At 48.6% G+C, this 514,081-nt stretch overlaps 11 protein-coding genes, 6 long non-coding RNA genes, 2 other non-coding genes and 3 pseudogenes across 66 annotated transcripts; 7 read left to right on the top strand and 15 right to left on the bottom strand.

The window, feature by feature from the left end:
* The first annotated feature begins 35,810 nt into the window (after positions 1–35,810).
* Positions 35,811–138,069, top strand: PPP1R13B (protein phosphatase 1 regulatory subunit 13B). Of its 6 annotated transcripts, none has more exons than XM_058740394.1 (17): positions 35,811–35,967; positions 79,108–79,255; positions 89,463–89,582; positions 95,409–95,485; positions 119,115–119,216; positions 120,968–121,142; positions 121,916–122,112; positions 124,302–124,466; positions 127,190–127,370; positions 131,015–131,184; positions 131,564–132,062; positions 133,329–134,107; positions 134,707–134,844; positions 134,921–135,054; positions 135,823–135,989; positions 136,912–137,111; positions 137,751–138,069. In XM_058740394.1, exons 2-17 carry the CDS (start codon positions 79,108–79,110, stop codon positions 137,790–137,792), a joined length of 3,294 nt encoding a protein of 1,097 aa, XP_058596377.1. In that variant the 5' UTR covers positions 35,811–35,967; the 3' UTR covers positions 137,793–138,069. The 6 variants fall into 6 exon arrangements, with proteins under 6 accessions (XP_058596377.1, XP_058596379.1, XP_058596374.1 ...); XM_058740396.1 differs by lacking the exon at positions 35,811–35,967 and adding an exon at positions 41,882–42,031; XM_058740391.1 differs by lacking the exon at positions 35,811–35,967 and adding an exon at positions 42,639–42,909.
* LOC131518563 (U2 spliceosomal RNA) lies at positions 110,467–110,552 on the bottom strand (annotated as a pseudogene).
* A 949-nt stretch (positions 138,070–139,018) lies between the features above and the next one.
* Positions 139,019–151,083, bottom strand: ZFYVE21 (zinc finger FYVE-type containing 21). Of its 2 annotated transcripts, XM_058740425.1 has the most exons (8): positions 150,946–151,083; positions 143,531–143,581; positions 142,996–143,164; positions 142,466–142,541; positions 142,292–142,383; positions 141,663–141,716; positions 139,801–139,943; positions 139,019–139,641 (listed from the first exon to the last, which is right to left on the bottom strand). In XM_058740425.1, the coding sequence occupies exons 1-8, from the start codon at positions 151,081–151,083 to the stop codon at positions 139,606–139,608; spliced, it is 759 nt and encodes a 252-aa protein (XP_058596408.1). In that variant the 3' UTR covers positions 139,019–139,605. The 2 variants fall into 2 exon arrangements, with proteins under 2 accessions (XP_058596408.1, XP_058596409.1); XM_058740426.1 differs by lacking the exon at positions 141,663–141,716.
* Positions 149,865–162,706, top strand: XRCC3 (X-ray repair cross complementing 3). Of its 7 annotated transcripts, none has more exons than XM_058740421.1 (9): positions 149,865–150,577; positions 152,180–152,295; positions 154,657–154,864; positions 156,564–156,701; positions 157,026–157,238; positions 158,959–159,113; positions 161,218–161,430; positions 161,588–161,634; positions 161,729–162,706. In XM_058740421.1, the coding sequence occupies exons 3-9, from the start codon at positions 154,810–154,812 to the stop codon at positions 161,958–161,960; spliced, it is 1,053 nt and encodes a 350-aa protein (XP_058596404.1). In that variant the 5' UTR covers positions 149,865–150,577; positions 152,180–152,295; positions 154,657–154,809; the 3' UTR covers positions 161,961–162,706. The 7 variants fall into 7 exon arrangements, with proteins under 7 accessions (XP_058596404.1, XP_058596403.1, XP_058596402.1 ...); XM_058740420.1 differs by lacking the exon at positions 149,865–150,577 and adding an exon at positions 151,118–151,205; XM_058740419.1 differs by lacking the exon at positions 149,865–150,577 and adding an exon at positions 151,262–151,352.
* On the bottom strand, positions 159,928–228,651 carry KLC1 (kinesin light chain 1). Of its 13 annotated transcripts, none has more exons than XM_058740403.1 (17): positions 209,850–209,998; positions 198,313–198,574; positions 195,829–196,059; positions 192,400–192,478; positions 191,668–191,893; positions 189,219–189,306; positions 188,480–188,581; positions 186,293–186,466; positions 186,047–186,146; positions 183,456–183,505; positions 183,309–183,376; positions 181,947–182,055; positions 177,955–178,116; positions 171,162–171,292; positions 166,536–166,605; positions 160,663–160,735; positions 159,928–160,347 (listed from the first exon to the last, which is right to left on the bottom strand). In XM_058740403.1, the coding sequence occupies exons 1-16, from the start codon at positions 209,861–209,863 to the stop codon at positions 160,700–160,702; spliced, it is 1,902 nt and encodes a 633-aa protein (XP_058596386.1). In that variant the 5' UTR covers positions 209,864–209,998; the 3' UTR covers positions 159,928–160,347; positions 160,663–160,699. The 13 variants fall into 13 exon arrangements, with proteins under 13 accessions (XP_058596386.1, XP_058596387.1, XP_058596390.1 ...); XM_058740399.1 differs by lacking the exons at positions 159,928–160,347; positions 160,663–160,735; positions 209,850–209,998 and adding exons at positions 165,179–166,089; positions 198,965–199,063; positions 228,414–228,651; XM_058740404.1 differs by lacking the exon at positions 166,536–166,605 and having other exon boundaries at positions 209,850–209,996.
* LOC131517805 (uncharacterized) lies at positions 162,655–165,165 on the bottom strand. The gene is made up of 2 exons (XR_009264847.1): positions 165,008–165,165; positions 162,655–164,858 (listed from the first exon to the last, which is right to left on the bottom strand). It is a non-coding gene; the product is annotated as an uncharacterized LOC131517805 (long non-coding RNA).
* A 3,743-nt stretch (positions 228,652–232,394) lies between the features above and the next one.
* Positions 232,395–235,028, top strand: LOC131517806 (uncharacterized). The gene is made up of 2 exons (XR_009264848.1): positions 232,395–232,530; positions 234,660–235,028. It is a non-coding gene; the product is annotated as an uncharacterized LOC131517806 (long non-coding RNA).
* Positions 235,029–242,173: 7,145 nt separating this feature from the next.
* Positions 242,174–279,706, bottom strand: LOC131517804 (cytochrome c oxidase assembly factor 8). 3 transcript variants are annotated; one of them, XM_058740429.1, is made up of 5 exons: positions 279,488–279,705; positions 261,279–261,476; positions 260,221–260,284; positions 253,610–253,700; positions 242,174–242,646 (listed from the first exon to the last, which is right to left on the bottom strand). In XM_058740429.1, exons 1-5 carry the CDS (start codon positions 279,608–279,610, stop codon positions 242,619–242,621), a joined length of 504 nt encoding a protein of 167 aa, XP_058596412.1. In that variant the 5' UTR covers positions 279,611–279,705; the 3' UTR covers positions 242,174–242,618. The 3 variants fall into 3 exon arrangements, with proteins under 3 accessions (XP_058596412.1, XP_058596410.1, XP_058596411.1); XM_058740427.1 differs by lacking the exon at positions 242,174–242,646 and adding an exon at positions 250,034–250,411 and having other exon boundaries at positions 279,488–279,698; XM_058740428.1 differs by lacking the exon at positions 242,174–242,646 and adding an exon at positions 251,873–252,410 and having other exon boundaries at positions 279,488–279,706.
* Positions 277,786–283,443, top strand: BAG5 (BAG cochaperone 5). 5 transcript variants are annotated; one of them, XM_058740412.1, is made up of 3 exons: positions 277,786–277,904; positions 278,887–279,124; positions 281,863–283,443. In XM_058740412.1, the coding sequence occupies exon 3, from the start codon at positions 281,891–281,893 to the stop codon at positions 283,232–283,234; it is 1,344 nt and encodes a 447-aa protein (XP_058596395.1). In that variant the 5' UTR covers positions 277,786–277,904; positions 278,887–279,124; positions 281,863–281,890; the 3' UTR covers positions 283,235–283,443. The 5 variants fall into 5 exon arrangements, with proteins under 5 accessions (XP_058596395.1, XP_058596399.1, XP_058596394.1 ...); XM_058740416.1 differs by lacking the exons at positions 277,786–277,904; positions 278,887–279,124 and adding an exon at positions 279,835–279,982; XM_058740411.1 differs by lacking the exons at positions 277,786–277,904; positions 278,887–279,124 and adding an exon at positions 280,206–280,420.
* Positions 283,444–296,878: 13,435 nt separating this feature from the next.
* Positions 296,879–297,527, bottom strand: LOC131517797 (uncharacterized). The gene is made up of 2 exons (XR_009264845.1): positions 297,124–297,527; positions 296,879–297,020 (listed from the first exon to the last, which is right to left on the bottom strand). It is a non-coding gene; the product is annotated as an uncharacterized LOC131517797 (long non-coding RNA).
* A 5,398-nt stretch (positions 297,528–302,925) lies between these two features.
* On the bottom strand, positions 302,926–309,830 carry TRMT61A (tRNA methyltransferase 61A). Of its 3 annotated transcripts, none has more exons than XM_058740390.1 (4): positions 309,624–309,830; positions 308,704–309,063; positions 306,139–306,405; positions 302,926–304,231 (listed from the first exon to the last, which is right to left on the bottom strand). In XM_058740390.1, exons 2-4 carry the CDS (start codon positions 309,032–309,034, stop codon positions 303,960–303,962), a joined length of 870 nt encoding a protein of 289 aa, XP_058596373.1. In that variant the 5' UTR covers positions 309,035–309,063; positions 309,624–309,830; the 3' UTR covers positions 302,926–303,959. The 3 variants fall into 3 exon arrangements, with proteins under 3 accessions (XP_058596373.1, XP_058596372.1, XP_058596371.1); XM_058740389.1 differs by having other exon boundaries at positions 309,634–309,744; XM_058740388.1 differs by lacking the exon at positions 309,624–309,830 and having other exon boundaries at positions 308,704–309,617.
* Positions 309,831–313,362: 3,532 nt separating this feature from the next.
* On the bottom strand, positions 313,363–314,606 carry LOC131518005 (eukaryotic translation initiation factor 1b-like; annotated as a pseudogene).
* A 1,058-nt stretch (positions 314,607–315,664) lies between these two features.
* On the top strand, positions 315,665–319,080 carry CKB (creatine kinase B). Its single transcript, XM_058740387.1, has 8 exons — positions 315,665–315,822; positions 316,133–316,344; positions 316,552–316,706; positions 316,792–316,924; positions 317,143–317,314; positions 318,062–318,185; positions 318,428–318,617; positions 318,693–319,080. The coding sequence occupies exons 2-8, from the start codon at positions 316,152–316,154 to the stop codon at positions 318,869–318,871; spliced, it is 1,146 nt and encodes a 381-aa protein (XP_058596370.1). The 5' UTR covers positions 315,665–315,822; positions 316,133–316,151; the 3' UTR covers positions 318,872–319,080.
* A 2,227-nt stretch (positions 319,081–321,307) lies between these two features.
* Positions 321,308–331,338, bottom strand: LOC131517796 (uncharacterized). The gene is made up of 2 exons (XR_009264844.1): positions 330,305–331,338; positions 321,308–321,541 (listed from the first exon to the last, which is right to left on the bottom strand). It is a non-coding gene; the product is annotated as an uncharacterized LOC131517796 (long non-coding RNA).
* Positions 331,339–332,714: 1,376 nt separating this feature from the next.
* On the bottom strand, positions 332,715–446,620 carry MARK3 (microtubule affinity regulating kinase 3). Of its 14 annotated transcripts, XM_058740383.1 has the most exons (20): positions 436,310–436,495; positions 423,106–423,297; positions 415,968–416,140; positions 414,553–414,653; positions 406,055–406,108; positions 376,099–376,147; positions 373,105–373,170; positions 368,512–368,582; positions 363,307–363,363; positions 360,798–361,034; positions 360,516–360,635; positions 359,717–359,816; positions 359,288–359,400; positions 358,610–358,763; positions 353,622–353,839; positions 351,858–351,958; positions 342,097–342,354; positions 337,247–337,273; positions 335,918–335,962; positions 332,715–333,260 (listed from the first exon to the last, which is right to left on the bottom strand). In XM_058740383.1, exons 6-20 carry the CDS (start codon positions 376,124–376,126, stop codon positions 332,915–332,917), a joined length of 1,941 nt encoding a protein of 646 aa, XP_058596366.1. In that variant the 5' UTR covers positions 376,127–376,147; positions 406,055–406,108; positions 414,553–414,653; positions 415,968–416,140; positions 423,106–423,297; positions 436,310–436,495; the 3' UTR covers positions 332,715–332,914. The 14 variants fall into 14 exon arrangements, with proteins under 14 accessions (XP_058596366.1, XP_058596368.1, XP_058596356.1 ...); XM_058740385.1 differs by lacking the exon at positions 376,099–376,147; XM_058740373.1 differs by lacking the exons at positions 414,553–414,653; positions 415,968–416,140; positions 436,310–436,495 and adding an exon at positions 446,486–446,620.
* Positions 406,489–406,677, bottom strand: LOC131518514 (U2 spliceosomal RNA). The gene has a single exon (XR_009265185.1). It is a non-coding gene; the product is annotated as a U2 spliceosomal RNA (small nuclear RNA).
* Positions 446,621–471,010: 24,390 nt separating the features above from the next.
* Positions 471,011–474,443, bottom strand: LOC131517791 (small vasohibin-binding protein-like). Its single transcript, XM_058740372.1, has one exon. It carries the CDS (start codon positions 473,471–473,473, stop codon positions 473,273–473,275), a length of 201 nt encoding a protein of 66 aa, XP_058596355.1. The 5' UTR covers positions 473,474–474,443; the 3' UTR covers positions 471,011–473,272.
* A 14,038-nt stretch (positions 474,444–488,481) lies between these two features.
* On the bottom strand, positions 488,482–497,053 carry EIF5 (eukaryotic translation initiation factor 5). 2 transcript variants are annotated; one of them, XM_058740369.1, is made up of 12 exons: positions 496,940–497,053; positions 496,592–496,802; positions 495,437–495,716; positions 495,250–495,331; positions 494,803–494,975; positions 494,150–494,261; positions 493,181–493,323; positions 492,793–492,951; positions 492,112–492,273; positions 491,666–491,830; positions 491,263–491,397; positions 488,482–490,672 (listed from the first exon to the last, which is right to left on the bottom strand). In XM_058740369.1, the coding sequence occupies exons 3-12, from the start codon at positions 495,506–495,508 to the stop codon at positions 490,583–490,585; spliced, it is 1,293 nt and encodes a 430-aa protein (XP_058596352.1). In that variant the 5' UTR covers positions 495,509–495,716; positions 496,592–496,802; positions 496,940–497,053; the 3' UTR covers positions 488,482–490,582. The 2 variants fall into 2 exon arrangements, with proteins under 2 accessions (XP_058596352.1, XP_058596353.1); XM_058740370.1 differs by lacking the exons at positions 496,592–496,802; positions 496,940–497,053 and adding an exon at positions 496,104–496,243.
* Positions 493,692–493,815, bottom strand: LOC131518512 (small nucleolar RNA SNORA28). Its single transcript, XR_009265183.1, has one exon. It is a non-coding gene; the product is annotated as a small nucleolar RNA SNORA28 (small nucleolar RNA).
* A 142-nt stretch (positions 497,054–497,195) lies between the features above and the next one.
* LOC131517790 (uncharacterized) lies at positions 497,196–499,018 on the top strand. The gene is made up of 2 exons (XR_009264841.1): positions 497,196–498,943; positions 498,975–499,018. It is a non-coding gene; the product is annotated as an uncharacterized LOC131517790 (long non-coding RNA).
* A 3,687-nt stretch (positions 499,019–502,705) lies between these two features.
* LOC131517788 (uncharacterized) lies at positions 502,706–506,124 on the top strand. Of its 2 annotated transcripts, none has more exons than XR_009264840.1 (4): positions 502,706–502,723; positions 503,638–503,766; positions 504,064–504,328; positions 504,501–506,124. It is a non-coding gene; the product is annotated as an uncharacterized LOC131517788 (long non-coding RNA). The 2 variants fall into 2 exon arrangements; XR_009264839.1 differs by lacking the exon at positions 502,706–502,723 and adding an exon at positions 502,740–502,914 and having other exon boundaries at positions 504,501–506,123.
* A 2,809-nt stretch (positions 506,125–508,933) lies between these two features.
* On the bottom strand, positions 508,934–509,367 carry LOC131518281 (thioredoxin-like; annotated as a pseudogene).
* Positions 509,368–514,081: the final 4,714 nt, after the last annotated feature.

Here is a 514,081-nt window from a genome sequence, read left to right as displayed (position 1 = left end):
GGCTGCCGCACCGCCACGCGCCCTCCCCCTGTCCTGGCGTCACCTTCCTCGGCCGACCGGACCTCCCAAACCTGAGTCTGGGGAGCATCCAGATGGGCCTGCGCTGTCCAGGAGACTGGCGGGAGGCCCGCTGCCTTCCCCGAACCACAAAGGGACCACTGTGGGGACAGCCAGGTGCACAGAGACGCTGCCTGTCCCCGCAGGCTCAGGTTCTCACCGCGGTGGACAATGGTGGGACTCAGTGTAGACACCGCTATTGAGGTGCAGGCTTTCTCCCTTTTGAAAAGGGGCAGAGAGGAGCCTTGTGTTTGCATCTCCTCTCTGGCCTGGAAACCAGGTGGCTTTTCCAGGGAAACCAGCACCTGTGGCCTCGAGTGCACCCCCTAGGGAGCCCGAGCGGCTCCGAAGTCCACCCCGTGTGCCGAGGCACTGCCAGTCACAGACCCTCTGCCATGTCATTGACTCGGGCAGGGTCCCCTGGTCCCTGATTTCCCCATCCCTGCCATCCCTGCCGAGGCCCCCTCTCAGAGGACGGTTGTCCCCAGGCCGCGGGCACTGCCCACCCCACCTTCAGGAAGAAAGCCAGGGTTCTGCCGAGCACCACGAGGCCAGTCTCTGGAGGGAGAGTTGGTTCACTTGTGCCCAGTAAGGCTGCAGTTTCCTTCTGAAAGGAGTTGCGGGTGCGGTGAATTTGCGAATCAAGTCCCGAGATGCCTTCAGCCAGAGCAGCGGTTCTCAAAGTGGGGCCCGGGGGGCGTGGGGGGGGCTGCAGCAGCATCTGGGAACTGGTCCGAAGTGCAGATTCTCAGCCCCACCCTAGACTTGCTGCGTCAGACACTCCGGTGGGGCCCATGACCTAGGAGACCCTAATCACATTCAAGTTCAAGACCCACTGATCTGGAGGGTCCTACCTTTAAAGGAAGCCTGGAGCAGAGCCTTCTGAGGACTGTGAATCAGACGTGGACTGACACAAGTTCCTAATACAAGGCATGATCCTTCAGAGAGAAGCGCCCTCCGGACCAGCGTCTGGATGTCACAAGGAAGTCAGGCCACAGAGCAGGGCTGCATACCAGAAAGCTTGCCTCCCTTCCCTACCCTGGCCCACCCTGCCTACCCAGCCCCTGATTATGGCCAGAGCGGTCAAGGAGCCCCACCCCGCCAGTGCCCGGGGGTCTCAGTTGATCTGGTTGCCTTAGGCTCCATTTCTGGGATACCTGGAGGGAGGAGGCCTGGGCCAGGGCCATCTGCCCCTCGTGTGTCCAGCTTGTCCCCTGCCTTCTCTCCCTGAACTGAACATTGAGATGGGCATCCGAGGTCCCGCCTTCCCACCTGGGGCCATCCCCTCCCTCCAGGAGACCGACTCTATCTATCTCCTAATCCCCAGTTTGTGGTCAATTGTACATGTCAACAAAGGGGGTGCTAATATCAGCCATTGACCAGAACACCCCTGTGCCCCTCCCACCTCAGCTGACCCCGAGGTCACCAGGCCCCTTCCGCAGATGGGCCACTTTCTTCTGGAGCCGGGCTTCTCTCCACCCCTCCCCACCTGCCCACCCAACAGCCAGGTCCTGTAAGCCCAGCATGTGAACCAGCGTGAGCTGACCTGTTTACCAGAAGGTGGACATTTGACCAATACTAGACTCCTAGCACAGACCTACTCATGTTGTGGAGGTGACAGCCCCTGATTCCACTCTGCCCCTCCTCACTTCCTGTAAACTGAGGCAGGCCGGAAGGAGAGTGGACTCCAGTAGGCACAGATGTCCATCCTAGGATGTTCTCACTCGGTTTGCCCATTCATGTTGGCCCAGGCAGGATAGAGGATCCCCAGGGAGCCCAAAGGAGACAGTGGGGGCCCTGGGCCTCCCAGAACCCAGATCAAGGGCTCTCTGCATCCCTCAGGGCCTCCAGCCTGTCTGTGCCCCACTCCTCTCCCTCCTCCTGGTCTGGGCCCCTACGATGCCCTGAGGCACCTTCCTTCCTTTGTGGTCCAAATACCTGAGGGGGACAGCCGATCAGCCCAGCCCATCTTTTTGCATGACTGTAGGTCATGGCCAGCAAGGACCGTAGGGCCAATTTTCCCTCACAATGGCTCGGGCCTTTCACCCCATCACTGAAACCTTGTCTGCATTAAAAAATTTTGATTTGGAGGCGGGGGCACCTGGGTGGCTCAGTCAAGTTTTCAGCTCTTGATTTGGGCTCAGGTCATGATCTCACAGTACAGGAGATCGAGCCCCACACAGGGCCCTGCGCCGGCAGAAGGGAGACTGCTTGGGATTGTTTCTCTCTGCCCTACCCCATCCCTGCCCACACTCTCTGTCTCTCTCTTGCTCTCAAAATAAATAAATAAACTTTAAAAAAATAATAAAAATAACATTTCGATTTGGAAGGCCTCCAAGTTTGTGAAATTGTATTCACGTTCTAAAGGTCAGCACATCACAGATATGTGAGCCCAGCAACCTTGGCCTGAAAGTCCAGGTTTGGGGGCAGCTGCCGAGGCTGTGCACTGCCTGGATGCCCCTTTCCTCCCAGGACCCCAAGTCCATCTCTGTTCTCTCAAGGTCAAGAGCGGACAGGCCGCTCAGCTCGCTGCCCAGACAGTCGAGGAGCTGCTGTTCTGCCTCTGCTGCTTCCTCCCGGAAGGCCGAGGGCCGCCCCCAGGATGCGCGTTCTCAGGGTGAACTCGGGGTCCGGGAGACAGCCACACCCAGCTTCTCCTTGACCACCGAGGGGGTGGTTAATAAACGCCTAGGCTGGTGGTGGGAATGTCTTTCTTCCAGGAAATTAGTTCAGGAGAGCTTGGTGGCCCAGATCAAGTGGCCTGTTAAAGAGTAACTTACACCCCATATTACATCCGAGTCCCGGGAGTAAATATCCAGGGGAAGTGTTTATTCTAACAGGTGAACAAAGCATCCTTTTTCAGCCGGCTCTGCCAGCGCCAGGCGCTCCTTTGGTCGGAACTGGCTGGTGCCGTCCCCTGGGAACGTGCAGCCTGGCGGTGGACCAGTAAACCACTCTTCCGGGTGGGTTTATGCTGCACAGGTCTTAGCTCGTTGGAGCACCGATCGATGGGGCTGTGAGCACCCCCTCCAGGCGGCCCTGAGGGAACTGGGCCGCCCTCTCCAACTTCCCCGGGTCAGGGTGGAGTGGGATCTGTCTCCACATGTGGTTTTCCTCCCCGTGAAATAAAGGGAGCGCCTTTCAGAGTCGGCTGTGGCAGCACCCTGTCTGTCCCACCCTTTCTGGGGTGTCACCATGTCCTCCAGATCCTCCTGGAGGCAATGCCATAGGTCTCCCTGCTCTGAGTGCTCCCTCCGCCGCACCTCCACATCTCCGGGGACGTTTGCTAACATACACCTTTTCTGGGCCCCAGCCTAGATGACTCAATTAAATTCCTGGGAGTGAGTCTGGCACTTGTCACTTTAGAAAAGAGGTGGGGGCGGGGGGGGGGGGGCAGCACCTGGGTGGCTCAGTCAGTTAAGCATTTGACTCTTGGTTTCGGCTCAGGTCATGATCTCGTGGTTCGTGGGATCGAGCCCCACGTCGGGCTCCAAGCTGACAGTGTAGAGCCTGCTTGGGATTCTCTCTCTGTCTCTCTGTCTCTCTCCCCTTACCCACTCGTGCTCGCTCGAGCTCTCTTTGTCTCTCTCAAAATAAATAAACTCAGAAAACAATTTTTTTTTTTAATTTTTTTTCACCGTTTTTTATTTATTTTTGGGACAGAGAGAGACAGAGCATGAACGGGGGAGGGGCAGAGAGAGAGGGAGACACAGAATCGGAAACAGGCTCCAGGCTCCGAGCCATCAGCCCAGAGCCCGACGCGGGGCTCGAACTCACGGACCGCGAGATCGTGACCTGGCTGAAGTCGGACGCTTAACCGACTGCGCCACCCAGGCGCCCCAGAAAACAATTTTTTAAATAAAAAGAAAAAAATGGGCACTCCTTGGGTTGATTCAAAATATGGGGAGAGAGGGTCTGGATACAGCATAAATGAAACAAGCTGGGCGTGAGTTGATGGTTGACATGGGGACACGGAAGCTCATTAGAAATCCTGTTAGAAAAGTTTGACCCGGAAGATACTAGTGACATGTGACATAATGAAAGTTTCCTAAATGCTCCAGGAGAGACTGTGCTCTGCCACCAGGTCCAGGATGCCACACGTGAGCCCGTGGGGTCTGACGGGCCCAGATCTGACGGGCCCAGAGCGGCCGGCTCAGAAAGCAAGGGGGCGCTCTCGTGGCTCCTGCCACAGCCAGCGGCCTTTCCACCCTGAGTGCGGTATGATCCAGGCAGCAGCCACGGGAGGCAGGGGCTGCACGGGCCATGACAGACACCAGCAGGATCAGAGGCGGCTTTCCAGGAGCTCGAGGGCCCGGGGTGTGCGGGAGGCCCAGGACCTGCAGACCGAAAACTAGGACACCTGCCCCTGGGACCCCTGGGTCGGGGTGGGGCCCTTTAGCATCTCGGGGGCACCAGGGGGGTCACAGCCCTGCCGCCAAGTACGCTGTGCAGCTGCTGGCACCATGAACGCACCCCAACTGCACCCTGAGTGTCTCCGCCCGCCCCACCCTTCGGGACCGCCCTGTCCTCTGTCAGCCAGATGCCTGGGAGGTGGGTCAGCCGAGGCAGGCCCATCGGGGAGCACGGGGCAAGGCCCCCGACCTGGCAGGGGCCCCTGAGTTTGGGGAGGCTGGGTGACTTCCAGCCAGCCGGTGGACAGGCCAGCAGTGAATCAGGAGGAAAGAGGGTGTGGCAGCCCGGAGGCCGCTTCCTCTTCCTGGTGCTTTTCCTCCCCCTCGGGAAGCCTGCCCTAATTAGCACCTTGGCTGGCTAGGCCTTCATGGAAAGGCTGCAGGTCACGGCCTCGGCGCACCCAGGTGGCCTGGCCTTTCCTGGCATGTGCCTCACTTACCCTGACCCAAGTTTCAGGGGGTGGGGGAGGCCACCCAGAGCTGGTGTCCAGGTGAGACTTGACACTGTGCCGTGTGGGCAGCTGGCCCTACCTCTGCACCTGGGACCACCCGGCATGGAAGGGAGTAGGACCCAGGACTCAGACGCTCGGGAATCAGGAGCCTGGACGAGGGGGACAGTGGGCGGACAGCGCCTCAGCATCACGCCTCGATTGCAGCTGGGATCACCGAGATGGGATTTCCGGAGGCCCTGATTCTCCCCCTCTGGCACCTGGGCTGTGGCCTTCCCCCCTCATCACACTCCCCCCCAGCCCGTCACCTGCCACTCCTCTTTTTTGTGCCTCAGGCTCACCAGTGACGCTGGGCAAGTCAGGCAACCTCTCTGAGCCTCAGCTTCCTCATCCATAAAATGGGTGTGAGGATCCCCGGTGTGGCCATCCGCTCCCTGCAGCTGTGGGTCCCACGAGGCAGTTATGGGTCACAGGGCGTCTCTCCCCACGGACAGGGCAGATCTCCAAGGTTTGTTTCGCTCCAGGGAAAAGGCAATTTATGCGATTGGAGTTTAAACGCACACAGAGACACGAAACTCAAGCTCTGTGTTTATACAGGCACATGCTCTTACTTAAGTAACACAAGGAAAGAGTCTGATGAAAAGTTCACCGAAACCAAGCATCGAGCACAGTAGGGGCAAGATCAAAGGGGATTAATCAAGATGGACTTGGGTCTCATTGATTTTAATTTTTATGAGGCTGTTCGAGAATTACCGTCTGATTTCAGATAAATAAGACACAATGGTACGTCTAAGATGCACCCTTCTTGCAAGCGCGTGGGGAGAACTAACATGGCCCCTCCCTTCTCCCCTGCTCCTCTCACCTCCTCAGGACCTGCGGCCCCCATCCGGGTCAATTATTCACTCAACAAGCACACACCAACACCTCCTCCATGCCAGCCTCCGGCCTGACTCTGGCTCAGAGGCAGTTCTGAGGTGGGCCTGGCCCAGAGAGGGACCAGACCCCCAGATCTGGTTCCCTTCACCCAGAGGGTCACACCAAGGCCTGGGGGAAATGTGCGTGTCAGCCCCGGTGGAATGCAGTCCCCAGGAGGGCACCAGGAAAAACAAGTCAGGTCCCTGGAGGTCACACCCACTGCCTGGTGACCGTGGGGCTCTGGGAGGCCCTGCTCCCCAAAGATGGGCAGCAGCATCGTATCTGTGATGTCAGGACCTGGAGAGCTGGTGGGCAAGGAGCTGGGGGTGGGGAAGGGCTCAGAACGGCCCCAGGACAGGGCAGGCGGGAGGGATGTGGGCGACAAGCCGGGGACCCCAGGGCCAGGGGAGGCCCCTGGCGGACAGTGGGGCTCCAGTGCCCAGGCCAGGAGCTGAGACCCAGAAGTGGGTCCTGGCTGAGGTCTGACCAGAAAAAGAAAGTGCAGGAACTTGACCAAGGTCCCAAGAACCCAGCAATCATGGGCTGAGGCCACACAGATGCTTCCAGGAGTCACAGCGAACATTCGGGCACCTAGGAGTCCTTCTGACAGGTCTGGGGGAGGCGTGGCTCGCCATCAACGGGGAGCATGGGAACAGAAAGAAAGCCAATGCGGACCCCATCACCACCCTGTGAGGCCCTGCTGCGTGCCAGCCCCTGTGCCAAGCTCCGAGCTCGGGGCCTCCTCAGGACTCCAGCCAGGAAGGGGTGGCCCCTTCAAGCCAGGCCAGGTTGGCCTCCCTCCCAGGTGGACCTTCTGTTCCACCCCAGCTCTGCAATCGTAGCCAGTGTTCACACGGCGAGGCACACGTCACCTCAGTCAATCCTCACCGCAGCTCATGAGGCAGGGTGGTCATCATCCATTCTTCCGATGAGGAACTGAGGCTCAGAGAGGGTGAGCAACCTGTCCGAGGGCACACAGCTCGTACTCAGAAGCCAGATTCAGACCCCGGCAGTCTGAAGCCAGCTCTTAGCACGAAGCTGTGCCACTCACCCCAAAGCAGTATGAGAAAGGCTGGTCTCAGCCCTAGACCCGACCGGAGACCCGCTGGTCACCTCTGACCTCCCAGCCCCTGACCCCTGCCTGCCTGACCCTGTTTCCCACAAGGCAGTGGGGTGAACTGGAGAGAACAGAGGCTTCTGCTGCCCGACGACACCGGGTTCAAATCGGATTCAGCACTGGAGTAATTGTGGATTTTTCCCCCGAGCCTCAGTTCCTAACCTGTAAAATGGGGTCGCGATGTCCACAGCAGCAGCCCGTGGTGAGACTGCATGAGAATGAATGTGGTGACCTGTGGGCTGTGGGGAGGGGCTCAGCCCTAAAAGCAGGACCGCGGAGGGGCGCCTGGGTGGCTCAGTCGGTTAAGCATCCGACTTCAGCTCAGGTCGCGATCTCACGGTCTGTGAGTTCGAGCCCCACGTCGGGCTCTGGGCTGATGGCTCGGAGCCTGGAGCCTGCTTCCAATTCTGTGTCTCCCTCTCTCTCTGCCCCTCCCCCGTTCATGCTCTGTCTCTCTCTGTCTCAAAAATAAAATAAACGTTAAAAAAAAAATAAAAAAAGCAGGACCGCGGAAACACAGGGTACACCAGCCCAGATGCACCGCCAGCTGTGCGCGGCCTGCCCGACCGAACCCGGGGAGCACCCGGGCATCACAGCAGCCCAGCCCTTGTCCCTCCCACCCAGAGAAGCAAGAGCCTTGGCAGTGCCAGGGGCTCAGTCCCCGTGGCCACCGTGACCTGAGCCCAGGCCCCTGCCCCTCCAGGGTTGTGCAGAAAACACCAGCAGTTTTGGTCCACCTTAGGCTGGGAGGGGCTGGGTGCAGCGTCTCTGCCCTCCTGTGTCCGAGGGGAGGTTGACTAAAGCCTTTCCGTCCTCGTCTTGCTGACACTGATGCATTGCGATGGGATGTGTCACCTCCCCCTCCATGAACCCGGCTCATAACCACCCACACGGTGCTTAAAGGTCTTTATCATGAGCAGGTATCGCTTTGGTAATCAGAAAATAACCACAAGGCACTGTAAAAACAATAAGTAATGGGGCACCTGTGTGGCTCAGTCGGTTAAGCGTCCGACTTCGGCTCAGGTCATGATCTCGCGGTCCGTGGGTTCGAGCCCCACGTCGGGCTCTGTGCTGACAGCTCAGAGCCTGGAGCCTGCTTCCGATTCTGTGTCTCCCTCTCTCTCTGCCCCTCCCCCGTTCATGCTCTGTCTCTCTCTGTCTCCCAAAAATAAATAAATGTAAAACAATTAAAAAGAAATTTTAAAACAATAAGAAATAACCCCCCAGGCCAGCTCAGGGCCGGTGAATGAGAGCCTGCCAGGGTCGCTGTCCTGACCTCAGCCCACATGGCAGCCTGACCACCCCACGAGGGACACTGGTGTCACTCCCACGGCAGCGGGGGCCCCAAGGAAACCGAGGAAGCCCCGGGATTTCTCAGCTCCTCTGCCCAGGCCCCACCTGCACCTGATGTCTGTGCTTCCTGCCCCTCTGTTCCCTGCCCCTGCAGGAATGAGAGCCTGACCTGAGCCCCTCTCCTGACCCTGTCCCACACGGAAGGCCTGTTTCCCACAGGGACATAGAGAAACTTGCAGGGCAGGGACGAGTGTGAGGCGAGGGAGGCACCCCCACACATTTAAGGGGTGCTCACCTTACCGCCCCTTAGCCCCTCCTCCAGTGCAGCTCTGCCTGGCTCCCCTCTCCCTGCCCTGCCTGGGTCCTGGCTCCCCCTCTCCCCTGCCCTACCTGGGGTCAGGCCCCCCTCTTCCTACCCTACCTGGGGCCTGGCTCCCCTCCCCCTGCCCTACCTGGGGCCTGGCCCCCCTCTCCCATTCCCTACCTAGGGCCTGGCTCCCCTGTCCCTGCCCTACCAGGGGCCTGGCTCCCCTCCCCCTGCCCTACCTGGGGCCTGGCCCCCTTCTCCCTACCCTACCTGGGTCCTGGCTCCCCTCTCCCTGCCCTGCCTGGGGCCTGGCTCCCCCCTCCCCTGCCCTACCTGGGGCCTGGCCCCCCTCCCCCTGCCCTGCCTGGGGCCTGGCTCCCCTCTCTCTGCCCTGCCTGGGTTCTGGCTCCCCTGTCCCTGCCCTACCTGGGCCTGCCACCCCTCTCCCTGCCCTGTCTGGGTCCTGGCTCCCCCTCTCCCCTGCCCTACCTGGAGCCTGGTCCCCCTCTTCCTACCCTATCTGGGGCCTGGCTCCCCTCCTCCTGCCCTCCCTGGGGGCCTGGCTCCCCTGTCCTGCCCTGGGAGCTCAGCCCTTGGAAGCACCTTTCTCAAAGGATCCAGAGCCACTTCCGTTGTCTGAGGCTTTGGGCAAATTTAAAATGCTAGACCAGAGTTGCAGGGAGTGTGACACCCCCGAAGGCTGACATTTGACCACGCGATCTCTCCATGTGGCATAGAGCTGGGGTCCGACCGTGCGCAAAGAAGCACCAGCTCCTGCCCGAGATCTCTCCAGCTGCAACACGCACTCCGTCACCCCGCTCATCCTCCTGGTGATTCACCTGCTCGGTCTCGGTCATCATCTAGTCAGCAGCAGCAGCATCCAGCATCCCGAAGAAGGCCAACCAGCTCAATGGAGAGCCGAGGGCGGGAGGGAACCGGGCAGGAGCCAGCCCCAGGAGGAGCACCAGGTGCCTCTGCTGGGAGGAGCCCTGCTTCCTGAGGTCACAGAACTTTACACACCTCTTCTCTCCATCCTCTCGCGGGGGCAGGGCAAGAGCTGGGGTTGCCATTTGGCCAGTGGGGAACAGAGGCTCCCAGAGACTCTGATGGCCCAGTGAGGGGCTGGGTGAAACGCATCCTGTGCCTTCAGCCTGCTTTGGAATGAATCTGGGGTCACCTGTCCTGTCCCAGCACCAAGCTTCAGCCCCAAGCCCAGGGGTGAGGGAGGAGGCCTCGGGTCCCTCCTGGGCAGTAGGGGGTGAGGATGGGCTAGGGGTGAACACAGCGCATGCTACTGCTTGGAGGCATTCCCGAGCCATCCCCTCCCCCCCCCTCCCAGCCTAGGAAACGGTAGAGGTCAGAAGCAGCTGGGGAGGGGGGTCCACCCGTCTGGGTGGCGGGTGGGCAGAGGTGAGGAGTGCACCATCTGGAGCAGATGGGGGCAGGGAGACTCCCATGCCCCCGGTACCATGAGTGTGGCTCATCCCGGCCCCACAAGAGCCCCAGGAGGAAGCTGTTGCTGCAGGTGGAGACTCCGGCATACAGACACCCGCTCGGGATCTCCCGGCTGCGAAGGCTGCACACCTGGCTTCCTCCCCACCCTCGGCTCCGAGGCTGGCTGTCCTGTGCTTCTGCAGAGCCAGCCACCGGAGGGACCGCACAGCCTGGCTCCACCTTGCAAGGCCCTGGCCACCCCCCGCCCGCCTCCGTGAATCACCGCGCCCCCGCCACAGTGTCCGGCCCAGAAGGCTTTGATGGTTCTGTCTGTGTCCATCAGGGTGCCAGGGGCCCAGGACGTACCCAGGAAGTGTGAGGGGAAGGAGGCCCAGCGAGCGCACAGCCTAGTGCTGGGCGTGCCCAAGCCTTCAGAAGGCTGGAGACGAGACGTGAGGGCAGCCGACTCCGGGCCTGCCCCGACTGGCCTGGCCAGGGCTTCAGTTTTTACATCCACACCTCCCACTCCTCTCGCTGTTCTAGGGAAAGGCTGGGGGTTGGAAGCAGCCGGACAGCACCTCGGCCCTGAGCAAGCGGCTGCCACCCACATCCCCAAAGGGGGCCCTCCTCTTACAGCGTGGCCACTGGATGCCTCTCTTTGCCAGGGACACGCAGGGTGTCGAGGGATGCAGGGATGCCGGAGGAGCTGGCCTTGTGCCCAGAGGGACTGGCACCTGCCCGGGTCTGGCCTGCCCACTGCCCTCCTCTCACCCCCAGACTCAAGTTCCCGCCCCATTCCTCTGTGACCCCAGCCTGTTGAGGAGGAAGCTCCTTCCCTTTCTTTACAAAAAGCAACCTGCACAAGAATTCTCGGAACCTGGCCCAGGCCAGAAGGCCATTATTAGTTCTTCCTGCCACCAGCACTAAGAAAGCAATTCTGAAAAGGGGACCAGCCAGTAGGAGGCCAGATGTCTCCCAGGTCAACGGGGGAGCTGACCAGCACGCCTTTGGTGCTGAAGCGGGGCCTCCTTTGGCAGGATGTCTCCAGGAGACACAGCGGGTCCGTGCCAGGGCTCACGATACTTCAGGGCCCCCCAGAATGTTCTTATTTCTTCTAAAATCAGAAGGAGAAAAATCAACTTCTACGTTGAAGAAAATGTCTCAATGTATAATATGAATCTATTCCTTTTTATGCCAATGCAGTCATAAAATGTAATTTTTAGGGGCGCCTGGGTGGCGCAGTCGGTTAAGCGTCCGACTTCAGCCAGGTCACGATCTCGCGGTCCGTGAGTTCGAGCCCCGCGTCAGGCTCTGGGCTGATGGCTCGGAGCCTGGAGCCTGTTTCCGATTCTGTGTCTCCCTCTCTCTCTGCCCCTCCCCCGTTCATGCTCTGTCTCTCTCTGTCCAAAAATAAAAAAAAAAAAAAAAAAAAAAAAAAACGTTGAAAAAAAAAATGTAATTTTTAATATTCCTGTGTTGGAGGAGGAAGGGGCCCTTCCTCTGGACGTAGCCAGTTCAGAGTCAGTTTCCAGGAGAGAGATTCTGACTGGTCAGCCTGTGTCAGGGGCCCATACTGGGACCAATAACTAAGACCAATGGGTAGGGTGACCAAGCCCAGGCTTGACCACCGGACCTCCGTATAAAGGGAGAATGGGGGCACCTGGGTGGCTCAGTCAGTTGGGCGTCTGATTTCGGCTCAGGTCATGATCTCATGGCCCGTGGGTTCGAGCCCCACGTCGGGCTCTGTACTGCCAGCTTGGAGCCTGGAGCCTGCTTCGGATTCTGTGTCTCCCTCTCTCTGCCCTTCAGCCACTCATGCTCTGTCTGTCTGTCTCTCTCTCTCTCTCTCTAAAAAATAAATAAACATTAAAAAAATTTTTAAGGGATAATGGGGAGAAGCTGGGAGCCCCCAAGGTACGGGTCTATCCTGATTGCTGTGGTCCCCCATAGGGGCCGTGCTGGGCTCTCCGTTTCGGGGCTGGGCTCTCATCATCAGAGGTGGACATCTGCAGGTTCATGATGACAGCAGCCTCCCTCCTGGATGCTACAGGCAGGGCTGGGGTCCTCCCCCACCAGCCGGGGGGCTGCTGGCCACGGATGGTCTCCTGTGGTTCCCTCCAGGTCCTAGCGATAAAACAGACTTCAAGATCAGCCTTGGATTTACTTTCTTTTCTAATGTTTCTTTCTTTATTTATTTTTGAGAGAGAGATAGAAAGCCAGCAGGGGAGGGGCAGAGAGAGAGAGGGAGACAGAGTCCCAAGCAGGCTCTATGCCAGTGGTGCAGAGCCTGACGTGGGGCTTGAACTCAGGAACCATGAGATCATGACCTGAGTCGAAATAAGGGTCAGATGCTTAACCCAGGTGCCCCTATTTATTATTATTATTATTATTTTTTTTTTTTTGAGAGAGAGAGAGAGAGAGAGAGAAAGTGCACGTGGGAGGTGCAGGGGTAGGAGACAGAAGATCTGAAGTGAACTCTTCACTGACAGCAGCGAGCCCAATTTGGGCCTCAAACTCATGAATCGTGAGACCATGACCTGAGCCAAAGTTGGACGCTCAAGCGACTGAGCCCGCCAGGCGCCCCATCAGCCTTGGATTTAAAGCCCGGGACCAGCTATAGAACACTCCAGGTGTGTATTTTCTTCTCTGAGCCTTGTTTTCATCTCCCGTAAAGAAACGCAGCTGCAGGGAACTAGCCCCACGGCATTGCAGGGGGAGCAGGGACAGAAGAAGGGTCAGGAGAATCTCGGGACACAAGGGCAGAGTCTGAGACTAACATTTCCTCAACCGTGCTATCGGACATTTACCGAGTTCTTCTGGGCAACCTGGGAATCTTGAATACGGATGTCATCCTGCCCCGGGAGCTGGCAGGCCAGTGCTGTCCCGAGGAGGCCCGACCGGCACCAGAGGACAGGAAGCCATCCCTCTGGCCCTGCGGCCCTGCTGTCAGGCCCTCCCATGGGACCAGCCTTTTGCCGCCCTCTACGTTCGACTCCACAGCCGGCCTCTGAGCATGAGGCTTTCCCGGGCCTTGGAGTTTGCAGACATCCTGTGTCCCCCACCAAGGTGCCCGTGTCCACACGGTCAGCCCAGCTGATCCAGAGAGACACAGACGGAGCCCCTCAACCCTCCTCTGCATCTGGGCACACCCCCGGGCTTCATCCTGAGCTCTATGTCCAGAGCACCCAAACTGTGCGGTCTCATCCCCAGGACGGCCCTGAAGCTGTGCCCTGAGTCTCATCCCATCTTACACATCAGGAGGCAGAGCCTTGAGCAAATGAATTGCGGGTAAGTCTGCGTCACCTCTGCGAACTCCTCGTCCTCATCATAGTGGCCTGTGGGAGCTTCCTCCCGGGCTGGACTCTGGAGACACGAGCTCTGGGGCTGGGGTGGGTCTGGTTCATCTGCTGCGTCCAGATAGCTATGTGGGGAGGGGTGACCAGGCCCCTCTGCCAGGCCTCCTGCTCACAGGCCACCTTCCCACCCAGCCTGTCCCACTTGGCAGTGAACTAGAATGGACTGCGGCCATGTCCGTCCCCCATGCCGGCACCAAGTTCCCCAAGTCAGGCCGGGACCCCCAGTGCCGGCCCTTACAGGCCTGCACGTGAATATCAGCAGGGCTCCAGGGACCCCACCCAGGCCTGCGGCTTCCTGGCTCTTCCCTCCTGCCCCAGGGCCCAAGCGGTGCCATTTGGAGCACACACAAAGCTTTCAGCCCAAGCTCTGCCTGGGCACGGCCCGAATGGGAAACAGTTCCCAAACATCTGGAAAATATCTTCTCCCTCCCCGGAGTGGTGCTGGAGATAACACAGCCTGTTTGTCTGGGGCGATGCACCCTCTAGGCCCCGTGTGGAGCCCGGCGGGAGGCTGTGGGTCCCACGGGGATGGACACCCCGGCAGGGGAGCCGGTGACCGTGCCTAGCCCAGGGTGAGAACACCCCTCCTCACCAGCGCCCATGAGCCTATGCTTTCTTTAAAGGTTTCAGAGGTGTAGGAGTGCCTGGGCAGCTCAGCTGGTTGAGCGTCCAACTTCGGCTCAGGTCGTGATCTCACAGTTCGTGAGTTAGAGCTCCCCATCGGGCTCTCTGCTGACAGCTCAGAGCCTGGAGCCTCCTTTGGGTTCCTGTGTCTCCCAGTCTCTCTGCCCCTCCCCCACTCATGCTCTGTCTCTTTCTCTCTCAAAAATAAACAAACATTAAAAAAATGTTTTTTAAAGTCTCAGAGGTGTTGCTCACAGTGAGCAATTTTGTCTCTCTGGGATGTAACTTGAAATAAAATTACCAAATAACCAACCCGCTTCCTGAAACCCTATTTACAGAAGAGGGTCCTTTTCCCACTGACCTGTGTGGCCACCTCTCCGTGGGCCAAGTTCTCCCTTTTTTAAAGTTTATTTATTTATTTTAATGATGGGGGGTGTGCAGAGAGAGAGAGAGAGAGAGAGAGAGAGAATCCCAAGCAGGCTCCGTGCTGTCAGCGCAGATCCCAATGTGGGGCTCGAACTCACGAACATTGAGATCATGACCTGAGCCGAGGCTGGATGCTTCACCGACTGAGCCACCCAGGCGCCCCTGTGGGCCAAGTTCTTTAAGACTTGATCCCAAAAGCAACAGAGACTAGTACACAAGCCCTATCCAGGCAGCCAGGCCCAAGAGTGGACGAGGCCGCTGCTGTGGTCTGAGGGGCATGGAGGCAGCCGGGTTTGAAGGACAGACACGGGTGGGGCCTGGAAGGTCTGTTCCTGGCAAGGCCCCTCTGGCCCTCTCTTTGAGCACCCCTGTACTTGGGCAGGGCCAGGAACAAGACAGAGGCGGGGCTGTCAGACCCCTGGGGGGCTCCTGCCCAAGTCCTCCTTAACTTCCTGGATTCCAGGAAGGCTCCCAGGGGGGCGGTAGGCAAGCTGGAGCAGGGGTGTGCCCATCCTGCAGCCCGGGTCAGCCCTTCCGGTGCCAAGCCCCACGCACAGCCGGCCGCGGCCTCTGGGAGCGTCTGGCCAGCTGACACCGAGGGCTGGCAGGCAGGAGGGCCCTTCGCAGGAGGTGAAACCCGGGGCCAGCTGGAAATGTGGAGCCACACGGGGAGGCCAGGGGCTAGTCAGGGAAGAAAGGCCCGGACCTCTGTGTACCCAGGCCCCTTCCCAGCAGTGGCTTGTAACCCATCGGTCTCCAAAGCTCAGCATCGGAGGCTGTGTCCACCCGTGCGCGGACCGTGCAGTTATTCCTGAGCAAGACTGTGACGTCCAGTTTCGCTGGACACTGACACTGCGGTGGGCACGACACACACAGGGCACCGCTTATGGGGGATGGCCCTGCCCCAAGGGGCTCTTCGGCACAGGGAGGGGGAAGGTGGGCAGAGGATTCCTGGGGGGTGGGGTGGGAAGGGGCAGGGCTCAGGAGGCAGGAATTTGGGAGAGTGGAAAGGTGGGGGATGCCCAGATGGTTCTGGACGCCTTGGCAGGGAGGGCTGGCAGGGGCCCCTTGCAATGTCGCCCCTCGGCAGTCAGCATTTCAGGCTGGGCGGTGGGCTGCAACTAAACAGAGAGGGGACCGGGAGGCAGGGGCGTGAGCTAGGAGGGGACAGAGAGGGTGGGAACCCTGAGCATGAAGCCCGGGGGCAGGAGGGGGATGGGTGGAGACCGGGAGAGCCAGTCCCCTCCATCCCAAGCAGGCCTCTTTAAATCAGCCACCCCTTCCAGCCAGCTGCCCCAGATGCCAGAGCAGCAGAAACCCAGTGCGGGCTGCTGACTCCTGTTGGGAGCCCTCCCACCCCCACCCCCACCCCCACCCCCGCCCCCACCCCTGCCCCCGCCCCCGCACCTGCCAGGCTGTCCTCGGGAGGGGGCAGGAGAATGGGGGCCAGCGGTGACAGGGGTCAGGGGAAGGAGGGGCAAGAGGAGGCTTGGGCTTTGCGTGCCTGCTGGAGGCTTCCAGAGAGCCACTCTGGTGGAGGACAGCTCTCACTGGACACCTTGAGGGAGGAAGCAGTGGGGTGGGGAGCTCACTCCTGCGTCCCACAGCAGCCCCTCCTTTCTGGGGAGAGTCCAGCCGCCAGGATGGGAGGTGGGGGTTGGCTGCTGTGTGGACCCTCGGCAGTCAGCATTTCAGGCTGGGCGCGTGGGGGAGCCATTTACCCCAACAGCCTCTCACTCGGGGACCCCAGCCTCTGGCGGATCTGCCCAGGGCTGGTCCCCCCGTGGGCTCTCTGCCGATCCCAGAACCAGGCGTAGGGGCAGCGCCTGCAGGGGGCCTGAGAACACGCCACAAGGCCTACGGGCGCCTGGGTGGCTCCGTCAGCTAAGCATCCGAATCTTGACTTCAGCTCAGGTTATGATCTCAGGATTCGTGGGATCGGGCCCCACATCAGGCTCTGTGCCAACATTATGGAGCCAGGTTGAGATTCTCTCTCTCCGCCCCTTCCCTGCGCATGTTCTCTCTCTCTCTCTCTCAAAATGAATAAAATAAACGTAAAGAAGTTTTCTAGAAGCTATTTCACAGCCCCCAAAAGGCAGGTCCCTTAGTTACCTCCCAGGGAGCCCCAGAGGCCAAGAGGTGAGTACTGGTTAATGGACCCCCCTTTATTCCAGCTTTATCAGCTAATGGCAGCTAAAGTGATTTTACACAAAATAATGTGTCAGAGATAATTGCCCCTGGGCACAGCTCCCACATTCCAACCTGCAACCAAAGGCCAGACGCGCTGTTAACGATTAAACTGCAATGGTGCTGCCGCCGGCAGAGTGGCAGGGAGGCTCCTGGCGGGGGGCCCAGCGGCTCGCCCCGCCCAGCGGGAACCGGCTCCTGCCCCCGCGGGGGAGGGGAAACACTTCTCCACCGAGGGAAAGCTAAATATTGTCTGATCCCAGCATCCCGGACTGCCAACAGGCATCCCGTTGTCTGTCACACGGCCGGTCATGGTCGTGGCCCAGCTTGCACCCACCTAAGGTCAGGATGAAGGCCCAGGCGGGTCTGAGCGTCCTGGCACCAGGCGGAAAGGACAAGAGGGGTGGGGCGGGGGCCTGTCTCTACTGCCTTACTCTGCACCGAGGGACGTTCTTGGGAAGGGTCTTGCCCTGCACAAAGGACTTAAACCGCCTGAAGTGAATGGGCATGGGGAGAAGGCAGCGCACAAAACCCCACATTTGGCGGCAGAAACACGTGTGGGCCATTCTCCGCGGTGGTCAAGAGTCTGGGACTTACGCTCAGAGAGGCTCAGGCTCTGATCCCCCCTCTGCCACTTTTCAGCTCGCACGTAATGTCTCTAAGCCTCCATTCTCTCATCTGTAAAATGGGGACATGTACCCGACCTCAGGACATCCTGAGCCTTCACGAGATGATGCCCGGAAAACACCAAGCGCTGTCGCCCTGGCACGTGGTTAAGAGCTCGACACCCACCAGCCATTGTTTTCTCACAGCTGCGATCGCAGGATCCTGTCCCTCCAAGACCCTCTTCCACCCTCAGCCCCCAGCATCTGCTGGTGTGTCCGCGGGTTCGAGCCGGTGACCCAGGCTCAGTGTTTGGAGCTGACTGAGGGGGGATGGTGGAGTGGAACAGAGGCCACCGGTAACCTTGCCTTCCCAAGGGGGGAGGGGTCCACTGTGAAAGTATACATTTTTTTAAAGGAAATCAGTCTCTTTTTTTTTTTTCATTTTTTTTAAATGTTTATTTATTTTTGGGAGAGAAACAGACACAGAGCATGAGTGGGGCAGGAGCAGAGAGAAAGGGAGACACAGAATCCAAAGCAGGCTCCGGGCTCCCAGCCGTCAGCACAGAGCCCGACGCGGGGCTCGTACTCACAAACCACGAGATCGTGACCTGAGCCGAAGGCCAATGCTTAACCAACTGAGCCACCCAGGTGCCCCCAGTCCCTTTTTTAATGTTTATTTATTTTTGAGAGAGAGAGAGAGAGCGCAAGCACGCGAGCGGGGGAGGGGCAGAGAGAGGTGGACAGAGGATCCGAAGCCGGCTCTGCGATGACAGCTGAGAGCCCGAGAGCCCGACGCTGGGCTCGAACTCATGAACCGTGAGATCATGACCTGAGCCGAAATCAAGAGTCCGATGCTTCATCGACTGAGCCCCCAGGCTCCCTTCCCATGCAGGCTTTTGAGTGGACATGTTTTCAATTGTCTTAGGTGTATGCCTAGCAGTGGAATCCCTGGGTTACACGGTAGAATGTTATTCTAGGTCACCAAAAAAGTGGTGAAAGAATAAAAGTAAGCATATAGATAGGAAAGGTAGGAATGTAATATAGTTAAATTTCCATCTTTCAGACTGAGGGGTCCACAGTGCCTGGTTTGGCAAGTCGAGGACTGGAGCCGACCTGTCACGTAGAGCTGCGGTCCGTTGTGAGCAGAACCGAGTTCAGGGAGAGGGCTTACCAGCCAGGGAGACACGGGGAGAGCGGGGGGCGGGGGGGGTGGATGGGCCCCGTAGCTCTGCCTCATAAGCAGCTCTGTGCTCTTTGATTTGTGACTGTCTGTTGTTTGTTAATTAGAAAGTGTTTGCAGCTGAAAATGTGAGTCACCAGGCAAATCAGGTTTTATTTGCCACGTGCAAGGAGCACAACAAGAGGGGGCGAGCGCCCACCGCCCACCCTCGGCTTTGCCTCGAGACACCATCTGCCTCCCTCCCACTTCCGCCACGGGTCCAGGTCCTTGGTCCACCCTGGAGCCACAGCGTCAGGAGGGGGTATCCTTGCTTCTCCCAGGGAAGAGCCCTCCACACCCTTGTCTCCTGCCGGCTAAACCCCACCCGCCTCCTCAGATGTTTTAGGGCAGCCTCTAGGATCCCTCGTGGCCGGGAGCCCTGGGGCACTCGGGTGTGCAGGGCGTCAGGGACGGTCAGCTGACCTTCGTGGGGAACACCGTCCACCTGCCTCCTGTCCACCCATCCCCCTTCCATCTATCCACCCCCCCCCACCTTCCCACCTACTCGTCCCTCCACCCGCCCGCTCACCTGTCTGCCTGCTCACTCACCTGTCCATCCTTGCATCATTTCCTGATGCTTCCATGTGGCTGGCCCCTTGAGCTTTGCCCTCAGGGCTCCCAGAGTGAGGACCAGACTGACCTGTAAGCCAGCAGTGATCACAGGGGGTGCAATGGCACATGCCGTGAGGAGCTGGGGCTTCGGGGCCCCTCCTGCCTGGTCCAGGCCTGCTTCTCCGATGGAGCTTTCAACTTCCGGCACTGAGTTTACCTTCTTGGGCCTTTGTTATCTAACCGACGAGAGTTTATTGAGCGCCCAGCACATGTCGGACACAGTTCTGAGCTCTGGGGGTGCAGCTATGAGCCAAAGTCCTGCTGCCAGGGCCCTCCGAATTAGGGAGTGCATAGACGGCTCACAGCACACAGCAGGGGCTCAAAAAAAAAAAAAAAAAAGGTGGCTGCACTGGTCACTTTCTGCAAGAGAACACAGATGCAGAAGGACCCGGGCCTCACTCGGAGGGACGCTGTGAGGCCACCGCAGTCCATCTTTCTACTGTGGACAGACCCCAAACCAACCTCAAGGAACGTGTGCCTGCCAATTCGGCCTCAGGAGACATTCTGCCCACTGACTGTGGTTCTGGAAAACTTCTCCCCTCCAAAACAAAACCCAACAGGACTTCCCAGGTGTGTGTGGGGGGGGGGGGCCAGGGAGGGGAGGTGCGGCCCTTCTCCAGGCCCCACCCCACTCTGGGGGAAGGGCTCTCAGCTTCCTGGCTCTTCAGGGCCGCAAGTCACACCGCTTAGGGATCAGTCCATCCTAAGTCTAGTAGGAAAAGATCCTTGAGGCCCAGTTGCGCCACGATGCTGGTGGCCATTGTGGAAGTGACCCGCCGAGGTCCCTCGGCGACGGCACATCTCACTGGCCTGGCTCTGGTGGCTGCGATGACACTTGCTGGCAGGTAGGGTGCTGGAGTAAGAAGTTAAACTGGGTCCCCCTCGCGGAGGGGCAGTTTCGAGGACGGACTGGGGGGGATGGGCAGGGGAACAGGGCTGAGACCGGGTGGTTGGCAGCCTGGTAAGAAGGTTTGGGCGGAGGCTCTGGCGGGACGTCTGCGGTGGACCCTTCAAGGGCAGGGGCCCAGGAAAGGCGGAGGGGGCCCCAGGGAGAGCCAAAGCACTCTCTACCTTGTCCACGTTGTCGTTGTCTCCACCGAAGACACTGGGTCCGAGAAGGGGGCGGCTGCGGGCGAGGAGAGCCCGGCTCCGGGGGAAGGAACCGCCAAGACCCGGACTGGTGAGACCTGAGCCCCCCACGGGAAGGGAGTCCAGGAGGGGCCCCGGGGCGGAGGTGGGCGGGCTCGGGAAGCAGCCCCGCCCCCACCAGCTGAGGCCCCGCCCCCACACGATGCCCCGCCCCGGGTGCCAAGCCTGCGTCTGTGCCCCTCTGTGCCGCACCTGGGGCGCCCCCAGCCCCGTGCGCGCTCAGCCTCACCGCGCGCCCCGGCGGGCACAGCACAGAGGCTGCTTCCGCACTAAGTGGTTCTCCCTGCCCGGGGCGGTCACAGACCCCCGGGGAGGGTTCTGTAGGCGGACCTCGTCTGAACCTGGGGCCAGGCCGTGACCATCAGGACAACAGGAGAGGGTCCAGGAATGTAGAGGGCTGGGGCGGGGGGCGGGGGGGGGGGGGGACAGGGTCTGGCCCACCTGCTGGCCCCAGTGAGACACTTTCTCCCCAGGATGAGGCTCTACAGCGTGGGATGCGCCATCAGGGCAGCGGAGCTTCGAGCCCTTCTCTTGGGTACCTTCACCTGGTGCCTTCCCTGGAGGTGGGGACGGGCTGCAGACATCTGACAAGAACACAGCCACAGACATCACAGTGGCTACCACAGAGGACCTGCACGCGCCAGGGGCTTATCGCTCCATTAATGGGTGATTCCACCTGACCAGCCAGCGTCCAGAGGCCATGCCCAGGGAGGATGGTGCCCGGGCCCATCGGACAGGCGGTCAGAGCCAGTGACAGGCACGGGACAAGGTGGTTGGTCCCGGTGGGCAGCAGCAGGCAGCATGGAGGGCAGACCACAGGGCAGAGAATGGGGCCCAGAACACGGCCACAGCCCTGAGGGGCCCACACAGGCCTGGTGCACGAAGACCAAAGCACAAGGACTGTAACGGAGGTGGGGGACCCTCCTGGGTTGGACAGGCTCTCAGAGGTTCTGTCTCTGAGCTGCCCAGCGGGGACTGAGCTTCAGATCTGGCTGGGCCCTGGGGCAGGGGGGTGGGGAGAAGAGGCAGTCAATCATGTGGCTCCTGCAATTTGGAGCAGGGAGTTAAGCTGAGCCCGTGACTCCATCTGTGGGGGCCAGAGGCCCAGTTCAGCCCCACACACTGTTCTGACCAAGGCCACATGGATCCTGCCAAGTCCTCCAAGGCCCAGGATTGGGACTTCCCAGGGGTTGGGAAGGGGGGGGGGGGGGGCTTCAGGAGCTCTAATCCAGAAGAGACAGCTGGAAGAAAAGCCGGTCCCAGGATGTGGCCCTCACAGTATAAGCTGTGGGGAATATCCCACAGTGGCCCAACTCGCTCGCTGGACACACCCACACGCCCTCCCAGATGACCTCCCGCATGCAGGCTCAGGACCAGGAAAGCTGTGCCCAGCCCAGCAGTTCGGAGCACCGGCCAGCCCACATCAGGTCAAGGCTCAGCACTGCCACCGCCTACCTGGGAAACCCCTATTCTCTCTTGAGGGCATTCCAGACATTGGTAGAGACAGAGGGCCTTGAATGCCACGGAAAGGGAGACTTTATTCCACAGGCAGTCGGAAGCCAGAGGGCTTCAGGATGGCCTGATCAGATCTGGGTTTCAGCAAGCTGCTGTGTGAACCCACAGAAGAGTGTGGTTGGGGACAGGAAGCCCAGAGAGTGACACTGCTGTCTGTGGAGAGGAGGCATGTGGCCTGGGCTGGGCGGAGACTGCGGAGGCGGGGACCGGGGGTGGGGCGGGGGGGAAAGCCCAGCCTGTGGCCCTCACCCCAGGACGTCTGGGGTGGCTCAGACTACCGTGGGTCTTTGGGGCCCCTTTTCTTGGAGACCCTGCAGAACCGATGCAGCTTCCCAGAAGCCCTTGGGAGGGTGGCTTGCCTCGCGCCCCACTCTGGCCACTCGGGCTGCTAAGGAGACACCTGAGCTCAGCTCCGGGCAGGCACAGGATGACACACGACTGCGTCCCCAGGATGCCCCGTTTGCTGGCCTGAAACTGACCTGTAACTGCAGCTCTCAGAGCCTTCCGGAACCCAGATCCCCACCTGAGATCAAACCGAAGACCTAGTTTAAGGTCCTTGCTTTGGCTGCGGCCTCCCAACGCTGCCCCACTTCTCTGTGTCCCTTGCCCCCACCCCTCGCCAGCCTCCCTGGGCCTCGGCTTGCCCGTCGGTAGCTGTGAGGGGCCGGGAGACACCCGAGATCCCTCTTCACCTCACCCCTGCCCCACACACTTCGGGGTGCCAGGCCCTCGCAGACCGGTGGGGTCACAGAGGGTGCAGACTCAGAGGAGGGCACACGTTTACTCACACAGTGGCACATGTGACAGTGGTAACAGAGAAGAGGGAAGAGGGAGTTTGTGGGGACACGTGGCCCTTGAAGGTCGAAATGAAGCAGAGCCTGGGCTTCCCCCACCCACGCCACACACACACTCACACACACACGCGCGCACACACACCATCTCTAGGCCACCCTGCCCACCCTCAGCCCAGCACCAGGTTTTGCTTACAGGCTTGGTTGATGGAGGACAAGTTAGGAGTACTAGCAGCTCCAGGAACCTACCAGTAGATACGAAGCCTGTGGAATTATTACAAAGGCCCGACATCGCCACTTGGTTCGCACACACCTGCCCCTTACGACAGCCTCATTACCTCGATGCACAAACGAGACTAGGGGTCCTAGTGGCACAGGTCACTCACAGCCAGCGAGCAGCCATGTAGGGTGGCCCTGAGCCTAGGTGGGGTGGGGGTGCAGCCCTGGGGGACCAGGGGAGGAGGGTGCTGCAAACTCCTTCCTGCGGCCCTGGGCATCCGGCCAAGCCCAGCCAGAGCCTCAGGGCAGCCCACACTTTCCCCTCCCTCCGGTGCCTGCCGGGTTTTGGAGCAGGAAATGGGGGCAAACTGAGGGCCCTGAGGCTGTGTCTGGTTCCTGCAAGGATTTAGAAAGATAAAGGCGTAGGTAGACCAGGTGGGAGGGTGGGTGGGTGAGGAACAGCTTCCTGGAGGAGGCAGCCTCTGGGCTAATCCTGAAGACAGAGTTGGACTCTACCCAGAGGAGGAAGCAAGGACACCCTGGGTTCAGGTGACAGCAGGAGTGAAGGAGGCACGGAGTAACCAGGGAACAGGGGCCCTGCTGGGGGGGGGGGGCGGGGAGGGGGCGCGGAGGAGCTGACCCAGCAGCCCCTCCCCTCAGCTAGCCCACAGAGGAGACGCACGGCCCTTCTGAGACGTGAAATCTGGGTCTGCCGAGCGACCAGATGGGTGGTTTTCAGGGCCCCGAGCCAGAGCCTGCGGGCCCAGGCGTGACTGCTGTCCTCCAGCCCCGCCTCCCACCTGGTGCTGCCTGGCACTCTGTTCAGCCGGCCCTGGGCGGGTCACCGCCACCCACACGTGTGGGAGCCCCTGGAACTGAGCCTGAGGCAGCAGGGACTCTGGGCCCACTCCTGCCCTGTCTCCGTGGGTGACGGGCTATTATCAAACTTCTCTGGGCCTCAGTTTCCCCATCTTTCAAACGGGGCCAATAACAGTGTTCACTTTCTAGGGGGCTGCGGTAGGGAGAGAGGACGGTGTGTGTGTAAAAGTGCCCTCGGTGGGGGGTGGAGGGCACCCGGGGGGCTCGGTCTGTTCAGCGTCTGACTCTTGATTTTGGCTCAGGCGATGATCTCACAGTTTGTGGGTCCGAGCCCCACGTTGAGCTCTGCGCTGACAGGGAGAAGTCTGCTTGGAATTCTCTCTCCCTCCCTCTCTCTCTCTCTCTGCTCCTCCCCTGCTCGAGCTCTCTCTCTCTTTCAGTAAATAAACAAACAGAAACAAGCACCCTGGGGAGCTCACAGCCAGGGAGGTACAGGAGGGAGGATCGTGGAGTCACAGGACAATGTCAGTTACCTGGCAAGTCCACTCTGCCTCTGGGGAGGCCCTGAGGGCCGCAGGAGGTGCTGGGAAGACTTCCAACAGGCAGAGTTCTGGAATGCGGGCCCAGGCTCAAGCCCCTCCCTTCAGGGCCCGGCATAAGTCCTGGCCCCTCTGCCGAGCCCTGCAAACCTGGGCCTTTGGGACCTAAACAGCCGGAGCTGCCCACTGCTAAGTGTGGCCCGTCCCCATCACGTTCAAGTGCCCAGCCAATACTTAGCAGCTGTGTGGCCTCGGGCAAGTTTCTCATCCTCTCTGATTCCATTCACAAACCTGAAAAGTGGGAGCGAGGACTGTAGTACTTTCCTCTGAGAGGCAGGTTTTACCAAGTCGGTGCCTACGAAGGAGAGTGGCCCTTAGGGCCAACGACCTAGGGGGAGGAGCTGGGAGACAGCGTGGGTGGCAGCTGTGGCTTTCCAGGGACTGCCCCAAGCCTGCAGGGCAGCAACAGGACTGATACAGAGCCCAGGAGGGGCCAGTGCCAGCTGTGAAAGTGAAAAAGCAGCAGGAGGGGGCGTTGGCGGGCCTAAAGGCTGCTGAGAGATGCCAGGGGAAGACAGCCCATTCACTCATTCACTCACTCACTCATTCGCTTACTCATTCACTCAAACTCTTGAAACTCTGAATAATTTGAACTTTGAGTTGGCGTTTCCCAGGTAAAGTTGGATGGAATGATGGCGCGTGCAGGGGGCTTGGAGCCTGGGCTGGTCTGTGGGTAATCCCACTGCCGGCCACCTCCCTGCCCCTTGGCCACCCTCTCCCCTGCCGGCTGGCACCCCAGACTCCATCACGCCCACATACGCACACCAGCCTGGAGCTTGCTGCCACCCTCTGTCCCCAGCGGGGACCTGGGCACGAGCACAGGGAGGGGCAGGGACAGTCACACACACTTCATGGCATCTCAGGGTGGGGTAGGGAGGGGGCTGTCTCCGCCCCGGACCGCCAGCCACATGGCCCGTTCTGTAGGTGATTCGGCAGAGGCAACCCTCCCACCCACTTCCAGCTCAGGTACTGACTGCTTCCCGTGCAGAGGTTATAACACCTTGGGGTCACCCGGGGGAAGAGGAGAAGATGGCTTTCCCGACACCGCTATTAGAGGTCACTCAGCAGCCCGTGGTCTGTGCGTGTGGGGGGGGCCCTGGGCACCTGTCAGGGCTGCATGTTCATGGCAAGCCTCCTTGTGCAGCAGGGAGTATTGAATGACAACAACAATAACCAAAAAAACCCCAGCATGACAGATCAAGAGAGAAACTGTGGAAGAAAGAAATATTTTCTATTTTAGTACGTTTAATAACAGTATTTTTGGGGTGTGCCTGGGTGGCTCAGTCGGTTAAGTGTTAAGTGTCCGACTTCGGCTCAGGTCATGATCTCGTGGTCTGTGAGTTTGAGCCCCGCGTCAGCCCCTGTGCTGACCGCTCGGAGCCTGGAGCCTGCTTCGGAGTCTATGTCTCCCTCTCTCTCTGCCCCTCCCCCACTTTCTTTGTCTTTCAAAGATAAATAAATGTCAAAAAAATTTTTTAAGAAAATAACAGGGTTTTTTCATGCTCTCTGAATGACGAGTCCCAAGTTTTCATTTTGCAGTGGGTCCCACAAATTATGTAGTCAGCCTTAGTCATGTGGAATCTGAGAGAAGGACTTCTGAGGCCAAGGGGAGACAAGTGCAAAGGCCCTGGGGCAGGAATGTGGCTGGCACAATTGAGCAAGGCAGCCAGTGTGGCTGGATTAGAGTAAGCAAGGGGGAGAGTTTCTGGGGATAAGGGGAGAGGGGAGGGGAGGTGGCATTTGTGTCAACCCTGTAGGCCGTGGAGGGACTGCAAGGATTACATTTTTTTCCTAAATGTTTATTAATTTTGAGAGAGAGAGGGGGCGCACAGGCAAGTGAGCACAAGCAGCGGGGGTGGGGGGGGGGCGCGGTGTGGAGGCAGGGAGAGGGAGAGAGAGAATCTGAAGCAGGCTCCAGGCTCTGAGCTGTCAGCACAGAGCCCGACGTGGGGCTCAAACTCACGAACTGCAAGATCATGACCTGAGCCAAAGTCGGACGCTGAACCGACTGAGCCCCCAGGCGCCTGGATCTCTTATGTTGGAAGGATGGTGAGAAAGCTAGGCTGCGAATAGACTCCAGGGCAGGTGGTGGGTGGTTAGCAAACAGCAAAGGCAGGAGCAGGTGTGGAGGCTCTTAGAGCGCTCTGGGGGCAGGAGGGGGGCGGAGGACGACGCCACGCCGGCCTGGGGTCGTGGCAGTGGCTGTGGCGGGACTGGGAAGATTCTGGAGATGTGCTGAAGGTAGGGCTGAAACAATTTCCTGGTAGACCGGGTTCTGGGACATGGGACAGAGAGGGACAATTCAAAGGTGACTCAGGTCTGGCCTGAGCTGCTGGGAAGAGGGGGTGCCCTCCCCTGAGTTGAGGGAGGCTGCGGGGATGGGAGGATGAGTCGTGTGTCCCTTTCCAACGGCTGCTGTGACAAATCACCACATTCTCGGTTGTGTAAAACAATGCGCATTTATCCCCTGACCGTTCTGGAGGCCAGAAGTCTGAAGTCAGTCTCACTGGCCTAGAGCCAGGGCGTCAGCAGGGCTGGCTCCTTCTGGAAAATATGTGTCCTTGTCTTTTGTAGCTTCTGGAGGCCACGTGCGCTCTGTGGCTCACGACCCCTCCTTGCATCACTTCCAGCCGTGTGCTTCTGTCATCCCCCTCGCCCGCCTCTGACCTCTTGCCCCCGTCTTAGAAGGACCTTTGCGATGGCATTTCGGACGCACCTGGAGGACCCGGGACCGCCGCCTCATCCCCAGAGACTTCAGCCAATCACACCTGCAAGTCCTTTTTGCCATAGAAGGTAACGTCCACCTTGTAGGTTTGGGGATGAGGATGTGGTCATCTTTTTGAGGGGCTGTTACTCAGCCTCCCACAGGAAGTTTAAAAACCCGTGGTTCCGTTTCGGCCAGATTCAGCCAAGATGCCTGTAAGATATGGAAGCAGAGATTCTGAGAAAGCAGCGAGAGAAAGAAATGTGGAGTTGAGGCCAGAGGTCCAGGCTGAGGATGTGATGCGAGAGTCATGAATGCAAAGATAGCATTTAAAGCCACGAACGTGGACGAGGTTGTCTTGGGATCACCATTTCATTACGCTGAAGAAATCTCCCAAAAGACAGAGATAGCAACCAGGAGAGGAAGGATGAGAAAATGAAAAGACCAGACCCGGAGGTCCAAGATTTGAATGTCAGGAATTACACAAGGAGAAAGAAAGAAAGAAAGAAAGAAAGAAAGAAAGAAAGAAAGAAAGAAAGAAAGAAAGAAAGAAAGAAAGAAAGAAAGAAAGAAAGAAAGGGAGAAGAAAGAAAGAAAGAAAGAAAGAAAGAAAGAAAGAAAGAAAGGGAGAGAGAAAGAAAGAAAGAAAGAAGAAAGAAAAAGAAAGAAACAAGAAAGGAAACAGGAGAAATAAAATTCTCAAAGTTTAAGGAAAACTCCACGAGCCAATGGATATAGATATCCTGATGAAAGACCCCTGCCTGTTACCAGCACAGTTAATAGACAAAAATCCACATCAGTGCACTTGGCCTTGAAATTTCAGATCAACAGGGATACGTACGTGTAACACTCGAAAAGCTTCCAAAGAGGAAAGAGCCTGGCCATCTTCAGGGCCTGAGGTCCCAGAATCGCTTCCATAGCACCCCAGGAGGCGAGATGGACATAGAATGCTTTCAAACCTCGGAGAGTTGATGAGTTCCAACCGAGAATTTGACACCCAGCCAAACTACCAGTCAGCTGTGAGAATAGGAAAAAGATTCGGGGGCGCCTGGGTGGCCCAGTCGGTTGGGCATCCGACTTCGGCTCAGGTCACGATCTCACGGTTTGTGGGCTTAAGCCCCGCGTCGGGCTCTGTGCTGTCAGCTCGGAGTCTGGAGCCTGCTTTGGATCTTCTGTCCCCATGCTCTCTGCTCCTCCCCCACCCCCCCTGTCAAAAATAAATAAAACATTACAAATAAAAGAAAAAAAGCTCGGAATGCAAGGTCTCAGAACAGCTTTCTCACGTGCACCCTCTCTCGAGGAGCTCCAGGAGGATGTCTTCGCCATAAAGAAGCTGTGTGCTCCGAAAAGAGGAAGATAAAGTGTTTAGGGCATAGATTCTGTGCAGAGAGGGGCAGGGACAAGTCCCAGGACAACAGCCGCGCAGCAGACTTGAGAGAAACCCGTCCAGACTGAGACATAGCGACTCCCAGAAGAACAAAAAAAAACTTACAGAGGGAAGAAAATGTAATCATAACTGAGATAGCTTTGCTGTAATTAAATCTATATGCTCCTTTGACATCTGGCTCCCTGTAAACGCGTCCGTGAAAAATACTAGGGCTTACGGAGAAAGGAGGGTAAGACGCAGACTGCCCCAAATCTAGGGAGCGGTTTTAAGAGTTGGGGCTACTGAGGCATAATTTATATACGATGAACGTTTTCCTTTAGAATGTATGGTTTGGTGGGTTTGGGAAAACGTGGGTAGCCGTGTAGGCACAGTACGGAATAGCTCACACCCTGAGCATCCCTCCCACCTCACGGCAGTCAGCTTCCCCTCCTCTCCCGGCAGCTACCGATCTCGTTTCTGTTCCTATGGTATTTCTGTCCCCATGACATTCCAGAACGTGCTATGAATGGAAGCACACGGTGAGTAATGTTTCCTGTCCGCCTCCCTCCCTTAGCATGATGCTGTTTCTAGATGCATCCTTTTCGCTCTGTCACTTTGTTCCCTCTTATTGCTGAAGTCCTACTCCCTTGTGTGACCTACCACCACACTCTCCATGCGAAGGGAGGTTGGGTTATTTCGACTTTGGGGTCCTCATGACTTGAGTGGCTATGAATATTCACACGCAGGTTCTTGTACGAACTTGTATTTTCGTTTCTCAAGCGTAAATGACTGGGACTGGTTCTCGTGTGTGTGAGTGTGTGTGTGGGTGAGGGTGGGGGAGTTGTGTGGGGGTGTGCGTGGGTGCGTGTGTACCGACATCAACTTTCCAAAGAAAGTACCGGCCTGGCGTCAAAGGGGCCGAACCACCCTGCGCTCCCACCAGCAGCGTCCGAGGGCTCTGGGGGCTTGGCCTCCTCACCAGCACTTGACATTGTCGGCCTCGCCCAGTTTAGCCTTTGTGGCGGGTGTGTGCGTGACGCTGCCTCACTGATGATGAGGACCTTGTCACGTGCCTACGTGGCAGCCGTGTCTCTGCTGAAGTGTCTCTTCACATGTTTTGCTAATTTTTTTCTCGGGCTGTTTGTCTCGTTATTGAGTTATAAGCGTGCTTTATATGTTCTGAATAGAAGTCCTTTAATAGATTTGTGCTTTGCATCTTGGGATTTTGTGCCCAGAACCCTACTGAAAACAAAAATGACACTAAAAACGGGGCTACCGGGGTCATTTCCCCGCTGGCATTTGCACCTAGAACCTCAGCTGGGCCTTCCTTTGCAGCCTTAGCTTTTAGGGTTCTGCTTCCTTCTTGGAGACGCTGACCCTTGAAGCGGTTCACTTCTAAATGTTTTATTCATGTTTATTTTTGAGAGAGAGAGAGAATGAGCGTGAGCGGGGGAGGGGCAGACAGAGAGGGAGACACAGAATCCCAAGCAGGTTACAGGCTCTGAGCTGTCAACACAGAGCCCGACGTGGGGCTCGAACCCACAAACCGTGAGATCGTGACCTGAGCCGAAGTCGGATGCCCAACCGACTGAGCCACCCAGGTGCCCCAAAACTGGTGTCTTTTAGAAGTGAACATCTTTGGGGCGCCTGGGCGGCTCAGTCGGTTGGGCATCTGACTTCGGCTCAGGTCACAATCTCACGGTTCGTGGGTTCGGTCCGCACATCAGGCTCTGTGCTGAACGCTTGCTCAGAGCGTGGAGGCTGCTTTGGATTCTGTCTCCTTCTCTGTCTGCCCCTCCTCCGCTCACACTCTGTCTCACTCTGTCTCTCAAAAATAAATAAATGTAAAAAAAAAAAAAAGAGCATGGGACTCTTGATCCTGGGATTGTGAGTTTGAGACCCACATTGGGTGGGTGTAGACATTATGTAAATAAATTAATTTTAAAAACTTTATTTTTTTGGAAATGTTTATTTTTGAGTGGGGGGGGGGTAGGAGGAGAGAGAGGGAGACAGGGGATCCAGAGTGGGCTCTTTGTTGACAGCAGTGAGCCTGATGTGGGGCTCGAACTCACAAACCACAAAATCATGACCTACGCTGAAGTCAAATGCTCAACCGACTGAGCCACTTAGGTGCCCCAATAAATAAAAGTTAACAAATAAATATATAAACGAGATCCGTTTCCTCAACAACAAAAATATAATCTAATGGTAGCTTTCTTTATAGAATGAAAAACAAAGTGGTTTTTTAAAATTTCATTTATTTGTTTATTTATTTATTTATTTATTTATTTTTTAACGTTTATTTATTTTTTGAGACAGAGAGAGACAGAGCATGAACGGGGGAGGGTCACAGAGAGAGGGAGACACAGAATCTAAAACAGGCTCCAGGCTCTGAGCCATCAGCACAGAGCCCGACGCGGGGCTCGAACCCACGGACCGCGAGATCATGACCTGAGCCGAAGTCGGACCCTCAACCGACTGAGCCACCCAGGCACCCCTTATTTATTTATTTAACAGCATCTACAAGTTATTTACTTTTCTAATTTTATTTTTTGAGTAACATATTACAAACATTCCTTTGTTTTACAAACGGGTCAGATAATGTTTAGAACTAGCAGATGGGGCGCCTGGGTGGCTTGGTCGGTTAAGCGTCCGACTTCAGCTCGGGTCATGATCTCACGGTCCGTGAGTTCAAGCCCCGCGTCGGGCTCTGTGCTGACGGCCCAGAGCCTGGAGCCTGCTTCTGATTCTGTGTCTCCCTCTCTCTCTGACCCTCCCCTGCTCATGCTCTGTCTCTCTCTGTCTCAAAAATAAATAAACGTTAAAAAAAAAAAAAAAAAGAACTAGCAGATGTTTAGCTGTCTTTGAATATTACAACATCCTCTCTCACCAGGTTTGAAGGCGAGATTCTTGGCTTCACTATTTTCTCTTCATGAAAGCATTAATATGACAGATTATGAATGACTGGAATTGGTATATATTGAACACTTTGCTTTTTGGAATGACATTTTTTTAAATTCTTTTTTTTTAAGTTTATTTATTTATTTAGACAGAGAGACAGAGACAGAGAGAGCGGTGGAGGGGCAGAGAGAGAGGGAGAGAATCTCAAGCAGGCTCCGCACTGTCAGTGCTAAACCCAATGCGGGGCTTGAACTCACAAACCGTGAGATCATGACCTGAGACAAAATCGAGTCAGACGCTTAAACCGACTAAGCCACCCAGGAGCCCCTGTAATGAAATACTTTATTTTTTATTATTCTTTTTAGACTTAAAAAATTTTTTTTTTTAACATTTATTCATTTTTGAGAAACAGAGACAGAGCATGAGCGAGTGAGGGGCAGAGAGAGGGGGGAACACAGGATCCAAAGCAGGCTCCAGGCTGTCAGCACACGGGGCTCAAACCCACGAACTGTGAGATCATGACCTGAGTCAAAGTCAGATGCTCTACCGACTGAGCCACCCGGGCGCCCCTGTAACGAAATGTTTTAATACAAGGGAACATCTCTGCAGTTTCCGCAGGTGCACCCCCACTTTCCCTAGACTGCACGTGGAGTGGGCGGAGGGGTCCTGCACGACACCATTCCTGCCTAAGGGAAGGCTTTTCTGTGGCGTTTTCCAACTTCCATATTTCCTAATGCCTTCACATACCCTTAAGGCCCTCTTTTTCATTTGTTTTGTACTTTCATATTCCACGTGTAAGTGAAATGACATGGTATTTGTCTTTCTAGACTTACTTCGCTTAGCATAATACACTCTAGGTTCATCCGTGACGTCACAAATGCAAGATCCCACCCATTTTTATGGCTGAGTAGCATTCCATTGTGTGTATGTGTGTCTACACCACATCTTCTCTATCCGTTCATTTGTCAGTGAACACTTGGGCCGCTTCCACATCTTGGCTATTGTAGATGACGCTGCAGTAAACATAGGGACGCACGTATCTTTTCAAATTAGTGTTTTCCTTTTGTTCGGGTAAATACCCAATGGTAGAATTACTGGACCATGTGGTAGTTGTATGTTTGTTTTTTTGAGGAACCTCCATACTGTCTTCCACAGTGGCTGCACCAGTTTACATTCCCACCAATAGTGCACAAGGGCTCCCTTTTCTCCACCTCCTTGCTGACACTTACTGTTTCTTGTGTTTTCGAGAACAGCGTTCTGACAGGTGTGAGGTGATACCTCGTTGTGGTTTTGATTTGCACTTCCTGATGATGAGTGAGGTGGAGCATCTTTTCATGTGTCTGTTGGCCGTCTGGATGTCTTCTTTGGCAAATGTCTATTCAGATCCTCTGCCCATGTTTTAACTGGATTGCTTGTTTGGTTTGGTGCTGAGCTATAGAAGTTCTTCTATATATTTTGGAAATCAACCCATTATGAGATATGTGATTTGGAAATATCTTCCCCCATTCTGTAGGCTGCCTTTCTGTTCGTAGATGGTTTCCTTTGCTGGGCAGAAGCTTTGTAGTTGGTGTAGTCCTAATCTTTTATTTTTTCTTTTATTTCTCTTGACTGAGAAGACATACCTGAAAAAAAAAATGTTGCTAAGGCTGGGATCAAAGAAATTCCTGTTAAGCCTCTTTTTTTTTTTTTTAATGTTTATTTATTTTTGAGAGAAAGTGCCCCAAGGCTCTATTTTTTAAATTGTTGTATTACTTGCCCCTGATGACTTCAACACATGAACACAATGGGAAAATTTGCCCAGGAGAGTAAGCTTGCTAAATTCTCATCCGTCAGAGTAGGAAGCCAGTCAATAGTATTGAGAGTTGAAAAATCAAGGAACAACAGCATGATATTTACAAATACGAAGATAACACATGTACACACAAACTATAGAAGAGTTGAAAGCATTGTCCCTGGGGCACATGACTCATAGATGGGCCTGGGCCTGCTGTTTTACATCCAAGTCTTTGCATACTATTTGTGTGGTTAAGAATCGAGTCAATGAGGGGCACTTGGGTGGCTCCCTCGGCTAAAGGTCTGACTTCGGCTCAGGTCATGATCTCACGGTCCGTGAGTTCGAGCCCCGCGTCGGGCTCTGTGCTGACAGCTCAGAGCCTGGAGCCTGCTTCGGATTCTGTGTCTCCCTCTCTCCCTCCCTCTCTCTCAAAACTACAAATACGCATTAAAAAAATATTGTAAAAAGAATCAAGCCCATAGATTATTTTAGTAAGAATAAGAATTACGGTTGATCTTTGAACAACACAGGTTTGAATTACACGGGTCCACTTATACACAGATTTTTTTGATAGATACAGTATAGTACTGTAAACGTATCTTCTCTTGCCTTAGTATTTTCCTAAAGTATTTTTCCTCTAGTTTACCTTATTACAAGAATATAGTATAGAAGACATACAACATACAAAATATGAGTTAATCGATGTTTTGTGTTATTGGTAAGGCTTCCAGTCAACAGTGGGCTATTTGCACTTGAGTTTTGGGGGGAGTCAAAAGTTACATGCAGATTATCGACTGCATGAGGGCCCCTAACCCCTGCATTGTTCAAGGATCAGCTGTAACTCGAAACATAAAGAAAGCTAGGTGTTTTGTCCCATTTTATCCCGAGTTTTGCACGTTTCGGCTTTGATTTGGAATTTGAATCAGGTGTTTCTGTCTCCAATCACTCTTTACATGTAAAGAGCATTGGAAGCCCGTTTGGGAGGTGACAAGAAGCGAGTGAGGCACTGTAACCTATACCCGTGCGTGCGTGCGTGTGTGTGTGTGTGTATGCTCACTCCCCTCATGGCCCAGCCAGACCCATCTTTCAAGAGCAGTATTATTCTCCAGCAAGGCTCCTGCGTGGCCTTGACATGTTCCTTACACCTCATTCAGCTGAACCTCCCTCCTTGCTCAGCCAGGCAGGCTAACAGGTGGGCAATTTCCCGTCTGGGTCACAGGAAGGCATGTTTGGTGTCGTCCTTGTTCACGTGCAGGAGCTTCCTGAACTTGTCCATGACCATCTCGGGCACCCCACTACAAATCACACTAGTCAGTCACATGGTCTCCACATGCCAAGAGAGCCTAGCCCACTGCCAGCTGCCGTCTTTGGGGCTGGCAAAAAGGACAGATCACTCTGTTCTAGCTTGTGTTCGTGTCTGTGTGGAGGAGGCTGAGGTGGGCGAGTGAGAGAGTAGCAGGCACGGCTACGCAGCTGATCTTTCGGCTGTGGGCATTTCGAGCTCAGGCTGGCACGCCTGGGCGCCTAAGGTTGCAGATCAGCGAGGAGGAGGTTGGCTTGTCCGGGGCTCAGGGACCCTCCTTGCCTGGCAGCAACGGCTCACCCAGTACAGGGTATCAGCGAATGCCTGTGGGGCATTCCCCGTGTGCCACATGGATCATTTCATGTAATCCAGGCAAGCATCCTTGTGGGAGACCCTATTATTATCCCCATTTTACAGATGAGCAAAGGGGAGGCGCAGAAAAGTTGTATAACTTGGCCAAAGTTACACAGCCGGAACTGAGTTGCAGGTGGTCTAGTTCCACAGTCCAAGCTCATAGGTACTGCGTGAAAGCATATTTTCTTAACTTCTTTATTGCAAAATGGATTCTAAGCTCATAAAGCAATGCAAAGTGCGTGCAGAATACAGGATTTAAAGTCAGAACTGGGTTTCAATCTTGGCTCTCTGCCTGGGGAAGCTCACCTCCATGAACTGCACCCACCGTCCCTCCAAATCCAGTGGGTTTGCCCAGTAAAGTGCCCTGATAGGAGATCAGGGGACAGATTCCAGCTCCTCCCCGTGGGGGGCCTTGGACAGGTTGTATCAGTTTGTATCAGTTGCTCTCAAGGTCAGGCCTCCCCTTGGTGCCTCTCTTTTGCTGGTGACCTCCTCTTCCACCCTACAGCCCTGGGGGTGGTGACGGTCTCCCTGAACTGGCCCTGGAGTCCTGCACTCTCCCTGCGGCTCCCTTACTCCCCCCACTTCCGTAAGCAACCTCCCTTTGTAAATAACCCTCCTGGAATTTCCCTAATTTGCGGAAGCCATCTGTTTTCCCATGGGACCCTGACTGATGTGACAGCATCATGAATAATGGTGGAAACTGGAAGCACCTGAAATGTAGGAGGGCACGGGGAGGGGGGCTGTTGAGGAGACCCTGAGCGGCTTGGCGGGAGGTGATGCAGCCAGTGGGAAGATGTTCGGAAAAAAACATTGCAACGAAGTGGGGGAAGGGCATGGCTAGGGTAGGATGCTTGGGGAAGAACAAAAGACCTGCGGCTAAACTGCGTTTATGGCCAGACCTCTAACAAGTTCCCTGCGGGCAGGGAGTGCGACCTCGTAGCCTCAATTCTAGCACTGAGGGGGGACACAATAAAGATCAGAAACCAATGAATCAAGGAGAGAGTCAACGAGCGTCCCAGCCCAGCCCAGACCTCCCTCTTTCCCACGGAGGCCCGAGGTGAATCCCAGGTGGAGGGGAGAATGCGGCTGAGGCCTGAGACCAGGACGAAGGGCTTGTGAGCGTGTGCATGCATGCGTGCGTACGTGAGTGTGCGCGCGCGTGCAAGCACCTGGCGGAACCGCGGGGAAGCCCAGCTCTCTGGGGGCGCCCCGCCCACTTGGGGGCGGAGCCTGCGGCGGGGAGGAGCGGAGGTGCGGCACGGAGGGGAGGGGCGGAGACTGCGGCGCGGCGGGGAGGGGCGAAGCCTGCGGCGGCCGGGGCGCTGCGGCGGGCGCTCCGGCACCGGCGGGAGCTGTTGCAGTCCCAGCCGCCTTAGGTCCCCGCTCCGTGGCCCTGGGCAAGTGGCGAAACCTCTCTGCGCTTCAGAGAGCACGTGCCTCACGGGGTCCACCGCAGGGTGAGTGGAAGCTACCGTGTGCTGAGCATTTGCTGTGTCCCGCCACCAGCAGGCCGCACCCCAAGGCAGTGAGTGACCCGGCCGTTCGGCCCCGGCGGCGGCGGAGTGGGCTCCGCTCCCCCGCTCCCCAGACCACGCCTGAGGCCCCCGCGCGTGGTAGCGGCCGGGCGCGGTGCCCGGCGGCCGGGCGCATTTCCCTCGGTGCGCGCGACGGGCCACGCGCCACCCGCAGAGTGGCGCCCGCTCTGCCCTGTGCCGGCGGGGTGGGGGCCACACGCCGAGGGCACACACCCCCGACAGCCCAGCGAAGCACGAAAAACACACAGATCGCTGGCGGTGTTCTTTTCTAACCTTGACGACAAAAACACCCTTTCATGCGCCATATGAGCGAACGGAACCACGACTGATTCACAGCCAACAAGGGTTCTCCCGGGAACTGTGAGAGTGGAGCCCCCTCCCCACTGTCCCCACCTCCACACTGTGGGGCAGGGGGCTGGGGGCACGCTGGTCACCTCTAGGGCGGAGTGGCTGGGGTAGGAGTTGGCCTGGGGATGGGTGGAGGTGGGGGGGAGTGTCTGGCACGGGAAGGTGGACGGGCTGGGGAGCAGGAGCTCCTGAGCCCCTGGCCGGGGCGGGGGGGGGGGGGCGGTTAATTATCCTTTGCTGGGTGTGGGGAACCCTGAGGGCTGTGGGGAGCCACTGGGGAAGTGGCCAGGTGCGATTTACACTTTGGAAACACCCTTCTGGCCTTAGGGGGGCTCAATCAGCGGGGGTGGCTCAGGTTAGGGTGCAGTGGGAAACAGGGTTGGCTGGCAGAGAGGGGGAGAGGCCTAGGTCATGCCCAGTGTCTAGCTGGAGTGCTGAGTAGATGGCAAGGTGGGGTGGTGGGGGGGGGGGGGTGGACAGAGGGAGGGGGTCCTGAAGTGAAGAGGGAGGGTGACCCTCCCCAGGGACAGCATGGCAAAACAGGACACAGCCCTGGACCCACCAGTGCCAGCTCCCCAGGCCTGCAGTGGGCTCTGTGGGCACCAGGCGGGCTGATCCATGCCAGCTCCCCAGCACTGGTTGGAAGCCTCGGGGGCCATCCCAGGGCCTTTCTTTCTGTCTTTCCTAAGAACCCCCCTTCAAGCACAACGGAAAGGAGTCCCCTTCTCCACATCCGCCTTCTTCCTTAGTCCTCCTAAGGGGCTTCCCTTCTCCACTCATGCCATCCTCCCCATGGTGCCCACCGGGCCTTGGAAAGCAGAAACCAGGCCCCTCTCGTCCCCTGGAAAAGTGCCAATATAAAATCCAGGCTCATCATGGCCCCCAAACCCAGACTTGATCTTACCTCCCTTCGCTCTCCCCCCGGCTCCTCCCTTGAGCCCCCAGTGCTGCCCCCACAGTTGCTGTCAGTTCATTCCCTTCTCACCTGCTTTTTCTCTTCCTTCACACAGTCTCCCTGAGGAGTCCTGCAAGGCTACCTCCTCGGTATCTTGCTCCCAACTCAAATGTCACCTTCTTCTGGAAAAAGCAGCTACCTCTGTCACATTATCTGGCTTTATTGTTTTTTTTTTTTTTAATACACTTAACCAGTTATTCTGTGTTCTTGTTTATCATGTTCTCCCCTGACCAGAATATAAGCTCCATGAGTATAGGGACCATGTCTATCTTGCTCAAGGTTCTGTCCCCACAGCCTGGACCAGTGCTGGGCACCCAGGGGAAACCCAGGCGACACTTGTCGTCTGAGGGAACTGACCCCTGGGCTGAACAGGTATGTCGCCAGCTCTAAGGTGGCACGTTGTGACAGGTGACCCAGGACTGAGCAGTTTGGGAGAAGGTGGTACAGATGAGTTCTCCTGGGGGGATCTGGGGAAACCTTGAAGAAGAGGAAGGATTTGAATTGTGATAAGAACAGGTACCACTTCTTGGGGAAATTGACAGTGCTTTTGTGGGCACAGGAAGGTGGAGGAACAAGGACTTGGAGGAGGGAAGGCTAGGGTTTGGGACAGCTGGTGTATAAGATCTAGATGTGGAGGGGCGCCTTGGTGGCTCAGTCGGTTAAGCATCCAACTTTGGTTCAGGTTATGATTTCACGGTTGGTGAGTCTGAGCCCTCCATTGGGCTCAGGGCTGACAGTGTGGAGCCTGCTTGGGATTCTCTCTCTCTCTCTCTCTCTCTCTCTCTCTCTCTCTCTCCCTCCCTCCCTCCCTCCCTCCCTCTCCCCACCCCCCCCCCCCACCGCTCTGCCTCTTCCTCATGTGTGCATGCATGCATGTGCTCTCTCTCTCTCAAAATAAATAAACTTAAAAAAAAAAAAAGTTCTAGTTGTGGAATGCTAGGGATATGGGAGATTAAGTTGGAAAAGTAGATTGTGGCTATGCTCTGAGGGCATCTTGTTATAGACTGAATTGTGCCCCTGCCCCCCAGGATTCATATGTTGAAGTCCTAACCCTTCTATAACCTCCAGATGTGACTATTTGGAGATAGGGTGTTTAAAGAGGGAATCGAGGTTAAAGAGAGGTTATATGGGTGGGACCTCATCCAATATGACGGGTGTCCTTACACGGGGGAAAGCCACCAGGGCTGCACGTACAATGAGAACATTCCCAGCAAGGGAATGGCCATCTGTGAGCCAAGGATCAAGACCTCAGAAGACCTCGGAAGACCCAGCCCCGCACATACCTTCTTCTGGGACTTTCAGCCCCCAGGACGGTCAGTTTCTGTTGTTTAAGCCCCCTGTTCTGTGATCTTTTGTTTTGGCAGCCCTAGCAAATGAATATAGGTCTTAAGCTTTTTATATTTTAATTTTAAATTGTAATATTTCATCTGGTTCAGAAATCAAATATAAAAAGTAATAATGACCAGAGGATCAAGGTCAACATCAACAGTGATACGTCATATTGATAGTTTGTGCCCTTGGTAGGATGTGATGAAAATGGTGCTTCACCTGTGTGGTCTTCCTCCAAAAAATCCCAGAACCTCAGTCTGATTATAAGGAAAACATCAGCTAAATCTCAAGTGAGGAACATTCTACAAAACACCTAACCCGGGGGGTGTTGTCTGGCTCAGTCAGTGGAGTGTGTGACTCTTGATCTTGGGGTCATGAGTTTGAGCCCCATGTTGGGTGTGGAGCCTACTTGAGAAAATAAAATAAAAATAATATTCAAAAACCCACCCAACCTATACTCCTCAACACTTTCAAGGTCATAAAAATACAAGGGAACTGGAAAATTGTCACAGCCCAGAGGAGCATAAGGAGACATGATCTCTTAAATGTAATGTGGTGTCTTAGATGGGGCCCTGGAACGGAGGACCTTAGGCAACGCTAAGGAAATTTGCGTAAGGTCTTTAGTTAAATACTCGTGTATTGACGTAGGTTCACTAGTTGAACGTGCTATACTCATGTAAGATGTTAATAATAAGGGAAACCGGGATGGGAGGGAGCCTGTGAGAACTCTTTATTTTTCCTTGGAATTTTTCTGTCAATCTAAAATGGTTTGAAAAATAAAGTTTATTTTTAAAAAGTAATAGTGAGAAGTCTCACTCAGATTTCTGTCCATTGTGAAGCGACCGTTCCCACCCCCAGCCACTAGTTTATTAATGTTCCGCGCATCTTTCAGGAATCCTTTGTGCAAATATGAGTCCATGGTGATTTTTCTCCCTGAAAGGCCTTTGTGTTTTCTTTGAAGAGCATTTAATCATTTTTGATATGTAACATTTCAGACATACAAAGTGGAGAGAAAAATACAACGCACCCCCTGTGCCCACCACCCATATTCATCACTTATCAAGAATTTGCTGTGTATGCCTCACCACCCCTCCCTGTCTTGCTGTCCCCCTTTTGCTCGTTTTTAAACAAATTCTGGACCTCTTACATATGCTAGTATGTATCTCTGAACGATCTGCATAGCTTTTATTTTATTTTTTTTAATTTCTAACTTTTTTATTTTTGAGAGATGGTGCGAGTGAGTGAGGGACAGGGAGGATGAGAGAGAGAGGGAGGGGGGTAGAGAGAGAGAATCCCATGCAGGCTCTGCCCTGACAGAGCCCAAAGCAGGGCTTGAGTTCACGCGATGCGGGGCTCGAACTCATGAACCATGAGATCATGAGCTGAAGTTGGATGCCTCACTGATTGAGCCACCGAGGTGCCCCGTTATTGTTTTGTTTTTTTTTTAATGTTTATTTACTTATTTTGAGAGAGAGAGAGAATGCATGTGAGCTGAGCACTCGTAAGTGGGGGAGGGGCAGAGAGAGAGGGAGAGAGAGAGTCCCAAGCAGGCTCCACCCTCTGGGAGTCTGATGCAGGGCTGGATCTCACAACCACGAGATCATGACTTAGGCTAGAATCAAGAGTCAGACACTCAACCGACTGAGCCACCCAGGCGCCCCCTGCACATCTTACGATATACTGAAGTCTATATCCCACCATCAACAGTGGTTCCTGAAGAACCTTTTGTGAACTTTAGTCTGGGTGATGAGCAGACACAGGAGAGCTTTGCAGGGCGGGCGTGTGTATATGTGACCTAGTTCTGTCTGCGTGTGGGATGATTTGGGCTTGGAGGAGGTTAGAGCAGGGAGGCCAATTATAAACACACTTGGTCTCATGGCAAGTGGTAGGGCCTGATGCATGGCGGCCGCAGCAGGGTGGGGAGAAGAACCAGCTAAGGAGCCTGTCGGGGGGGGGGGGGCAGGGGGGGCACTGACCAGCCTGGCTTCAGATACATGTCTGCCTGGAGGATAGACGGGGCCTTGGTGTGAGGGCAGGGCAGCTGCAGCTATCTGTCCCCAAGGGTCCGGTGGCTAGGCTTTCCTTTTCAGAAGCGTGGGCTCATTTTGACCACCTCAAGGCAGGTGTCCCAACTCTGCAGGGCCCCGGCAAAGCCTGTCCTTTGCTTGGCTTAGTGGGCCAGCACCCACCCACATGGGTAAGGAACATCAGCATGTCAGAGCAGGGAGGCCACCAGAAATCACAGCATCTAACTCCTCTCTGGTTACGCACAGAGAAACAGAGACCCAGAGAAGGGGCGTGTGTTGCCTCGGCCACACAGGGAGTGAGAAGCAGAGCTGGAATGAGACCGGGGTCTCTGACTTCCTTCCTCCCATTACCCACAGCTTCCTCTTCTCTCCGAACCCTGCTCCCAGAAGAGATGTGACACGAGCCAGTGCTGCCTGTGTGCATACGTTTGAAACGTCCTGGGTGACTCCGCTCCCAGGGACGTAGGCACACTAAGCCTGCTTGCTAATGACAGCATTACTACAGGAAACTATTTACAGAGCACCTACCATGTACCACAAACCGTGCCGGGAACTTTGTATACGTCATGTCTGAACCTCCCCAAATCCCATGAGGCAGCCACTATTATTTCTGCAATCTCCCATTATAGAGATGGGCAAATTGAGATACGGAAGATGTAGCTTGGCTAGGATCATACAGTGAGGGTGTGGCAGAGGCAGTGTTTGTCCAACTGGAAAGTCTGCACTCTTAAACACTAACCCCTGTGGCCTCTGAAGAACAGGGGTGGTTTCCCGTGAAGAGGACGCTGCTCACTCCCTGGCCTCCACCCTCGTTGTCCCCCAGACCCACACCCCAGCCCTGAGCCTCTCAGTGGACAAGACAGGCTACAGATGGGCCCTGACCCCCTGCCGTCGTCTCCAAGACGCTGGGCCCTACCCAAGGTGGTTTATGGCCTTTGGTGTTTGGGGCCGTAAACAGACCTCCATGTTCAGGGCGCGCATGAAGTGTCAGCGCCGCCTGCGAGGACATCAGACACAATGTGCTCTCAGGGTTCAAACGAACGGATGCCTGCCCTTTCGACGGCCTTTACTACACTCTGTTCCGTGCCCTGCGAGGGGCTCTGGACACATGGCCCTGGTGTCCGTCATTCAGGCGCTCAGGCCACAGCGGGAGGTGCCACGGGAGACAAGGCTGGACTCTAACCAGGGTGGTCCGAGCCGCAGGGATGTTGGCCCAGGTGGGCCCAGGCTTTCTAGGCCGCGGCTGGGGAGCGGGTGCGGCGCAGGAAGGCCGGCTGCAGCAGGGCGCCGCCAGCTGCAGAAGACGCGGTGGCGGACGGCCGATCAGGTGCCCAGGGGCCGCGGCGCGGGGCGGGTTCCCGGGTCCCTCCCCATCGGTGCGGGGCCGGGTCACGTGGGTGGTTTGGGGCGCACCACGCCCCTCCGGCCGGGCCCCCAGCTGCAGCACCCTCCCCCCGCCCCCCCCCCCGCCCACCGCGGCGCCGGGAACCCGGGGTCAGGCCGCGGTCAGACGCTGGCGCGCGCCGTCGCCGCAGGATGCGCCCCGCCCCTCGGCGGTCGCCGGGGGCCCAAGGTTCGAGTCCCGGCCTTGGTGTGACTCGCCGCGGGGAGGCCCCTCCCCGGCCCTGCCCTCTTCCGGCCTCGGTTTTCCCGTTTCAGAGGTCTCGGAGAGCCTGCGCTCCCGGTCGCGCGCGGCCCCGAGCCCACAGGCCGCCACACGGGGCGGGGCAGCTGCTAGGCGTCCGCAGCGCGCCCGCCCGCGGGAGCGCGGACGCGCACGGGCGCGCTCGCACCTGGCCGCCGCGAGAGCGGGTTTGGGCGGGCGGGGCCGGGGAGCCCCGCCTCCCCGAACCCGCCCCTGGCCCCGCCGGGCCAATCGGAGCGGGCGGCTGCCCCCGTGTGGGGCGACGCGCTGGGGGCGGGGCCTGCGGGGGCTGAGGAGAGAGCCCGAGGGCCGGCGGCGCGAGGCGGTCGGGCGGAGGCGGCGGCGGCCGGTCCCGGGACAGCGACGCAGCGCGCCCGCGGCCGCGACAGGGCCGGTCAGGCTCCGCAGCCCGCCGCAGCCGCCGCCTCGCCGCTGAGGGCCCGAGATCGCGGCGGCGGGCGCGCGGCCTGTGAGAGCGACCGGAGCGGCGGGCGCGGCGCGGCGCCGAGCGTCCTGTCAGGCGGCCGAAGGCGCCGCGGACCCGCGCCGCGATGATGCCGGTGGGTGCGGGCGGCGGCGGCTTCCTCCGTGGGCGGCCGGCCAAGCCTCCTTCCTCCCGCGGCTCCCCGCCCCCGGGGCCCGCGCGAGGCCGGGCGGGCGGGGAAGGAAGTGGCCTGGCGGGCGCGCCCGGCCCCGGCGCCCCCCGGGCGGGCAGGTGGGGGCGGCGCCGGGCTGTCAGCGCGGGCCGGGCGGGGAAGGGCTAGGGCCGGGGTCGGGGTCCGGGCGAGGATCGCCGCGGTCTTCCCCGCCCTGCGCCGCGGGGTTCCCCCCCCCATCCCCCGCTCCCCCGGGTCGGCGCCCCCTCGGCCGCGGCCCGGCCCTTCCTGCGGACCCTCCCGAGCCGGGGGCTGCCCGGGAGGGGAAGCAGGAGATGAAATTGGAGCCAGTCGTTTTTTTCATCCGTTTTGGCGGGTGGTCAGACGGGCCGGGGGGCGGAGGGGGGGCTGCCGTTTGGCGCCCGCTCGGTTTCGGGGTCTCGCGGCGCCCGTGTGACCCCCCCCCCGGCCTGAAATTTTCTGGGGTCGCGTTCGCAGTCGGCGCTGTGTACACCTCCGTGTGGCGTTCCCACGCTTGGAACCCCGTATTTGTCCCCAGCCCTGCCCTGATTCTGAAACCGTGTTGCATTTAGGAATTTACGTGGGGAATGGATTTGGAGAGCCATCTTAGGAATTCCCCTGTACCGCGTCCTGCTCGTTTGTACGTTCTGCTTCGACTGGCCTGCTGTCACCGTGTTCTGGGTGTTGAACGAGGTTCACCGGTGGCGGTGCCGCCTTTGTCCTGTCCTCAGGGATGCGTTCTGCTAGAAAGAGGACGCTACGTTTGCCGTTTCCTTTACCTGTAACCTAAAGAGCAGCGGGTGCTGAATTACAGTTTTTCTAATCTGGATTTTTTTTTGGTGAGATAAATGCCGTGACTTAGGAAAAAAAACGTAGGACTGGTGGCACCCGGTTGGATGTACTGGTTTTCTGAGTGCCTTTATTTTGGGTAAAATTCAGGAACACATTTGTAGTCGAGTAACAGCAGAATCATTGTTGTGACCTACAATTTCTACGTTGGAAATCACATTTCTGCAGGAAAGTACCGTTTCTCTGCATTTTCAGCCTGGATGCTGCTCTTTTGCGCCGCTGCACTCAAGGACATTTAGATTAGAATTTCCCCCTCCCCCTGATCTTTCAAGTCATTTCCTGTCTCTTGATAATCTCTTCTCCCCTTTTTGAGCTGATTCCAGCACATGTTTGCAGAGTCTTAAGCTTTGACCTCATTGATCCTGAGGTCCTTCTCTGGCATCAGGGCTTGTGGGGTTTCTAGACATTTGGTTGAAAATGAATGATTGTCTTGTAATGGAAGGAGAACTGGGTGAGGATCCGAAGGTCGGGAGTTGAGTCCCGGTTCTGCTACTTTTTAGCTGTGTGACCTTGAACAAGTCAAGGTCTCCAGCCTGGAATCCCGTCTACGGCAGGAATAAAGACATGCCTGCGGTGTCTGAGGCTTTCCTGAGGATCAAAAAGGGTGGTGGGTCCAAAAGTGCAGGCCAGACAATGCCATGCGAGTACTTATTGTTGTTGGCGTGGCTCTAACTGTAACCTCGGAAAGATAAGGCATCTGGAGGCTGTGCTTCCCTAATTCTCGCTGGCTGGATTTGGGAAAGGCGTTACGGTGTTCGGCAGTTTTGAAAGCAGTTTTCGTTGAATCATGTGAGAGTTGATTGTATTAGGTACTGCAGTAATATTGAAGGGTGTCTGTGCAATTTTGATTGGTTTCATCACCGTGTAATGTTTACACATACCCTGTTAAGGACCTGGCTTACATTTTCCAGAGGATATACTGACATTTACCTCCGTTCCACGGGGTTAGGGTTTCTAGTCTCTTCCTTATCATGTTTCTTTTTTAAGAAGTGTGCTTAGCTGGCAATTGGGAAATTTCATGATACTCAAAATAATCAAATACTACTTAAAAAAAAAAAACCAGTTCTGTTAGCTATTTCAAACACACTGCTTTTGTTTTGAAATGCCTTCTAGAAACGTGGTATTTTTCTTGGTCTCTCCTTCGTGGCCTCTAGGTCTGTATTTCCTTCTTGATCCCTAAAAATACTACTTGTAGGATTGAGCCCTTCGTCTATTAACACAGTTGGGGCTGGTTGTAAATTTAACACAGGCTTTAAGGACTTGCCATTCTTACTTGGTCCTATCTTTATGTATCCAAGATGTAAATGATTTTTCTTACTTTACTGTATATTTCGTATTTGTCATCATGAGGAATCATCAAAGGAAGATTGGCTCATATTTTGCATCCTTTGTATACAGCAGTACACACTTTCTTTTCTAGTTCATATTGTTCTTTTTTTTGTCTTAAATTTTTATTTAAATTCTAGTTAACATATAGTGTAATATTGGTTTCAGGAACAGAATTTAGTGATTCATCATTTACACATAACACCCAGTGCTCATCACAAGTGCCCCCCTTAATACCCATCACCCATTTAGCCCAGCTCCCACCCCCCGCCTCTCCCCTGCAGCAACCCTCAGCTTGTTCTCCATAGAGTGGAGTCTCTTATGGTTTGCCTCCCTCTCAGAGCAGTACTTTCTAGTAGGAATGTAATGGGAGCCACACAAATGTGATTTTCTAGGAACTACATTAAAAAGGTGGTATTTGAGTAATGTCTTTTGTTAATGCAGTATATCAAAAGCATTGCAGCATGTGATCAATATGAAAAATTTACTAATGTAATATTTTACTTTTTTTTTAACTAAGTCATTGAAATCCGGTGTGAATCCTGTGTGACTCTAGTGAAGTTTTACGTTTATAGCTCACACCAGTTTAGAGTAACACATCTCAGGTGCCCGGTAGCTACGTGTCGTCAGTGGCTACCATATTGGGCAACACAGGTTTAGAGTATATTTCTTTTAGTTATTTGAGAATTCGCAGTTAGTGTGTGGTGTCTGTGGTACCTTTTAATTGATCAGATGGTTTACTGCAGCACCCAGTCTCTCAGCTGTTGGGAATGAATGGGAGGATATCTGGCCATGTTCTCATCTGACACAATAAAGCCTTTGAAGAAGTCTTCAATTTGCCTGTTACGCAAAGTTCCAAGACTATTTACTTTTAAACAAAGTTATATTTTGGAATTTTCCCTTGTTAAAATAGTACTGTGTTCTAGTGTCTGTTGTCATTCACCTTTTGGTCAGTGGATGACATTTTTATTTTATTTTTTATTTTTTTAAATTTTTTAATGTTTATTTATTTTTGACACAGAGAGAGACAGAGCACGAATGGGGGAGGGTCAGAGAGAGGGAGACACAGAATCTGAAACAGGCTCTGAGCTGTCAGCACAGAGCCCGATGCGGGGCTCGAACTCACAGACCGCGAGATCATGACCTGAGCCGAAGTCGGCCGCTTAACCGACTGAGCCACCCAGCTGCCCCAGTGGATGACACTTTAAAAATGTTTTCCCAGGGCACTTGGGTGGCTCAGTCAGTTGAGCATCTGTCCCTTGATTTTGGCTCAGGTCATGGGATCGAGCCCCGTATCAGACGCCGTGCTGAGTGTGGAGCCTGCTTGGGATTCTCTCTTTCTCCCTCTGCCCTTCTCCCCTATTCGGGCACATGTTCTCTCTCTTTCAAATAAAAAAATAAAATAAAATTAATAATAAGTGAAAAAAAGGACTCAGCTTGGGTCTCCCATTCCAGAGATCTTTAAATAAAATAATAACATAAAAATGAAACTGTTTTCCTAAGAAGAAAATGGGCTGTGCTTTAAAGATTACTCATTGGCTTGTGCCTAAGATCTGGACCTGGAAGCATTTAGGCTATGCCTAAATAACTTTGTTAGAAATAAGAATGTTAATAAAGAGCCTGGCTCAGAGCATGAAAAGAATGAAAACTGCCTTGCTCATTGGTCGGCCTCTTTCTTTTCAGAAGAGAGGGAGCATTTTGCAGCTGGTAAAACTTCTTGTGCAAAGGTGAAATAGATCTGGGGAATGGCGCTAAGGATACTTTTTTCTTTTCCAAAGCAACGTTGATGTGAGTAAAGGAAGTTCTGTGGTTCTAAAGTGTTTTATTCATAAGGGAAGCACTCTGGTGTTTTGGTAATGTTAGCAGTGAGACTCCTTACCTCCAGTAGGCACTGCATAGTATGACTAGCTGATTCCACTCCTCTCTGTCCTAGGAGCCCTTTCAGCATATTAATTGTATAGGCTATGGGTTAAATTAATTTGTGTTTAACATTTAACTTTCATTAAACAAACATTCACTTATTTCAGATACTTCCTAACTATACAGAAAAAAAAATTTGAGGTACTAGAATAGGTCTTTTTTAAATTTTGTAAATGCTTATTTATTTTTTTTTATTTTATTTTATTTTTTAAAAAAATTTTTTTTTTTCAACGTTTTTTATTTATTTTTGGGACAGAGAGAGACAGAGCATGAACGGGGAAGGGGCAGAGAGAGAGGGAGACACACAGAATTGGAAACAGGCTCCAGGCTCCGAGCCATCAGCCCAGAGCCTGACGCGGGGCTCGAACTCACAGACCGCGAGATCGTGACCTGGCTGAAGTCGGACGCTTAACCGACTGCGCCACCCAGGCGCCCCAATGCTTATTTATTTTTGAGAGAGGAGAGAGAGCACGAGAGGAGGAGGGGCAGAGAAGGAGGGGAACACAGAATCCTAAGCAGGCTCCAGGCTCCTAGCTGTCAGCATAGAGCCTGACGCGGGCCTGGAACTCACGAACTTCCAGATAATGACCTGAGCCGAAGTCGGACACTTAACTGACTGAGCCACCCAGGCACCCTGGTCTTTTCTTTCTTTAAGCCATCACCTGTCGTGTAATTGATAAAAACAAACTGGAAGAAGAGAGATTTAGGTTCTAGTCCACACTTTTTAGTACCTGTGTAACTTTTGGACTTAATTTCTTTGGACCTCAGTTTCTCATCTGTGAGATGAGTTGGTCTTGGGTGATTTCCAACTGTTTATGGTCGGTCCAGTAGTTAATACATAGTAGATACTTTCATGAAAGTCAGTAATCAGGCTACATCACAGGTTGAGGCAACCTGATACTTGTTTTGACAGCCCTGATAGTAAACTTGTTCACAGCCCAAGTGTCTTTGTATGATAGAGCAGATAAGAGCTCAGTAGGTGTTCACTATTATTGTTAACTAATAATTTAGTCACTTGATAGGCTTGAATTGTGTCCTAATTTAGCAAACAAAGCACTGAAGACTAGAGAAGATTTTTTTAAAACTCTGGCTTCTTTAAAACAAATATTACAGACATAATATTGCCATTTAAAATAACTCCAGCCTTTAGATTGCCCACAGATTCATAAAAAGAAAAACTAAGTCTCAATCATACAAAGGTGTGTATATAAAAGCTTGTCTTGCAGTTTTATTGAACTTAAGAACCGTCTACACGGAGAGCTCTTTAAAGGCTACAGTGTGAAGTGCAGCCATAAAGTTGCAGCTCTTGACCTTCCTAGAGCTCGATTGGGTAATAGCGAGTTGGTAATAGTGAGTGCTCGGGTGAATGGTAGTTGTCATTATGCATTTAAGCTCTGTGTCATAGGTTTTGTGGTGGTGTCTTTGTTTTTATGGAGAACTGAGGCTCATGAGGTAAAGAAACTTGGCTAGGTGCTCCAGCTCCGAAGTGGTAAAACGAGGTTTGAAAACAAACAAGCTGACTCAAAGCCTTTGCTCCTATCCTTTGTGCCGGTCACTTAGGGAAGTTTGCTGTAGTCAAGGCATTTCGCTGTGGGTGCTAGTGAATCGAGTTTGGCTAAATGTTTTCCCCTTATGCTCAGCTCAAACAGAGCTTAATATTTAAAAGAATCCCAAGGTGAATCTTCTTTTTTTTTTTTTTAACTTCCAGTGTAGCTAACACAGGATTATATTAGTTTCATGTGTGCAATCTAGTGATTCAACACTTGTACGTTACTCAGTGCTCGTTACAAGTGTGCTCTTAATCTCCTTCACCTGTTTCCCCATCCCCCAGCCACCTCCCCTCTGGGAACCATCAGTTTGTTCTCTGTAGTTAAGAGTCTGTTTTTTGGTTTGCCTTTTTTCTTTGTTTTTTTCTTTTTTCTTTTTTCTTTCTGTTTTTTGATTTGCCTTTTTTCTTTGTTCCTTTGTTTTGTCTGTTAAATTCCCATATGAGTGAAATCGGATGGTATTGGTCTTTCTCTGACTTATTTCACTTAACATTGTACTCACTAGCTCCATCCTGTCATTGCAAATGGCAAGATTTCATTTTTTTTTCTGGCTGAGTGATATTCCAGTGTGTGTGTGTGTGTGTGTGGGCGCGCGCGCGCCTTCTTCTTTATCCATTCATCTATTGATTGACATGGATTGCTTCCTTAATTTGGCTGTCGTAAATAATGCTGCTGTAAACATAGGGGTGCATATATCTTTTCAGATTAGTGTTTTCATATTCTTTGGATAAATAGTAGTACAATTACTGGATCATATGTAACTCCAAACTCCAAACTCCAAACTCCATACTGTTTTCCACAGTGACTGCACCAGCCTGCACTCTCACCAACAGCGTTCAAGGGTTCGTTTTTCTTAACATACTCCCCAACATTTGTTTATTGTGTTTTTGGTTTTAGCTGTTCTGAGAAGTGTGAAGTGATAGTTCATTGTGGTTTTGATTTGCATTTCCCTGTGATAAGTGATGGAGAGCATCTTTTCATGTATCTGTTAGCTATCTGGATGTCTTTGGAAAAATGTTCATGTCTGCTGTCTATTTTTTAAATTAGATTATTTGGGTTTTTGGTGTTGACAAGGTGAATCTTTTTTTAAAAAAAATTTTTAATGTTTTATTTATTTTTGAGAGAGAGAGAGAGCACAAGCAGGGGAGGGACAGAGAGAGAGGGAGACACAGAATCTGAAGCAGGCTTCAGGCCCTGAGCTGTCATCTCAGTGCCCGACGTGGGGCTTGAACCCAGAACTGCGAGATCACGACCTGAGCTGAAGTTAGATGCTTAACCAAGTCACCCAGGCGCCCCTGAGTTGTTTTGTTTTTTTTTTTTAAGTTTGTTTATTTGAGAGAGAGAGAGAGAGAGAGAGAGAGTGCACGCACGCATGTGTGAGTGGGGGGAGGGGCAGAGAGAGCCTATCTGTGCAGAGCCTGACTCAGGGCTGGATCTCACAACTGTGAGATCATGACCTGAGCCAAAATCAAGAGTCCAGTGCTTAACTGAACCACCCAGGTGCCCCAACAAGGTGAATCTTTTTGATAAAAAATGATAAGTTTCATCATCTTGAGTTTTGGGGCAACTCTTAAAAAATTTTTTTTATTATGTTTATTTTGAGACAGAGACAGAGTATGAGTGGGGGAGGGGCAGAGAGTGAGGGAGACACAGAACCTGAAGCAGTCTCCAGGCTCCAAGCTGTCAGCACAGAGCCCGATGCGGGGCTCAAACCCACAAGCTGTGAGATCATGACCTGAGCCAAAGTTGGACGCTCAACTGACTGAACCATCCAGGCACCCCGGGACAACTCTTTTAACTGTAAATGTCGTTTTCCTTTCTCAGCATCCTACTTAAACATACTATGCCAGTATATATGCTTAAGAGTTACTTAGGATTTCTAGCATAATAGGAACTTAGATTATCATGTTATTGTATTGAAGTTATATAACTGGTTGTCAGCATGTGTTTTTGTGTGTGTTTGCACAGATGGGCAGTAATCTTCAGCAAAAGTTTGGTGGTATTTTGGTGCCCAGAAGTATTGTTGCCATAGTTATTTCACAAACGGTGGTTCTAGGGATGAACTTAGAAATGGTGGCAATAATCAAGTTCTATTGTGACGCTTTCTTGGCCTAATTGCTTTATTTCACTGCAAATATAACTGCATGGTTCTTGCTCATACTAATTGATAAGCAAAAGCTACTGTTACTGGATTTTGTAAAATAAAAATCTTTGCCTGGTGATATGTAGAGCAATAAAGACTGTGAGAATGAGGTTGTTTTAAAATTAATAAACGGAGCGGAGCACCTGGGTGGTTCAGTCGGTTAAGCGTTACACTTCAGCTCAGGTCATGGTCTCATGGTGCATGGGTCTGAAGCCCACATTGGGCTCTGTGCCGGCAGTGCGGAGCCTGGAGCCTGCTTCAGATTCTGTGTCTCCCTCTCTCTCTGCCCCTCTCCTGCTCACACTCTGTCTCTCTCTCTCAAAAATAAACATTAAGAAAAAATTAGGGGTGCCTGGATGGCTCAGTCGGTTAAGTGTCCGACTTTGGTTTAGGTCATGGTCTCACATTTCATGAGTTTAGCCCTGCATCAGGCTCCGTGCTGGCAGTGTGGAGCCTGCTTGGGATTCTCTCTCTCACTCGGTCTCTCTGTCTCTCTCAAAATGAAGAAATTTAAAGAAGAAGAGGGTTTTTTAATTAAAAAAATAAAATTAATGAATGGCATTTGAAATATTAGTGTATAGTTCATATAGGATCCTGTTAGTAGTATTGTTAGTCTATCTACAGAAAATGTTAACTGAAGTTTTGGTAGAATCATGATCTGTAACATACGTCATGACTGTAATCGTCATGGCTGAAGCAGATGCAGAGGCCCGTGGTGGGACCATGCCTGGCATGCTGGAGAAACAAAAGGAACCCCGTGTGGCTCAAGCAGAGTGCGTGAAAGGGAAAGTGGGGGAGATGAAATCAGAAAGGTGATGGTGGTGGGAGAGTTTAGGATCTTGTAGGACCTTACAGGTTATTCACATAAGCTATTTTAAAGACCAAAGATATGATGAGACATTTCTATTGGAAGAAATGAAACAGTGGTTTATTTTTTGTGTTGTAAGTTCTGAGTAGCCGGCATGACCTAGGTGTAGCAGTAGGAGTGTGGGTCCCGGTGTCAGTCAGCTTAAGTGTGGATTCTGGCATCACCATTTGGCTCTCCGACTTTGGGTAAAGTTACTTGACCCCTCGGTTCTTAAACTGAGGATAGTAATTGTAAATTTATAGGGTGATTAGGAGGATCAGGGTGATTATTATGGTGAAAGGAGCCTGGTGTGTAGTAAATGCTCCGTAAATGGTAGTTATTTGTGATAAGTTGCATTTCCTCTGGGAAGCTTTTGCCATCTTTGCCTTGGCCACGTCTACCAGTATAAGCAGCCTGGCGCATCTTTTTTTTTTTTTAAAGCTATAATTCATATACCATAAATTAATCTTTTAACATGTTCAGTTCAGTGGTTTTTTGCGTCTTCATAAGGTTGTATGACCATCACCCGTGTCTAATTCAGAACACTTTGCCTGAAGCGTCTTTGTAGTACTCGCCATACTTGCAGTCGAAACATTCGTTTGTGTGGCTATTTGATTAATGTCTGTTCTTGTCCTGTGCTGCAAGTTTCACGAGAGCAGATGCTGTCTCTTTTTGTTGGCCTCTTACCACCAGTGCCTGTCCAAGGGACCGGCCACGTAGTTGGTGTTCGGTGACAATTTGTCGAATGAAAGAAGATACAATGTGGAAAGTAGCTTTGGACCCCATCGCGAAGAGGTGTGTGCGTGTGTGTGATGTGATGGGATTCACACTTGACCCTGTGGGTGGTCAGAAACCAGCAAGCGTTTTTAAAGCGTGCAGTGGTGATTTGTATGAAAGAGGGATAATTCTGAAGCCGGAGAGATAGACTGTGGAGTGAGGGAGAGTGAACAGAAGCAGGAGAAGCAGTAAGGGGACCGATTGGTGCGAGGCAGGCTTGACCCGAAGACGAGAGAGATCTGGTCGGTGGGTAAAAGAGGTGGTGGGGGGTGTGTATGAGTGTGGAAGTGTGAGTGTGATGGCACGTGAGCAGAGATGTGAGTGTGTGTACCCACGTGTGAGTGTGTGTGTGCTTGAGAGAGAGAGGAAGGAAGTCTGGTGCCTGGAGCTGAGGATAACAGGTTTATTGCGTCAGCAGCCAGGCTCGTCTTTCCTTTAAGATAGAGACCACTTGAGAAGGGGTCTGTTTTAAGGGCTTGCGGGGACCAGTGAGTTCCATTTTGGTCGGATTGAGCTTCAGGTGCCTGCTCTATCCAGAAAGGGGTTACGCTGAAATCCTAGGGTAAAATAAAGAGAAAAATCATCGGCCCTATGTTAAGTGGTTTTTAATGTTGTGGTTTAGGCACTCTAGATCGCTGCCCGGGTGTCTGTGGCATGCCACACACCGTCCCTCGTGCTTGTAGGTGAGCCCCACCCTGGGCCCCGCGAGACCAGGCTGAGCTTCGTGGGCAGGGGCTGGCCCGGCTGCCCACCCGCGTGCTCTCGGCGCCCGGAAGACCTCGCGTGCCCGCTTGCTGGAGCAGTGCAGTCCGTGACTTCACGTCGATCGTTTGTGCTCTGCTTTTCCTCTGTGGCACGTTCATGTTTCTGACGGCAACCTTGAAAGTAGAAGCAGTAACTCGTAGTTAACCTCACAAATGATCAGCGGATAGGCGGAGACTTTTGTGGCAGAACTAGAAATGAGAAATGAGGTTGGTCAAAATGTGAAGAAAGCTGAAGTAAAACTTTTAGGGTTAGCAAGGAGGACGCCTAACCGTAGGAACAAAGTATTTTGTGATAGAAAATAGGTGTGAAACAGTACAGTGTAGTGGTTATCGGCTCAGACTCCAGGGCCAGGGTTTCAGATTCCGTATTTGCCACTTCCCAGTCCATGACCTCAGACAGATTAGTTAACCTCTTCGTGCCTTACTGTCTTCTTTAGAAGGAGTTTAATTACAGTAGATCTCAAAACGCTGTTGTGAAGACTGTCAGCTGCTTAGAGCATTCTGTTAATATACAGAACAAGTGCTCAGTAAACGTTCTTCAGATTTCTCTAGCAGCCGTGAGGCTTCATGGCGGACGGGGCTCCGAGAAGGATCCTCGGTGCACTTCCTCGCACTGAGGTGGACTGCCTGTGTTCTGCGCGCTGAGAGAACAAATAGTAGTGGCGAGATCTATCAAGTCGATAGAACGGAGGGGGGATGAATGGTTTGCTTTTCTTGGAAGTTAAAGTTGACCTTCTCTTTCCAGTACCTTCTGTTTTCCGGACCACAGTTTAGAACCGGAATAGGACTCATTTCACTCAGTGTTCCATCAGTGAGCTGAGAAGTTGCCCCCTCCTTGCTGGTCTCTACTTAGATGGCACCTTCCAGGCCACCCTGTCTGAAATGCCCCTTGCAGTCCCCTTACGGTGCTTTGCTTCTCTTCGTGGTACTGGTGCCCACCTGGCATTTATTTGCGGAAGCTCCGGGAGAGCAGCCTTTTGTTTCCACTTCCCACTGCGGTGTCCCCAAGTGCCTGGGACGTCGCCTACCTCCGACAGGCGTGCAGCAAGTACTTGTTTACTGAATGGCCTCAACAAGCATTTGGGGCACAGTGCTTATATGCTGGCTCTGTGCCAGGCCGGGCAGCCCCTGCTCTCCGTGAGCCCACAGTGGGGAACGGCCAAGTAAACAGAAATGCCCTTCCGAAAAGATAAAAATGGCAAGAGTGGCAGAGTACGAGGTGCGAGCAGAGCACAGTGGCAAGAGGAGACTTCTCAGCCCTGGAACGTCAGGGGGATTTTCAGCGAGGAGGTAACATCTGAGCAGCGTTTCTAAGGATGAAGGAGAGGGGCAGAGGTGATGGGGAAAGGCTCTTAGGTAGCGGGTTTAACGCGTACAAGATACTGGGATCTGAATCCGTGTGCTGTGCTCGGGGAGATGGCCTGGAGCATGAGGCCGGATGAAGCCAGGGAGGCTAAAGGGTGGGGACAGATCAGATTCGGAGGAGCGTGTATGACCTGCGTAAGAGTGTGAGCTTGATCCTAGGAAAGATATGAAACCGTTGAAGGTTTCTACTTTTAATTGTAAAATACACGTGACATGAAAGTTTCCGCGTTAACCGCGTTTAAGCGTACGGTCCTGTGGCATCAGTACCCTCACGCCGTGCAACCAGCACCACCGTCCCTCTCTGGGATTTACTCACCTTCTCAAGCTGCAACTACTGTTGCAGGATTTTAAGCTGAGTTGTGAAGTGCTCCAATTTATTTATTTATTTATTTATTTATTTATTTTTTAATTTTTTTTTTCAACATTTTTTATTTATTTTTGGGACAGAGAGAGACAGAGCATGAACGGGGGAGGGGCAGAGAGAGAGGGAGACACAGAATCGGAAACAGGCTCCAGGCTCCGAGCCATCGGCCCAGAGCCCGACGCGGGGCTCGAACTCACGGACCGCGAGATCGTGACCTGGCTGAAGTCGGACGCTTAACCGACTGCGCCACCCAGGCGCCCCATGAAGTGCTCCAATTTAAATTAAAGTCGGTACTGGGGCGCCCGGGTGGCTCAGTCGGTTAGGTGTCCAACTTCGGCTCAGGTCACGATCTCGCGGTTCGTGGGTTCGAGCCCCGCATCGGGCTCTGTGCTGACGGCTGGGAGCCTGGAGCCTGCTTCGGATTCTGTGTCTCCCTCTCTCTCGGCCTCTCCCCCGCTCACGCTCTGTCTCAAAAATAAACACATTAAAGAAAAATAAAGTTGGTACTACGTGTCTGGAGTCTGTGGGAGGAGTCTGTTCAGTAGTTGAAGCAGAGGAGGGCCTCTGAGCGGTCAGAATAGTCGTCGAAGAATCTAGCACTGAAGCCAGCATGTGGGAGACCCTCCTCAGGCCTTACCTCACTCTTCCTCTTACGCATCGCACACCTCTGATTTACCTGGCTCCTCAGTCTTCAGACACTGTATCTGAGGTTGCTAGAGGGGTGCAGCTGCGGGCAGACAGACTGCTGGAAACCGTAGACACACTTGGAGCACAACCTAAGGTTGTGGTCTGAGGGTGGGCAGCCTGACCTCAGTCAACACCAAAGATAACACAATTACAGATTACAGATTACACACAGGTGGTAGTTAAAGTTCCTGATGATGACTGAGTCATCGAGAAAAGAGTAATATCAGCGATGTAGACAGTGGCTGGATACATTGTAGATGAGAGAAGTGTCAAGAAACTTAATAATATGTCAAAACCTTGTTTGTGAGAATCTTCACATCCTTTTTTCATACTAAGCCTCTCAAATTCAGAACATATTTTACACAGGGTCGTCTGGGTGGCTCAGTTGGTTAAGCGTCCGACTTGAGCTCAGGTCATGATCTCACAGGTCAGTAGGTTTGAGCCCCGCTTTGGGCTCTGTGCTGACAGCTCAGAGCCTGGAGCTTGCTTTGGATTCTGTGTCTCCCTCTCTCTCTGCCCCTCCCCTGCTCACGCTCTGTCTCTCAAAAATAAATAAACATTAAGAAAAAAATTAAAAAAAAAACCATATTTTACATATCCAGCCCATTTCATTTCAGACTAGCCACTTTTCAGGTTCTCACTAGCTGTGTGTGGCCAGTGGCCATTTTATGGACAGCGCAGTTTCAGGTTTTGGCTCAAAGGGATTAGACCCTCAGAGAATGCTATCATTCAAAAAAATTCCTCAAGGATTATAGATGACTTGTATTTTCATTATAGTAATTAAAAATTTTTTTTTAACGTTTATTCATGTTAGAGCATGTCAGCACAGAGCCCGATGCGGGGCTCAAACTCACGGACTGTGAGATCGTGACCTGAGCGAAAGTCAGACACTTAACCAACTGAGCCACCCAGATGCTCCTATAGTAATTTTTATTTACTATTTTTTTTTTTATATTTTAAAAAGTACTGAAAGGCAATGCAATGTAGTAAAGAACGTGGACTTAGGAGTAGGCTGTTTGGGTTTGAATTCCAGCTGTCTCATTTCCTACCTATTTGATCTTGGATGAGTTACTTAATCTGTCTGTGTCTCAGTGCCCTCATCTGTAAAATTGAAGGCACAGTAGTACCTACCTCATCGGATTTTGTGAGCATTAAAGCGTTGTTATATGAAAAGAACCTATGACAGTGCCTGCTCTATACTAAACACTATAGATGTGTGCTGTTATCCCCCAAATGTTTATTATCTCCAAAATGTTAAATGATTTTCATTCACTACATTTTAAAGACATTCTTGTTTTGGAGACTGCTTAATTTCAGATGGGCACTTAATAAGTTTTCACCATGAAGAAAAAAAATGTTAAATGTAATTTGGTGAGGATGCTTTTTCATTGATGTCTTTGAGTAACTTTCCTGTTTGCTGCAACGTTGAGGCTGCTTAACAACCAAAGAAATAGTATAATTAATAATTAAAGAATTTAGGATTATAATTAAAATTAAGAAAATGTGAAAGGATGATTTTAGTACTGTTACAGTTAAACTCAGAAATACTTCATCAGCCCTACTATGTCTGGGGAGACTACCTAGTTCTAATTTTTTCCATTGGTCTCTTGTAACATTGGATTATTTTGAGAGTTTTACCTTATTACTGTTATCTGTAAATAGAGTAGAAGGGCAACAAAAGAAATACCAAAATATGAAAAGATCACTGTTTGGGAAGTGGAAGACATTTAAGAGAAGGTCCTTTATCACCTTTTAGAGTAAGGCACGGCTGGAAACATGACCAGATTATGGCATGGGTACTTAAATGTCGAGTTCTTCGCATAGGAGGAAACAGTGCCTAATAGTGGTTTATTTAATCCCAGCTGTTTCCTTTGCGTTGACCGACATCCTACCCTCCTGTGCGGTCTTTGGAACAGTTAAACAGACTGTCTCTAGCAGGACATAATCTGCCCACCCCCTGGCTCCTATGCCCATGCTCCACTCCTCTCCAGCTAGCTCCTGTGGTCGCAGCCTACATGGTGCTTCCTCTGGGAAGTGCTTCCTGAGGCTGGCATCTGGGTCAGGCAGCCCTTCTGTGGGCTCTCGTGGCTCTCTGCAGTTTCCCACTGTAGTGTCCTGCTGTCCCTTCTCTGTCTCCGCTCCAAGTTCTTTGACAAGGGAGGTGTTGACTGTGTGTGCCCTGAGGCTGGCCCGGGGCCAGGTTGGGCTCTGTAACAATTTCCTAAATGAATGAACGAGTGATTCTGTAAATGTGTCCAGTTTATGTTCTGTACAGAGAGACACCCCGCTTCACAATATGGGCTTTGGCTTGTTGCGCCTCTTTCTGCTGCAGTGTTTTACCATAAATCAAACCAACCTGAGGGCCTAATTTTAATCTTCTATGTTTGCCTCCAGAATCGGACAAATCCTCAAATATCAGTATTAATAGAAAATACCTTCTGATCCATTTGGTTTCTGATAGTCCTTTTGGAGAGTTGCTAGTAACTAGATTCTAAGGCTCATATGGGGTAACTGGGAGGGGAAAATGGGACATTTTTATAGTAATGATAGTAGCTGCTCATGGTTTTGGTAGTAAAGTAAAAGTAGCTAAGTTCTATGACTATATTTAATGGAAAAATGAACTTTTGTGATTACTTTGCCAGCTTTTTTGTTATGCAGAGACTGTTATTAAAGTCTATTAAACTGAAGTTTTATGGCTAATGATACAATAGAAGAACCTGTTTCTAGCAGTTTATGAGGTATTGGCTAATAGAGGAGAAATCTGGTGCTAGAGATTACCAAGGTCAGAATTCTGCACGGCCATGGAGTCAGGCAGGGCAAGACTATAAACTCAGGGTTCTAGTGTTTTTTTTTTTTTTTTTTTTTAATTTTTTTTTTTCCAACGTTTTTTATTTTATTTTTGGGACAGAGAGAGACAGAGCATGAACGGGGGAGGGGCAGAGAGAGAGGGAGACACAGAATCGGAAACAGGCTCCAGGCTCCGAGCCATCAGCCCAGAGCCTGACGCGGGGCTCGAACTCACGGACCGCGAGATCCTGACCTGGCTGAAGTCGGACGCTTAACCGACTGCGCCACCCAGGCGCCCCCAGGGTTCTAGTGTTTTCAGGAATCAGATCGACTTGGAGATCTTTGCAGAATCTCACTGCTTTCATATCTTGTCCCCCTCCCCAGGTAGTACCTAGCATAATCTACATTCAAGTGCCTTATACTTTTGTTTCGAAATTTTCAATTTCTCATGGGTGGAACCCTTATTAGTTTGTCATAAAACCATGGTTTATGATCTCTATTACTACAGAGTAAGAAGGGGTCAGGCAAATAACTGCTAAGATCCTGTCTATTGCTGACTTCTTGTGATGTTGTATTAGAGCTGAGCAGCCGGGTCTCCATGTGAAAGGCCTCTGTTAGGGAAGCTCCCGGAGAAGCAAGTTGCACATGAATCGTGAGATCAAGAGAAGCCAAGTGACATAGGCCGAAAGTGGGAGGCGCTTCTCTGCTGGGTGTTGGGTCTGTACTTTCAACAGATACGACTGTGCCCCACTGTGTGCCAGAACGTTATGAAGGATATGAGTGGCCTAGTAAGGGAGGTAAACATAGTATAAAACAAGTGATATTCAGCAGATAATTATGACAACACATATTTATTGGCTTTTATTATGTGCCAGCACAGTGCTAGGCACTGGGTACTTGACAGTACTCATTTGCTGTCCTCAAGGGGTTCATAGTCTAGTTGATAGAAGCTTGCAGAGCAGGGACACTTAGGGCAGGAGTGCTTGAGTATGCAGACTTTGGAAGCAGAGCTGGTGTCAGCCCTGACCCTGCCACTTACTAGCTGTGTGACCTTAGACGAGTTACATAACCTGTTGGAGCTTATCTACTCATCCTTAAAATGAAGGGAATAGTGCTTGTCTCTAAATAAATGATGGTATAGCCATATAGAGGAAATGATATATAGCCTTAAAAAGAGTGAACTAGAACTATGTGTATTCTCATGGAAAAATGCCCAAAATATAGTGTTGGCTGGGAAACCGTCCTACTTATTGTAGTCTTAGTGTAAAAATAGAAGTAGAAAACATCTGAAAGGATATATACCACCTGTTTCAAGTGTGGGTCACTGGTGGGGACTATTCTTCTATTAAAATTTTTTAATGTTTATTTTTGAGAGACAGATTGCTAGCGGGGGAGGGGCAGAGAGAGAGGGAGACACAGAATCTGAAACAGGCTCCAGGCTCTGAGCTGTCAGCACAGAATCCGATGTGGGGCTCGAACTCCAGAATGTCGAGATCATGACCTGAGCTGAAGTCGGACACTTAACTGACTTAGCCATGCAGGTGCCCCTGGGGGAACTATTTTTTGTTTCCTCCATTGTTAGACTCTCAGAAAACTTACATGTTAATTTGCCACCCAAAAATAATAAAGCTAATAATAGTTAAAAAAGAACAATGACCTTCTTTCCAGGATTTCTGGCAGGATTGAATGATATTATGTATGGAGAATGCACGAGGTCTAACACATAGTGTCAGTAAGTAGGTACCATTACTGTTACTGCTGGACATAGTAGCTAAGGAGCAAGAAGACCACAGAACCCTTGAAGGTTGATGTTGGATCCTATGGTGTGAATTTCCAGTTGATTCGTCAGAGTGGGATCTTGGTTATCCTTGGAGCCCAGATCTGGGCACCAGAGTCTTCATGGTCCACGACCTTTTGCTGACCTTGGGTGAAAGAGACAAACCTATAACTGGGCTCGGTGTGCCAGGTGCACGTGACCACCACTCCATCCCGGTTCTCACTCTCGAGAATAAACACATTGTCTGCACCATCTTGAAGACAGGGAGAGGTGGCCTGCCAAGTTGTGATGCCTTTCCCAAGAGAAACCTGGGACTTTCATGGACGGGCAGTGTGGTATAGGAGGCTCCTGGAGTCATCCCTGGGTTGACCTTGAGCAAGCTATCAACCTCTCCCCTTTTTTCGAAGTTTATTTATTTATTTTGAGAGAGAGAGTGCACACATGAGCAGGGGAGGGGCAGAGAGAAAGAGGGAGAGAGAGAATCCCAAGCGGGCTCTATGCTGAGCATGAATCATGACCTGAGCTAAAATCCGAGTCAGATGCTTAACCCACTGAGCCACCCAGGTGACCCTGTCAACGTCTTCTGTCCTGCTTCATTTGCTCCTGCCTCTTTCACTTGCACGTCATAAATGGTTCTTTTCCTTGTTCCTATTGGATGAAGAATCGGACAATACTTTTTTTTTTTTTTTGAGGTAGGATTGGTGGGTCATCTTGTTAGATTGACCTTTTCATTTGCTGGTAAGGTGATAGTTGGAATGAATCTTCATAGGGAAAAAAATCTGTGAGTGTTTGTTTTCTTTTTAGATCTGATTTTAAAAGATTTGATTCTTGGGGCGCCTGGGTGGCTCAGACGGTTGAGCGTCCAACTTTGGCTCAGGTCATGATCTCGCAGTTCATGAGTTCGAGCCCCGCGTCGGGCTATGTGCTGACAGCTCAGAGCCTGGAGCCTGCTTCGGATTCTGTGTCTCCCTCTCCGTCTGCCCCTTCCCCACTCATGCTCTGTCTCTGTCTCTCAAAAATAAATAAACATTAAAAAAAATGGAAAAGATTTGATGCTTTGTGGTTCTTGTCTCTTGGGAGTTTGTTGTATATGAAACAGTGTACTTTTTCTTAGGAATGACTTATGTTGGGTGCCCATTCATCCAGATGTGAAATGGAAGGGTCTTGGTTTTTGCCTGTTGTCCTGGTAGTCTGTCTCATTAGCTTCTTTTTTTCACTCAAAGTGGCCGTGTTTGGTTCTTAATTATATGGTTTCCTCAATTATATCCTAATCAAATGCCTTGGACTTATTATTTTTTTTTTTTATAAAACCATGTCACTTAGCTTACATTTTTCCAGTATCCCATTGATATTTAGGGAGGCCCTCTTATAATATTTTCAAAGCATATTAATAGGTTTATTTTATGATCAGCTACCCTTTATAATTTGTATTTGATGAGGTGTTCCCGTGTCAGTTTTGTTTCATGGTTCTCTTTTGTGACTTAATTTCAGTTCATTTCTATAATTTTTAAAGTCCTGAGGGTTTTTCTAACTTTTCAGTGCCCAAAATTGTTATCATGTATTTAAATAAGAGAGGGAGGAAATTGGATTTGAGAGAATATTGTATGTCAGGCTTCTTACTAGAGATTTTACAGACTTTCTCATTTAATATTATGTAAACAATGTAATGAAAGAAACTGCTGAGAGGGAGTCAGCCTGCTGGGCTGAGAATCAAGAGTCCTGATTTCAGTCTTGGTTTTGTTTTTGTTCATAAGATTTATGAGCCTTGACAGATGATTTCCTTCTCTGGGCTTCTGCTTCCTCATCTGTAAAATGGGGGAAAGAGTGGTGGTTAGATTAGGTTCCTTCTGGCTCTGAGGTTTGATGACTAATCTTTATGATAGCTTAATTTTGAAACTCTTCGGCATGTCCCTTTAAAACATTTTTTTTTAATGTTATTTATTTTTGAGAGAGACATAGCATGAGCAGGGGAAGGCAGAAAGAGAGGGAGACACAGGATCCAAAGCAAGCTCATAACCTGAGCTGAAGTTGGATGCTCAGCCAACTGAGCCACTCGGGCATCCCTCAGCATGTCCCTTCTAATTTAACACTTATGAGAGTTTTAAGAAGCAAGTGATCACTTAATCTAAAATAACTCAAATTGTCAAAAAATTTTTTATCTTTTTCCTCCAACAACTTTAGGGACTATTGAAAAAAATGAGGCCCTTATGTACTGTCATCTCAAATTTGTAGCTTAAAATACGTGCTTTTAATAGGAATAGTATGAATATTACCTTAGGGAGCACAGTATTTTATTTTCGTGTTAAAATATGGATTCTTGTGAGAACATCCTGAGTGCTCAGCCAACAATAATACATTAACTACTTTTGAGATCAGAGGGGAAAGAAAACTGTTTTGTGGTGGTGTGGGAAGACAGTACGAACAAAGGAAAGATGATCTGCCAACCTGAACTCCATTTTGTCTCCTGTTTGGATAGAAACAACCAGAGCTTTCAATTTGGTACAGAGCTGGGACTTGCCTGTGTTTGCCAAACCGAGTTGCCTGAGGTTCTTGACCCTGTGGGGTGGAGCGAGAGGAGACGACATCTCCATGGCTGGACAGTCCCTGCTTCGGCCTCGTAAAGTGTTGGGCTTGAAGCAGGTGTTCTCGCTGACCTTTGCTCCCTCCGCACCTCCGCTGTTGTTTTTGTTTTAGTAGCTTGCAGGTGGAGGACCCGTTGGGGCCTGGGAGGCAGTGTTTGGTGAGGAAGCAAGCACAGGATTTGGGGTTAGTCAAACTGGTGTTCATAGGTGGGCTCAGCTCCCTGGTAACTGTGGTGCCTTGGATGAGTGCTAAACCTTTTTCTTTTCTTTTCTTTTCTTTTCTTTTCTTTTCTTTTCTTTTCTTTTCTTTTCTTTTCTTTTCTTTTCCTTTCCTTTCCTTTCCTTTCCTTTCCTTTCCCTTTCCCTTTCCCTTTCCCTTTCCCTTTCCCTTTCCCTTTTCCTTTTCCTTTCTTTCTTTCTTTCTTTCTTTCTTTCTTTCTTTCTTTCTTTCTTTCTTTGAATAGTTGATTTCCAGATGACACTTCACCAAATCTAGAACTAACACTTGGATTTTTTAAAATGTTTATTTATTTTGAGAAAGAGAGACAGAAAGAGAGACTATCACAAGTAGTCTCTAGTTGTTAATATGGAGTCCGACATAGGGCTCGATCTCATGAACACGAGATCATGACCTGAGCTGAAATCAGAGTCAGATGCTTAACCAACTGAGCCACCCAGGCAGGCGCCCCTTGGTTTTGTTTTGTTTTGTTTTGTTTTGTTTCCCAGCTGATGCATGCTGAGCCTTGAGTGCAAGAACCCCAGGTTTCTCCTTTGTAAAATGGTAATTATTTTAGTAATTAAGGTCATTTTGGGTTCAAGTGGCAAAAACCAACTTCTGCTTTCTAAAGAAACATCTTGGAAAAGGAGGGCCTTACTGCATGGACGCCGATGGAAGAGCTGGGCAACTGAACTGGCCCAGGCATAGCCGGCCGCCTCTCCGGGGCACAGCCTCTCTCTCTTCCAGGCCACATCCGTTTTGTCTACACGCTCATCGGAGCTATCTCCGCAGCCTACTCAGCTTCTAGTTTGTGCTCCCTCCAGGATTCTCCTCCTGGATTCTCCAGGATTCTCCCTCCTGGATTCCCCTCCTGGAATCTTATATTAGCTTCCCGAGGGGCCTTCTTATTTCTGTGCTCTTTCCCCTCCCTCAGTCAGTTGTCAGCAAAGCAGCCAGAGTGAGCCTGCAAGTCGTCATGGTAAAACATGCCACTTCTTACTTAGCTCACAGCCCTCCAGGGGCTTCTGAGCTCTCTGAGCCAAGCCTAGTTAGTAGTTTACCTGTCCTCCCTACTCCCCCCCCCCCCCCCCCCCCATCTGTGTGCTCAGCCAGGCTGACTCCGAATCCTACCAAGCATTCTTTCTGCCTGGGGGCTTAGACACTTGCTCCAGTGCTCTTCCTGCAAGCTTTCTGCAGGCTTACTCACTTCCTTCAGTGAGGCCTTTTCGGACACCTTATGTAAAATTAAAATTGTCCTCTTCCCTGTCTCCTTTGCCTGTTTTGTTTTTCTTCATAGTGTATATCGCCACCCACCCTACTATATTTTTTGTCTACTTATTTTTTTGTCTTTTTCCCCAGACTATAATCCGATCCCTGCAAGCAGGAGCCCTGTCTGCTTTGTCAGTGCCGGATCTCCAACACAAAGTAGGCACTCGGTAAATACTTGTGGAATAAAAAAAGCACTTTTTGTTGTGTTTTCCTTCATTGAGCCGGCAATGGCAAGAGAGGTGGGCATGTAGAATAACCATGACCCTGGAAACTTGCCCAAGTGTGAGTCCCAGAGAGGAGTGGAGAGAATTGCCATCTAAAAGACATCGCAGTTGGGGGCCCTGAGGTTACCTCGAGGACTGCCATGATTGGTGTGTCATTGTCTAGGAGGTGCTGAGAGAATGCTCATTCTTTTCGCTTTTTGAAAATGCATAACTTTCTGACAATACTAACATTCAGAAGTAAGGTGATTCACATAAGTCTTTGTTTGTTTGTTTATTTAAATTTTTTCAATGTTTGTTTATTTTTGAGAGACAGAGACAGAGTGCAAACCGGGGAGGGGCAGAGAGGGAGAGGGAGACACAGAATCTGAAGCAGGCTCCAGGCTCCAAGCTGTCAGCACAGAGCCCAACACGGGGCTCGAACCCACAAACTGTGAGGTCATGACCTGAGCCGAAGTCAGATGCCTGACTAAGCCACCCAGGTGCCCCATAAGTTATTGTTTAGAAAGATAAAAAACTATGGCCGTGTAATAATAAAACTCATATGCAGCCTACCGTTTTAATAAATGATGGAATACGTAATTCTGTCTTCAAAAGGAATGGTGCTGAAATTTTGCAGATTGTACGCAAGTTTTGTAAAGGTTCTTGGGCAGACCCCAGCTTCTGTATCTGAGCAGAACCAAACCTCAGGTGAATCTTCATGAATCCACATCTTTATGAGCCCAGGCCAGGTCCCTAGAAGAGGTGAATTCATAACGAGTGGAAAGGCTTCAGACTTTTCCTCTCAGCCTTTCTTTAGTGAGATCGTTTCTGCCTGGAGGCTGTGTAGGCTGCTGAGTACACCCATCTTGGGTCTTGTAATGAATCTCTACAGTTCCCTCTTAAATTCATACCTACAGTGTTCTGTTCAAAGGTACTTGTACATTATATGAAGTGAGTTCTTCCCTTGTGAAAAGTGGTTGGAGTTTACGTTCCTATCTGATAACTCTGGGATAAAAATGGATTCTTACACTTTCATCAAGATGAAGAACTTGAATAGTTGTGTGGGTTTGTTTTTTTTTTTTAAGTGTTAGTGAATTTTAGCACTGTTTTGTCCTTGAACTATTCGAATAGAAACTTAAGCTTTGGAGTCAGATGCTCTTGGGTCAGACGTCCTGGCACTTTTTAGTTATGTGTCCTTGGGCAACCCTTCAGTCTGTCTATAATGACCGGATCATCTTAGCAACTTGCTCCCTCGGCCTTTTGGGAGAACCACGTGATATAATATAGGTAAACAAAGGGCCTGTCCATGAACATCGTAAGCATGGAAATAATAGGTATTCTTATTATCAATAAATTGTTAAAGTCCTTTCATGTTAAGGGTCTTATAAATGTCATTCTCACTTCGAACATCTAAAGCATGTCAATATGGGAGCTCCTGGCTGGCTTAGTCGGTTGAACGTGTGACTCTTAATCTCAAGGTCATGAGTTCAAGTCCCATGTTGGGTATAGAGCTTACATTTAAAAAAAAAAAATCATCTGGCTTTAATAAAACTTAAAAAAGGGGTGCCTGAGTGGTTCAGGTGATTGAGGATCTGACTCTTGATTTCGGCTTAGGTCATGATCCCAGGGTCATGAGATCGAGCCCTGTGTCGGGCTCCACACTGAGTGTGGATCTTCCCTCCCCCTCCCCCTCTCCCCCTCTCTCTCTCCCTCTCCCCCCTCCCCCCTCCCCCTCCCCCTCCCCCTCTCCCTCCCCCTCCCTCCCTCCCTCCCTCCCCCTCCCTCCCTCTCTCTCTCTCTGTCTCTCTCCATCCCTGTGTCACTTCCCGTCTCTCCCTCCCCGTCCCTCTCCTGTTCACACGCACTCTAAAATAAAATCTTAAAAATATTTAATAAAACTTAAAAAAATTGAGGTTATAGAATAAAAGTCCAAAAGGTGGTGCCAGCCTGGGTCAGTCAGAAGACCATGTAACTCTTGATTTGGGGTCGTGGGTTTGAACCCCACGTTGTGTGTAGAGATTAGATAGATAAACTTAAAATATGTCAGTAACAATTTGAAAAAAGAAATTTGTAGCTCTGTATGTATGCCACTCCAACAAGACGTTTTGCTAGCATAAAATATTAGCAAGAAGGCATTTATTGTGAAAACATAAAATGTGGAGGTTTCACTTTTTAAAGTTATTCAGAATGCTTAGGCAGTCTTTTTTTTATGACTGTTTTGTGTGGAGGTTGGTAAATTAATGTTTATTTTTCATTTTCATAGTGATTTCTAGATCCCGGTTACAGTTGTTATTGAACAATGCTAACGCTGAACTTTTCTTCCACGGAACTCACCAGCTTAGGTGAAACGTCATCTACCATATCACTCTGCTGTAACAAGGGTGGTCTGTCTTGTTTCATTAGGACGTCTTATCATGGCTCATGTCATTAGTGCCTGGATTGAGATTCCACAAGGCCCAAGGGACATCTATTTGAGTATTTTTCCTTTGTCAATGGCACAGATAAGCTCTAGGCAGTGGGACTTTTGTTTTCCACACTTCACTTTCGCGTAGTTTTCTGAAGATGAGAAACATTTCAAGCGTGGTAGTTGAGAGCATTATAAGCAAACTCAGAGTGGGATCACGGTGTTCAAGAGCTGGCTCAAATCTGAAAGAGAAAATGGCCAACCAGCTGGAAAAAGATAGGAGTGTTACTGGACTTGCATTTCCTTTGCAAACTATTCTGATTTTGTGTCATGAGATGAGTAGAATTGACTGTGGTGTATCTATACACGTGATTATATTAAAGTGCTCTTCAGAGACATTATTTTGCTAAATATCTTTAAGGTTTTTTTCCTACCGACAAAAGAATTAGTACTTTTGATATTAACAGACATGAAAAAACAGAATTTGTACAACTATAAATGTTTATTATTTGATAAAAGAAACCTATACAAGGCGATAACGTATATTTAATGTTATTTCCGTTGGGAAAAATATTTTACTGATTGTATAGGTTATACAGGTTAGATAATTGGCATAGCTAGAAATTTTTTTTTCTTAAGGGACAACTATCCTAATATATAATTCACATACCATAAAATTCACACTTTTAAAGTGTACAGTTCAGTGGTTTTAATATATTCACAGCTTTGGGTAGCCATCACCATGTCTAATTTTAGAATATTGTTGTCACTCCAAAAGGAAACTGTGTACTCTTTAGCAGTGACTCCCCATTTCTCCTGCCCCCAACCCCTGGCAGTCAGATTGCTGTATTTTCTGTCTCAACAGGTTTGCCTAGTCTGGTCGTCTCATGTAAATGGAATCATATATGTGACTTTTGTATCTGGCTGCTTCAGATTTATGAGCCCAGGCATAATCTTTCTAAAGTCCATCTGTGTTGTAGCTCCTTCTTAAGGCCAAGTAATATTTCATTCCAGAAATACACCACATTGGTTTATCCATTCATCAGTTGGGCTGTTTACACTTTTTGGCTATTAGGAATAATGCTGCTGTGAACATTTCTGCTCGAATTTCTGTGTAAGAAAACCTGTAAGACATGCTTTTAATTCTCTTAGCTGTATACCTAGTAGTAGGTAGATAAGTTTTAAAAAATATGTATAGGAATATATTTTCTTGAATTTTACAAAGGAATATATAGACAGACGAAGTCTTATTCTGAGGATTTGGGGTATACATAAATGTTTGAAAGGTCAAGAAAATTTAATTAGAACATTTATATGGTTTTAGCCAGATAATCTTTACAGTTAAGTTGATTAATTAGAAAAAATACACGTTTCGGGGTGCCTGGGTGGCTCAGTCGGTTAAGCGTCCGACTTCAGCTCAGGTCACGATCTCGCGGTCTGTGGGTTCGAGCCCCGCGTCGGGCTCTGGGCTGATGGCTCAGAGCCTGGAGCCTGCTTCCGATTCTGTGTCTCCCTCTCTCTCTGCCCCTCCCCCGTTCATGCTCTGTCTCTCTCTGTCTCAAAAATAAATAAAACGTTAAAAAAAAAAAATTAAAAAAAGAAAAAATACACGTTTCTTTGTTTTGGTTCCCTTGTATAATGATTAACTTTGCATTTCAGACAGTTTCAAATATAAACACTAGATTAAACTTAGTTAATTGAGAAGTTACTAAATAATGGGGAGTATAAGTAAGAAAGTTATTTATTAAAAAATTTGTTCTTTATTTCACATTTATTTATTTTGGGAAGACAGAGATAGAGTACAAGCAGGGAGAGAGTACAAACAGAGAGAGAGGGAGACACAGAATCTGAAGCAGGCTCCAGGTTCCAAGCTGTCAGCACAGAGCCTGACGCGGGGCTCAAACTTGTGAACCGCGAGATCATGACCCAAGCCGAAGTCGAATGCTTAACCGACTGAGCCACCCAGGTGCCCTAAAACGTTTGCTCTTTAGTGCCTCAAGCAGGTTAGTGATTCAGAGCAGAGCTTGGGAGTCAGACTGGGGTTGCATCCTGCTCTGGTATTAATGAGCTCAGTGACCTTGGACAGGTAATTGAACCTCTGCACGCCTCCTTTCTCTACTCTGTAAAATGAAGGGTGCTGTTTGTCCTGCAGAGCTGCTGTGGGAATTGAGAATGTGTGGTGTGTGTATCAGTGCCTAATAATAAGCACTGATAAACAGTGGCGGCAATGCAGTGAATTTTCATTTTGTTGGGTTTCATGAGGCCCTGAGAAGCAGTGTCTTTTAAACCACTTAGACCGTGACCCACACTAGCAAGTACCTTTCACAGGGTGACCCAGGGTGACACATGCATCTCTCTGTATAAATACATGTAGTTGGAATTTCAAGGGACCACACTTACCCTTACTATGTGTAGTGTATTGTTTCATTTTTTATTTTGAGTTAATAAGCTTTATTGTTTTAGACCGGTTTTAGGTTTATAGAAAAAATTGAGCCCCAACCGTTTCCCCTGTCATTAACATCTTGCTTTAGTGTGCTACATTTATTATAATTGGTGAACTAATGTTGATAAATTATTCAACTAGAGGCCATAATTTACCCAGGGGTGCCCTCTTTATATTGTACAGGTCCGTGGGTTTTGACAAATGTGTAATGTTATTTATCCACTATTACAGTATCATATAGAATATGGGTATGTCCCCCAAACCCCTGGCAACCGCTCATCTTTCTACCATCTCCACAGTTTTTTCCTTTTCCAGAATGTCATTTAGTTGGGATCATACATTGTGTAGCCTTTTCAGATAGGTGTCTTTCGCTTAGTAGTATGCATTTAAGATCCCTCGGTGTCTCAAATCTTAAAAAATTCCTGTGTCTTTTTGTGACTTGGCAGCTGTCACTTTTTATCACTGAATACTATTCCATTGTCTGGATGGACCACTGTCTGTTTATCCATTCACCTCCTGAAGGACATCTTGGTGGCTCCCAAGTTTTGGATGAAGCCACTATAAACATTCCTGTGTAGGCTTTTGTATGTAAGTTTCAAACTCATTTGGGTAAATATCAAGCAGCTCCGTTGCTGAATCATACGGTCAGGGTATGTTTAGTTTTGTAAGAAACTGCCAGGCAGCCCTCCAGAGGGTGGCTGTGCCATCTTGCATTTCCACCAGCAGGCTCTCTTTGTTCCGCCTCTTTACCAGCATTTGGTGGTGTCTGTGTTCTGGGTTTTGGCCCTTCTCATAGGTGTGTGGTGTCGCTGTTGTTTTAATTTGCAACTCCCTGGTGATCTGTGAGGTTGAGCATCTTGTCTGCTTGTTTGCCATCTGTATGTCTTATTTGATCTTCTGGAATCTTTTGTCCATATTTTGATTGGTTTGCTTATTTTAAGAGTTCTCTGTATATTTGTAGGATATAAGTCCATTATCAGATATATATTTTGTAAATATTTCCTCCCAGTCTGTGGTTTGTCTTTTTGTTCTCTTAACACTATTTTATATTTTTATGTTCTATTCCATTAAAATCTAAAACTGGCCCTTGAGGCACTAATTGATTTTATAGCCCACTGGTAGGTCACCGCCTGTGGTTTGAAAATCTATGTTTGTTCTGCTTTCCCGGTGTTGTCCACTTGGACGATGGCAGTCAAGCAGCTGTCATACCAGGCAGTGATTCCTGACGCGGATCAACAGGAGTTCAGAGTTGATACTGCCCTTTATCTATTGTAGAAGATTCTGGGGTTTTTTCAGTGTTTTTCTTTATTTTGAGAGAGAGAGCAAGCGGGGGAGGAGGAGAGGGAGAGGGAGAGAGAGAATCCCAAGTAGGCTCTGCACCAGCATGGAACCCAGTGCAGGGCTCGAAGTCAGGAGCTGTGAGATCATGACCTGAGCTGAAACCAAGAGTTGGACGCTTAACCGACTGAGCCCCCCAGGTGCCCCTATTGTGGAAGATTCTTTAAGTTTTAGTGACTAGATTCAGTTTGGTCAGCTGCATCACCTCCACACCTGATAGTAATGACATATCTAAAGCATTATGGAAAGTTTTGTGAATTTTGCATTTCTGCATGGTTTTACACAGGTTTCCTTTATATGCATATGCTTTTAAATAGGACATTAATAAGGTGAAGGGAAGCTAAGGTGTATGGTTTGTATTCCCAGCGATAAGGTATAACCCAGATTTCATCTGCTCAAATTGGTGAGAGGGAATTTTTGTATGTTAGAATGTATACTTTTTAAATGTTTAATTATTGAAGCAAATAAAAACAGTGATTTGAACTAAACAATTGATACAGTTATTGAGGATCTAGTTTAATGGACATTTAACTTTGAATAGATGCTACTCAGATATTTAAAAACTTTTTTTTATTTATTTTTTTTTTAAAATTTTTTTTTTCAACATTTTTTATTTATTTTTGGGACAGAGAGAGACAGAGCATGAACGGGGGAGGGGCAGAGAGAGAGGAAGACACAGAATCGGAAACAGGCTCCAGGCTCCGAGCCATCAGCCCAGAGCCTGACGCGGGGCTCGAACTCACGGACCGCGAGATCGTGACCTGGCTGAAGTCGGACGCTCAACCGACTGCGCCACCCAGGCGCCCCAAAAACTTTTTTTTAATGTTCTTATTTATTTTTGAAGGAGAGAGAGACAGAGCATGAGCGGGGGAGGAGCAGAGAGAGAGGGAGACATAGAATTTGAAGCAGGCTCCAGGCTCTAAGCCGTCAGCACAGAGCCCGACGCGGGGCTGGAACTCACAAACTGTGAGATCAACTACTCAGATATTTAAATGTATCTGCTCCCTCATGAGGGTTAGAGATGCAGCCCTGCAGGTTTGCACTTCTCATTTCTTAGGAAAAAATCCCGTCGCTCTCCAAAGGCCAGTTCTGTTTTATTCCAAAATAATGCAAATCCCAATTTTGGAAATTGAACTATTACTATTAAACTATTCCTCTGTTTTCTTTGTAGTTAATCTTACTCCTCCCCTGCTTGAGCGGGGCAGGGAACACTCACTCCCTGATGCCCTGCAGTGCCACCTTGTGGGAGGAGGGAAGGCTTTAACAAGGAAATCTGCCCGGTGTTAACGTGTGTGTGCGTGTGTGTGTGTGTGTGTGTGTGTGCGCGCGTGTGTGTGTGTAATGGGCTCCTGACTTTCATTTTTCAAAGATTTTTTTTTTCTTCTCTCTGATGTGGACTAACTTACTGATTAGAGGGATAAAATACTGGCAGTCTTTTTCTATAGAGACCTTGAAGATGAGAAGGTGTGTGCCTACCCTTTCTAACTCAACCTATTGAAAAAAGAAATTTTGGGGCACCTGGGTGGCTCAGTCGATTAAACGTCCAACTCTTGATTTCAGTTCGGGTCATGATGTCATAGTCTGGGTTTAAGCCCTGTGTCAGGCTCTGCACTGACAGCGTGGAGCCTGCTTGGGATTCTCTCTCTTCCCTCTCCCTTTCTCTGCTCCTCCCAGCTTGTGTGTGTGTGTGTGTGTGTGTGTGTGTGCTCACTGTGTCTCTGTCTCTCTGTCTCTCTCTCAAAAATAAATAAACTTAAAAGAGAAAAAATGATATATAACTGGAGAGGTTTATTGAGTGCCTACTATGTTCTGGGCACTACTGCAAGCACTGGTGATATAGCACCGAACTAAAATTCCTCTTCTCAGGGAGCTTGTGTTCCAATGAGAGGAGAACGAGGATAGACATAAATACATAACCTAGATTAGGTGGTGGTGGTGAGTGCTAAGAAGAAAAGAAAAAGCAGTATGATAAAAGAATTATAGTTCGATGAGGGAAAGCTCCTCCGATAAGGTGACACTGGGGCAGAGGCCTGAAAGAAGAGAATAATACAGTCCTATTAGTAGCTGGGGGAAGAGTGGTCTAGGTAGAGAGCAGCCAGTGCAAAGGCCCTGAGGCAGAAGTTGGCTTGCTCTGTTGGAAGAACAGTGAAAATGTGTTCTTTCATTGTGGCTGGGGCAGGGAAGTGAAGGGCGGTGTACGGTAAGAGGAAAGATCAAGGTGTGTGTGTGTGTGTGTGTGTGTGTGTGTGTGTGTGTGTGTGTGTGTGAGAGAGAGACAGAGAGAGAGAGAGAGAGAGACAGAGAGAGAGAGACAGAGAGATGCAGATCATGTAGGACCTTACAGATGGTACTTAGGACTTTGGAATTTATTCTGAGAGAGGTAGGAAACTACTTGAGAGTATTGAGCGAAGTGATAATACCTGAAGGGCAAGAATGAAAACTGGACCAATTAAGTTGCTCTTGCAAATGTCCAGCTGAGTGGTAGTGGTGGTTTGGGCCAGGGTAGCAGCAGTGGAAAAGAGAAGTCACATTCTGGGTGTACTTTGAAATTAGGGTCAGCAGTATTACTAACGTGTTTGTGGAGCATGAGAGAGAAGGGAGGCTAGGGTACCTCCCAGGTTCGTCTTACTTTATGCTCCTTGCTCTGTGTGAGTGGGCAAGGGCTTCCTGGCATGTGTTTCAGTCTTTGAGAGGTTGGTTTAGGGAAGTGGGATGAGGCACACAGGGCGATGTCTTAGACTTAGTTTTCCTTACAGCTCTGATGTTTCTGGGATTTTAAATTGGTGAATTGGTGAACAGTGTTACAACACGCTAGGGTCAGAAGGGAGCTAATGTTGACTCTCATGTTGGGGCACCCAGCCCACTAGAAAACTTGAAAGGGTCTTCTGATGTTTCTTTACCTGCACTCCAGCTGTTGCTTTTTATGGCTTTTCTGAGCTACTTATTTATAAGCTGCCAGGTGAGTTATTTATTACCAGTACCTGCAGTGTGGTATAGCTTTTATTGTTTGATTTCTCCTCAGTTATCTTTGTTGTCCCTGAGTTCCTTTTCCACTAGAAAATGGAAGTAGGTGAGGTTGGTGAGCTAAGGGATCTGATGTTTCACCTGAGGGGGTGAGGCCCAGCAAACTCGGAGAAGCGTTGTCCTGAAGCGTTGTCCTATCCACGTTACCTGCTGAGCTGCCGATGAGAAGCCATGACCTGTAGCGACGGGAGGGGCTGCTTCCCCAGGCAGGCACAGCCAAGTCAGTGGTAGAGCCAATGACAGAATTTGGCTTATTTCAAGTGTCCTTATGAGCACGACCCTGACATCAAGAGTCGCATGCTCTACCGTCTGAGCCAGCAGGTGCCCCAGCACTTTGTTTCTTTTTATGGCTGAATAATATTCCAGTGCGTGATATGTCACCTTTTATTTATCCATTTATTGGTTGGTGGACATCTGGGTTGCTTCCTCATCTTGGCTGTTATGAATAATGCTGCTATGAGCATTTACATACAGGACTTTGTATGGACATGTATTTTTATTCTCTTGGGTAAGTAGGAGTGGAATTGTGGGATCATGTAAATCTGTCTAACATTTTGTTGTATTTTTATTTTTTAAGTTTATTTCATTTTGAGAGAAAGCACGTGCGCATGCATGGGGGAGGGGCAGAGAGAGATGGAGGGAGAGAAAATCCCCAGCAAGCTCTGCACTGTCAGCACAGAGATTCCAAACCACGAAGCGTGAGATCATGACCTGAGCTGAAGTTGGACGCCTAACTAGCTGAGCCACCCAGGCACCCCAAGAACATCCTTTAAATACCAAATTTGTGAACATTTTAAAGGATATGTGTGGATATGTAAATCAGTGGTTATTAGCGATTAGTTGATTTTCTTTATGTAGCTCAAATGTTCTTGAAAGTAAGGATAAAGTGACCTCCCAAGTTAGTTCATAGGGTTATACAGTTACCTGCTTGCTGGTCTGCCTTCCTTTACTGAGCACCATTTACGTGTCCAGCATCGTACTCAGGCTCTGAGTTCAGCAGCCTTATAGTGGTTTGGGGATTTTTAGATTTTTTAAACAATAAATACACACACAGCTTGAGACAAACTTAGACGATTTCAGAGCCTGATAATGGGTTATATAACTCATTCCCGTGAGTCACCATACTGTTCTGCTAGAGGATGTAAGCAAGAAAACATCCATTATTTCATGTAGGAATATATTGATTGCACTGCAAGTAGCCACAGTCTGCCACAGGAAAGTGGAACAGGAGGCTGGATCTCAGGTTGGGTCAGGAAGGGTGAACACCGGTGTCAGGAAAACTTCCAAGAGGAGGCGGACGTTTGGGGGTGACTGAGGACGGGGAGCAGGGCCAGCAGGGTCTGTGGCTGTGACTTGTCTGGAATGGTTTGAGGTGGGTGTCTTGTCGTCACGTGCTCTATTTGTGACAGCTCGCAGTACAGATCTTTGCGTGTTTTTCTAATGTAGCTAACCAAATCTTTTATCTTCAGCATATTCATTTTTTAGGAAGGATAAACCTTAACTTCTTTTCTTTTTTCCTGCACTTGTTTTCTTTAGGTTCCCTAATCCTGTTGGGTTTCATCTCTGTCTTACACTTACTATTAAGAGAGAAAAAAATACTACCTGTTGGATCGTGACATGCCGTCAATTGTAAGATATGTTGTGATTTCAGAGATGTGAAAATGTAAACAAAACAGTGCTTGTAGGATCAATATGCTACGATATTTGTGTTGGAGGTGTTCAGTTTCCCTCAGTGAAGGAGATCTTGCTAGAATAACGGCAGCCTTCTCAGCATTAATCTTAGGTGATGCTCTAGGGAAGCCTGCACTATCCAGGTCAATGCCAGTTTCATTTAGCTTGAAAGCTTTTAAATCTGTCATGATTATAATGAAATTAGCTTGGATTGGATAATTAGAGATTAGGGAAAATGAAGTTTGCTAAGATTAGAAAAGATAGGGTTTACTAAAGATTACAGAACAGAGCTTAAAACCTGAGGTAGTGTTTAGTGACTTTGGGGTAGGTTATCTGGGAGGGCTTAGCTTTTACAATTAAGTGTTCAGACTCCTAAGTGTGCCATGCTGCCTCTCCTCCCCCACCCCACCATGTTGCTCTTACTCGTGAGCTGAAAAGTCTGGGTAATTCAAAAAGTGTCCCAAAATAGTGTCATTCCATTGTTCATCCTGCCAACATGTTCATCAGAGACTCTGCTTTTCAGAGCAAATGAGCGCAAGCCGAGCTTTTGTGAGTGCATGCTGACGGGGCTGCCCTGTGCCGTGGTGGGGGTGCCATACTGGTCCCCGCTCTGGCCAGGGTTCTGTCTTCCAGGAGCAAGTGATGATGTAAACATTCACTGCCCCGTGGTACTGAGAACATACCATGGGCTGCGCAGGCAGGGGTGGAGGGATAAGGAATAAAAATACCCTGGTAAAGGGCCCCTGGGTGGCTCAGTCAGTTAAGCGTCCGACCTTGGCTCAGGTCATGATGTCACGGTTCGTGGGTTCAAGCCCTGCGTTGGGCTCGGTGCTGACAGTGCAGAGCCTGCTTGGGATTTTCTCTGTCCCTCTCCCCTTCATGCTCTCTCAAAATAAATGAACTTAAAATACTCTGAGGAACTGAGGGAAACAGAGTGTTCACTCTGCTACTTATTAGTGAACTGTAGTGTTAGCCTTTAAAGGGAAGGTAGTAAAAAAAAAAAAAGAAGAAATATTTTCACTAATTTGATTTTTTTGATTTATAAAGCATGATTTAGGTAAATATATTGCTAGATCTTGAAAAGCATTGGCTATGAAATTACATAATGTACCATTAGCAGTGTAAAATAAATGTGTGTGAACAAGAATAAAAATATATTCTGGTTCTGTTGAAACTGTTAAAGTATTGGGGCACCTGGGTGGCTCAGTCGGTTAAGCGGCTGACTTCTGCTCAGGTCACGATCTCAAGGTCTGTGAGTTCAAGCCCTGGGTGGCGTCGGGCTGTGTGCTGACAGCTCAGAGCCTGGAGCCTGCTTTGGATTCTGTCTGTCTGTCTGTCTGTCTGTCTCTCTCTCTCTCTGCCCCTCCCCCACTCTGACAAATAATAAAACATTTAAAAAAAGAAAGAAATGGTTAAAGCATTAAGGCCCTTCAGTTCTGGACTTGTTTGCACTGGATCCAGGAATTACTATTTTATTCCAAATTCTGTAGGTTCCAGGCCATTTATTTCAGTATTCCAAAGCCCCCATTTTTATAATTTCCTCATATGGGTTAGTGAGCAGAAATAACTGCTTAAGTTCTTATAGAATTGAAATGTATTTGTAATATCCAAGAAGAACTGAGGGGAACCATGCTTGTTACTGGACAAACTGGACGTATCTTAGATTATATGCAGTACTTCCCCAGTTGTACGGTGGGGCAGAGTCTTCTTAGTGTGTCGTTCATGGAGTCCACCGGATTTCCGTGGGCCTGCCCTGCCCCAGATCCTGGCCAGGCAGCAGCAGGTGACAGACTCAGAAGTGACCTGCTGGAGCCTCGTGGGCCGGAGGACATGTTCGTGCTGTGATGTAATAAAGATGTATGTGAAGAGGAACTAGGTCACAAAGGACGGATCATGTGGCCTCCCTGGTGAGCAGAGGCAGCCAAGGGAGGTTTTGCAAGGGTGGTAGCACGTGAACTGGATTTTGGAGGGTGAATTGGAGTTGTCGAGCAAGGGGGGGTTGGGGCAGCAGCCTGACAGCACTTGCCTGGGGCTGGGGGGGGCGGGCCACCGGAAGGCCAGGAAGGTGACACCGAATCGGGCTGGCAGTGGTAGCTCACCCTGAAGTCTAGGCTTTTCTCAGACAGAGTTCCAGGGAGATCAAGCCCCAGAAGAGTCTCGGGGGGAGGAAGTAGAGGTTCACGTGAACATTCGACTCTGAGGTGCTCAGTGAAGATGCCTGTTTGCTGTTCATCACTAGAAAACAAATGTTTGGGGAAGGGCTGCTCTTGAGCCTTGTGGAGCTCCTGAATATTTTAAGCAAGGGAGTGACTTCTCCTGATTTGGGTTCAGAAAATGCACGGCCCCTCCCCCTCAGAAGGACAGGCTGAGGTGGGGGTGGGGGGGGGGGCGCGGTGTTGGTTCCAGAACGTCAACGTGAGGATATTTAATCTCAGTATTTAGGAATTTAGGGCACCTCTGAGAAAAAATTTCTTTAACGGTGAACTAAAATAAAGTACTTAATCAGCTGCTGAGATTCTAAGTGAGAGGGGGTTGTGGGGACAAATGCAGACTTTGCTTCTGACTTTGATCAAAGAACAAACTGAAGTCCTTCATAGTATGTCTGACTGAAGAAAATCTTCAGTTTCAGTCGTACCTTGGGAGAAATGTTTTTGAAGAAGTTCCTTCCATTATGATCACTTTATAGCTTAGATCAAAATGGTAGGATTTTTTTTAAGATTAAAAAAAAGCTGGACAATTTTTATTTTACTCTTTTTCAAATATGTGATAATAAATTTTCATGTTTAAGGGCCATTTGCATTTTATTGTGGTATATTGTATTTCCTCAACCAATGTTTTTTAAACTTTTAAGTAATCTCTACACTCGATGTGGGGCTTGAACTCAACAACCCTGAGATCAGGAGTTGCACGTATCCAACTGAGCCAGCCAGATGCCCCTTCCTCAGCCAGTTTTTAAAAATAAATTGGATATTTGGTCTTTTTGTTACCAGTTTTAGAAACCTTTTATATATTAAGAAGTTTAGCCTTTTATTTGTCATATGCATTGCAGATATTTTTTCCTGTTTCTTTTCGCTTTGTAAAAGATTCATTTATTTGATTACTTGAATATATCTTTTTTTGTAGTGTCTGGGTGTTTTTTTTTTTTTTTAGTTATAGCGAGAATGAACTTCTGTACTCCAAGGTACAGAATAAGAAGAAGGAATTTACCTGGTTTTATTTTAAGCTTTTATAAAGTTATGATTTATATTTGAATATTTGATCTATTAGGAACTTATGCTGGTCTATGATGTGCAGTATAAAGCCAGTTTTCCCTTGCAGCTGGGAGTTTTAATTGATCAAACCTCCTTCACTGCACGGTCTTTTCCTTCGTCACTGTGGAGGCATCTCCTTCCTCACTCACACCATGTCTGGACTTGAGAGTTTGTTGCCCTGATGGGTTCATGTGCTTCTGCTATGTCCTTTTGAGGCTTCGTAATATCTGGTAGTGCTGTTGGGTCCCTTCTAATACTGCTCTCTTTGGGAATTCTTGTGACTTGTTTTACATTTTAATTTCTCTACGCAGATTATATTTATCTTTTAGTTTGTTTAAGTTTATTAAGTAATCTCTCCACCTCACGTGGGGCTTGAACTCACAGCTCTGAGGTCAAGAGTTACGTGCTCTTCCGACTGCCACTCTACATGAATTTTAGATTAGCTTATCTGTTTCCAAAAGTTAATCCTGTAGGGCACTTTGGTACAGGTGGGGGAGTGGGAGGTAGAGGGGATCATTTTAAGTTTACAGATTGATCTCCTTATGATAATGACTGTAAATTGTAGCTTAAATCTTTTCTCTTACAGATGATATTAACCGTGTTCTTGAGCAACAACGAGCAGATTTTAACAGAAGTTCCCATAACACCAGAAACAACATGTCGAGATGTTGTAGAATTTTGCAAGGAACCTGGAGAGGGCAGTTGCCATTTAGCTGAAGTGTGGAGGGGAAATGGTATGTATTAGGTTCTATAGAGATTCCTAAGTACGTCAAATGTAATGTTTATCAAATGCAAAATACTGTTTTTGGTTCTTAGTTATCTGTGATAGTGAGGTATTGAATAATTAAAATGATACCATATTACATGGGAGAAAGATGTTACAAATGCTCTTTGTAAAATATATGTGATGTGATTTGACCCTTATCTGTGCCATCTGAAATGAGCAGGGAAAGTAGATACAGCTCTTAGATGAGGTTTTTCTAGATCTCACTGCTAACCCAGTGAGAGCTCTGTGTGCTCTGAGACTTTACAGTGTTTTGTTTGGTATGTGTTGACTTGTTCATCTTCTTTTCCCCTGATACTTCAAGGCGGAAACATTTTTATGTTTCCCTGTATATAAAACCCTTAAAACACTAGACACGCCATAAATATTTATTAAATTGTAAAAAGCAAGTGCAGTTGACCCTTGAACAACACAGGTTTGAACTGTGCAGATCCACTTATATGTGGATTTTTTTCAGTGAATGTATTGGAAACGTTTTTGGAGATTTGCAACAGTTTGGAAAAACTCACAGATGAACCACATAGCCTAGAAATACCACCCCCCCCCCAAAATTAAGAAAAAGTTAGGTATTATTGTAAGATCACAGTATATAATACATGTAACATACCAAATATATGTTAATCGATTATTTATGTTATCAGTAAGGCTTCTGTCCAACAGTAGGCTATTAGTAGTTAAGTTTTGGGGGAGTTAAAAGTTAAACATGAATTTTCGACTGCACAGGGGTTCAGTGTCCCTGACGTGTGTGTTGTTCAAGGCTCTGCTCTGCTGGCTCTTACATTTAAGGACTTGGTCATCCAGCTAGGCAGAGAAGATCAGCATAAATAATACTGACTACAGAAAATTCTGCAAAATAATTTGGAGTCTAAAGGAGAGGTTGAATGTAGATACGGTATACTCAGCAAGGGAAGCACTGTGAAGGAGGAACAGGAGAAGATTATGAAAGTATCATGCTCCTGTGATAGCTAAGGGACTGGTATTGAGAGAAAGTAGGCAGCAGGGAAGAGATAGAACTAGCTCGCACAAAGGCCGTCAGCACTGGTGGAGGAGGGTAACCTTTTTGTGGTGTGAAAAAACAGGTGACTGGGGTATGGATGGGTCTGTGTTGGAAAGTAAGAGAATGATCAGGTAGAACCTGTTGAGTCTGAGGTGATAATGGGATGGCATCCAAATGGAAGTGTTGAAAGGGTACTTAGGGATAGTCACTAAAGTCGTACACTTTTTTTTTAAATAGCTCTGTTGAGATATACTTCATATCTCCATACAATTAGTTATCTCCATACAATACTTATACAATACAATACATACAATACAATACAATACAATACATATATTTCATATCTCCATACAATTCACCTATTGAAAGTGTCACCTATTACCTAAATTCAGTAATTTTAGTACACTCAGAGCTGTGCAGCCATCACCAAAATCAAAGAACATTTTCATCACTGCAAAAAAGAAACTTCATATCCATTAGTAGTCATTTCCTATTCCCTTCCTACCCGCTCTGTTCTTAGGTTGCCCCTAATCTCTTTTCTGTCTCTGTAGATGTTCTTGTTTTGAATATTTCATATAAATGTAATCATACAACATGTATTCCCTTTTGACTGGCTTTCATGGAGCATGATGTTTTTCAAGGTTCGTTCATGTTGTTTTGGTATCAACACTTCATTCCTTTTTGTTGCTGAGTAATATTCCATTGGGTGGATTCGATTTACCCATTGATCGGTTGATGGACATTTGGGTTGTTTCCACCTTTTAGCTATCCTGAGTAATGCTGCTATAAACATTTATGTACAAATGTGTGTGTGGACGTATGTTTTCACTTCTCTTAGGTATATACCTAAGAGTAGAATTGCTGGGTGGTAATTGCTTAACTCATTGAGGAATTGCCAGAGTGTTTTCAAAAGCAACCATTTTACATTCTCAGCATCAGTCTATTCCAGTTACTCCACATTCTTGCCAACGCTTGATATTAGGTATACAATTCCACCCATCCTAGTGGGTGTGAGTGGTATCTTGTGGTTTTGATTTGCTTTTCCCTAGTGGCTAATGATGCTGAGCATCTTTTCATGTGCTCATTGGCCATTTGCATATCTTGTTTAGAGAAATGTCTATTTAAAAGTTAATTTATTTTGAGAGAGAGTGAGAGCGTGGGAGGAGCAGAAAGAGAGAGGGAGAGAGAGAATCCCAAGCAGGCTCCATGCTGTCATCCTGGAGCCTGATGCGGGTCTCAGTCTCACAAACCGTGAGATAGTGACCTGAGCCAAAACCAGGAGTCAGACACTTAACCGACTGAGTCACCCAGATACCCCTAGAGAAATGTCTATTTATTTAAAAAAAAATTTTTTTTTTAATTTTGAGAGAGACCATGCAAGCAGGGTAGAGGCAGAGAGAGGGAGAGAGAGAGAGTCCCAAGTAGGCTCCTCACTGTCAGCCGGAACCCAGTGCGAGGCTCAGTCCCACAAACCATGAGATCATGACCTGAGTGTCGAGAGTTAGATGCTCGGGGCACCTGGGTGGCTCAGTCGGTTAAGCAACTGACTTTGGCTCAGGTCATGATCTCATGGCTTGTGAGTTAGAGCCCTGCATCAGGCTTTGTGCTGACAGCTCAGAGCTTGGAGCCTGCTTCAGATTCTGTGTCTGTCTGTCTGTCTCTCTCTCTCTCTGCCCCTCCCCCACTCTGTCTCTCCTTCAAAAATAAATAAACATTAAAAAAAAAAAAAGAGGTACTCAACTGACTGAGCTACCCAGGCAACTTGAAACATTATTAGAACTTTTGCTTATTTTTTTAATTGAAGTATAATTGATATATAGCATTAGTTTTATGTTTACCTAATGATTTGATATTTGTATATATTGTGAAATGATCACTGCCGTAAGCCCAGTTAACATCTGTCACCACACAGTTACAAAACTTTTTTTTTCTTGTGATAAGAACTTTTTTAAAAAAATGTTTATTTTGAGAGAGAGAGAGAGAGAGAGCCTGAGCATGAGTGGGGGAGGGGCAGAGACAGAGGGAGAGAGAATCCCAAGCAGGCTCCATGCTGTCAGTGCTGAAACTGATGTGGGGCTCAGTCTCACAAACTGTGAAACCATGACCTGAACTGAAACCAAGAGTTGGATGCTTAACTGACTGAGCCACTCAGGTGCCCCGTGAAGAGAACTTTTAAGATCTTTTCTTTTAGCAACTTTCAAACATGCAATACAATATTAACTAAAGTCACCATACTATACAATACATCCCCAGTAAGAGTTCTTTATATATTCTAGACACAGATCCCTTATCAGGTATGTGATACTTGAATATTTTCTTCCAAAGTCTTGTGCTTTTAACGTTCTCCTTAGAATTCAGAGCAGAGATTTCAGGGCACATTGAGAGGAACTTGACTTTGATAAATGTTGGACTGTTACTAAACCAGAAGTAAGAGGGCAGGTTCTCAGTTATCAGTCTGGTAACAGTGACAGGAAGGAGGGGATAGGTAAGTAATTATAGTTTGTTTTACCTCATCAGGAATGAGGTTGACCTCACAGTAGAGGGTCACAGTGTACTGTATTTGCCATGGCTTCTGTATGTGCTATTCTCATTGTCTGGAACAATCCCTAGCACCTGCCCCCTTTGCTTGGCTAACTTCTATTCATCCCTTCCTTTCCTCCCTTCCTTGAATCTCAGAGGGTGTTTAAGCATCCCTCCTCTGTGTTCCAGTACTGTCATAGTTATTTATCAGAACATAATACAGTAGCTTTCCTATAGTTTTCTCATTGGATTAAAATTCCTGAAGGCAGGAACTTGTCTGTTCACTGTCATATCTCCTTAGTAAACACAAGTCGTTGAGTAAAACAGACCAGCAAAGCTGGGTCCTGAAGAGCTATTTTCTAGTGGGTAAGATTCGGAGGAAGGGGGAAAGCACTTAAGGTAGCCATTCTCTGTCTTTTTTACCCTAGAGAAACCTTACGGTAATTTCCAGGTTTCAGAGAATCTTCCCATAAAAATGATTGCATCTACGACTCATGGTCTATTAGTGTGATCAGTACATCATAAGTATAATACTCCAGTATAATTGTTAATGCTTTTGAGAAGAGACTGTTTCTCTGTGGATCTGTACGTTAGGTTGCTAGGGCTGCCATAACACAGTATCACAGCCTCATTGGCTTGAACACCAGACATTCATTCTCTCCCAATTCTGGAGGCTAGAGGTCTGAGATCAAGATGTCGGCAAGCTTAGTCTTTCCTGAGGCCTCTCTCCTTGGCTTACAGATGCCACCTTCTCTCCCTGTCCTCACATGGTCTTCCCTCTTGTGCGTGTCTGTGTCCTAATCTCCTACTTATGAGGTCACCGGCCATATTGGATTCAGGCCCACCCCAGTGACCTTGTTTTTACTTATTACCTCCTTAAAGATCCAGTCTCCAAAAGGTTGCATTCTGAGGTTCTGCAAAGAGTTCAACATATGAATTAGTGGGGGAACACAGCTCAGCCTGTAACACTGTGTTAATTTGTGTTAATTTGGCCAGTTTATTATATTAGCCTACTGTACTTGGGTTTCCCTTTCCCACACAGGGTCCACTCTATTGCAAATCAGGAATATAGGTAGAACCTTCAGCATTTCCTTTTGTTAAATTTCCTACTTAATTTTATTTTTGCCTTATCCAAGAACACTTGAAAGTCTTATCATAGATTTCCATTATGGATACTGATGAGGTATATAGTACATATTATATATGTGGGGTAGTTCTGTTTTCACTTTCAAACAAAAATGATGTTTTAGTTAGCCTTTAGTATTTTTTTTTAAAAGAGAGTTAAACTTAGCTTACTTTTCTTGAAATTAATCTTTTCGTTGAAATAAAAAAAAAAATTTTAATGTTTATTTTTGAGTGAGAGAGAGAGAGAGGCAAGCAGGGGAGGGGCAGAGAGAGAGGGAGACACAGAATCTGAAGCAGGCTCCAGGCTCTGAGCTATCAACCCAGAGCCCGACACGGGGCTTCAACTCATAAACCACAAGATCATGACCTGAGTTGGACGCTTAACTGACTGCGCCACCCAGGCGCCCCTGAAATTTTAAATTCAGAGAGGGAAACGATAAACTTGTTAAATGACTGACTTAAGACAAAATTGGGTTTAATTTTTATAAAATTATGTTGGGGCGCCTGGGTGGCGCAGTCGGTTAAGCGTCCGACTTCAGCCAGGTCACGATCTCGCGGTCCGTGAGTTCGAGCCCCGCGTCAGGCTCTGGGCTGATGGCTCGGAGCCTGGAGCCTGTTTCCGATTCTGTGTCTCCCTCTCTCTCTGCCCCTCCCCCGTTCATGCTCTGTCTCTCTCTGTCCCAAAAATAAATAAAAAATGTTGAAAAAAAAAAAAATTAAAAAAAAAAAAATAAAATTATGCTCAGACTTGGTAGATTTAAATAAAGGTTGTCAAGGCAACATTACTTTCCTGTGACTTATTTTTCTATGGTAATTGTTGATAATTAAGTCTTTCTTTCTTTCATTCAATAAACATTTATTGAGCTAGAAAAATAAATAAAGGTTGTGAATTTATTTTAATTAATGTAAAAAACATGAAAACTTATGGATAATGTTGATTAGTAAAGTGACTAAAACTGAAGCTACTTAACCCCATAAGCCAAAGCTATATGAATAAAATATGGCCTAAGGCACAATTCTGTGCAAAACATGATTAGGCTTACATATAGGCCTCAACATTATGAAATTACAGTACACGTGATTTTTAAAAATCTTTTATATGGGCCTATATACATAAAAAGTTACTTTCAAAACTAAAAATGTATAATATTTACTTTTTTTTTTAATTAATGTTTCATTTATTTTTGAGACAGCACAAGTGGGGGAAGGGCAGAGAGAGAGGGGGACAGAGGTTCCAAAGCAGGCTCCAAGCTGAGAGCAGTGAACCCGACGCAGGTCTCAAACCTACAAACCACAGGATCGTGACCTGAGCCGAAGTCGGATGCTCAACCAACTGAGCCACCCAGGCGCCCCGATATTTACTTCTTTAAAGTACACTCTGTGCTTGGTTTTTCTGTGCAAATACTCAGTTGTGTGCTAAACTTGAGCTGAGCAAACACAGATTTCATTTTCAACTGAGATGAGACCGTTTCTGTACTTGCCCTGACATTTAAAGAACAAGACAGAGCTTGCTTACATGCACAGAAAAGGCACGTTAGGAGCGCACCATTTGCTACGTTGCTGTGACTGGCAGGACTTCTTTCTTTATAGAGATCTAGAACTGGGGCACCTGGGTGGTTCACTCAGTTAAGCGTCTGACTCTTGATTTTGGCTCAGGTCATGATTCCATGGTTCATTGGTTTGAGCCCTGCGTTGGGCTCTGCTGACAATGTGGGTGGAGCCTGCTTGGGATTCTCTGTCTCCCTCTCTCTCTGTCCCTCTCTCTCTGTCCCTCCCCTGCTCACGTTCCCTCGCTCTCTCAAAAGTAAATAAACTAAAGGGGCACTTGGGTGGTTTAGTCGGTTAAGCGTCCGACTTCAGCTCAGGTCATGATCTCACCATTGGTGAGTTCAAGCCCCATGTCAGGCTCTGTGCTGACAGCTCAGAGCCTGGAACCTGCTTCAGATTCTGTGTGTGTCTCCCTCTCTGCCCCTCCCTCATTCGCACTCTTTCTCTCTCTCTCTCAAAAATAAACATTAAAAATAAATAAACTAAAAAAAAGAAAAAGGAAAGAAAGAAATGTAGAGCTTAACCCCGCGTAGAGCAATAAATCACACTGTGAATGTATGATTGGACTGCAGCCTGCAGAGTTCTTGCTTTCTCACGGTGAGCAGATTTAGAGAAAGGTCTCTCCCCAGCCATATGCTTGTGCTCGAGGTGGACGACACTGCTCAGTGTCGCCTCGGCACTCTCCCAGGTCGCTGCCTGTGAGCCCCTAGTCTTGCTGATGTCCTTCCTGACTTCAGGCACAAGCAACATTGGGAGCATTTCAGGATTTCCTTTTTTCCCTTTTAAGTGGAGATAAAATTTGCACATAAAAATCACTATTTTAACATGTACAATTAAGGGGTATTTAGGACATTCACAGTGTTGTGTAGCCGCCACCAAAGTCTGTACCTTTCCATTCCTTCCCCCTCCCCAGCCACTGGCAACCACTGTGTGATCATCTGGCTCTATGTGTTGGACTCCTCTAGGTACTTCATGTAAACCCAGTCATCTGATACATGGCTTTTTTGGTCTGGCTTCTTAGCATAATATTTTCAAGGTGCATCCACGTTGTAGTATGTTTCAGCACTTAATTCCTTTTCTTGGCTTAAGAATATCCATTGTAAGATAGATCACATTTTATTTCTCCATTCAGCAGGTGATGGACATTTGGGTTGCTTCCACTTCTTGGCTGTGATAATGCTTGCTGTGAACATTCCTGGGCAAGTGTTCGTGGGGGCATATGTTTTCATTTCTCTGGAATGTAGGCCTAGGTTTAGAATTTCTCTTATCTCACACATTGTCTTCAAAAATTGCTACTTTGGGCTTCCAAGAATATTTTTAAAACATAAACACGAATAAAATGTAAAACAGAAAGGCATAATTAATAATTAAGCAAGAAATTACCAGAAAAGAAAAGAAAATTTCACAATACAATTCATTTTTCACCTTCATAAACCACATTTGTTAATGTTGGTAACAGCAACAAGTGGGGGTAGGGGGACAGTTCCTGAGGTATACAACCCTTTAGAAAGAAAAATTCCCTCCAGTTTCCTATTACAGAGGTAGATGTTATAATAGGTCCTGTGGATCAGTCCTCAGCATGTGAGGAAATGTTGGGGGAGATGTTTCTGGACAAAGAGGCCAATGTCATCAGCCGACGGTCCTCCCTATGCACTACACACCCACCACTTGCCAGCGACCTGTTGGGAATGAGGTAGTAGTTGGGAGTTTTGGAGCGGGGGACCCGGCAGATACCACCTCAGCTAAGTTAGGTCAAGGCCAGCATCACACGATCTGTCATGGTGATGGCATGCACACCCTGGTATGATGAGATGAGAAGGTACCTCACCTCTGTGGGGTTCTCCCCAAAATCCATCCCCTCATTATAACCAGGGGGAAAACACTAGACAAGCTAGAATTAGGGACATTCTACAAAATACCTGGCTGGAACTCCTCAAAACTGTCAAGGTCATGAAAAAAACAGGGAAGGACCAAACTATTACAGACCAGCAGAGACCTAGGGTTTAAGACAAGTAAATGCAATTGTAGTTTTCTGGTTCAGTTCCTGGGACAGAAAGGACATTAGGGGAAAAACCAGTGGAGTGCAGATAAAGCTTGGAATTTAGCTAACAGTAACGTACGAGTGTAAATTTCTTAGCTTTGACAGAGATACTCAGTTAAGATGCTAACGTTAGGGGAAACTGGGCGAAGGGGTATCAGAACTCTGTACTGTCTTGGCTACTTTTCTAGAGGTCTAAGATCATTCTAAAATGAAAGTTATTTTGGGGGTGCTTGGGAGGATCAGTTGATTAAGCGTCTGACTTCGGCTCAGGTCATGATCTCGCGGTTCGTGAGTTTGAACCCTGCGTTGGGCTCTCTGGAGCCTGATTCAGATCCTCTGTTCCCCCCCGCCGCCCCCCCCCCCCCCGCCTCTCTCTCTTTCCCTCAAAAATAAACATTAAAAAAATAGATAAAATGAAAGTTATTTTTAAATGCTATGTAAACAAAAAATCTGTAAGGTACAAAAGAATAGAGATTTATAAGATCTCTATGGTGATTAAAAAAAAATCCTTGAAAAACACAACATGCTTGAAAAAAATGGAGAGACAGAACCATGTTCATGGACTAGAAGACCCGGTTTACAAAGATTTCAGATCTCCCCAAATTTTACTTGTAAATAAATTAGTATGATTACAGTCAAAAGCCTACCTTTCAAAAAAGAACTTGACAAGCAGCTCCTTTCAAATAGTTGTGAGCCCAAAGGGCTGGGCAGTGCCAAGACCGTTTCAAAGATGAGCCACACGAGGGGACTCGTCCTAGCCGATGGCAGCACCAACTGTAAAACCACAGCAGTGGAGACTGCAGCCGCGGCGTGGAGGTAGAGTGACAGCCCGCCTGCTGGAAGAGATCGGGGCCCGAGGAGCCCTGAGACGGCTCAGAGGTGTCTCTATGAGGAAAGGAGACACTAGCAAGTAAATGATGTGGGGACCATTGATGATGAAAGTAGGAAAAGCAAAACCAGTTCCATAAGGACAATGAAAAGCAACACTTTATAATTTGTAGGAAAAAAAATATAGAATATTCTTTCGACCTTGGAGTTAAGAGAATTTGTTCAAAAACCTCAAAATCAGAAAAGATCGATAAGTGCTTACATTATTTTTAAACTTCTGTATAACAAAAGGCACCAACAAAATTAAAAGACAAGCCTATTTTCAATATATGTAATCAACCCAGGATCAGTATCCAGAACATAAGCAGTTCTTCAGATATCTAAGAAGAAGGCAAACAACCGAGGTTTTTTTGTGTTTGTTTTGTGTTTGTTTTGTTTTCTGTTTCTACACATGATGCAGTTCTAAGGAAACTAGGATTATAAACATAAGAAATGTACCTCGTAAGTTTAACAAATACGTCCGTGCTCTTCTCTAGTCACTGGTGTCGATATTCTACTAGGATTTTATTTTGAGCTTTTTTCTTTAATATTTGAAGTGCATTAGTACATTTAATTCTGTAGAATGTATTTTTTATCATGAACTTGGTAGTTTTAGCCTCTGCATTTTGGCCAGCATTCCCAGTAGCGGTACCTGACTGGCCAAGACGTGCGCCGTGCGCCCCGTGCGCGTCTGATGGCCACACGCAGCATTTTAGTGAATGGCCATGCTGGGCCAGGTTGTTAATGTGCTTCTTTGAAGACTGAGAGGCACACTGCTTCCTGATACAGTAAATAAGTATGATAGAGGGCAGTTTCCAGTGTTCCCTATTTAATGTTGCAGAATCGCTTTTATGTACACTTCTCGTGCTTATGTGTTACCTAGATTATTTCCCACTCACACTCCTGCTTTTACTTCATTACAATTAAAATTTAGTGCTTATAATATCCTTGAATTCTAATGTATATGTGTATATTTATTTAAATCTATTTTTATTTATTTTTTGCTTTTGGTTGGAGTCATTTTATTTCTGGAATAAGTAAGATGTGGTTTTTTTCTAGAGCGTCCCATACCCTTTGATCACATGATGTACGAACATCTTCAGAAGTGGGGGCCACGCAGGGAAGAAGTGAAATTTTTCCTTCGACATGAGGATTCCCCAACCGAGAGCAGTGAGCAAGGTAGCCGAGTGCTTTCCCCGTTTGTTAATTCCTGCCGTAACAGTTAATTTAAGTAAAATAGGAATAGATGTTAAATCGTTCACGTTTTGTTTTCCCTTTGCTCACCAGTGGGGAGGGGGGAGGTGGGATCTCCCGTTTCTTTGCCCTCTGTTATTGCAGTTGACAGTTACTCCGCCCTTGCTTCCGTCTCAGGACCCTAAGTCAGTCAGGTGATCTGTTCAGACACGTGAGGGCTCCTGCTGTTGAAAGAAACCGTTGATAAATACCGGGTGCATCGAATATCCAGAGTTTAAGAATAAACGAAACCACGAAAGGATTAGAAGAGTTCTGAGAGATACAGGTTTTACTTAAAATTTTCCGAGGGAACAAGACTTTTCTAAGCCTGACACTAGGCCATAAAAGAACTGAATTACTGAAAACAGAAGAACCCGCCCCCAACACGGTTTGAGTGGCAATAACCACCCTGGGCAAAGTCAAAAGGCAAATTATAAGCTGGGAAACAGCATTTATAGCTCAGATTGTAAAGGGCTGCCTATCTTTATGTATAAAAGTTTCTAAAAATTGATAAGGAAAACCCGTTTAAGAAAAGGGGAAGTCTACAAAGACAGGTCACAGAAGAGTGAATCCACGTGGCCCTAGGGTATGCGAAAAGATGTTCAGCCTTACTCCTCATAAAAGAAATGCAGAGAAGACAGGGGGATAGTGTATCTCACCTGTTACGTCGGCGAGGACTAGAACATTTAATGACAGCGTTGGCCAGGAGCTTGAGAAACAGACGCTCTGCCATGTTGCCATGGGAATGTCGGTCAGCGGCTTCTGTGGAGGGCAGTTTAGCGATATCTGTGAGACTTAGGAAGGCACCAGACCTCTCACCCAGCAGCCTCGCTTCTGAGAACTTACCCTAAAGCTGTGCCTACACACACGCACAGTGATGTGCACGCAGCGTTAGTAGTCACGGAAACCTGCGATGGGAGCCACTGGAGGGCCTGCCGTGGGCGTCGGGTTACGGGAGTGGTGGTGCGGCTGCGCAGGGCGCCACTCTACGGCCACAAGTCAGGAGTAGCTCTGTGCCCTGAGCTGGTGGTGTAGACCGTCTCCTGAACAGGTGAGTGAGCACCGTGCCCCACCACGTGCGCGTTGTGCCGCTGCCGTGCACCAGGGACAGAGCGTAATTCTGTCCATCCGCATCGGCTCGTCCCTGTGTAAAGTGGCTCTGGAAGCATGGTCAGAAACTGGTAACAGTGCCAGCCGTGTGGGATGGCTGCAGGGTGAGGGAGGGAGGGCAGATGTCTAATTGTATACCTGTTCGTTCCTTTTGAATTTTGAACCATGGGAATATGCTTCCTATTTTTGAATTCGAATTTAAACAAAGAGAATCTCTTGTAAAAGTATGTATACTGCCTTGAAGAGATCCTTAACTTGTTATTCAACAGTGATTGTGGATTACTTCCGGTATTTAAAAAGAATAAACGAGGGGCGCCAAGGTGGCTCAGTCGGTTAATGTCCAACTTCGGCTTGGGTCATGATCTCACGGTCTGTGAGTTCGAGCCCCGCGTCGGGCTCTGTGCTGACAGCTCAGAGCCTGGAGCCTGCTTCAGATTCTGTGTCTCTCCCTCTGTCTACCCCTCCCCTGCTCATGCTCTGTGTCTCTCTGTCTCTCAATAATAAATAAACGTTAAAAAATTTTTTTTAAAGAATAAACAATAAAGGGACATCCTTTTGTAAAAAGAATATTCCCTTATTGCACATGATTCCCTTTTATTTGTATTTTATCAGAAAAGACATTCTGATCCTAGAATGAGCTACCAACTACTTTAAAATCCTGTTTCCACGGTTGTAAATGGAGTTCAGTGCTGTTTTTACAATGCACCTTCACTTCTGGGCTTGCTTCTGTCTGCTGCTGGCCATCTGGAGTCAGGAGACCAGATCCAGCTCCTCGTCCGCTTTTGTCTTAGACGAGGGCCCTGCCTCTCTGCCCAAAAGCCTCCCAAGAAGGAGGGCTAGACTAGCTGACAGCTGAAGTGCTATTCTCGTGCAGAGAATTTGTATCAGCTCCCTAGCTGAGCTCTCCAAATACTTACATCCCTCTTGGGCCTAGCTACACTTAACTTAAAGGTTTTGTGATTTACTCGTACTAACACAGTATGTGTACATCCCCGTTAGTGTCCTGGGTGGAGGGATGGGGGTAAGGCCTTATTCTCACCTCACGGAGTTCGGAAGCGTCAGGGATACTTAAAGAGAATTGTTCAGGCGCGAGGAAGGTGACAACGCTGACCTTCCGGTGGACCTTCATCATCACCCCACAGCACTGCTCAGCCCAGTGGTGCTGACACAGCAGGTGCACAGATGGGAGGAGAGGATGTTGAGCTGCATGGCATGAAGGAGACTGCCGTCAGCACAGAGCAGAGCATTTAGAGAAGGCAGACTAGGGACCTCGAGGGATGAGCAGGATGCGGAGGGGAGAATGCAGGGCACCGGGATGAGGAAGATCCCAGGAAGGTGCGGTGATGGGGAATTCACAGGGCAACCCGGGCTGGCTGGGACTGTTGGGCAGGACTGGAAGAACCAAGTTCATCACAACTTTCATGGCTTTGCAGAACTTCCGACAAAGTCCCTGCCATCCTACTCGGCACTCCTCAGCTTGGCTTAGGTGGCATTTGTAGTAGGACCCTACCCACCTCTTCAGCCTCCCTGCCCCTTCTTTCTCCGTTTCAGCCACGTCCCTTCTGGCATCTTCATTCTCTGTTGTCCCCAACTCACAAGGCCGTCCCCACACCCTGCCCCCTGTGCTCTCCCCTCGGCCCTGGTGTCTCTGCCTGTGCTTGGGCATACTGCGCCCCTGTCTCAGAACCCAGGGAAGGAGACGGCATGGCACGTAGAACAGGTGCTTTGTTCCGTTTTGTTCGTGTTCACTGAGCTGCTCCTCCAGTTCAGACTTTAAGCAGCCAGAGTTGAGGATCCAAGGCTCATGTTTCCTCTGTGCTTCCCACAGAGCTGGGTACAAGGTAGTTGTCACCGACTGATATTATTTAAAAGGGATTAACATCTGTGGTTAAGCATCCGACTCTTGATTCTGGCTCAGGTCTTGATCTCCCAGTTTGTGAGTTTGAGCCCCATGTCAGCATGGAGCTTGCTTGGGATTCTCTCTCTCCCTGTCTCTCTGCCCCTCCCCTGCTCGCTCACTCGCTCGCTCGCTCTCTCAAAAATAAACTTTAAAAAAAAAGGGATTAATTACATTTGAGTGTTTATTGTGTAGAACTACAAGATACATAACAAAAAGTAAAAGACCTGCCTCACCAGAATGGTAAAGATTCTCTATTTGGAACCTGGAGGAGAGCATAGAGAATGTTCACTTCCCATCACCTGTACACTTCGGGGACAAGCTTGGAATGGAAAGTAACTCGATGAAGGCCGTATGCAGAGCACAGAGTAGACCCCAGGGGCCGGTGCACTGGAGTTGGGAGCGAGGCTGCTTACTTAGCGTGGGACTTGGGCAAATGACTTCCCATCCCTGCGCCCCGTCTCCTCATCTGCGGGGTGCATAGGGCTGTGATTGGGGTTAGTGAGGTGACCTGCAAAGTGCTCACTAAATGTCACCTCTTACGATTCATTATTTTCTGACTCTAAATTGCAAGGTCTTCAGGTTTCTTTACCATCAAAGATTAAGTGGCACTTGGTATAATTTTCATGTTGTGTGTCTCATAGTATTCTAATTTCTTGATAGGCTGTTGTTTGGAAGAGGCAGAAATGATGAAATATTAAATTAACCTGAACACGTTATTCCTTAAAAATACCAAGAATAACTAAGAATTTAATTAACCCCATAAATTGGTAGATGCCACAGTTTAAGGGAAGTGCGTGTGTGTGTGTGGGGGGGGTGTGTGTGTGCACGTGTGTGCGTGCACGTGTATGCGTGTGTGATTCCTGCTACTAGGAAACTACTCTAGATTCTATGAAATGGCTGTTGTATACCGTATGCCTGTGTTCACTTGCGTGCCATGCCACAAATATTTGGTTAACCTCTTTTTGAATTTCCGCTTCCCTAAGGACCCTTTTTCAGATATTCTGTTACTTGTCCCGCATCTTTCCCCATCAGATGTACTATATATTTATGTACTATATAACTCTGCTGAATACATAAAAAGAGTGAGATATTTCTGTTCCCCCAAGAACCAGTCTTTGCCCCGTTGGGGACAATTCACTGTCTTTGAGAATGCATGCTTTAAGGTGAAGTGAGCCATATTTCCATTATAGCATTTTTCTGCAAATTTTCAAAGTAATAGGAAAGATACAGAACAAAAGTGTTTTCCTTTTTCTTTTTTTTTTTTAAACATGAGGTTTATGTGCCTTTGAAGTCATGCATTTTAAGTACTAAAGTAGGCTCTGGAGTGCAGTAATTCTCCAGTTACATTAAGTAATAGCTGTAGGGGCAGGCACTGGACACACCAAAGACCTTGGTCTCTGTGACTTCAGAGTCACCAGGTGCACAATTGTGCAGCATGCTTCATTTTGTTTAAAAAACAAAAATACGACAGGGCAGGAGCACCTGGGTGGCTCGGTGGGTTGAGTGCCCGTCTCTTGATTTCAGCTCAGGTCGTGATCCCAGGGTCGTGGGATTGAGCCCTGTGTCGGGCTCCACGCTGAGTGTGGAGCCTGCTTGGGAGTGTATCTCTCTTTCTCCCTCTGGCCCTCTCCCCCCTTTCAGGTGCTGTCTCTCTCAAATTAAAAAATATATATATTTAAAAAAATATGACAGGACATATAATTTCTCCAGTTTAAATTTGAAGCCTTTTGGGGGAAACATTTTTTTAATGTTTATTCATTTATTTATTTATTTATTTTATTTTTTTCAACGTTTTTTCCAGTTTAAATTTGAAGCCTTTTGGGGGAAACATTTTTTTAATGTTTGTTTGTTTATTTATTTATTTATTTATTTATTTTTTCAACGTTTTTTATTTATTTTTGGGACAGAGAGAGACAGAGCATGAACGGGGGAGGGGCAGAGAGAGAGGGAGACACAGAATCGGAAACAGGCTCCAGGCTCCGAGCCATCAGCCCAGAGACTGACGCGGGGCTCGAACTCATGGATCGCGAGATCGTGACCTGGCTGAAGTCGGACGCTTAACCGACTGCGCCACCCAGGCGCCCCTATTCATTTATTTTTGAGAGAGAGAGAGAGAGAACACAAACAGGGGTGGGACAAAGAGAGAGGGGGAGACACAGAATCCAAAGCAGGCTCCAGGCTCTGAGCTGTCAGCATAGAGCCCAACACAGGGCTCGAACTCATGAACCATGAAATCATGACCTAAGCTGAAGTTGGATACTTAACCTATTGAGCCACCCAGGCTCCCCGAAACATTGGAATTTTTATGGAATAAAGAAGAATTCTTAAGACTGCCTGATTTGTGTTGGTGCCCCATGTCAGTGGGGACCCTGTCAGTGAAGACCAGTTCTGTGCACCAGTGTGATTTCTGGATATTCAGTTCTATTTTAGTCCCTGATAAAATATAAAAGTCTTTAAGAAATGTTGAATAAAAATTAGTTGTGGTAAAATACATACAACATCAAACTTACCATCTTGACCATTTTTAAGTGTTAGAAATCTTTCAATATAAGTCATTTTCAAGATTCTGAAAATAGGAGAGAAAAACATTTCACATAAACAACTTCATAAGAATTAATTATAAAGCATTTTTTCAACGGTTTTAAGTGTTGAATTGTTCAGCCTGATAATTTATACTTGTGTTGAATAAATAAGCGAAGGGATGGGAGGATATCATCGTACTAATACGTCTGTTAGTAAGGCTGGCCTTCTCATTTCTTCAGGTGGCCGTCAGACCCAAGAGCAGAGAACTCAGAGAAATGTAATAAATGTACCCGCAGAAAAACGCACAGAAAATGGCGTAAGTAATAGTGAATCAAATTGAAGTTTTTAAATTGCTTTTTACAGGTACTAATGGGGTTGGATTATAATTTACTTTTAAAGAACTCCTTTGGGGGTAGAAAGTGTCATTTCCATGGAATATTTCCAAACTTGTGAAGTTCTGCAGCGTCTCTGGTGGTCTTACTGGTTCTAACAGTGTGGCCCACACACAGCTGAGCGGCAGCAGCTTTCCTCAGTGCGTGTGACGGTGACCCGGGCCCTGGAAGCGATGGCCTCCGTGTCTAAGAGGTGAACGGGCAGACTTGCCTCGTGCTTCATGTTGATGTCTTAATCCTTCTGTCAGGCTCTGAAAGACAAAATGGCTGGTGAGTTGAAGTCTTCCTCATTGTCGCCTCCAGCGGAGAGGACTTCCTTCGTCAGATGGCGTGGCACGGGGGAGACCAGGCCTGACGGGTGGGCAGGGAGGGCACGCGTCCCCGTGGGGGAGCGGCGTTAGGAAATGTTGGCGTGTGCTGCGAGTGTGAGCGGAAATGAGGGCGTGGAGGTGAGTGAGAGCACGATGAAGAACGAGAGGGGTTTTTGATGTGATCTTTCTGGAAATCTTAGTAATGACTTTTCCAAATGATCTTCGGGCTAGAGAACTCGCGTCTTTTTCTGGCTCTGCCACCAACTAGGTGCGTGACCTTGGGCGAGTTACCTCCTGGCACAGAGCTTGCACGGCCAGACGTGGGGAAAGAGCACACGGTCCGGAGCGTGGAGGGCCCATAGTCCCACATGGGCTTTAGAACCTTCTAGCTAGCTAAATTTGAGCAAGTTGGTTTGCCTCTCTACTTGCCAACTTAGTATGACTGAAATGTGACTTTTGTTTTTTTATGGGCTACTGTTGTGACTTTAGGTGATCTCCTACTCTCTCTCTCTCTTTCTCTTTCTCTGTAAGATGAGGGTATTAGCACCTTTCCCCTTTTTTCCACTTCCCCTTTCCCTCCTACCTTCTAGCTCATGCGGCTATACTTTTATGTTGTCGAGGTTGGTAATATTTGTACTGTTGTCTAAGCCTCTTGAAAACCATTTAGTAGTGTTTATTATTTTAGATTCTGCAGAGCCAGATGGCATACTAGATTCCATTTTCTTTCCCTTGCCTCCAACCTCATAATCCTTGTGCCACTCAGAACTCTTCCTGATGTCAAGGTTATGGATTCTCCTTCCTTAGCCTCCAATTTCTAAAGGCCGTTCCACAAATCCTCTTCTCCTCCCTTCAGATCTAGAGCCTCTGTGAGGTTCTGCCAGGCATATCTGCTTCAGGAAGCCTCAAGAAATAAATGGCCAGACCCCAGTAAATGGGCAGTACTTTTGGCTCGGTGAGTCTGGGGTGGGCCTGGAAAGCTCCCCATATGACCGTGTTGCCCTGTCTGGTGTGAGAAACTCCAGGTTACATGCATACGCTGTCATAAGCATTCAGAACTTGTGCAGCCGAATTGCGAAGATTCTTTTGAGTTCTAAGATTGCCCGTGACCTGAACTTCAGGGAAGGATAAACCTATCGAGTGTTAAGTGCTCTGTATCGAAGTCGGGGTTGTGCATATGATACGGGGAAGGGACTCAGAAGGAGAGGATTCCAGTCCTAAAGTGACTTCTGATGTTTTCACGTGATGAGTCTGTGATCTTTTCCCTGAAGTTGTTTCTTCACGGAGAGATGATATTTCTGTCTCAAGATCAACAAAACTGAAACCTGACAGCAAAATTAAAAATGTGTCTGTAGCCTTCATGTGAGTTTTTAATTAGAGGAAGGCAGAGAGCCGTCGGGGGATGTAACTTTGCACTGGCAGCATCGCATCAAAGACGCTGCTGTATTTTATGGCACACACACCTGCCTGTTAAGCCCAATAATGCATTACATTTGCAGAGTCCTTACTGTCTACAAAGCACTTTACGTGCAGTTTTAAAGTTCGTAAGATGTTAAAAACCTCTTTCTTCCAAACTGCTTTATATATACCCTGGACAGAGAACCCTCTGCTCTGTGGGCTGCAGCGTCCAGGAGTAGATCAAGCGGCAGCTGCAGGAGGAGGGTGTGTAGGCTGAAAGAGGCCAGGAAACCGAGTTGCTATGATTCGTGCCCATGAGCAGCTGCTGGGGCAAGAAGGTGGGGACTTCCGCTGTCCAAAAGTCGCAGGTCAGCAAGTCAGGTTTTCTAAGAAAGAAATGCCCAGACCACTGGCCTTTCGGCTCAGTGAATCTGGGAACCACCAGGCTACATGCACACACTGTCTTAAGCATTCAGAACTTACTTGTCCAGGGGCGTCTTGGGGGCTCAGTCGGTTAAGCCTCCAGCCCTTGATTCTGGCTCAGGTCACGCTCTCACGGTTTGTGAGTTCAAGCCCTGCGTCAGGCTCTGTGCTGACAATGCGGAACCTACTTGGAATTATCTCCCTCTCTCTCTGCCCCTCCCTCTCTCTTTCCCTTTCTCAAAATAAACTTTATTAAAAAAAAAAAAAAGAACTTGTCCAACATCTTTGGAGATCTGGTTTAACTATGTAATAGAAAGGCAAATGGATTTTCTTCCTCATTGTATATACTTGTGCCGGGGCTCCCCAGGCCCACCCCTAGTTTCAGTGGTTTACCGGGAGGACCCACAGGACTCAGGATCTAGCTGTGCTCACGTCTGGGATTTCCTGTGTGAGAGGACACAGAGTTGTGTGGGACAAAGTGTGAGGACACCAGGCACCAGCTTCCAAGAGTCCTCCCCCGGCGGAGCCACACGGGATGCACTCAGTCCTCCCAGCCACCAGCCGGGACAACAGGTGCCACACATTGTCGACCAGGGAAGCTCAGTAGAGCCCCAGTGCCCGGGGTCCCTACTAAGAGCCAGTCCTGTGGGCAGCCTCTCTGTAGCAAATAGGAAAGCACCAGACTCCCAGAAGGAAGCAAGTATTTAACACAAACCATATTACTCGCACAAACATTTTAGGTTCAGCGAGCCTCTCGTCACTTCTGGGAACGGTGGGATCCCTCCCCGGTGTGAGTTCCCAGAGGGCAACCCAGGGCTCGCCTTTAAGCAGGCCTGTTAGGAGAGCGGTGTGGATGCTTCTGTTCAGCACCGTTTCACGTAGGTGTCCTGGGAGTGCTTTTTCCTGTTTTCTCTGTGAGTCAGTTCCCGCTCTATTCCAGTACGTGTGGTAAGCTGCTGAGGCCAGTTGATCCGTCCCCTACCCCCCACTTCTAAGCGCTTTGTAGTTTTAGCTCCTGGATGTGGGTCTGTGATGCACTGTGAGTTGATTTTTGTGTATGGTGCATGAAGTAGGGTCTGGATTTGTTCTCTTGCCTGTAAAAATACCTAGTTACCCTTGCAGCATTTGGTGAAGAGACTGTTATTCCCCACTGAATTGTCTTGGCACCTTTGTCAAATCAAAATTGGCCATAAATGTGAGAGATTATTTCTGGAAGTATTTGGTATTAATATAGTGACTTGGACCCCCTGTGTAACATATGGTACCTGGGACTCACCTGTGCCTAGTGTCTCCAAATCAAGTAACATTTCAAGTGTCTAGAGAATAAACTTGTAGATTCCACGTCTAGAGTCAAAGGTTGTGTCTCAGGTCTGCTAGGGTGCTTATTTTGTGGCTGCTGTCTGTTCACTTCTGACCACTTTTGTTGTCTCCTCTCCTGTTAGTTTATTTCTGTGGTTTTATATTATTTGATGCCAAAATCCCTTGACTGTCATGTATTGGTTTGGGGATTTAAGGACATTAGGATTAAATAATCCTCCATTGTAAGCAAGATGAGGTGTGGATTTCTTTCAGTTTTCCCTGTTGGGATTTGTTGAGTATACTGATTCTGAGTGTTACCATCTATCAACACATCTGGAAAATTCTCTACTATTATCTGTGCAGGTATTTCTTCTTCCATATTCTTATTTTTGTTTTCTGGAATGCTTATTAGACATGTTATATCTTTCATTTTATTCTCCTTTTCTCTTAATTTCTCTCTTTTAAAAAAGATTTTTTTTAATGTTTTATTCTTGAGAGAGAGAGAGAGAGAGAGAGAGAGAGAGAGCACACGTGAGCAGGGGAGGGGCAGAGAGAGGGAGACACAGAATCGGAAGCAGGCTCTAGGCTCTGAGCTGTCAGCACAGAGCCCGAGGCGGGGCTTGAACTCACTAGCCGTGAGATCATGACCTGAGCAGAAGTCGGAGGCTTAACTGACTGGCCACCCAGGTGCCCCAATTTCTCTCTTTTTTTAAGTTTATTTTTGAGAGAGAGAGAGACAGAGAAAGAGACAGAGTGGGGGGAGGGGCAGTGAGAGAGGGAGAGAGAGAGAGAATCCCATGCAGGCTCTGTGCTCTCAGGGCAGAGCCCAACGTGGGGCTCAATCCCATGACCCTGGGATCATGACCTGAACCAAAATCAAGAGTCGGACGCTGAACTGACTGAGCCAGCCACCCAGGCACCCTGCTTACTTTCTCTTTTATGTTTTTACTTTCTTTGTCTCTTTATGTTGTGTTCTGGGTAGTTTCTTAGGATATATATTGCAGTTAATGAATTGTGTCTTTACTTGTGTTTATTTGGCTGTTTAGTATATATAATGTACTTTAAATATTATTTATTACAAAAAAACAAGACACAGTCTGGGAGAAAATACTTGCAAATCTTATATCTGACAAAGGACTTGTATCCAGAATATGTAAAGAGCTCTTAAAACCCAATAAGAAAATAAACAACCCGGTTTAGAAAGAAACAGATAGGGGTACCTGCCTTGAGATTCTCTCTCTCTCTCCCTCTCCCTCTCTCTCTCTCTCCCTCTCCCTCTCCCTCTCTCTCCCTCTCCCTCTCTCTCTGCCCCTCCCCAATTTGTGTGTGCATGCACTCTCTCTCCCCCCTAAAAAACTTAAAAATTTAAATAAATAAGCAAACAAACAAATAAGAAACAGGCAAAAGATTTGAATAGATGTTTCACCAAAGAATATATGTTAGGGTAAGCACATGGAAAAATGTTCAACATCATTAGTCTTTAGGAAAATACAATTTAAAACCACACTGTTAGAAATACCACCTATTAGAATGTCTAAAACTAAAAAGACTCATCCTAAGAAGTGTTGATGAGACTGTGGAGAGCCCAGAACTCTCAAACACTGCTGTTGGGAATGTAAGGTGGTACAATCTGGAAAACTGTGACAGTTTCTTTAAAACTTGGACATGAATCTTTTATGTGATCTAAGTATTTACCAAAGAGAAAAGAAAGCAAATGTTTATACAGACTTATACATGAACGTTCATAGCATTTTGATTTGTGGTACCCAAAATCTGGAGGCAGAATTAATGTCTAGTAACAGGTGAATGGACAGAAAACATTGCACGTCTGTATGGTGAGATCTTACGAGCAGTAACGAGGAGCAAACCACTGATACCTGAGGCAGCATGGACGGATCTCACTGTGCTGAAAAGAAGCCAGACCACAAAGTACAAAACTGCTTCATTCTCTGTGCATAAAACTCTAGGAAATGTGACCAACTTCTAGTAGCAGAAGATAGATCGGTGGTGGCCTGTGAACCTGGGAGCCGGGAGCAAGGAGGCGGCGGGAGGGGGAGCCACAAAGACACAAGGCCCCAGGGTACAAGCCAGCTTCAGTGTTCCATCATCGCCCAGAGCTTCCGCCACCTCTCTGTAACTTCCTCACTGGTGTGTCAGCCCAGCGATGCTGTCAAAAATAGGTGTTTATGTTTCATCTTACCTTGTAGGTGCGGTGATCAGGAGTACAGTTCTGTGTGTCTTGGGGGCCGTGCTGTCGGACACAGAGCAGTTCCCGTGGTGTTTTGCTTGTAGCTCTCAGGCGGCATGTGGTGGTTTTTCTCTTCGTGTTATTTGTGTTCCTCGATAGCCCTGTTTTCCTGCTGATCTTTCCAGCCTTGATCGTTCTTAGCTGCTTGCCTTGGATATAAATCTGTGTTGAACCAAACTGAATTTATTTGGGTGAGTTTTAATCGTAAGAGTAAGTCACGTTTGTAGGATAAAATAGCATATTACGGTACTATTACAGGGGGTGGGGAGCCAGTATACATTTTAGATACTAGTTGACTCTTATTAATTGGTGAGGCTTAGTAATTGTTGGAATATGAAATACTTCAGCTCCAGAATAGAGTGAAGTGTTAGAGAGACTCAGTGTCACTGAATGTTTTTTGGGATACAAATAAGTCTATATGTTTATAATATTTATCTTGATATCATTATCACCTATTTCGTTTGCCCTCCAAACCTGAACATTTATAACCATGGAGATGGTAGAAAGATAAGTGATTTAATGTGCTAGAAGATTATGTGGGTATAAATGGATTTGACCAGGGGCGTCTGGGTGGCTCAGTCGGTTAAGCGGCTGACTTCAGCTCGGGTCATGATTTCGCGGTCCGTGAGTTCGAGCCCCGCGTCGGGCTCTGTGCTGACAGCTCGGAGCCTGGAGCCTGTTTCAGATTCTGTGTCTCCCTCTCTCCGACCCTCCCCTGTTCGTGCTCTGTCTCTCTCTGTCTCAAAGATAAATAAACGTTAAAAAAAAAAATTTAAATGGATTTGATCATAATTATTTTGTCAGAGTTTTGTTTTAAGGCATGTTGGTCATTTTTGGAGTGACATTACACGTGAGAATCCAGTTATACTTCAAAAAATCAGTTAGGGGCGCCTGGGTGGCGCAGTCGGTTGAGCGTCCGACTTCAGCCGGGTCACGATCTCGCGGTCCATGAGTTCGAGCCCCGCGTCAGGCTCTGGGCCGATGGCTCGGAGCCTGGAGCCTGGAGCCTGTTTCCGATTCTGTGTCTCCCTCTCTCTCTGCCCCTCCCCCGTTCATGCTCTGTCTCTCTCTGTCCCAAAAATAAATAAAAAACGTTGAAAAAAAAAAAATTTTTAAAAATCAGTTAATAGTTTCAAACAAATATCTCATTATGATTACATTCCCACATAGGATGCTGGCTGTTTGGTCTAATTTTTTATTATTTACATTTTTTTATTGTGAAATATACAGAAGAATGTGTAAAATACGCACGGGTGAAGAAATTACTAACAAAACAAAACAAAACAAAACCCTGTCCAGATAACGACTACCTAGGCTTAAATTTCTCTCTATTCTTTCTAAAACAATTCTGTCCAATTTATTTTGGTTTTAGACAGGCCAGAGATCTAAAGACAGACAGGTGTTTGGTGATGGCTACTTGAAGTCTGTTTCAAATTCCACAGCGGTGTTTTTGGAGATAGGTGTGTAAACAAATCACAGTACGGTGTGGAAAGTGCAGTAAAAGTAGAACAAGGCACCAGAATAATAGGCTATGGTTTGGTTAACTTACTGAGGTGGGTATCAGGGAAGATCTCCCCGCAGAGGCCAGACGAGTCTGCAGAGGTACAGGGAAGAGCACAAGGCACTCTGAGAAGCAGAGATCGAGAATCACGGTGGGGACAACAGAGCATAAATTGTGGGGACGAGGAGGGGGTGATGCTGAAGAGGGAAGAGAGCTGAAGTGTTCTGGTCAGGGAGGGGCGGGATCTTCACTGTGCCACAAGCTGGGACTTAATCCTGTAGGGTATTAAGATCTGTATGCTGAAAACCGTAGAAAGCTTATGAAGGAAATTGAAGAAGATACAAAGAAATGGAAAAACATTCTGTGCTCATGGATTGGAAGAATAAATATTGTTAAAATGTCAGTACTACCCAAGCAATCTACACATTCAATGCGATCCCAATCAAAATTGCACCAGCATTCTTCTCGAAGCTAGAACAAGCAATCCTGATATTTGTATGGAACCACCAAAGACCCCGAATAGCCAAAGTAATATTGAAGAAGAAAACCAAAGTGGGAGGCATCACAGTCCCAGACCCCAGCCTCTACTACAAAGCTGTAATCATCAAGACAGCATGGTATTGGCACAAAAACAGACACAGAGACCAATAGAATAGAATAGGGACTCCAGAACTGAACCCACAAAAGTATGGCCAACTAATCTTCGACAAAGCAGGAAAGAATATCCAATGGAAAAAAGGCAGTCTCTTTAACAAATGGTGCTGGGAGAACTGGACAGCAACATGCGGAAGAATGAAACTAGACCACTTTCTTACACCATTCACAAAAATACACTCATAATGGATGAAGGACCAGAATGTGACACAGGAAACCATCAAAACCCTAGAGGAGAAAGCAAGAAAAAAACCTCTCTGACCTCAGCCGCAGCAATTTCTTACTTGACACATCTCCAAAAGCAAGGGAATTAAAAGCAAAAATGAACTATTGGGACCTCATGAAGATAAAAAGCTTCTCCACTGCAAAGGAAACAGTCAACAAAACTAAAAGGCAACCGACGGAATGGGAAAAGATATTTACAAATGACATATCGGACAAAGGGCTAGTATCCAAAATCTATAAAGACCTCACCAAACTCCACACCCGAAAAGCAAATAATCCAGTGAATAAATGGGCAGAAGACATGAATAGACACTTCTCTAAAGAAGACATCCAGGTGGCCAACAGGCACATGAGAAGATGCTCAGCGTCGCTCCTCATCAGGGAAATACAAATCAAAACCACACCGAGATATCACCTCACACCAGTCAGAGTGGCTAAAATGAACAAATCAGGAGACTATAGATGCTGGACAGGATGTGGAGAAACGGGAACCCTCTTGCACTGTTGGTGGGAATGCAAACCGGTGCAGCCGCTCTGGAAAACAGTGTGGAGGTTCCTCAAAAAATTAAAAATAGAACCACCCTACGACCCAGCAATAGCACTACTAGGAATTTACCCAAGGGATACAGGAGTGCTGATGCATAGGGGCACTTGTACCCCAACATTTATAGCAGCACTTTCCACAATAGCCAAATTATGGAAAGAGCCTAAATGTCCATCAACTGATGAATGGATAAAGAAGATGTGGTTTATATATTCAACGAAATACTACTTGGCAATGAGAAAGAATGAAATACGGCCTTTTGTAGCAACGTGGATGGAACTGGAGAGTGTTATGCTAAGTGAAGTAAGTCATACAGAGAAAGACAGATACCATATATTTTCACTCATGTGGATCCTGAGAAACTTAACAGAAGACCATGGGGGAAGGGAAGGAGAAAAAAAAAAAAGAGAGAGAGGGAGCCAAACCATAAGAGACTGTTAAACACTGAGAATAGGGGCACCTGGGTGGCTCAGTCGGTTAGGTATCCGACTTCAGCTGAGGTCAAGATCTCATGGTCCGTGAGTTTGAGTCCCATGTCGGGCTCTGTGCTGTCAGTTCAGAGCCTGGAGCCTTCTTGGGATTCCATGTCTCCCTCTCTCTCTGCCCCTCCCCCACTCATGCTCTGTCTCTCTCTGTCTCTCAAAAAATGCATAAACGTTAAAAAAAATTTTAAAAAAAACTGAGAATAAACTGAGGGTTGATGGAGGGTGGGAGGGAGGGGAAATTGGGTGATGGGCATGGAGGAGGGCACCTGTTGGGGTAAGCACTGGGTGTTGTATGCAAACCAATCTGACAGTAAATTTCATATAAAAAAAAAAACAAAAAAACGAGAGAAGGACAGGAGGGAGCCCTCTGGTGCTAGTGCTGTTGGAGTTCTGTGTCCAGCACAGAGGATGGGAATGGCTGGAGGCAGGCAGCCCTGTGAGGTCACTGCTTGCCACAACTGGAATCCCAGAGAGAGACTTCCATTCAAAGGAAGTATTTGGAAAGAAGAATTTCAAGGTTATGGAGATAGAAGCTCAAAAGGCACATCTGTAAACTACAATTTAGAAGAAAGGAGATTTCACTTCATTCCTTCCTGTAATTCACGTGCATCTGCTTATATGAAATTATCCCAAGAAAGTAAAAAGAGGGAGTTAGGCTTTTTTAGACTTCCTCTGGAACAGTACGAGCAGTGATTAGGCATGCCTCCTCCAGGAAGCCCTCCACTATCACTGAGCAGTCTATTTTGTCATTTCTCATAATCTGCCAAAAATAGAGTAGCCTAGAGTTCTCGTTCTTCTATTTTATTTATTATTATTTGCTAGAATCAAGTTATCTTTAGATTTTATGTTTCTCAGTGGGGGAAATTAATCCTTTCCTCTTACATTGAACCATATGAAATTGCTGATGTCTGACCATCTACATTTTTCGATCTACAAAAACAGCATTTTCATATGATTCAAACTCATAATCAGATGGCATCTCGTAGAGCATTTACGCTTTGGTACAATAAATGAGTGGTATTTAGGGGCAATCATATGTGCCTGTGCTGCAGCCTGGTGAGAAAAAATGGGAGGCCAGTACATCCTGTGTGAGGGAAAGAGCATGCAGCCTGCCATCCGGAGGCCCTGACGCTGCTCTGGCCCACCCCTGCGCTTGGGAGAGCTGTTTAGCCTGCTGCCGGAGCTCAGCTTTCTCGTCTGTGAAACAGGCTTAAGAACTTTCCTAGGAGGGTTGTGTAAACACCTACTAAGATAACCATAAATTCAGGTTCATATACATGTCTAATTTGCAAGTGCTTGTTGTATGTTGTTGAATCTCTAGAATTCAGAATGCATGAAATCCTGAGTTCTCCCCCATCTCTGGAAGTGATGTCAGATCCTGAGTGTCAGAACAATTGCATGAGGGGTTCTGCAGAGGATCAGGAAAAGCTTCAGGAAGCAGATGGCATGGCCACTAGATCTTAAAGGATAGGTAGAGGTTAGGAAGTTGGGGGAAGGGCTCTGTGGCCAAAAGGAACAATCTGAGCAAAAATGTGAAGGTGGGGAAGTGTCGGCTCTGGAATGGAGAGGCAGACACAGATACGAGGGAGAGAGAGAGACCACACTGAGCAGCAGCTTCCGTTTTGAGCAACGTCGGTTCAAGTCAGTGATGAGGCTGGGGTTTCTGGGGAAATGCTACAGCCATTAATGGAAGTAAGAAATTTAGGAGGAAGCCAGGGTGGAAGGACAGGGGAGCTTGGTTTCACACATGCCAAGGGTAAAGTGCTGGCGTGCCGTACAAATCAGAGTGTGACTCTGGGGGGAGGAACGATGGTACCGGGGCTCCTTTGAGGAGGCCACAGGTGGGCGGCTAGACCCACCAGAAGGTCCTTTGTGTTTTCCATGCAAACTAGCCCAGAAAGGGATGAGTAGGACAGACCCTTGAGCTTACAGCACGCCATCTCACCACAACTTGAAAGCTCAGGGAACTTTCTTTTCCCAAGTAATATTATAGTGACATTCTTGTCTGTTATAACCAAAGCTGAAGTTATTTAGTTGAGTATTAAAATCAGAATACCAAGAAATACAATACAGTACAATACAATAAAATAAAATAAAATAAAATAAATAAAAGAGAGCTGACATCTGAAGTGACCCATTAGCCAGTAGGTATTTAATTGCTGACAGAATCCACGAGCCTTTTCTGATAACTGACTACCAAGGAATATATGTTAAGCATTGAGGATAAAAGCAGCATTTATAGTTAAAACCTCTATTGCTTGCACTCTTAGCTAGCTCTCGTAAACATATGCCCATAACATAAACATTCTCTTTCTTTGTTGTATTGTAACGCTGCTGTTGGGAATAACAACTAAACTCCTGTACGTAATAAATAACAGGATGATAGAAGTATAGAGTCTTTATGAGGTTTTACAGTAAATGGATGTGACAGTTTTAAAATATGAAGATTCTTGGGGCGCCTGGGTGGCTCAGTCAGAGTCCGGCTTCGAAGCGTCCACCCTTGGCTCGGATCATGATCTCACGGTTCATGGGTTCGAGCCCCGTGTCGGGCTCTGTGCTGACAGCTCAGAGCCTGGAGCCTGCTTCGGATTCTGTGTCTCTGTCTTTCTCTGCTCCTCCCCATTCATGCTCTGTCTCTTTTCTCTCAAAAATAAATAAAAGTTAAATAAAATAAAATAAAATAAAATAAAATAAAATAAAATATGAAGATTCTTTAAAACGCCTCTCTTCATAAAGTGGAGTTAAATTCCCCTCTTTTCTCCCAAACTTAGTGAGTAGCTCCTAGCAGATAGAATTTGGAGAAAGTGGTGCAGTGTGACTTCTGAGGCTAGTTCACTAAAAAGATAGCTTCCCGCCGGCACTCTGTCTTGGATTATTTGCTCTGGGGGAAACCAGCCACCGTGTTGTGAGTAGGCACAAACAAGCAGCTCTGTGAGGAGTCCACTTGGCAGCCATGAGAGTGTGCCATCTTGGAATCAGTTCCTCCAAACCCAGTCAAGCCTTAGGACAGCTACAGCCCTAACATTTGGCTGGGCCTTCTGAGAAATCTGGAGCCAGAACTGCCCAGCCGAGCTGTTCCTTAATCCTTTATCCCCAGAAGCTATGAGCCATAATGAACGTCGGTTGTGTTTTAAGCCAATGAGTTTAGACGTGACCTGTTATCAGCAATAGAGAACTAATGTGTATCTTGGAATGAATAATGTGAGCTGTGGATGCCCAAATCATTCTCACAAGTATAAAATATATGAATTGAACAATGAAGACGTCCTTATGTAAATAATAAACAATATGTGGATGCAGTTGGAAAATAAAGTGTCCTGTAATGAGAGTGTGTTGTACTCGCCAATGCCAAAAGTGGAAAAGCAGGCTTCACGGTATGTGTGGTTGGTGAGGAGGGGAGTGCAAAGGACTCATTCTTTGGAATGGTTTTGATATGTAAGTTATACTTCCGCATCATTTTTGTCACCAGTTTTTCAACTTTTGGGGAGATTGCACTCAAACTTAAAAATAAAGTTTAGGGGCGCCTGGGTGGCTCAGTCGGTTAAGTGTCTGACTTCGGCTCGGGTCATGATCTCATGTTCTGTGAGCTCAGGCCCCGCGTCGGGCTCTGTGCTGACAGCTCGGAGCCTGGAGCCTGCTTCGGATTCTGTGTCTCCCCCTCTCTCTCTGCCTCTCCTCTGCCAGTGTGCGTATGCGCAGTCTCTCGCGTGCACGCGCTCTCTCTCATATAAATAAATAAATGAATAAATAAATAAATATTAAAAGTAATAATAATAAAGTTATAGCCCACAACTGTATGGTCAACTAATCTTTGACAAAGCAGGAAAGAATATCCAATGCAAAAAAAGTCTCTTCAAGAAAAATGGTGCTGGGAAAATTGGATGGCAACATGCAGAAGAATGTAACTGGACCACTTTTCCACCACACACAAAAATAAATTCAGTATGGGTAAAAGACCTGAATGTGAGACGGGAAACCATCAAAGTCCTAGAGGAGAATGCAGGCAGCAATCTTTCTGACCTTGGTCAGAGCAGCTTCTTACTAGACCTGTCTCTGAAGGTAAGGGAAACAAAAGCAAAATCAAACATGAACTGTTGGGACCTCATCAAGATAAAAAGCTTCTGCAGAGTGAAGGAAACAGTCAGCAAAACTAAAAGACAACCTACAGGATGGGAGAAGATGTTTGCAAACGATACATCTGATAAAGGGTTAGTATCCAAAATCTATAAAGAACTTACAAACTGGGGCACCTGGGTGGCTCAGTCAGTTGAGCGTCGGACTTTGGCTCAGGTCATGATCTCACAGTTCGTGGGTTCGAGCCCTGTGTCAGGCTCTGTGCTGACAGCTCAGAGCCTGGAGCCTGCTTCAGATTCTGTGTCTTCCTCTCTCTCTGCTCCTCCCTCATTCATGGTCTGTCTGTTTCTGTCTCTCAAAAATAGATTTTTTAAAAAGTTAAAAAAAACAAACTTACAAACTTAACACCTAAAAAGCAAATAATCCATTGAAGAAACGGGTCGAAGACATGAATAAACACTTTTCCAAAGAAGACATCCAGATGGCTAACAGACACATGAAAAAATGCTCAACATCACTCATCATCAGGGAATTACAGATCAAAACCTCATTGAGATACCACCTCACACCTGTCAGAATGGCTAAAATTAACAACTCAAACAACAGGTGTTGGCAAGGATTCAGAGAAAGGGGAGCCCTCCCACACTATTCGTGGGAATGCAAACTGGTACATTCACTCTGGAGAACAGTACGGAGGCTCTTTAGAAAACTGAAGATAGAATTACCCTACGACCCAGCAATTGCACTTTTAAGTATTTACCCAAAGGATACAGAAATACAGATTTGAAGGGGTACGTGCACTCCAGTGTTTATAGCAGTATTGTCAACAATAGCCAAACGATGGAGGGAGACCAGATGTCCGTCGACTCACGAATAAAGAAGATGTACACACGCACACACACACCCTGGGATATAAGTCAGCCATCAAAAAGAATGAAATCTTGCCATTTGCAACTACGTGGATGGAGCTAGAATGAATTGTGCTAAGCAAAGTAATTCATTCAGAGAAAGACATGTTATAGGATTTCACTAATACGTGGAATTTTAGAAACAAAACACATGAATGTATGGCAAGGAGGGTGAAGAGGAGAGAGGGAAGCATACCACAATAGACTTTTTTTTTTTAGGTTTATTTATTTTGAGATGAGAGGGGCAAAGGGGGTGGGGGGAAAGAATCCCAAGGAGGGATGTGAACTCACAAGAGGCTCAAACCCACGAACCTGTGAGTCGTGACCTGAGGCAAAGTCGGCCAGCTGACTGAGTACCTAGGCGCCCCACCCCTATGGACACTTAACTACAGAGAACAAACTGAGGGTTGGGGGAGGGGGATGGGGGATGGGCTGAATGGGAATTGAGGAAGGTACTTGCGATGAGCTCGGGGTGTTGTAAGGGATAAATGAGTGAATTCCACTCCTGAAACCAATATTGCACTGTATGTTAACTAAATAAAATTTAAACAAATAAAGTTATAGGACAGGAAAGCATCTTTAGGGTAACACAAGCTAAACAAGAGAGCACTTCAAAACAGGTAGAGCTAGGGGCACCTGGGTGGCTCAGTTGAACGTCCGACTTCAGCTCAGGTCATGGTCTCATGGACTGTGGGTTTGAGCCTCCCATCAGGCTCTGTGCTGACAGCTCAGAGCCTGGAGCCTGCTTCCGATCCTGTGTCTGTCTGTCTGTCTGTCTGTCTCTCTCTCTCTCTCTGCCCCTCCCCCACTCTCACTTTATCTCACTCTGTCAAAAATAAATAAATGTAAAAAAAAAAAAGTTTAAAAAAACAGCTAGAGCTAACCCTCCTGCACTTGATCTTAGCCAAAAGGCCGAGAAGCGATAGAGAGCTAACACTCCTGCACAGTGGACCAGAGGGTCGTAGAAGACACCCCCTCTTCGTCACTTGGCATATGCACCCAGAACACATCGTTGGGACTCATCCAAGCCTGGTGCACAGTTTAGAGTTGTGCCATATCCTGTCCTCTGGTGAGCAGCGGCTGGGTTGAGTAAATTGGTGACTGTTTGTCTGAAAGTAATGTCAAAATATCACTCCTTACAGAGCATTTAGTGTGTTTTGAGTGAAAGTCATTATACCAAAAAGAAAAAAAAACCCGCCTGAAAAATGGCATAATTTTTCAGGAACTGGGATAGAGTCATTAACTGAATGGACGCTATGCAAGGTGGTGAATCCTTTTGTTTTCATAGATAAAACCGCAATCTTTGATAAGTTTTTTGCACGTTAGAAAAATACACTTGGCACGTACTGACAGGCTGTTTGAATAAGATATAAAACGAAGTCTTCTTCCTAATGTCATTCGCAGCTTAGGTTGGGAGACGTGCGTGTATATATTGCATAATTGCCTACAGTGGTTTGTTTTGAGAAACTTTATTACATATTTTTCAAAATTTTTTTTTTTTTTAACGTTTTTTATTTATTTTTGGGACAGAGAGAGACAGAACATGAACGGGGGAGGGGCAGAGAGAGAGGGAGACACAGAATCGGAAACAGGCTCCAGGCTCCAAGCCGTCGGCCCAGAGCCTGACGCGGGGCTCGAACTCACGGACCGCGAGATCGTGACCTGGCTGAAGTCGGACGCTTAACCGACTGCGCCACCCAGGCGCCCCTATTACATATTTTTAATGCCTCAATTATGGTAACACCACTCTCAAGTTTAAAACATTACCTGAAGAGGGGCGCCTGGGTGGCTCAGTCGGTTAAGTGGCCGACTTCGGCTCAGGTCATGACCTCGTGGTCCGTGAGTTCGAGCCCCGTGTCGGGCTCTGTGCTGACAGCTCAGAGCCTGGAGCCTGTTTCGGATTCTGTGTCTCCCTCTCTCTCTGACCCTCCCCCGTTCGTGCTCTGTCTCGCTCTGTCTCTCTCTGTCTCAAAAATAAATAAACGTTAAAAAAAAATTTTTTTTAATAATAAAAAAAAAATTACCTGAAGAGACAAAAAAAAAATACTTTTAAAATTTTTTTTTTTTTTTCAACGTTTTTTATTTATTTTTGGGACAGACAGAGACAGAGCATGAACGGGGGAGGGGCAGAGAGAGAGGGAGACACAGAGTCGGAAACAGGCTCCAGGCTCCGAGCCATCAGCTCAGAGCCTGACGCGGGGCTCGAACTCACGGACCGCGAGATCGTGACCTGGCTGAAGTCGGACGCTTAACCGACTGCGCCACCCAGGCGCCCCAAAAAAAAAATACTTTTAATTAAAGCCATGGTACCAATTTGACGTGTGATCTAAAGGTTTCCATCATAATTATCAAGTAAGTCATAGTTTTTCTGAACATCTTAACATTTTAGTTCTAGTAGCCTGTTTTTCAGGCAGATGATGGCTTCATGAGTCACGACTCCTACACATAATTGGTACAAAGGAGACTTTGCCTGGGAAATAAGCCCCTTCTCCTTATCTAACTTCTGGCAACTTTTATTTATTGATAGCTTATTTGTTGAAAATCTGGTCATAGTATGTTTGGTTTTGATCACTTAATTGTGGACATTTTTATCCTTTTTAAAATTATTTTTTTGTAACTTTTAAAATTATATTTATGAAATCCTTTCTCTGCCAAGATGTTAAAATTTTATTTAAAAAGAAGATAATTAAAATGTAAACATTGACAGCAAGCGCTGGCAGGGATGCAGAGAAACTAGAACTTTCCTACGTGGCTCGTGGTGGTGTAAAACGTCACGCTTCACTTTGGAAAACAGTTTGGCAGTTTCTGTGAGCTCAGCATACACTTACCACACAACTTAACCTGTTCTACTTCCTTGACTTTGGTTACCCAAGAGAAGCCAGAACACTTGTCTGCGTAAATACCGCTACGTGAGTACTTAAGACACCTTTAGTCATCATAGTCCAAAAGTGGAGACAGCTCCCATGTCCATTAACAGATGGATAAACGAAATGTGGTGTCTCCGTACAGCTGAATACTACCCAGCAGTAAAAAGGACAAGTTTACCGACACATGGAACGACACCGTGAATCTCGGAAGCATTGTGGGTGTGAAGGAAGACAACCCAAAGAGGCACACGCTGTACAGTCCCATTTGCATGGAATTCTCAGGAAACAGAACGAGGCTATCAGGACAGAATGACAGGCCCCACATCTGGAGTTGTGGGGGAGGGGGGTGGGGCCGGGGGCGGGGCAGAAGGAGTGGAATTGACCCGCAGGTGTCAGAATTCATTCAGCAGTGTACTTTAAATGGGTGCTTTTTACTGCCTGTAAGCTATACCTCAATAAAGTTGGTTTTAAAAGTAAACATTGGTTTCACTGTGTATTTGCTAAACTAGCCAGTTGTTGTTCTGTTTTAATCACTACCAGTATGGGTATCTTGGCCATTTTGTGTATGAAATGGTCTAGATTATATGCTTGTCAATTTTTTAAAAGTTGCTAACATCTTAAATTTAAGGCCATAAAAGTTTGTTTTATTTTTGCTTATTTTGGGCATTGTGAAATAATTTTATTAGAACTTTCTGTAAAGTCAGGAACAATAACATACGGAGGGGTTAGCTTCTTGTTTGGTTTCATTGTTTTGGGAAAGGAGATTTTAAGAGAATCTTTTTGTTTTTAGACCCACAGCTCCCACAGTGACTAGACCCAGGGTGGCTGAGTGAGGTTGTGAAACATCCTGCTCTTCTGGTTCCTCGTGACCTTCCTAGGGCAGGGGACAGGCTGAACCTGCACTTTTACGAGAGTCCTCACTGCTACACTGAGAAATGCTGTTTTTATTATTTCACAGTGAAGATCCTAAGTATAAAGAGAACTGAGCTCAGGTTCTGTTCCGCATAGTCGAATTTGATGAGTATCCTAATTGCTTCCCTTGTGAGATTCTTACCTCGTTGGTCAGAGTAGCGACACACAGAACACAGGGAGACATTTCACTTGTCTTTTATCTTACCTGCCACGTCTCGGATCCTGGCTGGCATAGCCAGGGTCAGCGAGGGATCCTGGTGTGGTGTGCGATGTGTATCGCACTCCAGACAATTCCAGTTCCCGTCACCCCTCACGACTGCCTTGCCACTTGTCCTCGGTCACTTACTCGCGCTGGGATCTCGAGCGCGTATTTTGTTTTATTTTTTTAGTGTTTGTTTATTTTGAGAGAGAGCATGAGTTGGGGAAGGTTGGGGGGGACGGTGCGTGGGGACAGAGGATCCACAGCAGGCTCTGCACTGACAGCACAGAGCCCGATGTGGGGCTCGAACTCCCAAACCATGAGATCATGACCTGAGCCAAAGTCAGATGCTCAACCGACTGAGCTCCCCAGACGCCCCTCAGAGCACATAGTTTAGTTTCTTCATTTACAGAGCTCCACTGCCACTGCCGCTTCCAGCCTCTCCAGGCAGACAGGCATTAGGGGAAGGGATCAGGACGAAGGCGATAAGGGCCAGAGGGGGCTTGCGTTAACGAGGTGCTGAGAGACTCTGGGGGCACCCGGAGGGCTCAGTCAGTAGAGCACGCAACTCTTGATCTCGGTCGGGGTCATGAGCTCGAGCCCCACAGTGGGAGTAGAGATTACTGAAATCATTTTTATTTATTTATTTATTTATTTATTTATTTATTTATTTATTTATTTATTTTTAACGTTTACTTATTTTTGAGACAGAGAGAGACAGAGCATGAACGGGGGAGGGTCAGAGAGAGGGGGACACAGAATCCGAAACAGGCTCCAGGCTCTGAGCCGTCAGCACAGAGCCCGACGCGGGGCTCGAACTCACGGACCGCGAGATCATGACCTGAGCCGAAGTCGGCCGCTTAACCGACTGAGCCACCCAGGCGCCCACTTCAATCATTTTTAAAAAGAACCTGGAGAGGCCGTTGAAATGATGAGGAGGATGTAGGCTCTTTATAGGACGACAGAATGAAAAGTGTGGGCTTTTGAGTTTGGGAAAACGCCGTCCACACTGGAGTATGAGGAAGCCCCGACTGGTTTGTAAATCCACTGCCCAGTGGCGGGCTAGGACCCTGCAGCTGCCGGGGCCAGGAGTCTCTGGAAGTGTCTCATTAGTTAGGGGGCCCAGTGTCAGTTCTCTGTTGGGGCAGTGTTTTGTATGTAAAAGTATTGTAACTTAGAGAATTGAGTCTTTTATCATTTTTGTAGGTAGATTTGTGGACGTTTGGAGAAAGAAGGGGATATGACCAGATACGTGATGGTGAAGGCTGGGGGCCAACGTGCCTGTTTTCCTCTGCTCTTGCGGGGAGTGGGGAGTTTATTTTTTTTTTATTAAATTTTTTTTTTTTTCAACGTTTTTTAATTTATTTTTGGGACAGAGAGAGACATAGCATGAACGGGGGAGGGGCAGAGAGAGAGGGAGACACAGAATCGGAAACAGGCTCCAGGCTCCGAGCCATCAGCCCAGAGCCTGACGCGGGGCTCGAACTCACGGACCGCGAGATCGTGACCTGGCTGAAGCCGGACGCTTAACCGACTGCGCCACCCAGGCGCCCCGGGAGTGGGGAGTTTAGACGTGGAGTTGGGTGGGCCACGTTTGTTGTGAGAAATGGGAGAGCAACCCGCATTCATAGGGAACACAGACATGTCCCCAGAGTCCAGGTGCAGGTAGAACGTCTCGTGAGAGGGGCCCGAGCCGTGGGGCCCAGGCAGCAGCCCCTGCAGGGAAGGGTATGAGAGAGGAAGGGTATGAGAGCAGCGGGAAGCCAGCGAGGTGTTTCCTGTCCTCTGGGCCCTGCGTGGAGGAGCCTGCTGGGCCGCTTCTGAGAGACAGCGCGAGCACCCACTTCTGCGCTAATAGCGCTGCTTGTGGGAGTGGCTCGTCCTCTCTGTGACCTGGAGCTGAGCTCACGAGGTGACTCGGCCAGGAGGGACCTCCGGGAGCCCAGGGAACGGGATTTGATTTCTTCTTACTCGATGCAATGACAAGAAACAAACGAGGGATTCGGTCATAGGTTTCTTTGAATGCACGTGGAGACCTGGCAACTGGAAGGAGGGCTGAGCTGACCTGGAGGGAGCACAGTGACAGGCCCCTCATAAAAGGACTGCATTGAAGGGTTTCGTTGTCCTGAAAACTGAAAAGGTGCTTCTTTTTGCTGAATTTTCACATTGAATAATTCAGGGAAGATATACTAACACACAAAATGTAGCATATTTGTTGACTCGTAAGTTTATGGTGGTTGGTGTTTTTAGAACTCAGTTAAAATACAGTTAAGGGGCGCCTGGGTGGTTCAGTCGGTTAAGCATCTGACTTAGGCTCGGCTCGGGTCACGATCTCACAGTTCGTGGGTTCCAGCCCCGCATCGGGCCCTGTGCTGACAGCTCGGAGCCTGGAGCCTGCTTTGGATTCTGTGTCTCCCTCTCTCTCTCTGCCCCTGCCCCGTTCACACTTTGTCAGTGAAGTTACACGGGTGGTGCCACACACGTGCCAGAAAACTGGAACAGTAGAGAATAGTGTGGCTCTTGTGGAAGGTGGACACACGAATTTGTGAAGTGTTCCATATTTTTTGTGTTAACTATGCTGGAACTAAAATGAAAATAAAAAACAAAAATTCACAAAAGAATGTTCACTTTGAAAAAATTTGTTGAGCTGTGCACACTGATGCACAGTTCTCTGTATATAAGGTCTTCTTGAAGGTGTACAGTGTTAAGTTACAATATATACTAGCGTATGCGTAAGATCTACCTGAATTACTTATGCCACACGGCACTGCCCTGAATGAGAGAGCAGTGCAGTGTGATGGTGACCGGTTGAATGTCTCCTCTGTGCTCTTTTCACTGTTGCTGTAAGTCACTGGAGGGGAGACCAAATAAGGTTTGTTTGTTGAAGTTGTAAATTAAGAAATTAACATAAATTGAGAGATTTGGTGACTGGACATAGTTTTTCTCTCGTCAAAAATACCTTCAAGAAGTAAGAGTTCTAATGGTTTGAGAAATACCTTTTATTGCAGTGATTAGAACATTGTAGTAGGTGGAAATTAGCAAGCCCTTATTAGAGTTAAAACAGAAACTTCAGGCATTTTGAGGGTATGGCCGGGCATTTTTGCTTCTCGTGCAATAAACAAATTTGTTTTCAGATGGAAGTTTCTGTAATGTGGCAGTTCACAGTGTCTAGTTCTGAAAAGGGGTTTGCTCCATATTGTTTCCTTAGGATCTTAGATAAACAGAGTGGGGGTTCCAGATGGCAGCGTTGGACATTTTTCAAGAATGTGCTTGAGCACCTTGGGAGATGGGGAAGCCCAGAGTCAGCGCAACAGGGGTTACAAGAGGGTGGGAGGGAAAAGGGTTGCTAAGAGTACAGATGAACAAAGTAGAGAGTAGTGGCCTGGGGAGGGGCTGGACGCTGCCACAGGAGGGATCGGAGGGAGAGCAGCCTGGCTGGAATTGTAACTCTGCCCCTTCACCGCCTCCGTGCCCTAACACGTGTCCCTGCACCTCTCCCCCGTGACTCCTCCCCCAGCGTGGGGCGCACATACAGTCCACACACACTTGTTACGAAGATTATGTCACACTGCCTGTAACGTGCCCAGCGTGGTAGCTACAGGCAGTTCGTGTTTAGTAAAGAGCGTGCTATACCGATGGTCAGAAACAAGGACCCTGTGCCCTGCTTTGCCACGTGAGCCGTCTGACCTGTGGAAGATTCTTTTTTTTTTTTTTTTTTTAATTTTTTTTTTCAACGTTTTTTATTTTTATTTTTGGGACAGAGAGAGACAGAGCATGAACGGGGGAGGGGCAGAGAGAGAGGGAGACACAGAATCGGAAACAGGCTCCAGGCTCCGAGCCATCGGCCCAGAGCCTGACGCGGGGCTCGAACTCACGGACCGCGAGATCGTGACCTGGCTGAAGTCGGACGCTTAACCGACTGCGCCACCCAGGCGCCCCTGTGGAAGATTCTTTGAACTCCTCCACGCTCGTTTTCTCCCCTGTAGAACGGGGATGTAACGTTCTCACCTGGTACTGTTACGGTGAGGCTCAGGCACCCTCACCAGTGGAGGCACCTAGTCCAGAGCCTGGTGTTACTAATCAGCAGCAGAGCACAGGGACGTGCCTTCCAGTTCCGTCAGTGACCGCTCCTCTGGATCTTCCCGTTTCGTACTCACTCCTCGTACAGAATTCTGTCAGCAGTGGGTCAGTCCTAGGTGTTTTTAAGGAGCTATTTGTATTTTTAGAATCGTCTGTATTTTTCAGCTTCTTGAGACCGGGTGGCAGTAAAATGACATTTGTCCCCAAGGGTCGCTACACATTCATTTTTTAGGCTGTGTATTCTCAAACATTTGACATCGCCATTCATTCAGATTCATCCTTAAATAGCCAGTCAAAAAAAGGTTTGGGACCCCCCCCTTTCTTTTCCCCCAGTATAGTTAACATACAGTGTTATATTCGTTTCAGGTGTACAATATGGTGATTCAGCAATTCCGTACATGACTCATCAGGATAAGTGTACTTTTAATCCCCTTCCCCTGTTTCTCCCCTCCCCCACCGCCCTCCCCTCCCCACCCCCAGTTCTGGTAACCATCAGTTCTCCAGAGTCCGCGTTTTGGTTTGTCTCTTTTTTTCTTGGTTCTTTTGTTTTGTTTCTTGAATTCCACGTGAGTGAAATCATACGGTATTTGTCTTTCTCTGACTGCGTAACATTGTACTCTTTAGATCCATCCATGTTCTGAATGGCACTGTTTCATTTCTTATGGCTGAGTACTATTCCGTTGTATGTGTACACACCACACCTTCTCCGTCCATTCGTCTGTCAGTGGACACTTAGGCTGCTTACATAATTTGGTTATTATAAATAATGCTGCAGTGAACATAAGGGTACATACATCTTTTCAAATTAGTGTTTTCATTTTCTTTGGCTAAATACCCAGTAGTAGAATTACTGGGTCATGTGGTAGTTCTATTTTTAATTTTCTGAGGAAACTTCATATGGTTTTCCACAGTGGCTGCACCAGTTTGCATTCCCACAAGTGTGTCTCTTGGGGTGTGTGTGTGTGTGTGTGTGTGTGTGTGTCCGTCCCTTTTTTTTTTAATTTTTTTAATGTTTATTCATTTTTGAGAGACAGAGACAGAGACAGAGCATGAGTGGGGGAGGGGCAGAGAGAGAGGGAGACACAGAATCTGAAGCAGGCCCCAGGCCCTGAGCTGTCAGCATGGAGCCTGATGTAGGGCTCGAACCCGTGAACGCAAGGTCATGACCTGAGCCGAAGTCGGGTGCTTAACCGACTGAGCCACCCAGGCATCCATGTCCCTTTTGAATATATTTAAAAAGCTGTTATTTATATTTAATAGAAGCTGTCAACGAGTGAGAAAAGTTCTTATGTACCAAGTAATTTGTATTATCCTAACTTCTACAAAGGAGGCTCTTTAAGATCCTGGTGTATATTTGTTCTGACACGAGAAAAACGATTATGCATATAGACCTTACATTGCAGCCTGACCGTGTTTTGCTCCCCACAGGTTGGAAATCCACGTGTAGAACTTACCCTCTCAGAACTCCAAGATATGGCAGCCAGGCAACAGCAGCAAATTGAAAATCAGCAGCAAATGTTGGTTGCCAAGGTGAGTTTATGAAAGCAGAGGTGGGAAAATGTTCGTAAAGAGTGTTATTCAGCAGTTTCTTTAGACTGGAGTGAACACACCCATGGGCAGCACTTGTAGGTAGGACCAGGTCATGGAAGTATCGAACACAGTGTCCTCCTGTCTTTGTTCCCTCTTTCGTAATGATACATGAATACTGTAGCTTCTTCGAGTTGGGAAGGTATCTGAGCAAGACCCTTGACACCCACACTCAGATACCCCAGAATAGGAGGTGGTTGACCTTAGTCAACTGTAGCTGAAATCTGGAGGAAGACACTGGTCATGGGCCCACAAAACAATGACAGTTGGTTATCTAGGCTTCCTTTATGCCACTCTACGTGGACTTTGGTTTGTGACGACGCAGGGCGGAGTTAACGCTCTCTACCTACACCGAGTTGTGCATTTGTCATTGAGATGCTGTAACAAAATTTGAACTGTTTCTTACCACAGACTGAAAAATCAGCCCTATCACCCAGGCCTGCTGGAGAATATTCTTGTTGTAATGATCTCTGAAACTGCTATATAAGGAGAATATGGAAACATTTCTGCCTGGGTTCTTATTGCTTTCTCTGTGGAGAGATTTGCTTCATAGCCAAATGTCCAATCCCACTTTTTTCATTTATCGAGTGACCATATAATTCATTGTACTATATCCACTTTTATGTGGATATATTATAGCATAAATTGGGCTTGTTTTTAAAAGTTGTCTTGCAGGAAGAAAAGTTGTCTTGCAAGGTTTATTGGATATACAAGAATAAAAAAAAACAGTTTAGAGTTAAGTAAATTGGGAAGTATTTCATCCCATTAATAAGGTTCCTCAGATGAAGTGCACACAGTGTTACGCAGTTATGACATTCTCTAGTTCTGCTTTTTGTTTCCTTTCCAAATACTGATCCAAGAGCATTACCAATAAGGAAATTCTTAGATATTTTCAGCAGCATAAATTACAAGTTAATGCTAACACAAGTATATGCTGTACGCATTCAAGCACATATTTCCTTACTTTGGAGTGTCACGTGTGATTCCTACAGAATCACACTTAATCCTCTCCTTACTTAGGTATATTTTACACGTACATGTGGGGCTGTATTTCACGTCAACTGTTACCCCATCACACTAATAGGGAAAAGACTATTGAAGAGTATTGCGTATATTTTTACTCTAGGATTGTCCTGTTTTCATTTGGAATGTTTCGTTAGTTTCAAAGAAACTTAACCCTAAAGAAAACGAACACTTCCTTGACTGTTCATTGTGACCTAGCAAATTAGAGGTTTATTTCCTTACTGATCCACTTGTCTTCTTTCAGTATAAAGCCCTTTGCTTCAGTGCCGGTTTCCTTTAAGAGATAAATAAGGGACCTTGGGAAGCTGCTTTGTGGCAGCAGGAAACGTGCAACCGACAGCAGGAAACTTAGGCTGGACGGGGCTTCACACAGGGTGAAGAGACTGTGTGAGCGGGTGTGGCGCGCAGGCCGTCCTCCTGCTGAGAGACTCTGCGGAGGTGTTTATGTGAACTGAGTGTGTAGATCGGTGTGCGGAGTACAGCGCCCTCATCACAGTCTTCAGCTGTATGTGCCCAGTCATTCCGTTTTGTGTGGGCTGACGTCTGCAAGAGTCCGTGAGCAGTTTACCCATAGCTGATGCTGCGCTATCACACACTGAGACCTTTTTTTAATGTATAAAAGTGATCATCTACTTCGATTTTCGCAGTCACCTATTTCGTTCTTTTGTCAGGAACAACGTTTACATTTCCTAAAGCAGCAGGAGCGCCGTCAGCAGCAGTCTATCTCTGAAAATGAAAAGCTTCAGAAACTCAAAGAGCGAGTCGAAGCCCAGGAAAACAAGCTGAAGAAAATCCGCGCCATGAGAGGACAAGTAGACTACAGCAAAATCATGAACGGCAACTTGTGTACGTTTGTGCCTCGCCCGGCGCCCATGCTCAGGCGTAGATAAGATGAGAGTCCAGCTTCTGGACGCTTTGCACGCGGGGACCAGTGTCACATCTTGCTATAGAAAGCGCAGTGACGAGTTGCTCCGATAGCTGCATCTCCAAGGATGCGGATAGGTTAAGGGATCCTAGAAAGTCTCTCAGTGCGGTGGGCAGGCCCGTTGTTAACATCTGTGACATGTTAGCTGCCCTCTGCGTTGGGGCCACGGCGCCGTGAGACGCCACTCATCAGGAGGGTCTCTTTAAATTGAACGGCTTAAACTTCATCTGTGTAGTAAGAGAAACCATACAGATGCTCATTTCTTACTTTTGTGTGTGTGGTTCTTTGTTCCATTATCAATTTGGTTAGTGCCTACTTTGTGTGACGGTGACCAGCAAGACAGACTTGGATTCATGCCCCTTACAGAGACTTTGGTCTGTTGGTGCATTGAGATTCCTAAGTGGCTTGGCCAAGCTACTCTTTGGACTGGCTGCCCCAATTAAAGCATATTCAGTAATTAGTGCGCACATAGTTTGCTGTACGGGCAGTCACATCATGTATTCCAGAGGCTCGTCAGGAGTGCATTGGACTACGTATATCACAGTTTTCTCCCCAAAGTCTAGCACTAGGTGATGCCACAGCTGAGTTGAATGCACAGAAGTGAAGAAATCACAAAACCAAAATAACAAAACGCCACTCATGCACACAAATATCAATAAATGATGTCTTTTTCTTTACTGGGGGGACATTTTAGCTGCCGAAATAGAAAGGTTCAGCGCCATGTTCCAGGAAAAGAAGCAGGAAGTACAAAGTGCAATATTAAGAGTTGATCAGCTCAGTCAGCAACTGGAAGATTTAAAGAAAGGAAAGCTGAGCGGGCTCCAGTCTTACAACGGCAAGCTGGCGGGACCGGCGGCGGCGGAGTTGAAAAGACTGTACCAAGAGCTACAGGTGATTTCGCTGGGTGTGGGGAGCAGTGACATTAAGGCCTCTTTCAGGCTTTCTTCTTAAGAGTTTAATAGTAGGCACAAAATGTACTCAGTAAAAAGGATTTTTTTATTTTTTTATTTTATTTTTTTTTTGCCGTTTATTAACTTTGAGAGGGAGAGTGAGAGCCAGCGCAAGCCTGGGAGGGGCAGAGACGGGGAGAGAGAGAATCCCAAGCAGGCTCCAGGCTGTCAGCACAGAGCCTGATGTGGGGCTCGATCCCACAAACTGTGAGATCATGATCTGAGCCAAAATCGAGTCAGACGGTTAACCTACTGAGCCACCCAGGTGCCCCCGGGACAAAGAATTTTTAAAACAGCTTTGCGATTTAATTCACATAGCATATGGTTCACCCACGGCGAGTGTACAATTAAGTTGGTTTTGAGTATCTTCAGAGAGTTCTGCATCCACCACCACGGTCCATTTTAGAACGTCTCCATCACCCCCGAAAGAAGCCCCGTCCCTCTTCACCATAACCCCACACCCCCTGTCCCCTAACCTGGCAACCGTGACTCTGCTGTCTCTGGATTTGCCTATTCTGGAAATTTCATATGAGCAAGTCACTCAGTGTGTGTTTTTTGGTGACTCTTTCACTAAGCACGTTTCAGTGCAGAGATTCAGTACGGAATTTAATTGGCAATATGATGAACTGGGGGAAAAGTTAAGCTTTTGGCGACGTTTGATGTCTCTGTGTACACTGTGTTTTGATGAGAGAGATGCCTGTTGTTAAATCGTCGCCTCACTCAGCTTCAGCTGCTGTCACAGACCTCCACAGACTGGGGGACTTTAGCCACAGACGTCGATTTTCCCACAGCTGCATGGGCGGGGGGGTGTCCAAGGGCAGGGTACCGGCACATTGGGTTCCTGGCGAGGGTTGGCTGCCTGCTGTGTCCTCACAGCTCCGGCCTCTCTCCTTCCTCTGACAAGGCGCCGACCCGTCACGGGGGCCCCACCACCAGCTACCATCACACTGAAGGCAACATAGGGATTTGGGGATGACACATTCAGTCCAGAACAGTCCTCAAGATTTCCATTTCTCAGAAGTTATCATTCAGCAGATGATTTTTCAAGCCAGAAACAAGTTTTACAGTTCTGTTGGCACTTGCCAGAAAAGTTATTATATCATTTTTATGAAATGAAAATATGTAACTACAGAGAGTAAAATTACTTTTGTTGCTGTTAAGTTCTCTAATGTAAATGCATAGAAATCAAGAATGTATGGCTTCTTTTACATTTTAAGCAATTATTTAAAGTTCAGGGGTTTATTTTAAGTTTATTTCTTTTGAGAGAGACCGAGACCGTGTGAGCAGGGGAGGGGCAGAGAGAGAAGGAGACAGAGAATCTCAAGTAGGCTCCGTGCTGCCCGCGCAGAGCCCAACGTGGGGCTCAAACTCACAAAACCGTGAGATCATGACCTGAGCCAAAACCCAAGAGTCAGATGCTTAACCTACTGAGCCACCCAGGTGCTCCGGAAGTGCAGGGTTTTTAAGGAATTTTTTTTTTTTTTTTTTTTTTTTTTTGAGGCGTGATGGATATAGTATATTGACTTACGCTGATTCATTTGCCAAGTTTTCTGACTGCAACCTAGGTTACAAAGTCCACATTGCCTCCTGTCTGGCACACACATGTGCATCTGAAAGAGCTTAACAAGGCTTAACCTTCTGTGTGTGGTACACACTGATGCCTCCTGTTCTGTATTTCATTTTTTTAAGTGCTGGCTACAAGCCGCTAAAATGCCACCACACATTCCAGTTGGAGAGCAAGGCCATCCTTTGTGAATTTCTTGCCGCCTCCGCAGTAGGATGCCTCATTCAGTGGACTGTGTGGGGTGGAGCAGTCACCTGTCCTTGGGTCCCTAGAGGACATGCTTGGTAAAGTGCCATTGCCAAGGGCCACGGTCACGATCTTCCGTAGCCGTCACTAGTACCAGTCACTCCGTGTGCTCTAAAGAAGACGTTTGCTTGCAGGTACAGAAGAACTCCGTTCTGGAGCCATCCATGTACACCTGTGGAACATTGAGCACATGGGTGACAGTGCATTTTATAAAAACACATAAGTACTTAGCGTTACTACTTTTTCTTCTGTTTTTACTTTACCTGGCAGTGAGAATTTGTTTAATGCAAATCATAAAAGTCGTATTTTTTATTTTGCAGATTCGTAATCAGCTTAACCAGGAACAGACTTCAAAGCTCCAGCAGCAGAAGGAACTCTTGAATAAACGCAACATGGAGGTGGCCGTGATGGACAAGCGGATCAATGAACTGCGTGAACGTCTTTATGGGAAGAAAATTCAGGCATGTGAGAAAGAAAATATTTGTGTAAGATAAGCTACTAAAAATGATTCAATGCACAATTGCACATCTTCACTATAATGGCATTTTGCTCCCCCATCTGCCACAGCTGATAAAACATAAATTGGCCATAAACCATTAAAAAAAAAAAAGACAGTGGAAAACTCTTTCCAAAGCCACATTTATTTCCTGGTATGTGAAATCAAAACCTCCCTGGCCACAGCCACAGCCACTGTCTCCCCACCCCCATCCTCCCTGTGCTATTGTGTCTCCACCCTCGGGGAAGCTGTGGTTCTGGCCTGGCAGCACCCGGGCATGGTCGGTCCCACTCTGCCACTTGAAGCTGTGCCACGTGGGCACATTCCTTGACCTGTGCAGACTCGAGTCCTCGCTGCAAACTGGTATGTCCTGCCTGCCCCAGCAGTCGTCGTGAGCATTCTTAGAATAACCCATGTGGGAGGGCTCTGTAAACTCTGCAGCAAAGTGCTCTATGAAGGGTTAGTGCTTTTTAAAAATCTTTATTTGGTATTTTGACTTTCAAAGGTAATAAATGCTCATTGGAAAATGAAAACAGTACAGAAATACTTAAAAGAAAATTTGAAAGTTCCTGCCACCCTATTCCCATTCTCCAAACAGGATAGTTTTAATATTCCAGTCTTTTGCTTAATACAGACAAAAAGGTACTTAATTTTTAATTGAAAATGGAATTGTAGGAATTCTGTCATTTGCACTCTTCTCCTCGTCTCTTTTAACTGCAACATGGGTATCTTTCTAGGTCATTACCTCACTCCTTTTGCAGCTTCTCTACAACACCCCACGTCCCGGGGCCTGTGGCCCCTTTCCCTGACCTCCTCGCCGGGTGTCCCCGAGTCCTGCCGTTAACTTTCGGCACATCAGTGAGCAGGAGCACTCCCAAGAGCTTGGGGGACGAGGCACTGCTATGCGTGGCTCCTGGCCTGCCTTCCATGGTGGCGCCAGGGTTTGAAGGAAGCAGTGCCTGAGTGCAAGGCTGGAGCGGGACGGGGAGGTGGGCGGGCACGGGCACCAGCTAGCTGGGAACAGCTCCCCAAGTGTCCTCGTCCACACTCCGTAATTGGTACTTTGACAGCTTGACAAGTAACCTCTTGTCAGCTGCTGCGGCTCTGGAGGCAGCTCCCGGGAGACCAGTGAGAGCCCTTCTGGGTCTCTGCCTGGGTGGGCTGGGGTGAGGGGTGGGGACTGCCACTTCTTTGTCCTAATGAGTGGTGTCAGGTGAAATCTCTTATTTACAAACCAATCTACCCCCCCCCCCCTTTTTTTTTTTTAAACCAGAGAGTTCGTGGTTGATCTGTAGGACTCTGTGTTTTCAAATGACAGTTCTCCCATACTTACGTGGCAGGGGAGATACCATGGTCAAATGATGGTTCTCCTTGCTCTTTCGAGTATCGTCCTCTTGCTCACACAGCACTTTCTGGCTGTGCTCCATCGGTCAGGGCTCTCCAGAGAAGCGGAATGAGCAGGGATGTGGAGAGTGATTGCTGGGTGTATAGACTGACTTTAAGTAACTCGCTCACGTGGCTGTGGAGGCTGCATGCCTGACACCTGCAGCCCGGACACACAGGAGCCCTTGATGCCGCTGCTCAGGTCTGTAGGTCGTCTGCAGGCCCAGGGGCCTCTTTCTCCGAGCACGTCAGTCTTTTCTCTCTCAAGTCCTTCAGCCGATTGCACATGGCCCACCCACGCTGTGGAGAACAGTCCGCCTCATTCACAGTCTAGTGATTTAAACGTTGGTCTCTTCATAGCAGCATCTAGGCCTGTTTGAGTAGATATCTATGGCCTAACCAAGTTGACACATAAAGTGAACCATCATAGATGGCTAGGTAAACGTTACTTCTTACATTCCACCTGATAGTTGAGGTGATCCTGAAGAATATGGTGCCTCTGCAGAAATGTGTCTCCACCCAAAGGTCCTAGGCCCCTTTGGGCAATTGTCAGAATCCTGGACCCTCTCCCTAAAATGATACATGCTCATGGATGCAGAATTTTGCAAACAATTGTAGGAGGTTATGGATCTCTTACAGCCTACCTGGGGTCCCTAAGGTGTCCGTGATTCTCCATTCAGATCCCTGTTGTGGACCTTCTCGTTGTTAGGCAGCATCACATGATCAGTGTCTTTGGCTATAGTGTGGTGTCCTTGCTGAGAATGGCAGGGTTGTCTTCAGGGCACTGGTCAGAGGGTCTCCTGGTTCCAGGCCCTGTCACTGTGCCCTGCACGGCTTGTTCAGTCCTTACAGCAAGCCTCAGCTTGACTTTACAGACATGGGCACTGAGGTTCAGAGCCATTAGGTCACTTTCACTTGCCCAAGGCAGCACCGTGAATAAGTGGCAAAGCAGGATTTGAAACCAGGCTCAGAGCCCAGGCTTTGACCGATGCCTCTGCCCACCTTGGGGAGGGAGGGAGGGAGAGCATCCCCCAGTATAGAGGGTTCCGCAGAGGTGTCCTGGGAAGCTGTTCTATTCCATCACCAGCCCCTGTTTCTCCCAGCTCGCAAATAGGTAGGAGTTGTCAAAGAGAATCACTTGTGTGGGACTGTGGGTTGAGGCCCTTCTTTCAACACTTGCCCTTTCTAGATACTGATTTTTTAGGGTGATGGAGCTTCCTGAGGGCACATTATTTAGTGAGCGGCTCAGGTGAGAGCAGTCAGTCATACTAGGCTTGTGATTTCTTTAATTTAGGAGAACCTTAACTCTCATTTCTTCCCATTTTGTAGCTGAGCCGTGTGAATGGCACGTCGTCACCGCAGTCGCCGCTCAGCACGCCTGGCAGGGTTGCTGCAGTGGGGCCTTATATCCAGGTCCCCAGTGCCGGTGGCTATTCTGTCCCAGGGGACCCCATAAAGCCCCAGTCTCTCACTATCGCCTCAAGTGCTGCCCACGGAAGATCCAAATCCGGTGAGTGGCCCGGGCCCTCGTCTTGGAGGAAAGCAGGTGAACAGGGAAGGGGCACCCTGGGGGCCAGGAACCTCAGAGGAGGCCGCCACGGTACGCCCCAGGCTCTGCCCACCCTCAGTCTCCCCCAAGTACTGTCTTCCCCTCGGTCCGCTAGGGCGGTGTTGGGGAGCTGTGCGCCACCACGGCAGCGATACGGCCCCAAAATGAGAACAGATTTCTCTTTATTGAGCTGAGTGTCTTACTGTGTGGCTTTTCAAACCACAGAATGCTTCGGACCTGATCCGCTCATGCCGCAGGTTTTGTGTCCGGGTGAGGGCTCTTGTGCCTGCTGCCCATCCCGGCAGAGGGGTAGCCTGTCCGTGGACAGTGTGCTGGGGCTGGTCTTCCCTTTCCCCACTCGGCGCGTTCATAACCAATCCAGAGGTCTGCAGACCATCACTCTGGCCCTCGGCCACACCGAATCGTGCGGTGGGACCAGCACCGTGCTGGCGAGTAGCACTCTTGGGGACACTGGGAAGCCTTGTGCAGCCTCCGGTTCCCAACCAAGGGCAGGCTGGGTTCTGCACGGGGAGGCTGCTCTCCCTTCTCGGAAGAAGGCGGCTGCTTTCCAAACATGAGGAAGCCAGAGCTGCTTTGCAGTAAGATTTTCTTTACGCTGGGCTGAACGTCTCCCCGTAAGACGTGGAATTGCGGAGCACAGGTGCAAACCGCACGGCCTTCCCTCGCTCACCAGTCCAGGGCTGGGCCGGGCCGGGCCGGGCCATGCTGGGCCGTGCTGAGCCAGGCTGGGCCAGGCTGGGCCAGGCCCCTGTTGTCAGGATTGGGGGTGGAGCTTGGCAGTCTTCCGTTCGCTCGTGTTCTCTTCCCTGTTGCCCGGTCTGAGCAGCAACAAGTCTGCCACTCCTGCTGTGGGGTGTCAGGGTTTGTTGTGACCCCGGCAGGATAAGCGTCACCAGCCGTCGTGGGCCACGCGCCCTGGCTGGGCTCTCTCCACGGCCGTGTCTCAGCAGCCACGTGGAGTGCATGGTTGGTGCGAGTCTCTAATTGCAGCTTTCTTTGAGAAGCGGTTATTTATAGTTTGAACCGCCCCACTGTGGGAGTAGGTGTTTGTTTCCAGGGCAGATAATTAGTACAGCCAGCTACTTCTCTGCTCACTTTGTTTTATTATTTATTTGTTTGTTTGTTTATTTATATATGTATTTATTTTGGGGAGAGTGCAAGTGGGGGAGGGGCAGAGAGAGGGAGACAGAGGATGCGAAGCGGGCTCTGTGCTGACGGGCTGACAGCAGTGAGCCCGACGTGGGGCTCGAACTCACAACCCACGAGATCATGACCTGAGCCGAAGTCGGACGCTCAACCGACTGAGCCCCCCAGGCGCCCCTCTGCTGACTTCCCAAGCCAAGGACGTCTCCCATTCCCCTCTCCTCTGTGGGGGTGTGAGGCTGGGCCGCCTCACAAGGGTTTTGAGGAAAGGACACCCTTCCGGGCCTGGAGAACGTGTCTTTCAGAAGTTCAGCACCAGCCTTGTTCTTTCCACTGCTGTGTAAGGTGACCGCACACAAGAAACCTGTGTCCCCCACACTGGGGACAGAATCCCACCCAGGTGTGGAGCTGGGGTGAGAAACCTCCCCGTGGGGACCCTAACTCATGCTGTCGACTGTCCTTCTGGTGCCGTGTCACACAGATGGCCATGGGAAGCCCAGAGTGACCAGCTCGCGGACAGTATCAGACCTCGACGTCGGGCCTGACCGCAGCCCCTCAGGGCACTCTGCAGACTCGTTTGCAAACTGTACGTCAGCTGGCAGGCCCGGTGGGGGCTCTGGCCCTTTCTGATACTGCTGAATCAGCAATCGTTTATTTTTCCAAACTGAGAAGGGTCTGCTCATCACATCCAGGCTTGAGAAAAATGCCACATAAACGCAATTTGTCCCTTCCTTCAACAGACAGGTGTGAGGCTTGGGCCGGGCCACACACCACACCCTCCTCAGGAGGGGGTCTGACAGATGCTGGCACAGCAGGGGATTTTGGGTTTTGTTTTAGGAAATCCAGATGATTTTTTGAGTTCGTTAAAAACTTTAGTTTTACCTCCTGTGCGAGAACCTCCCATCATACTTGAAGATAATCGTCCCTTTTAATCCTTTATAGTAAAAATAAAGGCTCTTTCCTCTGCACCCCCTGTCTGAAGAAGGAAATTCCCGGTCCCTTTTTCAGTCCCTTTGGGGCTCCCGTTGTGGATTTTTGGAGCAGCTGGCCGGCGCCACTCTCTGAGACCCCTGGGGCCGGCCCCTCCCTCCCTCCCTGGTCTGCTGGGCCCTGCTCGTTTCCCCATCGGCCCAGTTGCCACCTCCGCGTATCCTTGCTGAGCCTGCGTGCTTCTGGCCCACACCCCTCCCCCCCAGACGGCCCCCAGATCTAAGGTACAGCCGAGGGTTCGTGAAGGCGCACGCGCTTCTTGCCTGGAAGCGGCTGACCGGACGCGCGGAGCAGGGTGGTCCGGGCTGGGGCCCTGGACTGCCTCACCAGCACCCTTGCAGCCTGGCCGGCGCCGCGTGAGGCTGCCGCTGACAGGGCCCGGCGAGGGCGCCCAGAGGTCACTGCACGGGAGGGCCTTCCGCACTTGGGCTCGGAGCACGCTGTCTCCCGGGTCTCAGGTCTTGGCTCTGGCGCTGTTGTTCTGAGGGGGAGTGGCTTTCCTCCTGCTCCTTAGTTATGCCCACCTGCTGGCGCTGGCTGGGTGGGTGAGGAGCCAGGATGTGCTGTCGCTGTCAGAAGCGCCCAGAGCAGTCCCTTCTGCTTGCTTTGCGTTCCCTGTGGCTGATGGCTGGGTGTTCTCCACTCAGGTCCAGTCCGGCACCTGGGCCTGCCCTGGCAGCGGGAGCCTGAGTCGGAGGCTGTAACGTGGCCCCTGCAGGTGCTAGAATGTACTCACGTGGCTGTGGCTGCTTGGAGGGGTTGCTTCTGCACCCTTTTTCAGTTTGGAAAGTGCCTTGTTAAAGAGCAGCTTTTCAGCAGCTTTCCTAAAAACCTGGACGTGACTTTGCTTTCTGATCACTGCAACAGAATGGTAACTGGCTACGCCAGTCAGGGGAGCTTGTACTGGCCTCTTCTGCTCTTAAGTTATTTTGAGAGGATAGAAGTTTCTAACAGAGGAAAGTCAAATTTTTCTTTTAATGTGGAAGGTGGTACAGGTCAAGCCTGTTATGAAGTCAAAGGATAAATCTTTGGTTTCTATTGCTGTATGTGACCGTTGCTGTATGTGACTGGTTTTGTAAGTAATGTTTGAAAAGTAAGTGCTCAGGCTCATTTTATTTCCTGGTGTCGATGTAGTCGATTTGACCTGCATTCAGATAGGGGCCCGGGAGCGTTTCCACCGTCCTCCGGCCCCTCGCCTGGGTTGGAGCAGCCCTGTGCATGGTGACTGAGTCTCCGTACACGGGAAGGCGGTGCGGGCGCTGGCGGGGCCTGGCCAGCAGACGCTGCCCTTGGTCTTGCTGTGCACAAGCCTGTGTGCGGGCAGGGGTGGCCGGCCGCCTGGGTAACGGAGCTCCATCAGAGCCGATCTTTGTTTCTAGCAGAGGGCTGTTCTTAGGTTGGTTCAGCTACACTGAGGAAAAATTATACTCAGATTCTGTGTTCTTTTCAAGCCAATGATGGAAACTGGCCAACGTTAAAACAAAATTCTAGTTCTTCAGTGAAGCCGACGCAGATCGCCAGTGTGGACTGGAAGGACTCAAGCGTGGAGGGTCCTCTCAAGCAAGGGGCCGTCTCGAGCCAGCCTGTGCCCTTGTCAACTTTAGGAGCCACAGAGAAGCTGGTAGGCCGTTTGTCCCTGTCACAAAACGCAGACAGGGTCCTCGCTGTATCACTGTTCAGCCTTTATCTTCATCTGAGGGCTGTGAGGTGGGAGGTGTCACGAGGCAAGTTAATCCTGCTTGTACCTAAATTATGACCGAGTCTGAAGAAGACCGCGGTCCCTCAGCACTGAGCGCCTGCGAGTGGAGATGTGTTTCGCTCAGGATTGTTCCATCATGGGCGGGTGATGGGCCTGATTCCCACGGTGGGCCCTGTGCCTGGTCACAAGCTGATTTGAAGGATTACAAGTCCGACTTCGTTTTCTCTTGTGACTGTGGCTAGAAATAACGCTTAGCTTTTCAAAGGGTGACTTTGTTTTTCTTCTTAACATCTCAATTTAGGGCGTCGAGATCGGTAAAGTGCCACCCCCCCTCCCCAGTGTCGGCAAGCAGCTGCCTCCCAGCTACGGGACATACCCCAGCCCTGCGCCCGTGGGCCCCGGCTCCACAAACTCCCTGGAGAGGAGGAAGGAGGGCAGCTTGCCCAGGCCCGGCGCAGGCCCGCCCAGCCGGCAGAAACCCGCCCCGCTGCCCACCTCAGGTGGCCACACGTCTGCTTCCTCACAGCAGATTCAGCAGAGGATCTCTGTGCCACCGAGTCCCACGTACCCGCCGGCGGGGCCGCCTGCTTTCCCGGCTGGGGACAGCAAAGCTGAACTCCCACTGACTGTGGCCATCAGGCCCTTTCTGGCTGATAAAGGGTCAAGGCCACAGTCCCCCAGGAAAGGACCCCAGACAGTGAATTCAAGTTCTATCTACTCCATGTACCTCCAGCAAGCCACGCCTCCTAAGAATTACCAGCCAGCGGTGCACAGCGCCTTAAATAAGTCTGTTAAAGCAGGTACAGTGGGTTTGTACCTTGTCTTGGGGCTAGGGAGTCCTACTTTTACTTAAAGTGCCAGTCCGTAGCCTTACATTCGGGTCACAAACTATTTAGGATTAAAAAAACTTTTTCTTCAATGTTTATTTTTGAGAGAAGCAGAGCACAGGTCGGGGAGGGGTGGAGAGAGAGAGAGAGAATCCCAACCTAACAGCACAGAGCCCAACTTGGGGCTCGAAGTCAACCGTGAGATCATGACAGCCAAAACCAAGAGTCGGACACTGAACTGACTGAGCCCCCCCAGGTGCCCCTGGGATCAAAATTTTAATTCTTGTGTACAGTGAGGCCTTAGGTGTCCATGTGAGTTTGGGGTAAAAGGCAATGGGTGGAGTTTTGTAGCTGGATCACATGGGAACTGACTTCCTGCCTCAGCACCTGCCTTCCTGTGGTACTCAGGAAGCCCGGTTCCCAGAAGGAGGTTCCTCTTTTTCTCCTGCTTTGTGGGAATTTGTGCAGGGGCTTTCCAGGGGCTGGTGAGGGTGCTCTGCCCAGTCGTGGTCCTCCTGGCCTCCTGGCGGTGACTGAGCCAAGCCCCTGGAGGGGAGGCAAGGGAGCATCTGCTGCTTTGGGAGCTGGGGTGTCCTAGGAAGGGTGAGAGAGTGGAGCCTGGCCCCACGGACGTGGAGGCAGGAGGTGACTCTGACCTGCACAGCGGGGTCCTGCAGGTCAGTTCTGGGCTTGGGCCTCCCCACAGACTTTTGGGCAGAGGCTGCAGCTTCCAGACTCCTGGGAGCGCCCACCCCCCACCCCCCCGCCCAAGCGGAAGCCCGGCTACCTGTGGCAGGGCTCTGGCCCCCTGCCCTACAGTGCCTGGGCCAGCAGGCCGGGCCTTCCTGTCCGAGGCAGCCTGTGTTCCGTAGCATGAGACTTGGCCTGGGGCGCAGATGCTGTTTAGAGGTGGGTCTTTCTCCCCGGCTTAGAAACAAGGAAGGTTGGTTTGGGGTGGGGAAGTTGGGCCTGCAGCCATGTTTTGTTTTTGTTTTTTTCATTTGAAAAAGCCTAAATTGTGGAAGCCCGAATGTAAAAACCAGTTAAGAGGGGCACTCTATCTTCCAAAAGGAGTCAGTGGGGTTCTTTGCACAGAGGTTTCCTCCGGGATTTAAAGGTAGGACTTAGCACCAGAGCAGACCCCTGAGCCCACCTCCTGTGTGACCGCAGGGATGTGGTGACTAGACCCCTGGCCCCGCAGGATGCTCTAGCTGCCCCTGTCCTCTGTGTTTCCTCCAGTGTACGGTAAACCCGTTTTACCATCCGGGTCAACGTCCCCGTCACCCTTACCGTTTCTTCACGGGTCGCCGGCCACAAGCACGTCGCAGTCCCAGCCGCCTTCGGAAGGTGCTGAGAAAGAGCCGGAGCAGGACAGCCCTGCCCCTCCTGGAGACGGCGGCACCGGCACGGGCACTGTGGAGAGCCTGCCGCGGCCGCTCAGCCCCACCAAGCTCACGCCCATCGTGCACTCGCCGCTGCGCTACCAGAGTGACGCCGACCTGGAGGCCTTGCGCAGGAAGCTGGCCAACGCGCCCCGGCCCCTAAAGAAGCGCAGCTCCATCACGGAGCCCGAGGGCCCCGGGGGGCCCAACATCCAGAAGCTGCTGTACCAACGCTTCAACACCCTGGCCGGCGGCATGGAGGGCACCCCTTTCTACCAGCCCGGCCCCTCGCAGGACTTCATGGGGACCCTGGCCGACGTGGACAATGGAAATACCAATGCCAACGGGAACCTGGGAGAGGCTGGCCCCGCCCAGCCCACAGCCCCGCTCCCCTCCGAGCCTGCCCCGTCTTCGGACGCCAATGACAACGAGCTCCCTTCCCCTGAACCGGAGGGGCTCATCTGTCCCCAGAGCACCCACCAAACGGCCGAGCCTGCCGAGGATGACAACAACAACGTGGCCACAGCCCCGTCCACAGAACAGGTCCCCAGCCCTGGGGCCGAGGCCCCCTCACCGGGGGAAGACCAAGCCCCCCCACTGCTGCCCCCCACCGTGCCCCCGCCTGGAGCCTCTACGGTGGGTGTCGTCCTAGTCAGCCAGCCAGTGTTTGTAGAGGACCCGGCTGTGTTAGCCATAGTTCCGGGGACTGTGGGGCTTGCCAGACTCGTCCCCACCCTCACTGAGGCCCAGGGGGAGGACAGTGCCGCAGTCCACAGGTGGGGCTCTGAAGAGGTGTGGAAGGCTGCAGAGCTCTTCCTGGAGGGCCCAGCCAGGTTTCCCCGAGGAAGGGGAGCTGCCGTCGGGATTTGAGGGCCAGGCGGCGAGGGGGACGAGAACCTCCTAGACAGCCTTCTGGTGGGAGCTCAGTATTGGTGGAGCAGAGAGGGGGAGGTGAATGTCCACGGGGGTGGGTAGGAATGAGTTGCTGACTCCCGAGCTTGACTGTCACCCACCGTGGGTGCCCCTGAGCAGTGCCGTCCCCCCGGAGCACGCTGCATGTGTCACAACGGGTCTGGCTGGGCCCTGGGAGTGGGCGTTCCTCTCGATGCCAGGGGCCACTCAGCCTTGCCGGGTGCACACGCTGCCCACGGCTTTCGCCCTGTCCCTCCTCTCCACCGCGGCTTGGTGCGTTGGCACATTACCTATAAATCAGAAGCATGTTTCCTTCCCGGCAGAGCAAACGGACCAACCTGAAGAAGCCTAACTCGGAGCGGACAGGGCACGGGCTGAGAGTCCGGTTCAACCCCCTGGCGCTGCTCCTAGATGCTTCTCTGGAAGGCGAGTTTGACCTGGTGCAAAGGGTCATCTACGAGGTGAGTGAGCGCAGCCGCAGGCCTGGGCTGCCCCATCTGCTGGGAGGCCGGGCTCACGAGGGCCTTGTGTCCTCAGGTGGAAGACCCTAGCAAGCCCAATGACGAAGGGATCACCCCGCTGCACAATGCCGTCTGCGCCGGCCACCACCACATCGTGAAGTTCCTGCTGGATTTTGGGGTCAATGTGAACGCTGCCGACAGCGATGGCTGGTGAGGGCCCCTGGGGCACGTGGCCTACGGTAGGAGGAGGCCCCCGGTCCAGGAGTCGGGCGAGTGCAGAAGCGGACACGGGTGGGCGGGCCTACTGTCGCACCCCGGGGCCGCCTGGCCTGGTCCCCTCCTCCCCACTTTAGTTCCGTGAGTCCTCTCGTGAAAGGCACAGCTGGGATCGTGTCTTCGCATAACGTGCTAGCAACTTCGCGGGCTGCGCGTTTTGCAAAGTGTTACTCTTCGTCGGGTTTGAAATGGCCGGATAACCTGCGTGGCAGAAACTCAGTCCCGCTTTGCAGTTGCCTTGTCGGTGTTTGCCCGCAGGGCCCTTCGGCTGCTGTGCGGGCCCCCAGGCCTCCGCTAGGTCTTGTTGGCAACGTCAGGCTCCTGTTTGTGTGGTTTGAACATCTGGGGTTTTTTAATTGTGGCAAAATCCGTCCAACGCCTACCGCCATGGCCGCGTGAAGGCGTGTCAGCCGTGCGCAGCGCGCCCCTGCTCTCGCGTGAGGGGCACCTACTTGATAGGCCGCTTCCCAGCCTCAATCCGCCCCCCCCCCCCCCCCCCCGCCCCCGAGGCCCCACCGCCCAGCAGCGGGCGGCGGCCCGGCCGAGAGACAGACGGGCCAGTAGGAGTCCTGCCGTTTCGAGGACCGACACGGGAACCTTTGGGCCTCGAGGCACAGCACGGCCCCGGAGGCCCCCGGGAGGCCGCCGGGGCCTGGCTGGCCGGGCAGCGCCTCGCGTGCCTTCACCCGCTCTCCGTTCCAGGACGCCGCTGCACTGCGCCGCCTCTTGCAACAGCGTCCACCTCTGCAAACAGCTGGTGGAGAGCGGCGCTGCCATTTTTGCCTCCACCATCAGCGACATCGAAACCGCCGCGGACAAGTGTGAAGAGACGGAGGAAGGCTACATCCAGTGTTCCCAGTTCCTCTACGGTACGTGGGGCGTCTTGGCACGGGGCGGGGGCCCTTCCCCTGGGCGCGGTGCTGCGGGGCCGGGGAGGAGCCCCCTTCCGTTTTGGGAGCCACCGCGCCAAGCTCCTCGGGATGGAGGTCACGCCGTCCCTTGGGCTCCTTCCTGAAAACCTGTTTGAAGGGCCGTGTTGCGGAAAGATTCTGTGCCTGGTCGCTAAAAACCGTGCTTCTTTGTGGATGCGGTGCCTCTGGGCAGAGCCGCTGGGGGGTTTGGGGGGCTGTACGTTTCTGGGGCACGCCAGGGCTTGAAGCACAGCCGAAGGCGCTCCAGGGTCCGGCTGCGGGGGAGCACCCACATTCCCGGCCTGGGGTGACCATCGGCGAGTGAGCCACGGAGTGGAGCTCGCCCTGTCGTGACTAAGCCGCTTGAGCCGGGATCGGCCTTTCTGAGGGTGAGAGAGCCGCAGGTTGCCGGCTCCACCCCGGGCTCGGGCGCCGTGGCCCTGCCCTGTGGTAAACCTGGGGATGCTCTGGCTCGCTGAGGCAGGCTCCGGGCTCCGAGCACAGGGGCAGTGGTGAGCTCGTGGGGGCCGTGGTCACAGGGACAGCTGTGCCGGCGGGACGGAGGCGGGAGGTACCCGGGCCTTTCTCGGGGTCCCCGTGGTCACTTGGGGCACGAGCTTGCTTGGTGGCTGTGGTGAGGTGGTGCGTTGTCGAGGGCCTCCCCGACCCGGGAGCGGCCGCACCGCCTCTTTGGCCATCGACTTCTGGAAGTAGTTCTGGGTGTGAGTCGTGACTTTCACCGCACGGCGTGCCTGGTCCGGCAACACGCCTCAGCCCCGGGACCCAACACAGCAGTAGCACGACTCGTCAGGGTCTTGACACGGCCCCGGCCGGCGGCCCGCCCTCTGCGGACACCTGACCGCTCGCCCTGTCGTCCCAGGGGTGCAGGAGAAGCTGGGCGTGATGAACAAAGGAGTGGTGTACGCCCTGTGGGGCTACGAGGCCCAGAACAGCGACGAGCTGTCCTTCCACGAGGGGGATGCCATCACCATCCTGAGGCGCAAGGACGAGAGTGAAACCGAGTGGTGGTGGGCTCGCCTTGGGGACCGGGAGGGCTACGTGCCCAAAAACCTGCTGGGGGTAAGCACCGTGAGCCCGCTCGTCCGGGGTCGGCCACCTCTGCTGCCGTCACTCCTGCAAGTCCTGTCCCCTCCGCCCAGCCGTAAACCGCAGGGCGCCGGGCTTTGTGCGGGGTCGCACGCTGCAGGGTGAGCACGGCGGGTGGCGGCCCTCGTCCACTCTCTGCGCCACCCTCGTAACGGGCAAGTTGGCGGAGTTGGCACGGGGATCCGGCAGGCCCCACACTCACACCGTGGGAGCAGCAGGGGTGCCGGCGGAGGAGCCCCCAGCCGCCTGATGCAGGAGCCCGGGCCGGCAGCCAGCCACCACTGTCTGCAGCCCAGAAACGGCCCAGGGTGGGGAGCCCACACGTTGTTCCCTCTGTTGCGTTTGTAACTACACCAGACCTTAGAGCAGGTGCCGCTGTGCTCCCCCCGCGTGCCTCGAGGGAGCTGGGGGCTTATGGCCACCGGCACGGATTTGAGGCGGTGCCAGGTGCTGCGAGAGAGGTTCTCCGGGGTTGGGGGGCGCGGCTTGTAGGGGGAGTCGGGGTCTCGGCAGGCGCGTGGCAGCCGAGTGGCGGCCGTCCGGGCACCACCGGGTGCCCCTTCCTGCTCGGCGTGCCGTGCCCTCGTCCTGACTGTTTCCGTCGCTTCGCAGTTGTATCCACGGATCAAACCCCGACAGCGAACGCTAGCCTGAGCTTCCGTCTGGGGCGCCGCCCGCGCTTGCCCGCCACGAGGAGCCGCCGGGGAGACCGCCCTGCCGTTTCTGCGGGAGCTGCAGCTAGACGTGTTTATAATGGTGCTCACTTGCGCAGACAGCATCCACAATGTGAAATCCCTGCAGTTTCTCGGTGAGGCCCTTTCTTCAGTTTGCCCGTAACCGGGAGAGGTACTTTTGCCTCCAGGAAGATTGAATTTTGCCAATTACTGTAAATCCAAATAAATGTGCAGCTTTCTAAACAGCTGTCCCCGTTGCCAATAAGCAGCTCTGTCATTTACCCCTGGTCAGTTGCCAGTGAAGACGAACCCTCTGACTTTGGCCCCAAGGCCTTCCTCTACGTCCCTCCACCCCAGCACTGAGAACGCGCAGCTGCTGCGAGGCGTGCGCCCCCTGCTACCGGAAATCGCAGCCGCCCGCCATCCTCTCCACCCCGACCACACGCATCTCTTCCTCTCCCTACCGAGAGGGCCCCTGTGCGGAAGCTTCTGGCATTGGTGGGGCGTGGTGCGTGTGTGCTGAGCATTGGCAGAGGTCACCTACACGCGGGCCGACGGCGGGCCGCGCTTCTGCGTCCCGGGCTCCAGAGCCCTTAATACCAAGTGACGAGCAGTCAGGAGCCTTGAGATAGCACCGTTCCCTCCTCTGCACTATGTGCAGCCCACGGGCCGGCAGCCCAAGGTCAGGGTGGGGCAGATGTGGGGGTGCCTGCATGTCAGGAGGGGCAGCTGGGGTGGGGGGCCCAGCCTCCCGGGTCTGGCCCGGCCACGATGCAATAACCTGTGCCGGGTCCAGACTTCAAGTAAGGCGCTTACGTTTGAACTGTACGTACAGACTTTTATATACCAAAAGTATTTTTTGACTAGATCATTCGAAACTACCAGAATGATGGAAATGTTTTTTTTCTCTCATTAAAATCCAGGCCCTTAGGCTTTATTTTCCATGTATGAGTCCTGTGTATAATTCATGTATAAACGTGTAGCCAGGCACCTGTAAGCAGCGATTGTAACAGTGTGCTGACGAAAAGTGAGCGCCCGTGGGGCAGCCTCTGCTGCTGGAAGCCACCGCCGCAGAGGCCGTGTAAACGTGCACAATAAACCGCTGTCTCCCACCGGCGGCTGCGAGTCTTGTGTTTTGGACCCAGAGCGGAGCCGTGGCACGAGAGCTCGGGTTTTCTGGACACAGTGAAGGCGAGGGCCGATCTGTTAGTTTCAAAATAAGTTTTAATCATAAGCTTTATATACAAATTGTTGTACAATTATTTTAATAAAGGGAAATAGTAAGTGAAAGTACAAAAAGCAAAGCTGGCTTCTCCCCCTCAGTGAAGTGTCAAAGGTTTGTTCGTAGCCCAGATTAGTGATGCGGTAAGTGGACAGTCTATAAAACGGGCTCAGGGAGACTGTAAACTGACGCAATAGAAACCAGGATGGCAAACAGATCGGGCCCGGCTTCCCACTGCCCAAATCGTTACTCTGCAAGAGTGAACACTGAGGGGCCAGAACCTTCTAGCAAACCTGGGCACCCATAAAAACATGGTTGAAGTTACGCTAAAAAGAGTTCAGCAGTAGTGAGTAGTGTAGCTGAGTCTCTCCCGCCTCCAATTAAGTATCAACAGGATAGTGCACAAACTCTAAAGCACGAAGCTGTTTAGAGTGTTAACGAGCTGCGCATATCGCACTAGATCTGTTTCTCCAAACGCTCGTCTTGCGCTTCCCAGCACGTGTGGGGTTAGTTGCCTGTGTGTGCAGAGCTGGCTCCACGGTCCCCTGCTGACGGTCCGTCCCACATGGAGTCACTGGTCCCTCGACTCATAGAGGAGCTTGGTGGCCTACGACGTGACGAAAGAAGTGTGACCAGTCCCGTGCCCAGCTGCTACGGGCTCCCCCCACCCCCACCGGGCGGGCAGGGCTTCCTCTGGGAGAGGTGGGCCTGTACCTAAAGAAGGGCCCCGCCTCCCGAGCCCTGCCCGCCGCAGCCCACCGGGTACCTTGTGCATGGCCGCCAGCCACGCCGTCGACTGCCTCCTGCTGGCGTGTGCGTCCTCCCCGGCCGTCAGCTTCAGCTGCGTCAGGCCCTCCGTCCCCGGTGCTGCAAACCGCAGGGACATGCCTGTGGCCCGTGCGTTGCCTCCTGGAGAAGGGAGACGACGTGAGGCCCGCGGGGACCCCAGGATCCCACGTGCCCTCGTGGTGGAGGCCAGGGTGCCTCCTTCCCACCCCTCGTGCTGGTGCGGGGGTCCCAGGGGCACCGGTGGACGTCTGGAAGATGACCCCAAATTCACAGGATGGGAAAGGAACCGAGTCGCCTGGCCCTCCAGGGCCCAGGAAAAACCACATCACTGAGCCGAGAGAAAACCCACAGTGCCACCCGGTCCCACGTGGGGACTCCTGTGGTCAGGAAACCCAGCCAGGGCTGGCTCCACGCCAGTACCGATCCCACTGGCCGTCGCTCCCGCCTCGGAGCCATCCTGCTGTTGAGAGCTCGCATACAGGCTGAGGGACCAGTGGGGACCAGCACCAGAGAGGTGCTGACACCCACCCTGCCGTGTGAGCCCCTGCAGAGATGCAGTGAGGGGACCGGCCTCTGCAGGCCGCGCCCGGCTGTTCCCACAACCAGCCGCTCAAGGACGGGTGGCTCTCACGGCCTTGACCACAGAACGGTCCCGTGGGGACCAAGCGTCACCGTGAAACCCGTCTACGGCTTTTCTGCTCCGCTTCAACACGCGAGCTCCATTTTTGAGCAGGACTCCACCTTGTGGAAGATTCCTTCTAGCAGACACTGATCTCTGAGTCAAAACCAAGGGCCCACCTCTCCCCTGGGGTCCATGGACTGCAGATGACCCCCGTGGACAATTAGAGGCCCGATCATCCGTGCGTGTGGACAGGCTGGTTCCTGATGGGACCCCTTGACGCGAGTGCCCCCACTGGCAGACCACGACTCTGCCCACCCCCTGCTTCTCTAAGTAAGGTTTAATCGGCACAGCCACGGCCACGTTCCTGGGTCATCTCTAGTTGCTTCTGCACTTTGCAAAGATCCAGGCAGCCGGCAAAGCTAAGAACACGCACCACCTGGCTCTCCACAGGCCGGCAGGCAGCTCCTTCGGCCACCGTCACCTCAGGCAATTGTGCCACCTGCCCCCGCCAGCCCCAGGGAAGACAAGGGTCTACGGTTTTAAAGGTTCTAGAAAACTTCTGGCACAGCGGGGTTCATTGCACCCCCAGAACTTCCAGAAGGGGGCGTGTGGCGCCAGAAGCCCCCGGGCCCTGCCCAGGGAGACCATGCACCAGGCCAGCTGGGATGTGGCCTTCTCCCTGGCCCGGGAGGGGCCGGGACGAGGTGGCCTTCCTAGCAGGAGGCAGGCACAGGAACACCCCCGCTGACCCCCAGCTTCTCTGGGCCCTGCCTTCTGTACCCGGGGGTCTTCGATGCCCACCCTGCCACCGGCAAGCAGCCTGGAATCCCTCAGCACACCGTGCGGAGGGCACAGAGGCGGCGGAGCGCTGGCCTGGCCTGGCCCTGTGACCTCGGCATCGGCATCCAGGAGCTCAGGCCGAAGTGCGGAGCTGGCTGGGAAGGGGCGGGAGGGCGCCGGCCGTGCCCCGCTGCCCCTGCGCTCGGCCGGCTTAGGGCCGGTAGACGCAACACTAAACCCCCTCAGGGCTGAGAAACCCAGCAGATCAAATCCATCTCTACCCCCGATGTTTCCATTCATGCTTTATATACCCGCGTCTGGGGCCCAACCCCCTTTCAAATCGACCAACAGAAGGGACTGTGCACTTCAGAGGCGTGGCCCGGGCTGCACTGCCCGGTGGTGGCAGCAGGGCCGGAGGACGGTAGCAGGTGGCTGACCTTCAGAGGCGGGCTGGCTCCCCAGGAGGCTGGTGTAAGTGTGAGTGTCTTTTTCTACATCAAGAAGGCGGGCAGGCAGGAGAGGAGAACAACCAAGAGCCAATCAGAAAACAGAAAGCAAGAAGGATTAAGTCACGTGGGTTTTTGTCAGCACGGAATGCAAACTCTCTTCCCGTGGAAAAACAGCCAGAGGCGTAGAAGTTCAGGTGGAAAGATCCAGAATGGGCTGAACGTTCTGGAAGCTCACCAAGGAAATGGAAAGGAATCTCGTCCCCACGGGTGCCTGACAGGAGCAGGAAGTGCTAGTTCCCAATCAGCCACCACGCCACACCCTTCTGAGCACACGGATGACGCTGCTGCACTGGGAACGTCATCCTTGGTTTGAGGCCAACGATAAACGGTACCAAAGAGCTTGTATGTGACACGCTCAGGCAGATTCTCCTGAATTCGCTATCTTACACGTTAAGCCCCATTCACCTGGCAAGTTCCTAAAACCATGTACTAAATCCAAGCCCCTAGAGGACGACGGGCTGGCTCCTCAGAGACTCTGCCGACAGACTCCGTCCTCGAGGCCCCTGTGTCATCCCCAAAGTCGCCCGCGCCGGCACCAGACTTCCTGCCGCACTCACCTCCGGGCGGAAAGCCTTCCGTGAGGATCTGCACAGTCGAAATGTGTGCAATGTCGATCTCGTGGCGGCTGTCCCCATCCAGAAGCAAGTACCTAGGAAACAGGGTGTCCGCACCACGTTACCCCGGGGCCGATGTGACAAGGCTGTCCGTGCCCAGCAGCCTCTGCCTCTCACCTCTGGTTGTTGGAGAGACGACAAACCATGGTTTCTGGCTTCTCAGAGTTTCCAAAAGTTACGAGAAAAGTAGCTCCTTAGGATACAAAAACAAACGTGAGAACACAACCAGCCCCTCCACCCCTCACCGCCCCCCCGGCCCGGCAAGGCCAGCTCCCGGGGAGGCGCGCACACGGGACGAGATGAGACCAAGTGAGTCAACAGCGGTGGCTGTGCCCGCAGGTCCCCAAGGTGAGGCGGCAAGGCCATGACGGAGGAGATGCTGCATTTCTGTAAAGCACAGGGCACTGCTATCGGGAGAGGTTCTGCACACCCTCAATGCTGCCGCCAACGTCCCGTCCTTCCCCACGAGGCACCCACACGCTCCCGGGGGAGCCAGGGCGGCACCGGAACGGGACAGAAGGCGCACAGAACGGGCCCGGAAGGATCGCGGGACAGGTGGCAGGAGGGAGACCACGGTGGGGGGGGAGACAGCGCTCTTCCAGGTCGCCTGCCAGACGGACACCCAGGACCCGGCGACCCGGGCTTACCGCTCAGGAGCACCTTGAGCTGCTTGTCGTAGAACTCCGCCTCCTTGTGCGACACCAGGGCGCACTCGGCACACTGCCGCACAGGGTCCACGAAACACATGCGCCGCAGCGGCACCTTCTGGCCACAGCACTTGTCACAGAAGCACTTCCCACACCGGCGACAGTGGTGCTGCGGGCGCAGGGGTGGTGCTGAGGGGACAGAGGACTGCCCCCCGTGCCCCCCCCCCCTCGGGACCACCCGTCTACACATGCGGCCCCGTGCTGGTCTTCGCCACTGGAAGGAGGAGCTGCCAAGGGCGCCGCGCACACGGCAGGCCGCCCTGCGTCCCCGGCCCACCTGCCAGGACGCCCCACCTCTTCAGAGGACGACACCCCTTTGAGGGCAAGACCCACAGGTGTGGCGGCGCCCAGCTGGTGGTACGGGCATGGGTCACCGTCTGCTGTTCTCAGGCAGCCCCCAGGACACTCAGGTGCGTCGGCCGCCCCCCAAGGGGCTCGGTGCCGGCCTGGCCCCCACCCGACGGCCTCAGCTCACCTTTCTGGTCAGGAAGTCAAACTTGGCGTCACACTGCATGCACCTCGGGCACTAGGAGGGAAGGAGCGTCAGGACCCAGCTCGGGGTGCTGCCGGGAGAGCCGCCCTGCCGCCCCGTGACTGGGGGGGGGGGGGGGGGGGGTGACACGTTGCAGGCACAGGTGGGCTCCGGGTCCCACAGGCCAGGGACAGGGCATGAGCTCGGGGGGCATCTCGACGCCGGGGGCAGCGGTCAGAGCCCGAACGGCCACGCTAGGGCAGCCACCTAAGGACCCCCAGTTCTGGTGCCGGAACCACGGGTCGGTGTCCCGGAAGGACCACGTGATTCCACGGCTGGAACTAGCGGGAAGTGGCCCCGACACGGGAGCATCGCTTTCTAGGTGAAGTAGGTGACGTGGCGGCCGAACAGGGGGGAGGCCCCCACGAGGGACACCTCGAGTCCCTCAGTGACATGGCCGCACGTGCATCGGGATGAGGCTGAAGCGGGATGTGGATGGTGCGGGTGGGATATGGGTTAAAGGCGGTCACCGCCAGGCCCCGGAAATGCCCCCAGACACTTCTGGGAGTGAGGGAAGCAGAGGGAACCGGCGGCTGGGCTCCGGGGGACAGGTGTCCAGGCCCCGCAGCTCCCGGGAGGGCAGGGACCACGGCGCTGTGCTGCAGGGGGGGCCTCCCTCACCCCAGCACGCAGGGAACAGACTGAGTGCAGCAGCCGTGCGACCGGCACTGAAGACAAGGGACTCCAAATGGCCACATCGTCACCAAAGGGACGAGCTCGGGTTTCTTCTCTAACACAAGCCAAGAGTCGCTCCAGACCTGCCGCGAAGCACCGACGGGCCATCCCGCCGCTGACGACGCTAAGCTTCCCCCGCCGTGGGAGAGCCCCTCCCGGCCCCACCGGCAGCGCCCGCCCGGAGGAGGGCTTCTGATCATAGGACAGCCAGACCGCACGCGACCCGGGCAAACCCGTCAGTCCTGCCCAGCCGGGGCCGTCCCCCAGTGTCCTTCCCTCGTCCCCACCCACCACCTTCTCTCCACTCAGCCAGGGGCACGCTCGTCCCGCAGGGCAGCAGGGGCAAGCGCCAGCCCACGCCTCCCGCCAGGTGACCTCTCCCCTGGCTCTGCGTGTCCCCTCTGGGCCTCGGCCTCCTCCAGGCAGCCGTAGGCTGGCGCACGCGAGTCGGGCAAGCGAGTAGCTCTGAAGGGATTCGAGACAGAGCCAAGTGCCCATGAACCTGTGTTGATCCAGAGCAGAGGCCAGGGGTGCTGGGACCCCGCAATGCTCCTGGAAGGGACCTCGGACCCACAGCCACACTGGGCCTTGGCACGCGTCCTCCCACGGCGGGCACCCTTTTCAGACACCATCCTGCAGCCAGACGGGCTCCATGTGGCCGCTGCCCCTGCACTGGGAGCGGGGTCTAAGCTTTTCGAGATCGTGTGACTAACAGTTTCTTGTTACCCCGTTGCTCCTAAGCTGCTTTCTGGACGTGGATGCAGGGCTTGGCCCACCTTGGCCTTCCAGAATCATCTACAGAATCCCCACCGGCTTTGAGTGTGAGCTGGATACTCACTGCCCTGCCGCTGCCTCTCCCTTTTGTGAGTTCTGGAACTCGGGCCTTGGAAGCGTGGCAGGGCCCCAGCCTCTGTATGACCCCCGCAGTGCCAGCCACAGAATCCACTGGAAAAAACCAACAGCGAGGGTGTGACTGGTGAGGCCCAGCAGCCCAGAAAGCCTGCCTCACTCCGCGGGAAGGCTCTAGCGCCTCCTGGGGTCTCCTGTGGCGGCCCCTCTCTTGCTCCCTCTCCAGCAACGCTAACAAAGACGGTCTCACGCTTACTGTAGGGCTTGTGTGTTTGGGCACGTTGAAAGACCAATTTCTATCTTATTTTGTTTTTATTTGAGAGGGAGGGGCAGGGAGGGGGAGAGAATCTCCAGCAGGCTCCACACTCAGCACAGAGCCCGACGCAGGGCTCAGTCCCACGACCCCGAGATCGTGACCTGAGCCCAAATCCACAGTCGGACGCTCAACCGGCTGAGCCGCCCAGGCGCCCCAAGACCAATCTGTAAATGTAAGGCGACAGCCAGGACGTAAAATGTGCTTAGCAACGTAAGCGACATAGGATTTTATTACTGTAAATAGGCAACGAAGTGATTCAGAAAACGGGCAGATCTTCAAGACAAGTAACTTTCTGATTACTAACAGAAGAGAGCCTTCTAAAATTCTCAACAGAGCAATTTAACATGAAGAGAATGGGAAGGAAAAAAAAAAAGGCAGAGACGAGAGTAAAAATACGGCCAAAGAACTGCTATGGTGTCTGATGAACGAACTGCACCAGGAGGGAACAGAAACCACACGCGCGAGCCGGGTGCCAGCAGCCGCGGGCCTGGAACCAGGGCGAGGGCGGCCGGCCCCCCTGACCCACCCTACCGAGCCTGAGGCCCCGCCCCCCAGCACCACCGCAGGGTGGGAGGGGCGGGGCCAGCAGGGAGGACGAGTCGGGGCAGGGCCCACCAGGAGGGTCCCGCACAAGCGCCACTCTGGCCAGATGACAGACGCCTCCGCTAGGGTCGCTGGGGGAGGCTCCAGCCTCGGGGGGGGCGGGGGGCCCCCACGCTCACCCCGCAGGCAGGCCTGGCCGGCAGCGGGGCGGGACGCTGGTGGCAAGGAGGCACCACGGAGGAGGGGCGACTGGGGCAGGGGCACGGGGAGCGCTCCTCGCGAACTTTCCAGCTCCGCACACCGCACACACCCCCCTGGCCCCCGACTCCGTGCTGGTTCGGAGGGGGGGGCCCACGGCGGACCCGCGCCCGCGGATGTGGAAGTTGAGACGAGAGGGAGGCAGGTGCCACAAGGTCAGCTTCCTGGTGGATGCGCGCGGGGTGGAGCGCGAGGAGAGGCCAAGCCCGGGTCACAGAAGGGCCTCCGCCACCGGACCCTCGCGCAAGGAGCTCCAGAGGTGCCCCGGGCAACCGCAGGACCAGCACTGGCCCCGAGGGTCTCCCCTCAAAGTCTAAATAGTTGGAAGAGGGGGGCCTGGATGGCTCAGGTGGCTGAGCGTCTGACTCTGGACTTTGGCCCAAGTCGTATCAAGGGTGCGTGAGCTGGAGCCCCGCACGGCGGGCGGAGCCTGCTTGGGACAATTTCTCCCTCTCTCTGCCCCTTCCCCGCACACGCTCTTGCTCTCTCTCAAAAAAAAAATGTTTTTTGGTGGAAAACAATTTAGAGAGTTTAAAGGAATGTCAAAAACAAAGCTACTGTAACAAAAGAGCTTGGGGACACCTGCCCGTCCTCCCTGGGGGCCCACCCGCTCCCACAGCGCCCCCCTGCTGGCTGGAGCCAGGCCCTCGACACTCCCTGTCTTAGGTTTCTCAGACACAAACAAATCCGGAAAATAAGTTTTCGCGATATATGCACAGGGGACGCCTGGGTGGCTCAGTCGGTTAAGTGCTGCCTTCGGCTCAGGTCCTGATCTTGTAGTGTGTGAGTTCGGGCACAGATCAGCGCAGATCCTTCAGATCCTGTCTCCCTCCCCCTGCCCCTCCCACCCTCTCCGAAAAAAAATAAACAAAAAAATATTTTTAAACAAATAAAAAAACCCAATATATGTATTAATGTATCTTTATTGAAAGATAATCCTTTCTAGAGAATAAGAGAATTACTCCTAAAATATTAAATGACTCATCTCAAAGATTTAACTCCTTCATGAGTGAGGGAACCAGTAAACTGTTAAAAAACCAGCTCAAAAGAGACACAGGAGGTCCTGGGGAGGGGACGAATGTGACAGTGGATGCGAAACAGCTGGCATCACAGGAGACGTGTTCCTCTTGGGACAGGGCCCCCCTGCGTCTCCCCACCCAGACCCCCATCACCGGGGGCTCTGAGCCAGCGGCGGACGCAGCGCCCCAGGCACGAGCCCGCCCCGGGAGCAAGTGCTGGGCCTGCCCGGCGCCCCCCCAACATCAGAGGCTTCTACGCAGCCACAGGGCCCAGCACCCCCATGCGCTAGGTGGTGTGCCCCCCGCCTCGCGGTCCCCGAGGCGGGCGAAAGCCCCCGCCTGTCCTGTGCCTGGCAAGTGTCTGCAGAGGACCCCCTGGCCGTGTGACCTCGATGACTCACAGTTGCCCCCGACCACCTGTGACAAGGCTGCACATGGACCCCAAATCCCCATTCCTCACCCCATTCTCGACCGGCTGCCCTGTCTGTCCAGACTCGTCGGTCGGAACAAAGGCCCATTCACCTCGCTTGCTCAAACCTGAGTCAAGCTTCTCTCCTTCCTTCAGGCCCACGGATGAAATCCCACCCTCAACCCGTGTGCAACAGGCTGACCTGGGGTGCCGCAACCCCCGATCGCAGGTCACACGATCCGCGCCCCCTCGCTGAGTGGACGCCTCCCCTTCCCACCTGCTCTCGTCCAGTTGGGTCCTGGGTCCCTCCCCGCACAGAGCAAGCCCTTGCCAGGCCGGAGACACCGGCAGATCCCCCAGGTTCGGGGTCTCCCTCCGGCAGCAGTTCCCCCCCCCCCCACCCGCCTAGAACACTCTCTCCCAACTTGGGATTTGGTTTTGATCTGACACCCGTGCTCTCCTTCCCACTTCTGTGACCACAGAGTATCCACGTGTCAAAATGATGGCCCCGAGCTGTCGGCATCGCTGGTTATACCCAGTGCGGAAGTTGGAAGAAAGAGGGGTGCAAAACTACAGGGCTTTTACGGCTAAAACAGTATCTCACGGCCTCGTGCCCAGAGAGCCCACCCCCAGGCTTCCTCCTCCCCGAAGCCACTAGGGAGCCACAGACTGTGCATCCTCGGGGACCAGCAACTGTTATTTCCGGGGCAGGAGGCCGGCTGGGAGGCTGGGAGGCTGGGAGCTACGGCTGGCTCAGGGCAGGCGCGCGTGCGCGCACACACACACACACACACACACACACCCCAAATTGTCAACACTCTCAAGGGACGTCCCTGCAGGCCCACGCGACCAGCCTGGTGCAGGGTCAGGCACCTAGTAAGTACACAACAGACGTGGAACGGGCTGGCCTCAGAGTGACCCGATGGAAAGTGGGGCCGAGATGAGACACGAAGGACCATCCACAGATAGGTCAGCAATGCTAATTGGCAAACAACCGGAAGCGGGTGGAGGCTGAGGCTCTATGGGTCACCCTCCTGCCACGTTCTACCTACTTCCCTTCACCCACTCCAAACCACCCAGACCCACCTGCCTCTCACTACCGGCATCCCCAACACCCGAGTCTCCCCCCTGCACACGAGGGTCCTGGTGTCCCACACACACTGAACAGGCAGGGGGCAGCTGAGGGCCAGGCTAGTGGCAGGGGATCCGCCCCACCCCCTTCCCCCGGAGCTTCCAGAACCTCCTAGCCCATTCTGCCCCAGACTGTTTCTTTTCCTCCAGAACACTCGCTGTGCTAACCTCTGGCCTCTTGGACCAGGCCCCAGTAGGCTTCAAATCCGCTTCCTTTTCGAAGCTCACGGAGGTCCACCCTCCCGTCCCTCCTCCCCCAGGCTCCCTGGAAGGCCTCCAGGGCTCCTCAGGTCACAAGTAAGAATTCCCACAAGCAGGGGGCAGGGGGGCTCCGAGGGGCCTTTCTTTCTAGGTGGAAAGGAGCCCCCCCCCCCCAATAGAGAGACAGACTCAAATAGATCAGGCCAACTCTGCTCACTTCCTGCTGTTCAACTCAGGCCCGAAAACACAGGCACTTTTCCAGGAAACACCCCTGGGCACGGCAAGAGGGCACACGGAGCTATAGCTGTTACTCCAGTGTGCAGAACTGGGGGCAGGGGAACCGTGCCTGGGTCCAGACACCCTTCTGGGACTCCTTGCAGACGCCCACCGAGTCCGGCGGGGCAAAGTTCCGCAGGGGGTCAATAGGGCAGAGTCTCTCCAGACTCCTGGGGGGGCGGGCGGGGCACTCCCCGACCACCCTCGATCTGGCCACAGATTAAGTGCCAGAGGTTCACGGCCTCCCTCCCCACTGCGGGAGTGCGCGGTTCCCTTCTGTGTGCACGACTTTTCACCCGCCCGTCCCCACGACGCTCCCTGCGATTCCCACTTCCCCAACCACAGTAACACGTGTCAGCCCCAGTAACCCAGGAAGGAACTCTGTGACACGGACACATTCAGGAGAAAGACATATATTCCTTTATCTCTGACCTTCCACAGCACGAACCGGGGAGCCCAAGTGGGGAAGGTACGCGCTGTCAGTTCAGAGAGCCCCAGCACCAAGAGTAAAAGCGCGCAAAATAAAGAGCACAAACAGGGCAACAGGGAAGGGGAGGGAAGGGGAGGGAAGGGGAGGGAAGGGGAGGGAAGGGGAGGGAAGGGCCCGGGGAGCACGCGACAGTGGGGAGGGCGGGGGCAACGGCGGGCAGGGCAAGAGGGCGGGGAGGGCAGGAGGGCGGGGGCGGCGGCGGCGGCCGCTGGGCCTCTCCTCGCCGCCGCCCTGCCCCGCCGCCCCTCCCCAGCTCGGGCGGGCCTGCCTCGCCTCGGACACCTGATTCCACTCCGGTGCTGACAGCCTGCCGCCGGTAACTACGGTTCTGGGGGAGGAAGGCGTCTCAGGACGCAGGGGCGCTTGTCACTTAAAGCGACTCAACCATCACGGCGCGCTGACTTCTTTAGGACGGACGGATCTACAGGAACGCACGGAGTTCCTCCCCGTGGCCTCCCGGAGCTGAGAGCTGCTGGCTTATGGGATCGGGTCCAAACCCCCTGGCCTGCCACGCGAGGGCCTTCAGAAGGGGCCGCACCCACCCCGCCCACAGGGACAGCGCGGGGCCTCCCCACCCCTCTCCGCTGCAAGCAGGTGCGGTGCCCGCCAGGACGCCCTCCTTACCGTCCACCTGCAACCTCCTACTCAAAGCCAGCCCTCCGCTCGCACCGCGCGGCACCCCCCCAACCCGGAGCGCGCCGCCTTCTAAGGAGGCGGGGGGACTCTCCACCCCCCACCACGGGGCAGGGGCAGCGACGGCGTCTCAGGGGCCCCAGCTGAGCAGCTCATCCAATGGAAGTGGAATTCCCACGTGACCTCGCAGGTGGGCCGAGACCCGGACAGAGCAGGAGGGGCGGTCCTTGCGGGACCCACCTAAGTGGGGAGTGGGCGAGCCTGGACGCCCCGAGAGGGAACCAGGCAGAGGGCACTGTGCCCAAGGCCCCGGGAGGGCCGGAGCGCGGTCACCGGGAACCCGGGGTACCGACGGCGGCCGTGGGGGGCCCCGGAAGGGCAGCAGGAGCCAGACGAAGCGCCTCGGGGGCCCGGGTCGGGGCACCAGGGAGGCACGGCGGGCCTGGGGCGCGGACCGGGTAGCCTTAGCCTCGGAAGGGGATCCTGGGCGCGGACGGGGGTCTCGGGCGAACAGGGCGCGGACGGGGGGCGGGAAGCTGGCGGGCGGTGGCGACCTACCTCCTTATCCGGGACCCACTGCGGCTCCTCCAGGCCGAAGGGGCTGCCAAAGGCGCGGTGCTCGGGCACCATGCGCAGGCCGCTGGGGGAGCGCACCAGCTTCTTGGCGTCGCGGCGCGCGGCCACCTCGGAGGACATGACGCCGCCACAGCGCTCGCCCGAGGCCCGGGCCCTCGCCCCGCCAGGAGCCCCGCCCCGCCCGCGTGGATGACAACGGCCGCGTCCAATCGCCACGCCCGTCCGGGAGAGCGGGCCAATCGGTACCCGGGACCCGCCCCAACGCTGAGCTGTTCAATCCACGCAGTCGCACCTCCCCGGCCACTCCGCGGCCCGACACCAATCGGCAGTGAGGGCCCGCCCAGGCACGCCCCGCCCCCCTCGGGAGGATGGAGACTTTGGATTGGCCAGTTAGTCTGCGTCGTATGCTGCTTCCTCTCTCATTGGCGAATCCAAGCAGGGGCGCCTGGCTCTCATTGGAAGAGGAGGTTGTAGGGGGCGGGGCAGTGCGAAGAGGCGAGCGGAGCGCGCGCGGGGTGAGAGTGGCTGGCCGTGGGGCGCGCGGCGCGGGGGCGCGGGTCGTCCGCACCGTCGAAGCCCGCGGGCGGGCGGAGGGGACAGCCGAAGCCGGGGGTCCTGGCGGTGGGAAGGAAGGTGGGCTCGGAAGCCGGGGTGCGGGGGCCGCAGAGGCCCGCCCTCGGGGCTGTCACCCGTAGGGACCGGAGCAGGCCGCCGCGCTGGGTGAAAGGTGAGCGAGGGCTGCATGAAGTCGGGGTGTGCAGGGGTGGGGGAGGGCGGGGTCTTGTTGGGTCTGCGGGACCCCCAGGTGTGGAGGAGCCGCTGGGGGGAACGGGACAAGGTGGTTCAGGGGCTGGGAAGGGAAGGGGCTCTCAAAGGAGGAAGAGGGTCTCGAGAAGGGACGAGGGCCCAGGTGTCCAGGCCAGGCTGCTCTGGAGAAACCACCGTGGTGCCCAGGCACGGCCCCCAAGTCACCGGGAGGCGTTCCCTGCCCGGAGGGCTCATCACCCCCTCCGGGGAGGGGAAGCCAGAAAAGATGCCCGGTCTTGGAGCGAGAGCCGGCTGCTCCCACCCGGGGAGGCACCCCGCAGGCAGGAGAGCGGGGAGACTGAGCAGCTCCTGTGGGATTTGTCAACAGGCGGGTCAAGAACTTGGAACAAACAGCCGGGACCTGCATCCCGCTTGCTGACTGTATGACCTTGGCTTGTCCGTTTCCTAGTCAGCCACATCGAGGTGGGAACACTGCTGTTGCGAGGCTTGAGTTCGTGTTGTGCGAGGTGCCTGGAACAGTCCTGGGAACGGACTGTGTGTCTGATAACCGTCTGCACTCCTCTGGTGAGTCTGGGGCATCAGTGGGGCTGCCTGTATTCAGCTTTGAACTGGCGAGAGACACGGGCTTTGGTTCTGTTCTGTGGGAGATTTGGGCAGCCCTCCCCGTGGGGGCGCCGTGCCCTGCCCTTCCGCCAAAGCTACTGGAAACCTGAGTCTTGCTGCCCGGAGTGCAGGTGGGCCGGTCTGTCTGTAGCTGGAACTTTCCATCCCTGGGAGGGGCAGGGGTGGGGTGGGGTTGGCAGTCGGGGTCCTCAGGCCTCCGCCCAAGGGGCCCTGAAGCAGGAGAGTGTGATTCCCCCTGGCCCTCCTCAGGGCTTCCCTCTGGCGGGACCTGAGCTGCTTGAAAGTCGTATTCGATTCTACTGGTTCCCACAAACGTTGGGTTCTCTCCTACAGCTCTGACCCCCTCGCCCAGCGGCATGGCATGTTAACTGTCCCCTTAAACAGGAACTTAACGTTAATGCTCCGGGAAGCTGCTTCCTCTGTCCGGGCCCGCTGTGGGCGTGCTCCGTGCCCAGGCCTCTCCCTTGCTGGAGGAGCGCCGGCCTGGAGGATGGCTGGCTCACGCCCCTGCCCCCAGGGAGGCGGGGGGACAGGGCGGCCACCTGGGCCTGTCTGTCCAGCTCCCGGTCAGTGTCTGCTTTACGCAGGTGCTCCACCAGTGGTCACTCTGCTTCCGGAAGCCCCGTTCCCCCACCACATAGGTTCGAGGCGCTGTGGTCACCTGCCTTGATATCCTGCCCTGTGTCTAGTGGCTGGTCAGAATCTGAGTTTAGTATCCAGGCACGTCCCTCTCCTGGCCATTCATCTTCACAGTCCAGACCCCAGTCCAGCCTGTTGGCCGTGTGTGTCACATCAAGGCCTTCCCGCCCCCAGGCACGCCCCAGGGTCTTTCCACAGTCTGGGGGTGGGGGGACACACACCGTCTCTGGAATTTGGAAACAACAGACTTGGTATCTTGTCCAGGCGTTCTCTTGTCCTGGAGGAGGTTTTGGGTGGTGCCTCCCTGGGTCACCTCTTCCCGCTCTTGTCCTCAGGGCTCCCAGAGGTGCTCTCCCCACCAAGCCAGGAAGGCACACCGCGTGTCCTTTGGCAACTTACTACTTGTCCTGGAGATGATCTTTTTCTTGCTTACCTGCTTTCTGTCTTCAGGAACCAAACGTCACACACATCACCAGCCCACTAGAACCTTCCGTATACTCAGGGCACCTTCGGAGCTCGTCACCGTCCTCACCTCCTCTCGCTGTGTGTAGTTGGCACTGGGGCCCTGCGTTCAGGCACCTCTGACGGTGACCCCGCTGTCCTCCAATTTGCAGTCCCGGTGGCCGTCGGGGGGCCGCGGGGGAGCCGGGGCTGTGTGTGTCCTCCCCGGCCTCGGCATGTTTCCTGTCAGCCCTGGCCTGGGAGCTCCTGCTCACGCCTGAGCGTCAGGCTCCTGTGCTGTCAGTTCTGGGTGTTTTGGATTTCTCCCTGCCACACCGGTTTCCCCGACCAGCCTGTGAACGTGACCGTGCGGGCGACCTGCTTCCCGAAGCTCCAAAATCAACCTGATGTTGTCCAAATCAGTAACACTCTAAGCGCTGCAAGGGGAGGCGACCTCCGACCTTCCCCTCGGCTGAGGCCTTGCTGGTGGACCTGGGCCCTGGGTTCAGCCCGAGTGGCTGCTGGCCTTGGTGTTCCCACACGCCCTGCTGCCTTCTCACCCTTGCTGATCTGGGAGGCCAACATGGAAACGTGGCTTGCTAGAGAGTTTCTGGGTGACCCTGGGCTGAGTAGGGCGACCAGCGAGGGTCGGGCTGGGCTCCAGTCCCCACGGCATTCGGCGCGCGGTCTGGGCCTCGGGAGGGCTGCTGGCCAGGAGAGGGGCGGGGGCCGGCCACACAGTCTCCGCTGTTCTCTGCTGAAACAGCTGGGTGGTTGTGGAGGTTCCCGCTTGAAAACGTCTCGCGGGATTCAAAAGTCACTCTTTCCATTCTTTCCAAATCCCCGCGGGGACACACTTCTGCCGCACGCAGAAGACGCGTCATTCGCGCGAGCCCAATGAGCATGGTCCCTGTCTGCGTCGTCCTCACCTCAGAGGTGGGCCAGGCAGGGTGCTCACCCGTGTACCAGGTCTCCAGGCCGGGACTCCGGGTTGGAGCACATGCTCATTTCTAACACTTTCTGCAGGGGACGGAACAGGGACTGCCTTGCGCTGCCCTGGCCTTTAGAGTGGGGGTGGCCGGGGGACATCCCTTCAGCCGCATCACTGTGCGGATCGAGTCTTGGTTTCTGAGGTGGCAAATGGTTCCTCTAAACCAGGTGTCGCCTTAGACTTACTTCAGTGGTTTTCCTGGTGCGGTGAAGTCTCTCCTCCAACCTCAGGGCTGACGGTGAACCCGTCACAAAGGAGACTGCGTACCCAAGCCACTGTCACCCCGCGGTGCTCTGCTCCTGGGGGGTTTGCACTGACAACAAGCGCATCGGCATTCGTGTCCCTGGGAGATTATCCGTGGTCGCAGTCAACCTGTCGAAGAAATGGATTTGGATCAGTTGGACCTGAGTCCCAGAATCGCTGCTGCGGTCAAGAAAGGTATGTTTACCGGTGTTTGTGTCGAGTAGATACGTGAAGCGTGTGGGTGGACTTGTGTGTCGTGTCCGGGAGACACAGCGAGGTTGCCGAGTCCCCCTTCCCCAAGACAGCTACTCCTGATGAGTAGCCAGTGCTGGAGTGTGCTGCAGGGTCTTCAGGGCCGTGTGTGTGTGTGTGTGTGTGTGTGTGTGTGTGTGTGTGTGTGGACTTTTTCAAGTTAGATTTTATTTTCATCAAAGTAATACACGTTTATTTTCTAAAACGTGAAACGGAACTACTTCCGCCACTCAGGAGTCTTTTGGCGATTTCTTTGTGTTTATATCTGGACTTCTAAAAACGTGCTTACGTCGCTGTGTTCGGTTTGTCAGTGTCTGCGATCACGCACGGGGCGCCTGTGACAGGGGTGAGGGCTGGCTTCCTGGTGCACCTACTTCCCCCTCCCCCACCACAGCTGGAGCACAGTTTGGGCCGTGAGGGCTGTGACTGGGGACATCATTACTGCTGCTGAACTGCGAGGTTTTGACGGTTTCCTTTATTACTTCCCCCCAAAGTTGGTAGTTGCCTCCTTTTTTCAAATTCTGTGTTTTCCGTGTACATCTCGTTGTCTTTTCCCACATTGTCCAGTATGTCAGCTACGGGTGCCTCTTTTTTAAGTGCCCAAATGGGTGAGCTGGACGGCTTCCCCGTTGTGTTTGTCTTCCGGTGCGTCCTTCCCCAGCTGCCCTGCACCAGCTGGCGTGCTGGGCCTCCCATCTCCCCCGTCTCCCGGGGCACGTGACAGGGAAGCTTGTTGATCACAAAGCGTGGAAGCCGGAGTACACGTGGGGGTGACTTGGTGATGTCTTACGTGGGGGCACAGTCTCTGGTCCTGTTCCTTCGTCCTTGGCTCTTGGTTCTTCCAGAGCCTTTCAGTCATTTTGTTGTGTTTTCCCTTTGGTCCAGTCTGTCCATCTGTCTTTTCACTGGAGCCTTCAGTGCACATGTATTTAAGGTAATTCCTGGTATGTTTGGGTCTAACTCTCTCTTATGCTGAGCTACCTATTCTGTTGCTTTTTGTGTTGTTTTCCCTTTTTTGCCATCTGGGTTGGTTGGATACATTTTTTAGCACATTTTTTTCCTACTAGCTCGCAAGTAATGTACTTATCCACCCCCAACAGTAATTTATGCTCTCTCCTCCCCAAATACCAGATCTTCTGGATGTGTTAACTCTGTGACCCGCCCCTCCAACCCGGCTGTTGCCACTGGCATTGTAACCTCCACGCAGTCTTAGCTCGGTCCCCGCCTTCCCGGCTTTCCGCTGCAGTGACATTTGTTTGGAGCCCGGCTTGGCTTTCCTAACTGCACGGTTCTCACCCTGCCCCGGGGTCACCCTCAAGCCTTGCCTTGGTGTCGGCCTGCCTGGCCACAGAAATGCCCTTCCTTGGGACGTGTTTTCAGGATGTGGCCACAGCAGGTGGCTGATGTGCTCTGGGCACCTGGGAGAGGCCCGTCCCCCTCTCGGGCCCCTTCCCTCCCCACTGCTGTCCTCACACTCTGTCCAGGGGCTCCCATGGCTTCAGGGAGTGGATGGATCTAGCCCCTGCCTGCTGGGTCCCCAGAACTGGAAGACAGTGCTCTGGAAAACACCCGTCGTCTTTGCCATGCTGCCTTGCGTTACTGTAGTCTGAACTTGTCCTGTTCTGTCTTTGTGTAATTTCAGCCAAACTGAAGTCAATAAAGGAGGTTTTGCATTTTTCTGGACCAGACCTGCAGAGACTAACTGGCCTCTCCAGCCTCGACGTGCAACACTTGCTGAGAACGGCCTCCCTGCACCTGCGGGGAAGCAGCGTCTTCACAGGTGGGCACTGGGGGCGGGTGGGGGGGGTGGGGAGGGGCCTCTGCTCTGCCCATGCCTGGGGAGGGATTGACGCAGGGCCACGGTCACAGCATCGGGACAGGGACACAGCAGGTGTACAGGGGAAGGGCAGGGGGACGGAAGAGATGGGACCAGGCCAGGCAGTGCGGGAAGCGGGGGTGGGTTGGCAAGCAGAGCCAGAGCCCACGGGTGCCCAGAGAGCACAGCAGCTAGGAGAAGCTTCCACGCCCGCCTCCTCCCTGCCTTCTGGCTCCGAGGTCACCTGGGCCCCCGGCACGTGGTGACCGACGCCCCCTGCGCCCCCAGCTCTGCATCTGCACCGGCAGAAGAAGAGATTCCCCGCCCAGCACCAGCGCCTGAGCCTGGGCTGCCCCGTGCTGGACGGCCTTCTCCGCGGCGGCCTGCCCCTGGACGGTGTCACCGAGCTGGCCGGTCACAGCTCCGCCGGGAAGACCCAGCTGGCCCTGCAGCTCTGCCTGACCGTGCAGTTCCCTCCGCGGCACGGAGGCCTGGAGGCCGGTGAGTGGCTGTCCCCACAGGCGGGCGGGGGCAGAGTTGGGGGAGGCGGGGGTCCCCGGCCGTGCCCAGGTCGCACTCATCGAGTCGGGGCCCAATGCCACCTCCAGGGCCATCTTCCCGGGTCCCCGTCTCTCTCCACATGTGCCGTGGATTCCACCCGAGGGAGAGGGCAGGACCGAGGACCGTGGGCCCTGCAGCCTGCCCTCCGTAGGAAGCGGCCCCTGCTCCCTCGAGGACCCCGGGGACAGTCTCCGTCTGGGCACAAAGTCCCCCTTAGGCACTTTTGTGCGCTCTCCCGCCGCCAGCCTGCAAACCACGTGGTCCATGGAGCCGGACACCTCGGACAAACGTTTTCCTCTTTTTCAACCTTTTGGGGACGGGGCAGACAGGACCACCGAGGACGGCGGGGGCGGCCGGCCCCTGACGCGGTTTTGCATCTGTCAATTCTGCCCAGGGCGTGCGGTGGAGGGATTTTTCCAGGCTGCCCGTGCGGGTCTCTGAGCGTTAAAAACTTCAATCGTTCTTACTAAATGTGGTGCCGGAGCGGACGGGTCGCACCTCGGTAGCTCCTCGGTAAACGTTGCACGGTTCCTCTCGAGCTCATCTGCTCGCCCGGCTTCCCGGACAGGCTGGGCCACGCGGTGGGCGGGGCACGCGGCCGGGGCCAGACCTCCCGGCCCGGTGACACACGCATGCCGCTGGGACCCATGTGGGGCGCTGGCAGCAGGGACCTCTCCTGCTCCCCCTGTGTCCCGAGAGCCGAGGACTGGGGTCGGTGCCGCTCCCGTGAGCCCGGCCATGGGCGGGGGCCTCCGGGCCGCGCATGGGGGTTGCTCACCCGCAGCGGGCCTCTGTGTCACCCCTGCCCCTGCACCTCTGGGCGAGGGTGCAGGTGCCCGGCGCCGGGTGGACGGACTCGGCCTTGGAAGCCGGTCAGCGGACGTTTCCTGTGGCGAAATGTCTCTTTGGAGCCTTTGCCCCGGTTCGCGGTTGGGTCGCCTTCTGTGGCCGACTTGTAGGATCCTCGTGCGATCCGGACGCGAGCCTCTCCCCAGACACGGAATTCACCGTGTTTTCTGCAGGGGTCTCCTCGTTTTCTCGTGGATTATCCTGTGACCGAGTCCAGTTTCTCTCTCTGCCTTTTCTCACTTGTGCGGTCTGTGCCACATCGGAGACCCCCTCTCCCAACCCAGGGTCCCGAACACCCACCCGCGTGCTCTCCGGAGTTTGAAAGCGTCGGCTCTGGCGTTCGACGGGTGGATGGAGTCCGTGCCGGGGGTGAGGGAGGGCCCGGTCCCCGCGTCCCCGCACCATTCACGGGGAAGACTTCTTTCTCTCACCGGACTGTCCCGGGACCTTCGTTGAAAATCACTTGCCACAGACGTTAGGGTTCGTTTGTGACGGTCCCCAGTTCTTTCCAGCGGACCTGGGGTACGTTGTCTGGCGCAGGGGAGCCAGGGCGTCACCCCAGGGTGTTCAGGTCACAGCAGCCCAGGATCACAGGAGCGGCCTCGAAAGGAGAATCTGGGAATCTGGGAAGCGTGCTCCGGCAGAGCCTCTGAGGGGAATCCGAGGGCGTGTGCAGGCAGGGCATTTCCAGAAGCCCGCGGGCCCTGATGATCCCACTGGCTTCACTCGAGACAGGCTAGGGCAGACCCGCGGGGTGGCGTCCTGACAGCAAGGGGGCGGCAAGGGAGACCACCCCCCCCTGCCGCCCCAGGGGCCGTGTACATCTGCACCGAAGACGTCTTCCCGGACCTGCGACTGCAGCAGCTCATTGCGGGGCAGCGGCACCTGCGGCCGGACGTTCCGGGAGAGGTGATCGACAAGATGAAGTTTGGCCACCAGATCTTCATCGAGCACGTGGCCGACGTGGTGAGCGTCCTCCCTCTCTGGCCCCGAGTTCTGTGGGGAAGGTGGTCAGGTGGGCCAGTGGACAGAGCCGCACACACGACCCCCACACCGGGCCGCCACCAGCACCAGGCAGCCAGTGAGCCGCCACAGGATTGGTGACCTGAAATTCAGGCTGAACCGGTCACCCCGCCCACGGGGAGTTGCGGAGGGAGGCCCCACACGCCACCCACCGTCCCCATCCCACGGGGTGTGCCCCTCAGTCCCCTCAGTAGCAGGGAGCACCTCCCTTGCCTCCTGGCCACCCGGCCACCCTGCGGTGACCATTCACTGCCCAGAGGACAGGCCGGCTGTCCCGGCCAGAGCAGTCTGTCGGGTTTGACTTCTACCCCTGACGGAGCAGAAAGTGCATCGGGGCACAGGAGGTCCCCACCTGGCTGCTCCGAGGGGGGGGCAGGGGACACGTATCCGGAAGCATCAGCAGCATCCCTCCCTGCAGACGGGCAGCCCTGGGGCAGGAAGCCCCAGGGAGAGGGCTAGGAGCACAGTGGTCCTGGCAGGCAGGGGAAGCGGCCCTGTGACCTGGTCCGTGCTCAACTCAGATCATTATTTGAGGGAGGGACGAGCAATGAGTGGAAAGGGTTCAAAAGCTGAGAATAAACCATATAGCAGGAAAAAAAAAAAAAAAAAGTTAAGAAAGCCTCCGCATGGGGCTGGGGGGAGCCTCTCCTTGCAGCCCGGCTTCCCGAGTGCACCCCCGCACCCGCTGGGCAGGGACCCCGGTTCCCGGGGGACCTTCCCCCACTTAAGAATTGCTATAAAAACTGCAAGTAAAGGGTAAGGCATATAAACTTTTAATTTTAAAAAAATTTACAATAGAACATATCACACACAGCTTCGGGAAGTAACACGGTAAGATTGGGCACACGGCCCCAGGCAGCCAATGCCTCTTCCTTGCACTTTCGGGACACGGGGGTCCCGGGAACCGCGGCCCAGGAGGGAGGCTGCGCCCACCCCGTCACCCTGGAGGGGCCGAGCGTGGCCGTGGCTTTGCAAGCGACGTGTCCTGGTGAGCGGTGTGGCTGTTAGTAGGACAGTGTGCTGGTGGCACGGGGACACAGGAGATGAGGTTAGTGCTGCAGGCTCTCAGCTCCAGGGCCCTCCAGCCTCGGTGACCGTCCCCTGGCTGTCACAGGGCAGGCTCTGGCTGCACGTGAGCAGTGTTGTCCTGGGTCCTCCAGGGCCGGGTGTGGTTTCACTGCAAGAGAAGGCAGCAGTCAGGGCCAGCGCTTTGAGGCCCACGGTGGTTTCTGAGAGCCGTTCTGAAAACCGCGCTGGGGGCACCAGGCGTCTGCCCTCCTGCCCAGTGTCGGCCTGGAGCCCGGGGCCCTGCTGTGGGGACGGGGCCTGCCCTTTGTGCACAAGCAGGGCCTCAGGGCTGCGGTTCCGTTTCCACCTCCTGGGGGAGGGGGCCCGAGTCCTGGCTCCGCAGGGAGCGAGTGCAGCCACGACCTGCCCAGCCCCCAGGTGTCCCCAGAGCTGCCTGCGGTGACGGAAAGGGGACGGGACTCACGTTAATGCTGGCGTCCTCGAGGCCACTGCTGCTGCCATCATTTTCCACAAAAAGAGGCTCTACCGAAGACGCCCTAGAGGTGGAAGCACAGAACTGGGTTTCATTCAGGGCGAGGAACCAGACACTTGGCTGCTCTCTGGCGGGATGGCCAGTGTGCAGTCACCTGGCACCAGGGCCTGAGGCCACCCGGCCCCACCCGGGAGCCTGGCCAGGGCCGCTCAGGGCACCGCACTCGGACCCCAGAGGTAGGCAGGGGTGGCCTGCCCCTGTCCGCCCCCCCCCCCTCCATGGGGTGGGGCTGGGCAGGGGACAGGGCTCACCGCCACCCCTAGACCCCGCCTGACGAGAGTATGGTCCCAGCGACCAGGGCGGTCGGTTATGAGCCGGGTTTCTGCTACGGCAGCACCCCAGGGGTCAGCTCCTGGCACGGGGCCACCAAAGGATGAAGTCCTGGTCACTGTGATGGCCCACAGGGTGAGGAGTGAAATGGGAAGGCCGTGAGGGGTTCTTCAGTGCAGGGCACAGGCGCTGACCGCCACCTCCCTCGGCCTCTAGGACGCCCTGCTGGAGTGTGTGAGTAAGAAGGTGCCCGTGCTGCTGTCGCGGGGGATGGCCCGCCTAGTGGTCATCGACTCTGTGGCGGCCCCGTTCCGCTGTGAGTTTGACGGCCTGGCCTCAATGCCCAGGGCCAGGCGTCTGCAGGCCTTGGGGGCCACCCTGCGCCGGCTGAGCAGCACGTTCCAGAGCCCCGTGCTATGCATCAACCAGGTGGGCCCGACCCCGACACCCCACCCCACCCCACCCCGGCCTCAGCTTGGATTTTAGGGAAGTTCAGGGGGGTGGGGGTGGAGGAGTGAGGCCACTCATGCTGGGGCGGGTGGCGGTGGGGTCCTTGCTGCAACTGACCCTGGTCTGGACCTCCCAGGTGACAGAGGCCGTGGAGGAGCAGGGCGCGGCACCCGGGCCACAAGGGTGAGCCGGGCCCAGCCCACGGGAGGGACAGTGAGGGTGGCAGTGGGTCCCCCGAGGTTTTGTCGGTAACCGTTGGGCCTGTTTTCTGTCTCAGTCTCTGGGAGGAGCGGGTCTCTCCGGCCCTCGGAATGACCTGGTCCAATCAGCTCTTAATGCGGCTGATGGTCAGCCGGCGCCGCCCCGAGGAGGAAGCCGTCCTCCCCCCGCCCGGCCGCCCTGACCGCACCCTGCGGGTGATCTTCGCCCCTCACCTGCCCCCCTCATCCTGCTCCTACACCGTCAGCACGGAGGGGGTACGGGGGACTCCCGGGACCGAGGCCCGTTGATATGGCAGCTGCAGAACGGCAGGCCAGGTCCCAAGAAACCCCGAGTCTGGCGGAGCCCTCCACACTCTGCAGGCACAGGGGACTGACGTCTTGACCCAGGACACCCATCGCTGGGACAGGATCTGCTCCAAGGGTTGGCTACCCCTTCTCAACGGCGGGAAGGCAGTAAGCACGGATGACCCGCCTGACGTGGCCTCCCCCCGGGCAGGGCTGTCTGCCTTCACGCCCCACTGCCCCCCACGCTGCCTGGCACAGCGGGCCCTGGACCCTTTCGCTATGGCCTGTTCTCTGCCGGGCACTGTCCTAAGTAATTCATCCACGTCGGAGTGCGTCTCCTTCGCGGCCCCTGGGGATGGGCAGTTACCGTCCTTGGTCTCAGGGAAACTGAGGCACAGAAGAGTGAAGTGACTTGGCCAACCTCCTGCAACTCCATGAGCCAGACGCTGATCCCCAGGCTGGTACCAGGAGGGCAGGGACATAACCTGACCCAGTACTAGGGTGGAGGCAGAGGTCCCCGTAACTGGGCAGACTCGCACTGTTTTGACATTTTCTAGAGCAGAAAAATTCACTTCTGACTTCCACCCCATTTTTAAGTAGTCTGGGACTCTCAGAAGGTTGAGAATGGCTCGTGTTAAGTAAGAAACCGTTCTTTTAGGGTTGGAATTTTATAAAAGAGCCTTTCCGCAAGTGCAGGGACTTTGCAAAAGGAAATAAACCATTTTACTATCGTAATTAAATACAAACAATTCCGGGTGATTTTCTAGGCAAATCACACCAACAATGAGCAAACCACAGCCCCCAAGACCGAATGTGCTAACGAGCCCCTCCCCAGAAGCTGCAGGCCCACTGGAGCACGAAGGGTGCAGGGTGCCGGTGCACGGTGCCTGCCCACCACAGGCGAGGCACAGGGCTGCAGCCGGACTTTTGTCTCAGTGACAGACGGCCCTGGATCCCCTAAGGAGTTCCCTGCCCACACCGCCCACCCCCAGGGCTTGTCAGGCAGTCCTCCCGGGCTGGTGGTCCCCATGGTTACGTCCACAACACCGTAGAAGCCACGTCAGTTCCCCCCATAATAATGGGACAAATGCAAAATGACACGTCTTCATGACCGCCCCAGCCACCTGAATGACGCTTGGGAGCCCTGACGAGACGCCCGCGGCTGGCTGGAGCCTCTGCTTCGATCGGTGTTATCAAGTAGCACTTGGCAATTTTCAGAAGTCTGATGGTCATGCAGTGCACTGCTCAACAGCAAGTGCAAACATACCAGAGTATAGCCTCATGTATGCACCTGCTTCCCAAGAATATTCTATGAAGTTATGACAATGAAAGAGCTGTCTATAAACTATTTTTAGCAATATTTATAGGTTACTGTAAACACTGAATTTCTCATTACGTGATATTCCTGGCGGCTTTCTGACCAAACATGACCGGAATCTCTTCGAATTCCGGGAAAGAACTACCTGACTCCCTCCAGTACTGTAAACACAGAGACCCTGCGGAGAGCCGAGGGCGGACGGCCCAGCCCTCCCACAACCTCCCCCTCAGACCCACAGAGCCAGCTCACGTCACTTCCTGCCTGTCCTCTGGCCAGGAACCTCTAACTCGACGGGAGGGATGTGGAATGGGTGCGGGCCTGAGGCCCCCTCGCCGGGAGAGGAAAACACTGAAGAGGAGGAGGGCCGGCCGCCCCCACTGCTTCTCCTCCTCGAGAACATTAAAATCCAGACGGCCAGACAAATGAGCAGAGGACAACCAGCCTCATTTGTTTTGATACAAGTTCAAAAATCAGAAATTACACACTTCCAGGCAGCGTCCCCTCTGAAACATGACGGTTTCTTACGACGCGGCGTAAGGAGGCTGCATGGTTCCTCACAGCCCACAAAGGCAAGCTGGCCTTCAGAGAAGGGGGCTGGCGGGCTCACAGGCGGGGCCCCGTTTCCACCAAATGGAAGCTTAAATCCTACCCCTGGCCCCACGTGCATCCTTCCTGAGTGCCCTGGTTTCCCAGGGAGACGTGTCACTAAGTTTGAAAGGGGGTAGGTTTCCAATGTATGGGATCAGCGTCGTGGCTGGAAGAGCACTTCCGATGAAGGGGACAGGGGAGACGGGACAGCCCTTGTCCCGCTCCACAGGTGACACCATGCTCCCCCCGCCCCTCAAACGGGAACTTCAAAGTGCACAGTGCCCGCGTGGACACACAGCCCACTCTGTCGGCGGCGGTCTCTCGCAGCCTGCAGAGTGGACAACAGTTACGAAGCCGGAGGCTGCAAAGCCCAGCCGGCCAGGCGCTGAGGAAGGAGGCGCGGCCACAGAAGACCTGGCCCAGGCACCGCACGCTGGCCTCCGGGAGGGAGCGAGCAGTGTTCCAAACAGGTGGTCTAGGCCACGTGCTCTGGTATTGTCCCAGGACACCCGTCAACGAAGTCCCCAGGCCCCGGGATGCTGCCGCCTCCGGCCCGCAGCCCCAGATCCACGCCTGGCCTGAAGGACACGTGCAGCAGGTGGGTGCCCCCGCGGGGACCCCCAGGGAGTCTGTACGGCGAGTGCCGAGGTGCCCTGTGAGCCCCGACGGAGGGCCCCCGGGGAGCACGGACCCCAGCACGGTGCAATTTCTGAGCAGGGGGCTGGGGGGGCAGCAAGTGCCCTTGCTGTGACCCCTCCGGTAACATGACATTAAAAGAAAGTCCAAACGTGCAGCATCTCACAGGGTACCCCAAGTTCTTCAGATCTCCTCCGGAGCTAAGTGATGAGTCGTCCTCCTCCAGCTCGGTGGCCTGGACGCGCCCCTTCCTACAGCTGCTGTCATCCGGAATTACAAACAGTATTTGTTCAGTATTTTCTTCGCCGGCCAGTCAGTCTGGCAGATTCCCTTAGGGTTGATTGGGAACCGTTCTAACCCTACAAAGAAAACCTTTTTTTAAGCCTGCATGCCTACATGCTGAGTGTACAGGGCCCAGGAGAGGGGAGATGGGCCCCGGAGGGGTGGGGGGGGCCACACGGCAGGACTGGGGACTCGGCAGAGAGCCACCCCCACCAGAGAGGGTCACCTGTCTCTCCCAGCTCTGAGCACCAACTGTCCTCTTAATTCCGGGCAGCATGGCCCCAGACCATCAGATGCTCATTCTAGAAAGATGCGGTTTAAGGTTCCAGAGTCTTCATTTGTAGCCTTAACACAACACTAAAATCGAAAACAGATCTTGGCGTGGCGGCCGTGGACAGCGGCCGGTCCCACACGTGCTGAGGCTGCCGGCGCCACGCCTGGCCAGTCTCACGCGCCGGCGGCTCTAGCTCGCCAGGACTGCAGGCAGCTTAATGGAATTTGGGGCAGGCCCCCACGAGGCGGCAGAGGTCACTACCTAGAAACGGAAGTCAGTGGGGAGGTGAGTCCCGGGCAGAGTAGAGGAGCGTGGCCCAGCTCCGAGGGTCTCCGTGTCCCCGTTAAGTGTCGGGGACTGTTGTCTAGCTCTGCCCCGACCCTCAGCGGGCCGGGTCAGCGTGGCTGGCGCTCGGAGCTCACGAGTCTGCCAGACAATCATTTCGCTCCCGCGTGAGAAAACCACCAGAAATTATACTCGACCCGTGCGTCAAATGACGCCAGCTTCAAGCGGTCTCAGAGCTGTAGCGACGGCTGCACGACTCTTAAGTCAACCTCCGAGAGCCCCGACGCTCACGTCCACAGGTGCCAACACCGAGAGACATGGGTGAGGGGACCTGGCTACCCCAGGCCTTTGGAGACGACGCCTCTTGTATTCTCATTAGCAGGCACGCCCAAAATATGCCCAGACACCACTGGCGTCTCGCGTCCGCTCACCAAAGGCCTGCTGAGAGGCCCCTGGAAACAGCCGCCCCCGCGGGTGCAGGGTGGTGAGGAAGGCCTGCTCCCGTCGGTGAGCGTCCAGGAGTCTAGCAGCTGGGCCGGGGCACCTGAGGAGCTGCTAACGGGTGTGATGACGGGCAGGTCTGGCTGAGAAGGTTCTCTCTCCCCAGAAGCTCAGCTGCTGGTCTGCCTGGCACACGGGGCCGCACCCCGACAGCCACACTGGACACTTAACAGAAGCAAAAAGGCCATTTCTGATAGACAAGGTACCAACAGTTTTAAATGTGACGGGTTCGTGCAAGCCTCCCACAGCTAAAAAAAAAAAAAAAGTGCTGAAGATTGAGTGTAAAAGCGACATTACGTCAGTTACTTACATTTGTAAAGTTCTGAAAAGTTGTAAGATGCTAAACAACAGTGTAACTTGACAATTACTTACAAACTTACCCCAGGCTAAAATCATACAAATTAGTAACAAAAATTAAGTGGCCAAATTCTGATATTACTTTATCAGAATATTTAAATTTTACTTAGGCTAATCAAACTTAAAGATCGGTAACTGATAAACTGAGAACGTTCACAATGTGAACATTCCCATAATTCACCTCCTCAAATTAATGCAGAATACAGAAATATCGTTACAACGCCTCTTTATCTAAGACTCAGAAATACTGAAACGTCCCCACGGCTGCTCACACAGCAGCCGCCCGGTGAAGTAGGCCTGAGTGGTCAAGGGCATTAAGTGGGGCAGGGCTCCTTACTTGGAAACCACGGTCTTCGGCTGCCTTGCCACCCACGTTAAGGACACTCAGAGAACTGGCACGCTTCATGCTGCAACCGGGCGGTAGGTAGACATGCAAAGGACAAACCATCGGCACATCAGTTAACCGGGAGCAGGACACACGGCAAAGACACCCTCAAAGGCCCCGGTCACCATGGGGGAGTCCCTGGCACCATCCCTGATGGAGAGCGAGGCTAGATCTCGCTCGGATGGGGACGTCCGCCCAATTCTTAGCACAGACGCCCCAGCTCTGTGTTTAGAGCCCCACAGGAAAAAAAGCACTTTCTCTGCAAAGTATCTGTCTTCAGGTAGTGTGTGTAAATTCCAAGTGTCATTACGTCGTCACATTGTGAAGCCTGGCACGTATAGGAGCCGAGAGGCTTGGCCAGCGCCACCCTCAGACTCAGCACAAGCCTTTGTGTCAGGTTCGATTTAAGAAGGGAGCCGGGGGGGGGGGGGGGGGGGGGCGCTCAGTCAGTTAAGCATCCGACTTCGGCTCAGGTCACGACCTCGTGGGTTGTGGGTTCGAGCCCTGCGTCAGGCTCTGTGCTGACAGCTCGGAGCCTGGAGCCTGCTTCGGATTGTGTTGTTCTCTCTCTTTGCCTCTCCCCACTTGTGCTCTATCTCTTAAAAATAAACATTAAAAAAATTTTTTAAAGAAGGGAGCCTGGGGTTTCCTCCAAATCCCAACACTCACCCGGAATGACCATGTAAAAGAAAGACACTCGAAGCTCACTGTTGAGATCAGATACATATATACGTTCGTGTATTTTATATTTTTTTATTAAAAGGAAAACCAATTTTTTACTAGTAAAATAAACTCCGAAGCTTAGAAACCAAAATTTAGGGCACCTGGGTGGCTCAGTCGGGTAAGCATCCAACTTCAGCTCAGGTCATGATCTCACAGTTCGTGGGTTCGAGCCCCGCATCGGGCTCTGTGCTGACAGCTCAGAGCCTGGAGCCTGCTTTTGGATTCTGTGTCTCCCTCTGCCCCCCGCCCCCCCCCACCCCCCCCCACCCCCCCCCACCCCCCCCGGCTCATGCTCGCACTCTCTCTCTCTCAAAAGCAAATTTTTTTTTTTAAATCAAAATTTAAGAGAAATTTCATGCTTTATATTTAAGGAAATACAGTGATTTCAGTGTTTACTTTTTCCCCCCATTTGATACCTTTAAAATACTTGATGCAATATCCTGCAAAATAACCTAAAACCCAAACTTAAATTATGGATAAAGTTACCATAATTGCTTACCACTACCAGGGATGCCCTCAAACAGAAAGTCCCCTTAGCTTTTCAAGTTAAAATAACCAATATCAAGGGTTCTTTTCTTTTTTTTTTTTTTTTTTTTAACTTTATTTATTTTTGACAGAGAGAGAGGCAGAGAATGAGCAGGGGAGAGGCAGAGAGAGATGGAGACACAGACTCGGAAGCAGGCTCTAGGCTCCGAGCTGTCAGCACAGAGCCCGACTCGGGGCTCGAACTCACAGACCTCAGTGAGATCATGACCTGAGCTGAAGTTGGATGCTCAACCAACTGAGCCACCCAGGCGCCCCTCAAGGGTTCTTTTTTAAATGTTTGCAACAGGAACTGTAATTATGAACTTGAACCACCTATGACACAGGGCACACTATTTACTCTATGAGTTGAGGGCAGAGCTGTGACACTGAAGCACAGATCCGAAGGATTAGCACAACCAGACACATACAAAATGCACTAGGAATGTGGACCAAGGCCTGGGTCACGACACGAGTGCCCAGCATCAACTGTGAGCACAGCGCCCGGCAAACGACAGGTATTTATCAAGTTCTCATTGAATAAACTACACCAAAACCACAGACCTTAATTTACTTATTCTCAAGTAAGACACACTCCCAAAATACCCCAACCAGGATAAAAAGAAAAACCAAAAACATCCCAACGTATCCCACAGGTTGCTACACTTCTGAACAAGTTTTTCTCTACGTAACACTACCCAAGAACAAAGGATAAAATCAAAGCAAATGACAAGGAAGTTATATTCTGCCACATTTAATTATTCTGTTAAACAGCAAATTGGCTTTTTTCACCTGTTATGCATATTTTTCTAAATTTTATGTTTTTAATGTATTGTCAAATTGCCTTACATACAGCACCCAGTGCTCATCCCAGTAAGTGTCCTCCTCCCTGCCCATCACCGCTTTTTCCCTCCCCTCCACCCCCCATGAGCCCTCACTTTGTCCATACGTTTTTGCTGGTTGGCTTTCTCTAAGAAATTTCTTCCTCAAATTCCCTTTCCTTACAAGATGAAAGTAAGGACAACTGGTGCCTTCCCAGCAGGTCTCCCCAGCCTCCTGGAGCTGCATTCACACTCGGGTGTTTTGAACCGGGGTGTGCAACACAGAAGAATGCCCAGTTCAGTGAGTTTCAAAAGGTGGTCCTGGGGTGCCTGGGGGGGGCTCAGTCGGGTAAGCGTCTGACTTCGACTCAGGTCATGAACTCGCGGTTGGTGGGTTCGAGCCCAGAGTCGGGCCCTGTGCGGACAGCTGAGAGCCTGAGCCTGCTTCAGATTCCGTGTCTCCCCCTCTCTCTGCCCCTCCCCTGCTCTCTCAACTCTGAAGATAAACATCAAAAAAAGTTTAAAAAAAAAACCATGGTCCTGGACCAGCAGCACTAGCACCTGCTGGGAACTTGCTAGAAAGGCACTAGCATAGGGGTGGGGTGGGGCCTGACAGTCTGTTCACAACCCCACCCGGCCCCCACGAGATGCTGATGCTGTGGCTGGAGAACCACCTGTCCAGTTAATGAACATGGTCACTCGTACCTAGAAAGAGTATTCAGTTTTCTGCACTTTATGGAATAACATTTCTAAGGTCATTAATTTTTCATAAAGTTCAGTAAGGCATCATCTCGAATAACAAAGGAAAAGTGCTAGGTGTGAAGTGTGGAGTCAGGCGGACAGCGTCCTAGCACCGCAACCCGTGCCGCACTGCGGAGGGTCCCTACCTCTGTGTCACAGTCAAGACAGAAGACACGGATGAGACCAAGAGAAAAACTGTGGGCTCCGTCACGTGGGAAGAAGGTCCAGGTCACAGGACTCCGCATTTAGAAAGTCTCAGAACACCCAGCACCCCTGGTAGCCGGGCTGTCTGTCCTGGAGGAGCCGCCCACATGGTGACACAAATCTCTTCCGCTCCCAGACCCGCCCCGGGAACGTAACTGGGCGACTGCACAACAGTCTGTGCGGATCCTCACATCGCGGTAAAAAAAAGTTTACACTTTCAAAACTCGGTGAGGCAAACGATGACCTATCATTTAGTTCTGTAAATATTTTAAAACAAGCACTTTATCCCAAAGGCAAATTAAAATCTGTTTCCCTGATGCACGCTCCTGTTGGGTCCCAGGCCCTCGGGCACCGTCGGCAGGGCAGGACGGCAACCTGCTGCTAAGCCTCACGTATCCCAGAAACCCCGACCGGCTTCCAACACTGTTCCTTCCAGGTAGTTTGAGAACAAATGTGTGGAGCCCATAAAACTCCCTCCACGGAAACGGGCTCGTGAACATTTGAGAAGCAGGGGGACAGCCACCTATACAACCAAATCGCGCCTCCTGCCTCACGAGCCATCGAGCAATGTGTGCAGCCACAGGCAGAGTGGGGGCCAAGGGCGGCCGGCAGCCCCACCAGGGCTCTGCTCCCCGGGCCTAGAGGTCAGAAGAACGAGACCGGACACCTCTGGGACCAGCAAGGGAAGCAGCGGGAAGAGCCCCTCCCCTCGGTGTCTCCAGCACGTTACAGGAGGGGACCCCGTGCCCCAGCAGTGGGCGACTCGTCGCCCACAGAGCGGACGGTGGGATCAGGTGTACGACAGGGTCTCACTGAGAGTCCATCTCTAAAAAGCAGGCCCCATTTAGGAACTGAGAGCTTCAAAGAGCAGAAAAAACAGTGCCTCTGTGGGAAATGCATCCCAAACAGGATGCTGACCCCAGCAGTGACCCAGAAATGCACACACTGTTCACAGCCGATCTCCTGCTGACACACCCGATCAAAACCAGAATGCCTCAGAACCAAATTCCTTTGACAACTTACATGTTATTGTTCAAAAGACTCCAGGACGCAGGAGTGTACCTTTTGTTAAACACGTGGGAAATCTGTTTTTTAATCTCCTAAAGAAACACCTTATAACAAAGTCTTGAAACTGTCATCCTTCTATTTAAAACAATTTTTCTTCCTGTATTAATACCCGTGCGGGCTTAATACAATCACAGTTATCATTTGATTTTAAAAGGATTTTAAAAACTAATTTTATTTTTTTTAACTAAAAATTAATTTTAAAGGATATGAACTAGTGCTAATTTTAAAAAATAAGTAACGCCTGTCTAGAGTAAACAAGTGAATACGCTCGGGTGTTTTAATACGAAGTTCCCACTTTCCACCACTAAGGCTTCCTCTGAACATGCCACAAAGTCAAAGATTTGCACAGATGTCTTCTGAAGGCATCCGCCCTCTCGGCCTCTGCACGGAAGGCCCTCGGTCATCCCTCAGCCTGTCCTGGGGGAGGAGGGCCCGCCGGGCACCGCTGTCTTGGGGGAGGAGGGCCCGCCGGGCACCCGGCGAGGCTGCAGATAGTTACCCGGGGTTCCTTGGCTCACTCTCTCGAGAACTTCCTCCCTTCAGCTTCCTAACCAGCTTCTCACTGCTGCGTCTAATGGAAGCCCGGAGTTTGCTAAAGGAGCCACTGCGCTTTAAAGATCCAGTGCCGTCCTGAAAGAAATGTGAACAAATGTGAAACCGCAGACGGTCCTCCGCCGACCTCCCAAGAGGCAGAGCTGCATGAAAACAAGAATTCACGTCACGGCTGACCTACTTGTCTGTGACTTGCTGGCAATGCGACTGCTACAGAAATTACCAACTTGCCATGCATATAAACACACTTGAAATAGAACTCGATCCATTTTAAATCTCATTAAAGATAATCCAATGATCATGAAAACATTTGAACATTAAAAAGTACATTCAAACAAAAAAAAAACATCCCCCCAAATTTTACTGCTGTTTCAAAACAAAAGGTAACTACACACAGAAAAAGTCTTAAGAAAATGAAGGCTGCTTCTTGGAAGATCACCAAAATCAAATTCCACGTTTAATAAAAACAGAAGCATTTGGGCCACGTAACAGTAATGGATCCCAAACGCTGAGCTGACAGAGACAACTTCTTTTTAACAATTCCATGTAAATACAATATATACTGCTTCTTTAGTAAATTTTATAATTTTGTAAAAATTCTCATGTATTTATTTATTTATAAGTTCCCCCTCCCCGACCCTCCACCAAGGTGGGGCTCAAACTCAAGACCCCAAGATTAAGAGTCGCATGGTCTTCTGACTGAGCCAGCCAGGCGACCCTTCAGTAAGTTTTTTAAAAAGTTTTATTAAATGTTGGATTGTAAGTGGGGTTGGAAAATGAAATAAAATGTTCATTCCATACAAAAACTAAAAACCCTCAAACACCTTGTGGGAAGTAAAAGACTGCCCAGCTTTCATCACAACGGACTCAGACATTAATAAGTGAAACATTTGGCAGTTATCTGGATATGAAAATGAAGAACAGAGAGTAAAAAAAAATGTGTCTGTAGCAACTTTTATTCTCAGAATGAATGACTTAGTAAGATTAACAGTAGCCCCATTCCTTCAAGAAGCCACACAATGCCGCATTCCATGGAAAAAGTGAAAAGTCCCACTAAGCAGACAGACACGAGGACACAGGTCAGTTGGAGTGAGTTTATTAGAAGTTAGAAAGACACAAATACACAAATCACTGACCACTTAAGGGTTAGTGGAGAAGAGCCAAGTTGCCAAAATTTCACAGAGACTACACAGCAAATGCTACTTGAGCGAGATCCTAAGGGGAGAGCCCGGGGCCCGGGGGGCCTCGCCAGGTCTCGGAGTGCGACGGGGGCGGCACATGCCCTATTCTTACAGCCTAGCTAGCGTCCACGGTCACTGTCATGCCACTGCATCAACACCTGCAGGTACTTCTAACTACCTTTTATCAAAGTGAACAGCTAATCGCTCTTAATTTTTAAACTCATGTATCACACGGTAAATGGTTTTTATTAACACAGTTTATATTACTAAGTACATATCTGGCAAAGCTACATGGATACAGAGATAGGGAACCCCCCGAAAGGACAGCAGCACCGAAAGGAATGGCCAGTCACAGAGAGGTGGAGCTCTGACAAGAATCCTAGGGGGTTGCTACACACAGCAGTCAGCACTGGAGAGGGAAGTGAAGCCGGAGCAGCCGCCCGTCATGCAGGAGACAGTGTGAGCGTCACAGAGGGCAGCTAGGCCTGTCAGACAGAAACGGAGAGAGAGCCCAGTGAAAGCGCTGTGAGCAGAGAGCCACCCCCACGAGCGCAGCGCGGCTCACAGTACTTCTAGGTCACGGATCTCAGCGGTGCTCTGAATCGCTTCAGTATCTGGGATTACCTTCTGCCTGCTCCTATCAGCCGGGCACAGAGAGGCACCGGGCCACACGTTAGCGGTTACATACATTATTAAGACTAGTTACTCCTGGGGCGCCTGGGTGGCGCAGTCGGTTAAGCGTCCGACTTCAGCCAGGTCACGATCTCGCGGTGCGTGAGTTCGAGCCCCGCGTCGGGCTCCGGGCTGATGGCTCGGAGCCTGGAGCCTGTTTCCGATTCTGTGTCTCCCTCTCTCTCTGCCCCTCCCCCGTTCATGCTCTGTCTCTCTCTGTCCCAAAAATAAATAAAAAACGTTAAAAAAAAAATTAAAAAAAAATTTAAAAAAAAAATTAAAAAAAAAAAAAAGACTAGTTACTCCTGCCATCAAAATAAAATTCCAGTTTCAGAGCATGGCTTGGCACTGTGCTAGAAATCTCCATGGTACTTACTGTAACGAGGTTTTCCGGCAACTGTACATAAAGGAGATCCCACAATGAAATGACTTGACAGTCACCGGAAAAAAAGGCTACACACGGGAATGCCACGTTCATGATCTTTAACTTCGTCGGAAATCTTTCTGCATCCCTAGACTATAAAGTTCTCTCTGAAATCAGGGAGGACTTTCCCTTGAAAGCACTAACAGTTTAGACATTTCAGAAACTTTAAGAGACCACGGACTTTAAGAATCTTCAGCACATTTTAAACATGCAGTCGGTAATCCAAAATAAAATTAGTTATGGAAAATGGATTCCACAGGCAGCAATGCATCCTGGGTCTCAGCAGACCGGAAACCCAATGGTCTTGTACCGAAGCCCCAGACAGCGGGGACCTGAGCCCCTGCCCGCTCTGACTCACCATGGGACGCTGAGCAAGTCATTTAACCAGCCCGAGCTTCATTTTTCTCATCTTTAAAATGGAAAAATAAAATCTGTTACCAACTCCCCACGAATGCTGGGAGGACAAGAAAACATAAGTTCTTGTTGCTCTTTCAGAAAAAGGACAGTAAAATGTTAATTCCACAAACCGTGCGCCTGCTGTTCGCCCCCCAATTCATCGCTACGCTGCAGCGGCGTTACGTGTAGCGCTCCCGGACTAGACCCTCTGCGGACCGCAGGAGAAGGACTTCACGCTGAACATCCCCCTCCCCCGCAGGCTCACAGGACCTAGGTTCCGGAAGCAGCCCCCCGCTGGGGAAGGGGCGCTGGGGCAGGCTGCCCACCCTCCCCTGGCCATCCAGGACCAGCGGGAAGTGCAGTGGGAACCCACCCCAACCCCGGTGGGCTTCTACTCAGGGAGCCTCTACTACTTCCCTGACTGCCACGGAAGCGTATTTACGTCAAAAAAGTGCGCTCTGAACAGAAGTGTATAGTGTATTGGCTGAGAAACATAGAGCAGTAGTTATTAAGCACAGATTTCAGGTGATTTGCTGGTTTTTGTCACATTCTAGTCGTGTTCCTAATATAACTTTCAAAAGTAAAAAGCCTCTTTCTAATTAACAGCACGTACCGTCCCATTCCTCATAATCTCAGGCAAGACTTCAGTGGATCAGAAGCTCTCACAAGCACTAACACAGGGAGGTGGGGCGGGCTCCTCCTGAAGGAGCCTGCAGGGCACTGGCAGCGCGAACCGAGACAGGGCGCAGAAGACTGACTTGGGGGCCCTGGGTCCTCCTGTGAGGTCTCCTGGGGCCCTCGTGGCATGGCTGCAGATACGACTGCTTAGTACCTAGGCAGCCCAGGGACTCCCGTGTATCTGAAGGGAACCAGCCCTCAGTGAACACAAAGCCAGGTGGACAGAGGGTAAAGGGAATCCGATGTATCAGGAAGCATTCCTGTGCACACAGCATCTGCACTTTTAGCAGGACCATAAAAGAGAACTCAGGCTTCTCTTGACAATGCTTTTCAGAACTGTACACTTTATACAAAAATAAGTTTGAGGAAGTCACATTTTTCAAGCACTTTAATCACAATCTTTATGGTACATACCTAAAAGAACAGAACTGCACTTCCCTAAGAATTTGATCCAAAAATTTCCTATGAATTGTCACAATATATCCAGTAACCTTACTTTTCTTGCATTTTAATAGCACAGAATTCAGTCCTGTGCTGAGACCCAGACTCTCAGTGTCTGCAGGGGGCAACTACGCCTAGTGTGCCCGATCTCGGACTAGCTGCCCTTCGTTTTAGACGTTACTTCTGAGTGTGGAGAATGAGGACACGTACTCAGTCTGGCGTAAGCGGCTCTGATCACGGAACCGGGCAGCCAGGCCTACGCCCGCCATCCTGCCCACTAGACTAGCACTTGCCCGACAGAGCGACACGATGCTTTTTCCTAAGGTAGCGGTTTTTAAACTTTTTAAAGAGCGCCGAAACTGTTTTCCAAAGACTTAAAAACTCTAATGCGGAACGCCAACATAAAATCCAGGTGGCATTTTCTCATTATAAATGTAAAACAGGTTCTTGGGATGATAAAATAAGCCAGGAAAACCCTGAAGCCACCAACAGAAACTCACGATTCGTGGCGTGAAATTACAGAGGACAGGCCTAGCCCTGACGCCCACCTCAACTCCCAACTCGTTTCTAGTTTATCTGGACTGCGTAACACTAGAAACTCTTGCGGCACACCGGTTAGCCCTTGCAGGTGGCAACGGTCCTTAAACCCGTTGCCATCTGGGGGAACTCCGCACTCACACACAGAGGGCAACGGACACTTATTCTCACACCTGGACAAAGACTAACGTGGGGACTGCGGTCTACCAGCTTCTCACTAGAAGTTGACACTTAAAACGGGCTCCTTTGGTTGCACAAAACTACCCCTCACCCAGGTTCACTCAAAAAAAATGCAAGGGTGCATACTGCCTTTTATCAGGTCTCTTCTTAAAGCAGAACAAGGATGCTTTGAAAGTGAAACTTCGACCATGTGTCAGGACAGCTCAGTACCACCACCTCAGAAGCTGAGAGCTGTGGCTTTCCCTCAAAGGTGAGGGCGGACTGAATGTGAGCAGGCACCTCGGGGGCCCAGCGGTGCTCACGCCAACCTGGGCGGCTCCCCGCCTGGTTAACCTGGGCAGTTCTCAAGTCGCCACTGTTTGAGCTGAGACTCTGAAAAAAGGGATCCTTCTGCTGCTCACAGCGAGTTTTAGGAAGGACTTAAGATCTGGAATCTAGATTCTCTCAGCCAATGGACCCCACAGCCAATCGATGAGCCCTGTGATGGATCCTGTCAAAGATGCAGAGCTCCTAGTGTCTAATGTCAAGTAAAAAGGGGTCCAAAGCCTGGCGTGTGAGCGTCCTAAGTGAGAGCATGTCCAAAGTGAGACGGGAAATGTGAAATGGAAAGAGGGCCAAGCGTGTGCTCCAGAGGAGTGACTGTTGTGCCCACGGCCTCTGGGACCCCGCGGCAGGCCTGACTAGCTGCCTACCAGCCCTCCACCCTGGATGGGAAGCGCCTCTCCCTCATCCCTGAGTCTCAGTCTTGAAGACGTAACACAACTCCACGTTGTCAATAACTTTATGATAGGATTTCACAGGAAGATTGACCTAGAAATACTGTCTCAAGAAACAGCTCCTCCAGAACTTCATTCGAGAGTATCAAATCTGCACCCTGGCTTCCAAAGGCCGGAGAAGGGACGTGGCCCTCTACACAGGCATGCAGGACGACAGGAACCATGGGGAGAGTACAGTACACAGTGTGGCCAGATGTGGGCAAGAGGAGGGCCTGCACCATCATCGTTTTGTTTGGACTACAGCCCGACAGGGGGATGGTCAAAGCGGATGCTGATTGGTTGTCTTGGCACAGGAAAACCCAAAGCGAGGCAGCTGCCAGATAAAGACGGTCAAAAGATGTTCTCTCTGAAACTCTGACCCCTAACATTACGTACAAAGCGTCTGCTTAGAATGCTAATCCTTACCAAACCGCTACAGCTATAGAAAAATCCCAAATAAATACACTCAAAAAGATGGAGTATAGAAAAACCCGAAACTACTATTTGGCAAAACATCTGCACCATATCAGCTAATCAAACTGGACCACAACTTCAAAAAATAATAATGATAAAAAAATCGAGAGTGCACCTGGATGCGTTAAAGCTAATCCTGCTTTCAATCCTCTCTGATAAAAGCAAAATCCCATAGATACCAGCTCAATAGACAAAAATATTACCCACGTGTGACCAAAATACACTAGAAAAAAAATGTTCAGAGGGCCACACGCTCTTCGGCAACCACTGGGTAAACAGCAGTGGTAAGAACATCCATAAAGGCAAAGTCGTGAAACCCAGAGGCAGAGCCTGGAGGGATAGGTCCCAAACACAGGCACGGGTTCTGCAGTTCTGCGTCCGAGAACCTCTCGCAGATGATAGTGGAGAGAGCTCATATGAGCCCCTGGACCCCCAGGGGAAACATGATATTCAGCACTGAAGTGGCACACGAACAGCAGCCATCCCAACCTGTTCTTTCCTAGAGACAAGTTCTACTTGACAACATCACCTCCCTTTAAGGAATCTGAATTACTTCTAACAAAATCGACAGCAGCCTGGTCAGTGAAAATTAGGAGTGCTGGAGTTAGCGATGAAAGTGGGTTAAGTTAACAAAGCGAGTTAGTTATCTGCCACGCTAATCCTAATATTAAAATAAATCCAGGCTATGGATTATGCTTTAAATAACCAGGACACTCAATCAGCATTTAAGTGCTCAAAGTTAAGCCAAACAGCTTTCATGGGTTCCTATGGAGAAGAAAATTACCACTTCAAACAAGTAACAGACTTCATCATTAGCAGAAGGTAAAAACTTACAAAAATCTCAATTTTGTACGTAATTTGAGAACAGGAAAGTGTCTGGCACATAAGACAAGAGGAAAGTGCTGGCAGGCACCCCTGCAGGACACTGGCCCAGGCCGCGGCCGGGGGACGCGGGGACAGAGCGCCTGGCCGAGCACGCCGGCGGCTGTGTACTGTACTTACCCCGTTCCACTCTACGCTCATACTCACTTCCTCCCCTCCGTCAGGGCCGCTCTCGTACTTGACCACGTCCACGTTCAGGCTCTCCCGGCTTCTCCGCTTCTCCATGTTCTCAGGGTCATTCAGCACTTCGGCTACTCTCTGTTTGTGAACATTGTCAAGACCCTGTGAGCCAGGCAAGGGGGAAAGGGTTTGATCCATTAGAACTTAGGTTTCGTTAAGGATTTCTAAGATAGTTAAGTTTCACTAAGGAAAAGAAAAACAAAACAGCTCTTAAACACTGGAAAGAAAAACTCAGAGCAGTGATTCTCAGGAACGTACACCTAACACTTAGGCATTCCACTCAGTTAGTTTTACCTCGAATTTTAAAAACCGATAGGGGCGCCTGGGTGGCTCAGTTGGTTAAGCATCTGACTTCAGCTCAGGTCATGATCTCGCAATTCGTGAGTTCAAGCCCCGCATCCGGCTCTGTGCGGACAGCTCAGAGCCTGGAGCCTGCTTCGGATTCTCTGTCTCCCTCTCTCTCTCTCTCTCTCTCTCTCTCTCTCTCTCTGCCCCTTCCCTGCTCGTGCCCTGTTTCTCTGCCTCTCAAAAATAAATAAACATTAAAAAAAAAAACCTTTTAAATAAAAAAATAAAAATAAAAAACAACAAACATTGGGCTCCAGCAAGCAAACTGCACACTTCAAGTATTTACAAGGAAATGAACTGACACATACAAACTTGAAACGCCCTCCCCAAGAAAGGACCTGTGGATGGGCAGTTGGGACAGATGTGCCGAAGAGCAAGGACACGTTCAAGACAGAACCTAGGAGGCAGGTACACGAGTGCGGAACCCTCTCAACTTCTCCGTCTGCAAAGTCTCATCAGACATTGCCGGGACAACGCCCAGACGGCCCCAGTGTCAGGGCGAGAGGACAGCAGCAAGCTCACTTCACTTCACTGCGGCAGGGACGGCCTCCCCCGCACTTGAGCTGCACTCAACACAGCACAGACCGTTCTCCAGGTGCGTTTCAGTTCTAACGATCTATACTCTAAATGGGATTTCAACCCCAACAACTCGTGCAAATACTGTGCTGACTCCCATAGGGTCTTTCTCAAAAGGTACAAATCTCAGACAGATGATGTACTAATGTGACTTTACGGTAAAGCGGACGTGCCCCCTCACCAGGCAGGAGGAGACCTTTCTCGGTAAAGCACTGACAATCCCCTTCTTTAAGCTTCTACAACTCCTGATCCCCAGACTCCGCTCAGTTGATAAACATCATCCTGGTACTTTAAAACAAAGCCTGGATTGTTGGCACTAATCCTGATGACAGGTCATAGAAGTCTAGAGCTGGGATGAGCATCAAGGCGGTGGAAGCCACCTTCCATCCCCAGGGGTGGCAAACGTGGACACTGTGCCCGAATGCCATGCAGCCCCACACAGCCAGACTCCCACCAGGCCTCCCAACGCCTCCAGGAGCTCTCCCCTGTGCATGCCCAGCTCCCAAGCAGCCTTTCAGAGTCAGAAGACCCAGGAAGTATGGCCAGACTTAAGAAAGGGGCTCCTCCAGGGGCACAGGCTGGGACACATCATTGCTACCAACTCTGCCTGGGTTTTCTCTCCTCAGTCCGCACAGATTTTGTTCAGAAAAAGAATTCTAAGGTATACACGGGTCACTTTAACCCCAGACAAAAAGCGGCAATAAACCAGCAAGCACATAATCGCCTCCATATGTACCATTCAAGAGGGAAAAACTTGGGGTGACCGGGTGGCTCAGGTGGTTAGCGGCCAACTCTTTCTTTCCACTCAGGTCATGATCTCATGGTTTGTGAGTCTGAGCCCCACATTGGGCTCTGTGCTGACAGTGCGGAGCCTGCTTGAGACTCTCTCTCCCTGTCTCTCTCTCAAAAATAAAATAAACTTAGGGGCGCCTGGGTGGCGCAGTCGGTTAAGCTTCCGACTTCAGCCAGGTCACGATCTCGCGGTCCGTGAGTTCGAGCCCCGCGTCAGGCTCTGGGCTGACGGCTCGGAGCCTGGAGCCTGTTTCCGATTCTGTGTCTCCCTCTCTCTCTGCCCCTCCCCCGTTCATGCTCTGTCTCTCTCTGTCCCAAAAATAAATAAAAAACATTGAAAAAAAAAATAAAAAAAAAAAAAAGAAATAGAAGAGTCTTTTAAAAAAAAAAATAAATAAATAAAATAAAATAAAATAAACTTAAAAAAGAGGCGGGGGGTGGAGGGAAAAACTCACACCTGCCTCTCCAGTCCTAAAGAGATAGAAGACAAAACCAAACGTGCCATCTCCACATACGTTTTTATATATTTACACAGACACACATACACATGCTCACGTGTGCGCACAAGGTAACACAAAAACACATACACACACAGGGTTAACACCCTTACTCATTACTCTGAAAGCTGCTCATTAAAGGGCACGAAGGGCACCCCTCCCTCTATCTCCTCACACTGTATTTCACATGACTAAACGCCTTAGTAGATGAAGGAAACGCTCCGATGATCCCATGTTCACCTTCTTGCGAAGCCACCACGCTGCTGTCCACGGTGGCTGCGCCGCCTCACGTCCCCACCAGAAGCACATGGGGGCTCCAACTTCTACATCTTTCCCTCGACACCTGTTACATTCTGTGTCGCACTTGAGCCGTCCCCATGGGGGTGAAGCAGGGTGGTGGCTGACGATGGGGAGCACTTCACCCGCCCGCACCCGTGGGCATCTGTGCACCATCTCTGGAGAAATGTCTGCTCAGCTCCTCCTCCTCTGCTCATTCTTTAACTAGGAAATCCTCCTGTCTCTATACATTCTGGACACTAGAGCATCATCAGATGCAATGTGCAAACACTTCCACCCATTCTGTGGGTATCTTCGTTATCTGAACAGCGTCCTTGAGTGCACACACGTTTCTAATTCTGGTGAATCTAACCGATCGAGGTTTTCGTTTGCTGCTTGTGCTTTCCGTGTCATGGTTATGGTCTGTTGTTTTTTTTTTTAAGTAGGCTTCACACCCAGCACAGAGCCCAACGTGGGGCTTCAACTCCAGATCCTGAGACCAACGCGTGGGTTCGAGTTCAGGGACTTAACCCACTGAGCCACCCAGGCGTCCCTATAGTTACAACCTTTTAAATAATATAGTTTTGTTTGTACAAACTAAAATATTAAATATTTTCTAAGTCAAGCTTTTGATAAGTCATATTAAAAAAGACTCATTCAGGGCGTCTGGGTGGCTCAGGCGGTTGAGTGTCCGACTTCAGCTCAGGTCGTGATCTCACTGCTCATGAGTTCGAGCCCCGCGTCGGGCTCTGTGCTGATGGCTCAGAGCCTGAAGCCTGCTTCCGATTGTGTGTCTCCTTCTCTCTGCCCCTCTCCCACTCACACTCTGTTTCTTCCTCTCAAAAATAAATAAATATTAAAAAAAAAAAAAAAAAAAAAGACTCATTCAACCCATTCAATTAAAGCTCTAAGCAGTGAGGGGTGCCTAGGGTGGCTCAGTTGGTTAAGCATCCGACTTCGGCTCAGGTCATAATCTCACAGTTCTTGGGTTCAAGCCCCACATCAGGCTCTGTGCTGACAGCATGGAGCCTGCTTGGTATTCTCTGTCCCCCTCTCTCTCGGCCCCTCCCCTCTCATACGCGCGCTCTCTCAAAATAAATACATAAATAAACTTTAAAAAAATATCTTGGGGCACCTGAGTGGCTCAGTCAGTTAAGTGTCTGACTTTGGCTCAGGTCATGATCTCACAGTTCTTGGGTTCAAGCCCCACATCAGGCTCTGTGCTGACAGCTTAGAGCCTGGAGCCTGCTTCGGATTCTGTTGTCTCCCTCTCTCTCTGCCCCTCCCCACCTCACACTGTTTCTTTCTCTCAAAAATAAATATTAAAAACACTCACACTCTCTCTCATTCTTAAAAAATAAACATTAAAAAAAAATTTTTTTAATTACAAAACAAAAAAACACCTCTAACAGGCGAGTTAAAAATAGAAGGCATGTCACTGACCTGTTTACGGGACCTCATGGCTGCTTCTTCCAATGTTTCCGCAGCTTCAAATTTGCCTTGTCGTCTATAAAGTGCCCCGAGGTTTTTCAAAGTAGTTGTAACAGTCGGACTGTAGGAAAGCCCAGGATACACAGAGTATTAAATACAAGTTTCAGAACTGTCAACAACACATAATCTAAAGGACTAAAAGACACGTTCGTGAGAAACACTTAAGTTTCTACGGTATTTTCTTAAGCAGCAAAATTCTAAAATAGTTCTTCTATCCCAAGGATCCCCTGCCTACCAGTGCTGTGTGAGGCAGTGAGGCGACCCCGACCCTTGCCGTAGACTCTCTGAGGGGCCAGGGCACGCTGCACTGAGCCCTGTGGCCGCTGGGACACGCCAGTGTGCTTTCCAGGCTGTGGCTGCCCCCAGGCCCTCTGGCAACAGAAACAGCTGTGCTGGGTGTGGCTAGTAGCCATCATGCCTCCCCTGGGGGCTGAGCTTATTCTGCGCTGGGCAGTAAAGAGGACATGGTATTCCTTAAATTTTTTTTTTTTTTTTAACGTTTATTTATTTTTGAGACAGAGACAGAGCATGAACGGGGGAGGGGCAGAGAGAGAGGGAGACACAGAATCGGAAGCAGGCTCCAGGCTCTGAGCCATCAACCCAGAGCCCGACGCGGGGCTTGAACTCACGGACCGCGAGATCGTGACCTGAGCTGAAGTCGGACGCTTAACCGACTGAGCCACCCAGGCGCCCCAAGGACACAGTATTCCTAATGTTGCTGTTCACGGTCTCCCTCCTCTCCACATAGAGGGAGACGGAATGAGCACACGGGAGCCAGAAAGAGTGCGACGTGTGTGAAGAAGAGTGTGTCTCTGCCCATAACCACAGTCTTACTAAGAAACTTGAAATAAACCTAGTTCCTTTTAGCATATGTAAGTACTTCAAGAGGCTTCTTTCTTATTAATAATAGGCGCTTAAGGTACAGAAACAAAGAAACAGGGCCTGAAGGGCTGCGTAGATTAAGCATCTCATGCTTGATTTTGGCTCAGGTCACTGATCTCATGGTTCGTGAGTTCAAGCCACACATCAGGCTGACATCATGCTGACAGCATGGAGCCTGCTTTGGGTTCTTTCTTTCTCTTTCTCTCTCTGCCCCCGTCCCAAGGCACATGCTCTAGCACTCTCTCCCCGTCTCTCTAAATAAATGAACATTTAAAACACAAAATTACAGGTTTTTGGACGGGAATTTGAAACAACAGGGGACTGTGCAGGCACACCATCTTACGGAACTTTACGTGTTCGGTCATTTACAAGCTGCCCTTAAAGCACCAGCACCTTCCAAGTAATTGTATTTCTCTAGGTAAAAAGACATACCTATCAACTTTGCAGGCTTTGTACCAGCCGCCATATTCTCCAAAAGATGTCCCATCCTTTTGCTTTCCCTAAATTATAACAAATGAGTAATTATTTTTAAAGCAACGTATTCAATTCAGAAAATCTCTCAAAACATCGTGTTCTTACTTTGCATTCTTCTCTTTCTTCAGCGTGCATCCAAATGGGTTTATTTTCATCTAGGGGAGAAAACATAACATACTATGAAATCGAAGCACGGGAGAGCCCACTGAGGGGAGGCTGTCAGGTTTCAGTGACCGTAGAAACTGCAGAATCAGACGTAACTGCAGAGGTTGGCGGCTGTCTACCGAACCTGACGAATGCTGAGGCTCCTACAACGAAACTTTAGTGCTAGAATCTTCACGTAACACTGGGGAGTATTCAGAATTTGACAAAGCTAGCATTAAACAAAAGTCCAAGAAAAAGGAATAAGGTGCTTGGAGAGAACCTGGCAAAAGATGCGAGATACTCCCTTACGGTCTTAACCTTCCGAACCTATACCACGCCACTCCATCCAGCGCTTCTAGACAACCGGCGTGTCCACACCACACCACGGAGGGTAAGCAGTCTGAAAAGTGACACTTATGAGAATATTTTTATGACATGAAAAATGTTTAGGGTACAAGTCTGAAGAAAAATAAGCAGTACTTGTGATTATATGTAAAGCATGGTTTTAATCGTGTAAATCAATCGGCACAGAAAGAAGGAAAACACTTGAAATCATGGGTGACCTTCACCTTCCGTGTCTGCACGCAGGAACCTTTCAAGGACCGGTTTCAGGCTCCCGAGGAAGAAACCTATGCTCACACCAGGTCACCCGCTCACTAACCACCTAACCTGGGCGAAGTCACTTAGTCTACAGTGTCCTCACTCCTAAAATGGATTAAGGTTGGATCCAGTTCACAGGAATGTTCAGAAAATGAAACGAGATCACACACCGAGACTGCCTGACAGAACTATGATTGTTACCTGGCATGTCACAGGACACTAAAGCCTATTTTAAATACTCGTCTTGAGAAAGTGAACAGTATGTGAGGCTGCACTGTGGGTGCAGGGTTAGCCGTATCTAACTGAACTATTCCGAACTATTCTGTTGCTGGAATAGCCAACTACACACCAGCTAATAGAGCACGACTCCCAGACAACACAACAGGTCGCACATGTCAGTATGTGCACCGTGAGCAGCAACGGCCCTGGGAGACTGGAGGTCACACATCGATGGCCACAGGACACACATATCTTGCCCAAAAAGAAATGCCTTCTGTCCTACGCTTTAACATGTGCATGGAAGGCAAATCCAAATACAGGAACACTGCCTTTTTAACTGGAACCCAATTAACTGTGGACTTTATACTACTGTTTTTAGCAAAATGAAGCTAGCAAGTCCTAAGGAAACAAATATTCCCCAAGAACAGAATTTTGCAAAAGCAGCATTAAGGAAAGGACCTGAAATCACTACAAAGTCCAGACAGCCTCTGCAGTTAGGCGAGGATATGGAAGCCCCTGTGAACTGTACGACTCTGGGGAGGCACTTGCTGTCCCGTCCTGTGTCAACTGAAACAGAATCCACGCTCAGAATGGTGAGCCTGGGGCATTCCTAGATTCTCAGAGTAAAAGAGATTTACCGCTCCACTTACTAACGGGAGGAAAATATATTAATACACTTCAAAGATCTTTCAAGAGTGGTTTCTAGGAACTCTCTATAAAAGAAAATATTTACTGGGGTGCCTGGGTGGCTCAGTTAGTTCAGCATCCAACTTTGGCTCAGGTCACCATCTCATGGTTCATGAGTTCAAGCCCTGCATTGAGGTCTCTGCTGTCGGCACAGAGCCTGCTTCAGATCCTCTGATTCCCTCCCCCCCGCCCCTCCCCGACTCGTTCTCTCTCTAAATAAATAAAAAAACATAAAGAATAAAGGATAAAGAAAACACTTATTAACCAAAACCTCTTTCCCTATGCATTCTGAGGTTTCCTGCACACCAGTAACAACTGTCCTCATTCCAAATGCTTTATGTAACACCTAATGTGTGTGTGTAGGGGGGGGGGGTCCCCTTATGTAACATACAAATACTGTTTTATTGAGCAATTTAAATCCTACAAAATATTTGTTCCAAAACTGTGTATTAAGTACCTATGATACTTTAAGGAATATGGAGACAGGCCTTGGCTCTTTAAGGCAGTCTAATAATCCAGTGGGCCTGGGATGGAGTTGACAACTTGCACTTCTGTCTGACAGGTCACAAGTGGTGCTGATGCTACTGATCCCTGCTGGCACTTTGAGAACCAGGATGACAGGACAATCCCAGAACCGTTGATGTCTCCAGAGAGACTTTCTGGAGTTAATGCTCTGAACTGTGCATGAAGCAAGGCTGGACTCTGGAGAGGGCAATGAGGCAAGATGTGGGGTGGGTGGCCCGTCACCCCTCACTACAAGAGGCACGACACCCTGGGGGTAACTGGAGTAACTGGTGACACCAGAGCAAGTACGCGGGTGTTCTCCAATGCTCACTGGCTGGTAGGTGAGTGAATGAGCCTAGGACTACTCACACTGTGCCATGTCCTCTCCTCTAAGCACTATCTGCAAAATCATTTCTAAAATTCAAATTACATTGTCTCTTGAAAATACTAGGATGATTTGGGTATTACCAAGTTCCAGCAGGAAATCGCTCTTAATGCATTCTACAACTGTATACGCTCAGAAGCAGTAGTGTAGTTCTTACCATCCACAGAACCGAACTCCCTTTCGTGTGCACGAGTGAGAATCTCTTTGTACAGTGTTTCTGCTTGCTTGAATTTTCCTTGCTTCAGATAGCAGGAGGCCTTAAAAGAAAATAAAGTACTCAGTAATCTTCACATATAAATGAAATATACACTCTTACCTACAGGCTAAATTACAAAACAAACTTCAAAAGTTCAAAGAAAAGGAATTCTGGCTCTATCTACAGAGTGTGCCTCTATCAACATACCAGGTTATTTTTCGTTTTGGCCACATTGGGGTCATCAGGCCCCAGTTTTGTTTGGTAGATCTCAAGGGCTCTTTGATAATAATATTCTACTTCTTCGTATTTGCCCTGATTCTGGCACAGTAAGGCCAAGTTATTCAACTGCTTAGCAACATCGGGGTGATCCTTTCCCAAAACCTGGAACAAAATAGAGTGTATTAGAAACACTGATTTGTTTCACTCCCATCCAATCCATTCTCCACCTACGAGAAAGATCCTTCTAAACAGAAACGGGACTGTGCCTAACCTCCAGGCTTAATGCCATGCCTCCCCGTGCCCTGTAATAATAAAAATAACTTCACCAGAACTCTTATTCTTGGGGGTGAGAAGGAACCGCACATGCTTTAAACTTCAATTCTTAGAATAAGCCCACATAGTAGCTGGCAGTGGTGGATCATGCACGGTCTAAAGATGAGGACACTGTTCTATAAAGGCTGTGCTGGCATAAGTGCCAAGGTGTGGAAGAGCCCTTTCTGACTCCAGCTGTTGCACAAGACTCATCCGATGTGTACAGCCTTCAAAGGGAATTTCCAACTCTTCCACTCGCACTAAGCCTCTGCAGTCGCCCCAAACCACTTCCCCTCACATGGCAAACTCCCCCTCCTTCAGGGCTCTCCGAACTCTCATCCCAGATGTCTGACGTCCTTCTCTCAGTCCCCCCAACCACACCACCCACTGACTAATCAACCCTCAGGTCTCTGCAGAACCCTCATAGGGCACACTTCCCTACATCTGACTGAAGGGAGCCCTGGCCCGCCCTCACCCTGGTAACTCACAAGCATCCTGGTTTCTTCCTTTGCAAGAATCACTAACCAAAACTATCTCATTTATGTATGTAGTCCACTGCCCATTACAACCAGGAGTGCCAATGTTACATCTCCTTCACCAGTGTAAATGTCCGCATCCACAGAGGTATGGACACACAGATGAATAAATACTAAACCATTTCTTCAGTACCTTGGGCAAGGGATTCATTCTCTCAACTTGGTGCCTCCCCAAGAAGGCATGCTGCCCCTCCCTCCCTCTCTGCACTCCCTTGCTCTCCCTGCCTGTGAACCCTGTTTAAGACTCAGTACAAACACTGACCACTTATGGGAAGCCACCCCCGGTGCACCCCGGTCCCCTCCTGGGACTTTGGGGGGCCCACGCTCTCTGCACACTCCTGGAATTCTATCCTGGAAGCCAACTACATCCTGTGCCCCCTGGGAAGGAGCATTCTCTCTGATTTGTAACTCACCAGCTCTAACCAAGCAGGGGCCCCCAAGAACTCAACACGCATTGCTAAATGAGTAAATGAAAGCCACTATGTACAAATGAATCTGGTAGATCACCATATAGAGTTCATGATCCTTAATTTGATACTTCTGGGTTCTCCTTGACTTTAACCCTAGTCTACTCAAAATCTGACCATTTTATTTCATAAATATCATGTAGACGGCAGCAGAAAAGAAGCTCTCCTGCATAATTTGATGATGAGCCCTTTTTTACTTCCTCTTGTCATATGGCTGAAAGTTAAGTGACCTTGCAGTATCGCGGGTAAATAATCACAAAAAATACCAAGTTAAAGTACTACCCTTGGTCATTCATGGAATGGACCGGACACCTGAGCCTCCCTACTGCTGGAATTGACAAGCTACATTTTTTCCAATACCTAATTACCATAAACTGTAGCTCCTGGCGTAATTAACATCCATGACACTGACGTCATCTACAGTTCTGAGTTACACTTTAGTTCTCAAAATAACTTCATTTTTTAAGCTTTACAAGCGTATTTGGTGACTTTATTTTTAAATTTCAATGTGTTTCTTCTCGACAGGTACATGCCCCATTGTGAAATGGTGTGCCCTTAGGCCTTCCACGGCCAGTGCTCAGAAGTTCCTCCTTCTGCAGGCATTCCCAGGCCACATCAGGCAGGGCGGGCATACACGGACACCCCCACCCCTCTTAAACACCGGTGTGAATGGTGTGAATGGGCCAATCGGCTGTGTTTTGCAGGCTGTCCACCTCATACCTTATCCAATGAGTTATTTTCAGGAAATGGTCAGTCACCGCATACCACAGGGGTCATCTCTCAAAAGTTAAAACCTGAAATACTTAGAAGACACAAAACACCACATCTCAAGACAATAAGCACCACTCCTCTGGCCGCACCTTTTCTCTGATCTCCAGGGCTCTTTTACACAGCGGCTCGGCCTCTTTGTACTTCCCTCTCTTGCCGTACAGCACTGCGAGGTTATTCAGAGTGGCCGCCACCTACCAACACAAAAGGAACGTCAAGGAGCGGTACGGGACTGACGGACAGGACTTCAGAGCTCACACATCCGTCGGTGCTCAGTGTGCACAGTGAAGTGCTCTTCAGTGAAGGAAGAAATAGGACTTCGGTTAAAAGCAAAAGAGCAATTCACTATATACAGATTCTACGAAGTAAAGTGCAGGATACAAAAATTCAACAATCAACATCAGCGACATGATCTTGATTTTTTTTTTTTTTTAATTTCACTGGAAGCCACAAAGCCAACCCAACCAACGCAAACACAGATCTGTTTGCAAATCTGACCAGATTTTAAGAAGAAGATAACATAAATTCTTCAGAAAAAAAAATTACAGAAGTACATGCAATTTGATTTAAGACAAAAAAAAAAAATACAGTACGTGATCCATTTGAGATGGTGATGATGAACGAGTGTGCACCAGCACATGCTAAATATCAGAGTCCCCAGGACTGAAGTTTGTCACTGCTATCAAATAAGTCAAGACACCTACCTGTGCCATCTAGTGAAAAGGCAGCTCTTAAACCTTCCCTGTTGAGTTTAATATTAAAATGAGTTGGGTAAAAAAAAAAATAGGGAAAATAAAATGTAAAAAGAATGAAAGAACCAGATATACAAACCGCGGGATGATCTTTGCCCAAAGTTTTTTCACGGATGGCCAAGGCATCGTTCAGTAGATTTGCGGCATCTTTGTATTTATTCTGGTCTCTAAATTGAAAGACATACAGTAAGTGTTTTGGATATAGCTTACTCCATCTTTTTAAAATGTAATTTTGAAACTACAGAAATAAAAGCTTCAACTATTTAAAAAATAAATCAACAATTAAAACTAATAGAAACACCTCTAGTGTACAAGAAAAAGCTTCCCCCAATAAATGTGAACTGGAATCCAGGCCTGATTAGTTTCTGAAGCTTGCCCTCCCCTCTAGATCACCAGGACAATGCCACCCCCACAAGGCGAGCTGCCCCACACAGAACAAGTGAGCCAGCCCAGAAAGTGGGCACAGCTTCACCTTCTAACAGAACTGATGCCAGCATCTGAGCCCAGGCTCTGCCAGTTACCGGCTACAAGGCTTTGGGACACGAAGAAGCCTCCCACAGTCCCAATCAGCCCATCTAGAAAGGAAGTGTATGACCTAACTCACAGAGTTGCTTTGGAAGGTAATGATATGCTATGTGTATAATGAAAAAGCTAGTTAAAAATAAATATGGCACATTATAGTGTCTTAATCTGGTATGCAACTTGCCACCATTTGCTTGTAGTAAGAGGAATGAGGATATTTTTTTGACTGTGGTAAGACAGAAACACCATCAGACCAGACCCAGCCTCTGCCCACCTTGGTTTATGTACTGACAATGTGATTACAAAAGCTAGCACACATGTTTCTTAACTGAGTATGAGCTGCCCAGCAAGGCTTCGCCCTACAGAATCCAGTCTGTCCTACAAAACATGGGAAGGGTTCAGAAGGCCTATGGAACCTCTGAAGCACACTAATTCTGGCCAAGTGTTTTGAGATTTTTTCCTCCAATTATCCTACTACACATTATGAACTGGCTCAAACTTCTTGTGAAAATCAGCAAGTATGACAGTTTTAAAACCTGCTAGAAACTTGTAATTAGTAACAACAAAAACTAAACGAGACAAGGTATACTGAGCACCCTTCTAAACTGTGCCATAACATGTCAGGGACTATAAACCAATTGGCCAAAGTCACACGAAGAGCAACCACACTGGTTCTCAGGCGTGGCCCCAAACCAAGGACAAGCCAGCCTCAGCTCGAACACATGAGAAACCCAGCCAGCACTCCTTGAACCAGCACACCAGGAAAGAAAACCAGGAAGAAAACCGAGACTCAGAAAAGTTAAAGGCTCCGGACAACATCTTCGGTCTTGGGGCCATTTAGCAGAGATACAAACGGAGTTGTCCTGGCTTTAAATTCAGTGTTCTGGGGGCACCTGGGTGGCTCAGTCGGTTAAGCGTCCGACTTCGGCTCAGGTCATGATCTCATGGTCTGTGAGTTCGAGCCCCACATGGGGCTCTGTGCTGACAGCTCAGAGCCTGGAGCCTGCTTCGGATTCTGTGTCTCCCCTTCTCTCTGCCCCTCCCACGCTCATGCTCTGTCTCTCTCTGTTTCTCAATAAGAAATAAACATTAAAAAAAATTTTTTTAATAAAAAAATAAATTCAGTATTCTGGCTTCTCCTTGAGGACAGGAATTACATATTCCTCTTTAGGGCCTCACAGGAACCAGCCTAAAATCCTACCTATACTTGTGTGTATCAAACATGTTGAATGGGGACAATGAAGAAACACAAACCCTTTATTTGCAACCCACAAAACTGGAAGGGCCACAGCAAACCACTCCTGTGTGAGTAGTAACTTCCCCCTCCTCAGGTCCCCACTCACCCGTCTCTGATCTAGTTCAGGCTAGGTCAGCTAAGAGACACGCACAAAGGGCTCCAACATGTCATTCCCTGGGCCATAAGGGCTAATTCCTCAATTCCCTTCAAAGTGTTCGCCAGGGGCTCCTAAGGGAGGAAGCGTGCTGGAGTGACGGGAGAGACAGGGACACAGACACAGGCTGGTCCCCACCTTTATGGGACACGACTCTGGGAGAAGAGAGAACAAAGCGCAGACAGCCCCGATGCCGAGCACAGTGCACAGGCGCCAGAAGAAAGGCAGCGGTTAAGGGCTCTGGCGACACAACAGGGACAAAGGGAGAGTGGGATCCGAGACTCAGAAAAGAGAGAGAGCTGACAGACAGGTGGGAAGGCTGTTCTGGAGAAAAGAAACCTGGTACAGAGCCTGCTGGAAAAAATCAAGAGTTGACTTTGGCCAGAGTGAAGGGTGCATGTGGGCTATTCTAGAAAGGCTGACCTAGGTCGTTTTGGGCAGCATCTGTTCCACAGGGTGACAGCCTCGCCATAGAGCTCGCTGAGTATTTTGAATTTAACCCCCTGGCTGTTTGAGGAGAAGTGAACAATAAAGCTGGTGAAGCAGCTTACGGGCAAGTTCATTAAAAACACGGCCTCCGGGAAAAGACCAGAGGAGAAAATGAGAACTACTAGCCTGTACACCAAGGCCAGGATGTTCAGCATGGTAGCCACGTCTGGGTGGTCGTGGCCGGAAGTCTTCTCCAGGTCCTCCAGGGCCTGCTTGCAGAGCGGCACGGCCACCTCGTAGCGCCCCTGGGAGGCGTACTGGATGACCAGGTTGTGCAGAGTGCGCAGGCGCGCCGGGATCTCGTAGCCGCCCTGCTGCGCCGCGGCCGCCGCACTGCTGTGCTGCTGCTGGACTGCACAGACAGAGTTTCACTTGAGATGTGCCGAGAGGAAATCCTCCGGACGACACCACTGAATTACACCTTTCTTCTCTAGCTTTGGTCCAGGGTGGCACTCGGGCCCCACGCTATGCACACCCACGCAGCACTCCCCAGGCAGGCTGCGTAACATCAGTAACTTGTCAGGGGTGGTGTGATGCCCCCAACAGAGCAGTCAGACTGCCCTCGGCACCAAACTAATTCTGCCTTTCCAACCCCGTAAGAGTCCACACTTCACGTCTGAACCGTCTATGCACGACCCTATCTCGCAGGGGCTGGTCTAACGTACTACTGTACCCCACCAAGAAACTCTCTGAAGTTCTTTTGGGAAACATAACGCCATCCAAGTGCACAGAGGGCTGCTCCCGTGAGGCAGGCCACCGGCGCGAAGATGCCCACTGATTGTGGCAATGACATCACAACAGGACAAACCACCTTCTGTTTCTAGGCTGCCACTTAACCACTCCCCTTCGCCAACTTACTTCCTTGGCCGGGTTCGTCGTCATCATTTGGGAAAAGGTCATCCAGAGGTTCTTTGGTGGAATCAGTGTCTTTGTCCTCCTATAAAATCAACCCAGGACAACTTTAGTCTTACGAGTGCTATAAATCTTGTACTGGAAATCATTAGTGTAAATTTCATTTTAACAAAAAATCTTAGAAAAGATCATCTGTTTTAAAATCAAATACAGTGCATTCTTGGAAAACCTAGAAAAGATGGAGGATAATAAATCGGAAGACTAAACACAACAGAGGGCTGTGTTAAGTTGCAAAAACATTTTATATTTGTTCTATAAAATGTACTGTCATCATGGAGATTTCACATGTATAACCTTATAAAGTTATGTTTTAGACACTAGACATTTCTGAGAATAAATATGATTCAACAAAAAATAAACAAAATAAAATACAGGATTATCCACAATTTGGCTTATCCATCAATTTAGCAAAGAGTAATAAAAAGCACGCAGGACTAGAACTCAAACATTAAAGGAAGGTGGGCGGGGGGTGAGGGGGGCAAAAGGCTGCCTTAGATTCTTCACTGCATTCTGAAGCAATTCAAATAGAGAAGGGGAAACTCTTACTTGAAATAAATTTTACTTGGAAACCAAGTATGTAAAAACAGACCAAAACGGCCCATCTCTGAATGCCACAGACCTGGAGGCTAGATCTCTCCTCCCTGCTCACTGCCTCCACCACAAGATCCCTAAGAGCAGTTTGAAACCTGCCAGCTTTGAGTCTGTGACTCAAGTGTCCCCACAGATTAGTGCAGGGGTCAAAACCAGGGCTACACAATGGACAGAACAGACGACAGCTTGACCAAGCGAGAAATCAGCATCACCCCGGGGGCAGGTCACATCACTCGCATCTGGACGGGTTAATCTAAGAAGTACACAGAAGTCACCTAGATAAGATTCCTGTCTGGGATGCGTCGTCTAAATACACTCACAGAGAAACATCACACAAACCCACACTGTGGAACAATCTATGAAGCAACTGGCCTATACTCTTCAAAGATGTCTATGTTATGAAAAGCGAAGAAAGGTGGGTTTTTTTGCTTCTTTTGAAAAGGACCTGTTACAGGGGCATCTGGGCGACTCAGTCGGTTGAGCGTCCAGCTCTAGATTTTGGCTCAGGTCAGGATCCCAGAATTCATGGGATTGAGCTCCACGTCAGGCTCCGCACTGACAGCAAGGAGCCTGCTTGGGGATTCTCTCTCTCTGCCCCTTCCCCGCTCACGCACCACTCTGTCTCTCTCTCTTAAGATAAATAAACATTAAAAAAAAAAAAAAAGACCAGTTTCAGATGAATGACGACTAAGTGAACCAGACGCTGCCATGGTGAAACAGTGCTACGAAGGGCTCTGCCAAGACAATCAGGACAAAGTGAAGAGCAGGTGACGACTGTGCCTGTGTTAAACTGCCTGACTTGACCTGGCCCTGGATTCCACAGGAGTCTGTCCTCATGCCAGGGGGATAGGCCCAGCAGCAGGGGAATGTGGCATGAGGTATGCCACTTATTCGAACACAGTTCACAAGAAACGGTCGTTTGTGTAGATGCTGAGAGGCAGAGTTAGCTCACTGTTAGCTCACTTCTCCAAGCTAGATATTTTTTCAAAATAAAAAGTTTTCAAAGTCTCTATGAAAGCTTCCAAAACTATCCAGTATTCTAGGTGAATCGCTGGCTGGCTTCAGCATCTCCATTTATTCTCATTCCAACAGCAGTGTATAGCAGTGCTGCTTTTACAGCAAAACGTTCAGTTACTCCACAAGGGCGCAATACGGCAAGCCTAACAAAACAGGGTGCTGTGGACTGATGTGCCCCCACCCCCACCCAAATCCTCTACTAAAGCCCTAACCTTCAACATGATGGCGCGTGGAGAAGGGGCCTTTCAGAGGCAACGTGGGTTAGATGAAGTCATGAGGATGGGGACGTCATGACAGGACTGGTGTCCTTCCTTACACGAAGAGGAAAAAGAAAAAGACACTAGACTGCTCTCTCGCTCTCTTCCTCTACCCACGCGCGAAGGGAGGCCATGTGAGGACACAGCCAGGAAAAAGGCCCTCGCCAAGCACCCGACTGCTGACACCCTGATCTCGGAAGCAGGAGAAATAAGTCACGTGGCCTATGGTATTCCATCACAGTGGCCAGAGTGGATGAAGACACGCACCGTGGTGACAGGAGATGTGACATTAGGGGAAACTGAGTAAAGGATATATGGGAATTCTCTTCACTATCTTTTCAACTTTTCTGTGAATCTAAAATTACTACAGGGTGGCTGGGTGGCTCAGTCGGTTAGGCATCTGATTTCAGCTCAGGTCGTGATCTTACAGTTTGGGGTTCGAGCCCCACGTTGGACTCTGCACTGACAGCTTGGAGCCTGGCATCTGCTTTGTTTTTCCATCTCTCTTGCCCTCCCAGCTTGTGCACGTGCACTCTGTCTCAAAATAAACATTTAAAAAATAATAATAAAAAATAATAATGAAATTAGTCCAAAATTTCTTTTAAAGTTGTTAACTGAACAGATATAAATGGTGGATGGAAAATAATCAAGACTGAGATGAACCACCAAAGAGAATCAACAAAAAAGGAGAAAAGCAAAATCCCTGGTGAACCCTAACATTCCAAGCCTAAGTAGGCAAGAAGGAAACATGAGTGAAGGAGCAGGAGACCCAGGTGGTGTCCTGGGAGCAGGGGGAAGAGAGTCTCAAAGAGAAAGTCAAGACCCACAGCACCACAGGCCACAGACTTAGTTACAGATCACAAGGCTAGATGACAAATGACTGCGTGGGACACACGCTGACCTGAGAGAGCTCCAGCAGTGCGCTGGGTGTGGAAGCCAGACTCCATGGGTTAAAACGTTCAAGAGATCTCCAGCCGGGACAAACCTTGTCAAGTGCCTCTGTGCATCGTGCCTCACATTTACAAAGTATTTTTACGTTTCTGACCACTGTTCTAAAACACACATATGAGGGGCGCCCAGGGGGCTCACGCGGTTGAGTGTCCAACTCTTGATTTCGGCTCAGGTCATGATCTCATAGTTCCTGAGATCAAGCCCCACGTCGGGCTCTGCGCTGACAGTCTGGATCCTGCTTGGGATAGATTCACTCGTTCATTCATTCTCTCTTTCTCTCTCTGTCTCTGTCCCTCCCTCGCTCACGCGCATGTGCTCTCTCTCTCTCGCTCTCAAAAACAAACTTAAAAAAAGAACTTGCAAACACATATATGAAAAGCACATGGCAAGGAGAACCTCCATGACTTGCCCAGGGACTAAGTCCCAAAAGTTAGAATCTTTGGTCTTGCTACATGCAACCACTAAAGCGGGGGCGGAAAACACTGACAGCTTTACTAAAAGAACCTACTAACTACAGCAGGGTTAACTGTCAATACTGCATTCCTTCTGAACCACTTACGGATGGAGAGATGTCATCATCGTATTTTTTTAACTGATTCATGAATTCCAGATGCTTCTTTTCTTCCTCCAGTTGAGCCACAGATTGCTCACTCTTCTGTAATTTCTGCTGCGTGTTGGCCAATTCATCCCGCAGCCACTGATTCTCCTGGCACAGGCGACGAACCTGTGCCCGCAGCTTCTGTTTCTCCGACTCGACAGCATTCAGGTGATTGGACAAAGCCATCATAACCTGGACAGACAGAAGCGCTGACAGCACTGCAGGGTCCGGCCCACACGTCCCCCTCCCACCCACGCGCACACTGTGCCTGCTCTCCTCACGCGGGCAGGGATGTGCTGTGACACGGACAAGTACCACTGCTGCTCACTTCCCTTCCCACCCTCGGTCTCACGTACACAGGGGCGTGCACTCAGAACACGTACAGGAACCCCACGCTGCTCTGCCGCTTGACAGCATCTCAAATAGACTAGCAATGGACACACGGCTAACTCTTCTGACAAAACTGTTACTTTTCTACTTTCTATCTAAGCGTCTCCAACATAATTTCCCAGAGACCCTTTTCCACATCTGAGAGTGTGTGCCCAAGCAGGCCTATGTGTACGGGGGTCACTCAGGGAGGGGCTGGGGACAGAGCCAGAGAAGGGCGGGCAGACAAATCTTCGATGTTCCAAGGTAAGGGAAGAAATCTTTGTAGCTTGCCAGGCTGTCAGAATGTACTTTGCATTCCTAAGCTTAAGTCCAGGCTGTAAAATGTGGTGACGTCCCCAGGGCTCTGCCTGTGGTACACTGATTAGTTTCAGGGACAGACCTGCCTGAGGCATTAGCAAGCTCCTAGAAGTGTACGCGCAGAGTGAGCTGGGAAAAGTCGGCCCCAGTCCGTTCTGTCTTTAGACCCCTCTACCATCCTCCTAGTCTCCAACCTGAACTCCAGAAAGTAAGGCCTTTTTCTCCTTTGTTCTTAACCCTAGGACTTGCCAAACTAAAAAGGAAGTCCATATTCATATCACTTTTCGACAGAATTTGCCTTATAACAGACTCACAATAAGCAGACACAGTTAAAGTTCCACAATTAGTCTTTCACACAGTGGGAATGAAAAACTCTAGAATGCGGGTATGGATAGTCACTGTGGAATAGAACAGTGTCCTCTTCATGGACGTGGGACTTAGTAACCTAGCAGGCCCCACTTCTTTCTTCATTCACCGCACAAGAGGAGAGCCAAGAAAAAAAGAGGCCACATTTCAGTGTATGTAATTTTACCTGAAATGTGCTGGCAGAGCCAACAGTTATCAGGGGAACAGTCACCACCTAGCTGTTTCTAATTTTTCACCTGTATGTCCAGCATGATAAAAACAAAGGTTTACTCAAAAAACAAAGGTTTAGGGGCACCTGGGTGGCTCAGTCGGTTGAGCTTCCGACTTCGGCTCAGTTCATGATCTCACGGTCTGTGAGTTCGAGCCCCGCGTCGGGCTCTGTGCTGACAGCTCAGAGCCTGGAGCCTGCTTCAGATTCTGTGTCTCCCTCTCTCTCTGACCCTCCCCCGTTCATGCTCTGTCTCTCTCTGTCTCAAAAATAAAGAAACATTAAAAAAAAAAAAAAAAAAAAAAAAAAAAAAACACAAAGGTTTAGGGGCACCTGGATGGCTCAGGCCATGATCTCACGGTTTGTGAGTTTGAGGCCCACGTGGAACTCTCTGCCATCAGCACAGAGCTCCCTTGGCGTCCTCTGTCCTCTCTCTGCCCCTCCGCTGCCCTCTCTCTCTCAAAAATAAATAAATAAGCCCTTAAAAAGCAAACAAACCCACAAAGGTTTAGCAATCTTGTCTTAGGGTACTGCAGAGACTATTAGCTGTTGGCCAATATCCATTCTCCCTTCTTCCTCAGGCTTAAGAAGGTGGAAATGTAAGTGGGCAGGGCAGCATTCCCCAGTCTCCCCCACAACTAGGTGTGGCCATGAAACAAGGTGTGGCCAAAGAAATGTAAGCAGTGCTGTGTACCAGCTGGAGGAAGTAAAGGGAGGAGGCACACCCTTCCTGTCCCTTCCCTATCCTAGAATGTGGTCGTGTGGCTGCAGCTGGACTCCATAAAAGGTTGTAGCTCTGACTCCACAAAAGAAGCTGTGTGCAGCATCATGCAGAGGCCTGGGCATCCCTGAGGACTGTGCAGCTACACAACCTGTCTGGGGAGGCCTACCTTGGTATTTCTCTTATACACGTCTGTGATGTTTAAGCCACTGTTTTCATTTATGACACATGCAGCCAAAATCAAATCCTAAATGACAAACAGGGTTACCTCCATTTTACTGCCTCTACTTGTTAAAACTCAGACATACCCAAATCAATCACCATTTATATTACATACAAGCTGATCTATGTTATTCTGTAAGTATCTTCCCTCTAGTTTAATTAAACTACGTATTTCAGATGAAGTCTCCATTCCTCCAGACTGTCAAGTGCATGTTCCTGTCTGAGGCGACCTCACGTATACCTGTGCCTCACTCAGGCCAAGCTCCAGCATTTCCAGTGACTTCCGGATCATGTTTGATTTCTCCTCCACCAGATTACTTTCATCATCTTTCTTCAAACACTTCAGTGTTTCCAGTAAACTTTGTAAAATGGAATTATGCTCGTTCTTCAGAGCTTCCAGCCCCTGAATCACTTGCTTTGTCTTAGAAATAATCTCATCCTGTGTAAGCTTCTCCAACTTGTCTTCCTTTATATACACCATTGTGGACATGTTGTCATACATTCTAGAATGGAAAAAGGAAAACAAATTAGGTATCTCATTACAGGTTTGATTTATGTTACATCTTTAATAAAAGACATTGTGTGAAGAGTCTTAAATTAACATTTTTTTAGGTGAATAATAAACATGTATTTGTGACTTGTTGAAATACTGTACTGTTTGTTTTCCCTTTGCAGACCAATTTAATTATTTTTCTGGCTTAGGTCTGAATTCTTTTTAATGGAACAAATGACAGCAACTGAAATTAATGCCAAAGATTAAAAGCAGCAAAACCACCAAATGGCATTTCCAAAGCACAAAGCCTCAGTGAACAAAAGTTCTCTGAATGTTTGCAAGCTTTTTTCCCCCTTAATGAAATGCAGAAAGGACAGTAAATTCTTGGTAACATATTTACCAGACAAAGCCTTGAGAAGTGGTCACAGTTGGAAGAAGGAAGAAAACCAGCAAAGGAACATGGGAACAATCAGAGTAGCAGGAGAAGGACTAGGTCCGTCTGAAACACGGTGAGAGAGTGACATGAGCAGGATCATTAGCACTGTAAAGACTCAAGGAGAACGGGGGCCCCGCGGGCCTCTGGGATCAGAATAGCCGAGAGGCCAACAACATTTCATGAAATCATACAGTGTCTGGAACGGGCTCTAAAATTACAATGAGAAAGAAAAATGAAAGGGGCATAAAACAGCATCAGCAAAATCATGGTGACTGTGGACACTAAGCAACTGTCCCCACTTTACCAACTGTCTAGGTTTGTGGATGTTTTTAAATCCCATAACTCAGTTTTAGGGAGGAAGGGAGGAAGGGAGGGAGAGGGAGGGAGAGAGAGAGAGAGAGAGGAAGAGAAAGAGAAAGGAGAGGAACAGGGTGCCTGGGTGGTTCAGTCTGCTGAGCGTCTGTCATGATCTCACAGCTTGTGGGTTCGAGCCCCGCATCAGGCTCTGACAGCTCAGAGCCTGGAGCTGCTTCAGATTTTGTGTCTCTCTCTTTCTGCCCCTCCCCCACTTGTGCTTTCTCTCTCTAAAAATAAACAAACAGGGGTGCCTGGGTGGCGCAGTCGGTTAAGCGTCCGACTTCAGCCAGGTCACGATCACGCGGTCCGTGGGTTCGAGCCCCGCGTCAGGCTCTGGGCTGATGCCTCGGAGCCTGGAGCCTGTTTCCGATTCTGTGTCTCCCTCTCTCTCTGCCCCTCCCCCGTTCATGCTCTGTCTCTCTCTGTCCCAAAAATAAATAAAAAACGGGAAAAAAAAATAATAAAAAAAATAAAAAATAAAAATAAACAAACAAAAAATATTAAAAACAAGAAAAGAAAAGAAAAGAAAAGAAAAGAAAAGAAAAGAAAAAGAAAAAAAAAAGAAAAGAAAAGAAAAGAAAAGAAAAGAAAAGAAAAGAAAAGAAAAGAAAAGAAAAGAAAAGGCCACAGTGAATATTAAAGAAGGTTGTTCAGGGGGCACCTGGGTGGTTCAGTTGGTTAAGCATTGGACACCTGATTTCAGCTCAGGTCCTGATCTCAGTTTGTGAGTGAGCCCCACATTGGGCTCTGCACTAACAGCGCAGAGCCTGCTTGGGATTCTCTCTCCCACTCTCTCCCTATCTCTGACCCTCCCTCCCTCATTCTCCCTCTTTAAAATAAAAAAGATTTTTATGGGGCACCCGGGTGGCTCAGTCGGTTAAGCCTAAGCCTCTGACTTCGGCTCAGGTCATGATCTCACTGTCCTTGAGTTCGAGCCCTGCATCAGGCTCTGACAGCTCAGAGCCGGGAGCCTGCTTTGGATTCTGTGTCTCCCTCTCTCTCTGCCCCTCCCCTGCTCACGCTCTATCTCAAAAGTAAATAAACATTAAAATTTTTTTTTAATTTTTTTTAAATCTTAAAAAAAAAAAAACATTTAAAAAAGAAAGGCTGTTCACAGACAGGGATTGAAGTCAGATTACACATCAAAGTAATTTCCTCCAGAGCACTTAGCACCACCTGAAATCTTGTTTGTTTCCACATACTGCCTTCCAGCCTTGAATGTAAGCTCTACTTAAAAGGCAAGGGCGGGGGGGGGGGGGGGGGGGGGCACCTGGGTGGCTCAGTTGGTTAAGCATCTGACTTTTTTACGTTTATTTTTTGAGTGAATGGGGGGGGGGGGAGGCAGAGAGAGAGGAACAGAGGATAGGAAGCAGACTCTGAGCTGTCAGCACAGAGCCCAACACAGGGCTCAAACTCACAAACTGTGAGATCATGACCTGAGATGAAGTCAGACACTTAACTGACTGAGCCACCCAGGTGCTCCAAGCATCTGGCTCTTGATTTCAGCTCAGGTCATGATCTCACAGTTCGTGGGATGGAGCCCTGCGACGGGCTCTGTGCTGACCATATGGAGCCTGCTTGGGATTCTCTCTCTCCCTCTCTCTCTGCCCCTCCCCCGTGCACTCTCTCCTGCTCTCTCCCTCAAAACAAATATATAAGCTCTTAAAACACACAAAAAAAAATAAAAAGCAAGAGACTCAGAGCACCTGGGTGGCTCCATCAGTTAGAAGTCCAACTTGAGCTCAGGTCATGATCTCATGGCTCATGAGTTCGAGCCCCACCCTGAGCTCTCTGCTGTCAGCTCAGAGCCTGCTTCAGATCGGTTGTCTCCCTCTTTCTGCCCCTACTCCACTGGCACTCTGTCTCTTTCTCTCAAAAATAAAGAAAAACATTAAAAAAAAAAAAAAAAAAAAAGGCCAGGGACTTTATCTCATGCCCCACTAAATCACAGGCCCTAGGGCAGCTCCTGAGCCCTGGCAGACCAGCTGGTGAATGCAGGTACTGTGGTGCGTGAAGGGAAGCAGTGTCAAAATACCAAATACAGGCCACTCATTCCAGGATTTGGGAGTAAAGGCTCCAAGCAGTTAATGAAAGGGCCATGTTAATAACTGTACACACAGTTTTACAGTGGAACATTGCTATTTTTGCATAACTGCAAAAAGTCAATTCCTTAGGAATGCAAGCTGGTGCAGCCACTCTGGAAAACAGTATGGAGGTTCCTCACAACACTAAAAATAGAACTACCCTACGACCCAGCAATTGCACTACTAGGCATTTATCCACGGGATGCAGGTGTGCTGTTTCGAAGGGACACACGCACCCCCATGTTTATAGCAGCCCTATCGACAAAAGCCAAAGTATGGAAAGAGCTCAAATGTCCATCAACGGATGAATGGATAAAGAAGATGTGGTGTGTGTGTGTGTATACACACACACACACACACACACACACACACAAAATGGAGTATTACTCAGCAATCAAAAAGAATGAAATCTTGCCATTTGCAACTACGTGGATGGAACTGGAGGGTATTATGCTAAGTGAAATTAGTCAGAGAAAGACAAAAATCACATGACTTCACTCATATGAGGACTTTAAGAGACAAAACAGACGAACATAAGGGAAGGGAAACAAAAATAAAATAAAAACAGGGAGGGGGACAAAACAGAAGAGACTCATAAATATGGAGAACAAACTGAGGGTTAAGGGAGGGGTTGTGGGGGGGGATGGGCTAAGTGGGGGAGGGGCACTAAGGAACCTACTCCTGAAATCAGTGTTGCACTATATGCTAGTATGGATGTAAATTTTTAAAAATTAAACATTAAATTAAAAAAAAAAAACCAGTAATCCTTTTAACTGACCAGCTGAAAATAAAGAGAGCCAATTTCTCTTGAAATTTAGAGGCTATCTCTGTAGGACTATTCAGAGAAATCCACCTCTGTACCACAAAGAACTCAGAAAACAACAAAAGAACAGAGGTAACTCCTCTACCTGACAGTCTGTATTACCATTACATCTGTCATGTATCTACTTTATGGCTCTCCAACCCCACTGCAAATCCAGGAGAGCAGGCCGCCTCGGTCCCAGTCTGTCACACAGTAAATGCTAACTACATATTTGCTGAACAAATTAACAAAACATTTCAGGAGCAGCTTCCAATGCTCACATCTCAACGGCACTACGTCAAAGTGTCAGCCTGATCGTCATGCACAGTGAGGAGGATGGTGAAGAGGTGGATGTCCAGAGCAGGTGTCTCTAGAGAAAAGAGGAAAATCAAACTGAAGACCTCCCTCTCCACCTTTGGCAGCAATTTCCAAATGATGCAGCATTTTAGTCTTTTTTGCCCCAAACTAGAAGATCCAAGTGTCTTACTGAAACTCCACGCTAGGGCCTAGAATGCAGACAGCTGGGACCCACAGGCTACCAGAAGATAAACTAAGCATATACGAGCAGCAAGAGCTAAAGGCACTGTCGGGACCTGCGAGGTGGGAGCACGAACTGGGGGGGGGAACAGCAGGCACCTCCACTGGAGAGGGGAGGCCAGACACACGAAGAAACCGCTCCTGAGGTAAGGCAGTCTTACCGGATGAGCCCATCTCCTCCAGACGGGAGTGCAGAGGGCACTCCCAGCCAGGGAAGCAACAGGGGCCAGGGCAGAGGCGGGAAAGCACCCACTGCCTGCGAGCAGCCTCGTCAGGCCACAGGTCATGGTGCTCGAGGCTCGTGGTGACAAGGCCAGAGTCCAGGGGAGTAAGCCAGAGGACAGCTGCATTCTGAAGGCAGGAGCCGGCGGGGAGAATGAATGGGGCCGGGCAGTGCCAGGAAAGGGAAGACAACTCGGTGGTGGTGGCATGATCACAGCCCAGCAGATACGCTGCACTTGCTTCCCTAGCCCCCTGCCAGAATGAGGCTCATGCCTCTCCCTGGAAAGCAGAACACCTAGCCAGCACCTTCTCGGAGTCTTTTCAGACACTAGTAAACTCGGGGATGCAAAGGAGAGTCTGGAGACTCTAGTGAGAAGTGAGAGCAACTTCATTACCCAAACCACCTGTCTCGGCATGAATGGGCAGTAAATAGTGTCAATGTCCATGAATCCTGTCCATTCCCCAGAAAGTTAAAAACAGAACTACCCTACAATCCAGTAACTGAACTACCAGGTATTTACCCGAAAAATATAAAAACACTAATTTGAAGGGATACACGCACGCCAATGTTTACATCCGCATTATCAACAATAGCCAAATTATGGTAAGCCCAAACGTCTATGGACTGATGAATGGACAAAAATGGAGTATTACGCAACCATTAAAAAAAAAAAGAAGGAAATCTTGCCACTTGCAACCTCTATGGATCTAGAGGGTGTAACGCTAAGTGAAATAAGTCAGAGAGAGACAAATCCCATATGATTTCACTCATATGTGGAATTTAAGAAACAAAACCAACAAGAAAGGAAAGACAGAGAGAGGCAAACCAAGAAACAGACTCGTAACTACAGAGAACACACCGATGGTCACCAGCAGGGAGGTAGATGGGGGGATGGGGGAAGTAAGTGATAGGGATTAAGGAGTGCACTTGAGATGACCACCAGGGGACCTATGCAATTGTTGAATCACTATATTGTCCACCTCAAACTAACATCACGCTGCATGTTAACTATAGATCTAACATTTAAAACTTAAAAAAAAAAAAAATTAAATCCCAACCCATCACAAAGATGGTCAGTGTCCTATCCTTAGAGGTTCGAGTGGAGGCTGATAAAAGGGGAAGAGAGGGCAGTTTTGCTTATGCAAAAGAGAAAAAATGGGGAGGGGCAAAGAGTTGAAACAGGAATAGCAAAATCCTACCAGGTAGGATTCATAGGAAAAAAAATCACAACAAAATGGGAAAATTTAATCGTTTAACTGAGGTGATACTTCAAGTAAGTAAATACATTTAAAGAATAAGTCAACACATTTGAAGAAAACCAAATCTGGGGCACTTGGCTGGCTCAGTCGGTAGAGCGTGTGACTCTTGATCTCAGGGTCATGAGTTTGAGCCCCACGTTGCGTGTAGAGATTACTAAAAATAAACAAATTTAAAAAAAGAAATCCAAATTGAATTCCTCAGGGAATATGCAACAGAACTGGTGACACTGCACCGCGTGCTCACACTCTCGTAGAGGCTTTAACCACAGACAAGGATAATAAATACAAATGTCATCTGGACAGGCACAAATAAAAGGGTGGGGGAGCAGTTAAGGTGGATTTCTTTTTAACTTGTTCTTAACAGAAAATCAGTTAAGAATCCAAATGCTCTTGGGAGGCACTTAGCTCTCTTAAGAACGGAGATGATGGGCGCCTACAGGGCTTACTTTAGCCCAGGTCATGACCCCGAGGTTTGTGAGTTAGAGCCCCACCCTGGGCTCTGCACTGACAGTGTGCAGCCTGCTTGGGATTCTCTCTCTCTCTCTCTCTCTCTCTCTCTCTCTCTCTCTCTCTCTCCCTCTCTCTCTCTCTGCCCCTCCCCGACTAATACACCCTCTCTCTCTCTCAAAATAAATAAACTAAAAAATAAAGGCACTGAGAGGACGGGGTGCTATGTGGAAAGCATGGGCCTCAGAATCCAGAGCAAGCAGGTGCAGAGCCTGGTTCCACCACCACAGCACAGGCGAAGTCCCCAAACTACCCTGGGTCCCAGGGATTAGAGGGGGCCTACTGTCCGGGCAGTTAAAGGCACAGGAGAATGCAGCTGAGTCACCAAGCACAGTGGCTGACCGTAATCAGTGCAGTTTCCACCTGGGAGCTAAGCAATCAGGAACATCCCTGATAAGTGACAGCTCAACACCTGCAGACACACCTCTGACATGGGCCTCAGTACTTTGCAAGACAGCTGATTCCTTGTTAGACTGCTCGGATAGGTAGTTAGAAAGTTATTCCTTTTGCTGAGTTCAATCTCCCTCCTTAAATTTCTATCCATTGAGGCAACTTCTCCCCTCTAATATAAACAAAGAATATATTTACTATCTTACAAGACATTTCAAATATTGTGGTTCAGTCAGAGGACTCTCCAAATCTTCCATTTCCCGAGCTCATACCTCATGCCACCCTCAGGTACCCCTCAATCATAGCAGTTTCCATACCCCCTCATCCAACCCACCATCATATAAATAGACCTACACATGCCACTTCTTCAGAGGGAAACCCACAGCAGCATACATGCTTAGACTGCTCCGTAGCTCTCTCAAGTTCTAGGCTAAGTCATTATGACCTAGCTTATATAAAAAAGAGTGCTAAAGGGGAAAAAAAAGGTGTTGTATTTCTACTGTCACTGTACACTAAATTCCATTTTGATTAAAAAAATTAAGTGAAGAAAGTGCCACAAGAAACTAGAAGAAACCTCAGGCGAAGACATATATGCATCTAGGTGAAGGTAAAGAGCGGTCCCTGAACAAAATGGCAGAAAACTAAAAGAAAGGTAAGAGTTCGCTTAAAATAAGAAACTTCTCAAGTTTGCCAAATAAACTCTCAGTTGAAAGGGTTCTTGTGGGGCGCCTGGGTGGTGCAGTCGGTTAAGCGTCCGACTTCAGCCAGGTCACGATCTCGCGGTCCGTGAGTTCGAGCCCCGCGTCAGGCTCTGGGCTGATGGCTCGGAGCCTGGAGCCTGTTTCCGATTCTGTGTCTCCCTCTCTCTCTGCCCCTCCCCCGTTCATGCTCTGTCTCTCTCTGTCCCAAAAAAAAAAAAAAAAAAAAAAAAAAAAAAACGTTGGAAGAAAAAAGAAAGGGTTCTTGTAACGGTTACACTGATTTCTAAAGGGTAAAATACTGGGACTCTACGTCTGCTCAAACGCCACACTTTGTCAGCCTAGCAACCACAGCATCCCTAAGACTTTCTTGCAACTCTTGGGCTGTGTGTGCTTCCCAGTGATTCTGGAACAATGAGTCAGCCAGAACAATGCCTGCTGCTCCACAGGCATGCAGGAACTATGTGCTCAATAAATCAATGAAACACGGGGTGCTCGGCTGGCTCAGGTGGAAGACCGTGTGACTCTTGATCTCCCTGTTGTGAGTTCGAGCCCCGGGTTGGGTGCAGAGATTAAACAACCTAACAAAAACTTTAAAATGAATGAATAAACCAGCCTTGGGAGCCAGCACATCTGATTCCAACTCCCTATTATCCCTCACCTATCGTGGAACCTCTTGGAGCCTCAATCCCCACATGTAAGGGGCAACAGACAGCCAACCCACCTGGAACATGGTACTCAAATACTCCCCTCCCGCTTCCCTTCTGAGTAACACACTCAATATCTGGCCCCAGGTTATTCTTACTAGCCATGGAAAATTATGTCTATGCTTTTCCTTCCAAAAAAAGAGAGAGAGAGAGAACTCTTTGAAGTCCCATTATTTGCTCTGTGAAAGCAAAAGAACTCAGTGCTCAATGCATAATCTCCAACACAGCACCTGACAAATCTGACATCTGAACTAAGCTCCTTAAACAAGAGAAGCCCTTCTTATGGTCAAACCTCTCAAATCCACCGTTCAACAGGCAAAGCTATTATGGTCTATTACGCTGCTTGTCTCATTCAAATCCTCAACAAAGTCTGTACTGTGTCCACAGATTACAAAAGTCACTACCTAAAATAATAAAGAGAAAAATAATCCTAAAGCTTAATCTTCCACCTTTCTTTAATTTTAGAACTACTTTTGTCTCCATTATTTTAAATTTTTTTTTTCAACGTTTTTTATTTTTATTTTTGGGAGAGAGACAGAGCATGAACGGGGAGGGGCAGAGAGAGAGGGAGACACAGAATTGGAAACAGGCTCCAGGCTCCGAGCCATCAGCCCAGAGCCCGACGCGGGGCTCGAACTCACGGACCGCGAGATCGTGACCTGGCTGAAGTCGGACGCTTAACCGACTGCGCCACCCAGGCGCCCCTCCATTATTTTAAATCATGGTTCAATCTTTGCTATTTTTATTGGGTAGTATAATGGTTTTGATGTGTATTTTTAATACACACGACTCTCATATCCAAGGATTCACATCACTCATGTGACTCATGTGACACAACACCCAAGAAACCTAGTTTATCTCCACATTCAGATCCCCAGTTAAATCCTACATGTAACATTTTGTAACCCAAAAATTCGGCAATATTTATTTCTAAGATGCCAGTTGAAAAACAATAAAAACAGACATGCTCTCTTATGAACTACCAGAGGGCAGAAGTGAGGGAGTCCAGCTGACACTTGAACACGAGCGTGAACTGCGCAGGTCCACGTCTACGTGGATATTTTATGGTATTGTAACGTAAATACATTTTCTCTACGGTTTTCTTAATAGTTTTCTTTCCTCTGCCTTACTTTATCGTAAGAATATAGCGTATAATATATGTAACATAAAATGCATGTTTATCAATTATTTATGTCATCAGCAAGGCTTCCAGTCAACAGTGGGCTATTAGTAGCTAAGTGTTTGAGGAGTCCAAAGTTACAGGCAGATCTCTGACTGTACGGGGCTGTCAGGTGTTGGGTGTCGAGGCCTAGAACCTTTGTGTTATTGAAGGGTCAATTATACAATGTTGTCCTTTCAAAGGCCTGACTTCCCTTTGGAAATACAGGAAACCAAAACAGGCCCTTGATTTAAGAAAGAAATTAGGGACGCTAGGGTGGCTCAGTCAGTTAAGCGTCTGACTTGATTTCAGCTCAGGTCATGATCCCATGGTCATGAAGTCGAGCCCTGCACAGGGCTCCACGCTGGGCAGGAACCTGCTTCAGATTCTCTCCCTCCCTCTCCCTCTTCCCTCCCAACCCCCTCCCAGAAAAAAATTTAGGGGCGCCTGGGTGGCTCAGTCAGTTGAGCACCTTGTCCACTGAGCCCACTGTCAATTTCTGTTCAGGTCACTCTTGATATCGGCTCAGGTCATGGGATTAAGGCCTGCATGGGGCTCTGTGCTGAGTGTGGAGCCTGCTTGGTATTCTCATTTTCTCACTCTCTCTCTCTCCCTCTGCCCCTCCCCACCCTTGCATGCTCTCTCTCCCCTCTAAAATAATTTTTTTTAACGTTAAATTTTTTTTCATTAAAAATAAAAAGAAAATTAAATCCCTACATGCTCAAACCTAAAATAAATGGACAAGGCAACTGAACCATCCATCTTCGTCTGTATCATGAATTTCTCGGAATACACATAAGGAGAGGATTTAGACCTTGACAGTAACTAAAGACACGACCAGCAGTAACTAATACACCGGCATATCACTAACGCACCATTACTCAAGTATGACAAAAATACCAGACAGCAATATTAATTTGCATATTCTGTTGCTTTACTTCTACTCTGAAATACTCCAAGCAGAGGTAATATGCAAAATTGAAAATAGCCCCTACTGATACTGAAATTATTCTCTTAATTTGTCCTTTAACATAACCAGTCTGTTAGGCAAAGACTGAGAGTTTTTTAAATTTTATTTATTGATTTTAGGTAATCTGTACACCCAACGTGAGGCTCAAACTCATGACCCCAAGATCAACAGCCACACGTTTACCAACTGAGCCAGCTAAGTGCTCCAAGACTGGGTTTACTCGCTCTAACACACCAGTGACTAAGAGAAATCTTCAGTGTTACAAAATCAACTCCTGTTAGGGATGACGAAAACTGACAAATTTAAAGTGGACAATTCTGGGCGCATGTGGGTGGCTCAGGCGGCTGAGCGACCAACTTTTGATCCTGGCTCAGGTCATGATCTCACTCATGAGATCGAGCCCCGCTATGTCCACTGAGCCATGGCGGGTGAGCTGCAGGAACTTGAGCGAGGCAACGTGAGGCTGAAGGATCCAACGGTCACCTACGACCTGGCCTGCAGAACACCAACAGCTAGGCCTTGGCCTCCAAAGGAGGAGGTGAGAGATGCAACCAGCTCAGTGACAGTTAATTATTTATTGGGCACCAACTCTACCTATGCCAGACACTGTCCTAAGCATAGGATGTGGACCGTATGAAAAAAACACTTTTTAAAGAAAATAAAAATGTGGTGACAAAAGAATATCCTGCGGCACCTGGGTGACTCAAGTCGGTTGAGCATCTGACTCCTGAGTTCAGCTCAGGTCATGATCTCATGGTTTCATGGGTTGGAGCCCCAGGTCAGGCTCCGCACTGACAGTGCGGAGCCTGCTTGGGATTCTGTCTCCCTCTCTATGCCTCTCCCCACCTGCACTGTCTCTGTCTCTCTCAAAATAAATAAACTTAAATATATAGATACAGAACAGATATAGATATATATCTCCTACACGCTCCCAGGGGCTCAGGGGTAGGGGTCATACAGACAGAATTAAACAATCAGAATGGCTTCAGACTTCTCAAGAGCAAAACTGGAAGCAAAAGGCAATTAAACAAATGCCTCCAAAGCTCTGAAGGAAAATTATTTCCAATTTCCAATTCCAAAGCCAGCTAAACTCTCCATCAACCGTGGGGACAGAATAATAACATTTTCAGACATACAAGGTCTCACAAACTTTTACCTCTCATGCACCATTTCTCAGGCTACAGGAAGATGCGCTCAAGCAAAATGAGAAGTCAAGAAGAAAACATGGAACACAGGGCACAGGGTCCCCCGGGGGGGAAGACGGGGCTCTGCACCCACCACCGGACGAGTGCTGGAGACGGCGGGTGAATCAGCACCAACTTAAAAAGGAAATGAAAACAAGATAATTAACTCCTAAGGAAACAAAAGGTCAAATAGGAAAAGCAATCACACAGTTCATTACATAAATCAGCTCTGGCATTTATACGGTCATAAGAATATAAACGGTAAAGACACACCTAAACAAAATTTAAATTCTGCGGGAGCTTATGCAGATGCAAAGGAGGAGCACCTGTGTGGTGAAGAGAAGCAAAGAAAGGGCTCAGTCCCAATTATCTAGAACGGGAAGTCAAAAACTGAAAAACCATCAGGGGCGCCTGGCTGGCTCAGTCAGTAGAGCACGGACTCTTGATCTCAAGGCTGTAAGTGTGAGGCCCTCGTTGGGTGCAGAGATTACTTAAAAGTAAAATCTTAAAAAAAAAAAAAATCATCAGATAGCAACATAAGCCTGTTATTTAGAAACAGCAGTAATTATGTAAAAATTGTATTTCACTTAAAAGAAGTGAAAACGGGACCGTTTCACAGGTGGCTATTAGTTAAGCCTCCAGCTTTGGCCCAAGTCGTGATCTCCCAGTTTGTGGGTTCGAGCCCCATGTCGGGCTCTCTGCTGTCAACGTGGAGCCCACTTCGGATCCTCTGTTTCCCTCTCTTTACCCACCCACCCCTGCTCATGCATTTGCACTCTCTCTCAAAAATAAATACATTTTTTTAAATAATTTTAAAATAATAAGTGAAAACGGGTGCCTGGGTGACTCAGTTAGTTAAGCATCTGACTCTTGATTTCGGCTCAAGGTTAGTGAAATCGAGCCCCAGGTGGGGTCTGCGCTGAGAGCACAGAGCCTGCTTGGGATCCTCTCTCTCTGCCCCTCCCCCATTCACCTCCCCTAATAAATTTTAAAACTTTAAAAAAATGTTTACTGGGGGCTGGGTGGCTCAGTTGGTTAAGCATCTGACTTTAGTTCAGGTCATGATTTCGTGGTTTGTGGGTTCGAGCCCTGCATCGGGCTCTGTACTGAGAGCTCAGAGCCTGGAACCTGCTTCAGATTCTGTGTCTCCCTCTTTCTCCATTCCTCCCCCACTCGGGCTCTGTCTCTCTCTCTCTCTCAAAAATAACATAAACATTATAAAGAAAGAAGAAAGGAAGGGAGGAAGGGAGGAAGGGAGGAAGAGAGAGAGAGAGAGAGAGAGAGAGAGAGAGAAGAGAGAGGGAAAGAGGAAAAGAGAGAAAGAAAGAAAGAGATTAAAAATTAAAAAACAACAACAACAACAACAAAAAGTTACTTCTAGGAAGAAGGAAAGGGGGAGCAAGCCAGTGGCAAAAACCAACACTTATGAAACTATGTGACTCTGAAACCCACGGGTACCATTCTCACTGCATCACAGCCAGAGTCCTGTGCTCCCCCTGACTTAAAAGGCAACGGTGCCAGTCCTGACCACCGGCTGCCGGCTGCCGTGGTTTGTGCAGGCCTCCCCTGGCCAGGATTACCTCCACTAGACACACCCACTCCAGCTGTCCTTTCGACGCTCATCTGTAGGAAGCACGTCACTAGGGGGGCAGCCCACCCCCAGAGGGGTGGGGAGGGCGAATGTGAAGAGGGATTATAAGGTGTCTGGAGTTCTTCTGTACAGGACAGTGTCTCCTCTCTGCCTCAACCCTCATTTACTTGTTTAATCATTAATGTCAATATGGACAGGAGCGGTTTTATACTTCAGGATTTATGTAAAGAATACTCGTTATTACACATACCACGTTATTTATTTTGTGGCTCAAACTGTCTCAGTTTGGGCCAGTGAGAGTTCTGTCAACTGGCTCTCATGTTCTTTTCACATGCTCCTACCCCTTTGCTTTTTGAGCACTTCTGCACTTTCTAGCACCACAAGATGTCCCAGGCTCGTCTTGTACTCTCCCTGCCCCAGCCCTAGAATCAGCCATTATCTGAAGGGGCCTTGGTTTGTTTGATGGTAAAATGGTTTCGGAAACCAAAATTGGGCCTGGCGAGCTTCTTCTCAAAACCTGCAAACCCGTCCGACCATGAGGAAAATGTCAGACAAACGCAAGTTGAGGGCTATTCTACAAAATACTGGCCAGTACTTCACAGACCAGGAAAAACAATGGCTACGTGTGATACGGTGTCCTGGATGGGGTTCTGAACAGAACAAGGATATTAGGGGAAAACTAGTAAAATCCAAATAAAATGTGGAGCTTGGTTAAAATTATGTACCAATGCTAGTTCCTTAGTTGTCATTAATGTGCCATAATAATGTAGAATGGTAACATTAAGAGAAATTGAGTGCGGGCATGCAGGGATTTTGTACTGTCTTCCAACTTTTCTGTCAACAGAAAACTATCCTAAAAAGTTTGTTCTTTAAAAATCTACCTACAAAGAATACAAAAAAGTATGCATGTAACTTTGATAAAGACAAAACCGGGAAAGCATACACGTGCTATGCATAGTAAGAACTCACATCTGTGCAGGATTTTAGTTTCTGGAGTATTTCCATAAGGGTATGGTTTTTGTTTTTTTTAAGTAGGGTTCATTACCAGCGTGGAGCCCAACGCGGGGCTCAAACTCACAATCCTGAGACCAAGACCTGAACTGAGATCAAGAGTCAGACGTTCAACCAACCGAGCCACCCAGGGGCCCCACGTGTATTGTTTTAGAAGAACAAAAGACAAAGTCTGTAAGTGGTTTAGTCAACAATCATTACAATTCCCACTTACAGATGAGGAGACGGACCGTTGAAGACACGTAGCCCACACTACCCAGAACAGGAACGGAATCCAAGCTCCCTCCACCGCGTTCAGGTGCACCTTTTAGTGACCACACTGCTGTACACGCACGCGTACACACACCACAAGCACCCTGTGCTTCTGCTGGTTCACCCAGAAAACAGACAAGCACCTCTCCAGACTGCCTGGGGTTGCAGGCAAAGGAACATCTCAAACCCTCAAATATAGAAAGGATTTGAAACTTTGGCCACAATAAAAATAGACCAACCTAAGTGAGACAAGAATAGAAATGCTGAATACACTGAATATTTTATAAGACAGAGAAATTAAACCAGAACTGGGTGGACGCTAAAAGCACTTTTTAAAGATTATACTAGATCATACATACTGAATTTTTGTCATACCAAATTATCAATTTTCATGTAATGTTATTTCCCATCTCTACCACCTGATCTTTTCATACATTTATACTCCCTTTATACTTACATGAGATTTATACTGCCTACAGACAATGAGATTATACACGCACATTCTACAAACAGGGAATACAATTTTCAATAGTTTGACAAATTTTAACAAACCTTCCCCCCTCTCAAAAATTAACCCAAAAAAGGGCATCTGGGTGGCTCAGTCAGTTAAGCATCTATCTGACTCTTGATTTTGGATCAAGTCACGATCTCACGGTCCCCCCACTGGGCTCTGCACTGAGCACAGAACCTGCCTGAGATATTCTCTCTCTCTCTCTCTCTCTCTCTCTCTCTCTCTCCCCACCCCCCGCCCCTCTCCCCTGCTCACACTCTCGAAAGAAAAGAAAGAAAGAAAGAAAGAAAGAAAGAAAGAAAGAAAGAAAGAAAGAAAGAACTAATGTGGTAAAGAAAGTTAAATATATATATATTTAAAAGACGTGTGGAATTAGATCAGTGGTTGCAGTTGCCCAAAATACAGAAAAAATTCACCGAATTGTATACTTTAAAATGATAACTTTTATTTTACGGGACTTAAATTTCAATTTTTTTAAAGAATGTGATAGAAAAAAACGACAGAGTGAAGGACAGCCAAGAAAGAAACATGAATTATTCTGACAGGTTTTTTTTTTAATTTTTTAACCTTTATTTATTTTTGAGAGATTGAGAGAGGCAGACCACAAGTAGGGGAGGGGCACAGAGAGCTGGAGACAGAATCTGAAGCAGGCTCCAGGCTCTGAGCTCTCAGCACAGAGCCCGACGTGGGATTTGAACCCACGAACTGCGAGATCATGACCTGAGCTGAAGTCGGATGTTCAATGGACTGAGCCACCCAGGCGCCCCTGACAGTTTGACTATGAAATGAAGTTCCTAGAAAAACAAAGTCTAGCACAGAAAAAGAAAAATAAGATAGAAGGACAGATAAATGTTTACTTTGCCAATACTGGTAGCAGAACATCACGACCGAGATGTTTTCCCAAGAGATATGTGAGCTGAACCAGTGGGAAACGCAGCCAGCTAGACTCACAGCCCATCTCTCTACACACAACCATACGCCAGACTGAGCACTAGGCACAGAGAGGGAGAAACGAGAAGCAGCCAGAGAACCTCTAATGAGCCTATAGCAAATGACTGAAGTTGTATTCAAGGAAATATTCAGTGCTATGATCTGAATGAATGTCTGTGTCCCGACAAAACTCCTATGTTGAAACCTAACCCCGAAGGTGATGCTATTTTGAGGTGGGTACTTAGGTCATGAGGGTGGAGCCCTAAGGAATGAGATCAGTGCTCGTATAAAAGAGACTCCACAGAGCTCCCTCACCCCTTCCGCCAAGTGAGGACACAGAGAAGACAGCCATCTATGCAGCAAAAACCAAACCTCACCAGACCCTGAACCTACCAGCATCATGGTCTTGGAATTCCCAGTCCAGGACGATGAGAAATAAATTCATGGTGTTCATAAGTCCCCCAGATTATGGTATTTTGTTATAGCCACCCAAACAGACCAAGACATTCAGTATCATGGAACTCAAGATTACAGAGTGTGTTGTGCATTAAGTAACACAAGTGTCAAAACTTTAAAATGATTTCGGCTCAGATCATGATCTCATGCATGGTTCATGAGATTGAGCCCTGCACTTTCAGCATGGAGCCTGCCTGGGCTCCCCTCTCTCTCTGTCCCTCCCCAATTCATACACACACACACACACACACACACACACACACACACACACACACACACACACACACTTTTTCTCTCAAAAAAAAAAAATTTTTAAATTAAGTGAAGGACCAATCAGTTCCACCACTGGGTAAATACCCAAGAAAACTGAAAACATGTTTACATAAAAACCTGCACACAAATGGTCCAAAACCAATGCTGGACAAATGTAGAACTTTCACACCAGTAGTTTGGTATTATTCGTAACAGCCAAAATGTGGTCTATCCACACAATGGAGTATTATTTGGCTATAAAAAGGAACAAAATACTGACTCATGCTACAGCATGGTTGGACCTCACAAACATGTACTTAAGTGAACCAAGCTAGACACAAAAGGCCACATATTGCATAATTCCATTTATATGAAATGTCTACAGAAACAGAAGTAGATTCATGGTTGCCAAGGGCTGGAGGGAAAGCAGGGTGGTGACTGACTGCTAATGGCTTCAGGGTTTCTTTCTGGGGTTATAAAAATATTGGAATCAGGGTCACCTGGGTGGCTCAGTCAGCTAAGCGTCTGACTTCCACTCAGGTGATGATCTCATGGTTCGTGGGTTCGAGCCCCACATCAGGCCGTGCTGACAACTCAGAGCTTGGAGGCTGCTTAGGTTTCTGGGTCTCCCTGTCTCTCTACCCCTCCCCCCCTCACACTCTGTCTCTCCCTCTCTCAAAAATGAATAAACATTAAAAACAATATTCTAGGGGCGCCTGGGTGGCTCAGTCAGTTGAGTGTGTGACTTTGGCTCGGGTCATGATCTCATGGTGTGTGGGTTCGAGCCCCACATCATGTCCTGTGCTGACAGCTCAGACCCTGGAGCCTGTTTCAGATTCTGTGTGTGTGTCTCTCTCTGCCCCTCCCCAACTCACGCTCTGACTTTCTCTCTCTCTCAAAAATAAATAAAAACCTTAAAAAAAATTTTTTTTTTTAATTTTTTTTTTCAACGTTTTTAATTTATTTTTTGGGACAGAGAGAGACAGAGCATGAGCGGGGGAGGGGCAGAGAGAGAGGGAGACACAGAATCAGAAACAGGGTCCAGGCTCCGAGCCATCAGCCCAGAGTCTGACGCGGGGCTCGAACTCACGGACCGCGAGATCGTGACCTGGCTGAAGTTGGACGCTTAACCGACTGCGCCACCCAGGCGCCCCAAAAAAAATTTTTTTTTAAATTCTAGAATCAGAAGTTTGTGTGACCCTGTGAATTTTTTCATAATAGAAACATTTCAGTATAATATACCCAGAATTTTTTTTAATTTTTAAAATGTTTATTCGTTTTTGAGAAAGACACAGAGCACATGCAGGGGAGGGGCAGAAAGAGAGGCAAATACAGAATCCGAAGCGCCCCAAATTTAGTGATTCTTATTTGGGAAAGAGTAGGCAATATGCAGCTGTCTAAAATATATTTATTATTATAATACTGTGTTATATTTAGAAAACAAAATAACTCACGACTGTGAGCCTATAAAGGGGTGTATCATTTGTCTTTTTATCTAAAGATGTCATGGTTGGAAGTTGATTGAAAGACCCTAGGAGGCCTTTTTGGATTTGGCTTAAAATGTGAACCTTAACTGTTATACAAGCTAGGGGAGTAACACCTCTCCTCCCCACCGTTTACCCTCTCCTGCCTCCACCAAAAAGAAAAGCAAACATCAGAAAATTCAAGAATCAAGAGTGCCTAGGTGGCTCAGTCAGTTAAGCATCGGATTTTTTGTTTTGGCCCAGGTCATAATGTCACAGTTCACTGGTTCAAGCCCTGCATCAGGCTCTGCGCTGACAGCAAGTAGGCTGCTTGGGTTTCTCTCCTCCTCTGCTCGCTCTCTCAAAATAATAAATAACTCAAGAATCACTGTTTGTTTTCACATTTTTTTAAGTAATCCGTATGCCTAATGTGGGGGTTGAACTCACAACCCCAAGATCAAGAGTCACATGCTCTTCCAACTGAGCCAGCCAGGCGCCCACTTTCACCTCTTCTGAGTCAAGTAATATTCCCCCTTTGATTCTGCACCATATAATTTTTGTCCTGCAACTTCAGAGCCAAAACATAAGTACATTTTTACCTCTAATATTACCATTGGTCACTTTGCTTTTTAGTCACAATAGGTAATGTGTTTTGTTTTTGGAAGTCACTAAATAAACTGAAGAGGACTTGAGATTTTAGTTGTTTAACAAAGGGGAACATAGGATAAAAATAGTGAAAAGTGAAGTTTTCTATGATTTCTTGACAAAGCTAAATAGATTAGGTTCCAAAGTGGGGTTCTGTGTTTTATTTTCTTTGGTACGTATCATTAACTGAAGGAAAAAAAAAAATTCTGGGGCAGCTGGGTGGCTCAGTCAGTTAAGCGTCTGACTTTGGCTCAGGTCATGATCTCATGGTTCGTGAGTTCAAGTCCCACAAAAGGTTCAAGCACCTCTGTGCTGACAGCATGGAGCCTGCTTTGGATCCTGTCGTCCCCCCCCCCCCCGCCCCTCCCCTACTCTCTCTTTCTCAAAAATAAACATTAAAAAAAAAAAAGAGTCACTAAATTCCACTCAAGGGAGGATATGCTCCATCAGGAACCTCCTAATGAGAAACTTCATCTCCGGGCCATGAACTGACAGAGACAGCTGAGAGAGACAATTCCAGAGCTTGCCACAAACCCATTACAAAATGGAAATTTTATGGACTCATCATATTCTTCTTGTACACTGTACCTCCTCCAATCTAATCTTCCTCAAACCTAACCTAACTTAATCTAATCCTTTCGGGGTGCCTGGGTGGCTCAGTCAGTTGAGCATCCAACTTCGGCTCAGGTCATCATCTCACAGTTGATGGGTTCAAGCCCCGCATCGGGCTCTGTGCTAACAGGTCAGAGCCTGGACCCTGCTTCGGATTCTGTGTCTCCCTCGCTCTCTGCCCCTCCCCCACTAGCACTCTGCCTCTCTCTCTTTGTCTCAAAAATAAACATTAAAAAAATTTTAATCTAATCCTTTCATCTCTTCTTCTAAACTTAAATCACAAGAATAAGCTGAATGAATGAATTGTGCTGGCCTAAAAAAATCACAAAACTCTGTGAAGTGGATGTTTCAATACTAACGACTCCAAGACGTTGTAACATCTAGGAATTTGTTTCCATCTTAAAACTATAAACCACTGGATAAAACTGGAGGCATGCATCTGCCTCTTCAATGAATCTATCGATGTGCTTGCAGAATTCGAGACACGAAGGCAGTCAGAACTCCCTGGGTTCTTTCCCCACAGCCATGCTCAAAAAAGTCAACTGTGGTTCTGTTCTGAAATCAGTCCACCTCTAAGTACACAGATCTTCTAACTCCACAATAACCTAACCACACCACTATGTGAAGTGTGCACATACCCCAGTGTGCACACTGGCTTTGCCTGTCAATGACCAGACAGCACCTAAAGAAAGAGTTTTACAAGAAGGCCGTGTCCCCCACTAGCTGGTCAGGGGCCCACCCCACTGCCAAGCAGGGCTCCTGGCCACAGATGGGCAGTGCATTAGGTCATTCCATTTGCCATGAGACATCTCTTCAGATGCAAATTTTAAGCATGACAAACCACAGAAAAGGGTACTACATGAAAATACAGGAGAACACGCTTTTTCCTAAATCAAGAATGAGTAAGCCCAAATGATGCAGATGTCTCTATTACAAGTCTTTGAACAAACAAAAAGGAAAAACAGCTTCATCGGACCGTGTGACTAAGAGAATACAAAAAAACAGGGTGTTATGGGAGCCTGGGTGAAAAAAAATAGAGCATTCATGATGTGGTTAAAAAACAGCATTTTTATTTCAAAATGAAACAGGACAGGGGCACCTGGGTGGCTCAGTCGGCTGTATCCAACTCTTGATTTTGAATCAGGTCATGATCTCACAGTTCATGAGTTTGAGCCCCGCATAGGATTCTGCACTGACAGCAAGGAGCCTGCTTGCGATTCTCCCTCTCTCCCTCTTGCCACTCCTCTGCTCACGCTCCTGCACACATACTTTCTGTCTGTCTCTCTCTAAAATAATTTAAAAAAAAAAATTTTTTTTTTAACATCTATTTTTGAGAGAAAGAGACAGAGCATGAGCAGGAGAGGGGCAGAGAGAGAGGGAGACACAAAATTGGAAGCAGACTCCAGGTTCTATACTGTCAGCACAGAGCCCAACGCGGGGCTTGAACTCACTAGCAGTGCAATCATGATCTGAGCTGAAGTCGGACACTTAACTGACTGAGCCACCCAAGGCGCCCCTCTAAAATAATTTTAAAAAAAAATTTTTTTTTTTTTACATTTATTTTGAGAGAGTGCACGCAAGCAAGGCAAGGGCAGAGAGAGAAAGGAAGAGAGAGAATCCTAAGCAGGCTCCACAATGTCTGCAGGGAGTCCAACGTGGGGCTTGATCCCACAATCCATGAGATCACGACCTGAGCCAAAATCAAGAGTCAGACACTGACTGAGCCACCGAGGCGCACCCACAATTAAAAGATTTTTAAGAGGCATCTGGCTGGCTCAGTCCATGAAGCATGAGACTCTTGATCTCGGGGTTGTGAGTTTGAGCCCCACGTTGGTGTAGAGATTATTTAAAAATCAAATCAGGGGGCACCTGGGTGGCTTAGTCGGTTAAGCGTCTGACTTCGGCTCAGGTCATGATCTCACGGTCCGTGAGTTCGAGCCCCACGTCGGGCTCTGTGCTGACAGCTCAGAGCCTGGAGCCTGCTTCAGATTCTGTGTCTCCCTCTCTCTCTGACCCTCCCCAATTCATGCTCTGTCTCTCTCTGTCTCAAAAATAAACATTAAAAAAAAAAAAAAATTTTTTTTTTTAATAAAAATAAAAATCAAATCAGGGTGCCTGGGTGGCTCAGTCGGTTAAGCGTCCAACTTCAGCTCAGGTCATGATCTTGCAGTTCATGGGTTTGAGCCCCGCGATGGGCTCTGTGCTGACAGCTCAGAGCCTGGAGCTTGCTTCGGATTCTGTGTCTCCTTCTCTCTCTGTTCTTCCCTTGCTCATGCTCTGTCTCTCTCTCTCAAAAATAAATAAAGATTAAAAAACAATTTTTTTAATCAAATCAAATCTTTAAAAAAATATATATTTGGGGGTACCTCAGTGGCTCAGTTGGGTAAGTAATCTGACTCGATTTTGGCTCAGGTCATGATTTCACGGTTTGTGAGTTTCAGCCCCACCATCAGGCTCTGGGCTGACAATGCGGAGCCTGCTTGGGATTCTCTCTCTCCCTCTCTCTCTGCCCCTCCCCTGCTTACATTCTCCCTCTCTCTCAAGATTAATAAATAAACTTAAGAAAAAAAAAGTTTTCAAAAAATTTTTAAATAAAAAAATACATATGTATTTTATTCAGTTCCCTGGGGAGAAAGGAAATGGGAAGATAGACAACTTACTTATACCTTACATCTTTCATTTTCCAGAAAAAGCATACATCTTTTAATGATTTAAAAGCAGTTAAAACAACAGAAAGCAAGAACCATAAAAGAAAAAAATTGACAAAACAGAATTCATCAGGGGCGCCTGGGTGGCTCAGTCGGTTGAGCGTCCGACTTCGGCTCAGGTCATGATCTCATGGTCCGTGAGTTCGAGCCCCGCGTCGGGCTCTGTGCTGACAGCTCAGAGCCTGGAGCCTGCTTCGGATTCTGTGTCTCCCCCTCTCTCTGGCCCTCCCCCGTTCATGCTCTGTCTCTCTCTGTCTCAAAAATAAACATTAAAAAAAAAAAAAAAAAAAAAAAACAGAATTCATCAAAATTTAAAATTAGTGGTTATTAAAGGCACAGTCAAAAAGCATACAGTTAAGTCCTAGACTGGGAAAAAATAATTGCAACATATACATCTGGCAAAAAGACTCATACTCAATACGTAAGGAATTATTATTCTCAATAATAAAAAGACAACCTTTCTACACAGATAAGACTCAACAGACATGTCATAAAAGCAGGTACCTATGAGTAAGTGCCCATCATCAGTCATCAGGGAATGCTCACAAAGCCCCTAACAAGGTGCCACTACACATCCACTAGACTGTGGAAATAAAGACAAGTGATAGCAAAGGCCAGAGAGGACGCGGAGAACGAGAACACTCACACACTGCTGGTCCAAGCGTAAACTGTACAAGCACTTTGGGTCTGTTTCTTTAAAAGTTAATCATACAGCTATGCTACAAGCAATTCCACTCCTTATTTATCCAAAAGAAACGAAAACGTTATGTCCACATGGTCTCACACAGGAAAGAGCACCCCCCCGCCCCGGCCATGTGCATCTGGAGGAAAATGGCTAAACTATGTGTGGTACACATCCATACAACAGAACATTACTCAGGAACAGAAAGGAACCACCCACTGACACAGGCAACAACACAGACGAATTCCAAAAATGGTATGCTGAAAGAAGCTGGCTGCAAAATACATATATTGTATAATCTCATTTACGTGAAATTCTAGAATAGGAAGAACCTGTGTTTATAAAAATCAGACCAGTGGGGTACCTGGGTGGCTCAGTCAGTTAAGTGTCAGATCCCGATTTTGGCTCACACCATGATCTCAGTTTCATGGGTTTGAGCCGCACATCAGGCTCTGCACACCGACAGCATGGAGTCTGCTTAGGATTCTCCCTCACTCCCTCTCTGCCCCTCCCCCACTCGCTCTCTCAAAATAAATGAACTTTTTAAAAAAATAATAAAGTAGTCAAATTCATTGAATCAGAAAGAACTGTGTTTGCAGGTGGGGAGGTCAGGGATGGAAAGCTGTTATTTAACGGCCGTAGAATTTTAGTTTTGCAAGATGAAAATGTTCTAGACATCAGTTGCACAACAATGTAAATATAGTTAATTTTTTACCATATCTGTAAAAGAATAGAAATTAACTGGGGCACCTGGGTGGCTCAGTTGGTTAAGCGGCCAACTTCAGCTCAGGTCATGATCTCACGGTCCGAGTTCGAGCCCCGCGTCGGGCTCTGTGCTGACCGCTCAGAGCCTGGAGCCTGTTTCGGATTCTGTGTCTCCCTCTCTCTCTGACCCTCCCCCGTTCATGCTCTGCCTCTGTCTCAAAAATAAATAAACGTTAAAAAAAAAAAAATTAAAAAAAAAAAAGAAATTAACATTTTCCCCCTGTTTGGTCAGTACTACAAGTCCTTTTAAAGCAGGCAGAATAAGGGGGGCCTGGGTGGCTCAGTCGGTTGAGCGTCCGACTTTGGCTCAGGTCATGATCTCACAGTTGACGAATTCGAGGCCTGCGTCGGGCCCTGTGCTGATGGCTCGGAGCCTGGAGCCTGCCTTGGATTCTGTGTCTCCCTCTCTCTCTGCCCCTCCCCTGCTCATGCTCTGTCTCTCTTCGTCTCAAAAATAAATAAACATTAAAAAAAAAAAAAAAAAAAAGCAGGCAGAATAAGTGCATTTAAGGAAAAACAGCCCACCTGGATTCACCATAAAAAGGAAGGCCTGACAAGCAGCTTTTAACTGGTCACCTACTCCACGCCAGACTCTGTGGAGAACACAAACACTACAATGCCAATGTGGTGGCTGAAACGGTACACATTAGCCAGAGACCCCAAGGAGTCACCATGGACACTGCATCACTTGGGCTTCCAAAATGGAACTGGCCAAGGAGTTCCCGGGTGAAGGCAACTGCAGCCTAGCATTACTGTGATTCCTGACAGCAAAGTGGCTCAAAGCTTGAAGTGTACAAGCAAAAATACCTGAATTAGAGGCCTGACTTCACAGCTGCGCACCTCTGGTTTGAGTAACTCGCCCTCTCTGACCCTCAGTTTCCTCCACAGTAGAATGGAGAGGAGTACTACTGCACCAATTTTAACTGGTTTGGGGTTAACTTCACTATTATCAGTTTTATTAGTAGTGGTATAGAGAACTTCAGAGAGGCTGGGACATAAATATACACCTTATACAATCAAGGAACAATCCAAGGCTTAAACTTAAGTAACTGGGATATTTTAGAACCAAGGAAGTAACTTATACTTTACATATGCACTTCACTCAGCTTAAAATGCTTGTTCTATTGATATTAACCCACCTGCTTTATTTTTTAAGTATGGACATCATACCAAGCATATTTTAAAAAATTGTTTTTACATTTATTTATTTTTGAGAGACAGAGTGCAAGCAGGGAGGGGCAGAGAGAGAAGGAGACAGAGAACCCGAAGGAGGCTCCAGGCTCTGAGCTGTCAGCAGAGGGCCTGACAAGGGGCTCGAACCCACCACCAACTGTGAGATCACGACCTGGGCCGAAGTCAGATGCTCAACATACTGAGCCACCCAGGCACCCCCAAGCATATTTAAAAGCACAGATCCAAACTGCCTTCATCTGCCTTCAAAATTTAGTTAAAACATATTATTGTAATAACTTTGTATGTTGACAGATGATAAGTACACTTATCATGGTGAGCATTTTGTACTGTCTCTAACCATCAAATCACTATGTTGTTCACCTGAAACTAATACTGTACGTCAACTATACTTCAATTAAAATGAGTGAATTGTTGGGGGTGCCTGGGTGGCTCAGTCGGTTAAATGTCCCACTCTTGGTTTCGGCTCAGGTCATGATCTCAGTTTGTGAGTTCGCGCCCTGCATCAGGCTCTGTGCTGATGGTGTGGAGCCTGCTTGAGATTCTCTCTCTCTCCCTCTCTCTGCACCTCCCCCATTCACGCTGTGTGTGTCTCTCTCTCAAAATAAGTAAGTTTAAAAAAAATAAATGAAAAAAAAGTGGATTTTTAAAAATAGCTAAGACTGGGGTGCCTGCATTGGCTCAGTCAGTTAAGTATCTGACTTGGCTCAGGTCATGATCTTACGGTTCGTGGGTTGGAGCCTGGATCAGGCTCTGTGCTGACAGCTCAAGGCCTGGAGCCTGCTTTGGATTCTCTCTCGCTCACGCGCTCGCGCTCTCTCTCTCTCTCTCTCTCTGCATCCCCCCCCCACACACACACACACTCGTTGGTCTCTCTCTCAAAAATAAACATTTTTTTAAAATTGGGGGGAGGGGCTCCTGGGTGGCTCAGTCAGTTAAGCGTCTGATTCTTGATTTCAGTTCAGGTCATAATCTCACGGTTCGTGAGTTTGAGCCCTGTGTTGGGCTCTGCGCTGACAGCTTGGAGCCTGTTTGGGATTCTGTCTCCACCCCCCCCCGCCCCTCCCCCACTCACCCTCTCTCAAAAATAAACATTAAAAAAAAAATTTTTAATAGTTGAGACAAAAATAAAATCTGAATTCATTTTGACAGAAGAGTATATTAATTGGGAGACTTCAGGGCAGAAAGACACAAGGATGCCCTGGGAGACAGCATGCAGATCATTTCTGAATTAGCACACCTGCCTTAGGAGGTAATATTCTCAGGAAAAATTCGAAAGGTCGCTGATAACCTGCTAGAAGCCACATCAGTGGCTCTGTCTATCCAAATCTTCCTTGACTTCTTAGCCACCTGGACGTCGACCTCCTCTGCCACCTATCTTAGGGTCAACTCCACAGTCTCTACAAGCGTCAGAAGCTCCCAGAGAGGTCATTACAGACACCACCACTGGCTTTCAACAAGATGATAAGGTCTTCCAAATCTCTGACTGTAGCCTAAATATTTGTCTTGAACTCCAAACCTGAATCTCCAACTGCCCGCCATCCACTTGGGCACCCCACAAACACTTCAGATTTAACCTATCCAAAACCAAGCTTACCACCTTGTCCTCCTCTCATTTTCCCCATCTTGGTGGGTATTACCAGCCAGTGAGCCTCCCGTTAGTGACAAGGAAGTAATTCTAGATGCATTCCTTCAATAAATGTTTATTAAGCACTTATAAAAATCCCTGCCCTCATGGAGATCGTGGACATGAAGTGAAAGGGACGGACAATAAACGAAGAAATTAAATACAATGAAAGCATACCGTAACAATGACAGAAGTGCTAAGGAACATGGGGAAGTGGGGACACAGGGACATACAGAAGAGCAGGCTCGGCAGGAGCCGGGGTGTGCTTAAGCGAGGGCAAGAGTCGGAATATGAAGGAAAGGCATGGGGGCAGAGTGCTTTCAGGACTCGGCGGAGGAGTGACCCGATCCAACGCCCGCCCCTGCAGCTCGCTCTGGCTGCGAACACTGCCACTCCATGCCTTCCGGATTGCAGTCCGACTCTTACTGGTCTGCTCACTCCCAAGTCAGGGCCACTGGAACCCTTGAAGCCATCTCTAGTCCATTTGTATCACTGTTCCTACTGTCGCGGCCCCAATTCAGGAGCTCTCAGTCCGCATGTGGGGCTAAAAGCTTCCCATCGAGTCTCACCTTGGTTCATATCACCTGCCACACTACCCACGCTTTCTAAAGTGTCACCACACTCTCAAGAATCCCCCCAATCCTCCTTCCTGCTTTCCTTCTCTCATCTTCCCTTTCCACTCCTGCCCTCCCCAACTTCACTCCCCTCTACTGCAATGCCGCCTCAGGGCCTGTGTCCTCCAGAACGGCCACTACCAATCCCTGGCATTTGGTACTTTTCAGTCTCATATCCAGAATCACCTTCTCAGGACACTCAGCACAGCATTTAACCTAATCTGCAGTACCCATCAATTTTCCTGTCTCCACACCAGACTGAACTCCAATAGAACAGTCTCTATTTCCCCAACTACTTAGCACAGCACTTGCCATTCAGTTGGGTTTTTTTTTTTTTTTAAGTTTATTTGTTTTTGAGAGAGAAAACAGAGAGACAGAAAGAGGGAGAGACAGAGGATCCAAAGCAGGCTCTGAGCTGTGAGCAGAGCCTGATGCGGGGCTCAAACTCCCCAACTGCAAGATCATGACCTGAGCCAAAGTCGGAAGTTTAACCAACTGAGCCACTCAGGTGTCACTCAGCTGGTTCGTGATAGACATTTAAGAACAAGCTTTCGGGGGGCGCCTGGGTGGCTCAGTCGGTTGGGCGTCCGACTTCAGCTCAGGTCACGATCTCGCGGTCCGTGAGTTCGAGCCCCGCGTCGGGCTCTGGGCTGATGGCTCAGAGCCTGGAGCCTGCTTCCGATTCTGTGTTTCCCTCTCTCTCTGCCCCTCCCCCGTTCATGCTCTGTCTCTCTCTGTCTCAAAAATAAATAAAACGTTAAAAAAAAAATTAAAAAAAAAATAAAGTGCAGAGTTCATTAAGCTTTAAAAAAAAAAGAACAAGCTTTCGGGGCGCCTGGGTGGCTCAGACGGTTGAGCATCCAACTTTGGCTCAGGTCATGATCTCACAGTTCGTGAGTTTGAGTCCCGTGTTAGGCTCTGTGCTGACAGCTCGGAGCCTGGAGCCTGCTTTGGATTCCGTGACTTCGTCTCTCTCTTCTCCTACCCTGCTTGTGCCCTGTGTGTGTGTGTCTCTGTCTCTCAAAAATAAATAAACATTAAAAAAATTTTTTTTAATAAAAATTAAAAAAAAAAAAATCAACTCTTGGTTTGATTTAAAAAAACAAAAGACCAAGCTTTCATCATTTACCATGCTAATCATTTTCATTCTATGTCCTGAAATTTGACACTTAAAACTGGCCTGTACTTCTGTTGAGGGTATTACTGATGACTTCTTTGTTACATAAAGTCCTGGTTTCTTATATTCCACTTATGTTTCCGTGTTATATGAATCTTACAAATTAATCAACTTTTATAGTCCCATATGGAAAGTTACACATCGGCTTACCTATTTTTCAATGTTACAGAACACGCTTAAGAACGTATAATTTTTTGGGGCGCCTGGGTGGCGCAGTCGGTTAAGCGTCCGACTTCAGCCAGGTCACGATCTCGCGGTCCGTGAGTTCGAGCCCCGCGTCAGGGTCTGGGCTGACGGCTCGGAGCCTGGAGCCTGTTTCCGATTCTGTGTCTCCCTCTCTCTCTGCCCCTCCCCCGTTCATGCTCTGTCTCTCTCTGTCCCAAAAATAAATAAAAAACGTTGAAAAAAAAAAAAAAAGAACGTATAATTTTTTAATGTACAATTTTAAGTAACTACAGTTAACGTTTTATTTATTTTAAAATACTTACGATACTATACGCCTCTCCCCAGCGGCATTTTCTCTCTTCTTCCTGCAGGTACTGTCTTGATTCCCATGCATGTCTTTCTAGCTTAACTATGTGTTGTCTAGCGTTTTTAGAAGGCACTCGCAAGCAAAGCGAATGAGCCAGGTCACAGTGAAGTTACCACCCGGGGTCTCCCACACCCTCAGCAACATCACAGGGCTGCCAAGGCTCCACTGCATCATGATGTTGCATTCCCTGATGACCTGGAGAAACTGGCTCTTAAGACTGCTTCCCACGTGTAATTCCCCACAATCTGAAATTAATATTTAGTCTCGTTGTATTCCTAAACATATTTAAGAAACAGAACAACGAATCAAATTTCGCACCCCCAAGAAGGCTTGCTGCCAATCCCTGAAAGAAGTGAATTCAGTAATAAGACCAAGAGACTTAAGAAGGTTTCCCAAATTCCTAATGGGTTTTTCACTGAACTATTACAACGTATTCTGAGCTAATCATTCGGACCAATGGCTTAGTCATGCTGTACCCAAAAAAAAAAAAAAAAAAAAAAAAAAAAAAAAAAAAGGCCTTAGAATTTAATGCAAAGACTCAAAGAACTGCCCTTTTACATACCAGTTTAAATAGCGTATTTCAAATGGTCTCTTCTCACACTTTTTAAAAACATTTTTGCAAGTACTCCTTATTAAACGTGTAACATGTAAAATCTTAGTGTGTTTTTGAATGACAAAACAACAAGGAGCAACAATTCGATCACAAAATCACCTGGAGCTACAAACGTCACGTTATAAAACCATCCAACCCACCAGGCACCAATTTTACTTCCTTCATGTTTCATTTTAGCTTCTGTTTTGTTGTTGTTGTTGTTGTTGTTTAAGGAAAGAGGCGCACCATATTTGACAACAGCGTAAGTATTCCAAGACCAGGGCCGCTGCAAGTTTCGCACAAGAGCAACGCCAGCCCAGGTGAACACGGTGCAAGAAACAGACCCTGCACGCTTCCGACCCGCCCGGCAGCCCTTTGCCGGTGAGCATGACAGGCGCGTCCGCCCAGGGCGGTGCCGCCGGAGAGGGCGGGGGCCGGAAGGAAGAGGGAGGATTCGGACAAAGCCAGCCGGGCCGGCCGCCCCTCCCCGCGCGCCGCGTTCCCGGGGGCGGCCCTATCCCCCTGTCGCGCGGCTCCGGGGGTCCGCAGCTGTTCCCCGGGGCCGCCGCCCCCGCCCGCCCGCAGCCCGGGCCGGGGATGCGCACAGGGGGACGGACACGGGGAGGGGCCGGGACCTGCACTGGAGACCGAGATGGGGAAGGGGCTGTGGCCGGGGATGAAGTCTCGGCGGGGGCGGGCACGGGACGTGGATGAAGACCCAGGGCCGCGGCGCCGAGAAGGGACCGGGCACGGACAAGTGGACGGGGATGAGGAGCCGGGCGGGGCTGGGCCCGGGAAGAGGAGCCGAAGGGGATGTGGATGAGGGCGTGGGACCGAGGACCGAGGACCGCGGTCCCGGGAGGGGACATGGGTAAGGAGGAGGGGTGCGGCCGGGCTGCGGACCTGAAGGGGACCGCGGACTCACCGTGCTGCTCCCGCGGGGCCGCGCGCTCGCGCTGTCAGCACCGGGAGGTCGCGGGGCGCGTGCGCGGAGCAGGAATGCGCGGGGCCCTCCGCCTCGGCTGCCTCAGGAGCGGCGCCGCGGTCACGAGCGAGGGGCGCTGGCGCGGCCGCCCCGCAGCATCCTCGGCCGCCCGCGAGCGCTGTCCCCCGCGGCTCCTCCCCGTAGCCGCCGCCCTGCGCCCGCCGGCTCCAGCTCTGCTCCTGCTCCGCCGCTCCCGCCGCCGAAAATGGCGTCTCGGCGTCCCTCCCCCGACTCGGCGCTCCCGCCCCACAATGCTGCGCGCCGCCCGTGACGTCACTCGCCCGCTGCCGGGGGGCGGGGCGAGGCGGGGCGAGGCGCTGCCTGGGAAACTGAGGCCCGCGCGCGGCCGGGGTCCCGGCCCACGCGCTAGAGGAGGGCGCTGGGGCGCTGCGCCACCGCCCGCGACCACTGCGCGCCCGACGGCTGCCCCAGCCTGCGCCCCGGCCCTGCCCTCCTGCTCTCCCGTATCCGGAATGATGTTCACTGTGTGCCGTGCCCCTTATTCACGCGTTTTATGTGCGCGTTTCGATCGCTCTGGAACCCCCAAGGAGGGGCCAAAGGAAGGGGTCCCCAGCTCCTCCAAAGGATCCTGAGGAGCTAGGCTAAGCCACGAGGCCTCTCTTTCTTCTCCAGGGAAATCTAGTCTTTGGTCAACGTGCTGACCCTCCCCATCTTATTGTTCCTTCGCCCTAGTGTCGTCGGATCCTCAAGAATTGGAGCTCAAGCGGAGTTTCCAGGCGCTCCCCTCAGCCACAAAGGCCTCGCACAAATTGCACCTCTAGTGCCTGGCAAGGGCAGACGTGCCACCTCCTGCTGCTGCACCCCTCCCCCACCCCCCAACAGCAGCCTTCACCAGCCCACACCCCTGGCCGCAGTGCCACGACCTCCAGCCCCCGCCTGAAGGGCAGTACTTCCAGGTCGGAGAGCGCTCCTGGGCCTCATACTGCTGCATCGCCAGCTATGCAGGCCTGACTCAGCAGTCGGGCCCGGAGGACGCATGCTGATTCAGTGGGCAAGGCTCAGCTTTCTTTGCCTGCCACCAGCTTGGGAGAACCACCGCCCCCCCCCCCCCCCCACCACCACCACCACCAGATGCCTGCGGCTGTCCCAAGTGCGGGGGCCCTGTGGCAGTATTAACCAGGAGGTGTTCCTACACAACACACTTGCTTTTGAACTGCTGTGCTCTAAAGATGTATCAGCCCAGCACCAGCAGCCCTTTTAACCCTGGAATTACACAGTCACTAGGGAAGTTAAGTGCTCCCAGGTTCTCACAGGGAGGTCCAATTACTTCAGTATCATATAAATGCAAAGATCAGCTTAAAAGGGGCGAGGGAGAGGCAGTGCGTCAAACCTTTCCACACTCCCTGAGTGATTTGGCCACACTGCTGTAACCAAAGTGCTCTCGAGAAAAGAGAAACAGAAGAGAGAAACAAACAGGCTGAGCAAAGCTCCTTTCTCTGTAAATCTGGGTTTAGTGATTGTTCGCTCCACTCACCCAGAAATCTGAGATGCTTAATGTCCTCTTCTAATGCGTGGCCAAGATCCTACCTCCTTAATATTGCTTTCGTCCCTCCCCTCTCCGTCCCCACTCCTGCCACTCTGTTGAGGCTTTATCATCACGCTCTTCTATCCTTTGGACAATTATCTGTTGAGCTGTGGTGATCCCACTGTAAGAGCCAAGGTGCGCTGGTAAACAGAATAGATAAGATACTTGCTCTTGCTCATACAGTGCTATGCGGAGAAAAATAAGGTAATGACAAGGTGGTGGAGTGAACTCTGACACAGGCAAGTGAGCTGAGACCTAACTGACAGGAAGAAGCCAACTGAGCAAAAGGCAAAGGTCCTGAGGCAGGAATGAGTCCGGAGTGTTGGGGAAAGAGAGAAAAGGCCAATTCATCCACCACGCCCACAGATCCCTGAATCTGATCCTGCCACTTCCTTCCCGGAAAGGCTTCAATGCACCCATTGCTCAGGGCGAGAAGCTGGAGCACAGGCATTTGGGGCCATCCTCGCTCAGAGCCTCACACTGAGACTTGTAATCCCCCCACCCTCACTGAGCAGCCCTGGCCATTCTCAGCAGCTTTCAAATCCTTGCTTTAAAAAAAAAAAAAAAAAAAAAAGTTTGTTTGTTTATTTATTTATTGAAGCACGCGCGAGAGAGAACAAGCTGAGGAGGGTCAGAGAATCCAAAGGGGGCTTAGTGCTGACAGCAGAGAGCTAAATTCAGGGCTCAAACTCATGAACAGTGAGATCATGGCCTGAGCAGAAGTCGGACGCTTAACCCACTGAGCCACCCAGGCAGTCCCCTCTCAGTTGCTTTCGACCCTCTGATCCTCACAGCAGCTCCAAGAGAGGCACTGCTCTCCCCTTTTACTGCAGCTAAGGCCCTGCAGGCTCCCTGGCTTGCTTACTGATTCCCAGACAAGGATTAACTCAGCTTTAGGAATCAGAAGGGAGCAGCTCTGCCCTTCCTATGTGGGCACTAGCAGAGGTGAGGAGAGCCCTTGTGGTGGAAAAGCCTCAGCAAGGCTACCCAGGGGCACCACATCCATGATCTGTCCTTAACCACAAACCTAGAGGACCAGGGCCCTGGGAAGCACACACCTATCTGCACAAGGCTTGCTGGCCTCCAGCATCCCTGTGGCCACCAGCTTGCTGGGCTAGCCAGGGTCCCAGGACATTAGCCAGGGTCCTGGAGGGTGAGGCTGTGTTCAATGGGGGCAGCGGGGGGACCTTTGGAGCAGGCTCTCTCCCTGCTCCCTTAAGTGCTCTTCCATTCTGAACATAGGCAGCCTGTGTGGGTGAGCCACCTCCTCCTCCTCCTCCTCTTTGCCTGTCTGTCTCCTGCTTTCCCCAAAGTAGATGCCTTGTGCTCTGCCTTCCTCTATTTCCGCCTCCTTCCCCACCTTCTCTAACCATTCGCTTCCCTGTTCTGAAACCTCAGAGATCAACAGGCAGCCTGGAGATCTATCTAAACAAAGGCTGGGGCTCGTGTAAAGACTTGGAGGCAACCTACAGGACCCAGATGAAGCCAAGACTGAAGTCCCTTGGTCAAGGAAAAGAGAATGTGAGAATGGGGTGCCTGGGTGGCTCAGTCTGTTAAGCATCATGATCAGGTCATGATCTCACGATTTTCTACATCGAGCCCCGCATCTGGTTCTGTGCTGGAAGCACAAAGCCTGCTTGGGATTCTCTCTCTCCCTCTCTCTCTGCCCCTCCTTTGTATGTGCTCTGTCTCTCTCTCTCTCTCTCAAAATAAATAAATAAACATTTTTTTTTAAAAAGCAAAAAAAGTAAGAGCGAAAACATCCAATGCCAACCTCCTGCAGATGGCCAGCACCTGGGAGTCAGAGGGAAATCAGGAACATACAGTCTCGTACTCGCTTCATTCCTGATACTTATTGAGAACTACTGGTGTCAGGTGTGAGGCTGGGTGATGGGAGAACAGACACCCCTACACTGGCAGACAGCCTGTGGAGCTGAGACAGAAGGCCCAGGTCAGGTTTCGAGCGGGGAAGCCCTATGTCCCTCAAGGGTCAGGGGCTTCCTGGACGAGGGGCATTCATGTGGCAGGTGGTAAGGATAAAGCAGATGAGTCCAAGTGGTGGAACTGTAGGGAGAAAAAACAGTGCCCAACAGAGAACGCGCACGCGCGCGCCACACACACACACACACACACACACACACACACACACACACACACACAGTGATTTGTCTCCATTGGAGAATGGAGAGGGCTCCCATCTTTTTTCAAAAGCACTCATCTTTTCACTATAACTGTCTGTGGATGTCTCCGTCCAGGAGCTGCCCTTTGCGGTAGATTTCCCGAGGGGTGTGCAGTCCCGGGGCCAGCCCCAGTCCATTAGTGTCTAAAGAGGAGAGGGAGGGAAGGGGCGGAAGGGAGGGAAGAGGAACCGGAAGCCTGCCTTTGGCGGCGTAGCGGCGCTGAGAAGCGATCCTGGGTCGTGGGTCCTCAGGTCAGGAGGGGGCGACCTGTCCGGGTCGTCCTGGCCAAAGACAGGCCCACGCACCCTCGGAGGGACAGGCAGGGAGGAGGGTAAGCACAGGCCGTGTGGCCTGTACCGCCCGCTTCGCGCCAGCCCCGCTGTGCTTCCTCCGCAACACCCCACGCAATCCCGCGGCCGCGCCTCCGCCCCACCCCAGCCTGGGCACCGCCCCCCGACCTGGGCGCCTCCCCCACACCCCCTTCAACCTGGGCGCCCCTCCTCAAGCCCCCTCCAGTGTGGGCGCCACCGCCTTGCCCCTCCAGCCTGGGCACTGCCCCCCCAAACCCCTGACCTGGGCGCTTCCGCCACGCCCCCTTCAGCCTGGGTGCCACCCCCCACATCCCTTCAGTTTGGACGCCACTGCCTTCCCCTCCCACCTGGGCACCGCCCCCCACGCCCCCTCCAGCCTGGGCACCGCCCCCCCCGCCCCCAACCAGCCTAGGCACCGCCCCCCACGTCACCTCCAGCTACCGTCCGGTCTAAGAGAGGCTTCGGGACGGCGGCCTGGCATCTGGACCGGAACCCAGGGCCGGGGTCTACTGGTGCTCGGCGGCCTTGCTCTCCGCCCAGGCCACGCCCCCCATGGTCTGCGGCTTCGGTTCTGAGAACCACCTTTATCAGATTTGCAGGGTGTTTTTTTCCTTGAGGAGTTCGAGCTGCTGACCTTAGGCTGCAGGGACCGCCCCTCAATCCGAGGAACACCGAGGCACTTTGGGCACTTTGGGCGGACAGAGCAGGATGGGGAGTGGGCAGCTCCATCAGTCTCTCTCTCTCTCTCTCTCTCTCTCTCTCTCTCTCTCACACACACACACACACACACACACACAATGCCGGGAAAGTTGGGCCTGCGTCCTGTTCGGCGAAGCCAGACTGCCGCCTGATCCAGGCCCGCAGCATTCCTGACAAGCCCCCTCCCACCCGTGCACTGGGCCAGCCTGTTTCCCGAGTAGAGCTGAAGTGAGGCTGCCCAGTTCCCGGCCTCAGCCTCCAGAAAGCCGGGATGATTTCACTTCTGTGCTTTGGGGACCCCTACACTGCCCCCGCGAGAAGACCAGCTGCCCCGCGGAAAGGCCCAGCCACCCCAGTGCCCTGAGCCTGCGTCCAGCCAGCCAGCCGTCCGGCCGGGCCAGAAGGGAAACTATCCTGGATGGTCCAGCCCCTCCCACAGCCACGTGTGGGGCCCAGGATGTCTCCACATGCAGACATGATGCTCAAACACAAGCAGGAAGGGCAACTGAGTCTCTGCTGGAGAAAGCACCGCGGCCGTGTGTGGGTGCATACACACCACTCACTATTGAGCCCAAACGTGCCTCTGAGCCGGAGCCCTAACATTCCCAGGCCCAGGAGACTATCCGACTACACACCCTCTCCATGAACTGCCAGACGTAGGAGATAAAGTGCTGGACCTCCCACAATATGTGGCCTGGAAGCCTGACCTGTTTTATGTGGCTGTCTACAAAGGGCAATGCCAGAAACCGGAAGAGGGGAGGGCAGCTGTTATTGAAACACTTGCAATGTAGTTTGATGGATAGGAAGATAGAAATAAGCACTGGTGGGGGTGGGCGGGGTTGCAACTGGCTGGCTTGGCGGGTGGAGCACACGACCCTTGATCTCAGGCCCCACAGTTGGGTATTGAGATTGCTTAAAAATAAAATATTGGGGCGGCTGGCTGTCTCAGTCGGTTAAGTGTCCAGCTCTTGATTTGGGCTCAGGTCATGATCTCGAGGTTCGTGGGATCAAGCCCTGTGACAGGCTCTGCACTGATAGCACAGAGCCTGCCTGGGATTCTCCATCCCCTCCCCCCCAAAATAAGTACACTTAAAAAAACACACAAAATCTTAGAAAGAGAGAAGAAGAAAAGAAAAAAAAGAAAGGAAAGGAAAGGAAAAGAGAAGAGAAGAAAAAGAAAAGAAAAAAGAAAAGAAAGCACTGGGGACCTGGAATTAGGCACATGTCATGGAAAACAAATTCTCCCTGGGAATCTGCCCATTTTATTATGAAAATACTCAAACATGCAGGAAAAAATGTATGGTGAAGACCACATACCCACCACCTGGATTGTACAATTAACATTTTGCTCTATTTATCTCCTGTCTCTCCATTTACCCAAACCTCTCTCTCCAGCCCCCTAGACACTGGCGTGTGTATCATTAATGGTGTTCGATATTTGTGTTTTCAGGGGGAATTTACACAATGTGAAATGCACACGTCTGAAAGACACCATCTAGGCACTCCAATCAATGTTTATATGTGTAATGGAACCTCTATCAAGAAATGGAATGTTGACCCCACAAAATTCCCTCATGCCCCTTCTCAGTCCCCCAAGCACTGTTCTGTTGCTTTGTTTCGTTTACTATAGTTTACTTTGGCTCTAGTGTGTTATATAAATAGAATCATACAGTATCTGCCTTTCGTGTCTGGCGCCTTTCACCCAACTGGCAGTTTTTACACTCACCCAGGTTGATTGCTGCTCCCCTGTGGATGAGACCTTGGGCTGCCTCCACTCTGGTTGATAGGAATAAAGCTGACCTGAGCTCTCTTGCATGTCTCTGGGAAACGCAGACTTTTCTTTTCTCCGGTGAATACCCAGGAATGGAACTGCTAGGCTATAGGGTAGGTGTATGTTTAGCTTCATTAGAACCTTGTAGACCTTTTTCCTAAGCAGTTGACCACTTTCTGCCCCAGCGCCAATGGAGAAGCACTCACGCATGGCAATTGCTGTACAGACATCCTTGAGACGGTCTGCCGCGAGGGACGGTCAATGCCTCCACTCACTAGGCTCCCAAGCCAGCAAGAGTGGGAGAGGCGTGGAGAGGCAACGCTCAGCCACACCCACACCCACACCTGTAGGGGCACCACACCTGGATTACAGAGGGGCCCTGGGAGGCAGCAAGGGACATAGCTCCTCAGTGGCAGCCCGGCCCCCAAGGCGCAAATTCCTTCGTAACACGTCCTGTAAACCAAGGATTCTGCTGTTAAAAAAATGATTTAAAATGTTGGCCTATGTGCTCCAAATATGCAGCAAAAGATGTGGTGGAGACTGGGGAGGACGCACAGCCACCATCTTTGGAGAAAAGACAAATAACTGGCGAGTGGCCTTAGGAGGGGCCCTCCAGCAGGGACGGCTCAAATCTGACACTCCTGTGGCAGGTTCCACTTCCCAGAAATGGTCACGCCAGCCAGTATCTCCCATACCACACATTCTCCTTACAGTGAGATTGTGACACTCCTCCCGTGAAGAGCTGCAGTCTCTGTCCCCTTCCTTTGAATCTGGGTAAGCCTGTGACACAGTGGAAGTGACACTATGTGACTTCAGAAGACAGGCCTTAAAAGGTGATATTGCCTCCCCCTGGTTCTCTTGGGAAGCTCACTGTTGGAACCCAGCTGCCATGCTGCTGGGGGAAGCCCAAGCAGCCACATGGGGAGGCCACACAGAGAGCACTTGTGCAGATGTCCCAGCTGACAGCCAGTGTCACTGTCACACACGTGAGTGAAAATGTCTCCTGTGAGATAAGCCATCCTTGATGTGCCCAATCCAAACCCCTGACCACACAGTCTATATGCCTAACAGAATGGTTGAGATCTGCTGTCAAGTTTTGGGGTCGTTTGTTACACAGCACCAGTAACTGGCACATCTTGGGACGTTTTCTCGGGTCCCCAAGCACGATCCGTTCCTCTGAGCACTCATGGGCCTTCATGAGCTGGCACCCGGGGGTGGAGGGGCATAGGTTAGGAATGCACCCTCCACACCATTGCCAAAAGCAAGCAGCACCCGCCCCCCAGCTGCTGAGGTGAGGCTGATATTTGTGGCTCCCAGTGTGATACACAGCACGGTGGCAGGCACAGACAGTGTGAAAGGAAGGAGTGGGGAAAGAGGACGGAACTGAATTGGGTCCCATGAGGAGCCACACTCAGCTGGAATCAGGAGACTAGGCCCCAGCCCCAGGCTCCTCCTCGGTGTAATCTCAGCCTTTTCCCCATAAAGTGGGGGTTATCAGCCTGTCCATCTGCCTCCCAGGAACATCATGAGGGGATGGCGGATGGGAGCCGGTCCTGTGTTCCACCCCAATCCCTGGGGGGCAGCTGTGCCAATGGCCAAAACTTGGGGGTGCCTTCTTCACAGACTGTGTTGTGTCCCCTCCCCTCCCTGCACCTATCTGCCTCCTCCAGGCAGCCCCCCAGTACTTCTCTCTCCTGGGGGCCTTGCCAGCCTCAGCTCTGTACTCTTCACAGAAGGGCACCCCAAGGAGGGGGTCACCAAGCCTTTCCAGGGCGATTCTCTTGGTGATCAGGCTCTTCACAGGCCCTGCTTCTGCAGAACTCTGGAGCCCAGGGACCCACATTATGTTAGCCACCCCCTTTCCACCTCGATGGCTGTGATTCCAGAAGGGGGTGTACTTGCTCAAGGACACAGATATGGGGCTCCTCGGACAGGCAGATGGAGAGCTCCTTCCAGCTTTTGGATAAAAATAGCCACGCAGGTGCCAAGTCTGCCCAGAATCAGCACAGGCTGCTCCTGTTTGGAGACGGTCCCCTCTAAGAGCAGGACACTGTTTGGGGACTTTAACCCCCGGATGCCTGACAGCAGCTGCCCACAGGCTCCGAGGTGCTCCCGCTACCGAACGTAGCCTCCTGCCTGCTCTCCATGGTCCTCAGCCTCATCCAGCAGGACCGGGCTCGCCTCACAGCGGCTGAGCGCTCTGGGGCACAGACCCCACCTGAATCCCCCTGGAAGTTCCTGCTGTCCCTCCCCAGGACCTAGTTCAGGCTCTTAATAAATGGAGCCAAGCTGAATGAATAAATGAGCAAACAAGCAAACGAATGAACGAGGAAACATTCAACACCCCAGATGCCGGCTGTCACACATCCCAGGTAGAAATCCTGGTCTTCATTTGCCTCACCCCTCCCCAGTGCCACCTGTGGGTGGCCTTGAACTTCTGGATGCTGCCATGGGGGTGGGGGGGCTCCGCGTCTTGCGGCTTTCTTACCTCTGCCTCTAGTTGGCATATAATCGAGTCTCAGCCCGGCTCCCCTCGTAGGAGAAGTTGCTGCAGTGGTCCAGACATCACATCTTTGCACCTCACCACCCGGGAGGAGAGAGACCCTCACCTCCCGCCCATCAATAAATGCCCCAGGTGACAAGCCCACCGGACCCCCGCCTGCCCAGAACACCTTGCACTGCTTGGCTTACCTGATGGGGGGTTCCCCGGGGAAAGTGCAGCTGGAGGATCGGGGATGGGGGTGGGGGCTGGGGGCAGCCAGTCCTTCGTACAGGCGGCTCTGGCTCTCTGAGCTCACACCCCCGGGGGCTGGTGCAGGGGGGCCCCTCCAAGCTCAGACTGTCCACACCAACACCGGTCTGGCTCACCCAGTCAGGTTGGTAAGCCTCCCTGGGGCTCGTGTCCACCACCCTCTGAGCCGGCTTCCTTCTTTCCCCTCCCCAGCTCCCGGCTGCCCTTCACACCTGTCTGCATAGGAAGTGCGATTATGAACATTGTTTGCACTGGTTTCTTCTCTTAGTAGATGTCCTGGTCCCCATATGATCTGCTGCATTCACAGTCACGTTTGGGAGAACAGGCTCACCTACTCCCACCAGAATTGCCTCTGCGTTGGCCCAGCCTGGGCCACACGACTCCAGAAATGCTCAGGAGAAAGGAGATCTCGGGACTGGAAGCCAGCCAAAGACGGGCTTAGAGGGCCACCCTAGGAGCAGTAGAGTCCCAGCCTGCCCAGACAGCCACTGCACCCGTCTCCGTGCGGAGGCAAAGGCCAGGCCTGAAGGGACCCAGGCTGCCCACCCCAGGAAAGGCTCCCAGGCCTGCGTGCGTTCAGTGCCCTGGGATGAAGTCTGCCAGGCTCCGCTCAGTTCTGCGGAGAAGGGAGGACGAGGCAGACGCTGAGTAAGGAAATGCACAGATGCATCTATCATCACAATGGGAGAAAGAGGGAGACGTCCCAGCCTTCAGAGCGTCTGGGGTGAGCCTGTCTTGGCCGTGCTGGGTGTGTCCGTCTGAGCTGTGTCTGGGCCCCAATCCACACCCCGCATCCGTGATCCCTGTCTGCACAGAAACTCAGTACCAAGCTTGTCCCCCGGGTCCACACCCACGTTCCGTGAGCGCCTGCCAGGGCAGGGAGCGCCATCCCACTTTACACATGGAGAAACTGAGGCTAAGAGAGGGGAGACTGGAGGCAAGTCTGACTCACATCCAGTCGCTGCACCAAAGTCAAGTGCCCACTTTGATGCTTCAGTAAGACGAAAGCTCGTACCCGGGTTCTCGGCTCCAGAGATGCCACTCGGGAGGAGACTTTCAGCAGGGCCTCTGGAAATTTTTATTTATTGATTCATTCGAGAAGCTGCTGATCCATCAGACACAAATCTCATTCCCCTCTCCCAGGACTGCACATCCACTCAACCTCATTCCAAAATGCTCCATTCCTCCTGCCGCTGTCATTAGCGCTAAGTCTGGAGGCTGCCACAGTATGTTCGCTGGGGCTGCTGTGACCACAAACGAGGTGGGGGCAGGGGGTACCAAACAACAGAAGTAGATTCTCTTTCAGTTCTGGAGGCCAGAAGTCAGACGCCGAGGTGTGGGCAGGGCTGGCTCCCCCCGGGGCTCCGAGGGAGGGGTGTGCAGGCCCCTGGCCAGACCCCGATAGGGGCTCGAGCCCCCAGGCTTGAAGACGCACCGGCCCGGCCTCTCTCATGGTCACATGGCCTTCCCTTTTGTGTGCCTGTGTCACAAATCTCCTTCTCCTTTCTTGGATGTAGGGTCCTCTCCTAAACCCATGGTGATCTCACCCTGATAACCTTAATTACATCTGCAAAGTCCCTGTTTCCAAACAGGGGCACAGTCCTGGGTACAAGGGGTTAGGACAGGGACACATCTTCTGGGAGCACTCACTATGGTCAGCCCGTCTCCCGGAGGCAGACTGCTGATGCCCCATTTTACAGATGAGGCAAAGGAAGTGCGGAAGGGTTAAACACCGTTCTGTTCTCAGTGTGGATGCATCCTGGAGCCTGTGAGAGGGGAGGGGGAAGGAGGCAGACTGTCCTCGCCTCGTCCTGGCAGGTGCTGTTTTGGGGGTAGACAACACGAGCCAGATGCATCACCTGCTCCCGGAAGGTGAGCCCAGGGCCATGTTTCTCGTGCTGGTGAGGCCCATGGAGTCGTCAGACTCGTAAGAGAAACAGGGAGCAGAATGGTGGGTGCCAGGGCCTGGGGTGGGGGACTTGCTCAGAAAATGTTCACTGACCTGACCTCCTGAACAAGCAAATGAGCTCACCCGCCAAGGCCCAGCTGGAACGTCACTCCTCTGTGAGGCCGAGCCCATCCCAGCAGTACAGCCTGGTCTCCGTGATGGCTCTCTGCACTGGTCACACTCACCCAGCCCTCCCTTGGACCACGGCGACCTCTGTGGCCCATGATGGCTGCAGCAGCACCGGCCAGTGGGAAACCAATGCGAGCCGCGGTGCCATTTAAAATGGTCCAGTCATTGGGGCGCCTGGGTGGCTCAGTCGGTTAAGCGGCCGACTTCAGCTCAGGTCACGATCTCACGGTCCGTGAGTTCGAGCCCCGAGTCCGGCTCTGGGCTGATGGCTCAGAGCCTGGAGCCTGCTTCTGACTCTGTGTCTCCCTCTCTCTCTGCCCCTCCCCTGTTCATGCTCTGTCTCTCTCTGTCTCAAAATTAATAAACGTTAAAAAAAAAAATTAAAAAAAAAAATAAAATGGTCCAGTCGCCACAGTAAAGATAAGGTAAAGATAAGCAAGTGAACTTAACTTTAGTAATATATATACACATATTGTTGCTGTTTCTTCAGCAAGTTTTATTTATTTTTAAATGCTTATTTAAACTGCGCCTGGGTGGCTCAGTCAGTTGAGCGTCCAACTCTTGACTTTGGCTCAGGTCATGATCTCACGGTCCATGGAATTGAGCCCCACGTCGGGCTCGGCACTGACAGCACGGAGCCTGCGTGGGATTCTTGCTCTCTCTTTCTGCCCCTCCGTCTCCTCCCCTCCAAATAAATGGATAAACATTTATTTTTATTTATTTAAATCTTTTATTTTAGAGAGAGTGACCGAGTGGGGGGGGGGCAGAGGGAGAGAGAGAGAATCTTAAGCAAGCTCCATCCTCACTGAAGAGCTTCAAGGGGGGCTGGATCCCATGACCCTGGGATCATGACCTGAGCCAAAATGAAGAGTCAGATGCTCAACCAACTGAGCCACCCCGGGGCCCCAGAAAGTGTTTTTTTTTTTTTTTTTTTTTTATTAAAAAAATTTTTTTTTTAACGTTTATTTATTTTTTTGAGACAGAGAGAGACAGAGCATGAACGGGGGAGGGTCAGAGAGAGAGGGAGACACAGAATCTGAAACAGGCCCCAGGCTCTGAGCTGTCAGCACAGAGCCCGACGCGGGGCTCGAACTCACGGACCGCGAGATCGTGACCTGAGCCGAAGTCGGCCGCTTAACCGACTGAGCCACCCAGGCGCCCCTTGTTTTTTTTTTAAAGTAAGATCCATGCCCAACGTGGGGCTCGATATCCAGAGTCATATGCTCCACCGACTGAGCCAGCTGGAACTGCACCTGGGGGGGGGGGGGGGGGCTGGCCAGAGGCCCTGTGCTCTGTGGAGACACCCCCCAGGGCCCCTCGAGGTATCCTAAGGGCGCCCCAAATCCCTGTGAGGGAAGCTCTGGGAGCCATGTCTGGCAGACCGCAGCACTCGCTTCCTGTTAGCGTTATTTGGTAAAAGGGCCGGGGCCCACAACCGCGCTCGCTCAGCACATCTACTGGCCCAGGTCCACCGTGCCAGGCGGTGAGACCAGGCAGGGGTGGGGGCGGGGAAGACGGAGATAAAGACAGACACAACTGCCCCTCCAGAGGCCGCGTCCTCCGGGCCGCGCCTCTCCAACGGATGGCGAGATTCTGGGGTTTTCAGCCAGACGCAACAGGACCCTGTGCTGACGGGAGGTACCACTTTCTTTCTTGTTTCTTTTTTAAATGTTTATTTATTTTGAGAGAGGGCACGAGTGGAGGAGGGGCAGAGGGAGAGGGAGAGAGAATCTCAAGCGGACTCTGCACTGTCAACGCAGAGTCCGATGCGGGGCTCGATCCCACGAACTGTGAGACCACAACCTGAGCCCAGATGAAGAGTCGACGCTGAACCCAATGAGCCACCCAGGCGCCCCATGAGGAGGTGCCACCTGCCGTCTGGAAGGACGGACTCCGGCCACGGAGCAGGAGCTGGGGCTGTAGGGGTGGCTCTGAGAGACGTCCCCGCCAGGGTGGACGTCCCCAGCAGCACAGCCAGGCCTGGGGAGGTGCTGAGGACGTGCCGGGGTGCTGGTTTCTCTCTAAAATAAAAACCTTGTCCGCCCACTGGTTCTTCTGGCAAATGGCCCACCTAACCTTCCACGAGCCAGTGCCACTGCCCACAGCTCTGGCTGTGCGTTCATCTCCACTCTGCACCAAACCGTGGGTCTGTTTTGATGGCAAACTCATCTCTGGGTGCGTGTGTGCAGGGGCTGGGGGAGCACATGTAACCCCAAATACCTGGACAGAAACCGCCCCTGGAAATCTGCCGACCTCGTCCCTCCAGCTCGTCCCCTCCTCCAGGGGCTCTTCCTGTACTTTTCCACCCTAGGACTGACTGAGGACAAAGTGGACGATCATCGCTGCGAATCAATAGCCAGTGGCTACAAATGCAGCTTGAAGCAGCCTGCACATTTTTGGAAGATTGATCAATTCGTTTTCAATGGCATGCAAGGAAAGAAATTACTTTCCTGGAAGACCAGTGGGGTGAGCAGGACGTCTGAGAAGGGGTGCTGTCCGGCAAGGAGGATGGCAGTCCCCACCACGGGCACAGGACACTGGGGTCACGAGACGGGTGGGTGGCCCAACAGGGCTCTCTCCTCCACTGCTCCTCTATTCCCAGTGCTTCGAGCGGGGCCTGGCACGCAGTAGGTCGAATCGATGTGGCAGGAACGACCCCGCTGTCCTCACAGAACCCCAGACGGAACGCCATCACGTGCCCTTTGCTGCGAGGGTGCAGCACACGTGAACTTTGAGGATTCCCAGTTCCAGGGGCACCTGACGGGCTCAGTCAGTAGGGCATGCAACTCTTGATCTCAGGGTCATGAGTTCAAGCCCCACATAGGGCACAGAGCTTTCTTAAAAAAAAAAAAAAAAAAAAAAAAAAAAAGAATAAAAAGAATAAAAATAAACAAAGGAACAAATACCATATGATTTCATTCACATGCAGTCCCTGGTGTATTCCAATTCACAGAGACAAAGGAGAAGACTGGCGGCCAGGGGCTGGAAACGGGGATGAGAGTTAGTGTTTAATGGGGACAGAGCTTCCGGCTGGGGAGAGGAAAGAGTGTTGGAGACAGAAGGTGGTGATAGGAGCGCGACAGTGGGAATATGCCTCATGCCGTGGGGCCGCACTGCTGAGGGGGCATCTCGCGGGACAGCAGCAGCCTGGTGGGCTCGGCTAGGCGGAGAGGGAAATTGGCTGTGACACAAACTCCCAGCCCCCACTGGGACCCCTGTCACATGGGCTTTGTGAGCAAGAACCCCCAGCCTTCCCTTTGGGGAAACTGACTCTCCATGAAGAGTAGCAGTCTACGCCCTCCTGCACAGTTTTAATTTGCTAACCAGAGACCTTTGTTAAGTGTCAGGACATGGCTAATCATGTTTTACTTTTGTTTTTAAAAACGGAACAAAGGGACGCCTGGGTGGCTCAGTCGGTCTGACTCTTGATTTTGGCTCAGGTCATGATCTCAGGGTTTGTGGGATCGAGCCCTGAGTTGGGCTCTGTGCTGACAGCAGGGAGTTGGCTTGAGATTCTCTCTCCCGCCCCCCTTCTGCCCCTTCCCTGCTCACGTGCTCTTTCTCTCAAAAGTAAAATACATAAATAAAAATAAAAATAAAATTTAAAAACAGAAAAAAGCAGGGATGCCTGGCTAGCTCAGTCAGTGGAGCATGCAACTCTTTTTGTTGTTGTTGTCGTTTTAGTTTATTTTGAGAGTGTTGTGTATGTGCACGAGCAGGGAAGGGGCAGAGAGAGACGGAGAGAGAGAATCCCAAGTAGGCTCTGTGCTGTCAGTGTGGAGCCCAACTTGGGCCTTGAACCCACAAACCATGAGATCACGACCTGAGCTGAAACCGGCTCAGGAGAGCCCTCTCTTACCCTAATACTGCGTGGACAATTCCTGAAGATCCCTTGCGTGTTGACAGCTATGGGACATGCAGGGAACCAAAGGGAACCAAAGGCATTTCCTACTTAGACTCTGGACTGGGGCGTTCCCAACCCAGCGGGAGTTGGCTTTCCGCCTTCCCCTGCAGAGGCCCCGCGGTGCCCAGGAGCTGGCTCAAGGACACCCTTACTAGTCACTGCGAGTTGAGCAAGCACTTGTGAGAGGCCAGATGCACGCCGAACCCACCCGGCCACCGCGGCCAGGGTGCCAGGTGTGTATCCTCCCAACCAAGGGAGCGGAGGCCGAGGGATGGGCCGCAAGGCAGACAAGCCAGCTCTGGAATGCTACTCCAGTGCTGTTATGTCCTAAGGACACCTGGCTGTCCCTCCCAGAGGCGGACTTCCCCAATATATTAGGACTGAAGCAAGACAAGGGAAGGTGTCCCTCCCAGAGGCGGACTTCCCCAATATATTAGGACTGAAGCAAGGCAAGGAAAGCTGCCCCTCCCAGAGGCGGACTTCCCCAATATATTAGGACTGAAGCAAGACAAGGGAAGGTGTCCCTCCCAGAGGCGGACTTCCCCAATATATTAGGACTGAAGCAAGACAAGGGAAGGTGTCCCTCCCAGAGGCGGACTTCCCCAATATATTAGGACTGAAGCAAGACAAGGAAAGCTGTCCCTCCCAGAGGCGGACTTCCCCAATATATTAGGACTGAAGCAAGACAAGGGAAGGTGTCCCTCCCAGAGGCGGACTTCCCCAATATATTAGGACTGAAGCAAGGCAAGGAAAGCTGCCCCTCCCAGAGGCGGACTTCCCCAATATATTAGGACTGAAGCAAGACAAGGGAAGGTGTCCCTCCCAGAGGCGGACTTCCCCAATATATTAGGACTGAAGCAAGACAAGGAAAGGTGTCCCTCCCAGAGGCGGACTTCCCCAATATATTAGGACTGAAGCAAGACAAGGAAAGGTGTCCCTCCCAGAGGCGGACTTCCCCAATATATTAGGACTGAAGCAAGACAAGGGAAGGTGTCCCTCCCAGAGGCGGACTTCCCCAATATATTAGGACTGAAGCAAGGCAAGGGAAGGTGTCCCTCCCAGAGGCGGACTTCCCCAATATATTAGGACTGAAGCAAGACAAGGGAAGGTGTCCCTCCCAGAGGCGGACTTCCCCAATATATTAGGACTGAAGCAAGACAAGGGAAGGTGTCCCTCCCAGAGGCGGACTTCCCCAATATATTAGGACTGAAGCAAGACAAGGAAAGGTGTCCCTCCCAGAGGCGGACTTCCCCAATATATTAGGACTGAAGCAAGACAAGGAAAGGTGTCCCTCCCAGAGGCGGACTTCCCCAATATATTAGGACTGAAGCAAGACAAGGAAAGGTGTCCCTCCCAGAGGCGGACTTCCCCAATATATTAGGACTGAAGCAAGACAAGGGAAGGTGTCCCTCCCAGAGGCGGACTTCCCCAATATATTAGGACTGAAGCAAGACAAGGGAAGGTGTCCCTCCCAGAGGCGGACTTCCCCAATATATTAGGACTGAAGCAAGACAAGGAAAGGTGTCCCTCCCAGAGGCGGACTTCCCCAATATATTAGGACTGAAGCAAGACAAGGGAAGGTGTCCCTCCCAGAGGCGGACTTCCCCAATATATTAGGACTGAAGCAAGACAAGGGAAGGTGTCCCTCCCAGAGGCGGACTTCCCCAATATATTAGGACTGAAGCAAGACAAGGAAAGGTGTCCCTCCCAGAGGCGGACTTCCCCAATATATTAGGACTGAAGCAAGACAAGGAAAGGTGTCCCTCCCAGAGGCGGACTTCCCCAATATATTAGGACTGAAGCAAGACAAGGAAAGGTGTCCCTCCCAGAGGCGGACTTCCCCAATATATTAGGACTGAAGCAAGACAAGGGAAGGTGTCCCTCCCAGAGGCGGACTTCCCCAATATATTAGGACTGAAGCAAGACAAGGGAAGGTGTCCCTCCCAGAGGCGGACTTCCCCAATATATTAGGACTGAAGCAAGACAAGGGAAGGTGTCCCTCCCAGAGGCGGACTTCCCCAATATATTAGGACTGAAGCAAGACAAGGAAAGGTGTCCCTCCCAGAGGCAGACTTCCCCAATATATTAGGACTGAAGCAAGACAAGGAAAGGTGTCCCTCCCAGAGGCGGACTTCCCCAATATATTAGGACTGAAGCAAGACAAGGGAAGGTGTCCCTCCCAGAGGCGGACTTCCCCAATATATTAGGACTGAAGCAAGACAAGGGAAGGTGTCCCTCCCAGAGGCGGACTTCCCCAATATATTAGGACTGAAGCAAGACAAGGGAAGGTGTCCCTCCCAGAGGCGGACTTCCCCAATATATTAGGACTGAAGCAAGACAAGGGAAGGTGTCCCTCCCAGAGGCGGACTTCCCCAATATATTAGGACTGAAGCAAGACAAGGGAAGGTGTCCCTCCCAGAGGCGGACTTCCCCAATATATTAGGACTGAAGCAAGACAAGGGAAGGTGTCCCTCCCAGAGGCGGACTTCCCCAATATATTAGGACTGAAGCAAGACAAGGAAAGGTGTCCCTCCCAGAGGCGGACTTCCCCAATATATTAGGACTGAAGCAAGACAAGGGAAGGTGTCCCTCCCAGAGGCGGACTTCCCCAATATATTAGGACTGAAGCAAGACAAGGGAAGGTGTCCCTCCCAGAGGCGGACTTCCCCAATATATTAGGACTGAAGCAAGACAAGGAAAGGTGTCCCTCCCAGAGGCGGACTTCCCCAATATATTAGGACTGAAGCAAGACAAGGAAAGCTGTCCCTCCCAGAGGCGGACTTCCCCAATATATTAGGACTGAAGCAAGACAAGGGAAGGTGTCCCTCCCAGAGGCGGACTTCCCCAATATATTAGGACTGAAGCAAGACAAGGAAAGGTGTCCCTCCCAGAGGCGGACTTCCCCAATATATTAGGACTGAAGCAAGACAAGGAACGACACCGTGATCAGACTTCCTGTTGTCACTGAGCCCTGAGGCCCCTGCATTTCTGATGGCTACACCTGGATCTGCTTTTCTTGGATGAACACAAGCGATGAAAAGACCAATGTTGGGGCACCTGCCAGCTTAGTCAGTAGATCTAAGGTTTTAAGTTCTTGGGGTTTTAAGTTCAAGCCCCACGTTATGTGTAGACATTACTTAAAAATCAAATCTTTGAAAAAAAAAAACAACAATACTAGGGCTCTTGGGTGGCTCAGTCCGTTGAGTATTTGACTCTTGATTTCTGCTCAGGCCATGATCTCGCAGTTTGTGTGTGTGAGCCCCCCATCGGGCTTCGTGCTGGCAGTGCAGGACCTGCTTGGGATTCTCTCTCCCTCCCTCTCTCTCTCTCTCTCTCTCTGCCCCTCCCTTATGTGTGTGCATGCATACACTCTCTCTCTCTTAAAAATAAATAAACTTTAAAACAAACCAACAAACGAAAACACAAAACACGAATGCTTACAAACAGCACCTAACACACAGAGGGGGAACGAGACCCAATTTTATTTTATTTTTTAACTCAGAAAACAGAAACATTAAATATATCAGAGACATTTTCAAGGAAAAGCTGTATAAAATATGTCCCTGAGCTAATCTTCATTCTATAATTATTTGAAGTCCACAAAAATAATTTACTTGAATGTGGTTATGACGGGAAATCATTTTTTTTAAACTTACTTATTTGAGAGAGAGATTGCAAACAGGGAAGTGGCAGAGAGAGAGGAAAAGAGAGAATCCCAAGCAGGCTCCATACAGAGCCCAATGTGAGGCTTGAACTCACGAACCACAAGATCATGACCTGAGTGGAAATCAAGATTCAGACGCTTAACCAACTGAGCCACCCAGGCGCCCCTGGAGACATCTGACTTCCTACCCACTACCTGTGCCCGGAGCTCATTTGAATAAGCTTCTGTTCCTCGAAGCCTCAAGAGGCTCGCCTCTAGGAGCCAGGAGCATGTCAAGAAAACCAGCAGGGGCGCCTGGGGGGCTCGTTGGTTGAGCATCCAACTTTGGTTCAGGTCACGATCTTACAGTTTGTGGGTTCAGGCCCCGCGTCAGGCTCTGTGCTGACAGCTTGGAGCCCAGAGCCTGCTTCAGATTCTGTGTCTCCCTCTCTCTTTGCCCCTCTGCCACTCGTGCTGTTCCTCTCTGTCTCTTTGTCTCAAAAAAAAAAAAAATACATATTAAAAATAAATAAATACATAAATAAAATAATTTTTAAAAATTAAAAAAAAATCGATGTGCAAAAATAATTCATAACAATACCACTGCAAGTTGCGGTTTATTCCAATGTCCCAGCATTTAGGGCAAAGACGATCTTCAAACAACCTGACGGTCAGCCAGTGAGTTTGATGGGATAAAGGAAGAACTAAAAACTCGCTCACACGGGACCCCAATCCTGCCGGCTGTCTGAGCACGCACACAGTGCCACCCACGCCGGCCACAGGCTGAGAATCCCAGTGGAACAGAGGTGTGGTGTGAAGAAACGACGTGATGTTACTTCTGTGACACCCGAGGTCCACGCTGCTCGGTGCGTGCACTCCACCCCACGGGGACCTGTTAACAGGAAGCTGGCGAACGGGCACGGAGCATGAATACCTGGGCAGCGCTCTCCTGGGCAGACACGAGGCCCGCGAGGCTCTCACGTGACCCCCCACTCCTCCACGGGGCCCTTAAGGCCTCCACGGGTGGGGGGGGGGGGTGCCATGTTTCCTCTGCCTCCCGCATTTTCTCGGTGCAAACTGTCTTTGCCGGCAGCAGCTTAGAAGCCACAGAGACCTAGGCTTCTGACTGTATTATCATGCCTCACCCTGTGACAGACTGTCTGCCAAGCAGCTTCGGTGAAGTCCAGATACCCCATCTGCCCTCAGCGGACACACTCCCTAACGCGGCCTGGCTCTGAAGGCCACCTCCCTGTTGCCGCGGCAGGTGTCCCTCCTGCTGGCTGTGACTCCCCCACGTCACAGGGCTCCAGGAGAGAAGACAGAGAGAGCCTCGGCACTTTATAATATGTAATCTTATTTTCTGGTAAACTCTACCCCCAACGTGGGGCTCAAACTCACAACCCCAAGATCAAGAGTCACATGCTCAAAGAAGACATCCAGCTGGCCAACAGACACATGAAAAATTGCTCAACATCACTTATCATCAGGGAAATATAAGTCAAAACCACAATGAGATACCACCTCACACCTGTCAGAATGGCTAACATGAACAACTCAGGCAGCAACAGATGTTGGCGAGGATGCGGAGAAAGAGGATCTCTTTTGCACCGCTGGCGGGAATGCAAGCTGGTGCAGCCACTGTGGAAAACAGTGTGGAGGTTCCTCAAAAGACTAAAAATAGAACTACCCTACGACCCAGCAATGGCACTACTAGGCATTTATCCACGGGATGCAGTGTGCTGCTTTGAAGGGACACATGCACCCCCATGTTTATAGCAGCACTATTGACAACAGGCAAAGCATGGAAAGAGCCCAAATGTCCATCGATGGATGAATGGATAAAGAAGTGGTAAATATATACAATGGAGTATTACTCGACAATCAAAAAGAACGAAATCTTGCCATTTGCAACTACGTGGATGGAACTGGAGGGTATTATGCTAAGTAAAGTGAGTCCGAGAAAGACAAAAATCATAGGACTTCACTCATATGAGGACTTTAAGAGACAAAACAGGTGAACATAAGGGAAGGGAAACAAAAATAAGATAAAAACAGGGAGGGGGACAAAACAGAAGAGACTCATCAAGATGGAGAACAAACTGAGGGTTGCTGGAGGGGTTGTGGGAGGGGGGGTGGGCTAAATGGGGGAGGGGCACTAAGGAATCTACTCCTGAAATCACGGTTGCACTAGATGCTGACTTGGATCTAAATTTAAAAAAAAAGAGTCACATGCTCTACAGACTGAGCCAGCCAGGTGCCCCCATGCAATCCTGTTTTAAATAATGCTGATTTAAAAAGAACTTGGAAAACAAGGGATGTGGTCCAGCAGCAAGGTGTTCAGGAAAACTTAGGAAACCGAGGCTCCACCTCACTGGGGTAAACGGAGGAAAGTTCTCCGAAGGTGCCTCTGCCGTCACCTGACGTCTCTCTGACACAGAAGCGGCGCCTGCTTTCACGTCCGCAGGTGCAAGTGTCCCAGGACAGCTGCATTCCGTCAGCACTGACCGGGGTTGTCCAGCAACCCCTGGCCGCTGGTCACGTGAGGGTGGGGTACGGTTCACTCGGCAGCCAGCTTCCAAATCACTCCCGTCAGTGGAGTCAAATTTGCAGATCAAGCACACGAATATTTTTATATTATTCCACTTCAAATTGGTAGAATTCAAAACACAGAAAACAGTAGACGAAAACATTGGTTTTATTTAATATCATGTCCGTGACCCAGGGCCAGCTTGGAATCCACAGTCGGGAGAGTCACACGGCCTACGGCTCACCAGGACCACCGTTCTCCCAATCCGCCCTGTCCTGACACAAGCCAACGGGCCCCACAGGGGCGGGGCGGTGCGGGCGTCCGTTCACGTACAGGTTTTCAGAGCCCTTGTAAAATGAACTGCTCAAGCAGCTGCTTCTGGTGGAAACCCGGGACACCACTGTGTGGGTCAGGGTGGGTTCCTAAGTGCTGGTCTTCCTTTGCTTTGGTCTCAGCTTGTTCCAAACCCTCTCCAGGGCCACTTTTCCCATGAAGAAGGTGATGGCAAAATTACGCTTGTACCAGTCTCTGGAGAAACCAGACGAGCACATGTGATGCCCCCAGTAACCGAGGACCAGCACCCCAGCTTCTGAGGGGAGTTCCCGGCCAAAAGGCAAGTCCTCCCGACTATCCCCACCTTTCCTCACTGCCTCTTCCTTTTTCTGCCCTCATTAAAGCTAACCTGTCCCTAAAAGCCTTCCTTCCTTCCTCCTGGATTTTCATCAGGGCCCCCCAGGCTATCACAAGAGAATAAGGCTCAGCACGTGAACCCCCACCTTTGCCCCTTCCGCTGCAATCCTCCTCTGGTTTTTGCCAAGAGACTCCAGAAAAGGAGACTGGGACCTCAAGATGTCCGTGGCATTCCTGGGGAGCCACAATCGTTGAGTGTGGCAGGACTCCGTGGGGACCGTCCTGGTTTGGGGCCTTATTTGCGGGAGAAGCACAAAGTACTCCATCAGGAGAAGTTAATCTGTCACAAGTGCCAACGTCATAAAGCTCCACATCCTCTTTTTCTAAACAATCTGAGCTTCTGTGTCTCTAAATAGAGAATTCCAGGGCTTCCTCTAAATATTGGGGTGGAGTTCACCAACAGCCACGGGCTCACTTGCCTGTGAGTTACTGTACAAAACTTGCAAATTCACCCCACTGCTGAATGGGCAAAGCTTGGGAAGTTTCCACAACAGAAGGCACACATTCCAGACTCTCAATGCTAAGCCTTTGGAAGCTGAAATGTCCATAAGTACCAATGCTTTTCAGCCAAATGAACTCATGAGTGAACACGGAACTTCTATTCCAGACTGGACTCAAATGACTTACTGAGTCCAGGACAAAGGGAAGCAAAATGACCACGGGCTCAAAAGCGACAGCAAGAGGTAAGGATGCTCGTTTTCTGGAGCCTCTGTGTTGGCTGAAGGGACAATCTCCCTCCTCGTGAGAACGATCTTACGTTGCTATCCACTTAAGTGATGTTATAAATGGGAAGCAGTGCCCTAAACAAACAAGGCTTCCAGAAAGAGGAAACCGGTACCCCATCGAGACTGCAGTTCTTAGGTTACTAAGGAAAAGCCAGCTTCCACTCCACCGACGCTCTGACAAAGCGCAGGGAAACTAAACTCTCCCTGTTTCCATGGGGAAGGCAGGGGCAGGGTGGCGTGGGCACGGAAGGGGGCACTGACGCTCCCCCGCCACCTGACCTGGGGTGGGGCTGGTCCTCTCTTCTCTGGTCCTCCTCTCCTCTCCAGCACACATGCTCGGGCCCACATCACAACTCACACTGGCCTGACGTTATAACCTAGCGGGTTCAGAGTAACACGGGACCGCAGGAGTGCCAACGTGCTCGTGCCGCCAGACTCCTCTGTCTGAGGGTCGGTCTCTCGAGCCCGCCCAGCCGCACCCACCACCACCGTCCTTTAGATCTCACCTGCCCTGCCTGACCGACACTGCCACTGTCACCTTCTATTTTATTAAGTTTATTTCTATTTATTTTGAGAGTGTGGGGGGTGGGGCACAGAAAGAGGGAGAGAGAGGATCCCAAGCAGGCTCTGTGCTGTCGGCAAGGAGCCAGATGCGGGGCTCGAACTCACCAACGGTGGTATCATGAACTGAGCTGAAATCAAGGGTCAGATGTTTAACTGACTGAGTCCCCCGCCAGGCTATCATTTTAAACGAGGTCTTCTATGAACCCCTCTCACCCCCGACTCATACACCCTTATACATATCTCCTGTGATCTGGTTGGTACTAAGTACGGAGGTCTGCCTAGATTCGGCTCCGTGTTCTGGTAAGAATGCCTCACAGGTGCTGCCCGATACTTCGTCCTGCATCGTGCAGAGGCAGCTGGCCCAGTGTGCACAGCAAGAGAAGACACGGGGTGAGGGGCCATCACCCCATCCCGCGCCCTGCAAAGCCCCGCCCGCCTTCCTGCCCGCTGGTTTCAGCAGCTGTGGGTCACCGCTGCCCACACCTATTATTTCCCTGGGAAAATGTTAATTCTCCGACTCCACCGCTCCTTCTGCATCGGCTGCCGACCTACAAAGAAAAATGCTCCTTCATGTGGTTCCCCTGAAACAGTCGATGCAGGAAAGGTGTGAATTCTCTGGGTTCTTTTACCGATCAATTTGCAGAACGAGTTGGCTGACTAGCAGTGTGCGGAGGGGACTGAGCTCCTCGGCCTTGCTATGACGGCAAAGGTCTTTGCAGATTCAGTGCACTTTTAATCCACCACGGTCATTTCCTTTGTGCGGCTGAAACGGCCTCACCCTTAGCCTAAGGGAGCCCCTCAAGTAGGCCCCTGTGCCGTTCTCATGTGACCCCACCAGTCTCTGGGCCTCCTCTTTGACACAAGGTGTCTTGCCTCGTCGTGTGCTGTTCCCACCGCAGACCTGCTTCTCTAAGGAGTCCAGGTTCCCCTTAGTGAAAAGTGCTGTTTAGAACTGTCAAGGGGCATCTGGGTGGCTCAGTCCGTTGAGCGTCCAACTTTTGATTTCCGCTCAGGTCTTGATCCCAGGGTGGTGGGATCAAGTCCTGCGTTGGGCTCCATGCTGGGGGTGGAGCCTGCTTAAGATTCTCTCCCCCCATTGCCCCTCTCTCCTGCTCACACTCTCAAACAAACAAGTAAACAAATAAATTAAATAATGTAAAATAAACTTCAAAAAAAGAACCTGCTGTCAGAGCACTAGGGGTGCAAACCGTTATGGGGTGGCCATGCAAATAACTGTAAGCCGTCAGTTTTATTTAAAAGTACAAAAACTCCAATTCTGTGTCTCCCTCTCTCTCTGCCCCTCCCCCGTTCATGCTCTGTCTCTCTCTGTCCCAAAAATAAATAAAAAACGTTGAAAAAAAAAATTAAAAAAAAAAAAAAGGGGCACCTGGGTGGCGCAGTCGGTTAAGCGTCCGACTTCAGCCAGGTCACGATCTCGCGGTCCGTGAGTTCGAGCCCCGCGTCGGGCTCTGGGCTGATGGCTCAGAGCCTGGAGCCTGTTTCCAATTCTGTGTCTCCCTCTCTCTCTGCCCCTCCCCCGTTCATGCTCTGTCTCTCTCTGTCCCAAAAATAAATAAAAAACGTTGAAAAAAAAAAAATTTTTTAAAAAAATAAAAGTACAAAAACTAAGTTTACAGCAATGTCTACCTTTAGCATAAACATCAACGTCACTAAATTCAGGTAAGAAAATAATCCTACCCAATATGAATATGATATTCAAAATTTTAGAAAAAAAGTAAGCACTTACCTGTTATAACACATGTGTTTCTGAAAATTTTTGCTTAAAAATTCCTTGTAAAAGTCAGCCATTTCTTCTGCATCTAATGTTGCTTTCTGACCTGAAAATTAATTTCAACTTAAACATTAAGACTTAAGAAGAAGAGACCCACAAACTACTATTGATCTAACAAAGGAGGTCAGCAAGATCAAAATGCAAACATCAACTGTATCTTTCTATCTATACACTAGCAATAAACAATCCAAAAATGAAATCAAGAAAAAATAATTTCCGGGGTGCCTGGCTGGCTCAGTCAGTAGAGCATGCAACCCTTTATCTAGGGGTTGTGAGTTGAAGCCCCATGTTGTGCATAGAGTTTACTTAATAAAAATATACATATATTAAAAAAAAAAAAAAAAAGAATTCCATTTACAATATCACCAGAAACAATAAAAGACTTAGGAGTAAATCTGAAAGGAAGTGTTAAGACCTACACACTGCAAACTACAAAACACATGAAGAAATAAAAGACCTGAACAAATGGAAAGACATTCCACGTTCATGGTTTTAAGGACTGCACACTGCTGAGATGGCAGCACGCCCAAGCGGACCTACAGATACAACACAATCCCTATCAAAATCCCAGCTGGCTTTTTGGCAGAAACTGAGGAGCAGATCCGAAAATGCAGAGAAACCCATCAGCCAACACAATCTTGAAAAAGAAAAGGGGTGCCCGGGTGGCTCAGCCAGGTAGGTGTCCAGCTCCGGCTCGGATCATGACCCCACGGCTCAATTTCTTCACGACTGAGGCAAGCACAGGTGTGCGTCTCCCAATACACAGCCCGCGACGCGCTTCGTCACGTCCCCTCAAATGCCTTGAAGCTTCTAACAGGAAACGTGAGCCACCCGTAGAGGGGAAACGGACTCCTTTCCAACTTGAATGCATCCTGGCTCAACAGCGCACCCTCCCACCCTGGCCCGGGGTAGGTACCGGCCTAACCAGTCCATCTGGGAGTCGGTGAGCACACGCTCAACGGGGTGACACACGGGGACTAACCCGGCCACCTCCATGGTCCTCCTTGTGTGATGGGAGATGCCGACCACGGCGCCGGCCCCCAGGGCTCCCCCGTCCCCCCCAGGTTTGAAAAGGCCACACAGGACAGCAACCAGCCTGCCAAGCGAAATGCGGCCAGACAGCAGCCCACAGGCCAGTCTCAGGACACCCAGTGATGGCTCGGAGGTGAAGGCACTCTGGCTTTGAAGCCCAAACAGGCGCTCGGACCTCTGCCCCCAGGGCTCTCGCACGCGTAGAGAGGCCCTCGTTCGAGCTCCTACCTCGGGTTCAGCACGCTTGCCCCTGGAAGACGCCGCCTCCGGGCAGAGGCCACGTTTCCCGGCCGCACAGCCGAGGTCGATGCTGCAACCCCAGCGGGGTTTGGGGGAGACGGGCTGGGAGGGTAACCCAAGGGCATGTTTCCACAGAAACAGGAGGGAAGGTGCTGACCTTTGACACATACGACACGGAAGCAAGCACTCAGATGGCATGGTCCAAGCGTGTGTCTGTCGGCGCACAGAGGACAAGGACACGTCCCTTCCACAACATAACCAAGGACCTGCCTGAGTCAACAGCAGTATTTTCCACATGTTCGTTCTCACTCCTCTGACCCAGCCTCCTGCAGCTCCTCAAATCCTCCATCTGGGGTCTCTTCCCTCATCTAGAAGATTCTCTCTCAAATCTCCCCTAGCTGTCCTCTCCTCAGACAGGCCTCTGTGAGGCCCTGTTAAGATGCCCGCTCCCCCTCAATTCCCGGTTGTTTTTCTTCCAGGGGCCGATGACAGACCCCGAGACCTAGTATTCACAGGGCTACCTGTCTGTTGGCCCCACTCCCAGCCCACACTGGAATGTCCGCTCCCTGAGGGCAAGGCCACAGCTGTCTCATCCAGTATGAGGTCCCAGTGCCTAGCGTGGCACACAGAAGGAGTTCGACAGCTACCTCGCATCAACACGTGGCCAGATGCTAAGTGGGACAAGAAAGAGAACAGCCAGCCGCCCGAGGAGGGGAGGGTAGCCGAAGGCTCCCAGAGAAGGCGACGTGTAGGCTGGGTCCTAAAGGATGAGTAGGAGCCCACAAGGCAGAAAAGGGAGAGAATGGGTCAGAAGCCGGGGACCGGCACAGAGGGAAACAAAGGGTCTGGAGAGGCACAGATGTGGCCGAACAGAGTGAGCGAGGAGGAGGGTGGGCAGGGCTCGAGCGTGGTGAGGGGACCAGGGAGGAGCCCCCGGCTTCAGGCAGGAGGAGCACCCAGGCCGGCCCAAGAGCATTAGTGTCCTCTGAACGATGGGTCTTGGAGGGACAGCACGTGTGCACGCTCGAGTCAGCATCCCAGCACATCTGTCTGCACCCCCACGTGAGGACCCGACGAGGCGCCCCAGCGGCAGCGGTTAGCGGCCCCGCGGAGCTCTGTCCCTCGCTGGCTGCTGGCCCAGGACTGTGGGTTCTCTCATCTAGAACGTGGATCAGAACAGCACGCATCGTGAGGCTGCTCTGAGACAGAATGGGTGGCAGCCGGTGTGACGGGTGACACGGGGCCCGGCACGGAGCGCACCCTTGTCACCACCGCTGGCGGGACAGCAGGAGCCCCGGGCTCTAAGGACAGGCAGGTGCCAGCTTCAGCTGCTGGTCTGGTTTGGTGTCTTGTGCAAACACCCCACAGCCAGAGCTCAGCATAAAGCAGAAGCCACATAAATGTCTGCTGAGTAACTCGGCTTCCACGTCTATCGACACTGCAGCGGGCTACTGCGCCCGGATGAAACTAAGCAAAGAAAGGTGGGTAGGGTAACCTAGTTCGTTACACATTTGCTAAAACCACGTGGGGGTTTATGACTGCAAGTAAATCTATCTCCATGGCGTGCCTTCTTCCCACTGCGTGAACACTTTAGCAACAAAAGAAATTAGAGGCAAGAATCTTCCCACCATACTGCTGCCCTACAAATGAGACTCAATTTGGGGACAAGCAGAGCTGAAATCAGGGTATTCCGCTTTTGCACTGGAAATTCAATAATTTTTCTACACTGCTGCAGAATATTCCAGCGAACATCCACTGAGTGGGCCACCTTAGCCTTACCCAGTGCGCGATTACTAGAATCATATAATTCCCCCTTTTTTAAAAGATAATGCTGCAAGGAACCTACAGCTACCTTTTCTGTTTTCCTCTAGAATGCATTCTTAGATATCCTGTGGTCAAAACTTCCCTGCTTCTTGGCAGGGGTGCTGCCTACAGGGGCATCCTCTGGAAAGACGGCTGGAAATCTCCCCTGCCGTGGACCACCTAAGAGCACTGTATTGGACTATTAACTCTAACTCCACCAGCACGGAGTGTAACCACTGAAGGCACCCCCTGAATTCAGCAAGCACGAAATGATGCCCAGTTGCTGTTCTGATACACATCGTAATCTGCAGTCACATTACTCACCTACAGGTATTGTGTTGTTTCTACAGCCCTGTTAACGCTCTTCACAAAGACTGCCCCTGTCGCCTCTGTTCTATCATCTGCTGTTTATGCTTAACCTGTTTCCTGGATGCTGACCCTTTGTTCCAGCCCTCTGCTTTACCAGACACCGCCTGCAATTGAGCACACAACTCTTGATCTTGGGGTTGTGAGTTCGAGCCCCACGTTGACTGAGGGTACAGACTGCCTAAAAATAAAATCTTAACAAAGAAAGAAGTCCTCACTTATATAGAAGGCAGTTTTCATGTTCTCCTGTCCTTCTACCTTTACTGTCGAGCTTAAAGAGCCACGATTCCTCTAGACAACGGAGACCCAGTTGTGTTCTATCAGACCTTCTACAACTGGCAGCTACGTATTTCACTCTTAATCCACAAATAATTGATCTTTAAAAAATGTTTATTTATTTATCTTGAGAGCAGGGGGAGGGGCAGAGAGACAGGGAGAGAGACAGACTCCCAACCTGTCAGCACAGGGCCACTATGAGGTCCCAGTATGTGGGACTCAAACCACAAACCATGAGATCATGACCTGAGCCGAAATCAAGAGGCAGACACTTTAACCAACTGAGTCACCCAGGTGTTTTTTTAAATTAATTGATTTTTAATAATTAGCTTTTTGATCCATTTGGAATATATTTGTATTATAGGGGTCATGAATCTAAATTTACTCTCGAGTCAAAAATAGTTTCTTCATTAACGTTTTTATTTTATTTTATTTTTTACATTTTATTTATTTTTGATAGATAGAGAGAGACAGAGCTTGAGCAGAGGAGGGGCAGAGAGAGAGGGAGACACAGAATCAGAAGCTGGCTCCAGGCTCTGAGCTGTCAGCACAGAGCCTGATGCAGGGCTCAAACTCACAGACTGCGAAATCATGACCTGAGCCGAAGTCGGCCGCTTAACCGACGGAGCCACCCAGGCGCCCCATCTCCGTTAACATTTATTAAACAAACTCCTCCTCCCTCGGTCCTGCGGGACCCCTATAATCACGTGTTCAGCACGCATTCTGGCTCACTGAGGTGACATGACTGTTACCGCCCCCTCCCCACCCCGTTTCCATCACTGCAGCCTGGAAAGTGTTTAACTAGCTGACACAGTGGGAACCTCCCTTCATGTGTCCTGTCCTCAATACATTCCTTCCTGTTTTATTACCAAATTCATTTAAAAGTCTGATTTAAGGCCAACCTTCCAGTTCTTAGAAACACCAGCAAGAGAAACTCTGATATTAATAACAGGACTCAAAACAACCTTTCCCGTGTTAAGAGAGTGGTTATCTCCAAAGCATGTCCACAGCCTCCCTGACCCTGCCTGATCCTGGTGAGACTCACGAGGCTGGTGCCCCTCCCTTAGGGCTGCAGCATCTGTGACCACAGCCCAGGGCCCGCTCACTCAGCCGGTCAGCAGGGCCGGGACAGCACAGGGTGAGCTGAGAGCCACTGTGGCACGGTGACATCAGATGGGCCCGGAAACCCTAGTCACTAAGCCAGAACCCAGGCCCTCCACTTACTGTGTACTTTTGGTTCAATACCTTGCCCTCAGGTTCCTCATCTCTAAGGTGGTAGAAGCAGCGGGACCCGTTTCTCTGGGTCATTGTGGGAAACAAAACAGATACAGGCAAAGGACTTGGCGCATACGGTCAGCATCTGAAATTGTGCGCAATTATGCTATGCTTATTGTTAGGACTCTGCACCCTTTCCTGCTGGCTCCGGCCCTCCACGATGGCACCTTGACGGGACCCTGCAGCCATCGGAAAACAGCAGATCCCATCATCGGGCATCCACCCTCCCAGCTCTTTCTCCCAAATGGAGTCAAGCGGGGGCTAAGGGAGGGGCAGTGCTTTAGCCCAAGGACAGACGTGGCTTTTGGGGTCAACGGTTCCAGATTTTCCATCAGAATGTTTTGACAGCAGACATCTGTTTAACAAACACTATGACGAGTTATTTGGACCTCACATCAACAGCAAGAGAAAATGATTAAAGGTCATTTTGGGCACCAGACCTTCTATCCAAAACAGGAAACGCAGCACAGCAGGCAGAGGGAACTGAGTGCATCCAGCATCCCTGGCATGCCGCACAGCATGGGGGACAAGACGTAAAAGAGGGGACAGGCGGGGGGCCGGGGAGGCCTTCAGTCCAGACAGCGCAGCTGTCATTCCATTCCAGTCACACGAGTCTAAAAACCTAAGCCGGCAACAAACGTCAATTGTGCATCTGGGGCAGGACAGTCTGACTACACTGCAAAGGATAAGTCTGAAGCAGGAGCTGACAAACGACAGCCTGCAGGCCAGCCGCCCCTGCTTCTGTAAATAAAGTTTTATTGGAACACATTCATGCCCATTAATCTATGTGTTTTTCTTTTCTTTTCTCTTTTTTTTTCTTTCTCTCTCTCTCTTCCTTCCTCTCCTTAAAAGAGCAAGGCCCAAGAGCAGAGAGAGAGGGAGAGAGAGAATCTCAAGCAGGCTCCACACACAACGTGGAGCCCAACTAACCCACTGAGCCACCCAGGTGCCCAGTCTACGTATTTTCTAGGTCTGCTTTCACACTTCAACAGCAGAACTGAACAGCTGAAACAGAGACCCCATTTGGCCCAGAAGGACTAGTCTACCTACTATCTAGCCTTGACAGAAAGCTTGCCCATCCCTGATTTAAAGATTGGAGGCCAAAGAACCAATAAGAAAGTTACTACAATAGGCACAGAAGTAACAAGGGCCTGGGGACAGGGAGTGTCAAAAGCACTGAAAAATGTTTAAGAGGTGACTGCAGACAGATGGGAAGGGGCGGGGCTTTGGGAGGCTGGTGGGCATGACCTGAGGTCAGGAATCTGGGAAGTCCAGCTAGTACAGGAGAAAGGGTGCAGAAGCCAGGGGACTATGGGACAGAAGTCCAAAGGTCAGAGGGAAGTCATTGATCTCGGAAAGACCTAAAAGTGTTAGAGGGAAGAGAGGAAAGAGACCAGGAGGGAGGCACACACGTGTCCCATGTACGAGTATGAGGACCCCCTCAGAGCACCTGTCCCAAAGGAGATCACAACTTGCCCCAGAGCTTTCTCCCCTTCATCCGAAATCCTTTCTTTTTATCTTCTCATGCAGTTAAACAAACACCATGTTAAGAGGAAAAGGACAAATGAACTAACCTGATCCGGTTCTCAGTTCCAGGCCTTTAGCTTTTAGTCTTGAGCGAATAAATTCTTCTTTTTCCTAAAAGAAGACCACTATCAGAACGCTCTTTCTTCATCTTTCCATCTTTCCTTGGGTGGGACACAGCCCAGAGTGGTCTGGGGGAGTCTGCACGGGCCCATCTCCAAACCTGAGCTAAGCCATCTGAATTTTCCTTGGGTGGGACACGGCTTAACGTGTCTGGGGGAGTCTGCGTGGGCCCATCTCCAAACCTGGGTGAAACCATCTGAATTTGGTTAAAAGTCCCATGCTTGAAGTAGGGATTTCAAAAGAAGATGTTTCATGAACTGTTTATAAATCCACAGAATAAGTACAGTCCATGTGACACAGCCTACCCAAATGGATAGACATATAAAGCTTTTCTTCTGGATTAGAGAATTTTTACTTCTTTCTCATATAGTTTATTTATGAATATGCTATTAAGAATTCTGAATTCTCAGAATGAAATCACATCACAAAAACCCATATTTCATAAACATAAACACACACATTCTAGTTCTGGCTCTGCTACTCCTTTTAAGGTAAAACTACTTGAAAGTCTTGAGATCTATGATTTTATGAATGATCAGTATTTATGTACAGTTACATATAGATTTAAAAACTATATGCAGGGGGCACCTGGGTGGCACAGTCAGCTGAGTGTCTGACTTCGGCTCAGGTCGTGATCTCACAGTTTGTGAGTTCAAGCCCTGAATAGGGCTTCTGTGCCCCTTCGGATCTTCTGTGCCCACCTGTCTCTGCACCTCCCCCACTGGTTTTCAGTCTGTCTGTCTGTCTCTCTCAAAATAAATAAACTTTAAAAAAAAATAAAAAATTATATGCATACGTTAATTTACATACAGGCATACATATGAGAGAGAGAAGGGAGGGAGATGGAGGGAGGCTGAGGGAGAGAGGAGGGAGGGAGGGACCAAGTCAGGATAGAGTAGAAGAAAGGCCAATAGTAAGGATTTAGCACCCCCAAGTGGCCATTTGTGGTACCTCTTTCTCATTCAGACCTTAGATCAAAGCTTACCCGACAAAATGTCAAATTCTGGTTTGCCCAAAACTGTTGGTTCCATTCTTGTGTTTCTTGTCTTAATTTTCGTAGCTTTTGTTCCAATGGTGATTCATTTTCGGGGACGTAAAAATGAACAGGTCGAAGGTTTGAATGTTTGTCTGGGGGTCCTATCCAATCATGGCAAGATTTTCTTGGAGGGCAGAACCCTGAAACCTTTAACAAAATGCACAGGGTGAATATAAACTAAGCAAATTTCCAGTACTGTAAAATGCATAGTATAAATTTATTAAAGCCCCTCATTAGCATTCTCTTTTTAAGACCATGTGCCAGAGAATACCCAAATTAAAAGAACTACAATAAATATTATTAACGTGAATACTATAGGGAACATGTTCAACAATGGCACTGGAATAATGCAACTCCTAATGCAAAACCAGCATTTAAGCCTGCACTTTGTACTGTATACAAAACTAACTCAAAATGGATCAAAAGCCTAAATATAAAATCTGAAACTATAAAACGTGTAAAACAGCAAAATTTGCACAACCTGAGACCAGGCGAAGATTATTTAGATACAACACCAAAAGCACAATCCACGAAACAAAAAAAGATAAGCCACAGACTGGGAGAAAATATATGCAAATCTGAAAAAGGACTTGTTCCCAGAATATATAAAAATCTCTCAAAACTCAATAATAAGAAAACAGACGACCCAATTTAAAAATGGGCAAAGTAGGGGCGCCTGGGTGGCGCAGTCGGTTAAGCGTCCGACTTCAGCCAGGTCACGATCTCGCGGTCCGTGAGTTCGAGCCCCGCGTCAGGCTCTGGGCTGACGGCTCGGAGCCTGGAGCCTGTTTCCGATTCTGTGTCTCCCTCTCTCTCTGCCCCTCCCCCGTTCATGCTCTGTCTCTCTCTGTCCCAAAAATAAATAAAAAAAAAAAAAAAAAAAAAAATGGGCAAAGTAGGGGCGCCTGGATGGTTTAGTCCGTTTAAGCGTCCGACTTCGGCTCAGGTCATGATCTCACGGTTCATGAGTTTGAGCCCCTCTGTTGGGCTCTGTGCTGACAGCCTGCTTCAGATTCTGTGTCTCCCCGTCTCTCTGCCTCTCCCATGCTCATGCTCATGCTCTGTCTCTCAGTAATAAATAAAAGTTAAAAAAAAAAGATTAAAAATGGGCAAAGTGGCCAAATAAAGCTTTCTCCGAAGAAGACATATGGATAAAAGCATGCTCAACATCATAAGTCACTGGGAAACGCAAATCAAACCCGCAGTGAGATACCACCTCACACCTTTTTATACGCCTCAAATAACCCACAAAGACATCTGACAATAACAAGTGTTGTCAAAGATGCAAAACAAGTGAGCTTTTATATGTTGCTGGTGGAAACGCACAATGGTGCAGCCGCTTTGGAAAAAAGGCTGGCAGTCCATTACACAATTAAACATACACCTAACGCACCATCTGGCACCCACTCCTAGGTATTTATCCAAGATGAATAAATACATATGCTCACACAAAAACCTGTATGTGGCTGGTAAAAGTGGTTTTATTTAAAACTGCCAGAATCTGGAAGCAGCCTACGCGTCGTCCTCCCACTGGTAAATGGCAAAACCAAGTGTGGCACACACAACGATGCTCGTCAACGACAGAGCGCGACACTCTCGACAACAGGCAGCACAGATGGATCTCAGGTACATTCTGCTGACTGAAAGAGCCACACCAACAGGCTGCCTGCCGCAGGAGTCTATTCACAGGCCATCGCTTGCAGGATAGAACAGGCGTGGGGGTGGAGGAAGCACTGACTACCCAGGAATTTCTACACCGAGATACAGAAAATGTTCTATATCTTGAGTTGTGGTGCTGTCCACACATTTGTCAGGAGTGAACTTCACTGTATGTCAACTGGACTTCAATAAACGTGACATTAAAATGAAAGGATCAGTTGGGTAATCGAAAGACTAGCTTTCCGTTTGTCTGCTTTAAGACCGATGCAGATCCATTGTCTGGGTGGCTCAAGTCAGTTAAGTGTCCGACTCTTGGTTTCAGCTCAGGTCGTGAGGTCACGGTTCATGGGTTTGAGCCCCACATCCAGCTCTGCACTGCCAGCACAGAGCCTGCTTGGGATTCTCTTTCTCTGCCCACCCCACCCCCCCCCCGCCCCGCTCACGTGGTCTCTATCGCTCTCAAAATAAATAAATAAACTCAAAAAAAAAAAAAAAAAAGATCAATGTAACCTAAACTCATGGGGGAAAAGTACCATTCAATTTAGAAATCTCTTATACATTATTTATTTGTTTATTTATTTATTTTTAACGTTTATTTATTTTTGAGACAGAGAGAGACAGAGCATGAACGGGGGGGAGGGTCAGAGAGAGAGGGAGACACAGAATCCGAAACAGGCTCCAGGCTCTGCGCGGTCAGCACAGAGCCCGACGCGGGGCTCGAACTCACGGACAGCGAGATCATGACCTGAGCCGAAGTCGGCTGCCCGACCGACTGAGCCACCCAGGCGCCCCTCTTACACATTATTTAAAACAAACAAATAAGCTCTATTGAACATGACTTCCACCTCTAGCTACAACAGAGTGCTTCCCATGTGCCCTCCCTGCACCAACAACTAGAAAACTCCCAGCCACGGGAAGGAGTGAAACCACTGAGACTCACAGCATGGACGAGTCTTAGAAAAATACAGAGGGAAAGAGCCAGGCATGAGAGAGGATGTACCGTGGGGGCCCGCGGTGCCGCATCCTCGAAGTCAGTGGTGACTGCAAACATTCACACGTTTGTCCAAACTCATCAAATGTACACTTTAAGTGGGGTATTCATTTTACTGCATACAAATTAAAAAGCCAATTAAAAGAGTGGTTAAAGCTTACAAAGACCAAAGGAACTACCACACTGCACATAATTAACATTTCTTTTCCCTTTGGAAGGTACTTCATTCAGGATATTTCAGTTCTTCGGCATCACGGTTACAAGATGCGACTTCCAAAAAACTAAAAACAGAGAGGCAGGGTTTGCAAATTTTAACATGAAACGGCTTTGTCTACTTGGCTACTCACTGATCGTTTCATCTGAAGCAGAAACAACAGCTAGCTTACAAATACGACATGGCCAGTGTTTGGAGGCAGGTCAGGCGGCATGAGCAGCAGCGCTGGGCAGGGGGAGGGGCCGGAGCAAGAAGGCGGACATCTGCTCAGCTGGGGACATTGCCCCCAGGCACCCTCCCCAGTGTGGGCTGACATCCCCTTAGGCCCCTAGACTCAACCTTGAAAACACAGCTTGCTAGTTTTTGCTTCGATGCGCCCCGCGAATCACCACCAACACACCAAACATCTCAAGAACCCGACGCTGCCGAAGAAGGTTGCTACGAGCAAAACCACCAGCGGTGTGCCCATTTGCTCCTTTTCTTGGAAGCTAGGACCTTCCTACATTTTCTAAATTCCCAAGCATTCTACAAATAGGATGAACTTAAAGCACGGCAAGGAGCAGCAGGTTGGGTCTGGAAGGGTCGTTCCCAAGTTTGCTGCAGAGAGCGTCTCAGGTTACAAGAGCTCTGAAATCCTCCTGTGAATTTGGAAGGCCAAGTTCTACTGTAAAATACGCAGGCACAGCTATCCATGCAAAAAGCCCTTTCCTTGACCTGTGTTCTCCACAGGCGGTTTTGGAGTTACGTTATAGTTCCTCCTTCAGGACAACACTGGCACCTGTAACAGTTTATTAAAAATCTGGTGTGTTCACCTCAGCTTCAGAATGCTTACCATTTAGAAAACCATCTTGAGTCTAGAATAAGTGAATGAGCAGGACAGGTTGGAAAGTATATTGTGATTTCCTCAGACTTTCAAACTGTTTCTAGAAAAGAATCTTTAGGGGCGCCTGGATGGCTCAGTCTGTTGAGCGTCCAACTTTGGCTCAGGTCATGATCTCGCGGTCATGATCTTTGGTCATGATCTCGCGGTTGGTGGGTTTGAGCCTTGCGTCGGGCTCTGTGCTGACACTTAGCACGGAGTCTGCTTGGGACTCTCTCGCTCTTCCTTTCTCTCTGCCCCTCCCCCACAAAACAAATAAACTTTAACAAATAAATTCAAACTGTTAAAGACTTGACAGATTAGGTAAAAGAAGTTATAACATTTGAGTGAAAAAATAAAACCATGGACAGGAAGTGCACCATCACCGAAAAGGAGATGTAATGAGTTAAAGCTGTGGTGGTGGGGGTCCTTGGGTGGCTCAGTGGGTTCGAGCCCCGTGTTGGGCTCTTCGTGGACAGTGCAGAGCCTGCTTCCAATCTTTTCTCCCTTTCTCTCTGCCCCTCCCCCGCTCATGCTTTCTCTTTCTCTTTCAAAAGTAAAAAAACAAAAAACATGGTGACAATTACTATCACAACATGGAGTGCTTCCTCAAGTTCAAGCAACATTTCGGAGGCTCCAGAGGAGTGGGGGGAGGGACCCCCAGGCCTGCTGTGGCGGGGGGGGGGGGGGGGGGTGCAAGCACACTGTGGGGGCAGGGAGGACAGGAGCCTTTCTCTGCTGTCACTGGAGGAGGGTGCAAGGTGGAGGCACAGGGAGAAGCATGCAGTGGTGAGGGATCGATGAGCCACCCCGGGCAGCGCACAGTCCCGATTAATACGGCTGAGGGAGGTATACAACTGCAAGGGTGTGCAGCGCACTTTACGAACAGTAATGAAACATGACACACAGCCTTCCTGATAAACTCCACGCAGCCAACCGATTCTTAAAAACTGCTTTCATTGTTTTGACAAGGGCTTTAGAGAAAAATAATTCACATGCTATGAAATTAACCCCACTGAAGCGTACAATTCCGTGTTTTCAGCATGTTCCCAGAGGTGTGCAACCATTACCAATTCCAGGACACTGTCACCACCCCAAAGAGAAAGCTGTCCTCACGAGCAGTCACTCTGCATTGTCCCCCAGCCCCCGGCCACCCCATCCTTGTCCTCGTGAGCAGTCACTCCGCATTGTCCCCCAGTCCCCACTACCACTGCTCTATTTCTGCCTCTGTGGATCTGCTTGCTGTGGACATTTTGTGTAAACGGAAGATCACAGTATGTACTCTTTTGTGACTGACATTCACATAACATGTTTCCAAAGTTCATCCACATGGTAGCATGTGTCAGAACTTCATTCCTTGTTACGGCTGAAGGCTGAACCAAAAGGTGTTTCGGTATTTCCCAGCGTGGCCATAACACATTTTGTATCTGTTCGTCAGCTGAATGCATCTGGATTGTTTCCACTTTTTGGCTGCTATGAATTGTGTTGCTGTGAACACTCGTGTACAGATTTTTGTGTGGACATCTGTTTTCAATTCTCTCGGGGGTACACACAGGAGCAGGATGGCAGGGTCACATGGTAACTCTATGTTTAACCTTCGGAGAAGCCACCACGCGGCTTCCCACGGCAGCTACACCAGGAGACACTCCCTCCGGCAGGGCGCAGGGTTCCAGTTTCCCAGCATCCTGCTGAGCATTTGTCACCGCGCATCTTGTCCTCATTGTAGCCACTCTAGTGGGCACCAAGTGCTGTTTCACTGTGGCTCCTTCTCAGATTTCTGCCACAACCTTGTTATCACTAGCCAGCCCGCGGCTGCAAGTGACTCGTTAATGTCCTTCAGACACAAAGGCTACTTGGTAGGGAGGACAGGATAAAAGTGAAACAAGCCCTATTTGTCAATGACAGGAGTAATTTCTTTGCTTTTGAATACTAGAAGAATGTTTCCTCAACTTGGGGCTATTCACGATGTAATGGCAACAGACAAGATATACTTGTTAATTTAACTTCTATTACTAACATCTTCTCCTTTGCCTCCCTAAGTCAAGACAATCAACAAAACAATAACTCAAGCCCTGATTTAGCACATTTGCCAATTTCCATGGTGCAAATCCTTCCACTGTGGACAATTTCAAGCAGTATACCTTTATGTGGTTTTTCCACCACGTAGGTACAATAGTCGTAAATAACCTCAAAAGCAGAGATGATTGTAAACAATAATAAAATAAACACATGTGAAAGTCTAAATATTTATTATCTTTAATATAATTTATTTTAGTATATAATATTTAGTAATAGCTGTTTATTAGCAAACTTCCTGAAAATGTAGCGGGGCATCTGGGTGCCTCGATCGGTTAAGTGTCCAACTCTTGATTTGGGCTCAGGTCATGATCTCACAGGTTCGTGAGATCAAGCCCAGCATCGAGCCTGCTTGGGATTCTCTCTGGACTTCCCCTGCACGTGGTGGCGGTGGGGGGAGGGGGGCACACGCTCTCTCTCAAAAATAAATAAAAACTTAACAACGTAGGAAGCAGCTCTCTTCACTGCAGGACGTCAGTGCTAGCTGGGACACACCAGGCCACACTCCTCACTGCAGACCCCATCACGAATGCACTGACCTGGTCACCTCAATTCCCTACTGCTTTTCAAAAGGGTTCATGACATGTTCCACACCACTTTAACCAAGTTATTACAGATGTTCTCTGGAAATGGTGGTCAAAACGTAGCTTAAGTATTTATAGTTTTGAGCCATAGGTGAGGCCAAGCTTCCCCCCCCCCCGCCCCACCCTGGGGTCTGCAGCTGGACCTGGGGGGTAAATCCACGGGAGACACATCCACAGAGGAAAGCCCCAGGGGTCATGCAGGCGTGGGCCCCACAGGGAAATGAGGACCCAAGCAGCAGCCCGGTGCTGATACACGAGGCTGCATTAGAAGCATCAGCTGTGGAAAGGAACAGAAATATATGGAGACCAGAGGAGGGCAGGAACTACTTTAATCAAGGTTTGTTCCTGTAGATTTCCTTCATTCCTGGTGGTGAGAATGCGTCTTTCCTCCTGGGGGTGGGGGTGGCGCCTCTCCAGAAGCTTCCTCTGGGCCTGTCTCGGAAGGCAAGGAGGGAAGACCACCCTGTCGGCATGTTTCCCGAGGGCCTCACACCAGAGCGGCCCAAGAGCGGCCCACACCGTCACCCTTCGGCACTCTGTAGGGAGCAGCAGCTTCAATGGTTTAAGCACCCAAGGTGGTTTCGCTTTTCTACCAGTATGTATGAGAAAACAGATGAAACCAAATAGAACTTCCAAAGCTATCAACATGATGAAAAGGTTTCCTATAACGTCTTCTAGAAGCAAACGTAAGTGTGTGTATGAGAAAAATATAAGAACGTTTTTAAAGAAAACATTTCTGAGACTGCCTGCAAGCAGCGTTTGCCACAAGAGCTCTGTCCCATCCGCCTCATTTTCCAAGCGTGTCTGTTGGCAGGCCCTGCTGCTTCCTCCTGTACTTGACCGTTTTTATCACCTTCAGACTTCTGGAGGAGGAAGCCGCTGGAATGCAAACTTTCCACCTGTTTCAAGGTAACTTACTTGTGATCACTGCCAATACTTTTACTTATGGCCCTTTTTCTCACAGCAGCAAAGGCGAGGGCCGCAGTGGTCAGAATTAAAAAGAGTCACACCCTGTCCTTTGAGAAGCCTTCTTTGTGGCTGAAGGAATGAGCTTCGCAGAATTCTGGCCACTGGACCCTGGCACCCCCATGCCAGGACCTGAAGGACTCGGCTCGGGCAGCTGCAGCAACCTCCCCCCACCACACACACACACACACACACACACACACACACACACACACGCCTCCGCCATGGTGAGGTCTCTGGTCCCGTGACAACTCCTGATGGGCTGGTCTGAGCAGCACCACCGCCTCCAGGCTGCCCCCTCCCCACCTACTCTGTCCCCATACCCACCCCTGCTGCGAAGCAATGTCTCCCACACCCCTGACCTAACTGTGCTGCCCCTTCCCGTAAAATGTAAAATCTTCCTCGGTGATTATCATTACCCTCAGGAGAGAACCTAACCCCTTCCTGTGGTCTGGCAGCCCGGGCCTGCTGGGGCCCCAATCTCTCCTTTTCCTCCACCCACAGGAGGCTCCTTTAATGCCACGCCAGCTGGCTTCTGTCCTTCCTCCGCCTGCGTGTTTTCTCCTCCGTGCTCCCTCCTCATGTTCACGGCCCCGGGTTCAAGGGCACCTCTCCGCGGGCTCCCGAGGCTCCTCACAGCACTGGCACGTCTGCTTCTCCCAGGAGCCTTTGAGCCCCAGGCTGCAGGACTGTGCTTGTTGGAGGAATGTTCTTCCCAGTGTTAAAAAAATTTTTTTAACGTTTATTTATTTTTGAGACAGAGAGAGACAGAGCATGAACAGAGGAGGGGCAGAGAGAGAGGGAGACATAGAATCTGAAACAGGCTGCAGGTTCCGAGCCGTCAGTACAGAGCCCGACATGGGGCTCGAACTCACGGACCGTGAGATCATGACCTGAGCCGAAGTCGGACGCTTGACCGACCGAGCCACCCAGGCGCCCCTGTTCTTCCCAGTCTTAATCTTTCCTGTTGACTCTCTGCTTATGCAAGAAATGCACTTCAATGTCAAAAAGCCCTTGAACTTTCTGCTGGAAGGACACCTGACAAGCTAGTTATGGCAATTATTGATGAGCTGGTGCCAGAACTTTCAGAAGTTGTGAGCGAGCCAAACACCATCGGCTGTCAAGACTGTTCTTGAGGGTCCGTCACTGCTAGATCCCGCCGAGTTTCCAGGTTTTCCGATCTGTGTGGTCAGAGCGGTGCGCCTCCCGGGCTGTTCTGCAGTAAGACTGGAGCACAGTGGGAGAACTGGGAGGAGCCGGCGTAGGTGGCCGGGCCGAGCTGCGGCAAAGTGGGAAGCCAGGCTGGCCGGCTGCCCAGGAGGGAGAGGGGACAGGCCCTAGACACAGCGGTCACGTCTGCGTGGCCACAACCGCGGCACCTACCGAGGTGTTCACTTCGTCCTGCATCCACTTCTCGCAGACTCAGACGTCGTCACATTTGATCACGTTGACTTCTGTCTGGCACTTCTGAAGCGTCTCTCTCATGCAGAGCTGGACCAGAAGAGGCACAGCCAAAGTGGAAAGTTCCAAATGAAGGGCCAGCTGGTCCACAAAAGGGATTGAATTCCTCCCTCCTGTGCCATAGCGACAGGGCCCCGCTGGCAGAAAGACGCCCTCATCTACTTACCTAAGACCTGAAACTGCCACTTGTCGTCGTCAAATACGACTTGACATCAGGCTGAACGATCGCTCCAGGGTTGCAGTGTGTAGATGTTCAACCTTTCATCCTTATTTATTTATTCATTTAGAGCGAGCGAGCGAGCAGGGGAGGGGAAGAGAGACAGAGGGAGAGAGTCCCTTACTGACAGTGCAGAGCCCAACACGGGGCGCGAACTCACGCACTGCGAGATCATGACCGGAGCTGAAATCAAGAGTCCGACACTTAACCGACGGAGCCCCCAGGCGCCCCTCTCATCCATCCTTCTAAAAACAATATATGATCTCTACATTTTCCTTTTGTTTTCCAAAAAAAGTATTTAAAAAAAATTTTTTTTTCTTAATGCTTTTATTTATTTTTGAGACAGAGAGAGACAGAGCATGAGCAGGGAGGGGCAGAGAGAGAGGGAGACACAGAATCTGAAGCAGTCTCCAGGCTCTGAGCCATCAGCACAGAGCTCGATATGGGGCTCGAACTCACAGACTGTGAGATCATGACCTGAGCCGAAGTCGGACGCTCAACTGACTGAGCCACCCAGGCGCCCCAAAAAAGCATTTTTTAAAACCCTACCTTTCCACAAATATTCCTGGACTTCTGCCCCAAAGCCTTTAGTCTTAGAAACTAAAGGTGATTCACACACAGGGACCCAATGAGTGGCAACAGGCAGCTGGCCCAGGCTCGCCCCACGGACTTGCATCCCAAGATGGGGACCCCTCCCCTCCCCCAAGCCGACCGAGGACGCTGAAGGACAGCAGCAAGGGGACGAAAGGGCAGGTGTCACCCCCGCTGTGTTCCACCGGTTCACCACCCTCCAGAACTGTACCCCAGTGTCATCTTCTTACAGGTTCCTTATCAGGAAGCGTTAAAGCAGTCACCCCAACAACTCACGGCTTTTCCGAGTTACCCACACATGAAGAAGCGCCAGGAGGCGCCAGGAGTGTTCAGTGACCCCTCCTCATTTGTCACCTCACTATTGCCTAAATCATCTGCTTTACAGGTGAACTCTGTCAACCAGCTCTCTCAACCACCCTCAGTTTTCCACTATAATTTGAGAGATTTTATCTTAATTGTAGCAGAGTTAGCTCTTCTGCGCTCCCCAGTAAATACATGTTCTGTTTTTGTTCACCCCAGAACTGCTATTTAAAAGGGAGGAGAAGGAGCTTGGGGGAGGAAAAAGTCCTTCTGTAAAAGGAAGACTCCCTTTGAGGTTAGAATAATTACCGTAATTTACGGCTGTCACAGCAGCAGCGTGGAATGCACGGCTCCCTCACCGTGGAGTGGCTGTCTCGGGCGGGACAGGAGGCGGGGCCGCGCAGGCTAGAACCCATCAGCTCTGCTGGCGAGCAGCCAGGACAAGGAAAGGAACGTGCGTGTACGTACTTGTCACACTGAGCGTTCATCACCCTGTCTGGGAGGGAACAACCCCTCCCGTTTTTTCTCTTTCTATGTAAACTGCCAGCCAGGCAGCCCCGCGGGGGGGCTTCTCCTCCTCCAGCTCTGCAGGCCCAGCCTCCTTCTCCACCCCTTCCCCCGCTTACAGAAGGCTCCTGGGCTCTCCCTGCACAGTCCCCGGCCCACCTCCCCACGAGGAGCCAGGATTTGGAACCAAAGACTTTCCCCTAGGCCCTCCTTCCCGGAAGTGCCTGCACAGAACACGAAGCCCCTGAGTGAAGGCGTCACACTGCACCACTGGGGAAACCGGTGGGCAACGATGAAAGGAACAGATGCTGGCAAAACGTGGTGTCCCTGCAGGTCTGCGGTCCTGACACTTCGGGGCTGGGAACCGAAAGTCTTCCTTCTGGAGGGCTGGGATCCCAGCCTCCCGTTCTAGACAGACGTAGACACATCAGCATTCCGTATTCAGGAGTACGTAAAGGACTAAACAGGGTTTATACTGGGAGTGAAACGTTGGCTTCACATCAGAAATCAGCCAATCCTGATAGAGGAACACAATCCCCCAAAGAAGTTAGTCTTCTCAAAAACAAAGTCAAATCTGGATGTGGTCAAGGCTCTAGATTGCAGCTGTCAATTTACAGGAGACACACAGATTGGAGGAACATGGTACATTACGCCCTGGGAAAGCAACAGCAGAACACAGTTTGTGGAAAATTCAAAAGGACACATCCTTCCCCTCCTCCCGCATAAACTACTTTGAAAAAAGGAAGGGGACGGAGTCAAAACCTATAGATTAAAAAGTAACCAAAAGAATGTCAATAAATCACAATTTGTAGCCCTAATGTGAATCCTGATACAAGAAAACTGTAAAAGCGGGGCGCCTGGGTGGCGCAGTCGGTTAAGCGTCCGACTTCAGCCAGGTCACGATCTCGCGGTCCGTGAGTTCGAGCCCCGCGTCAGGCTCTGGGCTGATGGCTCGGAGCCTGGAGCCTGTTTCCGATTCTGTGTCTCCCTCTCTCTCTGCCCCTCCCCCGTTCATGCTCTGTCTCTCTCTGTCCCAAAAAATAAATAAAAAATGTTGAAAAAAAAAAAAAAAATTTAAAAAAAAAAAAAAAAAGAAAACTGTAAAAGCAAAACAAAACAAAAAAAAGCAAAAAACATTTCTACGATAACTGAAGAAATCTAAAAAAAAAAAAAAAAAACCTGAATGCTGAACATTTGTTGAAGTTGTATTTTAGTTATTATGTTTATATATATATATATATTTTTTTTTTTAAGTTCATATCTCTTTTTTTAAATTTTTTTTAACACATTTAGTTTTGAGAGGCAGAGCATGAGCAGGTGAGGGGCAGAGAGACACAGAGACAGAATCTGAAGCAGGCTCCAGGCTCTGAGCTGTCAGCACAGAGCCCGACGCAGGGCTTGAACTCATGAACTGTGAGACCATAACCCGAGCTGAAGTCAGCCGCTCAACCAACTTAGCCACTCAGGCGCGCCTATTTCTTTCTTTTTTTTTTCAAGTTTACTTATTTTGAGAGAGACAGGGAGAGAGAGAGAATGAGCAGAGGAGGGACAGAGAGAAAAGCCCAAGCAGGTCAGCAGTGTTAGCACAGAGCCCAACACGGGGCTCAAACCCACGAACCATGAGATCATGACCTGAGCTGACATCAAGAGCCGGATGCTGGGGCGCCTGGGTGGCTCAGTCGGTTGGGCGTCCGACTTCGGCCCGGGTCATGATCTCGCAGTCCGTGAGCTCAAGCCCCGCATCGGGCTCTGTGCTGACAGCTCAGAGCCTGGAGCCCGTTTCAGATTCTGTGTCTCCCTCTCTCTCTGACCCTCCCCCGTTCACGCTCTGTCTCTGCCTCAAAAATAAATAAAAACGTAAAAAAAAAAAAAAAAAAAAGAGTCGGATGCTTAACGGACTGAGCAACCCAGACGCCCCCATATGTAACTGTAAAAGATACGAACTTTTGAACTCTAAAAAATAGTAAGCATTAAAAAAAAAAGTTAAAAAAAATATGAACTTTGGGGCGCCTGGGTGGCTCAGTCGGTTAAACGTCCATCTCTTGATTTTGGCTCAGGTCACCATCTCACAGTTGTGACTGAGCCCTGCGTCCAGATCCACGCTGGGCGTGGGGCCTGCTTGGGATTCTCTTTCTCCCTCTCTCTCTCTGCCCTGCCTCCCCTCTCAAAATATTAAAGAAAAAAAAAAAAAGATACATAGGAAATATTACAAATGAAATGTTCCTTTTTTTTAACTTTTGAGAGACAGAGCATGAGCGGGAGAGGGGCAGAGAGAGAAAAAGAGAGAGACTGACACACACACACACACACACACACACAGAATCAGAAGCAGGCTCCAGGCTCCGAGCTGTCAGCACAGAGCCCGACGCGGGGCTCGAACTCACGGACCGCGAGATTGTGACCTGAGCCTAAGTCGGACGCTCAACCAACCAAGCCACCCAGGCGCCCGATACACAGCATTCTTTACACTCTTCTGTTTTTGCAAGTTTGACATTTCCCATAAATAACAAAAATAGAAAATAAAGGAATGCATTTCTCCACATGAACAGAACAAGGAGAAACCCTGTAACTGCTTCACTCCATGAAGAAACAGCGTGCGGGGACATCTGAACAGGAGGCAGAGAGTGAGAAAGGCCCCTTTCAACCCTGACTCTGCTGGGTAACACCAGGCCAGTCACAGCCAGGCCCTGGGCTGTTTAAAGTCCTCTGCCCCAGCTTTAATTTTCTTCCAACTAATTTATTGAAAGCCTTTTAAACACTAGAAATATCCATGCTTATTTTAAAACCCTCTGATGAGGCTGCCTGGGTGGCTTAGTCAGTTGAGCATCCAATTCTTGATTTTGGCTCAGGTCACGATCCCAGGGTTGTGGGATCAAGCCCTGTGCTAGGCTCTGCATCAGGATCTGTGCTGAGTGTGGAGCCTGCTTAAGATTCTCTCTCTCTCTCTCTCTCTCTCTCTCTCTCTGTCCCTCTCCCCTGCTCATGGGCACGTGCACTCTCTAAAAAAAAAAAAAAAAAAATTATTTTTAAAGTTTGTTTAAAAATAAATAAATAAATAAAATCCTCTGATGAGACCACTCACCACTTTCTCATTTGTCTAGTATTTAACTTCCCTCATGTGTTTACTCTGAAGCTACATTTGAGGGGAGGGGACTGTTGAAAATCATTCTCTTTAATGAAAATCTAAGCAAAATATGGGATCAGGACTCCCACTATTTATCTGTAAATATTACCGCTCCTGCTGAGGGCCTGTTTGGGCTTTTTTTTTTTTTTTTTTTTGATCCAAAAGTTACTAGAAGAAAAATGTTAATTCACTATCCTCTAGATACAGGAACTAGAATATAGATATTCTTTATGAACAAGCGCTGTGATCTTGAGGAAATTTTTCCATCTTATTGCACTGAAGTTTTCTGGTCTGTACAATGGGGAGGGTAAAAGCACCTACTTCACAGAACCGTGGGAAGAGGAAAACAGGCAAAGTTCACAGACCAGCGGGTGCAAACACTTGGTTAACGCGACCTAGTGCCGTGTTGATGAATCCAGGACTACAAGCAAATAGTCTACTTTATACATTTTTAATGTTTACTTATTTTTGAGAGAGAGAGAGAGAGAGAGAGACAGAGCATGAGCATGGGAGGAGCAGAGAGAGAGAGACACAGAATCTGAAGCAGGCTCCAGGCTGCCAGTTGTCAGCACAGAGGCTGACACGGGGCTCAAACTCGGAACAGCTAGATCGTGACCTGAGCCGAATTCGGACTCTTAACCTGCTGAGCCAACCAGGCGTCCCAGGACTACAAGCAAACAGTAATGTGTATAATGTAACCACTGCTTCTCTAACTTGTGAGCTCATTTTTTTTTTTAACTTTTATTTATTTTTGAGACAGAGAGAGACAGAGCATGAATGGGGGAGGGTCAGAGAGAGGGAGACACAGACTCTGAAACAGGCTCCAGGCTCTGAGCTGTCAGCACACAGCCCGACGCAGGGCTCGAACTCACGGACCGTGAAATCATGACCTGAGCCGAAATCGGCCGCTTAACCGACTGAGCCACCCAGGCACCCCTTGTAAGTTCATTTTTAGACTCCCCCATAAAATCCTGATGCTACACTTCAATAAACCTGGGCGGGGGAAACTAGACAAACCAATAAATAATTAAAGATCCTGGTGCCCGGGGCCACATCCCAGACCTATCACCTCAGAATCTCAGGGGGTGGGGAGAGGGGGTGGTATTTTTTAAAGTCTTCCAGATGATTCCAAATGTGCAAACACTTTTAGGAGCCGATGATGTAAACTACAGAGACAAGGAATAAACAGGTGTTAAGTGCCTAGAAAACACTTAATTTTAGAGCTGACTTTTTTTTTTTAATGTTTATTTATTTTGAGGGGGGAGGGGCAGAGAGCGAGAGAGGGGGAGAGAATCCCAAGCAGGCTCCCCACCGTCAGTGCAGAGCCTGATGCAGGGCTCGATCTCTCAAACCATGAGATCATGACCTGAGTTGAAATCAAGAGTCCTAGCTGACTTTTTCAGTGGGTTTGGAAGAAAAAGTGGTACCAGAGACAGCAGATGGGAATAAATCATGTAGGTCCTAAAGCAGCTTTCCTGAACTCAAGTGGAGAACAAAGAATTAACGAAAAAGATGTAGTGAGGATGTGGAGAAAGGGGAACCTTCCTACACCGTTGGTAGGAATGCAAACTGGTATAGGCACTCTGGACAACAATACAGAGGTTCGTCAAACATTAAAAATAGGACTACCCCATGGTCCACTAATCACACCACTGGGTATTCATCCAAAAAATACAAAAACACTAAATCGAAGGGATACACGTATATAATGGAATATTCAGCCATAAAAAAGAATGAAAGCTTGCCATTTGCAACAACTTTGATGGATCCAGAAAGTATAATGCTAAGTGAATAAGTCAGAGAAAGACAAATACCATACGATTCACTCATATATGGAATTTAAGAAACAAAACAAATAAGCAAATGAAAAAAAAAGAGAGAGAGATAAACTAAGAGACTCTTAACTGCAGAGAATCGATGGTCACCAGAGAGGAGGTGGGGGGAGGGGGGGAGATGGGGATGAAGGAGGGCACCTGTTGGGATGAGCACTGGGTGATGTAAGGAAGTGCTGAATCACTGTATTGTACACCTGAAACTAATATAACAGTGTATGTTATACTGAAATTAAAATAAAAAGCTTGGGGCGCCTGGGTGGCTCAGTCGGTTGGGCGGCCGACTTTGGCTCAGGTCATGATCTCGCGGTCGGTGGGTTCGAGCCCCGTGTCGGGCTCTGTGCTGACAGCTCAGAGCCTGGAGCCTGTTTCAGATTCTGTGTCTCCCTCTCTTTCAGACCCTCTCCCGTTCATGCTCTGTCTCTCCCTGTCTCAAAAATAAACGTTAAAAAAAATTCAATAAAATTAAAAACTTAATAAAAAATATGTTGTGTGAACTAGACACACAGGATTAAAATATATCTATTTAAATAAAGAAAACAGAAGGTTCACGACCTGTTACTTTTAAGAAGACCTAATATCTATGGGGCGGGGCGCTGGGTGGCTCAGTCAGTTAAGCGCCAGATTTCGGCTCAGGTCATGATCTCACAGTTCGTGGGTTCGAGTCCCATGTCAGGCTCTGTGCTGACAGCTCAGAGCCTGGAGCCTGCTTTGGTTTCTGTGTCTCCCTCTCTCTCTGCTCCTGTCCCACTTGCACTCGCACTCTCTCTCTCAAAAATAAGTAACCATTAAAAAAAAAAAAAAAGGCCTAATATTTAAAATCAAAGTCTGAAAGACAACAATCTCTCTGTGCAGCAGGAATTGAACTACCGGGACAGAGCCAGCCATGTACTCAGCGAGCACAGGGAGATACGCCCAAACAAACAGGAAACACAAATCGCCCTGAAGTAAAAACTGATCCTGTAAGTTCTGTGCAAGATCTAGCACAATGGGGCGCACGTCCTACAAAAACACAGCAGCAGTTTCCGCAGGAAAGCAGGGCCAGGTCTGACTCACAGGCAGCTTATCCACTCGTCGGCATCACAATCCACACCTTCACAAGTTCAGGCGGCCCAGCGGGTGAGCAGCCCCCTGCTCCACTGTCACTTGGACAACAAAAGGAAGAAAGGTCTCATCCTGAGGATTAGACCCACGGTAAGACTGACTTCAGCAAAAGGGTATGTGACAATAAAGGAAACCTTGTTTGGGTGTTTTTTTAAAGATTTTATTTTTGGGGCGCCTGGGTGGCTCAGTCGGTTGAGCGTCCGACTTCGGCTCAGGTCATGATCTCACGGTCCGTGAGTTCGAGCCCCGCGTCGGGCTCTGTGCTGACCGCTCAGAGCCTGGAGCTTGTTTCGGATTCTGTGTCTCCCTCTCTCTCTGACCCTCCCCCGTTCATGCTCTGTCTCTCTCTGTCTCAAAAATAAATAAATGTTAAAAAAAAAATTTTTTTTTAAAGATTTTATTTTTAAGTAATCTCTTCACTCAGTGTGGGGCTCACAACCCCAAGATCAAAGGTCGCATGCTCTACCGACTGAGCCAGCCAGGTGCCCCTTGGCACCCTAGTTCACAAAATAAGCTAGGGTAAGTCCTCATCCTAGGGACAGTTGGTTGATGTTACGTTTGCCTGCCCGGAGCATTTTCAGATACCTGTTGAATACCTTGCTGCCCAAAGACTGAGATGCTGGGTGGGTTTCTACATTGTAGGAATGAAAGTCCCTGCTGTGGCCACTGTAACAGGATGCTGAGCTAGAGACCGGGGGTCTGGGTGACCAGTTGCCCTGTTAACTTCTTCTCTAAACTACAAACCAGGCAGAACTTCAAAGCTGCATTTATAAAAGAATGCTAACGGGCAACAGGCTAAAATAAATGAAAATTTACAGGCAGGCTCATTTTGGAATTCTTAACTGGCTTTTTTATCCCGGGCTTTCCAGGCCCCCTCCCTAGCCTGTTGGCAAAAGGAAGTGTTAGTATTTGTATGCTTTGTTTAAATATTTTAACTGCAGCGCATTCCACAGTTAGACGACATTTTCTTGTGACAGGTGGACTCAAGGCTTAGAACTCCACTGACAAAAAAAAAAAAATCCTTTCCCAAAAAAGTGCAATCGATAAAAACTGTCATTCTTTGTTGCTATAGATATTGATCTTTGTGGACCTTCAACCTGTAACATGCGTGTATGCAAATAGCTTCCAAACAAGAAAAACTATTCAACGTGAAGTCCCACAAAAGTCGATGATAACGTGTGCCATAGCTTGAAGAAAAGGACTAATAATCTTGACGAAGCCAAAACGCAGACCGAAAACAAAACAAAACAAAAACATGCTGTGCACATCAAGAGCTGTTTAAGAAAGAACAACCTTCGGGAAGAAATAAGGTAGGTAACAAACTCGCTACAGCTGACTCGGAGGTACGAGTTAGCAAAAGTTCCGACCACCAACAGTCCCCGGCGTGACAGCGACACCCTCAGTTCCTAGAGACCAAGGGAGTTGACGCAGGGCACTTGGGGGCCCCTCGCGCCGGGGACTCCCCACTCGCCACGCCCCTGTCCCCCGCGGGCCGCGGGCGCTGCTCCGCGCCAGGCCCGGACGGGCTCAAGGACCCCGCTCCCGGAGAGCTGACGCCGCAGCCCGGCACGAAGGGGTGCGGGAGCCACAGGTGTCCCTGAGGAGCGCCGCCTGGGTGTGTCGCCACCTGCGGTCCCCCGTCCCGGCCCACCCTCTGCAGGAATCCCGCTTACCCGGCTCGGCGCCGTATCCCTGCGCTCCCCAGCTCGCTCGGGAGCGAGCTGACAGCCTGGTCCAGAGAAGGCGCGCCAGAGCGGAGAGACCAGAGCTCTCCTACAGGGCCGCAAGGCGGCCATCGCCCGCGTCCCCCGGCTGCCGCGGCGCACGGCAGCGTCGCGCCGGCGCGAGAGGCTGCGTTACGGCACGGTCGCAAAGCCGGCGGGAGGGAGCGGCGCGGCCGACGGTGCGCTTTCCCAGCGTGGCACCGGCCGCGGGGTGGACCCGGCGAGGGCGCAGGGCGCCGGCGGCCGCTCTTGGGCCGCGGCAGTTCCGGGCTGTTGTGCCAGGCGATAGTGGCCGGCGCGGCCCGGGCGCGGCGCGGCGCCGGAGGACGTTTTCCCAGGGCGGGGGCTGTTCGGCCCCGGGGCGGGGCCGCGGGCCGGCGACCGCGGGAGCGGCGGAGTCGCTGGGCGTCGGCGGCGGAGTGCGCGATGGCGCGGGCGGCACAGGTGAGCGCGGCGCGGCGGCGGCTGGCGGGCCCGTGGGCGACCCCGGCTCCGGCGCGACCCCCGCTCCGGCCCGGCCGGCCGGGCCTCGGCGCCGCGCCGTCCTCGCGTCCGACGCGGGCCGGCCCGCTCGTCTCCCGCCCGGGGGCTCCGCGGCCCCGGCCCAGAGCGGCCGCCCCCTCCCCGCGCTGGCCATTGTGAGGTCAGGGCCGGCGGGCGCGTTGGGGGCCCGGGCGAGACGCCCGGAGCGGCCGCTGCGGCCAGTAGCTGCCGCGCCACCGCCGGCCCCTTCACCGGCCGCCCGGTTCAGACCTAGCCGGCTGGGGTGAGAGGGATGCAGCCAGGGGCTCAGCTCCGGTGCCGCACCCCGTAAAGGGCTGACCTTCCACCTCGCCATCTCACCTCGGGAAGCCAAGACCAAACCAGCTTAGACTCTTCTGGGTAAAGTGCTGGCAGAGAAGGGCGAGGGGGGCGGAGAGGAAGAAGCCGGGCAGCCCGCCCTTCGCGGGGCTCCAGAGGCATGTTCCTGGCCGGGACACCCACAGGGGGTCGGTTTCCATTGATGACCCACTCTCCCATTGAGCTGTGATGGAGACCCGAGAGCTTGGGGGGAAATGCGTTAAGCCATTCTCGACTCCTGATGGGAGGCTAATGAACGAATTGCTCCTAGCTGTCACATGTTTGGGGGAGGGGGCGGCGAACGTGACCGGGGCTGGGGAGGTACTAGCCCTCCAAAGCCCATCGTGGTGCTTTTAACACGGTACCAGTCACTTGTCCCTCTCCGGGCAATTTTCTACTTCTGCAGGGAAGGTTTGCGAGGTGCTAGAAGGGTGCAGGGAGAAACGGGGTAACTTTGTACACGTGCATGAAGGGTGGTGAGGAACGGTAGAAGTGGGGACTTTTGGTGGCGATTGGGATGCAGTGTTATTTGTTTTATTTAATTACCTTTTTCTGGAAACTAAGCATAGCTCTTTGGCCAGGTGGGTGCTTAGATGGCACTGTTCCCATGTGAAGGTAAAAAGATAAGAGGCCACTGTTTTACATCCCCCAAAGGTGCCTGCTGTTGCCATCAGCCAGGTTCCAACGTTAATACCTAAGATACTTGTGCTGTTTCTAAGATGATAGTCGATTTCATTCTGTTGGTATGAAGACCTAGGCTGCTCTCTTACATTTGAGGAAACTCGAAATTCACAGGCACAGAGCTCCAACTCAGTCCACACTGCAGTAAGCCGTTGTTCTTAATCTCTGCTGTGTGTAGGTGATTTTCAGGAAGGTGGATTAGTCACTCTTTCTGCACTTGAGTATGATTGTTGTTTGGATCACAGCAATGACGGGCCCTTTTTTTTCCCAAAGCTTATTTTTGAGAGAGAGTATGCACAATAGGAGGAGGGGGAGGGAGAGAAGGAGACCCAGAATCCGAAGCGGGCTCAGGCTCTGAGCTGCCAGCACAGAGCCTGACGCGGGGCTCGAACCCACGAACCATGAGCTTATGGCCTGAACTGAAGTTCAGACACTCAGCTGACTGAGCCACCCAGGGGCCCCGGGCCCTTTTTCTTAAATTTTTTTTTTTTTAATTTTTTTCAACGTTTTTTTATTTATTTTTGGGACAGAGAGAGACAGAGCATGAACGGGGGAGGGTCAGAGAGAGAGGGAGACACAGAATCGGAAACAGGCTCCAGGCTCCGAGCCATCAGCCCAGAGCCCGACGCGGGGCTCGAACTCACGGACCGCGAGATCGTGACCTGGCTGAAGTCGGACGCTTAACCAACTGCGCCACCCAGGCGCCCCTTAAATATATTTTTTTAAATGAGAATCTCAGGATAAATATACAGTCACCGTTCTGAAGAGGCTTTGTGTAATTTGTCATTCTTGTCATTTTTTAGTGCTTCTAAAACTGAACACAGCAAAAGTATGGATATGGGAAATCAACATCCATCCATCAGTAGGCTTCAGGAAATCCAAAAGGAAGTGAAAAGTATAGAACAGCAAGTAATTGGCTTCAGTGGTCTGTCAGATGACAAGAATTACAAGAAACTGGAGAGGATTTTAACAAAACAGCTTTTTGAAATAGACTCTGTAGATACTGAAGGAAAAGGAGACATTCAGCAAGCGAGGAAGAGGGCAGCACAAGAGACGGAGCGTCTTCTCAAAGAGTTAGAGCAGAATGCAAACCACCCACACCGGATCGAGATACAGAACATTTTTCAAGAAGCCCAGTCCCTGGTGAAAGAGAAGATTGTGCCCTTTTACAGTGGGGGCAACTGTGTAACTGATGAATTTGAAGAAGGCATCCAAGACATCATTCTGAGGCTGACACACGTCAAGACCGGGGGGAAGATCTCCCTGCGCAAAGCAAGGTATCACACTTTAACCAAAATCTGTGCGGTGCAGGAGATTATCGAAGACTGCACGAAAAGGCAGCCTTCCCTGCCGCTCTCCGAGGACGCGCATCCTTCAGTTGCCAAAATTAACTCTGTGATGTGTGAGGTGAACAAGGCCAGGGGCACTCTGATTGCACTGCTGATGGGAGTGAACAATAATGAGACCTGCAGGCACTTATCTTGTGTGCTCTCGGGGCTGATCGCGGATCTGGACGCTCTGGATGTGTGCGGGCGGACGGAGATCCGAAATTACCGCCGGGAGGTAGTGGAAGATATCAACCAGTTACTGAAATATTTGGATTTAGAAGAGGAAGCAGATAGCACCTACGCATTTGACCTGGGACAGAATCATTCCATCTTAAAGATAGAAAAGGTCCTCAAGAGAATGAGAGAAATAAAAAATGAGTTCCTTCGAGCACAGAATCCTCCTGAATTGTACCTGAGCTCCAAAACAGAATTGCAGGGGCTGATCGGACAGCTGGACGAGGTAAGTCTGGAGAAGAACCCTTGCATCCGGGAGGCTCGGAGAAGAGCGGTGATCGAGGTGCAGACCCTCATCACTTACATCGACTTGAAGGAGGCCCTGGAGAAGAGGAGGTCCTTCGCTTCCGAGGAGCACCCGTCCCATAAAGCGGTCTGGGACATCCTGGGAAACTTGTCCGAGATCCAGGGAGAGGTTCTTTCATTTGATGGGAACCGAACGGACAAGAACTATATCCGGCTGGAAGAGCTGCTCACCAAGCAGCTGCTCGCCCTGGACGCCGTGGACCCTCAAGGGGAAGAGCAGTGCAAAGCCGCCAGGAAGCAGGCGGTGAAGCTCGCCCAGAACATCCTCAGCTATCTCGACCTGAAATCCGACGAATGGGAGTACTAACGTACCACAGGCCTCACGGTGGCGAGTTCTGCTCTGCACTTTATATATCCTTCTGTGTGTTTAGAGAGAGCTTTCAGTTCGTGGAGCCAAAATGGAATTTATACGTGCATATTTCAATCTCGCTATTTATGATTTAAGCAAATTCTATTTGGTATCTCTGCTGCTTTTGATGTTGCAAAACGAATATGATTACAGCACATTAACTTTTCCATTTGGATCATTATTTGTATGTTGTGGTGTGGTTTTTGGCGTTTTTTTTTTCATCAGAAAGTGGAATTGGGCAGCTCTTGTGATCTCTAAGTGGGTTGTGCAGGCATTAAAATGCAGACATTTCAGGATCTACATGTAGGCATAACCTCATACGATACTAGAACAATTATGAGAAGGGGGAAGATTTTTGGTTAAGTGGAAGTAACGTCCAAACACAAAAGCAATACGGTGATGTGTTTTATTATGCTGAGTAGAGCAGAAGGCTTTTTTTCCCCCCTTAATTTCTAAGGCCTGATTGGTCCAACCCAAGTTAATAGGGTGGGGGTTTTTTTGTTTGTTTTCAGATTTTCTGTTTTTTTCATAAGCGTTTTTTGTTTGAAAAATGGTGTCTGGGGGCGCCTGGGTGGCGCAGTCGGTTAAGCGTCCGACTTCAGCCAGGTCACGATCTCGTGGTCCGTGAGTTCGAGCCCCGCGTCAGGCTCTGGGCTGATGGCTCGGAGCCTGGAGCCTGTTTCCGATTCTGTGTCTCCCTCTCTCTCTGCCCCTCCCCCGTTCATGCTCTGTCTCTCTCTGTCCCAAAAATAAATAAAAAACGTTGAAAAAAAAAAAAATTAAAAAAAAAAAAAAAAAAAAAAAAAAAAAAAAGAAAAATGGTGTCTGTATTTTCCCCCATACTCTGCACTTAGAGGGGAAAATCTTATTTTTGTGTGCAATGTAAGACAATTATGAAAGCTAGTAGCAAAGAAACCTTTGAGACTGCATCGAAGAAGGGATCAAACATCAAATTGCCTTCAAGTTGCCCTTGTTTGCACAACCTGAATCTATAATTTTCCGTAGTAATTAGTAAGGATGGGAGCATTTAGGTAAGGGTAAGAGACCTTTAGAAAAAAAAAGAAAGAGAAAAGGAAACACCCTTACCTGTAGCAGGGTGATGAAAACCGGAGATTAGTTACCAATGTCAGGCTGCTAACACTAAGCCAGCACGTCTGAACATGGTGCGGCATGGGCTGCCTCTGTCGTTCGAGACCGTGTGATGGACAGACTCCCTGAACCCACCCGCTGCTATCCTACAGCGTCTGAGAGCAGAACCCGCCGGGAGCTGCGTGGGACCAGATGTTTCCAGCTTGTCTGAGGAAGTTCGCTACTCGCAGCATCCCACACCCTCGCACTCTGGGACGAAGCCGCAAAACAGCTCTGAGCACCTGCCGCTCCTTAGCTCGTGTCACTGGTCCCCGGGTGTTTCTCTAGTGCCCGCGAGAGCCAGTCAGGTCTGTCCACGCGGGACGTGTCTTTCCTCCTGCTGAAGGCATGCGTCTTTCTGTCACTGCTTTCTGAGGATTCAGTTTCATGGCTGCCAGTCTATGGGAACAAAAGAATTTCCCAAAGTTCTGAAGTGCCTCCATAACATGTCGGTCCCAGTATTATAACAAACAGACTACTCTTTTCTGTTCCCACTTTTCACAGAAGATCCTGTTAGAGCACATCTTTTGGACCCTATAGTCTGTAATTTTCTCTCAGAGATACTAATTTGGTAACTGTGTAAGCAGCTAAAAGTAGGAGATAAGGGAATAGCCCTAAATACCTAAAAATGATAAAAGTGTGGCCCTAACAGATTTTCACTTTGTCCCCTAATGAAAAGCCCTTGATGTGTCTTTCCTGCTAGAAGTGTTCTAGATGCAGTGGGCGGTGGGGTCAAAGGCCCTGGCACATGTGCACAGGGCTTTCGCGTGTTGGGACCTTGAGCCCCTCCCTGTGCACACCCCGCCCCTGGCTCCTGCGGGTTCCCAGTGCAGGTCACTGGCAGCTCATTTTGGCCAAAGTCCTTTTAGGCTTGCTGTTCTGCACGCTAATTTTAGGGCCCTTTTAAATCTCGGAGTTTTTAAATTCAGTGCTGTCTCAGTCACCCCGCTGGGAGATCAGGGCTGACTCCGCCGCATTAGGCGTATCCTGCGCAAGGCGCCAATTTCAATGTCAGATTTGGAAGTCTGGCGTCAGCATTTCCTTCACAAGCATCCATTGTTCTTTGAAAAGGGACCTTCCAGTGCTGTTCATTTCAAACAAGGTTGGCCGTAGCTCTGGCGGCGCTGGCCCATGTCGCTAAGCCCGGAGCACTGGTCTGAGGGCACCGATGTCTTGCGTGGAGCCATGTGGATTTCCCGCGTGGGTTATTTTGGTCACGGAGGTGATCGGGTCAGCCTTGAGTGAGTGTTCAGGCACGACGTTTCCCGTCTCCCAGCCTGTTCCAGTTCCTTACGCCTGATTATTCTCCCTTAAGGAGCCCTGGTGACGCGGGATTCAGCGCTTCCTGTCCCTGGCAGGGCGGTGTCTGTTAATGGGGCCTGCCGCGTGTAACCGTAAACCGGGCTCGTTACATTGTATTTTCATGACCTTACGTGAGGAGAACCTGTACTGGAAGTAAATCCTACCCCTCAAAACGTTTGGCTTTGGGTCTGCATTAAACGGTATCGTCCATGTTCAAGCAAAAACTGGCTGGGAATGTTTGCTTTCTTTACCTCCCGTGCAGAAAGCTTTGCCTTCAGGGCGGTCCTTACCCAAATTAGATTCAAGTCAACCGACCTATAATGAAGTAGTTGTGAAAATAAAGGTAGTGAGTCTCCGCAGTACAGTGGGATGCTTTATTTTGCTACGACGACACCTTGACGTGTAGTGTATCTGTTACAAGGTATCGTGTGTGGGGGGGGGGGGGGGGGGGGGCATCGCTTTTTCTCATGTTTTACTTGGCCAGTTTTTATCTGGTTTTTGAAAGTCTAAGCTTATCCTATACACACAGGTTATTTTTGAGCAAAGCTTTTCAGCTTTCAACGTGTCTAGTATTTTTCTAAGAATAACCGAAGAACTATTTGCCATTGGTTTTGATGTACAATACAGATGTGTTACCCCAGCGTGTTGGTTCCTGTCCCCTCTCTATTCGTTGTATGACTATTGTAACCGTATGTCTGAAATAATGCAGTATTTTGAGATATTAGTGTGCCCTTAATTATTAATGAAATAAAAATCTCTTAGCTTGTCTTTGCAGTGGAGAAAGGATATGAGTCTGAGGTGTGAGTTCTGTTCTGATGTGTTCACCTTCACTGACTGCCTGCTTTGGGGAGGAAAAGGTCTTGCCCGAGCGGGCCAGGCGAGGGGAAGGTGGGCTCCGTAGGTCCGTTCGGTGGCAGTGGCCTAAGAAGGTGACAGCACTAAGCACGGGCCAGGTTCCTGTGGCAGGTGAAGGGGTACCTGTGTAAAAAGCCCCGGAAGCGTGGGCGCCGGAGAGCGGCCCCCCGGGCCCGCGCACAGGAGTTGACCTTACCCTAGGAAAGGGGGGAGTCTGGGGAGCTCCTCCCCCCGGAGAAAAGGCTTGAGTTGAGGTACTGAAGCTCACCCCGTGTGGAGGAGCTCGGAGTTCTGACCTGTCGGTCCTTCCGGGGCTCCCAAAACCGCGCTGTGGCCTCCGGGGCCCTCGGCCGCCTCCCCGCTCTGCCTCCCGCGAGGACAAGTCCCTGTCACTCGGGGCAGCCTCCCCGCGTGTCCTCCGCCTGTTACAGGAAAGCGGCAGCTTGGTTTTTCTGCTGCTCGCCTTCCACGAGCACTTCCGTGCTGTCTCCCGTCTACCCGCTGGCGTCTTCAGATGGTCCCGACAGAAGCAGAGGCGCGTCCTCGGCCGTGCAGATGCGTCATAGGCCCAGAAGTGAAAAGGAACCAGCTGTACGGGTTAAAAAGACCCTGGGGGGGAATTTGAAACGTGTAACAAATCCTCTGCCTCTGCCTGCACCGTATACCGCGTCGGGCTTTGATTACTTCCGGACACTCGAAGCCGGGTGGTCCAGCTCGCGCTGTGTGCTGAATGCTGTGCTGCTGGGTGGAACATACCCGTCAGGCCGTGTTGCCCCAAAGAACCCAGGGTGGTTAAGGTGCTGGAGGACATGTGCTGGGCACCCCGGCGCTGTCTCTTGCCTAAACGTCTGGACATCAGGAGGGCGGGGCAGGTGCTGAGTGTGCTTCGCAGAGGCCGGGGGGGCGCCACGGGCCCGAGGCTGAGGGAGGGGGCTCGGGGGCCCCTAAAGGAACCGGGCGGCAGAAACCCCGGAGCGGGCTGGGGCGAGGCCCTGGCGAGCAAAAGCGCCAGCTGGGGTGCAAGCCGGGCCCGAGTCGGGCCCCTGGAGGGGAGTGTGAGGTACCCAGGCTGTCAGGATGTGTCTGACGGTGGCTCCCATTGCTTCTGCTGTAATTTAAACGCTTCATTTCTCAAGCCATCGCAGGCTGGGCCTCTCTACGTGTCAGGCCCCGCGTGGAGCATTTACGTGCACGTTTACTTCTTGGAACTGTTCCGAGGCGGGTTTTGGTCTCCTGTTTCCTGGGTGATTCAGACACTCCGGTGTCACCTGCTCCAGGAACCGCCTTCCGTCACCGCCTGGGATGGCACCGGCTCAGGGCTCCTGCTGAGCGTTGGTTCGCCTGGAGGCTCCTCCCCGCAGGGCTCCTGACCTTGTGCTCCCAGGCCGGTGCCCCGATCTCAGCCCTGCTGCGCCCCCCCTCCCGCTGGGCCTCAGTTGGCTCCCACAGCACGGGTCCTTCGCACCGGGCGTTGAGGACTTCTAGCCGACGCACGCCGCCTTGGGCGCCGACGTCGATAAACCCTGCGTCCTTTTTTAGAAAAAAGATGTGAAGTAATTTCTACACCCCATGTGGGGCTCAAACTCTCAACTGCGAGATCAAGAGTTGCATGCTTCAGGGGCGCCTGGGGGTCCCAGTTGGTTGAGTGTCCGACTTCGGCTCAGGTCATGATCTCACGGTTCATGAGTTCGAGTCCCGCGTCGGGCTCTGCGCTGACAGCTCAGAGCCTGGAGCCTGTTTCAGATTCTGTGTCTCCCTCTCTCTCTGACCCTCCCCTGTTCATGCTCTCTCTCTGTCTCAAAAATAAATAAATGTTAAAAAAAAGTTAAAAAAAAATAATAGAATCTTAAATTAAAAAAACTCAGCTGCCTTTTTGCTCCTCAGGATTCAAAGAACTTCGGTTCACTGCACCTGCAGCCAGGATCCTGGTGTCACTGTCAGGAACTCGCCGTATACCCACCTCACCCCTCGGACAGGGTCAAGAGTGCCCCAGACCAGGGCCCGTGTGGAGAGGGCACCGCCTCCGACCGACGGCCCTTGGCTGAGCGCCTCGTTGGGTGATGAGCCAAAGGGACGCAGGCAGCTCCCACACGAGGGAGCCCCCGCGGGGTGCACACTGTGGCCTCCTCCGTCCTGTCTGTCCTCTTCCCGGCCAGGCCCGGGACTAGACAGCAAGGTGCCCCAGGCCCAGCGTGTCAGGCAGAGGCAGGAGCCTTCTGCCCGGAGGCTCTACGGCCTCGGCTCAGGCTCACAGGGGTGGAGACAGGTGTGGAGGGTCCCACCGGGACCCCCGCGGTCTGGGTGCAGGCCACCCGCCTCTCTCCCCATCTCTGTTTCCCCGGGGAGGGCGGAGAATGGAATCGCTCCTGTCTGGTGCCTGGTCACAGGCAGATGGACGAGCACCTGACGGCCGTCCCTGCAGAAGGGATCAGCTTCTGGGCGGCTCTCCCCGGTCCTCGGCACGGCCAGGCCGACCGCTGAGGGGTCGGCACCCACCCCAGACTTCAGACCGAGCCCCGTGAACCCCCCGGGGCAGCGGGAGCCAACGGCAAGCACTTCGTGCCAGAGACTGGCCGCGGTCCTGGTCCGCGGGCTCTGGAGAGTCACCCAGTGCGATGCTGCAGCACGTGGAGGGTCACCCCTGTCTCCATCCAGACCCCGAGGACACGAAACTGTTTTCTTCCTGGCCGTGCCCTTGGCACCTAGAACGGCACCTGTCTCAACTAGTAAACACCTGATGGGTGAGTGGGTGGAGACTGTAAGCCCGTCCCTGGGGCCTGGGGCAGGGAGGCCCCGCAGCCGGCTCTCAGCCCCAGGTCTTGCGCAGGCGTCCCCTGCAGGCCTCCTCGTGCTTCCTTCCCTGTGGGCCGCCCCTGCAGGACAGGGCGCTCCCCGCGGCTCTCGGCTCCTGGGAGCCTTCCCGTCTCCGGGACATTCAGGCCCCATCTTCCTGCTCTCACCCCCCACCCAGCCACTTAAAGGAAAGGAAGGTGTCCCGGGACCAACATGGCTCTCGGGGCGGCCCTGTGGGCAGGGGCCATGCGAGGATCTGGGGAAGAGGGTGCAGGCAGACCGGTGGCCAAGGCAAAGGCCCAGAGGGGCAGCAGCCCCTGGGGGAAGGTCAGGTGCAACTCGTCAGGGCTGGATCCCATGGCACCTTGCTGGCTGTGGGGGGAGCTGTGGGTGCCTCGGGTGGCAGGACTGCCTGCTGGACCCTAGGGTCCCTGAGCACGGAGGGCCGGGTACAGGTGGCCTTCTGGGACCGGGTGCTTTCCCCCAGCCCCAGCCCACTGCAGCTCCACCAAGCCTGGGTGTCTATCCAGATGCTAGGCCTGTACCCCAGCAGGCTTGGGAGGGCGCCCCAGGGGATCCCTCCGGCGAGTTCTCTAGAGGCCTGAGCCCCACTGCATGTGGGGCCTGCCAGGCCGGGGGGCCAAGGAGGGCTCCACAAAACCCTCCCCGCCCCCTCTACGCCCCTGGCCCTCCGCAGATCCGCACCTGCAGCACTGCGCACGGTGCCCCTGCTTAGCACGCGGCCCCTTGACCTTGGAGGCCCGAGGAGCCGGTCGTGTATTGTTGTTGTGATAGCGGCCGCCAGGCGGCGCCCGCGACCCGGCCCGGAGGACCCAGGGCCGCGCCGGGTGGAGGGAGCAGCAGAGTGGGCGTCGCAGCTGTCGCGCCTGGGCCCCCGCCGGGCGCACCTGCCCTCGTGCTGGTGGACAGGTGGCCGTGGCGCCGCCTGGCCGCCGCTTCTGCCCCTCGCTGGTGCCTGTGGGGGCTCTGTGACCCATCACGCCACCACTATGCACTATGCACCACGATGGAGGTTCTCGCAGCTCCCGAGGCACGGCTCGGGATTGGGGTCCAGCCGGACCCTCTCAGGCCTGCAGGCCCACCCACCAACAGCCCACATCGCCCCACACCATCAGGGTGGAGCCCCACCCCCCCCCACCACCCCCCCACCCCCCCCACCACCCCCCACCCCCCCCACCCCCCCCACCCCCGGCCTGGCAGGCAGGGGAGCCCATGCTGTCTGTCCAGTTCTCCACGCAGGCTGGTCCCCCGGGTAATTCCCGCTGACCTCCCTGCCCCAGCCCATGTGCTGGCCCCTTGGGGCTCTGTGATGCTCTGGTCTTGGACAGACACCCCCTGGAGCTGGGTAATCCCCATCCCATCCTCTGCCTTCAAGCCCCACTACAGCTCCGGTGTTCTGGGGCCTAGGGCAGAGGGGTGGAGAAAGTCAAGGAAGGCTGGAAAGGAGGAAGGAGCCAGAAGACCCACAGCACGTTAAGTGTGCCTGGGCTGCGGTCTGGACCCTCAGGGTCAGGAAAGGCTGCTGTGGGAAGGGAAGGCTGGTCCTGACCCTCCCTGGGCCTCCCCCTGGTACTTTTGGCACTCAAGGAGCCATGTCATCCCCTGTCCTTCTCCAGGCTTGGGCTTCCCCCAGCAGCCCTCCCAGAGCCATCCCAGGCTGACAGGGTCCCCACACTGTGCTGTGGGGTCAGCAGCCATGAGGGCAGCACAGGCGATGGTGTGCCAGGCAAAGGTCACCGTCACCGAGCAAGGCAGGCCTCTGGACGCTGGCTTCGTGCTGCCCACAAGCAGCCGGTGGGGCAGGGTGTGTGGGGTGATGGCACCTGCCCTGGCAGGCTCATTTGCTCCCCTGGAGCCTGGCGGGTGGCCTAGGGTACAGCTGGGGAGTGGGGGACCTTAACTCCTGGCCTCGAGCCTGGCCAGCCTCACTGTGGCAGTGGCCTCGGCGCAAGGGAAGCCTCCTTGCCATCAGTTCAGCCCCAGGAACGAGGCCCTCTCCCTGCCTCCACCCCTGACGTCCGCTGCCTCCTGCCTCGCCCAAGCGCCCTGGCTCCGGCCCATCCACCTGCCCCTCCATGAAGCCCCCCTCTGCCCTGCCTCTCATGCCCCTGACCAAGGAGGCTTTCTGGGCCTCTCAGCGGCCACCCCCCGACCCTGCACTCAGCCCTGCCCCTCCTGAGCACACCTCACGTGGCGTTATGCCATAGAGAGGCCTGGAAGCCTTGGCACTGCTGGGCCCTTGGCTCAGGCCTTGACATTGCTAAGAGCTCAAGGCCTTTCCCAGGGAACTTGAGATTCTGACAGACAATAACGCTTCCCCCAAAGGACACAAGCGCTCATGGAGGCCACAGCCACCGCACAGGTGTGGTTTCTGTCGAGTGGGGCCTCTTTGTAAGGCGGCTGTCCCGTTTCCCAGGGGCCTGCGTGTGCTCAAACTCGGGGGGACTTGGGGATGACCCCTGGCCAGCCCTGTGTCGTCGGATGGAGAGGCCGCGGCAGGGGACCCAGGGGCCCAGCTGTGACCCTCAAAGGGGGCCTGGGCGTTCTCCAGCAAGGGGCCCCAGCCCCTCCCACCTGGCCCCTTCCCAGCACTCCTCCCCAGGGAAGCTTCCCGGCTCTGCCATTTTCCCTGCCCCCTCACTGGGGTCCCGCAGAGGTTCAGGGACCCCCGCTCTCTCCCCTGATGCCCAAACTCCACTCTTTGACATCAGTTGACAACGAGAGCCAGGCTGGGCTGCCTAGGGCCCCAGGGCCTCTCTGTGCTCCAATGGGCCCCTGAGACAGCCCGCGGCCTTGCCAAGGCAGGTGTGCACCAGTGTGTTTCTGGGCCACTGTCTGTGAAGCGAGCAGTGGCGAGTCCAGTGTGGCCCACGGAGCCCTAGGCGAGGGGGAGCACAGCCAACATGCGGGCAGGAGCCCAGCAGGTCCCAACACCTCCCAGAGGCGGCCTCATCTGAACTCGGTGCCACTCGTGTCCTCCCTTTAGACCGGTGTGTCCCCTAAATCCTAGGCCAGGAGAGCCCCCTCCCCTCCTCTCCACCGTCAGCAAGCAGATGAAGTGAGGTGGGCTCCTTGCCAAGGCCTCTGAAGCCCAGCTCTGGGCTTAGTGGCCCCTGGAGCCCAGGCAGGTCTTGGAGCCGGAAGTTCTGCACAGACATCTCACTTCCACTTTGCCTGGGGCTGAACGTGGGTGGAGCTCTCGGGGACTCTAGGGCCATGGCTCCTGCAGCTCCAGTGAGCGCCTTGTGTGGCTGTGCGTGTGTGCATGTGTGCACGTGTGCCATGGGTGTGCCTCTGTGTGCACGTGTGCTGCACGCTGTGTGCCTGTGTGTGCATGCACGTGTGTGCTGTGTGTGTGACAAGGTGGGCCTGAGACATTGTGCCACGGACCCCCCAGCAGCCGGCAGGTGGGCGAGGGGCCTGGGGGCAGAGGGGCCAGGGACTGGAACAGCCCCAGCCTGGGGACAGGGCCTGGGCGGGGCTGGAGAGGGAGCTCTGGAGGCGGCCAGAGGTGTCCTGGGAACGTCCCAGGAGGCCTGCTGCGGCACCATGGCAACGTGGCACAGAGCGCTGGCCTACTTACACCCCGCCCCCGCCGCCTGCGGGCTCTCTGTTCCAGGAGAGGGTGCGGGGCTCTCAGGCCTCCTGGGGGGGCTGCACACCCTGGCCTTTGGGGGCTCCTGCCTTAGAAGCCTTGGCCTCCTCCGAGCCTCCCACCCAACCGTGGATGTGGGGCCAGGCCCGTGCGGATCATTTCCTGTCCCTTGAGAGTGACGGGGGCAGAAATGCCCAGCATAGTAGGTGCTCAGCCACACAAGTCCCCCCCTCCCCCCGCCCCCAGTCTCCTGGTAAGCTGCGGACTCAGTGGTTGCTAAAGACCTTTGGAGCCCCCCGAAACCTCAGGGCTCTCTGCGCTGCTGTGCTGACAGCCAGCCGTGAGGTTCTCTGTACCCCAAAGGCCTCAGGCCTGGGCCTCCCCAAGTCAGGACAGCATCTCAGTGGGAGGGGGCAGCCTGGAGCACTGGGGACAGAGCCCCAAGCTGCCCATATGCCCCCTCATGGGACAGGACCCACAGGAGGGCCGGTGCCCCTCACTCGCTCAGACACCTCAGCCCCTGTTAACAGCAGGGCTGTGACACCAGGGCCAGATTCCACTCACAGCAGGTGGGGCAGGTGGGGAGGTTCATCCTTCAAAGGACACCCCCTGGGCCTGACATTAAGCTCACCTGTGCCTGCCTCCTGGCCCACTCTGACCTTCGAGGGTCAGTGCCACGCCCGCTGCCTCCACCTACAGGAAGCCCGTCTGGCCTGGAGCCCAGGTGCACTCAGAACTGTGGGGCTGGGGACAGTCAAGCGTTTCCGATGCCCAGGGAGGCTAAGCAAGTAGCCAGAGGAGACCCGGGTGTGTTCTTGGGGCAGCCTGAGGGACCACCTGGGTGAGCCGCGCTGGCTGAGCCTTATCTGTGACGTCCGTCCACATGTCCCTGCTGCCATTGGCTGCCCTGGGCTACCCAGACCCAACGGGGTCTCCCGCAGGAGTCCTCTCTGGGGCAGCGCCCTGAGGGCTAAGGGCCAATAAGGCTGTGAGGACACTTTGTGGAGTGGCAGGGGCCCTGGGGACAGGAAGCCCTTGGCCCCACAGCGGGGGGGTGGGGGGGTGGGGGGTGGGGATGTCATAAGACACCACTCATCTAAAAGCAAACGTTTTCCTCACCTCACCTGATGAACTGGCCAGGCTGAGGGGCACCTGCTGGACCTCGGACACCCGCAGACGTGCACGCTCAGCCCCAGCCTCCCCTGGGGACCAGAGCCCCCGCCCGGCAGACATGCACCCAGTCCTTCCTCCAGCAGGTGGTCTGTGTCCGCAAGGCCAGCGCTCATGACCACGTGAGGAATGAATGAATGAGGCTTGGAGGGGGCAGCCCGTGTACCCGTGGGGGGGGGGGGGGGAGGGAGGGTCGGCTGTGCGTTTGCGCACGAGAACGAGAACAAGAAGGGCGCGCCTCCCCCACCGCCCTGGGCGCCAGCTGCAGCCGCCGTCCCCTCCTCCACCTCAGGCCCCCTAATTTATGCCATGAGGGGGGCCATCCGCTCACTTGTTCCCCGCCTGGCAGCGGCTTTGTCCCCAGGCGGATTCCCAACAGCCGCCTTTGGGAAGAAAGGGCCCTTCTCTGGCCGGCAGTGAGGTCACCAGGAGGGGCCGGACGCGCACAAAGGCCATGCCCACCCCCCACCCCCCCCCACCCCCCCACCCCCCACCGGCAGCTGCCTCTTTGTCCCCAGCTCTCAGCCTAGAAGAGCCCCCCAGCTCAGCTTAGGCCGGGCCTGGGCCTCCTCCTTGGAAAGTAGACGGAGTGGGGGAGGGGACGGGAGCGGGCCCCTTCCCCGGCTTCGCTCCTGAAGAGTGACAGCAGCAGTTGAGGTGCAGCACCCCCCCTCCCAAATGCCATGCTGGGCCCAGGGCAGCTGGAGGGGTCTCAGCTTAGTGGGGGGGGGGGGGGGTCTGTGTCTAGCTGTCCCCCAGGCAGGCAGGCGAGCTCCCTTCAGGAGTAGGGGTTGCAGGAAGGTGACAGGGAGCCTGAGGTGTTAGGAGGCAGCCTCGAGGGGGCAGGCAGCTGGTCCCCTGGCCTGGGGGTGCGTGGTCACGGGGAGAGGCTCAGGGCGACGCTCCTTGCACTCAGCCGCCAAACCCAGCTTCTCTCCGGATCGCGTGACGCCTGGCCTGTGCGTGCGTGTATCTGCTGTGTGTACACACACGGGAGTGGGGTGGGGGGAGAGGGCCCAGCGGCCCTGGGGTCTCTCCAGGCTGAGAGAGGAGGTGGGGGAGCCCTGGGGGGAGGGGGCCCACGGCGCAGAAAGCACTGGATGGGGGAGCTGCGTGGGCAAAGGCTTGGTGGCCTGACCCAGGAGCTCAGTGAGGGCCGTGGGGCGGGGGCCAGCCACGTGGACCTCCGTCCCCAGCCTGCTGAGTCCGTCCCCTCCCCACCCCCCAGGGACAGCTGGTGGCACTTGGGCCCAGAGCTCCTTAGCAGTCTCTCCGCGGAGGGAGGAAGTGGAGCCTGAAGGGCAACACAAAAGCCCTCGTCTTGTCCCAGACAAACAGAGGCCAGGCTGGACGCTGGGGACGGCCACCGGGGGCCGCAAGCGGGGCCACGGCGGGGGCTGCAAGCACAGCCAGCCCTGGCCAGGCTGGGCTGAAGGCGGGGGTGCCGAGCCTGAGGGCTGGGGAACAGAGCAGACGGCAGAGGACTGGGGTCCCACCAAAACCTCGAAGATCTGCCCAGGACCCCTGAAATTCCTGCATCAAGATGGTGGGGGACCAGCCAGGAAGCAGGACCGGAGGAGGCAGAGGCCGGGAGGGCGTTGCAGGAACCGAGCCAGTGGGCCTGGGTCCAGGAGGGCGCCTGGGGCCGGCACAGGGCAGGCACTCTACCCCGAGGGCCCAGGCAGCCAGTGCACCTTCACGTCCTGGCGGGGGCACAGAGCTGGGGGATGGGGGGGGCCTGGGCCTCCAGTCCCCACCTCTCCTTCAGCGACGGCCCCGCCGCCCCCCCCCCCCCCCCCCCGTTGCCTAGTGCCGGGAATGTCCATTGTGCCCGTAGCTTAGCAACAGGCCCCGGTCACCCCTGCCGCCCCCGCCCCTCAGCCCGCAGCCCGCATTCCTTGGCGGCCTGAGTCTCCGAGTCCGCAGGCCTCTTCTGTGTATCTAGCAGCTCAGAGCCCTGGCCCATGCACCTAGCATCCTGGGAGCCTAAGGCTGCTGGTGCGGGCAGCTGGAGCGCCACCGACCGCCATGTGCCAGCTACCTGCTCTGAGGGTGCCTCTGAAACCACGTTCACTCCTCACCTCAGTCGCTGGTTCAGTCCCATTTAGAGCCTCTTTCTCGAAAATGCTATGATGGTGGCCAAGAGCGGCTGCCTAGGGCCTGGCAGGGGAGACGGGGGGAAAGGGGATGGGGTCACACAGGACTCCTGGATCGGGACAGTTACATGGGCGCCATCCATCACATGTCAATTACGCTGCAATGAAATGGGTTTCTGCGCTATTTTCTGGGGGACAAGGTCAGTGGGGCGGGGGCAGGGCTGAGGGAGGGTGGGGAAGGAGGAAACAGGGTGGTCTTCTGGAGTTGGGAGCTGTGGGACACAGCCTTCTCCAGGGCAGGAAGCAAGGGCCCTCCCTCCCTCTGTGCTGGGGCCACTCGCAAGGCCCACCCTCCACCACAACAAACCCACTCCTGGGTCTGTGGCCTTGGATCCATGCGAGGAGCAGAGAGTGGATGGCTCACTGTGGCCCCGCCAGGGACGGGCCACCTACCTCTCCCACCTGCCCCGCAGCGTGTGACCCACTGCCCCCTGCCCCAATGCTGGAAAACCCTAGAGAAACACCAGGGCCCTGACTTCAGAGGAGGCCGAGGGAAGTAAGTCTGGGGCACCTGCAAAGACGGGAACTTCTTCCTGCTGCCTGGAAAGTCTAGAGCAAAGAAATGGTTGAAACGGCCTGGGGCACTTTTTTCCTTTTAAAAATTGTATTATGGAAAATGTCAAGGGCACCTGGGTGGCTCAGTCGGTTGAGCATCTGACTCTTGATTTTGGCTCAGGTCACGATCCCAGGGTTGGTGAGATCAAGCTCTGCATCAGGCTCTGGGCTGAAAGCATGGAGCCTGCTCGGGATTCTCTCTCTCTCTCTCTCTCTCTCTCTCTCTCTCTCAATAAACAAACAAACTTAAAAAAAAAAAAAAAGAGGTGCACCTGGGTGGCTCAGTCTGTTAAGCATCCAACTTCAGCTCAGGTCATGGTCTCACGGTCTGTGGGTTCGAGCCCCGCGTCGGGCTCTGTGCTGACAGCTGGGAGCCTGGAGCCTGCTTTGGGTTCTGTGTCTCCCTCTCTCTCTGTTCCTCCCCTGCTCACGCTCTGTCTCTCTCTCAAAAATAAATATAAGAAAATGCAAAGCCTTCCACGTCCAAGGAGTATGGGGCTTCCTCTCTCCCAGCCTCCACTCCGTTGGCCCAGGGCCACCTCCCGGGACCATTAGCACACCTAAAAAAGGTGTCATTCCTTAAACCCACGAAGCGCTCAGGCGTCAGTTTCCCAAATGTCTCATTTTGTAAAATAAAACCTCTGGTTCGTTCACGTCAGGACTCGAAGGGGTCCCGAAGGGGTCTGCGTGCGCTGCCTCTCCCAGCTCGCCGGCGAGATGAGCCTCCAGAGACACAGCGATCTCAAGAGAAGGGTTTGGGGACGACACGAGAGTTCCGAGCAGGAGCAGGCTGAGGCAAAGTGAAGCTCTGACTGACACCAGCGCGGCCTGGAGGAGTGAATCCATGGTGCTGGAAGCCTCCACGGACTTGACCTTGCTGCTCAAGTAATCGGGATGCGTTTGCGTGTTTTAAGAAACAAAAGAAGGAAGAAAGTTGGAGAGTTGCTGGTGTCTCTGCAAGTGATCACTGAGCCCCGTGCCCCCAGCTTCCGAATGCCGCAGGCCTGGGGTGGGGCCAGGGAAGAGCATTTCCACGGAGCCCCCAGGCGATGCTGATTCGGCTGGTCCAAGGGCCGGGAGGCCTCAGCTCCAGGGAGATTTCCTGGACACACCCGCGGCCCAAACTCAGGAATGTTTTGCCACGGGAACTGCCTTGTGGGTTTGGAAAGACGGCCTGGCCAGCAGAGAGGACCGAGGCCTGGCCATGGAAGGTCACTTCTGCCTTCTGGGGGAGGGCAGCTTGGCAGAACTCATTCTGGGCGGACACATCCTGATTTTGCTACAGAGACAGGAAGTCAGGAGGGGGTGCCGACCTTTGGGTCCTGGCAAAGTAAAGGCCACTCAAGCATCTCCTTAAACGTCTGGAGTTCAGAAAACCCTGTCCACCTCCTGTCCCAGGACACAGTGATTTCTGTCTCTCACTGGGGTGCCAGACCTAGGGTCCACGCTTGGCTGCGGGGACAGGCTGGGAGGGACTTGAGGGCTGAGACTCAGAGGGTCCCCCTGTGCCAAGTGCTTGGTGACTGGCACACACACAGAGCATTTGTGGGCACGTGGGGAGGACTTGAGGACATTAGGGGCAAAAGGGCTGCGTACTATTTTGGGCTCAAGTTGGGGGGTAAGGGGCTGCTGAAGAGAGGCCTGAGGGCTTGGAGAGACACGAGCCCCAGGATCCCCCCACTGCTGCTTCTATCCTCCACGGAAGGAAAGAGGGCCCCAGAGAGAGAAAGAGGGAGACTCGGGAGGTAAAGGGCAAGGGCGGCCAGAGCGCAGGCAGGAGGGCATGGCTGGTGGCTGGCGGCTGAGAGGTGGGGGATGGCGCAGGTCGGGGGAGGGGTGGAGGTGGCCCGCCCGGAGGGGCGGGGAGAGTGGAGGGATGTAGGGCCAACTCGTTACCGGACCCTCCTCCCCTCCTGGCCCCTCTGCTTCTTCTAAAAATGTGCCCACGCCCGGCCGACCCCCTTTGAAGGGACAGATGTCAGGGAGAAAGCTGATTACTGTCAAAGGCTGGAGGCTGCGACCGGAGCTCTCGGTGAGCGTGACCCAATTCTGAGCTATTCTCAGCCTGGTGGGAGCCGAGCTATTCCCTCCCGCCGACGCCGACGCCGCTCCCGAGGCAGCCTGACTTTGAAATGCCCTCCTCCCTCCGAGGGGCGAGGCGGGGAGGGCAGGCGAGGCCGGCAGAGACCCGCGGTCCCACGCCCTGCCCTGCCCCCCACCCCGCCCCTGCCACGCAGTCCTGCCACCCGAACCGCAGGGCCCCCCTGTCCGCCCGACCCGAGGGCAGGCCGTGTGATGCAGGGCTCGCAAAGGGCCCGCCCGCCCCCCTCCCTGCACGCAGGCCAGGCCGCAGCCCCAGAGGGAGCAGAGAAGCGGGGGGCCGGGCTGAGTTGACATCAGCTGGCCCCGCACGTGAACAGGCCTGGCTGAGGTCGGCCAAGAGCAGCCACACCGCAGATCTGAGGGCGAAAGGGACTGCTGCTGGCAGCCTCTGCGGCCATGGGGGGATAGGTATTTGTTATGTAGCATGCCTGCGTGACAGCTGATTGACCATGCACGTACCTCAAAGGCCGTGAGGTCACCCAAAGTGCTCCTTCCCCCCACCCCCACCCCGCTGGCCTGATGTTCCTGCGGTTCTCAGTTTTATTACACAACCGTGAGCACAGCGGGCGGATGAGCTGGGTTTTCCAGAGAAGTCTGTGTCAAATCTTCTCTCCCATTATCCTGAGAGACTAGCCAAGTGCCCCTGAAGCAAAAAGCTGTTCGAGGACCTCAAACACCAAAGAACATTCTCAGACCCACAGAGTGGCCCCAAGATTCTGGCATTGGAAACTGAGACGGAGACTGACGGCTTCCCGGAGGCGGTGGCAGCAGTGGCTCTCACCAGCGATGACAATCACAGATGTTCTGGGTGCCTGGAGGGCTCAGCCAGAAGAGCATGCGACTCTCGATCTTGGGGTCAGGAGTTTGAGCCCCACAATGGGCATAGAGATTATTTAACAAACACCCCTCTAACTTACAACAATCCAAAACGTCGTACGAGCACCAACTGGGCAAACGCCAACTGGATATTTCAATCCCATGGCAGCTCCTCCCCACTCCCACCCCCAGGCAGGCACTGTGTGTGTCCTCCTCTCTGCCAGGAGGGAAGGGACTGTCACCACGGTGCCCAGAGGGAGGATGTGAGGCAGGTGGGCCCAGAGCCCGAGCCCCCCAGTGCAGGGCCCAGTGGAGTCTGGCCTCCCTAAGAATCAAGTCCAAATATCCTTGTCCGTCAGCGACTGCAGGGGGCCACCTCCCGGCAAGGCCTTCCTGATGGTCCCAACCCTCCGTCCCCCCTACACACCACGGGTTGAAACCCCTTCCCTTGCTTTGCTTCCACTTCGTGGCTCTCACCTGCCTGTTGGTGCCTGGTTCCCGGGAGCCCCGCAGGGGAAGGCAGGGCTGCCCAAACGTCTGGTTCCCGGCGCCGGGAGGGCATGACCCGTAGCAGGGGCTTGGTCTGCACTTGCCGGGCTGGCGGACACACCCCTCGAGGCTGGCCAAGAGGGCAGAGTTCTGAGGACTGGGCAACATTAGCCTCCACCTGCACATCCCTCCTGGGGCATCAGGGGCCAAGACCCCCAGCAGGGAGGCCCCACCAGGAGGCAGGGACACCCCCAGCCTGGCCTGTGAGCCCAACAGCCTCTGGGTAGAGTGGGGCACTGTGTCTGGGCAGCCAGCCTGTGCGCACAGCAGCCTTGCAAACAGGGCAGGCAGCTACCAGTCTCAGAGGTGGGGACACTGCCCTCTACAACTCATCAAGCTGCCTTCTCCCAGGCCTGCCCGTGGGATTCCTGTCTGAGGCCTGTACACTCCCACCTGGAAGGACCCTTGCTCATCCTCCTCCAGTTTCCACCAGCCCTTCCACACCTCGCACAGCGGTCACCTCTTCTGAGGAGCCTTCCAGGATTCCAGTGGAAATTGCTCTCCCCTTTGGCCTCTGTGGTTACAATCCAAGGGACCACACAGGGCAGGAGAGCATCTAGGAGTCCCCGGTCAGCATGCAGAAGCTTGGCAGCCTGGGCCCCAGAGAGTCTCATTTCCTCTGGGCCTCAGCTTCTCCGCCTAGGCAGTGAGCTAGAGCCGGGTAGGAACAGCATCATCTCTCCGGCCTGGGGTCCCACACAGCCTGTCTGCCTGCCTTCAGCAACAGGTTGGAGAGAGAGAGGGGGGCCTGTGTCCCTAGAAGACAGACAGGCAACGGAGGCAGACAAAGCTGGGGTGGGTGGGGGGAGGTGGCGTGAGGGGGGCAGGGGTGGGGCAGTCCACCTGCTGTCCTATCCTCATGGAGCAAACAACCCTTCCTCATCACTTTGTTAGACAGGGTGTGGCCCCCAGCAGCCTGGCATCCATTATGCCACCTGCTGCCCATCCAAAATCCCACCCTGGGCCCCCAACCCACCCGAGCCCAGGGGCTTCTGGTGGAGGGGGTGAGCCCCTCAGAGGCAGGCAAGGGTGAAGCATAGTGAGGGCAGGGGCAAAACACACCAGGGCTGAAGAGGGCAAGGCCCAGGGGGCTTCCTGGGGGAAGGGGGGGATCTCGGACTGTGACCCACGGAGCAAGTGAGCCAGGGTCTCTAGGTGTTCGAGGGCTCGGATGCCCGAGGAGGCCAGCAGGGGAGGCAGTTGGACGTGTGACATCTTCACATCTTGGGTGGCGGCAGGGCGGGTATAGGAATTTCCAGGAAAAACTGAGGGTCAGAGTGAGTGTCTGGGGCTGGGCGGGGGACGTCCCCGTGAATCCTTGCCCTGTGACCAGCCCCGTGCTGCTGACTCGCAGAGGTGGCTGTCACCAACCTGCTGACCAGCCACTCACCATGGGCTCTGGCCCTGCCTCTGGACACTGGGCTCCCCTTCTGCAGAACTGGGGCACCACTTGGCTTTGGCTCCTTTGCTAGGAGACACGGGAGCAGATAAATGGTTCCCCAGGATGCTCCTGCCTGAGGCTGGGGCTGGGCGGCACTGAGACACATTTTGAGTGCGGTCTTTAAGGGTGCGGAGGAGTTCACTGGGGGCTCAGGGCCACACGGGGCTCCAGACTGAGGCTGAATTGGGCCCAGAGGGCTCCCTGGGGCAAGGCTGATGCCTGGAGGCCCGGTGGGGTCACAGGGGCTCACATGGGGCTTGGCGGCACAGATGAGGGGCCAGAGGGCCACCCAGACTTGAGAGCTGCCCTGTGCCTGGTGTGCCCGCGCGGAGGGGAGGGGTGCAGGTCTCCGGGCCCCAGTCCTCTGGCATCTCCAGGCCCAGTGACAAACCAGGGCCGTGGTCTAGATCGCCATCCTCAGCCCCGTCTGGGAAGTGGAGCTTGCCCAGGCGGGCCATGCCCTGTGCCAGACATCCTGCAGGCCTCTCTCTCAAAGGCCAGGGGAAGGCACAGGTCCTCCTCTGTCCCCGAAGCTAAGCATCTGCTCAGAGGTCAGGCCAGGTCCCGGGAGGCAGGAGAAGGCTGGGACAGTGGTCCCAGGGCCCCAAGGAAATTTGGTGGGGCTCAGGTCCTGCCAGGAGGTTGGGAGGAAGAGGGAGCCCCGCCCTGTGACGCTTCCCCCAGGAGACCAGCCCCCCAGTAGGCCCACCTCCTTTGGCATCTTCCCACGGACTCAGGCCTGGAGGGTCTTTCTTGAGCTCTAGACCCTTCAGAAAGCATAAGAGACAGACCGTGCTGTGAATGGGGGGTCCAGTGCTCTGGGACGGAAGGATGGAAGGAAAGACGGACGGACGGACACACGGACACACACACACACACACACACACACACACACACACACACAGGCAGACCCTCTCCCCCCTCACCCACTAGGACAAGTGGCCCTTTCTGCAGCTGAGTGGGGGTGGCCACACACTCGCCCCTTTGTCCATCATGTCCCAGGCTGTTGTCCTGGAGTCCAGAGCCCCTGCCTGTCCAGACGCCCTGCCCTGGGACAGGGAGAGGAAGGAGCAGACCCAGGGCTGTGTGTGGGGAGGCCCAGCCCGGAGGTTGGTGTCGGGAATGAGGGTCTGATTCGAGTGGCACCAAACAGACCAGGTGCACGGCAGGAGCAACGGTGTTTATTTCTCCGCCAGGCATGGTCAGGGGCCGGCCCCCTGCCCCCTGCCAGCACAGCATCCTGGGGCTCTCGTCCAACATGGGAAAACTGAGGCTCCTGATGACAGCTGAGGCCGAGGGCAGACACTCGGGCCCTTCACGCAGCAGTGGCAGGCATGGATGCCAGAGAGCAGGGCAGGCCTGCCCTGGAGGGGTGTCCTCCCCCCTGGATGTGCCCCCTTGTCCCCAGGGCTCCCGTGAGGGTGGGGCACCCAAGTATCTCCGGGGTTGGACAGCTGGGGTTCAAACAGCTGAGAGGGACCGCCAGCCGGATCACTTGAAGCACTTCTCCGCCCTCCTCAGGCTCCCGGCTAAGTGATGCCGCGGTCTCGCTTCTTGCCACGCCAGGGGCTCTGGCGGGACCGCGGCCACAGGAGGCACTTCGGCAGGGGGGCAGGGCTCCCCTCCCCCGTCTCTCCAACAGGAGGGGCTGCGGGACACTGCCACTTGGCCTGTATAGCACCAGGCAGGCTGGGCCAGGCCCGAGGCCACACGGCAAGACCACCTCTCCCTGGCCGCCGGGCTGGCCTGGCATGGGCAGCTCTGGGGGGGGGGGGGGGGGGGGGGGCAGGGCAGCGCCAGGCTCTCGCCCCGGGGAGAGGACGAGCCAGGCCACACACCGAGTGGGGCAGCAAGCCCCTGGTCCTTCTCCTCGGAGTCCTTGCTGCCCCCCTCCCTGCCAGCTTGGGGCCACCTGGGAAGGGGCACCCCTTGGCCTCAACACCCAGAAGAGCTTGCGACAGTGGAGATTTTCTGTGGCAAAAGAACAGCGGCAGCTCGGGGAAGCAGAGCCCAGCAGTGACTGGGGCAGGAGGCCTTCCTGGAGCCGCCCCCTGGGGCCCCCCAGCCCTGCCTGCCCGCCCCGCCCCCCCCCCACCCCCGCCTTTCTAAACACAGGCCCGGCCTGGCGGTAGCCCGCTGACCTTATAAGGCGGCCTCTGGCTGAGCCACACCTCCCTGCCTGGGCTCCGGGGAGGCCCGCTAGCCGGGGGTCTTGGTGGCAAAGGTCAGGTAGCCGGTGTGGCCCACGGCCTCCTTCATGGGTGTGCCACTGCGGAAGGGGCTGGCGTCGGGGCCGGCTTCGGGGCCCGGACCGGCCCCCAGGTCGGGCGCAGGCAGGCTGACGGTGCGCACGTTGTACACCCGGGGCAGCACCTCCAAGGTGCTCAGCTCTGAGAAGCCGCGGGCCGCCAGCGCCTGGCACGTGCGCTGCACCTGCTCGATGCACGGCGAGAAGGAGCAGAAGCGCCCACCTGCGGGGAGCCAGACGCGCAGTCAGGGGAGCCGGGCGGGGGGTGGGGTGGGGGCTCAGGAGCCAGCAGCCTGAGGGCTGGGGACTGCGGGCCGGGCGTGTGGGTGCCCGGCCACCGTCCCGGGGCCCGAGGCGGGCCGAGTCCTCCACCACGCAGAGCCTGGCAGCAGGGTGGAGGAGGGGCACAGGCCGGCGGGGCAGGGGCTCTCCGGGAGCCGCGTGGAAGGGGCCACTTAGACCAAGCCCACGACCCTTATTTCTTTGGCCTTTGGCAGGCGCTTCTACGGGGAAAGCCGAGGGTCGGGGCCAGGAGGAACAACGGGCTCAGGGGTCAGGGGTCAGGGCAGAGCCCTGTCCCAGCTGCAGGAGCGCTGTGCCCAGAAGAGCACTCACCACACGGCACGGTGGCAGTGGGGGACGGGGCTCACCGGCGGGCGGAGGCTGTTGCTGTCACAGGAAATTAGAGGCTGTCACCCGCTCTGGGGAACAGGAGGCGCCGACGGCCAAGGATGACAGGGTGCAGGCGGGAGCTGACAGCCCCTTCCTGCCACCTCCCACCAGGGCCCACCTGCAGTGTCCCTCGGCCTGGCCCGCGTCCAGCCCACATCCCCATCCTAGGAATCCGAGGCGGGGGAAGGGATGTGGCCGGGCAAGTCCTGGAATGTCCCTGAGGCCTGGTCACCTCAGCTACACCTGGGGACACACCCAGGGACCGCCAGATGGATCTTCAGGAAGGGGTGAGTTTGGAGGAAGCACGAGCAGTTTGATGGCAACCTAGAGGGCACAGTGTCATCCCCAAGAAGGCACCTGGCCCCTGAGCGTACTGCTGGGGAGACAGGACCCTCTGGGCGAGGGCTAGAGCCTTCCGGCCGGACCGAGTCCCAGGGAGCCTGGGGACTGCGCTTCGCTGGGGTCGGGCTCACAGAGCAGGCAGGTATCGGAAAATACAAGGCCCATGAGCAAGAGACACAGAGAGAGCCCAAGGGAGGGGCTTGGAGGGGTACAGGGGGTGGGGTCCACGGATGGTGCAGCTCCCCCCGGCCAAGCACCAGGAGGGAGCCCCAACGACAGGAGGAAGGCTCGGGAGGGTGACCACGTGGACCTGGCATCATCTGGGGGCAAAGCTAGAAGGGGCGGAGGGGTGGGAAGCTGGGCTCAGCCCCTCCCGAGCCCCAGGCCACCTTGGCAGAGAGCAGGGACACGGCAGGGGACCCACTGGGACCCACTGCTGCTGCCTTGCTGTTTGAGGCGCGCCTTGGCACCTGTCTTTCGGGGGGCGGGGGGAGGGCAGCCCTCCCCCTGGGGGCGCCTGGGGTGGCTCTCCACCCTCCTCCCCACCCTCTGTCCTGCTCTGCTCCACAGGGAGGAGGGAAGGGGCCCTGGCTGCCTGGGCTGGCTCCTTCTCCACAAAAGGGAAAAACCCAGGGCCTCACCAGCGCCTCCCTGGCTCAGAGCCAATGTTCCCGCCTCCTTCCCGCCTCCACATCTCGTATCTTCCCTAAAAGGGGCTACTCTGCTGGCTCGTGGCTGGTGGGGGGAGGGGAGACTCTTCGGGCAAGAGCTGGGGTCAGAGTCTGGAGTGCCCTGAGACACAGGTGGCACCTCTAAGGTGGGGCTGCCACAGTCCCCAGGGAACTCAGATGCCTCCCAGCTCCAGGGGGTGGGGGGTGGGGGGTGGGGGGGAGTGGAGCAAGGCCAAAGAACACAGGCTCAGCTGGAGCCCCGTTCTCCCCGGTTCCTATTCCTCTCCACCTCCCCACGAGCCTTCGGCCAGCCTGACCCCACCCCGACTTCCGGTCAAAAGGGGCCCTGGCCTGGCCACACTATGTGGCCTGTTGGCTTCTGACCTCTCTGGGCTTCAGACGACCCACACCCAAGGCCAGGCCCACACCAGAACCCCCAACGTACCTTCAACCTTGAGGGCGTCCCAGGCGTGGCCCACAGCCTCCCAAGGAGACGGGATGTCCAGGAAAACAGCATCAGCCACGTGGCTCACACCAAAGCCGCTGCGGCATACGTCCTGGTTGCGCACCGTCACCCAGCGGCCCACTCGGTGCTCCTGGAACTCCTCCCGGGCCTTCTCTGCCCGCTGCTGGTGAAACTCCACCGAGTGCAGGTGGCCCGTGGGCGCGATGGTGCGGATGAGCGCGTGGGACACGGAGCCGCTGCCAGTGCCTGGCAGGAAGGGACGGGTGTCAGGCAGGACTGCCGGGGACACTTAAGAATCAACCCCACCCTTACCAGGAAAAACCCACACGGGGCCCATGGGTCAGACGATCCTGGTCGCTAGCGGGCACCACTCCGGAACTGCCCGGCAGGTCCGGGCTGCCCACGGTTTTGTCACCGAGTCTGCACTGGGGCTGGGTGGGGACGCGACCGGCTGGGTTTGTTTTCGGGGTCTGCGGTGGGTCCGGGCGGCAGAGCGGCCGCCCTGCCCGATCCCAGCACCGGAGCAAACCCCGTCCCCGCCCCCCACTCCCCACCCCCCACCCGGTGGCTGGCCCCGAGTCCCCCAAGCTCGCTGCCCACTCAGAGGTCTGCCCACCTCCAGGCCACGTGGAGCGGGAGTGTGGTGTGCCTCCGCCCTCGCTTCGCCTGGTCTCACGGCACCAAGACACGGCAGCCGACTTGCCACCGGGCCCCACTCTTCCCCCACGTCGCCGTCCGCCAGTTCTCTTCCACCTGCCCTGGCCACTCCCCGGCTCCTGTCAGTGCTGCCCCTCTGCCTGACTTCTCACCTGGCTGTGCCCAGCTGGGGCTGCGTCCCCCCATGACCTCCCCCGCCCTGCGGTTTCGGGTGCCAGTCTTGATGCATGCTCCCCAGTGCCAGGTCCCTTCGCTGCAGACTCCTATTGTCCAGCGCACACGCACGACCTCCCAACACCCGACAGCGCTCGGCGTTAACGAGGACAGAGCTGGATCCGCTCCAAGCCCGAACCCCTCCCGGCGGCCCTTCCTGCCCAGTCAACGACACCCACAGCTCGACCAGACATCGCAGGGGTGCCCCAGACTCCCCTCTCCCACCCCACATTCGGTCCACAGGTAGCTCCTGCCTCCCCGCCTCCACCCTGCCCCCGGGCAGCCTGGGCCCTCCCTCCTGGCTCCGTAACCGCCACCAGACAGGCGATTCTGTTCCCCTCGGTGAGACCCTGCTCTCGCCTCTCCACACGGGCACAGTCAGACCCGACCACCCTCCAAGCTGCGCCCGTTTCCTCCCGACCTCATTTCCTGCCCCTGCCACGTTGGCCTCCTTGCTGGGTCCTCACTCAGGGCCTCTGCACGGCTCACCCTTGGGGTGACGCTCTCGCTTGCTTGGCTCTTGGTAGCGCCTCCTCCTCCTCGTTTCCAACTGAATGTCCCCATGCCAGAGGTCTTCCTGGACCGACCGAGGTGGAGGGACCTCTTGGAGCCACCCTCAAACACACGGTCCAGTTTTACTAGCCTCACAGCGATCGCAGCACTGAAACAGTGACACTGGGCTTACTGTCCCCTCAGGGAAGGGGCAACCTGGCCTGTCTCGTTCACGGCTGTACCCGTAGTTCCTAGAGGGCAGCTGGCATATTAGAGCCCAGAAGCACGCCCACTGCACAGAGAGCAGTAGGGTATGGAGCTGGCTCGAGGGCCTGCTGCCCATCTGCCCCCGGCTCCCCAAGTCCCCAGTGGCTGGGCAGCAGGCCTCTGCCTAGACCCCACTAACCCTCCGACCCACAGCCCAAGTTCTGCACCTGACTCTTCCCGTTTCAAAGTATCTGGCTGGCCAACATGGAGAAAGAGGCCTGAGAGGAATAAGATGGCCTCAAGTCCTCACACCTGGAAGCAATGGTTCTGGGAACTCTTTGTGACCTTGGAGCCCAGCTGCACAGCCCATGAGGCACATGCTGGAAACATAGGTGCATCGGGCCTGGGCTGTTCCTGACCAGGCTGTATGCTTCAGTCTCCACCCCAGGTGGCCCCAGGAACGACCTCAGGCCCTGGCCTCAGTGACAGCAGTGCTGGCCGACAAGGAGCTTGAGATAGAGACTCCCCACCTACAATGAGTACCTCAGAGCAGCCCTGGTCTCCCTCCAGGAAGGGGAAACTCTCGGCCCTGGGGCTGGGTGGTCGGGGACTGCTGGGCCAGCCACTCTCTGCTCTCCTGTCAGCACAGGGGTAGCGACTGGCAGTCAGCACCTAGGCCAGAGCCAAGTGGCGCTCTGGCCCTGCCTCGCCCAGGCAGGCAGGACTCTCACTGAACACCAGCTCCTCTGGGGGAAACCCCTGGTCCAGTGCCATCAACTCCCATTCAGATTACAGCACCTGCCTCCTAACTAGTGCTCCTGCTTCTGCCCTCACTCCCTGCAGTCAGCCCCCCCAAAACATTGGTAAAGCAGAAGCTGAGGAAGGGCGGGATGGAGGCTGTCTGGATGCTGGGTCAGACTTTCATCTTCAAGTCAATTTTTCAGAATCAGGATTGAGGTAGCCCAAAGAACTCACCGGATTCACAGACCACAGAGCCAGGCCGAAGCTCCAGCATCATGGTGAGCAGAGCAATGTCAGTGGAGTAGAGGATCTGGGTGCGGTGTGGCAGGTTCAGTGTCCAGAGCTCAGGCGTGGGGTGGAGCACATACACCCAGCCACCTCGACCACAGGTCACCTTGGAGCCGAAGGGGCGGCCGATGAGGTCTACTGAGTGCCGCAGGACGCCATGCCGGGTCTGGGTCTGTGCCCCCCGCTGCACACGCACTGCCACCATCGCACCGTGGCCCAGTGACAGGATGGCCGTGTCACCCTCTTTGATCAGCTCCTCATACGCCACGAAGCTCATGGTGTTGCTATCTGGCAGGTGCCTGAGACCTGGGAGAATGTGTGTGGGCATGAGCATGCAAAGGTGCCAAGAGGGTGCACCTGGGATCTGGGTGGAGGGCTGTGAGGCCCAGGTCCCAAGCGGTGAGGGTGGGGTGGCTGGCTCCGTCCCTGGCTCTGTCCAACAGGACGACCAACAGGGCTGCACCCTGCACTGACGTGTTAAGCCCTTCTTGGTCTAGGTCATGAATTAGAAGTCATCAGCCCAGATGGAGGATGGAGAAACAGATGGAGAAACTCAAGCGGGGCAATGGCAAAGGACGAGCCCACGATTTCCTACTAAGGATCAGACCCTCTCATCACCCTTCTCCGGGACACCGACTCCCATTCTCCAGGTGTGAGAGGAGGGACCGGCCACCAGCGGTCAGTGGTCTGTGGTATCACCTGCAGGCCAGGCTTCATTCCACGGAACGCCCCTCACCCCAGTCTCCCCCAAAGCGGGCTTCCAGGCGGACGGGCGGCAAGGGGGGGATGCAGGAGAGGTAAGGGCCCCCCAGCAGAGGTTGGGGACGCGGCAGGCCGGGCCGGCACGGGGCGAGGGGGGGCCGCACCGAGTCTCACCCGCCAGGCTCGGCGGGCTCCCGCTGATGGACGCTCCGCACGTGGCCGCGCGACGCTGCCTCCGCACTTCCGGCTCCGGCGCGGCGCGGCGCCCGCGGATGGCGTCACGGCGCCCCGCCCCTCGCGCGCGGGATGCCGGGACCCGTGGGCAGCCCCTCCCGGCTGCGGAGCGCGCCTCCTGGGCGGCCTCTGCTCGCTACGACTTCGCTGTTTATACAAGCTCGTGCAAAGGACGAACGAGAAGTTCCAGCGTCCCCTCGGTCGGGCTGCTGTGGGCGGGGACCGGGGCAGGGCCTCGTAACGCACTCTTTTTGGCAGCCCTGAAGTCCCCGGAAAGGCTGGCCCTTTGCTAGCTGCCCACGCCCTACGAGGACACTTTGCCTTGGCCGTGTTGTCCCAGCAAACCACTCTGGGAACACCTCACACTGGGCCCCAGGATGAATTCCAGAAAATGGAATTGCAGATCAGAGGGTCGTCCCAGAAGGCTCTGGCCCGAAGGGTCTGCAGAAGTGGCCTTAGGCCAAGCCTTGCCTCCCCTGCAGGGGCACATTCTCCACTTCGGGGAGGCGGCGGGCTGTCCCCTCCCGGACCCGGGGCACAATGAGAGCTGCATGAACCGGGCTCACATTGGGGGTGCTGAGGACCAGGTGAGCAGCCTGAGCAGGCACACTGGGGGAAGGGCAGCGGGAACACAGGGGCAAAAAAAAGGGAAGCGGCAGCCCTGTTCTGTCTCAGCAGGGCTGATTCAGAGCCAGTTCCTCTGTAGAGAGGGCGTGGGGCGGAGGGGTGGACAGCAGGGGATATGGAATGCCTTCCTCTAGCACTCAGCTCCCAGCACCCTGGGCTCGTTCTGATAGAGCCCCTCAAGCCCACCTTGGGCTTAGTCTGGGCCCTACTAAATCGAGTGACTGTAGGCCACACCCCAGCCTGACAAAATGGGAGTGGCCAGGCCCCTGCCGGGCCAGCCTGTCCGTGGGGCACAATGAATTCTCCTTTTTCTGGGGCCAGGACTGCCAGGGTGCCTGTGGCCCTTGCCATGGGCCCCTCAGAGAGTCCAGGGTAGAAGCCAGGTGCCTAACCTCAGCTCCCCCCACCATGCCTCTGCCCTGGCTGGGTCTGGGTCTGGGAACCTCTCAGGGGTAAGAAGGTAAGGGGACTTAGGTGGCCACCTAAGTGGGTTATTGTTCCTTTTCGGCCAGCACTCTGGCCACCAGCTGCCCACGTGGCTCATTATGGCCTTGCTGCTTCTTCCCCTTAACGTGGAGACAAGCCAGCCCCATCTACAGCTTGACAACCTCTGTTCCAGGTCACTCTGCTTCACTCTCTTGGTGATGCACCTGCCTGAATCACCCCCTAATTGCTCCACTGGGAGATTTCAACTTTCCACTTCTGGGCGTTCCTCTTCCCCAGCCTCTCAGCTGTGATATGGAGCTGAGGTTGGGCGCCTACTAAGAGCCTAAATTGGGACTTAGTGACTCGGCAGTGGTTTCCTGTGGTCCCAACTTCCCACTTGCCTCTCTGTCTGTGACTGGTTGGCTAGCTTCTCCAGTGCCCCCTCCTCTAGGTAGCCTACCCAGAGTTGCCCATCTGCTCCATCTGAGGCTGCCCCAGCCCTGAGCGGGATCCTTAGCACTGCTCCCCCAAGCCCCAGCTGATTACTCAGGTCAGGTGGACACTTTGCCCAGGGCAGAGTTTGTATATTGGGACTCCCCTACCAAGAACTGGTTCTAAAGAATCCCAGGTAAGTATCATTATATTAAACCTTCTCCACAATCCTGTCAGGGTGGGGACCACTTTATGGAAACTCAGGCTAGGTAACTGCCTGAGGTCACAGCCAATGGGGGATTGGGATTTAAAGCCAGTAAACCTAACTTGAGAGAACCAATGGCAGATTTGAAGAAAGGTGGGAACAGGCAGGAAAAAGACCCTGGAGACAAGGGTCACAGGCACCCTGTCAGGAAGAGAGAAGCTGAAGATGTCCACGGCAGGGGGGGGGGGGGGGGGGGAAGGCTGCACCTGGACCAGGTGCCCTGACATAACCCTCTCTCTGAGTAGCCCAGGCTCTTACCCCATGGTGCTCAGTGACCCCAAAGCAGCCCCTACCCCTCTCCTGACTGCAACCAACTTCCCCTTTGGGTTCTTCAGGGCTCAGGGACGGGGCACCAGGAGCAAGCAATGCCCATCCTGTCTTTTAAGCACAGACTCTGAGAATGACCTCTGGCTCCTTGCCTGTCCCTCCCACTTGGCCTACCCCCCTGCATGCCCGGTGCTGCACCCCACTGGGCAGGCTGAGTTTGTGGATGAAAAGCTGGGGACTCCATTGAAGCTCCCCTCCCCCTCTAGGGCTGGCTGGTTAATGTGCAACCAGGTGTGATTTCTGAGGAACCTGGACCATAAACTCGTTGGGTGATGTCACCCAGCTTCTTGCCCAGACGCTGCCAAACCGGCTCCTTGGGCCCTGGGGAAAATGGAGGGTCCACAGACAAGAGCCAGGTCACTGGGGCAGTGTTATTCTTGGTGAGGTGGAGGCTGGCACCGTCCAGGCCTCCCCACCCCTTGCTCCTCTGCTCTGGGACCACACAGGCTCCCAAGCAGCCCCTGGTAGGGAGCCATCCCCTGACATTTGGGTCTAAAGGCCTTGAAGGCCCCCTGCCCTTCCCCCATCGCAGCTGTTGACCACCCATGCTGTCAATCTAGTGCAGCCTGGGCTTGGCCAGCCCTGGGGGGTGGGGGTGGGGGTGGTCCCCAAGATGGGTCCCAGGTTAAGTTAGCTCAGGGCCAGGCACTCCAGGACCAGTGACGGTTTGCTGGACCTCTGACCTGTCTCTTCTGTCACCCATCTTCTGATCTGCCTTTGCTTATCTGCAAAAGCAGATAAAACACCCCTCTCAGAGGCTGAGGATTTCTGGAGCCTCAAGCAGCAGTATCACAGGGCCTGACCTTGAGCAAGGCAACCCCAAACCTCTGGACCTCACCTCTCCAGCTTGGACCTTGCTTTTGGGGGGAGAGGGGATAGGACCCTTCCCTCCTCCCACCCAGCAGGTCACGCCCTTGGTGGCCTGAGGGTGGCGTGGGGGACGGGTTGAGAAGCCGCAGAGGCTGAAGACAAAGAGGAAGCCCTGAGTGCCCCTCACCCCATGTCTGAAAGCCAAGTCTGCCTTCAGGTTTCCAGAAACAGAAACTTGAGCCCATCAGGCTTTTGGGGGTGGGGAGGTGGAAGAGGCAACTGCAGATTATTTCTAAAATGGGAGGAAGGGGCTTCAAGGGGCACAGGGGGCAGGAATTCCAGGCTTAAGGGACACCTGCTGTCTGGGCAGTCCTGCCCACTTGCCTCTTTACCTTGGTTTGTTTTATGTGTCTTAAGAAAATGTTGACTGGGAACAGGTCAAAGCACGCCAAGGTGAGCGAGGGAGGAGACAGAAGTCCCGTGTGTGCTAACCGCAGGGACGGCCTAGCGACATTCCACACCCACTGGTGCGCACACAGGCGGAGGTGAAGGGGCTTGCTCGTCCTGTGCCTCTTTGCTCCAGTGCGGGTTCCTCAGGGGTACCAAATCCCCTGGAGCTCCTTGCTCCGCCTCTGCCCTGCCCCCAGCCCCCGCAGCCCCCGTCTCCTCCCGGATGGCGACATGATTTCATTCACGTGGCTGGTCACTCGTGGCCAGCCTTCCAGCAGCAGCGTGATGTTCACCTTGCTGTCCCCCAGAGCTCACTGTGTGGTCCTGGAGGCGTTTTGTTACATACACACAGAGAAGGGTGTCCCCTCCTTTCTTGCCTTATTCACAAAACGACGCATGGCGTGCATTAACACACAAGCTCCAATTGACTCTTCTTTTTCTCTTCTCATTTTATTGCATGAAGGAATTGCACGACTACAAGTTAAAAGCAGACCCCAAATGGTTACATTATACAAGCTGTGGGGTTTTTTAACTTGTGGCAAGGGACAGAAGGGAAATTCTACTCGTTGCAAGGAAATCCTCACTTAAGCTTAATCAAAAGCACTTAAAACCCATGAAACTGGGGCGCCTGGCTGGCTCAGTCAGTGGAGCACGCGGTTCTTGATCTCAGGATCGTGAGTTCAAGCCTCAACTTGGGGGAAGAGATTACTTAAAAAAAAAAAAAAAGAGATGATAATAATAAAAAGAAAACCAAGTGGGTAACTTCAGCTAGGGCTCCTTTGCCACTCCAGTCTCCACGAGGAATTGGCATATGTTCTTGCACTGGTCACCCTGCAGCTGAATTACTTCTCCATATTCTGGGTGCTCAATTACACCACCATTGCAGGGGAATTTCTTAAACACCTTATTAGTTCCTTTTTGTTGTAATCATCAATGACCCCTTGGATAGTAGTAAGGGTCTCCCAGCCATTTCTCTGTTGGCTTCATATGTGGACAAGACCTTCAGTGTCCGCAGGAAGATCGTCACTCTTACTCACGTCGGCAAAGGGTTTGGAAGAGGGGATGTTCTGGATAGTGGACGTGGGATAGGATCTCTTTTCCGCCGTGAAGGTGGCCTGCAGAAGGCTCTCATGGGACAAGGCAGATGGATCTTCAAGAGGTGAGGGGGCCGAGGAGGAGGCTGCTGAGTCCTTGCTGGTGGCTCAGTGACTAAGGGTCTAACTCACTTTTAAAAATAGATGGGGCGCCTGGGTGGCGCAGTCGGTTGAGCGTCCGACTTCAGCCAGGTCACGATCTCGCGGTCCGTGAGTTCGAGCCCCGCGTCAGGCTCTGGGCTGATGGCTCGGAGCCTGGAGCCTGTTTCCGATTCTGTGTCTCCCTCTCTCTCTGCCCCTCCCCCGTTCATGCTCTGTCTCTCTCTGTCCCAAAAATAAATAAAAAAAAAAAAAAAAAAAAAAAAAAAAAACGTTAAAAATAGCTGTGTTAATACTCTACACAGGGGATGTGCCTTCCTACCCCTGGCCAGTCCCCAAGTGATGGGCATCGAGTTCATTTGTGTGTTTTCCCCACTGCACATCTCTACCTGCAGGGATGAGACGGTCCTTTCTAAAGGCTGGATTCCTAGAAGTGGGATTGCTGGGTCATGGAGTACAAACGTTTTTAATTTTAATAGATACTGCCAAATTACTTTTCAGAAAGGATGTAGCAGTTCACAGTTGCAGGCCGCGTGTGACCGTCTGTCTCTCCACATTCCAACCCATGGCTGACACTGGCTGGTGTGTCTTTCACATTTTTGCCATCTGGGTGTTTTGGGGGCAGTGGAAGTCCTTGTTTTAATTTGCACGATCCTCATTTCTAGCGAGTCGTTGTTTTTTAAATCTCACATAGGCTTATTGTTTGTGTTTCCTCCCATCTTTGCTGAGAGTCTCTGGGGGACTACCTTTGGGGGTGGGGTGGGGAGATGAACTTGTCCCCTGTGGAAAGGGCCCAGGGCTGGGGTCTGGAGGCTCTGAGACCGTGCAGTCCCCAGCGGCCTCCCAGGGCCACATTGTTCTCTCACCTACCAGGAAAGGCTGGCCCCGGGGGTCTCTGGCTTGGGTCCCCTGGCGCCGGGGGACTTGCCCAAGGTCAAGGCACCACGGGTGCCACCCCACTGGGCCGCAGCCAGATTGCACCTCCCTCGAGCTTAGCTCTGCACCAAGATCGCCCGGGAGATGCCTGCGGGCACCTTGAGGAAGGTCGGCAGCTCCGGGCCAGCTCGGATGGGGCGGGGGTGGGGTGGGTGGGTGGAGGGGTTAGTACCTGCTGCGGGAGCCTGGGCCGGTCACGCCTGGACCCTCGTCGAGATCCAGGGACTGGCGGGGCTAGGGAGGGCAGGAGCAGGGCTGCAGATGAGCCCGAGCGTCTTCAAGTGCCCAGTGGCTCTTCTGCCTCAGTTTCCCGCCCGGAGGCAGCGCGGGGAGAACTACAGAATATCCAAGGGCCTGAGGCTTCAGCCGCGGGGTCTTGGGCGGGCGCCGGGTCGGATAGGCGGGCTGCGCGGGGTCCCAGCAAAGGGATAACAGGGGTGGGCGGCCGGGTGGGGGGGTTGTCGGGGGCTGCGGGTGGCGGACAAAGCGACGGCACCACCCCGCAGCGCGGACCAATGGAATGAATGGGCTATAAATAGCGGCCAATGGGCGGCCCGCGTCGCGCCCCTTAAGAGCCGCGGGAGCGCGGAGCCACCGCTGTTCGCCTGCGCCGCGCCCAGAGCTGCCGACCGACCGAGCGCCCCTGCCCCGCCCGGCTGCCCGGTGAGTGGGCCCGAGGGCTGGGGGGAGGGGGGGCGGCCGCCTGGGCGCCGGGGTGGGGGCGCTGCGCACGGAAGGAGCTCGTGGGCAGCAAAGTCGTGCACGCCGGGGTCCGCCGCCCGGAGCGCGCGCGCCGGCTGGGCCTGGGGTCCTGGCGGTGCGGGAGTCTCCCCCGCGCGCGCTGCGGACCCCTCTGACCTTGGCCGCGCGCCCCAGGGTGACCAGGAGCAGGGGCAACGAGGCCCTGAATGGTCCGCAGGTCCCTGGGGGGCCGGTGCGCCGGGTCCCCGCTGACCCTCGAGTCTCCCCGCAGCCTTCCGCTCGCCGCCGCCATGCCCTTCTCCAATAGTCACAACGCGCTGAAGCTGCGCTTCCCGGCCGAGGACGAGTTCCCCGACCTCAGCGGCCACAACAACCACATGGCCAAGGTGCTGACCCCCGAGCTGTACGCGGAGCTGCGCGCCAAGTGCACGCCGAGCGGCTTCACACTGGACGACGTCATCCAGACCGGCGTGGATAACCCGGGTACGCGCACCTCGGTCCCGGGGTCAGGGTACCGGGTCGCCTTATCTGCAAGACACTCCCCTGGGGCTCGGGCCCAGCGCCTCCCCTAGAACCCCTCCCAGGCTAGGGTTCCCGCGGCGCCCCCTTCCCGCGAACAACCTCAGGGTCCTGAGGGGCTCGGTCAGGCCTGGCAGTGACGCCACTGTCCCCATTCCACGCTCCCCCCAGGTCACCCCTATATCATGACCGTGGGCTGCGTGGCAGGCGATGAGGAATCCTATGACGTGTTCAAGGAGCTCTTTGACCCCATCATTGAGGACCGGCACGGAGGCTACAAGCCCAGCGACGAGCACAAGACCGACCTCAATCCCGACAACCTGCAGGTACGAGGTTGGCCCCGAGGTGGCTCCGGGTGGCGGGGCGGGCTGGGGAGGGGTCCCCCAGCGCTCACCCCCGCTCTGCCCCCAGGGCGGCGACGACCTGGACCCTAACTACGTGCTGAGCTCGCGGGTGCGCACGGGTCGCAGCATCCGCGGCTTCTGCCTCCCCCCGCACTGCAGCCGCGGGGAGCGCCGAGCCATCGAGAAGCTCGCAGTGGAAGGTAGGGGTCGCACCTCTGTCCCCGTGCGGCTTGTTAACCAGTCACCCCAGTCACCTGAGCCGCCGCTGCCGCGCTCTTATCTGCGCGCCGGGTCCGGTTTCCCGGGGGGACTGCGGCCTGGGGCCCTGCGAGGGCCGGCCCGGCCGGGGCTCCCACAAAGCTGGGCGGGCGTGAGCACAGGGGCTCCCGTGTGCCCTTCTGAGCGCGCCCCTCCGCAGCTCTGGCGAGCCTGGACGGCGACCTGGCCGGCAGGTACTACGCGCTCAAGAGCATGACCGAGGCAGAGCAGCAGCAGCTCATCGACGACCACTTCCTCTTCGACAAGCCCGTGTCGCCCCTGCTGCTGGCCTCCGGCATGGCCCGCGACTGGCCCGATGCCCGTGGCATCTGGTGCGTGCCCAACTCCTCTCGTGGGTCCCCCCCCCCCCCCCCACTCCCCTTCCCCTCCTCCCCTTGGCCCTCCCCATGCCAAGGCCAGGCTGAGGAGGAAGGAAGAGGGAGGAGCCGTGCTCCTAGGACAGGTTTGGTGCTTCCCAGGCCTCCTCGCAGGTGACCTTGACCACACAGGTGCATCAAGGGACGCCAGCTGGTAGAGGCTGAGGCCTCGTGGGATCTTGGAGGTGGGCATTGGGTCGCTTTGACTGCTCTCCTCCACCCTCCTCTTGGGAGCCGGAGCTTCTGGTTTTCTCACCCCTTTCCCCGCAGGGACTCTGCCAGGTGCTGGGTGACGCAGACACTTCCTAGTGGGAGTGGGAGTGGGGGTGAGGGTGGGGAAGGCTTACAGCTCCTGCCTCCACTGTGTGCGTAGGGAGGCTTCTGCGCCCAGATACAGCGGTCCTCTTGCCCCTTACCTCCTAGGTGGGGCCCTCGTCCCTCCCCCACACCCAGGCCACGCGGCACATGACTGGCTAGAGGCTAGGGCACAGCTCCGGGCTTTTTGGACTCTCTCTGAGGTGTCCTGGCTTCCCTGCCTACCTCCAGAGTGTGGTCCTGGCAGAAGCCCAAGCTTCTGGGTACAGCCGGATGGAACACCTCAGGGACTTGGAAAGTTCCTGGGGTCCGGGGACCCCCTAGAGCTCTTTTCTGGATGTGCTCTGAGACCTCCAAGGAGGAGGCTTGACCGTGCCCCTCCCCCAGGCACAATGACAATAAGACCTTCCTGGTGTGGATCAACGAGGAAGACCACCTTCGGGTCATCTCCATGCAGAAGGGGGGCAACATGAAGGAGGTGTTCACTCGCTTCTGCAATGGCCTCACCCAGGTCAGGCCTGACCATCCCCAAACTGGGCTGGCACGAGTGGGGTCTGGGACCAGGGAGGGCGCAGGGCCGAGCCCCAGAGCTCAGGCCAGGATGTGGGCGTCCCATCAGTCCCCCTGGGAGCCCTGGTCTCCGTTACCTCAGGGTCCTGCCAGGGGACTCCTGGGTCCGAGGGTGTCCCCCACCTGGTGCCTTGGAGGTGCCCCTCAGCCAGGCCAACCCTGTCTCACCTTCTCCACCTCCAGATTGAAACGCTCTTCAAGTCTAAGAACTACGAATTCATGTGGAACCCTCACCTGGGCTACATCCTGACCTGCCCGTCCAATCTGGGCACAGGGCTGCGGGCAGGTGTGCACATCAAGCTGCCCCACCTGGGCAAGCATGAGAAGTTCCCGGAGGTGCTCAAGCGGCTGCGGCTTCAGAAACGAGGCACAGGTGAATGGGGCAGCTGGTCTTCTCCCCCTGGGGCAGCCCCCCGCCCCAGTCCTGCTGACCTGGCTGTCTCCCCAGGTGGTGTGGACACAGCTGCTGTGGGTGGGGTCTTCGACGTCTCCAACGCAGACCGCCTGGGCTTCTCGGAGGTGGAGCTGGTACAGATGGTGGTGGACGGCGTGAAGCTGCTCATCGAGATGGAGCAGCGGCTGGAGCAGGGCCAGGCCATTGATGACCTCGTGCCTGCCCAGAAGTGAAACCCTGGCCTGCACCTGCCACCACCACCACCAGCCCCGCTGCTTCCTAACTTATTGCCCGGGCAGTGCCCACCACGCACCCTGATGTCCGCCGCCTGGCGGCTGAGCCCTTAGCCTCGCTGTAGAGACTTCCGTCGCCCTTGGTAGAGTTTATTTTTGTGATGGCTAAGATGTTGCTGATGCTGGAATAAACTAGGGTTTCGGCCTGCCACGAGTCTCTGAGTAGTGGCTCCCCTTTCCCGTGGCTGTTCTGGGACCCAGGAGCCAGGATCTGAGGGCCTCAATCCTGGATCTACCCTTTCTGCTTCACTTTCCTTAAGAAGGGACAAAGTCAGGAGGCAGTCACTGTGCCATCCTGTCTACTTGGCTTCCCTGCAGCCCTGGGATGGGCTGCGGGGGGGGGGGTGGGGGGGGGAGGGGCCAGGAGGGGGAGGAGCTCTAGGGTGACAGAGCCCCAGCCGGAGCATCTAAGGGCATTTGGGCCCTGGGAGGTGGAGCCTGGCACTTTTGCTCAACCCCATCTGGCAGTGTGGGAGGAGGTGTGGATGCCGTGAGAGGAGGGTGGGTCTTGCCCCCCTAATCTAGTTCCTTTTCCAGTCGGTCTCTGCCACCTCTCCCCCCACCTACAAGAGCCCCTAAATAATCCCTCTCCTCAGCTTCCCTTCCTCACAGCCTTAGGCAGGGCAGACAGTACCCCCTTCTTGCTGCCCCCAGGCCCAGCCCTTCAGTCCCTTTCAGAAAGCCCTGGGACCCCTTTGGAACGCCCTCCTCCTTGCAGCCCCCTCTCCAGGACCCTCAGGTGCTCCACCCCTTGGCCTCCCATGGTGGGTCCTCAACATAAGGTCCCTGGGCGGGAGGGTGGGTTGGGGTCTCCCTTTCCCAGCCACTCTACAGCTGCCACAGTTCCCGACTGATCTCACACCATGGTGGGCTGGGGGCGTAGAGGTGGAACCTGTGAGCCAGCCAAGGGTAGTGCTTGTCCCCCAGCTCCACAGCTCTGTGGACAGTCTGTGCTGCCACCTGCCGGCCAGGGCCACCTCTATCCTGGTCTCCCACCCCCACCCCCACCAGAATCTGGGGTACCCCAACTCCTCACGCTTTGGGTCAGCAGGCCCTAATCCCCACCAAGGTTACCCTGCAACTAGGAAGAGAACTGGGCATGGCCTTTGTGCCCACTGTGTCCTGGGCTGGGCAGTCTTTCCTGCCCCAGGGGCAGGGGCAGCTGGCCAACCCAGACCCTGGGGCCCAGGACAAGCAGGCTGGGTGGACAGCAGTGGAGTAGAAGCAGCTCCATCTGCCTTAGTGGCCAGGCTTGAGCTGAGGGGCCCACCCAGGCCATGTGCTGGCAGGGGAGGGTTTCCAGGAGCCTCTGCTGGGGGAAGAGGCACAGGCACGGAAGCCAGGTGAGTGAAAGCTGGGGTGGGATGGGCAGAGTAGGGGGCAGGCCTCCTGGGGCACAAGGTTGGCAGGGAGAGGATCTCTGAACCCACCCTTTATCTAGGTCAGGGGCTGGCACTTGGTTCCCTCCTCGGCTGACCGGTGTGGGTCACACATCAGGTAGGGCTCACCTTTTCTCACCTTCAGTGTCCTCCTCTGGTCAGTGGGCACTGGGCCGGGGCAGACAGTACACTGTAGACTGTGGAGTCTGGTAATTTGGGAGAAAGGGCTGTGAGGAGCACAGGAAGAACGTCCTCTGGAAAGGCCTCAGGCTGCGTGTGCCCATGCTGGGGGGCCCTTGTCCAGAAGGCCCTCCTGCTTGCACAGGCTCAGGGATGGGCCACTGTCCCCACTCCACCCTGAGGTGCGTACAGGCACCTGGGGGCCTAGTCAGGCAGGCACATGGCTTCCTGATCGTCTCCACACTGTCTGGACCGTTAAGAGTGGGACAGTCCCTTAACTACCAGTGGTTCCATAAGACAAGCTGCAACCTCCAATCACCTCTCAGCTGGACACCCAGGGAGGCCCCAGACTTCTTCCAGGCAGTAAAAGCTGCTCCCGGGAGCCCCAAGGGCCCCTACCGTTCTCCCCTGTGTTGCAGCACACAGTGCTGGGCCCCTCTCAGGGGGCTGGGCAAGCAGGCGAGCCGCTCCCCACGGCCCTCTGGGAGGAGCCTCGCCACGGGCCCAGAGCTACAAGTGCTTCTATGGGCCAGTTGTTTTTCTACCTGTAATATTCTCTTTGCTCACTTTTATTCTCATTTATTTTATCCTGCTCTATTGAACACACTTTTTAGCTGAGTCCATTCTTTTGGGACAAGGCAGGGCTTACTATGCTCTCCCCTCAGTGGGGGTACCTCTGCTTCCCAGTCCATGGGCCAGACTCCCTACAGCCTCCTCCCTTTCCTCTGCATTCATAAGACTCTTACACAGGGTGAATTTAACTTTCCTCGAAGTCACAGTCAACATGGGGAATCTAAGAAACACCCTACCACACAACACAGACGAACGCACTTTTATTCATTCACTGTCTTGGATGGACCACACCCATCAGCAGCACTAGAAGCATCCGTTCTTGCACCTTGGCCATGGCCCAGCTAGGACATGACCCCATGGCAGGGTTTCTCAATGGCACCCACTCACATCAGGCAGGATGACTCCGGGCAGGGGCTTCCCCTGAGCACTGCAGCTCAGCCTCCAACCTCTAGATGCCAGCAGTTGTTATCCACCCACCCTGTAACAACAGAAATTATCGGCAGACTTGGCCAAAAGTCCCCTGAGGGCCAAAATCCAGCCTCTTTGAATAGGGTTTACACTTTTTTCCCCTTTTTTATTTAAAAAAAAAAAATTTTTTTTTCAACGTCTTTTATTTATTTTTGGGACAGAGAGAGACAGAGCATGAACGGGGGAGGGGCAGAGAGAGAGGGAGACACAGAATCGGAAACAGGCTCCAGGCTCCGAGCCATCGGCCCAGAGCCCGACGCGGGGCTCGAACTCACAGACCGTGAGATCGTGACCTGGCTGAAGTCGGACGCTTAACCGACTGCGCCACCCAGGTGCCCCTCCCCTTTTTTAAAAGTAAGCTCGGGGCTTCTGGGTGGCTCAGTCGGTTAAGCATCCGACTTCAGCTCAGGTCACGATCTCACGGTCCGTGGGTTCGAGCCCCGTGTCGGGCTCTGGGCTGATGGCTCGGAGCCTGGAGCCTGCTTCGGATTCTGTGTCTCCCTCTCTCTGTCCCTCCCCCATTCATGCTCTGTCTCTGTCTCAAAAATAAATAAACGTTAAAAAAAAATTAAAATGGGGCGCCTGGGTGGCTCAGTTGGTTAAGCGTCCGACTTCGGCTCAGGTCACGATCTCACGGTCCGTGAGTTCGAGCCCCGCGTCGGGCTCTGTGCTGACAGCTCGGAGCCTGGGGCCTGCTTCGGATTCTGTGTCTCCCTCTCTCTCTGACCCTCCCCTGTTCATGCTCTGTCTCTCTCTGTCTCAAAAATAAACAAACATTAAAAAAATAAAAATAAAAAAAAATAAAGTAAGCTCTATGCCCAATGTGAGGCTCAAACTCACAACCCCAAGAACAAGAGTCACATGCTCTACAGACTGAGCCAGCCAGGTGCCCCATGCTCCAACTGCCTCTCTGAGAACCACTGCCCTACAGAAATAATGAAAAAGTATAATCACTCCAGAACAGGGAGGAACTGATGGGTCAGGACTGCCAACAAGAAAGGCTGGTTAAAAATCCAGGCCACCTCCCTCAATGAGGCACCATGCAGGCATCCCAACAGCATGAAGAACTCAGTGAGATGGCAGCATGCTTAAAAAAATGGAAGTAAAAGCAAGTTATAAAACAGCTTGTACTGTGGATCCCGGAGCATGTATGGAAAAATCCCAAAGAACAGTAGTTAACTGTGGGTGGTGGGGTAACAGGTGATTTCCTTCTTTATACTTTGTTTTCCAAATTTTCTACAGTGAACATGTATTACTTATATAAGCTGAAACAAATTCTTTTTTTAAGTGGTGTTTAAAAAGATGCTCTAATGTGTCACAGTTCGTGGGAGCCCACTGAGGCAGGACTTCATTGTCACCACCCCTCATTTAGTCTGTGTGAACGGATCACTGCCCCTCCGCCCCCAGCATGGGGTGGGGAGGGAACCGGATGCTAGGAGAGGAGGGAAGACTGGCTCAGGGTCACCAGTTTGAGACCACTCGGTTCGAAGTGCTGGGCTCTTTTCACTGCTCTTTAACTTTTCAGAACATCCAGACCTCCAGCGTGCAGCCCCTGCTGCTCTTAGCAGTCGCTGCATAGGCTGCAGTTGCCTGGAAGGTGCCTCATCCTGCATTTCTATTTGGAGCTGCCTGATGCCTACAGTAAGGCTTCCCGAAGCACCCTTGGGGCTGCACCCTGCACCCACACAGAGTCTGAACTAATTTCCTTTTCTATAGGTGACAAAAGGAAGCAATTTTTGATTGGCAAGAGTTGTCTTTCTGGCTGAGAGGTTTCCATGGAGCAGGGGTGGGGCAGGGGGAGCAATTCAGTTTGGAGCTGTGAATTTTGTATGTGGATTGGATGACAAAAACCTTGGTTCCCAAGTCTGGCTAGAGCCTTTTTTTGTTTTTTTTCTTTTTTCTTAATGTTTATTTATTTTTGAGAGAGAGAGACAGAGTGAGAGCAGGGAAGGGGCAGACAGAGAGGGAGACAGAATCCGAAGCAGGCTCCAGGCTCTGAGCTGTCAGCACAGAGCCCGACGCGGGGCTCGAACTCACAAACCGCGAGATCATGACCTGAGCCGAAGTCTGATGCTTAACCGACTGAGGGCGCCCCAAGGCTAGAGACTTTCTGTAGGGATCCGTGCACAGCGTTTGGACTCTTCCCCGCTTCCCACCCCCCCCAAACTTGTCTTTGTGGAGCTCGTTCTGCTTTACTGAAGACACAGAGAAGCAAAGACCATGTTCCTGGTTTTAGAAGTCCTGACTTTCATACCCTTCTCTGAGTTGGGGCTTGCAAAATCTAACGCTCAACTTAATTAAACAATGACCCTTAAGACCCAGAAGAGCTAGAAGTATTTGTAGCTCTTCCCACTGCTGATGAATCTGTGTGGAGTTGGCCGCTTGTCTCCTAGCAGCCATTTTTCCCTTCCGCTGTGGTAACAAAACCTTGGTTTTGAGGCTGGCATGCGGCCGTCGGGCTAGAGAAGCACATTCTCAAGATGCCCCGGAGGCAGCTGTAACCACGGGCATGAAATGCTCCAGCAGCCATCCTGGGATGGGAGACAAGCGCCACCGGAGCCCAGCAAACAGAATGCGCCCTCATGTGCGTGAGCCGGTGGTACACACGTGAGGCGGCCAGCACCACTCCTCAGGTGGCAGTGGGGGCTGGGGCTGGGACGCTGCTCTGCCGCTCACGAACCCTACTGCGAGGTGGGGCCTGGCTTGGTGCTTGCTGCCGTGGCAGGGCTTAACAGGTCAATTTGTCCAAAAATGTCACTGGAACTAGATCCAGTGGCTCCAGAAACACAGGCTGGCTTTGCCCGCATCCACCCCCCATGCTGATGTGCATGCAGACTGCAGATGGCACACGTGAGACCAGGGACACACAGCAGAGGTGCCAACCCCTCCAGACCTGGTCTAGCCTGGAGCCCCCTGCTGCACGCCTGTTTCCGGGTTTTGGTCCCACCTCCCTGCCTGCCCTAGCCCTCCTTTCCAGAACGACCTCTATCAGTCCCCTCTATCATTCTCCTCGGGCTTCACCCTTTAGGCATGCCCCCTGGCCCCGTCACATACTTGCTTCACTGAGAGTGTCCTCTCTGAGAACACGGACTGTGGGGTCAGGCTTTGGGTCTCCCCCCACCCACCCCACCCCCACCCCAAACGGACTGCTCCCATTACTGGTGAAGGTGGTCTGCGTTAACATGCCTGGGCTACTCTGGAAAAACACAACCTAGCAACAAAAGACAACTTCTGTTAAATTTTCACTGAAGTGAAAAGTCTAGTTTTGTCTATACTTTTGACCCATCCACTGACCAACATATCACTACTTGCAAGAACTGATAAAGATGACGCGTAATCACCCGCACTTGACACTGGCGGCTCTGCTCGACAGGACCCACGCGTGCTGGCGCCCCCTGCAGCCGAAGCCACAGCAGTGGTGCCAGGCTGGGAAAGGAGAGGCTCTGGGCAGAGGGAGGCCACAGGCCAGGCCTCCTCCTCCTCCCCAGAGACCAGAAAGGAGGGTCAAGGTGTTTATTGCTTTCCTCTGTTCCAGGACTTTCCTCTTCTGGCCTGGCTCCGGTGTTTTGGTCCAACTTATTAATGATATGATACTAGGAAATGGAGCCCAACAAAACGTGCCCTACACATTTATGACGTCAGGACAAAGAGGCATATGGACTGCCTTTCTGGGTGACAGGACTCCCACTACACATGGGCTGAGCTGATACCTGATGAGCCAACAGGATTCTCCAGAGTTCAGAGAATGCGGGGAGAGGGCCCCAGGGCACCGGGGCTGAGAGAGCGGGAACCGCAAAGATTGGAGGCAGCAGGTGACCAGGGAACCACAAAGATTGGAGGCAGCAGGTGACCAAGGAGCCGGGTGCTGCAGGGAAAGTAGAAGCTGGTCACAGGACACAAACAGAGGAGGGACCAGCCTGAGCAGTGCCCCAGGGTGCACAGAGCAGCTCCTGGTGTCAGATCAGGAAGCAGCTCTCAGGCCCGTCTACCAAAGGATTTCGGGTTCCTTATTAATGAACATGACTGCATAGGCTCCTACTTCCCAGCTTATTTCCATGCAAAACATGTCTGATTTGAGAATGTATTCACACCTACCCACGCCTGCTGGCAGCTCCCTTTCGAGAGTGAGGGAGAGGCAAGTCCATGCAGACCTCACTCCGGAAGGAGCTGGCATACCAGGTGCCCCATACTGGCCGGGATGCTTCCTCTCTGGTCCCTAGAGCCTGGCTTCCTAGTGCCGTGAGGTCTATTTTTGGTGACAGAACTCTACCCAAAGCCTGCCACACCACTTCCTAAGAAAGTACTGGACTGAAGTCCTCTAAACAGAACAGAGGTGCATTGTTGGAGACATATTTTATTGGGATGGTGACAAGACAGAGCTTGTCCAGCAGCGCACCGGCCCTGTCACTGTCCCTACACACGCCCCAAGTCCGAAGCAGGATGAGCCTTTCCATGCCTTCCTTTGCAAACACCACAGCTTCCTCTTTCGCTGAGCGGAACAGGGGTGCTTCGGGCTGTACCTGTAACCTCTGCTGCCTCCCACTCAGACTGGGCTTCCTGCCTGGGTTTCCACCATGCAGCCCTGGCCATCCCAGACTTCCAGACTGTGTCTGTGCCCCTCTCCCTGGAGACTTTAGAGGACTTGGGTTTTACCCTGGTTATTTTTGGATCCACAGAGCTCAGCACAGGGCCCTCTAGAGTAGCTGCCTCACTCTAAACCCTCCAAAAAATGCATGTCAATGAATCAACATAGGAACAAACAACCACGAAAAATCACATCTTCTTGTCCCGAAACGCCCGAAAAGAACTGGGGCAGTTTAACTGAGAGAAGCAAAATTTGAGAAGGAAACACAATTTCTATCTTCAAATACTTGAACCCTGACCAGTTAAAGTTCCCAAGAGTAGGAAGCCACCAGGTGGTGCAAGAAGCTGATGAGCATCAGGAAAATGCAGAACCAGACAGAACTCTCCCCCCAGTTCCCTGGAGGGGGGGGGGGGGGAGGGAGGGGGGGGGAGGGAGGGAGGGAGGGAGAGGGAGAGGGAGAGAGAGGGAGAGGGAGGAAGAGAGAGGGAGAGGGAGGAAGAGAGAGGAAGAGAGAGGGAAGGAGAGGGAGAGGGAGAGGAGGAGAGGGAGAGGAGAGGGAGAGGAGGAGAGGGAGAGGGAGAGGAGGAGAGGGAGAGGGAGAGGAGGAGAGGGAGAGGGAGAGGAGGAGAGGGAGAGGGAGAGGGAGAGGGAGAGGGAGAGGGAGAGGAGGAGAGGGAGAGGAGAGGGAGAGGGAGAGGGAGAGGGAGAGGGTGTGTGTGCGTGCATGCACGCGCGTGCCCTGGCACTGAAGGTGCCCCAGCAGAAGCTGGAGAAGTTCCTGATGAGCAATTGCAGATCTCCCTCCTGCTTGAGGGAGGAGTTCTAGAATTCTGGCTTAAAATAACACTTAGAGGTGGGTTAAGTGGGTGGGAGGTAGAGAGCAGGAAATTGCAAAAGGAACAGGCTGGGGGAAGGGCTGCAGGATGAGCAGTTGTCCCCTTTCTCAGTGACGCCCCCCAGGAAGGCACCTTATTTGTCAACCCACATGGTAAGAAGATACTTCACCACAGCTGCAAACCATAGGCGTGAATATCTAGGGAACTAGAAAAAGACGTGAGACCCTCAGAATCTGTAACCAATCAGCCCCACCACAGAAACAAGACAAACCAAGCAATCAAACCAAAGCCAAAAGCAGCAAAAGTGCTTCCTGTGGCCCCAGCCTCTCCAGGCTTCCCTGAGAGATCTGGGTCATCTCAGCAAGCTGCGCTCTAGCCTTGCCCCAAGGTGACCCCCAAGGACCAGCCTCCCTATCTTGGGCACGAGGTGTGCAAGCTCTGCGAGCCAGGACTTGTGCTCAGCAGGTCTCACCTTCGGCCTGGTGCCTGCAAGCAAGCACTCAGGGTGGAGAGCTGCTGTCAATACCCCAAAGCCTCCGTGACCTCCAGCTCACACACTGTGGCCAAGCCTCAGGTGGCTGTTCTCTTGAGGGACTGAAATCCAAGCACTACACTGCATGACTCTGGTGGGGGACACAGATTAAGGCTCGAAACCAAGCGTTTTAACCCCCGATTTCATATCTGAAGGCCAATGTCATGTGATTCAGGACTTCCCCTGGACACCCACAGCAATCGCATGCTCTCGTCCCAGACTGGACTGAATGACACAACAGGGCATCAGCTATACAGGCAGCTCAGTGAGAAGTACATTTCCAGCCCACCTCTGAGCCTTGTCTGTAAAACAGGAAGAGCTCAGCTCAGAGCGCTGCTGGAGACGGAGGAAAATGGACCACAAATCCAAACACAGCTTCCTATGGCTGTGTCCGCCTCATCCTTGGGCCTTGGGCTATAGGGGAACCTCAGTAAGAGTTCTGACTGAAGCCACTAAAGCAGCCTGTGCCTTCCAGATATTTCTTGCCCATACTACTACTACTTACTCCTCCATCATCATCATCTTCTAAAAAATTTCTTAACGTTTATTTATTGTATTATTGAGAGAGAGAGAGAGGGAGAGAGAGGGAGAGAGAGGGAGAGAGAGAGAGAGGGAGAGAGAGGGAGAGAGAGGGAGACAGAGCATGAGCAGAGGAGGGACAGAGAGAGGGGGAGACACAGAATCCAAAGCAGGCTCCGGGCCCCGAGCTGTCAGCACAGAGCCCGACATGGGGCTCAAACCCACAAACTGGGAGATCATGACCTGAGCTGAAGTCAGACGCTTCACCGACTGAGCCATCCAGGCGCCCCATCGTCATCATCATTTTAAATGAATACTTACTTTGTAAGTAAGTACCCGGCACTATTCTAGGTACCTAAGATAGAGAAGAAAAAGCCCTTCCCCGTGCGGCTTTCGTTCTAAGTATGGGTGGGGAGGGTAGATACAGAGACAAATACATTTGTCCATGATGCTGACTCTTAGCATGACAGGAAGCAGCAGAGAGTGGGAGGGCAGAGCTGGGCAAGCAGTCCAGGAGAGAGGGTGTCATTTTATTTTTTATTTGTTTAAAAAAAGAAGGCTCCATGCCCAACGTGAGGCTTGAACTCACGACCCGGGGATTAAGAGTCCCATGCTCTGCCGACTCTGGGCCCCTAAGCCAATGAGATCTTAAATGTAATGGCAACGGTAGGCCTGTTGGAGGAGAGGTGATCAGCAATCCGAGGAGGGGAGGGTACCATCGGCCGCCCCCGCCTTCCACCAGACTCTCCCACCAGACTCACGCTCTTCCTGTCCCCTGGGGACACAGGCCACAACTTGGGGCGAAGAAGGTGGCAGTGCAGGCTGGTCAGCTTCCCAGACACCGCAGGCTCAGAGACCAGCACTCTACACTTCAGAAACTGGGCGAATTTTCTTATCAAGTCTCTGCTGGGAGGGCAGAGAGCATGCTGGTCAAGGACTTCGGTGTCTTGGCTAAGCTGGGCGGAAGGGCGCCCAAGAAAACCCGCGTCTCCCTCGCCTGTGCCAGGCACCCTGCACTTGTCACCTGGTAGACTCTGCCAAGAATGCAGAGTGAGGCACTATCGCCACCGTGCTGCCTTTATAGAGGAGGCGACCTGAGGTCACGAGCCTGGAAACCAGGCCGCGGTGATCAGGACGCACCCCTCCCCAACTAAACCACACTGCCTCCAGCGGTCTTCACCATCTAGGCCCTGCTGCAGAAACCAGCATGCGGACCTCAGCACCCCACACAGCCAGCAGCTCCCCTCCTGGTGGAGTGCTGTTCCTGTGATTCACACGGTCTTCCCTCCAATGTCCACCCTGCTCCCTTAGCGGGCTGGGTTCCTCCTTGAGTCTCAGACCCCCCCCCACCCCCGCCTCAATCTCCACGCACCCGAACGTCTCCGTCTAGTCCCTGTGACGTCTCCTTCCCCGGAGGAGGGGCCGGGCCCAGACGTCCCGCTCAAGCTTGGACTCCTGAGGCACACGTGCCGCTTTGACGCTGATCGCGCCCAGTGGCCACCCTTGGGTGCCACACCGATGGCGAGCACTACCTCTGAGGGAGTGTCACCCCTGCCTAGGTTCTGTCTCTCAAAGTGGTAAACCAAAGACCCATTTGCAAAGCTGTTAAACTCTGTCCTCCCTGCTGACCGGAGAAGATGCCCAGGTTCTACTCTTGGGGACGGTCACATTTAGACTCCTGCGTGCAGTGTCGGGACACCTGCGAAGCACACCACCCTTCGCTCACCGTCGCTCCCTTCGAGAGCCACCACGCTCCCCGATGCGAAGTGCTTGCTGGGCTCTCTGAAGGGTCTCGTGGCAAATTGGCAAAAACAACCCCAAGCCCCCCAAAGAACAAAAAACTCCCACAAAAAGCAAAGTTTTGAGCAGACACACCTCCCTGCCCCAGGGCCTCGCCTGCTCCGTGGACACGGAGGTCACCGTGTGCCACTCACAGAGCAGGAACTGCCAGGAAAGGGTATTCTAGGGACGGTCTCCACAGTGACAGTGACGTGTTCACAATGCACACACAGGGAGATCTTTCTTTTAAATATCATCCTTCTCTGGGCTTTTGGAGAAACACATGCTGTGAAAACGATCACGGTTGTGCTTCTCAAAGTTAGTCATGTTTCCTGCCAGCTTTCTTCACTCTCAGAGATGGAAGGATGGCCCAAGAGCCAGGCATGTCATTAAGGAATGCTGTCCTGGTCCCTCGGATTTGCCTGATCTGGACGAGAGCTGGCGATACTGGAGTACTAGGGGAGGACAGCACTCTGGTCGTCAGGTAAATAGGAACAGCACCGCCCCCACAAGGTACCTTACCTCACCTCTGAAGGACTCCAGAGGAGCGGATGAGGAAAAAATGTGGCCTTGTCATTGCGTCTGAAGTGATTATGAAGTACTCTAGAATATTCCTTTTCAAAATTCACTGTATGCAGAATAAAAACATCATATTATAAAAAAAGTACTCTCTAAAGGAAGGGCATGGGCCCCTTAATAATCGACTTGAATTCATGTTCCAACTGCAGTAAAGGTAACACTACCTATGTTGCCATTAAAATCAAACCGATGTCAATCAGTGATAGCGGCTTTTCAATATGAACCGCTCAGGTGAATTCTGCGGGTGAACACCCGTCTCTCCTCGGACCAGTAACGTACTAATGCAGACACCACTTACGACAAATCAACAACTGAAAACAATATGAGCATCTACCTGTGTCTGCATATAGAGTGGCCATTTCATCAGACGTGGGGGAAGCTACCTGCTCTCAAAGGAGCCCAACTTCCAGTATTCAATTTGTCCTTGAGAACAAAACTATGGAAAACTATTAGAACGTCTCCGAGGCGTAAAGGTCAGAAGGAACCACGCCGCAGCCACACCTTGGCTTGGCAGAGCTCTGCTTCACCTCTGCCAGCTTCCACAGGGTGGTCGCGCAGAGGAGACCTCGCACCCTGATGCAGAAGGGAGCTGGTTCCAGAGAAGGAACAAAAATGCCTCAGGTGATAAGAGGAGGGAGAGGGGACTTGCTGGGTTGAATAAGGGAGGCTCGAAAGTTCTAGTAAGGGAAGTGTGAGCTCCACGGTCAGGTCAACCGCCACCCTGGCTGCCGGGGTCCCTCGCAACTCACTGCTTCCCTGCCGGCTCCGCCTCTTCTCCCAGGCCTCGCCCTTGTCTGGGAGCTTCTCTGCCAGCTCTGCCAGCTCAGAATAGGATCCACCCACTCACAGGCTGAGGGCTCCCAGGGCCTCTCCCGGGGTCTGTCCCGGGTGCCCATATGGTGTCTTGAAGGCACCTCAAACTCAGGGCATTCAAAACTGCTCTCCTGTTCTCCCTTCCGGCCACAGCAGTGGTGATTAACCACTATGGGCAGCAAACCCATCCTTCCTGTTCAGGCCAGAACTCATCCACATCCAATCAAGAGCAGATGGGTTGACTCTGTTTTCAGGACATAATCCAGAACTGACCAGCGTCTCCCTAGGCCAGTTACCTCTTGCCTAATCATTGCCGACAGCCTCTGAACAGCTTTCCTGGCTGCTTCTTGCTCCCAGAGAGGCCAAGCCACACCCCCCAACCATCACCCCATGTAACGTGGCACCAACCAAACCTCAGGTCCCTAGCAATGCCTCAACCCGCCCTGCAATTTTTTTCCTGGCATTGACCACTTTGTTCCTACTTTGCTTACTAATGTTTATTGACTGCCGTCCTATTAGGACATATGCTTCAAGAGGCTCTAGGGATCTTTGTTTTCTTCCCTGATGTGTCACAAACACCTAAAACAGTGCTCTGCCTGTGGTAGTAAATATCTGTGACCGAGTGACTGTCTAGACTTTCATACTTTGACCAACAAGAAAAAAACCCAGAACCCAAAACAGCACACCAATCGATGTGGCAGTTTCCCCATGAGATTCAAGTGTCACACTAACTGATGAATTCATTACTCCCTCTGTATAACCATGCAGGGTGCTGGAAAAAAGCTGTAGGATTGATTCATGTACTGAATCAAAAAACAAGAGAGGAGAATTACATACGTCGTGGAGAACCAACCCAGAACCATCAAGACCTGGCGTCTCTCCACATGGGCTCGCGAGGCTCCTGATTCCCTTCCTCCTCAGGTCACCAGGAGGGCCGACTTCTCCCTTTATTTCCTTTGGAGAAAAAAGATGCTAGTAATCACAAAATGCTGGGATCCACGCTAAGGACAAAGTGGCCCCAGGCCTTCATACACTTTCCATTTGCTTTTGTTCAAGTTGGTGGCGGAGGCAAAAACATTTAGTCACTGCCTTAATTTGAGTCTTAAATACAGCATTAGGAGACAATGGAAGACTTTACTGAGAAAAAGTGAATTTTTAATTATCTTGTGAATCTACTTAGAAAAACACAAGCAATGTTCACAACTATAAATTTAAACCTTTTGCACTAAAAAAAAACACAAAACAACAAACACAAAACCACAGGCATGAACTGTAAACCTGTATTAATGATCAACTAGTCTTAAGATTAAGGTTAATTCTTAGTAGTAATTCAGTATTTTCCTCCTTGGCAATTTTAATGTTTTAGCACCAAATGATCTCCCACAGAGGTACTCGTAACAACTCTGGCTGCCAGTGTAAGGAGATGCTTCCGTATGCACTACTTCACACGCACAGTCCACGCTCACACCACACAGACAGGAGGCCCGTGGCGATGATGTCACACGCTGACTTTCAGGGCAATGGAAATAAGACAGAGGGCACGCGTGTCACACATCTTTAATGTAGTGCATTCGTAGAAAAAAGGCCAGCTTCCGCTCCCAGGCGTGCTCTCGTCCTTATATTTTAATATCATGATTTAGAAGATGCAGACGTTATTACCTAAATATTACTCTATACATTTCCATCAGTGTTCAGGAAAACACTTTAAATTGCTACTTAATTTACACCGTAATTACTGGGTTACAGCTTTAGCTCGTTGGCAATTTTGGAAGCAATATTCTTGAAAGCTATGGATGTCCCTGATATCCGCTTAAACCGGACCCCGTTCAGAGACAGTCTTGGCAGCTTGCACACCTCCATCTCCCACTGCACGAGGTTCTCCGCGTGCCCATCACCGTGGACACAGAAGAGTAGGAAGCGTTCTCTCTGCTCATAGTCGCAGTTATTGGCATCCAGCACTTTGCGGATCTCCCGCATCATGTCACTGGGGTCCATGGAACTAGTGGTTTTCATGCTCCAGGTAAAGCGCAGGGAGCGAGGTTTTGCTTCTTTGTTTTCCTCCTTTTGCTCAGCAGATACGTTGCGACTGAAATGCACAGTAGCAGGTTTATTTTTAATTGCACAGAAAAACCAACCTTTTCTGTTACAGCTAGCTCATAATCATAGCATGACTGACCTCCACATTTTTCTTGCACAGGCTCACATCTGATTATCTGTTCCTTTACGGAGAAGTATTCATCTACCACCCACCCCCGGACTCCCTTCCAAATCATAACCCATACAGGCAAAATTCTACCTGGCTGTAAAATCTTCATCAGCCATCTATATTTAATAAAATTAAGAAAATAATTTGTGAAACAGAATCCTTGGAGATCAGCAAATCACATGGCACAGCGCCTCTCCAAAAGCCCAGCTCTCCCCTCCAGGCTGACTGCAGGCAGCAAGGAGCCGAAAGGGCCCCCCAGAGGCCCAGCTCAGGGAGGATGGGTCGGCAGGCCAGTGGTACCACTTTTCTTTTAATTCAGCTCATCATGACCTTTCGCTGGAGATGGTACTCAGGATAGCCAGTGACTCCACATGGTTCAAAATCACTTTCCTTGCAAATGGCCCCCCCCATGCTGAGTACACAGCTGGGTGCGGGGTGGGCTGTTCTCAGTTCCCTCCGCCCACCTGAGTATTTTTCCATTTTGTTAAAATTCTGATGTCACAGTTAAAAATAATTCTTAGATGACATTATCTTACTACTGAAACAGGAAAATGAAACATTAAAGCTTATGTGCTGCTGAGCACTGAAACCACCGGTGTGAATGCAAGCTGTATCGATGCACAGAGTATAAGCTGTGGTCCCAACATCTAAGAGGTGATGTCATAGCAGGGTCCCAGGCACAATTCTCTTGGGAACCCCAAGACCAGGTGTCTACTATCCTGCCGCTCCCCAGCATTTAATCATTGCCACAAACCCGTTATTTACACTCTCACGTGTACATCTGAATGTTTCAATTAGGAAGGTGAACACCTAACACTCTTGTGTATTAAAAACACCCTGCACGTGCATGATAAATACACTTAACCCAATGGCAAAATTGGCAAATTCATCAAAGCTGAGGGTTTGGGGCTATAGGTTTTACTTTAGATACAGCTGCCAGGCTGCTGGTAAAATATTCAATTTGGTTCACACCCACTAAAGTTGATCAGGAGCTTCCTGTGTATAAAATGCTGTTTTAGGGGCGCCTGGGTGGCGCAGTCGTTTAAGCGTCCGACTTCAGCCAGGTCACGATCTCGCGGTCCGTGAGTTCGAGCCCCGCGTCAGGCTCTGGGCTGATGGCTCGGAGCCTGGAGCCTGTTTCCGATTCTGTGTCTCCCTCTCTCTCTGCCCCTCCCCCGTTCATGCTCTGTCTCTCTCTGTCCCAAAAATAAATAAAAAACGTTAAAAAAAAAAAACTTTAAAAAAAAAAATGCTGTTTTAGGTACTAAATAGGTTACAAAAATGAGCAAAAGCTCTCAAGCTGAGTTGGGGTTGAGGGAGGGAAGACTGCAACCTTAGGAAATAGCACTAGCACAGGAAAGGTATGAGCACACCATGAGGGGGCGGGGGCAGAAAAGACAGGGAGGGCCCTCTAAAGGGAGGAGGGCGGGGAAATGAGGAAATGGGTTCCAGGAGGGAGGGGCATCTGGGAAGAGCTACCAAGAGCCCATAGAATTCCAATACAACGGGGGTGGGGAAGGTGAGATCATGTGCTGAGCAGAGGGAGTATCATAAGCAAAGGCAAGGAGGTGTGGAAAGCACAGAATGTGTTTAGGGTATAATCAAGTGTGCAGATGGACTGGAACTGGGGGCACAGCATCACCCCCACAACAGCCGCTGAGTACTTGCGGGAAGCAAATAGGACAGCTGGAGCCTGCTTGAGGCTGGGATGGGCAGGCCTGGGGTGGGAGTGCTGCCAGGCCGTCATCCGGGCACTCTGCCTCAGCCGCGGTGGGGAGGGTGGGGGACGCCAGGGCTGCTGAGGCCACCCAGGGTGGGTCAGGTAATGGGGCCCCTGTAACTTTTCATTCAGAAAAGTCACATGATCAGAGCTGGGCTTCAGAAAGAGCAGAAAGAGAGCAAATGGGTTAACGGGGACCCAAAACAGCATGGTGGTGACTGGTATGGAATGAGCCCGAGTAGAAAAGACCCAGAACCATGGCAGCCTACCTGGGCCTATCTGGCGAACTCCCCCACCCCCGGACTTGTGTAATGAAATAGAAAATGATCTACAAAATGTAAAAACAAAACATCTGACTACATAATTGTTCTTCAAAAAAACCCATCTAATTTAAAATATGAAAATTCAACTCCATATTCTGCTTTCATTCCTTGAGAGCAGGATGGTGCAGGAGTCATGGACACAGCAAGAGTGCTCCTACTGACTCCCAGAGCTCACTTCAGGCCATCAGCCCCCAGGCAGGAGGGCGGCATATTTTAGCACCCAAATGCCCAGTGGAAGCCCAGTGGAAAGGCTGGACCTGGAAGGCTTTCACCAGTGGGCAGCCATGGCGCTCTGGCGCCCTCAAGTGGCCACTAGGAGGTGGCAGCAGCGACAGGCTCCTGCTTCACAAACCTTATACAACGGGACTCTGCCAAGCAATCCCTACATTGAGAGCAGGGATCTGATGCGGGATAGTCAGAAAAGAGCATCGTCTCTGCCACAGACACGAGGTAAATACCTATAAAATATTTTAAGTAAAAATCATTCCCCTCACCTTGAGCCCTCATATCTCCCGTTCCTCTCATATTCAGTTGGAAGCCTCAACGAACAGAATGCAGAAGCACAGAGAAATGGGAAAGAGAAAAGAAATCTTACAGACCGATACACGACCACCCACATACAAACACAGACGTCATAATATGAACAAATCCAAAGTACTTGGGGTCACCAGCCAACTCTTGTTCAGCTCGTAGTCTCCCAGGGGTGACCGGCCCAGGCCGCTGTTCTCTGTGCGAGCTGGCAGGTAGGCTGGGAGGCCGACCGCGCACCGGGCATCTCTGCCTGGCTCTGGAATTGGATGTCTGCTGACTTTTTAATACCTCCCCCAAAGGGTAATGGTTTTTAACTAAAAGGAAATGAATTCTATCAGTTAAATCCTATATTCAACTACAAAATTTTCTGCCCGAGGAAAAATTTGGCAACTGGGAAGATTAAAATCATGGAGTGGAATTTCCCATAGGAGGAAAGCACTCTTCCCAGTTTTTGATAAAGAGCTCACGTTCACACAGCCTTTCAGTGACCCACTGATTTCATCAACATAGAAAAAAAATCCATAGCCTGGCTTTCTGGACACACGGAGGCCAAATGGCAGATTTTCTACCTCATTATGTGTGTGTTGTTAGTCTCCTGACTCGTTATCATCAAAACATATTCACCTGGTAGGAATATGATTTCTTATAGTGCTTTAAGTAAAAGTGATGAGGCACACTTTCTTCAGTGGTTGGTGGAAAGTGGCTTTTAGAATACTACTCTTCAACTCTCTGAAAATATTAAAGCATTTCTGCTCTACAGCTGCCCACATCTTAGTTTCTAAAAACCTCAAACTAAATGAGGCTGTAGGTTTGAATTTTATGCTTGTTTCCCCCATAAAAATATTAGCTAATTTCCCGGTCATTTTAAAGCCTTCTGCAGATTCAATCCTTCATGAAATAAAAAATGGCAACAGTTACCACTTACCTTCTGCATGCCTGAGGCCAACCATTAATTGTACATTAATATTACTGAACATTGCATTCTTCAAACAGAAGCATGCTAAGTGTTATTAGTATGAAGACAGAATTATTTGGATGCTAAATAATTCTACCAAAGAAAAGACAATGCACAGAGCATGCACAGGCCTGTTGTTATGTGGGCGCCTGACAGAGTCAATCTACTTCTTTCCGAGGCTCCTTACAAAGAAGTAAGTATGTAGTTCTCAGCAGAAAGTTTAGTTTTTAAGAAACAAAACAAAACAAAAACAAGGCTAGAAAGCCAAACCTGATGTTAATTGCAGGAGCCATTTTGGGGTAAGGATTGAAAAATAATGTGTATATATAAATCCTACCTTTTGATAAACCTGAATGACATGTTTCTAAAAGAAATTAAGCCAAAAACAAAATTAACAAAAATGACTTGCACAAATTAAATAGAAAATCTAGTCAATTATAGAGAGAAAGAAAAACAACAAAACAGGGCTCCTCTTCTGTCCAATGAACGATGAAACAGTGACATTTGTTGAAAAAGTAAAATTACAGGTAATCGAGTACATGATCTTTTAATTTTCTAGAAATATAAAAAAATCTGTCCTTGTAAGAAAAAATTTAGCAGTAAATATTGACATTAGCTGTAATTAAATTTAAAGGTTCTTCAGATGGATAGACTTTAAGATAATAAAATCCAACATTCCATGTTAAAGAAATGACTTAAGTCATGTGCAATATACTATAGTAATAAAGTAACATTTCTTGATTCTCTTCAGAATATTCTATGAACAAAAATCTCACCTTCTATACAACATTGAAAAGTTCATTTTAAAATGTTCAACCATTAAGAGAACCATTACTTATTTCAGGAAGACGATTTAAACATTAACAGAATGTCTGTTACAGTGGTATCACATAAATCACTTCTTAATAAAACAGTAAGTTACTGCGGTTTAAAATGAAGTGGACTTTTCAGAGTTTTAGACAGCAAAATGAATGGAAACAAAATGGTAACAACGGGGTTTCATGTTTATGTTCTGTGTAATAAACTGGAATAACTGTATTTAGAAGTAACTTTGCTCATTAAAACTTAAGGAGATGCTGAGGTTGTACTGAACAGAATCTGACAAAAGAAATTCCAAACTACCCATCAGACTTGTACGATCATGTGGTCAGCATTCCTGGGCGAGCGCAGGCTGGCCTTGTCAAACCATTTCTGAAACTTCCCAGTTCTGTGACTGAACACAGAATTCAGTCTGAGTGAATGAAGTAACGAATTCCGTGGATCGGTTTTTCTAATACTGGTAACTTTGACGTTGCTTCAGATGCTGCCCAATTAAAAAACAGCTAACTACTGTAGGTAACAGCCAACCACTTCATAATCAGATCAGAAGTGGTCCACAGAGGGGTTATATGCAGCAGAGAAGATCATGCATGTGACAGGATTTTGTAAATAATTAAGCACTACATAATAAGGCAGCATTATTCAAAAGATTATTTTAGTTGAAAATTGATTAAAAGGCCTTTCGGTATTTTCACTTCCCAATTTTCTGCCTGAGAAAGGTCAGGGTTATTGGTCAAGCACCCAACTGCTTTTCCTCGCTTTTTCAGCCACGAATCCCTGAGGTATAAAGAGGAGGAGCAGCGGGACTGAGGCTCTCTACTCCTGCCAGGCCCCGCGGACCAGCGCACGGCACACAGAGGCACCTACATCATGCCTGGGCTGTTCTGCCTATAGGGTAGGAGTGACCCTGAGAACCCTAAGCAGGCCAGGCCTGGCCCCAGGAGAGGGAAGCCTTGCTCCTTCTGACTACAAATGGCTTCCGAGGTTGGAGAGCACACAGCTCTCCAAAGCCACACGTACCCAGGGCAGAGTCAGAGCCAAGAGCAGAACACAGGCTTCCTGGCGGCGGATCTCCTCCCACCAGATCTGACCAGGTCTCCGACGCAGCACCTGAGTGAGAACACCTGAGCCTCTTTTGGGCACCAGGACTCTGATCTTAGCATTTATTGTCAGGGGAGGATAAGCAGCCGACGCTGACAGCAGCAGCAAGAAGAAACGGACCACCGCTAAAGTACAGTAACCAGGGAAGACTACAGACCTCAGTTTGCAAACTTTAACAAACAGAAGACTACCTTTCTGTAAATCTTTCGGGGGGGAAATTGCCTGAAAATGTAAAGTAAGATGACCCCTGAGACTTTTTTTTTTTTAATTAAACCAAGAAATCTGTCTCCAATTTTAATTGAAATGCATGAAATACACTAAATTAGAGAATGAGGGACAAGGATTCCAGCCTGCACTATCCTTGACCGTTCTGCTCTGCAGGGCAGCACACGCAGTGTGCCCTGGAGGGCCTCTTCTGGAGGCACCTTTCTTGGCTCAGCATTTTTTGGCTGTAGAATCTTCAACATGTGCCTTAAACTCTCTGAATCTCATCTCCAGCTTGTTCTACACAACAGTAAGAGTATCCACTACACAAGGTGGACGGTGGAGATGACGTGAGTATGTGAGAATGTGTTTGTATGTATGTGACACATGCATGTTTATCAATGAGAAACAAGTATAGCTCTATACATCTAAGGACGCTTATCTACCTTAACTGAGCACACAGGAAAAATACAGCACAGAGGCAACAATCAGGGGTGCCCAGCTGGCTCAGTAGGAAGAGCACGTGACTGCTGATCTTGGGGTTGTTGAGTCTGAGCCCCACGTTGGCGGTAGAGATTACTTAAAAATAAAATCTTTTTTTTTTTTTTAATGTTTATTTATTTTTGAAGGAGAGAGAGATTGAGAGAGAGAGAGAGAGAGAGAGAGAGAGAGAGAGAGAGAGTGAGTGACAGTGTCAGCAGGGAGGGGCACAGAGAGAGAGGGAGACACAAAATCCGAAGCAGGCTCCAGGCTCCGAGCTGTCAGCACAGAGACTGATGTGGGGCTTGAACCCAAGAACTGTGAGATCATGACCTGAGCCAAAGTCAGACACTTAACTGACTGAGCCACTCAAGTGCCCCAAGATATTTTTTTTAAGTTTATCTATGTACTTATTTTGAGAGAGAGAGAGAGAGAGAGAGAGAGAGAGAGAGAGAGAGCATGAGAGGGGAGGGGCCGAGAGAGAGGGGGACAGAGAATACCAAGCAGGCTCCATGCTGTCAGCACAGAGCCTGATGTGGGGCTCGAACTCACCATGAGATCGTGACCTGAGGTGAGATCAAGAGTTGGATGCTTAACTGACTGAGCCACCCAGGTGCCCCGCCATCCCCCAGATTTTATTTCTAAGTAATTCCTTCACCTAACGTGGGGCCTGAACTCACATCCCCAAGATCAAGAGTCTCGTGCTCTACTGGGGTGCCTGGGTGGCTCAGTCGGTTAAGTGTCCGACTTCGGCTCAGGTCACGATCTCACAGTCTGTGAGTTCGAGTCCCGCGTTGGGCTCTGGGCTGACGGCTCAGAGCCTGGAGCCTGCTTCAGATTCTGTGTCTCCCTCTCTCTCTCCCCCTCCCCTGTTCATGCTCTGTCTCTCTCTGTCTCAAAAATAAGTAAACGTTAAAAAAAAAAAAATTAGAGTCTCGTGCTCTACTGACTGAGCCAGCCAGGAGCCTCTGACATATGATGTTTTACCTAAAGAGCCCATCACAAACCAAAGTGTAAAGACACAGAACTAGCTGACCTGTAACTAGATCTCAGACACACCTGACTGATGCATATCCCCTCTGCACTCAGGGCTCTTACAGGGCAAAATACCCGTCGACATGAAGCTCAGTCGGGAAGGCAAACAGCCAGGTGAATGATACCAGGCTCCGTCTCCTACCACCCAAGTTTTGGAAACAGATTCCATTTCAGCCTAGTCCATAATGAAGCAACTAGGGGACAGGGAGGCCTGGGACAGGCCATGGGATGATCCTAAAAACAAGGAATGAATTATTCTGGGATCAGCAGACTGTTCCTGGATTGAGCTCCCTGCTTCTTTTACTGGTCACGAGTGGGTGCCCCAAACTTGGCAAAGTCCTTTAGACCACTCTGCCCAGTTTGGAAAAGGGGGTCTCAGCAAAGGAGCCGAGAAGAGAACAAGAGGCCGCTCTAACTTCTGGCACCTATCTGGCCTCCAGCCGATGATAAGAGACAGCAGAAGTCCTCCTAACTTGGTAGCCATGTCCTGACAATAAGCAGAGTACCCAGAGAAAGACTAAAAATACTAAAAGAACATAAAAATACTGGACGAATTAAGGAGACTGAAAATGCGGTATTTGGCTTACAGGTTAAATTCCAAAAATGGAAGGAAACACAGCAGGCAGCTGGTGAGCCACAGGGGGCGCCAGCTAGTTCAGGCTTGGAGAAGACCCCACTGTTGTTCTGAGTAAAATACAGATGAAAAGAGGGTCTGCAGCGGGCAAAGCGGCAGGATGCCTTGGACGTACTAATCCTCGGTGAAGCTCAGTGTCGAAGAAATCTCTCCTGGGAGTCCTGAAAGTGCAGGGGCCCTTAGTCTCCTGAGTGTGGGCCCAGCTGGCGGTGCCTCGGCCTATGTGTTTATGGTGCAAAGGGGCACTTCCTCCTCTCATAGCCATCAGTGATTCTAGGCCTTTGCAGCCTCCAGATGAGGTTATGGAAATAAAGTTCAAAACACTTCAAGGGAAAAAGTACCACATGAAGGATTTTATACACAAGCAGATTTACTAGATCTTGGTGAGAATAAATCAGGAATTTTATCCGCCAAACTGTACCGTTTAAGCAAGTTACTTTGTTCTTACTATAACTTACTGAGACCAAGAGAGAACAGTTTTTAAGATTTAGACCCTAAGAAGCTTAGTGCTCCTCAGAGATGCTGGCACGACAGGAGAGAAGAGAGGTCTCTCTCCTCTGCGTCCAGGCTGGCCGCACAGCACACTGTCTTCCTCGGGGACGGCTTCCGAAGTGCCAGCTTGCACTAAGCTGCAGTAACCATGCATGTAGGCAGATGTGTGATCAAGAGAACAGTAATTAAACAGAACGACAACCTCCCAAGTGCTAGAGGGACTTCTGATGTCGGGAAGACTCTGAGCTCTGTAATTCCTATTCTAAAAGGTTTTAAAGTATAAAGTTCTATATATAAACCAGAAAAACACGAGCTAAAGACAAAGTGGACAGTATTTGGGCAGCCGCGTCACACGACAGAGAAGACGTTTCTCCTTTTGCTCTTACGTTGGCTGCAAACAACCAGCACCACCTGGCACTTACCTCCTTGTGAGTTTTGAAGTTAATTTACTAAAAAGATTAGTGGAGCCTCGGCTCCGAGTCTGCGACAGTGGTGTGGCTTCGTGGGACAGGCTGGGCGAGGCAGGTGGGCCGTTATACGTGGCGGTCCGCCGCTCCCGGGGCTGCCCGTGGAAAGTGCTGCGGCTGGCGGTGCCCCGCGGGAAGCGGAGCCGGTCTGGGGTGGCTGCGCTGCTGACACTGTGCGTTGAAGCAACGGGAGTCCTCGGATCAGGAATAGTGCTAGTAGGGCAGAACAGAACAGACTCACTCTCACTGTCACGTGGCTGGCAAAAGCCCAGCTGTGTGGCAAACATGGCGCACGACAATCCACAATATCCCAAAAGACACCTTTTATCCTCAGTGGACAAAATCAGTTCTAATAAATCTAGACCCAAGGCGGTATTTTATAGAACTCAGGACCAAAAGGCAAGTTAAATAGGAAAGGGTATCAAATAGATGGCATATAATGAGACAGAGCCTCGTGGGGTTTAAGGGAATAGGTCGTACATATTTTCAAGGACAAGATTAATGCAGGGAAATTCTTTTTTTTTTTTTTTAATTTATTTTTTATTTTTTAATATATGAAATTTACTGTCAAATTGGTTTCCATACAACACCCAGTGCTCATCCCAAAAGGTGCCCTCCTCAATACCCATCACCCACCCTGCCCTCCCTCCCACCCCCCATCAACCCTCAGTTTGTTCTCAGTTTTTAACAGTCTCTTATGCTTTGGCTCTCTCCCACTCTAACCTCTTTTTTTTTTTTTTTTCTCCTTCCCCTCCCCTATGGGTATCTGTTACGTTTCTCAGGATCCACATAAGAGTGAAACCATATGGTATCTGTCTTTTTCTGTATGGCTTATTTCACTTAGCATCACACTCTCCAGTTCCATCCACGTTGCTACAAAAGGCCATACTTCATTTTTTCTCATTGCCACGTAGTATTCCATTGTGTATATAAACCACGATTTCTTTATCCATTCATCAGTTGATGGACATTTAGGCTCTTTCCATAATTTGACTATTGTTGAGAGTGCTGCTATAAACATTGGGGTACAAGTGCCCCTATGCATCAGTACTCCTGTATCCCTTGGATAAATTCCTAGCAGTGCTATTGCTGGGTCATAGGGTAGGTCTATTTTTAATTTTCTGAGGAACCTCCACACTGCTTTCCAGAGCGGCTGCACCAATTTGCATTCCCACCAACAGTAATGCAGGGAAATTCTACGACACAGAATGGCTAACTCAAGCTTTTTCCCTTTGCTTCCCTCCTCAAAGTGCTTATGTGCGAGAACCCTGCCCCTGTGAAAGAAAGAAACATGAAATGAACAGGCAACTAAAAAGTTTTAGAGACATACAAATGGCATGTTTCCTGTGAAATTCCACATGCTAAGAGCACTGTGAAGAGGAAGGGGATTTCTTACGCCTTCTGTAGTATGCAAAGGCACAGATGACCAAGGACACCGTGACACAGGATGTGCTTAACTAAAACCACACACAGGAAGAACACCTGTGGACAACAGATAGTAACACATCGCGGACTATAAAATCCACAGCACAGAATGAAGCAGCGGTGGGTACACATTAGTTTCACAAGGAATGTGCACTTTTCTTACACAGCCTCACATTTCCCTCCTTCACTGTCTATTGGAGGTACCATCATCGGAGGGGTGCCCATAGGCTGGCATGGACATCGACCTGATGTCTCACCCACTGAGGCAGGGCTAGCTGCAGAAGCGAACACTTCTGTCAGGCTGGGAGGGGGGTTGGGATCAGGCAGAGGCAGAAACAACAATATGATGGCACAGTGACAGAAAAAGTTATCTGCTATTTAAAGCACACACCTTCCTCTTAACCTTGTTTTGGGGATTCTGTAGCAATTACTGACCTGTAGCTGCCTTTCCCCACCCCACCCCACCCCCCCGCAAATAAAGTAAAAGATTTATTAGCCTTTTAAAAAAGTGTTTATTTATTTTTGAGAGAGAGAGAGAGAGGCAGAGAGAAGGAGACACAGAATCCGAAGCAGGCTCCAGGATCTGAGCTATCAGCACACAGCCCGATGTGGGGCTCAAACTCACAAATTGTGAGATCATGACCTGAGCTGAAGTCTGACACTTAACTGACTGAGCCACACATGCGCCCCAAGCTATATTAGCTTTAAAGGGGGGGGGGGGGGGGGATGACATCTTACTTGTTTGAATAGTTAGGTGAGGGGGCAACGTTTTCTGAGCTGTGTACAAAATAAAGCCTTTCCTAAAAGAGATGTCTCCATTCAAACCGAACTGGTTGAGTGAATCTATAATATGAGCACACCTTGCTTTCGGCCTGTTCTCCAAACACACAGACATATTTTAAATGGACTAGTAAAATGACACATATAGTAATTAGTTGCTATTTATCAAAGTGTCCTATGCTGTTTCAAGATAGATGAGAATCTTCCTACGCAAAGGACATTCACTTCTTTATAAACAACAGTCAAAATTCTTAAAGGGTCAACAGAACCCCTTTTTTCAAGGCAGGAAAACTATTAAGAGTAAATTAACTGTTTGCAGACAGAGGAAAAGAATGATGGACATGGCTGGATGCCTGCAGCTTCCCCCCGGCACAGAGAGATGAGCCGCGCCCTGGCCACTCTGCTTTAATTCCAGCTCAAGTCATCTTGCCCTTGGAGCTCCGAAGAGGCAGTTTTTCTCCTTGCAGGAGAGCCGGGGACTCAGGACTCGGATCCCGTGTGTCAGTCTGCATATTCCCCCCCCATCTACCCCAGGGTCTCTGCACCTCTCCCCTTCTCTCCCACACGGACCTATACCTCAGTGCCTGTCTTGGCTACACACTTCCCAACCTGTCCAACATATAGCCATGAACGTCCCAAAATGCAAACCTGACCTTGTCACTCATCAACTTACAGTCTTTCAAAAGCATGCTGCATCTTCAGGACAGACTTCAAATTCCTCACCCTGGCATCCCGGTCACACCCTCAGGTACCCACAGCCCAGCGGCGCCAAGCTGTATCTCCAGGTTCTACCTTCTACTGTCACCTCTGGGACTTGACTTTCTGGAGCTCCTAATGATGTGCAATCCCTTGGTCATGCATCAGGTCAAATAACTTTCACAGGAACTATTCTCTGTGCCTGGAGTGCAGGCACCTATTTTCATCAAAATTCAACCCAGAGGTCATCCTCTCCCATCAGGAGTTTATCATTCCCATTTTGTACTGAGTATGTGCCCCTGCCACCCTGTGCTACCCCAGTGACCTTTCCCTGATAGAGTGTCCTGGAAGCGTGGTGCTCAATGAATGCTCTCCCGAGAAGTTAATGAACTGGAGTTCTTACAGTCCTGACACTGGGGGGAGGATGGGAACTTTATAATAAATTGCTCAAGATTTGTGTGTCCCTGCATTTCTGTTTGAGAATTCTGTCTTCTGACTTGGGAGAATGGCTCTAATATAGTCCAAGAACTGAAAATGAGTACCTTATAAAGATAAAAAGAGATTCAGTTTTGTGTTTTTGCCACTCGGCACCTATTTTTTATCCTGTGGCAACGACACTTGAATTCTGCTATTAGGGAAGCAAGTTCCTAGGCTCTGGATGTCAATGACTCCACCCCAGGGTTTCCCAGCCACCCTGGTCAGTGACAGACTTAGAGACAGGCACATGGCCAAAGCCAGACCAACACAGACCCAGAGATAGCTGCAGGGCTTCTGTCTGAGCAGGGCTGAGTGTGGGAAGATGCCAAGTCTGATGCTGTGAGCCCAACAGGGGAACCACTACAGAGGAAGCAGAAGTAGGAGATGGACCCTGACTCTATTCCTAGACATTTTTAGTTGTAGGAAATCAAATATGCCCTTTTGAATTTAAGCTTGTTTGGACTGGGTTCCTGTGATGCAGCACAGAGTCCTAAATGATTCAACTCTTTTTTTTTTTTTTTTTAAATATTTATTTTTTGGAGAGTACAAGTGGGGGAGGGGGCAGAAAGGAGACAGAAGAATATGAAGCGGGCTCTGCACTGATGGGCCGACAGCAACGAGCCCCATGTGGGGCTTGAACTCACAAACTGCGAGACCATGATCTGAGCTGAAGTCGGACGCTCAACCGACTGAGCCACCCAGCTGTCCCTTCAACTCTGTTTAAAAAAATTTTTTTTTAACGTTTTTTAAATTTATTTTTGAGACAGAGAGAGACAGAGCATGAACGGGGGAGGGTCACAGAGAGAGGGAGACACAGAATCTGAAACAGGCTCCAGGCTCTGAGCTGTCAGCCCAGAGCCCGACGCGGGGCTTGAACTCATGGACCGCGAGATCGTGACCTGAGCCGAAGTCGGACGCCTAACCGACCAAGCCACCCAGGCGCCCCCTTCAACTCTGTTTAAAGACTAGTCAAGTGCAGTAGTGAGAAGTAAGGAGAAAGAGTAGAACAAGGAATGATTCAACTATCTGAAGACAGGCTTGCTAGTTTCTTATACATAGACATACATACATATATGTAAATACACACTTTATTTTTTAAGAAGTTACATTACAGCTATTATGACTGTCTTTTGTGCTCTATTACCTGCTTAGGGCAGGTCAAGGGTCAATATGCTTGATGCCTCTGACCAGCTGCTGACATTCTCTTGCCCACATTAGAAGCTGGGATCAACAGGTGCATTAAAAGCAAGGGAAGAAGGGAAGACAGGGTTATCTGTTTCCTTCCCTGGAGAATACAAAAGATCCCAAAGACTCAGAAGAAGGCAAGGGCTTTTCGTCAGCATATAGAGCAGAAGACGCTTGATCTACTCCTCCTGAGACACACTGCTTTGTAGGCTGCCCAGCACAGGCAAGATCCACAGGGCACAGAAGCATAGCAAGACCGGACAGACACTTCACAGCAAAGAAACTGACCCTTCTCAGAGACCTTCCTAAAAAGGAAGTGTAAATCGATATTTTCATTATAAATTATTAAGTTTTTTGACACAATAATCCTAAATGCAATTAAATGAATTATTTTAGAAACTTAATCCTAACTGCTTTGTACTTACGTCTGACTATCTTTTTTCTAAAATTCTAATCCACTTACGGTGACTAAAGGACAGGTATTTTCTACTTTTTCAAATGTTTATTTATTTTGAGAGAGAGGGAAAACGCACACATACAAGCAGGGGAAAGACAAGAGAGAGAGAATCCCAAGCAGGCTCTGTGCTGTCAGCGTGGAGCCCAACATGGGGCTCGACCCCACGAATTTTGAGATCATGATTTGAGCCGAGACCAAGAGCTGGATGCTTAACCAACTGAGCCACCCAGGCTCCCCAAGGACAGGTATTTTCAATTTGACAGGACATCTCTCCCACAGCCGAACATTCTGACATGAAATGTTCTGGGTGCTGATTCAAACTATACTCAGTGACTGGGAAAAAGCAAAATTAAAAGTAAAGATGCATGTGTGAACTGTGATCACACTTTCTCTGCTCAATCCCTGTGCCTTGATGCATGACAAATGGATAAAATAATAGAGCCATTTTACACTTATAAAATCTTATCTAGAATATCAAATGCCTAAAATTTATTTGAAAAGATTCTGTTGGGGCGCCTGGGTAGCTCAGTCAGTTGAGTGTCTGATTTCAGCCCAGGTCACGATCTCATGGTTTATGAGTTTGAGCCCCAACGTCGGGTTCTGTGCTGCGCTGGCAGGGTGGAGTCTGCTTGGGATTCTCTCTTTCTCTCTGCCCCTCCCCAACTTGCATGCTCTCTAAAAATAAATAAACTTAAAAAAAAGATTCTGTTCTGTTGTGCTTTATTATAACCATATCACACTCCTTCTTCGGGGGTATTCAAATGAATACATTTTCAACAGTCTTTTTTTTTAAACAGCCTTCTGTAACTATCTAGAAGCATATGAAAAAGCAGGGCAGAGTCCATGCTATTTGTGTCGGTTAGCAAAATTACTAAGTTAAAAAGTCAGTGTAAACTCAGAAAATTTTTTACATTCCCATCAGAATGGTTTATTACCAGTACTTCGATAAGCTAGTTTTTTGTTAAGCATTATGTGTCAGTGCCTGTGCTCAGTGGTTTAAGACTCATTATAAAAATCTACGTGATTCTGACGGAATCTTACAACTGACGATGTAATTACACTTTCTCATGCCTACTTTATACTGACTGTTAGTCAATTTGAAATTGGGCCATCTTCAGAGTCTGCCATCAAAAGAAGGTAGAATAATTATACCAGAACATGTAGCAGAAAATAAGCTGGACTTCAGCATGCCTGGTGTCAAAACAACAGTCTTCCTTAGAAACTACTCACATGTGCTCAAGCCAAAGCAAGTTTACCAAAACTTGTAACTTCTGTCCCTTAAACAACACTGATTAGCATTATTTTTCATACAGTGAGGCTGATAAACAGCACTAGTAAGAATCAACGCATAAAATTAATTTTAAAATGAAAAAAATGATCACATGGCCGGTGGCGAGGCTTGAAAACCTCATCTTGTGCTCAATACTCACAGCAGGATTCTGAAGACAGCTGAAAACCAGCTTGTTTGGGGCACGTACAGCCTTTGGTTGTAAACATGCATAGTTTTCACTAGCATGATCAGGCTCATACTGGAATTCTGTATAAACACACACACACACACACACACACACACACACACACACACACACGAAAAAAAATCCCACATATTTACGGTTAAACGTGAAACAAATGTCTTTTCAGAAGTTAACATGGACCCCGGCATCTGCAGCTCACCAGTATTTAAAGAGTAAGAGATCCATATGAGAGAGGAGAAAGCAGTAATTTCCCTAAGAAGTCATCTGTGCACAGAGAAGGTCCAGTGCATCGAATTTACCTTTCAGCATCTATTTCACAGGTGAAAAAAGTCACATTTCGTGCTCTGAGAGTAAAAAATATGACTACTTTGGCATTCATGCCCTCCAATAATTTTCCACAGTTCTTCCATTAACTTGTATGACAGAAAAAGAAAATCTAGAGATTATAAAAATTAAGGGCCCAATCTTGTGTGGTTTGGCACCGAGGCTCTGTTTGGCTAAAGATAGAAACAACATTTTCAAAAGCAAAGCGTTTAAGTGACTGAAGCTAATGAAAGCGGTGAGGCCTAGGTTGGGATAAGGAGGACTCAGCTCAATAGGGAAGGTGTCGGCAGGGAGGACACAAGGGTAATGACTCCAAAAAAATCAGAGAATTCTTCAAACTCTTTCCAAAGAGCGAATTGGATAACTGCAGGAAGGAAGGGTTAGAAGAGCATGTGCACACACACAAACACAAGCCGGGTAGCAGAGAGCAGATCTTCATCCTTAACGGCCTTTTTAAAAAGTTTGACCCTGAGGGGCACCTGGGTGGCTCAGTCAGTTAAGCGACAGACTTCAGCTCAGGTCATGATCTCATGGTTTGTGGGTTCGAGCCCCATGTCAGGCTCTGTGCTGCCAGCTCAGAGCCTGGAGCCTGCTTCGGATTCTGTGTCTCCCTCTCTCTCTGTCCCTTCCTTGTTTGCACTCTGTCTCTCTTTCTCTCTTTCAAAAATAAACATTAAAAAAAGAAAAAAAAAAAGTCTGACCCTGAACTTCAGAGAATTGTACTTTCAAAAAAAATTTTTTTTTAACCTTTATTCATTTTTGAGAGACAGAGAGAGAGGAAGCGTGAGCAGGAGACGGGCAGAGACAGAGGGAGACACAGAATCCGGAGCAGGCTCCGGGCTCTGAGCTGTCAGCACAGAGCCCAACGCGGGGCTCGAACCCATGAGCTGTGAGATGACCTGAGCCAAAGTCAGACCCTAAACCAACTGAACCACCCAGGCGCCCTGAGAATTGTACTTTCAAAGTTCAAAAGGCATCTGACAGAAGAGCTGAACAACTTAGAAGAATTTCCAAAAGAAAGAAGAATCATGAAACAACATTTATATTAGAAACTCCTAATTAAGTCTCCTACTGATATCCTCTTGAACTAGATGAAATTTGGTAGACTTGAGAATGTAACTAATAAAAGAAACTTTACTAGAGAATAAACTATCCTATTAGAAAATAAATATACCAATCATATTTGTAAGCTATCTAGCACAGCTACTATAATATACTCAAGTTATTAATAGATTTTAATCATAAAGAAAAGGTGTTAAAACAAGCACACAAATAGGAATCAGACAAGAGAGCACTAGAATGTAAATATTTCTAAAAATGCTCTGAAAAATCAACATAATCTTCCACAATAAGCTTTTACCTTCATGTCAAATTCAGAGTTCAGTGGTGTATGGAAGAGAGAAATTATAAACAGTCTGGTTTTAAGGATGAAAAAGGAAAGAAGAATTTTTGTTCAGGCTGTCACAGAAGTTAGCGATCAAACATTTGACTAGTGAGATCTAAAAGGAACAGAAACCATACAACGCAATATCAGAGAGTAAATGTCAGAAAAACGAAACCATTTTGATGCCACACGTGGGACAAGTGACGAGACCAGACAATGTTCAAGTTAGGGGGCCAAGGGACAATTAAAGATGGCAGGAATTACTTTATGGATTTCTACCACAGAACTTTAACTGGTTGCTGTAGCTTTATCTCACCCTTTGAATTTAATTTATACACTATTCTTACCAAAAGGAAGAAGGAAAATCCATGCCTGCCTGAGAAATTTGTCCATACAGAATACATTTACTCCACCAATCTCAACTTCTCTTTTTTCTCTCCCCACAAACTATGGTCTTTGGACCTACTTAATCCCACTCAGCTTTTTTCTTTTTAAAATTTTTATTATTTTTTTAGTAAACATTTTTTTTTACACATATATATTTATTTTGAGAGACAGAGTAAGAGAGAGAGTACACGCTTGCATGCGGGAGAGGGGCAGAAAGGGAGGGAGAGAGAATTCCAAGCAGGCTCCACATTGTCAGCGTAGAGCTCATAAACAGTGAGATCATGACCTGAGCCAGAATCAAGAGCCAGATGCTTAACTGACTGAGTCACCCAGGTGCCCCAAGACTTTTTTTTATTATTTTTAGGTAATCTCTATGCCCAACATGGGGCTTGAATTTACAACCTTGAGATCAAGAGTCACATGCTCCACTAAATGGCCAGCCAGGTGCCCCCACCCCCCCACCTTATTTATTTGGTAACCCTAACAAAGTTGTTTGCATGATATAATTCTCTCCTTATTGACATATTACTTTATTTGTATTTTAAACTGTACTTACCCTATGTGTGCCTGCTTCCCTGCCAGATTAAAATGAAAATCATCCAGAAGACTACTCTCTACATCTTCCTGGGGTTCTCAAGTGTGTCCAAGGTGGAGACTGTGTTACTGCTTGTCCCCTTGGCTCCTCTGGCAGACTGTTGGCCTGTTACTGAGGCTCACTCACCCTACCTCACACTGTCCTCTAGAGGCACGGCCCCCTGCACCTCAGGTCCTTATCCCTCCCCGCTCTACCCTTTGTTCAAGTTATTACTGTACACAGCATAATACACATTTCCCTATTTGCTATTCTGTAATGACACCACCGCTTCAGATCTGTGTCCTGTGAGAAAGCTCTCTGGTTTAACCCAACCCTTTCGGCCATCACACGCAGCCTGCCAGGAGGACAGGCTCTGGACAGTAAAAGGAATTTGGAAGTCTAGTATCTCACTAAAAAATCTGCACTTAAATTTAACTTACCGTGAAGAACACTTAACGATTATCATCTGAATTTTGATTCTAAAAACTAAGAAGTAACTTCCATTTCTTTTGCGAAAAACAAATTTTCTTGCAAACAGGTAAAATTTCATACCTTTCTTTCCCATTCTGAATTACTGAATGTCTGTCAGCTGTAGTTCTTTCACTGCAGACGTAAGTATTGCGCCGTGTCATTCCACCAGCTGCTGTATTACTCTATAAGAAAGGGGGGCCCATTTTTGTCTTAAACCATTTAGAAATAAGTATAGTACAATGAGAAAAAAATTCTTACCCAAATACACACAATTTAATCCTTATTTGTAAACTTATTTGTAAGGCTTATTTATTTTTGAGAAAGAGCACATGTGTGCACATGAATGGGGGAGGGGCAGGGAGAGAGGAAGACTCAGAATCCGGAGCAGGCTCCAGGCTCCGAGCTGTCAGCACAGAGCCTGACACGGGGCTTGAACCCAGGGACCATGAGATCATGACCTGAGCCGAAGTTTGGACACTTAACTGACAGAGCCACCTAGGTGCCACTGGAGACTGAATTTAAATTGTAGGGCTATGACATGACAAACCAATTTTATGGAATTAGAAAGCCAATAAAAAACCTTTTCACAGGATGCCTGGGCAGCTCAGTTAAGGAACCGACTCTGGATTTCGGCTCAGGTCATGATCTCACAGTTCATGAGTTCTGGCCCCACAGTGGGTTCCGCACTGACAGTGATTGTGGAGTCTGTCTGAGATTCTCTTTCTCCCTCTCTCTGCCCCTCCCCTGCTCACAGGCTTGCGCGTGCTCTCTTGCTCTCTCTCAAAATAAACATTATTAAAAAACAAACAAAAACAAAAACAAAAACACCTTTCACACAGGGTTTACTCTGATAGAACGCAAGGTCAGAGGATGGAGCAGACAAAACCCTTTGACCTCTGTCATGAGCTCCTATCCCCCGAAACGGCACATACAAAAGCCTCCTAAAAGCAGCAGCAGAGCTTCTATGTGGGTCCCTCACTCTGGGGTTTTTTTTTTTTTTTTTTTTGAGGTAGAGGGAGGGCTGTGTCATTGTTAACTTTGCAGGAAAAAAAAATGTGGTCACAGAATATCCCTAAGACTGTATATTCTCTGCAAATTCTTCCTAGAATTACTTCAGGAGTGCTAAGAATAAGAATTACTATATTAGGTCAGATAGAACACATTTCAATTCACAGAAAAGTTCCTGAAACTAAACAGACTTTAACAAATACTACCTATTTAAAGGGGAGATTTGTTAAGGATACAGATTAAGAGATGGACTCAGATCAGCAATATAATTTTAGGCGAATACTAACTTTTCTTCATTTTTTCCACCTTAAAATTTAGCTAGTACATGCAAAAACATTTGGCACAGTCCTTGGCACAAGGTAAGGACTTGGTCAAATGTTCTTTATTGTCAGAGCCCTTTGAAGATGCACACCACATCCTTGGCCCCCACATCCTTGGCCCTCAGGCAAGCAGATCTCCCAGAGTCCTGCACAGAGCCCGTTAGGCATCTTCTGTCTGCGGTTTCTTGTCTGCACTGTCATCATTTGGTTTTATTTCCTCAGACTATGAGGCATTTCTATTTCTCAGGACCTGATACAACCTAAAGATCAGATGTTTGTGGAATAACCAGAAACCGCCCTTGACACAAAAGATCGGGTCACTAATCTAGTGGGATGGGGTGCAGCAAGAAACCCCTTCAACACAGGTATTGAAAGTGATCTCTACAGGTGGGAGACTGGGCATGGTGGCCCGGTGGGGACAGCACTGCAGGTAGTTGAGAACACAGGAGTAAAATGTCTAGACCACCCTAACTAACCCTACAATCTTAGGAATGCTCTACGGTTTAACAATACTTACACTAGGGACAGTAGAGCTTTTCTTGCGTTCAGGAATGTCAGCCTTATTGGGATTACTTGCATTCCCAAGCATGGGGCTGGCTGGAGCAGTTCCCTTTCCTCCGACAGCACTGCCGCTTGTTTTCCGGGAAGGAATTCCGTCTTCTTTGAGGTCACTATCTGCAGTGCTGGTCTGACTCCTTTTTGGATACGCCACAACTGAAGGAATAGCTGGTCCAGCTAAAATAAAACAGTTTACTTTTTAAAAGCCAGAATATAGTTTTATATTTGTCTGTGAAAACAAACGTATTTATTAATAAGATGACCCAAGACTGCTATCATCTAAGAAAATACAAGACAGTAAAATCCCGTAAGAGATTTCCCACCATGTATAATGTCCTTCCTTATACAATGAATTCAATTTTGAAATTTCACTTTTGTCCCTTTCTATCGAAAAATTAAAAAAAAAAATATTAGTAAGTTTGTATAGTACTTGTGCTTCAGAAATACCTTCAGGGAGAGTTGTCCACTGAAACAATCTCTAGAGTGTTACTGTACAAATAACAAACTAAGCGGGTGCATGTGTATCATGGCAGCGTGAACTACTTCACCTGGTACATCTGAGGGAACCTCAGTTATCCTTTTTTGTACACGAGATGCGTTCACCTTTTAGAACAGAACAGTACAGACTTATGGGTCATTACTTCTGAAGTGTTATCCTGGATCTTTTGTAAAGCATTCAGAATCTTCTAGATAAACAGGAATTTGAGTAGACAGGGAAAGGTGACACAGGCAGAGGAAAGCACGTTCCTCATGCAAGCGACAGGGAGGAAAGAAGGCAGAGGTTCCCAATCACACCCCACCCCAGGAGGAGTGTGCCTAGGTACATCCTGGATGGGCAATTAACCGATACCCTACAAAATAGCATCAGGAGAGTCTGATGGCAGCACAGGAAATTTGGAGTTCAAAGCATTTTGGAAATGAACAAGCTCATATATAACTCATATATTCATTATGTATATTGTCCAGTGGTCATCTTCAAGAATGGCACCAAATGCTCATCATTTATAGTAGAAGAGACTGTATATGTTAGGTGTACTAAAAAGGGGTTGGGGTGGGGTAGAAGAAAACTACTTTTTGGACAAAATCTAAATGGTAACTCTATTCGGAACTGAATTAAAAGTAAACAAAAGTTTGTTTTTATTTATGGGAGGAAAAAAACCGAAGCTTCCAGTTTGGGAAATTTACCACATAAAACAAAGAATTAACCAAGCATGCGTGATACTACCCTTAACACTTATCTTTCTTTGCAAAATCATGAGGCAGCTAAGGACATCCTGCACTTTCAGGGTTACTGCTGATCTGCTCTGAAACTTGGCTCAGACCGCATGGTCTCACCAGAGCCACTTGCGTCTGGTTGGTAAATCCGGGCCAACACCAGTCACGCCAGAGCAGTCCTGTCCCGAGGACTGTGTGGACTGCCTTTGCCAGCACAGCCACCTCCTCCACCGTGGCCTCCAGCTCCCTAAACCCTGGTAATCACTGGTCTGGTCTCCATCCCTCATTCTCTCCTTTCCAGAATGTTACATGAATGGAATCAATTTCATAACACCTTTTGAGGGTTTTTTTCCATTCCGTGTAGTTCCTTTGAGATCTATGCAAATGGTTGCACCTATCAATACTTTGTTCCTTTTTATTGCTGAGTAGTGTTCCGTGATGTGGCTGTCTCACAGAGAAATGTGATTTTTATGTAGTCAAACTTGGTAAACGTGTCTTTTCTTTCATGCCTATTAGCGCTGGGGTTTCAGTCAGAACGACCGTCACTAGTCCACGTTACAAACGCGAAAAGCAAATTATCTCGTGTTTTCCTTGACTATTTCCATGTTTTTCACATTTCCATCTTCATTCCAAGTGGAACCCACCCTTGTGTAAGATGTGAGAAATGGTACGGATTTATTTTTTTCTGATCACTGCCAAACTGCCCCAGGGCCCCAGAGTAATAAGCCAGTGGTTCTTTACTTTTTTTCCCCCTAAGACAAAGAACGTTTTGAAAATCGAACGAATTATCACCTTTCCTAGAAAAATATGTGCACACATCCCAGGGGTTCACACCTGGGACCCAAATTAAGAACCACAGATAAAAGTTAAGTTACACTTTCACAGAACCAGGCCTATATAAACAGCTGGCATCTGGAAGGAGGAAACAAGGGGAGAAGGAAGGGGAAGGACAAGCTGAAAGCGGGGTCAGCTGCAGGCTCGTCTGCCTTTACTCGCTACCAAGTGAGCGTGCTTTACTAGACACTGCCTTTGGAATCTACCTCATTTTTAGCCCTTAAACCTACACAGCCAGAGGTGTAACAAAATCTTTCCTTTGCTGACCACCATCTTCATCCCCGTAAAGAATAAAAAGCAACAACAACACAGAATTGGGTGACTTGCTATGTATGCTTGGATTTCTGGAAATATTCTTTTTATGAAATTTTTTTGGTACTATTTTTTCTTTTTTTTTTTTTTTTAAGTAGGCTCCGTGCCCAACACGGGGCTCGAACTCACAATTCCGAGATTAAGAGCTGTGTGCTCCACCAATGGAGCCAGCGAGGTGGCTTTCATGAACTTTTTACTATTAGAGGCTCCAAGAAGGAATGATCGTTATCATCACACAAAGAGCACTCCCCGAGGCAATCAGTGGGCCAGTGGGCAGAGCCACGGGACCTGGCCCCTGAAGTCCGGGCATGCTGCCACAGGTACTCCCACATCCTTGTAACCCTGGGAGACGTGGTGGGCCCTCTTGATAAAATTGGAGGTTTGGTGAGTGTCTGACACCATGTCTAATGCTCCTCTTGGCTCTAAAATTTTCTGAACTGGGCGAGAAAAGGCATTACCAATCCAAATGGAATATATATGCTTACAGAAGAATTAACTTATTAAGATCGTCACTAGAGACAGGAGAAAACTCTATTACCAGGTTTTCCCCCTCCAAGACTTTAGGAATAATTCCCTTTAAACTAGATGGTCCAGAGCAATCTGGAGGCATTTTGCTAAATGCCTTGTTGTCTAGAGGCGCTGAAAATCCCTCCTTAACAACTAATCCGAACATGGACAGAAACGGAGACCCAGATCAACACTTGGTTTACAAATGCGATGTGCACAATACCTAGTGTCAGAATGGGTCCTCGGCTCTCAGTTACGTCCTACAATAGCAGACACGCTCACAGTTTACCGGCAGCTTCGGTACACGGCGCCGCACCAGCCCGACCACACAGACAGGCGGCACATCCACAGGAAGAGAAACGGACACTGAGCAAAGTGCCATCGCTCCTGGTACAAAGCCAAAGCTATCCACACGGGGATGTTCTGTGCCACCGTCAAGCGCCAAAACTCAAGGTGAAAGAATGAAAGCGGACAAAGTCCGGAGAAGGGAAATGAACTGAACAAAAAATAAATGGGTGTTCCGTGAGAAGATGTATTTAAAAAAATTTTTTTAATATATTTTTTTTAACATTTATTTATTATTGAGAGACAGAGAGACACAGAGCGTGAGCAGGGGAGGGGTAGAGAGAGGGGGAGACACAGAATCCGAAACAGGCTCCGGGTTCTGAGCTGTCAGCACAAAGCCCAACGTGGAGCTCGAACTCACAAACTGTGAGATTATGACCTGAGGCGAAGTCAGTCGCTTAACCAACTGAGCCACTCAGGCGCCCTGAGAGGATGTATTTTTATTTTATTAAAAAAAAAAAAAAAAAAAAAAAAAAAAATTTTTTTTAACGTTTATTTATTTTTGAGACAGAGACACAGCATGAACAGGGGAGGGTCAGAGAGAGGGAGACACAGAATCTGAAGCAGGCTCCAGGCTCTGAGCTGTCAGCACAGAGCCCGATGCGGGGCTAGAACTCACGGACCGCGAGATCATGACCTGAGCCGAAGTCGGCCGCTCAACCGACTGAGCCACCCAGGCGCCCCGAGGATGTATTTTGAAAAGTTAGGACCAGGCCAACTGGTCTAGGTTCCTGGATCTTAAAATGCTGGAATTAAAGAAATACCTGCAACATTAACATTCACAGGTTACAGGCGAATAAACACACATCCATGCTAGCTAGAGTGTCTGGATTCCAACACAGGGTTGCCTTGAAGGTAGAATAACTGTTAAATTTGGTACCCAACATCTCTTAGGGTCCCGAGTCTCATGAAAAATTCACTTCCATGGTGAATATGTTAAGAGTGAGGGTGTTCAGACACACCAATGGCCATAGTGCACCTGACAATGACCCAGGTCAAAAATTTAAACCAAGTAAGGCAAAATTGGGGTACTATGCATTCTCTACGGCTGGCCACGTGTAGCTACATAAATTTAACTTAAACAAAACTGAAAACCATTTCCCTGGTTCAAGTGCCCAACAGCCAAGTGTAGCTACTGGCTACTCTGTTGGACACCATCGATCCAGAACATTTTCTTTTTTTTTTTTTTTTTTAATTTTTTTTTTTCAACGCTTTTTATTTATTTTTTGGGACAGAGAGAGACAGAGCATGAACGGGGGAGGGGCAGAGAGAGAGGGAGACACAGAATCGGAAACAAGCTCCAGGCTCCGAGCCATCAGCCCAGGGCCTGACGCGGGGCTCGAACTCACAGGCCGTGAGATCGTGACCTGGCTGAAGTCGGACGCTTAACCGACTGCGCCACCCAGGCGCCCCCAGAACATTTTCATCACAGCAGAAAGTGCTGGACAATGATGCTCGGGAAAGTACGTCTGATGCAGAGATGGGGAGGGGAGTGAACAGAGAACCAGAGACTGAAGCGAGAGTCCCAGAGGACTGAATGTACCAAGGTGATCAGAGCCTGGAGATGATCAGGCCAACACTGGCAGGACTGGTAGGAAATAAAAGTCCCGAAGGGAAATCAAGTCACTTTCCCACCCTGACAGGCCTTAAGCAAAAGGATACTTCCCAATGTTAGGAGGCCTCTTGTGTAAGGGGAGACTCCAGGAAAACACAGTGGAACAGTCTCAAACTTACCATGGTCACTGTATCGCCTCTGCTTCTGGCTGGAAGAAACACTTCTCTGCACCTTGTGGTGAGGAGACTGGCCAGTGCTGTTGTTGAGGTCACTGCTTGGCCTAACCTTAGCAAGTGAGAGATTGCTGCTAGAACTGGAGTCACTAGCATCCAGCTGAGAGAAAATGAGAAGAACAGAGCAAACCACAACACGGACCCAAATGGTACGTTAGGAAACTAAACTTCTCGTAACACATAAACCTCTCACAAACAGTTCATTCACAGATGAAGAAGCACCATGTACAAAAACGACAACCTTACATTAGGGCAGACGTATTTTTCTGACTGCTGAAAAGCTCATGAAAGGACGGGTATTTATGACCTTCTTAGGCTTTTTCAAATAACGTCAAACACTCTCTATTTACTTCACCTGATACTTTATATCACTTCCAAACCATTAATGACCACAGGCTAACTTATGATGTTCATGTTTGTGACAACATCCAATGTTACAGTTACCATCTCAAAGTTGAAACAGGAGCTCCTAAACATGATAGCAGTTAGGTTCATCCTTTGCAGGCCAATTTCAAAATTACATACCCAATGTTATACATGTTAACAAAATAAACACTAAGAAAAGAGCTTTTGAAACTGATCATTTACCTAAAAGTTGTATTAGCTTTTTCCAATTACTCTTACCTCTGAAGATTTTCTTCCCAACAACAAATATGTAGCTGTGATTTCATCATATTTCATTTTACTAAGAGATTCTTGAATTTCTTCTTGTGAATATCCCATTCCCACCATAATATCTAAAAGAAGGGCATAATACAGTTGATGTGTTTTGTCTGGATACGAAATCACTGTGTTAGATGTTAAAATAATTTCCTTTACTCGACTCTAAACATCACAGATTTTCTAATTTAAATGGGCGGCTGGCTTACTTCTGAGTAACTAAGGGATAACACAGGAAACTACAGGTGAGTTCCTAATATGACAAAGCAGATAAGCTGATTCATATAACTTATGTTTCGGTTCCCACCGTTCACATTTGAGGTGTATCCATACGAGTCAAAACAGAAATATGTCACTTGCACACACACAAGCATGGAGGCACAGAGTCATTACCTATTCTCTTCTGGTCTGAGATGTCCAGTTCTGGTTCAACAAATGGTTTAAGTTCATCTTCTTCGTGCCCTGCGTTGATCCACCTGTCCTTCATGATTTGCTGAAAGGTGAACTGTTCATTAGCAGCATAAAATAAAACATGCTGATAACCACAATATTTAGAAAAAATTATTTTCAACATTTCATGGATTACAGCTCAAACAAAAGGTAACTTTAAAAAAATGTTTCTGGGTGCCTGAGTGGCTCAGCCAGTGAACGTCCGACTCTTGTTTTCAGCTCAGTTCATGATATCACAGTCTGTGAGATCAAGGCTCACAACGGGCTCTGTGCTGACAGCATGGAGCCTGTTTGGGATTCTCTGCCCCGCCCCCCCAATCCCCTGCATGCTCACGTGTGTGTGGTCACTCTCTCACTCTCAAAATAAATAAATAAACATTAAAAAAATGTTTTGGGGAACCTGGGTGACTCAGTCCAGTTGGGCGTCCAACTTCAGCTCAGATCTGATTCCACTGTTCGTGAGTTCGAGCCCCATGTTGGGGCTCTGTGCTGACAGCTCAGAGCCTGGAGCCTGCTTCAGATTCTGTGTCTCCCTCTCTCTCTGCCCCTCTCCCACTCTGTCTCCTTCTCTCAAAAATAAATAAACGTTAAAAAAAGCTAAAAAAAAAAAAAAAAAAGTTTTAATGCCTCAATTCCTGCTTTAAAAGCCCCAGGGCAGTATTCTCATACAAACCAAGCAAAGTTCTACAAATACCTTAAAGACCCTCCAAAGTTGTTACTTACTTTGCACTTATGCAATTACCTCTAGAGTGCCTCGTTTTATCGGATTTAGCACCAGGAAACGTTTGAGAAGGTTTTCACAGTCTGTGGACATGTAGAAAGGGATTCTGTATTTCCCTCTTAATACTCTTTCTCTCAGTTCCTTTGGGGATGGAGGGAGGAAAGAAAACTAGTGAGTCAACTTTTAGGTTAAAAAAGAACCAGTGAGACCCCATGATACTGACAGATTCTTATAATATTAACCCTCATCATTTTATAAAATCTTTTGCATTCTGAAGAACGTGGATGCAACTGGTTCTTATACCTTTAGGTTCTGTCCGTCAAAGGGGAGCGACCCGCTGACAAGAGTGTAGAGGATGACGCCCAGGCTCCACACGTCCACTTCCGGCCCGTCGTATTTCTTGCCCTGGAAGAGCTCTGGGGCTGCATATGGAGGACTGCCACAAAACGTATCCAGTTTACTGCCAACAGTAAATTCATTGCTAAAACCAAAGTCAGCTATTTTAATGTTCATATCAGCATCTAACAATAGATTTTCGGCCTAGAGGGAAAACATCAAGACAAAAATGAAATTTAACCAAAATATAATTAGAACTGTGATAGAATTAGGCATTTCATAAAAGCTTTCTGTAATGATATCAAGTTAATATATCCTAATGAATAAAATGAGAAAACATTCTTTCTAGAGGAAAAAAAAAAAAAACAACCCAGAAGATAATTAGAATTTCTAATTCTTTTTTTTTTTTTTTAAAGTAATTGCCACGCCCAATGTGGGCTCAAACTCACAACCCTGGGACTAAGAGTCAGATGCTCTACTGAATAAGCCAGCCAGGCGCCCCAGAATTTCTAATTTTTTTTTTTAACATTAACAACCAGTAACAGATATGAGGTATAGATTAACTGGCAATAATTTAAACAACCAATGCCCATGATAAAAAAACAAAAAACAAAAAACAAAAAAAACAAAAAACAAACCCTTGAAATAGCTTTTCAATTAATAATGATAAACAGCTTTTAAAAAATGAAAACTTGTTTTAAGTGGACAACCATGTTTCATAAAAACTGCTAAAGAGCTGTGCAATGGCTATTATTGGGGAGGGAGAACCCTAGGCCTCACAGAAGATACAGAGCCAGCCACTTTCATTTATTTCAACAAACATCTACCACGTGCCAATCACATACCAGGAACAGACATGGTGTCTGGATGTACAATGATGAACAAGATAGATGGGGTCTTGCCCTCAAAGAGCTCATAGGTTGGAGGGGGAAAGGCAGAAAGTCAAGTAGCCACACTCTGACCTGAGTGCCAAGACAGGAGGTGTGGGGAGTTGTGGGCCTAGCACTGAAGGAGCAGAAAGGTCTCCTAGAGGGGTGAAATCAAAGCCACTGCCTGGAGGCTTGGTCAATAGTAGTGGGTGTGTTGGCAGGCAGAATACAGACTGAAAACTCAGGAGGAAAGATAGACCATGTTTTACTCAAGAAACTGAAAGACAGTAAGTATATGGAAAAGAGGTGCAGGGGATATGGCGACGGCTGAATCACAAAGGGCCAGTTGAGTGACTGGTAGGAAGTTTGAGCTTTCAACCTAATGGCAATGGAAAGCCATTAAAGAGCCACTCAAACAGGAAAGCGACAATGTTATTTGTGTTCTTAAAAGACCACCGTGGTTGTAATGTGTAAAACAGACAAGACAGGGAGAAGCAAGATTGGAAGCAGGGAAGACCAAGCAAAAAGCTAGTGTACAAGATGCTGGTGGTCTAGATGAGAACAGTGGTAACAGGGACAGAGAAGAGTGTGCTCAAGACAGGTTTAGCAAAAGGGCCTGGGGGCTGAGAGGGCAGCAGAGCAAAGGAGACTAAGGCACCGAGGGACACAAGCACCAGAACGAGAGGTGAACATTCTGGGGCAGCAATGCAGAAGGCAGGCTGTGGACCTGAGCAGGGGCGCAGGTGGTGTGGTCAGACAGCTGGGCACCAGACTGCAGAAGACAGCTCTGGCTGCAGGCACGGATCCAGGACTCGCCAGCATGCAGGTGGCCACTGCAGCTACCAGCGCAGGTGCGAAAGCAGCACGGGTGGGTATGGAAAACAGGGAGGAATGTGGACAACGTTTGGGGAGATACGCGACAAAGGCGGAGAGAGAAAACGGAGGGTATCTGGAAGGGGACGTGGGGTGAATAGGTGTTTTGGTGGAAGGTAGTACAGACTTGAGCATGTTTTTGTAAAGGCTGCTGGTGAGGAGTCAGCAGGTAGAGAGGGTGGATGAGGAAACAGGAGTCGGGACCCAGGACCCAGAGGCAGGGCCTGCAGGGCCAACCTACTGACCGTAACAACAGGAAGGGGGCATGTGGTACAGCCTACTCTGGGAAACCAAAGGAGTTCCTGCCCGGCAGAAACTAGAAAACCTTATCCTACGCCAAGAGCAAGGGCAGAGGTGAAGGAAGGATGGCGCAGCAGGTCTCCAACGGCACTGCTGTTAACAGAAGACAATGCTGACCAGAGAAACAGAGGGGGCCAGGTGGCGCGGAGGGCACTGTCCACGTGACAGCACACGTCTCGGAGGCCCCCAGCTGTTTGGCAGCATGATGGTTTTTCTCCAGAGACCAGCTATGAGCTGCGTTAATTGAAATGTAAAATATTTTTAATAAACTTCCTACTTCTTTCTTTTTAATACCAAAACCTGATTAAAAGGATCAATTATTATAGGATTTATTTTTTTCTTATTTAATAACACAGTCTAATCTGTGACCGCTAGGAAAACTGAGTGCATGCAGATAGAGCACACGCTCACAGACTAAGGGCCCCACAACTCACCTTGAGGTCTCTGTGAACAATCCGCTTTTGGTGGCAGTACTGGACTGCAGATACTATCTGCACAGGAGAGACACAAGGTTATTAATCATCATTAAGAAGAAAAGCCTCCATTGATGTTCACACATGCCAAATACTTAGTGATCATCTGAATGTGTGGATCTCTGAAAATAATTTTCTTGTGCTTCGAACTTTCCAATTCGGAGAAATTCAGGGGTGAGGGTGAGAAGAGAAGGGTGAGGATGTTTTTGCCGCTCTCTAGTTTTAACTGTAAAGTCTCCTTTGGGACCTACCCCTTGACATTCTGGTTCTTTCGGAATGGTGCCAGGGCCCAACAAATCACCAGGATCTTGAGGACCCTCTTTGTCCCCAGACCCAGGATCGGATGGCTCGGGTGCAAGCTTCCCATACTCATGTAATTAACTCAAAACCAAACTGGCAGTTACAGACTATCAATGGTCAGGTGTCCATCCAGGTCGGGTCTCCTCTGTTAATCACTTCTCTTCCCAGTCAGACTGCTCCTTATAACACTCTCTTCCTTTTAGCTGATGCGGGTGCAAAGACAGCAAAACTTACTTCACCTGAGGATCAGTTTCCTCTTCCTCAAAGTGGAAGAGTAAATGTTGTAACGTGTGAACTACAAACTATGGAATGGTTGTGTGCTCCATCGGTCAGGGTCCCTTCCACACTCAGCAAATGGTATGCTTTTATTTAATCCACTTTGGATAATTCCTGTGATTAGTACTGCTGATTAAACAACTATTTTGCTGAAATTTCACACTTCCGCCTAACTTTTTAAGAAGTCTCCTTTTCTAAATATGAAAGTTTTAGATGCTCATTATAGGAATTTTAGGAAATACAGAAAGGTATATATAAGTACATGACTGATAACATCTCTTGTTGTTTTACTGTATCTGCTTCTAGTCTTTTCGTTGGTATTATGCCTGTGTAACTATGTATGACCACATATACACAAAACTGGGGTTCTAAAGCTTTCTCCAGATCATCATCAGCTTTTAGTTGTAAGCCCCACACACCCACCTACACTGGACATAAACATTCAGAGAGGCTGTTTTTTAAGGAGGCTCCGCACCCAGTGTGTGGTATGAGCTCACTGAAGAGTCGCGTGCTCTACTGATTGAGCCGGCCGGGCACCCCAGGCTGTTTTATCAATTTGCATTTTGGTTCAAAACAAGCAGCAAGGAGAAGCTGGACTGGGGTTAGGGTGAGGTGATGCCAAAATCAGGGCTTCACTAAGCAGCTTCATACTTCATAAAGTGAATAGTCACAAGATCAGATCAGATCCACTTATAACCAACAAAAAATAGAAAATTTCTAATGGTAAAATACGGTTTAGAACACTTGTTACCTTGGATTAGCATTTACACTTGTTCTAGTCTGTCTGCATGAAAACTGAGAAAATGACATTGCTTTGTTTTCCCAAGACAGACATGTTTATTGCCTGAAACACAGGTAGAGTTTACCTTCCTTCTGCCTGATCTGATTTTCCCTCTCCCTGCCATACTGAGATTCCCCTACAGGTTATTTCCAAACTCTGTTTTTGAACCAGATTTGACCATCTCCCATCCTTCCTCAAGGAGATTACAGAACTTCTCCTACCTTAGAACAAGTGAACCTAAAGCCACAATAGCCTGAAAATGGTCAACTTTAAATCACTGCGGTATTTTTTGCATTCTTTTAAGCTAGAAACAATTCTTTCTTTAAAAAAAAAACTGAGGATCTGTGTGTTTTCCAGATTGAAATATAAACACAAGCCTAATTTGCCTCTAGCCAGACAGGAGACAACAGAGGCAGCAACGTTACCAACTCCCTAGGAAGAAGGTGAGGAAGGAAGACGGAGCCGGGAATCTAGTCTTTCTCCCTGAAAACAACAGAGCTCTTGTTCAAAAGCTTAAAACCACATAAGCAGTCACTAGGAGGAGAATGGCAAAGGAGACATCACCTGCTAACGGATGCGAAAAGAAAGGCCTATTTCTGACACAAAACATGATCCTACCGAGTGTACTTTTTGTACGGCATACCTTCTTCTTTGCCACAAACAGGAAAACGTATTCAAGTAAGGATGGCTTATAAACTTTTAGAAAGCATGGCTATTCGAATCAGAGCAAAGAGGAAACATCAGTATCTCACTTGATCCTTCCAGGCTTAAGTGAGGGGTCTTAAGGAAATACTAAGGCAAGGAGAAAGAATTACATTAAATTGTAAGCAGTGTAAATCAAGTCATTCATAGGAAAGGCACATACACTATCTTTCCTGGACAAACTAATAGGTTCCTCAAATAAAGAACTCAGAATTTCTGCAGAAAATTTAAAATAACTGAGCAAGTGCCTCAAGATTTGGGGTAGTCGATGTCCAAGCCCCTCCGACAAGTGGGACCCCGCCAGGGGGCTGGGTAGAGACGGAAGAAGTGAGGGGCAGTTACAGGGTTAAGCACCGAGCTGCTTCCTTGGAGAAGGTCAGGCTCAAACCTGTTGTTGCTGGCTGGCGCTAAGCAGCCCGCTCCTCACAGTCAACAGACCACATTCACATAAATGTGTGCAAGTTAGAGTCATCTGAGTGGGAAGGAACTGAAGTTTTAGGAGGAAAGAAAAAAAAAAAAAATCTTGGCTTTTAAGGGGGCCAATTTACAAAAATTAAGAGTACAGTTATCGGGGCGCCTGGGTGGCGCAGTCGGTTAAGCGTCCGACTTCAGCCAGGTCACGATCTCGCGGTCTGTGAGTTCGAGCCCCGCGTCAGGCTCTGGGCTGATGGCTCGGAGCCTGGAGCCTGTTTCCGATTCTGTGTCTCCCTCTCTCTCTGCCCCTCCCCCGTTCATGCTCTGTCTCTCTCTGTCCCAAAAATAAATAAAAAACGTTGAAAAAAAAATTAAAAAAAAAAAAAAGAGTACAGTTATGGGAAGGGCCAAATAGGCTTGTCTTGTAATAAAGAGAACCTTGAGCTTCCCTCCACAGACCACAGAATAAAATGATAGGAGAACTGGAAAGTACTTCAAAGTTTATCATCAAGTACAAATTCTGATTTTTGAGCTAGAAAAACTGAGGATATGAGAAGTTAAATAATAGCCAAAAGTTAGTTTCAAATTTTGATATTTAATAGGTTTTAATTCAAAGTATCATTAGTATTTAAGCTTTTAAATTAAATTTAAGGAACAGAAGTTAATCTGAGTAGCAAGTTCTTAACTGTAAATACCAGACTAAGCAAAAGAGGCAACTGTTAAAAGAAATCTGGAAAATCAACTAAAATTGTCTTGCCAAATATTATGAAACCTTTAAAGACTACTGTCTGTCTATACCTCTACTGTGGCAACCTTATAGATAAATAAAACAAAAAAATTAAAGGTTCTGAAACGAGGCTATACTGCCGTCTAAATACAGAACTGATGTCTAGTGAAGTACAGAGTTAATTTAATGTTTTTATTTATTTTGACAGAGAGAGTGCATGTACATGTACATGTGAGTGTGAGTGGGGGAGGGGCAGAGAGAGCAGGAGGGAGGGGGGGGAGAGGGGGAGAGGGGGAGAGGGGGAGAGGGGGAGAGAGAGAGAGAGAGAGAGAGAGAGAGAGAGAGAGAGAACACCCCAAGCAGGATAGAGCCTGATGCACTCGATCCTAGGAAGAGTCAGATCATGACCTAAGCCAAAATCAAGAGTCAGACGCTTAATCGCCTGAGCTCCCCAGGCGCCCCAGTACAGAGTTAGTTTAAAAGCAGTAAAGGGGGTGACTGGGTGGCGCAGTCATTTAAACGTCCAACTTCAGCTCAGGCCATGATCTCACAGTTTGTGGATTCAAGCCCCATGTCGAGCTCTGTGCTAACAGCTCAGAACCTGGAGCCTGCTTCTGTTTCTGTGTCTCCCTCTCTCTCTCTCTCTCTCAAAAATAAGAAACATTTAATTAAAGGAAGGAAGGAAGGAAGGAAGGAAGGAAGGAAGGAAGGAAGGAAGGAAGGAAGGAAGGAAGGAAGGAAGGAAGAAATGCTGTAAAGTATCCTGCTCCTTTTCTGTGTCTATATCGAGGATGGGCAAATCATGGCCTTCAGGCTAAATCTGATCCACCACTTGTAAATAAAGTTTTGTTGGAACACATTCGTTGGAGCATATTCTTTTACAAACTGTCTACAGCTGTTTTTGTGCTACAACAGTCAAGTTAGATGGCTGTGACACAGGCTGTGTGGCCCACAAAGCCTGAAATATTTACTCTCTGGCGCTTTACAGAAAGAGCTGCCTGGTTTGTAATCTAAAAAAATAGGAGAATATAACGATTAAGAATTTGAGTTTTTGAGTCAGAGGACCTGGGTCTGAATCACTGGCAGGTCTGCTACTTGCCAGACGTCGTATTTTGGGCAAATTATTTAATCTTCCTGTGCCTCAGTTTCCTTATCTTTAGCAAATGAGCACAAGACCCCTTAACTCACAAAGGCTGCAGCAAGATTCACATTAATGTAGATAAAGCACTTATCCCAATATCCGGTAGGTAATGATCCATCAGTAAGTAGTAATTATGATTAATAAAAACAGGGAAGTTAGGTCACCTTTATATTTAAAACCTGCTTATTAAAATGAGCGTGTCTTTGGGGCACCTGGGTGGCTCAGTCAGTTAAGCATCCGACTTCGGCTCAGGTCATGATCTCACGGTCCGTGGGCTCGAGCCCCGCGTCGGGCTCTGTGCTGCCAACACAGAGCCTAGAGCCTAGAGCCTAGAGCCTGCTTCGGGTCCTCTGTCCCTCTCTCTCTTTGCCCCTTCCCAGCTCGTTCTCTCCCTCTCCCTCTCTCAAAATAAACAAATAAACTTAAAGAAATAAAATGAATGTGTCTTTGAAGAGCAGGGTGAAGACAAAACTAATAATGAACTGTGGGACTGTGATACTCCTCTTGCTAAAAACCGGGAGATGGTTTTAATTAATGCAATCATAGGTGTTTTGAGAGACTAGATTTTTGAGGCTCAACTGTCAAAAGTACGGTTAAGCGTGAGACTAAAATTCTGATAAAGCTAGAAATAGAACCCACAGTCGTTTCTAGCACAGTGCCTTAGGCATGAAAGGCACTTAATGAATTTTTGTTGACCTGAATGGCCAACCCCCTGCTCCATCCAATGGGACTTATAAGCATTTATTGAGGCAAACACTCTTTGCTTCAGGGTTTAAGCAAGATAACTTTATTAAATTAATAAACTGGAGGTGCATCAATTCATACCTGTCTAAATTTAGCTCTTGCTTCTTTTTCCTTCATTCTTCCATGTGCAACCAAATAGTCAAACACTTCACCTAAAATTGAGAAAAATAAAAGTAAGCAGAAGTCCTACTTTGGAGGACTAATTTTCCCATAAATTGATATTTCACTTTTAGGAATGCTCTAATTTTTATTTTTAAATCCAGGTTTGGAGACAAACAGAAACGTGGATTTTGAACTAAGTTAGCCTTAAGTTTAACTATAGGCAAAAGGCTCATTGATAAAATCTTTAAGCTAGAGAAAACGCTTACAATTAAAATCTCTTATGTTTATACCACTTTTATTTTAAGCATTATGCCTTCAATGTGCTTTAACAAAAACTGAAAACTAACAAGGGAAAGTGATTTGTGTTAAAAGAGGATGACACCTTCATTGTAGGATTATGATAAAAGCAGTTCCTTTCTTCCTCCTTTCCACAAGTATTTACTGAGCGCCCACTAGTTGCCAGGCACTGCTCTAGGCTCTGGGGAAAGACGGCAGTGAACAAAGCGAAGTCCCTTTCCTCGTGGAGAGTTTACAGTCTAGCAGGGAGAGACAATCAGTAAACAGGCGAAGAGCATCTTGGCTGGCGAGGACGGTGGAGCAGACGCGGGGACGTTCGCAGAAAGTGTGTGTGCACGTGCAAGTGCTTTGCTGACCACTGTCAGGCGGTGGACAACGTCCCTGTCTGGGAGAAAGAGTCTGGGCAAAGAACAAGGAAGCCATGTGGCCGAAGAACCACGAACGAGGGGAAGGGCACAGAGATGGGAAGAAGGGGTGAGGTCGTAAGAGTCCCGCAGGCTTTGCTCTGAGTAAGAGGAGAAGCAGAGGAGAGTGTGAAATGACTGACCCCTTAAAAGGGTCACTGTGGCTGGGGGGAGGGTTGGGGAAGGTTGGGGAAAGAACGGAAGGACAAGCGGGGCTTGGCGCGATGATCAGGGCAAGAATGAGGGAGGCTGGGCCTCAGTGGGAAGTGGTGGTAGTCAGGACGCAGTGGGAAGTTCGAGCCAACAGAACGTGCTGGTGGACACCTGGCTGGTAGTTTACACAGTATTGGTTCCTCAGCAAAAAGGTGACACTACAGAAAATATATCAGAATTGCCAATTGCTTATCAATTTGGAATAAAGAAACAATACCTCAAATCAACAGGAAAGGGTATTAATTTAGCAAATTAGACATAAAATGTGTTTGGGAAAGCATCCCATCCACTTCATACAAATAAAGAATATTTCCATCAGCTTAGTGACAACTTTCAACTAAAAGACTGTTATACTTAAAAAATGCTTAGTTTCAGAACATAACAAATATTTCTGGGGAAAAAGTTGCTCTGAATTGCACATTACTATCTCCAACTTCTAAGCTTCTAGCCCTAACTGAAACATTTTTAAATAATGGATGGGCATAAATACTGTATTTTCAAGTTCTCATTTGACTGCATAATGATCTTTTCAAAGGCATTACATAATGTTAATTTACACTACACGATTCGTGTTAACTATGATGAATTATGAAGTTAAATGTCAGCTAAGTAAAATGTCAGCATTTTCTAAGCGAATGACCTTTCTATTTGCAGAACAGTATACAATGTCAAAACAACTAGTTAAAAAGTGAAAACCACTAAAGATATGTGCATATCCTATGAAAAACAGTTTTGACTTAAAAAAAAAATTAATGGATTAATTAAATCCACTAGATGTTGTAGAGTAACATGGAGAAAGGTCTGTCAATATAATTTTAAAACAGTATTTTTATAAATTCAAAATTTATAAATTATAAACCTCTTAAGAGATTTGGAACCATAAAGTCACACTCACAATTACTAAGTTATAAATCAGGAATTCAACCCAGATCTCTTTATTTTCCTCATTAAAAGTGTATTAGCACTCAGATTAAGTAGCTAAACTGAAAAGCTCAAAAGGCAATTTATTAGGAAAAAGAGAGCAAATAGTGGCTCTCCCCACCCAGGTCAGGGACCATGCAGTTTGACAGGAAGCCCTTCATCCTAGCTCAGGTCCTGCCACTACCTAGCAGTGGCGCTGCTGGCACAGAACAACCTATCAGAGCTTTACTTTAAAAATTACTTAACAAAATTTTTTTTGTGGGAGCGCCTGGGTGGCTCAGTCAGTTAAGCGTCCAACTTCGGCTCAGGTCATGATCTCACAGTTCGTGAGTTTGAGCCCCTCGTCAGGCTCTGCGCTGACAGCTCGGAGCCTGGAGCCTGGAGCCTGCTTTGGATTCTGTGTCTCTCTCTGCTCCTCCCCCCCGCCCCATGCTCTGTCTCTGTCTCTCAAAAATGAATAAACATTTAAAAAAAAAAAAAATGTGGGGCTCAAACCCACAGATTGTGAGATCACGACCTGAGCTGAAGTTGGACGCTTAACTGACTGAGCCACCCAGGCGCCCCCCCCAAAATTACTTTAAATTAAGTAAATTAATTTACTTTAAAAATTAAGCAGTTACCTTGGATGACTTCTAAGATTCCTTCCAATTCTAAAATTCTATGATTCTACCAAACTGAAAAATACCAGGCTAGGGAGGAGTAGGTAGTCAATTTATGAAACTCTGGGTTGTTCCAAATGGCAAATGTATCAACAATAAAACAGATGTCCTGGAGACAGTGCTTTGTTGAGCTGATTAAAACAGCCCAAGCCAGAAAACCACATCACCAATGAACAGTGCCCGTTACAGCGCTGAGCCCCGCACTGAGCCCTCAAAGGAGGGCTGTGTTAGCATGTCCACTAAGAGGCTCAGAGACATGTTAATTTATCAGGTCACACTGTCAATGAGAGGCACTGGCTGGACTGACCCCACGTCTGTGTTTTTAAAAGCCCACCCTCTTTCTACTAAAAGTGGATGTTTCTAAGATGTTTTTGTCTTGCCCCTACAGAAGAGCAATCTCTATGACCCCTAAAATACATGGGAACAGAAAGCCACGACCAACTGACCACTCAGGAGAGGCTATCGACTGTCAGAAGGCTCGGGCTCCAGGCCTGACAGCGTGACCACAATGACTTCCCAGCCTCCATTTCTTCAAGGGTAAAAAGCCCATCCTTCACTGCCTGGCCACATCAAGGAGTCATTGTGAAGGTCAAAGGAGATCAGGTAAGAGAAAGCACTTGTGCGCTGCAGAAGCTACACCAATGAAAAGGTTATGAACATAATTCTGTAACACAAGTAGAAAGCATTAGAATTCCATATAGATTTTTCGTTCTGCAATTAAGTTTCAGTTCTTCCTACTACTCCTTAATTGTGGAAAATCCCAAATAGTTCTCAAATCAAACATTTTAAACTCTAAATCAGACAACTAATACTGAATTAGGGGTACGAAAAAGTAGTGTCAAAGGTTTGCCTATTGTAAACTCATTCTTGCCCACAACAGGTTGACAATCTTTTCATTGCAAAGAGGCTGTGACTCAATTTTCTGACTGATCAAAGTGCTAACAATAAAATAAAACTCTACTGTAATCAAAACAGTCAAAGCTATACTGCAGAGTTAAGCAGAATATGTCCCCAGTACTTTGTAATTTCATAAATGCAGCTCAGTTCTTATTTGCTGAGTATCTGCTATGTGCCGGGCACTATGTAGAGGTAGGAGCATGCAAGGACCAGTAAGAAAGCTTCCGCCGTCGAAAGACAAGGAGACTCACATGCGGTCCAAAAACTACAAGCCTAACCCAACCTCAACCCCAAAATGACAATCTTTGTAAAAGACAATAGTTATATACATGCATTTCAGAAAAATGGCTATACGTATACAACCCTGTAGGCAAAAAATGACTAATCCTTAATCTTTAAGGAAAATCTAAATATATGCACTGCAACCACCATTTCCGGCCTTGGGAAAGAGGAACACCAATGACATTATTATCTGATAAAGAAAACCATCCAATATACAGTACACATTTATTTCAAACAGGCTAAGGCACTGATATATTTAAAAATTCAAGTTCTTAAAATAAACAAAATGTGGTGTATGTATATACATAATGGAATATTATTCAACCTTAAAAAGGAAGGAAATTCTGACACATGCTACAACATGGGTAAACCTTGAGGACATTATGCTGAGTGGAACAGACCAATCACAGAAGTTCAAGTATTGTATGATTCCACTCATATGAGGTCCCTAAGAGGAGTCAAATTCATAGAGACAGAGAGAAGAATGGGGGGTGCCAGGGGCTGGGGAGGAGGAGAGGAAGGTTAGTGTTTAAAGGGGACAGAGTTTCAGTTTGGGGAAAATGAAAAGTTCTGGGAATGGATGGTGGTCACGGTTGCACAACAATGTCAATGTACTTAATGCCACAGAACTGTACACTTAAAATGCTGAATTTTATGTTATGTACATCTTGCAACAATAACAAAATCCAAGTTTTGGATATCATCATTTATTAATGCTAATAGTGAAGTACTTAATAGCAACCCACAGAAGAGCCAAGACAGCTTTCCTTCCTGATCCCCTGCTGCTGTATTACAACTCTGGACGGTAAACGAAACCCGAACAATCATCCATATGGGCAGTGTGGTTGCGCATTCTTCTAAAAGGGAAGAAAGGAAGAAAAACCTTTTAAAATTCTTACCTCCGCTTGCATACTCCATGATTAGGTACAGTGTTTTGTCAGTTTCAATGACTTCGAACAACTTCACTGGGGGAGGGGAAAGAATACAGGAAAAAAAGAAACAAATGTCTTTATGCATATACAATGTACATATAAACTGTAACTATGAACGGTAACTTTTTCCCGGTTAAAGATTTTTATAACTGGCCTTCTTCAAAGAATGTTCTTTGGGAATTTTATCACACACAACAACTGACTTTTAAAAGCATGAAATTCCATAAGAACACTTTCTGGGTGCTCAAGTGATGTGACTCTGGCATGCACTCAGCAGCCTAGGCAGTGCACCTGTGCGTATCTCCTCCATCCTCGTCCTGTGCTGTGTCTACACTGGCTAGCTGCCTTCCCAGCAGCTCCGCCTTTCCCCTCAGGAAGAGTTCTTATTTCACATCTAACCTGCAGGAGCTGCTTAGATCTACTCTACTCCTCCAAGTTTAAGTCTGTTCACTTGTCATTATGGCTTTAAGGGTATACAGAACAATTCCACGTGAGATTTCTGTTCACTTGTTCTCAGAGAAGAAGGTTCTTTTGTTACTATTCTGAAGCCAGAGATGGAAAATGTTAGAAGGGATTATGCTATCATTAATTGAAAAGAACTTTTTAAAGAATTATTTACAATGGGTCAATGTGACTGTGCTATAGCAGTCTCTTGTTACAGATAAAAATAATACTTCTATTACTGCTAATTTACCAAACCAAATCAAATCAATCAGAAATATACACATTTAAAAATCAAACTGAAGTACATGTCTAAAACTACTGAATCACTTTTTCCATATCTACTTTATTTTGGTAATGCATACTTGAAAGTTCAACTTACCAAAAAACGGGGGAGGGCGTGCTAGTCTCTTTTACTGCAGACTATTTTCTGACACTTTAACATAGAGCATCAGACCAAATAAAGTGTCTAACATAGTATGCAATGTTTGTTGAGCTGATGAATAAAACTATTATATCATTTCTTTTTTTTTTTTTTTTTTAATTTATTTTCAAGTTAGTTAACATATAGTGTCGTCTTGGCTTTAGGAGTTGTATCATTTCTAAAATGTTATATTCAGGTTGTCAGGAAAAAGAATTTAAAGAAATTTAAGGCATATATGCTGGTAAACCATCAACATTATCAATGCAAATACTGGCTCTTCTGCAAAAGCTCTCTGAATCCAATACAAATTTAAAATTTTAGAAATTCATACCTATTATCAAAGATATGTTATTTAGGAGTAAGTAGAGAGAAGTCTAATCAGGACACAATTTAACTAAATAAAACACAAAATATGTTTAAGTTAGCAAGTTCTAGGCTGCTGTGATTGGTTATTTGGTGCAAAGCTGGAATCTGAAATCGAGAGTTAGCTAACCACAAAGGGCTGAAATGAAAAGTAAGGAAATGTTTTCTTCCCACTATTATATTCCTTGTTCTATTTCTCCAAACATATATTTATTGACTCTAAGATTTTCACATTTTAACTAACATCACTAATAATAAGATGATGGCTTGGTAGCATTTTTTTTCCTTAGCAGTATGTGAAACTAATAATGCCTTTTAAATAATGTGGCTTAGACCTGATGAAACAGGGTGTAAGCTTTTCCCTCCTGTGGTTCCATTTTATTTTCTATTCTTATGCCTTAAGAATTCTTGATAGGGTCGCAACAACATGGGCAGAACTAGAGGGTATTATACTAAGTGAAATTAAAGACAAATATCACTCCCACTCATATGTGGGATTTAAGATACAAAACAGATGAACGGAAGGGAAGGGAAGAAAAGTAACGTAAAAACAGGGAGGGGGACGATACATAAGAGACTCTTAAATATAAAGAACAAACTGAGGGTTGCTGGAGGGGTCCTGGGTGGGGGGACAGGCTAGATGGGCAAGGGGCATTAAAGGAGGACATTTGTTGCGATGAGCACTGGGTGTTATACGTAGGGGATGAATCGCTGTATTCTACTTCTAAAATCATTATTGCACACTATATGCTAACTAACTTGGATGTAAATTAAAAAAAAAGAAAAAAGAATTCTTGAAAGGGTATCCTTAGCATCAAATATCATCCCTTCTACTTCCTAGAACTGATTTTGATATTAAGTTGGCTGTCAAGTGGCTGTCTTAACAGCTATTTCACTCTTCAAATAATATTTTTAGATTGTAGGAGATAGCATTGTGCAAAAAAAAGTATTATTTTAAAAGAGCTCTATTATGTTATATGTGGGATCAAGCTTTCATTGAGATGTATATACAAAATACTAAGTAATTTGCATACGTTTGCCTTGTTCCAACAATTATGATGAGAGCAGGACCACAGCCCTTCCTCATCCTTACTCACTCACTTATTTTTAAGTAAGCTCTACACCCAACATGGGGCCTGAACCCATGACTCCAAGATCAAGAGCTGTGTGCTCTACTGACTGAACCAGCCAGGCGCCCCTCTACCTTTTTCACTCCCACCTCATCCCACCTAGCACAAAGCTACGCACACAAAGGGCACATAACACAAATTTGTACTGAACAGAACAATTCCTATCAAAATTCCATTAAATAGCAGGTAACCTGTATTTTTAAAAATACAACTCAATATACAAATAATTTCTTAAGAACAATGCCATGGCAAAAACTGTTATATCTTTGAAACCTTAACTCTGACTTATAATTCCCTTCTCTATGAAATAAAATTACGTTATGTTCTAATATGCACTAAAAATTAAAAAATTATAATCTGATTACAGATGTTTCTACTGCATTAAGTTTTATATTCAAGTGTTTAATACCTAAGCTTTTGACTGTCTTCAGCAATTTCAAAAACTTAATACAAATGATCAAAAATTTGTATAAACACAGATTTTATGAAAAGTGTACCTGGGCTGGGAGGAAGGAAGGAATCTCCTACCACTCCTGGGACATATGTTTAGACACAAAATGGAATGCATTTAGACCCAAAAGTATTTAAGAAAGCAGAAAGTACCTATGTTTGGATGATTTAAAATCTTCATTATTCTTACTTCTCTGAAGAGCTAAAAAACAAACACATAATCCCCCAACACAGGTTATTAAACATTCTATTCCACTGTTGTAATACAAATTTAAATCTCTTAGGTAACTGATCCATTGCTAACGTTCAACAGTCCACATCTAACACTAGTATGAGAGTCCAGGGTAGCTATAAATGGTTCAGTTTTATCTCCTGAAAAAGCAGAAGTCCCAGAGGAGGATGATATAACAATCTGCATTATATTTTGCTATCCTGAACATATGAGACCATTTAGGCAAGAACAGTCTGCGATGAAACTTAGTCTGATTCAGTATCTACCCAGGGGCAGATATTGCAAATCCATACACGTACAGTCCTAGAGAACTACATCACAAGTGTATTCGACTGATAATTCCAAGTAATTCTACAAGAAGACTTTGAACAAAACCACTTTGGGAAATCCTTGTTGGAGAAGGCAGGTAATTTAGCACGGAAGTTGTGGCAGACTGTGACACTAATGATCCTACTGAGCCCTGTCTCACATGTTCACACTTTTGTGTGGGCTGTATGATCTGCTCTGGCTCTGGCCTATGGGACAGTACCAAATTTGAAGAAAAGGCTGGATAAGCGGTTGAATATCAGGGCTTGTTCTCTTGGAATGATGTTGCCATGAAATGAAGAGGCCAGACCAGCCTCTTTAAGGATGAAAGGCTGTATGTAGGAAAAGAGCCACTGTTCCAACAGAGGACAGCCCCATCAACTTGTCAACCGAATGCTGCCATACAAGTGAACCCAGCAGATGCCATAACAAAAACCACCCAGGCAAGCCGAGAGCTGTCCAGCCATCACGAAGAATAAGGAGAAATATTAACCTGTCGTATACACATGTGCTGTAAATTCAGAAGAGGGGCACAGTGTACAGCCTCGGCTAGTATCAGAAGATCTCAGAAAGTAACAATTCTAGAGACCATCTTATTCCACCCTCTTGCAAACAGGTGGAAACCAGGAAAGGGGAGGAAAAGATCTCCGAAGGTCCTGCTCTCTTTCTGTAGGCAACTGGGCTACTAGAACCAGGTCTCCCAACACCCAGTATCCATAACCTATGAGAGGCATGGGCTGAGCAGAATTTGGGAAGGAGGAGCAGCTGACTATGTGGAAAGGAATCTGGGGAGAAATCACAGGGGTCTTACCGCACTTGCCCTGCCCACCACATCTAATCTAGAATTGAATCGGCACCTAACAGCTAAGAGCATGGAGATGGGCATGGATGTATCTGATCTATAAACCGAGCTCAGAGCCTAAAAACATGGGGTCAGAAGAGTAAGATTCCTTTCCTGAAGGCTGGGTCATCTCTAAAGGCACTTTTCTCTCCAACACAAATCTCTCCTGTTGCTGCTGTGGTCATTCTCACATTTTATGTTCTGAGATGAGAAGTAACTACCCTGACTACCACTCAGGCTTGAGTTTGTAGTTTCCCTCTGTCAAGCCAACATAGAACCCTGTTTTCCAATCCATTATAGTTGAATTTGTAGCATATAATCTGAAACTCCCAGTTATTTCCACAACTGCTAAGTTAGAAGAGCTCCAAGTTAGATACAAAGCCAAAACAAGTTAGGACACTGCATTTCGAATGAAACCCAGGCTTGCTCCTCCCACCTCAGCTCCAGCCACCCCAACTCCTGTGACTCCTCTCAGGTAGGAGAGCATACAAAGCTCCTTCCTTCCTTAGAGTCTCTTCTTTCTGTCCTTGAAGTCTCAGGCAGATCCTCTGTAAACCTCACCTGAGAAGATCTTTGTTTTACATCATAGCGGTCTGTTTGCTTCCTCATTACAATGTCTTTCAAGTGTAAGGACACACTTTTGGTGGACCTGTGGGGAGGGGGCACATCAGTGTCCTTTCACTACTGTACTTGAGACCAAGCCTGGCACACAGCACTCCTCTGGCACACGTACTGACCACCAAGCAGTGTGGTTTCATAGTTCTGCTGGCAGGAGGGCAGATCAAATGAAGGTGATCAGTTTTAAATCCCTACTGGCAGTGCAGCACTGAAACAAAGTACTCAGGGCCAAGGAGCAGGAAAAGATGATGCAGTATCCCAGGAGCCCAAGGGAGGCAAGAGCTCACTTTAGTAACCAGACTTGTGCAGGACTTAACAAGAGGTCTACAGCAGAAAATGAGCTCAGTGTGCTTTGGACACATGAGGAAAGATACGGCGTGACCAATTAAGACTATTTAAGGGGGTGCCTGGGTGGCTCAGTGGGTTGAGCATCTGACTTCAGCTCGGGTCATGATCTGATGGTCTGTGAGTTTGAGCCCCGTATCGGGCTCTGTGCTGACAGCTCGGAGCCTGGAGCCTGCTTTGGATTCTGTGTCTCCCTCTCTCTCTGCCTCTCCCCAACTCATGCTCTCTCTCAAAAATAAATAAAACTTGAAAAAAAAATTAAAAAAAAAAAAAAAAAGACTATTTAAGGAAGACCAAGGGATCCATCTGGCAGAACAGTGCATTTCCGAGCATGGTTTTCAGGTCACCTGCATCAGAATCATAAGGATATGCAAACTGCAGGTCCCTGGGCCCTACCTCTCGCTAGATCAGAAATGGGACTGAGAATTGTACTTAAACAAACATTTTTTTTTACGTTATTTTTGAGACAGAGAAAGTGTGAGTGAGCAGGGGAGGGACAGACAGAGAGAGAGGAAGAGAGAGAATCCCAACCAAGCAGGCTCAGAGCCTCAAACTCACTGAGATCATGATCTGAGCCAAAACCAAGAGTTGGACACTCAACCCTGAGCCACCCAGGTGCCCCCCACCCTTTTTGAGAGAGAGAGAGAGAGAGAGAGAGAGAGAGAGAGAGAGAGAGAGAGAGAGAATATGAATGAATCTTGAGTGGGCATGGAGTCCGATGTGGGGCTCGATCCCAGGATCCTGGGATCATGGCCTGAGCTGAAACCAAGAGTTGGATGCTCAACCGACTGAGCTACCCAGGCGCCCTGAGAATCTTTCTTTCAACAAGCATCCCAGGTATGGTGGTTTTAAAATTCTTTTTTTAAAGATTTATTTTTTAATTCTAAAATTTGTGGTGTCCACAAATTCTTTGATAATCCTCCCTGCAAAAGATAGAATGTAATATCCTTGCCTTTGAGTGAGGGGTATACTTAATGACCTGCTTTGAATGAACTGAGTAAGGCAGAAGTGATGGTGGGGGGCATTCAGAGATTGACCAGGTCCTGAAAGGCACATGGCACCCTCCAGGTCTCACAGATCACTTGCTTGTGTGTCACGAGGACGTTAAACCCTCCGATGGACAGACCCAGATGGCAAGGTACTGAGGCCTCATGCCCATGGCCTGTGAGGAAATGCAGCCCCTAGACAAAGCCAGGTGAGAGGGCTCCTCTGGAAGCAGAGCTGCGAGCCCCAGTCAAGTCTGCAGGTGCCTGTAGCTGTGGCTCCTACCAAAACTCCCCGGAAGCCCCTGGGACAGAACTACCCCCTTAAGTCACTCCCTAACACAAGACTCGAAGACACTGTGAGATAACAAATGGCTTCATTTAAGTTGCTAAGTGTTGGAATGATTTGTTAGAGAGCAGTAGACGACTAATCTACTACAGACAACCCATGACTTACAGCAGAGGGTATGCCGAGGGAAGCGCTGTGAAACCCAGAGGAAAGGTGAATGGGGCCCGACGGAGGGATGGGTAGTACAGCATTCTTTTAAAAGTTTTGTTATTATACTGAAATCTTGCCATTTGCAACTACGTGGATGGAACTAGAGGGCATTATGCTAAGCGAAATTAGTCAGAAAAAGACAAATATCATATGACTTCACTCATATGAGGACTTTAAGATACAAAACAGATGAACATAAGGGAAGGGAAGCAAAAATAATATAAAAACAAGGAGGGGGACAAAACAGAAGAGACTCCTAAACACAGAGAACAAACAGAGGGTTGCTAGAAGGGTGGGGGGATGGGCTACATGGGTAAAGGGCACTGAGGAAGACACCCGTTGGGATGAGCACTGGGAGTTACACATAGGGGATGAATCACTGAAATCTCCTCCTGAAATCATTATTGCACCATGTGCTAACTAACTTGGATGTAAATTATAAAAAATAGATTATAGAAAGAAAAAAAAGTTTTATTATAAAAGGACACTTGAAGAGAAATCACCCGTTTCTACCATATTAATTTACCTTATTTCTCTATATTCCTTTTCAATCTTATGCAGAGGCTAGTTGTAAAAAAAACAAAATGAAAAAACCACTGAAATGGATCAAGTGACCAATGTGCATCCTCCTAACATCTCCATGTCCTCTAGGAACTGGTCACCCAGGAGGAGAACAAACATGTTCGAAGGCAAAGATTCAGGATCCTGGTGATCAGAATACCAAGGACACCAAATATACAGTATCAGAGAGGAAAGAAATGTCCCAACAGCCAGGACTTGGGACGTCCAGAAATGATCTTTGGAAAAAGACAATTTACCAAGTAATGTAAAATGAAGTGAGAACATAAAAAAAGAGCATGAAGGGTGGGGAGGAAGGGGTCATATAAAACTGGGATCAAGGCTCGCCTCTCCAGATACACAGGTACAAGACGGGAGGAACAGGCTGTAACGTGGACGGCCTGTGCTTCTCATGGCAGCTGAGTGACAGGCTGAACGACAACTTAGGTGGTAGAAATCATGAAGCAAACATAATGACCACCCCCTTCTTTAATAGAAAACAGCCATATTGTAAATCTAAGATTCACGAGTAATTATTAGCAGTCTTGGATAAAGAGAAGGAGACACAGTCAAGAAACATCCAGAGGGTAAAGGAGACAGACGCCAAGGGGACGCTGACACCTCGGGTGCCACTCTGAGACCGAGAAGATGTGATGGTCTGAGCCACAGCACAGCAGGGCAGACTGAGCTGGTTTCGGACAAGCAGTGCGAGGGGTGCTGGAGGCCAGTGAAAACACAGCATAGTATGTGTGTCCGGACCTCAGAAAAAAATTCTGGGCTAGAGATAAACTCTGTAGAATTACCAGCATAGAGATGACATCCTTGGAAGGACGCAACACTGCCTAATTGTGCAGAATGAAAAGACAGAGACACTGAAAAGCAAACATTTCAAAGAGGAAAGAGCTGGGGTCCACAACAGAGACTCAGACAAGGCAGCCAGAGATCATGAGATCCGGACACCGGGGTCTAATGCCTACCACAGACCTACACGCGGGGCCGGGAATCTATTGACCAACAGCATACCGGGTCCTGGGGCATCTCGAGGGTGCTTTAGGAAGGAAAGACGGAAAGGTGATATACCTGCTCTTCCTCTTCACTGTGCAGGAATCTCTGTTCCTCTGTTTTACTACGCTGCTCCCTGCAAGCTTTGCTCAACGAAAGGATAAATCAAAGCCCCTCTCAGATAAAACCAAGGGAGAGAGGCTGGCAAAAACCCACAGAGTTTAATGAAGAAGGAATTGTGAAGAAAATGCATTGGTGTGAAAAAGGAAAAATACAGGTCTTCGCTTTTCTGTACACGGAATATCTCTGGAAGGACAAACAGAAACTGATGCTACTGGTTGTCCCAGGAGCAGGATCAGGGTGACTGGAAGTCAAGGGCTGAATGAAGACCATTCCTTCTGTACTTTTTTCTGTCCTTTGAACTTTGAATCACATAACTGTATTTAATCTCCCTTCCCTCAATTAATCTGATTTTTAAGAAAAAAGGTTGAGAATGAACAAAGCTTTTTGTTTTTTGTTTTGGCTAAAAGGGGAATTCTTAAAAAAGACAAGGTAGCTGGAAATTGCTGTGTTTTGATCTCTGGTAACAAGAAGAGCAAATTCTATTCCTTCTCACCATGTGGGTGGGAGGCTGCTGGTGGGTGAAAGGCAAGCAAGTCTTCTAGGGAGAGTCTCTGAAGTCAAGTAAATGTGACAGCCAGTGCCATAAGGCAAAATTTAAGACAGGCAGAGATTCCAGTTGCTCTGAGAACCACCCTGACATTAAATGTCTTGAAATAAAGAACAGAATAGGAAAGTTAACAGATGATAGGGAAATAAGGTAATTAGCAGCATTATTAAAGACCATCTAACAACACTAGCCAAAAGCAATGACCTCTCCTACCCAAGAAGAGATGTCTAGAGATGTGGGGATATGACACGTCTGGGTGTATTACAATGCATTTAACTAGGATTTTACTGACGTCATGTAGGTTACTAATAAATTTATGCCATTATAACATTAAACTGAACATCCTTGTGCAGTAGTGCCCCGCCCCTCGACCTTATCTGCAGTTTCAGTTCCCTTTGATCAACCTCAGTCCAAAAGCAGATGATGCTCCTTCTGATGTATAGTTAAAAGGTCGGGAGTAGCTGAACGCTGTCATATGCCTACATCACTCACCTCACTTCACCTCATCACTAGGCATTTTATTATCTCACATCATCACAAGAGAAGAAGGGGAAGTACAGTACAGTAAGATGTTTTGAGAGAGACCACATTCATAGAACTTTACTACAGTACATTGTTATTATTCTACTTTATTATTAGTCATTATTGCTACTCTTACTATGCCTAATTTGTAAATTCAACTTTATCACAGGTGTGTGTGTGTATAGGAAAAACGTAGTATGTGCCATAGTTTCAGATAGGGAGTCTTGGAAAATGCCCCTCTTGGATAAGAGGGGACTATTGTATATACATTCTTGTACACTTATGCAAATGTACTGGCAAGGTAGAGTCTTAGAAAGCGAATGGGGGCCAAAGGGCATACACACTTTTTTTTTTAAGATTTTATTTTATTTTATTTTTTTAATTTTTTTTTTTTTTAATGTTTTTTATTTATTTTTTGGGACAGAGAGAGACAGAGCATGAACGGGCGGGAGAGGGGCAGAGAGAGAGGGAGACACAGAATCGGAAACAGGCTCCAGGCTCCGAGCCATCAGCCCAGAGCCTGACGCGGGGCTCGAACTCACGGACTGCGAGATCGTGACCTGGCTGAAGTCGGACGCCCAACCGACTGCGCCACCCAGGCGCCCCAAGATTTTATTTTTTAAAGTAATCTCTACAACCCAGCGTGGGGCTCAAACTGAAAACCTCAAGATCAAGAGTCACATGTTCTACCAGCCAGACACCCCCAAAGGGCATGCATGCCTTTAAAGCTTTGTTAGTGCTATATTACTAGATTGAAATATATTACACTATTGGCAACAATATGCGGTTTCCTATTTCTCTACACTCTTGCCAACACTATGCATCACTAGTTTTTTTTGCAGATCTGAGTGATGAGAAAATGGTATCTACAGGATGTTGAACATTTTTACTTGAATACTGACCATCTGTCCTATTAATTACTTAAGTATATCTTTCGATTATTTTCCACAGATTATATACTCCTGTTCACTGATTTGCATGACCTTGTATGGAGTTAAGGAAGTAAGACCTGTGTCTGCCAAGGCAGGCACTGTTGGTTACTTATCCAAACTCATCCCTGCCCTCTTCTGTCTGCCTCTCTTCTCTGTGAAGTTCCCAGAAGCAATCCTTTCAACTTTTTTAGCTATTTCACCTACTGTTTACCTACTTATTTCTAAAAAGCCAGAATGTAATGCTTCCTTAATTTTCCATTTTAGACGTTTTCTTGTAGCTACCTACTATAGTGAGCATTTTCAACTCTGGCCATTTGCTGCCTTACTTCTAAATAGCCTGCTTGCACTGCTGTTCACGGATTTGTTTAGCCCCTCCCCAACCCCATTATCTACTGAATTTAAGTAGGCTACATACCCAGTGTGGAACTCAATGTGGGGCCTGAACTCATGACCTTGAGATCAAGACCTGATCTGAGGTCAAGAGTTAGATGCTCAACTGTTTGAGCCAGCTAGGTGCCCCTTTACTGATTTCTTAATATGGGCAGTGAAGACTTCACTCTCTTATGTCCTTCCCCACGGTATGTCCCTTCCCTCCTTCTTCCTAATCAGTTATGATAGCATTTGGCTAAATCATTGTTTACGTTATATAAATATTTACATGGATGGAATGCATTTCCATCTTTTTTATTTATTTTTGGTTTCCTTGGAGCCAATAACTTCCTTGGTAATTTTGTTCACTTAAGTTTACGTTTATTAAATAAATAATTTTGAGAGAAAGAGAGGGAGAGAGAGAATCCCAAGCAGGCTCCATGCCATCAGCATGAAGTCCAATGCAGAACTCAATCCCAAGAACCATGAGATCATGACCTGAGCCGAATCAGGTCAGATGCTGAACCAACCGAGCCATCCAGGTGTCCCTGTTTACTTAAGTTTTCTATGTATCCCTCACTTTACTAATTCACCCTTAAACTCTGTGACAGAGGTATAAATCTTTCAAAATACTTTCACAGTTAAGTAATTTTTTTTCCTTATAGATATTCATATTTTGAAGGCCTCTGCCCTGTTCTCAAGGCCCACTCTGTTGGATTTCCTGTTCTGGATCCTACACTTGTCTCTTTCTTGGTATTCTCTCTTGTTGTGGTGACATATATCCCACAATAGTTCCCAAGTGAGGGTAATTAAATGGTTAATTTTAAGACCTTGCATGCCCCAGAATATTTGATTCTGTCTTCACATGTGATTGACAGTTTGTCTGGGTAAAGAATTATATATTAGATTTTTCTTGGGGCTCCTGGGTGGCTCAGTCCATTAAGCATCCAGCTTCGGCTCAGGTCATGATCTCCTAGTTCATGAGTTCGAGCCCCATGTCAGGCTCTGTGCTGACAGTTTGGAGCTCAGAGCCTGGAGCCTGGTTGGGAGTCTGTGTCTCCCTCTCTCTCTGCCCCTCCCCTGCTCACACTGTCTCTCTCTCTCCCTCTCAAAAAAAAACATTAAAAAAAACCCCAATAGATTAGATTTTTCTCTCAGAAAAATTTCCCCTCAACTTTAAAAGGTGTTTTTTGAAAAGATGTTTATTTATTTTGAGAGACAGAGACAGAGACAGAGCTTGGGCAGGGGAGGGGCAGAGAGAGAGGGGGAGAGAGAGAATCCCAAGCAGACTCCATGCTCAGTGTGGAGCCTGACTTGGGGATTGATTTCATGAACTGGGAGATCATGACCTGAGCAGAGATCAAGAATCGGACACTTAACAGACTGAGCCACTAGATGCCCCCTCAGCTTCGATGACATATAATTAACATGTGACACAGTGAAAGTTTAAGGTATAAAATGTAACAATCTGAAACACCTATATTTTGTGAAATCCTTACCAAAATGAAGTCAGTTAACACACCCTTCGCCTCACGTAATTACCATTTCGTTGTTGTCATGGTGGTGCTACGTCCACAGCAGTGTCAAACATACAACACAGTATTGTTAACACCAAACACCGTGCTGTACGTGAGATCCCTGGACACTAACCATCTTAGAACCGGGGAAGTTTGGTTTTTTCTTTTAAGTTTATTTATTTATTTTGAGAGAGACAGAGACAGCACAAGTCGGGGTGGGGCAGAGAGAGAGAGAGAGAGAGAGAGAGAGAGAGAGATAGGGAGGGAATCCCAAGCAGGCTCCACACCGTCCGTGCAGAGTCCAACTCGGGGCTTGAACTCACGAAACTGAGAGATCACCACCTGAGCTGAAACCGAGAGTCGGATGCTTCACTGACTGAGCCATCCAGGCGCCCCATAACGGGAAGTTGTATCCTTTGTAGCCACCTCTCCCCATTTCCCCCACCCCCCACTGCCTACTCTCTGCTTCTAGGAGTTCGGTTTTTTAAGATTCTACATAGAAGTGAGAACATACAATATTTGTCTTTTTCCATCTCACTTGTTTAACTTAACATAATGCCCTTGAGATCCATCCACGTTGCCTCAAATAGCAAGATTTCCTTTTTCGTGGCTGAATGATATTCCTGCATGAGTATGTGTGTGTGTGTGTGTGTGTGTGTGTGTGTGTGTGTGTGTGTGTGTAATCTCACATCTTCTTTATCCATCTGTTTTGTATGTTAATGTTTTGGCTAGTGAAGGTCAGATATCTCTTTGAGGTAGTGACTTCATTTCCTATGGATGTGCACCCAGAAGGGAGACTGCGAGATCATAAGGCAGCTGTCCTGTTAATTGTTTGAAGACTCTTCATACTGTTTTCCACAGCAGCTGCGACAGTTTGCATTCCCACCAATGAAGAGTGCCCGAGGGTCGTCACTTCTCCACAACCCGGCCAGCATTTATCCCTTTCTGGTAACAGCCATTCTAACAGATATAAGGTGAGAAAGATCTCATTGTGGTTTTGGTTTGCATTTTCCTGATGATGAGTGAGGTTGAGCACCTTTTCATGGACTTACTGGCTATTCCAATGTCTTCACTGAAAAAAGGTTTTTGCCCATTTTAATCAGATCATTCGGGTTTTTTGTTTGTTTTTACTATTGAATTGCAGAAGTTCCTTATCTATTTTAGATATTAATTCTTTACCAGATATATGGTTTGCAAATATTTTCTCCCATTCTGTGGGTTCCCTTTTCATTTTGTTGACTGTTTCTTTTCCTGAACTTCTCCACTAGTTGATTTTTGCTTTTGTTGCTTGTGCTTTTGGTGTCATGCCCAAAAAATCATTGCCAACGCTAACGTCCAAGAGCTTTTCCCTATGTTTTCTTCCAGGAGCTTTATGGTTCAGGTCTTCCGTTTAAGTTCTTCATCCACTTTGAATTAATTTTTGTCAGTGGTGTAAGATAGGGGTCCAATTTCAATCTTTGCCTGTGAATATCCAGTTCGCTCAGAATTTTAAAGGCCTCACTCCATTATCTTCCAGCTCACAACAATGCAGAATAGTGTGATGCCATTTTGGTACAATTCTGTTTGTGACCTAATTTTTCCTCTTCATTCTCCTTAACCTTGATGTATTTAAATCTTAATGGTACCAGAGATTTAATATCTGTGCTGCATTAGCATTCATTAGATATACTGTGGGCCTTTAGTCATTTTGCACTAGGCACCAAGCCTCTCAATCTGGAAGTTCAGATTACACGGTTCTGGGAAACTACCTTTTGCCATTCCTTGATAACTTCCTCTCCTATTGTCAGTTCTTTTTATCACTCCTCTTTATCACAAACTACACCTCCTGGATAGATACTTCAATTTAAAAAAAAAATTTTTTTTAATGTTTATTTTTTGAGAGAGACAAAGACAGAATGCAAGTGGGTTGGGGCAGAGCAAGAGGAAGACACAGAAGCAGAAGCAGGCTCCAGGCTCTGAGCTGTCAGCATAGAGGCCGACACGGGGCTTGAACCTATGAGCTGTGAGATCGTGACCTGAGCCGAAGTCGGACACTCAACCGACTGAGCCCCCCAGGTACCCCCAGATACTTCAATTTTATACCATATCTTCCTTCATTCTCAAAGTCTTTGAATTTTTATGTTACTTTTTGAGAAATTTCTTTGACTTTATTTTCCAACCCTTTTATTGACTTCCTTCCCAATACCATAAATTACCCTTCCTCAATGGTCCTTTTTCAATGCATCATGTTCTTTCACAAATATAATGATTGTTTTTGTACTGTCTTTCTCTTTCAAATCTTTGAAAAGACAAATTATAGTTTTTCATTTCTTTTAAGTAGTCTAGTTTACTCTTCCAGTTTTTCTTTTTCATTCCTGTTTGTTTTAGTCTCTGGTTATTCTCAAGTATCTGGAGATTTCTGGTTGTCCTTCTATATTTCCATATTTAAGAGAGGCACCTCTCAAAAATTCTCTCAAAGATAAATAAATAAACATTAAAAAGAGGGGCGAGTGCCTGGGTGGGTCAGTCGGTTAAGCATCCAACGTAGGCTCAGGTTGTGATCTCACAGTTCGTGAGTTTGAGTGCTGTGCTGACAGCTTGGAGCCTGGTTTGGATTCTGTCTCCCTCTCTCTTTCTGCTCCTTCTCCGTGCTCTCTCTCTCTCAAAAATAAATAAACGTTTAAAAAGAGAGAGAGAGAGAGAGAGAGAGAGAGAGAGAGAGAGAGAGAGAGAGAGAGAGAGAGCCCCAAAACTCTGGACTAAGTGTTATGTATATGAGGGCTGGACCACAAGATGACTGGGCAGAGATTAAAGAGCTTCAGTAGAAAATACTCGAATGTCTGTATCTGTATTTTCTTTTCTTTCTTTTTCTTTTTCTTTTTTTTAAGGGGGGGTAGGGGCAGAGAGACACAGAGAGAGACAATCCTAAGCAGGCTCGGCACTATCAGCACAGAGCCCAATGCAGGGCTCTAAACCACAAGCCTTGAGATCATGACCTGAGCCAAAATCAAGAATCAGATGCTTAACAGAATGAGCCGTCCAGGTGCCCCGTATCTATATTTTCTTGAAGTCAATTTTTCCAGAAAAGAAATCTCCTATTTCCTTTTCAGGCAATATACAAGGGGCTAACAAAGTTCTGGGAAGTGAGCAAAGAGGGTGGGCCCCTGTTTGAGGTATGGGGTCCCCAGTCTAGAAGGCCTTAGATTCACCCTCTTCAGAAAACTGCCCAATATCTACAAGGGCAGAGAAGGGGAAGATGCCTAACTGGGCAGGCTGCAAAAGGTGGCATAGGGCCCTGCACAAATTTTCGGCCAATCTTTCCGTTTCCAGTTCTACTTGTAACTCCACCCACAAAAGGACTTAGCACTTATTTCTCAGCGTTCTGAATCCTGTGGCATGACTCAGCATGATTCTTTTTGCTACCAGTCTCTATCTACCTCCACCCTTAACTCCTGCTTGTAGGGGCTTGGTTTCAGCTCAGTCTGGGTTGCTAAATCTATTAAACATCACACACACACACACACACACACACACACACACACACCACACATGGGCGCATGCCATCTGGCAAAACTAGGTTCAATTCTTTGTCAGCTAGTCTTCTATTCTGTCACTTCTTTTTTTAATTCCTTCACCACTATTTAGTAAATGGGGGGAGGGAGCAAAGATAAATATACTAATGTTTAATTCTAAGTCCTATATGCTGATACTTTTAATTTCTGGTTTTTGAATACATGTGATATTGAACTGTAGTTTTCTTCCCTTTTTCCAACGCATTTTGATAGTGTTTCTAAATTTGAGAGAAGAATTAGTAATTTCCAGGGCCCCTGGGTGGCACAGTCAGTTAAGTATCTGACTTCGGTTCAGGTCATGATCTCACAGTTTGTGAGTTTGAGCCCTGCATTGGGTGAGCCTGAGCCCCACTTCAGGCTCCACACTCTCTCTGCCCCTGGCGGGATCTCTCTCTCCTTCTTTCTCTCTCCCTTCCCCTGTCTCTGTCCCTCATGGGATTCTCTCTTTCTCCCTCTTTGCCCCATGATCACTTGTGCTCTCTCTCAAAAGTTTAAAAAAAAAAAAAAAGTTAGGAAGTTCCCCTTCTTTCTTAAGTTCTGAAATAGCTGGAGAGAAATGGTACTATCTATTCACTGAAGGTTTGAAAGAAGTCAAGCATGAAATCCTGGGTTTGGCAATTTGAGGCGTGCATCTGGCCTTTTTACCACTTTCTCAATTACTTCTATAGTTACCGGTGCAGATAGATTCTTTCCTAGAGTTAATTTTGGTAACTTATGTTTTCCTAGAACACTATCCATTTCTTAGGTTGGTTCTAATTTATTTGCACAAAAGGTTCCCTTGTAATAATTTTAATTCTTCTCTATCTAGTCTTTTCCATGCCCTTCATTCCATACTTGATATTTTCTCTCCCTTTCCCCCACTAAGTTCCCTAAGGTAACGAGGTGGTTTGTCTTTTTTATTGCCTCCCTTTTCATCCCCCCTCAAAAACAACAACAAAAACCAAAGCTTTAGATTTCTCTTTTCTTCTGTTTCTCAAATTCGTGAATTCCTGACTTTATTAGTTCCTTACATTATTATTAATACTTCCCAAGATTTTGTTCCCTCTTCTTAGTTTAATATTTAATGTATTCACAGTCATTCTTTCTTGTTTAATAAAGTGTTTAAAGCTACAAATTTTTGGGGCGCCTGGGTGGCTCAGTCGGTCAAGCGGCCGACTTCAGCTCAGGTCATGATCTCGCGGTCCGTGAGTCCGAGCCCCGCGTCGGGCTCTGTGCTGACAGCTCAGAGCCTGGAGACTGTTTCAGATTCTGTGTCTCCCTCTTTCTCTGACCCTCCCCTGTTCATGCTCTCTCTCTGTCTCAAAAATAAATAAATGTTAAAAAAAAATTTTTTTTTAAATAAAAATAAAAAAATAAAGCTACAAATTTTCTTGAGCATCAAAAACAGTATTCTTTAGGTTCTGATATGTAGTTTATTAGTGTTAGTACGTCTAGATATATTCCAATTTTGGTTTGCATTTTAATAAATGACCTATGAATTCTGTGTTTTAAGTTCCACATGTTTGTACTTTTATTTCTATTTTTATTGGTTTCTATTTTTACTGCTCTTCATTCAGAAAATGTAGTCTGCAGGGTCGCCTGGCTGGCTCAGTTGGTAGAACACGTGACTCCTGATCTCTGGGTCATGAGTTCAAGCCCCACGTTGCGCATGGAGCCTATTTAAAATTTAAAAAAAAAAGAGAGAGAGAGAGAAAATGTAGGCTGGAAAGATCTATTAGGCTTATTAATCATATTAACAGAAGCACTGCTTACAGTTGTGCAAGTTATGTATCGCGCAACTCTGAAGAAATCACTCACCTTGTAGTCATCATAGATTTTGACAGCTATTACAATAATTTCCTGGCACGTAGTTATAACATATCCTAAGAAATGGGTGCGTTAAAAAAAACTCCACAAAGTTATAATATAGGCTAATATACTGAGATCTGTATCTTTTTTCTCCTACTTAATGTGTTATGCATGGCCTGAGAGACGTAAGTCTCCTTTGTCACTCATGTGTTCCTGTTAATTTATAGCTCAGATTTTACCTCTCAGGTATTTTGGGGTTCTATTTATTATGTGCCACTAAACTAATAATATTTAAAATATGAAAGTAAATTTAAAACAACTGCCTTTACAACAACAATTGCTAAGCGACCCAGAGTAACCACTTCAGAAGAACAAAGAGTGTGTGTACCAGGTGTGTCCAGGCATGGAAACTGCACCGCACATCAGTAGGGAGAGGAGGCACTAGGGGGTAAGTTGAAGCACATACCAAAAAAAACACGAAATTGGATCCCTACGCCACAATACACACAACTTCCAGACGGATTAGAGATTATAAAAACTTTAAGACAATAGAGAAATACCTTTATGGTCACAGGTATGGAAGAATTTCTTTTTTAATTTATTTTTGAGAGAGAGAGAGAGAGAGAGACTGAGAATGTGCACGGGGGGGGGGGGGGGGGGGTGGGCAGAGAGGGAGACAGAATCCCAAGCAGGCTCCACGCTGTCAGCACACAGATCATGACCTGAGCCAAAACCAGGAGTTGGATGCTCAACCAACTGAGCTACCCAGGAGCCCCTGAAAGAATTTCTTTAAAAAGACACAAAACCCACAAACCTTTTAAGAGTGATCAGTTCAGGTGCATTAAAATTAAGAACCTCTGCTTTTCATCAAAAGACAACATCAAGACAATAGAAAGATAACTGGAGGAAGACATCTGCCATGTATGTTAGTATCCAGAATAATCTCCTAAAATGATTAAGAAAAAATTCCACTTGAAACTGAAAGATGCAAAGAGGCACTTCACAGAAGAAACAAAAACTAGTAACAATATGAAAAGATATAAGACTTCTTCAGAAATGTTATTTTTATATCCACCAGATTGGCAAGAATTTAAAAATCAGACATTCAGATTTTGATGAGGATGTGATGTTACTTGTACTGTCTCCTATATGTTACTGGTGGGAATGCCAATTAAACAACTGCTCTGGAAACCATTTGGCCAGCCCCGATAAACAGACCCAATAATTCTACCACTGGAGATATATTTATCATTAAGAAACTGTCGCACAAGTATACCAGGACAACTCATAGCAACAGTATTTGTTATTACAAATAGCTAAGAGCAACTCAAATGTCTCTGAACCAGAGAATGGATATATAATTCATGGTGTATGCATGTAAAATAATTCTATATAATCATGAAAATAAGCACAGTAGAGAAAGTGATTGTGAGTTAAATATTTCAACATGGAACACAATTTGGACAAAAGAAAGCAAATAGAAAGATACATAAAACGTGACTACATTTATATAGTATTTTAAAACTTTACAACACTTTGGAAAAGATAAAAAAATAAAACCTTTACAACTATTTTGATGAGGGAATCCACATATGGCAAAATTATAAAGACAACCAAGAAAACGACACAAAAATTCTTGTCAGTGGTCACCTGGTAGGTGGGAAAAGATAAAGAGGAGTAAGTTTGAGAGGGCCACAGTGGGAATGATTTATAGGTACTGACGATGATCTGTTTCTTGAGGTAAAAGGGTGTTCACTTCCTATAATGTTTACACTGTAAACATCTAACATTATTTTTTTCTTTAAAAAAATTTAATGTTCATTGATTTTTGAGAGAGAGAGAGAGACAGACAGACAGACAGAGCATGAGGTGGGGAGAGACAGGGAGAGAAGGAGACACAGGTTCCTAAGCAGGGTTCAGGCTCTGAGCGGTCAGCACAGAGCCCGACACAGGGCTCAAACTCACTGAGCCAAAGTTGGATGCTTAACTGACTAAGCCACCCAGGCACACTTTTTCTTCTTTTTTTAATGTTTATTTATTTTTGAGAGAGAGAGAAAGAGAGAGAGAGAGAGAGAGAGAGAGAGAGAGAGAGAGAGAGAAGGGCAGAGAGAGGAGGAGACAGAGGATCCAAATCAACCTCCGTGTTGACAGCAGAGAGCTTCAAAAGTGGGGCTCAAACTCACAAACCATGAGATCATGACCTGGGCTCAAGTTGGCAGTTAACCAAATGAGCCACCCAGGTGCCCGACATCTAACATTTCCTTGTGTAAAGCATTTAATGAAAATTAACTGAATTTTAAATAATTGCTTAGATTTAGCTGGTTAATAAAATTAAGCAGTTTTTAAAAATTTAAAATAAGAGCAGCAGCAATGTGGATTTTTAGGATTATATATTTCTAAGACAAAGATTCTCCTACTCCCAAAACCCCAGGTTCTGGTGGTCAAGATTCCTGGAATCAGGGTACTATGAGAAAATATTAACTCAGTGTTAAAATAAATTTGGTAATTAATAAAGAACAGATTTCACTGGGCATCTACCGTATGCAAGCTGAACTTCAGTATGCTCCTTTGCTGTCCTTCCCATATGGAAGGTGCTGGGCCTGATTCCTTCCAAAGGGACATGGTGGAAAAAGACTATCTGAAGTTAGAGCTTTAGGTTCTAACACCAGTGCAGTTGCTTCCTCATTGGATGACTGAATAAGCTACAGAATGTTAGAAAACTTCAGCCTGCTCATCTGTAAAATATAGATAAAAATAGCTATGTCACGGGTCTGACGTGAGAAACAGGCAATGTGTGATGTAGGTGGTGTGCACAGTCATTAAAAATCTGATCTCTGGAGCATGATACCTGGCCCTAGCCTGGCTCTAGCAATGACCAGGTCTAGGTGACGTGACCTTCCTGGGACTCTGGTACCCACCCAGTTAAAGGAGCTGGATATGTGGGAGGCTTAGAATAGTACCTGGCACATGACAAACAGTATGGGGTTGTGATTCTGGCTGCTACTGTTATGATTCTTTCCCAAAGGCTTAATTTGTGCCCAATTTTCAATTTTCTGTAAATGGGTCTATGTTATGCTCTAAGTTTAACCTATTTAAAATATTTTGCTCTTGAGTGACTTTTCTAAAATAACATAATGAATCATGGGTACATTTGTATAATTATAATTGGTATAATTTATAAAAATAAATCATATATTCTTAATTCACAATCTACTTTAAATATCAAGCTGCATTATTTCCTGCCAAAGCATAAATAAGGCTGGCAATAAATTAAAAAGTTCCTCCTTTGCAACTTCGTGGATGGAACTAGAGGGTATTATGCTAAGTAAAATTCGTCAGAGAAAGACAAATATATGAGTTCACTCATATATATGAGAACTTTAAGATACAAAACAGATGAACATAAGGAAAGGGAAGCAAAAATAATATAAAAACAGAGAGGGGAACAAAAACATAAGAGACTCTTAAATATGGAGAGCAAACAGAGGGTTACTGGAGGGGTTGTGGGAGGGGGGATGGGCTAAATGGGTAAGGGGCACTAAGGAATCTACTCCTGAAATCTTTGTTGCACTATATGCTAACTCGGTAAATTAAAAAAAAAAAAAAAAAGTTCCCCCTAAAGGAGTGACAACATGGAAGCTGTATTTTCCTACATTTTTTTTAAAGTTTATTTATCTCTTTTGCAAGCAAGAGACAGAGACAGAGAGAGAGAGAGAGAGAGAGAGAGAGGGAGAGGGAGAGGAAGAGAGAGAGAGAGAAAAAGCACGAGCAAGCGGGAGAGGGGCAGGGAGATACAATCCCAAGCAGGCTCCAAGGAGAGCCCAATGTGGGGCTCAAACTCATAAACTGTGAGATCATGACCTGAGCCAAAAACGAAGAGCAGGATGCTTAACTGACTGAGCCACCCAGGCGCCCCTTTTCTTGCATTTCTACTACAGCTTTTGAAATGAAAACATACACATAAAAATTTTTTTTCATTTTATTTTTAGAGAGAGAGCGTGTGTACATGTGCAGGGGAGGGAAGGAGGGGGGAGGGAAGGAGGGGGGAGAGAGGAAGTGGGGGCTCCGGGAGGGAGGGAGGGAGAGAGAGAGAGAGAGAGAGGAATCTCAAGCAGGCTCCATGCCCAACACGGAGCCCAATGTGTGACTTGATCCCAGGACCTTGGGATCATGACCTGAGCCGAAATCAAGAGTCCAACACCTAATCGACTGAGCCATCCAGGCACCCCATACATACATTTTTATTCTCATATTTTGAATATGTATAATCAAGAAGGGTTGTAGATTTCATTTACCATACTCTGGTTTGCTTTAGTTTACCAGACTCATTATACTGATCTGGATGCAGACACTGTACTGTAAGTAACAGGACTTTTGTTGTAACTACTTTTGTTAACGGCTTGAACTGCGAGTTTGCTACAAGTCAATCTGGAAAGAAGCGGTATTAAGAAAGGAAAGGATAACAGAGCTGTCCAATGAAAAACATTCCCAAAAAGACTTGTGCTTCACCTGATGGAAAAGGGGAAGGAAGGAAGTCTAGAGATTGGATATGGAAGCATTCCCAGGGAAAGAGGTGGAGAGAAGGAGGAAATACTGGCACTGGCAGTACAGCAGTGTCTAAGACTTAGAACCTGAGGGAGGTCATCTTTAAAACAGGTGACCATGGGCGCCTGGGTGGCGCAGTCGGTTAAGCGTCCGACTTCAGCCAGGTCACGATCTCGCGGTCGGTGAGTTCGAGCCCCGCGTCAGGCTCTGGGCTGATGGCTCGGAGCCTGGAGCCTGCTTCCAATTCTGTGTCTCCCTCTCTCTCTGCCCCTCCCCCGTTCATGCTCTGTCTCTCTCTGTCCCAAAAATAAATAAAAAACGTTGAAAAAAAAAAAAAATTAAAACAGGTGACCTTGTGGAAGATAGGAGAAATTAAGAACTTAGAGGGGAACCAAATGACGTCCAGAGGCCATTCTCACCTGGGCTGTGCACTCTGTGATCCACCTCTTTGCCCCAGGCCTATCAAATCAGAATTGGTGGGGGGAGGGCTGTTCTGAAGGAAACATGGGCTTTTTTAACTCCACAGATGATTCTAGTGCACAGCAAGCGGTGGAAATTACTGGTTTAAGGAGGCTGAAGCAAAAGTGACCCAAACAACCCAGTGGTGGTAACAGTAAAAGTAATTGCACCGTACCCCACATGAAAAGCATGAACTGGTTCTCTCTCTGCCTTCAAAGTATACAGTTCTCTGATTTGTCCCACAACTAACATTCTCTGGGATGCCAAAAAGGCCACTACTGTCACAGAGCTCTGAGCATTAGCAGTGACTCCAAAACAAACACTAGCTTTAAAAAGAAAACAGGCTGAGGAGCCTGGGTGGTTCAGTCGGTTAAGTGTCTGGCTTCAGCTCAGGTTCTGATCTCATGGTTTGTGAGTTCAAGCCCCATGTCAGCCTCTGTGCTGACAGTGTGGAGCTTGGAACCTGCTTCGGATTCTGTGGCTCCCCCTCTGTCTCTCCCCTGCTTACACTCTGTCTGTCTGTCTCTCTCTCTCTCTCTCTCAAAAAAAAAATAAATGTTAAAAAAGAAAATAGACTGAGTGGGTGTTAAGTAGGATTTCCCCACAAACACCCTCATAAAAGGAATCTATAGCCAATAATATTTTAATAAACCTTAGGCAACCTACTGTATATTTTGCATATACTTGAACTTAATGCCTTTTTTTCCTTCATTATTTTTTACCAATTTTTTTTTTTTTAAAGCACAGGGATTTCCCTTTCTCTCCTACTAAAAAGTCTGGATTGAAGAATGGTACTTGAATCTTATTCAAAAAATGCTTTGTTCCTAAGTCAGCAGGATCAACTAAGGGATGGATGCCCCACTGAAGGCCTGTCATGTATTTTACCTGGATGAAGACATCCTTACCCAGTTTATGCAGCACCAAACTAGAAGTGACAGCTAATACAGAGGACTCACTATTCAAAAATACCTCAACAGACTGGAATTGTGGCAGAAAACCAATAAAATGAACTTTAGCAGGAATCAAATTCAGGTAAGGAAAAAAAAAATCAGGGGTGCTTGGGTGGCACAGTGGGTTAAGCTTCTGACTCTTGATCTTGAGTCCACATCGGGCTCTGCTCTAATGGTGTGGAGCCTGCTTGGGATTCTGTCTCTCCTCTGTGCCCCTCCTTCGCCTGTGTATAAGTGCTCTTTCTCAAAATGAATAAATAAACATTAAAGAAAAAATCAGTTGTAGGAATCAGATAAACTAGGCCTATGTTGAGGGCAATTACTGCAGCTGGTCCAAGAGGCTGAGTATTGACTTTGGAGAAGGGACCAAGAAGACTCACTCAAAACAGCTGGCTATGTTTGCAGTGGTAGAATGACCCTCCACAGCTCCATATGGCAGAAGAGAGAACAGTGTTGTAGATGTTTCTAGAAGACAGATGCTAGTGCCAACTAAGGGGAAAAATTAACTAGAGTCATCCAGCATGAACAAGACAGTATAAGGAAGTGTGCCTCTGTCCCTAGATGTGTTAAAACTGGCTAACTAACCAGATATCATAAACGCATATTTTAAACAATTATTTCATTACATGTTATAAATCTCTTACTTTTAATTAAGTGGTTCCAGTTTAAGAAAAAGGAATTACTGCTTCAATCGATTATGGCAGAGTATGGTGACAACTAAGTTTCTGCCACCGAGAAGAATATTTCTAACATAACAAAATATTAGAAGAACCCAAGGGAAGGATGGAGAGTCACTGAAAAGTTTACTGCACACAAATGACTGTTCCTTACAAGAGCCAGGCACCAAGGGCTCCGGTGGGGCCCAATGTGAGCTCTGGTGCATCTTCCTGCACTCAGCTCAGGGCCCTGCACCACCCTGCACACACACGGCTCTCTGCAGCCTGATAGTGCACTGCGTCCTGGGCTGTGCACGCAGTCTTGCCAACAATGAGTGAGGGTCCCCAGAACACGATGGGACTGCGAAGGTCTTTCCATCTTTTTTACTTGGCAAAAAAATACTTAGATCCTTCGAACCTAGGTAAAATTTTACTGCAAATCACACGGGTTCACCCAGAGTCCACTGCACTTATCTGACCCATCACAGAGCTTGGTTCAGGAGGTCACGACGTATCTTTCTTTCTTCCTTCCTTTCCTCCCTTTCTCTCTCTTTCTTTCTTTTTTAATGTTTATTAATTTTTGAGAGAGAGAGTGAGCACAAGCAGGAGAGGGGCAGAAAGAGAGGGAAACAGGATCTGAAGCGGGCTCTGTGCTGACAGCAGAGAGCCCGATGCGGGGCTCAAACCCAAGAACTGCGAGATCATGACCTTAACTGAAGTCACATGCTTCAGTGACTGAGCCACACAGGGGCCCTGGACACGATGTTTCTTAAGTGAATTAGTAAAAGGCCACCCCTATTTTTCACTTGAAATCTACAGGTTCTTGAAATACTATCTCCTCAGCCTGTGTTTTAAAATGTAGGTTACTCAGATATGGTGAGCCAAGACATCAGGACAAGCACTGAAAGGAGGCCACGCAGGGCCACATGGGGAAGCACCAGGGTCAGTCAGGATGTAGAAGGAGCAAGAGGGAATCATGGGAAAGAGTCTTCATCTTGGTTTCCACAGGAAAGAAAAGCCCAGGCAGGGTAACAGACTGGGGATTGGCTTGTCTGAACCATTTCAGGAGCCTCTCGGGTACAACTACAGTTTCTAATTATCTGGCACCTAGCCCTAGGATGATTAGGGCAGAGGAACTCCTGGAGTTTAGGAGCCAGATAAAGGTGATGGTTCTGAGTATGAGCTCTGGATTAATTCGTTTGCATATGAACAGTACACTCACAAGGGAGCAGTCTATTTCTAGGAATCAGCTGCCCTGGGAGGGACAGTCTATGACAGGTCAACATAGCCCCAAGTGCAGGAGCATCAAGAAAACAGAAAATAAGCATCTGGGGGGCTCAGTGGGTTAAGCATCCAACTCCTGATTACGGCTCAGGTCAAGATCTCATGGTTCCTGGGCTCTGGCCTGCATCAGTCTCTGCACTGACAGGGCCAAGTCTGTTTGGGATTCTCTCTCTCTCTCCCTCTTTCTCTCTGCCCCTTCCCCACTCTATCAATAAACAAACAAACAAACAAACAAACAACTTTAAAAAGGGGGGGGGAGAAAATAGAAAATAATATAGTTAATACATCTCACTTTATTTTCTTCAAAACACTGACATGACATTATATATTTATTTGCTGCTGCTCCCCTACTAGGATGTCAACTCCACTGAAGCAGAAATTTCACTTGGTTCACTGTTGTATCCACACTGCTTACAACAGTGTTTGGCATACAGTAGGTATTTAATAATGAGTGTTTGTTGAATGAATGAGTGAATAAATAAGCAAACCTGCATAAAAACCTGGCTTATGCAATGTTTGGAGGGAGAAGTGGAGTAAAGGCCTACTTTTTTTTTTTTCTTTTAACATTTATTTATTCTTGGGAGAGAGAGAGAGAGAAAGAAAGACAGAGAGAGAGGCAGAGTGCAAGTGGGGGAGGGGCAAAGAAAGAGGGAGACAGAATCTGAAGCAAGCTCCAGGCTCCGAGCTGTCAGCACAGAGCCTGATGTGGGGCTCGAGCCCACAGACTGTGAGATCATGACCTGAGCCAAAGTCAGCTGCTCAACCCACTGAGCCACCCAGGCACCCCGGTCTTTTTTTTTTTAAGTTTGTTTATATATTTATTTATTGAGAGAGAGAGATAGAGAGTGGGGCGGGGGGAGGGGCAGAGAGAGAGGGAGAGAGGGAATCCCAAGCAGGTTCTGCACTGTCAGTGTAGAGCCCAATGCGGGGCTCAAACTCACCAACTGTGAGATGACCTGAGCCGAAACCAAGAGTCAGAAGCTTAACTGACTGCGCCACCCAGGTGCCCCTGGCTCAGTCTCTTTTGTAGAACTTAATTGCAGTGGATTATTTCTGGTAATGGCTAATGTTTGAGCATTTGGTGAATGCTGAGCATTTTTCTAAGTGTATTACCTGTATGAACTCATTGTATTAGTTTGCTCAAGCTGCTACAACAAAATGCCATAGGTGGGTGGCATAAACAACAGACCTTTATTTCACACAATTTTAGAGGCTGGGAAGCCCAAGACCAGGGCGCTAGCCTGGTTGGGTTCTGGTGAGAGCTGTCTTTCTGGCTTGCAGAGGGCTGCTGTCTCACTGTGTTTTCACAGTGCAGAGAAAGAGACATGTCTACTTAGAAGGGCACTAATCCATCATGAGGACCTACCCTAAGACCTCATTTAAACCTACTTAATTCCTAAATGTCCAGCTCTAAATACCATCACATTGTGGGTTAGGGCTTCAACATACAAATCTTGGGGAACACAGTTCAGTCCGTAGCATTCATTTCACTCTTTGCAACTTCATAAGGTAAGTTCTGTTATTCAGGAAAGAGAGGCAGAAACCTGCCCCAAGTCCCTTAAGTAATAATTGATGGGTACTTGGGCAGTCCTTCCATGGCAGGTGTGGTTAGCTTTAAGTCACACATTAGTGAACACTGAATGAAAATATGTTTATAAATAAACATTAAAAAAAAAAATTTTAAAAAAAAGGGGGGGGCGCCTGGGGGGCGCAGTTGGTTAAGCATCCGACTTCAGCTCAGGTCACGATCTCGCGGTCTGTGAGTTCGAGCCCCGCGTCAGGCTCTGGGCTGATGGCTCAGAGCCTGAAGCCTGCTTCCGATTCTGTGTCTCCCTCTCTCTCTGCCCCTCCCCCGCTCATGCTCTGTCTCTCTCTCTCTCTCTGTCAAAAATAAATCAACATTAAAAATAAAATGAAAAATGAAAAATAAAAAAGAGGGGGAGGGGGGGGAGGGAGAGAGGGAGAGAGAGAGAGAGAGAGAGAGAGAGAGAGAGAGAGGGCTGAGCTAGAACCCAACACTGAATTCTTAAGCTTTGCTTATTTCCTGTGAGGGGAAAATTTTACTCAAACAAAAAACACCCTTCACTCCTCAAAACCAAGCAAACAAAAACCACTATTCAGCAGAACACACAAAAACAGCAAGAATTCATTCAGTCCTTATCGTGTGTCAGGTACTATTTTCTGCCCTTCTAAGGGCTTTTTTTTTAATTTATTTTTTTTAATTTATTTTTGAGACAGTGAGAGACACAGCATGAGCAGAGGAGGGGTAGAGACAGAGGGAGACACAGAATCCTAAGCAGGCTCCAGGTTCTGAGCTGTCAGCACAGAGCTCGACGTGGGGCTCAAACTCACGAGCTGTGAGATCATGACCCGAGCCGAAGTTGGATGCTTAACTGACTGAACCACCCAGGTGCCCCTTTAAAAAAAAATTTTTTTTAATTTATAAGGGCTTTTAAATGTTAACTTGTTTATGCAATAACTTCTTTCTAGATAGGTCTCCTGAGGCAAAAGAAACAAAAACAAAAATAAAATATTGGGACTACACCAAAATAAAAAACTTATGCACAACAAAGGAAACAATCAACAAAACTAAAAGGCAACCTACTGAACGGGAGAAGATATTTACAAATGACATATTCAATAAAGTGCTAGTATCCAAACTATATAAAGAACTTATAAAACTCAACACCTAAAAACGAAATAATCCAATTTAAAAATGGGCAGAAGACGTGAACAGTCATTTTTCCAAAGAACACACCCAGATGGCCGACGCAGAAAAGAAATTCATCATCACTTATCATTAGGGAAATACAAATCAAAACTACAATGAGGTATTACCTCATGCCTATCAGAAGGCTAAAACTAACAACACAGGAAACAATAGGTGTTAGCTAGGATGTGGGAAAAGGGGAACCCTCTTGCACTCTTGGTGGGAATGCAAACTATGTAGCCATTCTGGAAAACAGTATGGAGGATCCTTGGTTAAAAACAGAATTACCCTACAACCCAGCAATCACACTACTGGGTATTTACTCAAAGGATACAAAAATACTAATTCAAAGGATACAGGCATCCCTGTGTTTACAACAGCATTATCTACAATAGCCAAATTATGGTAACAGCCCAAGTGTCCATCGATTGATAAATGAATAAAGATGTAGTATGTATGTGTATATACACATGTACACACATACATACATACAATGGAATATTACTCAGCTATAAAAAAGAACGAAATCTTGCCATTCGCAAAGATGTGGAAGAAGCTAGAGAATAGAATGCTGAGCAAAATAAGTCAGAGAAAGACAAAGACCATCTTTCACTCCTGTGTAATTTTTTTTTCATACATGAAATTTAAAACCAAACAAAGGGGCAAAAAAGAGAGAGAGGCAAACCAAGAAACAGACTCTTAACTTTAGAGAGAACACTCTGACGGTCACCAGAGGGAGGTGGAGGGGGCAAGGATGAAACAGATGATAGGGATTAAGGAGTGCACCTACTGTGACGAGCACCGGGTGGTGTGTGGAAATGTTGGATCACTGTGTTGAACACCTGAAACTAGTATTACACTTTATGTTAACTGGAACACAAAGAGAAACTTAAAAAGGGGTGCCTGGGTGGGTCAGTCGGCTAAAGCGTCCAACTCTTGATTTCCACTGAGGTCATGATCCCAGGGTCATTGGGACTGGGCCCTGTGCTGGGCTCTGCACTGAGCATGGAGCCTGCTTAAGATTCTCTCTCCCCACCCCATCCCCACTCACCCTGCTTGCACTCTTTCAAAACAAATTGTTTTAATAAAATATTAACTTATTTAATTCTTACTACAGCCCTATTACCTACTGCTACTGTTCCCATTTTAAAAGTGAGGAAACTAAGACCTGGGAAGGTTAAGTGACTTGTCACACAGCTAAGCTGGGTTAAGCCTGGATCTGAATCCACGCAGCCTGGCTTCATAATGTTCCCAACCATCACTCTATACTCTCTCTGTATGTTAACAGTCTACTCCAATACTGACAAAGAACAGTAGTAACTAGATGGATTACACTGAGTATACCTGAACGTCTTTAATAGGTAAATACCTTTTTAAAACTGAGCCATAACTTGCTTCTTAATGACAGACTAAAATAAGACCCAGCAAGATTACTTGCATATAGTAAAATCAAATTTAAAAATGTGTAAAACCAGGGGCGCCTGGGTGGGCTCAGTCGGTTAAGCATCCTACTTCGGCTTACGTCATGATCCCACGACTTGTAGGTTCGAGCCCTGCATCGGGCTCTGTGCTGACAGCTCAGAGCCTGGAACCTGCTTCAGATTCTGTGTCTCCCTTTCTCTCTGCCCCTTCCCCTGCTCACGCTCTGTCTCTCTCTCTCCAAAAATAAACATTAAAAATTAAAAAAAATAAATAAAAATAAAAATGTGTAAAACCAAAAAGACTAACATAGTTCTTATACCTGCTGCTTTCAAAACCATTATAGGTACACAACAATAAAAAGACCGACCTTAGGGGCGCCTGGGTGGCGCAGTCGGTTAAGCGTCCGACTTCAGCCAGGTCACGATCTCGCGGTCCGTGAGTTCGAGCCCCGCGTCAGGCTCTGGGCTGATGGCTCGGAGCCTGGAGCCTGCTTCCGATTCTGTGTCTCCCTCTCTCTCTGCCCCTCCCCCGTTCATGCTCTGTCTCTCTCTGTCCCAAAAATAAATAAAAACGTTGAGAAAAAAAAAAAAAAAAAAAAAGACCGACCTTAAAAAAAACAACAAAAAAAAAGGATGACCAAAAACATTTACAAAGAGAAAACATCTTAGGAATAGTAGTTCAAAGTTGAAAAGTACAAAAACAATGGAGAAAAATATCTCTCAACAGAATCTAACATTTACTAATGCAATGGCTGGAAAAATAAAAAGAAAAATGAAGAGATCTATGAAAATAACATCAGTTTACAAATGTGCAATCAATTCAGGTTTACTTATATGAATTTATTAAATGTGCATGATTCAATGTGCAAGCCTGAATAATGTGAATATTTTGAAACGGACACTATTGTAACACGCATGTTAAAAACACTCTTGAATGAGCCAGTCCACATTTTTTGATAAGTGGCAGTACAAAAAGATTACATTTTGTTGATGGCACAATGTTCCTTGAAGTGAATGTTAGCTTCTAAGGCAGTGCCCTAAATTTCAAGGATTAAAATCACATTATATAAAGAGAGCTGTTCCTGATACAGATGTGATACAATTGTGCACAGTGCTGAGGAAGAAAAAAGGCTGTGTGAAGCACTATCCCAAAGGCAAAGATGCCATGTACACTCTACCCTACAGCAACTTTTCCATGGGAAAGCAATTCAGTGAAAAGGAATTATAAAGAAATATAGAGAGAATGCTTTTAATTTAGAAGAAAAGAATATGAACCAATACACATGATTTAAAACAGTGCCCTATACTTCAATAAATGGTGCTGGGAAAACTAGACAGCTACATGCAAAAGATGAAACCGTCTGGAAAACAGGATGAAGGTCCCTCAAAAAAAAAAAAAAAAAAAAAAAAAAGATGAAAATAGACCACTTTCTCACACCACACACAAAAATAAAGTCAAAAGGGATTAAAGGCCTAAATGCCAGACCTGAAACCATAAAACTCCTAGAAGAAACCACAGGCAGTAATTTCTTTGACATTGGCCATAGAAACATTCTTCTAGATGTCTCCTCAGACAATTGAAACAAACGTGAAATTACACTATTGAGACTACACCAAAATAAAAAGCTTTTATGCAGCAAAGGAAACCATCAACAAAACAATAAAGCAACCTACTAAATGAAAGAGGATATTTACAAACCATATACCCAATAAGGGGTCAATATCCAAAATACAGGATATTAAACTAGAATCCTCAATAAACTTCTCATATACTAATTTTCGTTCTGAATAGCAGATTTATTAACCCTTAACTTACTTATTAAAACCAAGTCCTTAGATGTATGAAGAAATTAACGTTTAAAGTAATGGATACAATTTTATCTTCAGAACAAAGAACTGCAACTTTTGGGTCCATTCCAAAAGCCACCTTGAGTGCCATTAAGACTCACTTTGGCCTGCAGAACCAACTTGTTTACCATTTTTAGTGCAAGATAAACTCCCTCCCTCCTACTTCTCTCTCTCTCTCTCTCTCTCTCACACACACACACACACACACACACACACACACACACTGGACTTCAAAATTACAATGATATAAATGGAAAACAATCATTAGGAAAACATTAGGAATTTATACAGGGCAATATGCTTACAGTATCTTACATGAGAAATGTTTTGCAGTTTATACTCTTTTAAGTGCATTATTTTATTAATTCATCCATCATGAGCAGATGAAATTATCTCTATTTAAAAAAATTTTTTTTTAACATTTATTTATTTTTGAGAGACAGAGAGAGGCAGAGTATGAGTAAGGGAGGGGCAGAGAGAGAGGGAGACACAGAATTCGAAGCAGGCTGCAGGCTCCGAGCTGGCAGCACAGAGCCCGATGCCAGGCCCGAACTCACAAACCGCGAGATCATGACCTGAGCTGAAGTCAGACGCTCCACTGACTGAACCACCCAGGCGCCCCGAAATTACCTCTATTTTAAAGATGAGAAAGCCAAGGTTAAGAAAGTTAGCTTGAGACAGTTAGCTTGAGGTCAAGTTAGACATTTCACTAAGTGGCAAAGCCAGGACTTAAATTAGGACTACCTGTTCCTAGTTCAGGGTCTCTAAAACCCCAACTAGGATTGGCCAAATTTAGAAATCAAACAAAGTATGTAAAAAGGGTATGCAAGACTAAAAAGAATAAGAAGGATTTTATTATGAAGATCATTAATCATTTGCTAATGCACCAGTGAAATACCTATGCCAAGCCCCTAATCTGAGCAATTAAATCTCTCTAGGCCAGTCATCAAGACTTTCAAAAGAGGTCCACAGAATTCTAACATGCACCAGGGTTGAAAATTTCAGATCTCCATTAGATGATACAAATGGCAACAGTGCATTACAAACACGTTTTTCAATTATTTTTATTTTTACATTTTCCTATGAATAATCATCAGTTCTTAATTAGACATAGTGACAGAATTTAATAAAACCCAAAGTGCTGACCTTAAAGACCTCAGTATTAGCTATAAGAAAGGTGTATAACTCTACATTAAGAGTAACCACACAAAAATGTTTTTAAAAAAATCTGTTCTAGTTGATACTTAAGAGTATTCAGTTAAAATGTACAGCCTTCAGTTTGTGCTATTAAGAACACTTAAAAATCATCATATTCATCTGAAGGAAAAAAAATCCAACAACTTTTTGTACAATACTACATCTAAGTTGCATTCATGTTGGAATCAGAATCTTTACTACACTAAACATAATAATTAAAAATAACAGTTGTACTGAAGGGACAAATTTGATGGCAACTTGTACCGAAAATCATTTTAAAAACACTGGATACTGAACCAATCTTACCTTTTGTAGACTTGTTGGATTCAACTGAGTTTTGTCAATTATTTTTATTGCAACCTAGAAAAAAATAAATAAATATTACAGGTTTTAAGAATTTGGTAATTATAAACTAACTGGTAATAGTTTTATAAATGCCCAAACATGTGGGCATTTACCTAAAAAACTAAAACTCAACTAGTTATAATAATATTTTATACTTTAGAAATATTTTTTAATTGAAAAGAGGGGCTTCATGCAAATACGAGTATTGTTAGAACATTTATATTTAAGTTACTTATAGACATGGGGAGAAACATCTCCCACAAGGTAGAAACAGAGAAAGAAAGAGAGATTATACAATGAAAACACTTCTAAAAATAGAGGACAATGAAGCAACTCTCCCATTCCCTATTTACCAATACTTAATTTTTTTTTTAATTCCCCAGGGTGGGTGTGGGGGTGGTTGCACCGTTCCTGGAGGTACTGCAATACCAGGGGGATGTGTGGAGTGGATGGAGCAAGCTATTTCACCTCCTAGTTCCAAAAACCCATTTAATATATTGTCCTCCGATAGAGGACACATCAGATATTAAACTGATAAGAAACAGATACTACACTTGATCTTAGCCAAAAGGCTGAGAAGCAACCCAGTATTTTAATTTCATCTGACTCTGACAAAATTGATCTGATCCAAGGGCAGGAAGTACAGCTTTTACACATTTATACAGCCCAGAATGCCTTGCTCAGAGTGTCTTACACACACTAAGAGCTTGAGAATTGAGTAAATATACGAACCAACAGGTTGGATTCAATCTGAAAACTTTAAAAACATTAAAAGAAAAAAAAAGAAAGAAAGAAAAGCCCTTTAGGTAGTTAAAGAAGGAAAAGGGACTAGTTCCAGAACAATCTGTAGGCTAACCAAGTGAAACATGTACAGCGGCAAAAAATGGGTCACCCAGGAGCCTTTGTTCAGAAAGGGGTGAGTAAACCCCAAGCAGTCTAAAAACAAGCCACTAAGATACAGGAAGAAAGAACTATAGCTTCTAGTTATATGTGTTTATCAATTAAAAAAAATCAGTTTTACTAATATTTACTAAATGGACCTACAGCAGCATCCTTATCTGGTAGGCTGTCATTACCAGAATAAAAGGATTTCTAGGAACTACACATATCCAGAATGAGGGGAGAGGGTGACAGTAGGGGATGGAAGGGAATATAAGTGAAGAGAGAAACTTTGCCATGAACTGAGGAACATAATTAACTCAGCTTTGCATCTGACGTCCAGAAAAACAATGACCTCACACCACATTGACGATGCTGTTCCTACTGTGCATCCTTCAGGACACAGATCCAGTAAGAAGCACCAATGAAGAAAGGGACTATAGTCAAAGTCTGGGGAAAGTGCTTGAAGATTCTCTATGTCAATGGTGCTCCAACTTTTTGTCGCCCTTTACACCCTTAAAGATTACTGATGATCCCAAATGTGGATTATATCTATCAATATTTACCTTATTACAAATGAAAACTGAGAAATGTAAAAATAAGTATTGAACGTAATAACATTCATTTCAACTAATAAGATTCAACAAATGGTGCTGGGAAAACTGGATACCCAAGAAGTTGGACTCTTACCTAACATCACCTACAAAAATTACTGCAAAGTGGATCAAATATCTAAATGTAAGATTTAAAACTATCAAACTCTTGGGACACCCAGTCAGCTCAGTCAGTAGTAGAACATCCAACTCTTGACCTCAGGGTTGTGAGTTCGAGCTCCATGTTGGGTGTGGAGCATACTTTAAAAAAAAAAAAAAAATGTAAAGAAAACAGCAAAAAACTATCAAACTCTTAGAAGAAAACATACAACAAAAGCTTCACAACACCTGACTGAGCAATGGTTTCTTGGATGACACAAAAGGCACAGGCAACAAAAGAAAAAACCCAGCCAAATCAGACTATAAAATTTTTAAATTTTGTGCATCAAAAGACAGTATCAACAGAGTATAAAAAGGCAACACAGAGAATGCTAGAAAATATGTGCAAATCAAAGATGTGGTTTGCACATCTTTGTGCAAACATATAGAGCATATAGAGAACTCCTAAAGCTCAACAACAAAAACCAAATTTAAAAATGGGTGAAAGACTTAGAGACATTTATTCAAAGAAGATATACAGTGGATATCTCAAACAATGCAAGGTTTCAGGGTACCACCCCTCTCCAGCACAAATATCAATGATAGCTTTTGACTCCCCCAAAACTTAAGTACTAAAAGCCTACTGTTGAGCTGAAACCTTACCAATAACAGTCGATTAATACATATTTTGTACGTTATGTGTATTCTTAAACTAAGCTAGAGAAAAGAAAATCTCATTAAGAAAATGATACGAAGATAAAATATATTCATAGTACTGTACTACTGCATTTATTGAGAAAAATCTATGTATAAGTAGACCTGCACAGTTCAAGCCGTGTGGTTCAAGGGTCAACTGTACAAATGGCCAGTAAGCACATAAAAAAGATACTTAACATCACTGATCATTAGGGAAATGCAAATCACAACTACGAGATGCTACTTCACACCCATCAAGATGGCTACTATAAAAACAAACCTGTAAGAAAACAACAAGTTGTAAGGATGTTGGGAAACTGGAACCCTGTGCACTGTTGGTAGGAATGTAAAATGGTACAGCTGTGGAAAACAGTATACAGTGCCTCAAAAACATTAAAAATAGAATTACCATATGATAGAGCAATTCCATTTCTGGGTATGTACCCAGAAAGCAGGGACTTAAATAGATACTTGTACAGCCGTGTTCATAGCAGCATTATTCACAATAGCTAAGACATGGAAGACACCCTAGCATCCACTAAGTGATGAATGGGTAAGTCTAATGTGGTGTCTCATACAGCAGAGTATTATTCAGTCTTAAAAAGGGAAGAAATTTTGAAACATGCTACAGCATGAATGAACCTTGAGGACACTATGCTAAATGAAGTAAGCCAGACACAAAAGGACAAATACTATATGCTTCCACTTTATGAGGTTCCTAGAAAGTTCACATTCATAGACACATAAAATAGAATGGGGGATGCCAGGAGATGAGGAAAGGAAAGAATGGGGAGTTAGTGTTTAATGGGTATAAAGTTTCAGCTTTACAAGATGAAAAAAGGTCTGGAGATACATGAAGGTGATGGCGGCACATTATAAATGTATTCAAAACTACTGAAACATACACTTAAAACCAGTTAAAATGGTAAATATTATGCTATGTGTATTTTATCACAATAAAAAAAACTGGGAAAAAAGCCCATTATATGTTAATATAAATAACATCAGTTTGAAATTTTCATATATCCTTCTGTATTCAATCTGTTGTGATACCACACATCATAGAGCCTCTGAAAAATTTTACTTTACATTCATGAGAAAGAGTGGAAAAAGTAATGTCTTAATAGTATTACAAAAATAGCTTAGACTTTGCAGACCCCCTAAAATGTTCTCGGAGAAATCTCCAGAAATCTCTTCATATTAACACTTAAAAAAAAAAAACAGGGGCGCCTGGGTGGCGCAGTCGGTTGAGCGTCCGACTTCAGCCAGGTCACGATCTCACGGTCCGTGAGTTCGAGCCCCGCGTCAGGCTCTGGGCCGACGGCTCGGAGGCTGGAGCCTGTTTCCGATTCTGTGTCTCCCTCTCTCTCTGCCCCTCCCCCGTTCATGCTCTGTCTCTCTCTGTCCCAAAAATAAATTAAAAACGTTGAAAAAAAAAAAAAAAACCCAAAAAACCAAACTACCCTGCTTCACTTGGTCTAAAGTCTCCATCGCCTAAGTTATTTGATCACTACCTATGAACCCATTAATCTCCAGAGGGGCTAAAGAAACACTGCTAACAAGGCATGTCTGACCCTGGAGTGGAAGGACCCACCACCTCATCCCATCCTCACCTGGGGAGGTTAAAAAAAAAAAATCAGAATTGGAGAAGCAGAGAGTTAGCATGTTATGTGCTTGAAAAAAGCAAAGACAGAATTCTAATTCTGTATTCGGAAAATCGAGGTCTTGATGGAAACTACAGTAAATAAAGCGAAAAGGAAATACTGGTGGCTGGAATATACAAACAATGACCACTCTGTTCATATCTCACTTGGTGACTGCCTTACTATTATAACCCTAGCACACTACCAGGGACATAAATAGCATTTAATAAATGCCTCCTGCATTGATGTGAGGCCCTGAACCTCCATAATCAGTGAGCACACACATTAGAGATAGAGACAGAGGAGTGAAGAAATAGGATTTCTGGTGTTTTAACAGATATCAGTGTGATTTTAAAATTACATTATTTTTTTTGGTTAATATTTATTTTTGAGAGAGAAAGAAGAGTGAGGCAGAGCACAGGAGGGAGAGGGGCAGAGAGAGAGGGAGACACAGAATCCGAAGCAGGCTCCAGGCTCCCAGCTGTCAGCACAGAGCCTGACGCAGGGCTTGAACACACAAACCATGAGATCAAGACCTGAGCCGAAGTCGGACACAACTGACTGAGCCACCCAGGCGCCCCATAAAAATTACATTATTTTAAAGTTTAATGAATTAATTTTATTCAAATTTTACTTTCGTAAGTAATTTTGTGTGGCATCTATAGATCTCCCAATTTCCAAAGAAATCATACTATTCTTTTCTGCCCACCATTCTGTTTTCCTCCCCCTTCTCATGGCCAGATCTAGTACATACGCTGCCTTTCTGGTTCTTCTTCCCTCTGATCTTCTGAGACCTGGTTTCTATTCTCACGACCAGGCTCTTGATCACTAGCCACTTTTGGCTCTGTTCAGTATCTGTCTTTTACTCTAAAGATTCTATTAAGCATTTTCTTTTTCAAATACTGCTATTCAAATAGTATTTAAAGCAAAAACAGGAGCAAAAATATGTCTCATTCACCTAAATCAAACTGTAGAAGAGAGTCATTTTATTAAAAGTAAGTGTCTTAGAGTGAAACACTGTCATTTAACATGATGTGGCAATGAAGCCTGGCAATGTATGTGTGGCAATGAAGCCTGAGGGGGAAGTTCCTAATCCCCTCTTCCTTTCCAGCTCCTTGCTGGGATGACTCAACTACCAAAATAACCTTGGCCCAGAGCTGGAGCCTGCAGGAGAGTTCTGACCTTGAGGTCAATAAAAAAGGCAATTGTGGGGGCATCACCAGGTGCCTGAGAAAGATAGAGACTGTAGAGAAGACCACACACACACACCCACACACACACCCACACACACCCACACACCCCCAAGGTCATGGAGTTTTCTGGAGGTTTTTTTGGGGGGGTTGGGGTGGAGGAGGGCATGCATAGCAAAAGCCAAGGGAGTTCACTAGGCGAGGAAAGGAGTGTCCCTGCCACTTGTTGTGTAAAGTTCTGGGAAATTCCATTTTTCACCCTGATGCCAGAAACAAAGTGGAAAATTACAAAATAGGGATAAAGACAGCTCATACATGAGAAGGACTTCCCCAAGCATATGTCACCCTAGCTGGCCCCACAAACCTATAGCAAACACCGACCAGAGAAATAAATATCCTTATCTTCCACTTCCTGTCAATTTTCTACTGGTCAAAAGGCCCCAATATCCTGCTCCTGACATGCATTAAAGCATCCACAAACACTAAAAGAGCAGGCGAAAAAACAATCCCAAGTCCTTTAAGAGAATGCAGTAGCCCAGAAGGATGAATTATTAGTCAGCTCAGGCCACCACAGCCAAAATGGCATAGGCTGAATGGCTTAAACAACAGAAATTTCTTTTCTCACAGGTTAGGAGGCTGAAGTCTAAGATCAGAGTCTGACCAACACAGTCAGTTCCTGGTGAGGTTTCTCCTCTGGGCTTGCAGATGGCTCCCTTCTCACAGTGTCCTTACATGGTAGAGAGGAGCCAAGCTCTCCGGTGTCTCTTCCTATAAGGACACTTAACCTACTGGATCAGGACCCTACCTTTGTGACCTAATTTAACCTAACTACTTCCACAAAAGCCCTATCTCCAAATACACAGGGGGTTAGGATTTAATATATGATATTGAAAGACACAATTCAGTCCATAGCAATGAACACCAAGCCAAACAACTACAGTACTTGACTACAAAATAACTCCAAATTAAAACATAAGGCACAACACATGGAAGAATGTCACAAACATAAAGTGCAGTGAAAGAGGCAAACACAAAATATATACCACGATTCCATTAATACAATGTTAACAAAAAAAAAATATCTACGGTGCTAGAAGTCAGGATAGTGGTCACCTTGGGAAAGAAGGGCAGACAGGTGATTAGAAGATAGAAGGGAAGCTTCCGGAGTTCAAGTCATAGTATAGTTTTGCCCTGGGTCGTGGTTATGCAAATGTGTTTACTTTGTGCTAATTCATCAAGGTGTACACTTACAATGTGGGCACTTTTTCTGGCTGTGTGTTGTATTTCAATAAAGAGTTTATTTTTTAAAAAGTCAATCACGACTCTAAATAACCATAATGAAAAAAACAGTAGGTAATGTTTAAAACTGAAAAATAAGTAAGAGCATGCTATGTGTCAACTATACTTCAATAAAAACAATTTTTAAAGAACAAAAGCATGTTAAAGATATAGTAGTAAAACCTAAAGAATCAGTTTATATTGTACACCTAAAACTACTATAACACTGAATGTTAACTAACTGGAATTAAAAATAAAACTTAAAAAAAAAAAAAGGAATCTGTTTAGAAGACTGAAAAGTGACTATCTTGGAAGAGTAGGGAATGGAGGTGGGGGATCAAGGGACACTTTTTTTAAACAAGCCTGTACTCTTTAAACTGTGTAATATATAACTTGAATAAGTAAGCAGATGTGGGGCACCTGGGTGGCTCAGTCAGTTAAGCATCTGACTCTGTTTTTTTTTTTTTTTTTCAACATTTTTAATTTATTTTTGGGACAGAGAGAGAGACAGAGCATGAACGGGGGAGGGGCAGAGAGAGAGGGAGACACAGAATCGGAAACAGGCTCCAGGCTCCGAGCCGTCAGCCCAGAGCCTGACGCGGGGCTCGAACTCACGGACCGCGAGATCGTGACCTGGCTGAAGTCGGACGCTTAACCGACTGCGCCACCCAGGCGCCCCAAGCATCTGACTCTTGATTTTTCCTCAGGTCATGATCTCATGGTGCATGAGTTCAAGTCCTGCAGTGGGCTCTGTGCTGACAGCACGGAGCCTGCTTGGGATTCTCTCTCTTTCTCCCTCCCCCCACCCGCCCCTCCCCCCCTCAAAATAAATAAATAACTAAATGATTTTTCATAACCATAATGAGACATTTGGTTAAAGATAGCATCATATACATTTCTCTCTTCTCCCACCTGATGGCCCAACTAAAAAATCAAGAATGACAAATAATGGCAAAGAGAATGAAAGAGGTACCATCAGTATACAAGCGACTTTAAACAATTTCTGGAAAATAAAAATCTGAAGCACATGTGGCAGGGTGCATACAAGCCTAGGGTGTACTCAAAGAAGGCTACAATCCATGAAAAACTTAACTGAGGAAATCACTTTGTGCTGTGTATGTGGAAGGTCCCAAGCTACATAAGAGCAACTTTCCTACTGGCTACCTGGAAGCTAAGCTGGGCACTTGACCAGCAGCTTCCATAAACCCCATCCTATGTAGAGGGCTCTCAATTTGCTTCCTAGTGCTCCCCTCTTGAAAACATTAACAGTGAATCAAAAACCATCAGATATACAAGGAAAGCCTATGACTTTCCCTAATACCCTTCTCCATGTATCTGTTCAGGGAAAACACCAGATAACGGAGTCTTCTCTTTCAAAAACAGAGACAGTTGATTATTGTTGGGTATGGTAATTATGTTCTATAAAGCCACTGTGAACACTGAATCAGCAAATACTGGAAGCACTGTTCCTAGAAGAAATACAGGGTTAGGCTCCTTTGGGCCCCGGATCATAAAAATTTTCACCAACTGATCTATATAACCTTGTTTTATGTGTGTTTCTCTTTAAGGACACCTTATTTACTACATATCATTGATTCGTTAACATAGAATTCTCAGCCAACAGCAGAATTTAATTCACATCTGAATGAGGCTTATCTAACATATGTGTTTTCTTTATCAGGCACAACACAGCCTTGCACTTAGAAACACTGGCCAGGGGGCACCTGGGTAGCTCAGTCGGTTAAGCATCAAACTTCAGCTCGGGACATGATCTCACAGTTCTTGGGTTCGAGCCCCGTGTCGGGCTCTATGCTGACAGCTTAGAGCCTGGAGCCTGCTTCGGATTCTGTCTCCCTCGCTCTCTGCCCCTCCCCCACTCATGCTCTGTCTCTCAAAAAATAAAATAAAATAAAAAACCCACAAAACACTGGCTAGTACTTCAGGCCAACCCTTGGGGGCCATTTTAAACAGCAAAGTTGACAGAAAAAGCACAAAAATGCAAAAAACACGGACTACACAGACCACAAAAAGAGCATTTGTTTATAGTATGAAAGCTGAAACAAGGCAGAGAACATCATCACCTTGTTGGAGCTCAACTGGGGATGCACACATTGGGCAATTCAAACTTTTTGATGCTTTGTGCATGTCCACAAATACTGCAAAAGCACCACAAGTATTGATTCTGGAATTACAAACAAATTGTAGTGAGTAGGTGAATTTACAAATAAGATCAACCATATCTGTCCTAGAGATGGGTGATGGTGACAGTTGCACAACAATGCAACTGTACTTAATGCCACTGAACTGTACACTTAAAATGGTTTAAGATTGTAGTTTTGTTATATACATTTTATAATAAAAGAGTGTAACAACTGTGTGATTAAGTGATTCTTAATTTGTACAAATTGGGTTAGGCGAGGCTTTTCTCTTTTTCTGCACACTAACCGTAAATACTCCACCTTCAGATTATACTAAAAGCCAGATGATCATCTTTATACTTTTCAGTTATATCTGTTATTGGAATACGAGGCTCTTTTGCCCTTCGGCTTGCTTGCTCGCTTCCAGATCTACTACTATTCATTTCCAACTGAAGCAAATTGTTCTGGGTATTAACACTTTTTGGCAGTCACTATAGTTGTTTTGAACACATGTTCAATTAATCATGCCCCCTCCTGCCACCAAATTCCTACTTGTTGAGTTTTAGCATAGTATCAGAGAACAATATTTGCAATCATCCCAAAGAAGAATTAAGATACTCCTCTCTTCTAGCTACCGTTTCTGTATAAGGTTAGATTTTCTTCATCAACTTCAACTGAAAGAGTATACGGACGCAATTTGAATGCAGAAGAATGTATGAAAAATCCAGCTACCTTATATTAAGCCAGATACTAAAGAGATCTGCAAAAATTAAAACAATGTCACTCTTCTCAATAACTAGCTTTGAACAATAGAGTCTCTTTTCATAAAAATGTTATTTATATTAAATATAATAGGTCTGTCATTACTTTAAGTGAATTAATAAATACTTGAACTTTTTTAGTGTTAACTTCTAGTACAGTAAATATCAATATATATAACCCATGTAAACAAACACTTTTGGGGAGTCCTCACGTTGAGAGGTCTAAAGGCAACCTGAGGCACAAGGAGCAGAAGGACTGTTCTCCCCAGCGCAGCTGTGCACAGCCACTAAGCCTACTCGGAGGACCATGCGGAGGCCTGGAAAACTGCTTTGGAGGAAATTCTGAGGGACAAGACCCAGGATACAAAATTAGGACCAAAAATATATTGCAAAAACATGCATATAAATATGGAGAATATACAAAAATAAAAATGGTATTCAGAAATGGTCACTGTGGTATTTTTTTCCTCTTCCAACTCTCCGAAGGCCATCTTCACCCACACAAAAAGTTGTGACTAAAATATATGACCATTAATCTAAAGTCGCAAGAAGTGGAACACATCCCAGGATGAAGTACTATGGTTTTATCATTCTTACAATCAATGACAAATGATAAACGAGGCTCCAGATCCAACTTTCCCCTTCTGGCTCCTTCAGTGCAGAAGGCAGGACACAGATGTGAGGAGGTTAATGACAGTCAAGGCACAAAGGCACAAGTGCACAGTAACAGGTTGAGAAGACAATAGTGGAAAAGATAGTTCAATAATTTTCTGAAAGAGAACAGAGAAAACTGTAACCAGAAACAACATGATTTGCCCAAAGGGCTCCAGATGGGCTTCAAACTTAGGAGGTTCTGAGAAACCACAAGCAACATTGGAGCTACTAGTAGGGCTAACTACAAGGTCAAACGTCTGTATACACAATGTCTACTGCTCCCCAACCCACCCAATAACCACTGGTTCCTTTTACTTTTTTTTTTTTTTTTATCCACTGGTTCTTTAGAGGCTGCAAATGTATTCTGTGGAGAAGATGATGAGGTTCTGGACTCAAGGTGAATGGGCCCAGCAGAGGACAGGAAGGAGGCATGGACATGAAACGGAAAAGGAAGGGTCAGACTGCCACAGAGGGGTTGGACCATCAGCTCCTCCCAGGCAGAAGAGAGGATTCTCATTTAAAGAAACGAAATGGCCCCACGAGAAGAGATCTAAAGACTGGAGTCCTCCAATAAAAGCACCAGAAGGCTTCCAAAAGGAAAGCTCTGTGGTCAAACATATCCTATGCATGCAAACTCAGCTTCTGATCAGCTTCTGAAGGCTCCAACTTAAATACAAACAGATAACCAAAATTACCAGATTCCAAAGAAAGTCTCTGTATGAAAGACAGTTACCAAGAAAGAATCCCAGAGAAAAGAGATACAGTGCAGGGAGCAAATTCTATTTAAAAAAAAAAAAAAAAAAAGAGGAAAGTCTTTACCATCCTCACAGGGAGTTAACAGAAGAAATAGCATTCATGACCCCAGAAATGGATGCTATACAGACAAATAATCAGTGCACAAGAAAGAGTTGGGAGGAGGAAGAGGGCATACATAGGGACACACATACACACAAATTTAACAGAAAGCTGGGAAAATGAAATTAAAGACATCCCCCAGAAAATAAAATAGAAACACAGAGAATTTTTTTTCCCCAGAAAAAAATCAAGGTTCTTTTCCAAGATATCCTACTAATCTCTGATTAATAAGAATTACAGAATAAAGACTTTTAAATAATAAATAAAATGAGACAATTCTCCAGAACTGAAAGACAAGAATCTCCAAATTGAAAGGGTCCAATAAGCAGCCAAGAACAATGAATGAAGACCAACTCCTTGGTACCTCACTGTGAAATTTCTGAACAGCAAGCATAAATGTGAAGAGTCTAAAAAGCTTCTAGAGAGGGGAAGAAAAAGTCACATACTTAAGCCACTTACATTGTTATACTCTAACCTCTGCAACTACCAAGATATGAAATCTCTTTATGACCTTAACTTTGAGTTTCCCACTTTCTAATCACCTCCTCTATGGTTCCCACCCACTCAATCTAGAACTCCAACCAATAACTGAGACCCCTGGGTGGCTCTGTGGGTTAAGTGTCCGACTCCTGGTTTTGGCTCAGGTCATGATCTCACGGCTTCATGGGTTCACACCCCACATCTGACTTTGCACCAGTAGTGCAGAGCCTGCTTGGGATTCGCTCTCTCTCTGCCCCTCCCCCATTTGCACTGTCTCTGTCTCTCTCAAAATAAATAAATAAACTTAAAAAAAATTAGAACTCCAGTAACTATTTGAACTCACCAGGATCCATAATCCACTGGTCCCACCATCTTCTTATGGATTGTCTTCCCACTCAAGTTATTTCCTATTCAAATCTGTAGTCCTTCATTGTAATCATTCCCTTAGATATTCCAAATCAATGCCCTTGCTCTGTTCCCATTTCACTACACTTAGTGTGACAAAAACCCCAACCATCTACAAATGCCAGGCTTGTGTCTGGGGTACCTGGATGTTGCTGGAGAGTAATTTCCAGCCACGGTGCCTATTCCCACTTTAAATCCATGATCGCTAACTTCAGGGAAGCCTTAAGGCTGCCTGGCAATTCTTCTAGTCCGTTCACTCTCCTGCTCGCCTGGTAATTACTATAACCTCTCACATGTCTAACACCTCCTGTCTCCTTGATAATCACACTCTTAGCTGATGATTTTGCTTTCCATTTTACTGAAAAAATAGCTGTGGTGAGAAGAAAACTTCCACAGGCTCCCATACCACCATACAGAGCCCCTCACCTGCACCTATACAAGTATCCTCTATCTTTCTCCTGTTTCTATGGAACAACTGTCCACATCAAGGCCGACGCCTCCACCATCTCCTCTCATTCACTCAAATCTCTCTCTGATAGCACCATCTTCCCTTTCTGTCAGATGATCCCCATTAATTGATAAACATGTTGGTATTTTGCCCATCCTTTAAAAAAGTTTGGCCTGACAGCTCCCTGTAGCTACCCTTCTGTATCTTCATTACATGGTGGCAACATAAATCTATACAACTGTTACAATTCAGAAGACTGTACGTCAAAGGAAAAAGATGTATAATTTAAAAAATAGCAAAAACTTGCTTAATTTTGATGTCCAAAATGAGAGTTCAAAAGGTGCCCAGATACAAGATGTTATACAAATGTTACAGCATTTCCTTAACAACTAAGGAAAAAATTCCATTCACAACAGCAAAAAAATTTTTAAATACTCTGGAATGAACTTAAGAATTATGTAAAACTATTCACCTACTCAATAAAATTTATTTGTAACCCCCTTGAAAAAGAATTACGCAAAAACTTAGATGAAAAAAATGACAAACTCTGAAAACAAAATTGAGACACATTTCATATTCCTGTATAGAAAGGTTTGGTATCATAAAATAGCAAATTTCCCCCAGATCAGCTTACAAATTCAGTTAATTCCTATCAAAATTGATCTTACCGAATTTCCACTAAGACTATTTTTGGAACATGGCATCTTGATTCTAAAGTTCATTTAACACAGCAAATGGCAAGAAGAGATATGAAGTTTTTAAAAAATAATAATCCGTGGGAATGCAAGATGGTGCAGCCACTCTGGAAAACAGTATGGAGGTTCCTCAAAAAACTAAAAATAGAACTACCCTACGACCCAACAATTGCACTACTAGGCATTTATCCACGGGATACAGGTGGGCTGTTTCGAAGGGACACAGGCACCCCCATGTTAATAGCAGCACGATCAATAAGAGCCAAAGTATGGAAAGAGCCTAAATGTCCACCAATGGATGAATGGATAAAGAAGATGTGGTATATATATACAATGGAGTATTACTCGACAATCAAAAAGAATGAAATCTTGCCATTTGCAAGTAGGTGGATGGAAGCAGAGGGTATTATGCTAAGTGAAATTAGTCAGTCAGAGAAAGACAAAAATCATATGACTTCACTCATATGAGGACTTCAAGAGACAAAACAGATGAACATAAGGGAAGGGAAACAAAAATAATAAAAAAACAGGGAGGGGGACAAAACAGAAGAGACTCATAAAGATGGAGAACAAACTGAGGGTTATGGGAGGGGTTGTGAGAGGGGGGATGGGCTAAATGGGTCAGGGGCACTAAGGAATCTAATCTTGAAATCACTGTTGTACTATATGCTAACTAATTGGGATGTAAATTTAAAAAAAATTAAAAATTAAAAAAAAAAAAAGAATAATCCTCAGAGCACTTAACCTACTCTAAAACATCAAAACGTACAATTCAAAGCTGCCATAATAAAATTACCGTAGTATGGGTACAAGACTAAATAAATAGATCAGACATTAACCAAAAGACATATACGGGAATTTGGTAAGTGATAAAGCAGGTATCTTCAACCGGGGGAAAGAACAGATGATCCCAGGACAAGTGATAAACCACATGGGGGAAGAAAAATTAAAGCCCTACACTTCATACCAATCCCCCAAAATATATACCAAATGAATTAAACATTCAAATGGGATCCACAGGACTATTTGAAGAAGATACAGAGCCACTTTTTAAATCTTGGGGCAAAGTAACTAAACCTTTCTTACCAAGTCATGAAACTCAGATTAGACATGAAACCCAGACAGATCAGACTGGTGTATGAAACACATAACGGGTTTAAATCATTAAGATTTAAACGGGAAAAGAAAAATGGATAAAGGACACAAATAGGAAACTTATTTTAAAAAGAAAATATGAATGACAAAAATACATGAAAATATCAATCTGTTACCAAAAAGAAGCTTGCAAAAAAATACATTTTTTTTTGTCCATCAGATAAAAATGATCTATGTAGTATTAGTAAGGGTGCAGAAAAATGGATACTTTCATTCACTTTGATAGGATAATAAAATGCTGTAAAATTTTCTCAAAAGCAATTCATCAGTACCTATTACAATATCAAATATTCATCCTTTTTGACCTGGATATCCACTTGTAGGAATTTATCCCACAGAAACACTTAAGCAGAGTAGAGAGTTAAGAAACTTTCACTGCAGATGCTTACAGTAGCAAAAAATCAGAAACCACTCAAGGCCCACTGACAGGGATAAACCACAGCAACAGCACACACGTGTAAGACAGAATGTGTCAGATCTATGAGCACTAAGATCCAGACACAGTCAGATATGTTGCTAAGAAAGTTACCATTATAAAAAAAAAAAAAAAGTTACCATTATATCCATGAGTCTCTTTTTGTTAAAATAAACAAAAAGTTAATATCTATATAAAATACTGTGAGACTCTACACCAAACAAGTGATCCTCTTTGAGAAGAGAAATTTCAAGGAACTTGTACTTCCTACATAATGAATTTCCAGACTATAGAAATATAAATATTACATTTTCTAGGATTCTGGGTGATACCTATAGTAAGGGGGTGGGGATTGAGTAAAATAGTTTATTTTATTTTTTTTTAATTTTTTTTAACATTTATTTACTTCTGAGACACAGAGAGATAGAGCATGAGAGGGGGAGGGGCAGAGAAAGAGACACACAGAATCCAAAGCGGGCTCCGGGCTCTGAGCTGTCAGAACAGAGCACGACGCAGGGCTTGAACTCACAAATCGTGAGATCATGACCTGAGCCGAAGTCGGTAGCTCAACCGACTGAGCCACCCAGGCGCCCCTAAAATAGTTTAATTCAAAGTTAAAAAAAAAAAAAAAAAGAAGAAGAAAAACTTTAAATTAAGTCACTCTGCTAGTCAGATTCAAGCTTTTTTGGCAAGAGAACCTACCAGATGTAAATACAGTAGGCCAAACTACAGCTAAGGAAAAAGTGAGAGGGTCTGTCTGGCCCATTCCTCTTCCAACCCACCATCTGCCCATGTGAGGAAACTGGCCAAGCAACCACCTAGAATTGTGGGGACTAAACTCAAGAAGTCCTGAGTTTCAGAAAGCCCTGCTCAGGGACAGCAAGGCAAGACCCTCCTCCACTCATGCTGTTCATGGACTCGAAAAGCAGCCCAGGGATATTCATAACAAGGAGTACTGACCATGGATTTGTCACCAAGTTGAGATGGAACGTGAACAGGCAAACTTTTGGTTCAAGTCTGTACTTAATATTACAGTTAGTGTGGACCTGGGCTTCCAGCCTTCTTCAGCTCCCAGCACACATGGAAAACGGGAATATCCGGAGGGCACACTGCAGCAGAGGCTGCTTCCAGACGAATGACTGCCCCCTGGCCCTGCTCCAGCAGCCCCGGGCATGGTGGGCTGAGGGCATCAATGCCATGACACGTCAGTAATGCTGTCATGGCATATCTATCAGGAGGCTCTGGTACAGGGAAAGCATTTCTTTAAAAAGCTTCCTTCAGGGGCGCCTGGGTGGCGCAGTCGGTTAAGCGTCCGACTTCAGCCAGGTCACGATCTCGCGGTCCGTGAGTTCGAGCCCCGCGTCAGGCTCCGGGCTGATGGCTCGGAGCCTGGAGCCTGTTTCCGATTCTGTGTCTCCCTCTCTCTCTGCCCCTCCCCCATTCATGCTCTGTCTCTCTCTGTCCCAAAAATAAAAAATTAAAAAAAAAAAAAAAAAAAAAAAAGCTTCCTTCAAAAGTATCATTACAGGGGCACCTGGGTGGCTCAGTCGGTTAAGCGTCCAACTTCAGCTCAGGTCATTATCTCATGGTTCATGAGCTCCAGCCCCACATCGGGCTCTCTGCTGACAGCTCAGAGCCTGAAGCCCGCTTCTTCGGATTCTGTGTCTCCCTCTCTCTCTGCCCCTCCCCCGCTCACATTCTGTCTCTCTCTCTCAAAAATAAACAAACATTAAAAATAAATAAATAAATAAAATAATGAAGTATCATTACAATCATTCAACATATATTTACTAAGCACCTACTATGTGCCAAACACTGTTAAGTACGGCTATCTGCCCTACAGACCAGAGAGGGAAGATGGGTAAATAAGCAGTTCCCATAAATGTAAACTGTGCTATCTGAGGGGAAGTATCAGGAATTTTAACCTGAGTCCCATACCTGGGAAAAGGGAGTCCATCAATGACTCCTTCCCAGAAGAAGTGGTTGCTACACAAAAGTGTGAAGTGCATTTCAGGCAGAGGAAATAGCAGGCATAGAGACCTAAATGCAAGAAGTCAAAGAAGCAAAACAGGTTCTGTATTGCACATGTGGAACATGTGGAGGGAGTCAATTCAGGAGTTTTAACAGGTGTATTTTTGATAAATACAGAATGCAGTTGAGCAGAAAGCCAATCATCACAAAAGTTAGGAAAGCATATGCCTTCCTGTACAACAGCCAATCAAACCTAGGCTATGAGAAAAGTTTCTTCGGTGAAATGAAGAAACTTCTTGGGCAAAAAAATCTATAAAAACAGACAACACTCATGATTTCCAAGTATTGTGAGCTTATACATTAAGTTCCAAACAATTTTTATTCTGGTGGCAGAAAGAATATTAATCTGGTGGCAGTTCTTAGAACAAAACACTACCCACTTTGGCAAAAGCCAATTCGAACACTCAATGTAATACTACATTTAAAGACATGAGAAAGCAAAGGAACTCCCAGAAAATTAGTATGTAAGTTTCTTGTTCTTAAAAACAATATTTAATTAGCTCAGAAATTAGCTCAAGTAATATATACATTCTCTTCCTCTCTCACATGGAACTGAACAAAGCAAGTATCATAACAGAAATTAAACTTAATATTTACCTCTCTTCCTGTAAGGATGTGTCTTGCCAATTTCACTTTTGCAAAATTCCCCTTGCCGATTGTTTTCAACAGTCTGTAGTTTCCGATGTGAGGTTGTTCATCTGCACAGGAAGCTATAGAGTTTCTACACCGAGCTCCAGAGCGCCCAGTGCGAGAGGTAACTTCTTGCCGCCCATCTCCATGTGACGTGTGCTATAATATAACATACATAAAAATAAGGAAATGAGAGAACACATGGTACCTGCCAAGTTTTAAGAGCCCCTAGTTGAAGAAACAAACCACCACTGCTTTAATTTTAATCCTAACGTATCTAGCACTTTAAAGGAATTTGCCCACGATATAAATTTATGAGGAAAACAAGCAAATGCCGAGAAGAAAAATACCATCAAGGGTTGAAGTGGGTGTTCAGAAGGAAATGAGATATTTTTTGTATGTGGTTGTAACATAAAATAGGAGTAACAAGGCTGCCTTATAATCATAAAGAATGTAACTTTTCCATAGCTATTAAATGCACCAGCACATATGATCCTTCACCAGATGAGGATACTTTTGTGATTTATTCACTGCCACATCACTACTTAGTGAGAAATCCAAAGAGAATATAATTTAGGAACTGGAACACAGCAGTATATAAAACAAAATCCTGTCCCGCCGAGTGAGGTATGTATCAAGTGGTTTTACTATTTACACAACAAAAATACAGTCACTAAAACTGTACTAGCCACAATATGGTTTAAAAAAGCTTGTGTAATGTAAGTGTATTTTCTAATTTACATGTTTTGTAAATTCAGCTTTTCATACATTAAGTTTTCTAGTGTGAGACACAGTTAAATGGAGAAAACATTAACTTACATCCAAGTCAACTGTCTTCTATTACACATAAAATAGGAATATTAAAAGAATCTCAAGATTCATAGGCATCCAAAGTTTGTACCTTTGCTTATGTTACTCTTACTCCCCAATCTACTTATAATTAAAGAGTAATTTCTTAGCATCAACCAGATGTAACCTTCAGGAGGACAAGGAATTTTGTCTGTTTTGTTCATTATCAGATATTCCTAGAACTTGGGAGCAGTGACTGACACAGAGTAGCTGTGCAATACATTGTTGCTGAATGAATGCTAAATGAATTCAAGGCCTTGTGTGATCTAATCCATTCCTCCTTTCTGGCTATATCATCCACTCTTCTCCAGGATGGTTCTAGTCCCTCAATTTGAATGCCCTTTCTTCTCTTCAAACCTAAGATTCCTACTCATCCCCTTATGTTTGGATCATTTGTCACCATCTTTATGAAGCCTCCTGTGACTTTTCTTGCATCTAATCAGTTTCTTTTTCTTCTCCTTTGGGTTCCAGGGGTACTTTGTATCTATCTATATTATGCTACTTTGTTGTGGACAATACTATTAGCCACCATATTAGCTCTTTTGCTTCTGAGTTTGTGGAGGATCCCACTGATTTCACAGAGGAACTCAGACCCTCTTCCCTCAGAGTTGGCCCAGCCATGTCCCTAAGTTTAGCCAATGACATACAAATGAAAATGACATGTCATTCCCATGCAAAAGCATTATCTGTCAGTGCTTGACTTCAGCCATCTTTTGCTCTCCTGAATCCTAAGCATTGCCCAAAGACAGAAGCCCTCAGGGCCAAATTATCCTGGACAGGGAGATCAATCTTCATAGAGCCAACAAGCCCTCAGGCAAACTGTTTAAACAAGGGTTTTTACTGTGTTAAACCACTAAGATTTTGATTGTGTACGTTACTACAGCATAACGCAACCTAAACTAATACACTTATGCAAATAAACAATCAATACAAAGCCAAAAGAAACCTGCATTTCCCTGTTAGATTATAAACTCATACAACAGATTTAAATATCTGTTAAATTTGTAATATCTGTTAAATTGTAATTTGTTAAATTACAATAGGGTTAAACTTAGTATATTTAGTAAAGTACACTAAACTTCAGTATATTTAAATTGTAGTATCTGTAAATTTGAAATATCTGTTAAACTGTAATTTGTTAAACTACAATAGGGTTAAACTAAGTATATTTAGTTTGGTGTTTCCTTACATAAAGTCCTTAAATTAAAAAATCTAGGGGGGGTGCCCGGCTAGCTCAGTGGGAAGAGCACACTACTCTTGATCTCAAGGTTGTGAGTTTGAGCCCCAAATTGCGTAGAGATTACTTAAAAATAAAATCTTTAAAAAATAAATCTGGGGTGCATGGGTGGCTCAGTCGGTTAAGCCTCCAACTTCGGCTCATGTCATGACCTCACAGTTTGAGTTTGAGCCCTCCATCGGGCTCTATGCTGACAGCTCAGAGCCTGAAGCCTGCTTCAGATTCTGTCTCCTTCTCTCTCTGCCCCTCCCATGCACGTGCTCTGTCTCTCTCTCTCTCTCTCTCAAAAATAAATAAACGTTAAAAAAATTAAAATCAATCAATCAATCAATCAATCAATCAATCAATCTAACTCGGCCATCAAAAAGAATGAAATCCTGAGGCGCCTGGGTGGCTCAGTAGGTTGAGCCTCCAACTTCCGCTCAGGTCATGAACTCACGAGCTCCACATCGGGCTCATGTGATTTCACTCATGTGAGATTTAGGAAACAAAACAGATGAATATATAGGAAGGGGGGGGAAAAGGGAGAAAAGCAAGCCATAAGAGACTTTTAACAATACAGCAAACAAACTGAGGGTTGATGGAGGAAGGTGGGTAGTGGATGGGCTAAATGGGTGATGGGTATTAAGGAGGGCACTTGTGATGAGCACTGGGTGTTATATGTAAATGATGAATCACTAAATTCTACTCCTGAAACCAGCATTATACTATATGTTAACTAGCTAGAATTTAAATAAAAATTTTGGGGGGAAATCTAATGTATTTAACTTAAAAAAATTTCTCTCAAAACAGACACAAATTATTTATCAGGGATATACTGGCATATAGTTTTCTAGTAGTGTCTTTTTCTAGTTAAACCCGATTTCTTAAGTAGGCGTCTCAAATTTCAGGTTTGTGCTTTACCAGAAAGATAGAAAAGCAAACCTGGAACCATATTTAACTATGTTAAAAAAATTAAAGGTTATTTTTGGGGGGTGTATGTGTGTCTAAGGTATATTCTAATTTGTGTCTTGGTCATATAATAAATTATATGGTTCTTACATATGGACACATTTTCAAGAGCTAGTATGTATAACATAAAATGGAATGCATTCCCCATTTATTTTTCTTACTGCTTCTTATGTTAGTGTTGATACGACCCTGTAATAGTTACTAGAGCTTCTACTTGGTTTTCTTTCATTTTATTCATCCCATGCTTCTATCAATGGCCCTAAAGAAAAACTGTTTCTAGGGGAGCCTGGGTGGCTCAGTCAGTTAAGCATCCGACTCTTGGTTTCAGCTCAGGTCATGAGCTCAGTTAATGAGTTCAGGCCCTGCGTCAGGCTTTGTGCTGACACCATGGAGCCTGCTTGGGATTCTCTCTCTCTCCTTCTCTCTCTGTCCCTCTCCTACTCTCTCTCTCTCAATAAATAAACTAAAAAAAAAAAAAAAATTAAGAAAAAAAGAAAAAAGTTTCTAATCTTATACCACTCAATGTGCTATACTAAACAATTAACCAAATAATTCTGAATTCTTTACTATTAGCCAATTATTTCATGCATAAGGGGTTTTTTTTTTTCCTCCCTATGGAGCCAGTAAACAACCCAAGGGTAAAAAAGGAAAAATGTTATAGAATTCTTCAGTATTCACATTACATTTTGTGGCAGCACTAAGCATGTTAACAGGTACTCTAAGCTGTTAAATTCAAGTCTTAAAGATTAAAGGAGCCCTGAACCTTCTCTCTCCCATGGAGTTAAGCTGATACCACTTCATCCACCAGAAAATTAGAATATGTACACTGCTACTGAAAATAACCAGAAGCAAACCAAAGACAGGAGATTATTAACAAATTTATAAAGCATCCATTTGCAAACTAAAACCTTTACTGCAGAAAATTTAAATTTCCAGGTAATATATTAGAGAATGGGGCAAACATTATAGTTATATACTCAATATCCATTTCTCCCTTCTTCATTACCAAGAGAAGCTGGCTGGGTATTTGATGAGGCAACAAGACCAACTAAATAATTGTTTTCTCAAACGTGTCTGTAGCTAGGGGCACCTGGGTGGCTCATTCAGTTGAGCATCTCGGTTCTGGCCGGTGCTCATTAATGAAAACATACCGGTGGGGGGCAGGACAGGGGCAGTTCTGGGAAAACTTTTTGTTTCTCGCAAAGGGGCACAGATACACTAGTACAGTCCCTTCTTTCTCTTTCCTTCAATGCAACCATAACTGCAGATGTATAAGTTATCTTGCAGCCAAAAGGTCTCAAACACGAAAGAAAATTTTTTGTTTTTATTTTAAGTAGGCTTCACACGCAGCACAGAGCCCAACGTGAGGCTTGAACTCACCATCCTGAGATCAAGAGTTGGAAGCTTAACTGCCTGAGCCACCCAGGCACCCCAAGAAAATAGTATTTTTAAAAACCACCAGCTCTGGGGTGCTTAGGTGGCTCAGTCAGTTGAGCATCCAACTTTGGCTCAGGTCATGATCTAGATAGAGGTTGGGAAGTTTGAGCGTTCCATCAGCTTGCTGCTGTCAGAGTATAGCCCGCTTGGGATCCTCTGTCCCCCTATCTGCCCCTCCCTGCTCTCTCAATCTCTCCCAAAAATAAATAAAATCTGGGGCGCCTGGGTGGCTCAGACTCTTGATTTCAGCTCAGGTCATGATCTTACGGTCTTTAGGATTACAAGCCCCGTGCTGGGCTTTGCACGGACAGTGCAGAGTCTGCTGGGATTCTCCCCCCACCCCCGTCCCCCCCCCAAATAAATAAACATTAAAAAAAAGTATTAAAATATATATATATTTAAAATAAATAAAAACCACCAACTTCAATATTATACTGCTGAACCAAAGCTAGAAACTATGTATGTTTCTTTTGTGAGAAAAGCAAACCCCTATTTGGTTAAGCCATTATGTTAGAGTTTATTACTTTCAGTCAAAGCACTACTGTTACAGAGCTGTATCAACACTAATGTAAAAAGCAATAAGAAAAATGAATGGAGGAGTGACTTGGTGGCTCAGTCAGTTAAGTCTCTGATTATTTCGACTTGGGTCAGGATCCCAGTTTCTTGGGATTGAGCCATATGTCAGCTCAGCACTGAGCACAGAGCCTGCTTGGGATTCTCTCGGAAAAGGAAAGGGAAAAGGAAAGCGAAAAGGAAAAGCAAAAGCAAAAGCAAAAGCAAAAGGAAAAGGGAATAGGAAAAGGGAACAGGAACAGGAACAGGAACAGGAATAGGAATAGGAATAGGAATAGGAATAGGAATAGGAAAAGGAATAGGAATAGGAAAAGGAAAAGGAAGAAAAAGGAAAAAAAAAAGAAAGAAAAAGAAAAATGAATGGAGAATGCATTCCATTTTGTTATGTTCTTTAAAAATGTATCCATATTTAAGAGCCATAGAATATAAATCATATAACCAGAAGATACAAATGAGAATATACCTTAGACACACATCAAAAAGGTTTTTTTTTTAATTATTATTTTTTTAACATTTATTCATTTTTAAGAGACAGAGACAGAACATGAGTGGGGGAGAGGCGGGGAGAGGGGAGAGGGGAGAGGGAGGAGAAAGACAGAATCTGAAGCAGGCTTCAGGCTCTGAGCTGTCAGCACAGAACCTGACACGGGGCTCGAACTCACAGACCGTGAGATCATGACCTGAGTGGAAGTCAGATGCTTATCCAACTGAGCCACCCAGGCACCCCCACCAAAAAGTTTTTTAATTTTAATTTTTTTAGCATGATAAATATGGCTCTGGGCTTACCATTGTATCTATCTGGTAAAGCACTAATCTTAAATTTGAGAAGCCTACTTAAGAAATCAGGTGTATGGGGCGCCTGGGTGGCTCAGTCGGTTAAGCGGCCGACTTCGGCTCAGGTCATGATCTCGCGGTCCGTGAGTTCGAGCCCCGCGTCGGGCTGTGTGCTGACAGCTCAGAGCCTGGAGCCTGTTTCAGATTCTGTGTCTCCCTCTCTCTCTGACCCTCCCCCGTTCATGCTCTGTCTCTCTCTGTCTCAAAAATAAATAAACGTTAAAAAAAATTAAAAAAAAAAAAAAAAAAAAGAAATCAGGTGTAAGCAGAAAAGAACACCATTAGAAAAAAAAAACTACAGGCCAATATCCCTGATGAATATGGATGTAAAAATTCTCAATTCTCAATACTAGCAAACTGAATTCAGCAGCATGTTAAAAGGATCATTTACCAGGGCACCTGGGTGGCTCAACTGGTTAAGTGTCCAACTCCTAATTTTGGCTCAGGTCATGATATCACTGTAGTGGGATCAAGCACTGAGCATGGAGCCTGCTTAAGATTCTCTCCCCCCCAATCTCTTTGCCCCTCACCTGCTCATGTTTTCTGTCTCTCTTTCAAAAAAAAACAAATTTAATTTAAAAAATACACACACACACACACACACACACACACACACACGTAGGATCATTTACCATGATCAAGTGGGATCCATCTCTGGGATGTAAGGATAGTTCACCACATCAACCAATGTAACATATCACATTAACGGAATTAAAGAAAATAATCATGTAATCATCTTGATACACACAGAAAAAGCATCCAACTTCTGACAAAAGTCAACATCCATTCATGATGAAAACTGTTAAACTGGGCACTGAAAGAACATATCTTGACATAAAAAGTCCATATATGAGCAGCTCGCAGCTAACATCATACTCAATGGTGAAAGGATAAAAGCTTTTCCATTACGTTCAAGAAAAAGACATGGTTGCCCATTCTTACCACTTCTATTGAACATAACACTGGAAGTCCTAGTGGGAGCAATCAAGCAAGAAAAAAAAATAAAGGTATCAGAACTGGAAAAGAAGTAAAATTGTCCCTGTTTGCAAAAGACATGATTTTATAGAGGTGCCTGGTTAGCTCAGTCAGTAGAATGTGTGACTCTTTTATTTTTATTAATTTTTCTTTTTTTTGAGAGCAACAGAGAGAGAGTACACACACACACGATTGAAGTGTGAGGCACAGAGGGAGAGAGATAATCCCAAGCAGGTTCCACACTCAGCACAGAGCTAGACGCCGGGCTCAATCCCATATCCCTGGGATCATGACGTGAGCCAAAATCAAGTCAGAAGCTCAACCCACTGAGACGCTCAGGTGCCCCAGAGCATGTGATTCTTGGTATCGGGAGTAAGTTTAAGTTCAAACCCCACGCTGGGAGGAGATATTACTTAAAAAATAAAATCATTTAAAAAAAACAAACATGATTTTATATATAGAAAACCCTAAAGACTCAACTGAAAAACTGTTAGATCTAACCAATGAATTCAATGAAGTTGCAAGATAAAAAAAATTAAATTAAAAGATCAGTAGTGCTGGGCACCTGGGTGGCTCAGTTGGTTAAGCATCCAACTCTTGGTTTTGGCTCATGTCATGATCTCATGTTTTCATGAGTTTGAGACCTACATAAGGCTCTGTGCTAACAGTGCAGAGCCTGCTTGGGATTCTCTCTCTCCCTCTCTCTCTCTGTCCCTCCCCCATTCATGCTGGCTCTGTCTCTCTCAAAATAAATAAATAAGCTTTAAAAACACATTTTAAAAAATCAGTAGTGTTTCTATACACTAATGAGATTTCTGAAAAAGAAATTGATCCTACTTACAATAGCATCAAAAAGAATGAAATACTTAGGAATAAATTAAGGTGAAAGCTCTCTATGCTGAAAATTATGAAGACACTGATGAAAGAAATTGAAGACAATACAAATAAATGGAAAGGTATCCTGTGTTCACGGGTTGGAATTAATATTGTTAAAATGTCAAAACTACTAATAGCCATCTACAGATTCAATGCAATCTCTATCAAGATTCCAATAGCCTTTTTTACAGAAGTAGGAAAAACGCTCCTAAAAAATTTATATGGAACCACAAAGACCTCAGTCAAAGAAATATTGAGAAAGAGCAAATCAGGAGGTATCACACCTCCTGATTTCAAGCTATATTATAAAGCTATACTATGATAATGAACAGTATGATAATGGCATAAAAACAAATAGACCAGAATATAATTGAGAGCCCAGAAATAAGCCCAAACATATAAGGTCAACTAATATTTGACAAAGGAGCCAAGAATACTGAATGGAGAAAAGACCATCTCTTCAATAAAAGATACTAGTATAACTGGGTACTCATATGTAAAAGAATGAAACTGGATCCATATGTTGTACCACTCACAAAAACTAATTTGAAATGGATTAAAAACTTAAATGTAAAGGGGCGCTTGGGTGGCTCAGTCAGTTAAGTGTCTTTGTTGATTTCGGCTCGGGTCATGATCTCACAGTCTTGGGATTGAGCCCTGTATTGGGCTCAGTGCTGGGCGTGGAGCCTGCTTGAGATTCTCTCTCCCTCTCCTCTCTCTCTGCCCCTCCCGTTTGCACACACACAGGCATACACGTGGGCGCTCTCTCTCTCTCTCTCTCTCAAATAAAAATTAAAGTCATTAAAAAGCACTTAAATGTAAGACCTGAAACCATGAAACTCCTAGAAGAAAACATAGGAACAGAGCTCCTTGATATGGGTCTCAGTAATGATTTTTTGGATGACACCTAAGGCACAAGCAACAAAATAAAAAATGAACAAGTGAGACTACATCAAAATAAAAAGCTTCTGCACAGCAAAACAAAACATAAATAAAGTGAAAAATAACCTATGGGATGGTAAAATATTTGCAAACTATATATTTGATAAGGAGTTCATATCCAAAACATATGAAGAACTCATATAACTCAATAGCAAAAAACAAATAACCTAATTAAAAATGGGCAAAAGACTTGAATAGAGATTTCTCCAAAGAAGATATACAAAAAGCCAACAGGTACATGAAAAGATGCTGAACATGACTACTCATTAGGGAAATGCAAATAAGAACCACAATGAGATATCAGTTCACTCCTGTCATAGTGGCCATAGCCATAAGCAAAAAGACAAATAATAGTATGGATGTAGAGAAAAGGAAACCCTTGTGTACTGTTGGTGGGACTGTAAATTGGTATAGCCACTGTGGAAAACAGCATGGACAACCCTCAAAAAATTAAAACCAGAACTACCATATGATGCTGCAATTCCACTTCTGAGTATATATCTGAAGATAACAAAAACACTATCTGCACCCCATGTTCACAGCAGCATTTATGTACAGTAGCCAAGACATGGAAACAACCTAAGTGTCCATGAATGGACGAATGGATAAAGAATTGTGGTATGTATAAAGTATCATTCAGCCATAAAAAAAAACAAAACACACACACACAAGGAAATCCTACCATTTCTAACAACATGGACAGATCTTGAAGGCATTATACTAAGTGAAATAAATCAGAGAAAGACAAATCCTGTACGATCTCACATGTGGAATCCAAAAGCAAAACAAAAACAAGAAAACAGACCCAAACTCATAGAAAAAGAGATGAGAATTATGGTTACCAGAAGAAATGAGTAGGGAAGGGGGATCTGGGGGAAGATGGTCAAAAGGGACAACCTTGCAGTTATAAGGTAAATAAGTACTAGGGATGTAACGTAAATCACGGTTACTACTGCTAACACTGCTATATAATATATAGGAAAGTCGTAAAAAAAAAAAAAAAGTGTAAATCCTAAGAATTCTTACCACAATGAGAAATTTTTTTCCTTTATTAATTTCTTCTTTCTTTTCTTATTGTTATCTATACGAGAAGATGGATGTTAGCTGAACATATTGTGGTACTCATTTCTCAATGGACATAAACCAATACCTTAAACTTATACAGTGATGTATGTCAATTACTTCTCAATACAGCTGGGGTGGGGCAGGGGGGACGGGATCAGGTTTAAAAGTTTAAAAAAAAAAAAACTTTACATCATGTTTCGACTCTTCCTAAATAAACCTTGGTCCCTTTTGTAAAACACAAGACATGCCCACGCATCCTTTCTAATCCTTAAAATAACAAACCACCTCCTTAACACAAGGGCAGGTTTTTCAAATGTAAAAAAATCTACAAAGCTAAATTGTGACAATAAAGGGCTGTCCCCCACGTATTTTGTACTTTTAGAGATATTCATAAAATCAAATTTCACTTTTGAAAGCAGCAGGGTGATTATTCCATTCACTACAAAAAAAAAAAATATTTCATAAGATTGAACAATTTGTGATTTAAAAAACTCTTAGCAAACAAGAAACAGAGCAGAACTTCTTTACTTTGATAAAAATCATGGACCAAAACCTTCAGCAAATATTACACTAATGGAGAAACTTTAGAATCATTTCTTGAAAATCAGAAACAAGACAAAGTTGTCTATTATCATTACCATTATTTAACATAATACTAAAGGTTATGGCCAATACTTGAAGGAAAGAAAAAAGTAAGATATGAGAATCAGAAGGAAAGAGATAAAACTGTAACTGTTTGTAGATGATAATGATCTAACTACAAACCAACAGAATCAGAAATACCACTGGAACTCATGAGAGTCTGGCAAGATACAAGATCAACCTATCACATTTCTCTACACTGGCAGTAACCTGCCACAAAATTTAACAAAAAAAATAACCATATCAATAAAAACTATAAAGCAGGTAGAAACTAACTTAATCAAAAAGAATATATAGAAGCTCTTTGGAGAAAGCTTTAAATTTTTAATGAAAGACCTAAAAGATACTTAAATAAATGGAAATTCCATGTTCATGGATAGATACTATAAATTCTACCCAAATTAACCTACAAGTTCAAGGCAATTTCAATTAAAATTTCCAGTCAGTAGTTCTTGAGCATTTTTTTAAATGTTTATTTTGAGAGAGAGAGAGAGAGAGAGAGAGAGAGAGAGAGAGAGAAAGCAGAGGAGGGGCAGAGAGAGAGGGAGACAGAGAATCCAAAGCAGGCTCTGCTGTCAGCACAAAGCTGGACTCGGGGCTCGAAACCACAAACCATGAGATCATGACCTAAGCCAAAGTCGGACAGTCGCTCAACCGACTGAGCCACCCAGGTGCCCCAAGTAAAAAAATTTTTTTAATTTTCTAGTAATTTTAATCTTACTCTGACGTTTACATGGATGAATGATTGCCAGGTCAGCCTCAAAAAAAGAGTTAAAAAAAAAAAAAGAAAAAGGCTCAGAAACAAAAAGTGATCTAAGTTAGTTAACACAAGCATAACAAAACATATCTATATAATGTACCCTCTTTTTTTTTTAAATTTTTTTTTAATGTTTGTTTATTTTTGAGACAGGGAGAGACAGAGCATGAATGGGGGAGGGTCAGAGACACAGGGAGACACAGAATCCGAAGCAGGCTCCAGCCTCTGAGCTGTCAGCACAGAGCCCGACGCGGGGCTCGAACTCACAGACCGTGAGATCATGACCTTAGCCGAAGTCGGACGCTCAACCAACTGAGCCACCCAGGCGCCCCTCATGTACCCTTTTAATAGCATACACTAAGAGAGACACATCTTTTGTGTGGTATTCTTACCAAAAATATATAACCTTAATTAATTGTGAAAAAACATCTGACAAACTTAAACTGAGACATATTCCACAAAATAACTGACAAGTACTCATCAAAACTGTCAAGCGCATAAAAGACAAAGACAGAGGAACCATTACAAATTGGAGAAGACTGAGACACAATAACTAAATGCAATGTGGGATCTTTGATTAGATCCTAGAAGAAAAAAAGAACCCTGGAGAAAAACTGGTGAAAATTCAAGTTCTGTCGTCGTCGTCATCGTCATCATCATCATCATCACCATCAACAGTATCAGACCAATATCAATTTTCTGGCTTTCATAACTGAGCTATGGTTATAAAGGTGTTAACATTAGGGGAATCTGAGTGAAAGGCATACTCTGTATACCCTGTACCACTTTGGCAATTTTTATTTAAGTCTTAAATTATTTCCAAATAAAAAGTTCAATAGATAAGATATACACATAGATACACAGATTAAGAAGATTAACATTGACTGTGAAGCCATAGTAATTAAAGAGAACAGAAAAACCTAAGGGGTATGGGCACAACGGAAAAACAGACCTATGCACCAGAATATAAAACTAAATGACATGAGTACATGGGAACCTTAAGATACAATGAAAGGGGCCCTATAAACCAGAGGGGAAAGGATAGATTGCAGAGTAGACAGCAGTGGGAAAACCGGTTCACCTTATCAGCCGGGGGGGGGGGGGGGGGGGGGTGTACAAAACTAGATCCCTACCAGAGAAAGGCTATGTCTCCAGGGATTAAAAACCTACATGTGAAAGGTAAAATGATACAAGGTTAACAAATGAAATATAAGAGAATATCCTTGTGATCCAGGTATTTAAGTAAAACTTCAAAAGCACAAACACAAGGCACCATTTATGTTGGTTACACCAAAATCAACAATTTGTTCAATGAAGGGCATTATAGAAAGATGACAGAGGATACGTGCAATGTCCACAACCTACATCAGATTAACATCTAGAAAACCAAGAATACCTAAGAATCAACAAGGAAAAGACAACACAAAAGAAAAATGGACAAAGGAAAAACAGCAATTACAGAACACCCCAAAAGCCAAAGTATATATAGACCTAATAAAAATCAAAGAGAAATACAAGTTTACAATGAGATATCACATTACACCCAACAGGCTGGTAAAAACTTAAAGCTGGATAATGCTAAATGTTGGCAGGAACCAGGGATACTATGCACTACTGGCAGGAGTGTGGACTGATTTAGCCACCCAGAAGGACAAGTTCTGGCCCTATCTGTATTTCCTGCGACAGAGCAAGTCCACTCCTAGCTACCCCAAGAAAGCCTTACACAGCTCCATAAGGGACATGGATAAAGACATTCATGGTAGTATTTTGTGGCTGCAGGAAGTGCAATGTCTAACCCTGAAGAGCAGACAGGTTGAGTATGGTAGATAGATCACCATCCCACAGACTGCTAAGTAGTGGTCAGAAAACAGATTAGACTCATAGATGAAATATATACAGTATTTACACGAGGTGCCAAATGTATACTCTGTAAGAGCACATACATGTACACACATTACAGCATATTAAACAAACTATGGGGAATGAACTATGGGGATTAAGAAGAATAAATAAGACAAGGGCTTCACACTGACCTATAAAGATAACGTGGTGGCACCTGGGTGGCTCAGTTGGTTAAGCGTCTGACTTCGGCTCAGGTCATGATCTTGTGGTGCAGGAGTTCAAGCCCTGAGGCAGGCTCTGTGCTGACAGCTCAGAGCCTGAGCCTGCTTGGAATTCTGTGTCTTCCTCTCTCTTTGCCCCTCCCCCGCTCACTTTGTCTCTCTTAAAAATAAACATTAAAAAAAAAAAAAAAGATAATGTGACTTTTTGCAGCTGAGTTTACAAAAGTTTCTAAGAATATGAACAACAGAAATGGGAAACTATTACTGTTCATATCCACAAATTCGGTGAAACTGGTTTCATTTTTAATAAAATATTACTGCTGTAACAGATAAACTATCATAATAGACTGAAAAATCATTTACTCGTCTAATCCCCAAAAGGACTACAGGCACAAATAAATTGTGGCTAAAGAAAAATTTCACTCAGTAGCTTTTGACCAGTTAACTATAAGCTAAGCAACTATTAAGTGCCAGGCACTACAGAGTGATGAAATAAAGTATGGTGCCAAACCTTCAAGGTACTCCTAACCTACCTGAAGAGCTAACATGCGGAATAATAACTAAAACAAAAGGCAATCCCTGCCCCACTGAGAAAATCAGAGAGTAGGTACTCTAAGTGCCATCGTCTATGTATTTTTCAATTTTCTAGTAGAAACGCTAAAAAACATATCAACAGGTTAAATTAATTTTAATATTTTATTTAACCCAATATATTCTCAAATATTTCAACACATAATATAAAAAGATTAAGACTGCATATTCTTTTTTTCACACTGTCTTTAAAATCTGTATATATTTCATCCTTACAGAGCCACATTTCAAGTGGTCAGCAGCCACACGTGGCTAGTAGCTACTGTGTGGGATAATGTAGTACTAAGCACTCAGAGGAGGTGATCACATTTGAGTGAGATGAAAGAAAAAAGGTATCTTATGAAGGGATAATCTTTAAAGGATAAGTAGTAGAGTTCTAATGAAAGACAATGGTTATTTCAAGCCAGGCACTAGTACAAGGAAACCTAGGAAAACGTGGGGGGTGGGGAAATGATCCCCTCCCCTCCCCCCCCGCCCCCCGCACCCCAACCTGCATGTCAAACCACTTTCGTCTCTCACAACTCTCTCATTTCATGGGACACTAACACTGGTGGTGGGGGGGGGGGGGGGGACGCTTCATTTCCTTGACATCATGATGGCTGACAATTTATCCTTATGCTCCTGACTAGGCTGTCCTTTCTGCCTTGCTCTGCTCTCCATCCCCAACCCTTAGCTTAATTAATGCCTACACCAAAGTACTTGACTATGAGTTCCTTGTGGGCAAGAATAGTCTCATCTCTGTATTCTCAGAATACAGGACCTGGCAACTAGCAGGTGTGAAATCACTGGGTAAACAAATAGCTAAGCAGAACTGTCTGGCTAGAGTATTAAGGTTATACAGATGAGCAGTTGGAAACAACAAAGCTAGAAAGGCGGATCAAGAATAAACCGCCAAAAGCTTAAAAAAAATTTTTTTTTAATGTTTGTTTATTTTTGAGAGAGACAGAGACAGAATGCGATTGGGTTAGGGGCAGAGAGAGAGGGAAACACAGAATCTGAAGCAGGCTCCAGGCTCCGAGCCATCAGCACAGAGCCCAACGTGGGGCTCGAACCCACAAACCCATCATAAAATTCTCATCACAAGAAAAAAAAAAAAAACGAAGTATGTATGGTAACGAATATTAATTATTATACTTATTGTGGTGATCTTTACACAATCAATACAAATAGAGAATCATGTAGCACATCTGAAACTAATAAACCAATATGGAGGTTATGTCAATTACATCTAAAACTTAAAAAAACAGTGAAATAAATTAAATTTTTAAAAGATGAGGCACAGATCAGTGAATTGGTCATGATTAAGTTACTTGTATTTGAAAGCTAGTTTTACATTTTTTTTTAATGTTTATTTTTGAGAGAGAGAGAGAGAGCAAGTGAGCAAGCGAGCAGGGGAGGGGCAGAGAGAGAGAGAGAGAGACACAGAATCCAAAGCAGGCTCCAGGCTCTGAGCTTCAGCACAGAGCCTAACATGGGGCTCGAACCCACAAACCGTGAGATCATGACCTGAGCTGAAGTCGGACATTCAACTGACTGAGCCACCCAGGCGCCTCTGAAAGCGAGTTTTAATTACAAGTATGTAATTAACATAACTCCAAATCCCAACTTCTTGTATGTTTTGTTGTTGTTCCTTCTTTTTTGCTCCGCATCTTGTCCACTCTACCTCAGACATGTCTTCAGATGCACTCCTTCAACTGGTCTTAGGCTCCCATCTTTCTCTCTCCCTTCCAAGCCCAGACACTATCCATCAGTTCTCCCTTTAAGAAAGCAGTCTGAGGTTTTAAAAAAAAGGAGAAAGGAGATGATCTTGCTGGAATAACTACAGAGGGGAGAAGCTAAGGATACAGGGATAGAGATGAGAAGACCAGTAAAAAGACCATCAACATTAACGACAGCTAACATCTATCTGTTACTTACTGTAAGTAACAGGCACTGTTTTAAATGCTTTACCCATATTGTCTCATTTAACCACTAATTCAACCAATATTTTATTGAACCCCTATAACAGATGACAAGCATGTTCTAGGTATTTGTTGTATCAGTAAGCAAAACAAATTATTTCTGTTCTTGTGGAGCTTTCAGTATACCAGAAGAAACTGACAAAACACAATAAACATACAACAATGTGTAAATATGATACGTAAGAAGGTAATAACTGCAATGGAGAAAAGAAAAACCAGATCAGGGTTAGGGAGACTGGGAGAGTCACAGGTGATTAAGCCACTGAGGTGATATTTGAAAAGAGGAGGTGAGAAAGTTAGCCATAAGAATATCTGGAAGAAAGGTGTTCAAAGAGAAATGCAACGTCAAGGCCCTGAGGTTGGAGTGTCGCTTGTGTGTTCACAGAACAGCAAGAAGACTCTTAGGTCTATGGGCAGAGTGGGTGAGGAGAGGCAGAAGGTGAGGACCAAGAAGAAAGGAAAGCCGGTGCATGGAAGGCCTTATCGTTGTAACAGCCCTATGAGGTCGTCACTATTACCAATGCCATTTTACAGATGAGGTAACTGGGGCACAAAAAAGTTAAATAACTTGTCCAAGGTCACACAATAAAATGCTAGACCAGATTATAAACCCAAAGAGTTACTATTAAGTTGTTTTCAAAACATGACGTTGACATTGTTGACACACTTCCCATTACAAAGTAAGGTCCGTGTCCCTTGTGTTGTGATAGATTTAACCGAGAGCAAATGACACAGTATGACTTCTGAGGCTAGGTCATAAAAGGCAGGGAGCTTCTATCTCTTCTGAAACACGGAGCAACCTCGGAAGTCTGTTCGCACTGAGGCCTCCACACTGGAAAAGCCCTTTGTAGACCCTCTGGCCAAGAGTCCCAGCTGAGCCTAGCCCTCTAACCACATCTGCCAAGGTGCCAGATACATAAGTGAAGAAACTATCTAGGATGTGGATCTTCCAGCCCAGCTGTTCAAATCCCACTAGCCTTTCGAGATCCTCCAAACTGAAGTCCCAGATATAGAAGAACAGAGATAAGTCATCCCTGTCTGAATTCCTCAAACACAACCTGTGAGCATAATAAAATGGCTGCTGTTCTACATTACTAAGTTATGGAGTGATTTGTTCCACAGCAATAATATGAAGAACCACTATACAATAAGCAGGAAACAAATGTTAACAACCTGAACTAAGTAACAGAAATGAAAAAAAAAAAAAAAAAAAAAAAAGAACCCCAAAACAAAAACTGGAATATACTACCATGGTACATAGAAGGTTCTTTATCATTAAACATCTTTAACGTCTAGATGGCAACGTTCTTTTAAGAGAAGAAAACAAGCTCTTTTATTCCATTCCACTAATAGAGCTAATACATGCCTATGGATACCAAGGAGGGCCTAGGAATAGATAAAGGCTAGCAATTGAGGGAAGACAAGGAAAGAGGTGGAGACAGTATGTGAACAGAATGCCATCAAAAACACCTCAAATGCCTTTGACAACAAAAGGTGACTGCCCTGGTTTAAATTATTCTACTGGATAAAGAACGGCAATTCTCAGAGCAGAAAGCTGAGTTAGGGAATGGTTCTGGGTCGACTCCTCTCTAGGATTCCCTGCTAGAATCTGCTCTTGTAGTCAATGAAGTCATAAAGGTGCTTACTGCATAAAGAATGAAGTTATATATAAAATTCAGAAATAAAAACTTTTGGGCTCAGTTTATTCAAATTTTATATTAAATTCTACCCAAATACACATCTTCATGTAAAATGTCCATACTACAAACCCCCCAATATTGAACATCCACTCAAATGCAACTGCCTATTAGCAACAAACAAAACACCTCTTGCTGTTTAACACCAAGACCCCTTTGTAACCCACTTAAACAATGCCTTATCTAGTCTACATAAGATTATATAAGACTAGCCACAGATGAGCAGTTCAGGTGGCTAGAATGCAGTGCTAAAGAACTATTCCTTGAAGAAAAAAATGCTTTCTTCCAGTGCCAACTTCCGCCCTCCCAATTACTGTGCAGGCAGGTGCATATGGGTCAGCATAAACTCCTTATTACTACTTGCAGACAAATTCCAAGCACATTCTTTAAATTCTTTTGTAAGACAACATTAAACTGGGAGATTTCCAGGGGAGACATCTGTTCTCTCCTTCAGGTTTAATTTGAAAGTTTAAAATGGAGGTGAGATGGGGTACCTGGCTGGTTCAGTCGGTAGAGCATGTGACTCTTGATCCCAGGGTCATGAGTTCGAGTCCTATGCTGGGGATGAGTTTACTTAAAAAAAAAAGTACTAAAATACTTAAAAATATACAAAAATAAAATAAGATGGAGGTGAGACAAGGGTTTTCCGCTTTACTCCTCCTAGTGGTGATCAGAAAGGGCTGCATTCCCTGACTCTCACTTCCTGGTTGGGAAAAAATTCCAAGGACAAAATTTGTCTTAGATCTTGGATCTCAGAATCCAGAACAATCCTCCAAAACTAAAGGTAACAGATACCAAGGCGCCTGGGTAGCTCAGTCAATTAAGCGTCGAACTCTCAATTTCAGCTCAGGTCATGATCTCATGGTTTGTGGGATCAAGCCCTGCTTTGGGCTTAATGCTGACAGTGCAGTGCCTTCTTGGGATTCTCTCTCTCTCTCTCTCTCTCTCTCTCTCTCTCTCTCAAAACTAAATAAACCAAAAAAAAATTTTTTTAAGACAACAGGTACCAGGGGCACCTGGGTGGCTCAGTTGGTTAAGCGGCCGACTTCGGCTCAGGTCATGATCTCGTGGTCTGTGAGTTTGAGCCCCGCGAGTTTGAGCCCCGCGTCGGGCTCTGTGCTGACAGCTCAGAGCCTGGAGCCTGTTTCAGATTCTGTGTCTCCCTCTCTCTCTCTGACCCTCCCCCGTTCATGCTCTGTCTCTCTCTGTCTCAAAAATAAATAAATGTTAAAAAAAAAAAAAAAAAAAGACAACAGGTACCACAAATTTACACTGAGTTGTGTATAAGTCTCTCACGGGTAATTACAATGTAAATAACCATGCACTACATAAAGTAACCTGTACTCTACTCATTGCAAATTTCCAAGTTCACCTAATTTACACATAGAAGAAACAAAAATGACCTTCAAATTGAAGTCTGTAAGATTTTTTTCTCAAAACACTTTGACACCATAAAAAATATTAATTCTTCAGAGATTAACTTTTTTTAAAAGGCCCAAACAGGCTTTATTCAACAGATAGTTGGGCTTGAAAGTTAAAAGGCAGATTAAATAAAGGCATAGTATATACTTTAAAAGAAATGGCATTTAAAGTACAGTAAGTGATCAACAAATAGTAACTATTTTTATACTCCACAGCCATACTTTCTTACAAAGAACCAACTTTAAAAACTCACGGAGCTTGAAAATTTTATTTAATCCATTGGAAATCTCTCTTCTATAGTCACAATACAACCTAAAGGGACATAGTTTAGTTGACAAGCTTTCAATGAATACTAATGCAGTAATTCAAGTGTGGTTTCTGGACCACAAGTTCTGGGAACTTGTTAGAAATGCAAACTAGAATCAAGGTCTGGGGAGGGGCCCAGCAACCAGAGCTCTAACAAGCCCTCCAGGTGATACTGGCGTTTACTCCAGTTTGAGAGTTTGTTAGACTAGCTCACAGAGCTCAGGATGCTTTGTTCTGCAGGGACTGGGAAGTCCTAAAGAGCAGGTACAGGTACAACATGGTTCCTAGATAATAACTTCTATGGAACCTAGCAGTGTCCTACACAAAGTAGGCACTTAAACTTGAACAGGTTAATGACAGTCTCCTATAACCTATACCTGGCTAGACAAGAACACCATCAGTTTATCTATTTCACAGAGATCAGAAATTCTGATGGCTTGTCTCCATTAACTAATAATAAGTAAATACAGGCTGCACACACACCAGGAGCTGTTAACTGACAGAGCTCTGGGGCCTCTGGTACTTTGACAAACAGCTCAAGCTTACAACGTGTCATATGCTTTAAAATTTAAGTGAAAAAATACATTTCTGATTTTACCAGTGTCCAAACAGGATTTGCCCATGGCTCCATATAAGTCATGACACTGCAGAACAAAAACCAAAACATAAATTTTTTTTGTTGCCTTCAAAATGCATCTTATTTCACATATTAGCTCACTGTAATATATGGACCCTGGATGGAGTCCAATTTGAACAAAGTGTTAAAAAAGTAGACAACTGAGGAAAATTGAAGACTGACTGGATATCTGATGTTAAGAAATTATGATAAAGGGACTAGGATTACAATCTTTATAAAATTAAAGCTTTATCTCTCCTAAAAGCTTTAGAGATGAAATGATATGAGGTACTGAATTTGCTTCTTGGGGAGACCCCAAATGAAATAAGACGGCCACTGAGTATGTGGGGGGCTAACTATACACAAGGGTTTCTCAACCCTGACCCTATTGCCATTTTTTTGCCAGATGTTTTGTTGTTGTTGTGGGGAGGAAGGGGTGCTGCCCTGTACACTGTAAAATGTTTAGCAGCATTCCTGGTCAGTAAACTCTCTTCCGTTGTGACAACCAAAAAAATGTCTCCAGACATCATCAAATGTCCACAGGGCAGCAAAACTGTTCCTGGTTGAGAACCACTAATACAAACTAAATTCTCCCTACTTGTTTGTTTGAAATCTTCCGTAACAATACATTTAAGTCTTATTTTAATTATACTCTGTGTAATGGTACATCTATATCTCTCTGGTTGAGTAATTAGTACATAAGCTTTTGAGGAACAGCTTGGTACCCAAAAAAGCAGAGGGAACTGAACTGGAGATGTGGAGCCTAGTGGTGGCTCTGCTACTAAATAGTGTTGTCACAGCAGCTCCTGTCACCTCTCTGAGCATCCTCATTAGGTCAGATTATTTGATTAGTCCTTATGAGTTTTAAAATTATTTGAAAACAGTATTATCTTTTATATACCCATCAGCTAAAGGTGGGTACTCACATTTATAAACCAAACAAACGAAAACAGAGTAGTGGACTAGGATGAAGACAATATTCTTGTTGCAAATAATCCGCCTTTTATTATTCCTCTATCTATAAGCAACATTCCCATCACAGCCATATACAATTATTTAAAATTGATTCCCAAGATAAGCAAAATGGAAAGTCTTTTCACAAAAAAGACAAAGTTGTTCTAGTCATAGTAGCCAAAACGCCCATCAACGGTGAATGGATTAGAAATTGTTGTACATCAACTGGGTGATGCATGGAAGTGTTGAATCCCTATACTACACACCTGAAAGTAATATAACACTGTATGTTAACTATACTGGAATTAATATAATAACTTAAAAAAAAAACAAAGAAACTTTTGTACATCCAAACAATGAATTACCTACCACTCAGCAATAAAAAGAAATGAACTACTGATACACACACAAACATTAATAAAGATTCCAGTTATATGACATTCTAGAAAACATAAAACTATAGGGACAGATAACAGATCAGTGGTTGCCAAAGGCTGTAGAAAGAGAGAGGCGACTGACTGTAAAGGGCCACGATGTCAGCAAGCACCTTCCTGGGCAATGAAGATGTTCTGTATCTTGACTGTGGTGATGGTTACATGACTATACATTTGTCACAACTCATCAAACAAGACACTTAGGAAGAGTAAATGTTCTATCTCAATAAACCTGACTTTAACAAAACAGCTGCTCAAGAAACTGAGAGCTCTCATTCATTCTCGTGCCCTCACCACTCAACTGGCAGTTCAGGAATGGCAGGCAAATAATATGACATATGCCAGACACGTAACGCTCGACACAAGGGCACCACACTGTCAAAGACACACAACTACTTCCAGAAGATTCTAATACAAGTTAAAAAATGGAACAGGGCACGGTGAATTAATGCCATGATATGCTACAAACCTCTGATTTTAACACTGTCAGAAATTCAAATTTAAACACTCCATACCTTACATTGTTTTCAAAGAATAAAGTTAGTAGTTTCTAACAACACACAGAAAGATTAGAACACGATTCCACAAATTCACCAGAGAACAAAGTAAAGACTCACTTAGGGTAAGTCCTTCATTATCACAAACCTGACTGTTTTTGGCTTCAGTTCATTTAGAAAGCATGGAGCTCCTGCTCTGGCTCAATGTAAGATTCTGCCGCTTTGAGCGGAAGTCGAGGACCGAAGCTAGTCAACTCCCTATTTTGCTTACTCCGCTCTGCGGCGTGGTCAAGGAACAGGAAAATGATCAAGTCAGGAACGCGTTCTTCAAAAGGGCCGTAAGAAAATGAGTTCACGGACTCACCCGGTCTATGACTTCCCATCACTGACTCTTCACGGAACTTTCTAATCCATCTCAGGTGAAGAAACACGCGCCGCGGAACCACTCACTCACCAGGGGAAAGAGCACTACGTACTGGACACTGAAACGCTACGGGAACGCTTTAGACCAGACCCTGCGCGAACAGGTTAGGTCACCTGAGAGCCACCCGGCAAACAAGCGGCACTTCCAAGACTCAGACGAAGGCACCGACACCGCCAGGCCACAGTGTCTCGGGACGCGGCTGAAAGCAGGGAAACAGGCAGAGCAAGAAGGCTGTTCCTAAGTGACGGCGTCTTCCTGCCAGCAATTACCCCGCAACACGTCTAATGAAAGGCCCGCGGAGTCTCTCCACAAGCTCCCTGCTCCACGTCTTACAGGAGGCACCTCCCAGGCCCGAACTCCCCTGAACCGAGCGCCAGACAAGAGCTCAGAAAGCACTTGCGCGGAGTCGACGTTTCTCCGAAGGACTTTCCGCTGCACGTTGCCGCCCCCGGCCCTTTGAAAGGTTTCCACGGACACAACCAAAGGGTCCGCGTACAGAATCCCGGGCTGCGAGCGCTGGAGCGGGGGCTCGGCGCCGCCGAAGCCCGCTGGCGGTCGGCAGGCGAGAGCCAAGCCCGGAGCGGGTGTCCCCCGGCCGGGGCGGCGTTACCACGCACCTTCCTTTCAAAACCGCTTCGTCGACCCTTCCAGACGGATGCGCCTGGAAGGGAAGCGACTCCTCAACGAAGCCGGCACTCACTCTCTCCCGAAACTTCTCTCCTGACCCTGCCAAGGCGCCCTCGAACACTCCCCCGTGGCCACTCAGGTTTCGAGCCTGTCACTAAGCTTAGTTCCAGACAGTTTGACAAAACCAGGCAAAAAGGACCACCCACTCGACCCGATCAATGGCTTCTCACCGGCACCACGAACACGTTTCCAGCCCGCCAGCCCCTCGAGAGCTGCCCGCCCGATCTGCAAGGAGAGCCCGCCCCAAGTCAGCACCAAGCGCGGCCGAGGGCGGACAACACGCACCGGGCGCGGCGGCCGGGGTCCCCCCCGCCCCGCGCCCCCCACCCCCCACCCCGGCCGGCGAGCGGGACTCGGCGAGAACACGGAGGCGCGACCCGGGCCGCCGCCTCCAGGAAACGGTCGCGCCCCGCCGCCCCCCGCGGCCTCCGGCCGGCCCCCCGCGTCCGGCGCGCTCCGGGCCGGGGACCCCCGACGGCTCGGGCCGCCGTCGCGCTCCGGGAGGCAGCGGGGGAGACCCGGCCCGGGCAAATCCCGACAAGGCCCAGGGCACTTACGTTCTCAGTGTCTCTTTCATTCACCGTTGGCAGCGGGGTCCTAGTGGACATTTTACTCCACTCCGCTTCTGCACAATGCGAGGGTGAAACAAAACAGCACACGGCCTCGGGGGGCCGGCGACCTCGTCCTCGAGCGCCCTGCGGTTCCGGAACGGCGCCGCGGAGGGCGGCTCCCCTCCCCCACGGCCGTCTAGATCCCGGGCCGGGCCCGGGCCGTCCCTCGGCGGGTCCCGGGGCTCATGCTCCCCCGGCCCCGGCGGCCGCGCCGAGGAGCCCGGCGGGCGGCGGTGGCGGGGCCGGGCCGGCGGCGGGCTGCGGTCGGCCCGCCGGCGTCCCCGCGCCTCAGGGCGCCCCGCGGGCCCGGACCCCCTCGCCTCCTCCTCCGCCCTCGCCCGTCGCACCGCGGATCTCAACGCCGGGGCCTCCACACAGCGCCGCCGGCTGCCCCCGAAGAGGAGGAGGAGGATGTGGACAAGGTGGACCGCAAGACAGGCCGCCGCGGGCTGCGGGCGCCGACCATGGAGGGGGCTGCGGAGGCGACGCCTGCGCCCGGCTGCTCTGCTCCCTCCGGCTCGCTTGCCGCCTCAGCCTCCACCCGGTGGCCGCCGCCGCTCCCGGTACCTCAGAGCCTCACGGACCCAAGATGGCCGCCCCTCGGCTTCCTCTGCTGCCTCCGGATGCCGGAAGTGACGGAACCGCCGCCTCCCGGAACTCGGCCAATCAGCGCGGCCCGAGGAAGCTGGCCCGGCCGCTGTTGCTAGGGGCGACTCAGTCAGGTCTAGGGTGGAAGAGGCGGCGCTCTGGGACGGGAAGGGGTGGTGGGTCGCGGCGGGCACAGCAGGCGCCCCCGAAAAGAGACGGCACATGGTCCTGGGCGGTGGCTTGAGCAGGACTCCTGGGTTGGCATTTACAGTGTTGATAGAGCGCCTACTGTGTGCCGAGGTTGAGGTCGCGCCCGCGGGACCGCGCTGCGCAGAATCGAGCCGCGGCAGCAGTTACAGGGCCGGGGCTGCGGGGAGGAGCCGGGCTTCTGTATGATCAACCGCGACCCCGGGATCGAAGATGCAGCCACCTTTCCTGCCTCCAGCTCTGGGTAGCAGGGGGCTAGGCTCGGCACCCGGAGGAGCTCGCTGTCTGGAGGAGGATGGACTTGGACCCACCTAAATGCCATTCGGAAGACAAGAGTGCCTACGGGTGGGCTTGAAGCCCCCCCCCCCCCCCAGGGACCAGTTCCTAAATGCCCTTAGGGGTTTTATAACCGGGCTCTTCTACACCAGCATGTAAGTGCCGAAGGGCTGGAAGCATCTCTGTGTGCCAGCCTTGGGCCGAGCTCAACATCGCTTGCAGGCTGGAACGTTGGAAATGCTACTGGGAGCCTTTCTTGCCCCCTTGCCTCTGCATGTGCCCCGTGGTCCCGCGCAGACCCTGGCACTGCGGTGGATGGCGTTTATTGGTTCAGGGACCTTGTGGATTGCCTCATTTAAGCCTCAGGGTAATATATATACATATATATATATATATATATATATATATATATATATATATATATATATAATTTTTTTAAGTAAGCCCTATGCGCAATGTGAGGATTGAACTCATGACCCGGAGATCAAGAGTCTCATGCTCTACCGACTGAGCCAGCTAGGTGCCCCTCAGGGTAGCCCTATAAAGACAGGCAGACACATCTTGCCATCCAAAGCCTAAACAGATTACAGTGCCTTGACCAAAGTATCCAAATGGGTTAGCTGCAGAGCTGGGATTTGAACCCATGTCCTAAAACTTCCCTAACAGATAAGTTCTTGTAGTGGGTATGCCTTGTTTTTCTTACTTTCCTCCCTCTTATTTCCTTCCTCCCTTCTTTCCTGCCTGCCTGCCTGTCTTCCTTTCTTCCTTCCCCAGCATGTGAACCATCTTGCTAGGTCTGGGGCATTTCCTGCTCTGTGAGAAATACATGTCTTTAAACACCAGCGTCATACCCAGAGAGGACAGACGCTCCCATCACAAAAACACATGAGGACTAAGATGCATTCGGGGCTTCAATCTTACCCTCTCAGGCAAGTGTTCACTGGGGCCAATGGCAGCCTTGTTTAAAATGTTATTCTGTCTCTCCCTGTTTGGACAAGCACACATGATTGAATTCCCATTAGTTAAATGTGTGCTTCATACACTGCAACTGAAATGTGGGTGAGCACAAGATTGTGGAGCCCCAGTAGGGCATTTAGCCCAATTTGGGGGGTTGGGTGAGGGAAGCTTCCTGGGAAAGAGATCATTTATTTACACCGAGTCTGAAACCATGAGTAGAGTCAGCCAGGTGAGGATGAGTAGAAAGGCATTCCAAGCAGAAGGGCAGCCTGCACAGGGGCACAGAGGTGGGAAAAAACATAGTGGGATTGGGTAAATGTCAAGAGAAGGGGAGGCGAGAGTTTAGGTTGGAAGGGGAGGCAGGAGTCAGGCCAAGCTTGGACGTAGCGTGACACTCAATTCAGCATCTTGAATGTCAACTAGATCAGCCATGAAAACAGAGGACCCACAAAAGGGTTTCAGCCTCGGGTAGGAGCAGAGAGACAGGGTTTGGACAATTCAGAACATTCTATATTGGCCAAAGAAGTAGCTGGGGGATGAGGTTTCCAATTAAATGTCTTTCTCACCTCACCACAGCACACATTAAATAATAAATTAGTGAATGCCAAAAGACAGGAAGCAAAGTTGACACTGTTTAACTCAAGATTCCTCTGGTTTTCATGAGAGCTGGAATTAAAGAAACACTTTGAGCCTTTCATTGCACTTATGTTAAATGACATCATGGTACTATAAAGACCTGGAAATGGGGAGATGGGAGGCAAGGTATGCATGTGGACATGAAAAGAAAAAAAAAAAAAAGAGAGAGAGAAAGAAGTGGAAAAGAAGAAAAGAAAAAGCAAAGCATTGTTATACATGGAATGGATCTATGATCTGGAAGGAATGGAAGAGGGAGGTCTGAGGTCTGGATCTGGAAGTCATTCTCGGAATACCTTCTTCTGTCCTTGTTCCCTATCTCCATATTAAAGTAGGTTCTGTCTTGGTCTCCTTAGACTGAAAAGACATAAATCAACATAGCAAGCTGTGTGTACGCAGAGGCGGTGCTTGCTTTCATGTTAGCAAGGAAGCTCATCGTGAGATGTCAGAAGCCAAAAAGAATCGAGTTCTACCCTTGCTGCTGGACGGTGGAGAAAGAACGCAGCCTCGAAGAGGTGAAGTGACTTGTCTGCAGCTGCACAGCTAGTTGGCAGGAGAACCAGCCTGGGGCCCAGCTCTCTCAAGCCCCAGACTCCTGTTCTTACTCCCAGCGACAGCTCTCCTCAACTGTATAATGACAGAGGATACAGAGGGACCAGGAAGATGTTCCAGCCAGGAGAATGGAAGGAACACAGTCTCAGACATGAGAATTCCTAAGCTGCCTGCTGGCCCCTCCCTGAGGACAATGATGAATGGCCTTGTGCAAGAAACATAAGCACCCATTTGTTTAGGCCATGACAGTGTGGCTTGTCTGTTACTTGCAGACTAGTGCATTCCTAACCAGTTCTATCCTGTGCAGTGGTCAGATCTCCTGCCCCCCAAGCCTAGTGCCCTCTGCACCACGTCTAGTCTGGAGGGCCAGAAAGGCCTGCTTTGGCCTGGCCACCACACGGCACTCAGCCACCATCCTTCTGCCAGAATGTGGAGGGTGATGGGGGCCAGGAGCTGTTCTCAGTGTGTGTGCATGTGTGAGAAAGAGACGGGTAGAGAGCTGACAGAGCTGAGCGCTGAGAGTAAGCCACAGAGAGAGGAAGTGTGTAATAATCATATGACACCTGAGAGGCAGGGTGGGGGGGTGCCGGGCCGAACGTAGGCCAAGTAGGCCACAGATGCTTGGGGACACTGGGAAATATGAAGCCCGTTTCAGATCCACCCTCCAGGCTGCTCTCCAACATATTGGAGGTCAGAGCAGGCCCGCTGCTATCCTTTTAATTCACTACTCTGGTCCCCTTCTTCACCCCAGTGGGGCCATGATTGCCCTCAGGGAGGGGCCAGCAGGCAGCTTAGGAATTCTCATGTCTGAGACTGTGTTCCCGCTGTTCTCCTGCTTGGAACATCTTCCCGGTCCCCCTGGATCCTCCCTATCGTACAACCCTATCATCTCACCTCTTCCATGGAGCCTTCCAAGGTTGGCCTCCAGTGAGCTCTCCCCCACTCTCAGCATCCTTGATTTTTACTGCCTGAGGTCATAGTACATATATTGAGCTCCAGCTGTGTACCTGGCACCAGGCACCTACGCTTAAGACTGCTAACTCTCCAACACCATGTGAGGGAGTCAACACGCATATTGTTGGGGGCAAGGGGAGGGGACCAGCATTCAGAGAGAGGAACTGTAACTTGTCCTACATTGTCATCCCCAAGAGGAGAGCCAGGGTCAAGCTCCAAACCATGTTTTTCCCTCCAAGTGTCTAACAGTGATGGATCCCTTTCATTCCGGGTAAGTGGGGGCCTTCTAGCCCCTTGTGCTTAGCTCAGCAATGTCCAGTTAGAAACTCAGCACAGATCTGATGGTGACCACCCTTCTCTCTTCCAAGTACTGTGTCCTTTCAGGATAATTGTGGATGGACTGCTTCTAAGATGGGTCACGGACATACCAGCCTTCCTTCCTGAGCACACAAAAATTCAACTTTGATCAATGACCTATAGCTACCCTTTTATCAGTTCCCATAATGCACTGCAATATTGGGATGGCTTTGGGGAATATGGAGATAGAAAGGACCATCTGCCCCTGCACTTAATGGCCCCAAGCTATTGAACTGTTCTATTCTCGGGGCACCTGGGTAGCTCAGTTAAGCATCGGACTCTTGCTTTTGGCTCAGGCCATGACCTCATAGTTCATGGTGTCGAGCCCCATGTTGGGCTCCACACTGACAGTGTGGAGCCTGTTTGGGATTCTCCCTCTCCTTTTCTCTCTGCCCTGCCCTCGTGCACACACTGTCTCTTTCTCTCTCTCAAAATAAATAACCTTAAAAAAAAAAAAAGTTCTATTCTCTGATGTGCTGGAGATTGTAGGTCTGGATCCAGATCCAGATGCATATGTATATGACATTCTGTTGGGTGACCTTCTGGATCCTGATGGTGTGGGTCTCTGTAGCAGGCCTTCTCTCTTGGCCACTCCGCTCTAAGCTAGGAAAGCCCACTGTTTGGAATGCATGCAAAGGTCTGTGGACGCAATAGTTGTGGAAGAGAAGTGCGGACTCTGGAGTTTGAGCCTTGACTTATGACCCTGAATGCTGGGTGACCTTGGGCAAATCACTTCATGTCTCTCCAGGCCAATTTCTTAATTAGTCGATTGCGAATAATAGTACCTGTCACTCACTGTTGCTGTGGGGACCCACAGAGGTCATGCGCAGGGAGCAGCCAGCACATGTGTGCAGAGTTCACCCTTCCCGGGCAGCTGCACTTCTCAGTTCTCCCCGGGATGAGCACTGGAGGTCAGGGTCAAGTCTTCCTAGGCTACACATGGCTGAGAGGTCAACACTCACTCCTCCTACCAGGCTTCCTCATCCAATCTTACCCACCTCACCGGGCACCTCATTATTGGAGGCAACGGACGCAAATGCCCTTGGTAAGAGGTCTGGCAACACAAGGGAAGCTGTTAGTGTCCATTTCAATGCCTCTATTCGCATTCAGGAACATGGAGACTCCTGAAGAGTGAGAGGCTTGCTCAGGCTCCCCACGCAGAAAGTAGTGCCCTAGATCCCAGGCTGGTGGTTCTGACATCATGCTGCTGCAAAGACAAGTGGGCGATGATAGACTAGGGGGGAGCAGGGAAGAGCGGGTGACGAAGATTCACGACCTCTCCCGAGACTGACATGTGCCGCCTCCCTTACAGCTGACCTACGGAAGTAAGCACATCTCCCAATACAAATAATAACTTTTTCAGAAACAATTCTAAGCTCTTTTTGAGGAAAAAATATTTCCTCTGTTACTTCAGTTCCTGTGCCATCCTTGGAACGAGCGGACCCCCGTGAAAAGCCATATTTGCCTCTAATGGCAGCCCTCCCTCCCTGTCTCCTTTCTGTCCTTTGTTCTTCCCCTAACGAGTGTGTATCATGCACCCACTTTGTGTGAAGCAGTGTTTCAAGCACTAGGGATATAGCTCTGAACAAAGTTCTCAGCCAAGTGTCACAGGACACAAATCAAATAATTCATGAGAGATATAATTTAGGGCACGATAACTTATAACAAATTAATGAGGGTAGAGTGACAGAGACTAAGCTCTTTGGTTTTAGTTCAAATTGTATTCAAATTTTTTTTTTTTTTTTTTGGTAATAGTTGCACATGGTGCACAATTTACAAGGTGCAGAGGGATACACAGTTAAAGGAAAACTCTCCCTGGGGTGCCTGCGTGGCTCAGTCAGTTGAGTGTCCAGCTCTTGGTTTTGGCTCAGGTCGTGATCTCACAGTTCATGAGTTCAAGCCCCACATCAGGCTCCGTGCTGTACGGAGCCCGCTTGGGATTCTCTCTCTCCTCTCTCTGCCCCTCCTCCACTCGCACATGCCCTCTCTCGCCCTCTCTCTCTCTCTCTCTCACTCTCTCAAAATTAAAAAAAAAAACAACTTTAAATTAAAAAAAGCAATAGTCCATTTATGCAAAGCCCAGAAGCAAAAAAATGCAAAACCAACAACATATTGTCTAAGGATGCAAACGTATGGGATAAAATAATTCAGAAAAACCGAAGCAGATAATAAACACAAAAATCAGGGTAGAGGTTCAGGGGTTTGAGGAGACAAGGGTGGAAACAAGCGGCAGGTGTAGGAGCATTGGTATGTCACCATCCCTGACAAATACTTGACATGTTTTTAAAAACAACTCATTGAAGAAAATTCCCCTAACATGATATTAAGCATTTCAATTGAATAATTCAGGGGCGTTCAGTACATTTGAAACATTGTGCAACTACCAGTTCTATCTAGTTCTAAAACATTCCCAAAGTAACACCCCTACCCACGCAGTAAGCTATTTCTCTTGTCCCCTTCTCTCCTAGCTCCCGGAAGCCACCTAACTGTGTCCTGTCTCTATGGATTTACCTATTCTAGATATTTCATATAAATGGAATCAGACAGTATCTGGCCTTCTGTGTCTTGCCCCTTTCACTTAACACAATGTTTTGAAGGCTCACCGACATTGTAGAATGTGGCAGTACTGCGTTCGCCTTCATGGCGGGATGACAGGCCATCGTGTGGATGTACCAGCTGTGTTCATCCATTCATCTGCTCGGCGACGTTTGGGCCATGTGCCTATTAGCTCCAGGAGCGGTTCTGCGTGCGGCACCAAGGGAATGCATGCATCTATGTGGGTAACTGCTTTCAATTTTTCTGGGTAAGTGTCGAGGAGGGACATTTCAGGTCCACCCAATTAAATAATAAATAAATAAATAAATAAATAAATAAATAAAATTAAAATAGTTAACAAACATCGGTCAGATATAAGATAAGAGGGCCCTCCAGCTAGATGTGGAGGTGTTGGGAGGAAGCTGTCGTGTGTCCAGGAGAGAAGGAGGCCTGGAGCTAGGGTTCACGCTGGTTCAGATTTGGGACAGCGTGTCCCAGTTGGGACTGCAGGGCTTGCTGATTGACCGGACACTTGGGAAGAGAAAAAAGTAGGAACTGAGGCTAGCTCCTCGTACTATTTACTGAGATGGGAGACACACGGTTGGGGGAGGGGACTGGGGGTAACAGCGGAAGAAATAAAAAATTCAGTTCGGTTGTGAACATGTTGTATCTGAGATGCCTATCAGACGTCACATGCAGTAACTCGGGACCTGTTTTGTGTCTTAATTTCCATACAATAAAAATTGGGTGGTGGGAAGAAGAACAATAATACCTCTTGCAATCCTACTATATTATTGTAACTACATTTGTTGTGGAATATAAACTCAGTAGGTGGTGTGAATATAAATCTATTTTTTTGGCCCCCTGTTTTCAATGGTGTTCTGTTGAATCCACTTCAGGGTGTTCTCTAACTTTCTGGACATTCACAGTTACTGAAAGTCCTGCCCAGTTTAAAGCTGCCAGATCAAACTCAGTGTAAGACTGGGACTTCCCAGGGGCGCCTGGGTGGCGCAGTCGGTTAAGCGTCTGACTTCAGCCAGGTCACGATCTCGCGGTCCGTGAGTTCGAGCCCCGCGTCAGGCTCTGGGCTGATGGCTCGGAGCCTGGAGCCTGTTTCCGATTCTGTGTCTCCCTCTCTCTCTGCCCCTCCCCCGTTCATGCTCTGTCTCTCTCTGTCCCAAAAATAAAGAAGGGGGTGCCCCCTTCTGGGCTGGAGCCCCTGGTGGGGAGGGGCACACACTGGCTGGGCAGAGGACCCTGAGAGTCAGAAAAGCAGCGACAACTTACCCAGAGCCCACTCAACACACCCTGTCCAATGCCCACAGACACCCTTGTGCCCCATGGAGGGTCACCCTTTCCTTCTACATCCCTGAATATCCCAAAGGAAGTGCTCCTGTGGGGAGTCTGGACCCTTGTTCTTCCAGGCACCCCCAGACCCTCCCTGGGCCCTCAGCCCCTCCTTCCTTGGCACCTTCTCTTTTTTTTTTTTTTTTTTTTTTTCAATGTTTTTTTTTTATTTATTTTTGGGACAGAGAGACACAGAGCATGAACGGGGGAGGGGCAGAGAGAGAGGGAGACACAGAATTGGAAACAGGCTCCAGGCTCCGAGCTGTCAGCACAGAGCCCGACGCGGGGCTCGAACTCACAGACGCGAGATCGTGACCTGGCTGAAGTCGGCCGCTTAACCGACTGCGCCACCCAGGCGCCCCGAGAAAACTGATACTCCTAAAGGTGAGGTTTACTGAGCTCCCTCAACTGGTAAATGGTGACACCAGGCCTCTGCTGCAGGCCGTTGACTCCATGTTCTGTGCCCCGCAGACTTCTCAGGGTCCGGAGAGTATCTGAGCTCACCAGCAAAGTAGGGCTCCTGGCCCAGGTCACACGCCCAAGCACCAGCCTGCCCAGGCACCAGCGGGCTCACACAGACTTAAGGACCTGGTGCCCCTGAATGTTGGGTGGTGACAAAACGAAAATGAATGATGAGTGATTGACGTATCGGTCAGAACTGGAAGGAGCCTCGGAGTTTTGCCACTCAGTATTTATTTTGTCACTCCCCCCAACTGATCAGGAGAGGCTGAGGCCGGGCGCTGTTGGGGGCAGAGGTTCTGGAGAGGCTGCCTGCCAGGCCCGGGCTGCTTAGAAAGCTCGCTCTGACAGGGGAGGGAGCATCGGCTGGATCTGGCCAGAGGCAAACCCCAAGAGCCCACAGGGCAGAGCAGCTGCTGCAGGTTTCCCACGGGGACCAGGTACACTCCTCCTGGGCTCAGCGTCTGTTTCCTCTGGCCACTGTAACAAATGACCACAGGCCATGTGGCTGGAAGCAACATAAGTTTATTCTCTCAACTTCTGGAGGTGGAGGACTGAAATCAAGGTGTAGGTGGGCCACACTTTCTCTGGCGGCTTTAGGGGACAATCTGTCCTTTGCCTCTTCCCGCGTTGGTGGCTGCTGGTATTCCTTGATTTGTGGGCACACGGTTCCAATGTCTGGTCACACTGCCATCTCCTCTTCTGTCTTTGTGTCATATAAACACATTTCAGCAGGCTCCATGCCCAACTTGAGGCTTGAACTCATGACCCTGAGATTGAGACTCACATGCTCTACCAACTGTGCCAGCCAGGCAGTTGTGTCTTTGTGTCTTTGTGTCTTTGTGTCTTGCTCCCTTCTGGCTGGTTCTCATCACACTTGTGATTACATTTAGGGCCCGCTCCGATAATCCGGGATGATCTCTCCATCTCAAGATCCTTAATTTAACAACATTGACAAGATCTTTGCCATATAAGGTAACATCCACAGACTGCAGGGATCAGAACCCGATATCCTGGGGGCCACTGTGTAGCCTAGTACCCTTAGACTAACTAACTTGCCCACAGTCACCAACTTAAGTGAGAAAATGATCAAGAAAGTGTGGCTAATATATTCAGGACATTTATATTGGCTATTTTTGCAGTTTTTTACCACTTGCTGGTAATGGATTTAATTTTATCTTGAGGTCAATGCACTAGGCACAATTAACAGTGACTGACTACCTTTCTGTTGCTCAATATGTAGGAGCCTTGTAGGAACCTGAAAGGGAGTGGTCATCAAGAGAGGAGGTTCACCCTGCCTAAGACCCTTCCTGCCCTCCCTGCACTTCCCTTTTCACGACCATGATTCTGATGCTTCATCCTGTCCCCTAGCACACATCAACCAGGAAAGTGGCTGTCACGGTTGCATTTGGAAAATATTTGTTACCGGTGAGTTTGATTCCAGGTCAAAGACAAGGACAGAATTGAAAGAGTAAAACCCTCAAAGGTCTAACTTTTCCTGATTAATAAATCCCTGACCTCACACACGGAACCCGTTGAGTTGTTAGAACAAGACTCTGTTCCGGCGGGTGTAACCTCAGACGTGAGCTGTCCAGGGCTGGCCTTCTGAGTCAGCCTGAGTCCCACCTACATGTGCTCCCCTGGGGCTGCTGGACTCAAAGGCTCTTTTCACGAAGAGAGCAGGAAACAGATGACTCGATGTGCGTGGCACATCCAAGCCGGAGGGTAACTGATGTGCTTGAATATTAATAAGAAAGAACTGGCTTCTGTAGCCTGGGAACCCTAAAAGAGATTCTGTTAAAGCATTTGAATCTAGACCTACAGTAGGCAAGCAAACGCACAGGTAATTTATAGACCAAATGAATGAAGAAGAAAAAAGTAGAATTGAATAATGTAAAACTTTTACTCATCAAAACTTTGGGGATGCAACAAAATGGTATTTAGAGAGAAAATCACAGCCTTATATGCTTAAGTGAGAAAAGAAGAAGGGCTAGAAATTAATGAGCTATGGGGGCGCCTAGGTGGTTCAGTTGGTAGAATACGTGATTTTGGGTTCTGTGAGTTCAAGCTGCATATTGGGCATAGGGCCCAATACTTAAAAAAAATTATGAGTTATGCATTAATATTATGTAGTCAGAAAAAGAATACATTATACCAAAGAAAGTAAAAAGGACAAATGAAAAGCAGAAATTAATAAAGACAAAATGAGATGGGAGCCTGGGTGGCTCAGTTGGGTGGGCATCCGACTTTGGCTCAGGTCATGATCTCGCAGTTCATGGGCTCGAGCCCCACGTCAGGCTCTGTGCTGACAGCTCAGAGCCTGGAGCCTGCTTCAGATTCTGTGTCCCTCTCTTGCTCTGCCCCTTCCCCACTCATGCTCTCTCTCTCTTTCAAAAATAAATAAACATTTAAAAGTTAAAAAAAAAGATAAAATGAGATCAGTAAAGCCAAGAAATAGTTCTTTGTTGGGAGAGAGGGGAGGGTGGGTGATGGGCATTGCAGAGGGCACCTGTTGGGATGAACACTGGGTGTTGTATGGAAACCAATATGACAATAAATTTCATATTAAAAAAAAAAAGTTCTTTGAAAAGCCTAGTTAAAAAAAAAAGGCAAAACTCTAGCCTGCCTAATTAAGAATAAAGGAAAGAAATGGGGAGTGAAGTATTAGAAAATACAAGGTAGGAAACGACCACAAATGTTACAGAGGTTTAAAAAGTAAGGAAATACCATCAACAAATTTGTGTCAATAATTTTGAAAGCTTATACAAAACAAATTAATTCCTAGAAACCATAACATCATGAATACCCAAGAATAAATAGAAAATGAATAGCTCCATAACTAGTAAAGAAATTGGGGGGCATCTGGATGGCTCAGTCAGTTAAGCATCCGATTCTTGATTTCAGCTCAGGTCATGATCTCACTGTTTATGAGATTGAGCCCCACGTCCAGCTCAGTGCTGAAAGTGCGGAGCCTGCTTGGGATCTCTCTCTCCCTCTCTGTTTCTGCCCTTTCCTGGCTCGCTCTCTCTCTCAAAATAAATAAATATTTAAAAAAAAAAATTGAGGGGCGCCTGGGTGGCTCAGTCGGTTGAGCGTCTGACTTCGGCTCAGGTCACGATCTCACAGTCTGTGAGTTCGAGCCCTGCATCGGGCTCCGTGCTGATGGCTCAGGTCCTGGAGCCTGCTTCCGATTCTGTGTCTCCCTCTCTCTCTGCCCCTTCCCTGCTCATGCTCTGTCTCTCTCTGTCTCAAAAATAAATAAAAACATTAAGAAAAAAAATTTTTTTTTTAATTGAAGCAAGCGCAAATAGCTTTACAGGCAAGTTCTACTGAACTGTCAAAGAACACATTATTTCAGTTTCACACAAATTCTTTCATACAAGAAGAAAGGCTGAAAATCCAAGACCTAAGTAAACATCTCAAAAAGCTTGAAAACAGTAAACCAAATCCAAAGAAAGTGTAAGAAAGGGAATATAATAGAAAGAATCAACAAAGCTACAAGTCTCAGCGCTGGTGAAACTGATCGTGGTAAGAGAAGCACAGGAAACACGGTCAAGAGTGAGAAAAAGACGTTACCAGAGATCCTTCAGACATTAAACAGCAGTAAGAGAGTATCACGAACAACTTCATAAGAACACATTAAAACTTTTAGATGATATGGACAAATTTCTAGAAAAATACCTTACCAAATTGGCATGAGAATAAATAGAAAGTCTAGATAGTACCTTAACAATGAGATTGAACCTGCAATTCAAAACCCTCCCGGAAGGAAACCTGAGACCCTGAGGATTTCACTAGGTGTTCTCCCAGCATTTAAAAAGAAATAACACTGGGGCGCCTGGGTGGCTTAGTCGGTTGGGCGTCTGACTTCGGCTCAGGTCACGATCTCACAGTCTGTGGGTTCGAGCCCCGCATCGGGCTCTGGGCTGACGGCTCAGAGCCTGGAGCCTGCTTCCGATTCTGTGTCTCCCTCTCTCTCTGCCCCTCCCCCGTTCATGCTCTGTCTCTCTCTGTCTCAAAAATAAATAAAACGTAAAAAAAAAAAAATTTTTTTTTAAATAAATAAATAAAAAGAAATAACACTAATTTCACACAAACTCTTCTATAGAAAAGAAAAAGAGGAGACACATGTTTGTTTTAGTTGGACACTGTATGTAGCCTTTTTCCCAAGTCTGACGAGGACATTATGAGAAAAGAAAATTACATGCCAATATTATATTGCTCAGGAACATAGACAAAAATAATTCTAAAGAAAATATTAGTAAGTCAAATCCAGTGATGATTGAAAGATAAAACATCACAACCAAGTTGAGTTTATCTAGGAATGCAAACTTGGTTTAATATTCAAAAATCAATCAATGTAATTCACCAAAGTAGCAGAATACAGGAGATAATAATCATACAAACACCCCAATACCTGCAGAAAAACAACTGATTCAATATTCCTAGCAAACTAGGAACAGATTGGATTCTCCTTGATCTGTTAAGAATATCTAAACAAATCTGCAGCAAACATTGTCATCCCTAACTTTACAATGTTTCCAGCTTTCTCTTTGCCATCAGGAAAACACAAGGGCACCCACTTTTGCTGCTTTAACTCAAGATTGCACTGGAGCTCCTGGTAAGTGCAGGAAGAAAAGAGAAATAAAAGATAGAAGGATTGAGGGGGTCCTGGGTGGCTCAGTCAGTTGAGTGTCCAACTTCGGCTTAGGTCCTGATCTTGAGGTTTGTGAGTTCGAGCCCTGCGTCAGGCTCTGTGCTGACAGCTCAGAGACTGAAGCCTGCTTCGGATTCTGTGTCTTCCTCTCTCTCTGCCTGCTTGCACTCTGTCTCTCTCTCTCTCTCAAAAACAAATAAACATTAAAAAAAAAGATAGGATTGGGAAGGGATACATAAAACTGTTATTATTTACAGATGATATGCACATAGAAAATCTAAAATAAATATATGGATAATGATTAGAATTAATAAATGAGTTTAGGGGGCACCTGGGTGGCTCAGTCAGTTACCAATCCGACTCTTGGTTTTGGCTCAGGTCATAATCTCACAGTTGGTGGGATCAAGCCCCGTGTGGGGCTCTGTGCTGACAGCATGGAGCCTGCTTGGGATTCTCTCTCTCTCCCTCTTTCTCTGTCCCTCCCTACTCACTCATGCACTTGCTCTCTTTCTCTCTCTCTCTTAAAATAAAAAAAAAATAAACTTAAAAAAAAAAAGAATGACTTTAGTAAGGTTGTTGGGCATAAGATCAAAGTACAAAAAAGAATTGTATTTCTGTAAAGTAGACACAGGAGCTACAGAATGAATTGTTGTAAAAGATACTGTTTATATATAGGATATACAAGGCAGCTACATAAAAACTAAAGAAAATTATAAGAAATCAAAGAATAGGGACATCTGGCTGTCTCAGTTGGTGGAGCATGTGACTTTTGACCTCAGGGTTGTGGGTTCAAACCCCACATTGAGTGTAGACATTACTTAAAAAATAAAATCTTAAAAAAAAAAGAAATGAAAGAATAAATAAAAGGTGGAATATACTGTGTTTTTGTCTCAGAAGAGTCATTATTATAACATATTCATTCTTCTATAAAATTGGTCTGTATGTTCAATGCAATCTCACAAAAAACATGCCCGAAGGGTTGTGTGTATATATGTTACAATTCTGTGTAACTTGACAAGCTGATTCTAAATTTCTATGAAAACGTGAAGGACCAAGAATATCCAAAGTCTTTTTTTTTATTATAAAGCCAGCTTTTATTTATTTATTTTTTTACTGTTTATTTTTATTTTGAAAGAGAATGAGAGAGAGAGAGCAGGGGAGGGGCAGAGAGAGAGGGAGAGGGAGAGAATCCCAAGCAGGCTCCAGGCTGTCAACGGAAAGCCTGATGCAGGGCTTGATCTCATGTACTGCGAGATCATGACCTGAGCCAAAATCAAGAGTCAGATGCTTAACCCACTGAGTCACACAGGTGCCCCTTATTTAATTTAAAAAATTTTTATTTTAGAGAGAGAGAGAGAGCACTAACTGGGGAGAGAGGCAGAGGGAGAGAGAGTGAGAAAGAGAGAGAATCTTAAGCAGACCCACCCTCAGCATGGAGCCCCACATGGGGCCTGATGCCATGACTCTGGGATCATGATATGAGCCAAATCAAGAGACAGACACTCAACCGACTGAGCCACCCAGGCACCCCTCCAAAATCTTTTTATTTATTTAATTAATTAATAACTAATTAATGTTTAAATGTTTATTTTTGAGAGAGAGAGAGAGCACATGCGAGCCAGAGGAGGGGCAGAGAGAGAGAGAGAGAGAGCGCATCCCAAGCAGGCTCCAAGCGGTCAGCGCAGAGCCTGATGATGGAGAGCTTGATCTCACGAACCACGAGATCATGACCTGAGCCAAAATCAAGAGTCATTTGCTCCACCGACTGAGTCACCCAGGCAGCCCAAAAATCTTTTTAAAGCAGAGGAACAAGATAAGACAATGGCTTCACTGGATATCAAGCCTTATTATAAAGGATGGTAATTAAGGCACTGTGCTGGTAGTGTATGAATGCAAAGATAACCCAGTGGAATAACAAAACTCAAGAAGGAGACCAACACGTATGTAGATACCTGGTTTTCAACAAAGGAGCTCTTGCAGAGCAGTGGGGGAAAGAACAGCCTTTTAAATAAATGGTTCTGGAACAATGAGATATTCCCATAGGAAAGAAAAGAGAAAACCACTTGATCCTTACTTTGAACCATGTACAAAAATTAATTATGAAATAAAAATATAAAGCTTGTAGAACATAAGGAACATAATATCTTCAGGAATTTAGGGTAGCAAAAATTTCTTAACTAGGCATAAACATAAGCCTGAAGGAAAAAAAAACCTGATAAATTTAGTTACAGGAAAATTAAGAACTTCTGTTCACCATAAGACATCATTCAAAGAGTAAACAAAGAAACAAGAACAAGCAAATATCCAAGGAAAGATATTTGTAACACATATAACTGACAAAGGCTCATATTAAGAATATTTAAAGAACTTGTACAATATTTAAGAAAAAGCCAAACGAAAATTAGAGACTTGAAAAGGCACTTCACAAAAAGACTGGCAAATGGCCAGTAAACATATGTAAGCGACATTTAATTTATCAGCAACCAGGAAAATGCAAATTAAATCCATTTTATATTAAAGGCATCATAAAGAAAGGGAAAAGACATGTACAAACTCAAAGAAGATAATTTCATGCACATAATTAACAAATGACTCGTGTTGTCTGGAATATATAAGGAATTCTTGTAAGGCATTAAGAAATAGCAGACAACACAAAGCAAAATAGCAATCCATTGTATGTGGATACGGTTTGACTGATCCATTCATCAGTTGGTGGACATTTGGGTTGTTTCCACTTTCGACTGTTAAAAGCAATACTGCTATAGCATTCGTGGGCAAGTTTTTATGTGGACACATGTTTTAATTTCTCTTTATTACTAAAGGGTGGAATTGCTGGGTCATATGGTAACGCTACTCTTTTGAGGAACTGCAAGCCTGTTTTCTTTTTTTATTTTTTTTTTATTTTTATTTTTTTAATTTTTTTTTATTTTTCAACGTTTTTTATTTTTTTTATTTTTTTTATTTTTTTTATTTTTGGGACAGAGAGAGACAGAGCATGAACGGGGGAGGGGCAGAGAGAGAGGGAGACACAGAATCGGAAACAGGCTCCAGGCTCCGAGCCATCAGCCCAGAGCCCGACGCGGGGCTCGAACTCACGGACCGCGAGATCGTGACCTGGCTGAAGTCGGACGCTTAACCGACTGCGCCACCCAGGCGCCCCTGCAAGCCTGTTTTCCACAATCGCTGTACTATTTTATATTCCCTCCAGCAGCGTGTGTATGTGAAGTCTCCATTATGTCCACATCCTCACCAACGTTTGTTATTATAAGTCTCTTTTTATTAGGGCCACTTGTACTAGTATCCTGGGGCTACGGTAACAGAGTACCACAAACCCGGGAGGTTAAAGAAACAGAAATTGATTTCCCAGTTCTGGAGGCCAGAAGTCCGAAATCAAGGTGTCAGGATGGCTGTGCCCCCTGTGAAGGCTCCAGTGGGGATTCTGCAGCATTCTCGGCTTTTGGCTACATCACTCCAATCTCTGCTTCTGTCTTCGCATGTCCTTCACCTCTGTGTGATTCTCTCAACCCCACCCCCCACCTCCCCTTTCCTGTAGAACACATGTGGCTGCATTTAGGGTCCGCTCAGAGAATGCAGGATGAGCTCCCTCTCTTAAGGTCCTGTCTTCCTCATATTTGTTGCCACATAAGGTAACATTCACAGGTTGCAGCGATCTGATGTGGCTATCTTTTGGGGTGTCATTTTTTTGGCCTCACACATCTTCCTAGCGGGTATGGAGTTGTATCTCAATGTGGTTTTGGTTTGGATTTTTCTGACGGCTAGTGGTGTTGAGCATCTTTTCATGTGCTTCTTAGCCACTTGGATATTTTCTCTGGAGCAATGTCCATACAGATCCTTTGCCCAACCAAAAAAAAATTTTTTTTAATTTTTTTAATGATTTTTTTAAATGTATTTTTCAGTGAGAGATAGAGAGAGATAGAGACAGAGCATGAGCTGGGGAGGGGCAGAGAGAGAGGGAGACACTGAATCCAAAGCAGGCTCCAGGCTTCTGAGCTGTCAGCACAGACCTTGACATGGGCTTGAACTCGTGAACCATGAGATCACAACCTGGGCCGAAGTCAGACGCACAAGTGACTGAGCCACCCAGGTGCCCCTAAAAATTTTTTTGTAATGTTTGTTTATTTATTTATTTATTTATTTATTTATTTATTTATTTATTTATGTTTGTTTGTTTATTTATTTATTTTTTTTAATTTTTTTTCAACGTTTTTTATTTATTTTTGGGACAGAGAGAGACAGAGCATGAACGGGGGAGGGGCAGAGAGAGAGGGAGACACAGAATCGGAAACAGGCTCCAGGCTCCGAGCCATCAGCCCAGAGCCTGACGCGGGGCTCGAACTCACGGACCGCGAGATCGTGACCTGGCTGAAGTCGGACGCTTAACCGACTGCGCCACCCAGGCGCCCCTATGTTTATTTATTTTTGAAGGAGAGAGAGACAGAGTGTGAGCGGGGAAGGGGAAGAGAGAGAGGGATACACAGAATCCGAAGCAGGCTCCAGGCTCTGAGCTGTCAGCACAGAGCCCGATGCGGGGCTCAAGCTCATAAACTGTGGGATCACGACCTGAGCTGAAGTCCACTGCTTAGCCCACTGAGCCACCCAGGGGCCCCTGCCCAATTTTTAATTTAGCTATTTCTCTTTTTATTATTGAATTGTAAGAGTTCTTTATACAGCAGTAACATCAGGGAAGACGGAGTAGGAAAAGCCAGGAATCTGTGTCCCCACCTAGACAACAATTGTACTGTCAGAGTCATCTGTTGTAACTACTTTGAAGCTCTGGGGTCTATTGGAAGACCCATTTTCCGGTGGAAGTCTTGGGTGGTGAGCCCTGATTACTTTTGGATGATTTGATCTCTTAGGGTGATAATAGCTACCCATCCCCCAGTGTCCCTTTGCCCGATAGCAGGGAGCCATGCCCATGTCCTTATACTGGCTTGTGGGAGCCCAGGTGGGCACTACGGACACTCTTCTCCAAATATCAGGAATCTGTGTCTTGATCATGGATCACTGCTTGTGACCACAGAAGTGCAGACACAGAGGTGGCTCTCAGGGCTAGACCCACCAGCTAAAGTGACTTCCAGGGAATTTAAAGATACAGATTCTGTTTTAATTTTTTTGGTTTTGATTTTTAGCCTTCATTTCCTCCTTTTCCACTTTTGGGAGCCAGATAATTAAGAATCAGACATTCAAAAGCAACCACATATACAGGGGAATTTGGAAAAGTCACTGCATATGCCCAAGAAAACACCTGAGAAGACCTTAAGTTTACACCTCAGGCTGATCCTCACCACAAAAATACCCTAAAATAATTATTTTTAAAATGCTGGGAAGGAAGATAATCTGATTTCCAGAGTTACCACACTGTAAAATTCAAACATTCAGTTTTCAACGACAACAACAATGAATCACAACAGATGTAAAAATACAGGGAAGTCTGGCCTACTCAAAGACAGAAGCCTAGTCATCTAAGGAAGAGCCCATGGTGGACTTGCTAGAAAGACTTGAAAACAACTGTCTTAAAGATAATTCAAAGAGCAGGGTGCCTGGGTGGCCCAGTCAGTTGAGCGTCTGACTTTTGATTTTGGCTCAGGTCCTGGTCTTGGGGCTCGTAGGGTTGAATTCTGCATCTGGCTCTGCGGTGGCAGCACAGAGCCTGCTTGGGATTCTCTCTCCTCTCTCTCTCTCTTTCTGCCCCTCCTCCACTCACATGTACTTGCTCTCTCTCTCTCTCAAAATAAATAAAAATAAACTAAAAAAAAAAAAAGATAATTTGGGGCGGTTGGGTGGCTCAGTTGGTTAAGCGCCCAACTTTGGTTCAGGTCATTATCTCACAGTTTGTGGGTTTGAGCCCCAAGGTGGTCTCTGTGCTGACAGCTCAGAGCCTGTAGCCTGCTTCAGATTCTGTGTTTCCCTCTCTCTCTCTCTCTCTATTTCTCTCTTAAAAATTAATAAACATTTTTTAAAAAGATAATTCAAAGGAGTACATGGACAGAGTCAAGGAAATGATATATTAACAAATTGGAAATATCCATGAATTGATGGAAAACATGAAAAGAATCAAAAGGAAATTCTGGATCTGAAAAGTATAATAACTTAAAAAAAAAGAATTTAGTAGAGGGATTCAAAAGTGAATTTGAGCAAGCAGAAGAAAGAATCAACAAACATGAAGATAGGATAATGGAAATTACTCAGTCTGAGAAGCAGAAAGAAAAAGTTCGAAGAAAAGTGAGCAGAACCTAAAGGACCAACATATGCACTGTAGGCTCTCAGAAGGACAAGAGAGAGGGGGTGGGCAAAGAGATTAATTGAAGAAATCATGGTGACAACTTCTAAATTTTGATGGCAGACATGAATGGAAACACTCAAAACACTCTCACCAAGACGCATTATAATAAAAATTTCAAAACACAAGGGCAAAGAGAATCTTGAAAGCAACAAGAGAGAAGCAAGTCATCATACGCAGGGATTCCCAACAAGATTATTGGCAAAATTACCAAAAATCTTGGAGGCCAGGGGCACCTGGGTGGCTCAGTCAGTTGAGCATCCGACTCTTGATTTTGGCTCAGGTCATGATCTCACCATCATGGAGCCCTGTGTTGGGCTCTGTACTGAGTGTGGAGCTTGCTTAAGATTCTCTCTCTCCATCTCTCTCTCTCTCTGCTCCTTCCCTTCTTTTTCTCTCTGCCTCCAAAAACAAACAAGCAAACAAACAAACAAACAACCAACCCTTGGAATCCAGAGGGCAATGAGTTGATATATTTAAAGTGCTAAAGGAAAAAAAAAACAAAACTGTGAAGCAAGAATCCTATATCTGGGAAAACTGTCCTCCAAAAATGAAGGAGAAATTAAAATACTCCTTGATTTAAAAAACAAAAACAAAAACAAAAAAACCTGAGGAAGTTTATTACCATGAGACCAGCTCTACAAGAAATGGTGAAGGGAGGGGCACCTGGGTGGCTCAGTTGGTTAAGCATGCAAGTTCAGCTCAGGTCATGATCTCATGGTTCATGAGTTTGAGCCCCATGTCAGGCTCTGTGCTGACAGCTCAGAGCCTGGAGCTGTTTTGGAATCTATGTCTCCTCTCTCTGCCCCTTCCCCCTGCTTCTGCGCTCTCTCTCTCTCTGAAAAATAAAATAAACATTTTTTAAAAATTAAAAAAGAAATGCTGAAAAGACTCCTCCAGACTGTAATGAAAGGACTCTAGGCAGTGACTTGAAGCTCTTGAAGGAATAAAGATCTCCAGTAAGGGTAAATACATGGGTAATTATAAAAGCAAGTATTGTTGGAATTTTGGTTTGTAACCCCACTTTTAGTTTCCTATATGATTTAAAAGACTAAAAAGACTGGGGCGCCTGGGTGGCTCAGTCGGTTAAGCGGCCAACTTCGGCTCAGGTCATGATCTCGCGGTCCGTGAGTTCGAGCCCCGCGTCGGGCTCTGTGCTGACAGCTCAGAGCCTGGAGCCTATTTCAGATTCTGTGTCTCCCTCTCTCTGACCTTCCCCCGTTCATGCTCTGTCTCTCTCTGTCTCAAAAATAAATAAACGTTAAAAAAAAATTAAAAAAAAAAAAGACTAAAAAGACAGCAGTGAATGGAAGAGGTAGTGATGATGCTGGATAGGAGCAGAGTATGTTATTGAAGTTAAGACTGTATAAATTTGAATTATAGTGTTATAATTTTGGAATATAATCTTTAAAAACATTTTTTTAATGCTTATTTATTTTTGAGACAGAGAGAGACAGAGCATGAACAGGGGAGTGGCAGACAGAGAGGGAGACACAGAATCCGAAGCAGGCTCCAGGCTCTGAGCTGTCAGCACAGAGCCCGACATGGGGCTTGAACCCATGAACCGTGAGATCATGACCCGAGCTGAAGTCAGACGCTTAACCGACTGAGCCACTCAGGCGCCCCTGGAATATAATCCTAAATAACTCTACTTGCTTTGGATAATATTGACATCTTAACAACATTAATTCTTCTAATCCATAAACATGGAATGTGTTTCCATTTATTTTTGTCTTTAATTTCTGTCAGCAATATTTTATAGTTTTTGTTGTACACGTCTTTCATCTCCTTGGTTAACTCCTAAGCATTTTATTCTTTTGGATGCTATTGTAAATGGAATTGTGTTCTTTATTTCCTTTTCACATTCTTCATTGTTAATGTATAGAAACTATATTGTTGAGATTTTTTTTCACTAAATTATTTAATTTTGTCCATTTTATTTAACCTAAAAAAAAGTTCACCCATTTTTCCCCACCCCATCTCTAGCAACTACTATTATCTGTATCTATTAGATTTTTTTAAAGATTATATATATAAGAGAGATCATATGGTATTTGTCTTCCTCTGACTTATTCCACTTCACATAATGCCCTTGTGATCCACCCATGTTGTCATAAATGGCAAGATTTTGGGGCGCCTGGGTGGCTCAGTCAGTTAAGCATCCAACTTGATCTCAGGTCATGATCTCACGGTTCATGAGTTTAAGCCCTGCATCCGACTCTATGCTGACAGCTCAGAGCCTGGAGCCTGCTTCAGATTCTGTGTCTCCCTCTCTCTCTGCCCATCCCCTGCTCGCTCTCTCTCTCTCTCTCTCTCAACAATAAACATTAAAAAAATTAAAAAATAAATAGCAAGATTTTCTTTTTTATAGCTAAATTGTCCATTGCATATATCTATACCATAATTTCTTTATTCATTCATCCATTGATGTATACTTAACATTGTTTCCACGTCTTGGCTATTGTAAATAATGCTGCAATAAACATGGGAGTGCACATGTCTTTTCAAGTTAGTGTTCTTGTTTTCTTCAGATAAATACCTAGAAGAGGAATTGCTGAATTGTATGGTAGTTCTGATTTTACTTTTTGAGGAACCTCCATACTGTTTTCTGTAGTGGCCCCACCAATTTATATTCCCCTTGACAGTGTGTAAGGGTTCCCTTTTCTCCACATCCTCACCAACACTTTTTATTTCTTACCTTTTTGATAATCACCATTCTAACAGGTGTGAAGTGATACCTCATTGTGGTTTTGATTTGCATTTCCTTGATGATTCGTCATACTGAGCATCTTTTTATGCACCTGTTAGCCATCTATGTCTGCTTTATAGAAAATGTCTAGTCAATCTTTAATAGGATTATTTGTGGGTTATTTTTGTTATAAAATTGTATGAGTTCTTTATATATTTTGCATATTAGTCATTTATAAGATACATGATTTGGAAATATTTTCTTCCATTCAGTATGTTGTCTTAAAGAATTTTTAAAAATGTTTTATTATTTGTTTTTGAGAGAGAGAGAGAGAGAGAGAGACAGACAGACAGACAGAGCAGGGGAGGGGCAGAGAGAGAGGAGACACAGAACTGGAAGCAGGGTCCAGACTCTGAGCTGTCAGCACAGAGCCCGACGTGAGGCTCAAACTCATAAACTGTAAGATCAGGACCTGAGCCAAAGTCGGACCCTTAACCGACTGAGCCACCCAGGTGCCCCAGTAGGTTTTTCTTTTCATTTTGTTGACAGTTTCCTTTGCTGTGAGGAAGCTTTTAGTTTGATGCAGTTCCACTTGTTAATTTTGCTTTTGTTGATTTTGCTTTTCATGTCAGATTAAAAAATGATTTAAAAATATATCATCAAAATCCATGTAAAAGAGGTAACCTTTCTTCCAGGAGGTTTACGGCTTCAGGTCTTATGTTCAAGTATTTAATCTATTTTGAGTTAATTCTTGTGTATGGTGTGAAATAGTGGTCCAGTTTCATTCTTTTCCATGTGGCTGTCCGATTTTCCCAACACCATTTATTGAAGAGACCATCCTTCCTCCATTGTATATTATTGGTCTTTTGTTGTAAATTAATTGACCATATATGTGTGGGTTTATTTCTCAGCTTTCTATCCTGTTGCATTGATCTGTATGTCTGTTTTTATGCCAGTACCATACTATTTTAATTACTACCACTTCATAATATAACTCGAAGTCTGGAATTGTGAAACCTCCAGTCTTGTTTTTCTTTTTCAAGATTGTTCTGGCTATTTGAGGTATTTTGTGGTTCTGTACAATTTTTAGGATTGTTTGTTCTAGTTCTGTGAAAAATGATGTTGCTATTTTGACAGGGAGTGCATTAAATCTGTAGATTGCTTTGGGTAGTATAGGCATTTTAACAACATTTTTCTTCTAATCCATGAGCATGGAATGTCTTTCCATTTCTTTACATTGTCTTGAATTTCTTCAGAGTACAAATCTTTCACCTCTCTTGTGAAGTTTATTCCTAAATATTTTACTGTTTTTGGTGCAACTGTAAATAGGATTGTTTTAATTTCACTTTCTGCTGCTTCATCGTTAAGGTATACAAATGCAACAGATTTCTGTACATTGACCATGTATCCTGCAACTTTACTGAATTCACTTCTCAGTTCTAGTGTGTGTGTGTGTGTGTGTGTGGTTGTTTTTGTTTGTTTGTTTGTTTGTTTGTTTTGGTGGAGTCTTTAGGGTTTTCTGAAAATAGCAAGAGTTTTACTTCTTCCTTACCAATTTGGATGCCTTTTCTTTATGCTGCTTAATTGTTGTGGTCAGGACTTCCAGTATTACGTTGAATAAAAGTGGTGAGAGGGGACATCCTTGTCTTCTTTCTGACCTTAGGGGAAAAGCTCTCAGCTTTTCAACATTGAGTATGATGTTAGCTGTGGGTTTTTCTTTTTTTTTTTTTTAAATTTTTTTTTTCAACGTTTTTTTATTTATTTTTGGGACAGAGAGAGACAGAGCATGAACGGGGGAGGGGCACAGAGAGAGGGAGACACAGAATCGGAAACAGGCTCCAGGCTCCGAGCCGTCAGCCCGGAGCCCGACGCGGGGCTCGAACTCACGGACCGCGAGATCGTGACCTGGCTGAAGTCGGACGCTTAACCGACTGCGCCACCCAGGCGCCCCATCTGTGGGTTTTTCATATAAGGCCTTTATTATGTTGAGATATGTTCCCTCTAAACCTACTTTATTGAGGGTTTTTGTCACGAATGGATGTTGTACTTTGTCAAATGCTTTTACTGCATCTATTGAAATGATCATATTCTTTCCCTTCTTCATGTGACATACCATTGATTTTTTGCAAATATTGAATGACACTTGCATCCTAGGGATGCACACTTAATCGTGGTGTAGGGTTTTTTTTTTTAATGTATTGTTGAATTTGGCTTGCTTATTTTGTTAGGAATTTTTGCATCTATATTCATGAGAGATATTGGCCTGTAATCCTTTTTTTTTTTTTTCCTTTTTGTGGTGTCTTTAACTGGGTTTGCTATCAGGGTGATACTGGCCTCATAGAATGAATTTGGAAGTTTCCCTTTCCCTTCTATTTTTTGGAATAGTTTGAGAAGAAAAAGTATTAACTCTTCTTTAAACTTCTGGTAGAATTTGTCTGTGAAGCTGTCTGGTACTGGACTTTTTGTTTTTTGGGAATTTTTGATTACTGATTCAATTTTGTTGTTGGTAATTGGTCTGTTCAAATTTTCTATTTCTTCTTGCTTTTGTTTTAGAGGGTATATGTTTCTAGGAATTTATCCATTTCTTCTAAGTTATCCCATTTGTTGGCATATATGTTTTATTTTCATAATATTGTTACAATTATTTTGTGTTTCTGTGGTGTTGATTGTTATTTCTCCTCTTGCACTGGTGATTTTTTTAAAAAAAAATTTAACATTTATTTATTTCTGAGAGACAGACAGAGCACCAGTGGGGGAGGGACAGAGAGAGAGGGAGACACAGAATCTAAAGCAGGCTCCAGGCTCTGAGCTGTCAGCACAGAGCCCGACGTGGGGCTCAAACTCATGAGTGGTAAGATCATGACCTGAGTGGAAGTCAGACACTTAACCAACTGAGCCACCCAGGCACCCCTTTCACTGGTGATTTTAACTGCATTGTCTCTCTTTCTCTCTCTCTCTCCTGGTTTTATTTATTTATTTATTTATTTATTTATTTATTTATGTATTTATTTATAGTTTTTATATCATTTATTTCTGCTCTAATCTTATATTATTTCCTTCCTTTTGCTGGGTTTGGGTTTTGCTTGTTTTTTCTTTAGCTCCTTTGGGTGTAAGATTAGGTTGTTTGTGGTTTTTCTTGCTTCTTGAGGTGGGCCCATGATGCTACGAACTTCCCTCTTAGAACCACTTTTGCTGCATCCCAAAGATTTAGGATGTTGTGTTTTCATTTTCATCTGTTTCCATGTAATTTACTTATTTATTTATTTTGATTTATTGGTTGACCCATTCACTGTTTAGTAGCATGTTATTTAAACTCCATGTATTTGTGGTCTTTTCAGATTTTTTTCTTTTTCTAGTTTCATAGCATTGTGGTCAGAAAAGATGCATGGTATAACTTAGATTTTTTTTTTTTTGAATTTGTTGAGACTTGTTTTGTGGCCTAATATGTGATCTGTTCTGGAGAATGTTCCATGTGTATTTGAAAAGAATGTGTATTCTGCTGTTTTATGATGGAATGCTCTGAATATGTCTGTTACATCCATCTGTCCAGTGTGTCATTCAAAGCCACTGTTTTTTTGTTGATTTTATGTTTGGATGATGTAAGTGGAGTGTTAATGTCCCCTACTATTATTTTATTACTATAAATTAATTCCTTTATGTTTGGTATTAACTGTTTTATGTATTTGGGTATTTCCATGTTGGGTGAATAACTATTTACAATTATTATACCCTCTTGTTAGATTGTCCCCTTTATTAACAAATAGTGTCCTTTTTTGTCTCTTGTTACATTCATTGTTTTACAATCTATTTGTTCCAATATAAGACTTGCTATCCTAGCTTTCTTCTGGCATCCATTTGCATACTGAATGTTTCTCCATGCCCTCACTTTTTTTTTTATTAGTATTTTATTTATACTTTTGGAGAAGATCTACAGTTTCACAAGAAACACTGATTTTTCTCAAACAACAGAAACATAAAAAATCTATTGTCTAAGAAGAATAAAACAAGTCTCTTCAGTAAGTACTGAGATAATTCAGACTGGAGGAATCAGTGAAGCCAACGTTACATGCAGTAAGTTCAGATTTATCCAGTTTTAGGGATAACACAAATGTCTTCCTGTCTAGTTCTGTACTGTTCCAAATGAACCATCTCAGCCTAAAACTAGTAACAAGCTGACAGACAAAGCCTCTGGGGTCCCATCTAGTTTGAACAAGGAGTGGCTCACTCTCCAGACGGCTGCATCTGTTTACAGAACTCATTGAACTCTTGCTGCTCAGGTTCTGTCATGACTCTGTTGAGGTCATAGATCTCTGCTCTTTGTCTTTGCTTCAGCTCCTGCTGGGCTGATTTCTGCTTGGCCTTCTCAACTTTGCTGACAGGTTGTTTAACTTTGGAATTTTCTTTACGCATAGGTGGATCCATGACTTGGGTTCTGAACACTTCTTAGCTCTGACGTCCAGGCCTGGAGTCATGAGCCTGCTGTGCCTCTGATTGGGTGGGGCTCCATCCCTTCACTTTCAATCTGCAGATGTCTTTCAGTCTGAAATGAGTCTCTTGTACACAGCATATAGATGGGTCTTTTTGGGGGGTCTTGTTATTATTATTATTTTTTTAATCCACTCTGTTGTCCTGTGTCTTTTGAATGAAGCATTTAGCGCATTTACATTCAAAGTAATTATTGATAGATATGTATTTATTGGCATTTTGTTACTTGCTTCATGGTTGTTTTTGTAGTTCTTTGTTCCTTTCTTCCTTGGCTCTCTTCTCTTATGATTAGTCAGCTTTTTTTTAGTGATATACTTGGATTCTCTTCTCTTTATTCTTTGCATATCTATTACTGATTTTGGATTTATGGTTACCATTAGGGTTGTGTATAGCATCTTCTGTCTATATCAGTTTGATGGTTGTGTTAGCTTGAGCTCATTCTTTACTCCTCTCCCCATCACCTTTTAGGTATATGTTGTCATATTTTATATACTTTTATTTTATGAATCTCTTGACTGATTTTTACAGAAATACTTATTTTTACTGCCTTTGTTTTTTTACTTTTCATACTCTCACTTATGGTCTTTCCTTTCCACTCAAAGAGTCCCCTTTAATATTTCCTGTAGGGCTGGTTTAGTGGTCATGAACTCCTTTGGTTTTTGTTTGAGAAATTCTATCTCTCCTTCTATTCTGAATAGTTGCCTTGATGGAGAAAGTATTCTTGGCTGAAATTTTTTCCCTTTCACCTCTTTGAATATATCATGCCACTCCTTTCTAGCCTGTAATGTTTCTGCTGAAAAACCCACTGATAGCCTTATGGAGTTTCCTTTGTATGTAATTGTCTTTTTCTCACTTGGTGCTTTAAAAATTTTTATCACTGCTTTTTTTTTTTTTTTTGTCATTTTATTTTTTTTTTCAACGTTTTTTTTTTTTCAACGTTTTTTATTTATTTTTGGGACAGAGAGAGACAGAGCATGAACGGGGGAGGGGCAGAGAGAGAGGGAGACACAGAACCGGAAGCAGGCTCCAGGCTCCGAGCCATCGGCCCAGAGCCTGACGCGGGGCTCGAACTCACAGACCGCGAGATCGTGACCTGGCTGAAGTCGGACGCTTAACCGACTGCGCCACCCAGGCGCCCCTTTTTTTGTCATTTTAATTACTGTATGTCTTGGTGTGGACCTCCTTGGGTTGAATTCTGGGGGATCTCTGTGCCTCCTGGATCTGGATCTCCATTTCCTTTCCCAGATTAGGGGAGTTTTCAGCTATTATTTCTTCAGATAAATTTTCTACCCCATTTTCTCTCTGTTCTTCTGAGATCCCTATAATACAAATGTTATTATACTTGATGGAGTCACTAAGTTCCCTAAGACTATTCTCAGTTTGTGTAATTTTCTTTTCCTCTCCTTTTTTCAGCTTGGTTACTTTCTAGTCTGTTGTCTTCAAGGTCGTTAATTCATTCCTCTCCTTCATCTAGACTGCTATTTATTCCATCAAATGTATTTTTAATTTCATTTATTGTGTTCTTGATCTCTGATTGGTTTTTTTAATCTCTGTGTTAAGGGTCTCACTGATGTCCTCTACTATTTTCTTAAGTCCAGTGAGTATCTTTATGATCATTACTTTAAATTTTCATCAAGTGTATCTCTTATATCCATTTAGGTCTCTTGCTGCGGTTTGGTCCTGTTATTTCATTTGAGACATATTTCTCTGTCGCCTCATTTTGTCTAACTCCGTGTCTGTTTTTGTGTTAGGAGAGTCGGCTACTTCTCTTGCTCTTGATAATAGCTTTATGAAGAAAAGTTCTTGTAGTGCCTTGCACTGCAGTGTCTCCCTGTTCCCCCGAGCCTGGTGCTTCACGGAGTGTCTCCTATGTGTTGTGTATGCTCTGCTATTGAATCTTGGCCTCTTTTTTCTTCTGTCCAATTGTCTGCAGAGGCTCTCTTTGCCTATTGTGTGTAGTGTTTGGTCCCCAATAGGGGTGGGGTATGCTTTAACAAGGCGTGCAGTGGTCTGCTCGCAAAATGCGATCTACTCCCACAACCACCAGAAATGAGGTCCACAAAAAGTGCAGGTCAGGAGATGTGGTGTTGGCAGAGTTTGTGACTGTCCTCTGGGGAAGGGGGCCTGCAGTGCTGGAACTAAGGGGAGCATGACTGGGAAGGGCAGATCCGCTGAAGCTCAGGGGGTACAAGGGACTTGGTGTAAGCAAGTTAGGTAACACGTGTTGATGCTGCACTAGTTCCCACAGATGGCTGTTGTTTATGGTGAGGGGTGGGGGAAGGGAAGTGGCACCTGCCAGCTCCTTTGTTTCTGAAGCGGTCTTTCTATGATCCCTGTCTCTTAGGGCCACACTCCAGGTTGAGCAAATTACCGTCTCTCCTGTCTGCCCCTGGCATTTTTCAAACTGCTGGTTGTACACTGTATCTGCACAGGCTGTTTGTTATGCTGTCTCTTTAAGGGCAGGGACTCCACTTCCTAACACCCTCTGAGCTCTCCCAGAGCTGAGTTCACCAATTTTTAAAATTCCAGGGTTTAAGTCCCAATGGTTGTTAAGAACTCAATGAAATTTGGCCCCTCTCTCAAAGACAAATGTTGTGGGGATTCATCCTCCCCATTTCTGGGTTTCCTGATGTGAAACTCTGTTTTTCACCCTTTTCTACCACCAGCTCCCTCCCTACCATGGACCAGTACAGTCCATTCACTCTCAGACTGTGTCTTCACTCTTCCTACTTTTCTCCATGTGCCCTCTCCTCTACCTTTAGTTGTGGAGTTTGTTCTGCCAGTCTCCAGATCATTTTTTGGACTATTTATACCAATATGAGTGTTATCTAGTTGTATCTGTGGAATGGGGCAAACTTAGGGTCCCCCTACTCTGCCATCTAATTACTATAGCTTTGTAATATAGTTTGAAGTCAGGGAGTGTGATGCCTCCAGCTTTGTTGTTCTTTCTCAATATCGCCTTGGCTATTTGAGATTTTTTCTGTTCTATAAAAGTTTTAGGTTTGTTCTGTTTCTTTGAAAAACGCCATTGAAATTTTGATAGAGATTGCATTCATCTGTATATTGCTTTTGGTGGTATAAACATTATAACAATATTCTTCCATTCCATAAGAATAGGGTATCTTTCCATTTACTTGTATTTTCTCCAATTTCTTTTGTTAATATCTTGTAGTTTTTCTTTTTTTTTAACTTGAGAGAGAGAGAGTGGGGGAGAGGGGCGGAGGCGGGGGGGGAGGGAGGGAGGGAGGGAGGGAGGGAGGGAGAGAGAGAGAGAGAGAGAGAGAGAGAGAGAGAGAGAGAGAGAGAGAGAGAAAGAATATCTTAGGCAGGTCCCACACTCAGGACAGAGCCCAATACAGGGCTCAATCCCTCAACCCTGGGATCCTGACCTGAGCCAAAATTGAGTCAGATGCTCAACCAACTAAGCCACCCAGGCGCTCCTTGTAGTTTTTAATATACAGGTCTTTCACTTCCTTAGTTACATTTATTCCTAGGTATTTTATTCTCTTTGATGCAATTGTAAATGGGATTGTTTTCTTAATTTTTTTGATAGTTTGTTACTAGCATGCAGAAATGCAAACAATTTTTGTATAATGATTTTGTATCCAACTTTACTGAATTTATTAGCTCAGTTTTTTGATAAAAATTTTAGGGTTTTCTACATATACTATCATGTCATCTACAAATAGTGGCAATTTTAGTTTTTCCTTTCCAATGTGGATGCCTTTTCTTACCTAATTGCTCTAGCTAGGAATTCCAATACTATAGTGAATCAAAGTGGCAAGAGTGGGCATCCTTGTCTTGTTCCTAATCTTACCATGTTTGGTGCATGGAGTATGATGTTAGCTGTAGGTTTGTCATATATGGCCTTTATTATGTCAAGATATATTCCCTCTATACTTGCTTTTTTGACTTTTATCATAAGTGGATATTGAATTTTGTCAAATGTTTTTTCTGCATTGAGATGATTATATGATTATTTCTTCTGTTGAGGTGGTGTATCAATTGACCAATTAGTGGATGTTGAACCCTGGGTCCTTGCATCCCTGGAATAAATCCCACTTGATCATGGTGTATGATCATTTTAATGTATTTTTCAATTCAGTTTGCTAATATTTTGTTGATAATTTTTGCATCTGTATTTGTTAAGAGATATTGGCCTGTAATTTTTTCTTGTGGCATCCTTGTCTGGTTTTGGTATCAGGGTAATGCTGGCTTCATAAAGTGTTTTGAAGAGCTCCCTCTTCTATTTTTTAGAAGATTTTGAGAATGATTAATTCTTCTTTGAATGTTTGGTAGAATTCACCAGTGAGACCATCTAGTCCTGGACTTTTGTTTGGAGTTTTTGATTACTGATTCAATCTCCTTACTAGTAATCAGTCTGTTCGGATTTTCTGTTTCATTACAATTGGTAGGTTGCATGTTTCTAGAAACGTATCCATTTCTTCTAGGTTGTCTAATTTGTTGGCATGATCGTTCACAATAGTTTCTTATGACCCTTCGTATTTCTATGGTATCAGTTTTTATTTATTTGTAATTTTTTTAAACGTTTATTTATTTCTGAGACAGAGAGAGACAGAGCATGAGTGGAGGAAGGCTAGAGAGAGAGAGAGAGGGAGACACAGAATCCGAAGCAGGTTCCAGGCTCTGAGCTGTCAGCACAAAGCCCGACGCGGGGCTCGAACTCACAAGACCGCGAGATCACGACCTGAGCCGAAGTCGGACGCTCAACTGACTGAGCCACCCAGGTGAACTGACTGAGCCACCCAGTGCCCCAAGATTTTTTTTTTTTTTTAAAGTTCATTTATTTTCCTAAGTTCATTTACTTTGATGGAGAGAATGAGCAGGGGAGGGGCCTAGAGGGAGAGAGAGAGAATCCCAAGCAGATTCCACACTGTCAGTGCAGAGCCCAATGTGGAGCTCAATCTCACAATGATATCATGACGTGAGCAGAAATCAAGAGTCTGACGCTTAACTGGCTGAGCCACCCAGGCGCCCCATCTGTGGTATTAGTTCTAATATCTTTCATTTCTAATTTTGAGTCCTTTTTTCTTGGTGAGTCTAGCTAAAAGCTTGTCAATGTAGTTTTATCTTTTTCAGTGAACCAGCTCTTACTTTCATTGATCTTCTTCATTGTCTTTTTAGACTCCATTTATTTATGCTTTGTTATAGCTTTCCCTCTCTTAACTTTGGGCTTCATTTGTTCTGAGGTGTAGATCTCAGTTGTTATGACACATTTGTTTCTTGAAGCCAGCATTTATCACTATGAATTTCTGTCTTACAATTGCTTTTGTTGCATCCCATGAATTTTGGTATATTTGTTTTCATTTGTCTCAAGGTGTTTTTAAATTTATTTCCTCTTTGACCCATTGGTTGTTCAGTAGCTGTTTTAATCTCCACATATTTGTGAACTTTCCAGTTTTCTTCATAAAATTAAATATATATAAATATTTATATATATAAATATATATATATTTTAATTTTTTTTCAACGTTTTTTATTTATTTTTGGGACAGAGAGAGACAGAGCATGAACGGGGGAGGGGCAGAGAGAGAGGGAGACACAGAATCGGAAACAGGCTCCAGGCTCCGAGCCATCAGCCCAGAGCCCGACGCGGGGCTCGAACTCACGAACCGAGAGATCATGACCTGGCTGAAGTCGGACGCTTAACCGACTGCGCCACCCAGGCGCCCCTATAAATATTTATATATATACAAATGTTTATTTATTTTTGAGAGAGAGAGAGAGCGTAAGCGAGGGAGGGGGACACAGAATCCGAAGCAGGCTCCAAGCTGTTAGCATAGAGCCTGACTCGGGGCTTGAACTCGTCAACTGCAAGATCATGACCTGAGCCGACTGAGCCACCCAGGCACTCCTTCTTCATAAAATTAATTTCTAGTTTCATACCATTGTGTTTGGAAAAGATGCTTGGTATTATTTCAATCCTCTTAAATTTATTAAGACTTGTTTTGTGGTCTAAATATGACCTACACTGGAAAATGCTCCATGTACACTTGTGAAAGACGTGTATGCTGTTGTCTTTGGATGGAATGCTCTGTAAACATCTAAGTCCATCTGGACTAATATGTCATTTATGGCTAATGTTTCCTTACTGATTTTGTCTGGATGTTCTATCCATTGGTATAATGGGACAATAAAATCCCTTATTAGTGTATTGTGATTTCTTCCTTTAGGTCTTTTAATATTCATTTCATGTATTTTAGTGCTCCTCTACTGACTGCATAAATACCCCTTTATCATTATGTAACACTGTTATCTTTTTTTTTAGTCTTTAAGCTTTATTTTGTTTGATACAAGTATAGTTACTCCTGCTTTCATCTGGTTTCCATTTGCATAGAATATCTTTTGGTTTATTGACTTTTCTCTATTATTTTTCTACTATTTATCTCTAGTCTACTTTTTCCTTCCTTCTGCTAGATTTGGGTTTATTCTTCTTGCTCTAGTTCCTTAAGTTGTAAAGTTAGGTTGTTGATTTGAAATCTTTGATTTTTAATGCTAAGCATGTATAGCTTAGCACTGTTTTTGCTCGGTCTCTTAAGGTTTTTGTTTCTATTCATCTCAAAATATTTTCTAATTTCCCTTTGATTTCTTCTTTGATTCATTGATTGTTTAATAGCATTTTAATTTCCACTTTTTTTTCCTAGTTCTACTCCTGTAAAAATTTTTTTTTAGTGTTTATTTTTGAGACAGAGCACAAGCTGGGGATGGCAGAGAAAGAGAGGAGACACAGAATCCAAAACAGGCTCCAGGCTCTGAGCTGTCAGCACAGACCCTGATGCAGGGCTCGAACTCATGAACCGTGAGATCATAACCTGAACCGAAGTTGGATGCCCAACCTACTGAGCCACCTAGGCACCCCTCTAGTTCTACTGCTTTAAAAAATATATAGATTTATTTATTTTGAGAGAGAAAGCATGAGCAGGGGAGGGCCAGAGAGAAAGGGAGAGAATCCCAAGCAGGCTCTGCAGTTAGTGCAGAGCCCTACATGGGGCTCGAACTCACAAACTGTGAGATCACGACCTGAGCTGAAATCAAGAGTTGGATTCTCAACCCACTGAGCCACCCAGGTACCCCTTAGTTTTACTTTTTTAAAGAAGTTTGAGAGACAGTGCATGAGCATGAGTGGGGGGGGGGGGGGAGGGGGGCGGGGCAGAGGATTCCAAGTGGGCTCTGCACTGACAGCAAATAGCTGGATGTGGGGCTTGAGCTCATGAACCAGATCATGACCTGAGTTGAAAGCAACTCAGTCGCTTAACCAACTGAGCTACCCAGGTACTCCTCTGATCTTTTACCTATACTGAGACTTATTTTATATCCTAATGGATAGCCTATTCTAGAAAATGTCCCATGTGCACTTGAAAAGTGTGCGCTGCTGTTGTTGGGTGGAACGGTCTGTAAATTTCAGTTAGATCTAGTTGGTTTATGCACTGTGTTAAATCCTTTCTTTCCTTACTTTGGCTGGTCATTGTATTATTGAGAGTGGGGTGTTAAAGTCTCCATCTACTACCGTAGAACTCTACCTTCAATTCTTTGTTTTCCCTTCACATAGAGTTTTCTTTGAGAGTGAGTGAGCTGGGGAAGGGCAGAAAGGGAGAGAGAATCCCAAGCAGGCTCCACATTTGTCAGTGCAGAGCCCCAGATGGGGCTCAATCTCATGACGGTGGAACAGGAGATCACAACCAATCTGAGCTGAAATCAAGAGTCAGACACTTAACCAACTGAGCCACCTGCACACCCCTTCATAAATTTTCCTGGTCTTAGTTGTGCCAATGTTAATAATTGTTCTTTTTTGCTGTATTGACACTTTTATTAATACATAATTGTCTTTTTCTTTTATAACCTTTATTGTTTTAAAATCTATTTTGTCTGATATTAGCATAGTCATCCCCTATCTCTATGGGTTACTATCTGCATGGAGTATCTTTTGCCATTCTTTCACTTTCAATCTATTTGGGCTTGGATCGAGTCTCTTTATAGCATGTAGTTGCCATCATGTATTTTTATTTATTCTGCCAATCCCTCTTTTGATTAGAGTTTAACCCATTTACGCTTAAATTAATACTGGTAAGGACAATTTTGTCATTGTGCCGTTTTCTGTATACCTTAAAGCTCTATTGTCCCTCATTTCCTGCATTACTGTAATCTTTTGTGTTTAGGTGATATTTGTAGTTAAATGTTTAAATTATTTTCTCATTTTCTGTTGTACATATTCTATATATTTTTTTTGAGGTTACCACAGAGATTACATTTAACGTCCTAAAGTTGTAACATTCTAATTTGAATTAATACCAGCTTAAGTTCACTAATTTACAAAGACTGTTTCTCTCCCTACCCTGTCAATTAACAACTGTCACAAAACTACACCTTTATGCAAAGTAGCGTCCAGAAACAAAGTAATAATTCTTTAAAATTCATTAGTTTCTTCAATTATGTAGAAAACAGGGTGGGGCGCCTGGGTGGCGCAGTCGGTTAAGCGTCCGACTTCAGCTCAGGTCACGATCTCGCGGTCCGTGAGTTCGAGCCCCGCGTCAGGCTCTGGGCTGACGGCTCGGAGCCTGGAGCCTGTTTCCGATTCTGTGTCTCCCTCTCTCTCTGCCCCTCCCCCGTTCATGCTCTGTCTCTCTCTGTCCCAAAAATAAATAAAAAACGTTGAAAAAAAAAATTAAAAAGAAAACAGGGGCACCTGACTGGCTTGGCCGGTCAAATGACTGACTCTTGATCTTGGCTCAGAACATGATCTCATGGATTCCTGGGTTCAAGCCCCATGTCGGGATCCAGGGATCCGTGCTGATAGCACAGAGCCTGCTTGGGATTCTTTCAAAATAAACTTAAAAGAATTATGCAGGAAATAAAAATCGGAGTTAGAAAACAAAATTACAGTAATACTAGTTGTTTATTTTTTTGAGAGTGCAAGTGGGGGAAGGGCAGAGAGGGAGGGACAGAAGACCTGAAGTGGGCTTTGACCCTGACAACAGCATACCAGACTCGGGGCTTGAACTCGCCAACCAGATCATGACCTGACCAGAAGTTGGATGCTCAATTGAAGTCAGAAGTTCAACCGAGCCACTCAGGTGGCCAATTAATATTTGTTTTTTAAATCCATTCTCCTAAACCACGTAGAAAATAAAGTGGGCGTTACGAGTCCAATAGTTTTTGTAATTCCTATTTACCTTAAAAAAAAGATTTTTATGTCTAGTATTCTTTCACTTCACCCTACAGGCATCCCTTGAGCATTTCTTACAGGGCAAGTTTGGTGGTTAACAAACCTTCTCAGCTTTTGGTTTTCTGGGAATGTTGGATTTCTGTCCTCACTTCGTAACTACAATTTACTTTCTCTTTTAGTACTTTGAATATTATCAACCTTCTGGCCTACATTGTTTCTGATGAGACATCTTATGGAGGTGGTGGTGGAAATGATCCCTGTATCTAGGAGTCCCTGTTCTGTTACTTTCGAGATTCTCTTGTTTTTTGAAGTTTGATTATAACGTGTCTCAGTGGGTCTGAGTCTCTTACTTGGGACTCTGCTGAGCTTCTTGGATGTTTGAACGTCATGTCTGGTTTACCTTGGGAAAACTTCAGCCAGCATTTCTTCAAATATTGTCCCTTTCTCTTTTCCTTCTGAGACTTCCACAATGCATAGGTTGGTCCTCTTACTGGTGTTCCACAGGTCACTTAGGCTCTGTTCGATTTTCTTAGATCTGTTGGTTGTTTTGATTCAATAATTTCTTCAGTATTTTAAGCTTGCTGAATTTTTCTGCATGCCCACATCTGCCTTTGAATCCCTGTAGTGAACTTTTCATTTGTATTTTTTGGCTCCAACATTTTTTTAGGTTTCTTATCTTTAATGATATTTCTATTGTTTAGAAACTGTCTTGACTTTCTCCACATTTTCCTTTAGTTTTTTGAGTATCTTTAAGATGGTTAAATACTTTGTTCAGAAGATCTGCTATTAGATCTTTTTCAGAGACTGTTTGATTTCTTTAACCTTGTGAATGGGACATACTTTCCTGTTTCCTATTTCTTGTAAGGTTTTTGTTGTACAGTGGATACTTGAATCTAACCAAGTACTAACTCTGGAAATCAGATTCTTTCCATCCCCAGGGCTTGCTGGGTTGTTACCATTTCAAATTACATGTTATGTTCAGTTATAGATGGTCTCTGTGCCAAGGGTCATCCTGAGGTATGAACTTTTTTCAGAGAAAGTGTGTTTGAGCACAAGCAGGGGCAGGAGCAGAGGATCCCCAGCAGGCTCTGTGCTGTTAGCTGGGAGCCCGAAGTGCGGGGCTTGATCACACGAACCACAAGATCATGACCTGAGCCGAAATCGAGTCAGATACCTAACCAACTGAGCCACCCAGGCGCCCCTAACATATAAACCTCAGCTCTTTTCAGACCAAGCTTTTCCCTGAGCACGTACACTTTCTATTTTTCCCTTGTAAATTCAGTTGCTTTCATACATCAGTCTTTGTTATCTGGCAAAAAAGGGGCAAAGATGAGAAAATTGAAGGTGGTGGGGGTACTCTCCCTTTACATCCCGTTAAGTCATGTTAGCCTGAAGAGGAGGGGCTTGCAACAATGGGGGGAGGTGCAACAATGGCCTCTCTTTGTCTGCACTCTGATCAGAAGCTGCAATCCTAGAACAGATTCCTGCTACTTGGAGGACAGGGTCCTTTTGGCCCACCCTGGCTCCCCTATCAGATGTGAGATCTCTGTGGCAGGGCCTGTAGCCTCTTCTCAGGGTACGTTCACCCAAGGGCAGCGTCCACTTGCCATTTGGTTAACTGCTTAGATGAGACAGCAAATGTCCTCAGTAGACATCCTCAGAACCTGCTAGTAATGGAGGAAATAGATTCCAGGGAAAGGCAATGTATCACGGAGGTCCCTGAGGACTCCAATCACCATCCCCTATTGTAAAGCAACCTCCGGGAGCCACATTTCAAATCCCTTGTGACACTCTGTCCTCCCTTAGCCACAGCAAATTGGAGCTGCCAACAGAGCCTACAACAGCTGCAAGTGAACAAACCAACCTGATAGAAATGTTGAGAAGCTGTGGAGTGTATCAGACACAGCCGGTCAGGAATTCACATCAGGTTTAAGAACTGAAGGAATAGAAGCTTCACGGGCGCGGGGCACCATGAGAAAGCCAAGTCACGAGTACAGTTCTAGAGAACCAGGAAACTTATGGGCAGTGGACAGAAAAAGAGAAACCCAGGGACGCAGACAGGTGGGCAGCGCCCTGGAGAGATGCTGTCTTGCACAGCTGCCTGGAGCCCTGACTGCTACAATATGTCCACAACGCCAAACTGCAGCAATCTCTGGGCCCTCAGAAGTCGAGACTTGTGTGAGATTCCCAATACCATTATCCTGTGACTCCTTGGAAAACCATCCTCCACATCCGGGTAAAGTTCTCAATCAAAACAGCTTGTAGTTACGTCTAAAAAATTTTCTTCAGTGTTGGAGGTCCCCAACCCTGCCACTACAAAACAATCCTTGACCTAGCAGCCACAATATAAAAACTGTGTCCACTCAGGCCCTGACGCTCCAGGGACCTCCTGCTGGGTGTGGGCCTTTATCCAAACTCCGAATGGGAAACATGGTCTAAGGAGGGTGAAATTCTATCATTCATGGGTGCTCTGATTCTGCTCCCTCTGGGAAAGGGGTTTGGGCCTGCTCTCTCCAATCTGGGGCACTGGGACTCAACAGGCAAGGCTGTTTGGAGACCCTAAACTTCCCAGGATAAATAAAAGTGCATCCTTGTCTGACCAGTCTTCCACTGCTGGGTGTCAGCCATGGGACTGCCCTCCACTCCCTCCTCCTGGACTCCCAGTGGGTTAGCTGCCCCTACAGGAGAATGCAAATAGAATTGTTCCTGCAGTCTTGTAAAGCTTCAAGGGCTTGACTTTGCAGATGTCCCACTGCTTCCAGCCTCATCTGCTACAGTCCACTTCAGGGAAGGGCCTTCCCTTCCACATTTCTACTCATCCTCATCCTCAGTGATGCTGCTTTTAATTTCAGACAGTCAAGTCCCCAGTCATTTTCTCTCAAGTTCTACCCCTCTCCTGTGTGTGCTTTGGTCTGTGAACTCCTCCAGGGTGGGGAACAATGCAAGTTTGCCCAAGGTCTGACGCAGGTCAGGGGCTAAAGGATCTGCTGGGGTACCCGAGGGAATGGTGCCCTTCCTTTGGGAGACTGCTTCTGATGGCTCTAGTCCATTCAGTGTAAATTTCAATCAACGTCAAGCAATCTGTCATCTGGTCTTCCCTGCACAAACCCTCTTAAGGAACAAAGTTCCTCCTTATCTCTGCATTAAGTCCCTCACAGTGCAACAAAGACCTGAAAGCTGGATGGGGCACAGTTCACTTAGGCAGAAATGTTGGGGTCCAGCTTGTGTGGGTTATGCCACGGGACCTCAGGACAGTTCTCTACTCTCCGGGCTTATCTCTTCCTATGAGGTGCATGTTAATACCTGTGCTACCAACCCCACTGGATACTTTGGAATGACGCTTCTTCCTCCAGTTAAAAGACTGCTAGCACTAGACGTGGCCCAGCTTCACCCACTGGCCCTGAACCCCTCAGTCTGGTTCATCTTGGGCTGGGGGCTTAAATGTTGCCGGCACCAGCTTAGTGCTACCCCATGACAGTGCTAATGGGAGGTGCTCCACTCACTCTGTTGGGAGAGGTGACAGGCTGAGCTAGCTACTGGGTCAGGGTGCTGTCTGCAGCTGTTACGGGATCCCAGTAGGCCCAGGAACTGTCCTCAGCCATAGACTTGGCTTGGTCGGAGTACCACTGCAGAATAAATGTTGCTCGTAGTAATCACCTATGGCACACTAATGGCTGCTTAACCACAGGGCTTCCCTTCAACTGTTCAGTAGCTTAAAAATAACTTCTAGCTACCCACTGCTCTCCTCAGTCTATTCCGATCCCTGCTTCAGATATCTGGAGATTCCAGCACACACACTACCCTTCTATCCCCTCCTTCCAGACAAGACCGGTTTTCCCTATCTGCCCCAGCCCAGCAAGAATCCCTCCACTGACATTATTAGGCTTCCATCAGAATTTTAAGTGCTGCATGGTGGAGTTACCATCTCTACTACGGAGAAGTCTCCCAGAGAGGCCCAGGCTGGAGTCCAGGTCTGATTCCAAAGCCCACGTGAATATGCCCCTTAAAAAGAGCTCACTGGGGTGCCTGGGTAGCTCAGTTGTTGAGCATCTGACTTCAGGTCATGATCTCATGGTTCATGAGTTTGAGTCTCACACTGGATAAGCTTAAGCCCCACTTCTCTCTCTGCCTTGTGCTCACTCGCACCCTCAAAAATAAATACGCAAATAAGTATTAAAAAAAGCCTCACTGAATGAATGGTATCCCAATAGCAGGCACTGGAGCAACTCGGACCCTTCCCCTGTTTTGAGATCCTAACACTATTCCCCCAGTCTAGGTTCTGAGGAAAACGTCTCTGCAGGTAGCTATTCTCCCCATATTCTAGTACACAGAATGATTCACTTTTCTGGCTGTAAACCACCAGGTATTAGGGCTGGAGTACAGAGTCCTACTGCAGGTGGACAGAAAACCTGAGCCCCCAGCCTTCTAAGAGCAAAGGCTCACAGGGTCAACTACAGAGACTGCATAAACCAGCCTCAAGACCTTTGCCAAGTTATTTGCCCATATCACTCTGCTTTATCTTGTCATGTTTTCAAAAAAGACATTTTGAGAGGGAGCGAGAGACAGGCAGTGAACAGGGGAGGAGCCAAAGAGGAAAGACACAGGATCCAAAGCAGGCTCCAACCCATGAATTGTGAGATCACACCTGAGCAGAAATTGGACACAATCAAGCCACCCAGGTGCCCCTATAGTCTTGTCAATTAAAAGTCAAAGGGGACGCCTGGGTGGCTCAGTTTAGCACCCGACTCTGGCTCAGATCATGATCTTGCGGTTTGTGAGTTCAAGCCCCACGTCAGGCTCTGTGCTGACAGCTCAGAGCCTGGATCCTGCTTCAGATTCTGTGTCTCCCCCTTCTCCCCGCCCCTCTCCCCACTCTCTCTCAAAAACAAACATAAAAAAACAAAACCAAAAACATCTTTAAGAGACACAAAATGCAGCAAGAAGTCTCTTTTTGAGCAGTACCCCTCTAGATTTTCTACTTTTAAGAAGACCAGCTTTTATTTCAAAGTTCTCTTCAGATCAAAGGCTTTTACTCAGTGCTCACTGCCCTGGAGTAAACGGGGGGGGGGGGGGGACGACACGATACTGCAGCATAGCCCGAGATGGAAAGCACCGTATTAAAAGAATACCTCTTTCCCTTCTCAAACCAGAGGTTCATCGATTCCAGAAAGGACTTGTTTAGAGAAAAATCTCCTCTATGACCCTTTCTTAAATTCTTTAATGTTTATTCATTTTTGAGAGAGAGAGCGAGAGAGCGAGCGCGCGGGGGGGGGGATGGGACACAGAATCCGAAGCAGGTTCCAGACTCCGAGCTGTTAGCACAGAGCCCGACTCAGGGCTAGAGCTCACGAGCCCTGAGATCATGACCTGAGCCAAAGTTGGCCGCTTAACCAACTGAGCCCCCCAAGCACCCGTTTCCCCTTCTTAACTAGAAATAAAAACTGTATCCAGTTACAGGACTATACACTTAACACCTCAATTCCCCAAAGTAACTGAAGAAATTTCAAGAACTCAGATTAAGGCAGAACTTTTCAGTTTGTAATTAATTTGGGTTACAGGACAGGAATACAAGACCTAGGGAAAGTCACTGACCCACAGTAATGAGGCAGTGTGTGTTTTGTGAGTGGGACTTGCAACCATGGAAGTAAAACATCCCAACACAAATTCAAACCAGCAGCTACAAAACAGGGCAGAGTTCAATGCTCCGATCATATAAAATAAAAATCTTGACTAATTTTAATATTAAAGCAAAGACAAAATATAATTTCAACATTGTTTTAATCAAGTAATGTAGCTGTTTAAAACAGGAAATTTTAAAACCGTTGAATAGATTAAAGCAAGGATTAACTTACTAAGATAGCTTCTATGGGTAAAATTTTTATTATGTGGATTTGAATTCCATTCTAAGTTTGGCACCAGACTGAATACTGGTCTCAGCCAAAATAGTGTTTAGAAGCCCGAAGGGGGTTTCTTTCAAATTAAAATCAGGAGGGTAGGGGAGAAGAAGAAAGCTCCATAACAAAACCCTATTAGCTTGACATTGGGTATGTTGAATGCAACTTGGCCTAAGTCACCACCAACTCCTACAGAATTTCAGATAATGAAAGCAAAATCACCTATGGCAAAGAATTGTAACCTAAATAAGATACAAGTTTGCAAAAATCTCATCTCTTCGGTGTGACAGAGCACATTCTCTCCTGGTAGATGCATCTTCACTCAATATTGACTGAAAGGCAGAGAGAGACCAATTTGCAGGTAGATTACTTGATTTTACTTCCTTAAAACATCAAGCTAACAAGATTTTATTATACCAAATGTTTATATAATTTCCAATGTGAAAAATTATTAGATACATTTATTAAGGTCTCATTATAATCTGTGAAGATGGATCACAGAAAAAGCGATGTAAGACAGTGCTCCCAACAAAATTAATCCTTTGGATTTTTGATTCTTAGTGTACTTTGGAAAGGAATAAATGGAACAAGTTTCTCCCCTGAAGAGAATTTCTGATATAGCCATAACCCACGTCAAATGAGTTTAGACCAGCTAATTGAGCCAAGAATTCACCAGCAAGTTAATTTCCAAATCTAAATCTCAGGGTGGGCTGGGTCAGGCCCCAGTAACCTGCATTCAGTGACCATTATCAGACTTCTTGGGTGTCTGGCTATATTCAACATGAAATAAAAAACACCTTAAGTCTTACACCAAAATATAGGCTTTAACTGGAAGTATGCTCTTAGCTTTTTTTTAAATAAAACATTTTTTGGGGGGGGGGGAATCAAGTTTGAGACACAGTAACACTTATTTTGGCAAGATAGCAACCAAAACCTAAAAAGCATTAAGCTACTAAGTATCCACATGTAAAAGGCATTAAACAAACCATATTATCAGGAGGAAATCCACAATGAACAAAAGATACAGTATGCCTAAAACATTTGAAATTATAATTAGATCCTAAGAATAAGAGTTGAAAAATTATGCTCATTTTGCTAGAGATTAAGTGCACCTTTTCCTGCTTCCCCCAAATAAAGTCATAGCTTACTATATAACCACACCTTAGTTTCAAAAATTTCTCAGTATAAAGCAACAGCTACATACACGTAAAATGCTTATTTGTTAATGTAATAATTCCCCTGGCTCATCCAACGTGCAATGCACATGACTCCAAAGACTACAATTTGGGGTAAGTATACACGAACTGAAAAAACACAATTCAAGTTTCAAAACCTGCTCTTAAAATTATTTATAGGACACTCAGGTCATTTTTACTTCTCAGTAAGATAAAGATGTCACGCTGCCATTTGATTATCAGTCCACCTTGGCATGAGAAGAATGTACATTACCAGATGCCATTTTGAGGGACTGAACACTCAGAAAGTACTTCTCAATGGCTGCAGAGAATTATAAGTAAGCTTATGTTTACATTCTGCTGAAGACACCTTTACAGTCTCAGCATCTAACAATATCTAACAGGCTCCAAGAGTCCTATCAGGTTAATGATGGTGCAGTATTTTAAGGAGCCATTTCAGCGTAAGTCATTCGGAGCCAAAATCTTAAGAATGACCAAAATCAAATCTTTATTTTTTAACTGTATAAATGTGATCCAAATGTGTCCACCACTAATTTTTCAAAAAGAAACATGCTATAAATAAGCAAACTATATCTGCTCACTGATATGTGTATGGACTCCCTAGATGTCTTGTTGGGCTTAATTACAGACCACTCACAGCAATACATTTTTAGTAGAAAGTGTAGCATGATGTTAAGCCATTTTAGCTTTTGCACATACATGTTGCACTTCTGGCTGATGATGCAGAAAGATTTGCAGCATTACACTGTTAAGCTGGGCTGCACCCACCCCTTTAAATGGCATCAATATCAATGTCATCATCCTTGTTGTCAGACTTCACAGCTTCAACTTTAGGTACACTGGCAGTCTTCGAATACACCACCTGATAAAAACAAATTTTTTGTTTACTGTAAATTTTTATCCCAGTAAACCTATTTATAAAAATAATAGTAGTACAGGGGCGCCTGGGTGGCGCAGTCGGTTAAGTGTCCGACTTCAGCCAGGTCACGATCTCGCGGTCCGTGAGTTCGAGCCCCGCGTCAGGCTCTGGGCTGATGGCTCGGAGCCTGGAGCCTGTTTCCGGTTCTGTGTCTCCCTCTCTCTCTGCCCCTCCCCCGTTCATGCTATGTCTCTCTCTGTCCCAAAAATAAATAAAAAACGTTGAAAAAAAAAAATTAAAAAAAAAAAAAAATAATAGTAGTACAAATCCATGGTCAATAAGGAAAAAAAAACTATCCAAACACAGCCTTTATTGTTTCTAAGTTTTTGTCATGTGAAAACCAAGTTCTCTCTCTATGGCGTAACATTTTAATTTTCATATACAACTAGCCCCTCTATACTCAACCTGCTGTTACCTTTGAACATTCATAGATTATTGCCAATCAAATTGAGAGATTTCACTTACCCAAGATTTTCAGTTACCCAAGACTGCCATTTTAAACTTCCCAAACCCCCACCTCTAACACTATTTACCTCAATATTCTCATCTTCATCATCTTCTTCACCACCAGAAGATTCCTCCTCTGCTTCCTTCAACCATTTTATAAATGGTTCCGCTTTGACACGAATCTCTTTGGCAAGGTCTTTTGAAACATATTTCTTAGACGCCTAAAAAACGTTCAATACAATTTCCTTAGTTGAGGAATCTAAAAAATAATTTTTGAGTCACTCACAGAATTGCCCACATTCAGCTCTTTGAAGGGACTGGGTCACATCCTAATCTGGACTCAACACCAGGTGGGAATCACCTACGGGTTATCCCAGGGACACTATTTCAATGTAGAAGTATTAGAAGTTACTTCTTCCAAAAGAGCCCCCCAACAGCGGTCGACACTTCTCATCTTGAAGAGACTGTTTATGTATCTACACTCCCCACCTTTTCTGACCAGCTGATGATGACTTCTTCTTCCAACAGATCTGCATCATACATCTCCTTCAAGATATGGGGAATCTTGGAAATGAGCTGAGCTTGATGCATTGCTACCACACACTCCAAACCGTGAAGAAGGTACCGTTGAGCTTTTTTGTTGTTGTGACAAAACTGGAAATAAACACGTTGGCATTAACAAGCTTTCAAAGAAGCACTAAAAGGACATTAATCGTCCCAGTATCATTCCTTAAAGCTATGGCCTTCAACAGTGATTCAGTCAACCCTTAAAGATCTGTGTTATTTTATCTATAAGGGGCTATGTACAGCATTTTCCAGATACTCCCATGCTTGTGAGGTAGGTCAATCATTTCCATTTTTAGTATGACAGAGAACAACGTTCCCAGGGTCACCCAGCTCTCATCTTATTTATGAACCTAAAATAATTTGCTTACTCGTAGGAAATGGCGCCTGTATTTCTTAATTTGTTCTCTAATCTTCTCATTAAAAAGAACTTCAGTCAAAACAAGAGGGCCCATGGCTTTTACATCCAATCTTTCTGCTTCAGCAACAATTTCTTTGTCTGATGAGTCAATAATACCTTCTTCTTTCTTTTTCTGCAAAAAGGAAGCAGTTCAGTGCATGGGAGACGTATCTTGCTCCAGAGATGCCAGTTAGTAATTCCAACTTTAAAGGACCTTTTTCCTAATTTATTATAGTTGCAGGACTTACTTATTCACATTTTAAAAATTTATCTACTTTGAGAAAGTGCCAAGCAGGGGTAGGGGGAGAGAGACAGAGACTCAATATCTCAAACAGGCTCTGCACTTGAACTCATGAAAAGATCATGACTTGAGCTGAAGTGGAACGCTGAACTGAGCCACCCAGGCACCCCAGTTTCAAGACTTCAGTGATTACGTGCATGCCAAAGATAGTACCTGGAACCACCTTCAAGAAGTTTTTGAGCAAAACATGGAAAAAATAAACCTGTCACCGGAGTATTCAAAAGACAGCTTGAGAAAAAATTACTCGCCAAGTAACCAGCTTAGTCATAGATACCTTAAAACCCAAGGCTAGAAAAAATTGATTTCTTGATCGCATAATTGTTTAACTGCTCTTGAAGCAACTTGCTTTACCTTAACAAAATCAAACAGGATATTGACCCGCTCTTCAACAGTCCTTTCCAAATCATCACTGAGTGTCAGAACTTTCGCATGGTCACTGATTTCATCCATTCTGCGTCTTTGAGCTTCCTCAGTTGTATCCTCCCCCCAATCATCATCCTCCTCTTCTTCCTGTTAAATACAAGTATGGTTGGTCAAATACCTTAAAAATACAAAAAAAAAACATGCCAAATTTCTAGTCATGTTAATGGCATCAGGCTTTTTTAACCACAGGATCAGGAACCTAACATACGGTTGCAATGTTGTAACTATGACTAGTTTCATTCTTTTTGCCCATGTCACCCAAGCATCGTATTTTACACAACTTTAGCGCCTACCATACCATCAACTGTGCACTCACCACGGCATGTGGAGGAGGACTGATCTCATTTGGTGGTGGTGGTGGTGGGGTCTCACTGCTGGACATGGAACCATTTTCCTTGTCTTTGCCCTTCCTGTTTTTCTTTTCCTTTTCTTTCTTTCCTGTACCACTGTCACTATTCTCTACAGGAAAACCAAAAAAAGAAGTGAAAAATTAATACTACAGTGAGTATAACACTTCATGGTGTCTCATGAACATTTAAAACCTTGCCCCTTTTCGCTTTGGAACATTCCCCTCAGAAAACCATACACAAACACAATGCTACTTAATAATTCTAAAAGGACTCATAAACCAAGTTCATCTACCATTATTTCATATGTGAAAACACTCAGGGTAAGAAGAGAATGTCCCTCAAATACTAGAAAAGATTAAGATGTAGTGCCTCAAAAAGAACAGGTAATTAAGTGAAAGTTGGCACTCCTGACCCTCTCTCCCCCCATGAACCTGAACAAAGGCTTATCTCAACCGCACTTTAGTTAACAGTTAGAACACTGTTTAAGTCTATATAACAGTCGGTCTCATGGAAGAGACCACTGGAATAGGTTAGACTTTCTTGCTATAGCAAGCTCAAATTGCATCAGACAACTTCGATCATCTGACACAGAGTGTTGCTTGCAATGTTCTAAAGCCACTCAAGCTTAAAAAGCAAAGACCCCAGTTCACAAAACAGTATTCCAGAAGTAGATCTTTTGCTGGGATCCCAACAGTTTGTTTTATAGTATCTACTTCTCCCGTTCCAAAAGAACAGATCTTAAAAACCGACAACAACAAACTGAACAAAGCAGAGTTTAACTGGCAGTCTTTCAAACTCATAGATTCCACGTAACACGGTACAGAGATTAGAAATCCCTTATATTTTAATTTTGTAACAGCAAGAAAGCTTCAGTTTTGTTTCCAACATCAGTTGCTTTTAAGCTAAAATCTTAGAAGTTTATCATGAACACTTACCAGGTGGGTTTTTGAGAATGAACGTGCAGAGTTTATGATGTGTGTCAAGCATGCCTCGATAGCCACAGGCTTTACAAGAATTACCTATTGTTTGCTTCTTTGGATTGACATGCTGCCAGAAAAGAAAGATTAAAAACAAGTATGTCATCTATGATAAAAAAGCAAAAATTCTTCAAGTAGCAAGGCGTTGAAGTATCTGATGGTAACTCCAGCTTAACATAAAAACAGTATCTTTTAGGGGTGCCTGGGTGGCTCAGTCGGTTGAGCGTCCGACTTCGGCTCAGGTCACGATCTCGCGGTCCGTGAGTTTGAGCCCCGCGTCGGGCTCTGGGCTGATGGCTCAGAGCCTGGAGCCTGCTTCCGATTCTGTGTCTCCCTCTCTCTCTGACCCTCCCCCGTTCATGCTCTGTCTCTGTCTCAAAAGTAAAATAAACGTTTAAAAAAAAAAAAAAAAAAAAAAAGTATCTTTTACGCAAAATAATCTACGTAGAAGAGTATGAAAGTATTTTATAAAAACGTGTTGCTTCTGGTTTTTACTTCCAATGAAGTTGTTTTGCCTTCTCGGGAACAGAAGTTGGTGGAATCACAGAACTGATCAGAAAAGCAGACAGGTGACTTTTTCTCTTATTGACAAAACCCTCAAGAACACTCACCAGATCTGTTTCAGGATTCTCACACTCAGGACAGAGAACAAATTTTTTAATGAATCCATCCAACATGTCTTGCAGCTTATTCGCCTCATGAGATCCATTGACAATGTAACGGTCATTCTTAACATCAAACTGGGTCTGTGCTCCCAGCTCACAACCAAAATATTTGGTGGGATCTATGAGGGGGGAGGAAAAGTTCTGTTAACTAAATCTTTGGCTACTCATTCCTCCTTATACAAATGTCACTCTTTATACTTTTATGTGGAGTTAAAATGTTTTGCTTGGGTAATTTTATCTCCTAACAGCAACTACTAAGTCAGTTGTTTTTCACCCCCAGGATTCCACTTAACCCCAAAACTAATTAACATACAACTGAAACAAGACACCCACAAAGTTCGTCATTTCCATATTGATGTTTTTTTCAGACTCCTCCTAAGAGGCATTACTTACACGTTGGAGGCCGATTAAGCGCCTTTGCAACGTCAACCATGTTGACTATAACTGTCTTGATACCATTTCCTTTGCCCTCAACCTAAAGGAAAAAAGAACTTTAATTTTTGCATTATCTGCCCCAGAAGCTGCAATCTTTTAAAATCTACAAAAAGAGCTTAGGCCTCATTACGAAGATCTGGATTACCTTGGCAATCAGACGGGGCATCTTGTAGCGATAGAACTGGTCTGACACACTGCGGTTGACATTGACAGACATTTTGGCTTATTAGTGGCTTTATCAATAAGATGAAGAGATCTTTGATTGCAACTTTTTGGTATCTTCTGTCTGGAGAAGAAGGGATGACATAAACGACTGCAAGAGTTCTCGGTCTCTGACATGAAAAAATTTTCGCCACTGAGGCTGTAAGCTTCTTGTTTGTATGCTATGTTTCCCCAATACAGGTACCAATGGCTGCGCAACAGCTCTGAAAGAGAAAGAGAACACACAACCCCCCCCGACGTTTAACGGGATTCCCGCGCGAGGAAACCTCCCTTCGCCTAATTCTGCTACATGAGCGCACCCAGCTCACGTGGGAGGCGGCCAGCACCCCATCTAACACAGAACACCTGTGGCGGCAAAGCAGTCCTCCACCTGGACTAGGGTGGGAGCCGCCGCGCTGCTCCAGCGGCCGCGGGCTCGCACCACGCCGAACACACGGCCCGTCGGAGGTCCGCTTCCGTGCAGCGGCCATATTTCAACAACTGCCGGGAGACCGAACCAAGGCCTGCGCTCTGCAAACCTAGCCCGTCTCCCGAAGAAACTTCTCAGGTTCCCTCCCCCACCCCCCACGCCGAGACGGAAAACTACGGACTCGTCCTCCGGCACCGGGCGCTCGCTCCACCCCCACCGGGAAGCGCGCGCTCGCGGCCGTGCGCGCGGACTGCGAGGCGGTGACCGAGCGCGACCTCGACCTCCCCTCCCCGGCTCCGCTCCGGGCCCCACCGGCCGCGCCGCCGGGGGCGGCAGGAGGCCGCCCGGCCTCGGCGCGGCGGGGGAAACGAAACCGGCCGAGGGGCGCCGGCCCGGACCGCCCCCGCCCCCGAGCGAGCGATGACTCATGAATGCAGCAATTAGGCCTGACTCAGCCCGCGCGGCGCGCTCCCGCGGGGCGGAGTGGGGGGCGGGAGAGAGGAAGGGGGGAGGGAAGCGGGGGAGGAAAGGGGGGCGGGGGCCGGGGCGGGGGGCAGGGCGCGGGGGCCGCGGGGGCCCGCCCGAACTGCGCCACACGCGCGCGGGTCACGCGGCGCGCCGCCATCTTGTGCGGCCGCCATCTCCCCGCCGGCCCGCCGGCGGACTCACCGTTTTCGTCAAATAAAGACATAAACCCAACGCTGCTCGCCCGGGACTGGGATGAAGTGAGGCGCGCCTGAACCCGAGTCCGAGGAGGGGCGGCGGAGGCGGCGGAGCAGCGCAGCGAGCAGCGGCCGGGCCAGGCGCCGCCGAGCAGCGGGGAGGGGCTGTCCCAGCGACGTCCGGGGTCCACACCCTTCAGCGCCCGGGGCCTGGCGACCTGGCGCGGAGAGACGGCGCCGTGAGCCGCGGGCGTCGGGGCGCCTTCCCCGCCAGCCAGCGGCCCGCGGGGGTCGAAGGGGCGGGGAGGACTGGGGAGGGGGCGCGGGGCCGCCGCCGCCCCTCCACCGGACTCACCTCTGGAATGTTCTCGCTCTGACTGAACAACGCCGCCGCCGCGCTCAAGCTACCCTCGGCCCCTGCGCCCGCCCCCCGCGCCAGGCCGCACGGCTCATTGGCCCGAGGGGCGCCCGAGCTCGCTCGTCATTGGTCCACGTGCCGCGTCAATCGCGTCTTTCTCCGCCCCTCCTGCTTCCTGAGGCTCCGCTCGCCGCCTCAGCCCGCCCCCATCTCCCGGGTCCGGGGTTCCTTCCTCTGTCCTCCCTTCCCCCCGCCTTTCCCAGAGGTCTTCGCGGTCTCGCGAGATCAGGCTGGCCGCGGCTGGGGGCTGGCCGCGGGGCCGCGCTTTGTCGGTTTGAGCGACGGGGAGGGGGAAGATGGCGGTTGACTCCCTTCCCCCGCCGCTCTGGCTTCGGGGCGTTCCCACCGAGTTCCCCTCGTGGCGGGCGCGCGGCCTCCCCAGGGGGTTCCTAGCTGCCCTTTCGGTCCCCTGGGGACGCCCGTCGTCGGTCCTCGAGGCGGAAGTTGTTCCTCCTCCCTGCTCCTTTAGGCCTGGGCAGACGGTGATGATTGGGGGGGGGCCTGGCTCTTTCACCCCGAGTGCTGTCTTTTAAGGTCCGATGCCGGGGTCCATGTACCCGCGGCGACGGTGACTCGCCAAGACACCATTACAGGGTCGTGCGGCCCGTAGCCCGCCTTTCTCGCTCACTCCACGGCTCCCCTCCCCGGCACCAAGCCTGCCGGGGCTAGGCACGCCCGCACACCCGTTTTCTAAAGAGGGAAACACCAAATTAGTTCGTGACTCCGAGACCCTCCGGAAAGTGCGTCTCGGAGAGGTCTCCGTGTTCTCGTGCTCCACTATAACTTTGCTCAAAACGAGTATCACATTGGGTTACCACTCCTGGAATCCACTCCACAGTTTATAAATTGACTTCCTTGCTAGGCAAAGCATAGCCCAAAGCAGGTGTTCCTAATGAGGTTCCAGAGCGGTCCCTCTGGAATGGCTATTTAGAGCCTCTCATGTTTTCCTCCTTTTGAAGTGATTACAGAAACTCTCCCATTCTTTCAAAAACTTAAATTGTGCTTAAAAGTTTCAGTTGCTACTGTAAAAGCGATCGAGTCCATCCTGAAATTTGCAAACATAGTTGTTGTTAGCCAAGAGCCAAATAATAGAGCCAGGGGCTCTAATCTGCTTTCTGTGGTCTTCCCCATTTGAATAAAGTAGCAATGTTGTTGAGGACATGGTGAGGTGGATAAGGGTCTGCCCTTTGTTACAGATCTGTCAAATATGCAAGAAGGTTGGCACTGAAAGGTATGTTGATTTTTATTAGAGTAAATCATGATTTACAAGCTTCATAAACCATTACAAAATTTTTTTAACATGTATTTAATTTTGAGAGAGGGAGAGAGAGGATCCGAAGCAGGCTCTGCACTGACAGTAGAGAGCCCAGTGTGGGGCTCGAACTCACCAACCGTGAGATCGTGACCTGAGCCGAAGGCAGACGCTTAACTGACTGAGGCTTTAAAATTGACAATGTGGGTGAGGAGGTTAATAAATCAAAGGGAAGATCCAGAGTTGAGAGAAGTGATCTGTGTCCTTGGTGCCAGAGCTTCTGTTATAACCACCCAGTGTGTATACATGGGGGTATGATTGTTAAAAGAAATGCATAATGCTTTATGGGTACCAGGTTTCCCATCAGGTAAATGGAAAAGGTAGATCCCAAACAAGCTGCTTCTGGTTCAACATGAAATATGCCTTAGCAGCATTGAAACATTGGGGTTTTTGCATAGCTGCACGCGAATGACATTATTTTAGAAACTGTTGGAAAAGATGGGCGTGAAACTAGTCTAAGAGGCCTGCCTTCTCAGAAGTATTTTTTTTAAGTTTTTATTTTTTTATATTTAGTTTTGAAAGAGAGCGTGTGACATGAGTGGGGGAGGGGACAGAGGATCAAGTGGGCTCTGTGCTGACAGCAGGGAGCCCGGATGTGAGGCTCCAACTCTGTGAGATTATGACCTTAGGTGAAGTCAGGTACTTAACCGAGTCACCCAGGTGACCCTCAGAAGTATTTTTTAATAAAGCTAAATACAAAGTGATTTTCTTTTTTGCCATGTGTGATGGTTTCATATTTAATTTCATTAAAAAAACTTTGTACTAATTTTAACTTTAATTTTTAGCAGGTGTACCACTCATTTGTATCTAATCAGGGACAGCTCTATTTTTATTTTTTTGAGAGAGGACAAGTGGGGAAGGGGCAGAGAGAGAGGGAGAAAGAGGATCCAAAGCAGGTTCTGTGCTGACAGCAGAGAGCCCAATGGCGGGGCTCGAACTCATGAACTGTGAGGTCATAACCTGAGCTGAAGTCGGACACTTAACCAACTGAGCCACCCAGGTGCCCCCTGTATTTTTATTTTCTCAGTAGGCTCCACACCCAATGTGGGGCTTGAACTTATGACCCAAAGATCAAGAGTCACGTGCTCTACTGACCAAGCCAACTGGGCACCCCAGAATTTTAGTTTATTTTTTAAATTTACTTTTTTAAAAGTAGGCTACATGCCCAACATGGGGCTTGAACTGGGGATAGCTTTTTAAAATTATTCTTGGGGTGCCTGAGTGCCTTTGTTGAGTGTCCAACTCTTGATTTAGGCTCAGGTCATGATCCCAGGGTTGCATGATCGAACTCCAAGCTCAGCGTGGAGCCTGCTTGAGATTCTCTCTCTCACCCTCTTTCTCTCTCTCTCTCTCTCTCCCTCTGCCCCTCCCCCACTCACTAGCTCTCTTTAAAAAAAAAAACAATTATAAAATTATTCTTAACCATACCTTTGAATGCTTCTTAGAGCCTAAGAATTTGCTAAGTGCTTTGGATACACTATCTTATTTACTTCTTAGTCCCTATGAAGAATTTTTGTCCTTTTTTAAAGAGTTTTTGGTTTTGTACTCGATACAAGATACCTTTCCTAAAATTTGTTTTAAGTTTATTTATTTTGAGAGGGAGCGAGAGTGCACATGCACACAGGGGAAGGATGGGGGCGGGGGGGAGAGAATCTGAAGCAGGTTCCTCCCATTCAGTGCAGAGCAAACTGAGGCTTAGAGGAAAAAATTTGCCCAAGATCATATACTAGTAAGTGGCAGAGCTGGAAATTAAACTGAGATCTGTCTGACCCCAGAGTCTGTTCCCTTAACCATTACATGACACAGCCTTCCCAGGTAAATACAAACATACACAAAACTAGGCAATTTACATGTGAAGTCCCATTTAATCCTTTGACAATCATGTGAAGTAGTGTTGTTATTCCCATTTGACAGATGAGGAAACAGAGTCAGGAAGGTTAATTTTCTCCAAGTCACCTGCCTAATAAATGGTGGACAGCGTTTGAACTCTAGCTTGACGCCAAGCTCATTGCACAATTCTGCTTCCTACTTCTGGCTCTCCGCCTCATCTGGCTGTATTTACCCCAACCAGGTGCTCGCGGTTTGCTAAGTAATGGGCAGCCGGTGCCTATGAAATCTTTGTCAAATGAGTGCCTGAATGATGCCTTTCAGCACTTGCCTTGAAGGGCAGACATGAATAGCTGCTGAGAAGGTAAATTGGTAAATTGGCCTTCTGGTTGTTCAGATATGGGTGTCTGTTTTGTTTAGCATGAATTTGCCCCTCGAGCAAGATCAAGTCTGCACGGACCAAGAACCTTGGTGTTTCTGAGCTGTGGGCCACTGAGGGGCCCAGGACATTGCCCTCTGTGATGAGCCATCTGGTTGGACAGCGGGCCTCTGTAACATCCTACTCTCAGCATCTCTAGCCTCCATCGCACCGTTGGAGCAGAGCTTAGTTAGGCAAGTTCCTGTCTCCCCTGCTTGAGTAGGAGCTATAGGGGATTATGCATTGTTTTTCTTCTGGCAATAACCTGTCACAGGGGTGTGCATAGAGCAGACATTCAAAGCTGCTAGGAGGGAACTGAAGGTTATCTGATGAGTACAGAGGTGGTAAAGGCGTTGGCTATGTTGAAAGCTAGTGTCCCAAACCAGGGTAATCTAAGGCGTCCAGGTTAATAAACATTTCTGAGTTGCTGGGATACAGGCCCCGCCCACATCACAGGCCCTGCCCAGGGGCCTTATGTAAAAAAATAGCAGCTCTCTGACTCCCACTGAAGCTTGTCCCCACTCCTGAAATCTCTGACCCTCTGGGCAGGATGTCTCCCTGCCTTTGTGACAGGCCCCTCCCACCCAATACTTCCACCGCACCTCTGGCTTTCAGATGGCACTTTGTTGCATCTGCCTGTTTACTGGTCTGCCTCCCTCATTAGGCTGAACAGCTTGTGGTCAGGGGACCTGTCCTTGAGGAGCGCACAGAGTCAGCTACAAAGGGGACAGAGGCAGGAGGCAGAGGCGTCTACGAGGAAGAGATGAAGTGAGGTGTCACTGGAGACGGACATGATGTCTTGCTCCCGAGCATTTGACTCCAAGCGGAGCCTATCTTCTGTCATTCCTGGAAAAAGAGAAAAAAGTACACGATTGTATTGATTCAGTAGATGGCGGAGAAATGTGGATGACTTGGAGAACAGGCTCTGCTCTTGGGTTGCTTGAGTCTTGGTCGCCGGGAAGCCACACACAGTACAGGGCAGCAGCTATGCTGGTCTCGTCTGGCTTGCCTCAGGTCCTGTCTTCGGGGAAACAAAGTGTTTGGCTACCTAGCTGCACCCTCACCTGCTCAAGTCTGGTGGCTGCAGGAAAGGCCTTTGCTCAGACTTAAGGCCCTGCTGTGGGAGGGCACCACAATAAAAGGCCTGGGGGAGGCCGAGGGGCGTCCTGCGGCCAGTTGTCCCGCCTGAGACCCTGCGATTCCCGCTGACTCCTGACAGCCGTTTGCAAGCCTTTGTGAGGGGGCATCTTTGCGTGTTCCCACCTCTGCCACACACTGTCCTCTTTAGTTGTGAATCTGGCACATCTTTTTTTTTTTAATTTTTAAAAATGTTTATTTTTGAGACAGAGAATGAGCATGGGAGAGGCAGAGAGAGAGGGAGACAGAATCCGAAGCAGGCTCCAGGCTCTGGATGGACAGCACAGAGCCCGATGTGGGGCTCGAACTCACAAACCGCGAGATCATGACCTGAGCCAAAGTCGGACGCTAAACCCACTGAGCCACCCAGGCGCCCCGAATCTGGCACATCTTATCCACCCAGGTGAAGCATCCATATGCCAGCCAGTTAGCTTGCTGCTGACCTGTGGGCTGTGGCCTCACAGTGGAGCGCTAGACCCACACCACCGGGAAGCACAGCTTGTCATGCGCTTAGCAGAATCAGCTGGCACGTTGGGTGGAGTTGCCTTCTAGGCCTCCTTTTTTTAAAGGAGGCTTTACACCTAGCATGGAGCCCAGTGTGGGCCTTGAACTCACAACCCTGACATCAGGACCTGAGCCGAGATCGAGTTGGACACTTAACCGACTGAAACAGGCAGGCGCCCCTAGACCTAATTTTTGAGTACAAATGATCCTATGTTCCAGACTCTGTATTTTTTTATTAAAAATTTTTTTTTAATGTTTATTCATTTTTTGAGAGACAGAGTGTGAGTGGGGGAGGGGCAGAGAGAGAGGGAAACACAGAATCCAAAGCAGGCTCCAGGCTCTGGATGGACAGCACAGAGCCCGATGTGGGGCTCGAACTCACAAACCGCGAGATCATGACCTGAGCCAAAGTCGGACACTTAACCCATCGGGCCACCCAGGTGCCCCCTGGACTCTGTATTTCTTAAAGGATGCCTGTCTTGCTTATCTATGCAGGACACGGCCTCGTGGTTCTCAAATAGAGGTAAGCATCAGAATGTCTGGAGGGCTTATTGAAACACAGATTGCTGGGCCCCCCCCAGAGTGTGAGAGAGTAGGTCCGGGTGGGGCCCAGAATTTAGATTTGGAACCAGATCCCCTGGTTCCACAGGTGCTGCTGGTCCCCGGACCACACACAGCCCTAAGGCCGGGGGACCACATGACTTTGGAGCTCAGGTACCTCTTTTCCTTTCAGCAGCTTTCTTTTGAGTAATCCCCCGAGCCCTCATTCAGACAGTCTGTCTGGGAATCAAAGTCAAGAAGAACGAAATCGGTGTCCCAGTGACTGTGTTGCAGTTGTGGTGCCCAGGCCGCTTGGAGAAGTTTCGGGGCCGGCTGTCGGAGACTTTGTGTTGTATGCACCACGGCCAGGGGCCTCACAGTGGTTGTCCCAGTGACACTGTGCCGCTGTCACAATGCGGCTACCCATGTTCTCTCACTGGCGTGCCAACACCTCATGCTGTCCCCTCCTCTTGCGGTTGGGGAAACCAAGGCGTAGAGGGAGGATTTGTCTCAAGGCTGGGGCTGGGGTGCTGACGTCCAGCTGTAGGGTTTTTCCCACTGTCTAGGACCTCATTATCCTGTTTGGCATATCCCAGTTCTAGAGTTTGCTCCCCTTCCTTTGGCTGGATTTTAATTGCTCCAATGCTCCTTTTTTTTTTTAATTTTTTTTTAACGTTTTTATTTATTTTTGAGACAGAGAGAGACAGAGCATGAACGGGGGAGGGGCAGAGAGAGAGGGAGACACAGAATCGGAAGCAGGCTCCAGGCTCTGAGCCATCAGCCCAGAGCCCGACGCGGGGCTCGAACTCACAGACTGTGAGATCGTGACCTGAGCCGAAGTCGGATGCTTATCCGACTGAGCCACCCAGGCGCCCCAACTCCAATGCTCCTTTTTAGACACGTGAGAGGAGGCGGGACCCAAGGGCTGAGGGTGTATCTCCTCACGACGCTGACCTGCTTCAAGCAACCACTGTGTATCGCGCCTGCGGCCAAGCAGGACATTAGAGACGCAGGGGGCCCCTGCAGGTGCTGTACCCACTTGTACGCGTATGGTTGTTTGTGGGCGCTGGGGAGATGTCACCTGAAAGTCTAGATTTCTGATTCTGCAGGAAATAGGAAGCCCTGGCAATGCTGGGATATACCCGTATGTGGCCACGCCTCTGTCGTCCAGAGCTGAAGGTGGGGCATGAGTGCTCGCAGACGGCAGCCACCGTGTCTCTGTGCAGGCGTGCACGTGCGCCCACACCTGTCCCGTTCACTCCCGTTGCCTGCCTCACCTCCGCGCTGGCGTTCACGCCTCTGCTCGTTTCTTTCTTCCTCCAGCGAATGTGCATCAGATGCCATCTGTGTGCCAGCTCGAGGGAAGTTAGACGTTTGAGACCTTGCCCTAGTGTTCTAGGGCCGCTGGAACCAAGTAGCACAGACCCGGTGTGAGACAACAGATTTCTTCTCCCCTGGTTCTGGAGGCCAGAAGTCTGAAATCAAGGTTCCGGCAGGGCTGTGCCCTCTCTCTGTGCCTGGCGATGGCCGGCCGTCCTGGATGCTCTTCCGCTTGCTGTTGGTTGGACGCAAGCGCTGTCTCTGGAAGGTGACCCTCTTCCCTCTGCGACGTCGCAGGGCGGTCTCTCTGCGTGTGCCTGTCTCTCTGCGCGTGCCTGTCTCTGTGTGTCTTCTCAGAAGGATGCCAGACATGTTGGACGTAGGGCCCGCCCTACACCCTGGCCCAGTATGACCTCCTCTAAACTTGATTTCATTCGCAGAGACCCTGTTTCCAAATAAGGACTCATTCACCTCATTCAGGATCCGGACTTCCATGTATCCTTTGGGGAGATAGAGTTGAACTTGCGGCTGACATTTAAAGAAGGACCCCAAACAACTCCAAATGTAAAACCTGGCCCTGGCTCATCACTCATGTTTGGGAGACAAGACTCCCGAAGTGTCAGCAAGGACCCAGTGGCCGTCTGCCTTCCTGGAGCACGAACAGTGAGAGAGTCCCGTGGCCTCAGTGCTTCATGCACACCGACCACTTAATCCCTAACACAGCCCTCCCAGGGAGATTCTGTTGCCAGTGGACTTTGCAGATGAGGTAACTGAGGTGCAGAGAGGTCATACAGCTTTGCCAAAGTGCCTGGGGAGCAGAGCTGGGTGTGTGTGTGTGTGTGAACGACAGCAAGTGACAGCAGGTTGTTTCCTGTTCTCTTCAGACCCTTGGCCCTTGTGATGGGGACAGGTGAGGCTAACCTTTGTCTCAGCTGCCATCACAAAACCCAGTGCTTACCTCCTTTATCATCCCCCTGGGGCGTGTGCTGCTCTGTGACTTCCCAGGGCGATTGCAGGGGGCTTTGGGCATGATGTAGAAAAGGTCTGATTACTTTCTTGATCCCTAAACTCCCACTTGCATAAGATTTAGTCCATATTTAGGGTCAGTTTCCTGCATCTGCTGGCAGATGGAAGAGCCATCCAGAACCCATAACGATATGCTCTAAATAACGTTTATTTTGTGGTTCTGATCCATCTGAGTAAATATAGTTAGTACCAGATGGGACTTCTGCAATCTAGAGTTCTGAAGGCAAGAAAGGATTTGTTTTGAGTTTCCTTAAATTAGGTGAGCAATTTTTTCCTTGGGCTATCAACCCCCACGTTCAACATTCCCAGCGTGACATTTTGTACTGTTATACTTGGTAAGTAAAGCTTAGCTATTCTGAGGTTTATGTGCCAGGAGCCTATGCTCAGAGTTCCCTTTTTAGTTGCACTCATAAAGGCTGCTCACATGTTTGGGTATTTCATGCAGAAAGAAGTCTTTCGGGCTAGGTCATTCTCGGTTAGATATTTACAAAGTTCACGGCTATTTTTAACACACACCTCTGCTGCCTTAAAACCACAGTCAGCATTTAAAGCCATGACTGGCTTCTCTCACTTGGCATAATGTCTGCAAGGTTCACCCATTGTGGTAAGTGAAAGAAGCCAGTCACAAAAGGACAAATGCTGTATAAGTCCACTTAGATGAGGTTCCTAGGGTAGGCAGATTCATGGAAGCAGAAAGTATGCCAGGGGCTGGGGGAGGGGGTAATAGGGGAGTTAGTGTTTCACAGGGAAAGAGTTTCAGGTCGGGAAGATGGAAACATTCTGGAGATGGATGGTGGTTTTCTAACAATGTGACTATACTCAGTGCCACTGAACCGTATACATAAAAATGGCTAAAACGGTAAATTTTATGTTGTGTATATTTTACAAAACAAAAAAACATCCTATAATAACCTAAGCAACTCTATGTAAATTGATACAAGTGATACAATTGATAGAAACCTCACATGCCTGCGATTAAATATGATGCGTATCATAAATACTGACAATCATGCATATTTATATGACGTTTCTTTTGTTTTGTGCTTTTCTTTATTTTTCAATTTAAAGAGTTCCCCAGAAGATATAAATTTTAGCTAACTCTGTGACACTGAGCCCGTCTTAGCATTTTGAACTGCTATTGTCCTGTAAAATAGGTGGGGCGCGGGGTGGGGGGGGGTGTTAAAGACACGAAATTTACTCTGCGGAACAGTAGAAACCAAAGTAAATGGAAGTCACCCCTCAGTAAGATTCAAGTCGTAACAGAATCAAGTGCAGCACCGTCAACTCCTTAGCCTCCCAGGGCAAGAGTTGTCAACCCAAATCCTCCCAGGGCAAGAATCCTACACCCACATCCTCCCAGCGCCCTCCAGCCACCCCCCTCCCCCTCTCAGGTGATCACAGCAGGGCTGCAGGGCTGTGAGAGGCACTGAGGAACCACAGGGACTCCTGGAATAGAAATATAAAGGGATCCACATTCAACTAAGGAAACAACCAAACCAAACTCCATGCAGGCCAAACAAAACTCAAAGGGATTGTGTCTGGCCTGTGGGCCACTAGTTTGCAATTTCTGCTTCAGAGTGAGAGACTCTTGGATCTGGGAGGGACACTGGAGGACTTTTTGTCCTCACCCCTGCTTTTCCAAAGAAGAAACCATGATGAAGTTATGCATTGCTTTAGAAAGAACTGGCCTAGAATTAGCTACATCTTAGACAACAGTTTTAGGGCTCTCTTCTTCCTCAATGCTGGCTAGAAATTTTTTTTCCTCATTTCTTTATTTCAAATTTTTATTTTTGAGGGAGAGAGAGAGAGAGAGGATGTGCATGTGAGTCAGAGAAGAACAGAGAAAGAGAAGGAGAGAGAATCCCAAGCAAGCTCTGCACTGTCAGCACAGAGCCCAATGGGGGCTCGAACACATGAACAGTGAAATCATGACCTGAGCTGAAATCAAGAGTCAGATGCCTAACTGACTGAGCCACCCAGGCACCCCATTTTCCCCCCCAGATAGTATATCATTCCAAGTTTGAATTTGAATCTTTTCCTTAAACATAGATAAATTGATTTAATTTCATCTTACTGCACAAATGAAGTTCAGTGCCTAGTATTTTTCTGTTTGAGTGATAGCTGCCACTTTCCAACAAACTCCAGCACTTAATGGCCAGCAGAAATTTTGATATGCATACTACGTGTCTCCCAGCCTTTTCAAAATTGCCGTCATTTGCGTGTGGGCCTTTGGATAAAAATGCCGAAGGAAGTTATCGGTGGACGTTTTCATATATCTGATACTGCTGACCTTCTAAGATATATAACAAGTTTTGAGAAGGTAGATTTTTCTTTGGCTCTCTTGTTAACATCCGTTGTGAGAATTTGGATTACGTTAGGAGAGCTCTACACCAGGGCCATGAACTCGCAGACCTAGGATGAATACGGCCCCCGTAGATGTGTTATGCTTTGATCATCATTGTTTTGGGAGGAGGGGGATGAAATGGCTTTAGGTCATCATGTGCTCTGGAAGCTCCCCCAAGTAATGACATCTTCCTCTTTGAGGAACATACAGCCCCTTCCTGGCCATTGAAGACATGTGAGGTAGTGGTCCATCTTATTTGAGGGAGATCACAGTGCAGTGCTATCAAAATGAGCTTCTCCGGGACATGTGTTCAGAAGTTGAGTGTATGGGGCACCTGAGTGGCTCAGTTGGTTAAGTGTCCTTCGGCTTAACCATGACTTCGGCTCAGGTCATGATCTCACAGTTCATGGGTTCAAGCTCTGCGTCGGGCTCTGTGTTGACAGCTCAGAGCCTGGAGCCTGCTTCGGAGTCTGTGTCTCCCTCCCTCCCTCTCTCTCTCTGCCTCTCCCCCTCTCATTCTCTCTCTCTCTCAAAAATAAATAAACATTAAAAAAATAAAAATAAATAAAAAGAGTGTTGCCTGACCTTGCCTGGTTAGCCACGTGTGCGGTCAGCAGACTCTTCCCTTTGGACAGGGGATAGGCCTGTTTAGCTGCCCTGCATCTGGCCACGTGCAGGAGTATCTTGTGGCCCTTCAGCCCAGAACATTGGGAAGCCATGTCCTTGTGGAAGGAGCGAGCCCTGATAAATGGCAGAGGAGACCCCCGTACATCTAGAAATGGAATTCACAACCATACCGGTCCAGCCCAGTAAGCATACGTGGAGACACCCCCACTGGCCCTGCAGGGGTCATCACTGAAAGTAATGATAAGGACACCATAGTCTATTTGTCCAGCATCTGCCAGGCAGCAGGTTCTGAGCAAAGTTCTCACGGGTAGGAGGTCAGAGGCCATGTTAGTAACAAGCGCTGGCTCTGAGGGGGAGTTCGGGTGACCCCCTCGGCCCAGTTTGCTCAGAACCTCCCTGGTTTTAGCAGTGAAAATCCCTTATCCTGGAAAACCTCTCAGTCGCAGGCAAACTGGAACAGTTTGTCACCCTGGGGAGGGGCACACGTTTTACCTAAATTACTTGGTATAATATAAAGTGGGATGGGGAAAAATGTGGGCCGAAAGGACTATTGAGATCAAGTTCTGAGAAGTGCTGTCCACCCTCCAGGCAGCAGCCAGAGAGCATTTGCTTAAATTTTACTTTTTATCTCTCTCTTTTTTTAAGATTAAAAAATGTTTATTTAGAGAGCGAGAGAGCACACACATGAGGGAGGGGCAGAGAGAGAGAGGGAGAGAGAGAATCCCAAGCAGGCTCAGTGCTGTCAGCGCAGAGCCCGACACGGGGCTCGATCCATGAACCGTGGGATCATGACCTGAGCAGAAATCAAGGGCTGGATGCTTAGCAGACTGAGCCAGCCAGGTGCCCCATTTTTTTTTTTTTTTTTTTTTAGAATTAATATTTTATTGTCACTTATAATCAGATGGCAGTTGGGTATATAGTCTTCATACTTGATCTTTCCTTTTTGTAAATAAAAAATATCACAAGTTGTCAACATCCAATGACTGGTTATGTTTTCAGAAAACATAATTAGATTAATTCATTAATGGTAGCTTCAAGTTTCTCCTTATCAGCTCCAGAAAATTCACCCACCTTCTGTCCCTTTTTTAAAAACGGGAGGGTTGACTTCACATCTGAAGCAACCTCTGACAGTCACCCACGTCTACTTCAAGGCACACCACGTTGGGATCCTTCTCAGAGAGGGGATGAGAGATGGACTTGACCATTTTGCAAGGCCCACACCCTGTGGCAGAGAAGTCAACTACTAAAGTTTTCCCCTCACTGTTCAAGGCTTCCTGAAAAGCGTATTTGCTCTCGATCTGCTTCACCATTTTGGCGGCTGGGGTCTGACAAGCGACCGTAAGGACCAATGGAAGTGGATCCTAAATGCGGCCAGAGCTCCAGGCGCCCCACGTTTTACCTTTCGGGAGCAGCTTTAGATTCACAGTGAAACTGAGCGGAAATTAGAGATTTCCATCATGCCCGCTGTCCACACACAGGCACGCCTCTCCCAGTGTGGACATCCCACCAGGTGGGACATTTGTTACAATTGATGAGCCCACATCGACGTGTGGTCATTACCCACGTAGGCCGTAGTTCGCTTTGAAGTTCACTCTTGGGGCACATCCTACACAGAAGAGCATTTTTAAAAAGTGAGACGCAGCAGAAGGAGCAGAGTGACCACAGTCCCGTTCTGTGAGCTGCATGTGTGCACGTATTGGCTGTCACGGAGAGCGCTTCCCTAATTGGCCTGGGGTGACGAGTGGTCACGAGACTCTGCTTGGGTGTTGAAGGGACACGTTGCGTGTCAGTTTGGAGAGAACCCAAGGGCTTTGTGGGGTTGTGAGGAAATCCGAGATTGAATGGAGAGTCAGGAATATGGCGGGAGGCCCTGGGCCTCCTGCTAAGGGACACTTGGCTTTTTCTCTCTCTCGCCCAGTGGAAATTGCCCAAGGTGGTCCCAGCACGGTGTCAGGATGCCTTCAGGAGTCAGGCTCTGCACTTTGCCACTTTCTCTCTCTCTCTTTTTTTTTTTTTTTTTTAAGTTTATTTATTTTGAGAGAGAGCCAGATGCAGGGCTTGAACTCACAAACCATGAGACAGACCTAAGTTGAAGTCGGACACTCAACCGACTGAGCCATCCAGGTGCCCCAGCCACTTTTTCTTTTAAACCCACGGAACACAAAGTGACCAGGTGACATCATTTTGGGTGGTTGAGCTTGGTTGCCTTGGATGGGGCTGCCGCCCTCCTGAATGCAGGATCTCTGCTGCCCTCTGGTCCGGCCTGGATGCCGTGCGTTCTTCCGATGATGTTGTATGCTTTCTCTCTGGCCTGCTGTCCCTTCCTGCTCTGGCTATGTCCCTCCTGGAAAATGCCTACACCCCATCCCCTCCCCTCCAATGAGCCTTCTTTTTGTGCCTGTTTATGGACTGTCTTTGGGGAGCCCCACACCTGCCTGGTGGTTTCCCGCTGTTCCTTTGGGAAACACAATTGCTGATTACCCTCCCAGCCCGAACACTAGAATTTACTGCTTCGAGAGACGCATACCTTTGAAAACAAAAAAGCCTATTTGTCGTGCTTTGTCCTCCCAAGGGCAAATGGGGTAACAAAGGAAAGGAAGGACCTTCTGCATCTTTAACAGGTTGCTCTGCCCTGCTTGCGTGCCCTGCAGCCAGACTGTTGGCTCCTTGTGACCGAATGCTGCGGCACCCAGCTCCGTTTCCTGCCCACGTTGGCGCTTTGTTGAGTGATGAGTGTTGATGAGGTTTTGGGGTGATGGTGGGGGGTCCGGAGCTGACGACGTAGAAAGAATTCTTGAAGACATCTTTGGTGCAAAAAAAGGTGATTTTATTAAAACGTGGGGACAGGATCTGTGATGTGCTAAGGAAGACTCCTAAGATGCCTGAGGCCTTGCTGTTGTCCAGCCAAGGTGGTTTTCCCTCTAGTAAGGCATTAACATCAGGATGTTCGCAGGTGCCTGGAGAAATGTTCTACTCTGTCTTGGTCTGAAGTATCTGTCAATGGGCTGCAGGTTATGAGGAAATTTAATTTTATCTGCCATTTCCTTCTGGCCTTTGTTTCCCATGTCACTATGGAGGGGTGATGTTGGGGCTCCTCTGAGAAGCAGCGGGGACTAAAGGTTTGCACGAGGGAGATGTCCGTGGGGGAGAAAATGGATGCAGGTGCCGAGGGCTGGGAGAGCGGGGACAGCCATGCACATTGGACTCCAGGGTGAGGAGGGAAGGCTGGTGGCTTGGAGGGCCTGCTGCCTCAGCAAGGTCTGGCGTGGCCATCAGAGGAGGCCTTGTGTTCTAGGAGCGGGCCTGCCCGCACATCCGTGCTGCGCTCGGTCACGGCTGGTGGTAGCCATGGGAAGCTTGGATCTCAGAGCTCGGCAGCTGTGCCCTGGACCAGTTACCTTCCCTGGATCTCAGGGTCTGCGTCCTTACGGCCACCACATTCTTCTGGGCATGACCGGCCTGGACCTGTCCCCTCGCCCCACCTCCGTGATTACAGATGCAAAGATGAAGGGGAACAGTGCCCCTGACCGACGCGTTTGTCACAAGCCCCCGCCTGCTTCTGTGCCTGTGTCCTCTGCTTTGGAGGTCAAGCCCCTGTTTGACGGTTGTTGGGGCTAAAGAGAAGGTGGTTCTTTTGCCGCCGTGTAGGTCCCAGCAGAGAGAAAATGGAAAATCAGGTCATGAGATCTAGGAAAGAATGTAGGTCAATTAAAATTTAAAGCAGAGACGGTTCTGCAGTGGCTCCGTGAGTCAGCATCGAGTCTGGGGGAAGTGCCACAGGCACCTGAAGCCTGATGGGGTCTCGCGTGGGGCCAGGGCCTCTGGCGGGTGCCGGCAGCGTTGTCCCCACTGGAGGGAGCAGCCCACGGTTGCTTGCAAGTTTTCATGCTTTTAAGCCGCGTTGAAATTCATCACCGAACACCCTTGACTGCCTGGGGAGCGTCCTAACTCAAGGTGGGAATCTGGGCCAGCTGTTTATAAGAACAGTATTCGCTGAGTGAAGCCAGCAGGGCAGACAGGGGGTGACTTCTTGGAGGGCAGGAGGGGGTGGGAGGGAAGGGATCTGGCCACGAGCTCATACTTTCGACAACCTGCTCTGTGCCGTGCCATAATTTTTGCTCTCCGGCGCTGTGGAAGCCTCCCTGCACCGCACAGAAGGGCAGCCCAGCTCTGCTCCCGGAAAGGCTTCCCTGTGGACAGGGCAGCATGGCAATTACAGGAACCCATCGCATGGGTGACTTAGCTGTCACCTGCAGCACTTGTGGCCAACCTCTGCCCCACCCAAAACACACAAACGCACACGGACGATTTGTTTGAGCTGGGCCTGGGTTCTCTGCAGCGGCTCTGGGAGGCCCTGCTCCGGGCCACAGCCACGGCTCGGCTCGGGTTTGGGCTCTGCTGTGGGCGAGGCTGTATTCACATCTACCAGGCTTTGGGACACCTCAGGTCCTGGGACTGTGTCTTCTTTCTGTTTTTTAAGCACCAGCATCTATGTTATGGGCTGAATTACCTCCCTCCCCAGATGCACAGGTTGAAATCCTAACCCCCAGCACCACAGAACGTGACTGTATTTGGAGATGGGGTCCACACAGGTGTGGTCAAGTTAAGAAGGGGTCATTAGGGTGAGTCCTGATCCAATAGGGCCGGTGTCCTTATTTGTTTATTTTTTTTAGTGCTTATTTTTGAGAGAGAGAGCACGAGCAGGGGAGGGGCAGAGAGAGAAGGAGACAGAATCTGAAGCAGGCTCCAGGCCCTGAGCTGTCAGCACACAGCCTGATGCAGGGCTCAAACTCATTAACCACAAGATCATGACCTGACCCAAAGTCAGACGCTTAACCCACTGAGCCACCCAGGTGCCCCAGGACCGGTGTCCTTATAAGAAGCAGAGATCAGGATGCAGAGATCAGGACACAGACATGTACAGAGACCATGTGAGGACATGGGGAGAAGATGGCCATCAACGTGCCAGGGAGAGAGGTGTCAGGAGCAAGCCACCCTGCTGAGGCCCCGAGTGGATTTTTGGCATCCAGAACCACTAGCATATGAACTCCTGTTGTGTAAGCTGCCTGGTCCGTGGTGCCTTAGGTCAGTCCTGGGAAACGAATGTAGCCCCCGTGTCTTGGGTAACTTAATGAGCATCCGTGGAATAAGCGAAGGTAGAAGTGATCTTGAGTAAAACTGCTGAATTCTGGGTGTCACTCTGTAGAGGAGGCCCTGGGGAGAAGTCACTCGTCCAACGTCAAACTTGACATTCACAGCAGAGTTCACGTCCGCGGGGACCCCCTCCTAGGCAGAAGCTTCTCCCCAGGTTTCTTTCTTCCTGGGCAAGGGGAAGAGGTCGACCTGAATCCTTGCTTTCCACATCTCCCTCCAGTAGAAGGTCTGGTCCACGTTGGGGGGGGGGGGGGAGAGCAGATGTGCATGCGTGAAATAATGCTGTCCTCACTCTCCATGACAGGTGTCCTCACCGTCTGCTAGTGCTTGGAAAGAAAGCACTTCTTCTGTGTGCCAGGACTGAAGAGTTACCATATTACTGGAGGTTTTTAAAAAAATTTTATTTATTTTTTAAGACACACACACACACACACACACACACACACACACACACACACAGAGTGTGAATGGGGGAGGGGCAGAGAGAGAGGGAGACACAGAATCCGAAGCAGGCTCCAGGCTCCCAGCCGTCAGCACAGAGCCCGATGCGGGGCTCGAACCCACGAACCGTGAGATCATGACCTGAGCCAAAGTCGGACGCTCAACCGACTGCGCCCCCAGGCGTCCCTAAATTAATTTTTTAATTTGAGTGTAGTTGACACAATGTTACATTAGTTTCAGGTGTGCATGTCGTGATTGGACAACTCTACATTATGCTATGCTTGGCCACCAGTGTGGCCACCTGTCACCGTGCAATGCTATTACAACACCACTGACGACCTTCCCTATGCTGTGCCTTTTATTCCCATGATTACTCGCTTTGTAACTGGGAGCCTATGTCTCCCTCTCCCTTTCACCCATTTTGTCCAT

The sequence above is a fragment of the Neofelis nebulosa genome, chromosome 7 (genome assembly GCF_028018385.1).
Source record: "Neofelis nebulosa isolate mNeoNeb1 chromosome 7, mNeoNeb1.pri, whole genome shotgun sequence".
NCBI classification, from domain to species: domain Eukaryota; kingdom Metazoa; phylum Chordata; class Mammalia; order Carnivora; family Felidae; genus Neofelis; species Neofelis nebulosa.
The sequence above is the reverse complement of the archived record's forward strand: the minus strand, read 5'-3'. Positions and strand labels throughout refer to the sequence as shown.

Excerpts from the sequence above, each read along its gene's own strand:
- ZFYVE21 (XM_058740425.1), bottom strand. The coding sequence starts at position 151,083 with ATGTCCTCCGAGGTGGCCGCGCGCCGCGACGCCAAGAAGCTGGTGCGC. Across the intron at positions 143,165-143,530 it reads TTGACTTCCTGACCAGAAAG|CACCACTGTCGCCGGTGTGG; the intron begins GTGAGCTGAGGC and ends CTGCGCCCGCAG. Across the intron at positions 139,642-139,800 it reads GGCTGGCGGCCATGCACAAG|GCCACCAAGCTCCTCTATGA; the intron begins GTACCCGGTGGG and ends GTCACGTCGTAG.
- LOC131517791 (XM_058740372.1), bottom strand. The coding sequence starts at position 473,473 with ATGGATCCACCTATGCGTAAAGAAAATTCCAAAGTTAAACAACCTGTC.
- TRMT61A (XM_058740388.1), bottom strand. The coding sequence starts at position 309,091 with ATGCTCATGCCCACACACATTCTCCCAGGTCTCAGGCACCTGCCAGAT. Across the intron at positions 306,406-308,703 it reads CTCTGTGGTCTGTGAATCCG|GCACTGGCAGCGGCTCCGTG; the intron begins GTGAGTTCTTTG and ends CCTTCCTGCCAG. Across the intron at positions 304,232-306,138 it reads GGACGCCCTCAAGGTTGAAG|GTGGGCGCTTCTGCTCCTTC; the intron begins GTACGTTGGGGG and ends GGCTCCCCGCAG.
- EIF5 (XM_058740369.1), bottom strand. The coding sequence starts at position 495,508 with ATGTCTGTCAATGTCAACCGCAGTGTGTCAGACCAGTTCTATCGCTAC. Across the intron at positions 494,262-494,802 it reads AGAATCCTGAAACAGATCTG|CATGTCAATCCAAAGAAGCA; the intron begins GTGAGTGTTCTT and ends CTTTTCTGGCAG. Across the intron at positions 491,398-491,665 it reads TCATCAGCTGGTCAGAAAAG|GCGTCTAAGAAATATGTTTC; the intron begins GTGGGGAGTGTA and ends AACGTTTTTTAG.
- XRCC3 (XM_058740421.1), top strand. The coding sequence starts at position 154,810 with ATGGATTTGGATCAGTTGGACCTGAGTCCCAGAATCGCTGCTGCGGTC. Across the intron at positions 154,865-156,563 it reads CGCTGCTGCGGTCAAGAAAG|CCAAACTGAAGTCAATAAAG; the intron begins GTATGTTTACCG and ends GTGTAATTTCAG. Across the intron at positions 156,702-157,025 it reads GGGAAGCAGCGTCTTCACAG|CTCTGCATCTGCACCGGCAG; the intron begins GTGGGCACTGGG and ends CTGCGCCCCCAG.
- CKB (XM_058740387.1), top strand. The coding sequence starts at position 316,152 with ATGCCCTTCTCCAATAGTCACAACGCGCTGAAGCTGCGCTTCCCGGCC. Across the intron at positions 316,345-316,551 it reads GACCGGCGTGGATAACCCGG|GTCACCCCTATATCATGACC; the intron begins GTACGCGCACCT and ends CGCTCCCCCCAG. Across the intron at positions 316,707-316,791 it reads TCAATCCCGACAACCTGCAG|GGCGGCGACGACCTGGACCC; the intron begins GTACGAGGTTGG and ends CTCTGCCCCCAG.
- LOC131517804 (XM_058740427.1), bottom strand. The coding sequence starts at position 279,610 with ATGGCCGCCTTGCGGCCCTGTAGGAGAGCTCTGGTCTCTCCGCTCTGG. Across the intron at positions 260,285-261,278 it reads AGAATTTGACATTTTGTCGG|GAAAAAGAAGAATTTATTCG; the intron begins GTAAGCTTTGAT and ends GTCTTCTTTTAG. Across the intron at positions 253,701-260,220 it reads GGAACTGAGAACCGGATCAG|GTCAGAAAGCAACATTAGAT; the intron begins GTTAGTTCATTT and ends ATTAATTTTCAG.
- KLC1 (XM_058740398.1), bottom strand. Across the intron at positions 189,307-191,667 it reads ATCCTGGCCTTGGTGTACAG|AGACCAGAATAAATACAAAG; the intron begins GCTAGTAGTTCT and ends CTTTCAATTTAG. Across the intron at positions 183,377-183,455 it reads AAGAAAGAGAAGAATGCAAA|GGAAAGCAAAAGGATGGGAC; the intron begins GTAAGAACACGA and ends GTTATAATTTAG.
- PPP1R13B (XM_058740391.1), top strand. Across the intron at positions 121,143-121,915 it reads AATCATGAACGGCAACTTGT|CTGCCGAAATAGAAAGGTTC; the intron begins GTACGTTTGTGC and ends GGGACATTTTAG. Across the intron at positions 132,063-133,328 it reads AAATAAGTCTGTTAAAGCAG|TGTACGGTAAACCCGTTTTA; the intron begins GTACAGTGGGTT and ends TGTTTCCTCCAG.
- MARK3 (XM_058740373.1), bottom strand. The coding sequence starts at position 446,536 with ATGTCCACTAGGACCCCGCTGCCAACGGTGAATGAAAGAGACACTGAG. Across the intron at positions 358,764-359,287 it reads TGGGAAGAAAATCTTCAGAG|CTGGATGCTAGTGACTCCAG; the intron begins GTAAGAGTAATT and ends ATTTTCTCTCAG. Across the intron at positions 353,840-358,609 it reads GAGGCGATACAGTGACCATG|CTGGACCAGCTATTCCTTCA; the intron begins GTAAGTTTGAGA and ends GTTTTATTTTAG.
- BAG5 (XM_058740412.1), top strand. The coding sequence starts at position 281,891 with ATGGATATGGGAAATCAACATCCATCCATCAGTAGGCTTCAGGAAATC.